At 37.4% G+C, this 576,716-nt stretch overlaps 4 protein-coding genes, 1 long non-coding RNA gene and 1 pseudogene across 55 annotated transcripts in view; 4 read left to right on the top strand and 2 right to left on the bottom strand.

Annotated features, from left to right (window-relative positions):
- MAP2 (microtubule associated protein 2) overlaps positions 1-173,878 on the top strand; it is a 290,836-nt gene extending 116,958 nt beyond the window's left edge. For 2 of the 33 annotated variants that reach the window (XM_082691608.1, XM_082691636.1), the window contains 17 exons: positions 27,209-27,276; positions 66,737-66,814; positions 96,638-96,922; positions 119,239-119,352; positions 121,487-121,564; positions 130,649-130,894; positions 132,882-136,619; positions 136,826-137,032; positions 137,204-137,338; positions 140,216-140,277; positions 144,691-144,861; positions 145,833-145,980; positions 150,598-150,938; positions 163,279-163,371; positions 165,325-165,406; positions 169,607-169,719; positions 169,915-173,878. In XM_082691608.1, coding sequence (XP_082547734.1) covers positions 96,661-96,922; positions 119,239-119,352; positions 121,487-121,564; positions 130,649-130,894; positions 132,882-136,619; positions 136,826-137,032; positions 137,204-137,338; positions 140,216-140,277; positions 144,691-144,861; positions 145,833-145,980; positions 150,598-150,938; positions 163,279-163,371; positions 165,325-165,406; positions 169,607-169,719; positions 169,915-170,130 — 6,006 coding nt within the window. In that variant the 5' untranslated portion in view covers positions 27,209-27,276; positions 66,737-66,814; positions 96,638-96,660 and the 3' untranslated portion in view covers positions 170,131-173,878. Of the gene's footprint in view, positions 1-26,623; positions 26,932-27,208; positions 27,277-36,528; positions 36,590-66,736; positions 66,815-96,637; positions 96,923-119,238; positions 119,353-121,486; positions 121,565-130,648; positions 130,895-132,881; positions 136,620-136,825; positions 137,033-137,203; positions 137,339-140,215; positions 140,278-144,690; positions 144,862-145,832; positions 145,981-150,597; positions 150,939-163,278; positions 163,372-165,324; positions 165,407-169,606; positions 169,720-169,914 lie in introns of those variants that run through there. The other 31 variants (XM_082691635.1, XM_082691630.1, XM_082691619.1 and 28 more) reach the window with 31 other exon arrangements.
- Positions 45,730-63,035, bottom strand: LOC309844559. The gene is made up of 3 exons (XR_014300758.1): positions 62,996-63,035; positions 47,931-48,043; positions 45,730-45,854 (listed from the first exon to the last, which is right to left on the bottom strand). It is a non-coding gene; the product is annotated as an uncharacterized lncRNA (long non-coding RNA).
- A 41,069-nt stretch (positions 173,879-214,947) lies between the features above and the next one.
- UNC80 (unc-80 homolog, NALCN channel complex subunit) lies at positions 214,948-443,211 on the top strand. Of its 16 annotated transcripts, none has more exons than XM_082691601.1 (65): positions 214,948-215,564; positions 216,516-216,564; positions 219,248-219,404; positions 220,807-221,108; positions 229,850-229,973; positions 232,830-232,903; positions 239,896-240,035; positions 263,906-264,167; positions 265,253-265,387; positions 267,515-267,731; positions 268,372-268,512; positions 269,574-269,842; positions 270,935-271,297; positions 276,617-276,763; positions 280,736-280,883; positions 282,854-283,002; positions 285,168-285,334; positions 286,082-286,180; positions 289,821-290,029; positions 291,211-291,317; positions 293,161-293,257; positions 301,082-301,254; positions 319,193-319,405; positions 322,720-322,891; positions 325,694-325,827; positions 331,966-332,131; positions 337,315-337,518; positions 339,522-339,622; positions 348,280-348,480; positions 355,336-355,443; positions 357,684-357,822; positions 367,666-367,847; positions 368,364-368,495; positions 370,489-370,675; positions 371,283-371,414; positions 373,047-373,190; positions 375,982-376,082; positions 377,085-377,171; positions 380,898-381,081; positions 385,053-385,147; positions 386,835-386,924; positions 387,632-387,733; positions 389,677-389,857; positions 391,454-391,722; positions 393,602-393,736; positions 395,206-395,344; positions 396,252-396,348; positions 400,645-400,815; positions 403,866-403,958; positions 405,363-405,398; positions 405,742-405,960; positions 414,039-414,239; positions 416,403-416,526; positions 417,505-417,630; positions 418,842-418,965; positions 419,689-419,898; positions 423,025-423,209; positions 423,790-423,955; positions 425,273-425,452; positions 428,945-429,083; positions 431,624-431,680; positions 438,908-438,989; positions 439,897-440,008; positions 440,593-440,792; positions 441,610-443,211. In XM_082691601.1, the coding sequence occupies exons 1-65, from the start codon at positions 215,473-215,475 to the stop codon at positions 441,874-441,876; spliced, it is 10,008 nt and encodes a 3,335-aa protein (XP_082547727.1). In that variant the 5' UTR covers positions 214,948-215,472; the 3' UTR covers positions 441,877-443,211. The 16 variants fall into 16 exon arrangements, with proteins under 16 accessions (XP_082547727.1, XP_082547724.1, XP_082547723.1 ...); XM_082691598.1 differs by having other exon boundaries at positions 289,821-290,035; XM_082691597.1 differs by having other exon boundaries at positions 268,372-268,548; positions 276,617-276,748; positions 289,821-290,035.
- A 3,914-nt stretch (positions 443,212-447,125) lies between these two features.
- RPE (ribulose-5-phosphate-3-epimerase) lies at positions 447,126-464,054 on the top strand. Of its 3 annotated transcripts, none has more exons than XM_082691605.1 (7): positions 447,126-447,376; positions 453,477-453,556; positions 458,308-458,447; positions 458,840-458,974; positions 459,675-459,761; positions 462,046-462,871; positions 462,913-464,054. In XM_082691605.1, the coding sequence occupies exons 1-6, from the start codon at positions 447,255-447,257 to the stop codon at positions 462,166-462,168; spliced, it is 687 nt and encodes a 228-aa protein (XP_082547731.1). In that variant the 5' UTR covers positions 447,126-447,254; the 3' UTR covers positions 462,169-462,871; positions 462,913-464,054. The 3 variants fall into 3 exon arrangements, with proteins under 3 accessions (XP_082547731.1, XP_082547733.1, XP_082547732.1); XM_082691607.1 differs by having other exon boundaries at positions 447,141-447,228; XM_082691606.1 differs by lacking the exon at positions 453,477-453,556 and having other exon boundaries at positions 447,141-447,376.
- KANSL1L (KAT8 regulatory NSL complex subunit 1 like) lies at positions 463,905-565,807 on the bottom strand (the record flags this gene model as incomplete). The annotated part of the gene is made up of 15 exons (XM_082690086.1): positions 463,905-465,561; positions 466,412-466,580; positions 468,165-468,277; positions 469,467-469,518; positions 471,457-471,581; positions 472,347-472,465; positions 473,546-473,620; positions 475,556-475,684; positions 484,319-484,426; positions 487,269-487,434; positions 535,027-535,231; positions 553,424-553,545; positions 557,414-557,611; positions 565,556-565,697; positions 565,788-565,807. 15 exons carry the CDS (start codon positions 565,805-565,807, stop codon positions 465,331-465,333), a joined length of 1,974 nt encoding a protein of 657 aa, XP_082546212.1. The 3' UTR covers positions 463,905-465,330.
- A 2,509-nt stretch (positions 565,808-568,316) lies between these two features.
- On the top strand, positions 568,317-569,024 carry LOC309843498 (large ribosomal subunit protein uL24 pseudogene; annotated as a pseudogene). The gene has a single exon. The product of its transcript is annotated as a large ribosomal subunit protein uL24 pseudogene (transcript).
- Positions 569,025-576,716: the final 7,692 nt, after the last annotated feature.

Raw genomic sequence — 576,716 nt, 5'->3', positions numbered from 1 at the left:
TACCAGTAAACATCCACTCAGTTCAGCTGTTGATTTATTTTTAATAATCCAGGTAGAATTTGCTGTGGCAGAGAGTTTTAATGGAGTGTAACAGCTAGGTGGTTTTTTTTAATAGAAATTCAGGGAGGCTGGAAAGACCTGAGGGGTTTTTTGTTGAGATTTGAACTTATGATTGGGCTAGAGAGAAAGCAAATTAGACATTGAGAGCATAGACACCCACAGGAAAAGTTCCATTTTTTTTTTTTTTTTAAATAATGAAGATGCTTATCTATTAGTTTTCAATACACAAAGTTGAAACAGAAACTCGGGCTTATTCCTTTATTTACAACTCAAGTTTCTTTCTTTGAGTCATCCATTCAGCATTTGTGAATCCATTAAAGGGTTCCAACCTACTGCTCCCCCAAAGCACTTTGCATCTCAAGTCTGTCCTATGATTCAACCATATTATGAGTAAAATAGATTTCTGTGGGCGAGCCGGGAAACCCAAGTAATAGCTAATATTCTTCATAAACTGGGGAGTGCCAATATTCCACTCCCATCCTTTACTCAAGAATAAATTTAAGAGGATGCCTGGGTGGATCAGTCGGTTAAGTGGCTGCCTTTGGCTCCAGTCATGATCCCAGGGTCCTGGGGTCGAGCCCCCCACCACAGGAAGCCTGCTTCTCCCCTGCCTGCTGTTCCTCCTGCTTGGGTTTGCCCTCTGTCTCTCTTCATTGCTCTCTCTGTGTCAAATAAATAAATAAAATCTTTTTAAAAAAAAAAGAATAAGAATCTTATCACATTGTCAACTTCCATCATTTGTAACACATGTCAATTGTAAGCAGGCAGGGTTTAGCAGGTATGTTCTAACTGTCTTATTAATGGTGTTATTTATGGGGAAGATAGACCTCATAACTGAGAAGAAATTGAAAATATGGAATTACTTTAAAACATTCTTTCTTTTATAATTTGTGGTTTTACTATTCAATGTTGGGAGAGGGGCAAGTTACTTAATTTTCTGGGCTGCTGTTTCAATATCTGTGAAATGGAGATAATTATAGAACCTGCCTCCTAAATGTGTAAGCAAATTATCCTCTGCTGTTTGGAAGTTCATGTTACACCACTTTGCTTTTTTTTTTTTTTTTTTAAGTTTATTTATTTATTTATTTGACAGACAGATCACAAGTAGGCAGAGAGGCAGGCAGAGAGAGAGGAGGAAGCAGGCTCCCTGCTGCACAAAGAGCCCGATGCGGGGCTCGATCCCAGGACCCTGGGATCATGACCTGAGCCAAAGGCAGAGGCTTTAACCCACTGAGCCACCCAGGCGCCCCGCCACTTTGCTTTTATGGAAAGACTGACATCAGTGCCTGTTCGTGCTAACCGAAAGAAATCTAAAGTGGATTTTTGTGCCAAATTCTTCCCCCGGGAATTTCACTGAGCATCACAGCATCAGGTCACCGTAGCTTTGAACTGTGTCTTGATTCATTTATGTATCCATTGGTGAGATGTGTCCTGAGGTATCAGAAAAGCCTAAGAGAGGTTATTTTAGGGATCTGGGAACACTCAAACCAATTTTCCATATAAATTAATAGTAATGGCTTCTTTGCTTTATGACATTTTGGTTGACAAAAGGTTTCATGGAAATGCTCTACTTGTAAATAGTGTGGGAAACTTGTATTTCCTGAACGTTGTTAAGTGCAGAGCACAGTCTGGCATATAGTAAGTACAACAATTGTGCCCTCTACTGCTTAAGAGAGAAACATAGGCACTAAAACATGGTGCCAAATCTCAGCCTGATACATCTCTCGACCCCTCTTTCTCTGTCTCTGTCTCTCCCCCCCCACACACATAAACAGCAACATAATCTGGCTTATTAAAAAAAAGAGAACCACTCAGTGGAAGAAGTAATCAAAATGGAAAGGAGAATTTCAGCAAGAGAAAACCAGCATATAAGCATTGTAGCCTATGTTGGCATATTAAATCCATAATTGCTCTAACCTGCCTTCTAAAAATTCTAAAAAGCAAGTGTTATAAGCCATATGCCTCTAGTGGTGATTTTTAAAAATTATTAAGCAATGCAACAGAAAACAAAATAAGAATGTAAGCATATACAGTTATATAAGGGTCTTTTCCTAGAGGAAATGCAGTTAGTTTTTCTATGTGTAGATTAGAACCATTGGTTATTCAGATCAAGAAAGAAGAAGCTGTTGGGCATTGTAGTTGAGGTCCTCTAGGTGCGAAAATGAATGTCACTTGATAATCTAGTTTAACAGGAGACATTTTTTCTTTTGAACTATTAAAAATAATTCGACATTTTCAATCTGATAAAGAATATCTACAAAAAGCATGTGCCTAACGTTGTAGTTAATGGTGATAAACTTGAAGCTTTTCAACGCAAGATCAGGTATAAGGCAAGATTGCCCCCTCCCATCACTCCCCGTCAGCATAGTACTGGAAGTCCTTGATAATGCAGTAAGATCAAACAAGAAAATTAAGGTGCAGATTGAGAAAGAAGAAATAAAACTGTCTTTACTCAGATGATATGATTATCCATGTAGAAAATCCAAAGGAATTGACAAAAATCTCCTATACTAATAAGTGTTTATAGCAGGCTTACAAGATATAAGGTTAATATGTATAAGTCAGTTGGTTTCCTATATTATACCAGCAATGAATGAGTACAGTTTGAAACTAAAAACACAGTACTATGTACCAATTTACTAATATGGTACATTAACACACACAACAAGAAATACTGGGGCATATATTTATTCATATGAGGAAAACTGTAAGTTCTGATTAAAGATATCAAAGGAGAACTAAATAAATGGAGAGTTCCTGGATAGGAGGATTTAAAATTGTTAAGATGTCAGTTCTTCCCCACCTACAGATTCAGTGCAATTCCAGTCAAAATACCAGCAAGTTATTCTGCGGATATTGACAGACTGATTCTGAAGTTTATATGGAGAACCAAAAGATCCAGAATAGTAGACACAATATTGAAGGAGACCAATATTAGAAGAGTAAAACTACCCAATTTTAAGACTTAATATAAAGCTACAGTAATCAAAACAGTGTGTTTTGGCAAGAGAATAGGCAAATACCTCAATGGAACAGAATGGAAAGCCTAGTAATAGACTCATATAAATATAGTCACTGATCTTTGACAAAGAAGCAAAGGCAATACCATGGAGAAAGAATAGTCTTTTTGACAAATGGTGCTGGAATAACTGGGCATGCAAAAAATAATAATAATAATAATCTAGATACAGACTTTATACACTTCACAAGAGTTAACTAAAAAATTATCACAGACCTAAATGTAAAATGCAAAACCATAACTTCTAGAAGATAACAGAGGAGAAAACTTTGATGAACTTGGACGTTGGTGATGCCTTTTTAGATGCAACTCCAAAGGCATGATCCATGAAAGAAATAGTTGATAAGTTAGACTTCATTAAAATTAAAATTAAAATTAAAAAAACTTCTGTTCTACAAAGGATAATGTCAAGAGAATGAGAAGACAAGCCACAGAGTTGGAGAAAATATTTACAAAACACACATTTAATAAAAGACTGTTATCCAAAATACAAAAAGAACTATGAAAACTCAAAAATAATAATGATAATAATAAAAAAGAGAGCCTAGGAGGCTCAGTTCGTGAAGCATCTGCCTTTGGCTCTGGTCAAAATCCCTGGGTCCTGGGATCTAGGCCCGCATCGGGCTCTCTGCTCAGCAGAGAGCCTGCTTCCTCCTCTCTTTCTGCCTGCTTGTGATCTCTGTATGTCAAATAAATAAATAAAATCTTAAAAAAAAAAAAAAAAAAAAGACTGCTACCCAAAATATAAAAAGAACTCTGAAAACTTGATAATAAGAAAAAAAAAAAGAAGAGTGCCTAGGTGGCTCAGTTGGTGAAGCATCTGCCTTTGGCTCTGATCAAGATCCCTGGGTCCTAGGATTTAGCCCCATATCAGGCTCCTTGCACAGTGGGAAGCCTGCTCCTCCCTTTCCCTCTGCCTGCCTTTCTCTCTCTCTGTCAAATAAGTAAATTTAAAAAATCTTTGAAAAAAAAAGCACATTTAAAAAGTGGGGCAGGGATGCCTGGGTGGCTCAGTTGGTTAAGCAGCTGCCTTCGGCTCAGGTCATGATCCCAGCGTCCTGGGATCGAGTCCCACATCGGGCTCCTTGCTCAGCGGGGAGCCTGCTTCTCCCTCTGCCTCTGCCTGCCATTCTGTCTGCCTGTGCTTGCTCTCTCCCCCTCTCTCTCTCTGATAAATAAATAAAATATCTTTAAAAAAAAAAAAGTGGGGCAAAGACCTTAACAGGTACTTTACCAAAAAATATATGCAGATGGTAAATAAGCTTTTGAAAAGATGTTCCATATCATATATTATCAGAGAAATGCAAATTAAAACAATGAGATTCCACTACACACCTTTTAGAATGGCCGAAATCCGGAACCTTGACAACACCAAATACTGGGGAGCATGTGGAGAAACAGGAGCCCTCATTCACTGCTTATAGAAGTGCGAAGTGGTATAGCCACTTTGGAGGGCAATTTGGAGGTTTCTTACAAAATTAAACATACTCATACTAAACAATACAGCAATCATACTCCTTGGCATTCCCCCAAAGAAGTGGAAAACTAATGTCTACACAAAACCCTGCATGTGGATGTTTATAGGAGCTTTATTTATAATTGCCTAAACTTGGATGCCACCAAGATGCCCTTCAGGAAGTGAGAGGATAAATGAACTGTGGTGCACCCAGTGAATGGAATACTAATCAGTGCTAAAAAGAAATGGTCTGTCAAGCCATGGAGGAAACTTCAACTTAAATGCTTATTACTAAGTAAATGGAGCCAAACGTACAAGGCTGTATGTGTACAGTAGGATTTCAACTATCTGACAATCTGGAGAAGGCAAAACTATCGAGGCAGTAAAAAGATCAGTGATAGAGCACCTGGGTGGCTCAGTGGGTTGAGCCTCTGCCTTCAGCTCGGGTCATGGTTCCAGGGTCCTGGGATCAAGACCGACATCGGGCTCTCTGCTCAGCGGGGAGCCTGTTTCACCGCCTCTCTCTGCATGCTCCTCTGCCTGCTTGTGATCTCTCTCTGTCAAATAAATAAATAAAATCTTTAAAAAAAAAAAAAAAAGATCATTGATGCCAAGAGTTGAGGCTGGAGGGGATGACTAGGTGGAGCACAGAGGATTTTTAGGGCAGTGAAAATTCTCTGTATGATACCAAAATGATAGATGCGTGTCCTTATACATTTGTCCAAACCCATAGGCTGTACAACATGACAGATGAACCATAATATAAACTATGGACTTTGAATCATTGTGATATGTCAGTAAAGTTGCATTAATTCTAACGTATATAGCACCTAGTAGGGGATGTGGGTAATGGGGAAGGCTATGCATGTGTGGGGGCAGGGAATATATAGGAAATCTCAATTCCTTCCCCTCAATTTTGCTGTGAACCTAAAAATGCTCTAAAAAACTAAAGTCTTAATTTAAAAAAATAACCTAGTTAAGGAGTAAGGAACCCCTAGTAGACTTTGAAAAATCTATGATCTCACATTTACCATCAATTCAAAATACATTCAATAAAATACTGTTGCGGCTCACATGAATTCTTGAATCCTATGATTGCTAATTGGGATCTAACAAAAGTCTTGCAGGATTTTTTTACTCATAGAACGTGTCTAAGCAGGCCATATTAAAAGTGCTAAAACTTCAGTATGTCACTCTGATGGCAAAATAATATCTATGTTACCTGTCTCATAAGAAGAGAAGACTGTTGTTCAGTTCTTCACAGATAATGTAAAGGTAGATAGCCGGAAAATAGTTATTTTCTTTGTATTTAATCTACCATGTTCGAACCCAGTCATGGAGTATAATCATGCCCAAGAGTGAATTTTGTGTGAAAGCTTTTGTCCAGTACTGTTACTATCCAACTCCAGGCTCAAACATTGCTGCAAGGCTCACCTGGTTTTCTTGCAAGTGGGTTCATAAACACCAGAAGTAGTCTGTAAAAATGGGTTCCTTGTCCTGGCATTTTGAGACCACCAGGATCTAAAAGGGCCTGGGGACTGAGAATAAGCCAGGTGGTATTCAGTTTAAATTAAGTCTCCTTTTACTGGTCAGGTAAAGATAAGGAGTCGAAGTGACATGGAGATGAAAAGTCCAGGAGGAGTGTGGGAGAACGGGAGAAGCTTAGAACATGGCCTCAGGGGACTCGAGTTAGAGTCCAGCTCACCTCTTCTGTGCTCTCATGACTCCATGGGAGAAACTCTTTAGAGCTTACCCCATTGAGCTCTAAACAATTTTTATATACCCTTCACTGCATTATTGTGAGCTCTTTGGAACATAAGCCATATCTTTACTCCTCAACCTTTAATTCTGAATAATTCGCAACTACAGAAAAAGTGAAAGAATGGTATAATACATGTGTGTATATATATTTTAGTAGATTCACTAATTAACATGGTGCCATATTATGACAAGACAGTCTCATAACCACAGTAACATTATCAAAGCCCAGAAGTTTAACATTTATTCAATAACTTTATCTGCTATACCATCCATATTCAAATTTCCTCCCTCAGTCATCTCCAAAATGTCCTTTATTGCTTTTTTTTTAAAGACTTAATTTATTTATTTGACAGGGAGATCACAAGTAGGCAGAAAGGCAGTCAGGCAGAGAGAGAGAGAGAAGAGGAAGCTCCCTGCCAAGCAGAGAGCCCGATGTGAGACTTGATCCCAGGACCCTGAGATCATGACCTGAGCTGAAGGCAGAGGCTTAACCCACTGAGCCACCCAGGCGCCCTGCCTTTTTTTTTTTTTTTTTTTAATTCAAGAAACAAGTTTGCCATGTCTCTTTAGTTTTGTTTAATATAGAGCCCCCTCTTTTTTTTCTTTCATGACATTAATGTTTCTGGAATTCCAGGTCAGGCGACTTGTGGAATATCACAGGATGAATTTTTGGTTTTGCTTCTTCATGATTGGGTTTAGAGTATATATTTCAGGAGGGAAATAGGTGATACTGAGACTTCCTAGCAGTTAATTATAAAAAAACCTTTTTCAGGACGCCTGGGTGGCTCAGTTGCTAAGTGTCCACCTTTGGCTCAGGTCATGATCCCAGAGTTGTGGGATCGAGCCCCACATCAGGCTCCCTGCTCAGTGCAAATACTGCTTTTCCCTCTCCCTCTGCTGCTCCCCCTGCTTGTGCTCTCTCTGTCAAATAGATAAGTAAATAAAATCATTAAAAAAATAAAAATAAATAAAAAATACCTTTCTCCCTTTATATGAAGAAGGAAACTCTGGGTAATTCTTGGATGCCATGGGAATATCCTGTTTCCTGACAACATTCTACCCAGTAGTTTAGGATGCATTCATGCTTCTTGCCTTTGTCCCTGTATATTGGGAATGTGATGGTGATTTGGAAAAAAAAAAAAAATCATTCTTTTTGCTCTTTATAACTAGTGTTCTTTTCTTTTCTTTTTCTTTCTTTTTTCTTTTTTTTTTTAAAAAAGACTTTTTCACCACTCCTCTCCTCAAGGTTCTCTCCCTCTCTGGCCTCTCTTTTTCTCTTTTTCCCTTCCTCCATCTGTTCCCCCTCCCTTATTAGAGGATCTCTATAGACCCATGGGTTTTCTTTGATTCAATGTCTACAATCTTAGTGCCATCATTATTGTATTTAGTGCCTAAATTAACTCAAATCTGGCCACTGGGAGCCCCTCTGAGACGGCACGGGTTTCCTTTGGACAAGCTCCGTTAGTCCTTCAGCAGTTCTCTGCTTTCTGACACAACAAGATGTCCAAGGACTCTTTGTACTTTCCCTGCTGCAGACCTGGGGTTAGTCACTGTATTGCAAGACATTCTGGTGCCTTTTAGTAAAAAATGGTATTTAGAAAATAAGACTAGGATGTCATTGCTTTTAGGACAAAACGGAGTAATTGATGTGAGAGTGCTCTGTACAATACAAAGCTCTATACTATCATGACTATTCTTAGTGTCATAGACAAGCATTCAGCTTATAGGGAGCAATGCTAAATAGCAGAACCCTGAGTCTCTCTGTGTTTAGAGAATAATTAGGAAATACAGGATACGTGTGAGGGGAGAGGAGAAAAATAAACCAGCTTTGTCAGATACACTGTGAATCCTTATCTCACAGTTCTAAGAAGGAAGAAACAGAAGAAAATATATAAAGCAGAAGAAAAGACTGTGGACAGTAGTCTACCTTTTCCCCAAGTTGCTTTGTTATTTTTATATTTCAGAGAGAAAAGCAGAAAGCATTTTATTTTGTGGATCAATTATAATCTTTTTAAAAAAACGAAAGTCATTTGAAAAATGATGAAATATAAATGCATGATTTCTGCTTTTACCATTCTTAATTTATTTAGTAGTTTCTAAAACAACAGTGTAATCTGAAAGATTCTGAATTTTTCAAATTGCAAATATCTAACTTCTTTTATTTTCCCCAGTGGATGGTATCACCCATGTCACGTTGAAAGAGTTAGTGTTGTGGCGTCTTTGAGTTTCTTTGCGGGCAAATTGATCATTGACAGTTTTGCTTCCTGTGACTTTATTCTAAATAAAAAGCTTACCCAATTGTCTATATAATTTCACTGCTAGGATTCACACTAGGAATATCATTTGATTTCATTTCCAGGCTTTCCTCCTTGTACCGCATCTCTCAAATTAAAACTTATTTTTTATGGCATTCCCCTATGAGACCATAGATTATGATAAATTGGACAGAGAACAGAGATTGGTCAACAGGTGATGCTTAGCATCTCATTAATTCCCTGGAAGGAAAGCAGAATAGCCCAGATGTCCAGGAAACAGCAGTTCTTTTCTTTTGAACTGCCAGGACTATGGTTGCAAAGGGAGGGATGGGGATGGAGTAAGGAAGACCACACTACAGAGACCCCGTGGTTTCACAAGCCCTTTTTTCATAGAAAGCCAGGCTAACAATGGAGGGGAACAGAAGACATGTGATTGTATGCTTTACATTAGAATGACCTTTATTTTACGATTTGTGATTTTGTATAAAGCTCAAAGAAGGGAGGTTGAATGCCTGTGTGTGTGTTTGGGCAGGCTGCGCTAAGCAAGGAAGATGACTGGGTTTGGTAGTGCTCTCTTTCAGCTGTTTCAAGAATTCATCATTTTCCAATACCGGACAAAAAGGGGTATTGCTATAAAGAATTCAAGACATAAGCAGAAAGATTTCAGGCTCTTGGAGAATCTCATACCAGATTGTCTAGTTCATGAAAGTTCTTCAGTTTACTAGCAGTTTGTCCTTGGATAACTTATTTAACCTCTCTGCCTCAACTTGCTTATCTATAAAATGGAAGTAATAAAAGGACCTTCCTTACAAGGTCCTATTTTATGTGCAAAGCGCTTATAATGTAGGCAACTACTCAGCATCCAACCAGCATTAGCTCTTATTGTTATTACTTACATATGTCAAAATAGATATATTATGAAAATAATATTGCTTATCAATATTTGAAAATTTTAAAATAATCCAGTCAGGAAGTAGATCAAACACCCAATCTTCAAATCAATTTCCTGACTTTATTTTGTTATTGATCTATTTAAACTTTTCTTAGGGTTGTAATATTTTTGGACCTTTAATGCCTCTCATTACCTAGGTCCACCAGTTCCATACAAGACATACTGATGATGTGCCCACTGTGGTTGGCACTCTACTAGATGCCGGGGATATAAAAATATAATGTGATACTTACCCTGAAGTGGCTAACTCTGGTGGGGCCCAACGTTATATAAATTAAGGAATGTTATTTGACTTGGTTACTACTATTGCAAGATGCAATGGAGATATAAATTCAGGAAAAGTAAGGAATTTTTTGTACTTTAGAGTCACGATGGATGACCAGATGTTCCCCAAAATTAACAAAGCTGAAATGAACTTTCCGAAGTGAAAATATAAAATAATTTCGCTCACTGACCAAAAGTATTTTTAAGAAAGTATGCTTTGACTTTAAAAGCAATCTACAAATGTGATTCTGGAGATTATATTTTGGAATTTATCATAATATCCAATGCTCTAAGTACTAGTAATTTATTTCCTCTGGGCATCTTATACTTTAAAAGAATAAAATATCCTTTTCCACAATCAGCTGGAGAACATGAGTCACAAAGGTACCCAAATGCACTGGGGTGTTTCCAGCTTAAAAGACAGGGATGCCTCGGAAGACCAACGGTGATTCCACACTGACTCCAGTACCAAAACACAGAGATCTTTACTCCTAGTCTTTTCAACTAACTTCAAATATAAGGCAGCTTTTAAAAATTGAACAGGCATCAGTTGAAAAATTGAATCTTTAATGGATATTCATACATCTTAGAAAATTACAAGATTTAGAAAAAAGTTCCAAAATTGTTTTTGGATTTCCATTGCTCCCTGAATATCAGATCATCCATATTACTATGCGTATTATTGATGCGGACTCATCGTCAGAATTCCCAGCTGGAAGATGGGAATGCCAAACATTAGTCTTTGTGAGGTCTTTGACCGTCCCCCTGCTAGGAACAGTTTAGATTATATAAAGAATGGATGAGAATACAGAGAAATAGGATGGAAGGCATTTTGCTGTTTGTTTGTTTTTGTTTTGTTTTAGAATGTAGTTTTTTTTTTTTTAAGGTTTTATTTATTTGTTTGACAGAGACAGAGATCACAAATAGGCAGAGAGGCAGGCAGAGAGAGAGGGGGGAAGCAGGCTCCCTGCTGAGCAGAGAGCCCGATGTGGGGCTTGATTCCAGGACCCTGAGATCATGACCTGAGCCAAAGGCAGAGGCTTTAACCCACTGAGTCACCCAGGCGCCCCTAGATGTAGTTTTTAAAAGCGTACCTGCAGCCAGATGTGAATTGAGTTTATATCCAATAGTTTAATCTACCGGAATTTTGGTTTTCTAGTTTATAACATGAGCATAACAATAACTGTCTCAGAGCTGCTATGAAGATTAAATAAGTTAATGTAAATAGATGCTCCAAAAAGTGACTAGTCCTTATCAAGCCCCTGATAAAAGTCTCTCATTATTATCTATAGAGATCCATGAGAACAAGACCTTTCAGAGGCCATCAGAACCCAACCTGGGACTAAGGACATCTGCTCCTTGTCCTCCCTATCCCATGCTAGAGTGGTTTTCTAGATCACAGTAGAATCTTTTGGCTTTTCTCAAGCTTAATTTTGGTGGGCCTGAAACACATAAATTCTGAAGCTTTGCAGACCATGTTCATGTTAACATACTTATAGGTCTATTCCCTTGTGGTTGCTGGCTGTGCTGTCCCCAGATTCTCAATAGAGGTTTCCTAATCAAGGCAAAACCGTGTGAAAGCTAAAGTCATACTGCACTTTATCTGACATAAACGTGTCTAACTTTATGGTTACTACGAAGTTGAAAGAATAAGCTTTTTTCTGGGGCTCCAAATTCACAAGCATCAAGTACAAAACCTGCATTAGTTTATAGAAATATGACAAGAATGGTGAAGGCAATGTTATAATTTTATGAGCAATATTTGTAGATTTTATTTAAAGTATATGTCATAAATACAGTCTTGGAATCCTCTTTCTGTCTTCATTTGGCCCTTAATCAATGTGAAACCAAAGAGTTAATCTTAAGATGTCCTTGATTAGAGCAATATTTGTTTCTGGATATACCTGATTGTAGTTAATGAAGAAGAACCCCTGTTGGTTTCATTGACACAAGCAACAAATACTTTTGCATTTGGTGAGCAAACTCCCCCCCCCCCCCCCGCCTTCTACCTTCCTCTTTCTTTCTTTCTTTCTTTCTTTCTTTCTTTCTTTCTTTCTTCGCCCCACCCTTCTTTTCTTTCTTGTCCTCTGTGGTAGTGTGTTTTCAAAATGTATTCCATGAACCAGTGATACCAGAATCACCTGGGGTGTTACACAAATACACAGTAGACTCTTGGGCCACCTCTAGACTTGCAAATCAACACATAATGATGAAACCCCATATTTTAACACAGATCTGTGGAGTCCAGAAAAAATGGTGGGAGCCATGGCCATGTTCTCCACTCTCACAGCCTCTGCCCCATAGATAGTACTGGGAGGAGTGATGGCAGGATCTCACTTCATCATCTTGTAGGGTCTCAAGGTTTCACAACCTTTTGTTGGTGGTGGTGATGGTGGTGATGGTGTTTTAAACCACAGGTGCAAAGAATTAAGCTCATGATCTTCATTTTTGGGGACACATGATCATCAGAACAGGAAAGTTTCTTTTCTTTATTCACATTATTTAAAATTTTTCTTTTTATCTCTGATCTCCACTTCCATTTGCCTCCCCCAAATACCCTTATTGCAACACGCCTGATGTACATCTGTCTTGATGGAGATGCCGTTCTGTTTATGCCTTTTTCATTCAATACTGTTGTATGTTCATTTATTCCAAAGCTTCTCACAGCTGTTCAGGACTCCAGGAGTCCTCCTACCTCCTTTGACTGCCCATACCCCTCACGGTGAGCACCTCCATTGTCTTCAACTCTTGTGACATCATGAACAATGAGTTCAGCCACCTCACACAGGTTCACTACCTGACCAGTTCACTTGAAGTCAGGCCTCAAGAATATTTGCACCATTTCCCTTTATCTGTTATTAAATATGACTTTAAAATTTATTCTTCATTCATGGTGTTCTAATAAGCCAACATGTGTTTGGAAGGAATTGCAAATTCAATGGAAATCGTCTTTAAATTGCATTGTAGAATGAGTTACATCTGAATTTCCTTTAATCATCTATTTCCAGCTGTGATTTATAAGTTCTTAAAAAAAGTCGTATCATAACAACAAAGCTGTTTTTTTGTTTTTACATTTTTCATACAATCTTGTATGAATCTTTCACTCTGGGGACTTTAGCTCTTTGTTTACTAACTCTAAGTTACCTAGAATGTATAAAAGAAAGTCACAAGTCCCTTCTCACTCATACAAAACTCGTCATATGATAGAGGTCATCATTTCTCAATGAAATATGCAACATTAACACAAAGGTCACTGTTTAAGGTTGTTTTCACTCATTATTTATCTAGGTTGGGTATCTGGGACTCTTGATTAAAATGCTATCTTTGATTCTCTTCTCAGGCTGTACAGAGATTAAAAATAAAGTTTTTCTGAGCAAAGATATTTTATATAAGTAATCAAGCATTTAGCCTAAAGAATGCAGTCAGCCAGTCAATAGTGATAAAATACTCTGTTTTTCACTCTTCCTCCCTCACTCAGAGACAGCTAAGTGTTCACCTCTAGGCCATAGGCATATTGAGGGTGACATTCTCTCTTTCCAAGATAATCCTCATGATAGGATACACCTAATTTATGCTATTGATGGGACAGCTTCTGAACTGAACTGATTTGCATATCATCAATACGTGTAAGTCCTGAGTAGAGGGCTAGCCATACAAATTAAAATATTCCCTGTCAAGGACTTGCTGTGCCCAGCAAATTCTGGAGTAATGTTGATTGCAGGTGGTTGGTGAATATTGATGCTGTTCAAGATTTATAAGGCTGCATTGGAGGGCACACGAAACTTAAGATTTCTTTGGAACAATGTCCCTGTTTAAAACTACTCTTGTTCGGACCCAGCTGGGCATTCAATAATGCCAGCCACTGAATAAGATCTTTCAAGGGCCTCAGCCCGCCTCACCTGTCAGACAGGCTCACTGATTTATAAATGAAGCCCTGTTTGCTTCCAAAGCTCTTGATCTTCAAGCTCTTCTCTACCCTTCTTCCCTATTTTTATTTTTCCTTCTGATTTGAATGTCTTAGCCCTCCTAGCACATGTCACCAGTTTTTATTAACTTTTTTTCTTCAGATGATGCACCAATAGCACTGGGTCAATCTTAGCATTTCTGTGTCATTTTATTACCTTCACTACCCTACATCCCCCTTTCCAGAGTTTTTCCCTGTTGTAAAATAAGTTTCTCTTGTTGCATTTGGCTTATAATGGAATGTCCTGACTGCCAGTTTTTCAAAGGTTTTCCTTTTTGCATTCTTTATGCACTGAACATAGGATCTACTTCCCCTTCTCTCATCAACCTCTCAATCAATCCTACATTTTACTGATCACTCCCACATTAAAATACAAATTCTGAGTTCTAATCAGCCATTGCCATCTAGAGAAACCTGTCATTGAGGTACTACCAGCTCTTTTCTAATGTGGCATCCAGGTGCTCGCAGGTGTCTCAGCAGAAGGTATCTGTAAGCTGGGCGTTCTAGTCTCTTGTCTTTTTTTCCTTAGTTCTACTAAATTTCAAACAAATAGATATCATGCTGAAGTATTATTACAATGACCCCAACAGCTACATGTTTTTCTCCCCATTTCCAATTCCATTTTTTCTTCCTGAGTCAACAGCCAAGAAATAAATTATTTATTCTGCACCAATGTAAAAAAGAATCTACCAGATATCATAGAAAGAAAATGCTGTAAAAAAATCAAGTCTAAAATGAAACCAAAGACTTCGGTAGAGAAAAGATTGTCTAAATATGATTACTTAAATATTTTCCTGTTTTCTTGACTGTCAATGTTCCCCATGAGTTTGGGCTCAAAAGGGAAGAAAGAGTTGGAAAAGGCGAAGCATGGAGAATGGGAGAGGAAGGAAAACACACACAAGAGTGTTCCAGTTTAAGAAAAAAGTTAGTGTTTTTAGGCATATGGAAATTTCTCTCCCAGGCAGATTCATTGGCTCAGATACTTAGAATGGCTGCTTCTGCAAAGAGCATGTTCTTGAAATTCATTTGAAAAATAAGTCACAGTAGATGGATTATATCTAGAAAAAATTTGAGTTTTTTTCCAAAATATTAAATAAAACACTCTTGTTTCTTTAAGTATACTTTAACTATTAGAAACAAAAGGGGGAAAACTACAGAACTATGGAAAAATGATAGTATAAATGTAATGTAATTTCAAATTAAAATTCAAATTTCAAACATTGCCACCTAGAATTCTTCCCACATGAACTCTTTCTAGCCAATTTGGTGGTACTGTTGAGAGGGAATGTCCATACATAGACATAGGTCATGTCTAATATTCCCTTTTAATGTAAAAACCAGTATATCTTTTATCTAGATATACTGTATATTGTAGTATGTTGTATATTATATACTGTATATTGTATACTGTATATACTGTATATTGTAGTCTAGAAATCTGATGATGAGACGGAACATAAAAGTATTCCTACTCTCCATTCCAGTTCCCCTTTCTTTTTACAAGGGATTTTGTATTCATAATCCATATTCTCTAATTCTAATTAACAGGAGGATTTAGGACTTTAGTGCAAATTTTGGAAAAGCATTGGATTTATTCTAAATATTCAAAGTTTGTGTTGTCTTGCCAGATTGTGTTATTTCAATTCTATTCAAATAGCTACTTGCATCACTAGTTAATTCTCTCTTCTTGTCTCTTATGTACCCTTGGTAAAGGACTAGAGAGAGAAGAATGGTAGGGACTAAGAAACTATATGTTTATTTCCTGTTGGCTGTAATTTTCCCCTAAATGGCAGAGAGAATATGTTTGGATTTCATAAGTTTTTAGGAATGTGGATTTGAGCTATTCACAAAATAATATATATATATATACTTTCAGAAACCACCCCACATAGGACATTGCATTCATTAAACCATCATAGTAGACATTTTATGATTTGGTCTGGAAATATTTAACACTGAAAGAAAATGTTATAAGAGCTTGTAAACATTTTCAGAATCATCTGGTACTAATGTTAAGGTTAAAAACTCCCTAATTCAAATGGATTGGTCTCTCAAGAATTGCTAGCACTCCTATTTTACAAAGTGGCAAATATTGAAGGAATGAAAAAGGTTTAGGGTATAGAGATAATAATCTTGAAAGCTTGGAAAGCAATGAATAACATAATTCCTTTTAGCATTTTTCAAAAAGAAATCAGGATTTTAGAACTAATGTCATGCAATGCAGCACTTGATATTTTGGTATTTGCCTTTGTGCCTTTATTTATTCTTCAATTAAATCATAATGGCCCCATTTTGTAGAGACATTCAATAAAGTGAAGGTTCATTTTCTGCTTCCAGGAAGATCGGCCAAAATATTCATAACTCCTGAAGATGATTCTGCTTGACAGTGTATTAAATAAAAATTTCATTGAGTGAGAATTCCTCAACACTGTAAATCTCATTTTCCTCCATGGTTTTCCATTTCTTTTGTAAATATGGATTCCTTGTGAGAATGGTTGAATGTGGTGAAAGAACGCTGTTTGTATCAACCTTTAGATGATTGGAAAACTAAATATAAACATGCAAGTTATAATTAAAGATTCAGAAGCATGTAAAAAAATGCTAGAAGAATTTTTGTCAAAATAAATAATAAACAGACACATAGATAACTATGAACATCGAAAAAGAGATATACCTAAAATAGCTATAAATGTGTCATAGATGCAAAGCCTAAAACTTGTATATTTAAATAGTTAACCAAGACACAAAAATAAATAATTACACCATGTGTTTGGTCAAATGATTTCTAAAACTAGTGATTTCTACAGATTTTGTCAACTGTTTCAGTTCAGACTTCAGATTTCCTAGGAGATAATTCGTGCTTTTCATATGACTTTTATTGTTTTAACTTTAATCATTCACCCACGCATGCATGAGTTCAATAAATATTCGTTGTGTGCCGATTATGTACCAAACCCAGTTCTAAGTACCGGGGGATATTAGAGAACAAATGAGGAGGCAAACAGTGTGGCCTTTCTGGAGCTTACAAATGAATGAGGAGAGACAGAAAATAAAATAAAGAATAGACACAATAAATAAGTTATATATAGTATATTAGAAAATTATAAGTATCCAAATAAAATAAAGGATATTGGGAATGGGCATTGCAGATTGCAAGGGTTAAGTTAAACCTCACTGAGAAGAAAATATTTGAAGAAAGACTTAGTGGAGGGAATGAGTTATTTGAAAGAAAATTGTCCCACACCTAGAATTTAACTGTAAATTAATTCAAGTTAATTTAAACAAGATAGACATTTGCATATGATGTTGATGTAACGTTTTTCGATGTAACCTTTAAGATCAACCATGGTAATCAATTATTCCTACCTCGATATAATAAAATGAGGGTAGTCATTGACTATGTAAGGCAGGTATTTTACTGTTATAATCTATACTTGTAAGACATACGTTAATTTCCACAAAAGGTTTTAAACTCCTGCAGAAAAAAACTCAATACTCAAAACTCAAAACACAATAAACTCAAGTTGTCAAACAACGAAGTTCTGAAGTTCTTCCAAAATGCATGAGCATAAATCCCATGCATGTCAGTCTTCCAAGATTAGACCAGATAGATAGTTAATGGACTTACAAGGTCTTCCTTAACTATAGGAAGACTCATGTTCATACATACAGATTGTTTACATATGAAGTGATGGAAACTGAAGTAATTGTGGAAGTAAAAATGTTTATTTCTAATATTATCTCTTTTAATGCACACTTAGACTAATTGAATCTGTCTTTAAACAGTCTGTCTGTGTGCCCTAGGAAAATGGAAAATTGTTAATTCTTTAATTTTCTCCTCTCTTCTGATGACAACTTAGATTTGTTAGGTTGAATTACAAGCTAATTAACTCAAAAGTCCAGGGATTGAATTTCTGCCTCACCACTTACCAGCTGTGTGCTTGGCATGTAGCTAAACTTAATTGGGCCTATTTCCTCAACTGTAAAATGGAAGTTCATAACTCTCAGAATTGTTGAATAAAACAATGTGTTGAAAGAAGTTGGAACGTTATAGGTACTTAATCATTTATATTAAAATTGTGTCTTATGATTTTTAATTGGTCAATATTAGAATAAATAAATGGATATAAATACCCTAAGACCAGCCCGAGGCCATATATTATATCAGTCATTATAATATCATGGTGATTTTGTTTTCTTTGGTATCATGATGATTCTGAGAAGCAAAGTGCTTCATGACACTGTGTGATTGAGTTGTTCTGGAAGAGGGCAAAACATGAAATGGACCAATAAGGAAGTATAAGATTTGGATGGGAAGCAAAGTAGTAGATGATTTTGAAGTAAACCAGTGATTATGACGGGCATCAGGGGGCAAGCGATTTGTGTGAAAGTGACAGAATAGAAAGCACCTTAACTGTCCATGTTTTTGTCATCATAGTGTAGTTCAGACTGTGTTGCTATAGACAAGTTTTTCACATGTTACTGAATTTCTAAGATATACATTTTACTATAGATTTTTTTTTTTTTTTTTACTTCACTGTTTTCTTTTTATTTGTTAAAAACCCCTGTAAATATTCTCTCCCGGACACCGGGGTGGCTCAGTCAGTTAAGCATCTGACTCATAATTTCAGCTCTGGTCACAATCTCAGGGTTGTAAGATGGAGCCCTGAGCCCTGAGTCAGGCTCTGTGCTCAGTATGGAGTCTGCTTGAGATTCATTCTTCCTCTCCCCCTGCCCCTCCCCACATTCGCGTTTTCTCTTTGTGTCTTTTTCCCTCTCTCTCTCTCAAATAAGTAAATAAATCTTTTTTTTAAAAATGCTTTCTCCTTTCTAAGGAATAGATCCCCTCACAACTCGTTTGTTTAACAAACACATAGGGGGTGCCTGGGTGGCTCAGTGGGTTAAGCCTCTGCCTTCGGCTCAGGTCATGATCCCGGGGTCCTGGGATCGAGCCCTGCATTGGGCTCTCTGCTCAGCAAGGATCCTGCTTCTCCCTGTGGTTACACACCTGCATATGTGCCTTCTGACTGGAACCTTTTTTCAGAATGTTCATTCTAGATCCTAAAATGTGCTGCTATAAACAAAGAGTTTCTAAACCAATGGCATCATAGTATTTTATTGTTATTTTTGTTTGTTTGTGGGTTTTTTTTTTTAAGGTTTTATTTACTTATTTGACTGAGAGGACACAACGAGAGAGGGAACACAAGCAGGAGGAGAGGGAGATGGAGAAGTAGGCTTCCCGCCAGTCAGGAGGCCTGATGTAGGGCTCAATCCTAGGACCCTGGGATCATGACCTGAGCCGAAAGCAGATACTTAAAACGACTGAGCCACCCAGGCGCCCCTATTTTATCGTTATTTTTTTTATTATGGAGGTATATTATAGCTTAATACAGCACATACATCTCAATTGTACACCCCCGACATGTCACTGCCACCACGTCAAGAAGGCATTGTACTTCCTCTTAGTCAATACTGCCCTTTGTCTTAATCCCCATAGATATAAACACTATTCTGACTTCTATTTCTGAACATTAGTTTTTTCTGTTCCTGAATTTCATATGAATGGAGTAATATAGTATGTATTCTTTGTGTCTGTTTATCATTATGCCTATGAGATTCATCTATGGAGTTGCATGCAACAGTAATTCTTTTTCATTCTATTATTTTCAGTGGACTAATCCATTTTGTGAATATACGATAATACCTTCTACTATTGATGAGCATTTGAATGGTTTCCAATTTCGTGTTATTATGAATAAAGCTAAGAACAGTTGGTTTGTTGTTGTTGTTGTTTTTTAATGTGTTTAAGTAAACATGTGTACTCAGTTCTCCTGGGTATAAACCTAGAAGTGGAATTACTGGTTGATAAGGTAGACATATATTTTACCTTACTAGAAATCGCCAAAGAGTTTTCAGAAGTGTTCACACTCATTTGTACTCCCACCAGCCATGTGTGAGAGTTTCAGTTGTTCTGCCATTATAGCTTTCTTTTCAACATCTGGAGAGGGTTTTATTCCCAACTTAGTTCTTCGAGTGTAGTGAGATTGTGACTTGATGAATTGAACCTGCAATTATTTTTCAGAACTGCATTTCACATCACACCGTTTTTAAAAAAGAAGTTCAGTTCTGTTTACTTTGGTGAAAAGTATGTGAGCAGAATAGAACTCTGGGCACTGTCATTTCCTAAGTGTAATGGCATATGCAACCTAAATATGGCGGGGGGGCTAGCTATTTCATGAAATTGCAAACTGTAGTTTGAGTGCTGACAATGAGAAAAACTTCTCTTTCTCTCTCCTTCTCTACTTAACATCATCTTTTTGGATTCACCTTGACAAGTGAAATAAGAGCATTAATGGAATAAAGGAAAACAAAAGTGGGTACCTGGGTGGCTTGGTCAGTTGGGCAGCTGCCTTTTGGCTCAGGTCTTGATCTCAGGGTCCTGGGATTGAGACCCACTTTGGGCTCCCCGCTCAGTGGGGAGTCTGCAGTCTGCTTTTCTCTCAAATAAATAAAATCTTCAAAAAAAAAAAAAAGAAAGAAAGAAAAGAAAAACAAAACTATGTTATTTTTGAAACTACCTGTGAAAATTTTCCTGAGAAATATGAATACGTCTGAGGTTAAAAATGGTGCATAACCCAAAAATAATTTGAAATGTATTTTGTACTTATATTTGGATAAGAATATAACTGAATTTTAGAAAAAAAAAATCACCACACAAAGATTTAAAATAAAACCATGAAGCCACACTCTGATCGGGATGACTCAGAGGAGGACTGAAGCATGAGACAAGAACAATTGGGAAGTCGTCCGTTATCTTGCCTTACTCCTCACTCTCCTTGCTGAGAATACATTCATTCTTCCCACTGATTAGACACATCTAATCAGAAGCACACTGAAGATGGCAAAGATGACAATGGGTGACCTCTATGTCAGTAGGCTCTTTGCTTCTTTACAAACATACCTCATTTCTGAGTCATTCTTTATCTTAATTCAGTTGAAATACTGAATATCTTGGTTTAAAGTTTTTTTCCACTGTGTTATATGTATAGGAGATAATTGAAATATAATTAGACATAGGCAAATGATTAGAGGACCCGAGGCCTGGATAATAACAATCTATTTTCAATTTTAAGTAAGTAAAAATACAGCTCAGTAGCATGGAATACCTAGAGAAAGTTAAAGATAAAGTACGTAACAAGCTAATGGATATAGTTCATCCTCTTTAATCAAAGCAAGAAGAATTTGGGGTAGGAGCCAAGTGATTTATTAAAGATTTTATTGGGGGAGGGGATTCTTGTTTATCTATATTTGTCCATTACCTGCTCTCAAAATCCTATGTAGGAGTTTCCCAAGACATTGGTTACTTATTTTTTATAAAGCATAATTCAGCCTTATTTATGTTAATGATTTTTGTAGTTTGTCACACACACACACACACACACACACACACAAAGAAAACCATGTGAGTAATTGATATAAATTTATCCTTTTGGTGCTTAGTGATTGTCTTTTAACTTCTAACAGTTGTTATTCATCCCGTAAGTCAGTAATCCCATAGAATGTGTGTCTTTTACTGATGATATTACATTGAATCTATTTGCCTATGCATTTTAGAATGTAAGAGCTAGAGACTTACTATTGAATTTGTCTAAGAATTCAAGAAACATTTCTAGAAGATTTTCAGATCCTTGATGAATCATAGAATCTCGTGGCCTTAAAAGATATCAATAGTTTTAGGTCTATGCTTCTCATAATTTGTAATATTTTGGAAGGTGCCACGGATGGGATTTGAAAATTGTCATATTTTAATTAGTGGCTACTGAAGACTTGCCCTTGCCTGGAGACTGGGACATTTTGGAGTTCACTCAATGGAGTTCACTTTACTCCATTCTGCTTCCTTTTATAACTTCTCCAAGTATCAGGTTGACAAACCACAAGAAACTGCCATTTTATATATAAAAAAGTAATGGAATTTCAACATTTCGTATAATGCAGACTGATATGCTAGTTGTGACATTTTTCTTATTTCTTTTTGGTCTGTTTAACCACAGTATACTTTTTTTTTCTTTTTTTTTTTTTTTGCATTAACAAATGTTTATTGAGTTTTTATATTAGGAACTGGGACCCTTACTAGCGATATATCTTCTCTTAAGCACCTTTACAGTCCTTTTGAAGCGATAAGCAACTAAAACATCAATTAACTGTACCTACCAAGGCTTTGTGAGCAGTTTGATTACCTTTGATTAGCATGAGCTCAATCTGCAGACAGCACACCCAAGTTTTCTAGACTTCTTTTGGAGGAGTGTACCCCCTGGAAGTGGTATTTCCCCAGGTTTTCCAGGTATTCAGGTCACCTTGAGCATATGGATTTCAGACCCATCCCATGGAAATTTCTGACTCCGTAGGTCTTATAATGGAGAGGGTGCTGGGCCGTGGAGTCTGACCACAGTATGCTCTTAAGGGAACAAAATTTGTTGGAAGAAAAGATGTCATCTGTGGTAAATAAGGCAAAACAGTGTGCAGTGAATTTGGATGGCATAATAATTTATAAAATAGTCAGATAACTGCTTGTATTTAAAATGACAATTTTAAGAATATAAGGTAAAACTATAATTATTATTTCTATTGTATTTAATTATTGTTTCTATTATTAATTTTTTAACTGCAAAGTATAGTAATTATAGCCAATGTATAAAAAGCTCCTTCAGGGATGCCTTGGCTGGCTTAGTTGGTAGAGCATGTAAATCTCGATCTTGGGGTTGTGAGTTCAAGACCCATGGTGGGTGTAGAGTTTACTTAAAAATAAAACCTTAAACTTTTAAAAATTAAATAAAAAGCTACTTCTAAGCAGTTTTACCACAAGGCAATATTGATTTATTAACTATTCTCATTTTATTTAAGTAATCTCAAGATTAAATGTTAACATATTTAATGCCAATAGAAGTATTATTTATCAAATAAGCTCTTTCTCAGCATTTAAGAGTTGATAGTCCTGTGCTGGGTACTTTGCAGAATGCAAAGAAAGCGGAGACAAGTCCCTATTTTAAATAAGTATATATCCTTTAATGGAAATAACAACAACAAAAAAATTGATTCCATGGGAAAATGTGATTTAAAATACAAATAAAATACAATATTTATAAGGAAGACTGAATATATAGAGCAAGGAAATCAATATGAAACACAAAGACTTGTCTTGTGCTTAAATGCTTTAATTCATCCACTAATGTGATTTTCACATTTGCTCATTTAAAAAAATATTTTGAATGTTATTATGTTCCCAGCCACCGTTTTGAGTTCTTTGGATACACCAGCACCCCAAACATGTAAAGATGATTTCCCTCACAGACTTAGCAGAGGGAGGCAGGTAATAAATAGTAAACATAATAAATATAAGTCTGTGGTATGATGGAAAGTGGTCAGTGCTGTGGCAAGGGAAAGAAGGAGCAAGGATGAAGAGTGGTGGGAGGGCCACGGTTGCCGTTTTCATTATGGGAGTCAGGAAGGTCTTAGCTAGGAAGATGATTCTATGATCAAAGGCTTCAAGGAGGTAAGGAAGAAATCATACCTCCATTATTCTTTCCTAAGGAACTTCAAGAGTGACACACAAATACACAGGCCAGGATATTTAGGGAATGAAACTAAGGGTCTTCCAGAAGAGCCATGGGTCTAAACTAATTGACATTGGGGAAATAGTTAAATTAGATTCTTAAAGGTCAGACTCCAAGATGATTGTAACCCAGGGACAGAGACATAGTGTGTCATCAAGTAAGAGAAAGAAGTGTCAGCTTAGATTCCTCTTTACTTCTATGGCCCTTCCACTATTATTAAGGTCCTGTAGAAGGAACTGTTTTGTTTTGTTTTGTTTTCCCACACCTAAAACGTATCAAGTGTTTGAAATATATGTATGTGTGTCATCAAAAGAGGTTAGATGAACTGACCAATGGTACTAAGCCAAGGTCTAGAATATTGTGAGAGAAAGGATAAGGAAAGAAGTACAGTTTAGGCTCATAAGCATAAATATAAAAAAATACAAAAAATCATGAATGAAGGACTCTCAATTATCTGCCATTTTATATTCTTAGAATGTAATTAAAGGGAAGAATTATATAGTACTTATTATACAATAGACATGTTAAAGTAATAGTTCCTTCCACGTATAAATGAAAAGAAAAAGAATTTACCAACTCATTCTCAATGACAAAGCAGGTATTCTCAAATAAGGAGTTCTGAAAAGTACTAAATATTTTTGAACCTGTGCTATTTTTCAGACTAAGACCATTATGTGTGCTTTAGGGGATTCTGACAAAATATGATTTATGTTTCAAGAAATGACATCACTTGTGCATCATTTTTTGCGTTCAAAAATGAACACGTTATCAGTGTTTTGTTTTAAAAAATAACTTTAGTGTCCAAATCACTGAAGAAAAATAGACATTTAACAGAGAGATCGTATTTAAAGATTGCTTTTTGGAAGAGAAGAATCCTAACCAATATGTAAGATTACCTGAAATCTGAAATCTCTTACAATTTTACTAGGGTAATCATATTTTTAAATGTGATTTTTTTTTTTAAGATTTTATTTGTTTATTTGACAGAGGTCACAAGTAGGCAGAGAGGCAGTGGGGGGAAGGGGGTGGGTGGGGAAGTGGGCCAGCAGAGAGCCCTATTCCACGACCCTGGGATCATGACTAGAGCCTAAGGCAGAGGCTTTAACCCACTGAGCCACTCAGGTGCCCCTAATTCACTACTGGGAGCAGAGAACAGTAGTGGTGGCAGCAACTGTATTTTAGATATCAGAAAATTCAATCTGATCCTACCTATGGATGAGTTAACCTAAAAGCAATGAGTCACAACTACTGAATATTGAAAGAACGCTTAATGAAGGAAATAAACACAGCGCATCAAGGTCAAAATCCTAATCACAATTTTTGCTGACTCAGAAAGATTTTAACAAATATTGCGCCCCCCAGTGGTTGTTTTTGAGGGTTTTGTTTTTGTTTTGTTTTCTTTTTTGTTTTTTAACCTGGGCTCCCAGTTTTCCAGTTTCATTATTTTGGGTAACCTCATGAAACTTCACGCCGCCTATTAACTAGGAGGAAACTGGAGAGGACAGCTCAGTTTGACTGCCCGATTTCCTGCTTCCAGAAAGAACGGTGCCAGGGATGATAGAGTACCTAGTATATGATGATCAAGTTCAGGCTCAACAAGATAGGATCACAAAAGGGCCATCATGCTCAATTTGTCTGATTGCCTAGCTGGAAATGAAAGAAGAGCAGTGACATAATTACCCCAGATTCTTCCGGCTTCTGATGCAGTGCAGCACAGATATTAAAGCAAGCCTAGCCTCAGAATTATTGGAACATATTTTAAAGATGAAGTTCCCTGCATTAACAAATAAAGGAAGGCTCACAAAAATCAAAGACAAAGGAAAGTTTTGGAATCATTTTTGCTTGCACACAGAGCAGGAGGAGCACAGGAAGAAAATCACTCGGTGAAAGAAGAAAAACAGGGCGCCCAAGTGAGGAAACGGGGTGGTGTGTCTGCTGAATCTCCAGCCCACTTTGTGACCTTGGCCAGATTCCCTGGGCCTCAGCTTTCTCACCTTTGGCACAAAGGGTGTGGACTCGGCTGAGTGGTGTCCCTGAATCCGGGATAGGGACAGAGGCAAGAAGAAGGAGGAACCATCTCATACAAAAGAACCATAATTTGAATATTTATAAAGGCAAAATTAGCTCGTGATCAGAAAGGGGAGAAGAAAGGCGGCTAATGGAGAATGTAAATTCATCTTAATGCGTTCAAAATAGAGTGTAAAACTGATAGACACAGTTCTTTCCAGAAGGCAAAAAAGGAAGCCTATCACTGTACATTTCCTCCCCTGGAGTCTCCTTCCCTTTTCTCTATCATTACCTTATTTTTCTCAGTACTTTGTTTCCGGTAACCATGGTGATGCTCCCTCCCAGCAACCTTCTTCACACCAGGCCCTTTTGGTATACATACATTGAATTTTGCTCCATTCACTGATGCAGGAAGCTAACAATGCTGTAAAAATTAATTTATTTATTAACATTTTCCCCAGCCCTTCTGTCTGGGCAATAAATTCAGGGAATTATTCCACATTTAACCTCCCTACAGAAGGGGCACTGTGAAACAGGGACATTCAACTGTTAATTTCAGTTGCTCACATAATGGGGGTTCTGATTATGCTAGAGTCAACTCCCTGCTATGGCCCTCAGGGACGGTAAGGTATCCCAGTACCCAAACTCACTGCTACTTCCTTTTGCTTCTGTCTGTAAACAGAATAAAATAGATTGTCTTCAGACATCACACATCAACCCTGGTTTCCTAATCCTCTTTGTTTTTTGCTGCATTCTCTCTTGTAAGGGAAGCATTGCCAAGTGTGTAATTATCACAGTTACAAGGGGATTGAAGTTTCCCTAAGAAAATCCAAATAAATATATGCATTTTTCTATTGGGCCCAGTTATTTTGGAATAGAAGTAAATAATAAGTAAACAAACAATCTTGGATTTTCAGTTTTTAAAATAACATCATGAGCAGCCAGTGACAGAACATCAGACGATCTGTGATGTCATTAATGTAGATAATAAATATTCTCATAAACTACCGTTTATCGTGTCCAGTGTGTGCAGCCAGATTTATTTGTAATCCTATATTCTGCAGGGAAACTCTCTATTGAAGCACTGCGTGCGTGCGTGTGTGTGTGTGTGTGTGTGTGTGTGTTTGGCATTAACACAAAGGAGACCAGATGATGACATTCATAGGCTTATAGACTCGACTCCTGGGGACACACTTGGATGGAGGCAATTAAAATGCCTGTCAGGCATTCGATACCAGAAGCCCCTATGGTAAACCGCTAAATCATAAGCCAGGGCTGCATCTTATTGTCAGTGAATGATGGCGGAACTGGGTGGCTTGTCATCATTCTCGAAAATTCTGAGGCTAGTGAGCTCTCTCTCCCTCTCCCACTCGCCTTATTTTCCTTTTCACCACTGCGGGGACTTTTTCTAATGTGCAGCTTCCCTTTCCCCGACACACACAGAGAGGAGCTGGTGGCTTGCAGACTGCGTCTGTCTGGAGCTAGAGAGCTAGACCCAGCCCGTGGAGATAATGCTCAGGGAGAAGGATTCTGCAGCAATCCTCAGAGGCTAGACTTGGGTGGTATCGCTGCATAGGCACTGGTAATGTTTCGGCGTCTTTTACATTTTATTTGGTTTTATTTTTAATCCATTTTTCAGAGGATTTGCTTTATGTGATCTCAAAGTAAAATGCTTTAAGAATTCATTACCGAGCTTCCTGAAAATTCAAGTGCTATGTTGCTTGTACTACAGATCTCAAGGCATAGATTTATTATTGGAATTATAAAGAATGCATTTGCTTACTGGTGAGTTACGATTTCCAATATTTTGTTAATAAATCCGTATATGTATTTTTTTTTCTTTTGTTTTGTTTCGGTAGATTCTTCACCTTGTTGTCTCTCACCGAAGAAACATTGATTGGGAACTACTCATTCAGAAAATTAAAAGGTACCACATGTTTTGTTTGGAGGTTTAAATGAGGGGAAATCAGGGAGGATTTGGAATGTTTTTATTTAAATTAATCTCTCTATGGTTGGTCTTTGATCCTTAAGCCTACGTTTGGTCATTGTCTATAGCATGTATGATTTCCCATGCAGAGAATGCCATTATCCACGGCTGTTAAGATTATAAGATGTCTAAGGAATTATATCTTTTGCCTGGGTTGCAAGTTGTGAACAAACATTGCTATGTCTGGCTTATTTTCAGATTTTTATTATTGTAGCAGCTAAAAAAAAAAATGTCCAAAATTCTCTATCTTAATGAAAATTTAGTGATTTAAATTTAACAGAAATATACTAAAGTCGTGATTTTATCTGAGGGAATCTTTCTAATAAGAGATGTTTTTAAGTGGGTAAATGAAACGGCTTGCCCTTCCCAGGTAGAAGGAGCACTAGAGATGAGAGCCTAGGAATGACTCAGTATTGTTGGGTTTTGTGAATAAAATATTTTAACTTCTTCACTGATGCTTTAGTCTTTAGCACCATATTTAAAGGCCGAGGTTGTTAGTTATTAAAAAACTGATTTTATATATGCTTTATTGGCATAAGAAAGTAATCCTTCTTCTTGCTGTGGGAGCAGTTGAATCCATTGATCCTGGGCCTTCTGCCTCACATGAAAAATTTTAATTTTCAAATTCATTATCAGGATGTGTATTGATTAGAGATGGCAGTTATGGGTATTACCTTTTGTTTAATTCTTTAAGATTATCTTTGTTTTCAACATATACTCATGTCAATAAAAGCTGTATTTGTAATTTGCCTTAAAAAAATGGAAGACATTTTATGCCTCGCTGAGGAGATCAATAGCATCTTCTAAATCTTTCTTTGGCATTCACATAGCATTTCCTTTCAAGCTTACTGGCCCCAAATATTTCATGCAGTGAGGTTAGTTTTTTTTGTTTTTTTTTTTTTAATGTACTTTGGAAATAGTTAATGTTCAACAACTGATCCTGAAATACCAAAAGTCTGTGAGTGTGCACCTGTGAATGTGAATATTTGTAGCAGTTGAAGGAGACGAATGCATTGTCCTTGTTTAATTCTCTCTGCAGTGTGTAATTATGAGAACCTTAATTTATTCATTCCACAGGCACTTCCTAAGAGCCTTGCTGCTGTTGGTAGTTATTGTGGGAGAGAGGGAAGGGGCAGATGCCACTGTCACCACCCTTCCAGAGTGTAGGCAGTACCACATAATATTTTTGCACAAGAGAAGGAATTCATTAAAATAAATCAGTATGCTCTAAAAAGGGAAACTGCTTTTATTTCAGATATTGAACAAAATTGAATAGACTGGTCTCAGAGAAACTTGAAATATATTGCATTTTTTTCCCTTAGAAATTACTCAGTGGAATCAAGTCTAAATTCCCCAGACAGGACTTACTATTCCTCCTGGATACTGTAAAACACTTGGGACTTTCTCTTCCTTTAGTTTCCACTCAGAGTAGGTGAATACATTTCATATTTGGTGAAAAAAACTCTATTTGGCATTTTCCCATCTAACAGAATCCACACAGTATATATTTTATGTGAGAAGCTGTTTTCTAATCCTCAGGCTCATTTAGCAACTCATTATATTAATTTAGAATATTGGGATATTTACATGAATTGGAAAACGATGATGCTATTATCTAACCACTAAAAAATGTATTCAACGTTTTGTTAATAGGAACTAATCAGCTCTGTTGGGATTCATCTGGGTACTGGAGAAGTGGCATATTACCTTACCAAAATCTCTTGGTACCTAAATTTTCTAGGCTCATTTTAAATTTATCTAGGGATGTGTTGACAGATTTTGTGTAATAAAACATAATTTATTGAAATAGACTATTATGGCGTCAAATCAGAATTGAATTTGACTTTTGGACTGTGAGTGAGTCAGGGATCTTATCATGGTTTTTACTAATCAGACTCATTTTGACATTGGTTAATTATTTCACTGATTTTTCACTCATATCTTCAGCACATAAAGGAGTGTCTGGACACAGTAGGAGTTCAACAAATATTTGCTTAATTATTTGATGGGTAAATGATTCATCATCATTTTCCCCATTACTTTTTTGTTTTTGTTTTTCATGAGATTGCACACTGTAAAACAGACATTTGGTACTTTTTTTTTCTTTAGCTACCCCAAATATTCATTCCAAGTCTTTAATTAATAATAATTAATTAGATAATTAATACCAGGTAGAAATTCAGGCGAACCGTGTGTGAAAATTTCTCCAAGCTATACAGAAAAGGTTTTTTCAGTTTTAAGTTAAGATGGAAAGAATTTTTGAAGTGTCCGTTCTCACTTTCATCAGTAAGGGAAAGAAGCCAAAGTGCAGCATGAGTTCTGCTTTATGTATGCTTCCGAAATACTACTGCCAGGCTCGACATTGTTTATTGCTTTTCATATCTTCAGCCAAGATTTTGCTGCAGCAGAGGGGAGGAGGCCTTCTCCCTCTCTCCGTCTTTCTCTCTCTCTCTCCCTCCCTCTCTCTCTTTCTGTAATACTAGAAATGATGTCATAGTCTTCTTAAATGCTTTGTTGCTCATTATGGACTAGTATGACATCATTGAATAATGTATAAGGAAACTTCTAGAGTCATAATAGTTTTAGAGAATGCATTTTTTTCTTGTTGCCATTTATTTTTATTAATACAACTATAATTTTTTTTTATTATTCACTATGTGCGAGATAATATCTTAAGCCCTTAACATATGTTATCTCATTTTAACTCTCTCTACAATCCTGGGAGGTGGGTATGGTCTCCATTTCATAGATGAATGAATGGAGATTCCAACTGGGCAATTGACACAAGTCTGGTCCAAAGTCCTTCAATATTAACCACAACATATTACATTCTTTTCCTAGTAGTTTTTTTTTTTTTTTGGCTCATAGCCATTGCTTTAATATTTCATTTATGCACATGGTGTATACTGAAATAAGGTGAAAACAGTATGCCTGCAGACACTTGTTTTTATACACTTTTAAATTAGGAGTAAATTTATCCTCAAATGTGTAACATAATATTCAAACTCTGATATATTTTATATTTTTAATATGTATTTTATATTTTATATTTTATAAACTGAAGAATTTTATTTTAAAAAAAAACTTTATTCTTTAAGGAGGAATATCAGAGATGAATTAGGAAGTTTTAAAATAAATTAATTCATAAAGTTCTCCTGTGTCACTATGATGAAGAGGTATTATGAAATTGCATGATCTATATAAGAAAATTAGCCAGAGAATTCAAGTACTAAATAGCATAAATCGATGCCATATTTTGCAACTTTTTTTTTATTGAAATAATAGCAGAAGTTTCAAATGACCAAAAAGAAAGAAACTAGCAGGGAACAGTATGCCATGTGCATACTGTTTAGTGTGCAGATACCACATTCAAACTTATATACAACTAACTGAGCCACAAACATAACGGAGGGCAGTAACAATGACACAAATGGGTATTAAGATGCTCTACTTGCAAAGGCGTATATAGAACAGAACACTTTGGGAGCTCATTTGGGTATAGCAGAACAAAACAAAGAAGTAGCCTTAAGGCACATTGGTATCATAAGAGACACACGAATAATTTCTTAAGGGACTTCATTGCAGACCAGGATTACTAACAATTGAGAAGAGACTCAACAGGAAATATTTCATGGAAGATGGATCTTTTGAGGAGGAGGTTAGAGATGAAAAGAAGTATTTAAGGGAGAGATAATGCACAGACGAGCTCCAGGAAGAACCAACATTAGCAAAGGGGCCAAAGAAAGTGAACATGCATGGAAAGTATAGACTGACCTCATTTATATTCTAGAGCGCAAGCCAGAAGAAGGGGGGTTCTTGGAAGGTGAGGATGGACATAATATTCAGTCATATCCTATGAAATGGCTAGTATTCTACACTTTTTGAACCTACAAAATAAGAATTCATTCAGTTCAACCCAATACATGAGAAAGGGGACCTTGAATGCTATCTTGAAATTGTCCAGCATTTGATGAGAAACTATAGGGTATATTTTGAATAGCGGACCACTCTGACCTAAACTGTATTTTCAGGTGACTTACTTTATAGCACTGTGTGAGGTGGAATTATGGGTGAGAATATGTTGAAGCAGACATCCCTTTGGAAGCTCTAATAGGATATTCCAGGAAAGAATAAAGGCTATAAAGAGGGTGTTGGCAGTGGGCATAAAAGAAGGGGTCATGAAATTGCAAGATGTTTCTGAGCTCAAAATCATAAGCAGAATATAGCAACTGATTGGTCGGAGGAATGAAAACCAGGACTCAGTGCTGACTCTACTGTTTCAGTTTGATAACTTGCAACAATGAGGGGAGACGGGTGGCTAAAGCTGCTTGAAGAAAGAGGCTCTCTTTAATTTGTCTTCACCCTAGTCTCTTGCAGACTGCCTAGTACATAGTGGACAGCCACTAAGTGCTGACCGAATGGGGAAGGGAATAAAAAGTCAAGAGGCAAGTTGAGGCTACAGTAGGCTGGCTCTGGAGGCCGACTGGTCTGGTAGCTGGCAGATCACCTTGGGCCAACATGAAGAAGAGAATCTAGGGAGAGAGGACGTGGATGACATTTTCACAAGAGAAGAGAAGAGGGCCAAGACAGACCACTCTTGACAGGACCCACATTTAAGATGTAGAATAAAGGGCGGGAATTGACAAAGTTAAAGGAAGAACTTTTTTTTTTTTTTTTTTTTTTTTTTTAGCAAAGAACAAAGAGGATAGGTGAAGTAATAGAAAATAAGGCTACAATTCAAATTCTGCAGAGAAGTTGGAGAACGAGAATAAACGACTGCTCAAAATATTATTGACTTCAGGGGTGTTTTCTGTTATAAAAACAATGAATCCACATTTTGTAAAATCTGTCCAATTTAGAAGAGTGCAAAGGAAGGAAATAATAGCCATCCATAATTAGACAAGCTAGAGACTATTGTTAACACTCTCCCTGTTTAGCTTCCTTCCTTCCATCAATTGCTTTGGTGAGTGCTGTGAAGTGTGTAAACCTGGTGATTCACAGACCTGTACCCCTGGGGATAAAAATATATGTTTATAAAAAGTTAAAAATTTTAAAAAAAATTTACATAACTGGGATCAAAACAATACAATTTGAATTCTGCCTTTTTTTTTTCTTTCCCACTCAGAGTATCTTAAACATCTCAAAGTATTTTTCCACCTGTGTAATATTATTTTATGAAGATGTTGGGTGTGTTTCTTTCCTCTTGCTTCCCAATTTTTTAATATCATCTTCATGCAGTAATGGGATGGAGTATTTTACTCTCATGTGACATTTCACATTATTTTCAAGGGCTATTTCCCAACAAGAGAACCATTGTATTTTATATTGCCAAAAAGAATTTGATGGTTTCTTTTTAAAAAATGTTTTTAAAGATTTTATTTATTTATTTGATTTTATTTATTTTGATTTTATTTATTTGACAGAGAGAGAGTGCATGCAGAACAGCAGGCAGAGAGAGAGGGAGAAGCAGGCTCTCCGCTGAGCAGGGAGCCTGATGCGGGGCTTGATCCCAGGTCGCTGGGATCTTGACTGGAGGTGAAGGCGGTGCTTAACTGACTGAGCCACTCAGGCACCCCAATTTGATGGTTTCAAAATTAGCCTCACCTTTCCTCCAGCTAAGGGAATCTAGGATGACCTTAGTATCTGCTGTGTGCCAGCCTCTGTGACAGGGATTTTAATTATCGTGATGACTCTGTATGTTCTGTTATCTCCACTTCAAGGGAGGGACAGAGACTGAGACAGTTCCCCAAGTTTCAGGGCTAGTGTTGCATCGGGTCTGACTCGAAACCAGTCCAACTGCGGCGACAGAAGCAAATTCTTGAGAAGTGAATGAGTCAATACAAATGCAATAGGAAAACACATTTCAGAGGTCTAGGATTCGGTGCCACACAGTAGGACCTTACTGTTAGTAACCTGAGAAGTCCTAACCTGAAGGGAGGACGCATATAGAGGGGGTGTTAGGTATGTAAACAGAAGAAGAACAATATTATAGAAAAGTTCCTGAATGGAAGGAGACAATGCAGACAAGGATTTAGGATTTAGGCTTAGCAAACAAAATACATCTTCCCTATAGACAAAAGTATGAGAAAAGAGAGTGAGAGTTTTCTAGTGGTAAAGAAAAGATATGAGCAGGTGGGGAGTAGGGGGACTACTTATCATCTGGACTTCATCTCAGACTAGGGAAAATCCACTTATTCATTCAGTGACCATTTATTGAACACCAATTCCATACCCTTTTCCTGCCCTAATGGAACTTTATTTCTGTGGGTGAACAAATAAAATTAAGAGATTACTCAGGTAGCTTTGCAGAGAAGGGATAATAAGGTGGTAAAAGTAGACCCTGAGAGATCAGCTCCTTAGACTTTAAGGCAGAGATGAATCAACTGGGGATCCCATTAAAATGCAGATTCAGAATCATTCGGTGTGAGGAAGGGGCCTGAGAGCCTCCATTTTAACAAGTTCCTAGGTAATGTTGATACTGCTAGACTGTGCTGTGCCTTCATCAGCAACACGTTAGGAGGCAAGAAAAATCAAAAAGGATGAGATCGGGCGCGTTCAGGGTCAGGGCACCTGGGTGACTCAGTGGGTTAAGCCTCTGCCTTCAGCTCAGGTCATGATCTCGGGGTCCTGGGATCAAGCCCCGCATCGGGCTTTCTGCTCAGCGGGGAGCCCGTTTTCCCCCACCCCCTCTGCCTGCCTCTCTGCCTACTTGTCATCTGACTCTCTGTCAAGTAAATAAAATATTTAAAAAAATTATTAAAAAAAATCAGAAAGGATTGGAGCAGTCATTATGAACAAGTCAAATGGAAACCCTTCTTTCCATGCGGCGACACTGCATGATTTCGCGCCTCTTTGATGCTGAGAGAGAATTGTCTCTTTCTTTCTGACCTTTTTCAATTCTAGCCAGTTGTTTTATGAAAGATCCATTAAACAAGCCCTAACGAGCTACTGGCATTTCAATCTTTCTGCCTATGCTCCATGTTTCTTATGCCGTAGAGTGAATTCTCGTGGCTCAGATTTGGGGGTGTGTTTCCATATAACAATCTGCCAGTTTCTTAACTGCAGCTCTGTTTCCCTGCTTCGTGATTTCTTTGAACTTCTAACCTCCTCTCTGCCTGGGTGTTCAGCACAGTGCCAGTCTGCTACGTTCTCTGCCCCCCCCCCCCACCCCGCCAACACTTGACATCCCTTCTGTCCCGCTGTGCTTAGAGACAAAGCTTCTGGGTGTCTACATCTCATCCTGCCACCTACCTCCTCATACAAGCCTGGGGGGACTCTACTTCAAGCCACAGGGCATTCCTGAGTATTGATGATAGTCTCTGATTTAAGGAATACATGTTTTCCCAACAAAATCATTTCCTCTGAGGAAAGAATGTGTGTGTTTACAGACGATTAGAGCATTCAAAGGGGCTCAGGGTTCACAAGAAGCCTGGACAGACTGGAGGGATGTTATTTTTCTGCCTCTACCACGAGGCTTTTAGTCCTCTGTAGATGCAAGAACTTACAAGCATCTCTTAGTCCTCTGTAGATGGACTTACAAGCATCTACTTACAAGCTTCCCACATCACATTTTACAACTATAGAATATCTAAGAACATAAGCAATCAAATAAATATGGCATACACATCCATCAGGGAAACACCTTAACTGCACATCAAACATTTGCGATGTTCTCACACTTATTAGCATGTCTCCTTTGTTTAAAGGGCTGCTTCTATCTAGATAGAAGCCATGCCCATAACCAGATCTGTGGTCTTTGTCACCGTAATTTTGTCATTTGGTGTTTACTTAAACAGCCAAGTAAATGTGAGCAGTGTCATGACAAACTTTAAATTTAAAATTCCAATGAAATACTAGTTTTCATACGAACAGAAGTCAACTTAAATTGATAATGATATTTCCTCAAGGAGAACACTCGGGAAGGCACTGGAGGAAAGAAGTCAGGTCACGGGCGTCTTTGCATTCACTATGCTGTCTGCTTAGAAATGCACTTGATGCATGTGCCACATTGAAGCTAAGAAAATGAGTGTTGGACAAGGGGGTGTGTATGTGTGTGCAACTGTAGCCTTTCTTAGGTGGACAACACTGGTCTTTGCCTAGTCAAACTGGAATTGGTAAAATAGCCAGAACTCAAATACCATGCCTATGCTTTTTTTGTCATTTATTCAATAGTTTAGAGTTTCAGAGTAGCACAGGATAACCTATGGTCTTCCTAAAAAATAATCCTTTTCTCTAAAAAAAAAAAAAAGAAAAGTTTGAATCAATTCCCTTTTTTTTTGTGGATTCCATTTGGGTCTGCCTCAGATGGTTCGAATTAACCTCCCATCAGATTCTCTCCTAGTGTTAATGACTTTGGATTATGACTATTTAAAGCTGCCGGATGTTCATTGATCCACATCTGGCAATTATTAAAACAAAGCTACTCTAACACTTACAACCAAAATATATTTCTTTACAATGAATAGGAACTTAAGGGATGATGTTTCTTTTCAGGGAAATCTTATGTTTTATTTCCAATGTGAACAACGTTTCTATTTTGTGTCCTTTAAAATTATCTTCTTGCTCATTGTAGGATTTTTCTCCTGGTGAAATTTACTGGTAGGATATATAGAATCAGATATAACACTTAGGCATTAAGGATTCTCTCAGTGTCTAAGAGTAGCTAATTAGCATGATTTTGAGCATAACTTCAGGTGAATCTGTGATTTTTGTCGAATCTTAAAAACAAATAACTACACTGAAATACTGAAATACACTGAAATAAAATGATTAACTTTTAAGATTATATTGGTAATGGAGGAAATATGACATCCAACAATGAAAAAATTTTAAAACGATATAAGAACTCATTGTCCTAAGTGAGTCAAATAACTGGTCAGACTGCTATACATTTCCTCTAAAAGATGGTGGATAGTTCCATGGGCCAAAGGGAAGTAATAAACATAATATCTAGTTTATTGTGTGCATGCATTTTTAGTTGTTTCTTATGTTATGCTCACAAAAAGTCTAAGATATCAACTTTGGTTTATAAAATTACTGAAATAATCCAACCAATGAAGAAGTAGCATTTAGACTTTAAGAAAAAAATAATTTCTGGTATACTTTTTAAGTCATATAAAGCATATGACCTCCCAAAGCTCATAGCAATCTCTGGAATGGGAATGGCAGATCTTGTTGTTATATTTATTACAGATGAGAAAACTGAAGTTTGAAGAATGCAAATGACCTACCCAAGTCCCTCTACTAGGAAACGGTAAATCTTTGGCTCATATCCTTGTTCTGACTCTAAAGCTTTTACTTTCTACTAATATGCAGCCAAAGCAGGTAAATGAGTGTATTGTCCCAAATATGGAATATTTTAATAATGCACTGAGTTGGTTGCTGAAATAAAGAACGCATTCCAGGGTAGCCCTGGCCTATGCTATTGCTCTGCTCTCCCAAAAGACTCTTGCCTTTAGAGTCCTGAATCAGTGTGGCATGGAGCTCAGAAAGTGCGAGTAAAAATAGCAGTTGTTCTTAAAATGGCTTTATACTTTCACAGAAAATGTAACCTTAATGATTTAAAAAGCAGTTGGCAGAGAGATAGATTAAGAAGAATCCATTGTTTTAAGTTTCACAGCATTTTAAGCAAGTGATAGATAACACAGCAAGAATCTAGGATCACAAAGAAAATGATTACAGCTTCAGAAAATCATATCTATGGAGCATCTTTGATTTGCCTATTTTTAGGATAATTATAAGAGCTTATAAAGAATAAGCTGGAAGCTATAGATCCCAGTTCTGATCTCAGCTATACAAAAGGAAGGGTAACATATGTAAAGAAGAGGCGCCTGGGTGGCTCAGTGGGTTAAGCCTCTGCCTTTGGCTCAGGCCATGATCTCAGGGTCCTGGGATCGAGCCCCACATCGGGCTCTCTGCTCAGCAGGGAGCCTGCTTCCTCCTCTCTCTGCCTGCCTCTCTGCCTACTTGTGATCTCTGTCTTTCAAATAAATAAATAAAATCTTTAAAAAAATATATGTAAAGAAAATTATAACTTCGGAAACCACTGAGTAGAGTTAGGGCTGAGATTAGGTGTCTCCAGGTAGACAGCAGTTGGCATGGATCCACTGAGGACATTGTCATTGCAGTGACCTATCTCCTCCCCAAACTCTCTTTTTCATCATCTTCATCCAGGCTCTCATTATAGCTGCCAGGGTTGCTGAAATGCTATTATCTTGTCTTCCTGCCCCAAACGCCATCACCCCATTAATCTCCTAGACAAACAGTTAATACAAACTCTTCTTTGGCTCTTGCTTGCTCTCTCGAGTTGCGCTGGCCAGTAAATATGGAGGTAGCTAGTCACATGCAGCTACTTAGATCTAAATTAATTATAATGAAAATAATTGAAATTACACCTCCTTAGGCATACTAACCAAACTTCAGGTGGTCCAGAGCCACATTATTTTTATAGAAACATTACCATTATGATATGATTTTCATCGGAGAGGGCTGATCTAGAGCGTAACCACACCCCTCACCCAAGCAAGGCCTACACTGACCTCTCCTTATCCCTGACTACCCTTGGCACACACTCTCCACTCCATATATTTTTCTCCTCCTCTTCCTCATCACGATTGCTACATTTATAATTAAAATATTAATAACCCTTATTTATTTAGTCCATATCATGTGCTAAGTACATACATTTTCAGAAGAAGAGTGGGGGAAGAAGAAGAAAAAGAATTCTATGGAGTGAGGTGTTTTTTTTTTATCTCCACTTCACAGAAGAGGTTTAATGAAGCTAAGTATATTTCCCAAAGATAAAGAGGTTATTATTAGTGGAGCTCAGAGAAAAGCCCAGGCTGTCTGGCCCCATAGCCATAGCGTTTTACCCTGTACCAGTGATTCTTAACCAGGGACAATCTGCCCCTTCTGCCAGGAGTCATTTGGAAGTGACCGTTTGAAATTATATCTTCTTAACTCGGAAAAACTTTCCTCTGCGTTCTTTTTCTTGTTATCCCTGCCTCTGTTCTATATTTAGGAGATTCCTATTGATAAATGTTGGACTTACTGGACAGGTCTGTTTTAGCTCCTTTTTGACATATTTTTAAAATGCCTCTTTCACTTTTTCTACTTTCAGGTTTTTTCCTCTTATCAGCTAAATTATTATTTGCCTCTGGCCCTGCCAATTCTATTTTTAATTAATTCGTGAACTACTTAATTTGAGAAATCATATATTAATTTTCAGGAACGTTTTCTTATCCTCTAATCAATACTTTTCTAAAATTCACTTTTGGAAGGTAGTTCCTTTTAAAGTATGCGATATTCTTTCAAATCTCTCTGAAAAGGATAATTATAAATTGCCTTGTCCCTTGAATCATCTCTATTTCCTCAGGAGCCATTTCTCTTTTTAAAGATTTTATTTATTGATTTGACAGAGATCACAAATAGGCAGAGAGACAGGCAGAGAGGAGGGGGGAAGCAGGCTCCCTGCTAAGCAGAGAGTTGATTCGGGGCTCGATCCCAGGACCCTGGGATCATGACTTGAGTAGAAGGCAGAAGTTTTAATCCACTGAGCCACCCAGGCACCCCCCCAGGAGTCATATTTTAAAGAATATATTTTTCTTGTTCGTGAGGGTTTGGGGGGTTATTTTTATGTATGAAGAACTAGGCTGAGGATGACAGGTAGCTGTTGTATATTTCCTCTGCAATCAGGCAGATCTGCACCTCCACTAAGCATGAGCTGCCTGCATGTTCTGGGTAAGTGGGCAGAGTCTGTCAGGAAGCAGGTGTCCCAAGAGGAGCACGGAGATGCAACTGGCAAGGGAGCAGGTTAGGATCCCTATGATTGTTTCCATTCTGCATAAATTTATCTATACTAGACCTGGTTCCCAAACTAAACACTTTCTTTCATTAAAGCCTAGTTTTTATTTTCACTGTTGGGGGCAAAAGCTTCTTCTGTCACTAAAAATGTAGCAAGGGAGAAGAAGAATAGAAAGGGCCCCAATTGTTCTGAATATGTTTCTTTTTATTTTTTTTAAGACTTTCAAAATGTATTGATTTTAGAGAGAATGTGTGTGAGCAGGAGGAAGGGACAGAGGGAGAGGGAGAGAGAGAATCTCAAGCAGATTGCTATGAGCTCGGAGCAGATGTGGGCTAGATCCCAGGACCCGGAGATAATGACCTGGGCTGAAATCAAGAGTCAGATGGTTAACGGACTCAGCCACCCAGGTGCCCCATGAATACATTTCTTCATGAATTACTATGATAGTCTCACGGCCTCCTTGGACCCTGCATTTGAAAACTCTTAAGCTTGGGGACTCTCCGGGATTCCTTGCAATGGAGCTCCTTTAACTTGGGACCTCCTGAAGCAGTTTCTTATTTCTTTCTCCCTCTATATTCTGACTTCTAGGATAGCTTCAAAAATTTTTGATAGAGTTACATTATTTTTCAACATTTTTATTACCTTAATAATAATTAGGAGAAAGGAGAAGTGTGTGTGATAATCCTCCATTACCAGTCATATGTGATATGCCTTACTATGAATTTTTATACCATCACTCTAAGTTTGTACTCTTACACTTATTATTCCAGTGTACTATCTTTCCTATTTACTAGCTAGTTGGAAAAATTGCTTCCCTTTCCTGGGCCTTTTGTTTTCTGTAAAATAAAGATCATATATGATTTTCAGGATTGAGATGGAACATAGGAATGCATGTTGAAAGCTGTATCATAGAATATAAATGTAAGCTCTTTCTCTTTTTTTTTTAATTTTATTTATTTACTTGACACACAGAGATGACAAGTAGGCAGAGAGGTAGGCAGAGATATGGGTGGGTGGGGGGTGGGGAAGCAGGCTCCCCACTGAGCAGAGAGCCTGATGTGGGGCTCAATCTCATGACTGTGGGATCATGACCTGAGCCAAAGACAGAGGCTTTAACCCACTGAGCCACCCAGGCGCCCCAATGTAAGCTCTCTTTATATATAAAAGACTTCATCATAGGTCCAGAGTAACCAATAATGCCAATGCGGAGAATAGCCACCATTACAAGAAAACCCTTTCCCTGTGCATTAGGAAATGCAAGTGATAGCAACTTGAGACTAGAATAAAACTCAGTGTGCAATGGAAAGAACCAGAAATTATGTGTTAATAGCAATAATAAAATAAGCAGTTCTTCATGGATATATTTTACACCTAATAGAAAACCAAGGACAAAAGCAGACCAAGGATGTGGTTGACCTACTATAGCTCAATTAAAACAAATTTGAATTTTAAATTTGGAAAAGAACATATGATTTAATGTTGTGTGATCGATCCCTTTTGCTTGGAAAAATTACAAATGTGAATATTTATGATACTAATGAGTATAATTTAGTGTTGCTAACAAGCTGCTCCTGAAATATCACTGATTTAAGATGGGTTCAGTGACTTGAATGGTTTTTGCTCTGTCAGTCAAGACATGAAGCACCAGTAAAAGGAAAATAAAGAAAATGAGAATTACAGTAAAGGGGCTTAATTGTAAAAACTGAAGAAATGATATCAGAAAATTAAATGTAGAAAGAAAGTTAAGAGTCCCAGCAGCCTTTGATTTTAACCTACCATTTGTGGAAAATTGATGAAAGGTGTATTTTCCCTAATTTATTATTAAACCCAGCATCTTATTGATAGCTTTTATTCTTAGAAACAAACACAACACATGAAACAGACAAAACAAAATAAATCAATGTGAATGTATGCTGAGTGATGCGGTTATGATTCACTCCCTGACTGCTATTAATTCTCATTTTCTGCACGTAGCTATTACATTCTGAAGTTGAGTGTCTATAGAGGATAAGGCACCAACCATAGTTAAATGTTAATGGATCCAGTGACATAATTTAAATTCAAGGCTTCATCCAAAGGAATGTGAATAAAATGCATTTGTTTGGCTTTTTATGGCCACTATTAAAAGTAAAGGAAATGAAACCATAAACAACTACGTTCCAATATTGGCATAGCTGAGGCTGCTTTGTAGCAGTAGAAAGCCGTATTTATTGTCGGGGGAGCTCTGTTTAACTTACCCAGTCTATCTCGATTATCACTGAGGTTAAAAAATGTACTTGGTGACTTAGACAAAATGTGGAATGCTAATTCAAAGTGAGTTCATTTTAGTGTATTTCAATTTTCTGTTGCTGTAAAGGGCTAGTACAATTCACAAGTGTTCTTTTTTTCTTACTTCATCTTTAAGGCCTTAGCCCATAGTTAGTTGTAGTAATTATTTTTGTCCTCAATGTTGATTATCACTTCCTTCCTCAATAATGATAGGACCCCTGCTATTTGGAGGTTTCGTGGGCACATGGACACTCAGAATAAGATCCAGAATTCCATCCTCCCTGCCAACTAGGTAGAACCTACTTGGCTAATTTTCAGTCAATAAGATATGAACTAAATTTGTGTGTGAAATGGACATTAACTGCCTAAAAGGAAGGAGTGGCCTCTTCATCAGTCTTTTTTCCTTTCTGCTGGAACGAAGGAATTCAGAGTTGAATTTCTGCAATCATGTTGAATATGATATAACCTTGTAAAGAATTTCTATTTCGTTGAAGCCACTGTTATTTGGAGTTCTTCCATGATTTACAACATACCTTAGTCATCTTTTGTATAGCAACTTTGCAACTTATAGTTACTTTCAAAGGCTCTGGAATGTCATTTTAGCAAGTGTCATTGTTCTTTATATGAATAACATTTATATTGAAATTGTTACTTCAAGGGGTGCCTAGCTGGCTCTGTTACTAGAGCCTGCCACTTTTGATCTCAAGTTTATGAGTTTAAACCCCACGTTGGGTATAGAGCTTATTAAAAAAAAAAAAAAATGTTACCTAAAATATACTAGTCCAATCAGTTACCAAGTCCTCTCAGTTCTACTTCCTAGACATTTTTGTAAACCATCCAGCTCATCTGTATCCCCAAGGACAATGTTAGTTTCCCATCCCGTCTGATCTTGACCACGGTCATAGCGGCCTACGTCAACTCTTGATCCACACAAGCCATTATACACATAGTCACTAGACCCATCTTTTAAAAATACAATCTAATCATGATATTTCTGTATTTAAAGCCATGGAATTCATAATTAAGTGACGAATCTGGTCCTCTGGTGACTCTCCCCACCCATCCTGGCTTTGTTACCTGCGGGCTATTACACATATTTTTATTCTCTTTGCCTGGAACATTCTTTCTACACCTCTCGCCTCCTGCTTTACTCCCACTTATTTAAGTCCTAGTCATTGGTTAGGTCTGAGATTTCCCAGGCAGGCCTTCTCTCCACCTCTGGCCTCACAGGTCTGCTAATACACACTCCCAAAGTGCTCTGTATCTCTTACATTTGTACTTATCAGTTGTATGCATGTTTCCTCCACAAGACCGGCAACTCCATGACCGTATGCCTGATTCTTAACCAGAATCCCAGAACCTGGTGAGGGAACTGGGACAGTAGGTGCTCAAATAATGATGTTGACTAACAGACTGATCCTTTATTCTGTTCTCTTTCTCTAAAAAGCATATCTGATATCTCTTCCAAAGTTTCACTTAGCAAAATCCCATCCATCCTGTGGATCATCAAAACCATGGATGTGTGCTCTCCTTTCAATTAGATATTTACTTTATTCCCACCCCTTTATTTTTTTTTTTTCTTTAGAACAGTTTTAAGTTTACAACAAAATTGAAAGTACAGAGATTTCCTATCTACCTGCTTCCCCGACACATGCATAGCCCCTCCCAGGATCAGCATCAGTCATCAGAATGGCACATTTCCCACCAAAGATGAATGCTTACCATCGTAATTCACCCAAAGTCCATAGCTTACAGTGGGATGCACTCTTGGTGTTGTCCTTTCAGTGGGTTTGGCGAGTGTATGATGACATGTATCTAAGATTGGAGTACCATGTTGCCAACCCTCCCCCTTTCTATCACGACTTCCTTTTCTTGTAATCATATGCTAGACTTTAATTACTGTTATTTGTTAACAGAATTCTAAATTTGGGAGGGAACACATTCTAGAAAATATAAAGTCTTATAGAATTTTTTTTTTTTTAAGTCATAGCAGCCTTGATTTAAAAAGCTATTTTTTATAATGCCTTCATCCCAACCCAGTAGGCATTTCTGGAGGCTGTGGCTATTATGCCTTTTGCAAGCCGAATGTCTGGCACACTAAAGGCATGTAACAAACGCTGTTACAATATAATGAAATAAGTACAGACTTTGAAGTTAGATACCCTTGGGTTCAAAGCAAAGCCCTGCCCCTCATCAGTTGTGAGAAACTGGGAATTTATCAAGCCTCAGTTGTATAAAACAGGAGCGACACTACCAATCTGATTATGCTTTGCAGGAGTTAACAAAGGTAATTTACAGAGTGGAAGCCCTGTAATTGGTAGCGATTATTATGACTTTCTAAGTTTTCATTTCTTCATCCTCTTTGCAACAGATAAGGCAGATGCTTGGCTCTTTCTTTATCAAACTTACATCCCTCAGCTTCCAAACAACATAAAGACAAGACTTAACATTAACAAAAGCTAAGACCTGTAGGAGAACTGTTGAAGGTACTATACAGTTTTGCTTATCGTGCCACTTTTCTCCTTCCTGCCCACTCTACTGCCATAGATAAGTAAATAAACAGGTGAAAAGCAGCAAGGCAAAAGACGAAATTATGTTAAATCATTCAAGGTCTGCAGAAAGGCCTGGAAATTATATAGGTTCTCAATTACACCGCCTGAGGCCACTCTGATCTCTGGAGAGAAGCTGGCTTGGGGAGATGTTAAGAGTTCAGCTGTCTCCCCTGAGGTTTATCTGCAATGCAGATTTTTCTGAGCCTTTCCATCTATTTGAGCCTCCAGACCGACCAGCTGCTCTCAGCCCGCCCAGCTGGCTTAATAGGATTTGTCTTCTCTACAGCCTGCTTCCAGGGATGTCTGCCACCAGAACATATCCTGGATAAACATTTTCCCTCCCAACTTACCATCAAAATCCCTACCAATCCCCAAAGCTACAAGGGTCCATTACTGCCTAATAACTCCAAGAAAGGTAAATTTAGTGAGGCATTAATTTCCGCACTGCCTCTTGCTTCACACTTGTTCTGTTTTTTTTTTTTTTTCCATTTTATTTATTTATTTGACAGACAGAGATCACAAGTAGGCAGAGAGGCAGGCAGAGAGAGAGAGAGGAGGAAGCAGGCTTCCTGCTGAGCAGAGAGCCCGATGCGGGACTCGATCCCAGGACCCTGAGATCATGACCCGAGCCGAAGGCAGCGGCCTAACCCACTGAGCCACCCAGGCGCCCCACACTTGTTCTGTTTTGCAGAAGTTGTCAGTCCCTATTGCAGAATAAAGAGCAGCATACCTCCTTGCAGGGCTGGTGGAGCTGGGACCCAGGGGTGAGCTTGGAGGCAGCCGCTAGGAATTTGCAGGCTGGTCGCCTCCCCCACGCCCCCAATTGTTAGTGCTGTTCCACTATCTGATTTCATACGCTCTGCTCTTCCCTCCCCGCAGGACTCAACAAATTAGTTGAGCCAGGATTATGACCATAGCACCTTTCCTGAAGGTTAAGGTGATGCTTTCTTCATGTGCACAGATTCGTGCTCAGGTTTTTATGACTGAGCAAGCATATTGTTGAGAGGCTGATGGCTTTGATCAGCTCAGGCTGAGGTTTCTCTCACTGACAGTTGTGTATTCTGCCCAGTAACTCTGTAGGGAGAGGCTTCTCACCAGTAAAAGTCAATAATCCTGACTTCAAAATTGTGAGAAACAAATGTCACATGGATTATGAAATGCAAGCAAGATTGTCAAGTATCAAGTACTTAATACATCTTCATTTTTAAAGACTCATATTTTGTACCTACAAATAAAAATTAGATGGTAAAACAGACTCTACTTAATGACTTTCTACTACAATTGGGTACTTGGAGGTGGTGAATAATAGTGGCTGGTATTACAGTTATTTTTAATTATAGTTAGTGATAAACACTACTTATAGTCAATTAATCTTTTCCAGTTTTTCCTTGTTTTTCTCTTTAGTTGTAATAATGGAGGGGATTATTTTTAGAACATTTCATGAACAAGTGTGTCATTCATTCTACATCTCACATAAAAAAATAATTTCCTTTTAGACTTAACTTTAACCATATTTCATATTTCTGGGGAAAGAAATTTTGTATCCAGAGAGAAAATTTACTTATCTTTATAAGATATTTAATAACTTTTGCTATTTAAAAAAAAAAAAAAGGTAAATAGCTACTCCTTATTTAGAAAGAGAATGAGCTCTTATGAATTATGTTCGAAATGCAGTAGACTTGGGAGTCAATATGCTATAAAGTTGAGCTCCTGGGAGTTTTTATTTCTTCAATGTTTGTTCCCCATGTGTCGCTCATGACTTACCAAGTGTGTAAATGAGAAGACTGCTGATTGATTCTGGTTTCATCAATAATGATTCTTGAGTCTACTATAAAACAGTTCTAGGAAGGTCAAATTACATTTAGCTGGCAATGTATTTTTCTGCCAAATAAGACCTACAGATAAGAAAGGATAAAGGGTATTCAGCATCTTAGTCTCCTTAAAGGAGTACTAATATTTTTAAAATAAATCTTAAAGATTTATACTTTATATCTACAAATTAAAATTAAATTGTAAAACAAACTAACTTGACAACATTTGAGGAAAGAGGTGGTTTACTTGTGTGACATGCATTAAGTCTCCTAAACTTTAAGGTTCAGCTTCATGAATTCCTTTTGTCACAGACCTGTGGTATGAAAAAAATCTCTCAAACTAATTTATACAACATCTGACTCAAGTATAGAGTGCGGTTGTTGTTTTTCTAAATTATTTGTTTGGCTTTTGAATTTTAACTACTTTAAAAAGGAAATGGACCAAAATGCCTTACCTTCAGGTCAGCTCAAGCGAGGCCCAACTATTTGCTTTTTATATTCCCTCAACATGAAGCAAATCCACTCTCAGTTAAAATGAAAAAAGTTGGCAGATGTCACTTACCATTGGGGGTAAAAATATAATTTTTTTAAAAGATTTTATTTATTTGAAAGAGAGAGAAAGTACCAATGGCACAGAGGGGCAGAAGGAGAAAAATTGGCAGATGTCACTTACCATTGGGGGTAAAAATATAATTTTTTTTTAAAGATTTTATTTATTTGAGAGAGAGAGAAAGAGAGAGAAAGCACCAATGGCACAGAGGGGCAGAAGGAGAGGGAGAAGCAGACTCCCTGCTGAACAAGGAGCTCAACCTGGGGCTCCTCCCAGGACTCTGAGATCATGATGGGAGCCAAAGGCACACGCCCAACTGACTGAGCCACCAGTTGCCCCATAATTGACTTTTAAAACAAATATAAAAGCTTTTAGGTTTTTTTTTTCCCTGCTCAAATACATTTAGAGAGAATTAGCAAAAGATGCCAAGGGGCAGTGGGCTACTTGTTCAGTCATGAACTAAGTGTGGCTGATCATTCTTTGCATGATCTGCTTCCGCCAGACCAAGAGCCATCGTGGTTTCCCTTTGCCGTCAGAAGAATTGAGCTTTCCATCAGCTCCCTGGTTCAGGATCCCAGGACTTTGAAGAGCTAGTGTTAAATAGGAGGATGAAAACAAAAATAGACCCCAAACTTCTATTACTAGTATTGACAATGAATACCTACTACTGATAAAAGTACACATTTGCACTCGGAATCTCTTTTCATCAGCTCATTGAACAGGAAGCAGCTCTCCTCACAACTCAAAGAGACCAAGAAGACTCAGGTTCTTATAAAAACCTTAGTGGATTTTGAGCACACCGAAACTAGACCAGATTTCCGATCGGATTTTTCTAAGTGTGAAGTGCTTCCTTATGGGGCCTGGTGTTACTTCTCTAAAATCAATATTATGCATTGGAAATTCTCTACCAAATTTTAAAATGGCTTCATAACTTTCCCTGTTTTCTGGATTAGGAAGCAGCCTGGCAAGACACACTCTGGTAACCAGACTCCTCTGGCAGCCCTAAGAGGGAGGCTGAAGACTCAGGCAGACATCTCGTGTTCAAAAATCAAGTCCATGTACAACAGAAACTGTTTAATCTTAAATATCCTGGGGCACCAGGGTGGCTCAGATGGTTGAGCTTCTGCCTTCTGCTCAGGTCATGATCTCCAGGTTCTGGGATCAAAACCCATGTCAGGCTCCTGGCTCAGAGGGGAGTCTGTTTCTCCCTCTGCCTTACTACTGTTCATGCTCTGTCTCAAATGAATAAATAAAATCTTTTTAAAAAATTCTTAAGGTTTTTAAGATAAGATGAAATATTCTTAATAAGTAGATCATGGGCTGTGCACAGCCATTTTTCATCTAACTCTAGCCAGGAGTCAAACTGACTTCAAGCATGGGCACAATGGTAGTTGGTTCAACAGGATTGCCTTTCCAAACAGACCTGAGGCCAAGACATGTCTGGGAAAAACAAACCCTTTAATTTATTGAAGGCTAAAGTACAATGGGGAAACAATGTGGCATAGCTATTGTGTTTTTTTCTACCTAGTATGTACCCCGTGACTGATGCCTAAGAAGACCATGACACTAGTCAATAATTAGTAGAGAGAGCTTTATTGCCTCTAGTATACCTTCATCATTATTGTCTCATTTGATGTACAAACTTGAAAGTGGAGCTTAGCACAGTCAATGGCATGTACATGAACAATATCCTCCCTAATGATGTTCCGTTGACTTTTCGTATCTAGAAGAGAAAAACAGGCACAGAGAAAACATTTAAGGGTGTGCTTTCAAAGCTTTTCTGTTTGATGCTGGGCAGTTCATTTTGCTCAATGTTAGTAGCTAAGTGGGGAGAGGGGTCACCCTTTCTCTTTCATCCCTGTTTAGCCTTTGCTCTCTCTTTGTATCCCTGTTTGTAGCCAAATACTCCAATGGCTGCAGTTTTGCACATTTTTGGTAGAATCTCAATTTTTGAAATAAATGTAATGCTATATAAGAGGGCCCTTCTTTTTAGCAACTGTTCTGTTTTTTTCACCAATGGAACAACCCTCAAGTGTTGTTACTGGTTTCAGAGTTGATGTAACCATCTAAAGGATGTGTGTGCTCAGGTGGCAAAAAGACAGATTTGGGGAAGTTTGCATAGCGCCAAGGTAAAGCCACAGATGTCCTGCTTTTGCTGGACAGAGGAATGAGCAATTGCCTAGGGGAACATGTTACACATTCCAGCAAGCTGAGGGTTCTGCCTTGCTGAGCCGTGGCAGGTCCCATGGTCTGTTAGAGGATTTTGTTTTGCATATTGTGTGCATTCACTAGTTTGCATTAATTTGCCTCTGAGATTCACTGGATCTCTTCAGCGTTAATGAGAGATACTAAAAAGAAGGCTATAGATTAAGGTGGGGACCAAGAAAGATGGGCAGATTTTACTCTGAAAATGACTGCGTTTGTTTAATCATAGCTTCAAGTGAGTATTCCCAGTAGATGCCAAGGTGTTCATTAAATCTGTGGCCAGTGCCCTTGAAACAAGAATGCTGTACAAATCCCTGTCTTAATCTGCCCTAATCCAGATGAGCTAATTTGGTAGTTTGGCTCTTGCATTAACTACAATGACTGTCACACAAGGGAGTTCAGTGCCCTATCTACATAATCATAAATTGTAGCAAAAAGGATTTTACTCCGGGTCTCAAGAATTTTACCAATATTCATTTTAGTGATTCATTTGTTCTCAGGTATGAACATCATAGTTAAAATAGAATTATAGCTAAAAAAAAAAAAAAAAAAAGGGAGATCTTCTTAATGTGACTATCTCTTTTTCTCTTGGAAGCTCCTAGTAAAGGATTTCCATAAAATTGTGGTTGGTATTTTGCTGGAGTAACTTACAACGAAAGTCTGTTTTATGGAGAGCAGTTGGGATTTTTCCATATTATGCAGACAGGCAGGCCAATAACCCTGTGCATATGAGTCTTGTTTGTGGGGAGAACACTATTAGGTTCTTTTACTGCTTAAGTAAAGTAACAAATAATTATCCTTATGTAAAAGAAAATACTGATAATTATAATTTGCCAGGCATGTTGTATATGGAGACAGGAAAGACAAAGTGTTAGTGTTGGCAAATTCCAAAAACAATACCCTGCAGACTGAAATGAACTCCCACATCTAACGGCCTCCCCACAGAAATCCTAAAAACTTCAGGGGATGAACAAGACTGTATAGTTATGATGTATTAGGCATAATCAGAGAGATGAAGATTTTAAACATGGTCCAGAATTCCCCACTTTATTTTAGCTAGTGTAGTGGAAATATACTGAGAGAGAGAGAAAGAGATTGAAAGAGAAAATGCACCAGTGAATAAATAAGCTCTGAAAAGAAGATATTTAGGTAAAAGTCACTAAGTCTTATAAGAAACAATTTTTAAAATTCAAGATGCTTCTAACTCTATTTGTCAGTAGTTTCTACTCAGCTATTTTGGTGAGACTCCAGTCAGTATCCTAGGAAGTTCTGTATGACTTTCAGATAGCAGTTATAGGGGGTGCCTGGGTGGCTCAGTGGGTTGAAGCCTCTGCCTTCGGCTCAGGTCATGATCCCAGGGTCCTGGGATCAAGCCCCACATCGGGCTCTCTGCTCTGTGGGGAGCCTGCTTCTTGCTCTCTCTCTCTGTCTGCCTCTCTGCCTACTTATGATCTCTGTCTGTCAAATAAATAAAATGAAATCTTTAAAAACAACAACAAAAAAAAAAGCAGTTATAAAAATGGAATTATTCAAAATGAGCTCTTTTGCATTCGACATGTATAAAATAGCTTCATTCTCTGACAATAATTGATATAGGAAAAGGACATTTAATATGAAACCTCCATAAACACAGATCAAATTTCATTAAAAACATAGTGGGAAAAAAAGTGTGAGGCAATCATTAGTTTGAAAAAAATACAATTAGACATTAGGAAATAGGTTTATTATAACCCTGCATAGAAATTTTTCCATTCTAATTCCTCCTGTAGACTGATTCTAAGAAAAAGCTATTGTTAACCAAGGGATGGATGGATGTTTCGGTGGATGCTCATTTTATAAATGGTCAGTTCGATCTATGTTCATGTTATGATGAGGCGACCCAGTAGAAAATAAATTTTCCAAATTTGTAAAATGGTCTCCCTCACTTAAAATCATATATCAAGGCTTTTCTTAAAGAAATCACCCATTTACTTGACACCACCATGGAAGACCATTAGCAATAAGTTTTTCAGTCTTTCTGATTTCTGGCTCTTTCAGAAAATCACTTAAAGACTGTTTTAAAATATATGTCCATGGGTAAAAACTACCCACGCAGAGTGGCTGGGTATGACTACACATGTTTTGTTTTCAGATTCAGTAAAGGGACAAGTTGTTCCGCTTGATATTAACATGAGAAAAAAGGAATAAGCTAATTGGTGTTAAAGTTCTAGCAGGTTCACTTTGTGGACCCAATTTAATCAGAAGCCAGTTAATTAGCATCTGCCTCTGATTAAGTTGGGCATATAGAGAAGCTTTTGAAAAGTCTGTACAAATTCTTTCCTTTATTTTGGTGATATCATTTTGAAAGCAATAAGTAATTATGACATTTGATAGTTGAGATCATGGCTATGAGTCATTTGCTTTTGCATCTATCAATGAGGCTGTCTTTACTTTTTGGAACTAACTGCATAATTAAATTGTCATTTAAAGAAACAAAAACAGCAGAATGTTAAATGCTAACTGTAGCGACACATGATAAAGAAGATTCCATATTTGTGTTTTAAGAGGACATCACTAAACTTATAATATTAATGATACTAATTATATATCATATAATTGATTAATGATACTAAATTAATGATTACTAATTAATGATACTAAATATATCATTTGCTATTGTGTTATTAAATCCCAGCAGAAATATTTATTAACCTTAAATGTATTTTTAAGTTGTTTTACTTTTAATGAGCAGAAAAACTAACACATCTGCCTGTTAGTATATAAACTAATGGCAAGCCCATTCAGTCACCAATACTTCTTATATTACACTGGGCATATTTAAGGTACATTTCCAAGTAGGAGGTATTCTACTTTCAAAAAAAGCTGGGAACTGTATAAATATGGGTTACAACTTATCATTAAAACATTTTCAAAAGTTGAGGGATGTGCTGAGTATTTAATTTTTTCCCTTCTACTAAATTAAGAGATAATACTTAAATACAACTCTTCTATTGACTAAGATGAATTAGTGAAGAGAGTACATAAAATTTGATCCCAGGGTCAGTCTATACCAAACACATTTTGAAATATAATACATTATTCTGCCACCCCTTTCAGTGGTCTTCAATGTAATAACATCCTGTGGCTGCCTTACCCCTGGGAGTGTGCTCCATCACTATATCCCGACCAGCCTGGTTCCTTTGACTCTAGAATCCTCACTGTGAAAGTCCCAAGCTAAAAGCTTATTGCTTAAATCTGTATATCTAGGTCCTATCTCCTTTTTCCCCTTGCTATCCAAACTCCTTGAACAAGTCCATCCCACTTACTGCCTCTTTTCTTATTTGTCCTGTTGTCTTCATAGCATTTTGCTAGATTTTTTCTTTCACCCTTCTATTCACTGAAAACATTTTTGAGAGATCTCCTGTGCTGTCTTATTTTAAAAAATCAAGTGATTGCCTCCCAGCCTTTAGACTGAATGACCTCTCTTTGCCATAGCAACAGTGCTGTGGAAAGAAAACTGAAAACCTGATTTTGGTCTTGACTCTGTCTCCCACTACTGACTGTGAGACTTCAGACAAGTTATAAACTATGAGAAGACTGTCGGAGATTAAATACTGTGCACATGTGTAAAAGCATGCATGTGCACATGCATAGCGGCCACCCATTTCTCCTTGAAACCACTTTTTCATTTGAGTCTGCAACACTGACATCTTTTTTCTCATTATTGTCTTTGCTAGTTTTTTCCTCATCCTGCCACCCTCCTGTTGCTCTATCCCAAGACTGTTGGTCAATCCCAAGATCCTTGTTCCACATACATTTGATTAGTTCCTCCATTTCAATTCGAGATTAATCTTCCTAAAACTCCATGATTTATTAAACCTAAACTACCTAAAACCTCCAAGAAACCCGTTACTGTGGAATAAATATACATTCTCCCAATAAGATTCCAAGCTCTCTGTCATGCCCCAACCATCCCCCAAATTCCCTGTGTACCAACAACTGTTAGTTCTCATGGCGCACATCTTCTCCTGCTTCTATTCTTTTGCTTCTACTGTTGTCTCAGTTTCTTCTATTACTCATCCTTGCTTGTCCAACTCACATATAACTATAAAGTTTATCTGAAATACCGTGCTGTCTTGAATAATTGACATGCAACATGATCTCTCATTTGATTCAGGACAGTCCCTGATTTGTACTTTTCATCTGTACTCTTACCGTATGCTTTGTGTTATAGTTAATTACCATCCCAGATAGAATGATATAAGCTCCTTGAAATTGGGAGGGGGGGGGGGTTTCATGCATTCTTTTTTATTTTTATTTTTTTTTAAGCAGGGTCTAAGAAGACAAGGTATTACTTAGTGTTTAATGTATAATAACCAATGAAGAAATACTCAGAATGAGTGTGCCTGGGTGGCTCAGTCTGTCTGAGCCATCTGTCTTCAGCTCAGGTCATGATCCCAGGGTCCTGAAATCCAATCCCAAATTGGGCTCCCTGCTCAGCCAGGAGTCTGCTTCTCCTTCTGCCTCTGCCCCTCCCCCCACCTTGTGGGCATGTGCATGGGCTTGCGCTCTCTCTCTGTCTCTCTCAAATAAATAAATAATTTTAAAAAAAATACTCAGAAATACTTAAACCTCTTGAAAAACTTAAACTTCTCAAAACAGATAATGTTTACTGAATTATTTTGATTTTAATATTAAAACCATGAATTAATATAGCCACTGAGTCATTGATATTTTTTAGTATCAGCTATACTGAGCTTCCCTCACATACAAAAATTCAGCCTTCCAAATTATACAACTTAGTGATTTTTAGTGTATTTGGAGATACGCAACCATCTCCACTACCTAAGTTTAGTACATTTTCATCATATTCTCCAAAAAACACTCTATACCTATTGGCAGTCACTCCCCATTTCTACCTCATTTAGACTCTAGGCAACTGTTCGTCTAGTTTCTGTCTCTGATTTGCCTTTTCTTCTGGATGTTTCATGTAAATATAGTAATACAACATGTGGCCTTTTGAGAGAAGCTTCTTTTACTCTGCATAATATTTCAAGTGTTCATTCATGTTGTAACAAGAATCAGCACTTCATTGTTTTTTTATGACCATATAATATTTCACCAGTGAATACACTACATTTCTTAATCCATTCATTAGTTGATGGATATTTGGGTTGTTGAGTCACTGATTTTTAAAACTGAAAACAAACCCAGTGATTATTTAGTTAAATGCCCTCCTTTTGTACAGTGAAACTAAAGCCAAAAGAGGTATTCCTAGACATTTAGCTAGAAAGCTGTTAGGTTTCTGATTCTTATAGATGTTAGGTAAATAACAAAATGATATAAACTTTTAAAATTTGTTCTTCTATATGGTTAATAAATAAGTATAGAGTACCAAGTCCTTATGGTCTGGGTAGCAAAAACAGTTATGGTCTTTGTCCTCAGCAAGCTTAGAGTCTAATGGGGGAATAACCATAAAACAAATAATTATATAAATAACTATAAAATTAGGACAATAATAAGAACTATTATAACTGTAATATGAAGGCGAGATTCATGAACTGATCTGGTCAAGGAGTGTAATTTAGCTATGATCTATGAATAAGTACTTAGACAAAGAGGATAGAAAAGAGAATTTCAAGCAGAGCAAAAGCACATTCAAAGGCACTGTAGCTACAGGAGCATGCTATATAAGGGGGAATGGCAGAAGGCTAGTAAAGCAGAAGACAAAGATGGGGGGGGGGCATAGTATAGAATGAGGCTAGAGAGAGAAGTGAGTCCTGGTGAAACAGTATTCCAGGACAAAGTAATGACTTTAGTCTTTTTCCTAAGAGCATTGGATCATTGAAGTATTTTCATCCCAGAATAATGTGAGCAAAAAGGAAATGGGCATTGCCTTATATTCCTGGCTGAGATGCATTTAAAAAGATAAAATTTGCTGGGTAATAAGCATCTCTTTTACCAAAACTTGTGGTAGAATCTATGGCATTTAAAGTTTGTTTTTACTGAATTCCTTTTTATCCAAAGTAGAAGCTTGTGTTATTTTAACAGAATAAACAGCCTCCTTATTAGAATTCTCCAATTCAATTTTGTAAAGAGCTATTCTTTCCAAACCTCCTACAGAATAAGCAATCAAAGCTACTTGAGAATAAATAGATATATAAAGGTCACATTTTTTTCCATTGCACAATAACCATGTTTTAGACCTGTAAGATCTCAAGGGTACAGAAATAGTTCTCTAAGCTGCAAATGGTTAATATCTAATTCTTTAGGCCAATTGCTTTTAACTTGAGGTCTCTGGGCTCCCAGGCAGTATTTGAATGGGACACAGGAAGCTTTTGTATAAATAAAGGTCATGCCTACATGGGCATAGATCCAAAGCTTTCATTAAATCTTATTATAAAGAGTCTATCACACACATAAAGCTAAAAACCAGATTTTTTTTGAGAAGAGAAACCACCTATAAATCACCAGGAAAAATATTTGGGATTCCTTTATATCACTAATAGAAGTTTAAGCCTATACAATTAAAAATAACAAAACTAACAACATTTAAACTAACAGCTATTACTAAGCTAGTATCTTGAGAACTACATCCTCCTTTAAAAAAAAAAAAATGATACCTAGTTTAAAAAAAAATATTATGCTAATAAGATTAGTTATTTATTATATAGCAGTTATTTCTCAAATTGGGGTCTTCAGATCACCCTTTTGGAGATCATATTGAATACTTGTGAGGGTTGTAGCTTCTTGCAGCCACTGCAAACATCTGGGAACAGAATGCCTGGTATGGAATCCCAGACTCTGAATTTTTAAGCAGGATCTCAGGTGATTGTGATGTGCAACCATGTGAAAGTAGATATTACTATTTACAATTTATAGCTGAAGAAATTATGCCTGATGAAATTAAATAACTTTCTACATAGAGGTCTGGCTGGCTCTTAAAACCTTACTCTCTCCGCTCTGTTAAGCAGCCCCTTGCTGTAACCTTTCTACCAGTGACCCACTGCAAGAAGTATCCAGAAAAAAGAAAGTGAATGGAGTCATGTGTGGGTCTAACAGCCCCAGTCATCATCCCCTGAAATCATCGTCATCAACTAAACTGCAGATATTTAATGAACAAAGTCTAACACATGAGCCTCTCTTGCTAAATGCAACTGTCTGACACATTTCTAAAAGAAGCTTCCAGATGTAGCACTTTACAGGCAGGAGTAGTGTGCATATGAGGAAATTGTTTCCAGTTGTTACAATTTAATAAGCAGAGAATACAAAGGAAATCCAAATATTCCATCACATTTTTTGGTGACTCTAAAATCTACTAGTATGTATCACTACCAAGAAAGGAAGGGGAAGAAGTTCTGTGTAATTGGATAAAGAAGCTGGAAGACAGTTTGTTGGGCTTCTGTAAAATATGAGCTTTTTAAAAAGATTTTATTTATTTATTTAAAAAAGAGAGAAACTAAGTGTGTGTGTGTCCGTGCGCATGTGTGTGCACGTGTGTGCGTGTGTGCACACACACACGTGTGAGGGGAGAGTGGCTGAGGGAAAAGCAGACCCAGCTGAGCAGGGAGCCGGATGCAAGACTGGATCCCAGGACCTTGAGATCATGACCTGAGCCAAAGGCAGAGGCTTAACCCACTGAGCCACCCAGGCACCCCTAAAATAAGAGCTTTTACAAGATTTCTGCTTGTGAGAGTTGGCTCTGTGATACTTGTGTGCTATATGACTGAATTATGCTTCATCTCAGTCAACACCTTTATTAGGCACAAATAATGAAATTATTCAATTTAAAAAAACCGACAATCATGTCTATTTTATAGGCATTTACTTAAAAAGAGTTCAAACCTCGTTGCCAAAATCATGAATATGACATAATCAATTCTCATAATTTTGAGAGTGACTAAAAACAACTTAGTTATCATTTAAAAATGTATTTGCACTTCAGTTATGAATTCATTAGATTAAGAAATTTAATTTGACTTTTATGGTAATAATTATTTCTTTTTAAATGTCCTCACAGATTATTTCTTTTTGAGGAAAAGGATTTTAGTTGTTGAATTCTTTAAGAGAAATGGCTGTTGGTTTGTATAACACTCAAAACCAAGTGTCTGGGAAACTGAAAACCAGAAACTGCCCCTGGATCCGTTGTGACAGGTCATATATGTCATATAATGGCATAAATGCTATTCCATGTGGTCCCTGCTGGAAACTGACTTTGCTATTCCGTCGGCATTTATAGTCAGTAATTTCTTGGATGACTGAGAGAATATTAAATAGACCATGGTGAGAAATGAATGGTAGATGTCTTTTATGATAGTGCATGTGATACAGGAAAAATGTTAGGGTTCAAAGCCAATGGCCAAGAAAGAATTCTTGAGGTGTCTTTGGTGCAAAAAAGTGGTTTTATAAAAACATAGGGACAGGACCTGCCAGCAGAAAGAGCTGCGCCGGGGTCAGGAGGAGTGGCCCATTATATTCTTTCAAGATGGACGAGGGTTAGGGAGAGCGTTAAGTCTCTAAGGAATTTTGGAAGCAAGGTTTCCAGGACCTTGAGGGGGCTAGCTAGTGTTAGGAAAAGGTCATTTACTACTGTCTAATAAAACCTGAGCTATGTGGTTTATATATATCGGTGGGTCATATATTTAGGGGATGATTGTCACCATGTGTTTTGGGGGGAAAGAGATAAAGAAAGTTTCCAAAGAAACTTTTATATATCAAAGGGAACTTTCAGGATCCTGGGGGTCAGGCTAAGATTGCCTTTTGCCCTTAGCAAAGTATTAACATCAAGGCAGCTTAGCTCATAGAAGAATGTCATTCTTCCTGTTTCAAGGACTTGTCAATGGGCTTTAGGTAGTGAGGAAATTCAATATTTTTTTGTTCTGCCTTTGTTTTTTTCTACATCACATGGATCCCTTTAACGCACAGGAGATACTCCCAAGGTGCCTTCCTAGTGTGTGGAAGATCCTGCAGAGGTGGGGGTGGTCAGTGGGAGTCAGGCAGGGTCCTGCAGGTGGAGTTAGACGACTCTAAGACTTCTCTGATGTAAGTGGTGGGAACCACAATTTTAAAAGATAACCCATTTTTAAACTCTCAGTAACTTTTCTGAAAGACTATTGACTCCTCTTTGGCTCTTCGGGAGCTCTAAGAACCATCCTCAGTGAGAGGGTAAAACCCGACCTCTGAAGCAAACTTTGGTACCTGCAAATACCCAAAGTGGCTGATGGAGTCCCAGGAGAGAGCCCAGGAGAACCCCAGCGAGGCAGCAGCAGCCCTCATATTTCCTTTGCAACAACAGTAATTAGAGCAGCTGGAATATTTGCAACCACATTGGTTCCCATGCTGTTTTTTTTTTTTAAGCTTAGACTGTAATCTTATTTTCATATGTTTTTATATAAATCAGACCCATGTGGCTTGATTGTAGATGTTAAGTGGCCACTAGGAGCTTTCAATAAAAGCCTTGCAGGAGCAGTCAGTGCTTGGGGTTCTCTGGAATCTGGCTCTACAGCTCACAGTCCCTGTCTCTCTGTGCCCCTCCTCCTGTGTTGATTTCTGTCGGCCTCCTTCCTCCATTCCAACTGCCCTTCATCTCAGTGGTGTCTATTTACTTAAATCGAAGCCAATTCAATAAAGCATAATAATAGAACACCCTTCTGAAAAGAGCACAAAGGAGAGGAATTGCATGGCCACTGACAGAATAATAGAGGGAAACACATTTTAAAGAGCTCCCAGCAGATGATTTGCCTCCTCCTTTGGCTCCTATTTATAGTGAAGCAAACCCTTTTTGTTACCAGCATCTCTATGCAAAGCCCTCCCCTTTTGTTTGGTGAAATCTTAATGATATATCCTTGTGTGTTTTAATATTTGTAAGATTACTGGTGGGAGAATTATTGTATCATGCATGCATGAATATTGTTACAGAATTTCCAGAGCGCCTGGGAGTGCTAACGCAGTGGATTCAAGTATATGTTGAGGGGAGCTGTTATTTTGATGTGTTTTTTCACCCAGTAAGTAATATTCTGACTCAATTAAGAAATCTTCACTTTTTAAAGTGGGTCATTACTGGAAATTTCCTTAGTAATAAAATGTTGGCCACCACTGTTAAGAAAATAACTTAGGGAGGAAAGAAATGATTTCAAATTAGCATTAGAGAACAGAGAGGAATGGGTGCCATCTTAGTACCCACTATGCTAATTAAGTTATCACACATTGCCTCTTGAAAAATATGCAGCAAAAGATGAAGGACCTGAATCAGCTGGAGATCACACTTAATTGTAAATGCTTCCCCAAGACTTCAGTGGGTTGGTGAAATCCCTCTGCTTCTAGAGCTCTTAAGGACTTTGGGCTAAAAGTAGATTTGCCAGAATTTCATCTTTCCTGTCAGATAACTCCAGCACAGCATGGGTTTTCTTCTCTCTGGTGGAGACCCCTTTCCTAAATGCATGCTTTTTCAAGTTCTCAGAGAGCGCCAGGCAAAGAACACCATCACTCAGCTGAATTCTGACTTTTTTTGGCCACAGCTGGAATTTGTGTGCTCACAACAGCCTCAGAAATAGCCTGGTGCTCTGGCACCCGGGTTCAAGCAAAAGCCTCTTCTCCTTCCCCAGTGAAATCTCTCAGTGCTCCTGCAGGTTGACAGATGGCTCCCAGCAGGTAACCGTGGGGCTGTTAGTAAATGAGATGCTTTCTTTCTGTGGCACAAGCCTTCTCAAAGACGCTCTCTGTCCTAAGAACTTACAAAAGCCATTTGGCCACTAAGCAAAACTAAAGAGAAGAGTTGAAGCTAAGAAATCACATATTGGCAAATGAATATACTGTGTCTTCATGAGAAATACCACCTGAAGACTGATACTGAGACCTCACAGTTTTCCACCGTTGTCAAAGCACTTTCTACAAATAATTTTATTTAATTCTTGCAGCAACTCGATAAGGGAAATCTCATTCATAATTTCCATTGTATTGATGCTAAAACTAAGGATCCCAAAACTTAGAAGTTATGTCCAGTGTTTCACAGCTGGTAGGAGATAGGCCAGTGTTCTGACACAGCATCCGTATCCACAGTTGGTGTTATTTTTTTATTTTAAAAATCTAGCTTAATTGGGGCGCCTGGGTGGCTCAGTGTGTTAAAGCCTCTGCCCTTGCGTCCAGTCATGAGGCCGGGCCCCACATAGGGCTCTCTGCTCAGCAGGGAGTCTGCTTCCCTGCTCCCCCTCCCCCACGCCTGACTCTCTGCCTACTTGTGATCTCTGTCTGTCAAATAAATAAAATTTTAAAAGCATCTAACTTAACCAAATTCTAGTCAGAATGTTTAGGGAAATAAACTGTTGTCATCCTTATGTTTATTCACTCATCTACTTTCAAATCAGGGAAACAGGAAGCCAAGTAGAGAAGGAGATTTCGTTGTTTGGAACAAAGGAGTTCGTATACACAAAATTAAAGGATCAACACACTTTTCTATTTTTTTTTTCTTTAGTACAGACCTCCATTTTTCATCCATCTGATGTTCTTGAGCAGGTACTTGCCACCAGACAAGGAATGTTATAGCAAATATAAAAGAAAATGACCCTTGCCCTTCTAGGGCTTACAGATTTCTTGGAGTGGGGTAGAGTGAGCGGACATTAAATACAGTGCTGCTGATGGCATAGGGAAATTGACAGCAGTAGAAGTGCAAATTGCTAATACTTCTTGAGACAATTTGATGATATTTGATGAGTTTGATTTGATGAGATGATATGCTAACCTAGTTTGAAGTGTAGTGTGTACTCTTATATGGTTTAATATTTTTTGTTCTTCCTTTGTATTCCTTTTGAATTCAGAATACTATGAAAAAAAGGAACTCATATATTTGATAGAAATCAATGGCTTCTAGGATTGAAATAAAGCAGAAAACGGATGGGAGTAGGAATTTGTTTCAATTACAGTAAAGTTTGTTAACAACACAAGGTCATTCATATGAATGCCGAATAGGTAGTAAAAACAGCAGCCATACATACGCCTGCAAGTGGCTGAGGAGACTTCTGGAGAAGGATGCTCCGGTTCAAGGTAGAGCCGACAAACCTAGAGTTGGGAGGGGAGGGAGGGGGCGTGGGAGAGAGGAAAAGAAGAAAAAGAGAAAGAAGAGTACTTTGTAGAAAGAGAGAATGAAAATATGAAACTGGAAGGAAAAGAGCAATTCACGGGTCTACAAAGGAACTGGAGGCTTCACGATGGTAGAAAGTTGGGGATAAAGTTGAACCAGTTGCGCGTAGTCACAGTGTAGAAGCCCTAGAGGCCAGATCTAGGAATTTGGGTTTTGGGTTTTTTCGTGTTGGTAGAAGAGGTCCGAACACTTTAACACAACAGTGTCGTCACGAGGAGGCTTCCTAGCCAGGTCAGTTTTGTGGCTGCCTGTTGGTTCCTTAGTGGCCTTCCCTAGTTCTTTTTCCTTGTACCACATGAACCTGCAGATCTGCACTGGTTTATTCTACCATTTTAAAAATGGTTAGTGTTTGTACGAAAATTAGAAACAAATGAACAGATGGCTTTCTGTCAAGCAAAGAAGTGTTAGTTCTTCACATATATTCTGATCCTGAGCAGAAAGTAGAAGTGTAAGATAGAAATAAGTGACAACACGGGCACATGTCCTGTCGCTGCCCAAGGTTCTCTATACTGCAGAGCCTCTTATATTTTATTTATAAATTAAAGTATTTATTTATATTCCATCGGAGTCAGCATATGTTAACAATTTAACAAATAAGTTTTTCACTGATATCACTGAGCATTTCTTTTCAACCCTTTTCAACCAACAAGGAACCGAAACTTGAGCTGGAGCTACTAGGCCTTTCATCATACTCTTTCAAAGTAATATCTGTGCCCAGTGGGGCTCAAACTCACAGCCCTAAGATCAAGAGATCCATGCTCTACTAACTGAGCCAGCCAAGAGCCCCACCAGAGCTCCATTTATCCTCCATTTTTCTCAACCTCTTACTGAGGCAGAGCCATGGTAGTTAGTTCAGTCCAGTGAGTGGTGAGAGGAGGTAATATGTGTCACTTCTGTGTTAGAGCACTTAAGAGCTGGTGTGCAGCCTGCTCATGCTTTCCTCCCTTGCTACCGCAATCTTGGAGGCCATGAGTTGAGCCACAAAAAGAATGTGCTCAGATCATGGGAGAGAGCAAGCCTGGAGCATTCTTCCACTCACATCAGGATTTGTCTGAGCAGGATAGAAACCTTTATTGTGCAAAGTCTCTGAGATTTAAGCTTGACTTTTCTGACTAATCCAGTCTTTTATCCTTCACCCGTTTGTATCCTATTTTTATGGCCTTGAATCAGATTGAGGTGCTTTGGACAAGACCAGCTAATTTCTACTAAGCCAGCTTAACCCAGTCTGCTAGTCCTCAGCAATAGCTTAGAGTATCAGGTTTGGGAATCCAAGGGGAAGATGCTTACTGTCTATCTTACCTAGATGCTCTGGTCAACTGGAAATCATATGTTTTGACTAGCACTCTTGTTAACTCCTTAATTCATATATTTTAAAGTATGTTTCCCTTGCAAGAAACATAATGTTCTCCAAAAAGCAATTTGGCAAAAGCCCCAAGGAAGGAATATCTTTCTCTGAATAAGTATCAGTGACTTTGGTTCACTCTAACTTTTGGCCACTTACTAATAAGTAGTAATAATGAACTGCTTCTAAATGTATTAGGGAATAGAAGTGGTTTGGTTCCTGTTAGACTAAAAGATTTTATGTTGGCAGCGGCTCTCCTGTTTAAAGACTGCTTGGATAGTGGCTCTTTCCCCAACAGTACTGGCAATTCTGAATGTCCTCAATAGATGGAATCTTGTTATCCTGCACAAGTGCACTGGATTAAACAAACTGTTCAAAATCACATAGAGCAGACTGGTGGAGGAGGTGGACAACAATGTTATTATTGTTTATTTGAGACCTGAGTAGGCTAATGATAGCCAGTGAGGTCAAGGTTAGCCTTCAGAAATGCTTTTCAGAATTCCAGCAACTTCAAGCATCTCAATGTTTAACTTGTCGGACAAAGTCTATGAAAAGAGGAAAAATAACCAAGTGATACTTACACTAGAATACGTTTCAAGGGTTAATGAGTGGTATATCCTGGTCTAACAATCCAGGGAAGATTTTTTCTCAACTTTGTTGCTTAATGAAACATGGGTTCTTACATCACTTGAGAACACCACACCTTGCCAATATTTTCCTCCTGAGATTCTAAGTCTACATGAACTTACATTCTTAACCTCAGCATAAGGGGTGTCATGTAACTTGCACATAAATATCTCAACAGCTGGACATGTATTATATGCAGACTGAGTGCGCTGTATCTATTTATCGAGTCATCAGCTGATAAAAGCTAATTTTGTTGGTAGCCAAACAAGAGTCTGTCTTGGGCTTCTCATTAAATGATGTACTCAACTCATTTTGTGGTGCCAGCGTATACCCTCTTCTCTATTATGTGTAGGCTAGCCCTTAAATATAGTTGTTAACCAAATTACCTTTGTCAAGTGTTGCCAGCCATGATTCTCAACATTTCACACCCAGAACCTAAGAGGTTCTGGAATGTGGCATAAGCAAACCTGGTAGGAATAATGGAGCAGAGAACAGAGACAGAACTCTAGTTGAGGACATTCTCAAATTGGTCAAAAAGCTGAATATACTGAATAAAATAGGGACTTAGAAGGTATTTCTAGTAAACTGAAAGTTGCCACAAGTGAAATATCACTTCTCACTGAGTCCCAATGCCTCTTTGAAATTGCCTTTAGCCAGAATTGAAGACCTAACACCAATTCTCAGAGTCTTTAAAAAGTTGGTCTGAGTGGTTAAGTTGGTTAAGCGTCTTATTCTTGATTTCTGCTCAAGTCATGACCTCGGGGTTGTGAGATTAAGTCCTATGTTGGGCTACAGGTTCTGGTTAGAGTTTGTCCCTGTTCCACCCACACTGTCTCTCCAAACCCCACCCACCCCGCTCTTGAGCACCTGTGCTTGAACTTGCTATCTCTCTCTCTCAAATTAATTAATTAGATCTTCAAAAAAAAAAAAGAATTGGTATATGGTTGAGAGGATTGTCCACTTTCTAGCTATGTGATGTTGGATAGGGCACTTAAAGTCTGTTGGCTTTGGCTTTCTTTAAGTGGGGCTTTTAATAGTCACCTGTCTCACAGGGTGATGGTGAGGAATAAGTGAGTGAACATGTGTGAAGACTTGAAACACTGGTGCATGCTAACAAATACCAGTGTAGGGATGTTGCAGCCACTCTATATAAGGTATCATATACTAAGACTGTGTCAAATAATATTCATAACAAAATCTGTGTTAAGGTAATTTAATCTTTTTGATCTAGAATGAAAACGATTGCTTTGAACTGCGGTGTGTTCATTTAAAATGACTATCCAGGGGCATCTGGGTGGCTCAGTGGGTTAAGCCTCTGCCTTCGGCTCAGGTCATGATCTCAGGGTCCTGGGATCGAGCCCTGCATCGGGCTCTCTACTCAGCGGGGAGACTGCTTCCCCCTCTCTTTCTCTGACTACTTGTGATCTCTGTCTGTCAAATAAATAAATAAAATCTTAAAAATAAAATAAAATAAAATGACTATCCAATTTTATGTGCCTCATGGAATAGGCCCTACATTGCTTTTAAAAAATAAATCCCAGGCGGCATTTATCTCTTTCTCATAAAATAAAGTCTAGAAAAAAGCATAGCCATTTTAATTTTATAACAAACAAACAAACAAACAAAAAACCCCAAAAGTCATGATGATGGGTAAGTGGGGCATTATTTTTATGACTAAAATTTTTACGACTCAGTTTTTTATGCCATTTTCTCATAATCATCTCATTCTTTGGCCAATAATTTCCCAATTCTGTTAGAATGAAATTAGCTTTTAACTGTTCAGGGCTGGAATTTCACTTTCACTGACATTTAACTATTGAGTTAATATTTGGAAAGACTATAAAAGACAGGATATTCGTTTTTTAATATTGCTTTTAGTACTACTCAGATGAACGTGTTCTTTGATAACAGATGTGAACAAATTTTTTTTGTAAAGGGACAAATAATAAACATTTGGGTCATATATAAATACATGAAAGGCCATACAGTGTCTGTCGCAGCTCCTCGACTGTGGCATTGAAACACGGAAGCAAGCAAAAACAACAAAGAAATGAATGAATGTGGCCATGTGCCAACAACACGGTATTGAGAAAAACAGGCAGCAGGCCTGATCTGGTCTAGGGACCACAGTTTGCTGACCCTTGTTCTATGCAATTCTTTCTTGTTTGTTTGTTTGTTTTTTAAACATGTATGCATGCATACATGTATAATGTGTATTTACACACCTAGATACATACACGGACATGTATTTCAAAATCATGAAGTGTAAAACATGCTTTTTAAGGAATTTAAGGAAAATAGGGAATTTAAAGAAGAAACAAAGTTTGATATTCTATTTAGCATTCATTGATTAAATACCTAAGGCTTTCCATTTTAACAAGGTGCACAGCTGCTCTACCATTCTATTTTTGCTCTAAAATCAACCTACAATGTTTAATGTGCTTTTAATCAAAGCTACCCTTAAAAATGCTTTCAGTAGTCTAAAGTTATTGCGTAGGACTCTATAATAATGTTATATATATCCCAAATTTGAGAACCACTGAGCCTAACTAAAGTGGAAAAAAAAAAAAAAAAAAAAAGCTGTGTTCAGATCAGATGTGTGGGCAGTGCAAACTTTTTTTCCTAAAATAACTATCAAATTTTATGAGGGATTGGAGAATTCTATTGTGTTTCTTCCCGCCTGCAAATTTTCTATCCTTATTCTTTTTTTTTTTTTTAATGTTAAGCCTTTCTAACTTTAACATGCATTAAAAGACTTGTTTGCTGCTACATATTCTGTGTTAATGTTCACAGATTAAGTGAACTATTACATGTAAAAGCACTTAATACAGGACCTGGCTCAGTCAGTGTTTGTTACGCTTGAATCAAACCCTGTCTGCTCATATCCTTATACACATTTTTCTTTGAAGGGTGATGGAGAAGAAACGACCCAACTGCTTGCTTCTTGTCTTTCCACATTCACATTTCCTGTTGGGTCTTTTTTTTTTTAAAGATTTTATTTATTTATTTGAGAGAGAGACAGTGAGAGAGAGCATGAGTGAGGAGAAGGTCAGAGGGAGAAGCAGACTCCCCATGGAGCTAGGAGCCTGATGCGGGACTCGATCCCGGGACTCCAGGATCATGACCTGAGCCAAAGGCAGTCGTCCAACCAACTGAGCCACCCAGGCGTCCCTCCTGTTGGGTCTTGAAGAAGAATTAGTAGTTATCAAAATTTGAGTCTTGAGGCCCTTTGCTTGGAGAGGAACCTCTTCCTTGAGGATATATGATGGGTCCATCCGCTCTCCCAGGTGTGAAATCACACAGCCCTGGTGCTAACTCTTAGAGGTGCCTAGATTTAGTTACCTGTTGTAAAAGAGCAAGATTTCAAATTGGGCCTGAGCTCTGCCCTTGCTTGTAAGGACAAATCATTTATGTCTTGAGGATGATGACACCTGAATGGCTGAAGAGATACAAAGCAAACCTAGTGCCCTATATAAGTGGGCTTATTTCTAGAAACCACTTCAGTAAGAAGTAGCCTGTATTGTTCTAGTGAAATTTGTAAGCAGAACTACTAATCCAGAATGACTTTTAGGAATCCGAATGTCAAAGTAAGTTTAGTACGCTGTAGGGAAAATTTAATTAGTTGTTAAAAAAGTTCCCCTCGATCCTGTGCTGGAGGAAATCAATGTGACTGGGCTAGAGGCCCAGTCCTTTAGAGATATAATTAACAATTTACCAGGATGAATATATTCTCTTGTGAGAGAATACAACTGCCTTCTATTTATTAGCTGAAACCAGTTTTTAACAATCTAAAATTTTATTTTTCCTTGGATATAATACTTATGAAGCTTCACTAGAGCGAAGCTAAAAAGTGAGAAAAATTATGCATCTGTAAGCATTTTCATTTCTCAAATCCAAACACCTGAAAGAGCACTTAGCTGGTTATAAATGCTCAGTGTGTGACTATAGAGAACAATCACGAAATTCATCTCATGGCCTCATAATTACCCAATAAGAAAAGAGATAGCCGCAAGTTGAATTTGGTATTGATCTACGTGATGTAAGAGATTTATATGGATCACAGATTAAATGATTAATTTCCTAAATTCTCTCTCTCTCTCTTTTTTTTTTTTTTTTTTTTTTTGCAGAAAGAAGCCAGAACATATTATTAGCCCTTTGAGAATACAACATAACGAATTTTACCATTTTACTGCTTCCTTGAGTAGGTAAGAAAGACCCTATATTCTCTGCAATAAAGGAGTTATCCATACTTGTGAAAATTAACTCTCTTTTGACCACATTTTTAAAAAACCCTCTTTCTCACTCTTTTAATGAGAACTGAAAACTATGAAATGAGAACTGAGCTCAGCCTGTTTCTCCTGCCATGGGTAAAAACACCAGTAGTATTTTCTCAGCACTTACTATGTGCCAGATGTGACTTGCATGACTTACTTTACACAAGTAACCCCTGTATTCCTTACAAGAACTCTGGGAGTAAATACAGGGATCACCCCCATTATACAGATTAGGGATTTGAGGCAGAGAGAGAATAGGCAAGTAGATGTACCCAAGGTTTTATGCATAGATCTGAGGGCAGCAGGCACTCGGGGAAGACCAGCCCCAGCTATTAATTACTTTGAGAATAACTTCATGTTGCCACAGAAATGCCTCGCCATCAGATTCCCCTATGTCCTTAAGTGGTTCTATCCAAATTTCTGAAAGAAGCAAATAAATAAATAAATAAATAAATAAATAAATAAATAAATAATGCATTTACCAAGAGTCATAGCAGGCGTCATTTATTTTGTGTTTGGTACTTGTTACTTTACAATTGTTGCATGAATAAACAAAAGAATATATATAGGTTAGCACAGTTTACAAACAGAACTTTTTTTTTTATTTTACATCCTACTTTAAACTCAAAATTCCTATGTTAAAGCAGAATAATGGGACAGAAAGAATACAAATGAATGACTTTTTATTCTACGAAATGAAGAATGTATTTTAATTTAATTCTTTCTACTAGAAGAACTGAATATGCGATCTTAAACTGGCCACAGCAATATCTGCTTTACTTTACTATTTCATTATTTCTTTATCACCTTATTTTTAAGTTAGAAACTTCACAAAATTTTCAAAGAAAAATATAGAAATATTATAATAAATACTGAAACATCATCCAGATAGATTAAACAAATGCTAATATTAAACTTTGTTCAGATCTTTTCTGATGAAATAAGTCATCCTCGAGAAAATGAAAGTTCTCTTGCTTCTTTTCCTTTCTTTCTGAAAGGTTTTACAATCCTGAAGATGATATAACCTTCCTATGTGTGTTCGAATATTTTGATGGTGTATGTGAAACAATAGGCTGTATAGTAATTTACATTTTGAAAGCTTACCTAACCGGTACCATCCTGAGACTTTCTTTTGCCTTCACCCAACATCATATTGAGAGATTCAGCCATATTGATACATGAAGATCTGGTTGACTCCTTTTGTCATAAAGTTTACTCATCCTAACATTTCAGTCATTTGGTACTTGGTATTGTTAATTGCTGCTTCCAAATAATTTTTAGCATTTTGAAGATTTAATGCCAAAGTGGTTTAACCGTGGCTTTCAATGCATCTTTGTCATTTGTGTATAAGAAATCCAAAGTTCTTAATATGTGCTACTATGCCATAGTATGTTTATGTTTTAGTCTGTTTATGTTTTAGTTTTTTTCCTATTAGAAAATGTATCTTTTACTGGCAATAAGGATCTTGCTAACTAATTGGATTCTGGGTTTTTTTTTTAACTGTTTTTGCCATAATACAATAATTGAAATCTGTTTTATTTACCCATGGATGAAATACTGACTATTCCCAAATGCAGTGCGAATACTGCCTTCGAAATTTAAAAGGTACTTAAAAACACTCTCATTTGGTCCATGTTAATTGCTCATATTTCCTTCAAAAATCATGAGGGAAACTTAAATGATTTTCCCTGATTTTCTCTAACAGTATAGTTAATTCTAGCATTTGTTTAAGGTAAAATTATGAAATGTCAATATGCATTAGTAAGATCTATAGATAGAGAATCTTTCATAACTTATTTTCTTAAGGGAGTAGACAATTACTCTGGCTCAGTTGGTGAAGAAAGTAGAGATAAACTAGCCTTTGGTGGGTATATCTGAGTAAATGCAAGACTGTGTAAGCCTCCCAGGCCAGAAGTGCAGCAAATTTGCAGATGGGGAAATCAAGGCCCATATACGTCAGGCAGCTTACAAGATCATATGGTGATTGCAGAGCTAGATTCAAACTCATTTCTCTTGGATTCCAAAACTATACTTTCTAGAGAAAGAGAATCAAGAAAAACTACCTAACCTATTGGACACAGAAATAGCAATTTCATTTATTCCACTAATATTTACTGGGATCCTTTTATGTGACTTGAAGGGACTGATTTTAGAAAAGCAAGGATGAGAGGCACCTAGGTGGCTCAGTCAGTTAAGCGCCTGACTTTTGATTTCAGCTCAGGGCATGAGCTTATTGTTATGAGATCAAGTCCTGCTTTGGGCTCCGGGATGAGTGGGTAGTCCGCTTGAGATTCCCTCTCTCTCTGCCCATTCCCCCTCCTTGTCCTCTCTCTTCTCTCTCAAATAAAAAATAAAGAAATCTTTAAAAGAAGAGATGCCTGCCTTCAGCTCAGGTCGTGATCTCCGGATCCTGGGATTAGACCTGCATTGGGCTCCCTGTGCAGCGGGGAGTCTGATTCTCCCTCTCCCTCTGCCCCCCCCCCCAACTCATGCTTGTTTTTTCTCTCTCTCAAGTAAATTGAAAGAGAGAGAGAAGGAAAGAAAAAAAGAGCGAGCAAGCAGGCAGGGAAGACATAATATCTATGCAGAGAGAGAAAACAGGCTATTTAGAAATGGCAAAGACTCCTTCAGTAATATCATGAAAGTGACTATTTAATTTTTGCTATGCTAAACAATTTAACATTGTTTACCAAATAATTACCTGTCTGGTCCCCCAACCATGCCAATTAGATTAAAGTGAATGGGATAAGAAGACTAAAAATGCTTTGTAAATAACATAATCTTTGTAATCATTTGCTGTTATTGCTAATTGTTCTATAAATTTATAATTGAATATTTCAAACCTAATACATGTAATTCTAAATGTAGAGCTTGGTATATGTATCTGAAGTTTAAGAGTCTTACTACTTCATGTAATAACATCTCTTTGACACAAAAGTTCCATGTAAACATAACAGTGAGATGAACAACCCTGACAATTGGTTGATTTTCAGCCTCTACTACCTACTAGAGGTATATTTTATTTTTATACCCTTAAGCCTCATAGCAGATAATAATGGTACCAAGCTGGTTCCTGTCTAGAACGTGATCATTTCTCGTTATCTCTACTTGTAAGGCCACTTTCATCTTGACCACTGCAATAGCCTCCTGTGCCCAAGCTTGCTCTGCTATGGTCTGTTGGTCACAGAATGTGATCTTTTATAAATCTTAATCAATTGATGTAATTCTTTTGCTCAGAATCCACCCAGGGCTGCCCATAATATTCAGTATAAAACCCACCCTTTTACCATGGCCAACAAGGTGAATACAAGCTGACTTCTTGTCCTTGCCCGACATCATCTCAACATCCTTCCCCCCAACTGAGGACTGAGACTGTGTGACGTTCTCATCTGGGTCTAGAACAGTGTCTCCGTCTTGGAGGACCCTCACTTGCTAAAGGACTGACTAGGTATGCAAGGGTTACTGTGGAAAAGACATGATGTCTTCAGTGAACATCAGTGGTGGTTGTTGCATTTTTAAAGATTCTTTCAGTTTGTCTTAATAGAGTTGCTTCTGGAATGCTGAGGAACTTTCATGCACGATTTTGACACATGATTTTATAGCATTATGATAAAACTTTATTCTGGGACACTTGGTGGCTCAGTGGATTAAGCCTCTGCCTTCGGTTCAGGTCACAATCTCAGAGTTCTGGGATCAAGCCCGGCATTGGGCTCTCTGCTCAGCAGGGAGCCTGCTTCCCCCTCTCTCTGTCTGCCTACTTGTGCCTACTCTCTCTCTCTCTCTGTCAAATAAATAAATAAAACCTTTAAAAAAAATAAAACTTTATTCTACTGATATATAATCTTGAATCTTAATTTATAGTATCAAAACCACAGAGACAAATTATGCACAAATCAGCTGGGTAGAAATGAGAAATCCATCTCAGGAACAGAAAATACTTGTTTTATAATTACCATCGATCCTCTGTCTAAAGAACAATATCAAGACTTGTTGCAACGTGGGTAACCTGGGTTGCTCTGTTGGTTACGCGCCCTACTCTTGATTTCAGGTCAAGTCATGATCTCGGGGTTGTGAGGTCTCACCCCTCCTCAGGCTCCGTGTTCTGCCAGGAGCCTGCTGAAGGATCCTCTCTTTCTTTTTCTATGCCCCTCCCTCCTTTCACAATAAATAAACAAATAAACAAATAAATAAAACCTTAAAAAATAAAAAGACTTGCTACAACCTGGTATTACTTAGATTTTGCTTTATCTTCAGAATAGATGTTTATCTTTTCACTCATCGATGGGTGAGTTTTAACACAATTTTCTGTAAAATAGGCTGACTTTTTTTTTTCTCTTATTTTCACAATGCTCCTTAGGAGCAGCACTTGATGAGTGTTTACATTGTTGAGAACACTTGGCAAGAGAGAGACAAACCGTCAGACCACAATAACCTCAACAGTGGGGAAAAGAGAAGGAAAACTTGGTATTTTCACCATCGTCTCTGAAAATAAGTATCTTGGCTTATGCTGATTACTATCTCATCAGCACTCGGCTCTGGCCGGTGGCCCTCTAGGTGAATAATTTTAAAGGCAGATTAAGCATTCCAAAAATAAACTGTATTGGTAAATTAGGATATCCGATGTTTCCTTAATGAAAGCCTCTGCTCATCTGTACTGTCAGCTAGCGGTTATATCCAGACCCCAAATTGTTCTGGCTCTTACTGAGCAAGAACCTATTCCAGGGGTGAGGTTTTCAAGAAAGACATTTCATGGTTAACCAGAGACAGAGAAAGGGAGAATTGCCCACATACTCTAGCAGGAGTTAAAATAACAATAACAGTCCTCCTACTTAACGGGCTGAGTCATAAGCACATTCTACTGATTCCTCGGCAATTCCGAGCAGACTGTTTGGGCTGCAATTCCGTAGGCAGAGGTGGGCACCACCTGCCACAGAAGGCTGTAGTTCTTGTCAGGATGGTGCTGTTAGTAAGCCTTGCCTTTTAACAGTTTGGCCAAATGGAGATAGGAAAAGACAACAATTGGGTGCTGATGGCACTTTTTCTAATGCTTGGACTCTGAAAGAATGGTCAGTATGCATTTAGTTATTCTGTTGCCCATGAGTGTGAGTCACTTAAAGAAAGAGGCTTCCTGTGGAAGGAGTTAAGAGTCAAATCTTGTTGGATATTCACCTACAGAACATTCTTGACCACTGGCAGTAACCTTGTCTCTGTCAATTTGGAAAAGGAGCTGAAACCAATGGAAATCTACTTTTCTGCTTAAGCAGATGAAGGAAAATGTTGTGGCTACTGAAGTTCCTCATAATCCAAGGGCTGGACACCCTTGTTCCCTCCACCTGGCTTCCAGTACCTTTCCTGAGCTGTTCAGTGCCCTTTGATGAGTTGCCCTTTTCCTGATACTTTTACAACCCGCCTCTCCACATGACCTTTTTTTCATATACATCAGACCATTTATTTTTCCTACTTAAAATTTTCCTATAATATAAAGTAGCCAACTCAGTAAAGACCCTTCAGAACTGGGCTCCAAGCAGCCATTTCTGGACAATCTCCAATCCCCCTGTCCTGCTCAGTCGCCTGTCCTTCATTCTAACCGTGGCAGGAAACTTGTTTCTTCTTTAACTTCTTTCTCTTGGTAAGCCGTGTTTCTCGCACATTGCTCTTGTCTTTGTTATTTCTGTAACTCTTGCTAAATACCTACTGTCCCCTTGTCTAACGAAGAAAAGGTATGTGTTTTCAATCCACATGTCATTCCTTCTCCAGCTCCCCCCCCCCAAAAAAAATGATATTAAGGTGCCTATGAGGAAGAAGGGGCTTCCAGTGCCCTTTAAGTGTATCTAAACTACAAAAAAGGGGATGCCTGGGTGACTCCGTCGGTTAAGTGTCTGCCTTTAGCTCAGGACATGATCTCAGAGTCGTAGGATCAGCAGTCTGCTTCTCCCTCTTCCTCTCTTTCTGTGCATGCTCTCTCTCGTGTTCTCTCTTAAATAAATAAAATTTGGGGGGGGAGTGGTGGGAGAGTTACAGAGAAAATCATCTTGGTGTGTAATTGTTTCCATCTCTGACTTCCTCTCCAGTTCTGAGAAGCCCTCCAAGGCAAAAGTGTTGTCCTTTGTCATATTTGTGCTTCCAGGACCATGTAATCAGATTGGAAACAAAATAATATTTTAATAAATTGCTGTTAATAGTTAATAACAATAATGAGTAAATAATGACTAAAAAAATGATTGAAGGAGGATGTGGCCAATAAATGAGAGATCAAGGAGGGGGAAAAGATACAGACTATAACCCTAGGTCGCAGATTTACAAATGGGTTTTATTGTCATTTCTTTTGTGTGTGATCGCTAACAACAGTAGGTTTATAGTCAGAAAAAACGAGAGGAGGGGCGCCTGGGTGGCTCAGTGGGTTAGGCCACTGCCTTCGGCTCAGGTCATGATCTCAGGGTCCTGGGATCGAGTCCCGCATCGGGCTCTCTGCTCAGCAGGGAGCCTGCTTCCTCCTCTCTCTCTCTGCCTGCCTCTCTGCCTCCTTGTGATCTCTCTCTGTCAAATAAATAAATAAAATCTTTAAAAAAAAAAAAGAAAAAACAAGAGGAGATGGCGAACACTGGGAGTCCCCAAGGAGACAGTTTAGGAAACAAAGCTTTGGAGGAAACAAGAAAAGCTATGTTGAAAGGCAAACAGACTAATATCAACCAAAATAGGGGCCAGGTACCCCTCTAAGGAAAGGTGAAGCCAGTGAAGTAGGGTGAAAAGACTGAGGAGACCAAAGTAGAGGTTGTGTCAACGCTTCTCTGTTCTACCATCTTCAGGAAAAACAGAGTTTCCACTTTGTCCTTGTCAAACACGAAACTGTCCTGAGATTATCTGTAAGTGGTAGCAAATTCTGTCTCCATCTTGGCTGGAAGACAGATGCTACAAGAGGACCAAGGGAAAGGTTGGGCCCTCTTGGCTCCATTCACACAAGAAAGTGGTGGGGCATGAGGAAGGTGATTGCGGAAGAGCAGGAAATGCTCCTTGCTCAAGTTTGCCCTCCTGCTTCCTCCATTCCAACACCCACAAACTATCCCAGTTGCTACCAGGACTTGCAATGCAGGCCATAAATGGAGTTTCATTGAACTATATTACATCTATTTAGTCTCATCCTTTTTTTTTTTTCTTCCTAATCTTACCAAACATTGCTCTAAACCAAGTATGTTAGTTAGGATGGCTAATTACTAAAACAAATAGATGCAGAAATATATTATCACTTTATTTCTTGCTCAGTTAATAGTCCTGCCTGGGTGTTTGGGTTGGGAGCCTGTCTATCCTTCCCATAGTCAACCAGGGATAAAGATGTTTGGGATTCCTTTCAGACAAAGGGATCGTTCCATTTATGGTTTTACTTTGTCATTGTCGCCATCCATCTGGAAGGGGGGCAAAGACCAAGGAGGAGCACATGGGAGTGTAGAAGAGCCAAACTTCCATTGGTTAGAGCTGAATCGTATGACCACACCTAACTGTAAGGATAGATAAGAAATATACCCCTGCTATGTGCTCAGGAAGAAGAAGAGATTCTGATGTATTGCTAGCAGTCTCTGTGAAACCAAAGGAAAATCTGTCTCCAGTATAAATGCATTTGAATATTTGGGTCAAGTAACTCAAACCCTGGTGAGAATAGATGCTAATCATACCATAGAAACAAAACTGTGAATCATAATCTCAATACCATGTTTAAATAGTAAATGTATTTGATATATTAGTTCATCAAAGTTAATTTTTTTTTTAAAGATTTTATTTATCTATTTGACAGAGAGAAATCACAAGTAGATGGAGAGGCAGGCAGAGAGAAAGAGAGGGAAGCAGACTCCCTGCTGAGCAGAGAGCCCGATGCGGGACTCAATCCCAGGACCCTGAGATCATGACCTGAGCCGAAGGCAGCAGCTTAACCCACTGAGCCACCCAGGCGCCCCATCAAAGTTAATTTTTACAGCACTACACAAATAAGATATTTTTTAAAACCTTCCTTATAGAACTAAGCATTGTATCCAAGAGGATAATGGTGAAAAAAAAAAGCATAGTGCCCAATACTGCTCCTATTTTTTTTTCAATAATTTCTTTTTAAAAAAATTATTTATTTATTTTAGGGAGACAGAGTGAGAGAGCATGGGAGGAGGGAGGGTCAGAGAGAAAAGCAGACTTGCCACTGAGGAGAGAGCCCGATGTGGGACTCGATCCTGGGACCCTGGGATCATGATCTGAGCTAAAGGCAGACGCTTAATCAACCGAGCCACCCAGACATCCTTTTCAATAACTTCTTTCAAAGTGAATCAATTGATTAATTAATAGATGAAGAAGCTTCATTGGCGAATAAAATAAATGCTTGTACTTTAATGAATTTCTAAAATTCATTATAAAAAGACATGACTAGGGGCATCTGGGTGGTTCAGTGGCTTAAGCCTCTGCCTTCAGCTCGGGTCATGGTCTCAGAGTCTTGGGATCAAGTCCTGCAGCAGGCTCTCTGCTTAGCAGGGAGCCTGCTTCCACCCCCGCCCCCTCTCTCTGCCTGCCTCTCTGCCAACTCGTAATCTCTCTCCCTGTCAAATAAATAAATAAAATCTTTAAAAAAGAAAAAAGACATGACTGGGACACTCAAAACTCATTTTGAAGCAAAGAAGGATAGTCCCTTTTAAAGAAAAATAAGTAAAGGTAGAATACTGAGGGAAAAATACCCACAGTTTGTACTTTTGCAAACATTTTAAAGAATTCTTGGTTTGATGAACTCACAAATGATCATACAATAAGCCTCACAGTATATTTTGTATTTGTTTCATTTATTTATTTGGAGTAAATATTGCTATTTATATGTAGGGTAGCAGTGCATCTATTTTTTTATGAATGGAATATCATGCCACAGTGTTGTATAAAAGCCATTCTATCTGCTAGATGTTCTATAAAGTCAATTTATCTGCTAAATAATTCTGTCATGAAATTTCAGTTTCCTGTGCCTGTGGAATGCTTGGATATGTTAAAATACTGCATTGCAGTAAAAGTATGATCACTTTTCTCCTGGAAGGTTAAAACTTCTTTTCCCCTTTGAGGAATAGCTAGCAATTTAATCAAGTTCTCATGGCATCAGAGAGCATGTTTAAATGAAGAAACCCTAATAAAACTGGCCTTTTCTATAAGCATAGAAAGAAAGGAAATCTGAGGTTTCAGCCTGTGTGGGAAGAATGGGAAATGATGAACAAAAATGCAGCATGGCTGAACCCAGAGGCTGATTCCTTCTGTGTTTCTGTTAGATCTTTTTTCCTGAGTAGTGGAATGATTTACTTAAACCTCCTAATTTCTTGTGATTATTATTTTTTTTTTTTTTTTTACTTTTTCTCTTACCCACCCCCTGCACTTTTTTTTTTTTTTTTTTTTTAATGAGTGTCAAGGACTCCAATTGTACCATGTGCTTGGTAATTACTACAGAAGGCAGTCTGAGTGTAAGACAGTTGCGGTTTCTGTAAGAAAAATTTAGAATTCACCAAAGCAAAGACTTTAGTGAGGGGGGTGCCAAAGCTTGAGTCATTTGAAACCATTGTGAACAGAGCTCTAGGAAAAATCCAGTTGTAATCAATCTAAATAAAGAGCAAATGACCAGAACAATGAAAAAGACCTTTTTCCAGAACAGACTGCTGTGATACTAGAAAGTTCTTGCCACTGGGAAACAGTGTGTATACATTCTTGTTTTTAGTACTTATTTCCTTTTCAGCATTAACTAAATTGCACTGCAAATACTGGTAGCAGCTAGTTTACAGTTAACTAATTTCGGATTACAATCAAAGTTGCTCTTGTTTTTGGAAGAATTCCTCTTTTTTTTTTTAAATTAACTTAAATGTGTTATTTATTTCAGGGGTACAGGTCCATGATTCATCAGCCTTACACAGTTCATAGCACTCACCATAGCACATACCCTCCCCAGTGTCCATCACCCAGCCACCCTATCCCTCTCCCCACCCAGCAACCCTGAGTTTGTTTTGTGAAATTAAGAGTCTTTTATGGTTTGTCTCCCTTTCTGGTTTCATCTTGTTTCATTTTTCCCTTCCTTCCCCTATGATCCTCTGTCTTGTTTCTCAAGTTCCTCATATCAGTGATGTCATATGATAATTGTCTTTCTCTGATTGACTTATTTTGCTCAGCATAATAGCCTCTAGTTCCATCTATGTCGTTGCAAATGGCAAGATTTCCTTTTTGATGGCTGCATAGTATTCCGTTGTATATATGTACCACATCTTCTTTATCCATTCATCTGTGGATGGACATCTAGGCTCTTTCCATAGTTTGGCTATTATGGACATTGCTGCTATAAACATTGGGGTGTACCTGCCCCTTCGGATCACTACTTTTGTATCTTTGGGGTAAATACCCAGTAGCATAATTTCTGCGTTGTAAGATAGCTCTATTTTCAACTTTTTGAGAAAACTCCATACTGTTTTCCAGAGTGGCTGCACCAGCTTGCATTGCCCCCAACAGTGTAGGAGGTTCCCCTTTCTCCGCATGCTCATGGAACCTAAGAATTCTAAAGGAAACTTTGTTTTAAAAAGCACCCTGAATAGCATTTGCATTTTCTTGGAGCTTACCTCCTGGGAGATGCTTCTCTGACCATCCTATTCAAAATAGTGCTTTTCTCTTGCCTTGCTATCTTCTTCTCATGTTCAAGTTTATATTAAATACTCTAAAGGTTAAATTTAGTAATTTTAACACAAAAATAACATTAATATTCTCATATGAAATATTACATTTTACATTTTAATTAGGGTTTGGGTTACTGTATGATCACCTCATTAAAATGTAACTATCAAGAGGATAGGAATTTTGTGTGACCTGTGGCATTTTGAGAGACCTTCCTGTGTGTCAATATAAATATCGTGTATCTTTCCCCATTTCCAATCCCACTGCTCCCTTCATTCAAACTCTTAATTGCTCACTCATTAATTATTACATTATTGGCCATCTTTCTACTTTTCCTGGTTTTGATCATAACCTTCTGCCACCCTTTCTCTGGCTTGTCTTATCAGCATCGTTGAAAGCTTCTCAGTGGTATGCCATTAATAATGATAGAAGTTACACTGCACAGCCTGACAATGGATACCTCATCGTCTAGATGCTTACCTCTCTTGGCAGCATTTTCCACTACCCTTATTTCTGGCATTCCGAAACTTCCTTGATGTTTTCCAGCACATTTCCAGCTCCCTCATTGCACCTTTGCATCATTGTTTTCCTGTGTAGAATGCCCTTGTCACCATGAACCCCTCAACACTGAAAGCAAGTTTGCCATTCTGAAGTCTCCCATGAATTTCTGATTTCTTGGGAACTTCCCTTAACTCCTTTTACACCTCGATTAAAGCATTTGTCATATTGTCACGTGTCACATGGGACGTGTTAGTTTCCCTCAGTAGCTCCTGAAGGTCAAAATTGAGGTTTTTTTTTTTTTAAGATTTTATTTATTTATTTATTTATTTATAAGATTTTATTTATTTATTTGACAGAGAGAGATCACAAGTAGGCAGAGAGGCAGGTAGAGAGAGAGGAGGAAGCAGACTCCCTGCTGAGCAGAGAGCCCGATGCGGGACTCGATCCCAGGACCCTGAGATCATGACCTGAGCCGAAGCCAGCGGCTTAACCCACTGAGCCACCCAGGCGCCCCAAGATTTTATTTATTTATTTAACAGAAAGAAAGAGAGAGAGATCACAAGTAGGCAGAGAAGCAGGCAAAGAGAGTGGGAAGCAGGCTCCCTACCTGATGTGGGGCTCAATCCCAGGACCCTGAGATCACGACCTGAGCTGAAGGCAGAGGCTAAACCCATTGAGCTACCCAGGAACCCCCAAAAGTAAGTCTTGATAATATTTGCATATCCTCAGTATCTAGAACCATACCTGTGACACAATAGGTGTTCAATACATATTATTAAATTTCACCATCAGAGGAGAAAATTTTCTGATCTTGTATTTCTTTTTTTTACAGATCATGCTTAAGATACTTGGCTCACTTTTTATTTTCTTATAGATAAGGATGAAGGAGGTATTCTCTGTCTTATTTGTAAAGTATTCCTGAAAATACTTTTATTTTTTCCTGAGAAATGTTGGTGTCTTTACACTTCAGGTCTATGGTTTCCCAAAAGATATGTGACTTTGTCTCATAATTTGTATTATCCTGAGTTTACCAAGAAAACATTTATGTTTAACTGAAATGTTTGTTTCCTTTTGTCTCAGATCACAAAGCCAGACATGGGATATAATTTTAGTTGTAACATTTAATTCTAATTTATTTTTAAGTTAAAACAAAGAAAAAGGGCTAAAAAGATGAAATTAAAACTTGCTACTTAGAAATTCTCAGCTAAAATGTCTACTGGAAATATGGATCTCATGTGAAGTTAAAGAATAATTGTTTAACAACCATTTTCTTGTTCTTGAGAAAAGCTATTACCTAGAGCATTTTTGTGTCACTGAGTTTCTCGATTTCATCTTGAGTTCATATTTTTATATAACTCAACTCTGAAATTCCTAACTTAAATTTCGAGAATTTCCTCTCTTTGATTCACCTCCTATTTTAACTAAAATAACAAATTTTGAAAAAAATCAAAGCAGCAGATCTTTTGGTCCGATACTTTGTTGGGTAAAAATAATTGCTTTTTCCATCTATTTCTGTCACACATTTTTCAAGTCTCATTCGGGATTAAGAGAATAAACTGTCACGTTACCTGGGTGGCTCAGTTGGTTAAGCATCCAACTCTCTTGCTTTTGGCTCAGATCATAATCTCAGAATAATGAGATCAAGCGAATGTCAAGTCCCATATCAGGCTCTATGCTTAGTGGGGAGTCTGCTTGAGAGTCTCTTTCCCTTTCCCTCAATCCCTCTTCTGCTCCCTTTCTCTCTCTCTCTATCAAATAAATGAATCTTTAAAATAAATAAATAAATAAATAAATAAATAAAACAAACTGGTCCTTATTGTAGATGAGTGGTCTGCTACTACTTGGTTTGGCCTAATGGAGATCTGTGAGCCATTCTCTGAAAGTCTGATACCCACATCCTCTAATCTGATGCTATATCCTAACATTTCTCTTTGGTAATCGTACACTGTATTCTTTATAGGCTTTCATAAAGAAAGAAAAAGAAAAATCGTAATAAAAACATTTTTTGTTTTACTTATCAATGCTTAAGCATTTTGAGAACCTTAAGTAGATTTTGTGATTTTCTTTCCTTGTTTTGAACCAAAGGCTCTCTATAGAGCCTTTAAAAGGACCATGAAATAGTCCATATGCTTTCCCATTATTGAGAAGCCATTTCTTAGTCTATATATTTACTTCTGGTACCCAAGCTCTTCAGCAGAAAATTGAAAAGAATTTCAAAAAAATAGTTTAGCGATTAACACTGACAGAGACAGGAAGATTCTTCAGATTTTCCTATTCATTATTTCTATAAAAATATTCAGGTGACTTCTTAGACTTACATATCAAAAATCTAAAAGTTACAAAGTGCCAAAGGAAAGCTCAGACAGAACCTACCTAAATGAAGCAGATTTACTGCTGTCATGCTCTTCCTGCCTCAGTTCATCTGGAAACCCAGGAAGGTGAGAAGTCCATAGTAACCTTTTCTTTTACAGAGATGTTATCACCAATAACACCTCTAACCTGTCCAGAGATTTCTCAGCAACCCTATTTGTCCCCATGTCTCTCCTCCTACTGCCACTAAAAAAAACATAAAGTTCCCAACCTTTATCATGTTAAAAATGTATTAGATTTAAATTAAAAGTAAGCACAATGAGTATATTAAAAAATTAATATACTTCAAGGATTTTATGACTTTCCCAGAAATGTGTTTATTTTTTTTAAATTAATTTAACATTTTTTACATTCCTAATCATGCTTTTATTTACTCTTGGCCAATGTTAAGTTTGCTGTATGCCTGATTTGCTATGATAAATCAGTTTTTATATCCAAATGTTTTATGTACGGACCCATCATAAAATATTGCCACATCTGTGGCTGCATTAAGACCTTCACATATAAGACTGGAATATATTGTCTTTTTAGAAAGATTTATCATTGTGGATATTTGTTGACTTGAATATTTTTTCCATCTCCATTTTTTACCTCCTCATAAGCATAGACAAATTACATACATTTCAGTCCTAGAGGATTTAACAAATTTTTGTCACATCATATCACTCCAGAAGTTTGACAGAATACAAATAACAAGCAATAAAAATGGAGCTGATTTCTTCAGTTCACTCCAGGGTACACAAAGATAGGTCTGCTCAGAGAAAGAAGTCAAACAGTATATGAAGACAATTGGATCAGACTTGAGTTATGAGGGAATTCCAAATGATGCCCAACTCAACTGATGGTGAACAAGCTATTTTCAACTTATAGTTCTCCTGAGTCACCATCACAGGCAGTGGTGGCCTAGCACGACCTAGCACACAGGCTGCCTGAAATCCAAGAGAAAGAATAAAAAAAAGAAAGGAGAAATCTATCTGCTGTTTATGACTCATACTTTAGTCTTATGTGACTCATAGTTTACTTTTCTCTAGAAGAAAATTAATATTAACTAGATGTGGGACTTTCCATGAATATAGATGGTCAACACATTTTAAAATGCATGTAATGCAAATATTTTGCCTTCTTCCATTTTTTTTCCTTTTAAATACATATGACTCAGAAAGTTTATATTCATGTAGCACCTGCTATGTCCTCTCTCACTGCATTTACGGTGTTATCTTGTAACCTACATTTTCCACCCATATCTGTCTTCCTGATATGTGTGAACTGCTTGTGGTCAGAATCCCTATCTTAATCACTATTGTATTCCAAATGCCTAACAGGATTCTAGTATAAAGCTGGTATTCAATAAATGTTGATTGAGTAAGATACCAGAAAGCATAGTAAACAGTTGATGATTGATAACTATCTGAAAATTAGATGAAAGCTCAATAAATACTCATTAAAATAGTTTATTATAAACAGTGCCTCTCAAGGAAAAACCTAGTTCTTCCGTCATATGGGCTCTGACTTTTTCTCAATATTGTTCCTTTTTTTGTTTGAATATCTGATCAGATGAATGCAGACCTGACCAGACTTGTGTGTCTCTGTAACCTGCTGTAATATCTCAAAAAAAAAAAAGCAATAATAATTCTGTCTTATATTACACATCAAAAATCAAGTAAAACATTATCTAACACTATATAGTTCAATGAAAAAGAGCTCTACAGAGGTATTAGCTGAATGGACAATAAACTGAAATCAAGAAAGGTAGGGAGCCTAGGTGGCACAGACAGCATCTGCCTTTGGCTCAGGTCATGATCTCAGGTCAATCCCAGGGTCCTGGGATTGAACCCCACATCAGGCTCCCTGCTCAGTTGGGAGCCTGCCTCTCCCTCTCCCTCTGCCATTCTCCCTGCTTATGCTCTCTCACTTTCTTTCGCTGTCAAATAAATAAATAAAATCTTTTTGAAAGAAAGAAAGGAAGGTGCCTGGGTGGCTCAGTGGGTTAAAGCCTCTGCCTTCAGCTCAGGTCATGATCCCAGGGTCCTGGGATCAAGCCCCGCATCGGGTTCTCTGCTCCTTGGAGAACCTGCTTCCTCCTCTCTCTCTGCCTGCCTCTCTGCCTACTTGTGATCTCTGTCAAATAAATAAATAAAATCTTTAAAAAAAAAAAAAAAAAGGAAAGAAAGGAAATAAGGTAAATTTCTTTCAAAATGGTATAAAACCTAATATTTTTATCATTCCCCATCTTACAACAAATGGATGTAAATAGACAGATGATACAGAAAATAGACACTTTATAAGCCATTTTGTTAAAAGGAAAGGTTATGTTTTTCTTTTAATTATTAATTTTTAATTAATTTTTTATTTTAATTATTTAAATATAGAATCCAGCCTCTCATTTGAATCCCAATCACACCAGCATAGTCGAGGCCTACAGGCTCCTTTCCTAAAGGGACCGTTTCTAAGAGACGCTCATGCCTCTTTCCAGTTCATGTCCAATACCACTGTTGGATTAATCATTCTACAAAATATGCTTGGTTATGTCACTCCTTTGTCTCCCATCTTTCATGGGTGTTTTTTGGCCTTTCAGAAAGAGGCTGAGCATGTCTCCTTTGACAGCTCCGCCATTGCCTTCCTGTCAGGCTCTTTTCCCCATGTCCCACATCACTTCTGGAACATAGTAAACAATTGCGGGCTTTACACATGTTCCTCATTCATCTGTTTAGTAAACATTGTTTTGTTGCTGAGCCTACTCTGTGCCACGCACTGTACTAGGTGCTGGAGGTGTGGAAATGAATTAAACACAGCCCTCTCTCCAGGAGCTCACAGCTTCCTGAAGAAGACAGACAGAATAGGGAGGACCATTCAACACAAAGTGCAAACTGGAGTTTCAGAATGTCAAGATGATGCCTACACCAAGTCTTAATAAATTGTGAGATGTGATCCTCCGTGCTCATTCTTCCTATAAAGATTTCCCTCCTTTCTTTGACTTGCTCCTACTTGTCCTTCAAACTCAGCTCAGGTGTTATTTCCTCCTGGAAGGAGCTGTTTATGTCCCTCTACGGCTTCCTTTTTTTGGGGGGATGGTCTTTGTGAAACGTTTTACTGGGGGAGGTTCTCACATTCTGATCCTATCTTAGGCCAGCACATGATAAGAGGGTGACAGGAGCTCTGGTACCCAGAGGTGGCTCCGATGGAAACTGTTAAGAACCATGTCCAAAGGCCAGCTCCTTGGTACTTCAATTTTCCCTTTATAAAATGGGACAGTGATGTTCCCTTCTAGGTCAGAAACACTGTTGGATAAAAGTGGGGCAAAAGCCACAAGAAAGAGGTTCTCCACCCCCAGAACATTCCTCAAAGCCCCGACCACATGTCATGGAGCCAGAAAAAGGGAATTTGTCCTAGAAACCCTGTTTCCAGTGGTCCCTCCTAGGGGAATGTGAGAATGCAGCTCTCTCTGAATACCTGGAAGCTGGGGCAGGGACAAAGGGAGATTCGTATCTGGACAACATCTTGATTTTCCAGGATACAACTTCCTGTCTTATCTGCATGTACCACGCTGTATTTTTGTTGCTGGTTTGTGAGATCCTTTAGCAGAAGGGCTATCTATTTTTCTTCTATCCCCAATGCAACCGTTCCCTATTTCTTGTTGCATAGAGCCTTTCCATTAATGTTTTAGAGTAGGTTTTCAGTTACTTGTTTGATGAATTAAGATTTATCATCTTAGAATTGAAAGGCATTTTAGCAGCTGTATGTGCCATTGTTCCATCAGTCAAAACCACAATTGATTCTATAATAGTCATAACAGGATGGACGTTTGGCTTTTGCTTAAATACATCTACTGTTAAGGAGTGCATTCGGTTCAAAGAAATATAGATAAATGCTATGACGTTCTATGGTAAGCCCATATACTTACTGTATTTGGAATAAGACTTCAGTCTAACCATATTAGAAGAAATCTCACAGGGCTTGCATTTGTGGAAGGAGAATTGTTCATCAGAATATGAAGGAATTGAATAGATGAGATAAAGTAGTGGGAAGCAGCATCGATGATATCTTGTTTATAATTCTCCAGGTTTTCATCCTTTCTTCTGTCTTAAATAGCTAGAAGCAGATTCCTGTCATGGAAAACCATAAAGTCATTAATTTTTGCCTACATCCTTCTCTCCCTGCTTCACTTCCAATTCTCCATCCTTCATTTATTTTCTTTTCATGATGACCATTTTCTTCTCCAGCTTTTGGGCTTTTGTTTGGTGGTTTTTTTGTTTTCAATTCTAGTATTTTGTGATAGATAACACCGCCTTCAAGTTTATCTAAGTTATAGCTCTCTAAAGAAATCTCTGAAGCATCTTTGCCTCAAGGACTGGTCATTGTTTTTAGATCGTAGCCACTTGATGACCCAGTCAGAGCCTTCTTAGATGTCCAGAACTAAAGGATCTTTACTCCAGAGTAGTGCAAGGAAATACTTAGACCTAATTTTTCCTTGAGAATGTCTGTAATTCCATAGACACATGTTATTGGTAACCAAAAGAGATTTGTCTGACATGTCTAAAATCAGATTTTAAACTGGAAACATTTTAAGACAAAATCATTAATTGTCAAAATCCAAATTACAATTTCTCTGATGCTTCAATTCATACTTATTTAAAGAAAACTTCAGTGCAATTCTTACGATTGAATTTCTCCCCGTATAGATAAGGATTGATGTATTGGTCAGTATTGTTCAATATTGATGTAAGGGTCAAAAGGTATTTGTTCAATGCTTTGTAGTTTGTTCCATGCATCTGAAACTAACATTTGGGTTTCGTGCCCTAAGTTTACGAAACTAGTAATTGGGAGAGTCAGGATTCAACCCTAATTTTCTGGTTGGAAATCTATTATTTCCTCCACCATATCTTGGTACCTAAGTGCGGCTCCTTAGCTAAATAACATCAGTAAAGCCTAGAGCTTTAGAGCATTTTAATTAGTATTTATTTCAATTATGTATACAAGGTATGCATTAACCCTTTTATATACTGTGAAAGATGGGTCAGAAATAATGTAGAACTATGAAATAGAGGTTGTACCCCATGGTCACAGAAAGTATCTTACCAGTTCAGTGTGGTAGATTGTTATCAGTGGAAAAGACTTATGAGATTAGTGTTACCTGGATGGACTTTCTAGTTCCAGTCCGTTCCACTAGTCTCACCACTTGGTGAAGAAGCAAACGATGACATGGATATTAGTGGATTTGGCTTTCATTCCAGATTTCCCAAGCAGGGTTTCACTTGGTGAAATATTTACTCTCTCTCATCTCAGTTTTTCAGTATGGGACAAACCACACACTGGATCCAATTGCTTAAAATGTTTACATAAAAGGCATAAATAATAAATAATGGGTAGAGTTCATTGAGCACTTCCAAGTTATGTGAGATTATGCTTTATTTCTGTTTTGTAATTCCACCAATAACCTAATGCTGGGTTTTGTTCAATATCATAAGAAATAATGCAGCTATCAACTCTCTTCATGCAAATAGTTTATTAGACATGGTGTGTGATGATGAATGAATCCTCTTTATAGGTATTTTATAGTTAAGTCTGAAAAGAACAGAGAAGACATCAAACAAGTATCTGGATTATCAACTTAGACCTTTTTTTTTAAATTTTTTATTTAATTTTTTATTTTTTATAAACATATATTTTTATCCCCAGGGGTACAGGTCTGTGAATCACCAGGTTTACACACTTCACAGCACTCACCAAAGCACATACCCTCCCCAATGTCCATAATCCCACCCCCTTCTCCCAAACCCCCTCCCCCCAGCAAACCTCAGTTTGTTTTGTGAAATTAAGAGTCACTTATGGTTTGTCTCCCTCCCAATTCCATCTTGTTTCATTGATTCTTCTTCTACCCACTTAAGCCCCCATGTTGCATCACCACTTCCTCATATCAGGGAGATCATATGATAGTTGTCTTTCTCTGCTTGACTTATTTCGCTAAGCATGATACGCTCTAGTTCCATCCATGTTGTCGCAAATGGCAAGATTTCATTTCTTTTGATGGCTGCATAGTATTCCATTGTATATATATACCACATCTTCTTTATCCATTCATCTGTTGATGGGCATCTAGGTTCTTTCCATAGTTTGGCTATTGTGGACATTGCTGCTATAAACATTTGGGTGCACGTGACCCTTTGGATCACTACGTTTGTATCTTATGACCCAGCAATTCAACTTAGACCTTTTTCGTGCCACCAAGACCTTTTTCCTCAGATTTGCATGGAAAACAAAGAGAAGGGATAGAGAGTTATAGTCAGGTTAAAGCTTAAATAGTTGTTGACTATTTACAAATTCAGCATTTGTAAGCAAAGATGTAGATTCTACATAAATTTCTAATACTCTTCGGGGTCAAAACAAGTTTCTGTTTTGCTATACTGATATGGATAGTAATAGTATAAAGCATAATAAGCCTACATGGAAAAGGGAAACAGTATTTATTAATTGTATTATATAACTAGTTGTTTTACTCTTTTGTAGCAGTACAAAATTACGATGCCAGTCTTTTTATTGAATTGGTACATTACATGATGACAGGGCAGAACATATCATAGAAAACATTCTAGAACTATCTGTGCCAAGAGCATTATAAAAATGGAGACATGCCTATCTGGCACAGAGTGTATTTTTCCTTTAGATTTTCCAAGTTTTCATTGTTTCTCCTTTTGCCAATTTTTGAGAGTATTTAATGTTGCCTAGTAATAACTATAATCAGTGACTATTTCTGTGCTTTGTGATCTTTTTAATATTGTAATCCAAAGAAAAACAGTGTGGTTTGTGGTCATATGGGAATCCTGAGAGAAAAAGTCCTACTCTGCTAAATGACATTTTCAGCATGCATCTAAATTAAATGTTAAAACATTCAATTACTTCCTTGAAAACTTTGCTACTTCAGAATATCACATGTTCATAGCATGTTTATTAACCTACATCCATTTCTAAAATGATTTAATGGATAAAAAAATGTATAACCGGATTTGAGATATTTTAAGCAAATGTGCTTTTGTCCTAAACCGTTATTGAATGCCAAGGAGTATCTAAAATAAATATTCTAAAGACAGTTTGAAGATGTAGATTGACTGAGGACAAGTTACTGCTTTCAAAATACAAAGTGAATTTTACCACAAACAATGGGTAATTTTAACCATTCTTCTGAGAAATTTCTGCCTCCCTCTAGTAGGATTAGACACAACAACAAAATGGCATATTACCAGGAAGCTGACTAAAAGCAGTCAGTCCTGTGGTTGGACACAATTGCCTCCTCATAAATGTACCAGACTGAGGAAGTGAAAGCTTTAGCCTCTATTTATGAGAATGACATTGTGACCTATCAAGATAATTGTCTCAGAGACATCTGGGTCGCTTAGCTGGTTAAGTGGCTGCCTTCAGCTCAGGTCATGATCCCAGGACACTGGATGGACTTCTGCATTTGTATCCCTGCTCAGCGGAGAGCCCCCTTCTCTCTCTGCCTGTGTTCCCCTGCTTGTGCTTGCTCTCTCTCCCTCTCTCCCTAACAAATAAATATATAGGTAAAATCTAAAAAAAAAAAAAAAATCGTCTCAACCTTCTACTTCAGTTATTCTACAGGGTGATTGTGTATGTAATACTATCACTCCCTGTTCTTTTCTGAAATCCTGTGAAGCAGGCTTTCCTGGAAGCATGAGGTTCCAAACTTTAGTGTATCAGAATCACCTGTTGAACTTCTTAAACCAATTTCCAATCCCCATTTTCAGAAATTCTAATTTATTAGATCAATAGCAGAGGTAATTGGCTGAAAACACTTTAAGGTACATTGGAGTAGATGATTGCCGAATACTGTGTCAGTTTCGTGATTTAAGTACTTTTTCTGAAATGAGACAAAATAGTTTATCTTAAAGATATTTTTTTTTAAAGATTTTATTTATTTATTTGACAGACAGAGATCACAAGTAGGCAGAGAGGCAGGCAGAGAGGAGGAAGCAGGCTCCCCGCAGAGCAGAGAGCCCGATGTGGGGCTCGATCCCAGGACCCTGAGATCATGACCTGAGCCGAAGGCATGGCTTAACCCACTGAGCCACTAAACCTACATGTCACATGGTCTTTCTTATGTATACTAGGTCATGCTCAGGTCTATTTATTCTTTGAACTTGGTATCATTTTTTACACAGCCTTCAATGGAGTTAGAACTTGAGTCCAAAACTACCATGCCTGAAAATTAGATTCAAAACCATTGTCCTCTCACCCAGTGAGCTAGTGTTAACCAAACATCCATAACGGTCAGAATGTTTTTCCATGTGTTTATCTCAAGGTAGGGGATTGATGATTAATTCATTCAACATTCAACAAATATTTGAAACCCATCTGAAGACTAAGTGGCATTTGGGCTGGTTTATATATTACTATCTGTGTTAGTTGTGTGCATCTAACTTTTTTTTTTAATTTTTTATTTTTTATAAACATTTATTTTTCTCCCCAGGGGTACAGGTCTGTGAATCACCAGGTTTACACACTTCACAGCACTCACCAAAGCACATACCCTCCCCAATGTCCATAATCCCACCCCCTTTTCCCAAACCCCCTCCCCCCAGCAACCCTCAGTTTGTTTTGTGAGATTAAGAGTCACTTATGGTTTGTCTCCCTCCCAATCCCATCTTGTTTCATTGATTCTTCTCCTACCCACTTAAGCCCGTGCATCTAACTTTTGCATGGCCCTTTTCAGACTTTGAAAGAGACTTTGAAAGAGAAATATGAAAACCTCCAACTAAGTAGGTAGAAAATCAGAAAATGGTTTCTTTTTTTAGTACAATGTATCTCTGGTTTGCATCTTTAGCCCTGAGAAAAGAAATTCATCCATAGCTTAGGAAGACATTAGAACTGTCAGGGACATTTTCTTCTAGGTGGTTCTGCTTACTTTTTATTTCTTCCCTTAAAATAGTGGAAAAAATGTGACAGTTGTACCTTCTTTTCTTCTATCTGCAAGCACTCGGGGCATATGTGCTCAGGAACTTTTGTTTGATATGCTTGAATAAGTATATCTATGTGCTACTTGCTCTAAAGAACAGAAAGTATAAGAACTTTCAGAGTTTAATCAAACTATTTTTTTTGCATGTACAATATTCCAGTAGTCCAATATTCCAGTAGTCCAATGATAAGTGGAAGTCCAGATGAAAATGACTCTTTTTAAACTAGTCTTTAAATGCTTTAGTTTTAATGTGCACATTTTAAATCATTAGGCAGAACCAACAAAAGTGTGGTTTTTCGCCACCTCCAATATAATAAGTCACATATCATTTGAAAGTTACAATTCATTTATTAGCAACATTTGCTTGAATGGTAATTAAAAGAGTATTCTAAGAAAGATAGATAAAAGAGAAATACTATTTTTATGGGGCGAGTGGGTGGCTCAGTTGGTTAAGCCTCTGCCTTCCCCTCAGGTCATGATGCCAGGGTCCTGGGATCAGGCCCCGTGTGGGGCTCCTCAATCAGTGGGGAGTCTGTTTCACCCTCTTTCTCTGCCCTTGTGCCCACTTGTGTGGTCTCTCTCTCTCTCTCCCAAATAAATAAATAAAATATTTTTTAAAAAGGAGAGAGAGAAAGAAATATAATTTTTTAAAAACCAGTAATGTTAGTTTTTCTAAGAAATTGTATTTCTCATGAGAATTTATTGACCTAGTAGTTATCTGAAAGATCTAGAATATTAAGTAAGATCTTATACATGTTTTGTGTAAAGAAAATTTAAGTTTATTTTGTATTTTATTCATTTTACATACATGAGGGATAACATGAGAGCTACTGTGTACTAAATTATAATACATAATTTCTTTAAAAAGTGATACCTTAAAGTAAATTTTCAGAAGGTAATAGTTCCAGTTATTGTTTATTTATAACATGTATTCTGCCTGATTTCAGAAAAGATCTGATAAGTTTTACAATTAAATTATATATAAAATAAGAAATAGAACATAGTACCAAAGTCTTAGAATGGGGTAAATACTATAGCTAAGCATTAAAGTTCCTAGTAATTAAAGGAAGATGTGGAAAGTGATAGATTATTTGATTGTCTAAGAAATATAAAAAATTGGCAAAATACATATCTTAATTCTAAATTATAATATAAATTAATTTATTGTGTATACCCTTGTGCTAGGTACAATCATATCACAAAAGGGTGTGTTTTCAAGAGTGGTTTTACAGAATTAGAAGCAGACTTTTGGTTTGCCTGTAGGCAAGTCCAAATTTTTTTTCACAGGAAAAGGAAAGTAAATATTTAGATATATATGAATTCATGTAAGTATCTGGATAGAGACTCAAGTAAAATCCCAGAGTTTTGAAACAGAGCATTACAGTCTTAGGCCTGGACAGTTTGAAAAACAGATACACTTAAATACAATAGAATCTCAATGTAGGAAAGATCTAATTATTGATACTGCAATCAATATTCTAGAAAGCTGATAAATAATAGTGGGGCTGCCTGATACACCCATCGAAAAGCTACAAAATGTATCTGTAAAAATCTATATTAATTATCATATGAGATATAAATTTTTCTATTTATTAAGTAATTAAAGATTGGAATATATCTACCCTAAACCATGAACTGTTCTGCCAAACAGACATGTCTTATATGAAGTTAGTTATTTAATTTTTTTCTGTTTCTTTTTGTTGTTGTTGTTTTGTTGTTCCTTCCAGTGTTTCACTTATATATCTCTTCTCTTTCTTGGGATTACTTAGCTATAATTATCCAAGAGATTTGACTACTTATAAGGCTCCTGATTCAAGGTAATAAAACCTTCTACGCAGTATGAGGAAAAGTAGTTATTTTACTCAGCAGCCTTAAACATCTATGCATCACATCTACCTCAAAACAAAATTGAATAATTTTATGTAAATAGATAAGGAATTAATCCATATACCATTTCAACTGGGAACTTAATCTGTAGAAAGACTGTTTTCATTCTGGTTTTAATATGAGGTGATATACATTGAGTCTTCAATGGGTTAGAAATCTAATCAATACCAAGTCATATCATTTGGCTCCTACCTTAGAATCAAAAGTCTATGACAGACTGCCAAATACTCATGAATCTTACATTTTTTAAAAATAATTAGTCATTAAAGAAATGAATTGGAGTGTAGCCATGGTCAGTGGTTCAACAGCTGGGTTGAAAACATGTGTGCTTTTGCCAAAGAGTTATAGACCTAGGTTTATTGAGGGGTAAATGCTAGGATTTTAAGAACTAGAATTTTAAAAGGTAGAATTTTGATGAAAGAAGAAATAAATCTGTTCTTAGAGAGCTTTCAAATATTAAGAGGAAGTGGTTGTATTAAAAAGGGTAGGAGACATCTAGGTAGCTCTGTCAGTTAAACTCCTGGTTTCAGCTAGGGTGGTGATTTCTGGGTTCGGGGATCAAGTTCCACATGCTCTCTGTGCTCTGCACTGAGTCTGCTTGAGATTCTCTCTTCTCCCTCTCTGCTCCTCCCCCTGCCTACACACTCTCTCTCTCAAATAAAATGAATAAATAAAATCTTTAAAAAGAAGGTTAGCAAAGATTGAAGCTTACCACTCAAGTCCATGACTGACATTTTGGTGGCACGAGATTTTCTCCCAGCTTTCTTTCCAACTGTGTATCTTAATTGAGATGAATACTGGGGCCTTGCAATATGCGGTATAAGAGCAATGATATGATCAAGTCACGCGAGTATCTCATACTGATATAATGAGAAATTTGAACCTTGTGGATCTCTTTGTTAAAAATCCATATTACAGGTAGCTGTATCCCCATTAATACTGGCATTTGCGTTTAGCTCTACCAGGTAAGATTCCCATCGGAAATAAATGTCTCGGACTTAGTACGTTTCTATTCAACTTAATAATTCCCTTGCCCACATTCTCAAACTACATTTTTGGAAGGGAGGTAGGGGGAAGGATTCAGGCAGCTTTTCAGTTTAATAATCAAACCAGGTGATTGTGTGGTAGATTCCCCCCCCCCCCACAGCTGTTCAGCTGTTAGGGGCAGTTAGGATCTGTGATCTTTATATGGAAAGAGAAGAGTCTTATTATATGAGAGGAATGGAATATCACAATTCCTGGTACCTTACAACTTTCCTTTTATAGATTTGGAGGGGATTGGAGTTTATCTCAGCTTTCTTATCTTCTTTAATACTACATTCACAGTTTTGGGGGAGCATCAGATAAAAGTAATACATCAGGAGGAAGAAATTAAAAGATGCTGTGATCTCCTATAACTATATTGTAATACCATTGTGAAGAGTGGAGATTATCTATGACCCCAAAACATGGATTAGGGATTTAAGTGAAATTTACTATGAGTGGGTAGTATTTTAATAATACTACATTGTGATTGTAAGAGAATGTGGCGGAAGAGTGTCTCCTTTGATTCCAGCAGCTTTTCAGTACAGCAGATAAAAATCTTTCCAAATCACATTTTCTGTCCAAGTCGTTTTGTCAGAGCAATGCTGATTATAGCTTAAAATCTCCTCAAATGTTGTCACTTAGTAGATGGTTAGACTTTGTACATTTCTAATACCCAACAAATAAGAAAGTGATGTCTGATTAATCTGCGAGCATTTTACCATGTATTATCTGAATAGTCTTATCAGGAAGTCAGATGATGCATTTTAGATAATTAATTCACTGTTCTTGTACCACTGACATTAATTAAAGCAGCATGGCCACCCAGCTTTTTCTTTTTCCAAAATGAGCTTTTTTTTTTCTTCTTGGAAATATCACCTTTCATTGATTAATTGAAAAGAAAGAATACAAAACTCTAAAGCATTTACCATTAAGGAGTTTACGATTTAAATGCTTGGTGTCTTGAAAACAAAGTATCTTAACATTTTAACATTTAAGATTTAATATTAACACTTAACATTTAAGTGGATGATAATCAAGTGATATTCTTCCTCAGTCAGGCATTGTTTTCTTAGGTCCAAGGTGAGGAATTTTTGTCACGGACAGATTTTTTTCTAGAGAGCCCTGGGGGAAAAACTGCCAACTTAAACTGGGAGTTTAGGTGTTTATATTATTTTATTTACTTTGAAGATCTGTGGCTAGGATACTCTCAGCATTAAACAAAGGCTAAAATCCAAACCTAAGCATTTCCCAAATCCTTTTGAACATGTTAATAAACACGGCATCAGAAAAAGTTTTCTATGGCCAATTGGTTGGAATGCTTTGGACATCTCTGGCCCTCCCTGAGATTCCAAAATTCCAGTAACATATCAAAAGCCCTCTGAAAGATCAAGTTATACACATCCCCATGACTCAGTGTTTCTCAAGCTTATTTGCACATGTAAGCATTGACAGTCTTCCCCCCCCAAAACACATCCCAAAACTAATCAAGAAATTACATCTGACGCATTTCAATAGAGGAATTATTCTATCTATACATGACCAATATTTTTCAAAGTCATCAAAAACAAGGAAAGTCTGAGAAATTCCCACAGCCAAGGGAAAACTAAAGAGATGTGAAAAGAAATGTTAATGTTTGCAGGATGGAATTCTAAAGCAAAAGAAAAAGGAAATTGCAAAAATTAAAAAGGAAATCCCAGTAAACAAGGGACTTCAGTTAATAATAATATATTAATATTTTATAATTATAACTAAAGTACCATACAGAGGTAAGATTTTAGTAACAGGAAATTGTGTACAAGGATGTATAGAAACTCTTTGTACTGTATCTGCTTAGTATTTCTGTAGATCTCGAAGTGTTCTAAAATGAAAACCCATTAATTTTTTTAAAGTGGTCTTAAGAAGGCATATACTTCTTTTGGAGAAACTTCCTACTTACAGGTATTCATTCAGCATGCAAAATAGACTGGACAGTGTAAAAATATGGAAATTTTAATTGAGCTATTTTGGGAAAGGAAACCAAGGCATGTAAAGATAAGGATGCCAAGCCAGCATCTTGAATACGAAAGTCACAATTGGAATCCAGGTTATTTCTTCAATCCATTAGACCTATGAAGGTGCCACGACAGTTCAGAAAAAAATATAATCCTCACACTCCTGGATGAGGTCTTTTGATATTTGACTGGAAGACAATGGCAGACTGCATTCTAGAATATTGCAGAATCATCCTTATAAGGATGGAGTAGAGTTTTCAGGTATATACATGGAGTGCTGAATTCTGAGAGTACACTCCTGCCATTGGGCTTCTGCATCTTAGACATTTGCCATGTCTGCCTTGGAACATTCTTTCAGTTCTAAATAATACCTGTAGACATTTGCAAGTAACTATTGTTGTACTCATCATGTTTTCAGCCTCTGGTTCCTATAGTAATAATTCCAGAAAACTACTTAAAATATTTTATGTATTTCTGGTATGATTGGTAGTATCATTCTAATAACAATAACAAAGATAACAACTACTATTTATTGAACATGACTGGGACTGTGCGGAGCCCTTTATATTTTTCTGTTCACCTTTTATAACAAACAATAAACTGGACATTGTTGTCCTCACTTTACAGATGAGGAAACCCTTCTGTGGATCCAGTTCATTGTACATTGTTAGTGATGTAAGGATGCTCCTTGGCTTATTCACAAGTCCTTCAATCAATGTTTCAAAAGCTAAACTTCTGGGGCACCTGGAGGGCTTAGTGGGTTAAGTGCCAGCCTTAGGCTCAGGTCATGATCCCGCATCTTTGGATGAGTCAGGCTCTTTACTCAATGGGAAGTCTGCTTCTCTCTCTGCACCTCCCCATGCTCGTGCTTTTTCTCCCTCACTTTGTACTCTCTCTGTCTCTCTCTTGCTCTCAAATAAATAAATGAAATCATATAAATTAATTAAGTAAGTAAGTAAAATAAATAAATAAGTACTAAACTTCTCTATCCTTTTAAAATATGTTCTTAGGAACAATAAATAGAACCTTATGGGAAGGAATCTGGGGGGAGGTTTGGTATTGTAGTCAAATTAGTTTAAACAAGTTAACTCATCCAGCTGTCCTGGAATGAATAGAAAACTAGAATTAGAACCTGAAGAAAGCATTGAAATTAAGTTTAGAAAAAAAAAAAAAAAAAGACAAATACTTGTTAGGAATCTGGTAAGAAAACTTACTTTCTATGTAGCTTAATTTATTTGTGATGTCTCTAAACAGAGCTTAGTAACAGGAGGTAGATTAATTTTAACACAATCTTGTTGCTTCTTTGGAGTTTTTTACTTGTTACTGTTTTTGAAAACAGGAAAGTGTTCTTAGTTTCCCTCAGAGACAGTCATTGCCTATGTCATTATTGGCAATGTGGAGACAATAGGCCAACCATGAGTCTACCTTGCTGGCAACAGTTTTCTAGAACTGAGTGATGAAACACCTTTTCTTGACTATATCTCTAAACCTAGTGGTATCAGCGTGGAAATGAAGGCTATGCAATTTCTACCACTCACTTAACATGTGGAGAACACCCATTCTGTGACTTATTCAAACTTTACTATAATTTATAACTACCTGATATATGTCAGTGATTCAACTTGTCCAGATCTGATTTGACTTACCTGTGAAATAACATTATAAGGTAGGATGTGGGCCTAATACTGTATTTTTTATTCTTTCTCTATGTAAGATTTATACTAAGAGAAAATCTTAGTACATCTATATATACTCTTAATCTGTAGATAAGGTTTAGGAAAATTTGCTAATAAATTAAGTCAAAACTCTCTTTTAATATACAGTATCCAGGAAAACATATCTACCTCTGGTTTGAATTGAACACCTTTGAAATGGAAAGGACTACTACATTAGACAATGCCTTTTCTAGGGTTCGGGGAGAGTTGTGTTTTTAAGAGTACTTGGAGTGATCTTCCCTAATTCATCTTTCCCCTTAGCTATTTGTTTTCTTACCTTTTTCTACCCAATGTCTTCATACTGCTGTTTCCCCTATCCTGAAGGATTCTTCAACTCTACTGTACAGTCAATAACATAAGCCAATGAAAGTTATAGATCTCCTTAAATGCTAAACACTAGTTTAAAGTAAATTGAAGTGATGGCGGTCACATAGTAAAGGAATAGATAAGCCAGAAAAGATCTGTTAAAAAAAAAAAGGTATGAACAATAACTATTTGCTTAATATTAGCAGTGGATTATTAAGCATGGTTTTTTGACCATAGCTAACCATTGAGTTTGCTATAAGTTTTCCCTGTCTTAGGAATAGTCATATCAGATCAGATTTTCCCAAAGTGATGGCAACTATTTTTCTGATTCCAATCTCAGGAGAGGTCGCAGGGTGTGGAAGAATGGCAGATGATCGGAAAGATGAAGCAAAGGCGCCTCACTGGACCTCCACTCAACTAACAGAGGCATCGGCTCACCCACATCCACCTGAGATTAAGGACCAAGGCGGGGCAGGGGAAGGACTTGTCAGAAGCGCCAATGGATTCCCGTACAGGGAGGATGAAGAGGGCGCCTTTGGAGAACATGGGTCACAGAGCACCTATTCAGATACCAAAGAGAATGGAATCAACGGAGAGCTGACCTCAGCTGACAGAGAAACAGCAGGTAACTAAGGGCTCCTCTGTGCCCAGGGCTGGCTTCGTGCTTGGAAGTCTGTTTCATCCGAAAGTGAATTAATTTACTGCAATGATCCTCTGTCACTAGTGCTAGGACTGAAATTCCAGTCAGTCAGGGGAAATAGACACCAAAAGAAGAGAATAATCTTGGGAACTAGCCCGACATTCCCCCAAATTAGTTGTATTCTTCATCCCCCTCTCCCTATTTAGTTTTTACCACGTTAGTTTTAATAGACACGTGGCTCAGTGTATGTGTGTTTTGCTAGTAACTGTCAGCTTTTTAGGTCACGGAAAGAAAATTTCACAAATAGTTACTTATTGATTCTCTTGAATAATATTGGACCTAAATTTGATTGACTGAATAGAAGCATATTTACTTTTGGGGGCAGAAAGCAATTTGGAGTCTATCTTCCAGCCTTTAAAAAAAAAAAAAAAAGAGAGAGAGAGAGAGAGAGAGATTGATTGAGGTACCTGGCTGGCTCAGTTGGTGGAGCATATAGAATTTTGGTCTTGGAGTTGTGAGTTCAAGCTTCATGTTGAGTGTAGAGATTACTTTAAAAAAAAAAAAATCCTTAAGGAAGAGAGAAAGAGAGTGAAAGAAAGGAACAAACACACACACATACATAGGAACCATTCCATACTTCCTCAGAGAGTTTTGTAAGAAGTAATATTACAGATGCTTGAAGGAGAACATAATTTGAGTTACTCTTAAGTACTTCCTTTCAAAGTGTAATTTCTACCAATAGTCCTCTTTCTTCTGTCATTGATAATATCATCATTGATGGTATGGTCATTATAACATGTAAACAGCATTAGGAAACACTTGCTTGCACTGTATTTGTCACCATCAATTACCTTTTTTCTGTAACCAGAATGTAATGTGTTTGAACACAGTAACTTACAGACATGCCACTCCACAAAGAGTAGGTGAACTGCAAGTAATAGGAAAGACTGGGCCCCCTTCACAGTCATCTCTTGCTTATTCAAACCCTGATTTCCTGCACGCTTTCTCAATTAGACAGCAACACTTCTCAACTGTACACTTTGTTCAAAAAATGTATTTAAATTTCAGTGCGTATGATTAAGGGCATCTCAGATAACTGAGGAACAATTACATAAGGACATAGTGTAATTTTTTTAATCCCCTCATTCAATAAACTATTGTTGAGCCTTTTCTATATGTAAGATGTGCCAGCTTCTGTGCCAAGGCTCGTGCAAGGTATGTCTTCGACCTTCACAGAGCAGATGACCCAGGAGCAGACATGGGACCTGTGCACACAATTCAAATGTGAAACACAATGTGTTCTATGCTAAACCAGCAGTATAGAAAGGCAACGCTGACAAGGGATCGTTTCTACTTAAGACCAAATTTCCCAAAGTGTGCACAGAAGCATCCAGAAAAGTCACAGCAAACTCACAGGGCGATGGCAGAGTATTTTAATTGCTCAAAGGGAAACACAGTGAAACTCAGCATCTGTTCAACACCGCCGGACCTCAAGACAGTTCACAGTTTTGACATTCGATCCCACCACATTCCTTTTTAAGACTTATCTATGTGAAGTCAGATTTTTGGCAGTTGCCATGATAAGAAGCAAGGATCCTGCAGAAACCCATGTGGAACAGGAGAGGAGAGTGAGTGCGCCGTCTAATTCAAGCATTTGTGAATCTGTGCAGTGCCCAACAGGCACGTATGGCCTGGTAGTAAGAAACTGTGGATACAACTGAAATAAAAATGTTATTTTTGCCTTTCACGGTCACAATGAGGATTAAATGAGATGGTGAAGTGTACAAAGTCAACGGATCAGAGAAGAGCATCTATTAATTACCGTTATTGTTATTTCTGGTGGTGGTCCTGTCGATATGGACAACGGGGCACTCTTGATCCAGGCATCTCTTTATACTGTTGAGGTCAATATAGCTTGAACAAGGTAGGACTTGGGTGTCAGGAGAACTAAGTAGGAAGGTTTTGAAGAAATTGAGGCATGAGGAGATGAGGACATGCTGGAGCAAAATGACTGTGGGGAAGACAAGATAACGTGATAGGCCAAGATTTTTCTCATCATCTTATCCAACAACACCCGCTGTTGTACTTCGAATGCTCAATTAATGTATGTTGAATGAGTGCGTGAATGAATGCCAAAGAAAAAAAGAAAGTCCTTTTCAAATTAATGGTGACACTACTGAAAAAGTCTTATCTTACCAGTTGAACCTTACAGATAATGATAGCAGCTTATAATACACTAAAGAAAAAAGTAGCTCTGTGTGCTCGGTCAAGCGGTGAAGAGCCAACATCACTCTCTTTCTTTTTAGTAGTCTTAATTATTTAAGAACATCAGAAAAATCGCTTTGCCGGGTCAGTGTGTCTCCACCTGCTTCTCTGAGAAAATAGTATAAATTAAAAAGAGCCTAACAGATGTTTCTCTTAATTGATGAGTTCAGGATCATTCAGAGTTCATTTTGAACTCAAGTCATCATATTTCACTTGAATCTTATCTTACTCTTCAGACTCTAACTCTGGAAGTTCTATATGTATGTTCATAGTGACAAAAGTTGTAAACAGCCAACTGTGGTTTACCAGAGTAAGATGTACAATCCAAACTAGGGTATGATTTTACATGAACCTCCCTCCAGATATAATAAGACATGTAGTAAGTCCGTATAATGTGGAAAGCTGTAGGGAAGAAAATATACAATATTGTCTCATACCTACAGAGGATGTGCCAGTGATAAGTTAATGTGCAATTAGATTTCTCCCCAAACTTTAGCTTAAAATAATAGTACATTTTATTAATTGATGGTTTATACATAACAAAAATCATTCCCAGTAAGAAGTGTTCTTAAATCTGAAATACGGTCTTTAAAAATCCTATCCTTTGATGGTAGGGTTTATTAACATGAACTGACACTGTATTTTGAGGTTGTTATTTTAAAAAGGACCAGAGGAGCAATTCATTAGCCTCCTCTTTTACCATTCACATGTAATCTTTCAGTATTTTGCATTTTTCCCTTGGAAAAGATACTTCTGGGGCACTGTTAACGTGGCACACTTTCCAGTAACATCAGGTCTTCAGCTATATGCTGTGGTGTCCTGGCCACTACTGGTTGAATCCAAAGATCTTTCTTCTCTCCTACTTGGCTATAGTCCTCTCTTCATTGTTAGAAACAAATTTATCCACAGGATTGTTTATTTTTACTCATCTCTAAAAGAAAAATCACATAATAAATGCAACCCAATTACTGCATCTCCCTCGCCTCTTCGTTCATCAGGCGGACTTACTTCAACCAAAGATCAGACCCCGTCCTTTCTCATCTACACTTTTCGATGTTCACCTTCATTCCTGGGCCATAGTAATTTTTAACTTTTGCAAATGCAAGCCCATAGGCAGCCCATCTTTGATCCTATATGCTGAGACTTGGGGAAGGGAGAGAAGGGAATTCTAGTAGAATTCTTGTAGAATTAATATTACAGAATGTAATATTATACATTCTAATAATACAGAATGTAATATTATACATTCTATTTCTTTATGGATTCCTCGATTTCATCTTTTTCCTCACCATGTAAAGCTAATCCATAAAAAAGTAGATAGAATTATTTGCTCACCCGTTGTAGCATCACTTTGGCTACGTCAAGATTTTTTTTTTACATGTATTCACTAAGGTAACCTTTTTGGAAGCCATGCCACAAAAGCCCCCAGAATGAAACGAGAAGCCATGAAGAATCTAGTCACTTAGGAAATCAATAATTATGAGACTAAGAACATCATTTTTTACATTTGTTTTTTTTTACCGAAGTAGAGCGGACACACAATGCTACTTTAGTTTCAGGTGTACAACATAGTGATTCAGCTTCTCTGTATTGTTGTTATTATACTCTCCTTCCCTCAAGTGCAGCTCCCATGTGTCACCGTGCAATGCCATTACAGTGCCACTGACAGGGTTCCCTGGACTATACCTTTTATTCCCATGACTTACTAATTCCATAACTAGAAGCCTAAACATCCCCCTCCTTCCCCCATTTTGCCCCTTCCCCCTACCCCATTCCCCCTGGTTAGATCAGTTCTCTATATTTATGAGTCTCTTTCTGCTTTTTGTTTGTTTTAAAACTGTCATTTTTAAATTGTCTTCCAAAGTGAGAATCATAATGGGCTTGTAATAAACCTTTCCTCTCTTCTCTACTTTATCATTATGGATAAAAAGCAAGAGGCCCACATTTGGTACCCCCAGAGTTCCAAGTCTGAGTGAAAATTAGGTGATCAATCTTTAAGTTTCTTATCTGAGGGTGCGGCCCAAACTCAAATTAGGTTCCTATCAAAATAACCAGAAGAAGGCATCTGGGTGGCTCAGTCAGTTAAGTGGCTGCCTTTGGCTCAAGTCACAGTCCCAGGGTCCTGGGATCAAGCCCAGTGTCGAGCCCAGTGTTGGGCTTCCTCTTCTGCTTCTCTCTCTCCCTCTGCTCCTCCCACTGCTTGTGTGCCTTCTCTCTCTCTCTCTCTCTCTCTCTCTCTCACTATTAAATAAGGAAATAAAATCTAAAAAAAAAAAAAAAAAGATAACTGGAGGAAACCAGTGAGACCACTTTTCACAGGTGTAGTCACCCAACCGAGATCACATGACTACAGCCAGACCGCCGGTCCCCTGCTGCATAGACCAGTGCGCCGTCCACATTGCCAGATCCCGAATGCAACAGCCAGCTGTCACGGCTCTCAATGACAGCCCCTTCTATTGTAGAACACCTCATCCACGGACCTTTAAACACAACAGAAAACCATAATTTAGTCTTGGTTTTCAGTATGAGTGGAGCAGGAAAGGAGGCAGTTCTTGGAAATGTGTAGATGCCACAACCCTGAAGTATTGAAAAATCCTGCTCCTGTGCTTTTGACTATCCCGAGGTACAATGCTTTTAACATGAGTAGAAAACACCAGAGTATAAAGTGCCTTTGTGGTCAGCAAAAAGCCAATATCAGCTATCTCTTGGAGTAAATTTAAAGATTAAAGGACATTTCCTCAGTACCCGCCCCCGGTTCCCCAAGGCTGCTTTGTTTTCCCAGCATTCCAGGAATCCTCTTCTGGTCTGCTCCCTCCTGAAGCAGTGAGATCTGGAAAAGCTCTTGCACACTATCGCTTTTCCAGAGCTTCCCAATGGAGCTGTGCCTTTGGAAGCCTTGACTTGCCCTTTCACATCCCCATCACTCAGGCAGCCAAGGGATAAGTGTATCCTTGCTGGAATTGTAAGTTTCGGCTTAAAAATATGTGACGGCGGGAAAGTTGGTCATCATTTGTGTGCAGAAAGCTGAATATACCTTTAAGGAAAATTCAAACCTGCCTTTTCTTACCTCTCTGGTCCTTCCCACTTCCATTCCCAGAGTTGAGATTTACGAGGAGCAGTCACCATCCCTTTTAAAATATGGCATATTGTATATGATATTATATTAATGTGTGCAATGCCAGAAAAGTGCAGAACCATTTCTCCCGTGAAACGACTAAAGCCATCTGCACCACCCTGCAAGGCAAACACAGCGACCTAACAAGACAAGAGGTGGCAGATTTGCCTTTCCTTGTTGCCATGGCAACCACTCATCGCTGCCGCTGCCATTTCCCTGAGCTCTGCGGAGAGAGGAGCGTGCAGAGTTATTTAGCATTCAAGGGTGGATCTACAGAAAAGCACACGGCCTCACCGCGAAGCCTCTGGGCCTGGCGGCGCCGATGAAGGAGTACAGAAAATGGGGATCTTGTCAATGTCTTCCTTGCACAGTTCGGCATCTGGGGTTAGAAAGAGTAAGAAGGACAAGGATTGATAAAATTCCGTCAGGTTTGCATTTGTCATGTTTGCTTTGTCCTGTGTGGTCTCTATACCATTTGAAGCAGATTTGGGGTATGAGCTTTATTATAATATGTGGCTTCTCTTGTTGGTCAAGAGATGGGTCGGTACCTAACTGAGCATTAACTTACATGGGCATTCTAGTAAAGAACTGCATTTCTTCCTCTTGGTAAGATAGGAGCTTATATATAGTAGGTATTGCTAGTTAGGGCTTAAAGTGTTTCCACAAAGTGGAGGAAGACAGGCACCAGATAATGTTGTTTACTTCAATGTGCAGTTATATATAAGGTAGCTCTTCCTATAAAAACCCACTTCACGTCTATCTTTGCTCTACAGCACAAGTCTTAAAGTAGATGAGTTTTGTCTTAAGCCAATAATTCTGAATCAAAATATAAGGAAAACTTGGTTCCTCTAGACTTCTTTTAATTAAACCCAATGACTCAACAAATTAAAACATGTTTTTGTTCCTTGGAATTTTAATTGCCTACAAACACTTCCAGTTGTGAAGAGCAAGGCTGTATCTAACACAATGTAATATGATATCTAAAAATTAAGGTTAATTTGCATACACATTTACTCCCATGTATATTCTTCCAGAAAATTCCTCCCATGCTCTTGCTGGAAATCAGTCTCGTTTCTTTACCGTTTTGTTTTACACTAAGTGTCAGAACCACAATCACAAGCACTAAACAAAAAAAGGTGTTTTATCATTCTCTTTGGGCCACTGATACTTTGAAAAATATTTTATTGAGTTTGAATCTTAGTGCCACAGATTTGAGCAAGAACAATTCAGATCTACTGGTAAAATTCTATCTGGCTTGTTTCTAAATGTAAATATAATTTAATTATCATTGTATTTTGTTAATTGACCCTCCCTCCTGATTCTGTGTTTTAAAGACTTTATCAAATCTCCTCCTCTCTAATTTGCTATCACATTCTGTCATTTTTTTTTTCTTTTAAGGTATTCCCTTTTTTTGAGGTTTTAAAATCTCCACCTGGGGAAAAATTCTAAATGTTTCATAAAACCTTTTTTATTTGCAGTGAGCAGACTTTGAAAATAATCAGTCATGAAAGGGAATCTTCCTGGATTCATTTTTGGAAAACCTAAGCCTTTGTTTTGATGAGGATTAATTATTCCCTTTATCCTTCTCTTGTTATATTTCGAAGAATTCTCTCCTCACAAAAGAAAAAGAAAAAAAAAAGAGAGAACTTTTTTTTTTTTTAAGATATTATTTATTTATTAACAGAGAAGGACACAACGAGAGAGGGAACACAAGCAGGGGGAATGGGAGAGGGACAAGCAAGCTTCCTGCCAAGCAGGGAGCCCAATGCGGGGCTCGATCCCAGGACCCTGGGATCATGACCTGAGCCAAAGGCAGACACTTAACAACTAAGCCACCCAGGTACCCCAGAGAACAACTTTAACAGTAATTTGCAGCAAATGAATTGCTCTAATATCTTGAGAATATATTAATCACTGAACAATAATGTATTTTTTTGAAAGGAATAACATATATATATACACACATTGATTTTTTTGCTTGCATGTACCTGAGACAAATACCACCTCAAGGGCTGACTCTGGCTTCGTTGTTATTGCTGCTAAGAGGTTAGGAGTCTGAGGAGTAGCTCATAGTCATCACTCCTCTCTCTCTCCTCCCCAAGCTACTGGGATGAACCGACTCTCTCTGCTTCGGTTTTCCTCTCACCCTCATTCCCTCACACTTCACTGCTCCTCAGCACATTACATAAAGCACGTGCTTTGCCTGTCAGGGGAGTCTGGAAATTCATCTCTGGAGCAGATGAACAGAACAACTGGTGCCGCCTTGCAGATCTGGCTGTGAAAGCATGATCTGACTTGGCATCCTGAGTCCTGAGGGGAAAAGGCCACTGAGCTGCTTGCTGCCTGCTCGCGGAGTGGCTCATCTCCCAGCAGCAGTCATCGTTCAACAACACACACAGGAAATACAACTCAAAACCCAGTCAAACTGTTGAACAAAGAAGGAGGAACATCTATGTCCCAGGCTCTCGTTGCAACCTTGAACAGATATGCAAATGCTAAGTGGTTATTAGAACACGGATATGGGAATAAAATGTCTGTTTTTACAACTGATTTCAGTAATCCTCAAAACTTAAGACAACAGTAGGCAAATGAGTAATGACAGAGGAATCAAGATTCAGAGGAAAACAATCTTTAATAGTGATGACTCAGCTTTAACAGACTATAAATTGGACTCCAGATTTTCAGTCCCAATTTTCTATTTGGAAAGACAGATTGAGACAGTGCTGGGTTAGGAGCACCTCTAGCTTGTCTGTAAAGGACTGGCGTGAATGGACAACCCTTCCGAGTCAACTAACAATCTTCCCTTTGGCAAAACAAGTTACATTTACCCAAAGAATCTGTGGTTTCATTCATGTGCTGCACTGAAACAGGGATGAGAAAATATTTGAAAGGGTGCATACCCCACAGGAAAGGTTCTCAGAGTACACAGTCAAAGATCCAGAGCTGACCCTGATTTTATTCTCTCCAGGGAGTGTCCTCCTCTCCTGAACACCCCTGTGTGGCGTATTCATATCTTGTTAGTAGCACTAATCATATGGACCATTCTACTGAGCTTACCTGTTACGTGTTTCAATCTGCAGCACTAGGTTTTAAGTGTTTTGGGGCAGAAGCTGTGCATCGTTTGTCTTCATGTTCCTTTTGGTCTATAATGCCGTGATTGTTTTCTATAGTAAGTGCTAATACATTCTTTGGAATGGATATAAAGAAGAGAAAGCGTTCATGTTCATCTTGGGTTTTGAGATTGAAATCTCAGGAGCAAAATGGGGCTACACAAATTATACCACAGCACGAGCGATGCCCTTGTGGGAATGATGGTGTTAGGGACAATGATGGACATAAAGAAGCAAAATAAGGATCTGGGAGAGAGAAGGCTAGAATCAGTGAAGACTGTAGAACCGGTGGCTTGGACAGAAAGGAATTCAGTAGCAACTCTGAAATACTGTAGTGAAAAGAGGGTCAAGAAAGGATATAGCAGAAGATCACATGGTCTGAAAACGGGGGTGAAGGTTTGGAGTAAAGAAAATATACTTCTGACTTAAAATAGCAGTATGACCTCTGATTAGAGATATTTTCTTGATGATGAAAATTAAGGAACTGGAAAGAATATGGAAACAGAGTAAATGACCTTTCTAAGAGAGATCTGTAAGCTAAGAGCTAAGAAGCACATGGATAGTGAATAAGTTCTTATGCTCATTCCTGCAAAACTGAGCCCAGTGTCCCAGTTGGCTGCAGTTGAAGTGGCACTAAAATATCCTGCAAACAGAACTTTAAAATTCACGACCACGTTGATCCTCTGGGCATAAGGTAAGGACTGCCTCACGGTTTAAGTCAGGAATTCACATTAAATTTCAGTTCTGGCAAATGGACCATCTCAATCTTAAAGCAAATGGATGTTCTAAGGCATAGTTTTGTTTTGTGTTGTTTTTGTTTTTTTAACGATTTTATCTATCAATTTGAGAGAGCGAAAGAGAGCATGAGAGGAGGGCTGTTAGAGGGAGAAGCAGACTCCCTGCCATGCAGGGAGCCCCACGTGGGATTCAATGTGGGACTCTATCTGGAAACTCCAAGATCATGACCTAAGCCAAAGGCAGTTGCTTAACCAACTGAGCCATCCAGGTTCCTCATAAGTCATAGGTTTAACTATCCTTCTTCTTTAAAAGAATATACTAATATTGTCTTGGAGAAATGTACGCTATTTTTGAAGGTCAACCTACATAAAATATCACCAATGCTCTTTTTTTCTCTACTTCATCTTAGAATCTATAACATGATTTGCAAATGATAAGTTCTTAGATAAGAAACAGCATTTCTCTACTGAATAATAGGGATATTTACTTGTTAACTTCTCTAGTGTCATTATTTTTTTAAAAATGAGAAAAGTGGGGGCGCCTGGGTGGCTCAGTGGGTTAAGCCGCTGCCTTCGGCTCAGGTCATGATCTCAGGGTCCTGGGATCGAGTCCCGCATTGGGCTCTCTGCTCAGCAGGGAGCCTGCTTCCCTCTCTCTCTCTCTGCCTGCCTCTCCGACTACTTGTGATTTCTCTCTGTCAAATAAATAAATAAAATCTTTAAAAAAAAAAATGAGAAAAGTGTTTTGTTACCCATTTTTTTCTTTTTGATAGAATAAAATGAAAGATGCTCCTATATACATATTCTGATTCTAATCATGAAGTATTTCAGTATTTAAAGGATTTTTTTCTTCTCATAAGGGAAAAATCATCATCATCATTTACTATTACTTTTATAAGCAATTTTTAAAATGAAATTTTTAGATACTTTTTCTTCTTGCTACATTTTGCATACTGCTGTCCTTTATCTTAAAGCCATGTACATTTTCATTTTCTTGAAAAACTTTCTACAGGTTGTTGTGTTTTTTTCTCATCAGCTTAAAAAAAATAGAGATTTATGACTAAAACATTGCAAAGACTGGAATAAACTTGTTCTTCTCAGAGCTGTATCAGTACAAAAATGCTGCTTTTTCTCCCCCCAAAATCCACTAACTTGACCCAAGTGCCAAAGCATGTAAGATACTCCTCCAGGTCAGTTCCCCACCCAATTCTTACAGCTTTCTTTCAGAAAGGAAACAAAGAACTGAGTTTGAAGCAAGTGCAGATGCTACTTTCAAAAGTCACATTTTTAGGAGGGGAAGTTCATTCATTTTGGTAGCAATGATCCCTGTCCTCATAAAATATCTGCCTGAAATGCCCTGTGGACCACATTGAACTTGCACATATGATCTAAATGCAACATTGAAAATACTGCTCAAGAACTTGTATGTTTTTGTGATACAGATTCCTTTATAGTTGGATTTCATTGCTTAAGGAAGGGTGAATTACTTACCCTTACCCTCCCTGATAATTTAGTATCTTAAGACTGGAATCACCAGATAAGGCTGATTTTTTTTTTTTTAATGGGAAGGAGTATAAACTTCCCAGATTATGCTTAATTTTTAAAGTAGATTTTTTTTTAGATGTTGAGCATTTCTTCAATTCTAATTAGAAATGCTTGAGTATCCTGTGTCCCCAAATAATAGTGAATTTCCACTCTCCCTTATGTTCTCTGATGCAATTGAATATGACAAAAGCTATATAAATACAAAGTGCTTTTCTTCGCCAGGTCTAGAGAGAAATGGAAATTACCAAGTATGCTTTTTAGAAAATATTTTAGAAAATCTAGTTGATTAAAATATTGATGTGGTTCTTTTGTTCTATAAAGTTTTAAGCATGATGCTTTACTTAATGTGATTGCATTGAAACCATACTTCTCTTTCTATAGCTTTGGCACTTTCTTGTTACTATCAGACCAAATTATTCACACCTCTGTGTTTCATGTTGCATTTCAGAATTATCCAAGAAAAAAAAAATAGCAGAAATCACAAAGTTCCCTGATTTCATAAGAGTTTTTCCTTTCACAGCAAACTTTTCTTCAACAAAATAAACCCCAATACAAGCTCAAATAAAACATTTTTGAAGGGTAGAGGATCTCTCTAAGAGTTGGAATGAAGGGATTGATAAACTTTCAGGGGAAATAAAAATGAACCAGAAATATTCTTAAGCATATTCTTAGAACGAGGAATTGGGCAACCTCTTTGTGATCAGAGTTACCACATATGAAATAATGAATAATGAACAGTATTTTGAAAAATAAAAAGCTACAAGGCCTGATTTTGACAATTTTCTTATATGCCAGTAAGAGAATAATATACCTTTTGATGTGTCTATAGTAAATTGGATTTTCATTGCTATATTTTACTAAAATGAAATGAAGATTATAAAATCTGATTTACCATATCATGAAGAAGCCCCACATATCCCTTAAAATAGGATTGTGTTTTTCATGTTAAATGCTATGTGTTTTCAAACATCGTATAGCCTGTAGTTGTAGTAGCATCTGCCTACCTGGGACCTGCCATGAGCAAAATTATAAAGTAAATAAACCTTGCTTTGAGCACCTTTTCATTTGCTTCCTGAATCCTATTTCACTTTTCTTCAGGTTATCAGTAGTCACCTTAAGGTACCTCCTATGTTCAGGATCCCACCCTCCACCCCACTGCAAAACTCACTTGCCTCGCCTGGTGTCACGCTACATTTAGATGGCATCCTGTTCTTACATTTTTCTCAACTCTGCCACTCCATCAAAATTGATGTTTCTGTTTCTGCTGGGCTCACACAATAGAACAACGAGAGCTATTACCATAATCAGTTACAGTTTTATGCTTTCTAGATTCCATTTACATTCCGATATAAAGCTTCAATGTCTTCACGGTGAATACTTTGCCTGTTTTAAGTATGCTGTATATGACACCAAGGATTTGCAGATATTTCCAGAATATTGGTAACAATGAGATGAATATACAGAGAAGAGATACAAATTGACATAGTAAACAACATTGAAGCAAAATCATCAATGTATAATTTTATTTCAACAGACCTCTAAGGGGTATTTTCTAAAGTAGAATTTGTATTTTATTTGTAAATTTCTTTTTTTTTTAAGATTTTATTTATTTATTTGACAGAGAGAGATCACAGTAGGCAAAGAGGCAGGCAGAGAGAGAGAGAGAGGGAAGCAGGCTCCCTGCCAAGCAGAGAGCCCGATGCGGGACTCGATCCCAGGACCCTGAGATCATGACCCGAGCCGAAGGCAGCGGCTTAACCCACTGAGCCACCCAGGCGCCCCTATTTGTAAATTTCTAATGATAACTTTTAAGTTACTATTACTTCTTTTTTATTTTCTGTAATGAATCTTTTGTATCTGTGGATGGAGAGAAATTAATTTAATAATATTTTACATGGGATGCATTTATCAATCCAGAATACAAAACAAGTCATCTTTATTTGAGAATAATGTTTGTCATGAGGGAACTAAAAGTTCTCTAAAATCTTTGCTTTTTTCCTATCAAAATATCACGAATTATAAATATAACATTGGACTTGACATTTAATTGTCTGATAAAACGTGATCTTGCAAAGTCTCTTCATCTTGCTACTCAGAGGTCCTACAAGAAAGTCTTTAACTATTATTAATTTTACTTGTTTGAAATTTTTCAGAGAATGTGCCTCTCTTATCTTGTGTTATGGCTGAGCTCTTATTTAACAAAAATTGTTAATGAATAAGAGAGGGAAAGCTCAAAACTATCTTGCTCCTTATTTTTTATTTTATTTTCACTATGGCATTTTAGTTTTCAGAATTTCACAATGTAATTAATTCTATTATATCTTTTCATATCATCATATATATCATATCTTCATTGGAATATGTCATGTCATATAATGTCATATATATCATATATATATAGGTACAATTTGAAAATGATAAAGATTTATCATCTATACTTATTAGTGACTTAAAAGTATGCCAAGTGGTTTTAGAGCTGGTGTAAAGAGAATATTTTTGGATGATATTTTATATAGCTACAATGATAAAAATAAAATGGGCAGTTATAGAAGATGGAGAATCACTTACTTAAACCATTTATAGTTCATGAGAGACTTGTTAGGAAGAAAGCACATGAGGTTGATATTGTATGCTGCTATTGGCACATTCATTCTTAGAAACATGGTAGGACTGGAGGTTGAAGAAAACTATAATTACATAAAAGTCATGTTGGTCTATGTGTTGGGAACAAAGTGGTTTTCCCATCATATAGTTCCTAAATTCCATATGCTTCTAGGTCCCAAGGCCTCCAAAGATTTTATATAAGTTATACTATGATGGGGATGAGAAGGACAGAGTGAACAAAAGGTGACTTTTACCATATCATTGTAACAAACAGTTTCTCTTAAAAGAAATAACTAACTTTATAGAGGTAACTAGTAAAAACTATTCCTGGTACATAGAGAACTATATTTTGAAAGTTTACTCTAATGACATTTTTTGGATCCCGGAAAATTTTTCCATTTTTCCATTATATCCTCCAGTTCAGGAATTCCTAGGTTTTGAAATTACAGAAACATGAATTTGCCCAAATCCTAGCCTTGCTTCAGGTGATCAAAGTCTTTGAGGTTCTCAAATACAGGTGAAACTTGAAAAACATGGAGAGACTTTCCTGGCATGAAAGCTGGCAAATGCATAAACACACACACACCACACACTGTATTGCATTTCTACACACACCTTTGTATTTTGTTTATCCCACAGTTACTCTGTGCATTTATTTAAGGTCTCTAGTTTTATTGCTATTTCATCTTTCTGTTAATGTTATTAATGTCTCATTATTAATGTGCCACATTCTTCTGACAATAGGATGTGTTCAAGACTTAATGCAAAAGATGATTCAATTCTCACAGATTCACAAGGAGTAGTACAATAGCAATGATTTTGATAAGATGCACAACTGAACATTGAAAAGCTCTAAAAACATTATCAATTACCCCAGTGCCTTATTGATTATATTCACTGTATGTATATTAAAGCAATCTGAAAATTTGAAAAGGGAATATTCTGCAAGAAATTTCTCTTTCTCAAATTAATTTAAAATCAATGAAATATTATAATCTAACTTAATTAATAAATGTTTAATACATGGGCTAAAAACAGCAATATAAATAGGGTACATTACCACATTGGAAATCCCCAATACCACCAACAGCAATAACTTTTAACTAGAATAGTTAAGTATAAAGTTAAACTATATTTGTTAACTGTATTTCTTCTGCTTAAATGTGTTTTTTCCTATTTCCAAGTGAACCCTTAAAATTAGGAGCAAAATTTTCTAGTAGGTAAGATTTCTGATCTGTGCTTTTCTTTCCTAACTGCTTTGACTCCATAATACAGTATGCTTAACCTGTGGTATCCTTCCACTGATAACCATCTTAATTAAACCAGTGACTGAATTTAAATGCTGGGCAGATTCTCTTCAAGTTTTAAAAACTTTATTTGAGTAGGTTAGATTATCAATCTAAACAAATTGTGGATTGGAGCCCATCAGTTGCAATGGGGGAAAAAAGAGGCAGAGGAAAAATTGTCCTACAATCATAACTGCTGCCAATCAGAGTTCTAAGCACATTTTAGAACAGGACGTTCTGAGGGACTGTGGTTGGGTGAGCGAAAATCTGTGGTCATTTTTCACAGAAAAATCTTTGAAAAGAGAAACAAAATTTCTCCTTTAATGAGATAGCCCCATTTCAAGCACAATTTACATGTAGGAATACCCTGTCTTATCTTCATATTCTTCATCATGGCTAAGAATAGTTCCATTGTCTAAAGGGGTACACAATAAATTTTCTTAAATTTAAGCATCCATCAGAACTGAATTTTTGCAGTCATGAGTCCTTATCTTAAAATATGTTTATCTCCATAAACTAATTTTACTCAAGTGCATTTATTCCCATAAACTAAATTTACCCTTGTTTTAATCAGTAAATCTTTAGAAGAAATCTTTGGAAGAAAAAGCTGGTAGGGCAAAGATCTACAGCTGCAACACTGGCACGGGTGACCTTTGAGATCAAATCAGAGTCTAAGGAAGGAGATGCCAAGGTTAGCCTCTTTAATTAATGCTAAGGTGCCACGGAAATAAACAAACAGGAAAACCAACAATCTGCTCTTTTAATTTCCTTCTTCACCAGTTGATTACAGGAAATAGTTTTGGAGGAACCATTTGCTCTCCAAATTAAGCAAGAAAACTTTTCATCTTTCCCTGTTTTTATGAATTTATCAAGGATATTTGTTTCGCAGAGTGCTTCCAACTACACAGTGCTTTCCTTGTTAACTTGCTTCCATCAGCAGCAGCAATTAGCACCGGTTTCCTAGGCAACCATTCTGTACCCTACTGAGAAAAACCTTTTCTTGACAGGAGCATTCTGTCTAAAATTGTTTTGTTTTCCTCCTTTCACAAGTCTACCGTAGGCTTACTTGTCATCTCTTTTAACACAGCATTATTATGTCCATTATTCTTAAAAGCAGAAACATTTACTGGCTTTTATATTCCATATGGTTGAATTTATTGTCGGTGTCTCTTACTTCTCTCTTAACAACCTGAAAGAAATCAACAAAAATATGTTCTCAAGCATATGCCAACTTGTTTTGGATTTTTTTGTTCACCGCCTAATTGGTGAGCCTTTGCATGTTCAAGTAATCACAGCTGGTCCCGACGAAAACTCAAAGGGTATAACACATTCAAAATCAAACTCCTGTGTCTACCAACAAAGTCATGTGTTGCTCCGAAGTGAGTTGAAATTTCCAGGGCCACTGAGAAAGCTTTAACTCCATTGTTTTTACTCTAAATCAACCAGGCAATATCAATAGATTAATATAACAAAATAACTAAACTAGAAATATGTGCTAAGGCCTGAGACTGTGTTAAGAAATTTGACATGACAAAATACCAGAAGAGCATAGCAATGGTATAGCATGAATCAGCACATGGAATAAACCAGAAGGCGACAGCCCCTATAAATGCTGAATTGTATGGCACAACAGTAAAGTAAAATTTAATTCATCATTTTAGCTTAAATAGTGAAGGGCCGGAGCCTTATGTATTGTTTGTGAGGCGGTGGTTCAGCATTCAGGCAGGGAAATACTCATTGGTAAAAATGACAGAATTACCTCAGTGAATGAAAGACAGTTTCAAGTCTTTAAATTTTGTTGATCAAATGATGGTAATAGACTTCGATGACTAAGACTTAGAAGACATCAAGAGTGATTAAAACAGTGATACAGAATGAATTTATTTATTTACTTATTTATTTTGATGCAGGGCAGAGGGAGAGAGAGAATCCCAAGCAGGCTCCACACCCAGCACAGACCCCCACATGGGGCTCCCTTCCACAATCCCAAGATCATTGCCTGAGCCCGAATCAAGAATCGGGCACTTAATTGACTGAGCCCACCCATACGCCCTGGTGATACAGAAGTTAAATAAGCAACTTGATATATATTATTTCATTTAATTGCCACAACATACGAAAGGATGAACTGAGTTTTATTCCCACTTTATGGATGAGAGAATCTAAAGGTTAGAGAGATTGTCACTTACTTATAGCTAGTAAGAAGTAAAGGCAGAATTTGATTTCAGGTTTTCTGACACAGGGATCTACTATGATAAAATATTTGTACTACACTAATGTAAGTCAAAGTGATGTCTACCTGGGACAGTAAGTGGCCTTTTATCCACCATTTTGCCAGTTTTTCCATCTAGAACCTGTGTTGTTGTGTGGATTCAATATATTGATGGGAAATAAAAGTGCCTGGGGTAGTAACTTGTCTAATAAATTTGTGTCACAATATGATGTTTATTCATCACTTAGGTGAAATATAAGTAGCTTAGCATGATATCTTTCAGGTATGATCAGGCAGATTTCTGTAGATGGGAGCATGTCCCAGTTTGTCTCATACCTATTTACCTCCTATATGTATTTCTACCAAATTACCTCCCCAATACCAAAAAAACAATGTTTCTTTCCAGAATTCACAATATTTATCAAGGACCCCTTTGATACTATTTGCAGAATACTGACCCCATCTCCATTGCCCAGAATAAGTTTTCAAGACACACTCTCACTTATACTTTTAGGTGTTTATCTAGTGATGATCTGTTACTACCTATATTTCTGTTACCTGGGTTGTATCTGAATCCCTTATTTTATATCAGCCTATAGTCAACAATACTTTTTATTAGATGAATTTGTTTTAAATAACTTGCTTTTAATGTTTTCCTGCAAACTGATTTATAGGCAGTTTCCTTACCATATTAGTTCCCATTGTCATTTGTTTTATTTAGACATGATATGACTTTAGAACCATGTCATGAGATATTTTTGTGTTTCTTAATAGAAACTGTCTCATTACCGTCATGACACTACTAAAAAATAACAATACAAATACTGGTTCACACTGCAATGCAAAAACTACTGTTAGTTAATTACATTGAGAATCTGACATTAACAAGAAAGAGAATAAAATACATATTACAAACACTCCTTAACTAAGACAATTTTTAGCATAAACTAAAAATGCCCACTACCAGAACACTTTAGATGTTCAAAAGGAAGACAACTGAGCCTTTCATAATTTCAGTTTACACTAAGAAGTATAATGTTTCTAGCTGTGAAGATCCATGTTACCTTTCAGTTATGTATAATGAATAATTTCCCAGTAATAATCCCAGTGCAATCTAGATTCATCTTTAATGTTCTGAACAACTAAATCCTATTCATAATTTTATACATATAATGTCTCAAAGAAAAATAACAAAAGATAGAGTAGAACAGGGAATAAGTCAAAAATAAGCAATGAAAAATTAAAATGTACATTAATCTCTTACCTCAAAAAGATTTTTTCATGTTGCTAATTGCCCTCAAGGGTAATCATGCCCTCTGTCATACTGTCCAGAATATGGTCCTGAATTTGAGGTTGCTAGCAGATACCTAGAGCCGATCATAGCCTAGGATCTACAGAGCCAGGAAAATGAGTATGAAATCAGAAAACAAATAACAAGGAAAGTTTTTACTTCCCACTAGTTTTGTCCAGGAAAACAAAAACAAAAAACAAAACATTGTCCCTAGCATCAACATAGATGACTGTAAATTAACTATATTATCTGATGTTCATAAGAGTAATAGCTTAGATGGGTTGGACCTTTAGTTACTCTTAATTTTTTTTTAGGATTTTATTTATTTGGGAGAAAAAGAGAGAGACTTGGGGGAGGAGCGGAAGGAAAAGGACAAGCAGATTCTGTGCTAGGCATGGAGCCCAGTGTGGAGCTGGACACAAGGCTCGATCTCAGGACCCTGAGATCCTGACCTGAGCTGAAACCAAGAGCCGGAAGCTTAACTGACCGAGTCACCCAAGAGCCCCCTAGTTGCTCTTTCTTTAAAGCAGAAATACTAAGGCAGAAGACCTAAAAGAATGCATAACTGGGGAAAGTAAAGACATCTTGGTGAAGAAATATTTGCAAGTCTTGAGTTTTTGATGTGCCAGTCCTGGTATATAATTACTCAATTGAGTCTGCACAGCAACCTGTGAGACGGGGTTATTATTATTTACATGTCATGGAAAAGGCATTGAAACCCAATGAGTGTGAGCATGAAATAACTAGAATGTAGCAATGCTAGAGCTTGTACCCACATTTCTCTGAATTAAAGTACATGTGACTTCCTTTAATGTATATAATATATAATAATATATATTATATATAATATATATAATAATGTATATAATATAAAAGATAGTGATCTCCTGTATAGAAAGAGGATGGATAGATAGATGGTTGGATGGATAGCAGGTAGGATGGATAATGGGTAGAATAAGAAATATATATAGAGAGAGAAGGAGAGAAGATATGTAGAGATCTAGATCTCATACACATATCATAAGTCTTATATTTTCATTTTCATAGGTTTGATTTTTTTACTCTCTTTTTCTTCTGTGTTTGTTTGGCATGTTTATCATTAATCTTCTCTGAATTTTACCCAAACCCTGTGTGAATTTTCTCCTGTCCCACAGTCAAGCTATAAAGGTAAAGCTTACCCCAGGAGATCTGCTGATCAGGTTTCCATTGGGAAAATGCCATCTCTCCTTGGGGAAAGCTGGCACCTCTGCCTTGATGGCCAGCTTTGCTTAGAGGAAGATTTTAAAGTGGCTGGACCATTTGAAACCCCAGAACAATCCTGTGCTCATTTTTTTTCACACTGTGAGATTAATATTAAATAATTCAACATTGCCTGTTTGAAGTTTTAGCAATATTATTTCCTCCAAAAAATTGAAGATAATCTGTCATTAATGCAACTCCCACACACCCTGTTTGATTATTCTAAAATAGCATTTCTTAAAGTCTGTTAAATTCTCTTGAGGAAAAATAGTTAATATTCCCAAGATTGAGTTAAATTATTTTCTTACAAGTTTTGCTTAAACATATACAAAAGTAAAATTGCCTTTTTAATAAACTCTAATATATACATACATTGCATATAACCTAAAACCCTGATACTGTGAGTTAAATTGCATAGGATAAAACAACCTTTTAAGAATAAATTGTATCCTTATTACTTTGAAATCATAATTATTATTTACATTTTTTGCAATATTAAAAAAGATTCTTCCTAGTCTAAACTAAATTGGGAGTGCAAACTGTGTTGTGTGAAAAAAGGTTTTATGAAAAGTACTTAGCATATAAATATCTGAAACAAATTAGCTGGAGAAATTAAAATTTTTTGGAAATGATTTTAAGTAGCCTGTCAGTCCTTGCTCTTTGGATACTTAAAGTTTGAATGAGGTCTTCAACTTCATAAAATTATACTTCAAACATAATAGAAATATTAAATCACATTTAATTTAGTTTGACTATCTAAGGCATTTTACAAGATCCTAATTGAACTTGGTTTTCTAAGTATGATATTAATAATAAGAAATGTCTACTCTCTGGCCTAACCCTATTAGTTTGCTGTTTTCTCATCTGCAAAATGAGAGTAATAACAGTAAATCATTCATTGAAATAATGAGGGCAAATAACAGAGCGTTAGGCACATGGTGAACACCATAATATTTTTAAAATACTGCTTCTACTGCTATGACTGCTACTCACTCTAGATAAGGGTATTTACAATGTATCCCTTGAGACCATACATATTAAAAAAAAAGACTGTACATAGGTTATAATGTCATGTGGCTATTAAAAAAATCAGAAGTTAGACATATAAAGGCAAATATACTCAATCAAGTAATCTAGCTTTTAAAATTCAGATAAATCTGATTCAAGTGGATTGCTCATCCCAAAAGCTAGTTCTTAAGCACTATTCTCTCTGTCATCCTGGGTAGGGTGAGGAAGGTTTCCCAAAGAGGCAGAATCTAAATGAAGCAGGTAAAAACAGGATTCCACGACCCCTCCCCACCCACCCCCACCCAACTCCTGCCAACCTGCTTGTAATTGTGTGAATTCTGATCATAAGGAAGTTCAATGAAGTATTCTCAAATCTTGGCTAAAATTATGAGAACGAATCCCATTACCCCCTTCCTCCTTGTCTAGTACAACTTGTTTCTATAAGGGCTGTAAGTGGAATGATTTGCTAGTATGATAGATGTTTGTAAATAAAGATAATGAAAAGTTAAATAAAAAGTTAAAAGTTAATAATAATAACTTATTAATAAAAAGTTAAAAGTTAAAGATAATGAAAAGTTAAATTCTGGAGAATTTTTTTTTTCAAGATTTTATTTATTTACTTGACAGACAGAGATCACAAGAAGACAGAGAGGCAGGCAGAGAGGGTGGGGGGGAAGCAGGCTCCCCGCTAAGCAGAGAGCCTGCTGTAGGGCTTGATTCCAGGGATCATGACCTAAGCAGAAGTCAGAGACTTTAACCCAGGCATCCCTAGAGAATTTATTTCTAATCTAGAATGTATTTATAATCTCAAAAGTCTTTCTTTGTTTTTTTTTTTCCTTTTTTTACAGACAGGGTGAGGGTAAGAGCAGAGGGGGAGAGAGAATCTTAAATAGGTTCCATGCCCAGCACTGAGATGGATGTGAGACTCGATCTCACAACCCTAAGATTATGACATGAGCCAAAATCAAGAGTTGGACACTTAACCAACTGAGCCACCCAGGCATCCTTCAAAAAGTCTTCTTTCATTTTTTGTTGATGATATATGGAACATTATTTCTTGAATATTTTTTGACTTGGTTATATAAAATTAGCATTGGGATATGCTCTAGTAGGTGCCATTTTAGGCCAAAAATTAATTATCTGGCATTTCACAGACTGGTCATGTATGATGAACCTCCCCCTACTTTTTAATGAAATAATTACACTGACTAGGTAAGTATATATTATATGGCCTCAAAGATCTTTAAAACATCTGCTGTCTAGAAAAGTAGAAGCTCTTTAAAAAGAGGCCATCTGATATATCATTTCCATGTACTTCATTCAAATTTACTCTTTCCAGGTCTTTCTTAATCATTCTTGTTCACATTGATCCTGGATAATGCTGTTTGATCACAAATTCACATTTTGAGGCATCTTCTTTAGGTTTTAAATTATGGTATTTCTACAAATCGGCATAGAAACATATTGTAAGGAAACTTTCTAGAAAACTACAAAACATTTTATATTAAATCCAAAATGAATCCTTTTTTTTTTTTCTGAATTTATTTTACCTGGTGTAAAAATTTTATTTGTTTTTGCTTGTGTAAACAGCTTTTTAAAAATAAACTGCCATGCAGATTATTTTTCTTTCACGGTGTGTTCATTTTGCCTAGCTCCCAGAATGCCAGTCCCTTTACTTCTCTCTCTCTCTCTCTCTTTTTTTTTTCTTTTTTTCTGTTTCTGGTTTTAATCTATGTATTTATATTTTAGTGCAATTTAATAAATTCTATTGTATTTTGGGGGGGAAGACAGGAAAAAAATTCTAATCAACTCTATTGTTTCATTACTTTTCCTCTTTGCTACCCATTTTGTCTCACTCTTTTATTTTCTTTTGTTACTATTTATTACAGAGGAGGTGTCTGCAAGGATAGTCCAAGTAGTCACGGCTGAGGCTGTAGCGGTCCTGAAAGGTGAACAAGAGAAAGAAGCTCAGCAGAAAGACCAGCCTGCAGCTCTGCCTTTAGGTAAATGAGAAAGACCTCAGTTCAAGAGCTGTTTCTGCTGCGGTAACCACAGGACCAAGTCTTCACGGTCAAAGAGAGGCCCTATCTCATACTTGATCCTTAAGCAAAATGTTCATCAAACACCTCTGTTGGGAGGCCCTGGCACCCATTGTCATCTTTCTTGACAGACTCATTTGTAAGATTTGGACAGTCTTTAGGGTGATAGGCTTTGCCCCTAAATTTCCCTTAAGTTTTCATTTCTAGACCACTAGAGAAATTTATTATAAAAAGAAAGCCAACGCATGTGGATGTCATGGCACCCATTTATAAAGAAAACGTGTTAATACTCTAATTAGAAATGAGTATTTCCCTTTATGGGTTTTGGGGAATGCTTGTCTCAAGACGTTTTGTTTAGGTCTCCCTGAACCAGCTACAGAAAACCTGTAGTCAGGGCTTTGTTCGAATCATGGGTGACTTTGTATCCCATTTAATGTACCGATCTTCACTTGGTTTATTTAAGGACACTGAGATAACATTTCTCTCTCCCTTGGTCACAAGTCAGATGCCCTCCAGGGCCAAACAGGTAATATAATGATGCCCACTGAAGAAAAGACTCCTAGCCAAAGGCTTGCCGCCCCTCCTTTAAATTGATGATAGATAGATAAAGATAGATAGAAAGAAGATAGATGTGGGTGTATATACATGCAGAGACAAGAAAGGAAACTCTCTTGGTTCAATGTAAGTCTATTTTATAAGTACATTTAACTAATCCATAAAAATGTATGGTTTTTGAAGTCTAAAAAAAAGTACATATCCAATTTTGTCTCACACAGCCTAATGTATCTTTAATATTTGATTAAGGATTGGTCAGTACTCCTTTAAGCAATTTAAATGACTAAAAAATATTAAGCAATAAAAATTCTATTCTCGCAGGATAATAAATACTCATTATTTGCAGTAAAATGTTCTTTGATTATAAAAGTTTTTAATTTTGTCTTTAAACAGGGGGTAAATTATCTTATTCAAACATTAACCTTCATTTTGTGGTTCACTTCTATACCTTAAAGAAAAGACGCCCCTTTTCTTAAATTTAAAGTCTTACTGTGTGTTCTATAGAAACCCACAGGGTCAAGGACTTAAGACGTCACCTGTCATCCCAAAGCTGCTTTTTGAGAGTGAAAATCTCATGCTCTGTAAAATAGATTTTCCTGCTGGCCTTGATGACAAATATTTCCTTTTTGCAATCCCTTACCTTCATATGAGCAGTCGAGAAAAAAGAGTTAACCATTAACTTTTAGAACCCTTCTCTTTGGTTCTTCACGTATAATGCCAAGGCCAGAAGATTACTTGGCTCCCACCAGTACATGTTGTCTCTGAAGGTTGCCTTAGGCTATGACAGCTTCATTTTTCTTTTCTGAGGATACATAGAGAAGATGCATTTTGACATTAGACTCAGTGGACAAAATGTTTAAAAAATACATCACCTGGGGCGCCTGAGTAGCTGAGTCAGTTAAGCATCTGCCTTCAGCTTGGGTCATGATTGGGTCCAGCTTGGGTCCTGGGATTGAGTCCTGCATCAGGCTCCCTGCTCAGCAGCGGTCTGCTTCTTCCTCTGCCCCTTACCCTGCTCCTGCTCTCTCACTCTCTCTCTCTCAGATAAATAAATAAAATCTTTAAAAAAAAAAAAATCACCTATAGTACTGTGAATGATAAAGTTTACATTTTTTTCCAGATTAAGAAGTTGAACAATATAGAGTTCTGATGTTTTTTTAGTCAGTCAAGCTAAATCTGAACTACAGTGCTTGCCTGTGTGTTTGACTATAATAGATTAGGGCTAGAATAACATGTTTTATTAATTGAACAAGCAGACACAATTAATGGGATTAACGATAGAACTTTAGCAGGCATCTTTAATCTGTTTTTATAGGGAAAGCAAAATGATTTTTTCTTAAATAGTGAATGCTTTTCTTTCCTTCTAGGTTTTTTTAAACTAGATGAATCAGGTAATCAGACAGAAAATAAGTCAGATGCAGCATACTAGTGAATCTTGTCCTAAATTTCATAGAGAGGCCTTTCTACAGATGGCAGAGCTCTTCTACATCTAATGATCTAATAGGATTAATCATATCTCTTTTCTCCACTGTTCGATCTTTAGCAGCTGAAGAGACAGCTAATCTGCCTCCTTCTCCACCTCCATCACCAGCCTCAGAACAGACCATCACAGTGGAAGAAGGTAAGACCCAGTGGACTTTGTGAGGTTTGTCTTCTGATAAAGGGTAAATTAGCATCAGTCCATAGGCACTGGACTTCGGTGTGGGTTAGTATGTGACCCAGCTTGAGAGCTGTCTGTTTCAAACAGCCCAGAAGAAGCCAAGACTTTACATAAATGTGTAATCATTTATCTATACAAAATCAGAAGTAGGAGGAATATAGTAAATTTAAAAAAAGAAAATCAGCTTGATCAAGAAGATAACTTTGTGTTTAAAATTGCTAGAATAGCTACAGACAACCAGTTCATTTCATTCACATAACATGTTTGGACACGGAAGATACAATCCTATCTTATAAGTGACTGAACAAAAATAAATTTATTGAAGAAATCATAAGGAAATATTGTCAGGAATTGTCTCTGTTCTGCTCACTCTTGTGCTGCCAAGGGCTTCCCTAGGGCCTGGCCTACAGCAAACCCTCAATAAATATTAATGAATAAATGAAGAAGTCAGTGAATGACTCTGATATTGAGAGCAGTGAACTGGAAGCTGAGATCATGGCTTCTTCCCTGCTGGGACCTATTATTGTCCATGAATGTATTTATGCATTTAGTCAACATAGAATGCTATGTCAGCTTTTCAGTTCTCGTTAATAAAACAGAGGGATGCCTTTGAAGAATATTCATTCAGAATCTGAGCTGAAAGTCACTCTTTAAAAAGAGACTATTATTGGCTTTCTGACTTAAGTCAGTTAGCTTTTGTGTATTGTTTGAGTTTCAGTAGGCAGACAAGAGCTATCGCTGAAGTGTTTCAATATAATTTAATTTTCATCTACAAAAATCAAAATTTTAATACTATGCCATTTTATTCATTTATTTTTTTCCATTTGTGGTCCCTTTTAGCAATTATTTTAGTGTTAAAAATGGAAAAATATTGAACAATTTCTCACTGTCTTTTTATAATTTGTAATTACTTTTATTTAAAATATTCTTTGACTTTCTAAATACAGATTTTCCTAAATTACAGAACTACGAACTATCAATAAACATAATTTACTTTTGTCGTGGATTTACAAACCTCAACTTCTTTTAGTGAGCTTTTTCTTTCTTAAATTGAGGCTTTTTTCTGATTTACTGCCTGAAATAACATTAACCAAACTAAATTACTCTAAAGAATAAAAGAAAAGTTGGGGACTATAATCAGTGGCAGTTTTAATTGTTAGTTAATCTCCTAAAAACGTGACCTGATCTTTTAGTTTATAGATTTGAAAGATTTTTTGCCCTCGTCCATTCATTGGCACGTATTTATGGAGCACCTACAGTGTACTCCTCGAATTCTAGCTACACACTTGTGAACAACACAGATACGTGATCCTGCCTATAAGGAACACGCAGTCTGGTGGAGAACAGAAAGCCAATAAAGAAGTTTACAAATAATTTCATGTTGCCTTAGTCCTAGGAAGGAAAAGAACAGAGAGCTTGAAGATAGAACAAGAGAAATCTTAATTTTGGGGGTAATGAGGAGACAGTAGCTGAGCTCAGAAGCATGAGGTAGAGTTGGCCAAACAAAGAAGGAAGTGAAGGGCAGTTGAAACAGGAAGACCAGGAAATGCAAGGGGAAATGCAGGAAATGCTTCAGGTAGGCAAGAGCGTGAGGTTTTCTGGGAAATGAAGACGTGCCATGGCTCCTAGGTGGTGAAAAGGAGCTAAAACAGTGAAGGGATCTGAGAATCAGTATCTGCCTTGGTTCCAGAGTCTTGGTTTCAGCTGTACTTCCCTCAGGTCATGGAAAATGTTTCTACACAACACTTCAAGCCTTTCAGAAAATCTTCTTTACCCAAGATGCTCACTGGGTACTTGTGGCTTGGCAGTCACTCCAAAGTCGGCAAGAGGTCAAGTAATCTACCCTTCTTGCTCTCATATGGGAGTGGGAGCAGAAGGAGCAGTAGGGTCTGCCCATCCAGTTGGGAATTCAACCAGTCTGCTTTCTGGCAGGTGACATCATGGATATAATGAAAATATAAACGAACCATAGAATCATTTTCATTTTCACATTTTGGTATACTTTCCAGTGTAACTGTTTTCTTATTTGGGGGGAATTGCTTTCCCCGTGTTGTTTGAGTGTATTTGGGGAAATTTTCAACTTATTTCCTATTGAATATGAGTGAATATATATTTTTTCTTAACATTTTTCAAACCAAACTTGTATTTTTATTGAATTGCTCTTTTTCATGTTTTCAGAAGAAAGTATTAAACTATATGAAACTTTTTTTTACCTACTTAACACACCCTCAAAGAAACTTTAAAGGCACCTGACTGCCAATCCATTTATATGAATATAAAAGAGCTCATGGATTAAATTGAGTAACTCAATGATTTTGAAGATATGGTTACTTTTTACTCATTATCAAACATTTTTAAAAGCTGTTCTTTCCCAAAGGGGAAGCATGAATGCTTCCACCAAAGATAATTTGAGATGTTAATTACTGTAAATTGTGAGTATTCACTTGTTATAACTGATGTAGTATTAATAATTTGCAGGTTGTGTGCTTATTCTGGGAAACAAAGAGATTTTGATGGAAAAAATAAACAAGTAGCACACTTAAAAGGAAACTCAGGTACAATGCATCAATTCTGCACTAGGTGTAATGTTTGCAAATTAATCTCCTATGTCTTTTTGACCTAACCATAATAATTGTCATTTGGACTGAACTGTTAGGAGCTGGAAGCCCATGCACGAACAATAGGATCATCTGAAAATAGAACCAGGAAAAATCCTAGGGTGGATGTTTCCCTGGGTCAACAATGTCACTAATCTAATAGGATTTTCCCCTCCGTATCCTATGGGCAGCCAACACAGCAAACTAAGTCCTCAGTGAAGAGCCTGCCGCGTGGAAAGGGCTTAGAGAGAGTGGAGAACAACGTACGCAGAGCCAGTTGCCCCCAATGGTGGGGCAGAAGCTGTGATTCTAGAGCAGGCAAAATCACTGAGTCACCGATACCCCCCAGAGACTCTGTCTCTCATAAGAATGACTTCTCATTTGTACCAAAGGGGGCTGACAGATGAAGCCTGGGTTTTTATGTGGCAGACCTTACTTTAACTCAAAATAAATTTTCAAATGCTTTTTTTTTTTTTAATTGTATGAAAGTAAGTTAGGGAAAATGTATTCCTCCACTGAAATCAGGTAAGCTTCATTTTTGTAGATTATCACTATGCAGCAGAGCTATGTAAAAGCTCGAGGTCCATAAGGCAACCTTATTCTTTGAAATATCACATTATTAAATGAAATAGAGTATTTTGTGGAAAGAGCAGAGTCCCCCAAACATGTGTGCATATAGGAAAGGGATAACATTCAATCCTGACCTTAAAGAACAAAACTAACGTATGAAATGAATTCACTTTTTATAGATCTCTCAAGTCTAGATCCTATGCATCCAATGAAGGGAAAGCAGAGGTACATGACAATTCGTCTGAGTATATTGAAGACAAAGATGCGAACACGCATGGAGTCCTACATTGTGCTTGGCATTTTCATAGGTCTCGCCTCATTTAATCCTCCCAACAACCCACAGAGAGATAATATTCACTTCCAATTCTTGCCCCTGGATATCATGGCCAGTAATCCAGAATTCCAATCCAGGTCTCAGTCCCTGCGATCAAAGCCCCACTGTGTCCCTAAAGCCATCTCTTATCTAGGTTCTCAATGTGGGGACAAGAAAGGGAAGTGATCTTCCAATGAGAGGTTGTTTTTTGGGTCTTTTTTTTCCCCCCGAAGGTACTAGACCAATTTCTTTTTTTTTCTTTTTTTTTTTTAAGGCATACCCAAATAAAGAAGTCATTACTTATAATTAGTATGTATTCCACCTCTATTGGGATGCCATACATGATTCTATAGCAAATAGGATCTATTTCTTCTGTCATTATTGTTGGGATCAAACACACTGTTTGGTCTTAGCTAGCTGTGGACCTTTTAGTAGAACTCCCCCTAGCACATCTCTGGAACTTGTGGATGTTCAGGTTCATAGGTCCCAAGCAGAGATGTGGAGCACACACACAACTCACAGTACCAAGACTGGACTTCGCTGGGCCCTCTTTTTGAAGCTGCTGGCTCAGTGCCATGCAAATACTACAAAGAAGCTCCTTTCCACTACAGTCCTGAAAGTTGTGTTTTTTTTTCTCTCTTTTTGTCATTCTCTGTTTAGAGCAAAAGTTTTCAGAATAGAAAACACTGTTTCTTTGAAATGTGACAGATCTGAAGCAAGACTCTGTGATGTTTTCACATGTTGGCCCTTTCAGAAATGAGCAATGGCAACTAGAAAGAGAAAGTCAAAATCTTCACAAGGTTCAAACATTGAAGGAGTATTACCTTTAAACTCCCAGCTCTCAGTTTCAGATTCTTTAGTTTTACATTGCAATCTGCTCTACTCCCCAGAAGATGTTGCCCAGCAGAGAGACAACTGTGCCATTTTCACGGACAGATTGTCCATGCGATTTTTTGAGCCTATTGGAAGTGTTAGAAGTAACTTGCATATGTGCAGTGTTGAGAGCCTCCGGGAGTCCTGAAGGAAATATGAATGGCTAGGACATGTGACAAGCCCAGGGCTTATGATTCAGCCAGTGTTGTAGGCCAGATCTCAGCCAATGATCTGCTAGCTGAGAAATCGTGCCGAGTTGGAACTAAGAATATCCAATGTAATTTTAGGCTTCTGCTATCCCATGATATAATAAGCAGCATGGCTGAAAAAGTTCTGAGCACCCATCCAGAAAAAAAAAATAACACGGAACAATCAGTAAACAACGTGCTCAAAAGATTTAAAAGTATTCCCTCTACAGAGTGTTATTTTCGTATCTTTATGATTTCAACCTTATTTTTGGTTGTCAGCACTTGGTTGCACAAAATAAGATACTGCCCTAACCCTACAGTGCATTTTCAAATAAATTGCTATAATCTGGCTGCTTAAATGTTGATAGAAGTAAAAATTAGAAACGCAGACTTTCAATAAATTTTAATAATTCTTAGTCTTGAAAGTTATGAAATCTAAAACTTATTTCCTATGTAAGTAAATAAACAGTGATTAGCAAATTCAGTAACCTGTCATGAAGGCCTGAGATGTAGGGTCTGTACCACATCGGAAGCCAAATATTGTTTGTTGCCACCATCCTTAAAGCTCATTGAAATACGCCAGAATGCAAGTGCTAAGCAGACTGACCTATACTTGTGTACTTAAGGAAATATATTGAAATAAGGCAGAGTTCTAAGCCAAGACACTGGAAAGGACACAAGAAAGAGTAGTTACTTCAGCATTGCAATGAGAAATATGCAATGAGGGTTTGAAATATAAAAACAGCCAACAGTCAGAGGTGAAACCACATAGAATAATGAAACCACATAGAATAAAGTCTTAGTGAATCTGAATCCAGCTCTGTAGAAATCATTGTCAGCTAATGGTATCTCTTTAAAGCTTTCAGAAGAAAAAGAAAAGAAAATGAGTTTATATTGTTAGGAACTTTCTTAAAACCATGAGAACCAGTGTTTGAAAAGATGCCCCTAAGAGTTAGCCCCAAAGAAGGCGCTATACTGCTGTGCTCGCCTTAGTGGGGCAGGGAAGAGAAATAACGCACCTTAGATTCTTCTTAACAGGCCTGGAATTAAAAATGGCTTTCTGGTAAAAATCATTAACAAAAAATTAAAATAACCCACATGCTAACTATATGGGCATCCTAGATACTTAAGGTTGTGCTTCAAACAGGATTCTTTTCCCCTGTTATTGTTGTAATGCATCGGGTCCTAACACCTTTCTTCTTTTTTAACTTATAAACATATTGACAGAAGCATGCAAAGAATGTACTTGAAAGAATTTCTTCCGATTCACGCATTTGTATTGTCAGGCTTTGTTTCTCTTGCAGTGTTTTTGTGGGGATTCTGACTCGTTTGAGGGGATTGTATAGTTAATTTCTATCATGCAGTAAAGGGAGTGACTCGTGTAAATTCAGTGGCTACGGAAGCATGAAACACTCACCGCCTCCCATCGTCCATCCGCTCGGTCTTGCTAATTCCCCTCCATCCCTCTGTGGCCCACTGTGTCCTTGTGCAGGTGTTTGTCTCGTGTGTCTGATCTTGCGTCTGTCTTGTCCAGTTCTCCCTGCAGTTTCTTCCTGTGTGTCTGTTTGTAGATGAAGGAGCTGAGGACCAAGTGGGTCCTCTACACAGTTTCCCCAGCCACGAACCTGCCACCAGCGGGGAGAGGCGTAGACTCCTAACCCCCTCCATCTCTGTGTCTGTGCCTGATGATGACCCTTCCCATTCCGATGAGGAGTACTATGAGCATCCTTTGTTCCGCTCACAATGGACTACCTCTAGTGCGCTCCCCAGTGTCCCAGCGCAGAGTGCAGAGGCCCACTTAGGCCGGGAGAAAGGTGAACCGAGCATGGTCCCCTTTTGCTCCCCCCACACCCCAGCCTGCGGCTTTGACCACATGCTTCATTCCCAGTGTACCTTCAGAGCGGGGTGGGAGGGACAGGAGCCTGTTTTTTCCATATGAAAGTGAAGTCCCTATATAGTTTATATGTCTAGCCAAATACCTCATCTACAAGAAGCCTGATTTGAGGCTTAGGAGTATTTTCTTGTTCTGTATCATTGTTTCTGAAAACAAAGCCCCAAAAGGAGTGCGGGTGGGGGAGGGAGGAAAAAGAGTTCAGTTAAAGTATGACTCCTTTCTGCTCCCTGTAAATAAATCAGCGGGGGACAAATACATCCTCTTTCTCAAACTGAGGACGAGGATCCTGTATATAGTTTTTTTCCTCCTTGAATACAGAATATTACTAGGATCAGACTTAAATAGCATTAGCCTTCTTTTTAGTGCTGTGTCAATACGTTAGCTCCTTAAAAGAGAAAATCCATGAATCTGTGTAGGGCAGAATGCATGTTACAGAATGAGTGTATTTCTCCTAATCACTTAATCATCTACAGAAACTACAGAGGCTCCCCCAAGTGACTAAATATTGGCTCACATGAGCAGACCTGGGCTGAAGTGAAGGAAATGATCCAAAGCCTTTGTCATTCCACCCTCAGAAAGCTAGAGACCCTAGTGTATAACTGGCCGTGATGAGGGCGGTGGGCTGAAATTCATCTCATTCTAACTAGGTAGTTTTGTAAAGGAAAACAAAATTAAAGCTAAAACATGTTTTGTGTAGGTTAAGAGCTTATTCTCAAAATATTCTCTTGTATGCACAAAGAGTTTATTTCCATACAGGACAGTATTTAATGAAAGAGCGGATAGTTCCAAGGCAGTGGGAATAAACTCATAGATGACCCACGACATTCATGATAATAAACTTCTTTGAGGATCCATGGGAAAACAAAGAGCACCGTGGCTCAGACACTCAGAGAAATACAACCCACATGGGGTAAAAGTAAATTCTTCTAAGAGTGTGAACTTAAAATGATTAGGAAAAATATGTGAAATTTTGAGTGAGAAACAGGTGGAAATAGACATGATTAATACAAAATAAGGAAATGGAAAGCAGAAGGTTATGTGGATTTGGAAAATATGTTGATTAAATTGATTAGACTTGACCCAAGAAGGTGCCATGAGTAAAGCAGCTACAGTGAAAGTCTCTCCCCTGTTGTCAAAATCTCTAATTCTGTGGCATTATAAAAATGGCCTTAATAATAATTGGAATCTGAATTTTTAAAATGTTACTTACATAATTAAGTCCCTGAGTGCTAAGTGGGACGAAATAGATGTAGTACTTCTCCCCTCCCCCACCCCCTGCCCAGGGGTCTTAATAGTTCTCAAAAAAGAAAATTCCCTTCCTTGCCTGCTGTAGTCTTTCTCACGGGGCCATTTAAACAATGTTTCATATGAATTTCATCCAAATCTTTCATTTGTAGAACTGTAAAGCAGCTTACTTATATACTCCCCTTTAATTTCTTAAGCAATAAAATGGGATTTATTTTACTGACATTTGAAAGTGCAAGTGAGAAGCAACTGAACATGATAATCCGTGGCCTGAGTGTGCTTTTTCCATTTTAATTATTAATATTTTTCCACATGATATACCTATTTGGGGAAGATATTTTGGCAGTTTGATTGCCATTCAGTTATCTTGGTGGTTTGGTTTTGAACTGCAGAAACAAGACTTTCCAGGTAATGCGCACCTTGTCGTACTCAGAATCAAGGGCAACTACACACAGTATATCACACGGGTATAAGCAATATGGTAACAGTTCTGTTCCCGAGGTAGACTTTCCTAAATGATAAGATTCCATTTTACCTGGACCTTGCTTTTCAAAATAATTTGCTTACTCCTTGCAATTTTTTACATTCCCCCATATCATAGAGTGCAATGAAGGGAAAATAAATTGAGTTAGGAACTCTTTGGCCTTAAAAATATTACATAAGTTATATTAAAATACTATTTAGTACTTTAAATACTTGAAACTTTGGCCCTTAAATATCAAATAAGATAGTGTTGATGGATTCCATGATAAAGCCGTTAGGGTAGTTGATGAGTATTGTTGTTGAGGCTGGGCATTTTTTATTCTCCAAGATTCTTTACTGAAGTTTGCATGTTTTAAATAAAGTAATCAGAAATTCATATGTAGGGGCTTACATGTAGGGGGCTTACTACATGTAGTAAGGGGCTTACTGTAGGGGCTTACTGCATTGGAGAAAACAGCCCATGTCTAGCAAACGTAAAGATTTTTTCAGTCCATCAACCCATCTGTCTTTTCATAACCATCTGTTACCCAGCGGCACCATCTCTTATTTCCAGCAAGCTTCCTACATGTGTGCGCAACTGACTGCCATCTCCACTAAGGGGAATAAAGCGATAAAACCCTTTCAGCTCTCACGTTTTCAAATAAATAGCCTTTTAACGAGACTTTAAAAGGCATCATTATTATCAGATTATATATATATATGACCATTTCCCAAGCAATACATAATGCACATTGCATTCAAATCTTAATCTGCTCCTCCAAATGGTAAAGAAGGTTCTGGCGAGGTCCATGTAATGGAGCTGAAAGTGTTCGTTGAGTAGTATTTCTGCCATTGTGTGTATTGTTCTGTGGTCATGATGTCAACATCTTTTTCATCCCTAAGAAGAAGAAACGCTAGAGGGAACAATGGCTGAGGAAGAGACACCTGCCACTCTTCCTGGGAAAGAGTGCGGGGCTGCCAAGGCCTCAGACCAACCCCAGGCCCTCAGGGAGGGCCACGTGGAGTCTAGTGCCGAGGCTCACATAGCTCCTGAAGAGAGTGGCCCAGCAGGGGGCCCACAGGAGAAAAGTGTAAAAGAGGTCACGGAGGTGTCTCCAGAAGTAACAATTCCTTCCTCTGCCAGGGAAGGTGTGTCTTTCCTAGGATTTGCATGTGTTTTGTTGCAAATGATCTCTTCAGCAGCTTACCGGCCTTTCCAGTGCTATCCCATGGCTTGGTCTCCTCATGATCCGAGACCGATGTTGTAGGTTTAACGAGCAGAGTGTGGCTTGCACAGGTGCTGTGTGGCAGCTAGGTTTTCCAATGCTGCAGCTGAGTCTTGGTTTTACTTTGCCATGATACAGTACGCTTTGCAGCCAGGCTGACGATGCTGTGTGAGCTTTTTGTCCGCCTCCCCCCCCCCCACCCCGCCCCCGCCTCATCTCCAAGTGTTTGCCAGCCACATTGCTAATACATGTATATTTTTATTTTTATTTTTGGGACAGCGATTCATATGCTTTTCTTTCAAACTGTGGAGTTGGATTTTGGCACATAGAAGCTTAAATGGTACAATTGTTTTTGTTTGCAACCGCAATGTGCTATATTTTTTATGCTTCGATGAATACTGGTTTGGTTTCCTTAAAAGCTCCTGCTGATGCTTCTCATATCATTTCCTCTCCATGGCAGCCAACATCTTTGACCATCACCATATCTCTTGAGTTTTCATTCATCTAACCTCTATTAGAAGTTCATAAAGTATTTCTTTCCCACTGTTCCAACGGACACATAAGTGTATAAGGTAACGATGATCCATACACTTGCTCTTGGATCAATGACTGAATTTTATTGTTTGTCCCCAAATCTTTTCCAGATAGCTACATCTAGCCCTACTGACCACAGTGAGACACCTGTGACCTTCAAACACAAGTGATATTTCTGGTTAATGAACAAATGAAAATAAAGAGCCTTTTAATTTCTGTGAAGCATCTTTAAAGCCACTACTTAATGCCTCACTGTCGGTCATGTCCCAGGGAATGAGGTCATGACCAGGGAGAGAAAGATATTATAATTGGCTCTTTTTAAAACTTTTATTCACATGATATCCCAGTATTTTTTTTAAGATTTTTGTTTATTTATTTGACACCCAGTATTAACAATATAATTCAGATTTTCGTATATCTCTCGTAAGGTTAACTAGTGATTAGGAATTAAAAATGTTGAATTAAAAAAAAATGTTGAATTTGTGGTAGAAATCACCTTGTCAATTTTTAGGTCCTATCACTTAAAGTTAATAGCAGATATTTACTTATATTCCTGAAATTTAATCTCAGATGACTCCTAAAAAAATTATGTCAGTAACTTTTCCATGGTCAAAAACTTGGTCCTGGCGTTTGTAAATCAATTAACTTGATTTTAACATAATACTTACTAGGAATGAATTGGTCTTCTGCCCATGGCCTGCTGGTCCTTTTTTTTTTTTTTTTTTTTAAGATTTTATTTATTTATACAAGTAGGCAGAGAGGCAGGCAGAGAGAGAGAGGGGGAAGCAGGCTCCCTGGTTCCCTGGTGAGCAGAGAACAAGATGCCGGGCTTGATTCCAGGACCCTGAGATCCTGACCTGAGCCAAATGCAGAGGCTTTAACCCGCTGAGCCACCCAAGCGCCCAGGCACCCCCAGTTCATTTTAAATAAGAACACAAATAAAAAAGTTCAGTAAACATTCATCCATTTTTCATATTTAGTCCTTAATGTATTTTTGTACCTAATATTACTGACTTATTCAGTATTCTTTAATTTATCATTTTTGTCTGCAGGAAGCACATGAAATTTTTTTGCTACTGCAATACACAGTACATAGTATTTAGGAGAGCCCAAACAAAGGAGAAAAAAGTATTCAAAATACGCAATTCCTGTATGCATTAATTTGCAACAGGAGTCCATTTCAGCAGTAGGACAAACACATCTCAGTCCTGACATTTCCATATTGATTTTTAAATGGGTAGCATGCTTGCATGTTCCATAGTTTTGTTTTGTTTTCTTACCCTCCCACTCATTTGTCATTTCAAAATATAATTTGAAGCTTACTGCCTGAAAGCACTTGCCTATTATTTGTTTAAAAATCAACCCAATTACTTCAGGTTTACTTCCAGCCTCGAAGATGGAGTTCCATGATCAACAGGAGTTGACTCTCTCTCCAGCTGAGCCATTAGACAAGAAGGTCAAGGAGTCAGAGAAACAAAGTAAGCCTGGTGAAGACCTTAAACATGCTGCCTTAGTTTCTCAGCCTGAGACAACTAAAATTTTTCCTGACAAAAAGGACATGCAAGGCCCAGAAGAAGAAAAAGCACCTCTCACTCTATTTGGGCATACTTTTGGTGCCGGGCTCGAAGACACGAAACAGAAGACAGAACCAAGCCTCGTGGTGCCTGGAATTGGCCTCTCTGCAGAGCCCCCAGTTCCCAAAGAGCAAAAGGACTGGTTCATCGAAATGCCAATGGAAGCCAAAAAAGACGAGTGGGGTTTAGCTGCGCCCATCTCGCCTGGCCCCCTCACCCCCATGAAGGGAAAAGATGTCCTGGAGGATGTCCCCAGATGGGAAGGGAAACAGTTTGATTCTCCCATGCCCAGTCCCTTCCAGGCCGGCAGCTTCACTCTTCCTTTAGATGTCATGAAGAATGAAACCGTTGCAGAAGCATCGCCCTTTGCCCCTGCCCTGTTACAACCCGAGGACAAAAAATCTCTGGAAGAAACCAGCGGGCCAGCAACTGCCAAAGATAGTTCTAAAGCTCAAGAGCCCCACAAGGACAAACCGGACAAAATGGCAGAAGCACCAGCCCCAGAGGCAATCACCTTACCCAAAGACGCCCACATTCCAACCATGGAAGAATGTGTCCCAGGGACAGTTTTAGGCGAGGAGAAAGGGGCGATGAAGCTCGAGAGTGCACAGATAAAAGAGCAGGATGCGGTGCTCCCTGAAAAGGAATCTCTGCTGAAGCTTGAAGAAAAAATAACCGTTTCTGACAAAGAAGCCATGCCGAAGGAGAGTGAGCCCCCGAAACCGACAGATGGAGAAACGGGCATTATTCAGCCCTGCATGGAACACACCCTCTCAAAAGAAGAACAGAAAGGCCACGAGCCTACCACAGAGCCATTAAAACAGGACTCCTTCCCTGCCAGTTTGGAGCAAGCAGCGACAGACTCGGCTGTGACCTCTGAGACACCGGAGAAAGTCACGACCGCACCGGCTGCCGTATGTGACAAGAGTGCTGCCCAGGACCTTTTTGAAGAAAAAGTTGCAGGCAAAGATATTAAGCTGGAAGGGGTGGGGGCTGCAGCCACAGCCGAGCTGGACATGCCGTTTTATGAAGATAAGTCGGGAATGTCCAAGTATTTTGAAACATCTGCCTTAAAAGATGAAGTGACAAAAAGCATCCAGCCAGGCAGTGATTACTATGAACTAAGTGACACCAGAGAAAGCGTCCAAGGGTCTTTCGAGACCGTATCTCCCGTGTGTAAAAACGGAGACAAGGGACTTCCGGCGGGTAAAGAACCCCAGCCCAGTCCTCCCGCACAGGAGACCGGGTACAGCACTCTTGCACAGAGCTATCCGTCTGATTTGCCTGAAGAACCCAGTTCTCCTCAAGAAAGAATGTTTACTATCGATCCAAAAGTGTATGGGGAGAAGCGGGACCTCCACAGTAAGAATAAGGACGACCTGACGCTGAGCAGGAGTTTAGGACTCGGAGGGAGGTCTGCGATAGAACAACGGAGCATGTCCATCAATTTGCCCATGTCTTGCCTGGATTCCATAGCCCTCGGATTTAACTTTGGTCGGGGACATGATCTCTCTCCTCTGGCTTCGGATATTCTAACCAACACCAGTGGAAGCATGGACGAAGGGGATGATTACCTCCCAGCCGCAACACCTGCGGTGGAGAAAGCCCCCTCTTTCCCCGTGGAAAGCAAAGAGGAAGAACAGTCAGAGGGGGGGAAAGCTGCGGGCCCGCCAACTACTCAAGTCGAGACCTCCTGTGAGTCACCTTTCTTAGCCAAAGATTATTACAAAAATGGTACTGTCATGGCGCCTGACCTGCCTGAAATGCTAGATCTGGCAGGCACAAGGTCAAGATTAGCTTCCGTGAGCGCAGATGCTGAGGTGGCCAGGAGGAAGTCAGTCCCGTCGGAGACTGTGGTGGAGGAGAGCGTTACCGGCTTGCCCCCTGTCACCGATGAAAACCATGTCATCGTAAAAACAGAGAGTCAGCTCGAAGACCTGGGTTACTGTGTGTTCAATAAATACACAGTGCCACTCCCCTCACCCGTTCAAGACAGTGAGACTTTGTCAGGGGAGAGTGGCTCCTTTTATGAAGGCACTGAGGATAAAATGCGGAGAGATCTAGCCACAGACCTTTCCTTGATTGAGGTAAAACTGGCAGCTGCCGGAAGAGTCAAAGATGAGTTCGGTGCTGAGAAAGAAGTGTCCCCGCGTACCTCGGGTGACAAATCGGGACTGAGTAGGGAGTTCGATCAAGAGAGGAAAGCTAATGATAAGCTGGATACTGTATTCGAAAAGAGCAAAGAACATGCTGATGCGAAAGAACACGCCAAGGCGACAGAAGAGGCCAGTGACCAAGCTGAAACATTTGGATTAGGGGTGACCTACGAGCCCGCTTCGACCAAAGAGCCGACCGTATCAAAAGACGCGACCCCTCCCGCGGCCGAGAAAGCCGAGAAAGGTCTTAGTTCGGTGCCAGAAGTAGCTGAGGTTGAACCGTCCAAAAAAGCTGAACCAGAACTGGATTTCGTTGCAAAGAAAGCTGAGCAGGGTCCGTTAGATGTGAAAATCAGTGACTTTGGACAGATGGCCGCAGGGCTGACTGTCGATGCCGGAAAGGCCACAGAGCTTAACCTCGAGGCTGCACACGGTCTCATCCCCTTATCTCCAGCACCTCAGGAGGCAGATGCATTTATGAGTGTTGAGTCTGGCCACCTAAAAGAAGGCCTTAAGGTCAGTGAGACGGAAATCAAGGAGAAGGTGGCCAAGCCTGACCTGGTGCACCAGGAGGCGGTAGACAAGGAAGAGTCCTACGAGTCCAGCGGTGAGCATGAGAGCCTCACCATGGAGTCCTTGAAAGCCGATGAGGGCAAAAAGGAAATCTCCCCAGAGTCCTCTCTCATTCAAGATGAGATTGCCATCAAATTGTCGGTAGAGATACCCTGCGCTCGCGCTGCTTCGGAGGCTGATTTGGTCCCAGATGAGAGAGCTGACGTCCAAATGGAATTCATTCAGCAGCCGAAAGAAGAAAGCAAAGAGACCCCGGAGACCTCGGTCACGCCCTCCGGCGTCGCAGGGCCCTTACTGGAAGCCACCGGGGCTGCACCTGCAGAGGCTCAGAGCGAGGAAGAAGAGATAGAAGCCCGGGGAGAATACGATAAACTGCTCTTCCGCTCAGACACCCTTCAGATTACCGACCTGGGCGTCCCAGGTGTCAGGGAGGAATTCGTGGAGACCTGTCCCGGGGAGCACAAAGGCGTGATTGAGTCCGTTGTGACCATCGAGGATGACTTCATCACTGTGGTGCAGACCACGACGGAGGAAGGGGAGTCGGGTTCGCACAGCGTGCGTTTTGCAGCCCTGGAGCAGCCCGAGGTGGAGAGGAGACCCTCGCCCCGTGCCGGAGAAGAGCTCGAAGCAGAAGAGGCCGCCGAAGCCCAGGCGGAACCCAAGGAGGGCTCCCCGGAGGCTCCAGCTTCCCCTGAGAGAGAAGAGGTTGCCCTCTCGGAGTACAAGACGGAAACCTATGACGATTACAAAGACGAGACCACCATCGACGACTCCATCATGGATGCTGACAGCCTCTGGGTGGACACGCAAGGTGTGCATTTTTTTCAAATTTTCTACTTCCAAATAAAATCCAATGACCTAATGGATTTCTTTCTTGCTTTAAACATATTAAAATGTCTCTTTTATCTCTATTTTGCATTTTGTTAAATATATGAAGGATTTGGTACATTTGTCACTAATGTTCTCGCTGTTGTTGTCACTGTTGTTGTTGTTGTCATGGTTTGCTTTGATCCGCAGATGATGATAGGAGCATCATGACAGAACAGTTAGAAACTATTCCTAAAGAGGACAAAGCTGAAAAGGAAGCTCGGAGACCATCTCTTGAGAAACATAGAAAAGAAAAGCCTTTTAAAACCGGGAGAGGCAGAATTTCCACTCCTGAAAGAAAAATAGCTAAAAAGGAACCTAGCACAGTCTCCAGAGATGAAGTGAGAAGGAAAAAAGGTTCATTTCACCATAACTTCTTTAAAAAATGTTTTTTAATTCATTATGACTCTTTTGTAGAAGAAACTTCCTAACAGTGGTAACTAATTATTTATGAAATTCCGTTCGGTTTGGCTCCAAGTGTTTATTTTCTCCTGATGGTATGCTTTCTTGTGTTTTCTTTATTCGTAGCAGTTTATAAGAAGGCTGAACTTGCTAAAAAAACAGAAGTTCAGGCCCACTCTCCCTCCAGGAAATTCATTTTAAAACCTGCTATCAAATATACTAGACCAACTCATCTCTCCTGTGTTAAGCGGAAAACCACAGGTGACTCTTCAGTTCTGCAATGTGGCTGGCAAACATAGACATGTATTTTTTTTTTTTATCTCATTCCTGTAGCAGCTTCTTCATTTTGTTTTTCTTCCAAGAATCTTAGCAGTCATGAACAATTTTGCTATTAAATGTCTTGTATCATTATTCTTTTTTTTTTTTTCCCCTCCCTGCAGAAGAGGTCATGACCATCTGTTTCTTTGTCATGCTCAGACTTAGCAGTGATTTTATCTTGGCATTGTGCTCTAGTGTCACGTTCTGGGGATTCCTCTTTTCATTCTGTGTGTTTGGTTAGACGATGACGATGAATATAACCGTGGTATGCATTCTCATTATTTTGCTTATTTATCTCTCTCATGCTTAAACCCATACTATATTTGTCCTTTTTTCTACATGGTTACTGCCAAATCTGTTACTGATGTTGATGAATTTGCCAAGAATGAGTAGTGATTTCAAGATTGAAAGAGAAGCAAATCTGGGGTAAAATTGTGATTGCAAAATTACTTTGCTTCAGATGAAAGGGGAAAAAAAAAGATGAAATTGCCTCCTCATCCCATTAGATTTTATCCCTCGTATCCAAAATTAGCAAGGCTTTCAAGTCACTGTACTACGTCTCCTCACTGACAATTTGTCATTGGGATTTTCTTAAAGTGTTGGATTCAAACTGCTCATTTTTCTATATAATTGAGTATTCAGAATTCCCACATAAATCTCCTTCCCCCAGAATTTCTTAGAACTTAGGTGTATTTCTATGTTGCCATCTTCTTATTTTTTCTGTCTTCTTCAAATATACGTGTTTTTAATTTCTTAAAAAGGGGTGAAATGAGGAGCGAAACTTATTACAAATCACAATAAAAGCTCATACAAATATCTATAATGCAAACTCTATTCCTAAATTTCAGTGCAAAGTATTCATTTTAATGTATAATTATCCCAGGATAATCTTAATTTGCAATGCATTTTATTGTAACATTTATTAAGTAGCACAATTGCAAGCTACAAAATTAGATATCAAATTGCTAAATCAGAAAGGAATATTTACCTTTTCATTGTATATTAGAAGTGCCTTTATATAAGGGTAAAAAAAAAGAGTGCCTTTATATAAACCTTCTGATGGCTTTAATGATTAAGAGAAGCATTAACCTTTGTAAGAAAAAGAAAATCAAGGTAATCTATGGTTTTATGTTAGTCAATAAAATTTCAAGTATTCTGTGTTATTCATATGGGAATCATCTCATGAGCTTTCCTCCAAGTACTAATCTTTAAGGCAATATTTGAAAGTGGATGGCTCATAAATTATACAGAAACCTTGATGTGATAAAAGTTCAGGATGAAAAGTGTTTCTCAGAAATTGCTATGATACCTCCACCTCTTCTATTCTAATTCACTTGCTTTTAATTTGGAATTTTACTTCTAATTAGACAAATGCTTGAACAGGCAGGCTCTCTTGGTTGGGCATAAAAATCCTATATCATGTATAAGAGGATGAAAGAATATATCAGCATTATGGAGTTTTGGAGGAAACATCAAATGTTTTGGTGAAGAGTTTGACAGGTTATTGGTATTCGATTTACCACACTGAGAATGAATTGCCTTTTTAACTCATTCATTAAAGGAAATTTAAGATCTTTGGACTAATTAGGATCTTCCCTTAGTCTGTTCAAATATTAAAATACTCAAGCAGATAACATATACCGAACACGAATGTTATTGGCTTGAAGCAAACTGTATGTCACAGAAATTTAAGAAATATTACAGAACTATTAGTAAAACATTATTTGCACTACTTCTTAGAAAAAAAAAAAATCATTCCAGAGTCTGTGAATAATCTTACTAGCTAGCCCTGAATAGCATATAGCATCTTGTAGACAGTTCTATTGGTGTTAGAGTTGCACGTGATGTAAGAATTCTTTTTGAAATTCATTTGGAGTGCTTATAAGCATAAGCTTCCCCCCCCCCCCGGGATTTTCTCCTTTCTGAAAGAAAATAGGAAGAGGTAACTATACAAGCTTGTGCCTTACGTTCTCTAAGAACAATTTTTAAATAGGGATAGTCTTTCCAAAACTCAAAGGATTGTTTTCAATCATGAGAAAATATTCGAGTCAAGTCAGGTAAGTCACCAACTCTCACTGCTGGAGATAGTGGAGTTTAAAACTGAAACCAGAGGTATAAAACAGCACCAAGAGAAACAACAGTAACAGATGTGGTAATAATTTCATACAGGAAGTGCATGTATAGAACATGTTCTGTATTACTGAACTTAAAATTCCTCTCGTGTTTTCTTTCCTTGACAAGCTATTTTTCTTCTCATGTGGTACATTTCACATCAAACAAGTGTGTCATTTATATTGTGAAATGAAGTAGTACAGAGGGAAAAGGGTTGGCTGAGTTTGGAATAAGAAATGTAGGAATATCTGTGGGTATGCCATTGGCTACAAAAAGAGGGCTTGGGAATCTCCATGAACACTCTTTAATATCGTGCCAACCCTAGAAACCAATCACTCCCCCTTTTATTAAATTCTACAGCATTGGATTGTTGTTCTGTGACTTTCATTCTAAAGGATCTATGCTTGTGTAGTAACAGTATTTAGAGGTACCATGGTAACCAATAGGAAATTATTTGGTGTGCTTACCTGTGCCTTGGTACACCTGGGTTATATTAATTAGCACACACTATAGCGGGAGCCACATGCTAGAATGTTCTTATTCAGGTTTCTTCAGTTTCTCAATTCAAATCTCAAAATAAGCAAAATTTTGCTTTGCATTATTCTATTGACACAATTGAGTATCCAAAAGATACTGAAAATTCATTTGTGTGGTTGTTAAGCCACTAAGTTTGGGGTTGTTTTTATCTTCTTTTTTTTTTTTTGACAGCAACAGGTGGTGAATCAACTCAGGCTTCCAGTGTATTTAAACAGGCAAAGGATAAAGTCTCTGTGAGTAAAATATTTTTTTTTTTCTTGCTTTCTGCTTGAAGTTCCCTTTGGTATTGGTGGCAACATCTCAATAACTTTAGATATACAGTAGACTTCAGCTGTTTACTCTTAAATATAATTTTAAATCATTCATTCACCCACAATGATTCTTGGTGATATTGGGGCATGTCTCAATGTCTTCCGGAATGACATGTGATAGCAGTTGGTGAGGGCAGAGCTGGGATGTAGGCTGCCTCTTTTTTAGTAAAACGGAAACAAATGATAATCTGGCAAAAATAAGGGAACTCAATTTATTTACTTTTCACAGAATTGAGATAAATCATTATGATCAACACTAAAGTGTATTTGATGTACATTTTCATTATTGTTACCACAAAATAAGAATATGAGAAAATTAAACAACGTGGTTGAGCAACTATAAGTAAAAATGAATCATAATCCTTTTACCTAAAGAAAACTACAGTAACCATTTTGATGTAAAATCTTTATTTTTCTCTACTCATTTTTAGGTATATTAACATAAATGGGAACACTGTATCAGTTTTTTAACTAAACAATAAATAGATTTCCCTGTCATTAAACGTTCTCGTACATCACTTTAATGACTACATTGTATTGTGTTTTATTTATTTATAGTGATACACTTGTTCAATTCCTTATTGTTTGACTTTTAAACTATTTTTATTACCATTTTAACAATATATTGAAGAAATCTTTTTGCTTAATCTGTGGTTGCATCCATATGCTTTTCCTTAGGATAATTTCCTAGTAGTGAAATTAACTGTTTTAAGAAGAAAGTCTACATTTAAAGTTTCGCTACACATTGTCAAGTTGTCCTCCAGAAAGGTTCTAATGACTTATATGTCCTCTAACTGTATATGAGAGTGCCCACGTTCATTATTATTACTAGATATTCCTATGCTTTTTCTATATTTGTCAAGTTATGGAGCTAAAACGTTTTAATTAGGTTGCATTGATGATACTTAACTTCTTCATGTTTATAATCTTTCGTATTTGGTTTTATTTTATTTTATTTTTTATTTGATTGACCATTATTTTTTAAATTTTCAAAAGACCAAAGCCAACATGAAGTATTTTACTCTTTTCTGACTGAAGGAAAAAAAAAAAAAAATTAAAAGACTACTAAGAGGGGCACCTGGCTGGCTCAGTTGGTGGATCAATTTGTGATCTTGGGGTCATGAGTTCAAGCCCCACATTGGAAATAGAGATTACTTCAAAATAAAATCTTTAAAAAAAAACACTACTAAAGAATTCCTAAAATTACAACAAATGGTTTGAACAGTGTTAACTAGTAGTGCATCACAATGTTCTGGAGTTTAGACATCATACAATACATAAATCACGAGTCTTTGTTTAGCATTCTAACAACTGGTAAGATTTTGATGCAAGCAGTACAGCCACTCTGGGAAACATTGTAGAGTTTCCTCAAAAAGTCAAAAATAGAGCTACCCTACAACTCAACAATTGCACTACTGCGTATCTACCCCAAAGATACAAATGTAGTGATCCGAAGGGACACCTGCATCCCAAAGTTTATAGCAACAGTACAATAGCCAAGCTATGGAAAGAGCCCAGATGTCCATCGACAGATGAATGCATAAAGAAGATGTTATGTATATACAATGGAATATTACTCAGCCATCAAAAAAAGTGAAATCTTGCTATTTGCAACAACATGGATGGAACTAGAGGGTATTACACTAAGTGAAGTAAGTGAATCAGAGAAAATCATTTATATTATTTCACTCATATGTAGAATTTAAGAAACAAAAAAGAAGAGTATAGGGGAAGGGAGGGAAAAATGAAGCAAGACGAAATTAGAAGGGGAGACAAACCATAAGACCATTCCTCTTAATCATAGCTGGAGGGGAAAGGGTAGTGGGTGGGGTAACTGGATGATAAGCATTAAGGAGGACGAGTGATACAATGAGCACTGTGCCTTATATAAGACTGAATTACTGAACTCCACCTCTGAAACTAATAATACACTATATGTTAATTGATTTTAAATTGAAAAAATAAAAATAAAAGGGTTAAGAAAAATAAATTAAAAACTGGTAAGATTTTAGATTTCCATTTTTTTTACTGTGAAAAATAGAAATTCCTTTCCAATGACAGCCAAACTTTTTATATCATTTTGAACCTAAGGGACTTTATGTTAATTTAAAAAATTGATTTTTATATAATGTTTTCAGACATATTCCTGAACATACAGCAAGCAATAGAATCCATATATTGCTTTGGTAAATATTGGGCTTGAGAATACTGTAACTTCAAGATTTCTTTCTCTTTACCTCTTGTTTCTGGTGGGGAACGAGTGAGTTGTGTTGGTTGAAAGCAGAGTTATGAAGCAGGTCAGGTCCAGGTCTTGAATATTTATTAGCTATATGATCGTTTTCTCCATATATCTTAATTTTCCAAAAATAAAAGGAGGAATAAAAATTCCCATATCCTAAGTTAGTTATGAAAATTAAATATTGTTAATTATAAAACAGTATACTGTATAGTGCCTAGAGCATAATATTTATTCAATAAACAGTGATAGTCATTGTTGTTGCTATTATTTGAAAGGTCAAAGTCTTTAGGAGCGGATATAGAAAGTAAGTCAGGTTTCCCCCATTAAAAAAACATTTTTAATTGGACATTGTTCCTAAAACCTTTTTTTTGAACTTTTAATTATTTTTTGACTTTTAATTCCAGTTAGTTAACATATGGTGTAATCTTAGGTTTGGCTGTACAATATAGTGACCCAACACTTCAATCCACCACCTGGTGCTCATCACACACAACAAGGGCACTTCTTTAACCCATTCCCCCACCCACCTCCCCTCTGGAAACCTATCAGTTTGTTCTCTATAATTAAGAGTCAGTTTCTTTCTCTCTCTCTCTCTCTCTCTCTCTTTCTGCCTCTTTTGCTCATTTATTTTGTTTGTTTGAAAAATATTTAGGAAATTTTCAAGTACCTTTGTCATCAAGTAACCTAATGAGAATTTGTGGTTGATGCTTACACTTAGGAAAAACACCATGTACATCTTCTGACACAAAGCTAATCCTTATAAATACCATCTCACCTTTCTGAAAAAGAGAGATTAGGCCACGATTCTTTCTTTTTCTCATTTAACATTTTTTTTTCTATCCTCATAACTTCATCCTCTTCTTAAAAATTTCCTAAAACCCCAAGACCAACTCTTATTTATCTGTGATTTCAGTACATCCATCAGAACAATTCTTTGTGATTTTTCAATTGATCTTTATTGTGAACCTGACCTATAATTCTTCATTTCATTTGTGGTGTATTTGTTGTGTTTTGTCTTTGTTCTGAGCAAGTTGTCTCTTAATTTGAGTTAATGCAGTTATTCCATTTTTTTCTTTCCCATATCACTTTTGAAATTTGCTGTTCTGTGGCTAGCCTTAATTAGAGAAGAAATACCTGGGTCAACCCAGGCCCACCAGCCACACAGGACACTGGGTCTATAAAATAAGAAGTGATGTGTGCAGTCTGTTAATGGGTCTGCCCCCATTAAAGTGCCTGTGGAACTTAAAACTTGAGATAAAGCCGTCAATCTTAACTGCTGTTTTTGTAACAGCTATATCATATTAATTATTGAAGACAAGATATTCTTGGGTTCATCATACCTTTCTGTATTTTTAACAAAGTCCCCCCATGAGACATGTATATAGCATGTGAACATTAGTGTCCTTCCAAAGCTGTTCATCCAACCCACTGATTTTCACTTGCTGACTATCTCTCAGGGGACTATTGATGCCTGGAATTTCTAACACATTATACAAACTGTGGTCTATGCATAAAAATGTTACTAATTCTATAGGATAACTTGGCCCCCAGTAGGCATTTTACTCATAAAATGAGCTAATTTTATATAAAATCTGTGATTTTCTGATAAAGTCAATGTAGATATGTAAAAATATATTTTCTCAACTTTAAGAAAGTATTTTCTATTATGAAGTCTTAAATACACCTTGTTCTAAAGTTCTTGAAATGTGATCAAGACATTGATTATAAATATACCTCCAAGGTTATATTTATTAAGGGAACAATTCCAACCAACTCTCAAGATGCTTTCCAAATAGAGTATCATGGGAGACTTATGGATTAACCAGAACTTATATGTAGAATTCATGAAGAATATTTTGGTCTATATTCTCATATGTGAATATTCTTAAGTTAGTTCCAGTTAAAAATGAGTTACTCAATGAAAATCTCTTGTTCTAACATAAATATATATTCCTAGCATTGATTATAATCATTTATCATGTGGTCTTATTAAAAGTTGGCATTTAATTTCTTATATGTTTATACATTTTTTTATTTTCCTTTTATTTCATAGTTTGGTTTATTTTGTGATTTTGTTTGTTTTCTTTCATGGCTAGAATTCTACCTTGTCAAAGATTCCTGCCTTACAGGGTAGCTCAAAGTCCCCAAGATCCAGTTCCGCTTGCCTTAGTACGTCTCAAAGGGCTTCATTTTCTGACAGTTTTTCAATACAGTCCACCTCAGCAGGCTCCACAGACCGTTTGCCATACTCAGAATCAGGGAACAAGGTAAGGCAGCAGGTCAACTGAAGGTTCAGAAAAGAAAATAATTTTGGAGGTTATAAGACACAATTCAGTAAATATATAAAAAACAAAGCCTAAACTTTAAAATATTTGACATATAAACCATAAAGCCTCTTAAACACAAATGAAAGCCTCAATAGTTATTAATAATCAATCAGTTAAAAAAAAGTCTCTTTCTAGGTAGACTGTTCATTATTATTTATTTGTTTATTTATTTATTTGGTGTTTTATAGAATTTCAAACACAAACCAATAAAATAAAATGTATTCTACATAATACTACACATACTATATGTAATAAATATATATTATTCATAGTGTATAATATATAATATTGTATCATCTAATAATGGCAAATTCTATTTAATATAATATACCATTTGAACTCAATCAGACACATCAGGATTTAATACTCCCTCTGCTACTACTTATCAACTTGGTGATCTTGGAAAAATTACATAAACTAACTCAGCCTGTTTCCTTGGCTATAAAATGCACATAGTATTTTGTGGCAAGAATTAAATCATAAATGGATGAAAAGTACTTAGAATTCCAATCACATAATGGACATAGTGGTCATTGTTAATTGGTATGCATGCAATGTCCCTTGCAGCCCTTTCTGATTAATAAGTTATTATGCTGATGAAGATTTTTTTAGTAAAATTATTAATTCACTGGAGATTACTTGAGTAAATTCATTTTACCCATTTATTATTTAGAATTTGAATTTCATGATCAATTATTAGAACTAACTCCAAAATAATATATTTTATAAAACTTCTAGGCAAATATAAACTCTTTCTAAGTTTCAAAGTAGAAATGCTTATAAATATATGAAATTCAGTAGTATCTATTAAAAGAAATTTATCTATCAGCATGAGAGGAAAAATAGAGCAATGTAATCACTTTGTGTAATTGAAGATTGACAAGAATCCAATTTGTTTTTCCCCCAATCAGGATGGAGTAACCAAGAGCCCAGAAAAGCGCTCTTCTCTGCCCAGACCCTCCTCCATTCTCCCTCCTCGTCGTGGTGTGTCAGGAGACAGAGATGAGAATTCATTCTCTCTCAACAGTTCCATCTCCTCTTCAGCCCGGCGGACTACCAGTAGGTTTATTTTCATTTGGCTTCCTTTTTAATCCTTTAAGTGGCATAGAGCTTATTATGTGTTTATATTTTACGTCTTCCAAGGAAAACACACACTGAGAACAGATTATATTTCCTCCAGGAATCAGAAAATCAAACTATTGATGGATCCAAAACACCTGTGTGAGTTAAAATGATTGTTGTGGAAAATGAGACCTACTAAGAAGTAATTAATAGAGAAAACCAATAGTCAGGAATTTTTAAAATATATATATCTATTTAAGCTTAACCTCTTAGGAATCCAAGTCCTAAAATCTTACTGGAGACCCAATAATCAAAACATCAGATTCTGCTCAATTTGTTAAGAATTTGCATTCCAAAGAGGGTTTACACATCACATGTTCAGAGCAATAGTTTCAGTTTCTTTTGATTGATGGCCCGTAATGAACTGGTTGGCAGTTATCACAGTTTTAATAAAAAATACAAAAATGTTCCAATCATTACGCACTCAGGAGTTGTGTTACTACCAAGATTATCTAGTTAAGGCATGGATTCAAATTATTTTCATAAACATGTTTCTATTACAACAAGAATAGTTACCATTTATTGAGCACATATAGATGCTAAAACCTGAAGACACATTTTTCATTCAATTTAAATAACAGTGCTGATGGTTAGGTATTAATAACCTCATGAAATCTACTGATAAGAAAAAATAGAGTAACTTGTCCAATGCTACTAAGATAGAAAGTGGTTGAATTTGGTTTACAGCTCACTGATAACTTCACAACCTTAATATCTTCTTTATATTTATTTGGAAGAAATAGTACTAGAAAACTGCTATGTAGAATCGCTTGGAGAATATAATCTCTGTCATTTAAAATCCATTCAAAATGGTAGAAATTGCAACTACTATCTTATTTTAGTTGATTTTACCACTTAATTCCTAAAATATTTAATAATAGTTGGCCCGCTTCAAATGTGACTATTTTGTATAGCACTTAAAGCATGTTTTTTGCCTAAAGTGAAAGTGTTTATTGTATTTCAAGCAGTTGTGACCTACACACCACTTAGTTTCATGAAAAATTAACACTCTTTGAAATACATGCCAGAAATACTTTAAAATCACTGAACTCTTTCGTAACGAAAATATTCAAATGAACTAGCAAAGAAGGCAATTAAGAGAGTAATCTCTTGAGAAAAGACCTTAACTCCAAATATATGGAGTTGGAATTGGGCATCAGTAATATAGATGCTGTTCAGATAACCAACTTCGAATTATGCTTAATTTGTGGTTATGGAAGCAAAATGGCATTTTATCCATAAATCCACATCTTCAAACCACTGTGCTCTGCCTTTTAAAGTGCATCTGCATACAAATTGTTTTTATTTCTGAACCAATTCTATTTTGACTTTCTAACTCATGTTCATAAGTATAATGTATTTTATTAGGCAGTAATTAACATAATTCATACTCTGATCATCTCAGGGCATAGGGTTTATTTTCTCTCTATCTAGCAATAACTAAAAAGCATAAAGACAACTAGAAGAACAAGCAATATACCTCCTCCTGTTTGCCCATCATCTCTATAACTGCGCATAGACATGTCGTGGCATTTTGTACAGCTATTGAAAAGAGCTGAGAGAAACAAAGCTAGGCAGCTAGCCCAAGTGGAGAGAAAAGCATTGTCATTGAGGAGTTGACAAGATTAGTAAGAACCAAGATTAATAAGCTGAACAAAGTAATTCGTGAATATGTATTTTTCATAAATATTTTTTAAATTGTTTTATTAATTCAGATTTAACTTGGTTTTAGAACAAATAGGAAATGCTCAACTTTGTCGTTTTGAAGACAAGAATATAATTTATTACACTACAAATTGATTGTATCTGTTGAACAGTGGTGTTAGGGCTTAATGCTTTTGGTTTTTCTTCATTCTTCAGATGTAACACAAAACCTTCATTCCTTAGTTTTCTGAAGTTTAACACCGTTTTCTATGAGTATAGAAATGACCCTTACTTTAAAAAATTTTATTTCTTTTAAGGAAACTTGTTCTGCACATGCAGACTATTGCTTCAGCTTAGTCTCCATGAAGTAACCTCAACACACTGATAAATTCTGAATCCAATTTGTACTATTAAAAAAGGAAATATGTTGAACTTCTACTGTGTTCAGGTCCCGTGAAAGGCATCAGTGTTAGGTACAGTGACAAATAAGAGAGAATATCCTGTTCCCGAAAAGACCTGAGCTTATAATATTAATAAGAATATTAATATTATTATTAATATTAATATGACTTCATCACCTTCATCATCATGACACCAATGTCATGATGAAAACATTTAAGGAAGAAATGAAGTTTCTGAAGATATTTTTCTTTTTTTTTTTTAATGATGTTATTTATTTATTTGACAGAGAGAGATCACAAGTAGGCAGAGAGGCAGGCAGAGAGAGAGGGGAAAGCAGGCTCCCCGCTGAGCAGAGAGCCCGATGCGGGGCTCGATCCCAGGACCTTGGGATCATGACCTGAGCCGAAGGCAGAGGTTCTAACCCACTGAGCCACCCAGGAGCCCCTGAAGAGATTTTTCTGAAGGACACAGTGACTGACTCAAACATCGAAAACTCAGTCCAAAAACAAACTATGTACAAAGGAAGTTGGATGTGTCTGTATCATCCTGGTTTTGAAATGTCCTTTTTGTGGAAAGTGATAAAAGTCATAGAATACACACTAATTTATTGCATAGTCTTCTTATATCCAATTTCATATTGTTGGTTGAGGAGTCTACCTATCGTTTGCCCTTATGTTAAAAAAAAAAAACAAAGGACACAGGGCAACTTTCGCTTCATACATAAAAACTGTTCACTGAAAGAAGTGAAATAATTCTGTTTCTTCAGGAGACCGAACCCAGACCAATGGGTAAATAAATATTGCCTGTAGATTATAATTATCTATGAAGCTCTCTTGAGCTCACTCTTTGTAATTATTTCAGCAAAGATTAATTATCCCCTTTCTCAGGAAGAACTTCCCACACCAATGACTCAAAGATCCCTTCTACTTCATTGATTTAAAAGTTAATGAGTTATACCTTTATCCTCTACAAAATTTCTAGAAGATTTATTGATCCTACAAAGTATACATACTTAGTAATAAAAAATAAAATTTATGCCCTTCCTGTAAAATACCCAAAAAAGTGAAGGAATTTGAATAATAAATGTAAACAATGTAAATAAGTGCCCTATTATTAAAATCCATGTGTTATTTTAAGCAAAAGATTTTTAAGGCTAAGAAACTAAATATCGTATGTGGCTTAGAATTTAGTATCATCTGGGTAAATGAGACTCAATGTCCTCATTCTTAGATTAGGAACAATAAAAGCTGTCTCTAACTACTGTGTTTGTTGATCATCAAATGTTTGGTATTCACAAAAGGGCTTTGAAATCTGTAAGGTGGTGTAGTCTCATCTATAGTGTTAGGCTTTCAAAAAAGTATTGGAAATGGCATTCAAACACACAGTTACAAAGTTAATATGAAAGAAATATAATATAGGAAAATAGGAGGAAGAAGTTAAATAATAAAATGACCCTAAAGTCAGGTTGAGGCAAAGAAATGCATCTCACAATAGCCTATGTAATTGACAGTGGCTGGCGGGGTGGGGGTTACTAATTTGACTCCAAACTGCAAACTAGTAACGAAAATATAAGAGAAAACAATCGGGCACAAGATTCACTGTGATTATGTTATTAAAATATCCTATTTTTCTGGGGGCACCCTGGTGGCTCAGTGGGTTAAGCCTCTGCCATCAGCTTGGGTCATGATCTCAGGGTCCTGGGATCAAGCCCCACATCGGGCTCTTTGCTCGGTGGGGAGCCTGCTTCCCCCTCTCTCTGCCTGCCTCTCTGCCTACTTGTGATCTCTCTCTGTCAAATATATAAATAAAACCTTTTTTAAAAAGTCCCATTTTTCTAGGAAGAGAAATAGATATTTTTTGGTATTAAGAGCTGAGCCAAACTTCCATAAAAAGGAAATACATGATACTGTAGAACAATGTCTGATGTAATTGCATAGATTTTAGTAAACACATTTGTAACTCACAGCATTCCTCAATATAAGCTGAAAGAGTAACGTTGAAATACAATTTAATAAATGACTTTGTACACGGGTCAAAATTATTGCTAGCAGTACACAGTTGTATGCCTACCTGAATCTTGGAATGAACTTATTGCACAAAAGAGCAAGTGATCCACACATCATTCAAGAAATCTTTAGTAAATACTAACCCACAAGGAACGTGAAGGGCAGACTCTTCTGCTAACTTACAGCAGATCCACATGCCTTAATGATCCCACAAGGATAAAAAAATTCTGATGCCTTCATAATGAGAAGTAAGAAGAATAAATCAAGAAAACCCAAGTTCTTTCTTTGCTCTGATAGCAATGCATGTTCAAAAATGTCACCAGGTTATAAGCCTAAAAAAAGGAAGTTTCACCTTTTTGGGGCATTGTTGTAATCCGCAAATCTTCTAAACTCTTTAAAAAGTTCATGTATTGTGAGTTCTAACAGCCTGAGGGAAGAGGATGTCTCAAGAATTTTCTGATGCTGTGGCGTTAGTTTGGTTTGGTTTGGTTTGTTTATATAGGGTCAGAGCCGATTCGCAGAGCAGGAAAGAGTGGAACTTCCACACCCACTACCCCTGGATCAACTGCCATCACTCCTGGCACCCCACCAAGCTATTCTTCACGCACGCCAGGCACTCCTGGAACCCCGAGCTACCCCAGGACCCCTCACACACCAGGAACCCCCAAATCTGCCATCTTGGTGCCCAGTGAGAAGAAAGTTGCCATCATACGTACTCCTCCAAAATCCCCCGCTACTCCGAAGCAGCTTCGGCTTATTAACCAACCACTGCCAGACCTGAAGAATGTCAAATCCAAAATTGGATCGACAGACAACATCAAATACCAGCCTAAAGGGGGGCAGGTAAGAATCACATGAACAACATACTTGCTGTCAGAAGTAAAATCCCACTAAAATCCCCTTCCTCACATTATAAACGAACAGTTCTTACCATGAAAGGGGGTTGGAGGTGTTAAAATGTTACTGGTTATGATTTATTGCCAAGAAATTGGATCTCGTCTGAGAAAGCTGGCTTATAAAATATCATGAAAATCACATGACATATCCATTCCTTCTGGTTATCAGGTAAATTTGATTTCCCCATACAGGAGAATCTTTCCATTCATTGCCTAGCTGATCTTTTCTGAATGTGTCTGTTGCCCTGTGGACTTTAGCATAAGAGATTAAACTTACATTTCTGATACAAATTAGAGTGTTGTAGTTTAGATCCTGACTGTGACCTCATTTGATGATCTTTTAGTGATTTTGCTTTTATCTCCTTCCTTTCTTCTTTGATTTCCTATGATATCTTCTACCATTTCCCCATGTTCACTCCCAGATCAACATCATTCACCAGATTTCTTCTCTGGCAACGTATGTTTAAAAAATTGTAAAGGTGGACATTCATGTTGATAATAGATAGTTCTGAATAGTTCTGATGAATGAAATTATAGGATTAGAACTTCTCCTTAAGATTAATTGTATTGAAGAGGGTTATTGGTAAAGCTCTACCTATTAATTCTTAACTTCAGCTCCAGTACAAACATTCACATTTTTTTTGCCAACCAGGAGCCTTTGAATTTTGCCTTGACCTCAACCTTGTTTCTACACTGTGTGTTTAGATGAAGCAACTAGCCTGGAAGGAGATAATACAAATATCATTTTGTATTTCCTTTGTGATATTGATCTGCCTTTGGGATCATTTGCCTTATCACTAAAGTGATAAAACACTCATCTTGAGAGAAAGAAGAAAGAAAGTAATAATTTCCTTTGTACATCAACAAACTTGCGATGCCCTCTCAACATTCCCGAAAGACTTTCCTTTAAGTACAGTGTTCTTTTCTGCCATTCTTTCTTGTCTATCTTATATTTTCTGTCACTGATTTTTGGTGTCCCTCTTTCATGCCAAAGAAAATGTATTTTCAGGAAGGTTTAGAAGAAAGAAGAAAGAAGAAGAATGTGAAATTATCAAAGACTCCTAATCACTGCTGAAACAAAAATTCAGCATTACTTCTTCCTTTAGCAACAAACTTCTTTGTTGTCTCTCTGTGATTCTGTTCAAGAAAGCCCAAGGAGTTATGAAAAACTCACCAAAGGATATGGGGGAAGCCGAGGGTGGTGGTGGTGGTCCATATGCCCTTGGTGGAATGACTAACATTCTGTAATAATAAAGTCATAGACAAATGCTTTTTCATAAAAAGATGTTATTAAAATATGAGCTACAAGAAATCTTTTTTTTTCAAGATTTTATTTGATATATAGAGAGAGATCACAAGTAGATAGAGAGGCAGGCAGAGAGAGAGGAGGAAGCAGGCTCCCTGCTGAGCAGAGAGCCCGATGCGGGGCTCAATCCCAGGACCCTGAGATCATGACCTGAGCCGAAGGCAGAGGCTTAACCCACTGAGCCACCCAGGCACCCCTACAAGAAATCTTTTTAAACAAAACAAAACAAAAAACTAATTCTGCCAAATTTGATCCTGTGATTTCATAAATCTCATATTGCTGTTGCATTCCTCAGAGTTTTGCACATCCAAGAGAATGAAATATTGGTGGCCTTTTGGAAATATCCAAATATAAAGCATTTTTATATAAATAAAACGTTGTTTTATTTATATAAAAATGACAGACTAAGTTGAATAAAATCAATTTAGTGCCAACTTAAAAGTTTATCATTTTAATTTCTGATGAGATACCTCTTAAAAGGTTGTGACTATTATTTACATTTAAAATCCATTCTCTTTCTATAAATGTGCTTGTATGTAGTATTTTCCTTATTTAAATGTGGGGTTTACTGGCTTATAGTCCAGAAAATACTGATACTGAAAATAATATGTTTCTTCATAGAATCACAAAGGAACATAATTTATCTCAGACAATTTCTTGAAACCAAAAAGAAAATTCAACTAAAACGGAATAATTATTGATATAATTTGACGTGAAAATTCTATACTATTTGGTCCTACTCAAAGGACTCCTCAACGTAGAGAGGCATGAAGAATGGTTTTAGCATGAGCTTTGCCAGAATCACTAAGGTTAAACCAATCCCAAAAAATGGGAATACTTCTTTTTCTTTCCGGTTCTTTACCATACCTATGGATATTTTTATGTCTAATTTCACTTGACTTCTGCTATACTCAGTAATTCATAAAACTGACCTAAAGATGCCTTATTCTTTTGAACTCGACTAAAACTGCCTTAAAGATTGTGGTAATTAAGGACTAATAAAGACAAATGACACAAAAATTACAGAACAGAAACAGCCTTAACTCACAGTGTCATTTGAAGAGCATCTCTTCTTTCATAAGGCGAGTATTAAACCTGCTGAAAAATTATCCTATCTCAACTGCAGATGACTTGGGAAAAAAGTCCACAACAGAGGAATTATGAAGTGACTTTTGTTGGAAAACCAGGAGGTAGTTCCACACTAAGATAAGAAACAGAAGGAAGGAAGATATTTGCCTCTATTTTGTGATAGATGGGATAATATGTTTAAATTAGAGGGGGAAATGAACTGGGAGATTGAGGTGTAACCGCAGTTGAACTGTCTTTGTAGGAAAAATATATCACTTACCGCTTTAACGTTATCCCGTTAAAAGCCTCAAACACAAGAAGTGAGGCAAGATTCTTTTTCTGTACATGTTAAACTGCAGGTTTGGACTGGATTGTTAGAGTTTCCACTTCAAAGAATGACTGGGAAAAATGTTTATGTCAAAGCTTCTTAGAAATTGTCAAGATGATATACTCAAGACCCTTGTTCTCTGATTAAGGATGCATAACCACAGTCTGTTGGGGAAATTGAAGCTACTGGCCCGTCGTTCCCAACTATAAACTGGATAAACCTAGGATGTTGGAATGACAGTAGTCAACTCAGAATCCATGACAAGGACAGGACAATAGCAGTACTTATTGTTGGAGGCAAGTTGTGTAATAGAGATAAGCAGTCTGTAGATACTGAGAAAAGTAGTCACACAATTCTTATTGATACATAAGGGAGCAAATTTATAGATGTAACCTTAATTCTTCTACAAGGGCTCTGTTGTTACAAAATCCAGAGTGTTAGATTGTGTGTGAATAATTTAATTTTAAAAGCTGTATTACTGCTGTTTGTGCAATCACTAAGAATTGGGAGGGGAAACAGATAATAAAAACTATATATGTCTTGGAAGTTCAACAGCTTTCCAAGTTGGGAAGCCTTATTATTTGCTTCAATTTGGGCATTTCCTGCTCTTCCATCTGTGTAGGTTGTATGCTCACAGCGATCATCACTTCTCTTAAAGGTCTGATTTTGTGTTAGAAGAGAGACTTAACTTTGTGGCTCAGTTCAGTGAGGCAAATCAAGGCCTAATGGAAGAGAGAAAAGAGATGACAACATGAGGAGCTTTACAGAAAGCAATAAAGTTAATCTTTTCTGCTGAAGCACGAATTCATTCTACTGGAAAGAACATACGCAATCTTAGATTCACTGTAGATAGTGAGACCTTGGTTAATTTAACTCAAGGCTTGGGTAAGGCTGTCTTAGTAAGTGTATTAATTTAAAACTATTTCAATATAGTTAGCTCCCTATTCTACATCAAATCTCAATCTAAATTTTAGAATAAGTAGTGTTAGCTTTTTAAGAACACAACTGATTGATATAAACAAAAGTAGAAAAAAAATTTCTCTAAATGCATGGCATAAAAAAATTAGGCAGGAACTCAGTGAATAATACTTCTTACCTTTTCTATCAATGCATGGGCTTTTTTATAGGTGCTTTGATTTATGTGGATTACTGTCATGTGCTTTAATAAATTTCTTTTTTTTTTCCTCCATCAGCCTTATGAAGATCAGTATACAAACCACAATTTTTGTGTACTCTTGTCATAGTTGAAAGTTACTGGTGAGGTGGTTTCACAAAGGCTGTTTCCATTTATAGTTGTTGGATAGGATGGTTATTACATAGGTCATGATCTCTGCAAGGCAGTGCCTGTGGATTTGATTGCTTGCCCTCTAAGTTATATACTTCTTTGGTGAGTACTTCTTTATTCATGGAGCAGTCAGTCATTTTAGAGCAGGTGAACTAAAAGATGGTGGCATCTTCAAGCAAGTCACTCCTGCTCAAGAAGAGAACAGTACTTCTCTCTTATATAAAGAATCTTACCGAATTTGTCAGTCTATTATCTTCCCAGTTAGTGTTGCCATAGCATCTTTCTGCCTAGCAGAAAATTGATTTGGATAAATCCATTAGACTAGGACCTTTGAAGTATATCCTCACATTCTAGAAATAAAATAATCTATCTTCTATCCCTCACTTCTATATCAATCCATTGAACTAAGAAACATTGGATATCAGAGATATTCAGCTTCTCATAGCCTACATTTCACATTTTCACAAAGAAACAGAAGTCCTTATAGTACCCATATTTTGCATATATAGCTTCTAATAACATCCTTTAATGTCAGAGCTATAAATTCAAGTTCTATAATTTTGTATTTAATGAAGAGTAGTCACTTTTCTACAAAGTATGCAATTTAATGTACCTTAGTTATTGTTTGTTTGCTTTAACTTTGGTTGCAAAACATGAGGATGGCAACACTTTATTTAATACTTTCTCCCACACCTCCCACACTGAGGTTTTATCACATCAGGATTGAAATGTAAGGGTTTTGATCCTTTATAATATTATGTGAAATAATTTAATGCAAATAATGTGTTTGAGTAATACCCTACTGAAAAGTAGAGACTATTAAATTTGGAAAGTTTTGTTGTATTCTTATCATATCTTTTATTCTCCTACAACTGGCAGATTATTTTTTTAAATAATTTTAAAAATCAATCTTTTAAATAGAGTATAGACACCAACTTCCAAATTCCTGTAGAGAATATCAAGGACATACAATGAAATATTAATTTTAAAATCTACCTTGGCATCTTTAAAATAAATGGTGTTTTCTTGTATTTCCTCAATAATTCCAGAAAGTCAAAGCTGTACATTCATTTTACTCATTATTTATTCAGCAGGTATTTATTGAGTACCCACTATGTTCCATAAGGTGTTCTGGATACTGAGAATATAACAACGAATAAGACAGACAAAAATTTTTGAAATTCCTACCTTTGTAGAATTTACATTCTAGGAAGAAAAACAAGTCATAAAATATTATGTAGGAAAAAATATGTCACAAAGTGAGAAAGGCAACAACAAATCAAGGAAGAGATTTAAAATATGTGGAGAAGAGATGACATGTCTTGATAGAATGACTAGAAAAGTATCAAGAAGGTGATAATTGGAGTATTTTAAGGAACTGCTGAACCATGTAGATAACTGAGGGAGAGCATTTCAGGCAGAGAAAATTGAACATGCAGAAGGCCTGGGTTGGAAGCAGACCTGGTGTGTTTTAGGAACACCAGAAGCATCAATGTGGCTGCTGCCATGTAGATATTTGAGAATGGAAAGTTCAAGTTAAATGATTCTTTTTAAATATCTTTATGCCTATTCAAATAATAGGACTTTGCCAAGTCAAAAACCTAAGAGTCATCTTTTCATGTCTCTGTCCTCATCCCATCTCCTGGCCATCATGACGTGCTAATGGTTCTGTGTCCAGAACAGCTCTTAAATCCACCCATTTCTCCTCGTCTGCTTTGCACCACTCTAGCACGGGATCCATTTTCTCTTGTCTGTGTCCATGCAGTAGCTGTTAAGTTTTTTAACTGGTCTCCCTGCCTCAGTTCTTTTCTCAAATTGAAAAACTTTGCATGGTGTAGACAATGCTTCTCACCACACTTGTAATTTAGTATCCCATTATATAATTAGTTATTTAATGTCTATCTTATCTCACCTACTAGACTATAAACTTCATGAAATTAAGGATGAGGTCAATCCTGTCCTCAGGGTCCAATACATAATAGGTGCTCAATAAATATTTGTTGACTGAAAGTTAAATGAATGTGGTGGAACACCATATGCATGGACTTAATGAGTGGGAATGCTTGGTGCCATTACAGTTATGACCCAAAGAAACTTCCCATGTTTGGACCATAGTGAATTTTGGCTAAAAGAGTATTAGACCAGGGTATAAGGGCTGAGTTCCAAGCCCAGGTTTTTCATTATGTGACCTTAGATACTGACATCTCTGGTCTTTAGTTTTCATACTTGTATAAGAATAGGAACAACAAGGAACACCTGGGTGGCTCAGTGGGTTAAGCGTCTGCCTTCGGCTCAGGTCATGATCTCAGGGTCCTAGCATCGAGTCCCACATCAGGCTTTCTGCTCAGTGGGGAGCTTGCTTTCCCCTTTCTCTCTGCTTGCCTCTCTGTCTACTTGTGATCTCTCTCTCTGTGTCAAATAAATAAATAATATCTTTAAAAAAAAAAGAATATGAACAACAAAATACACTTCTGTAGTACCATTTCATTTAATGTATTAGCACCATCATAATGTAGCAATGTCTCATTTAAGCAAACCATGAAGTCACTTTAAGCTCTCAAATTCATGGTTCTACTTAGAGTATGATAGTATTTTTACATTAGAGTTTATTGAAAATATTCATTTAGTTAGTCTGATAGATTCCTTAATTATTTGTACCACAGAGCTTGACTCAAGCTGAACTTGAGTCAAAACTCAGTGCTTCTGAAGTAAGAGGAATGTAATTGGGAAAGAGGGAGCATTCAGAGAGGAAGGAGGGAATGAAATGAGTGAAATGTAGAGAATTTTTTTATATTTTCTTATAAAGTTTTGGGCATTATCTTGAGACTTTTTTAGGACTTTCACATCTAATTTGAATAAGTTGCTTTGAGTTAGATATTCAAGGAGAAACTGGAGCTAATGCTGGAGGCAAGTAATAAATTATACTGAAACTTTTTTCTCATTATATAAAATTATGATGGCCACCACAATGAAGGATCTACTGAGTGCTAGTAACATAGAAGTAAATTTATAAAATTATCATCTAAAAGAGAACTGAAACATATTTAGTTTATTTCTCATTTATGTGGGTATCATTTTGTCAAATATTTACTAAGCTCCTGTTGTGTCCTATGTGACAAAAGGGGAACAAGACAATAAGACATGGTCTCTACCATCTATGCAGGAAAGAAATGACTTTTTTTTTTCTCTCATTTTTCATCTTCCCCTAGTGCCTTGCCCTTGTGTAATTTTTAAGTTCTTTTCAAGCCATTTCTTTCCATCTCATTGGGCCAAAATAAGTGCTAAATAAGAAAAGTAATAAAATATCCCATGAACTTTAAAATATTGTCAACCCAGCATGAAGGAAAGCTGTTCACTGAAATGCATTATATTGAATTGACAAGGTTGTATGTGTGTGTGTGTGCGTGTGTGTGTAAGAGAGAGAGAGAGAGAGAAAGTCAATATTGTCTCAAAAGAAAAGCTCCTTGATATCGTGGGCCCTGTCTTTATGCAAGACATAAAGACATAGCCTGTCAAACTATAATTCAAGTATCATTTGTAAGGTAATGAAAAGTTTTGGAGTAAGCTTTATAAACATTAATTATTTTTTAAAAACTATGAAAAATAATTACTATTTTAGGTTTACAAAGCTAAGACCCATAGAGTCCTCTTTTTTTTAAAGATTTTATTATTTATTTATTTATTTATTTATTTGACAGAGAGAGAGAGAGAGACCAAGAGAGTGAACATAAACAGTGAGAGTGGGAGAGGGAGAACAGGCTTCCCATTGTGCAGGGAGACTGATGCGGGGCTTGATCCCTCAACCTGAGCTGAAGGCAGATGCGACGCTTAATGATTGAGCCACCCAGGCACTCCTAGAGACCTTTTTTTGTTTGCTGTTCATTTACAAGCCAAGCAAGAACTTGGGAACAACCTTGAATCTCACATTGTTTTCATACAACTGAACAAACTCTTTAAAAGTCTTTGCCTTTATGCTTGGTCCTCTATTCCTTAAAATTTTTTTTAAAAATTTAAACTGAAGAAAAAAATGTAATGTCAATGTTTAACAATGAGGCCAATCCCTAAACTCAATGTCTGTTCTACCAAACAATTCTTTTCAAACTTTTCAGCATGATTTATTCACCTCGAGGTTTTTAATGTGGTTCCCTTTTCTGTGCTGTGTGGCACAGCCTGCATAGAAAAATTTTTCTGACCCCTTAATGGGTCCTCCAATTTATCCTTTTCTTTTACAGCTCTGTGGAATTGTATGTTTTGACATGAGGTGTTATTTCTGTTTAAATGTGTGCTCTAATGTATTTATTGCTTGTATTTGATCCATTGAGTTTTGAAGAAGTTATTGATCAGTATAGGCAGGGTTATTTAAAATTTGAAATAGACTATAAAGTTTTTATGCATTTTAATCTGGGCACAGGGTTGTTAACAGGTTAATCTTTGAAAAATATCATCTATTCCAGAGAACTTTCATTCTTCAAAAATATCTAATGTGGTCGTATTTTTTGGTTTGTTTGTTTTAGTATACGATATCTCAGGACTCTATATAGGATGGATAAATAGTTTTCATTAAAACTGAATGCTATGGAATGGGAAATATTTTGGGGGAAGAGAGAGAGAAGTGTTTTTATAATGCAAGGATGAAGAAAGGCTTCATTTAAGTACTCCTGGAAAATGATGTAATGCCAAAGGAAAACCTTAATCTCTGATAAAGTTGAAGGGTTACAGGCCACTACTACCCTTTCAAAAGAAAAAAAAAAAAAAGACATTCTTTCTAAAACAACATTGGATAAAGAAGAAAGAAATTTACAGCAACTGAGGTTCATACCTAGAGTATGCCTGTAGAGCCTGGCACTATCATGTAGGAGAGCCAAGACCAGAATCTAAACTTCTGGACCCCAGTTACTCTCCATATCTTGCTATCTTCAGCTGACATGTGGGTCTTTTGATAAAGAAAGCAGCATCAGATAGTGTCAAATCAAAAACAAAACAAAACAAAATCAAAATCCCATTGCTTAAGAAATCTAAGTTGACCCTGTAATTAATGCCTCTGGTTTATAAATTGTTTTACTAAAAGTTATAAATTAGGATTGCATTTTCTTTCATTTTACATTTCACATTTCCAACTAATGGTTTATAAATTGTTTTACTAAAAGTTATAAATTAGGATCGCATTTTTTTCATTTTACATTTCACATTTCCAAGTAATGGTTTATAAATTGTTTTACTAGAAGTTATAAATTAGGACTGCATTTTCTTTCATTTTACATTTCACATATCCAATTAATCTCTTGTTCATGATGTATGTAAAGTCTGACCAAAATGTAAAGTTTTGAGAAGAGCACTCAAAAAATCAAAATTTCTGAGAACCCTGGTTGCCTAACTAAGAAGTTTTGATGCATTTAATAGGAAATAGAGACTTTGGGAGAATTTTGAACAAGAAAGAGCTTTGGAAAGATGAATCATTTGATTTAAATAATACATTTTTCCCTTCCACTCTGAATACAGAAGGAAAGATTGTCACACACTTTCAAATCATCCCATTTTGCGTTCATAGTGCAACTAAAAATTTTGGTTGAAATTGACAAGAATAAAATGTGGTTTAGAGTTATCCTTGGATAATGATTATTCAAATATTTTCCCTCCATATCATGAATATATAAAATTAGTTCATCAAATAAAGGTTTGTTTTATTTTTTTTTCTAGACCATCTCTGAGATGTTAAAATAATTTTCTCTTGACATATAGGAAGACAAAGCTCAATGGAAATTTCTTCCCCCAAAAAGTCATTTTTATTTAGACTCATCCATTGAGCACAGAGAGTTAAAAACTTGACTCTCTAACTTAAAAAAAAATAATAGTAATCTGGAATAAAATTTTGTCCTTCATAGCAACCGTCTATTTTTCTCTCTTATGCAATAGTTTCTGAGGACGGCTGGTATTGGTAGAATTAATTCTTTAAGGTGTTAATTATTGGTAAATAATCCCAGAAATCTTTGGCATGAAGTATTTTATAATTTTGCTAAAGGATAAATGTGCATCACACAGATTAGGTAAGTGCTTAGGTGCAAGTTGTCAGGCTAGAGCATAAATCTTACTGAGCTTCAAACTTTCAGTGCCCAAAGTGACTTTATTTCTGTCTGTTCAACAAGCAAAATGCTAAATGTCATGCTCTACCTTATTTGAAACAAAGGCAATATACTCTGAAGCTATTGCAAATATGGAAATACATAAAGAACATGCCATTAACCCATGTCAAAGGTCTGTTTCACATTATGATTAAACAGATGTAGGTTGGGAAAGTCCCATCGAAAAAGGCCAGCTAACTGTTTCGCTAGAAAATCTATGATTCTCTAGAAAATCTGGGGGAAAATCAACACAAGGCAGCCTTTAAGCTTTTGGATTTTAAATTTTAAATTGTCTCTAAGTAATGCTGGCAGTGTGCCCCCTTGGAGTTTGAATCATTTGTTTTAGAAATCATAAAAATTGCCAGTTGATTAAATGTTAGAGTCAAACAGATTCATGCAACTGAATTTGGAATTTCCATTTTTGCAACAAGTGAATCAGATTTAACATTTAGCTTTTGATCACTGGGTAATGAGTCACTTGATTGGTACTCTAATGATCTCTAAAATAAAATTTGCAAATGAAATATGAAGCCCTATATATCCCCAAGGATTAGGAAAAATGCCTTAGATGAATTCTATTTCATTGCCAAAATAGACACTCAAGGAAGATAATTAAAAGGATTATTATTTGAAATAATGAAATTACTTGCTTTCTAAAAATTATTTATCTAGAGGCTTTAAATGTAATGACCTCATTGGCTTAAAGTTACTGGCATCTACATTTTATGTGAAATTCTTAGCATGTCACTGTATTTATTGTTAGATATAGACTCTGTGATAGTCCCCCCTTCTTTTTAAATTGGGATTTTTATCATGTCCAAAAGAATGACCCAATCATCATATTTTCTGACTTCAGATTTTGACAAGAGACCTTTCCCTTGGGCTGCCAATGAGAGCTGTCAATGATATTTCCCTGTAAGCGACAAGCTCCGTTGTCAGTGGCAGGCAGGCACAGCAATTTAAGCTTTTGGTTAAAAATAGACAGGATTCAATGTCATCTTGAATTTTTTATTCTTTTTTAGCAAACACCAAGAGATATGATACCATTCTTGGAGATGGCTGTATATCTAGATATATTTATTTAGGTTTTTTTTTTTTAAGAGGACAAACTTTTTTTAAAAGAGGACAAAGCATTGAAAGCATAATTTCTCTTTAGCTATTGAGGGAATATAGTTGAAGTAGCCAAAATAAAGCAAACAAACAACAAAAGTAAACCTTTCTTTCCATGCTACATCCTCATGTGCCCTCCAAAACATGCAAAATTTAAGACACATGGGAAAATGCAACAATAACTATTACTTTGCACATTACATTACACCCTAATAATATCTATGTAAATTTAGATTTGCTATTGTCTTCAAGATGAATACTGAACTTCCTGAAAATAGAAATAAAACACCTAACCTCAAATCTCTTGGACCTAGCCAAGGCCTGGACTACCTCTACATGACCTGCTACAAGTCAGTTAACTAGCAGTCCTTCATTTGCTCCCCTCTGAAATAATGGAAAGAATGCTCTGGCACCAACCATCCACGTATTATGGTTGTGTATGAGCAGCTGTCAGAGCAAAGATTCTCAGGAGGCCCTGAGCCTTTTTGTTGACCCTCTTGGGAAAGCAAGAATTCTGCTGGATGAATGAGAAGCCCATCTATGGCATTCAGCCCAACCAGTCAAGAACCTCACCTGTATTATGCGGACCAATAATACAATCAAGCATACCAGGTGATTTTAACTGTGATGGATGACACTGTAGGATTGAACAGGGGTAGGACAGGAACTACACTGAAGTACACTATTAGACCTTCTATTGGAAGGTCTATTCCAATAGAGTGGAAACTGAGTCCCAGTGTTGCCCACAATATCAGAAGCCTCCCAGTCACATATGATACAACTTTTATTTTTCTTTTCTTCTAATTGTTTCCAGGTTACACCTGCCTATAACTTAGATATCTAAAGTTCTTGAGCATTTGGCCCTTGGGGACTCAGGAGACTAGGGGCACATATTAAATGACAGATCCATTCTTCAATTCCAGTATTAGCTTTTTTTTTTTTTTTTTCTCTTAAATGATTATGTAGGTGGAAGGAATTTTGGAGCCTCCTTGGCACCAACCCTTTCTGGCTCCCTAGGCCAAGCATATTAAAAGAAAAATGCACAGTAAAGTTACCTCCAATTCCTTTTAGGTTAGGATTTTAAACAAGAAGATTGATTTTAGCAAGGTTCAGTCCCGATGTGGTTCCAAGGATAACATCAAACATTCTGCTGGGGGCGGAAATGTAAGTAGAAGCTTCTATTAGAAAGCTGTCTTGATTGTGCGGAGCCATCTACACAGCCAGCCCCCTGTCTCTTTTCCTGCCTCTCTCACAATACACACCTCCTACTTATTGCTGCTCCACAAGTCCCCCGGTCTGGGAGCTTGTCACCCTTGCATTTTTGCTGGTGGGCTTCCCATCCTTCCCTGAAAGATTATCAGCAAATTTCTTGCTTTCAGCTGAGGAATAAAATCTTACGGGGCTGCATCATATCTTTCAGGAGGATGGCAAACACACCTCACTTGCCAATTTTGTTTGCTGACCTTTGGCTTCAGGGTTCTTCGTCATGTTGTCTCTACTCCCCTGCAAACGTCAGCTGGGCACACACTTTTATAGCTCCATTTCAATTACTCTTGAGGCAAAGACTGACATACATGAAAGTACCCAAAGGGTGTAATGTCAATCTTTTGTACATCGCTGTTCATGAGAGTTAGGATATCATTTGAAAAATTCAAAACTAGTGAAGCACAGTTCATCTGTCATTCAAAGTGAAAAGACTCAAGTCGCAGTATAAACTTTGTCTTGATGGGATTTTTTTTCCTGTGTCTTGAATTGAATGGAAATAATATCTTTTGAGAGGAAGGGAAAGAAGAATCCATGTTTCTCAAACCTGGTCGAGGCAGAGCTGAAACAGGCAAACTCAAGGTGAAGGAAGCATGGTTCATTACACAATATGAATATTAAAGGTGACCCAGGCTAACTCTCTATTCTACAGATCCTTGTCACCTAAACTTCATATTCTGGGCATCTGTGACTCAAGAGTGTCAAGTCCAGAATTCTTGCCTGTTTAGTAACTCTTGTCTCCTTGTTCCTCAGTTAGGCAGAGATATAGTCAAGCAATGAAAGAGGTGACAAGCCAGTGCCTTCTACCAGGACATGTCACCTGTTGCTTGAAGTAATTCCACTGAGCCTGAAAATGTCACTGTCATTGAAAGTCCATAGCAAATTTTGCTAGGACCTTAAGGATGTTGACCTTAGCCTCAGGATCAGTATTTACATTGACATGGTGGCCCTCTTCCTTGTGTCCTGACTATAAGTGCAAACTGCATGGAAGTCTTGCAGAAGCAGTCTCAGTCCTAGGAAATACCTGGAGGGTGTCAGAGGACAACCCCTATCCTCTCCTGCAGGCCCTACTGGCCAAAACAGCTAGGTGGCAAAGGATAAATTGAGATAATCTTAAAGTAGGTAGGGGAGCTTCCAACCTCCAAAACAGTTGTCAAACTTTCCTCTAGAGAAGAATCACTTATTCAAATATGCAGATTCCATGGCCCCATTTCCAATTCAGTAATACCCTTGTACTTCTGACACATTGGACAATGGACCACAATCAGAAAAGCACTGCTTCTAACACAAGAAAAAAAAATGTTATTTTACAATTTGGTAGATAAGAAAAATTCCATTTAGGCAAGACATGACCATTTCAGAAAAGCTTTGAGCTTTCTTCTTCTTATATCTAAAAGCAATGCTGGTCTTCTTGTATCTATGAGCAATGTTGGTCACTTTTATGTATAAATCATTTTTTAAAGAAAAATTCATTTCTTCACTTGGCTTTTTGCTTACGGAAATGTTTAACATGGTGTGGCTTCATTCTGTGAGTGGAAGCTTGCCTTATTAATCCAGGTGTTTCTATCCTCTTGTGGCATGATTTCTTTTCTACTAAAAAAAAAATCTTCTGTTCTAGGATTCTCTTTCATTTTGGTCCTTCTTTCCAACCAAATGTGGGAGGACACTGGGAGGTTATGCTTTCCTGTGTGTGTGTGTGTGTGTGTGTGTGTGTGTGTGTGTGTGTGTACTTCAGATTGGGTTTCTGTGTTGTTGTATATTGTAAGTATGGGTATGTTTCTGAATTTTATGTATGAGCTTGGGGACTTGTCCATGTCTCAACCATGTTAAGCATGTTTTATGTGGTTCATACAGGTGCAGATTGTTACCAAGAAGATAGACTTAAGCCATGTGACATCTAAATGTGGCTCTCTGAAGAACATCCGCCACAGGCCAGGTAAATAAATACTTCTTGGTAGTTTGGGAAATATTAAATTGCTCAAGAAATCAACAAGCAAATTTTTTTGTTTTAAAATACCTAACTGGAAAAAAGTCTCAAAATCCTGAAAATTCATGCTTTTACTAATGGAAACTTAAGGGAGAAACTTTAAGGCATCTTCATTTGGACAAGTAATTCAATTATCACAAGGAGGCCATATATCATAGGACAGATTCAAAATTAAAGGTATATAAATGCATTTATCCCTATGTACTCGACATGCTTATTGGAACTCTTTTGAAATATATGGTTTATAAAATTCCTTGGGCCATGTATTTATACATAATTACATGGATTGAAAGCAGCATTTCCAAAGATTTTTCATGAAGTATTTTTTCTACATATGTGAAGGAAGGATTGTGTTTAAGCAAAGCTGATGAAAGTATTTATCTGCTAAATTTCTCAGATCCTACAGTAGGTCAATAGGCATTATAAATCCTCAGCAGAATGCAGTGCTTAAATGACCCATTGCTTGACACAGTGCTTATACCAGCTTATTTAACCATTGGCCTCTTGTTTTTCTAGAATATCGTATAAGACTAGTGCTCTAGAGTACAATTTACATTCATACTTGTTGGGGATTTTTTCCTCTTTAAAGTGTAAATCTAACATATTATGAGTCATTTTTCTGAGTACCATTATTATATAATTTTGCTAAATTCCTCCTTCATGTGTATTTAAATAATGGACAACTGTCAAATTTGTTATTTTCTTGAGATTATTTTAACACAATAGATACCATTGATTATAGAAGGACAAGAGGAGGTCTTTGCTATGCTTGATGTCTTAATTAAACCAGGTAATAGGTTATTCCCATTAACCACTGCCTCAAATGTTATCAGAAACAAAGTATAAGAACAATTGAGCCCCAAAAGATTTCTAACCAAGAAAAAGATCATTAAGAAGAACTTATTAGTTGAAAAATAAAGGGAGATAGGCTAAGTTTCAAAATGGATAAATGCATTGGAAACATGTTTAGAAGTCAGGTTTCACTTTGACAAAGGTATTGATAAAACAAGTTGAGGAGTTAGAAAATACATATGGAATCTCTATTGGTTCACACGCTCTTGGGAGGGTATAATCTAAAACTGGCCCATGTATTCAGAAGACGGGGGGGAACCAAAGAAAGAGGCAGGCCATTCCAGGTTAGTAGGTGGCAGTTTTAATAAGTAAAAGGGAACTTTACATATTAGACTTCTCTTGGGTAGCAGTTAGATGGATCCTCACACCCACCCACCAAATCTTAAAAGTCTATTGAAGAGGCCTTAACTGGGTTTAGTCATGCATCCTGTGTAGGTGTTCTCAACACTGCATCATTATCTCGAGGCTCTGTCCTTGGAGCAGCTTGTTGAAGTAGTAAAGGCAAGCAGGGGAGAAAATGAGAAACCTCCAAGTACCCAGGTCCAGTTTTCAGGTCAATTAGTGTCATATCTCTTTGTAGATGTTCCTCAATGATCTCCCAGTATTAATTTCAGAACCATTACCTGGAATTAGCTTCTCTGCCATTCCTGAGGTGGCCCGGACATGGTCTCATACTGCATATCTTCACAGATATGCTCTCTATAACTCAAGCTTACAAACTTAGTTGACTCTGTACTGCTGTGTCAAGAGTATGACTGAAATATTTGGCCATACTGACTATTTTCCTCCAAAACGCAAATGAAAATATAAGATTCTTTAATTTAGACAGTCAGTATTCCATTAGCCAAATTCAACTGGACTCTTGTACAGGAAAATGTGACATAGTTAAAGAAGTAGTCTATGTAAGATTTATTGGTCATAAAAGACTATTGTCATGGACTCCCACCTATTTCTAAATCTAGATCTTTCTTTTATAAGAACTGAATCAGATGACTAAACTCTTAAGGAAGTGTTAACACAATGATCCTTGACAATGGCAAGCTTTTCACAAAGTTACTTTGGAATGTGGAGTATCTAAGGAAGAAATAAAGGAAGCAGTTCAACATGTGGAAGCCCAACTTTAGGACATATGGAATTTGATAAAGATTATAGTCCTTCATAATTAGTGCTCCTGGTGGATGCCAGAATTCTTCAGAGCCAAAGACATAGATCTGTGAATACAAATGGGTTTCTCTCACAGTTACATAAAAATTTCTAGTAGGATTTCAATAAAAAAGAGATTTCTCAAGCTTCCTTTTCTGAATACATTTTGGGTCAATATTGTGTATTTTTCTCTCCCTCAAAATAGATTTCAATAAAAATTTTAACAGGATTATAACTGTCCAACATATAATCATAAGAGAAGGCTTGCAAAGGCCATTTCTATTAGTGGTAACAAAAAAGTAAAAAGATCGCAAGAAATTTGATCTCTTCAAGTCGAAACTCAACATCCTCCAGCCTCTAACCAAGATAAATATGTTTTATGAATCACCCTAATCCCATCACAACCAACACGTGAGACCCATGTGGCTAGGGGAAATGTTGGAAGAATAACACTTCCTACAATAATGCATATTCTGGTGGGAGGACAAGTACATGTCTCCTATAAACATAAGTTAAATAACACTGTGCATATCCTAAAGCTTCAGGAGAAGATTGAATGGATATATTTTTAAAATGTAATCTAATAATACCACATAATTTCAAGGGGACCCTGGCCAGGTAAATGTCTGGGTATCATATGAGAAAAATACCACAAGGTCTAAGTCTATGAAGACTTAACGGGCCTTCTTTTTCATCTCCAGAAATACAAAAGCATCAAGAGTCCAAAACTGAAAAATCTTCCCCATATTTCTCCCAAGTCAAAATCCTAAAAGAGAAGCAGTTATAATAGTAGATGGTCATGTCATTTACCACTGGGCTTCCAAAGAAATGCACACACCCAAAACCAGATTGAAAATGAAAGTGAAGGGGCGCCTGGGTGGCTCCGTGGGTTAAAGCCTCTGCCTTCAGCTCAGGTCATGATCCCAGGGTCCTGGGATCGAGCCCCACATCGGGCTCTCTGCTCTGCAGGGAGCCTGTTTCCCCTACCCCCCATCTCTCTGCCTGCCTCGCTGCCTACTTGTGATCTGTCTGTCAAATGAATAAATAAAATATTAAAAAAAAAAGAAGAAGAAAGAAAGAAAATGAAAGTGAAAGCAAATCTCAGTTGGAGAGGTACAGGGGTCTGATTTAGCTTCTTTTCAAGTCAAAGACATCAGCAGGCCCTCAGAGGTGCTCAGGACAGGCTAAAGGACAGTGGGTACCTTACCACGATTGAACTCGCTGCATTTACAAGCGGGGAAAGACATGCCGAGATCGGGCACTCTGCATTCTCCATGACCAGCAGATCCTCGAGCTTCAGGCTAATTAGCTGTTAAGGAAATGATGTGGTCAAAACTGTCTCTACATTATCAGATCAAAGTCAGTGTCAGATTGGTCCTATGCCATCTGTACAAGCGTGGGATTTCCTAAGGTTCTCTTCCTGTCACTCCACCTGCTATTGATCATGGGAAACTCCCAACGCTCACTGGTAATAAACAATTTAGCTTCTATCTTCAATGTCATCAGTCAAGCTATCAATGTTGAAAACATACAAATATTTTACCTATATGTGTACCATTTCTAACCTAATAGTTTAGTTTTTTTAGGCTTTTTTTTTTTTTTTGGAAAAGTGACCTATTACCATGAAAAAGAATAAAAATCTTCATTTCAATTTAATTTACTCCCATAAGAGTAAGAGATTAAATGTTCCAAGTTTTAGAAAAGATGAAAGAGGATATTTTCACTGTGTGCTTTTTAGAATTTTTATTATACAGATAAGAAAAACCACTCTGATATTTTATGTTAGACATGGTAGATTACGAAGAAGAATTTTTTAGCTGAAAAGCAAGGTAGATATGGTAAGTTTCAAAATAGATAAGTGCATTGAAAATTTATCTAGAAATCAGGTAATCTAGCTTCAATTCCGCTTAGAAGAAGAAGATATTAATACGTGGGTCGAGCCATATAATGGTACAAAAAGAATGTCATTACCTTAGGTGATATGGGACAAATGGGACGGACGAGAAATTCTAAAAAACTCCTTTCACATCCATGATTAAAAAACTAGTAAATCAAGTCTGTGTTTTATAATGATCTATCTACTGTAATCATTTTGGGGAAATAAGCACCACAAGTAGAAGATGTTATTGTAGCAAAGCCTTTCTTCTCTCACAGGTGGTGGGCGTGTGAAAATTGAGAGTGTAAAACTGGATTTCAAAGAGAAGGCCCAAGCTAAAGTCGGCTCACTGGACAATGCTCACCATGTCCCTGGAGGCGGCAACGTCAAGGTAAGAACCAAGGGTGTGAGCTGATCCTGTCTTCTGTTTTTTTAATTATTCTGAAATGCTCCTCATCAGAATGGGCCACAGATCAAAGACTGGACAGGTAGGAAGTAGGAATGGCAGAGCTCTGAGACACGGTGAAAAGTCTAGGGGCCAGGGAAGACACTTGAGGTAACAAGGACTGATGCTTGTCTCGAACAGATCGACAGCCAGAAGTTGAACTTCAGAGAGCACGCGAAGGCCCGTGTGGACCACGGAGCTGAGATCATCACGCAGTCCCCAGGCAGATCCAGCGTGGCGTCCCCCCGACGACTCAGCAATGTCTCCTCTTCTGGAAGCATCAACCTGCTTGAATCCCCTCAGCTTGCCACTTTGGCCGAGGATGTCACTGCTGCACTCGCTAAGCAGGGTTTGTGAATATTTCTCGTTTAGCATCGAAGTAATAATATTTAGGCATGAGCTCTTGGCAGGAGTGGGCTCTGAGCAGGTGTTATATTCATTCTTTACAAACCATAAAATAAATAATCTCATTCCCAAACTGTAGTAATTGTTACAATTTTATAAAAAACAATGAATAGTATATGCAGAAATGGACTTGATTTCCATTTGCAACAGGAAGACACTGGCTTTACATGAGTACAATTGGACAATTATTTTTGCTCTGCTCTGTTTTGCATGGAGTATTATTATTTTAAAAATTGCATTTCTACCTTTCATGTGCCTGAAGGCTATCCATACATTCTGAAAGGCCTTGTTGAAATCCAAGCTGCTCATTCCACTATTCTGTTGCTGGGTGAAAAGATAAAAGCTGCCCATTTTAACTTATTACAGGTTACATTAAATCAAGGAGTCTGATTGCAGGAAGGAAAGAGCATGTAGGAAATAAGTTGTTTGTTTTTTTTTTTTTTAAGCGTTATTTTGTATAAATGGGAAGGAAGATTCAGTTAAGTTATTAACATTTGGGACCTGGATAATTATATCAGAGTATAAGTCAATCCAATAAATTATTTAACTAATTAAAAATAGTTACAAAGCATTTGAGCTGTGGTTGAGGAAGCAGTTTAAAAGTGCATCTCTTAGGAATGAGGCACTTTCATTAGGATGGACTCGTGTCTGATTAGAATGTCAGTTGATCAGCTAGATTTGTGTCCACACTACCAGTTTCACTCTCCCTTTCCATCTGTTTGATACAGTATTATAGATATAAATATATATATATATTTCTCTGTGGCCATTTGTGATACTTCCTCATATACTTGAATATTATACTTCCTTATTCACAGTATCTGTGTCTCCTGCACCCTTTGGTGTTGCAATTTTAGGTATGTGAAAGTAGATGTTAGCAGGGTTCTTTCCCTATTAAAAAAAAAAAATACATTAAAAAAGAACAAAAAGTCTTAGCATGAAGTTGCTTCCTGTAACAACTCAGAGCTGTAACCCTGTTCTAGTGCCAGATACAAGTCTCTCCCGTGATGCTAGGAAAATTTATTTTTCTTTGCTTTCACCAACATGGAGTTTGTGGGGGTGGGTCCAGTTATACATTAAAAGGGTTTACAGATTGTTGGTTTAAGATTTTGGATTTATCTCATTTTAAATTATGGAATACTTTGGGTTTTATTCCTGTAATCATTCATGAAACAGACTTCTTAAGATTTTTTTTTTTTTTTCCATTTGCTAAAGTTGAAACTAACAGAGGGAGTTTGGGACATGTTGTCCCACTCTTCTAAACAGTGCCTGCTAATTAAATTATCTGAGAGAAAATATTTGGCTTCCTTACCCAAAGTAAAGATCCCTTGATCAGAAAGGATAAGTACAGTAATTTGAGAAGCCAGAGCTACAAAACACTTGAGATACAGATATCTAAATCAGTTTTCTTGGGATTCCAACATTGCCCTCTGTACAGGAACCCTATGGTATTACTTATCAATAGAATGATACTGGTCTGACTTAATCTACAGTCTGAGAAATCACCAATTAATTAATTCCTCTCACACATCATTCATCTTGGACTTGTGAATAAGCAACAAAATAGTCAATGGCCTGAATAAGCAATCAGTTACCAGTCTGGGTGGATATTTTTCAGTATTTTATCTATTCTTTTTCTTGCTCGGGGCTGGTAGGTTGGATCTGAACAGTTAAAGGCAAAGAGTCTGATAAGTGTTTGATCCCCGTGAGCCAAATTAATTCCGGACTATATAAGAGGAAATGATGGGCGTGGATGAGGCAACAAGGAAGTAAAGTAGTATCTAGGAAAGCAGCCAAGGGATGCAAAGACAGACAGACATGGGTGCCATTTTGTGACCCACTGGATAGTGCAACCAATGTGACTTCCACCAAAAAAAAACTCTAGGAGCAAAAAGATAGTATTCATTCTCAACTAAGAGGTTTTACGTCGGCAAACAGGTTGACAAATCAATGTTGACAAATGAAAACGTTGACAAATCAATTCTTTTATACAACAGCCAAAAAATTAGAAACTGCTGAGTATGACTATGGATGTGTCTATTTTCTGCCAAATAACTGCTGTGATGTGGATTTGACCTATATGAGCATTTTATTCATCAGCTTCCCTTGAAATGCTCCAGAAAATCGGAGAAGAAAGAGTAGTTGTGTGGAAACCTATGGTATTTTCTTACATGTTTTGGACATGTTTGACAGTGTTAGATAGTGACTAAAGTTCTCTAGAAAGAAGGAGTTAACAGCTGGTTAGAACAATTTTAACCTATAAAATAAGTATTTTTTACCAACTTGGTTTAATTGTTTATAAAAGTTAAGAATGAGTAATTGTGCTTTATATGTGAAAATTCTGTTTCTTACAAATACATGCCTAAGGTACAGATTATATAAAGCCCTAAGATACTAGATTTGGCATTAAAACAAATGTTTATTTTAAATTATAGTAAAATTATAATGAGTAAATGCCCTTCCTTTGTATGGAAATATTATTCTTTTTAGTGTTAACCCAAAAAAACCCTGATAATTTGTACCAATCCAAGAGAGAAACACACAGGCTAAATGTCTTCTTATGGGGTTAGGGGGTGGAACCTATCTTGCCTTCACTCTCAAGATTAACGACGCAAATTAAGCTTTTTGAACACCACTCTTGTGGGGATACCCATACGCTGATCTAGAAATTAAAGCTTTATAGTTCCAATTCTAGATCTCTTACTGCCAGTTTCTCTCCGGCTTTAGCCTTTGAGAACCTGTTTAAGGATACATAAGTAATCCAGAGCTGTGAAGAGTTAAAAGGCCTGCTTCTTCAATGAACTCACTCTCTCTGGGTCACCTGCTACCAATAATTGGGTACTTTATAATGATGCAGGGAAGATCCGAGATGATGATGAGTTTCAAAGGCCCTGTTCATTTAGGAACCAACTCTCTCTGGATTCTCCTGCTGAGTTCCAGCAGGGTGATAGGTTGAAATCTCACCCACAAGCAAGACACCTGTGTAACACCCACTGGGTATGGCTGAAGAAGGCTGAAGAGAGAACTTCACTAAATGAAAGAATCTGCTGATGGTAACTGGCCTTCTCCACACATTCATACAGAAATACAGCAGGAAATAGGATCATCAGACAAAATATAACATCATGTCAATATTGTTAAAGAAATAATCTCAATGCAGTTGATTCTGACCTTGTTACAATTACAATTTTTGTCCGATTTTTCATGCCACAAAAATGAGAAAAGCAAACTATTCATGGTCTAAGTAGCCAAGAAGAAAAAAAGAGATTCATGGCTTGGAAAGGCAAATTCTAGGCATTCCTTCCAAAACTGATGTGCTAAAATCAGCACTGATGTTTGTTTTTTTTACACCTAGGATTTTTAGCCTGGGTGTGTAGGTTGAGGCCAAGTCCCTCTGCAGGAAAGAGCTTATTTTTAAACTCAGAAAATGTCAATCATGAAAAATCTACTTCAACTTTAGCAAAAAGAAAAAAAAAATCAACAAAAAGTATACTCTGTATGCTGGGATTCCAAGGTTCCAACATGCCGCTACAAATCTCTGGGGGGTTTCTTTCTTCTGATAATTCTAGAGCCTGTTACCATAGAAAGGCATTTCTTCAATGGCTGGTTGTAGTTAGTTCATGTTTTTCAATCAAAATTTGCAAATGTATTTGTTGCTGTATAGTGATTGTTTTGCAAAATAAAATTGCTTGTCACCTAATCCACAGTTTCAGATTGTTTCTTCTCTGGGGGAAAAAAAAAAATATCACACACACACACACACACACACACACACACACGGCTCGGTCCAACCAAGGAAAATCTATGATGACAAGGCTCTTATTATCTCCCCAACGTGTGTCGGGATTTAAGCACTCCTGTATTTAGCAGGATGCTATCTGTTGCAAGTGACAGAAACTGAATCAAATTGACTTAGGCATAAGGGCAAATTTATTGGCTCAAGTGACCAACAATGCAGGCCTCAGGCATGGATGCATCCAGGCATCCAAAAGATGTTAAGACTCTTTTTCCAACCCTGGATCCAGGCTTTCACAACATGTCATCGGGAATCTTTCTTGTCCCAAATCTCAGCCCTGCTTCTTCTGTGTTGGTTTTATTCTCAGGCAGACACCCCTTTCATGACTCTCTGGGAGCTCCAAGTTTCACAACCCACCCAAAAAAAAAAAAAGTCTCTTTCCCACTAGCACAACCAAGATCTCAGGTCTGAAAACCATTGAACCTTGGATCACCTTCTCACTTCGGCTGATTATCCATGGTTCAGTCACATTCTTTTCTCTATCACAGGTGGTTGGGGTAGGAGGAAAGTAAAGGGAGAAGGGGCTTCTCCTGAACCATATAACCTAATCATGAAGAGGAAATATTCCCTTCTAAGTAAATAAATGTTCCCTCCTAAATAAAGTCAGTCTGCTACTGCGAGAAGAGAGAGAATTAATTCTGGGCAGAACATAAGGCAGACATTCTTTAGGCCCATGCACCTTATCCCTGTATTTATTTAATCTCTTAGCTCCTTGCTATTCAAATTATGTTCAGGCTTCACCTGGGACCTTGTTAGACATATAAAGTCATGGGCTCCACTCCCAGCCAACTTACAGCATTCCCCTAGATGAATCATCTGCTCATTAAAGTCTGAGAAGCATTCAGCTCATCTAGTCCAAGGAGAAAAAGCTCCACAACAGCCCACTGACAGGTAAGAATCATTTCTAAGACTACAGAAGGTAATATCACCAAGTCTGATGTCAGAGTCTGAGTATCAAGTGGTAGAAACTTGAGACTGGTGGAAGAAAAGTCTTTGCGTTGGAGATTTAGACTTTCAAGAGTTTCTTTTAGGGGTTCCCAGGTGGCTCAGTTAAGTGTTCACTTCAGCTCAGGTCATGATCCAGGGTCCTGGGATCAAGCCCCACATTGGGCTCCCCGCTAGGAGGGGAGTCTGCTTTCTCCCTCTCCCAACTCTCCCTGATTGTTCTCCTGCTCTCGCTATTTCTCTCTCAAACAAATAAATAAAATCTTTTTTTTTTAATTTTTTAAAAAATTAGTATCCATGTTATCCTTCAGGGAAGTCTCTACACGGGATTTAGACACTTACTTGTCTGGTAGCATGAATCATGAGAAAGTCTTAGTTTTCTTATTAACAAGGCAAAGAAGATTTTGCTTGGCTTGAGAAGAGACAAGTAACTCAGATATAACGTAGGATGACAAAGCAACCCTGTATGTAGCTTATATAGAGGGGAAAACAGGCTCTTCTTTTACGATATGGCACTTGTAGAACTTTGACCCAAATAATTCAGGGATAGAATGTGGTCTCTCTCAAAAATACACAGTCCAGGGGCACCTGGGTGGCTCAGTGGGTTAAAACCTCTGTCTTCAGCTCAGATCATGATCCCAGCTTCATCCCCAAGACCCTGGGATCAAGCCCCACATCGGGCTCTCTGCTCAGCAGGGAGCCTGCTTCCCTCTCTCTCTCTCTGCCTGCCTCTCTGCCTACTTGTGATCTCTCTCTGTCAAATAAATAAAAATCTTTAAAAAAAAAAAAAAAACACAGCCCAGCAATCCAAAATTGTTTGAAAACACTATCCTTTACTAGGTTTTCTTGAGTATGTTGAAGAAACATCACAGTCACACTCTAAAAAGCCCACTTCTTTCTATTCTCTCCTGCTTTTTATCACAAATATAGTATAGCTGTTCCCATTTCTAATCCTTCGCATTCCGTTAAAATCTGCCTCAGGCCTGGTTGAGGTAATAGGTCTGTGGCTTCCAGATGTGCTTTGTTTGGAGGGCACCGTGTTTTCAAACTCAAGAAAGTTCACACACTCACACACTCTTTCAGATTTGGATCTTTCCTAATTTAAAGGTTTATAACTTCAGGTTTAGACCCACTCCTTTTTCTCTCCCTCCCAAGTTTTTCCTCATTCTCTGAAACGAAAACCCAAAAGAATAAACCCCCCAGTTCTGAAGTAGGGGAGGGAAGGGTCAGGTTGGATAGGTCAGATGAGAATCCTCAGGGAGACTGGGAGCCTGAAGAACAAATATTTAATAGACTTTGCCCTATCTTGAGAAAGATGAAAGAAATCTTTAATATGTCTATTTGACAATGATCACTGGTAATTTCCATATCCATGATAAACATATTTAATATTCTTTTCCCACCTATATTTTTCATTAAAGCAAAGGAAAAAAGGGGGGAAAAGCGGCATTTGTTTGCTTGTTTCCCCACATATGATTTTTTAAAAATCTCATAGCCAAGTGAGAAATGAAAAAAGCTATCCTCTTGGAGGGGCCTGAACTTGTAAGGTCCTGGCTTATACTTTTGGAAGTAGAAAAAAGACATAGTGGAAAGAGGTTGTAAAATAGTCAAGCAAATAGTGTGTTCTTGAGCCCAGGGCTGATCTTCAGCCAACACACCCCTATTCAGATGAATAAGTTGTTAGAATGTTAAAAGACTTGCTGCCCAAGTTTCCTCCTTACCAATGCCCATCTTTGGCCTCCACAGATCCCATCCAGTTCTAACACCTGTAAGCCCAATCCCTTGTATGGCAGAGAACCTCCAAGATCTGTCCCAGTACCCCTGAAGCCCTACCACTTAAGTACCACCAGTGGCTTTGATCTCAGGGGCATTACCAGCTATTCCAGGAAGCCCAGATCTAGCAGCCTGCCAGCCAGCCACAGCTGTCACTTTCCCACCCCTGTTCCTGCGTTGTCTGTCTCCTCCAAGTCAGAAGATGGGAATCCCACAGAGGAGATGGGATCTTTTCTGGCATAGTGGTAAGCAAATAGCTGGTACTCGGTAACCATACCTTGGCTATGGTCCCCTGTTACCAATCTTCATTCCACCAGAACTTCCCTGATATGTTTGTTTATGGGAACTGCAGTGGCCATAGGACTTTAACTCTTAACAGAATATAGAGATGAGCAAAAGGCACTGAGGAGGTAATGGGGTTCCTGAAGCCAACAACAAAAGAAGGTTATGAGCAATAGATAGGCCCCCTGGGGTAACGTGCAGTTAATGCAGCCTAAGATAAACCCTTTTTAAAGGTCTCTGTTGAAATTCACCTTCACCTATAACCCACCAGAAGTGCAACTAAAGTGAACATAAACATTAATTTTATAATTACTTAGTGATTGTCTCTTCCAGGCATCCTTACAAACATATGTTAACTCCTATGAGTACTTTTATCATCATCCCCATTTTACAGATGAGATAACTGAGCATGGAAAAGTTATTTAAAACCTAATGGGCAGGGGGAGGGTTGCTCAGTGGCCAATAAACTGCCTTGACTGCTCCCGACTCCCCAAAAACTTAATGGGCAGAGGCTGAATTTGAACCCAAGCAGCGCAGATGTCTCATCTCATCTAATGATTAGGTTTGATCTCTTTAAATATTCCAATAAGCAATTTTCCTGACAGTCAATAATGAAGATATCAAATATCTGTCATATAAAAATCTGAGCATTAAATGGGCTAGAAAAATGTTCATGTATTTGCCTTTAATTCGGCAAATAATGAAAGAGGATTATGTCTCAAACAATATCATTTCTGTAAAGAGCAATTCTTTTTTAAAAAATTGAAGTATAGTCGGTATACAATGTTACAGTAGTTTGAGATATACAACATACTGATTAGATACTTCTATACGTTGTGCTCTACTTACCACAGGTGTAGCTATCATTTGTCACTATACAATACCATTACACTATCGTTGGTTATGTTTTCCATGCTGTACCTTTTAACCCCATAACTTATTCCATAACTGGAAGCCTGTGTCTCTCACTCCCCTTCACCCATTTTGTCCATCCCCACACTTCTACAAATCACCAGTTCTCTGTATTTATGGGTCTATTCCTGCTTTTTGTTTATTCATTTGCTTTGTCCTACAGACTCCAGATATACATGAAATCAAATGGGATTTATCTCTATCTGACTTCTTTCAATTAGCATAATACCATCTAGGTCCACCCATGTTGCTACAAATGAAAAATCTCATACTTTTCTTTTACTTTTCTTTTATAGCCATTAATTAGCCACTGTATAGTACACCGTTAGTTTTTAATGTAGTGTTCAGCGATTCATCAGTTACACATAACATCCAGTGTTCATCTCATACTTTTTTATGCCTGAGTAATATTCCATCATGGATGTATACATACCACATCTTCTTTATCCATTCATCTATCAATGGAAAATGGACACTTGGACTGCTTCAATATCTTAGCTATTATAAATAATATTGCAATAAGCAGAGAGGTGCATGTATCTTTTTGAATTAGAATTTTTGTTTTTAGGGTAATTTTTGTGTTTGGGGGTAAATACCCAGTAATGGAATTACTGGATCATATGGCATTTCTATTTTTAATTTTCTGAAAAATCTCCATATTGTTTTTCACAGTGACTGCACCAAAATATATTCCCACCTACAGTGTGTAAGGTGCCTTTTCTCCACACTTGTTAATTCAACACTTGTTAATTCTTGTCTTTTTGATTCTAGTCATTCTGACAGGTGTAAAGCAATATCTCATTGTGGGGTTTTTTTTTAAGATTTTATTTATTTATTTGAAAGAGATTGAGTGAGAGAGAGTGTGTGTGTGGGAGCATGTGGCAGGGGGAGGGAGAAAAAGAAGCAGACAGAGCAGGGAGCCTGAGTTGGAGCTCTGTTCCAGGACCCTGGGTTCCTGACATGAGTTGAAGGCAGATACCTAACCAATTGTGCCACACAGACATCCTCACTGTGGTTTTAATTTGCATTTCCCTAATGATGAGCAATGGTGAGCATCTTTTTGTGTATCTCTTGGCCATCTGTGTATCTTCTTTGGAAAAGTGTATATTCAGGTCTTCTGCCCATTTCTAATTATTATTTGGTTTTTTTTGGTATTGAGCTGTGTAAGTTCTTTATATATTTTGGGTATTAATCCTTTATTGGATATATCATTTGCAAATATCTTCCTCCATTTGGTAGATTACCTTTTGGTTTCATTGATGGTTTCCTTCTCTGTGCAAAAACCTTTCATTTTGGGTAGTCCCAATAGCTGAATTTTGTTTTTGTTTCTCTTACCTTTGAAGAGATATCCAGAAAAATATTATGATGGCCAATGTCAAAGATATTATTGTCTGTGTTTTGTTCTAGGAATTTTATGATTTCAGTTCTCACATTTAGGTCCTTAATCCATTTTGAGTTTAGTAGGTATGAGAACGTGGTTCAGTTTCATTCTTTTGCATGTAACTGTCTAGTTTTCCCAGCACCATTTGTTAGAGATGTCTTTTCCCCATTATATATTCTTGCCTCTTTGTCATAGATTAATTGACCATGTAAGCATGGGTTTATTTTTGAGCTCTCTATTCTGTTCCGTTGATGTATGTCTCTACTTTTGTGCCAGTACCATCCTGTTTTGATTACTACAGCTCTAAAGTATTGAATTTTGGATTGTGTTATTTCCAGTTTTTATGTTTTGTCTCAAGATTGCTTTAGCTAGGGGCACTTGGGTGACTCAGTTAAGCATCCAACTCTTAATTTCGCCTCAGCTCATGACGGAGGGTTCATGGTTGTGGGATAGAGCCCCACACAGGGCTCTGTCCTTGGCATGGAGTCTGCTTGAGATTCTCTCTCTCCCTCTCCTCTATCCCACCTCCCACTCGTTCTCACTCACTCATGGGAGCTCTCAATCTTTCAAAAAAAAAAAAAAAAAAAGATTGCTCTAGCTGTTTAGGTGTTTTGTGGTTCCATACAAATTTTAGGATTATTTTAGTTCTGTGAAAAATGTTGTTGGTATTTTAATAGGGATTGTGTTGAACCTGTAGATTGCTTCGGGTAGTTTGGACATTTCAACACTATTAATTCTTATCCATGATCATGGAATATCTTTCCATCTGTTTGTGTCATCTTCAATTTCTTTCATCAGTTTTATAGTTTTCAGAGTACAAGTCTTTCACTTCCATGGTTAGGATATTCATAGGTGTTTTACTCTTTTTGACACAATTATAAACAAAATTATTTTCTTAATTTCTCTTTTTGTTATTTCATTATTAGTGTATAGATATGCATCTGATTTCTGTGAATCAATTATGTATCCTGCAACTTCACTAAATTCACTTATTCTAATAGCTTTTTGATGGAATTAAGGTTTTCTATGTATAGTATCATGTTCTCTGCAAATAGCAACAGTTTAACTTCCTCCTTCTCAATTTAGATGACATTTTTGTCTACTGAGGCTAGGACTTTTCAGTACTATGTTAAATAAAAGTGGTGAGAATGGACATCCTTGTCTTCTTGCTGACCTTAGAGGGAAAGCTTTTTTCGCCATGGACTATGATGTTAGCTGTGGGATTTTTGTATATGACTTTTGTGATTTTGAGCTATGGCTACGTTCCCTCTAAACCCACTTTGTTGAGAATTTTTATCATGTAGGAATTGTGAATACTGTTAAAAAGCTTGCTCTGTATCCATTGAGATGATCATGATTTTTATTTGTCTTGTTGATATGGTGATCACATTAATTTATTTGTAAATATTTAACCATCACTGTATCCCCAGAATAAACTCCACTTGATAAAGGTGAATGACCCTTTTACTGTATTGTTGAATGCAATTGACTAATTTTTGTTGAGGATTTTTGCATCTATATTCATCTAATATCTATATTGTCCTATAGTTGTTCCTTTTTGTGGTGTCTTTTGTCTGATTTTGGTATTAAGGTAACGCTGGCCTCATAGGATGTACTTGGAAGCTTTCACTCCTCTTCTATTTTTTAAATAGTTTGCAGGAAATGCATATTAATTCTTTTTTAAATGTTTGGTAGAATTCAGTCGTGAATCTATGGTCCTGAACTTTTGTTTGTCGGGAGTTTTTGATTGCCTATTCAATTTGGTTACTATTGATTACCCTGTTTAGATTTTCTACTTCTTGGTTCTTGTTTTGAAGATTATACGTTGCTAGGAATTTATCCATTTCTTCTAGGGTGTCTAATTTGCTGGCATATATTTCTTTGTGACATTCTGTTATAGTCCTTTTTATTTCTGTAGTGTCAGTTGTTCCTTCTCTTCTTTCTGATTTTGTGTCTTTTTTTTTCTTGATGAGACTTGATAAAGACTGGCTTTATCAATTTTGTTTTCAAAGAATCCACTCTTGGCTTTATTGATCTTTTTTATTGATCCGTTAGTTTCTATTTTATTTCTGTTTAGATATTTTCTTCCCTCTACTAACTTTCGGCTTTGTTCTTCTTGTCCTAGTCTCTTTAGATATAAAGTTAGATTTTTTTTTTATTTGAGGTTGCTCGTGTTTCTTGAGGTAAAATTGTATTGCTATAAACTTCCATCTAAAACTACTTTTGCTACATCCCAAACCTTTGACACCCTTGTGTTTTCATTTTAATTTGTCTCCATTATTTATTTCCTCTTTGATTTCTTTTTTTTTTAAGATTTTATTTATTTATTTGACAGACAGAGATCACAGGTAGGCAGAGAGGCAGTCAGAGAGAGAGGAAAAGAAGCAGGCTCCCCGCTGATCAGAGACCTGGATGTGGGGCTCGATCTCAGGACCCTGGGATCATGACCTGAGCCCAAGGCAGAGGCTTAACCCACTGAGCCACCCAGGTGCCCCACCTCCTCTTTGATTTCTTTTTTTAATAATTTTAATTTTTTATAAACATATAATATATTTTTATCCCCAGGGGTACAAGTCTGTGAATCACCAGGTTTACACACTTCACAGCACTCACCATAGCACATACCCTCCCCAGTGTCCAAAACCCCAACCCCCTCTCACAAACCCCCTCCCCCCAGCAACCCTCAGTCTGTGAGTCTCTCAGAGTGAGATTAAGAGTCTCTTATGGTTTGTCTCCCTCCCAATCCCATCTTGTTTCATTTATTCTTCTTCTACCCCCTTAAGCCCCCATGTTGCATCACCACTTCCTCATATCAGGGAGATCATATGATAGTTGTCTTTCTCCGCTTGACTTATTTCACTAAGCATGATACGCTCTAGTTCCATCCACGTTGTCGCAAATGGCAAGATTTCATTTCTTTTGATGGCTGCGTAGTATTCCATTGTGTATATATACCACATCTTTATCCATTCATCTGTTGATGGACATCTAGGTTCTTTCCATAGTTTGGCTATTGTGGACATTGCTGCTATAAACATTCGGGTGCATGTGCCCCTTTGGATCACTACGTTTGTATCTTTAGGGTAAATACCCAATAGTGCAATTGCTGGTCATAGGGCAGTTCTATTTTCAACACTTTGAGGAACCTCCATGCTGTTTTCCAGAGTGGCTGCACCAGCTTGCATTCCCACCAACAGTGTAGGAGGGTTCCCCTTTCTCTGCATCCTCGCCAGCGTCTATTTCCTGACTTGTTGATTTTAGCCATTCTGACTGGTGTGAGGTGATATCTCATTGTGGTTTTGATTTGTATTTCCCTGATGCCGAGTGATATGGAGCACTTTTTCATGTGTCTGTTGGCCATCTGGACGTCTTCTTTGCAGAAATGTCTGTTCATGTCCTCTGCCCATTTCTTGATTGGATTATTTGTTCTTTGGGTGTTGAGTTTGCTAAGTTCTTTATAGATTTTGGACACTAGTCCTTTATCTGATATGTTGTTTTCAAATATCTTCTCCCATTCTGTCAGTTGTATTTTGGTTTTGTTAACTGTTTCCTTTGCTGTGCAAAAGCTTTTGATCTTGATAAAATCCCAATAGTTCATTTTTGCCCTTGCTTCCCTTGCCTTTGGCAATGTTCCTAGGAAGATGTTGCTGTGGCTGAGGTCGAAGAGGTTGCTGCCTGTGTTCTTCGCAAGGATTTTGATGGATTCCTTTCTCACATTGAGGACCTTCATCCATTTTGAGTCTATTTTTGTGTGTGGTGTAAGGAAATGGTCGAATTTCATTTCTCTGCATGTGACTGTCAATTTTCCCAACACCATTTATTGAAGAGGCTGTCTTTTTTCCATTGGACATTCTTTCCTGCTTTGTCGAAGATGAGTTGAACATAGAGTTGAGGGTCTATTACTGGGCTCTCTATTCTGTTCCATTGATCTATGTGTCTGTTTTTGTGCCAGTACCATGCTGTTTTGATGATGACAGCTTTGTAATAGAGCTTGAAGTCTGGAATTGTGATGCCACCAACTTTGGCTTTCTTTTTCAATATTCCTTTGGCTTTTTGAGGTCTTTTCTGGTTCCATATAAATTTTAGGATTATTTGTTCCATTTCTTTGAAGAAGATGGATGGTACTTTGATAGGAATTGCATTAAATGTATAGATTGCTTTAGGTAGCATAGACATTTTCACAATATTTATTCTTCCAATCCAGGAGCATGGAACATTTTTCCATTTATTTGTGTCTTCCTCAATTTATTTCATGAGTACTTTATAGTTTTCTGAGTATAGAGTCTTTGCCTCTTTGGTTAGGTTTATTCCTAGGTATCTTATGGTTTTGGTTGCAATTGTAAATGGGATGGACTCCTTAATTTCTCTTTCTTCTGTCTTGTTGGTGTAGAGAAATGCAACTGATTTCTGTGCATAGATTTCATATCCTGACACTTTACTGAATTCCTATATAAGTTCTAGCAGTTACGGAGTGGAGTCTTTTGGGTTTTCCATGTATAGTATCATATCATCTGTGAAGAGTGATAGTTGGCTTCTTCTTTGCCGATTTGGATGCCTTTAATTTCCTTTTGTTGTCTGATTGCTGAGGCTAGGACCGCTAGTACTATGTTGAATAGCAGTGGTGATAATGGACATCCCTGCCGTGTTCCTGACCTTAGCGGAAAACCTTTCAGTTTTTTTCCATTGAGAATGATATTTGCGGTGGGTTTTTCATAAACGGCTTTGATAATATTGAGTATATGCCCTCTATCCCTACACTTTGAAGGGTTTTGATCAGGAAGGGATGCTGTACTTTGTCAAATGCTTTTTCAGCATCTATTGAGAGTAGTATCATATGGTTCTTGTTCTTTCTTTTCTGATGTGTTGTATCACATTGATTGATTTGCAGATGTTGAACCAACATTGCAACCCTGGAATAAATCCCACTTGGTCATGGTGAATAATCCTTTTAATGTACTGTTGAATCCTATTGGCTAGTATTTTGCTGAGTATTTTCACATCTGTGTTCATCAAGGATATTGATCTATAGCTCTCTTTTTTGATGGGATCCTTGTCTGGTTTTGGGATCAAGGTGATGCTGGCCTCATAAAATGAGTTTGGAAGTTTTCCTTCCATTTCTATTTTTTGGAACAGTTTCAGGAGAATAGGAATTAGTTCTTCTTTAAATGTTTGGTAGAATTCCCCCAGGAAGCCGTCTGGCCCTGGGCTTTTGTTTGTTTGGAGATTTTTAATGACTGTTTCAATCTCCTTACTGGTTATGGGTCTGTTCAGGCTTTCTATTTCTTCCTGGTTCAGTTGTGGTAGTTTATATGTTTCTAGGAATGCATCCATTTCTTCCACATTGTCAAATTTGTTGGCATAGAGTTGCTCATAGTATGTTCTTATAATAGTTTGTATTTCTTTGGTGTTAGTTGTGATCTCTCCTCTTTCATTCATGATTTTATTTATTTGGGTCCTTTCTCTTTTCTTTTTGATAAGTTGGGCCAGGGGTTTATCCATTTTATTAATTCTTTCAAAGAACCAGCTCCTAGTTTCGTTGATTTTTTCTATTGTTTTTTTGGTTTCTATTTCATTGATTTCTGCTCTGATCTTTATGATTTTTCTTCTCCTGCTGGGCTTAGGGTTTCTTTCTTGTTCTTTCTCCAGCTCCTTTAGGTGTAGGGTTAGGTTGTGTACCTGAGACCTTTCTTGTTTCTTGAGAAAGGCTTGTACCACTATATATTTTCCTCTCATGACTGCCTTTGTTGTGTCCCACAGATTTTGAACCATTGTATTTTCATTATCATTTGTTTCCATGATTTTTTTCAATTCTTCTTTAATTTCCTGGTTGACCTATTCATTCTTTAGAAGGATGCTGTTTAGTCTCCATGTATTTGGGTTCTTTCCAAATTTCCTCTTGTGGTTGAGTTCTAGCTTCAGAGCATTGTGGTCTGAAAATATGCAGGGAATGATCCCAATCTTTTGATACCGGTTAAATCCTGATTTAGGAACAAGGATGTGATCTATTCTGGAGAATGTTCCATGTGCACTAGAGAAGAATGTGTATTCTGTTGCTTTGGGATGAAATGTTCTGAATATATCTGTGATGTCCATCTGGTCCAGTGTGTCGCTTAAGGCCTTTATTTCCTTGCTGATCGTTTGCTTGGATGATCTGTCCATTTCAGTGAGGGGAGTGTTAAAGTCCCCTACTATTATTGTATTATTGTTGATGTGTTTCTTTGATTTTGTTATTAATTGGTTTATATAGTTAGCTGCTCCCACGTTGGGGGCATAGATATTTAAAATTGTTAGATCTTCTTGTTGGACAGACCCTTTGAGTATGATATAGTGTCCTTCCTCATCTCTTATTATAGTCTTTGTCTTAAAATCCAATTGATCTGATATAAGGATTGCCACTCCTGCTTTCTTCTGATGTCCATTAGCATGGTAAATTCTTTTCCACCCCCTCACTTTAAATCTGGAGGTGTCTTCGGGCTTAAAATGAGTTTCTTGTAGGCAACATATAGATGGGTTTTGTTTTTTTATCCATTCTGATACCCTGTATTGGGTATCAGAATGGATAAAATTTGATTGGGGCATTTAGGCCATTAACATTCAGGGTAACTATTGAGAGATATGAATTTAGTGCCATTTTATTGCCTGTAAGGTGACTGTTACTGTATATTGTCTCTGTTCCTTTCTGATCTACCACTTTGTAGTCTCTCTCTTTGCTTAGAGGACCCCTTTCAATATTTCCTGTAGAGCTGCTTTGGTGTTTGCAAATTCTTTCAGTTTTTGTTTGTCCTGGAAGCTTTTAATCTCTCCTTCTATTTTCAGTGATAGCCTAGCTGGATATAGTATTCTTGGCTGCATGTTTTTCTCATTTAGTGCTCTGAATATATCATGCCAGCTCTTTCTGGCCTGCCAGGTCTCTGTGGATAAGTCTGCTGCCAATCTAATATTTTTACCATTGTATGTTACTGACTTATTTTCCCAGGCTGCTTTCAGGATTTTCTCTTTGTCACTGAGACTTGTAAATTTTACTATTAGGTGATGGGGTGTGTACCTATTCTTATTGATTTTGAGGGGCATTCTCTGAACCTCCTGAATTTTGATGCTTGTTCCCTTTGCCATACTGGGGAAATTCTCCCCAATAATTCTCTCCAGTATACCTTCTGCTCCCCTCTCTGTTTCTTCTTCTTCTGGAATCCCAATTATTCTAATGTTGTTTCATCTTATGGTGTCACTTATCTCTCGAATTCTCCCCTCATGGTCCAGTAGCTGTTTGTCCCTCTTTTGCTCAGCTTCTTTATTCTCTGTCATTTGGTCTTCTTTTTTTTTTTTTTTTTAAGATTTTATTTATTTATTTGAAAGACGGAGATCACAAGTAGGCAGAGAGGCAGGCAGAGAGAGAGAGAGAGGGAAGCAGGCTTCCTGCGGAGCAGGGAGCCTGATGCGGGGCTCGATCCCAGGACCCTGAGATCATGACCCGAGCCAAAGGCAGCAGCCCAAACCACTGAGCCACCCAGGTGCCCCTGTCATTTGGTCTTCTATATCGCTAATTCTTTCTTCTGCCTCATTTATCCTAGCAGTAGAGCCTCCATTTTTGATTGCACCTCATTAATACGTTTTTTTATTTCAACTTGGTTAGATTTTAGTTCTTTTATTTCTCCAGAAAGGGCTTTTATATCTCCTGAGAGGGTTTCTCTAATATCTTCCATGCCTTTTTCAAGCCCGGCTAGAACCTTGAGAATTGTCATTCTGAACTCTAGATCTGACATATTACCAATGTCTGTATTGATTAGGTCCCTAGCCTTCAGTACTGCCTCTTGTTCTTTTTTTTGTGGTGAATTTTTCCATCTTGTCATTTTGTCCAGATAAGAGTATATGAAGGAGCAAGTAAAATACTAAAAGGATGGCAACAACCCCAGGAAAATATGCTTTAACCGAATCAGAAGAGATCCCAAATTTTGAGGGGGGAGAAAGGGCATAAAAAGAGGTTCAGAAAGAAAAAAAGAAAAGAAAAGAAACAATTAAAAAAAGAAAATGAATAAAGAAAAAGTATAAAGAAGAAAAATATATATACATTAGATAAACTAGTTAAAAAAACTTTAAAAAAGAAAAGGGTAAAAGTTAAAAAAAATTTAGCAGAGGAAGAGAAAAAAATTGAAAAAGAAAAAAAATTTTAACTGCAAACCTAAAGAATCATGGGGAGAAAGCCATGAGTTCCGTGCCTTGCTTTCTCATCTGGAATTCTGCTACTCTCCTTGGTATTGAAACTGCACTCCTTGGTAAGTGAACTTGGTCTTAGCTGGATTTTTTGTTGATCTTCTGGTCGAGGGGCCTGTTGTAGTGATTCTCAATTGTCTTTGCCCCAGGCAGAATTGCACTGCCCTTACCAGGGGCCGGGCTGAGTAATCCTCTAGGGTTTGCTTTCAGGAGCTTTTGTTTCCTGATCGCTTTTTGTAGAGTTCTGGAGGACAGGAATAAAAATGGCAGCCTCCTGGTCTCCAGCCCGGAGGAGCCGAGAGCCCGGGCCCCCACTTCTCAGTGCGCCCTCAGAGAACAGCACCCAGTAACTCCCATCTGCCTGACCTCCTGCCGCGCTCCGAGCTCATCGAGCCTGCGACCAGTTCAAGGTAACCCCAAGCTGTGAGCTCACTGTTGGCTCTGTCTCTGCAGCTGGCTTCCCCGTTCTAATACCTGTAAGCTCCGCGACACTCAGACACCCCCGATCCTTCTGTGACCCTGCGGGACTTGAGGCCACACTGACCCCACGTGGGCTTCACCCCGGTTTAGCCTCTGGAGCGATGTCCCTCAGTGGAACAGACTTATAAAAATCCTGATTTTGTGCTCCATTGCTCCGCCGCTTGCCGGGAGCCAGCCCCTCCCCCCGGGGTCTATCTTCCCATCACTTTGGATTCACTTCTCTGCCAGTCCTACCTTTCAGAAAGTGGTTGATTTTCTATTTCTAGAATTGCTGTTCTTCTTCTCTTCAGTCTGCCGATGGACTTGTAGGTGTTTGCAATCTTTAGATAAGCTATCTAGCTGATCTCCTGCTAGCTGAAGTAGTCGCAACCTGCTACTTCTCCGCCATCTTGACCTCTCAAGCTCCTCTTTGATTTCTTAATTGACCCTTTGGCTATTTAGTAACATGTTGTTTAGCCTCCCCATGTTTGTGAGACTTTTTTCCTAGTTTTTGTGATTGATTTCTAGGTTCATACTATTGTGGCTGGAAAAGATTCATAATATTCTATCTTCTTAAATGTATTGAGACTTATTTTGTGGCCTAACATGATCTATTCTGGAAGATGTTCCATGTGGACTTGAAAGGAATTTGTATTTTGTTGTTTTGGGATGGAACGTTTTATAAATTTGTTAGGTACAACCTGTGTAATGTGTCATTGAAAGACACTGTTTCATTATTGATTTCTTACCTGGATGATTTATCCATTAATGTAAGTTGGGTATTAAAGTCCCCTAAAATGGCGGCATCTGGATGGCTCAATTGGTTAAGTGTCTGCCTTCTGCTTGGGTCATGATCTCAGGATCCTGGGATCAGGCATACATCAGGCTTCCTGCTCAGTGGGGAGCCTGGTTCTACTTCCTCTGCCCCTCCCCCACTCGTGTGCTCGCTCTCTCTCTCATAAATAAACGTCTTTTTAAAATAAATAAATAAATAATAAAACCCCCTACTATTATTGTATTACTATAAATTCCTCCCTGTGTGTTAATATTTGCATTAAAGTACTCCATTGTTGGATGTATAGATATTTACAACTGTTACATTCTCCTTTTAGATTGATCCCTTTATCATTATGTAATGCCCTTTTGGTCTCTTGTTATAGTTTTATATTTTATATTGCCACATTGGCTTTTTCTTTTCTTTTTTGCTTCTATTGGCACAGTATATCTGTTTCCATCCCTACACTTTCAGTCTACATGTGTCTTTAGGTCTAAAGTTAGTCTTTTATAGGCAACAGATAGATGGGTCTTGCTTTTATCCATTCTGCCACCCAATGTCTTTTGACTGGAGCATTTAAAACCTATGCATTTAAAGTAATTAGGTAGGTACTTATTACCATTTTGTTCATTGTTTTCTGATTTTTGTAGTTCTTGCTCTATTTCTTTATTTTCTTTTTTATAAATACAAGTTACCCAATAACAATCAACTAAATGGGAAATCATCAGAACAGTTTTATGCCATTTTCCATGTCAAGTCACGGCTCATGTAAAAAAGCATGCTAGCAAGTGACATTTACATCAAATAAAGATCAACCAATAGTTTCTAAAAATCAACAATATATTTGGAAATTATTAGGTAAATTGGATGAGCTATTTGTACTAAAACACACATCACTTGACAAACCATCTTATAATTTACACTTTTTAGAGAATAAAATCAGTTTTTCTAATGTATTAACTTAACAGATGGTAAATATTTTAACAACACCCTTGCTTCCAGAATTGTGCAGCTCTCTTAAAGGCTGTTTTTCTTTCTCTTTTATGACACTACTAATTGAATTAAATTTCTTGGTTTTATTATAAGCATGTCATGTTTCTTAAATTTTCCCTAGGAAACAAGAATCTACAATTCATAGCATAAACTATGAGAAATCTGATTAAGCCTTGGAAGTAGAATGTACACTTCAGATATTCTTACTTGATTTTTTCATACTAGTAAATAAAGATCTGATTTTTTTTTTCATTAACATCAGAAAACTAAGACCCAACTAGATACCAAGAGGACTTCTTAGCCATTTTTCTGCCTCAATGGTAGAAAAATCAGAAAGCACTCATTATATGGGCACTAAAGTACCAATATTTTGTCTTTTCCTGTGTAACCATTGTGTTGAACAAGCATGACTCATATGAACTGTGATCAAAACATGAATTTATTTTTGTCTCTTACAATTTTAACATTATGCAGTGGAAGAAATCTTCTTTGCCTCAAGCTAAAGACTTGGGCAGACTCGTGACTTGTTAGTCACTCTCAGATAATAAAATTCTTCTGGCTATAAAAAGAATCTCAATTATAAGAAAAGAGTCTCAATTCAGAAATTAAAATGTCCAGCTCAGGGAACTGTCAGAACTCTGAAGCTGATGGTATAAGATCTATATTTTTTCCCAGTATGGATTTACCTTGGGCTACAAGCCTACTTTGGGAGTAGGGTATAGTCCTTCTACACAGATGCTGTTTCTGATCCTTCTTGGTATAAACCAGAGTAAGACAAGTAATGGAAGGTGCTTTAATTAGTTTTTCTCTCTTTCAGAGGATATCCTGTAGTATACTTTCAGTTTCTTTCTGCTGAGGCTGGTTTCCTATCCAGGCAACCTTACTGGATGGAGCATAAAATTATTTTCTCCAGCTCCCCCCAAACTCTTGTATGGCCATCCTCTGGCCACTTCATATTACTTCCTTTGCTAACTCTAGGAGTGGAGACAGTTTCCAACTCAACAGCACTTCTTAGGCCACATAACCAGAGCCATCTGCTCTCCACTAGCCACTAGATTTCCCCAGTCTGTAGAAATATAGTGTCTTCCAACATCAGAGAACAGATTTCAATCTCTCCAAGTGTTTGAATACTCTTTTTATTAAAGCCTCAGGTTAGAAGGCATCACCTCCCCATAGCTCCCCCAAAAGTAAAGTATGACTCAAAGCATAACATCTTTGTCCAAAGACCTGGTCTCATCAATTTCATCTCACCAAATAGCTCCCTATGTCCCCTTTTTGTTTTCTTAATCTGACAGAAACAAAGTACTGGAGATCATTTCTCTTATAAATCTATACATGGGAAGGGGCAATTTTTATTCACTTTTGAGTCCTGATGTCAATCAGGCTATCCCTTCAGTAATTCTCAGGCCAAAATGATTTAATTATAACATTCTGTCTTCTTTTCTATACTTTTTGCTAGCGTGATCTCATAATGTCTGTACCATTTAAAATAGAAATATAAAAGAAATAGAAAGTAAATGGCACAAACAGTGTGAGTCTTCATTTTGGTCAAGTGCACTCAAGATATCAGACAGTCAAGTGAGAGGGACAGATCACAAACAATAAACCACAGGCCATAATAAACAGTGGTAAGTGGTGGAAACTCAAGTTCGCATAAAATCTAAAGGGGAAAAGAGAGTTTAGGAAGGATAGATATTGGAAGCAGATTTCTAAAGCAAACAAATAAAGGCGTGAGTGAAGGATACATTCTAAGACTATGAAATCACTCGATATATCTGGATTATAGTTGGGCCAGGTGGGGGGGGGGGGACCTTGGAGACATATTTGGGATCTTCTATTCAGAAGTTTGGATTCAATTGTGTAACTTAGAGAAATCATTACAGGCTTTCAAAAGGATGAGAAGTGACATGATCAAATCTGAATTTTAGAAGAGCAATTTTGACACCAATGGGGAGATTGGATGGAAGAGAAGAGGTTGGAGCTGGAGGAAACCAGGGAGAAGTGATGTCTGAGCCAGGAGAGTGGTAGTAAAGACCAGGAGGAGGAAGGTGCTTAAGGAACTTTTGAAACAAAAGACATAGGGTAAAGTCCAAGATGGCAGAGGAGTGGGTGACCTTCCTGTTATCTGGCCCCAGGAATTCAGCTAAATATCTATCAAACCATTCTGAATACCAGCACAAACTCAACTGGAGATCTAAGAAAAGAATTGCTCCAATTCTGCAAATAGAAAAGTGATCACTTTCTGCAAGAATGACAAGATGAAAAAATTCACCTCAAAAAGGAGAACAAGAAACCGTATTGACTGCCAGGGACCTAATCAGTAAGGTTATAAGTAAGAAGTCAGAACTAGAGTTCAGAATAACAATTACAAAGATACTAGCTGGACTTGAAAAAAGCATAGAAGACACTAGAGAATTCATCTCGGGAAAAATAAGAGAACTAAAATCTAATGAAGTTCAAATTTAAGAGGCTATTAATAAGATACAATAAAAGGTGGAGGCTCTAACTACAAGAATAAATGAGGCAGAAGAGAGAATTAGTGATGCCAAAGATGGAGAATAAAGAAGCTGAGAAAAAAAGAGAGATAAGCAACTATTGGGTCACCAGGGGAGAATTCCAGAGATAAGTGATACCATAAAGCAAAACAATGTTGGGATAATTGGGATCGCAGAAGAAGTGGGGACAGAAAGTATATTGGAGCAAATTATAGCACCCTAATCTGGGGAAGGAAATAGGCATTCCAGTTCAAGCACAGAGAACCCCCTCAAAATAAAAATAGGTCAACACCCTGACATATAGTAGTGAAACTTGCAAATCTCAAAGACAAAAAGAAAATCTTGAAAGTGGCTCAGGGATAAGTGGTTAATAACCTACAAGGGTATAAACGTTAGACTGGCAGAAACCTATCCACAGAGATCTGGCAGACCATAAAGGACTGGCATGTTATGTTCAGGGTGCTAAGTGAGAAAAATATGCAGTCAAGAAAACTTTATCCAGCTAGGATATCATTCAAAATAGGAGTGATAAAAAGCTTCCAGGACAAATAGAAACTGAAAGAATTTGTGATCACTAAACCAGCCCTGAAAGAAATATTAAAGGGGATCCTTTAAGTCAAGAGAGAGCCCCAAAATAACATAGACCAGAAAAGGATCAGATACAATATACAGAAACAGTGACTTTACAGGTAATACAATGGCACTAAGTTCATGCCTTTCAGTAATTACTCTGAATGTAAGTGTTCTAAATGTCCCAATCAAAAGACACAGGATATCAGATTGGATTTTTAAAAAGCAAGACACATCAATATGCTGTCTACAAGAGACTCATTTTAGACCCCAAAACACCACCAGATTGAAAGTGAGGGGGTGGAAAACAATTTATCATGCTAATGAGCATAAAAGAATGGTGGGGTGGCAATCCTTGTATCAGACTAATTATATTTTCAATCAAAGATTATAATAAGAGATGAAGAGAAACGCTATATCATAATTAAAGGATCTATACAACAAGATCTAACAATTGTAAATGTTTATGCCCCTAACATGGGTGCAGCCAATTATATAAGACAATTAATAACAATATTTTTTTTTTAAAACCCACATCAATAATAATACAATAATAGTAGGGGACTTTAACAGCCCACTACAATGGACAGATCATCTAAGAGGAATATCAACAAAGAAATAAGGACTTTGAATGACACACTGGACCAGATGGACTTCACAGATATTTCAGAGCATTCCATCCTAAAGCAACAGAATACACATTCTTCTTAAGTGCACAAGGAACATTCTCCAGAATAGATCACATGCTAGGTCATACATCAGGTCTCAACTGGTACCAAGAGATTGGGATTATTCTCTGCATATTTTCAGACTGCAGTGATTTGAAACTGGAACTCAGTCACAAGAGGAAATCTGAAAAGAATTAAATACATGGAGGTTAAAAAGCATCCGACTAAAGATTGAGTGGGTCAACCAGGAAATTAAGGAAGAATTAAAAATTCATGGAAACAAACAAAAATGAAAACACAACTGTTCAAAGCTTTTGGGATACAGCAAATGTCCTAAGAGGGAAGTATATAACATTACAAGACTTTCTCAAGAAATAAAGTTCCCAACTATACAACCTAACCTTATACCTAAAGGTGCTGGAGAAAGAAGAGCAAATAAAGCCTAAACCCAGCAAAAGAGACTTAATAAAGATTAAAGCAAAAATCAATGAAATAGAAACCAAAAGAACAGTAGAACAGATCAGTGAAACTAGGAGCTGATTCTTTGAAAGAATTAATAAGACTGATAAACACCTGGCCAGACTTATCAAAAAGAAAAGAGAAAGGACCCAAATAAAATCATGAATGGAAGAAGAGATATCACGACCAAAGAAATACAACCATAGGAACATATTATGAGCACCTATATCCCAATTAGGCAACCTGGAAGAAATGGATGCATTCCTAGAGATGTATAAACTACCAAAATCAAAACAGGAAGATACAGAAAACCTGAACAGACCCATAACCAGCAAGGAAATTGAAACAATAATCAAAAACCTCCCAAAAAACAGGAGTCCAGGGCCAGATGGCTTCCCAGGGAATTCTACCAAACATTTAAAGAAGAATTAATACCTATTCTTCTGAAGCTGTTTCCAAATAAAATCGAAATGGAAGGATAACTTCTAAACTCTTCCTATCAGGCCAGAATTATCTTGATCCCAAAACGAAAAACTCCATCAAAAAAAGAGAATTACAGACCATTATCCCTGAGGAACATGGATGCAAAAATTCTCACCAAGATACTAAGCAATAGTATCCAACCAGTACATTAAAAGAATTATTCACCAAGACCAAGTGGGATTTATTCTGGGCTGTGAGGGTGGTTCAACATCCACAAATCGATGAAGTGATACACTACATTAATAAAAGGACAAGAACCTTATGATTTTCTCAATAGATGCATAAAAAATATTTGACATAGTATAGTATTATTTCTTGCTTAAAACTCTTCACAGTATAGGAATCGAGGGAATATACTTAAATATCATAAAAGCCTCATTAAAAAGCTCACAACAAATATCACTCTCAATGGTGAAAAACTGAGAGCTTTTCTCCTAAAAACACACAGGGATGTCCACTATCACCACTGTTGTTCAGCATAGTACTAGAAGTCCTAGCCTCACCAATCAGACAATGAAAAGAAACAAAGGGCATCAGAATCAGCCAAGAAGTCAAACTCTCACTCTTTGCAGATGACATGATACTCTATATGGAAAACCCAAAAGACACCACACCGATATTTTAGAACTCATGAAGGAATTCAGTAAAGTGGCAGAATATAAAATCAATGCACAGAAATCAGTTGCATTTCTACACAATAACAATGAGACAGAAGAAAGAGAAATAAAGTAGTTGATCTCATTTACAACTGCACCAAAAAACCGTAAGATACCTAGGAATAAACCTAACTGGAGATAAAGGATCTGTACTCAGAAAACTATAGAACACTGATGAAAAAAATTGAGGAAGACACAAAGAAACATTCCATGCTCATGGAGTAGAAGAACAAATATTGTGGAAATATCTATGCTGCCTAGAGCAATCTATATATTCAATATAATCCTTATCAAAATATCATCAACTTTTTCCATAGAGCTGGAGCAAATAATCCTAAAATTTATATGGAACCAGAAGAGACCCTAAATAGCCAAAGGAATGTTGAAAAAGAAAACCAAAGTTGATGGCATCACAATTATGGAATTTAAGGTCTATTCCAAAGCTATAATCATCATGACAATATGGTACTGGCACAAAAACAGACACACAGATCAATGGAACAGAACACAGAGCCCAGAAATGGACCCTCAACTCTATGGTCAATTAATCTTCAACAAAGAAGGAAAGAATATTTAACGGAAAAACTTCTCTTCAACAAATGGTGTTGGGAAAATTGGAGAGCCACATGCAGAAGAATGAAACTGGACCTACACCATACACAACAATAGACTCAAAATCAATGAAAGACCTAAATGTGAGACAAGAATACATCAACATTCTGGAGGAGAACACAGGCAGCAACCTCTAACCTTGGCCACAGCAACTTCTTGCTAGACATGTCTCTAAAGCAAGGGAAGCAAGGGCAAAAATGAACTACTGGACCTTCATCAATATCAAAAGCTTTTGCACAGCAAAGGAAACAGTCAACAAAACCAAGACAACTGGCAGAATTGGAGAAGATATTTGCATATGTCGTATCAGATAAAGGGGTAGTATCCAAAATCTATAAAGAACTTGTCAAACTCAACACTGAAGAACAAATAACCTAATCAATAAATGGACAGAAGACATGAACAGACTTTGCTTTAAGATGACCTACAAATGGCCAACAGACACATGAAAAGATGTTCCACATCCCTTGGCATCAGGGAAATACAAATCAAAACTCCAATGAGATACCACCTCACTCCAGTCAGTATGGCTAAAATTAACAAGTGTGGAAATGACAGATATTGGCAAGCATGTAGAGAAAGAGGAGCTCTCTTACACTGTTGGTGGGAATTCAAGCTAGTGCAGCCACTCTGGAAAATAGTATGGGGGTTCCTCAAAAAATTGAAAACAGAGCTATCGATGACCCAGCAATCACATGACTAGGTATTTACCACAGAGATAAAAATATAGGGGTGCCTGGGTGGCTCAGTGGGTTAAAGCCTCTGCCTTCAGCTCAGGTCATGATCTCAGCAACCTGGGATAGAGCCCCACATCAGGCTCTTTGCTCAAACAGGGAGCCTGCTTCCTCCACTCTCTCTGCCTGCCTCTCTGTCTATTTGTTATCTCTATCTGTCAAATAAATAAAAACAAATAAATAAATAATATATTGTGATCTGAATGGGCACCTGCACTGCATGTTCATAGCAACAATGTCAACAATAGTCAAACTATGGAAAGAGGCCAGATGTCCGTTGACAGATAAATGGAGAAAGAAAATGTGTGTGTGTGTGTGTGTGTGTGTGTGTGTATACATTGCATTATATAATGCAATACTACTCAGCCATCAGAAAATGAAATTTTGTCATTTGCAATGACACGGATGGAACTAGAGAGTATTACACTAAGTGAAATAAGTCAATCAGAGAAAGACAATTATCATATGATCTCCCTCATATGTGGAATTTCAGAAACAAAATAGAGGAGCATGGGGGAGGAGAGGGAAAAACAAGACAAAATCAGAGAGGGAGACAAACCATAAGAGACTCTTAATCATAGGGAAAAAACCGAGGGTTGCTAGAGGTGAGGGGGGTAGGCGATGGGGTAACTGGGTAATGGACATTGAGGAGGGCATGTGATATAATGAGCACTGGGTATTATATAAGACTGATGAATCACAGACCGCTACCTCTAAAACTGATAGTACACTACATGTTAATTAATTGAATTTAATTTTTAAAAAAGAGAGAGAGGCAAACCAAGAAACAAACTCTTCCATATAGAGAACAAACTGGTGGTTATCAGAAGGAAGGGGAGGGAGGATGGGTCACATAGATGATGGGCACCAGGTGTATGAAAGTGCTGAATCATTCTGTCATACACTTGAAACAAATATCACACAGTATGGTAACTAGCTGGAATTTAAATTAACACTTAAAAATAGAAATAAAAGGCACAGAACTTAGAGACCATGAGATATGTGTGAGTTAATAGAGAAAGAGAAATACATTTGAAGTTTATAGCTTAGGTAACCAAGTAGATAAGATAATACAACTAAAGAAGTGAAGTATGCTGGTAGAGAAAATGAGTTGTCAGTGGAATATCCATGAGGCAGTCTCAGAAAGTTGTTAATTCACATCTGGATCGTAGTAGAATCATGACAAAGGATGATATGCATATCATCTCAGATTCTAGATGATCTCAGATTCTAAATAAAAAAAGGAGGGTGGCTTGCTCCAATCATCTTTAACCCAATCATGTAAATCAATAATGAACAATGCTTCTGCTGTTCATCCCAAGGCATGGGTCATTCTGATTTTAGGCCTTGACCCTTAGAGTAGATCTAGGCAGCAGTGCATGTGATGTTAGTAACCACTCGGGCCCATGACTGGCCTGTTCCAGATCCCTGCAGATATTGTGTGTTTTAGGGATGGTTAGAAGAGCTGAATTTCTGAACTTCATCTGAGGCTAGTAGAATGCAGGCCATATCATGCCTTACACTGGTGCAGCTGTCTTACAATCAACTCTTCCTATCAGTGCTGATTCTTAAATGCTTTATTGCCCCTATGACATTTCATCTTAAGTGGGGAAAGGGTCCTTTTTTTCTGATTTTTGTGTTCTTGACATGTATCTATTAGACATTTTGGCTCCATTTATTTTGTTTAGGGACAAAACATCAAATCATCTAGGAAAAACATTCTTAAAGTCAAGTCAGGAAGGGCCAGAACAAAGTTATTACTTTTGCCATGTTATAATAATACTTGACCTTTTTTTCTCCTCTCATTTGCTTGTGATCTGAAACAGAGCTTTGAAAAATTTCTAACGTGTAAATGAAGACACTAGTCTTAGAGAAAGGATGAACTCCTGCAGACTCAGCTCACAAAAGGGAGAGAAGAGTTTAAAAAGTCCAAAATTACACTTGTGTAATTCCTATATATAAGGGGCAAGCAGACAAAACAAGTGATCATTAAAAACTGCAGACCAGCCATTTGAGGGATGGTACTAAGAGAAAATGTCACAGAAGCCACAGGAGTGGATGTTGCATAGTGTTAAAATTTGCAGAGTCTGCCAAGTGTGAGAAATGAGAAGCCGTTGAATTTTAAAATAGATCATTTGGTGACTTTGCAGAACAATGGTGAATGCTGAAGATAGAACAGGTTTCTTGGGCTATACTTCATTTCACTTCTATATGACCTGGGACAAATTACATAACTGAGCCATTGGTAAGAATAAACCAAAACAAAACCAAAAACAAAAACAAAAAAAAACAAAAACAACAAAAAAAAAAACAAAATCAAACCTTCTCCAGCCCCAAAAGGACAATCTGAAGTGAATTTCCCCACTCAGAGCTTGCAGAAATTCAAAGAGCAACGTTTTCCTCTTGAAATGCCTTTCATCCAAGGCACACAGGGTTTGTCAACATTGTCAATGGGGGAAAGGCATTTCTCTACACTGAATCAATGGCTATTTTGAAAGCCACATATTATTTCCGTTATTTCACAAGCACTTGCATTTATTTGCTATTTTGCTGGCACATTGGCTGCTAAATCTGACACTGACTTCTAACCAATGGAGCTAGATTTACTTGCTCATATAATAAAAAGCATGAATAAAATTTTCAAAAGAGTAAGCTGGCTTTGGTAAAGAAGCAACTCAAAAAATATCAGGGGTTAAAAGAAAGTAATTAATACCTGTTTCATTCTTGATTCATTTGTTAATCTTTGATTAAACCTTTTAACCACGAGAATGAAGATAATAGTTTCTACTTACATCCTGTGTTTTAATTTATCCAATTAGATTTGCAGAGTAATTTGTGATTTTTAGATGAAAATTATTGAGTTTTCTCATTTACACATTATGAGAGTAGCGGATGATGAGTGAGAAGTTTAAAACCTTCTGCCTTCAGGGTCTGCCTGGAAAACCTCAGTGGATTAATTTCGGTTTCCTAACTCATTGTGATTTCTTCTCTAGATAGACTTGAATGCTTAGACAATCATGCAATCGCTCATACGTATTTGCCTTTGAATTCTATTTTGATCTGATTCCAGTTTTTACACACACATGGATATGAGCACACTTAATATTCTACGTATTATGATGTGCCTATTCTAAAATTAAGTTAGTTTTCAATTTTTGGTTTCTTGGTAAATGAGACATGTTTCTGATGACTCCAGAAGGAAAGGAGAACTGAGTCGGCGGGCTCACTCTGAGAGCAGGCCTGTAGCTCTTCCGAGCTAGATGGCCAGAGGAACAATGGCGGTTGATGAGAGAAGTATATTCACAGCAACACAACTAATTGCAAAGCAAGAAAAATCCCCTAGAGGAAATGGGGCATTTACCTATGCTTTACAAGGTCATTTTTCACCAATAAAAAAAATGATATCATATGAAATATTAAATACTAAGGCGTAAGTAGGGGACTTCATGACTTCTTTTGAGACCATGGATTAAATATAGAATAAGTAGAATACTTCTTTCTGAACGTAAAATCCACATCTAATGTCATTTCATTTTTATAGCAAATTTCTCACCAATCTTCTCTAGAGACATTCAGGTTTCATAGCATCAATTTTATACATTTGAGAGAAAGATCTTTGCTGTGACATCCGTGAAAGATGTAAACACCGAAAGAAGCCTGGCATGTTTCAGGAAAAAAAACATGCTAGGAAAATAGAGATTAAAATTAGCAAGTGTGGCACAGAACAATGCAAGTGTGGCACAGCACAACACATGAGACAAGATGAAACACCTTTGTTGTCTCCAAAGTGTTTCAATCTGTACAAGACACTTGACCGCCTGTTTTCTTGTGTGTGAACCAATGGCTGGCTCAGCTATTTCTGGTACCAGAGCCATGATACTTACAGAGGAACCCATAGCAACCATTGCTCTATTGGTGGATTTTTTTTTTTTTTAACCCACTAGGCTGTAGTTCTAACACTATTGGAAAGGAAATTTCCCATATCATTCTTTTTGAAGAATTGCGTTTTTTTTCTTGCCAACTAATATATTTTATTCAGCAGACAAATATCATTAGGCAAGTTAGGTCAAACCTCTGGATGTCAAGTGTGCCTGTTTGTAAACACAGGGACTATCCCCATTTTAGAGCAAGGGCTCAGAATATGACTACTATGTGTGTCAGAAGTCAGCCTTTTTCTTTAGTGATGTTTCCTTAAAAAAGACAAACTAGTCATCTCTGTTACAAATTAGTAGTTACCAACTATTGACAACCAGTCTTAAGAAGCAGAACTAAGAGGCGACTGAGTGGCTTAGTCATTAGGTGTCTGCTTTTGGCTCAGGTCATGATTCCAGCATCCTGAGATAGAGTCCCGCATGGGGCTCCCTGCTCAGCAGGAAGCTTGTTTCTCCCTCTTCCATTCCTTCTGCTGTGTTCCCTCTCTCGCTCTGTTTCTATCAAATAAATAAATATTTTTTTTAAAAAAAAAAGCAGAACTAAATTACATAGTCACTGCTTAGTATTTTCTGCTGTTCGTATGCAAAACCAGCTTTGGTTCTTATTTCTTACTATATGTTTAAGGGAATCAAAGTTGGTTGCTTTTCCAGTATGTCTGATGTGCTTTGATACATCATTTCTTTTAATCTTTATAATAACTCTTAGATAAATATAATTGTGTCTATTTTATTTTAAGGAAATAGGGACTCATAAGGCTAAATAACTTGTCTCACACAGTCAGTAAATGGTTGGGCAGTGGATTACTTCAATCTCTCTGATTGGAAAATCCATAATTTTCCCACTACAGTATGCTATATCCCAGGTAGGGCATCAGTTATTTATATTAAAAGAATGTACTAAAGTGTAGTTTGATTTTTATTAAAATAAAACCTTCAATCTAATGCTAAAAGGAAATTGTGTTATGTAATTTAAAGAACATGAGCTTCCCAAAGCACTATGTAACTTTGGGCAATTTACTTAATTTTTCTCTGCCTCAGTTTCCATATTTGTAAAATAGAGATATTTGTAGGTACATTTAAAATGTGATTAAATTAAAAATTAGTGAATAGCTCTAGGGTTGTTGGGAATTTCAAATGAAATAATATGTAGGGTTGTCCGTGAAAGTACTTGATACTCAGTAAATGCTAAATTTTCTGTTCCATTTTTCATCTTTAAAAATTATGTTTAATGAAATATCACAGGATGATTTTACCAAAAGGACATACTATACATGTTCTTGTATATCATGCTTTTCTCCCCTAAACACGTAGTATGAACATCTTTCAATTCAATAAATACAGGTGTGCATTATCTTTTTAAATGACTTTAATATATTCCATTTGGTGGATATACTATACCTTACCAAAGTAACAGTCTGTTTGCAGATTTTCACTCTTATATATGATTCTGATTGTCCAAATCTTTGCACACATCTCTAATTATTTTTGTAGCAAAATTTTTATCAGTGGAGTTGAGTCAAAGGGTGTATCTAATTTCAGAGGGGTGTTTTACACATGTAGCCACACTGTCTCCCGTAACTGTGTCCTACTTTTTATTCCCACAACAGAGGAATATTTTACTTCAATTTTTTTAAATCTTTGCCAATGTGGTGTACATACACTTGGTTTAATTTAAATACTTTGATAATAAGAAAATAGTGTCTGATCATTTAATTTCAAGTAAACACATTAAAAGCAATCAGTAATTTGATCAGGGGTTTGTGAAGTTGTTCTCTAACAATTTCAAAATAGGTTTAGTGTAACAGTCTAAGTTTTACAAGCCATACCTTCCATCTTCTCAACTCTACTTAGAATATGAAAGCAAACACCAACAAGTAAGCAAATGCCTGTGGCTGTGTTCCAATAAAACTTTATTTGTGGACACTGAAATTTGAATTTCATATAACGAAATTCTCATATTTTTATTTGTCTCATATTTTTATTCTTTTTATTTTCATACTTAAAAATATAAAAACTAGGGGCACCTGGGTGGCTCAATGTGTTAAAGCCTCTGCCTTCGCCTTAGGTCATGATCCCAGGGTCCTGGGTTTGAGCCCCGCATCAGACTCTCTGCTCAATGGGAAGCCTGCTTCCTCCTCTCTCTCTGCCTTCCACTCTGCCTATTTGTGATCTCTGTCTGTCAAATAAATAAATAAAATCTTAAAAAAAATATATATATATATATACACACATACATGTACGTGTGTGTATGTGTGTATGTGTGTGTGTGTGTGTATGTATATATATATATATATATATATATATATATATATATATATATATATAAACTATTATTACCCTACACAGCCAAAGGAGCTGATTTGGCCTAGGCTGTAGTTTGCCCACTTCAATTTGGATAGATGTAATGTGTTTTTATGTGGTTTATGCTTCCTAATTCTCATCTAACAAAGGCATGGGAGGAGACAGCATAACTAGCAGAATCAATTGTTGAAGAGACTGGTGCCCTTTAGCCTGGAGTAAAAAGTTGTATTCTTTCATGACACAAGACGACTTCAAATCTTGCTGTAGAATTTACTGCTAGTGTGGACTTAACTGATTTATCCTCCCTGAATCTCAGCTTTCCCTAAATTATAGTAAATTTGGAATCCTCCATATGGTGCCCTTCCTTCATGTGAGAGCAGTTAAGTAATGGTCAACATTACTCAGTTGTTCTGGAAAGCTCACACATGATGTGTTGTATTAATATATTGGAGACATGAGTTAAAATGGACTGCCAAGCTGATACTTACTGATAAGCAGTTACCTTGTACTGTCTTCCTTACAATAATTAACCTGACATTCTGGTACACTGAAATAAAAATTCCTTTGCATTTGTCTGGTGGTTTTAGATTTACTGAGCATTTTCAACCTTTTATTTAATTCTTAAAATAATCATGGGAGGTAGACATTCTTGCTACATTTTATAGGGAGAAAACTGATATGAATTAATTTTCCAGGATTATACAGAATATAGCAAGTTAATGAAAGAACTATAAATTGAACACAAGCAAGGCTTCTAACTGTGAGGCCAGGCTTCCCCTCCTCTCCTGGAATCCAGATGGATCCTCTTTTATTTGAAGAAATTAAGCAGTTGCCTTTCCTGCTGCTCTTTTCCTGGAGTTGTCCCTCAAGGCTTCACTCTCAGATTCAACGTGAGCCTGGGACCCACCCCCGAGGACCGAGTCCCTGCAGTCATCATCATGGTTAGAATGTGTCTTTTTTCCTCCTGACTTTATCACTGATTATTGAACCTCTAAGAACGCTGTGACTCCACCCCTGGCCACGTGATGGAGAGTAGCAGTCCCTAGCTTAGCCAGGACACGAACTCCTCAGCTGCAGTGGAAAGTACTGTACAAGAGTGTGAAGAGGTTCACACTCTTCCCACCCTATTTCCATTTCAGCAAGACTTAATCACAACTTATGTGTTCGTGAGATTTCCTTCCTTATATTATCCTTCTTTATTTAAGCTAGTCTGAGTCAGTCTGTTTCTTTCAACCAAATAAGCCCAGACTAAGGAATACTGATTGATCCATGAAGCATTTTTTATTTCCCTCCTACAGTAGGTAAAGACTTATGTAGATCTATGGGATTTGGAGGAGATCTGTAAAAATAATCATGCATATGATTGTAAAAATAATAAAGGGACCTAGCATGTAAGGGTCAAAACAACATTAAAAGTTACATATTGTTATAATATTGGGCATCTTTTCAGAATATGATTAAAGTGGGCAAACTGTGTTTTGAGTTCTTTCTCTTGGGAGGTAAAGAACATTAATTACTACTAACCATGAAATTCATTTTGGATGAGGATATTCCATGATCAGATACTGATCAAAGGCTTGGATATAGCCAATAGTAGATTGTGTTTCCTTTTACGACATTTGTTTCTACTTTTCTTAGTGATAAAAGGACTTTCTTTAATCCTATATATATATATGACAGTTGGAGTTGTTTACTTCTTGTTTTTCAGTCTTTTGTGTCGTCTTTTCCATACTCAAATAACAAAAATTAAATTAATGTCATTATGTGCCTGTAATGTATTCAGCTATCCTCAATGGCCTAAGCTACTTACCTGCTTTTTTTTACTGTATACATATTTTGACTTTAGGTGGATTAGAGCATGGGGGTTCTTAATCAAGTTTGTACAGTAGAGTCACCTGAAAAGTTTTACAAAAATATTCAGAAACTTCCAGTTCCCCCAAAGATTCTGATTTAATTGATCAGAGATGGAAGCTAGATATTAATATATTTTAGATTTCTCTTGGTAAGATTCTAATCACTAGGATTGAGAACCATCCATTTCAGGAAACCTACTAACCTCTTTTAGAATCCAATTAGTCACCACTAGGGTTGATAAATGTGTGGTTTATTTCTTAATCAGATAAAGGGCTATGGATTCCAATGCACACTTTGGATCAGGAAACAGAAGAGATGATTCTTGATATGTCTGTGACTGAAAAGAACACTGTGATATGGACTTTGGAAGCCTTGCATGAGCTTGTATCCCTTGATAGGAATGACTGGTCTATCAATCGTTAGTGCTTGCCTTTTTCAAAGAGAAAATTGTGAGCTGTCAGAATTTGCTAGTTTGTTGTTGTTGTTGTTGTTGTTTTGTTTTGTTTGTTTTTATTTGTTTTTTAAGATTTGCTGATAATTTGGGGCACCTGAATGGCTCAGTGGGTTAAAGCCTCTGCCTTCAGCTCAGGTCATGATCCCAGGGTCCTGAGATCGAACCCCATATCAGGCTCTCTGCTCAGCAGGGAGCCTGCTTCCTCCTCTCTCTGCCTGCTTCTCTGCCTACTTGTGATCTCTCTCTGTCAAATAAATAAATAAAATCTTTAAAAAAAAAAAAAGAGTCTGCTGATATTTTAAATCAAGTTGCAAATGTTTCTGCAGATCAAATCCCCTCCTCCTCTGGAGAGGAAGCGCAGCCCATGGTTACTCCACTGTGTCCTCTGGAAGCAGACTTTTAGATGCAGTTTGGAGTGCAAGCAATAATCATTATATTCACTGTGGAACAGAGAAAGCTCTCTCTGCTGAAGACCCCAGGGTCTGGAGTGTGTGTTGCTGTCACATGACTGAGTCACAATCACAGCTAGAAGCTGCCACCCTGGGAGAGGACACACACATGAAGGAGCAAAGGAGTGAGGGACAGGGGCGGCACAGCGGCAGGGGATGGAGTGCTACAGCCAGACTTTCTCCCTGGCTATTTCCTAAGGAGCAGGCAAGCCCTGTCTCTTCTCACACCAGTGTTCATCACCACCTACTGCAGGGCACGCTAATTAAGGTATTTCTGAAATTTCAGCCAGGCACACACAAACAAACCTTTCATTAGTAAGAAAATGTCAACAGAATACTTAAGTACAGATCTTGCATGTCTACATTTTAAAAAGATATGCTTTCTGAAATCAATCCTTTTAGTTTTTCAAAATTGACCCTGGGCAGAAATGGTTTAGACTCCCGGAAAACACGGATCTCCTCATTCCTTTAGCATGGGGTAATAGTATAAAAGAAGTTTTTTTTTTTAATAAATATTTTTTTATACATAAGAAAAAAAATTAAACTGAAGGCTAGTTTTCCAAGGGGCTGTTCAGTGTCTCCACCTTCATAAAAATAAAGCTTCCTTCCTTATAGTATAATATAAAGTGGAGACTTGCACCTCTTCATCATCAACATCATCATGACAAGAAGTGTGTATAATAATAAAGCCTGCGAATTAAAAATATATCAAGCTGTCCCTATGTTAAATGAAAATGAACACTCAGTGACTCAGCAAACATGGCTTCTAGTACCGTGAAGCTTTCATACTCTTTAAACAGAAAACATGATTGTTTGTAAAAGTAGACACAAACAAAAATAAGCTTTAAGATATTGACACCTATTAGATGACAATAGGCATCTTCTTTTCATTTTAAGATTTTTTTTTTTCATTTTAAATCCATAGCAGAAAAAAGGTTTTGTACTCCTGAAACAGAGCTTTCAGACCATTGACGGGAAGCAGAGGGCTGTGCTGTGCCTTCCATTGGTGAAGCCACTGATACTGAAGTCAAAATAGAGATCTGACCTATTCAGGAGTGACCCTTCATGTCTTAAGATTTCAACTAATGAATGCTCAAGCCCTGTCCAGAGTTAGTGTCCACCCTCATTGTCCATATTGTGAGCCATTCCATATCCCTTTACTCTATGCTTCTCGGATGTGTTGACAAACAAGCCCTAACAAGATGCCAAGTGGAAAAGAAAAATGTAAATGTAAATGCTACAGCCATCTTCTCCACATAAATTCAATATTTTCAGGACATCGACTGAGAATTCCCAGAACAGTGGTTTGTCCATCTCTGTCAGTATCACTCTGTGAAGGAACACCATGGATTTGCACCATCAAGACAGAATGGAAAAGAAAACTAAGCTACACTAGAGTTTGTTCAAAAGGCAAAGAGGCTATGTTGTGTCAAAAGAATAAGACTTGTGATAGAATAGAACAGGCACTGTGACAAGAGCTTACCTATATTGTGGCTATTCTAAAATGTGTCCACAAGTTCTTAAACACTCCTGCCATTAAGAGGTGGGATCTATGCCACTCCTTTCAGTGCTTAAGGAAATCTTGTGACTTTTTAAATCAATAAACCACAGCAGCAGTATTGCTACATGAAGCGAGACCAGAAAAGGCTGTGAAGCTTCCACCTGGTCCCCTTGGGATACTCCCCCTGGTGAACTGAACTATCAAAAGTCCAACCATCCTGAGACTGTCACTCAGGAGAGGCCAGTGGATAGAACGTGGGCTGAGCAACCAGTTGCCAATGAGCTTCAGCTGTCAACGATGTGCACAAGCCCTCCTGGGCATACTGACCGTTCAAGTGTCCATGTAACTACAGTCGGAATCCACAACTAATCGTAACTGCATGAGAGACTCTAAATGAGAGCTACCCTGCTGAGACCTCCCACGTTCCTGACTCACATATCATGAGCACAATAATCGGTTGTTTTATGCCGCTAAGATTTGGACTAATCATTTGTTATGTAACAGTTGTAACCAGAAACTATATTGACTCATTAAATCCTCAGAACAACCTTGCAAAATAGCTACTCTTATTATTCTCATTTTTTTTCCAAATGGAGATACTGACTCCCAGAGATGGTAAGTGGCATTTCCTTTCTTTTTCTTTCTTTTTTTAAAAGATCTATTGATTTATTGGGAGGGGGAGGGGCAGAGGAAGAGGGAGACAGACAAAATCTCAGGCAGATTCCCTGCTGAGCACAGAGCCCGAGGTGAGGCTCCTACTCAGGACCCTGAGATCATGACCTGAGCCACAATCAGGACTCTGAGACTTAACTGACTGAGCCACCAGGTGCCCCTGAGATGTTAAGTAGCATTTTCAAGGTTACATGGCTTGTGAGCAGCAATGCTGGTATCTGAACCCAAGTAGTCAGGTTCCAGAGCCCTTGCTCTTAAGGATCTTGAAATGGGGTGTTAATATATCTGAACTTCGTTTGTGCCATTTCACATCCTCTTGGCCTCATCTGTTTCTAGAGCCGATGAACACCGGCTCCAGCTTCAGCCACTTATGCAGAGAAACCAATACTGTGTGAACTCTTGCCAAGTTCACCTTGCCTGATACTCTTGCTACATGTACTACTAATGTCCCAGGAATCCCTGTTGATTCTGAGGTACAAGATGCTGTAGGATCCTCTCTGACCTCACATGTGTATGTCCAGGGAGTGTGGAGGGACTAACACCCCACAGAGCAAACCCAACCTCTATATAAATTCTTTTCCCTTCCTTCTACAGACACACTTCTGAGAAGCAGTTATTTTGAGAAGCAGGTTCTCAGAGGACTACTTGCAAAGCAAGTAATCTATTGCATTTGATACAAATTAGTAGTCAGTTTTGCAATATACCATCTTTTTAGCTTTGTCTCCTCCACCTTATTTATGTTTAGTTCACTTCTACTTCCTTGGATTGCACTCTCTAAGAAGAAGAAACACACAAGCATGGTTTCAAGCCATGCTTTCTGTGGAGCTCAGGTCAAGGTAATAGCTGAAAATATTTTCACTAAATAATTGTGCCTGTGTATGCATAAAATATATAGTGCTGTTTTGTGTATTTTAAGCTTTTAAAATAAATGGTATTATATCATGAGCTCATTCTGGAAGTTATTTTGTTCACTCAACACTACATGAAGCTGTAAGTCATACATATGAAGTGCTATATATTATTTTATATGAGTGTGTCTTAGGTCATTACTCCATTTTCCTGTACACGGATGTGCATAACATGTTTAGAATTCACTGCTAAAATGTTAGTATGATGAGTGATGCTTTTATCCTTTTATGCACATATGTGATAAGTCCTCCGGGGTCTACTTAGGGAATTGTTGGATTGAAGGGTGCACACATTTCAATTTTACTAGATATTGCCAAAGTAGTCTTCAAAAATCATGGAAGTTCTACATATTCTTGAAAACACTTGATATTATCAGACTTTTTTTAAACATAGCTTTTTAGAACAGTTTTAGCTTTACATAAAATTTGAGAGGAAGTTGCAGAGATCTCTCCCATATCTCTCACCCCCACACACATGTCCTCACACCGCCCCATAATTAATATCTCCATCAGAGTGCTACATTTGTTACAGTTGATGAACTTATACTGAGCTATCATAATCACCTAAAATCTATATTTTACCTATGGTTCACTCTTGTTGTACATTATATAGGTTGGACAAATATACAATAACTTGTATTCATCATTTATAATATAATACTAAATATTTTCACTGCCCTAAAAATCCTCCATTCCCACATATTCATCTGTCACTCCTCCTCAATACCAAGCAGCCACTGATCTTTTTATTGTCTGCATAGTTTGCTTTACTCAGAACAACAAATAGTTGGAATCATATAGAATACTGCCTTTTCAGACTTGCTTCTTCCACTCTGTAATATGCATGTAAGTTTCTTCCATGTCTTTTCATGGCTTCATAACTTGTTTCTTTTTATTGCTGAATAATATTCCTTTGTCCTTTGTAGCACAGTTTGATTATCCATTCAGTTATTAAAAAATATTTTTATTGCTTCCAGACTTAGGAAGTTATGAACAAGGATGCTATTAAGAGGCATGTGCAGACTTTTGTGCAGACATAAATTTGGAAATTTGGGTATGTGTTCACTTGGGTATGCGTTAACACACAAAACTGCTGAATCATATGATAAGAGTATGTTAGTTTTGTAAGAAACTACCAGATTATCTTCCAAAGTAGTTGGACCATTTTGCATTTCCACCCGCAGAAAATGAGAGTTCCTCTAGTTCCACACCCTCATCAGCATTTGGTGTTGACAGTGTTTCAAATTTTGGCCATTCTAAGAGATATATGGTGATAATTCACTATTGTTTTGAGCTTCTGTGATAACATACAAAGTAAGCATCTTTATTAAGTTTTTAAAAATTTTTAATTCAGCATAGTTAACATACAGTGTGATACTATGTTCAAATGTACAATATAATGATTCAGCAATTCTACACAATACTCAGTGCTCATCACAGTAAGTGTACTCTTTAATCCCCATCATCTTTCTCACCCATCCTCCCTCCCCGACTCACCTTCCTTCTGGTAGCCATCTGTTTGTTCTCTATTGTTAAAAATCTATTTCTTGGTTTGTGTCTCTCTTTTTGTTCATTTGTTTTGTTTCTTAAATTCTACAGATGAGTGAAATCATATGATATTTGTCTTTCACATAACATTATACACTGTAGCTGTATACATTATATATATGTATATATATACATATATATATATTATAACATTATACACTGTAGCTCCATCATGTTGTTGCAAATGTAAAGATTTCATTCTTTTCTGTGGCTGAATATATTCTATTGTATGTATATGCCACATCTTTATCTCTTCATCAATTGATGGACCCTTGGGCTATTTCCATGATTTGGTTATTGTAAATACTGCAATAAATGTAGGAGTGCATGGATCCCTGTGAATTAGTATTTTTGTATTTTGGGGATAAATACCAGCAGTGTAATTACTAGATCATAGAGTAGTTCTAACTTTTTGAGGAAGCACTATGTGGTTTTTAAAGTGGAGCATCTTTTAATATGCTTATTTTCCATCTGTCTATCTTCTTTGGTGAGGTGTCTCTGAAGGTCCTTGGCCAATTTTTTAAAATTATTAATTGGGTTATTTGTTTTCTTATTTCTGAGTTTCAAAAGTTCTTTTTATGTTTTAGACAGTCCTCAGTCGGATATCCCTTTTGCAAATATATTTTCTCAGTCTGTGGCTCATCTTCGTATTGTCCTGACATTGTCATTTACAAAGCAGTTTTTAATTTTAATGAAGTACAGTTTATCCATTGTTTTCTTTCATGTATTGTGCCTCTGGTGTTGTATCTAACAAGTTGTTGCCACACCCATGGTCATCTAGGTTTTCCCTACTATCTTCTAGGAGTTTTATACTTTTGTGTTTTACATTCAGGTCTATGATCCACTTTGGGTTAATTTTTATGAAAGGTATAAGGTCACTGTCTAGACTTCTTTTTTTTCTTGCATGTGCATGTCTAGTTGCCCTAGCACCATTTGCTAAAAAGATTATCTTTGATCCATTTTATTGCCTTTGCTCTTTTGTCAAAGATCAGTGACTATATTTATGTGGGTCTATTTCTAGACACTCTATTCTTTTCCATTAAACTATTTGTCTATTTTTTCACCAATACCACATTGTCCTGGTTACTGTCCTAGTAAGTCTTAAAATTGGGTAGTGTCAATCCTCTAACTTTGTTCTTCTCCAATATTTTATTGGCTATTCTGGGACTTTTGCCTTTCTGTATACACTTTAGAATCAGTCTGGTAATATCCAAAAAATAACTTGCTGAGATTTTGATCGGGATGGCATTGACTTCATAGATCAAGTTAGGAAGAACTGTTGTCTTGATAATATGGAATCTTCCTGCTCATGAACATGTAGTATCTCCCTATTTAGTTCTTTGATTTCATTCATCAAAGTTCTTTGATTTCATTCATCAAAGTTCTGTAGTTTTCCTCATACAGATGTTGTACATAAATATTTTTTTAGATTCATACCTAAACATTTCATTTTAGGGGGTGCTAATATAATTTGTGTTATGTTTTTAATTTCTAGTTCCACTTGTTGACTCCTGGTATATAGGAAAGCAATTGACTTTTGTTATATTAACTGTGAATCCTGAAGCTTGCTATAATCACATATTAGCTTCAAGAAGATTTTTTTGTCAATACTTTTGGATTTTCTCCATAGATGATCCTGTCATTTGTGAACTGTATCATATGGTTATCCTTCCTTTTCTGCTGATTTAACCTCTACTGTTCTCCTTTTTTGTCTCCCTTCTTAGAAATATTCTTTCACCAAAGAGTGATTAATCCTTTTGTGTACCAGATATAGTATCCTCCAGAAACTTTTAATTTATTATCCCCTCTCTCAAATATCCTCAACATTTTCTTCTTCTGGGACTCTTTAATTCTGGACTATAAATATGTTCACATATCTCTCTCTCTCTCTCTCTCTTTCTTTTTTTTTTTTTTTTAATTCTGTGGTACAACCATTTTGGAAGATAATTTGACAGACCTTACAAAGCTAATCATAGTCTTAAAATGCAATCCAGCAATTGTGTTCCTGGGTATTTATACAAAAGAATTAAAAACTTATATCCACACCAAAACCTGCACATGAAATGTTTAAAGCATCTTTATTCATAATTGCCAAAAATTGAAAGCAACTGAGATGGCCTTCATTAGATGAACAGATAAATAAACTATGGTGCATCTATACAATGAAACATTGATCAGCAATAAGAAATGAACTATCAAACCACAAAAATTAGAAAATAAAGGAAATTAAAAAATAAAGGAAAATTAAAGACATTTTACTAAGTGAAAGATACTAATCTGGAAAGTCTATATATTATATGATTTCAACTATATGACATTCTGGAAAAGGTAAAACTAGAGAGACTGTAAAAAGATTACTGTTTGCCAGGCATCAGGGAGGGAGGATAGGAAGAAAATAGAGGATTTTTTTAGGGCATGAAACTATTCTGTATGATTCATAATGATGAGTGTGTGACATTATTTGGCAAAATATTGTACAAATATTATATAACAGTACAATAGACAAAATGAACTTTATAGATTTAGTTAATATATCAATATTGGCTCACCAGTAATAACAAATGTACCACACAAATGTAAGTTTGTTAATAATACAAAAAACTAGGGGCACCTGGGTGGATCAGTTGGTTAAGTGACTCTTGATTTCAGCACAGGTCATGAACTCAGGGTTGTGAGATCAAGCCCTTCCCTGGGCTTCACACTCAGCAAGGAGTCTGCTTAACATTCTCTGTCTCTCTCTCTAGACCCCTCCCCCAACCCCCTTCTCTTTTTCTCTCTCTAAAATAAATAAATAAAACTTTAAAAAATAACAAATAGAAGGAACTAGACTGGAAGAGAGAGAATAGATGAGAACTATCTGTATTTTTGGTTTAATTTTTCTGTAAACCTAAAACTGCTTTAAGAAATAAAGCTTATTAATAAATTTCAAAACCTGAAGCTTTATATACATCTTTTCACAGCAGCACCTGGATAAGTATTTGATTAATTGCTAGAAGATATATATATAAGCCAGGAATGGGAATCTTGGGCACCATTTTAGAACTCTGCCTATCCTACTATCCTACTCTATGCTATCAACTCTCAACAACATTCTTTGTGGCAGTAGACAGAACTTGATGTCCGTTAGATTTGTAAATTGGGGGTTTTTTTCCTCTTTCCATATATTTTCCTGGATTACTTTAATTACTTCCGTAGTTTCAATTACTTTTTTTTACAGTGTTAACCACAGAAATTGACCTATCCTACTAGCTAACTCTTCTGAACCTCATACCCATATTCCTAGCTTTCTCTTCGTGATATCCTCTAACATTTCCAATAAAGATTTAAGGAAAACTCATTAATGCTCCTATAGACAGACCTAAAATAGGGACATAATTCTCCCTATCAACTTTTCTGTCTTCAAATGAGATCATCATTTACTCAGTTGCTCAAATCAGAAAACCTAGAGCTTTGTTTGTTTTTTTATTGAAGTCTTAGTATAGATTAGGGACTCTCTTAAATATTTTTTTTTTTACAAGTATTAACATTTAATCTTCACACAACTCCATGGGAAATGTATGATTATTTGGAGACTTTGGCCAGGAACCTTTCCCAGGGTATTATATCTAGGACAAGGTCGTTCTAGGGACAAAACTGTCTAGCTCAAGATCTAAGCTCTTAACCACTGTATATTTTTCTTTCCCTATATCCACTTGGTTATTGAATCTTACTTAATTACACCTCTGCAATATCATTCAAATTTATCTCTTTATTTCTAGTTCTGCTGTCATGGCCTTGGTTCAGCATCTCATGAAATATTTCTCTAAAGTTCAGACTGAGGTTCCCATCTACAATGCTTGTTTATTTAAAATGACCTCTACATCCCAGTCATATCAATTGCTCTTCAATGGAAACAAAGGTTTTTACTGCCCTACTTAAAGTCTTCTTATCCAAACTCTGTAGCTTGCCATACAAAACCTTTCTTCCATCCAATTCCAGCCCATGTTTTCTGCCTTGTCCCTTTGCTTATAAGTGAATCGGTGTCATGTTTCCCATGGTACCCTTTTCTGTACATGTCTATATTCCTTTCAATGCTGTGAGTTCCCTAAGAACAGCCATCTATGCAGCATGGTTCTTGGCATATAAAATGGACTCAATAAATATGTATTGAATAAATTGTATTTAGAAGATGTCTTTCCTTGTTTCAAACTTCCTATTAAAATATTACTTCAAGAAATTAAATGGATATTTTAATTTCGTGACTGAAAATACCAATATATACCACATAATTCTCTATATATGGAGTAAAAGAGTAAATAGTTAATTATACAAGAAATAGTTCTATGTCATGAGATCTGGCCCTGGGGTCTCATTCTCTATTCCATGTGTTATTACATCAATATCTTCGTTCAAAAAAGTGTGTGACTGTGTTTGTTCAGGTAGTTGGGTTCACAGCAATGGGTTTCTATTCCAACTGCTACATCCCCACCTCTACTTGTTCTGAAGCTAGGTGAAACACCTAAGAGCCCAACAGTAACCCATCGATAAATTATACAGACATTTGACGATGACAACTGAAGGAAAATGGCAGATATGGAACGGATGAACAGGATCGTCCAAGTACATTCATGGACTGTAATAAACAGCATTTCCTAAAAGCATGATTCAAATGTTCTTTCTCGAGTTATAATTAACTGATACCCACAATTGGTTAGTTTGTGGATATTCCTGCTTTAGCAAAATAAAGTAAAATTCTTGCGGTTACCATTTTAAAATAAATTCTCACATTAGAAAACTTTCAAGCTTTCTCTGTCTTGCCAAGCTTGCCCTCTTCCTTGTTTACACTTCTAATAATTTTCATGTGCTCCTTCTGCTAAAACCCAAGGGTGGACTCCTGACCTCCTTGCTAGACGTGCGAATGATGCCAGGGTTGGTGACTGTTCTGCGGTTTCCCAAAGCTCCTCCTCCCCAGACCGTGGCAATACTTCGGATGCTGAGGTTGGGAAGCAGGACAGGGGACACTCCTGGGGTGCAGCTCGCAGGGAAGGAAGCCGAATCCTAGGGGGTGGAAGAGGCGGGAGGGGATCCGCGTGCAATGCGGAGTGTGGACCCTTCTGACCATCCCGCTGCAGCTCACCCTGTCCCCGGCTCTGCTCTGCCGCCCGGCCTGCCCGCGCGGGCTGCTGTCCACAGTGGGAGGTACTGAAAGCAAGGAGCGGGCGCGGGGGCGGCGAGGCGGACAGCTCCTCGGAGCGCCCCCCTCCTCGCTCCGCGGCTCCTCCAGCCCTCCCCTCCTCCCGCAGCCATGTTCCACGGGCGGGGAGGGGCGGGGGAAGGGGAGAGGGACGGGGGATCAGGGCGGAGAGAGCCGGCTCAGCCTCGGGGAAGGAGGGGATGAGAGTTGGGGAGAGCAGCGGGAGGAGGAGGAGGCGGCGGCGGCGGCTAGCGAGGAGCCAGAGCTGGGTCCTGCAGTAGGACTCCCAGGAGCCACCATCATGGTGAAGAGGAAGAGCTCCGAGGGCCAGGAGCAAGACAGCGGCCGCGGCATCCCCCTGCCCATCCAGACCTTCCTCTGGCGGCAAACCAGGTGAGGGGCGCAGAGGGCACGCCGCGGGCCACCCTGGGCTGGGGACGCTCCTGGGGCCGCCTGGGTCACCGCCGCTGCCGCTGCCGCCACTGCTGCTGAGGCCGCGCCACAGCCTGCAGCTCCCTCTCTGGGGCTGGAAAGCAAGCCCTCTGCACCTGCTTAAAAACACGCATTTAAAAAAAAAATATTTCCGTGAAGTTTGTCGACAAGCAGATTGGCAGTTGAATAAATATATACATTATTTAGGGGGTGGGAGGGCAGAAAACCTAGGAAGAGGGGGCGGGGAACTAGGGAAGATAATTATGACTGGTTGTGCTCTTGCGTCCAATTTCCGCTCCATCTCCTGCTGTAATTCCAGGCCGGTGACCTGTTGTTTTTCCAGCTCCTGTTTGGCGAATATCGGCTATGCCCACTTGTTAACCATTTTTGCTCGGATTCAGCCAATATAGTCTTCCTGGTTCAAGACCCTGAGGAAGATGATTTTTGATAAGCATTTTTTTTTTTTCCTGGAAGGATCTCTGAAACCTATTCTAATAAACAAGAAACAAGATTTCCATTATTGTTATTGTTATTATTATTATTTTGTAAATTTATCAGATAAAAAATTGGGTTCTGGAAACCACAACCCACAAACTGTTCATTTTTAGTTTTTGATATAATTATACACATGAGCAATACACCACTCCTGACCATTGGCAATTTGGAATCTGATTAGGAAAAAGTCTTCAGGATAAGAGTGGATGCAGAAAATGTGGAGATCCACATCTCTTTCATATATGTAATTACACATGTAAAAGCAAATGTCGTCAGCTGTTCGACACCTGCTCATTAACAAGCTATAGGGAGACATGAAATTTGAGTTATGTAGCACTGTATCTTTTCCGTTGCAAAAATATTTCATAAAGATGCTAATAATTTTACTTATAACCACTATCTCTATTAATTTTTCAGTGCATTTTTGAGGCCTAAACTGGGAAAGCAATATGAAGCCTCATGTGTGGTATGTGATATTCAACATTTAATGATTGTTTCCATATTCTGTGGGGTCATTTCAACCCAAAGAAAGGCATTAAGTTAAACTGACTGTATAAATTAATTCATTTAGCAAATATTATTGAGCACCTTTTATGTATTAGGCAGGGTTCTAAATGATGGGATGGAGCAATAATCAAAATACAGAATTTGCATTCTAGTGGGAGGAAGTCAAGCCACTCACAAATAAGTAAAATACATAATAAGCCAGATAGTGATAAGCACTATGGAGAAAATGAAGAAAGAATGGAGACTGGGGGCACCGGCAGCTCGGGATTAGGGGAGGGAGTGGATTCCATGGTAAGAGCAGTGGATAGGTCAGGCTTACCTGCTAATGTGACTGTTAGAGAAAACTGTGAAAATAGGGAGGGAGGAATAGGTAAGGGAAGAGTAAAGCGGAATAGCAAGTCTAAAGCACCTTATCCCCGAGTGGATAGGAGTAGAGCAGTAGAAGAAAGGATGGAGAGATTACAGAGAACCAAGTGGTAAAGGGCCTTGCAGGACAAATATAAGAAGTCCATTCTTTCCTCAACAAAATTGAGACTATTATGGTGGAAGTTAATGAGATGAGGGCCTATGAATGACTCAAAGTCATATACAGTTCTGAACTTGATGTCTTGCATGGTTTGTGCAAGTCTGAAAATAGATGATATAAAGTAATTATGAGAATAATGCTATTAATATGTATACCTTATAGAGTGCACTTGTCCTGAGAGTCTAAGTGAATGATAGATCCCTAAAGAGGTCCCAATCACAAATCAAAAACAAAAAACATGAAATCATGAAACAAAAATGGGATGAACTTTTCATAAATTTCATTAGAATTTGGAGCTCAAATAAGGATCTTCACATTTCATATATCAAAATCTAAAAGTGGAAACCTACCCATTTAGGCATTGCCGTGAGAATTTGCAAATGACTACACAGATGACTATATAGTGAGGAGTTCTGAAATGTGTTATGGCCTTAAAAATGATGAGAGCCAACTAGAGAGTTTTAAATGTGCATGCAGGTACACACATTCACATAGGAATTTGTTTTCTTGTATCTCCTGCCCTTCAAAGTTGCCACAGAGATATTTTTAAAATATAATCTCTTAATAAGGACCTTTTAATGGAATTTGTTGTTGTACTTAGCTCAAATTAGAGTAATTTGACACTTAAGAAATCACTGAGCCTTCCATAAATCATGCTTACAATTATACTAACTTAAAATAATCCTGAATTTTCCCTGTCCTTGGCAAAGATTTGGCATTTTTAATGTAGTCATACAATATCAAACAACTAAGTCAGAGAGAAATAAAAATGTAGAAAGCAGTTTTCAGGGTTTAAAAAAATAATAAGAGCTGTATTAGTGACATTTAAGAAGGAAATGACATTAAGTACCCAGAGCACCCAATTATAAAATATACAACTCATCCTCTAAGATGTATTCAACAAGACTGTAAATTCTTTATAATCTTTTAATGCTCAACATACTCACCATTTACTTAATGAATACTTAGATACCTGAGGGCTGAAGAATTTAAAATCATTTGGATATGTCTTTATTCAGTTTAGAAAAAAACAACAACAACACAAAAAAAACCATTATCTTTTTATACTCCTTACCAAAACATCACCATGCTTTTCATTATGAAGATGGATTTCTTATTTTCCTTTTTTTAGTCAAAAAGTAACTCATTTTCTTAAGAGAGTATCTGTATTAAGCCATGTCTTTTTCTCTGGTATCCTAATAGTACCCATAATACAGCTTGAATACTTGGAACCTGTATTATGATCACTCTGTAGCATATTTCCACAGTTTTCCTGATTACATGGGGCATCAGGTAACAATCAGGTTCAATTCATGTAAGTAAAATATCTATTAAATTTATTTAAATATTTGGAAGCTATACTTCCCTAACCCCTTAGAGCGATATCCCCCCCCCCATTCAAATAAAAACAACAACAAAAACTGGGAGTAGGTCAAATTTGTTCTGTGATGTTTCACTTTCTGAAAGTATCCCTGGCCAAGAAAGAGTGAATAAACCAGCAAAGCTATGGCTTATTTCCCATCATTCTCCTTGCCATTTCTTCCGTCTTTTATTCAAAGGTATATGAAGTATCTTCAGGGTTACAGGCATTAGGCAAGGAAATGTCTTGTGCTTAGGACACAATGTACTTATTGCTTAGGACATGAAATAATTCAGAGACCCCCAAATCAGATTTCTTGAAAGAGTTGTATCTTATTTTAACACTTGTTGAACCACATCAAAACAAATTCTGTCCTCAAGACTCTTTTACAGAAGACATTTCATTGTGTTCTGCTAATGGGACAGCCCCTTTGGATGCCACAGCAATATTTTATAACATATTACATGAGTTAAATGTGGTGTTGTGCTCTTCTTTTAGATGACACTCATTTGGGTGAAAATAAAAGTCACTTAATAATTCAAGTCCTATATTTTAAATCAAAAACCTAAAAATGGTTAAAAAGAAATGATCATGACCCATTGATCATCAACATGAAATGCAATGTGGGTGCACTTCAAAAAACTTGATGCAGTTATTTGCATCCTGGTGTAGTACTTTGATCTCCAGTTTCTCGTCAGACAGAATCTCCAATTCCTTATTTTACACATTTTTTTTCTTCTTTTTCGGCATCCACAGTCCTTTGAGCGTGTGTTGGTAGAGAACAAGCTGCATGGCCTTTCTCCAGCCCTCTCTGAAGCCATCCAGAGCATTTCCAGATGGGAGCTGGTGCAAGCTGCTTTGCCTCACGTCCTGCACTGCACCGCAACCCTGCTTTCAAACAGGAACAAGTTAGGTTGGTTCTTCTTCCTCATTCCTTCTCCATGGCATGTAACTGTCAACACTCATGCTAATGACATTTACTGGGTACTTACTCTTTTTCCAGGAACTGAACACGTGATCTCATTCAGTTCTCATAAATGCCCCCTCACGTGGGTACCACTATGATCTCCATCTTACCAATGAAGGAACTGGCATTCTTACTCTTTTTTTTTTTAAGATTTTATTTATTTATTTATTTATTTATTTAAAATATTTTATTTATTTATTTGACAGAGAGAGAGATCACAAGTAGGCAGAGAGGCAGGCAGAGAGAGAGAGGAGGAAGCAGGCTCCCTGCTGAGCAGAGAGCCCGATGCAGGGCTCGATCCCAGGACCCTGAGATCATGACCTGAGCCAAAGGCAGCGGCTTAACCCACTGAGCCACCCAGGCGCTCCAGCATTCTTATTCTTAAATCTTGAATTTTACAAGTAATACGTGAATACATTTTCCTTTTAAACATTAAAACATTACAGGGAAGCTGAAGCCTATCACCTCTCTGAGATGAGTTCCAATCCGATTTCTCTTTGGACCTCTCAAATCCTAAATCGACCTCTTGCACTTTATAGTACTCTATGTATGTGTATGCATGTGCATAGAAACTCTTCCTTTTTTCAAGATTCTCTTGAAATTGCTTTTCTCACATGATAACACATCCTAACATCCACCCCATGTTCATGCATGTGCTGTTTTCCATCCAGTTCTTTGCCCTTTTTTGGATCTCTGCACAAAAGTTACCTTTAGAGAGGGGTTTCTTGGTCACCCTGTCAAAAGTAAAGTTGTTTCTATCTTCAGAGCCTGGATTCTTCACCACCACACTGCCTATTTGGAGATATATATGGGTATCTGCCTGAAGAGAGGGGATGTGTGCAGTTTCTCCTCCTATGACACTATGCTATTCTGCAGAGATTTTAACCAGTTAGGAAGCCCTAAGACAAGAATGAGCCCTAAGCCCTTCCAGGGGCTCCTGGGTGACTCAGTCAGTTAAGTGTTTGTCTTTGGCTCAGGTCATGATCCCAGGGTCCTAGGATTGAGCTTTGCATCTGGCTCCTTGCTCAGTGGAGAGGTTGCTTCTCCCTCTCCCTCTGTGAGCTCTTGCTTTTATTCTCTCTCAAATAAACAAACAAATAACTAAGCAAATCTTAAAAAAGAAAGAAAGAAAGAAAGAAAGAAAGAAAGAAAGAAAGAAAGAAAGAAAGAAAGAAAGAGAATGAGCCCTTCCAGCCGTGGATGTAAGAAGTGTAGAGAAATGCTAGTGTCTCCCAGGAAATCAAGCTGCAGAGCAAAGCAAGGATGTTCTTTCCATACCCAAAGTTGATATCCATTGTTCTAGTAGCAGAGTTTGTCTTAATTTGGCTATGTGATTGTCCCCATGCAGGCCACCAAGATAAACTGGGTGTTGCTGAGACAAAGCTCCTTCACACCCTTCATTGGATGCTCCTGGAGGCCCCCCAGGACTGCAACAGTGAACGGTTTGGGGGCACAGACCGTGGCTCCAGCTGGGGTGGCAGCAGCAGCGCATTCATCCACCAGGTAGAAAACCAGGGTTCACCAGGGCAGCCTTGTCAAAGCAGCTCCAACGATGAAGAAGAGAACAACCGAAGGAAGATCTTCCAGAACTCCATGGCCACTGTGGAGCTCTTTGTGTTTCTCTTTGCTCCTCTGGTACACAGGATCAAGGTAAGGAGAGGGCTAGTGTTAGACTGAGGGGGGATAGAGGTGAGGTGGGCTTCAAATGGTGTTTCCATATTTCCATATTTGATTGTCCATGTCTTAGAAGATTTTGTGGCAAGCCAAGACATGGAGAGATTTATTTCTATGATCAAACCACTGATTATGATTTCAAAACACAATTCCTTGCATATCATTATCTACTTAAAAATCTTCAAAAATTCTCCTTCTGCCCCAAGATCATGTCCAGCATATTAAACATGGCACATAAGGTCAAGGAACTTTTAATGTATCATTTGCCAGTCCCTACTGGCATCTTCATGATCCAGTTCTGGAAGCCATTCCCTGAATATACCCTTGCCATTCGCTCTGCCCTCTTTCTTTCTTCTGTTCGTCTGATGACTCCTCAAACCTCAACTTCAATGTCATCATTTCCATGAAGCTGTTCCTCTGAAATTCCCCATGTAGACTAAGTCATTATTATCTCCTTTGTATTTCTACAGTACCTTGTAAGCTGTCTGATATAATGCAGGTCTAGAGCAGAAGTTCTAAATGTCTTCTATGCCATGGGCTTCTAGACAGTGTGGTACAAGCTGAGAATTGCTTTCCAAAATATTTCTTAAGGCATAAAATACAAAACATAGGATGATATGGAAATCAATTGTACTGCAATGTAACTATAGACAAGTACCCTTTGGGTCTGAAGGAGACAATATGATTTGAAATTATGTGAAAACACACCACTTTCTAGCTGTGTGATCATGGTGATACTACTTAACTTCTTGGATCCTCCATTGCATACTGCTGCGGATACCTCTAACAGAGGGTGAATATATGTGAGAGAAATGGAGAGAAATCAAGATGTATTTGTTATTTCTGTAAATGAAAATTATGATATACCCTCTGAGTGCTGGGTTAAGAGAAAAGAAGAAATGGTTATACTCAAGTGTTCTTTAATAGAATAAGATCCTAATAAACGATTCGAGTTATATGTATTTATGTATGTATGTGAGTGTATGTACATATGTATATGTAGGTGGTTATAAGACCATTAATAATCACTATTAGGAAAATGAAGTGAATCTTTTCACTCCTTTTAGTTTTAGTTAAAATTCACTTTCATTTGACACTGTCCCATTGCTGCCAGGAATAGAATTGAAATTACCTGTAAATTTCCAAAACGCTTTTCATGCATGGGTAACATTGCTCATGAAACATACTAAAAATTTCAAATGTTGTGAAATCAAATTAAATAGCTGCTTTAAAATATTTGACTTTCCATTTTAAAAAGTCTTTTGTGATGGTTACACTTACTAAAAAACATGAATTTAGACCATCCCCTGGCTTATGGGACTAGCGGGTCCAGGCTCCTGCCCATCTTCTTGGCCCCATCTCCTGCTGTGCCAATAGCCTTTCTCTCCTTCACTAACCTCCAAGTTCAGTGGGGCTCACCCGCAAACTCATTCTTGCTTTCAAGTAATGCACTTGTTTTTCTTTCTGTTTGAAACAACGACCTCTGCCTCCTCCCCTAAATTTTCCTATGGCCATATCTGTCTCATCAGTTTACTCACGACCCAAATGTTACCACCTCAGAAAGAATTTTCCTGACTACTTTTGTGTCACTAACACATGACTGTCCTTTTTTCTTTTTTCCCTCTTGGCGCGTACAAGTATCCAAAATTATTTTCTGTGGTTGTTTGCATATTTATTGCCCTTTATCCCCCTAGAACAGAGTTCTTGAGCAAAAGGACATTGCCTGTCAAGGTCACACTGTATTTCCAGTGTCTAGTGTCTGCAAAAAATGGGGTACTCAATAAATATTTAATAGGTGACTCATTGAATAAACCAGGTGCCACGAGTAGTGATTATATGTAGGTACATTTTCCTTAAAATGGAGAGGACAGGAAAGAAGGTTTCTTTAAATAATGAGCCCATAAAGATTTCTACCTGTGGACAGATATCCTCTGGATTAAAAAATGTGGAGGTGCAGAAGTGACTGGAACGGCTGTAATTTTATTTGAAGACATGACTGAGAGTCCAAGTTTTGGAAACAGGCTTGCATTTGAATCACACATTTGCTGCTTCCTACTATGTGACTATGAGCCTTAGAAACTGAAGCCTCAGTTTCCCTCAAGTATTAGTTGGACATGCAAATAGTTTTATGAGGTAGTGTGATGAAACATGATAATGCTCAACATTATGCATAAAGGAGCCTTAACAAATGTGAGTTGCTCTTAGTGATGGCATTTTTTTGTTATTAGTATTTTGTAGTATTAATAGAAAGGGAGCCAGATTCTTTTCCAGGGGAGACTAAACAGACAGTTTCTGGCTCAAGACCCTCAAGTTTTACTTATAACCTGGAAGATTTATGAGGAAGTAATTAGAGAATTTATAAGGGAATAAGACAATGCATATAAAACATGGTACAGTGATTAAGTCCTAATAAACTGTTATTATTAGCATATTATTATTTCATCATTTTATTATCTCTATGAAGGAAATATTGTTCCAGATGCTATAGGGAATAAAAAAATATTAATGAGTCAATAAATTTCTCCAAAAGGCTTTTTCCTTCTGAGCAAGGTGTTTGCTTTTTTAAATGTAGATAGGGAATATACAACCCCTAGACCAGGGTTTCTCAGCTTTGGCACTGTTGGTATTTTGGGCCAGATGATTCGTTCTTGTGGGACATTGCCTTGTGCCTTGTAGGACGTCAGTAGCTTTTTTGGCCCCTACTCACCAGATACCAAGAGCACCTCCTCCCTCTGAGCTGTGATGGCCGAAATGACTCCAGACATTGCTAGGTGTCCCCAGTGGGTGGGAAGGGGATGAGAATTGCCCTGACTGAGAATCACGGCCTTCAGTCTTTCACTGGCCTGCTGCTTATCAGACCCTATCTGTCTCCACTTTCCTACCCATACCATACACATGTGAACTGCTCCTCACCAGCACCGTCAATGGCCTTTTCCCCTATTCTTCCTTTGCATTTGCCCTTCAAAATGTTAACCCCAAGTCATGACCAAAATCCATTTTTTCCACCCCTGCCCCAGATACCTGCTTGCTCCTGGGGGAAAACCACACAACCATTCAGACTGGTCTTTCTACAAAGTTGTCATCTCCAACCCCTGTGTGCTGTCCCACTTGGCATTCCTCTTCTTAACCCCACTCCCTCGAGTTGCCTATCAGCACTTACACAGACAATGTTATTGGCTTAATATCTGTTGAATGAATTAACTCATTAATTAGCAAATTAATATAAATTGACTCATCTTTCTATAAGACAGTGTATCGTTCAATGCATGTTTTTCTCTTTTAATTAAGTTCTTATTTTAATTTCAGTATGGTTAACATGCAGTGTTATACTGATTTCAGGTGTGCAGCAGAGGGATTCAACAATTCCATGCATCACCTAGTACTCATCACAGCAAGTGCACCCCTTCATCCCTATCACCTATTTCACCATCCCCTAAGCCCCACCCCTACCCCTCTGGTAATCATCCATTTGTTCTCTATAGTTAAAAGTGTTTCTTAGTTTGCCTTACCCTCTCTCTTTTTCTTTGTTCACTTATTTTTTTTTTCTTAAATTCCACATAAGTGAAATCATATATTTGTCTTTCTCTGACTTATTTCACTTAGCACCATATTCTCCAGCTCCAACCATGTCCTTGCAAACAGCAAGATTCCACTCTTTTTTTGTGGCTGAATAATAGTCCATCATGTCTCTATACCACATCTTCTTTATCCTCTCATCCATTGACGGATACTTGGGCTACTTCCATAATCTGGCTATTGTAAATAATACTGCAAAAAATATAGAGATACATGTATCCCTTTGAACTATTGATTGATTGGATAAGTACCCAGTAGTGTGATTACTGGATCATAGAATAGTTCTAGTTTTAATGTTTTGAGGAGCTTTCATACTGTTTTTCACAGTGGCCGCACAAGTTTACATTCCTACCAACAGTGTGAGAGGGTTCCTTTTTCTTCACGTTCTCACCAACACTTGTTTTTTCCTTGTGTTTTTGATTTTAGCCATTCTGACAAGTGTGAGGTGATATCTCATTGTGGTTTTGATTTACATTTCCCTGGTGGTGTGTGAGGTTGAGTGTCTTTTCACATATTTATTGGCCATCTGTATGTCATCTTTGGAGAAATGTCTATTCATGTCTTCTACCTGTCTTTTGATTGGATTTCTTATTTTGGGGGTGTTGAGTTTTATAAGTTCTTTATATGTTTTGGATACTAATCCTTTATCCAGTACATCATTTGAAAATATCTTCTCCCATTCAGTAGGTTGTCTTTTAATTTTGTTGGTTGTTTCCTTCACTGTGTAGAAACTTTTTATTTTGATGTAGTCCTGATAGTTTAATTTTGCTTTTATTTCCCGTGCCTCAGGAGACAACATCTAGAAAAATGTTGTTATGTCTGATGCCAGAGACATTACTGCCTGTGTTCTCTTTTAGGATTTTTGTGATTTCAGATCCTTAATTCATTTTGGCCCTTAATCCATTTTGAGTTTATTTTAGTGTAAGAAAGTGATCCACTATCATTCTTTAGCATGTTGTTGTCCAGTTTTCTTAGCACCATTTGTTGAAGAGACTATCTTTTTCCCATTGCATAGTCTTTCCTCCTTTGTTATAGATTAATTGATCAGATAATTGTGGGTTTAATTCTGTGTTTTCCATACTATTCCATTTATCTATGTGTCTTTGTGCCAGTACCATACTGTTCCGATTACAATAGCTTTGTAGTATAACTTGAAATCTGGGATTGTGATACCTTCAGTTTTGTTTTTCTTCTCCCTGATTGCTTTGGCTCCTCAGGGTCATTCGTGGTCCATACAGACTTTAGGATTGTTTGTTCCAGTTCTGTGAAAAATGCTGTTGGTATTATCATAGGTATTGTATTAAGTCTGTAGATTACTTTGAATAGTAAAGGCATTTTAACAATCCATGAGCATGGAATATCTTTCCATTTCTTTGTGTCCTCTTCAATTTCTTTCATCAGTGTTTTAGAGTTTTCAGAGTACTGTTTTTTTTCTTCTTCTTTGGTAAAGTTTATTCCTAGGCACTTGATTATTTTGGTGTGATTATAAATGGGATTGTTTTCTTAATTTCTCTTTCTGTACATTGATTCTCTGATTTTAATTTATAACTGCCTCAAATATGTCACATGAAATAAATCTAAAAATTCTGTCAAATAGATTATTTTCAACTATATTTAATTTGGTAAAAAATTCTGGGTATTTTTTTATAACTAAGGAATTTAGTGCACTTATTTGCATATGTACTTATTCCTTTAATAAATATTTATCGAGTGCCTAGTCTATGAGAGGTGCTACTCAGAGTGCCAGCAAAATAGCAAGGAATAAAAATCCAAGCCTCAATGAGGTTTTTATAAAATCCATATGTTTGAAGTAAACAACTTTAAAATTTAAAATAATATTAATTTTTAAACTTGATTTCTCTAAACTACTCACGGACATATTTAGAATTTCATGTCATCAAGAAAACAGGCTTTTGGTGAAAGAAAGAAATGCAACTGAGATGTGGAGCTATTGATTCTACTAGTGTCTGTGTCTTCCGTTTTTTCTAAGGACCTTACTAGACCCCCTGCCCCACAGCTGCTTGAATAATAGTGTCTCTTCCAGCTATCAACTTTTTGGCCATGACTGCATACATAGCATTGCATGACCCATGAAAGGGGACTCCAGAAGAGAAATTAGGGTCCCAGAGCTTATGCATTCAACCAACCTAAAAGGACTTACAAAGGAACATAGCAACATAAGAAAAGGCCATGCATTCTGCAACTATTCAAGTCTAAAGAATGATTTGATTTAGTTTGTGTTACTTGTGAAATGTAAACTATCTTCAGTTAATCCAGAAGTCTGTATTGATGCTCAAGGAGAAATGCACAGAAGATCTCAATTTGTCTCCAATAAGTATACAATCTATTTGGAAATATATCAAAGAAAGCAAAATAAATAAAAGCAAAATAATAACTCTCAGTGAGTGCTAACATTGGTAGGTCCAGTGTTAAAGGCCCAGGTTTCAGTATAAGAGAGCTTACCTTTGGATGCAATGTCCACTGGATTTTATTTTGTCCCAACATTACTTATGAGGACCATGGAAAAGGACTGAGCTCAGAAGCTATGAAACTATCAAAACCAGGTCCATTGAAATTTGGCTTCCTGAATTCTGGAAACAAACCAGATAAACTTTGCTTTCTGTTAATCCCCTGCTTGCTGGATCTAACACCATACATAATATTATGTTCCCTTATCTTTAAATCTGCCTGTCAAGCTGTTTACCCAGTATCTTTAGTTGAATGTCTAACAAACATCTCAAACTTAACATGTCTGTAACTAGACTCCTGATATCCCCACACCTGCTTCATCTTGCCTATCTTTGTCAAAGCCAAAAACCTCTGATACCTCTTCCTCACACCTTCCACTGTGTGTTCACAATGTATCCAGAATCGACCACTGCTCATTTCGCCCTCTACAAACTCTCTCCTGTCATTATCTTCCACCTTAATGATAATAATAGCTTCTGAAACTCTCTCTCTCTTTCCACTTTTGCCCTTTCTCGAACTATTCTTAATAGCCCCAGTAATCCTATCAAGCCTACATCCAGTAATGTCATGCCACTACTCAGAACCCTCGTGGTTCCCCGTCTTACTCAGTAATTGCTGAAGCCCTTACTATGACCTATCAGGCGTTATATTATTTGGGAACTCAGTAACTTCTCTGACCTTACTTTTTCATTCTACTCTTCTGCTATTTACTTGACTCCAGATACACAGTTTCCTGGCTTATTCTCGGTAGACCAGGCGTATTTAGGACCTTCACACTTGCTGATCCCTTCTCATGGAAAGTTTTTTCTGAAAATATCTACGTGGCAGCTCCTTCATTTCATTTAGATCTTTTTGCTCCAAAGCCATTTTCACAGCAAGGATTTCCCCTGGCCATCCTGTCTAAACTTTCAACACCTTGCAGACACAACCCATTGCCTGCTTTACTTCTTCTTTTGCACCTAGAAAAACAGGGATTGTTATATGCTTTGTTCACTATTCTAGCCTAGAGTAGAGTAGTACCAGGTATGCAGTAGGTGGTGTATAAATATTTGTAGAATGAATGTTGACAGAATTTGACTAAGTGCTTTATGTACTTTCCTGATACCTTCACAGGGAGTTCTAGACGCTTTCCCATCATGGGCCCTGTTGTAGCCCCAGCATCCCAGTCCTTAGCTTACAGACGAAGCTTCTCTGTATCAATGTGTGGATTTCACCAGACTTTCCTGCTGAAGTTTCCTTGACACTGAGCCACAATGATTCACCATTTGCTGGATCACTTTTCATTCTTCCCAATTTATTCCTACTTCTTATTCTTCTAGATCAGTGGCTTTCTTTCTTTCTTTCTTTCTTTCTTTCTTTCTTTTAGATTTTGCTTATTTATGTGACAGAGATCACAAGTAGGCAGAGAGGCAGGCAGGGGTGGGGGGGGGGGAAGTAGGCTCCCCACTGAGCAGAGAGCCCAATCTCTGGCTTAATCTCAGAACCCTGGGATCATGACCTGAGCTGAAAGCAGAGGCTTTAACCCACTGAGCCACCCAAGTGCCCCATAGATCAGTGGTTTTCAACCATGGCTACATGTGAAAGTCAGCAGAGAACTTCAGAGCGATTCCAATTTAATTGTTTTGGGCAAGGGAAGGAGTTGAGACCTGGACCTCCTAGGTTTTAACAGCTCCTTAGGTGATTATAATATGTAAGCTAGGGTTGCAAATCCCTGCCCCAAGTGAATTCCTGGGTCTCCGTTGTGTTCATTAATCTGCAATCACATTCTCTGCTTCCATTGCTTTCTTTTTGAGAGGCTGAGTTGTTTAATTTCTTTATTTTATTTCTTTTTTCTTTTAATTTTAATTCTAGTTCGTGGCTGAGTTGTTTAAAATTTAATCTCAGAGTGTCATATATTTGTACTTAAAAAATATGAGATTGCATTTTAAGCATCTCAACCTCTCAAAATGATGTCATGATGAAGCAGAGAATGTTCTCCCTGGAAAAGACTTTAAATTGTAGATAAACTGAGTGAGTATGGGTTGTAAGGTCAGTGTAATTCAGCAAGTGCTTGTTGAGCTCCTATTGTGTACCCAATTTCTAATGCTGTGTTAAGCATTGTGATGATGCCAGGTGCTGTGGAAGGGGGAGAATGCCTGATAGACCCTCAAGAAATTAAAGATTTTTGAGAAGGTAACATTACAAAACAATATACTAGGAAGGTCTAAATATATGTTCCTGATTCCATGAAGCAAAGTCAAAAGATGGCCAGGAGAACAGAAAGTCAAAATAGCCATATCTGAGGATATTGATTTAAGAGGGAGAAAGAAGGACAATTAAATAATTAAGAGGAATAATAGTGATAACCACAAGAGATCTGCCAAGACTCTTGAAATAAACAGGCCTTGATCACTGCTAACAGAAAACAATAATTTGTGTTTCATGCTTTGTCCAGAGCTCCATTTTAATTATTAATTTTGCCAAAAGCAGACCACCGTGGTTTCCATAGTAATTGTGATGATAATTTAGGGCTACTGGTTTACCCTGGAAACACTCATCTGAGGGATGTAAGAGGGTCTAGAAGATCAACCTACTTTGACAATGATCTTACGAATGATACTAATCACTGCAGTGACTGGGCCTTTCAACCAGTTACAAGCCCAGTATTAGATATAAATCTTCTCTTCCCTCAGGAATCTGACCTGACCTTCCGACTGGCCAGTGGGCTTGTTATATGGCAGCCCATGTGGGAGCACAGACAGCCCGAGGTCTCCGGCTTCACAGCACTGGTGAAGCCCATCAGGAACATCATTACAGGTTCGTAACTTGGATGTCTGGTGGAACAGGGGTAGCAGATGCCCTCACATGCAGGAGTAAAGGTGATGAAATGATTCGCCCTTAAGAAACCAAGAGGAAAAAAATTCCTCCAGGGAGAATGTCAGTGCCCCAGGCACAGGCCTCTCTCACAGGATGAGAAACTAAACCAGGGGCACATGTCATTGAGTTGTGTGGCTTTGGAGAAGTCATTTTAACTTCCTGCACTTCAGTTTCCTCATATGTAAAACAGGAGTTAAAATATCATATTGCTAGTACGTATGGGTTATTATGAAGAATAAATGAATGAATTTATGTAAAATTGTTGAGAAGAATGCCAGGTACATAGTAAGTGAATAAGCTGTAGTTATAATTTTATCATCATAATCATCATTATAGTAGACAAAGTAAAAGCTCCTTAATAATCTTGTCTTGATGTTTATTTGCTATCAAAGTATTTCACGACAGGAAATGTCTAATAAAATAATCGTATTGGTGAGTTGTAAAAAGACTAACACATGATAGCTTGAAAAGTACCTGGAAGGCAGATGCTTCATTCCAGATCTATCTCTTACTAGATACCTAGCCTGAGCTATTACCTAGCCTGAGTATTCCTATTTCTTTAAAACGGAGAAAATAAATACCACCTTATATGGCCTCATAATGCAGAATAAGTAAGAATCCACCTAAGATACCCATTTTATAGCTTAGTAACTTCCATCTTTCTATTTCCAACCAAACTTTTAGCATTGATAATAACATCTAGAAGAGATAAATTATGTGGTACATCTATAGATGCATGAGATAAATATATCTCTATCATTTGCTTAGTTCCCAAGATTTTTCTGTAGACAGTAGAAGATTATGCATGTAAAAAGCTTCATAAGGGAAAGGAAACCATCAAGAAGTTCTTATGTATTTTCCCCCTATAATTTAACATAACTTTGCAAGGTACATAATATGCTAAAGTGTTTTCTATAAAAAAGAGTGCCATATTATTTATATAGGTGATAAGATGCTTATAGTGACAAATCATGCTTACTATTGTAATTCAAACAAAAGATGAAGTTTTTCATATGTAAGAGTAGATTAATTCCATATTTAATGTGTACAATACATTAATTAGTGACATAAGTTGTAAATTCAAGAGTAACAGTCTGTCATAAGGTTCGAATAGCAAGAGACTAACTGTATAAAAATGTCATAGCCAGAAGTGATCGACTCCAGATTCCATGGAGGGAATGAGGTTAATTTCATCAAATTAAAACCATCTGAAAGTGAAGATGGATGTACAAGGTTAAAAAACTGAAAACAATAGAAATAAGAAGAAAATAAAATATGTTACAGTAAAACAAAACTATTACTGAAAAGACATCTTTATGTTGACTAAGAAATTTTTTTTCATAGTTTTAAGTCATCGCTTTCCTTTTGAATAAAGAGGTCACTTCACTTTTAGGTCTCTCTCTCCATCTCTCTCTCATTAATACATAAACTATCATTTAACAGATGCATTAAAATTATTAAGAAATCGTGTCCCTCATGAATCACTAGGGCTATTCACATTACCCTCCCTTGCTTCTGGATGATATTCACAGTGGGTTCATTCCCATCTCCCTGATACCTGTGGAGGTGAAACAGTGCCCAGCTTCTGAAGTGAAATTAAACTCAGCTCAGATACATGGCCAGAAAAGAAAGCAGTGGCAGGTAGGTGACACTCGCTGGGTCTATTGTTTTGTGACCTCAGTAAATCCCTTGCTCAGCATCAGTTTGCTCACAGTTCTCATGTGGCACAGCCAGCTTCACTTCCCACTGTTCCCAGTCCTCAGGAAAAGACATAATTGATTTGAATCTTGCCGTAGGGGAAGCTTGATGTGAGCTTAATGTGCTCATAAATGCATAGACCCTGGAGCCAGAAAGCCTGGGTCTGAACCTTCAAGTGACAGTCAAATGATCTTGGGCAAGTTAAACTCCCTGTGCCTTAGTATCTTTATCTGTAAAATGGGTCTAATAGTAGTCCATATGTTATGATAGGTTATTGTAAGGTTTAAATGAGTTGAGACAGTAGCCCCCCCCCACAATCTGTGGTTTCACTTTCTGCAATTTCAATTCCCCATGGTCCAAACACAGATGATTTAATTCTCCTTCTAACAAATCATCAGAAGGTCAGTAATTAATACTACATCACAACGCCTATGTCCTTGACCTCACTTCATCTCTTCACATAGGCATTTTATCATCTCACATCATCACAAGAAGAAGGGTGAATGCAGTATGATAAAGTATTTTGAAAGAGAATGAAAGAGACCACATTCACATAACTTCTGTTACGGTATATTGTTGTAATCATTCAATTTCATTATTAGTGATTGTTGTTAATCTTTTACTATGTGTGATTTATAAGTTAAACTTTATCATAGGTAAGTATGTGTAGGAAAAAACAGTATAGGTACGGTTCAGAAGTAGCCACAGTTTGAGGCATCCACTTGGAAGAGATCTCTACAGATAAGAGAGGAGTACTGTATACAAAAAAAATGTTTTTGAAAGGATGTGACAGATACTTAGTTCTATATAGATGTTAACTATTATTATTTTTAGTATTGTCAACTTTTTAGCACCATAGCCCATTGAATCAGCCTGAATAGATGAACAAATCTATATTGTTATGATAACCTAGAAATGTGAAGGGTTTTTAATTGGTTATTTGACTCTTCTTCCAAAATAGTATATTAGATGTTTTCTTTCAAGCTGATACTGATATGTTAAAATGATTTTTTTTAAAGAAATGCACTGGTGAAATAAAATGAGCTTATTTATCATAATCTTATAAAATTTGTGATGGTATTTCCCCTATCTTGGCAGCTAAGAGAAGCTCTCCTATCAACAGTCAAAGTCAAACCTGTGAATCACCAAATCAAGATGCAAGACATCGAGAGGTGAGTTTATTGTGATCGTGGGAAGAAAGGAGGTGTCATTTCCTGGCTGTAGTGTAGGATAAAGGATAAAACGTGTTCTAGAATGACACTACTTGCTTTCAAAACAAGTTCCTGTTCCTGAATATAAAACATTAAGTAGTCTCCGGTTTTCTGTCAAATATGGAAAATAACTTTAGGCACTTATCCGGGGTGGGAGCGCTGAAACAGGAGCATGTGTAACTGTGTTTTATCTTTGTGGCAAGTGGGTAATCAGTGGCATTTTCTCAATGACTCGTGTGTGATCAGTAGCGCTCTATCCCAACAGTTAGTGTGTAATAGTGCTTTACTTCAATGGCTAGTGTGTAACATTCCATAAGTGTTAGTTATCATTATTTCTCCTACATTAAAGGGTCATCTTGTTCTCAATTATTAAATCTCCTTAATATCTGGGATGCTTGGGTCACTCAGTCAGTTAAGTATCTGCCCTTGGCTTGGGTCATGATCCCAGAGTCCTGGGATTGAGTTCTGCTTTCGGCTCCTTGCTCAGCTGCTTCCCCTTCTGCTTGCCTTTCCCTGTGCTTGTGTTCTCTCTCTGTCTCCCTCTGACAAATAAATAAAGTCTTAAAATCTTAAAAAGAAAGAAAAAAATCTCCTTAATATTCTTTAGGCAAGCGTAATATGGCTAAGATAATGCTGGAGCAGGTGGGAGGAGGGAGGAGAAAGAAGGCATAAGGTATAGATAGTCTTATCCTTTAAGAAATCTAAAGTTTAGGGGCGCCTGGGTGGCTCAGTGGGCTTGGTCATGATCCCAGGGTCCTGGGATGGAGCCCTGCATCAGGCTCTCTGCTCGGCGGGGAGCCTGCTTCCCCCTCTCTCTCTGCCTGCCTCTCTGCCTACTTGTGATCTCTGTCTGTCCAATAAAAAAATAAAATCTTAAAAAAAAGAAATAAGAAATCTAAAGTTTAATGAAACATCAAGATGAATCCACATAAAAGAGAATATGCATAATAAAAAAATATAATTCTGTGAAATTTTTATTCATGCTTTCTTTGGTTTGGAAAAAAAAGAAATGAGGGCTAGGGTAGTTCAAAACCACATGGTTATGTATACTGCCATTAATTTAGTGTATTTCTAGACGAGCTACTTTCACTTCCAATTCAACTTGTGCAAAATATAATTTTCTGCTTTCTGGCAACATTGGATCCTCTTTCTAACCGATGCATTACTTTCAGTAGGGCCATCATCCTTTCTCCCCTCAAAACCACAAGTTTTGGAGTCCTATTATATCTACTGCTTCCTGAACATTTACTAAGTACAGACACTGTGATTTATCTGCTTTATTTTATCTATTCTAAGATAATTTTTTTCACTTTTAATATTTGAAATCACATGTTTGATGATCTTTGGTTTCTTAAAACCTCCGTGCCTGGTAACAGTATCGATAAGTTGTCATTTTCATAAGGTTGTGCAGCATGAATGTGTCATTTCCAGCATCTAACTTTGCAGCATCGGGATCAGTGACTTAGAAGAATATGTCAGAGGGAATAGCAGAACACTCTTTTAAGAAATAACACTTTGAAGAAATAATATTTTTGACACAGAGAAAGTTACTTTGTGGAAAAACATGGGTCAAAAACTCTAATTTTAAATTTAGAAATTTCAAGAGTACCTCTACCAATTTATTTCACTTGTATCTTCCTTTTTACATATACACAGGATGAATATATAATCAAAAACTATGCCTAAATAAGCCCAAGAAAGTGCTTTTAATAAATATATTAGAAAAAGTCCTCACTGGTAAGGATCCTAGTTTAATTAACAGAGTTTTTTCTTAATTGAACATAAAATAATGATGTCTTATAACGAATGACGCCTTAGAGACAACAAATATGTTGCCTATTTCATTCTCCTTCCTCCTCTCAATTTGATTTCTTGCTGAGTCATACTGTTTTATCTTGTTATGTTGCTCAGGTATGTTCTTTATTCCCTACACCCGAAACTACCTTCTAAATCCAGGTCCTCATAACTAGATTGCAGTTGGAACTACCTAATTGGATTTTTCTTCCTCTAGTCTCTCCTGCTTCACATAAATATCACTTAATAATGCCCGACTATCCCAGGGGAATTCTACCAAACATTTTAAAAAGAATTAATACTCGTTCTCCTGAAACTGTTCCAAAAAATAGAAATGGAAGGAAAACTCCCAAACTCATTTTATGAAGCCAGCATTATTTTGATCCCCAAACCAGATAAAGACCCCCTCTAAAAGGAGAATTACAGACCAATGCCTTTGATGAACACGGATGCGAAAATTCTCACCAAAATACTAGCCAATAGGATCCAACAGTACATTAAGAAGGTTATAAGACTAGCCAATAGGATCCAACAGTCCATTACGAAGGTTATTCACCACGACCAAGTGGGATTTATTCCTGGGCTACAAGTTTGGTACAACAACCACAAATCAATCAATGTGATACAATACCGTAATAAAAGAAAAAAACAGGAACCATATGGTATTCTCCAAAGATGCTAAAAAAGCATTTGACAAAGTACAGCATCCTTTCTTGATCAAAACTCTTCAAAGTGTAGGGACAGAGGGTACATACCTCAATATCTTCAAAGCCATCTATGAAAAACCCACAGTGAATTAATTCTCAATGGGCAAAAACTACGAGCTGTCCCCTAAGGTGAGGAACATGGCAGCAATGTCAGTTACCACCACTGCTATTCAACATAGTACTAGAAGTCCTAACCTCAGCAATCAGACAACAAAAAGAAATAAAAAGCTTCTGAATCTAGAAGGAAGAAGTCAAACTCTCAGTCTTTGCAGATGATATGATACTTTATGTAGAAAATCCAAAGGACTCCACTCTAAAACTGCTAGAACTCATACAGCAATTCAGTAAAGTGACAGGATATAAAATCAATGCTCAGAAATCAGTTGCATTTGTAAACACACACAGCAAAACAGAAGAAAGAGAAAATAAGGAGTCAATCCCATTTACAATTGCACCCCAAACCATAAGATACCTAGCAGTAAACCTAATCAAAGAGGCAAAGAATCTGTACTCAGCAAAGTATAAAGTACTCGTGCAAGAAATTGAAGAAGACACCAAGAAATGGAAAAATGCTCCATGCTCATGGATTGGAAGAACTAATATTATGAAAATGTCTATGCTACCTAAAGCCATCCTCACATTTAATGCAATCCCAATCAAAATATCATCCTTTTTTTTTTTCAAAGAAATGGGACAAATAATCCCAAAATTTATATGGAACCAGAAAAGGCCCCAAATAGCCAGAGGAATGTTGAAGAAGAAAGCCAAAGTTGGTGGCATCACAATTCCAGATTTCAAGCTCTATTACAAACCTGTCTTTGTCAAGACAGTATGGTACTGGCACAAAAACAGACACAGAGATCAGTGGAATGGAATAGAGAGCCCAGAAATAGATCCTCAACTCTATGGTCAACTAATCAACAAAGCAGGAAAGAATGTCCAATGGAAAAAAGACAGTCTCTTCAACAAATGGTGTTGGGATAACTGGACACCACAGGCATAAGAATGAAACTGGACCATTTCCTTACACCACACACAAAAATAGACTCAAAATGGATGAAGGACCTCAATGTGAGACAGGAATCCTTTGAAATCCTTGAGGAAAACACAGGTTGCAACCTTTTCGACCTCACCTGCAGCTACTTCTTGGTAGACACATCACCAAAGGCAAGGGAAGCAAGGGCAAAAATGAACTATTGGGACTTCATCAAGATCAAAATCTTTTGCACAGCAAAGGAAACAGTCAACAAAACCAAAAGACAATTGACAGAATGGGAGAAGATATTGGCAAATGACATATCAGATAAAGAGCTAGTGTCCAAAATCTATAAAGAACTTATCAGACTCAACACCCAGAGAAGAAATAGTTCAATCAAGAAATGGGCAGAGGACATGAACAGACTTTCTGCAAAGAAGATCTCCAGATGGCCAACAGACGTGAAAAATTGCTCCACATGACTCGGCATCAGGGAGATACAAATCAAAAACCAGAATGAGATTCCACCTCACACCAGTCAGAATGGCTAAAATTAACAAGTCAGGAAATGACAGATGCTGGAGAGGATGCGGAGAAAGGGAACCCTCCTACACTGTTGGTGGGAATGCAAGCTGGTGCAGGCACTCTGGAAAACGGCACGGAGGTTCCTCAGAAAGTTGAAAATAGAGCTTCCCTACGACCCAGCAATCACACGATTGGGTTTTTATCCTAAAGATACAAAAGTAGTGATCTGAAGGGGCATGTGCACCCAAATGTTTATAGCAGCAATGTACACAATAGCCAAAGTATGGAAAGAACTTAGATGTCCATCAACAGAGGAATGGATAAAGAGGATATGGTATATATAACGGAATACTATGCAACCATCAAAAACTGAAATCTTGCCCTTTGCAACATGGATGATACTAGAGGGTATTATGCTGAGCTAAATAAGTCAATCAGAGAAAAACAACTATCATATGATGTCTCTAATATGAGGTATTTGAGAGGGAGAGGGGTAGTGGGAAAGGAAAAAATGAAACAAGATGGGATTGGGAGGGAGACAAACCATAAGAGACTGTTAATCTCATGAAACAAACTGAGGGTTGCTGGGGAGGGGATATGGAGAGGGTGTTTGTGTTACGGATATTGGGGAGGGTATGCGCTATGGAGAGTGGTGTGAAATGTGTAAGCCTGAGGATTCACAGACCTGTACCCATGGGGCAAATAATACATTAAATATTTATAAAAATAATTTAAAAATTGTTTTAACAAATGCCTGACTAATCTTCCTAATGCATCATTTATTTATTTATTTATTTATTTATTTTTCTCAGTAAAGAACTTTAATTCAATATATTAAAGTATACTATGTTTTCCACAGTGAATATAGACTATTTATCAAATCAGAATCAAGTTCTGAAAAAAATACCCATATACATATAGCTAACAAATACATAGCCCGGTACCTCTAAAGGTTAGTACTTCTACATATTTCAAAAGGCATCAAGTTTTTGCTGCTTTCCCCTGATCCAAGCATGCACATTTGTGTGTATGTAAGTAAACACCCAAAGACAACTGAATTAGTAGTCCACATTCACCACATGGATTAATGCCTGTTGTGATCTCTTTCCCTCCCAAAAAAAAATTAAAGTGAATAATCAGAAACAATTTGGCATCATTTATTTATTAACTCATCATTCCACAAAGGCTTATTATAGGCAAGGTTGCCATTTTTCCCTATATCCCTTTCCCCCTAGGAACCTATAGTGGATTTCTTGTACCGTCACCTCCAGACCAATCTCTTTTCCCTGTTTCTCTGTACCTTCTACCATCTGGCATCATTTTTCTCAAGTGACCTTCTTTACCCCTTCCGTTAGTTAAGCACTGCTTCTAATATATTGAGCATGTGCTTTAGCCTCTGGGTCTTTGCTCAGACTGTCTCCTTTATGTGGATTGCTATCTTTCCTCCTTGTTGCCTGTCTAAATTTTATCTTTCTTCTAAGCACCAATTAATATCTAATTAATCTGTCTAATTACTCTAAATCTGCACTGCCCCATATGGTAGCCATGAGGCCCATTGTGGCCCTTGAACACTTGAAATAAGGCTAGTTTGAATTGAGATATATATATATATTTTTTTAAAGATTTAATTTATTTATTTGACAGAGAGAAATCACAAGTAGATGGAGAGGCAGGCAGAGAGAGAAAGAGAGGGAAGCAGGCTCCCTGCTGAGCAGAGAGCCCGATGCGGGACTCGATCCCAGGACCCTGAGATCATGACCTGAGCCGAAGGCAGCGGCTTAACCCACTGAGCCACCCAGGTGCCCCTGAATTGAGATATATTATAAGTATCAAATATATACCAGATTTTGACTACTTAATATGAAAAAAGAATGTATATCTTAATGATAATGTTTATATTGATTATATGTTGAGGTGATAATTTGGGGTTAAACAGAATATAATTTAAAATTTCACAGATTTTTACTATTTTTAAAACTAGATATGTGTCTCTTGTTTGTGGCTTGTATCATATTTCTATTGAGAGTGCTATTATAATCTATATTCATCTTAAAACTTAACTCTAGGTTCTTTATTTCAAGGTTCAGATTCATCTATTATTTATTGCCCAAATTACCTAACATGAAGCACACACGTATGCTCATACTAGGGGATTCTCTGATCTGGTTCAGTGGACTTATTTATGAACTTTCTAGCTGTATTTGTCTCTCTATGCATCATGGTTGGACAGTGCTTTCTTATTTTACATAAGAAAATAGATATTATGAGGACTTAAATTCTATGATAATTTTTTGAGGGTCTTTGTACATAATGAAGAATTTTATCTGTAATACCCATCGAAAGACAATGTCCTCTTATCTGAGCAGAGTTATATATATTAGTTAAATGTCATTAAAATAAGCTACTCTTTAAGAGAATGGCTGCATTTGTGCTTAACAAATCAGAATAAAGGTCATCATCTTCAATTGAAAAAAATGTATCCCATTCTCCTTTAATGAGTGACAGAAAAACCTGAATCTTGTGCTTCGATTCTCATTTTCTGGCTTCAATTCGATCAGCTCTTATTAACCTGGTTTCCAGCTCAGGCCTTACTCAGCTCATCTCAGTATTGGCATATCTTTGATGAGTTGGTAATTTGTAACTTTTCTATAGATCCTGGGTATCTGGAGATGAAAAAGAAAAGAATCAAGAGCAAAATGAAATAACGTTTATGAAAGTACTCAGCTGAATGCTTAAAATAATATACATGGCTCTCTAGAAGTCATTCTCCATTTACTCTTGGATGAACACAAAATCATTTGGTCTCTGACCTTGTGGTTAGCTCTGCTATAAAGAAAAATGTTCAATTTTAAGAAACAATGTATGTAATATGGTAGTTAATGATAGAAGATATACCTGAAGGAAAAAAAAGAAAGAAAGAAGAACTAATTTGTTATCTCCACCTCCAAAAGGGACTCCAGGTGGTCTGTGAAACTTTCCAGTCAGATCCCATGTCACCCAAGGCCACCATTTCAGGCTGCCACCGAGGAAACTCCTTCGATGGAAGTCTGTCCTCCCAGACTTCCCAGGAAAGAGGCCCATCTCATTCCAGGTACATAATTGCAATGTTAGGGACAAAAATGTTTTTCCTTATTTACCAAAAGTTAAATATGCATTTTTAGTTACTTACATAGCTTCTCTTCCTTAGAATGTGTCAGTGCATGATTTGTGTATACATATTCTTGGTCATGGTTTAAGTTGATTAATAATTCCAGAAATGTGCTATGAATGTTTCTCATTTAAACAAACTTGGGTGGAAGTGGAAAGACCTATCTGCTAAAAAGGTGTCTGAATTAGATGGTATTTTAAATTTAAATGCAGAAGTCAAATTATGCTATCAAATATCACGCTGCAGGGATGTGAAAGGATCTGCTCATCTGTTGTGTAAGGATACTTTATATCCGTGATCCTCATGTTAAAATGGATGCTTTTAAAGTACCCATAGGGAATTGAGAAGGTTGTTCTTTGCAAACATTACAACACTGCCCTCGTTAACTTGTGTATGTGGTAAACTTGCTTCAAAATACTTTCCCTTGGGACAAACATCAATTGTCTTCTTCCTGTTCCCCACCAAAATGATGGAAGCCTGAATTCATGAGATTTGCTTTTTTTTTTTAATTTTTTTATTTTTTATAAACATATATTTTTATCCCCAGGTTTGCTTTTGAACCCAACTAGATCCTACACTTGAAGGCAGGAGTCCCTGAGAGCATTTGTGTGTCTCTACTTTCAAATAAGGTTACTATCTAGTAGCTAGTATTTTAGAAGGAGGCATTTCTTAAAAATGGTTTTATTAAGGTATAATTTACATACCATAACATTTAAAGTGAACTGAAGCAATTTTTTTTTACTCTTAGCAAATTTATAGACTCATGCAACCATCACCAAAGTCCAATTTCAGAACATTCCTGTCATGCAAAAATATCCCTTGTGCCCATTTCAGTCTCGCTTATTCCCACACCCTGCTCCAGATGATCACTTAATATATTTTCTGTCTATATACTTGAATTTATGGAATTTTCAAAGAAACGGCCATGTACCATATACGGTCTTCCATCTGGCTTTTCTCACTTAGCATAATGCTGTAGAGGTCCATCCACATTACAGCATATGCAAGTACTTCCTTCTTTTTTATTGCTAAAGAGTATTCTGTTGTGTGGGTATATCACATTGGAGTTCTGCATTTATTGGTAGATGAGTATTTGGGTTGTTTTGATTTTTCATCTATCATGAATAATGCTGTTATGAGCCTTCTCATACAGGTTTTTGGGCAGGCCTATGTTTTCAGTTCTTGTATCCTAAGTAGGTCTATAGGAGCAAAATTGCTGGGTTGTGTGGTAAATTTATGCTTGATTTTTTAAGAAACTGCCAAACTATTTTTCAAAAATGGCTGTACCACTTCACATTCCCATCAGAAATGCACAACGGCTCATTGTTTCTCTCTCTCCTTGGCAGCAATTGTTCCTGCCATTTTTACTGTAGCCATCCTTGTGGGTGTAAAGTGAGAGCTGATTGTGCTTTTAGTTCATATTTTCCCTAGTGACTAATGATGTTAAGTACATTTTCAGGTGCTTATTAGCTATTTGAATAGCTTCTGTGGAGAAATGTCTATTCAGATATTTTGCCCAAGTGTTAACTGGGTTGTTTATGTCCTTATGATTGAGTTGTAGAAATTTCTTTTTTTTTTTTAAGATTTTATTTATTTGACAGAGATCACAAGTAGGCAGAGAGGCAGGCAGAGAGAGAGGGGGAAGCAGGCTCCCTGCTGAGCAGAGACTCCAATATGTGACTCCATCCCAGGACCCTGAGATCATGACCTGAGCCGAAGGCGTAGGCTTACCCCACTGAGCCACCCAGGTGCCCCAGAAATTTCTTTTTTTAATATATTCTGGATACAAGTCCTTTATCCAGAGATAGATCCACAGATATTTTCTCTCAGTATTGTCTTACATTTTCATTTGGTAATTTTATCTACCTCCTTCTGGCACCAGAACCAGGCTATAGTGGTTTTAGTGGGTTATAGTGGTTTTTTTTTTTTTTTTTTAATGATTTCTTAGAATTGTTGAAAGCATGAAGTTTTATGAATATAATTGCTTTTTTTTTTTTCTTGGTTCTATTTTTATTTTTATTTTTTTTTTAATTTTTTATTTTTTTATAAACATATATTTTTATCCCCAGGGGTACAGGTCTGTGAATCACCAGGTTTACACACTTCACAGCACTCACCAAATCACATACCCTCCCCAATGTCCATAATCCCACCCACTTCTCCCAAACCCCCTCCCCCCAGCAACCCTCAGTTTTTTTTGTGAGATTAAGAGTCACTTATGGTTTGTCTCCCTCCCAATCCCATCTTGTTTCATTTATTCTTCTTCTACCCACTTAAGCCTCCATGTTGCATCACCACTTCCTCATATCAGGGAGATCATATGATAGTTGTCTAGATGTCCATCAACAGATGAATGGATCAAGAAGATATGGTATATATACACAATGGAATACTATGCAGCCATCAAAAGAAATGAAATCTTGCCATTTGCAACAACATGGATGGAGCTAGAGCGTATCATGCTTAGCGAAATAAGTCAAGCAGAGAAAGACAACTATAATTGCTTTTTAACCCAAATACTACTATATTGTGCTTTTTTAGTTTTTTTTTTTTTACCTGGGGATCAAAATATATGTTTATAAAAAATAAAAATTTTTAAAAAAAGCTATATTGTGCTTTTAAAAAAATAATATGCAAAGAGTTTTTTCTTTGTATCTTTATTTCGGACTTTAAAAGCAAATGGCCCAGTTAAATGATCTGCTGACTGAGAATACGAATGTTGACAGAAACATTAGTTGTGTAAGCAGAGATTGTTTGTATTTATCTATAGGACTTACTGTCCTAGGTCACTGGTGATACTGAGTACTTAAAATCATGTCATTTTTAATGTAGAAAGAGCCCTGTGAAGATCACCAATTCAATCTGATGCACTACAACATTTGCACCACTTAAACCCTTCCAGCAATGAAGAATTTAGTATTCTTGGATGAAGTTCATTTCATTTTTAGACAGCTCTATTTAAGATCATGTCCTCCTTATATATTTTTAAATTTAAATATAATTAGTCAACACATAGTACATCATTAGTTTCAGATGTAGTGTTCAACAAGTTATCAGTTGTGTGTCCTTATATTTGGCCAAATTTTGCTTTTCCATATTTTCTGTCTATGGTTTTTATATTAGTTTTCTACTGCTGTGTAACAAATTACAATGTCCAGGCTTAAAACAACATACATTTATTAACTCACTCTTTCTGTGTGTCATAAGTATAAGCACAATTTAGCTGGGCCCTCTGCTGTAAGGTATGACCAGGTTAAAATCCAAATGTCAGGATGGGATGCGGTCTCATCACAGGCTTGACTGGGGAAAGCTCCACATATAAGCACCCTCGGGTTGTTGGCAGAAGACTGAGGTTTATGTTTTCCTGTTGATTCTTAATCTGAGAGCTCCTCACAAATTCTAGGTGCTGCCCACAATTCATTGCCATGCCACTCTCTCTATAGTTACCTTTACAGCACAGCAGAGAAATTCTAATTCCAGTCTATTAATACAGAGACTTTACAATATAACATGATCAATAATCACCTTTATGGTATTTGTCAGTTATAAGAAAGACACAGGTCCTGGGGCGACTGGGTGGCTCAGTTGGTTAAGCATCTGCCTCCAGCTAAGGTCATGATCTTGGGGTCCTGGGATTGAGCACTGCATCAGGCTTCCTGCTTGCAGGGAACCTGCTTCTCCCTCTCCTCCCTGCTCATGCTCTCTTTTGCTATCTCTCTCTTTCAAATAAGTAAGTAAAACTCTAAAGAAAAGAAAAAGAAGGAAGGAAGGAAAGACAGACAGACACAGGTACTGCCTGTACTCAGGAGAAGAGGGTTATTGGGCATGTGACTACTTTCGAATGGGAATGAGGGATGGTTCCTTTAAGTCTGTTTACCACTGTCCTTTAGAATTTGTACAGACTCTTCCCATATTAACCTTCTATTTATTCAAAAGTAGAATGGCAAAGGATTCCCCCCCACACATACACACACCAAGCCTTCCATTTTACTTGATGGCAATAGTAACTCACTAACAAATTTATCAAGGGCATAATTAAATCAGAATCAGGGAAAAGGTATTTTCTTTGGATACAGACTAAACAATTGCAACTACCTTTCTTTGGATATCTTTTATATGCTAAAACAAAACTAGCGTCTTTACATTTATAATGTTGTCTAAATGTCTGTGCATTTATTTTTGTCTTTGAATTTTTTTTTTTTTTTTACTGGGGTACCTGTGAGGCTCACTTGGTTAAACATCTTCTTCCAGCTCAGGTCATGATCTTGGGGTCCTGGAATCAAGCCCCGTATTGAGCTCCCTGCTCAGCAGGGAGTCTGCTTCTTCTTCCTCTGCCCCTCCTCCCTGCTCATGTTATCTCTCTCTCTCTCTCTCATTCATTCTCTCAAATGAATAAAAATCTTTAATATTGAGGTATAATTAACATACAGTGTTTTATTAGTTTTAGATATATAATGATTCAACAATTCTACATATTTCTTACTGTCCAAGATAAATGTATTCTTACTTGCCTTCACTTTTTTCATCCATCTCCCCACCCACCTCCCCCGTGGCAACTACCAGTCATCCAATGGACTTCCTTCACTTAACATTATACCTTATACCCTCTAGCTCCACACATATTGTTACAAATACCAGATTTCATTATTCTTCATGGCTGAGTAATATTCCACTATGTGGAATGAATGTGTGTGTGTATGTATGTATATGTATACACATATATACATACACACACATATATATACACACACACATATATATACATATATACATATATGTATATATATACACACATACACACACACACATGTATATATATATATATGCCATGTCTTCTTTATCTGTTCATCATTCTATGGATGGATGGTTGGGTCACTTCTATATCTTGGCTATTATAAATAATTCTGCAATAACATAAGTGCATATATCTTTTCTAATTAATGTTTTCATTTTTGTGTGTAAATACCTGACATGAAATTACAGTAATTCTATTTTCAGTTTTTTCAGGAGTCTTTGTACTGTTTTCCCAGGGGCTGTACCAATTTACATTCCTTCCTACCAACAGAGCATGAGGGTTCTTTTCTCCTCCCCATCCTTATCAACACTTGTTATTTCTTTTTTATTTTAGCCATTTAAACAACTATAAAGTGATATCTCATTGTGGTTTTAATTTGCACTTCCCAGATGGTGAGTGATGTTGGGTATCTTTTCATGTGCTTGCTGGCCATCTGTATGTTGCCTTTGGAAAAATGTCTATGCAGATCCTCTGCCCATTTTTAATTAGATTAGGGTTTTTTTGGTATTGAGTGCTATAAGTTCTTGATATGTTTTAGATGTTAACCCCTTGTTGTCTATATCATTTGCAAATATCTTCTCCCATTCAGCAGGTTGACTTTTAGTTGTTGATGGTTTCCTTCTCTGTACAAAAGCCTTTTATTTTGGTATAGTTCCAAACATTTAATTTTGCTTTTGTTTCCCTTGCTTTAGGAGACATATCTAGAAAAATGTTCTGATGGCCAGTGTCAAAGAAATTACTGCCTGTGTTTTGTCCTAGGAGTTTTATTGTTTTAGGCTTCACATTTAGGTTCTTAAGCCATTTTGAGTTTATTTTTTTGTATGGTGTGATAAAGTGGCCCACTTCCATTTTTTTGCATGTAGCTATACAGTTTTCCCAACATCATTTGTTAAAGACACTGTCTTTTCCCCATTGTATATTTGTGACTCTTTTGTCATAGATTAACTGACCATGTAAGCATGGGTTTATTTCTGAGCTATTTTGTTCCTTTGATCCATTCACCTATTTTTGTGCAAGTGCCATACTGCTTTGCTTGCTATAGCTTTGAAGAATATTTTGAAATCTGGGACTGTGATACTTCCAGGTTTGTTCTTTTTCATGAAAATTTTAGCTATTTGGGTCTTTTGTGGTTCCACACAAATTTTAGGATTATTTGTACTAGTTCTGTGAAAAAGAGTGTTGTTATTTTGATAGAGGTTGCATTAAATTTATAGATTGTTTTGGGTAGCATGGATATTTTAATAATATTTGTTCTTCTGATTCATGTCATTTAAGCATATGTTAGACATAGGTTGTAGCAGTGTCAAAGTTTTGTCCTTAAAGAGCTCAGAGCTCATTTCCTCAAAAGGTAGGTAGATAAGAGTAAGTTAGTAAAACTATTTGTAAACTTCTCTAAGACTATGAAGCAAAAGCAAAGGGAAAGGATGGGAGGGAGGTTCTTTCTCTTTGAGACCTGAATGATATGCAGGAGACAGCCTCAAGAGGATCTGGAAAGAACAATGTAGGCAGAGGGAACAAGTCTAAAGGCTCTGAAATAGGAATAAACTCAGCATGTTTCAATAAGAAGGCCAGTGTGACTAGGGAGTGGTGCTGAGCAAGGGAGTATGATATAGGGAAAGAGGTCAAAGATGTTGGTAAGGGTCCAATTGCACAGAAGGCCTTCTGACTGTTAAGAAGTTTGTATTCTATCCCAGGTGTGATGAAAAACCACTGGAGTTCTTGGATCAATGGAATGACATTAACAAAATTGTATGTTTTACAGGTCATTCCGGATGGTTTATAGAAAATAGACTTGGGAGGCAAAAAGGGACACAGACTAGTTAGGAAACTATCACAATGGCCTGAGTGAGAGAGTATATGGTTTGGTCAGAGTGGGAATAATACAGGTGGAAAGGCTAAGATGAGACTGGAATTGAGGTTAAAATACAGGCTAGAGCTGATCTGACCATATCTAGGGAGTGAGAAAAAGAAAGGAATCAAGCATAACTCTGAGATTTTTGGCTTGAGCAACTGTATGAATGGTGATTGAATTTATGAGATAAGGAAGGCTGAGAAAAGCATATATAAAAATACTTGACTTACTTTCATGTATCTCTTTACCATCATTCAAGCCACTCATCTCTCTGTATCTGGAGTACTGCAGTAGCCTACTTATTAATCTCTTCTTATTAAATCTTGTCACCATCCAAAACAGAACATATAGAGTAAAAATAAAAGACAAATCACAACACTCCTACTCCTGAACACTTTTAATGCCATCCAGTGCTATCAAGATAAAATTCAAACTCCTTGATGTACCTCTCAAGGATCCACATCATTTGGCTGCTGTCCAGTTCTCTAGTCTAACATTATGCTTCTACCCACACCTCAGTGACTAAACTTCAACCCTTTTTTAGACTTTCAAACTTCCCTTAGATCTGAGAGTTGGAGTATGTTATTCCATCTGTCTGTATCGTTCTTCCATCTTTCTCCATTTAACCAATTCCTGTTCTTTTATAACTCAGTTTAAATATCATTCCTTTACTCCCTGGAGAGGCTCTGGCAGATGTTTAACACTTCCACATAATTCCATGCTTTCTCTTATAGCAGGAGTAGCAAACATGATATAAATAGTTGTGTGACTATTTGTCTAATAGTTAAGTCCTCCACTAGATGGTAAAATCCACACACAGGAGAGGAGACCAAGTCTCTGATACTCTCTGCTCTTACTAGTGCCTGGCACATGACCTTCACTGAAGAGTACTAAATAAGTGAATGAGTTCAATTTTTACAACAGCCATGCAAAGACTTTATTGCTCTTTTAAAGATGATGAACTGAAGCAATAAGAGATTAAATGGTTCCCCCAGGGACACACACAGGAAGAAGAACTAGATTTGAGCCCAGTTTAGCCAGTCACATGGTCCACAGTCTTCTCTACTCCCTCATGAAGAGGTAGGTCTAAACCTTTCTAGACATTTTCTTTGACTTCTCTTCCATGGCCTTCCTCTAATTTGTCCTTTTTTCAGCTAAATGAGAAATTATTCAATGTAAGATAAGAGATGTGATTTTTATATACTTACGCATTTTTGATAGACTTACCAAGAATTCTAGTTGAACTTATACCAGTGTATCAGTTATCCATTGCTGCATAAAATATTATTCTGAAATTGAGTGACTTAAAACAACAAATATATTGTCTCACAGTTTTAGAGGGTTATATATCCAGAACCAGCTGGGTGCAGTCTTTCTTGGCTTAGGGTCTTTTGGAGGTTACAGTTAAGATGTTGGCTGGGAACATAACCATCTGAAGGCATGATTGAACTGGAGGATCTACTTCCAAGATCACTCAGGTGGCTTGTGCCTGGATACCTCAGATTCTGAGGCCTCTCTATGGGGCTACTCACAATATGGCGTATGTTGTGACATGAAATGAACAGGGTGTGTGTGTGTGTGTGTGTGTGAGAGAGAGAAAGAGAGAGAGAGAGGGTCTTTTATAATAACTTCAGAAGTAACATAGCACGACTTCTGCCATATTCTGTTGGTCACACTGACTAACATATTTGTTTTAGGAAGAAACTGTACAAAGGCATGAGTATACCAAGGTGAGGGTCATTGGAGATGTCTTAGAATCTGGCTACCATTGTTTGTCCTCTGGTCCCAATGATTCCTATCTCTTTCACATGTAAAATACCTTACTCTCACCAAGGTTGCCCAGAATCTCCTCCAATCATAGTATGAAATCAAAGTCCGGATCTCATCATCAAAATCAGATCTAGGGGTATATACCTTATGTATATGATTTAAGTACAATTCCTTAATTATAGCTCCTCTCAATCTGTGCACCTGTGAACAAAAGAGATAAGGTATCTGCACCCAAAACACTCACATACAATGGTTGGATAGGTACATGATAACTGCTGTGGAATGTCTATTCAAAGGGAGAACATGGAGGCACTGGTCCATAGGTGTTCTGAAATCAAGTTGGCCAAAAACTGGAAACTTTTTGATTAGATCTCAGTCCTATTCTTGCTTATGCCTCTTAGCTCCGCCCACTGGGATAATGATCCCATGCTCTATATCAACTTCCCCTTTTTAAGACAGACAGATATGTTTATACCTGAATAGTTCTCTCAGCTTGCTTACTGCCAGTAAAACTTGGAAAATACAAGAGCTTTTAACTTTATACTGCTTTGGCAGTGTTTTTGTTATATTTCTTTAAAAACTTTGGGAGTCCACTGTGAATCTTATTGGGGTCCACTAGAATAGACAAGTCTCTTTGAGATAATCCTTTCTGAAACTTGGAGAAAGTTTGAAGAACAACACCTTTGAGTTTCTTAAAAGTTTCCACCAAACCACCCCTCTTTTTTATATGTGAATAATGTTTTCAAAACCTTTAGAGGAATTTTTGCCTGGTGGAATAACATTCTGAAGCAAGATCTTCAGTCATTCTGATATCCTAAAAAGATTTTAAAGTTCCACCTTTGACTTTATCTTTATACAATGTTTTTCCAGAAATGCTCTACAGTTGATGTTTTCTCAGAAACCATTTCTTAACTTTAGTATTATTTCCCATCTGGAGAGGCTGAGAATTTTCAAAATCTTTAAATCCGAACTCCTCATTCTTTACTAGTTCTTTAGTTAGGGCATGTATTTTATCTTTCAATCTCCTGTAAGGAGCGGGAAAAAATCAGAAGTCACCTTCAACATTTTATTTGGAAATCTTAGGTCACTAACTTTGTTAGGCATGTTTCTTTAATGCTCCATATCACAGCAGGCAGTTTTTGCCACTACATAACAAGGATCCTCCTTCCTCCTCTTTTCAAAGTCATGTTCCTTACTTCCCTTTAAGCCCTTACCAGCAGCCTTCTTAAAATTCAGGATTTCTATTAGTAATTTGTGCAAGACAATTTATGTTTTCACTTTTTTAAAAGACTATTTCTATTTTAGAGACAGAGCACGCATAAAGTGGGGGGAAGAGGGGCAGAGGGAGATGGAGAGAGAAACTGAAGTAGACTCCACACAGAGCACAGAGCCTGACGCAGGCTTAATCTCAAGACCCTGAGATCATGACCTGAGCCAGAACCAGGGTGCCCCTGTTTTCATTTTTTAACACTCTTCGGAGTCTTTACAGCCTCTGCCTACTGCCTGATTCCAAAAATAGTCCCCAAATATAGGCTGTTTTCTTGGTATGAAAATCTGTATTAGCTACCAATTGCTATATAACAAATTACCCAAATTGCTCAATAACTTAAAACAAAAGACATTTCTTCAATCAGTTGTTGATAGTTCCTGAGGGTCATGAATCCAGAAGGGGCATAGCTAAGTGGTTGCAGTTCGGGGTCTGTCAAGATGTTGGCCAGGGGTGCTGTCATCTGGAAGTTTGGGTGTCAGACTCTGCTTTCAAGATCAGTCAGATGGCTATTGACTAGAAGCTTCAGTTCTTCACCATCTGGGCCTCTCCATAGGGCTGCTCATGACATGACAGCTGGTTTCCTCCAAAACAAAGTATCCCATAAAGAGGAGGAGCAACCCAGATCAATGCTTCAATGTCTTTAAAACTAATCCCTACAGTTGACATGCCATCACTTCTGCTATATGCTATGAATCATACCAATGCTGGTAGAGAAGGCACCCCATGAAGGTGTGAATACCAAGAAACAGAGATCACTGGAGTCTATTTTGGAGGCTCTCTTAAACAAACAGTAATGATGATGATGTCACTATCATTTTGGATATAATTATGACTGTATCTATACATTTTCTTCAATCAGTTGTTGACCATTCTCATATTCCTCCTTCACTAATTATATTCTATACTAACTCTAAAAAGTTTAAATGTAAGTAATTTCCACCTTAAATACTATATTTGGCCTGACTTTCAAAAACTATTAAAAGCAATATCATGGTGAAATGTTGAGGTTGTAAAATATCCAGAAGCTTATATTTCTTACATAATTTTTCTCAGCCAGAGCATGCATTGGAAATTTGCAAATAAAAATTGCATATGATATTGACAAACTACAAGGTTCAAGGTTTGCTGTTTGTGGATGGATGTTGTTTTTCCATTCTCTGAGATTACCACACTCAAACATCTATATACATATGCATTTCTTGACATATACATACACACAGTCACCCACGGCACACCCACGCCTACATATGGTGAATTAGACATGAATCAGTGTCACTTTAGAAGAATGAATTAGGTCTTCTCTTTGCTTAGCTGCAGTAGCTGGTTACCATGGAAATGATGCACAAGGTAAACCTTTCAGAAAACGCTAATTTTAATGTGTCTTCGTTGGAAGAGTTCATGTATTAATCAGAAATGAAGAGAACTTCAATAACAAAGCAATGCAAATATCTTAGAAACAGAAGCTGTCTGCTTGTATCAAGCAAATATGATTCATCGTCTCTTTTGCCCTGACCTTGACTGAACAGAACATTACTCTTCCCTGAACTCTGCAATCAGTGAGCAGGTAGCTAGTTTTTAAAATTAATGTGAGATTTCATCTTCAATTACCATATGCACAGACTTAATTTCTACTTTGTTAAATACTGTGTAAGGTCAAAACTGATTTCCACATTTCTCTATCTCCACAGATTGTTATTTCTAGAGTATTTTTCTGCCTTGGTTGCTCTCTACTAACATCCCCCAGCCCTAGTTAATAATAACTTGGTTTCCTGATGCCATAGTTGCATAAAAAACATATTTAAAAATTCTTAGCTTTTATGATAGTCAAAAAATTTGTCATAATATGTATTTATTTTATGCATATAAAAGAAGTATATGCTAATTATAGAAAAAAACTTAAAGGTATAAAGTATTTTTTAAAAGTAAAAATCATCTTTTTTCCATTGGACATTCTTTCCTGCTTTGTCGAAGATTAGTTGACCATAGAGTTGAGGGTCTATTTCTGGGCTCTCTATTCTGTTCCATTGATCTATGTGTCTGTTTTTGTGCCAATACCATGCTGTCTTGATGATGACAGCTTTGTAATAGAGCTTGAAGTCCGGAATTGTGATGCCACCAACGTTGGCTTTCTTTTTCAATATCCCTTTGGCTATTCGGGGTCTTTTGTGGTTCCATATAAATTTTAGAATTATTTGTTCCATTTCTTTGAAAAAGATGGATGGTACTTTGATAGGAATTGCATTAAATGTGTAGATTGCTTTAGGTAGCATAGACATTTTCACAATATTTATTCTTCCAATCCAGGAGCATGGAACATTTTTCCATTTCTTTGTGTCTTCCTCAATTTCTTTCATGAGTACTTTATAGTTTTCTGAGTATAGATTCTGTGTCTCTTTGGTTAGGTTTATTCCTAGGTATCTTATGGTTTTGGGTGCAATTGTAAATGGGATTGACTCCTTAATTTCCGTTTCTTCTGTCTTGCTGTAAAAATCGTCAATGAACTCATCAGGAAGATTTAAACATCATTCTCTTTTAGTATGTATACTTTTTTTCAAGTTGTTTTCATACTTTTCATTTTTTCTACAAAATGACTTACAGAATAATAGAATATTAGAGTTAGAACATTTCTATCAGATCACACAATGATAGTCCCCATACCATTTTTTTCCAGTTACATAAATTTTTGACTCACATATTTATTAGGTTGTTAATTAAGATTAGTTTTACTGGAGTAATGACAAGCTGATTGATAATACTTTCTTAAATGAAATTAAACATTTATTGATGATTCTTGCTTTTTATTGGCTAGTCACCCCAGGATACCTCACACTTTAAGACAAATAAACTTGTCCTTGAATAACACCTAAAATGAAGGTATTTTGAGTTATAAATATTTGCTATGAATGCTCCTCAACTTCATTGTTGTTTCAGATGGAGACTCTTTAAAAATTAGGCAGTTTTAATGTGAATTTACTTACAGCCTTACGTTGGTGGAGTCTTATTGTTGTGCAGTCCATCTTCTGACTGACATGATTTGTCAGGAAGTAGTTAATGACCACAGGACTCAACTGTGCAGTTAATAATTACTTTCATCAAATACATTTTCTATGTAGTAAAAGACATAAACTTAGTTCTCTCGCACCCTTGGGGACAAAGCTGTCAATATATCATTCAGTTAGTGTTTCCATATAGAAATTGTTTTGGATGTTGCCCTAAAAAGTGCAAAAGTCATACATTACATGTTTCTCTAGGGCAGTTGCCCTCCAATCTTATTAAGAGTGTTTAAGAATTGTCTCTATCTCCAACAATTCTGGTTTAGTGAGTCTGGGGTGAGACCTGGAAATGTGCTTTTTTAATAAACTCTCTTCTCTCTATCCACTTGGGATTCTCAAAGAAGTTGTCCACTGGTATCTCATTATATGGAGCACTGCTCTTGAGATTTGAAATAATTTATGGAACTCCCTAATCTAATTTACAAACTGGAACATTTGGGGACACTGAGGTATGGGGCAGGAAGTAAAGGGTGAAGATGGCTAGTCCAATGGGGGAAAAATAATTCTGTTAAACTACTAACATCTCTCATAATCACAGCAGCCTGGTCAAGAAACAATAGCTTTCACAGGCTCTTATAATAAGGCCAATGACTGTCACAAATACTTGAGGACCTAAAATTACCCAGCTGGTTGCCACATAACCTTGTACTTTGTCTTTTCTTTAGAAATCCAAGATGGTAGCATTGAGGGGAAAATCCTGTTATTCTGGTATAAAGACAGGCTGAAAGATGTGGGGTAGTCCATGCTTTTTTAAGAAAGAAATGGAGGTGAGAAGTGGCAGGAAGTGTGGCAAAAGTCTCTTAAGAAAATGGCAGAAATGAGAATCAATGTTATTTCTTTCCCTCCAACTGAGCTTGGGGATATAATTAACCAGTTTCCTCCTGTAATCTCAGGATGAAACAAGTGGTATACTGGTCAGTCTGAGACAAGATTAAAAAGGAGTTAATAACAAAACTTTGGACGGGATATAGGGAAACCACAGGTACTCCAATGCCTGTACTTCAGGAAGACTACCAGCTCTGGGGCCTGGAGAGGCAAAAGGAGGGAGCAGTTGTGGAGAACTCTGTGGAGAGAGAATGACTAACAAGAACTGTGACTACTAATGACCTAAGCCAGTCCCAAATTACAGGGCCAGCCTTAGGTAAACCTCTGAAAACAAGGAGGCTTGTGTAAGACACCACTGTCCTTCTGCTGTCAGTCTCCTGTGAGAGCTTCCTTTTGCCAAATCCAGTTAGGAGCCAGAGGCAGGGATCAGCTGGTAGAGTATATATAGATCAGACTTCCGGTGTAGGGAGGTAAAGAAGGATGGACAGGGAATGGGGTCTGGAAATGGGGGACTGAAGGCAAATCAAAGTAAAAGGTTTCCTGCCTGGGATGGGCACCGGAAATTTGAATCTAGCCCACATGCTTCTGATGAAAACTTGACAACTCATAAAATTCTGAGACTCAGCTTTTTTATTAAAATGGTTACACAATGAAAACATAGAGGACAAAATACTTAGAAAGAACAGATATAGCACATCATCTTGAGGACAATGAGACTAATCTGGGCAAAAAACATACACACACATACACACACACACATTTAACATATATACAAGTATTAAAATCATGTATTATGTATTTGTTACATATAAAAATGTATGTTATATAGAAGTGTATCTGTATATGATATATAGAATATAAAATATAATATATATGGTATAGATAGATGTACTTTATATAGATCTACTTTATGTATATGTGAATAGTGGATTTTTAGTCATATTGATAAAATTCAAGGTCTTAGCTAATGTTCTTTAAAGAAACACAGGAAAGGGACACCTGGGTGGCTCCGTGGGTTAAAGCCTCTATCTTCAGCTCAGGTCATGATCCCAGGGTCCTGGGATCGAGCCCCACATCGAGCTCTCTGCTCGGCAGGGAGCCTGCTTCCCCCTCTCTCTCTACCTGCCTCTCTGCCTCTGTCTGTCAAATAAATAAATAAAATCTTAAAAAAAAAAAGAAACACAGGAAATTATACAACACATAAGTGTTCATTTTTATGTCTTTTCACAAGTTAATACAACAATCACATTGGTAAATAGAACATAAGCACCCTAGCCTGTCACATCATATAATACATAAATAATATTTGGCAAATATGTGCAAACATTCATTTGTTGCTTCTCCTTTGGCTGACTTTCAGAATGTTCTCTAGTTTTTTACTCTAACAAAATCAATGCCATGAACATCCTTGTACATGTCCTCTTGTGTGCATGGGCAGGAGTTTCCCTAAGATACTTTTCCTCAGTAATGGAATTTCTAGATCATATGATGAGGACAGTCGAAAATTTACTACTTATCACCTAATTGTACTCTGGGTTTACCAGCAGTGATGAGTGCTTCTGATTAGTCACACCCTCATGAATACTTCCTATGTTCAGGCATTTATAGTCTCACAAATCTGATGGATGGCGATTGTGACTTAAGCCCACATTTCCCCGACTATTACTAGAGTTGAGTATCTCTCTCTATTCTGCCTCTCCTTAGGTTTTCTTCTCAGTGAAATTTCTTTCCATACGCTTTTCCATTTGATCTGTTTGTCTTTTCTTTCCTGATTTATGATCATTCTTTATCAGCAAAAATAATAAATCTTTTTTAAAAATTATTTTTATTAACATATAATGTATTATTTGTCCCATGGGTACAGGTCTGTGAATCATCAGGCTTACACATTTCACACCACTTTCCATAGCCCATACCCTCCCCAGTGCCCACAACCCAGCCACTCTATCCTTAACCGTCCACTCCCCAGCAATCCTCAGTTTGTTTTGTGAGATTAAAAGTCACTTACGGTTTGTCTCCCTCTTGATCCAATTATGTTTCCTTTTTTTCCTTCCCTACCTCCCACAACCGCTTGCCCTTCCTCTCAAATTCCTCATAATAGAGACATCATATGATAGTTGTTTTTCTCCGATTGACGTATTTCACTCAGCATAATACCCTCTAGTTCCATCCACATCATTGCAAAAAAAAAAAAAAAAAAGCCAAGATTTCATTTCTTTTGATGGCTGCATAGTATTCCATTTTGTATATGGAATAATCTTCCACATCTTCGTTATCCATTCATCTGTTGATGGACATCTAAATTCTTTCCATAGTTTGGCTATTGTGCACATTGCTGCTATAAACATTCAGGTGCACGTGCCGCTTCAGATCACTACTTTTGTATCTTTAGGATAAAAATCCAGTCTTGTGATTGCTGGGACATAGAGAAGCTCTATTTTCAACTTTCTGAAGAACCTCCATGCCGTTTTCCAGAGTGCCTGCACCAGCTTGCATTCCCACCAACGATGTAGGAGAGTTCCCTTTCTCCGCCTCCTCTCCAGCATCTGTCATTTCCTGACTTGTTAATTTTAGCCATTCTGACTGGTGTGAGGTGGTATCTCATTCTGGTTTTGATTTGTATTTCCCTGATGCCGAGTCATGTGGAGCACTTTTTCTTGTCTGTTGGCCATCTGAAGTTCTTCTTTGCAGAACTGTCTGTTCATGTCCTCCGCCCATTTCTTTTTTTTTTTTTAAGATTTTATTTATTCACTTGACAGATCACAAGTAGGCAGAGAGGCAGGCAGAGAGAGAGAGAGAGGAGGAAGCAGGCTACCCACTGAGAAGAGAACCCGATGCGGGGCTTGATCCCAGGACCCCGGGACCACGACCAGAGCTGAAGGCAATCTCTGCCCATTTCTTGATTGAATTATTTCTTCTCTGGGTGTTGAGTCTGATAAGTTCTTTATAGATTTTGGACACTAGCCCTTTATCTGATATGTCATTTGCCAATATCTTCTCCCATTCTGTCAATTGTCTTTTGGTTTTGTTGACTGTTTCCTTTGCTGTGCAAAAAATTTTGATCTTGATGAAGTCCCAGTAGTTCATTTTTGCCCTTGCTTCCCTTGCCTTTGGTGATGTGTCTACCAAGAAGTAGCTGTAGGTGAGGTTGAAGAGGTTGCTACCTGTGTTCTCCTCAGGATTTCAAAGGATTCTTGTCTCACATTGAGGTCCCTCATCCATTTTGAGTCTATTTGTGTGTGTGTTTGGTGTAAGGAAATGGTCCAGTTTCATTCTTCTGCATGTGGTTGTCCAATTATCCCAACACCATTTGTTGAAGAGACTGTCTTTTTTCCATTGGACATTCTTTCCTGCTTTGTTGATTAGTTGACCATAGAGTTCAGGATCCATTTCTGGGCTCTCTATTCCGTTCCACTGATCTCTGTGTCTGTTTTTGTGCCAGTACCATACTGTCTTGACAAAGACAGGTTTGTAATAGAGCTTGAAATCTGGAATTGTGATGCCACCAACTTTGGCTTTCTTCTTCAACATTCCTCTGGCTATTTGGGGCCTTTTCTGGTTCCATATAAATTTTGGGATTATTTGTCCCATTTCTTTGAAAAAAACAAAAGGATGATATTTTGATTGGGATTGCATTAAATGTGTAGAAGGCTTTAGGTAGCATAGACATTTTCATAATATTAGTTCTTCCAATCCATGAGCATGGAGTATTTTTCCATTTCTTGTTGTCTTCAATTTCTTGCATGAGTACTTTATACTTTTCTGAGTACAGATTCTTTGCCTCTTTTTTTTTAACTGATATTTATTTTATTTTATTTCCTTTCAACAAATGACCTTTTATTAGTTTGAAAGAGCAGCTCCTTTGCCTCTTTGTTTAGGTTTACTGCTAGGGATCTTATGGTTTTTGGTGCAGTTGTAAATAGGATTGACTCCTTATTTTCTCTTTCTTCTGTTTTGCTGTGTGTGTATAGAAATGCAACTGATTTCTGAGCATTGATTTTTATATCCTGTCACTTTACTGAATTGCTGTATGAGTTCTAGCAGTTTTGGAGTGGAGTCCTTTGGGTTTTCTACATAAAGTATCATATCATCTGCAAAGACTGAGAGTTTGACTTCTTCTTTCTAGATTCAGAAGCTTTTTATTTCTTTTTGTTGTCTGATTGCTGAGGTTAGGACTTCTAGTACTATGTTGAATAGCAGTGGTGGTAACTGACATTGCTGCCATGCTCCTGACCTTAGGGAAAAGCTCACACTTTTTCCCCATTGAGAATTAATTCACTGTGGGTTTTTCATAGATGGCTTTGATGATATTGAGGTATGTACCCTCTGTCCCTACACTTTGAAGAGTTTTGATCAAGAAAGGATGCTGCACTTTGTCAAATGCTTTTTCAGCATCTACTGAAAGTATTATTTGCTTCTTGTTTTTTCTTTTATTAATGTATTGTATCACATTGATTCATTTACAGATGTTGAACCAACCTTGTAACCCAGGAATAAATCCCACTTGGTCATGGTGAATAATCCTTTTAGTGTGCTATTGGATCCTATTGGCTAGCATTTGATGAGAATTTTCACATCTGTGTTCATCAAAGGCATTGGTCTGTAATTCTCCTTTTTGATGGGGTCTTTATCTGGTTTTGGGATCAAAGTAATGTTGGCCTCATAAAATGAATTTAGAAGTTTTCCTTCCATTTCTATTTTTTTGGGAATTGTTTCAGGAGAATAGGTATTAATTCTTCTATAAATGTTTGGTAGAATTCCCCTGGGAAGCCATCTGGCCCTGAGGTCTTGTTTGTTGGGAGATTTTTGATGACTGCTTCAATCTCCTTACTGGTTATGGGTCTGTTCAGGTTTTCTATTTCTTCCTGGTCAGTTTTGGTAGTTTTTGTGTCTCTAGGAATGCATCCATGTCTTCCAGATTGTCAAATTTGGTGGTGTATTGTTGCTCATAATATATTCTAGTCATTGTTTATATTTCTTTGGTGTTGGTTGTGATCTCTTCTCTTTCATTCATGATTTTATTAATTTGGGTCCTTTCTCTTTTCTTTTTGGTAAGTCTGGCCAGGGGTTTATCAATCTTATTAATTCTTTCAAAGAACCAGCTCCTAGTTTCATTGATTTTTTTCTACTGTTCTTTTGGTTTCTATTTAATTGATTTCTGCTCTGATCTTTATGATTTTTCTTCTGCTGGCTTTAGGCGATATTTGCTGTTCTTTCTCCAGCTTCTTTGGGTGTAGGGTTAGCTTGTATATTTGAGACCTTTCCTGTTCCTTGAGAGAGGCTTGTATTGATTTATACTTTCCTCTCAGAACCACCTTTACTGTGTCCCAAAGATTTTGAAAGTTGTGTTTTCATTTTCATTTGTGTCCATTAATTTTTTACATTCTTCCTTAATTTCCCTGTTGACCCATTCATTCTTTTTTCTTTAAATTAAATTTTTTTCAGTGTTCCAAAATTCATTGTTTATGCACCATATCCAATGCTCCATGCAATATGTGCCATTCATTCGTTAGTAGGATGCTCTTTGAGCCTCCATGTATTTGAGTTCTTACCAACTTTCTTCTTGTGAGTGACCTCTAACTTCAGAAGGTTGTGGTCTGAAAATATGCAAGGAATGATCCCAATCTTTTGGTAACAGTGGAGACTGACTTGTGACCCAGGACATGATCTATTCTGTACAATGTTCCATGTGAACTGGGGAAGAATGTGTATTCTGTTGCTTTGGGATGGAATGTTCTGAATATATCTGTGATGTCCATCTGGTCCAGTGTGTTATGTAAAGCCTTTATTTCCTTGTTGATCTCTTCCTTAGATGATCTGTCCATTTGAGTGAGGAGGTGTTAAAGTCCGCTACTATTATTGTATTATTGTCAATGTGTTTCTTTGATTTTGTTATTAATTGGGTCATAAAATTGGCTGCTTCCATGTTAGGGACATAAATATGTAAAATTGTTAGATCTTCTTTTTGGACAAACCCTTTAAGATATAGTGTCCTTCCTCATCTCTTATTATAGTCTTTGGCTTAAAGGCTAATTTATCTGATATAAAGATTGCTTCCCCAGCATTCTTTTGGTGCCCATTAGCATGGTAATTTTTTTTCACCCCCTAACTTTAAATCTGGTGGTGTCTGTGGTTCTAAAATGAGTTTCTTGTAGACAGTATATTGATGGGTATTTTTTTTAATCCATTCTGATAACCTGTGTCTTTCAATTGGGGCATTTAGCCCATTTACATGCAAGGTAACTATTGAAAGATATGAATTTATTGGCATTTTATTGCGTGGAAGGTGACTGTTACTGTATATTGTCTCTGTTCCTTTCTGGTCTATTACTTGTAGGCTCTCTCTTTGCTTAGAGGACCCCTTTCCATATTTCCTGTACAGCTGGTTTGGTGTTTGCAAATTCTTTTAATTTTTGTTTGTCCTGGAAGCTTTTTATTTCTCCTTCTATTTTCAATGACAGCCTAGCTGGTATTCTTGACTGCATATTTTTCTTGTTTAGTTCTCTGCATATATCATGCCAGTCCTTTTTGGCCTGCAGGTCTCTTTGGATAGGTCTACTTCCAATCTAATATTTCTACCATAGTATGTTACAGACCTCTTGTCCCAAGCTGCTTTCAGAATTTTCTCTTTGTCACTGAGACTTGTAAGTTTTACTATTTGATGATAGGGTGTGGACCTATTTTTATTGATTTTTGAGGGGGGTACTCTGCCTCCTGGATTTTGATGCTTGTTCCCTTCACCAGATTAGGGAAATTATCTGCTATAATTTACTCCCATATATCTTCTGCCTCCCTTTTTCTTCTGGGATTCCAATTACTGTAATATTGTTTTGCTTTATGGTATCACTTTTCTCATGAATTCTCCCCCCATGAGCCAGTAGTTTTTTATCTCTCTTTTTCTCAGCTTCTTTATTGTCCATCATTTGGTCTTCTATATCACTAGTTCTCTCTTCTGCTTCATTTATCCTAGCAGTAAAAGCCTCTGTTTTTGATAGCACCTTATTAATAGCTTTTCAATTTCAACTTGGTTATATTTCAGTTTTTTCATTTCTCCAGAAAGGGATTTTATTCCCCAGAAAGGGATTCCTTAGTATCTTCAATGCTTTTTTCAAGGCCAGCTAGCACTTTGATAATCATCATTCTGAACTCTAGTTCTGACATATTACAAATGTCTGTATCAATTAGGTCCCTAGCTGTCAGTACTGCCTCTTGTTCTTTTTCTTGAGGTTTTTCTGCCTTGTTATTTTTAAACATATAAGAATAGATGAATGAGAGAACAAAATACTAAAAGGATAGCAATGAACCCAGAAAAGTATACACTAATCAAATCAGCAGAGACCCAGAATGGGGGGGGCGGGAGAAGAAAGGAGGGGAAAAAAAAATATATATATATATATATAGAGAGAGAGAGAATAGAACAGGGTGACACACTTGATTTGGGATGTCTTTTGTTCTGTTAGAAGAAACTACCTCCCAAAATTTTAAAGAAGGAAAAAAAAATAATTATATATATATATATACATATATATATATATATGTATATATATATATACATAGATTCACACACACACACATACACACACATATACAAAAATAAGGGTAAACACAATGAAGGGGTGGAATATGATTATAAAAATGAAAATTGAAAAAATTCTAAAAAAGGAATTGATAAGATAAGAAGTTGGTGCTGCTGGGTACTAGGCACTATGGGAGCTGAGCAAAGGGAAAACTGAGTGCTGTGGAAGCCTTATCCTTGGAAAAAATGCCCATGCTGCGGAAGCTATGTGTACTGCAGTAGTTAAGCACTAGACAACCCACAAATACTACAGGAGCCTGGTACTGGAGTAGTTGTACACACATTGCAGGAATGTGTTGAGAAAATACAATAGGGCAAGAACATGAAATTCTTTCTTCCTACAATACATTTTTCCATTTCATCTACTGACAAAGTTGACGTCATGTCAGCAATCAATGGAAAATATTTAAAGGTCTCAGATCCATTTCCACACAGCAAGAAAAAAAGATACACTTGGATCTAAGAAGCTGTGAATAAATATTTGGTAAACTAAAGCAAACATGGTAATGAAGTTGGATTGGTATGCACAGGCAGATTTTGCAGGTCATGTTGACCACTATGAGAAGCTTGTATTTTATTTTAAGAATGATTTATTTTAAGAATGATTTATCTTTCTGGGGCTCCTGGGTGTCTCAGTGGGTTAAGCTCTCTGGGTCCTGGGATCAAACCCCGCATCAGGCTCTCTGCTCAGCAGGGAGCCTTCTTCCTCACCCACTCTCTCTCTGCTTGCCTCTCTGCCTACTTGTGATCTCTGTCTGTCAAATAAATGAATAATGTCTTTAAAAAAAAAAAAGAATGATTTATCAACTATTGAAAGAGTTGGAGGAGAGGAGAGGAGGAACCAGAGAAGAAACATTGAGACTAGTAGGAAGTAATTACAATAAGCCTAATACAAGATGTTGGTGTCTGTGGAGTTGATAAGAAGTGGTAGGAAGGAGAATGTATAGGACTTTCTTATGGATTGAAAGTTGACATGCAGTTGATATTCAAAGAGTATTCGATCTCCCTGGAAACAGGATAAATTCTAGCGTAACATATATGGGAACTTAGATGATTGTAGAAAGCTTCTCCTTAAATGACTGCCAATTCAGTTAAATAATTGTATTTAGGGTTTAGTACTGTAGTACCCTATGTGGTTTTAACTTCTATGTAGTTTCCTAATTATCAATCAAAATGCTCAAGATTAGACTACAAAACAACATTGACTGTCAAACCACCGTGTACATAAGCAATTGCCCCTCAACACACCAGACAATACTACTAATGAGAGTGGAAAGAGCCAAGAGCAGCATGTGCTTTAGGAGAGCACAAAGACTGTGAAAATGATCTCCAGAGTGCCAGATGTGGTCTGGGTTTACATATTTGAACTTTTTACTGCAGCCCATGGTAAGAAATCTATTTTACGTCATTACTAATTACAATTATAGTGAAACAGGTTTTTCTAAACATACAAATCCTTATTCCATTTGTTGCATTCTGATGGTTTTTATTCTAGTTAACATTTCAATAGTAGCCATATACTTCTGAATTAATTCTTGAACCAATCAAGAGCCATAACCTTCAGTTCAAAAAATATGGTCTGGAAATTTCAGGAAATCTTCTCACTTCTTAATGGTTGCTTTTTTTTATTTTTTTAAGTTCTTCATGTGTGGGTTGTGCCATTTGCTAGTTGATAGCAGGGTACAAAAATTTCCCTTTTGTATCCCCTAACTCAGGAAGAAACTGGGTTTGGGAGTTAAGTTTAGATTTTAGATTTAAGGTTTCATTTTGGATCTTAGGAGCTCTCAGTTTATAATTTGTTATTTATTGGCTATCATTCCGTGGACCATATGTTTCTCAAGATGAAGAAGTTAAACTTATATATCTTCACATCCCCTAAGGTACCTAGGATGATGTAGTATATTTAATAATTGTTTAAACCTATTTTATAGTGTAATTAAGTTAAACACTAAATAGTAACTGTATCATGTGTTTAAATTGAGTAATAAAATTTCAGAACCTTGAGATTTTTTCAAATTAGTTTTTATATTTTATATGAATATATAGAGTTTTCAAAATGATTTCAAAATTTTGAAAATTTTCTTCATAATGTAACTTCTGCTTATTTAGTACTTTGTAGGTTCTCTGATTCTTTTACATGGTATTAACACCAATAATTGATTAAGATAGCCAGTAAGGTACACAAATATTCCCATTTCTATCAAGGTTAAAAAAAAAAAACCCAAACAGATAGCATTGTATAAAAGGAAGTCACAACCTGAAACTCATTTATTTCTATAGACTCTCCTCAACACCCACCACCCAGATTACTCACCAATTAATACCAGTTGCTTACTCTCCCCCACCTACCCAAAACTCATGACTTTTTCTAACTCCACATTTGTAGGCATGGTTTCCTCTGACTGAAATGCTGATCTACCCTCCTGCCCCATCCTCAACTTAGCCTAGCTGATTCTTAGTTATCCTTCAAAACTCTTTCTAACTTTTCTACTTCTGGGAAGTATCTAGCAAAAGTGAAAAGAGTGGGACCCATTGTGGGTATAGTAGAGTAAACTACACAAAAAATAAGTGGATGAATAAGTAAACAAATGAGAAAAGTAAAGCTATAAACCATGTTGTGTCACCCCTTGGGATGTTTGCCAATATAATCATCTTTCTGTCATTGGAAACAGAGCCTCTCTTGTGATACCTCCATGCCAAAGGTCCCGCTATGCCACCTACTTTGATGTTGCTGTTCTTCGCTGCCTACTCCAGCCCCACTGGTCTGAGGAAGGCACTCAGTGGTCTCTGATGTACTATCTACAAAGGCTGCGGCACATGTTGGAAGAGAAGCCTGAAAAGCCTCCAGAGCCAGATATTCCTCTCTTGCCCAGACCCAGGAGCAGCTCGATGGTGGCAGCAGCTCCCTCACTAGTGAACACCCACAAAACCCAAGTAAGAGAAACTCAGTGCATTGTCTTTTGAATCAACAACTTTGGCCATAACAGATTCTCTTTTTCTCCTACTCATCCATCTCTTCATTCCAGTGCTGACTACTTATTCGTGGGTTACTCTGCTGTTATTATCCTTTCCCTTTTATCTTTTATTGCTAGATAATTTTGGTTCTTTCTTAGCATTTAATTTACCATTCAAAGAAGGGTATCTAAATACCTCTAACTCACGCTAATCTAGAGTTAAGGCCCTGTACCAGAATAATGGAAAATCTCCCAACTGAAGTGCTAATCAATAGAGAGTTCTCTCATACAACTGTTGATTACTGATATCATGAAATGTGTGACACTAGCATTTTACTGAACATGGTTTACCTTCATTTGCATAGCTCAAAATTTTTAGCACCTCAATATCATAATTAGAAATATTTCCTTGGGACATATAGTCTTCCTATTTATTATAGATGTTTGGAAAAATAAACTGACCGTATTCTGATTTGATGACATCCCCCTGAAAATCACTTTTTGATAAATGAATGTGCTAATACCAGCTTGAACACTTTTTCTTTCCCTCTTTCTCATTGATACCATGTTTGTTGGATATGTAGAGAAAAATGGTGGTTTGCAGTGTGTCCCAGTTATTTGGTTTAATTAATTATGAATTGTCTATATCTGAAAATGTCTATATACTTTGAAAGTAAACATGAGCAGTATTAGAGTGAAAAAGAGAGATACTCTGTTTTAGTAGATGATTCTGCCCAAAATAAAAATCTCTTTCGGTGAACCATTAAACAGAAAATTTTTTTTTAATGGAAAGAGAAAACGAGATACCTTTGTTGGCCTTCCCAAATATGGAGCTTCATGTTCTCACTGTTAAAAACTCCAAACAGGGGTTACAGTTAATATATAACATATCTCCTCCAAAGCAGGATATGGATTCTAAAAGTCTAGAACTACAAGTTAAACAGTTCATAGATATCAAAACATCAGGCACACCCCTGTTAAAAATATGACATCTCAATAAGAAAAGTCTTTGGATATAAAGCCACAAGTCCTTGATTGTGAAGTCTGCCTTTATTGTCTATTAAGGACCTCACCATGAAGTGTAATGAAGAGGAAAAATCTCTTAGCCCTGAGGCCTTTTCTAAGGTTTCGTTGACCAATTTGCGTAGGTCTGCAGTCCCAGATCTTTCTTCAGACCTTGGCATGAACATTTTTAAAAAGGTGAGTAGAACCATTTAAGCTCTCTAGTATTTTGATACTTGGAAAAAAATCAGTAGGACATGAGGTCATGCTACAGAATGGGTTAGGCTGGGAAAGGAACATTGAGGAGAGAGGTCAGCCCCCACTTATAGCACTGGTTTGCAGCATGACGTTGTGTGAGTCCCTCTGTATGCATGAATGTTCCCATTTTTAATGTCACCAAGCTCAATCCTGATGATGTGTGTAGGGTGCTTTCAGTGGTAGTGGAGATAGTTGTGGTAGCCATGATAGCGACTTATATTTGTATGGTTCTTCTCATTTTATCAAGGATTTTATATAAATGGTTCTCATTTAATCCAATGAGATCCTAAATTTCTACATTTTGCACCTAAGAAAATGAGCCTTACTGAAGAGTGATGGGATCATCATGGAACATTGATTCTTGAGGTCATCTCTAGTTTAAAGACAGCAAAATAAACAAACCTCTGTAAATAAAGTAGTAAATCCTCACAGCAAATCACTAAATTTTCTACCCTCGCAACTTTTTATAGGCCATCTCATAGGTTTCCATTCAATAAACATTTACTCTGCATCCACTGACCTCTAAAAATAAAAAATTTAGAGCAGAGTCAAGTGTACGCTTGGGAGTCACCTAACCAGTGTTCAAATTCTTGCTCTGCCACCTTGAACCTCTGTGATCCTGGTCAAATGATACTAAATATCAGTCCCTTCATTTGTAAATTGGATACATAACATACTTACTTCAAAAGGTTATGAGGATTGAGATAATACCTGTAAATTCCTCCCTGGGCCTGGTACTTACTTAGTACTCAATGAATGTTAATTATTCTCAAAAAAAGAAAGGAGTTAAGCCTTGGAAATTTTAGCAGTTTGTGAAAGGTTGAGTCCAAACTCAAAACCAGGTCTTGTTCAAACTAGGTCATGCTTTTATGAATCTACCGTTCCTTCTTTCTTTTTGTAAATATATGGAACCAATCAGCTAGGAAATAATGTGTAGAATAATGTATGTATAGTAGCTTCATTTTCTATTTTTCAAAATGATTAGTTCAGCTGTGTTCATGGAAGACACAGAACATATTGTTAACTTACATATGAGTTCAGAGTGTTGCTATGCAAGCAGTCATGTCTACCTTCATTGATAATGTAATGATAGGCAATGGCTGTAGTTTTTCTAAAAATGTCAGTAATCCAGGGGAATAAGTTTTCAGTACTGACTACACATGAGAATCTCTGGGAAAGACAAAAAAATTGCTATGCCCAGACCCGCACCCAAACCAATTAGGTCAGAACTGCTGCAGGTTAGACCGACGTTGGTATATTTTAAAAGCATCTCAAGAAATTCGTAACTCTTATTTCTACTGGATTTTGAACTTGTTTGACAGGAGTAATGGGTTTGTACCAATTCATGCTTTGTATCTTCTAACTTTATGGACAGTGGCACACACTTGAAGTTGTCTGGCTGGAAAAGTTGATTTCAATCCTGGAAAAATGAAACCGATAATAACAGGCTGGTCCAAGTGGTGACTCTAGAATCCTATACTCTAACCTATGGTTCTCCAATTTTAGCATTTATCAGAATCACCTACAGGGCTTATTAAAACACAACTGCTGATGAGGCACCTGGGTGGCTCAGTCATTAAACGTCTGCCTTCTGCTCAGGTCATGATCCCAGGGTCCTGGGTTCGAGCCCCACATCAGGCTCCCTGCTAGGTGATTCTTCTCCTTCTCCCATTCCCTCTGCTTGTGTTTCCTCTCTGTGTTTCTCTCTGTCAAATAAATAAAAATCTTAAATAAAAAAAAAAACCCACAACTGCTAGACCTTACCTTCAAGGTTTCTAAATCTAGTTTATTTGGAGTTGAACCTGACAATTTGTATTTCTAACAGTTTCCCAGTTGATACTGATCCCACTGGTCAAGGGACAACACAAGCTAGCAGAAAGACCCAGGGAGTATGTTACATTTTGTTTTGTGTCTTTCACTCTTTTAACGCATTATGGAAATCTCACCCATCTCTGTTGGATGATACTCATGGACTTTCTGGTCTCCTCTTCCTGGAATGTTCCTGTATTTTACTGCAGATTATTATTCCTTGCCCTGTGCCTAACCCTTTACCTCTCATCCTCATAGTTCAAGAGTCGCAAAGAAGACCGAGAGAGGAAAGGCTCAATCCCATTCCACCACACAGGGAAGAGGAGGCCCCGAAGAATGGGGGTGCCATTCCTGCTTCACGAGGACCACCTGGATGTGTCCCCGACCCGAAGCACATTCTCCTTCGGAAGTTTCTCTGGGCTTGGTGAAGACAGGCGAGGCATTGAAAAAGGAGGCTGGCAAACCACCATTTTAGGTGACCACAAGGAGTTTTCAAAGTAGGGCAGAGCTTGAGTGACCTGTTTAGAAATCTGGATCTAGGGCTCCGGGGCAAATCTGCATCTTTCTTGAACAGTTTAGTCAGGAAATGTGGACCCAGATGCTAGCTTCTAGTACCAAAGGAATGCAGATAATTTAATTAAATATGGGAGAACTGTGTATAATTAGGCAGGTAATGGCCCTATTTCTTAGGGACTTTAGATGTGGAAACATGGCCTTAAAGGGTCTTGTGCATTAGGATTTATCGTGAATCCTAAAACAGACTTTAATTTGGATATTAGAAAAAGAAAATGTAAAGAAAAGAAAAAGAAGCTTCTCCCCCCTTCCTGGATGGCGTATTTAGAAAGCCAGCTTAAATTCAGAAACTGAGAGTTTTCTGGGACTCCATATACGGTTTCTAACATTTGGCTTAGATTGGGGCTGATCTTACGACAGACAGCTTCATCCATCCTCTTGACCCTGACTATTCCAAGAACAAGTCCAATGTCTGCTACTTGGCTGTGCCTCAGGCACTTCCTAATGTCCCTTTATCCTCCCTGCTGTCCTTTGGAAAGACAACATCTCAGCAGAGAATCTTTCGTTTTTAAATTCTTTCATGGTACTCTTGTCCATCTCAGGGAAATTTACCCGGCGGGGCAGTTCAGATGCAGCCACGGAGATGGAGAGCCTGAGTGCCAGGCACTCCCACTCCCACCACACCCTGGTGAGTGACCTGCCAGATCACTCCAACAGCCACGGAGAAAACACTGTCAAGGAAGGTGGGTCGGAGGCGGCACCTGCAGGCGGGACTTCAGGTTCCTTTTCCTGTTTCCTGTTTTTACTCCATATTCCATTTTCATTGCAATCTGGCTCCTTCTACTTTTTAAAAACTTGCATTCATGTATTACATTGCTGGGTAATTTACTTGCTAGCGATTCTTGGGATTTCCTTTGTAGCCAAAGCTATTTGATGGCACACTGCAAACACCATACCTCTCAGAGGGGAAAGAAGCCATTCATCTTTGTTTTCAAAAGGTCATAGACCCATGGGGCTAGAAGAGACTTAGAAGACAGTTATATATTCAGTACCATGGTCCCCTGTATGATGTCCCTCGAAAGGTCTTATCTACCTTCAATGAGAGGAAAGTCACTGCCTTCCTGGGCCATGGATTCCTTTTTCAGACAGCTGCTCTTTCAAATAAGTGCCTTAGATGCTTCATGTGGAGAAAACATGTGTGTCTGGGTGGAAGCCAAATTGGTCTCTCATTCTGTACTCTTAACCTACAAGCAGAAATGGAACCCCTCTTTTCCCTGGAGTATGTGTCAAGTATTTGATGATACCAGTTACTTCCACCACAAATTTATGTTCCATTACTCTTGAACAAAGGAGAAAAAAGTCTTCCTTATTTGCTGTTGCTTAAATACGCTAGATAAAACCAAATATTTTACCAGCCACAAACTTGTGGGGAAATACTTCAACTAAACCAGTTGCTAAAAGCATTAGTAAATCCTGAATATGCATAGATACTACTGTATCAGTAGGATCTGCCGTTTAAGAGTAATGGTAACAGGTAAAATCCACCTGTTAAACAAAAGTTAAATTCTAGCCTGGGTCTTAAGGAAGCCAGTTGGAATTCACATTTTCTGTAACTTTCATTTTTGCCAAATGTCACATGGACTTGACCCAAGGCCATTTTGTGGGAATTGAGAATAGCTTTGAGCCTCCAAGTCAAACATCTACAACAGCCTCAGCTCTGATTGTGACCATGAGAGTGTAACTGCCTGACATGATGTCATGAGCTAATATGGGGAAAATTAAGACACTGCTTTCTTTTTATTAGTGCGATCCCAGATCTCCACAATCACAGTTGCAACCTTCAACACCACCTTGGCATCGTTCAACGTAGGCTACGCAGACTTTTTCAGTGAGCATATGAGGAAGCTCTGCAACCAGGTGCCTATCCCGGAGATGCCACATGAACCCTTGGCATGTGCAAATCTGCCCCGAAGCCTCACAGACTCCTGCATAAACTACAGCTACTTAGAGGACACGGAGCATATCGATGGGACTAATAACTTTGTCCACAAGAATGGCATGCTTGATCTTTCAGTAAGAAGCAAGAATTTCTCTTACCAAAGCTTGAAAGATAATGACTCTTTGATCCAGTTTTTATAATGCTATAAAATAGATTCTTAGCAATGTTGAACCTTAAAATGAAAAGGCTACCCATATAAAAAATTTCACAAATGTGTCAACCATCACCAAGGCAACTTTCCCTTTTTATTTTTTTTCAAGCATTACATTTGATGTGATCTGACCTCAGAATATTTTTATAATCCAAAAACATTAACAAATCCTGAATATGCTTATGTAAAATACACATAAACGAGTGTGGGCTAAGGCTAAGTCTCGTTTCTCTAGAATTAAGAGTAAAAAGTTCTCAGTTTATTTTCTTTTATTATACAAGCAACATGACTACAAACCTCCTGGGTAGCAAGGGAAAATGAATAGAACCCCATTAAAAGATTTAAACTTGCATTCTCAAGAATGCCTGTCTTGATTATAGTTATTAGCAAATGAAAGGGTTGTTATAGTTTACGATTATATTTCACAACATTTTTTATTTCATATTAGAAAACGGGCTCAGAAAATAATTTAATATATTAAAATCAATGAAAAGACATAATTTAAACATGCAAATATTTTGCATTTAAAATTGAGGTGTCAATAATGATACAATTGTGAATGCCTAAATGTTTCTCGTTTATGTGGATGAGGGAATCATTGTTTTTTTATCTCTTATGACAGAAAGTGAAAGGCAGAGGATTAAAACCCTTTGATTTAAAAAATCAGTTGAACCAGTTTCCATTTAGGTGAAAAATTATGGTTCCATTAATTCACTGTTCTTCAGTATCCCTATTAACAGTATTATGATAAGTTTTGGAATACTTCAGTGAGATAATACACAATATTTTCTTTTCATACATACATTTTATGTCTTTGGGTGACTTATACTTAAGCACATACACAAGGTCCCAGTGCAATTTAAATAGGCACATTTGAAAATTACCTCAATTATTTATGCTTAAGTACATAGAAAAGCCTAAAAGAAATGTATTAAACAAAATAACAAAATCTATGTAGGAAGAGATAGTTCAGGCAAACTAATCACCTTCTGTTCATCTTTTTCTCTCCCTCCAGGTGGTTCTGAAGGCTGTTTATCTTGTCCTGAATCATGACATCAGTTCTCGCATCTGTGATGTAGCACTAAACATTGTGGAATGCTTGCTTCAACTTGGTGTGGTGCCTTGTGTAGAAAAGAACAGAAAAAAGAGTGAAAACAAGGAACATGAAACTACAGAAAAAAGAGCCAGTGAGGGAACCTTCCAGTTCAAAGGTGTATCTGGAAGTTCACCCTGTGGATTCGGGGGCCCTTCCGTTAGTGGAGCTGGAGATGGTGGAGGAGAAGAAGGAGGTGGAGATGGAGGTGGTGGAGGAGGTGACGGAGGAGGAGGCGGAGGCGGAGGTGGACCTTATGAGAAGAATGATAAGAACCAAGAGAAGGTATGAGTGAACCACCTTCTGTGTTCTCGAGAAATGTTGCCCCTAATTTCTTTCCAGTGCTTGCTTGCCAAGAATTTGATCACAACTAGTCCCTAAAGAAAGTCGTGAGCCTAGAAATCTCTTCAGTGGGTTCTCACCAGGCATTAGTAGAAATGGTTAGATGAAATGGTATTCTCAATTCAAAAACCATTGACACTCGGGGCGCCTGGGTGGCTCGGTGGGTTAAGCCGCTGCCTTCGGCTCAGGTCATGATCTCAGGGTCCTGGGATCGAGTCCCGCGTCGGGCTCTCTGCTCAGCAGGAAGCCTGTTTCCTCCTCTCTCTCTCTCTCTCTCTCTCTGCCTGCCTCTCTGCCTACTTGTGATCTCTCTCTGTCAAAAAAAAAAAAAAAAAATCTTAAAAAAAAAAAAAAAAAAACCATTGACACTCAAGCAGTGTAGAGCTAATTTCCTGGTCATGTTATTTCTTTAGGGTAGTATCTCAGTTATACTATATGACCATCACTCACAGTCTGTCAAGAATAGCCTCTTTCTCAAATTTTTCAGTGTCTGACCAAATCAAGAACTCTTTTGTTCTCAGAATGCCATAACAAAATACCATAGTTTGGGTGGATTAAACAGCAGAAATTCTCTTCTCACATTTCTGGATTCTGGGAAGATCAATATGAAGGTGCCAGCGAGGCTTCTGAAGCTTCTTCTCTTGGGTTATAGGTAGCTGCCATCTTGCTGTATACTCACATGGCCTCTTTTTTTCTGTACACACACACACACACACACACACACACAGAGAGAGAAGGAGAGAGAGAGAGAGAGAGTCCTCTGGTGTCCATTCTTATAAGGATACTGATCTCATCAAACTAGAGCCCCACTCTCATGAAATCATCTAATCCTAATTACCTCCCAAAAGCCACATCTTCAAACACCATCACATTGAAGGTTAATGCTTCAACATGTGAATTTGGGGAAAATATATTCAGTCCATAGCAAGCTGTATAATTTTTCCACAAGATGATGTTTTTTTTTTTTCTCTTGATCTAAGGAGCACGTTTTTTTGGCAGCCAATCTCAATCACTGTTGAAGAAAGGGAAGAATTTTGTTCAGCTAATTGGTTGCTTTCAAAGACTAGTCTCGGTGCTCTCATATCTCAGTGTTTCACAACTTATGTTTTTAGCTTTCTTATTATTGATTATTCCTGAATTTAATTCCCTTTGCCTTGGCAACACCTCACTTATGATCTCTGCACTTAATGCCAAAAATTAGTTTTTTTCTTTACTTTGAGTTCTAAATAAATACCATAGCTTGGGGCTCTCAGGGGGCTCAGTCAGCTGAGTGTCTTATTCTTGATTTCATCAGGTCTTGATCTCAGGGCTGTGAATTCAAGCCCCACATTGGGCTCCTCAGTGCCATGGTGGGCATGGAGCCTACTTAAAAAAAAAAAAAAGAGAGAGAGAGAGAGAGAAAGAAAAAAGAATTACCATAGTTTGAATTCACATAACTTACACTGATTTAAGTTCAGGGTTTTTGTTGGAAAATACTGTTAACAAATGGAAATCAACAGAAGATTTGAATATCTAATGTCAGGATGTACACATCAAGGTCAAGTGTTTACAGGTGTAAGATGACGTGTGCAGATTTCTACCATCTACATAATTATCCAAACTATGAATAAGTGTTGTGGTGCTCCTTCCTCTTTTAATTTCTTCTCTATCTCTTTCTAATCCTACTTGATCCATTTTTAATGTGCATTGATCATCTGTGTTTCTTCATCTCATTGTCTACTATCTTCCTAATACTTTAAGTCTCTCATCCAAATATTCTTTCCCAATATTCTTGGGTTCCTGAATCCTTTCTTTAGGATTTTCTTCCTCTGACTTAATCATAAATGTGTATTTTCCAATTCTTTTTTTTAAGATTTTATTTACTTATTTGTCAGAGCACAAGCAGGGGGAACAGTGGGCAAAGGGAGAAGCAGGCTCTTCACTGGTCAGACCCTGAAAATCTCGAGAAAAGGTATTCTTGACAGACTGTGAGTGATGGTCATATAGTATAACTGAGATACTACCCTAAAGAAATAACATGACCAGGAAATTAGCTCTACCACTGCTTGAATGTCAAGCAGGAGCCTGATGGGAACTTGATCCCAGGACTCTGGGATCATGATCTGAGCCAAATGAAGACGCTTAACTGACTGAGCTACCCAAGAATCCCGAGTGTATTTTCCAATTTTGACAGTATCTTCCAGTGCTTAAGGATGCCAACTTCTTAACTCTTCATACATTGCTGAGGATAATCCAAAAATCCTCAGATCTCACTCTTACTAAATGTCCATGTTTTATCTTTCAATATAAGTTGGCTACTCAAAGAGATAATCGATGGTATTTTATCCAATATAATATTCAAGAGAAAATAGAAAGAAAAAAAATAAAGAGTTGTGAAATTTTGATAGGGTTTTATTATTAACGCTTAGACAGTTGGAACTAAATTAAAGGGGGCTTTGTTATGTATCCTAAGAATTTCTGAAGTTGTTATTAGTATTACATTTTTACTTTTAGTTCTAAAATTTTACCCAACTGGTATCTGCATATGATTTCTTTTTGTAGACTTGCAAGTCTCTTGCCAATTTAAAATCCAGTTAGTATCCTAGATACTTGATAATGTAAACAGTATTTGAACAGAAGTTATCACTCTTGGTTAGATGGAATTTTTTTGAAGTCAGATATGTAGTCTTCAAAACAACCACCAAGTAATCAATATTTCATAGTTCTGGAAAAAAGTACTCTTTGTAAAACAAATAATTTATAAAATAAAACCTAACCATAGGTTAAGTCCATGTATTTCTGATTCACACAGGTCTCTTCTGCCCTAAATCTCTGTTATTTTCAGTGGAATCTGAGAGTTTATCTAATTTTACAGTGCAGTAATACCAGAAGCATGGGGAATTTATTAATTCAGAAAGGAAGATCTAATTCTATTTCTATATATGTCACTAACTAATACTGAGAGCTTGAAATGTTATTTAATATCTGTCCTGATTTCTGTCTGTAGCTTGGTACATTTTTCTGATGTCTCCTGTAAGAGGAACCTAAATCCTAAGGACATCTGAAGGTGTAAAGAAAGCCAAACCTGAATAGATATTTACTAAGAGCTTTTGGAGCTAGGGATTTTTTTTTTTTTTTTTTTTAAGGAACATACAGTAATCTAAAAATGGGTATAAACCTATCTTCCAAATCAGGACCTACCTAGGGTGAACTTATCTGAGGCACTACTTACTGCCTTTAATTGTACAGTCAGTGCACCACACAAGGGCTCGTGGCTAAGGCTGAGTCAAGAAGGACTGAGATCCAGCCTATACTCTGCTCACTGAACTGTTCAACCAAGAGATGCATCTACTGAAAGGGCTCATCTTTTTCTAACTCATATACCCACAGGAATGCCTTTTCTAATTTGCACAAAGTAGTCTCAAAAGAGAGCAGCAGGGACGCCTGGGTGGCTCAGTTGGTTAAGCGGCTGCCTTCGGCTCAGGTCATGATCCCAGCGTTCTGGGATTGAGTCCCACATCGGGCTCCTTGCCCGGCAGGGAGCCTGCTTCTCCCTCTGCCTCTAGCCTGCCACTCTGTCTGCCTGTGCTTGCGCTCTGTATCTCTCTCTCTCTCTAACAAATAAATAAAATCTTAAAAAAAAAAAAAGAGAGAGAGAGAGAGAGAGCAGCATCCCACACCTATAAATAAATAAATAAATAATTATGTATTTAATACATATAAATACATATAAAAGAAATATAAAATATGTATATATTATTATGATTCTCATTTTGTAGGGCACACAGTGGTTAAGTGGCCAGCCCAAGGTTATGGAGCTAAGATGTGAATCCAAACATTTCTGAATTGCTGTATATATAGTAAATAAGTTAGTAAGTTTCTATTGATAATTTCTGAGTCTTCCATTTGCAACCATCAGATATACAGAGTGCCCAGGAAATGGACTGAGATTTGGAGATGTGTGTGCAGGAAGTTTCCTGAGGCGGCCTCTCAGAATCAACAACTATGAGGTTGTAAAAGAAGCAGGATGAGGTAGAGAGAGAAGTTGAACTACAGTGTAGTTGTAACAGACTTCAGCTCATCACACGGAGGGCTCTAAAGCAAGGATGACTCCTTAAAAGTAATCTCCAGGTGGAGAAAAGGTGCCCACATTTATACCCCTAAATCTGCATCATGCCTTTGACCAGCCATTGGAAGCATACTGCTACCAGGAAGACCATTAACCTTAGGTGAGGCAACTCTCCTTTAGCTAAGAGCAATGGCTAGTTAGGATCTCAGTAGAGAGCTGTCAGCCAGCAACACTTCCAGGCTCAGAGAATGCTCAGTTTTGCAGAGGGCATCTCAGAACTGCATCCACTACATGAGGCTGTAGATTAGAAAAGGAGGACCAACTGTGTAACTTTAGGGGAGGGGAGTCTACCTTTCCATATCATGGATGTCGTCTTGGTAACACCATCTCTTTCACTCTCTACCCACACTGGAGTACTTTCAGTGTGAGATATCATTTGCTTAGCCACCTGTTCCACATGACAATGGAAGTGCTTATCCATTATTTCCTTTGTTCTGCACATTAAACTGATATAGAAAGGGAAATTATTAAGATCCTTCTGCCTCTTTGGAGATAATTCACAGAAGTTCATTTTTCTGGAAGCTGTGTCCTTCACTAACAGCAAGGATTAAATGGGGCAAAAGAGAGGATGATAACCATTCTGATTATTCATCTCAGGAAAGCTTCCTATTTACCCGCAAAGGAAGAAACAAGCTGAGTGTTGACAAATTTCTTTATATTCTCACTTTGCTGGTGCGTGAGTATTATAATACCGTGAAAATATAAAATTAGAAAGTCCCTTAAAAATGTCAGAAGTTGCCATGTGATTTCAAAGTTCCAGACTTTTATCAGTTCCAGGAATTTAGCAATAATCCTTTCCTGGTGGTACTATCAGAAACCTGATGATGGGGGTAGCTTCTGGGAAAATCTATTTGTCTTCATCACTGATAGTCCCCATTGTCTCTCTAGGTGGTTCTAATAGTCTGCAAAGGATACAGTAAGCATGTTTTCTAATCAAGAGGTCTACCTTTATATCCCTTAGCCCTAGGGGATGATCAAAATGCACATTTTTCTTTCTTTTAAAAGGCAATCTGGATTTTAGAAAGGTTAACGTGCTTGTCGAGCCCTTGACAATTCTGTTTTTCAAGCTGTACGTGCTCACCATAAAACATATAAAACTCGGTTTAATCACAAAATGGAATGGCAGTACCAAAAGGGCTTTGTGACTTTTCTAGGATGAAAGTACACCTGTAAGCAACCATAGGCTTGCTCTGACCATGCTCATTAAAATAGTGAAGTCTTTGGGATGTGCCTATGGTTGCGGAGAAGGACATCGAGGGCTCTCTGGAGATCGTCTGAGACACCAGGTATTCCGAGAGAATGTAAGAGAATTACAGTAGATTCCATTTCCTCTCCTTCCCTGCCTCCAATTTAAAAATGAGTCCTTTGACAATGAGGGTCAGTGTTCCCTGAAAAATATTGCATTGCATAGGCATGATTAATGATGGTTCAGAGTGGGAAGATTCCCACAACCTATCTCAAGACCTCAAAAACCCAGGCCTAGGAAAGCTTAATTGGGAAAACACGTCTGCCTTCTGCCTAAGCAGGCCAACTCCCAGTTGGTGAAAGGGTGTATAATTGGAATGTGTGAATTAAAGTTTGCAAGACATTGGCAAAGATTAATGTATTTAAGGAGCCTCTGAGGGGCTGTGACGAATGACTTTTTGATCATTTGCCTGGGTACAATAGAAACATATTTTATGTTAAAGAATGGGGTCAAAGTTTAGGACTCAGTTTGTGATTCTTACATAGGTATGGAAAATGGCCCTTATTGGGACAAAACAGGACTATAAAAGTAGCCCGTCATGTTCTGGCTGCTTTGTTTGAGAATGAACCTTGACTCCTTCGTATTTGAGATCATGTCCCTTTGAACTGTGTGAAACTTGAAACTCTGCGCTTGGGCTTGCAAAGCACAATTTTGTCATGGAATATGATCTTACTCCTGCTCATTTTCGCTTGCCTCAGCTGATTGCTACTTTTCCCTTCACTCTTGAGCAATAACCCACCTCCATAGCAAGTCCACGCTGGGACAGTTGCCTCATACATACGTTTGAATTGAAATTGTAAGAAAATATCCTCCTGAAAATAAGGGTTTTATGCAAATTTGAGTCCAGGAAACCCTTTGGCATATGACGGCAGAGTTTTAGGATCATGTCAACATCTAATGCCAACCCATTTTTTCTTGGTATTAGTTTTTGTCATGAAATGTTCACACAGTACTAGCATGCTGGGTTTCTTTCTCATTCTGTCATCTACCCATCATCTACCCATCTATCCATTCTTGTCTCTGTCCTTTATATGCTTTATGTTGTATTATATTCATTGATTGTATATGGGGGGTTATAGTCACAGTAATTAACTTCTAAATTCTGAACCATGACAACTTTGACCAAGATCTAGATTTTGAGGCTCAAAATGTAAAAATCAAAATAACAATAATAATAAGGCAATAGAAAGCTGAAATCAGCCCCATCTTTGAGCGTGTGTATGTGATTTTTATTGTTTGATTTTTAGTTCTATCACAGTATGAATAAATGCCTTCATGGTTATTATCACTCCTCATACAGAAGACCAATTCCATGAAATGGCACATTAAATATAATAAGTGTCATGCTTTGCTTGGAGGTCTGAACTGGCTCTGACACCAGAATCTGTCTTTCTAGACTTGGAGAAAATAGGACAGGTGATTAGAAGCCACTTGAGAGATCACTTGCTGCTTAGTCGTCCACTATGCTTTCCTGATGAGACTACTGGACATTTCCCATCAGGCTGTCCAGACAGTTTTTCACCTGCCTTCTCAGCTTTCCTGACTTAGAGGGCAACTCTTCCATTCTCTTGTAGCCCAGCTTAATATTCATTATAGAGACTATATTTGCCTCTCCAAACACATTGTCCAAGAGATACAAACTTGAGACATGATCCCTGGAAAAGTCTATTTCAAGGAGCTGGTTCTTTACAAATTTCTAAAACATTGCATTTTCAGAACACTTAACTTTTAAGATGTTAGGAGTATTTCTTCTACCAGATCAGGGCCTCTATATTTCTTTAAAGAAGAAAGAAAGAGAGAAAAAAACACGGAGGGAAGGAGGGAGGAAGGAAGAAAGGAAGAGAGGAAGAAATAGAAGATTAATGATATATGTCAAACTGCTTAATAATTCCAGCATGTGTATTTTTAGCTTAACCATTTGCAGGTAGTCCCAAACTATTGAAAGGAAATTCACTCTGACAGCTCTATATCTCTTGGAGAAGTTTAGATTATTCATTGAGAATCAAAATGTTTAAGGTTTGATAGTCTGATTTGATTCTTGCTTAAACTTCCCATGGAACTCATTCAGACATTCTGATAGCCTCTAACGAATGGATTTGAAATTATGCTGCCTTTGGTATATTTTGTAAAGATCAGATAATTTGTGCTTCAGTACTTTCCAACTCAGAAGTTCAAATTTTTTTGTAAGTGTAACAATGAATATCTTTGCTAATTCTTTATAGGATAATAATTAAATACTACTTCATGCAGGAAATATTTTAAGTAAATACTTTGAAAACATAATTTTATAGCAAGCAACATTTATTTTGTAAGGGAAAAAAGGAGCTTGACTAAGATCTAGCAACCAATAACCTCTCTGGAATAAAAACACTTATTTTCTCATTATTCTAGGACCTAGTAAAGGGAGAATGAAAACAATTATCAATTCACCTGACTTTGGGATACAGATGGGGGGATTACAGCAAGGTTATACCAAGAAATTTATTGCGAATTCCAAGTTTTGGCCTTTGAAAATCTTTCTATTTCTCTTCAGATTTTTCCAGAATCTTTCTCTGGTCCTTGATTTGTTAAAGTAATGATATAACTTAACTTTTCTTCTGGGAAACCATTAAGGGCCTACCTTGTATGTTTGAATTCTTAGGGATTGCTTTCTCCAATCTGACTTTCAAGATTGTGCCTGGTTGTCCAAAGTTTTCCATCCTCAGTTAAGGTGGTCCTCACCCAACCACCCCCCTTTCCTTAGCCTGTTCCTTCAACCTAGAGTCTTCTGTTACTTCCCCATTTCATTCCTTTGTCATGGACTTCCTTATATCTCTTACACAGAATGTTTCTTCAGGAGAGCAACCAATCTCTATTCATTCGTCCATCATCATAAGTTCTTTTGGAAAGTGGGTGGTACCTAAATAATGTTTGCCCCAATCATTATCTGGATTCTTCATAGGACTACTGTATCATAAGAGAAATAACCTCAGTAAAGGGCAAGACTCTGAGTCCAAATTTTGACTCTGCTGTGAACTGTGTCAACGTGGACAAAATCCTTGCCTTCTGTGAGCCCCAGCTTCCTCCACTATAGTACTGGATGCTCATCAAATCACAAGGTGTGAAAGTCAAAGGTTATGTACTTACAAGCAAGAAACATGTTTTAACAGCAAAGCACTGAACATGTGTGATTTTTCTCTTCATAGTAGGAGAAGGCTGGGAGGCTGACACCAGAGAGTATCCACATATTCTGCCTGTGGCCTTCTGCAGCCAATGACCGTACCTTCATTTGTTCTGATTATTATGGGATTGTTGTGGAATTATTCCCTTTCCCTTTGCCAGATGGCAGAATTATTTGCTGGCAATATAAGTGTGAGTATTAGGGTCTAGCCAATGGTTGCTTGGCTTTCACATCTATAAGGCTAATTGCTATTTAAATATCAAACTCTCACATTCAAATACAGACACATAAAGAAATAAATGAGACCTGCCTGTATTTTATGCCTCCCCTCTGCTTCAAGGATCTTCCCCTCCTAGCCAGATAAGAGGACCCTGCATACCCACTTCCTGCATCCCTCTCACTGCCCCCTCAATTAAATCTACTGAAGTTCAAAGTAGCTGAACATAGGAGTGGCACACTTCTTCCCATTACACAAAGCCTTTGAGGTTTTTCAAACCTGACCGACCAATTCTGTAACCTGCCTAATTTTTGACACGTTGAGCTTTTCTTCATTGAGACCTTAAAATCTTGATCTTGGTGAAAAGACTGAGGGGTTTTGTTTTTTGTTTTTTGTTTATGGCACCAGCATTAGACATTAGCCTTGGGTTTTACTTGGGGCAGCCTTTCTCAGAGTAAAGTCCTTCGTACTGCTCAGCTTATCTCTGCCCCTCTCTTGCTCAGACAAGAGGGACTAGCAGGGTTGGCCTGCAGCAGCCAGCAGGGATGGATGGAAGCCTTTGCCTTCTGCAGGCTTCTGTCTCAGACTAATGGTATCCCTAGCTTAAGCTGGTACCTGTGACTTTTTCCACTTTTCTTCCTTCATTGCAGGCCCAGAACTGCCTCACTAAGCTATACAAGCTCGATAAGATGCAATTCCGACAAACCATGAGGGACTATGTGAACAAGGACTCTCTCAATAATGTAGTGGACTTCTTGCATGCTTTGCTAGGATTCTGTATGGAGCCTGTCACTGACAGTAAGTAAAGCTGTGCCATGTTCCAGGAGAGATCGCTATGAGGTGATGCAGGTAGAGTTTCAGAAGTACCCTGAATATGTGGGGATAGAATTTAGAGGGAAAGATTGTGTGTGTGTGTGTGTGTGTATAATAAACTATCAATAAGAGAAGCTCGCACATTGTCTTTGATGACACGTTTTTGGAAGCTTTGTGATGACAACTTTCCTCAGCAAAAGGGATTTGGTAAAGTCGTGGCATCCTCACAGCTGGCCCTTCAAGCCATCACTCATGGCACTCCTCTCTCTTTCACACGACTTTCTGTTATATGACAATTGAGGCAGAAATCACGGAACAAGGGAGTATATTCATTAGTTCAACAAATATGAGTACTTACTATATGCCAGGCACAGTCCTTGGAGATTTCTTTCACAAAATAAAATAGGAAAGAAAAGATATATATAAACGTAATAGTAGTATAATTTTGATATGCTCATCTATACCTAAATATATACTGAATTTTTTAAAAAACAGGCAAATGGATATATAGATAGCCCCATACACCATTTTATACTTCATGGCTTTAAGAAAACCCCACCAAAGAGACCTGTGGTGTAAGGGGCCAGTGAACACCAACTGCATTCGTAATAAACCAAACACCTTCAATACCACTCAAATGCAAATAGAGTAATGAAATGAAATGCTGTATGAAGCCTGAATTGAGTAACATATACATTTTGATTAGAGCCTGGGAAGAGATAATGTCTTAGTATAGCCTTTTGTGGTTTATATGATACATGTATGAGAGTTGATTAATCTATAATGAAGATCTATTTGATGAATTTGGAACCAATTTCCCTATTTGTATCCCAGGCTTTATTGTTTGGTGACCTCATTAAAAAAATATTGTTCCTTTATAGAGCCCCTAAAATAATGTATATCCTCAAAGAAGTTTTAAGCTGAGCACATTATAAATTTTTAAAAATCATAAAGTGGGAATTAGAGTTGAGATACTGTAAGAGAAATTCCTATTTTCTCTTTTTTTAAGCTAGCTGAGATAGAAACTGCAAGCATAGACCAAAAGATTTCTTTCTATGATGTAAAATCTAGGGATAATCCCCTGCCAGCTGACACAGACAGTGAAAGGTTAGTGATAAAGTGTATTACCTCAAGGTGACAAATCCCCCCTGAGACTCTTGAGAAGAGGCTCATGGTGAATCAGCCAACCAAACACACAGGTCCTTATCTGATTTGTTCTGGAGATGCATACACCCTGACACTACAGTCCATTGGTGGCTCACAGTCATTAGAAATCTTCTGGCAAGGTTCCGGAATATCTCATGTGTCCCCTACAAGATGTCTGTGGATATATGGAAAACTGGCAAAAAAAATGCTACCAGAGAGTGATGGCCTCATTTCATTGGCATTTCACATTTCAATGAGTCATAAGGAAGTGGCTCTAAGAGAGGTTATAGGTTTTCATTCTCCATATACCTACACAGTCTAGGAGCAAGAAGCTGATGGAAGTTCTATGCAGTTCTTGGCAGAACTTAGTCTCCTTTTTATTGCCAGTGCCCCCCACCAAGGTCCCCTCACTGCCTCTGCCTCCTCCTGCCCTGTTCACCTGGTTGACCCCACCCCTACTTCTGAATGACTGAAGGATTTCCACTGAGAAGACAGCATTCCTCACCCCCAGAAAGGCTGAATCAAATAAATTCTCTCTCCAATGACGGATGAATAACTTTGCTTAGATTACCAATAGAAACATTCCACAACATGATGGACTATAACCTAGTAAAGACTCTGAGGGAGACTATGAGTTGTTTATCTCCAAGTCTGCATAAAGATGATTAAACCTAGGGATATCTTTAATCTTTTATTTCTGTATTTCATGTAGCCCTTCATTAGTTCCTGGGTGCTATGTACTTCATTACTTCCTTAACCTGTGTAGCTTAATGGAAACATTGCCTTGAATTGGTGCCTTTGCATTCCAGACAAGGCTGGGTTTGGAAATAACTTCACCACGGTGGACAACAAATCCACAGCTCAAAACGTGGAAGGCATCATCGTCAGCGCCATGTTTAAGTCCCTTATCACACGCTGCGCTTCAACCACGCATGAATTGCACAGCCCTGAGAATCTGGTGAGAAGTTCACCTCTTCTTCCCACAGGAGTTCTTGGTCTCCACTCTAAGAAAATTCTGTCGTGGCCCTGAGAAAGACAAGTTGAAGTCTTAAAGTCTGTACCTTAAAGTTAAAATCTCTGTTTTCCCACAGTGACCAGTAGCTCATGGTAGAGCCTCAGTAACACATTTCTCCTTGTTACTCATTAAATCACTTGAAAGTTGACATATCTTCCTCTTCCACTTCATAAGTTCTGTGGTGGTTGCTGAGCTAGTTGAAAGGTACTTCAAGTTCTTAAAGAGAAAGGCTGTGCTCAACACAGCCTATTAGCTCATGAAATATTAAAGAATATTAAACCAACCATTTTTGAAACATACTTTAAAAAATTAATGTGAGTCTGCTGCTGAAATTAGTTTTGTTTTCTCTTATAGAACATTGTAATTTTTTAATTACTTCCTCATAAATGACTGTGTTAATTAAACCACTAAAGCCACAAGAACTGTGAGAGAAGGACGGGGCTATAACATGTTAGTGCTTAATTGCTGCCAAGGAAATTGTGGTTTGGGATACAAAAAGTAGATATGAAAAAGACTAATGAATCCACACAAATAGATGAATTCAGTTCTCTCTGGGGAGTAAAGGACTTATATTTCACTATCTTACCAAATGTTACGTGTTGGGACTTTTTACGTAGAAATCTGCATATTTATACATATTGACACTATCTGCTAAGCTACCTAAATCAGGGAATTATTTTAAGCTTTTTAGCCATTGAGACTATTCACATAACTTGAGATAAACTTAAACCCTAAACCAAAGGGAATTGAATTTTGCTAGCTGTCAAAGCCCCCTCGGTAAAGTTCTTAGAGTCTGAGAAAAACGTGGACACCATCCATGCAGTTAATTTTTCATGGCAAGAAGTACTTTGAAAAGTTTATTATAATACATGTGAGCACTTTTTATACATTTTAGTCTGCAAAATCGTATGTAGAAGAAATAATTGTATTTCTTGATTTTCTTTAAATCATCTTGGTTTTGACTTGGAACTCCCATTCTACCAGAACGGCTGAAAGTCGAATCCCAACATTTTGGGGTTTCTTTACTTCACAGAGTGGTGCAAGGATCCCAAGTCTTTGGTAGGACCTAGGACCCAAGAACTCCATGGATCTCAACCATCAGTCCATACCTATTATTTCACTACTGCTCTCTGCTTAGGGTTGGGCACTCTGATGAATTTGGAACCCTTGTTTTTTGGTGTCTTGTCCCTTCTACGGGGAAGCTATCAAAGAATACAATGACAGCACAAGATCTTTCTGCCCAGAGGACTGAAAAAACTCTCTTTCCATGTTTTCCTCAGTTACTGTTCCTTCTGATTTTTTAAGGCTCATTGGCATGATTGTTCCAGTGGTCTTAGGTTTTGAAAACCAAAGCTATCAAGGTAAGTGTTTCTTAGGCTTCTGTGTCTTGCTTTGCCATGAACCTTCCCGAAGGCAAAGAATGCAGTAACCACCTTCTTGAAGAGAGAGGAGGAAATGCTGAGTGAAAAGGTTAATATCTCAAGAAAAAAGGTCCTATACATATTTTTAACTGTGGACTCATGAACGTATTGGTTTTAATGGCCCTGCATCATCTTTACTTCATAGTCAAGTTCATGTTCAAATGGGCTTCAACATACACATTTGTTAAATATGTCCAGCAAAATACACTATCCTTGAATAATCAGGCTCTATTAGAAGTGTCTAGAGGACTTAGCATATTTTATCACAGTGATACAGAAAATTTGGAGAAGCTAAAGAGGGACTGAAATCTCTAGTTTAAAAAAACTTCTGATTGCCTTTTTTTTGCAGGCATCTCTTCAGAAGTCATAATAGAGAAAATTAAAGCTTGGGAATCCAGTGGTTTAAAGTGTAAATTGATGTCTTTCTAATGATACAGCCAACTTTCTGAATATGGAACATGGTAACCATCCTTTTTCATACTAAAGATGACAGGCAAGGTTCTTACTAGTGTTGCCATAGGAACAATGGAGAGAAACCGGGTACCATCTGGTTCACTGTAGTAAAATGTCTTCCTTTTATGATTCTCATGCTGATCTAAACCTAGGGAATTACTTTCTCCCTCTCTTCCTGTGAAAACTGTTTAATCACACAACTTTCGCCATACTTTCCTTCTTGCATCCAAACAGGGGCTGTATTGTGACATTCGTCAGCTAGTCCAGTTTATCAAAGAGGCTCATGGAAATGTCTTCAGAAGAGTGGCCCTCAGTGCTTTGCTTGACAGTGCTGAGAAGTTGGCACCAGGGAAGAAGATGGAGGAGAATGAATCAGAATCTAAGACTGCAGGCAGTAAAAGGTTAGAAACTTAAGCTATAAATATTCGTGTTGGCCTTATGTCTGTAGAATGTAATTGGTTGTACTGTCCATGTGGTTCCCAGGATGGTGTGGGACTCTAGGGCAGGGCTGGTGGAACTATCTTGTATAAATAGTATCACTGGTGACAGTACAGCTGGAGCTTAGAAAAAGGATGTGTTTACTATCAAACATATCCTGCCTCTCTATAAATCAGAGCTCAGTTGATCTCAGGCTTGCATATAATTGACCTTTCCTTCATAGATCTCAACAATATGGTGAAATGTTATCTGTGTGTTAGTCTTCTCCATAGATAATTTACATTTTTGTCCAAAGAGGAAAAGCAATTATTGATACCATATCCTCCTGTTTAGTAAGTAATATTTTAAACATGGAAAAATACAAATAGCTGAGCAGTGCCCTGTTGTTTTTCATTCTAGTAAATATACATTTATTGTATGCCCATTCCATAAAACATGTCACTTACTGAGATTAAAAGAAACTCCTAAATTTAAAATTCTGCTTGTAGTTAATGACTCTGCATTGATGGTGGTATTCTTAGACAATAAAGCAGTGAGATCATGAATCAAATGGTAGGATATCAATTTCATACTGTATAGACTCATGATGACATAGGGTTTGCAAGCAATATATGTTGTTGATAACGGAGTGTTTTGCTTTATGAAGTATATGAAGTATTGAGGAGTGGTGTCCTGCTCTGTTTGATTGGTGGACTGCACCATTTGCATAGGTCAGAAGCGGGAAGCATTGTGGATAAAGGCCAGGGGTCCTCTGCACCTGAGGAATGTCGTAGCTTCATGTCTGGTCGCCCCTCACAGACTCCAGAGCAGTAAGTAGCACTGATTTTCTCTCCAATGCTGTGGGCTGAGCACTTCTTACTGTAAGAAATTCCGTTTTCCTAACTGCTGTTTGTTTGCTTGTCATTTTCTTTGAACTTTGCCTTGCTTCTGCCCTTTACTTTTCATTCCCAAAGCCACTAAACTCTAAAGACCCAAATCATAAATAACCAACCTCATGCTTATGGGAAGCTTCCCCAACAGCATTTCCCATTTCCAGTCTTTACCCCATATGCTTCTCGTGCATACTCCTGCAGGTAAATCATGAAAAATAGCATGTGTAACTAGGTGGGGAGGAGGTGTCATATACTTTCTTGCTTAAAATCACTTATAACTTATGTTATTTAAAAGTATTAATGGCTGTCAATGTGCTTGATGAAGGTTTTCTAAAAAAAGTAAGATAAACTCTTGTGCTCAGATTTAGCTAAAACATAAACTCCATTCCATTTCACCTTGGTCTTCTCCTGAGATCCATTCCAGTGTTCCAAAAGGTGTTTATCTTCACTTTTTATAATGCCAAAGTCAAAAACATCTTAAAATTAGTGCCTCCAGAAAATGAGAGAATTACTGTAGACACTGAACATGTAGCCTAGTTCTATGCAAGGCTCATTTGTCTTCATGCTTCTTTTTGAGAACTATTTACTCACAAATGGTGTGATCAGTATTTAAAATATGAACATCATTTAAGAAACACAATTTTATTTCCCTAAACCTTGGTTACTATGAAATGATTGCAGAATGATTATCAGAAATTCTGCAGGGTATTCTATGTTTAAGGTATACCCTCTCTATAGTCAAGGAAATCACCATGATCAAATAGGACCTTGGTAATTCACACAAAGTAAGGAAAACCTTGAAAGAACAAAAGCCTACATAGATCTTGTAGCCCTTCAAAATCTTAAAGACTGTCTCTAAGTGCCTGGAAAAAAGTATAGAGAAGATAAATCAACTCTATGAGTCTAGGACCATGTGAGCTTTTGCTTACCATTATAACCCCAATGCTTATGACTTGGCCCCCACTGTAAACACTTAATGTCTATTTCATAAATGAATGAATGAATGAATGAATGAATGGCAGACAATCAATGAAAGGAAAAAAGTGTGACATTACCATCATGGTTTTTTTTGTTTGTTTGTTTCCTTTAACTTCCTTTCTTAAATGTGATGTTCCAAGAAATCTTTAAGGACATAGTAAAAAGTCAAACAGAGGCTCTAAATGAAAAGACTTATTTTAAAAGGCAAAGTTCTATAGCTGAGTAGCCACAAGACTAATTAAAAATCTTTACATATGGAGTATGAGCAGAAAAAGGACAGAGGGCTTCCTCCACCCCAAAATAGCACTAGCAACAATCAAGCTACTGTGTTCAATGAGAATGATCTAATAAGTAAACTGGATTTTAAAAATAAAACCCTCTACACAGGTGATCTCATTTTCCAGATTGCAAAATATTCTCCTTCTTCAGTGTTCTGTGAACACTGCCCGATATCACAGCACTTCACGTGGGTCCTTAGCATGGGTCTGTTCTTGACCCTTGAATGAAGATACATGTTTTAATATACTTCTACATAAGAATTTCTGTTTGGAGAGATGTCATGGAATGTTAAATATAGAGCTTTTCCCTGATCAGAGTGGGCCTAGGAGAGGAGCATGCCAATACCCCGTGTAGGACTGAGGAAAGGTAGGTGGATGATCCTGGTTCCTCCTTTATCCTGCCTCCTGCCCTTCCCTCCCTTTCAGACCCTTCTCTTCTCCTTCTTCCTCCTTAAATAAAAGTCACACCAACTCAATTGAAAATCAGTTTTATATGTTCATCCTCTGAAACTCATTATCGATACACGCCCACTGGACAAAGTTAATGTAAATCTTACTGAAATGTTGTACCACGTAGACCATGTGGTCATACGCTCATCATTGTGTTCCACATTCCCCAAAGGCAAGAAATGTTTCGTACACTGTGATCGTTTGGTAAGAAAATAAAACAACTGAGAAGTCAAATCCTGAAACACTGATTTAAACTCACAAATGCATACCATATATGATAACCAGAGTGTTCTGGTTTGAAATAAGAATAAAATGTATTTAGTACTCTAATGAGATTCTGAGAGGTAAAATTTGAAACTCCATATAAGTGTCTCCAGAAAATGATTGCTTTACACAGTACTGTTGAATTTTGAGTAGAGTCTGGATTCAATCCCAAAGCCTATAGACAAATCATTACCTAAAATTTCATGAACAAATTTCATCACATATTACTAAGTATCTTCTGTGACCTTTCCCCCCCAAATTTCTAAAGTAATATATGTTGCTGAAGTTGGCAAATGTAGCAAAACAGAAAAACAAAGAAAAATCATTTTAAATCGAAATACTATCAGTTGGAGATAACCACCGTAAATTTCTGGTGTGCTGGGTACAATTTTGAGCACGTGTACAAGAAAACTCACAGACACATGCTTTTCTGTGTACTTTATTTAACATGAAATTATCCTATTTCACCCATTAATTAACTGCTTTCTAACTTTGCTATCTACCTTTGACATTTCCCATATCAGTCGTCTTCTAAAATAGGATTTTAATGACTATGGAATATGCCATCAGATAGAAATTCTATAATTTATTTGTTTCTCTGGAGTTTAAAATTAGATTGCTTCCAGTTTTCAGTGTTAACCCATAATACCTCAGCAGGCATTTGATCATCTTGTATTTATCTACATGTTAGTATGTTTTTCCATCATTTTCTTGACTTCCTAGGAATTGGATTTCCCTATCATAGCTGTAGATAATGGTTTTGGATACCATATTACTAAATTACCTTTCAGAGAGGTTGAATCTATCTCATCACTAGTAGGATGAGAGTCACCAATTGCTTTCTCTTCCCCCTCCCTTAATCTTTACCAATTTAATGAGTGAAAATAGAGATCCCATTTCAGTGGACCTTCCCCGTCCCCCAATTTCTAGTGAGATTAACCTCAGCATATTATTGGCCACTTGTCTTTTCCCTCTTGTGAAATGTCTTGGTCAAAAATCCCTTTGGATGTGTCCTCATTTGGCATATTGAGTTGGATTAATTTTTTTACTTTTAAACCTTACTTAAGCGTCTTTGCCCTGAGAAATCATTAGGCACAATGAAAATAATTTAGTAAACAGTTGTAGAATGATGCAGCCCCTGAGTGTGGTTACATTTCACTTAGTCATTTATTCAAATATCTTTTGTGAGCTTATTTAGTGCCGAGAATTATACTATGCTGGGGTGGGGTTGGAAAGTGACATACAGTACTGCACAAGCCTCTGGGAACTTAAAAAAAAAAGTGAAATATTTAGACATCATAAGTGCTTCTTACTATTATGACTCACACCCACAGATGAATACCTGTGATAATATTTGGTCTTTTTATTAAAGCTGGGAAAAAATGATTACCTCTATTTGCCAGCGGAGACATGACTTTTTCCAGGAAGACCTCAGAGTCAACCTTGGTCTCACTCCTTCCACTCCCCTCTGACTCATCCTAAATCCCAGCCCATCAAAGATTATCCTGCATGAATTGCAAAATATCACTGGCAGGAAGTTGAAAGAAATTTAAGAGAATTTCCCATGTGTTATCAGACATTTAACTCTACCCTTTGCTTGCTTTCAGCGATGAACAAATGCAAGGGGGCAACCTAGGGCGGAAGGATTTCTGGCGCAAGATGTTCAAATCCCAGAGTGCGGCGAGTGACACCAGCAGCCAGTCTGAACAGGATACTTCAGAATGCACCACTGCCCATTCAGGGACCACCTCGGATCGTCGCACCCGCTCACGGTCCCGCAGAATTTCCCTCCGGAAGAAACTTAAACTCCCCATAGGTAAAAGTATGTCTGTATTTATTTATGGATTCTCTTATTCCCTGCCATGTCCTCAAATCAACTCATAATCAAAGCAACGCATGGTAGGGTAGAGAAAAGGAAAGCCTTCAAGTCACAAGGCTTAAGCTGGCTCATTCATTCATTCATCTTTTTTCAGCAGGTATTTCTCAAACCCCAACTATGTGCACTTATTGTGTCCAAACACTATGATGTTAGGCATCAGGAATTAAACGATAAGCAAAATGACACAGTGCCCAACTTTGCTGAACTTAAAATCTATTGGGGGTGACTGTCAGTCAAACAGATAATCCTACAACTAAGTGTGGTTGGAAGCTATAAATTTTATGAAGGAAATATATATTGTGCTGTGAATGTATGCAGTAAGGTCTGACCTAAATGGGGAGGAGGAGGCAGAGATCAGAGAAGGCTTCCTGGAGGAAGTGATACTAAGATTTCAGGGTACTTAGGCGATTGAAGAAGGAAAGTGTACTAAGTGGTAGCAATAAAATCTGTAAAAGTATTAGGAATAGTGAGGGAGTAGAAGTAGTGAGGGAGTAGGAAGTGAGGGAAGTAGAAACGAGACAAGGAGAAGAGCGTCTGCAGGATTATGACAGAGCAATGGGGACTAAAGCCTGTGGACCTTGCAGGTAAGGTTGGCCTTTGTCTTACAGCCCTACGCAGCCCGGCTGGGATATTGAGCAAGGGAATAATGCAAGCAGGTTAGCTTTTTCTAAAAGATCACTGCATGGGCAACATACTGGAGGGAGCATATTGGTTGAGGGAGACCAATTAGAAAGCTGTTTAGTAGTCCAGGCATGAGTAATGGAAACTTGGACTGGGTGATTGACCATGTACAGCAGAGTGGACAGATTTGATAAATGCTTAGGAGGTAAAATCAACAGGACTTATCGGAAGATGTGAAAAGTGTCAAGGAGAACTGGATGGATTGTGGTTTTATTCACCAAAGAGGCCCAAATTCATTTTGTTCTGGTCTTACTCGGTCTTGTCATTTTATAATCCAATATTCAAAGCATATACATTTTGAAAACCATTTGTTTTCACTTCAGTGTATAGCAAGCCATGTAATTTTCATTGCTTTTTGAGCACATGCTGACATTTCTGTTTAATTCATTTGGGAGAAAAATTCTATACTGATCTAAATTTTCAAAATTATTAAATAGGAAACTGGCTGAAGCGGTCCTCCCTCTCAGGCCTAGCAGATGGTGTGGAGGACCTTCTAGACATCAGCTCTGTGGACCGCCTCTCTTTCATCAGGCAAAGTTCCAAGGTAAACAGGGCATCACTTATACAAGATAATGTTGGATTTGCTGGTAGAAAAATGTCAGGACCAAGAAACGTTGAACACATGGAAGGGCCAAATAAGAAAGAGTTGAAGAAACTTTCTTCAAATTGAGCAAAGTTTAGAAACTTAAATGAACAATGAAAACTAAGATATCTAAGTAGTAGGCTATTATGGAAAGGAAGAAAAGAGTAACAAAAAATTTACATAAAATTATAATGCAGATCTAGATATGTACATAGGTATTTTTAATGTTTTAGCTTTATTTTTATTATTATTTTTAATTCCAGTATAACAATTAACAGTGTTATATTGGTTTCAGGTATACAATATAGTCATTCAACAATTTGGTACAGTACCCAGTGCTCATCATGAAAAGTGTACTCTTAAACCCTATTACCTGTTTCACACTTCCCACTTCCCGTTGGGAACCACCTCTACTAACCGCCATTTTGTTATCTATAGTTAAGAGTCTGTTATTTGTTCTCCTTTTTTTATTATTTGTTTTTTGTTTTTAAATTCCACAAGAGTGGAATCATTTGATATTTGTCTTTCTCTGTCTCATTTCATGTAGAATTGTACCTTCTAGATCCATCCATGTTGTTACAAATGGGTTTCCACTCTCACCACTTTTATTTAACATACTACTGGAAATCCTAGCCACAGCAATCAGACAAGAAAAAGAAATGAAAGGCATCCAAATTGGTATTTTCCAACTATTTTTAACTTTTAACATACATGTGAAATTCCTGACATTTCAAGCTCCTACCCAAGGATGCAGAATTTTCTAATGATTCTCTTTATGTATTAAAACACAAACATACACACACACACACACACACACACACGCACTTCATCCTCTTTCCATTATTTTTTGTGAGTACTTAAACAATTCTCCCTATTGAAAAGGATAAAGAAATTCAGGATTTCTCCCATTAAGTGCTTCTTCATAATACTATTAAGTATTGTAACAGCATACTATTTGAAAAAGGTAATGATTCTCAGTGAAATCCAATTCCTACAAGAGCATTCCCTGCACATGATCCAGGTCTTGGTCACTATAATTTCCAGCTTATGGCAAGAGTTACTTTTTTTTTTATATCTAAATCATTTGTTTATAATCTTTCTGCTTTGAATCTCACTAAAACCAGTTTTATTCTATCTATTTTAATGGTAATATTTTGAAATTATATAAAGAATATATCAACCTCATAAGACATTTAGAAAATATAATTCCTCCTTCACATCCTTTTGCTAAAATATTGGCCAAATATTAAGAGTATGCGAGGCTTACTCACATAGCTTCCTTGCATGCTGAAAATTTTAAGTACTCTTGGCCTAAGGGCAAGATCAAGGGCACATTTAAATACTTAGGAAAAAACCCAAAGCACATTATTTCACTTTAATTATAGGGTACTTTATAAATTAATTTATACTGTTTTTTTTTTCCATAAAGATTTGAAACTTTCTATTTGCTTTTCTTTCAGTTTGGTCTCATTCTCAACTGTGATGCTATTTGTAAAGGATAAATATGGCTTGCTGTTCATGAATTTGAGTTTGTATTTTATTGAAATTAAACATCTCTAAGAACATCTCATTTAGTTGCTGAATTATTTTCAGGATGCCTGATTATTTACTTTCAATCTATGACTAGACTCTCTTTCAAATTAGTTATAAGTCTTGTTTTCTTTGGTACATAGGAATAAACCATACTGACTGACTAACCAGATGTGGAAGTCAGAAGAACTAAAGTACTCTTCATATTCTAAATAACTTATTTTTCAAAAGCAAGGTTTAGTATAAAAACAAAGAATTGCCTTTTTACCCTCAGGTCAAATTTACCAGTGCAGTGAAGCTTTCTGAAGGTGGCCCAGGGAGTGGAATGGAAAATGGAAGAGATGAAGAGGAGAATTTCTTCAAACGTCTTGGTAAATATCGTACTGTCTAAGAATTACATCCAATTTTCATCATACAGAACAAAAATTTGATCGGATAAAATGGTCCATTTTCTACTTCCATTGATTTCTTATTCATTTCTTTCTTGTGTGTGTGTTGTACTACTATATATATAGCTTCTTCATTTTTATCAATTTGGTTCAACAGACATTTATGGAAGTCCTATTGTGTTTTTCATTCCATAGTGAACATTAGGTTTACAAAGAAGAGTACGAGAGCTTCTTCTTCAGCTCTTTGTCCTTTATTAAAATCTAAGAGCTTTAAAGAACCTTAAGATTTCCCTCTATCTATCTACTTAAGAATTCTGCACATTATATTCCTGAGAGGTGGCCAGTCACCCTCTGAATACTTCCACCAAAGAGGAATCTATTACTTCACAAAGTAACCTGTTCCAGAACTAGAGAGTTTTAATTGTTAGGTCTCCCCTTATATCTTGAAAATATATTCATCTATAAATTTAATTCACTAGTCCCAGTTATGATATCTGTGGCCACACACACACACACACACACACACAGCTAGTTAGCCTTTTATCTATTTCACATTCTCTCTTTTCATCTCACTTCTGCTGGTTGAACATTATTGACTCCTATTTTTTCTCCTTGCATGGAAGAGTTTCCAGAACTATCACCATCCTGATTCCATTTTACAGTGCATTCTAATTAGATGATATACTTTACAAAATGTGGAGATTCAGATGGAATGCATGCATCATATGTGACTTTAATCAGTGTGATAAACAATGTAACAATTAAGCTCCAGGGATATAGCAAGTGTATGATCACAATTTAAGGTTGCATTATCAAGTTTTACATCCTATAGTTGGCTTGTATTGAATTTGGATTAACTTTTGCTACTCACCTCCACATGAATGAATATAATGCTATTTTATATTAGCCATTATTAATTCTTCATCTCAAAATAAATTTAATGTTTCATTAACTTGGGAGGTGGTTAATTCACATGCCCAGGAAAAAATTAAGAGTCAGAACCCAAAACAAATTGAATTTGGAATCTTTTCTTCTTTGCAATTGTGCTATAAGGATTCACTTCCCTGGTTTTCATCCAAACTGTTGATATTATTAATGACCAGGACAAATACAAACATACAATTCCTATGACACTTCTAGCTGACTTTTATTAATTAACAATTTGTGGGTATGATTTTTCAGCCAAACATACTTAATTTACTAGCAATTAGCAAACGCTTTCTCATTTCATAAAAACCACAGATTTGGGACACCTGGGTGGCTCAGTGGGTTAAGCCTCTGCCTTTGGCTCAGGTTATAATCTCAGGGTCCTGGGATCGAGCCCCACATTGGGCTCTCTGCTCAGCAGGGAGCCTGCTTTTCTGTTCTCTCTCTCTCTGCCTACCTCTCTGCCTACTTGTGAATAGTAAATTCACAATCTGTTAAATAAATAAAATCTCTCTCTCTGTTAAATAAATAAAATCTTTTAAAAAAATCAGATTTTACCTAAAAAACTCATGTCCTTATCACTCTAAAGGAAATATGCAGCTTAGTTCAATAGTATATTCTTTGTGAAACCACGGTGATTCCTATGATTACTCTGGTTTTTAAAAAAGTTCCCGTTGATCTAACCTCTTACAGAATTTGGTTAGGCCATACATCATACTTATTAGTCGGTGGTTTCAAGAATTTTCCTAACAACGAAGACCTTTGTCATTTTCAGTCTTTATGGAGTCTTTTTATTCCTCATGATATTTCAGAGAAGATATACCTAGCATTCAGAACCATCAGTATTATAAATAGATTTTTGTGGGTTTTTTTAAAATTTTGTTTTGTTTTGTTTTGTTTTTTGAGAATGAAGTGTGGAACTAAAGAGTGTTCTGCAGGTATGTGCTGTGTTAGCTGAATGTCATTTGGCTAGTACTCTGATTACTTCTGTAAGTTCTTTCTGTGCACTGGAGTGTAATTTCATGGAACTGAGAATTAACTCAGGGTAGGGGCTCTCACATTTGGTGCCTCCTTAAAGAAGCTTTTCTGTACTTGCATGTTTGTGGTTTTTTTCTCATTGATGGAAAGGATGAAAGCATAAGTGACTTGTTTACTTTCCTTTTGATTTCTTTATCCTTTTCTTCAAGGAGTAGGCCAGTATTTTTAATCTAGTTCTAAACATGTTATCATTAGCATTCCCATAAACATTTTTATTCCAGATTTTTTTTTACCACGATTCCTGCAGATACCAGCTTTGATCCTCTTTGTATTTTATTTTAAGATCCTCTTTATATTTTATTTACATAAATAAGAAAGATTTGATATGGAACATTCATAGAGTCCAACTCTGGGATCAGATTCTATCAGCAAAACCTGAAATAATACAGTCTCTTTCTGTGTATCTAGAAGACAAAACTATAAAATCTAAGACTGATACCTATTTCATGTGCTTTTTGACTGGCAAGAGAAGATAGCTTGCATATCACCATCATTCTTTGCCCATGTTCTCTGGTTTATTAAAAAATTTCCTTTGGAATCTCTTGCACTAGTTAGGTATCCTCAGCTATTCTAAAAAAAATAAATAAATAAAGGAAAAAACCATTATCTTAGTATATTGTATTTTACAACTATTGCCCTTGGCCAAATGAACAAATCTATCCCTGGGCCTGCTTTTGCCTTTGTTTCGTCTTTCCCTCTCCCTTTCTCTTTCCCCCTCTCCCTGTCTGTCTGTCTCTCTCCAATCCATATGTGTAAATGGTTTCTGTGTATCCATTATAGATATATTGTTCTTTCTTTCTCATTTATTTTAATTTAATCATATATTATCTCTGTTTCTTTAAAGTTGTTAAAGAAAACAAACATCAAACATTCTTACCTTCAATTTAAATATAGTATTCAAACTTCACTGAGTTAAGATCGAATACAATAGCCAATAGAATTTCTTTAAAATCTTGAGGCACCTGAGTGGCTCAGTCATTAAACAGCTGCCTTCAGCTCCAGTAATGATCCTAGGGTCCTGGGATCAAGCCCCACATTGGGCTCCCAATTTGGTGGGAAGCCTGCTTCTCCCTCTCCCATTCCCCCTACTTGTGTTCCCTCGCTCACTGTGTCTCTCTCTCTGTCAAATAAATAAATAAAATCTTAAAAAAAAATAATTTCTTTAAAATCTAAAATTTTCAAAAATGAAAAATACTTCTGCTGAACATTTAACAAAACTGAAATTACATTCGTAATCAGCTATCTTTTTCTTCCATGTTTTTCTATTTACTAAGAATATTTCATTTTAGAAATCATGTTATCCTTGAGGGAAGATATTTTATTAAACCGAATTTTTTAATTGATCATTAAAATTTACTGAATATTTTCTATGTGCTCAATTCTGCCATAAATTCCATGGGAAATGGTGCTTAAAGAAATACTATATTTTGAAATATGCATTTTAAAATTTGACAGATTCTAAAAACTGTATTCTATATAAATTTATAAATGTGCCTCAATAAATTTAATTTTTTTTTAATTTTTTATTTTTTTATAAACATGTATTTTTATCCCCAGGGGTACAGGTCTGTGAATCGCCAGGTTTACACACTTCACAGCACTCACCAAAGCACATACAAATGGCTAATAGACACATGAAAAAACATTTCATATAATACTTAACACATACTAAGTGCTCAAAAGTAGAAGCGAATACATGGTTATCCATTAATGTTATATAGATACAAGGGAAATTTTCCATTATAAATAGCTTTTAGTTACAAGCATGATTCTTATGCCTGCAGTCATAGGATTCTACTGATCTTCATACCTGTAATCAATATCCATTATTCTGTGAAGCAAAAAATATAGGTTCTTCCTGACAAAGATTGTTTTGATCACTTCTCCTTTCATTATTTTACTTAGATTCCTTAGCCATTTTGTTTCTGAAGTTCTTTTGATCAAATGGCACTTCTGGTAATATTAAATAGGCTTCTTTTAGAATTCATTATCTTGTCAAATAAATAACTAAGAAAAAAGATGAAAAGCTTATTTTAATGTCTCCTTCAATAAAATGATGGCAGCTATCCTTAATAAATTCGTTGACTAAGAATAACTTTGTTGAGGCACCTGGATGGCTCTATCAGTTAAGCCTCTGCCTTCAGCTTAGGTCATGATCTCAGGGTCCTGGAATCAAGCCCCACATAGGTTCCCTGCTCAGTGGGAAGCCTGTTTCTCCCTTTGCCTCCTCCCCCTCCAAACATGCTTTCTCTGTTCTTTTGCAAATAAATAAAACCTTTTAAAAAAGAATAAGTTTAGGGGTGCCTGGGTGGTTCAGTGGGTTAAAACCTCTGCCTTCAGCTCAGATCATGATACCAGGGTCCTAGGATCAAACCCTGCATCGGGCTCTCTGCTCTGCAGGGAGACTGCTCCCCCCTCTCTCTCTGCCTGCCTCTCTGTCTACTTGTGATCTCTGTCTGTGAAATAAATAAATAAAGTCTTTAAAAAAAAAGAATAAATTTAGGGGTGCCTGTGTGGCTCAGACTGTTAAGCATCTGCCTTGGGCTCAGTTCATGATCCCAGGGTGGTGGGATCAAGTCCCACATTGGGCTCCCAGCTCAGCAGGAAGCCTGCTTCTCCCTCTCCCACTCCCCTTGCTTGCGTTGCCTCTCTCACTGTGTCTCTCTCAGTCAGTCAAATAAATAAATAAAATATTTCAAAAAAGAATAAGTTTATTGATCATACACCTTGTCATACATATTAGTTCTATCATAGATTTGAGGCTGTTATCACCTAATGTATTGTAAATCTTAATTAATATAACAAATAACGAAACAACTGGATTCATTAAAAAGAAAAATATTTGGGGTCTATCTTAAATTCAAAGTTTCAGGGACTGCTAAGGTTAATAATTTCTTTTAACAGAAGAGATTTCCTCTGATGTGTGTAAAGTGCTATATGTAAATGATTCATAAAGTGACATATAGGTAGGAGAAATCACGGGAAATTACTGGTTCTGGAACTTTTGATATTGCCCAGTGAATAACAGAGTAGCATTTTGAAAGGCAGCTGTCTAGAAACAAGTCTATCTAGGAAGTATTTGTTTCTAATCTGTAGTTTTTAGCTACATGCACTTTGTGTCATTTCAGATACTTTCAGATTATTTCCAGCAGCAGATTCATTATGTGCTACTTCCTTTTGCAGTTAATACAAAATGTGCCACACTAATTGGAAAAAAAATACTTAGGGTGTTGAATATGGAATTTTAAATATGGAATATTTGCATCTGAAAAGGAAATATACCCATAAGAAATGAAATATGGAAATTTTTTTTAATATTTTAAGATTTTATTTATTTATTTGAGAGAGAATGAGTGAGTGAGAGAGAGAAGGTGCAGGGGGAGGGTCCGAGGGAGAAGGAATAACAGACTTCCCTCTGAGTGTGGAACCCAACATGGAGCTTGATCCTCAGACTCCAGGATCATAACCTGAGCTGAAGTCAGACACAACCAACAGAGCGACCCAGGTTCCCCAGTGATATTTTAATTATATTATGAGGCATTCTTTTTGTACTTGGGAAAATTTTCAAACAGACAAAAAGTAAAAAGAATGGTCTAATGGATCCCAAATATCCATCACCCATTTGCAATAATGACCAAAATTTCCATAATTGTTTCATCTACCTTTTATGCTTTTCAAATGTTTTTTTAAAACAAATCCCAGACATATATACATGTGCCTTTGTGCTGAGGCAGCAGGTAGGAAAGTAGAGTAATGGGTGGAAGAGATCAAGGTATTCATAATGGAAAAGATGGGAAAGTCATTTCTGGAAATCAGATTTGTGACTCCTCAGTAAGAACCAAGAGTTGGCAACCACAAATGAATGGTTTGAGCAGAAATTAAAGCAAGCTCTAAGTCAGTGATTCTCATTCTAGGGGTATATTCTTAGGTGTCAGAGTACATTTCAGAATCATGAGAAGGGGTTTGGGTATGGCTTTAAAAACGATATTCAGGGGTGCCTGGGTAGCTCAGTGGGTTAAAGCCTCTGCCTTCGGCTCAGGTCATGATCTCAGGGTCCTGGGATCAAGCCCCGCATAGGGCTCTCTGCTCAGCAGGGAGCCTGCTTCCCTTCCTCTCTCTGCCTGCCTCTCTGCCTGCTTGTGATCTCTGTCAAATAAATAAAATCTTTAAAAAAAATAAAAACTATATTCAGCATAATACCCTCAAATAAGAAAAAACGTTTTAAATATATATTAGAAGCTATAGAAAATTCAGGAGTTGTTTAAGTTTTTAAAAATTTACCTAGGGAACCCTCCTACATTGTTGGTGGGAATACAAGCTGGTGCAGTCACTCTGGAAAACAGTATGGAGGTTCCTCAAAAAGCTGAAAATAGAGCTACCCTACAACCCAGCAATCACACTACTGGGTATTTACTCTAAAGATACAAATGTAGTGATCCAAAGGGGCACGTGCACCTGAATGTTTATAGCAGCAATGTTCACAATAGCCAAACTATGGAAAGAGCCTAGATGTCCATCAACAGATGAATGGATAAAGAAGATGTAATATATATAAACAATGGAATACTATACAACCATCAAAACCCCCAAATCTTGCCATTTGCAATGACACGGATGGAACTAGATGGTATTATGCTAAATGAAATAAGTCAATCAGAGAAAGACAATTATTATATGATATCACTGATATGAGGAATTTCAGAAACAAGACAGAGGATCATAGGGAAAGAGAGGGAAAAATGAAACAAGATGAAACCAGAGAGGGAGATAAACTATAAGAGACACTTAATCTCAGGAAACAGACTGAGGGTTGCTGGAGGGGAGGGAGTGGGAGAGATAAGGTGGCTGGGTGATGGACATTGGGGAGGGTATGTGCTATGGTGAGCACTGTGAATTGTGTAATACTGATGAATCATAGACGTATACTCCTGTAACACAATTACATTGTATGTTAATAAAAAAGAAAGAAAATGAAATATACCTAGGGATAAAAATGATGAAAATCATATTCTGTATCATTTCTTCTTAATGTATGTTTCTTAGACGTTCTACATCAATAAATCACAAGGAGTGTTTGTGAAAACAGACATGGAATCAAAGTCTCTAGGGATGAGACTTGATATTCTGTGTTTAATAAGCTCCAAAGTGATTCTTATTCATGGGCAGCTAAACTATGGAAAAGTAAGTGTGGGGAGGGATCAGTGGTTCCCCAATCTCTGACCCCAGTGTTGGGTCAGACTGGCTGCATCATTATCTTCTGGGAGGCTTACAAAGCACAAAATCCTATTCTCCACTTCTGAAAATTCTGATTCTGAAAGTCTGGATGAAATTCAGGAACTTGCTAGGTAGTTCTGATATATAGCTAGGTTTGGAAATCCTGGAATTAAATAACCAAACACTGAGATTCTTTACAACTCGAATAGTCAGTGATTCTTGGTATCATAACTGAGATACCAAGTTATTGGCCTTGATATCAATTTATGTAACAGATTTTATCTTTGATAAAAATAGCATTTAGTTGTTGATTACAGGAAAAATCATTTTAAATATACTAAGAGCTCTTGTCAGTTTAAAGAGGAGACCATAAGTAAAATGATCAGATCCTGTATTTAAGTATTATGTAAAATTCTGCATTTGCTTATGCCATTTGTCACCAGATTCCCAAAAGTCATGGTGTGTCTCAGTCAGGCATTAGGATGGAAAAGAAGGATGTGGAGTCAGGGAGAACGTTTTTAGGCCAACACTGCAGAAAACACGTTATAACTTTGAAGCTCTTTTTCAATCTGTGATCTGTTATACTCTGTTTTTTTTCATTCTTCCACCATGGAAAAAAACCTACAGGTTGCCACAGTTTTGATGACCATCTGTCTTCCAATCAAGAGGGTGGAAAAAGCAAAAACGTGGTGAATCTTGGAGCGATACGACAAGGCATGAAGCGCTTTCAGTTTCTGTTAAACTGCTGTGAGCCAGGGACAATTCCTGATGCGTCCATCCTGGCAGCTGCTTTGGATCTTGTAAGTTGTTGGAAGAGTTTATCTACTCGGTCTCCCATTACAATTGATAATGCTAAGAGACGAAAGCATGAATCCCTAAACCTGACCCTATCTGTGGAGTTAGGTGTTTTGTTTTGCTTTGTTTTTCTTTTAATCCATGCTTTATAGTTTTCAGAGTACAAGTCTTTCACTTCCTTGGTTAAATTTATTCCTAGCTATTATTTGTGGTGCAATTTTTATTATTTGTGGTGCAATTATAAATGGGATTGTTTTTTAGTTTCTCTTTCTGGTACTTAATTATTAGTGCATTTTCAATCTGCAACAGATTTCTGTATATTAAATTTGTATCTTGTGACTTTACTGAATTCGTTTATTAGTTCTAGTAGATTTTTGGTTGAATCTTCAGGGTTTTCTATATATAGTATCAGACCCTCTGCAAAATAGTTTAAGTTTTACTTATTTCTTACTAATTTCTTACCAATTTCTTTTTCTTGTCTGATTGCTATGGCTAGGACTTCCAAAACTATGATGAATAAAAGTGATAACTGGACATCTTTGTCTTGTTCCTAATTTTAGAGAAAATGCTCTGTTTTTCACAATTGAGTATGTTAGATGTGAGTTTTTCATATATGGCCTTTATTATGTTGAGGAATGTTCCTTCTAAATCTACTTTTGAGAGTTTGGGGTTTTTTTAATATTTTTAATCATGAATGGATGTTGTACTTTGTCAAATGCCTTTTCTGCATTTATTGAGATGATTATAGATTTTTGTAGCATTGTGGTTTTTTTCCCCTCAGCATTAATGCTAAAAATAGGAAGAAAATTGGTGAGGTAAAAGAAGAAAAGAGAAAAATTAATAAATATTCACTGGGAAGTAGGCTGTATAGCATCATGATTAAAAGGATGTGAGGGCTCTCCCAGGCTCAGACTACCTGGGTTAAAATCACTCTGACATTTACTAGTTGAACCTCTATAAAATGGAAGTAGGAATAATAATAATAAATTCTCCAGCTAAGTATAAGGACTAAATGACACATTAAATAGAAAGCCCTCATCAGATTGCCTGAAATGAGGTATCCACTTAATAAAGTTGGCCATTATTATTGTTCTGTTATTATTAAGTTTATGTCTGTTATGTATTAGTACTTAAACATCTCTGAGTCTTGGTTTAATTAACAACTGGAGGAAAGATATAAAAGATCAGTTGAATTTAATTGTGCAGAAGTGCTTTGAACATCATATACTATTATACATGTGTAAGGGATTAAAGAATATAAAATGGATCTAGTTTTGGGGTTTTTTTTAAGATTTTATTTATTTATTTGAGAGAGAGAGAGAACACAACAGGGGAGCAGCAGGCAGACGGAGAAGGAGAAACAGACTCCTCACTGAGCAAGAAGCTTGATGCAGCGTTCCCTGCCAGGACCCTGAGATTATGACCTGAGCCAAAAGCAAACACTTAACTAACAGAGCCACCCAGGCATCCCAAAGTGGATCTATTTTAAAAAGGGTTTCTGTCAGGTAAACTAGGCTCAGATAGGCATTTTGAACTCAGTGTCTTCATTTCCTTTATTTATCTCTGGTTTAATAAACTCTTCTTACACTGTATAAATACTGAGTACAAAATACCAGGTAAAACATCAAGAATAAAAGTCTTTTATTTTCTCTTTTAAAAAATAAAAACTAAAGTAAACTTTTTTTTTACAACAAAAAACTTTAAGCCTATGTACAAATGATCCCTTTTCCAGATTTTATAACACACAAATAAGTGAGCTTTGACCACACATATTTTACCTTGGAAAATCAACCAAACCTGATAATGTAATTTATTACATTCTTTTGTGATATTTACAGGTATTGCCCTCAGGATAGTGACCAGCAAGTTATGTGACTTCACTTAAACATGAAATAGAAATACCACTGTAATCACCCAAAATAATGACTTGTTGTTTAAGATTTTTCAGTCGGGGGCACCTGGGTGGTTCTGTCTCTTAAGGGTCTGCCTTCTGCCTTCAGCTCAGGTCATGATCCCAGTGTCCTGAGAGTGAATCACCTCAGGCTTCCTGCTCTTGAGGAGCCTGGTACTCCCTCTCCCTCTGCCCCTTCCCCCAACATTGGCCACTCGTGCTCTCTCTGTGTCTGCTCTCTAAAATAAATAAATAAAATCTTTAGTAATAATAAAAAAGATTTTTCAGTCAGTTTTCCATTCCCGGATATTGGCCTTTTTGAATGTTAGTAAATTCCAAAATGTTCAGTGTGTATTGATGTATGCTATGGTGACTGTAAAATGTGGGGAATCATGAGCTTCCAGGAGAGCTGAGGCTGGTGACACTTAATTAAAGAACAAGATGCCTGTCTAAAGCAAGAGAGTTTGACAAAGCAAAGAGCCAGTCCCTTGGTTTTTTAAGTGAAGGTATTATAATTAGCCTGTCCTTCCTTTGAGTTACACAGTGATTCTTTTTTAATCACTGTTGACCTATCCAAAAAAGGTCAGATTAAAATAAGTAAATAAATGTAACAAATTCATAGGAAAAGAGCGAACAATTGAACAGTTAAATAATGGGTGAGTACATGAACAAACAGTTCATCCAAAATATTCATACCCAATAAAGTATGCCCCATCTTATTGGCACTTAAGAAATGCTCATTAACATGTCCATAGACTCCTGTATCATAACTATCAAATTTGTAATGATTAGGAAGTGTTGACAATGTATGGAACATGGTGGTGATTAGTAGTGGGAGCATCAGGATTTGATCAGTGAATAGAAGGAAGTCATAATAATAGGGTGATGGTGGGCGAGCAGTAATGGTGAGTAGTGCTCCTTGGCCTCTCCGTGTGAATAAGTAATTTGGGGCTGGATGTAGTCACAGAGGAGGGGCAGTTCTCTACATATTAATTAAACCACATGGCTAGGTGATGATGGAATTTTAAAAACCCAGAGTCAATGTAGCTTAAGACACTCATCATATCCTAATTAATTAATTAACTAACTCAACTCGCGTCTATTGAGAATTTCCCATATGCCATGCATGTTGCCAACTATTAATAGGTGCAACAGACTCAACTTGTTTGAATCTTTCCTTAGGAAGATTAGATTTGCCGAGTGATCTATTGTAGAGACTTCTTAGTACAGTATTCTAAGGGGAATAAACATATCATTAACATTTATTGGGTACCTATTGTTTCCAATGGAAAAACCCTTAAGCTCAGAAGACTAACCAATAGGCCAGGGCTACACTGCCAGCCAAGGATAGAGCCAGATTAGACCTCTGTCTGTCTTCAGAGACCCTATATTTATTACTCCACCATACTGACTGTCTTATTAAAAACTATGTGAAATCACTAAAATATGCAAAAATAATAAATTCTGTGTTTTATTCATGATCACTTAAATATAAGTAAGAAAGTAAAAATGACAGAAGTTAGTTGAACAATTATGAAATTCACAGTAAAATTACGCATTAGCACTTGATATGTGGTTTAAACTATAATGTTCCAGAGGTGCTGTCACGTCCACTTTTGTCTCAAATACCCATAGCTCTTTTGGAAGATTTTAAGACAAAACACGGTATCAAATTTCTCAAGCAGTTGCCTAACAAGATTAAAGAAAATGTTAATGACAAGTCATATTACTTCAACTAGTTGAAAAATTGATAGAAAGATATAGGCACAGCTGGCCATACACCTTGGAGAATAATGGCATGACAAACTTTGGAGATAACTATTAGTCAAATAAGCACCTGATGACAGAAATAATGGGTTGACCTTGACATACTGGAAAAGTCTAGGTAGGCCCCAAACTCTTTTCAGAGATACTGATCTAAAATCTGCACATAAATATATATCATACAAAGAACTTTACTGAGCAGTATTTAAACATTTCCACATGACAGAACAGAAGCCCCAAGAGCCAAGGTGATTTTGCTCCAGGTCATATATGCCAGTCAGTGCTAAAGCTGGGTTCAAGGGGCACCTGGGTGGCTCAGGGGGTTAAGCCTCTGCCTTTGGCTCAGGTCATGATCCCAGGGTCGGGGGATCGAACCCCGCATTGGGTTCTCTGCTCAGCAGGGAGCCTGTTTCCCCCCCTTCTCTCTCTGTCTGCCTCTGTGCCTACTTGTGATTTCTGTCTGTCAAATAAATAAATAAATAATAAATAAATAAATCTTTAAAAAAAAATTAAGTATAACTGGATTCAAAGCAGAATCTTCAGATTCCATTCAGGATTCTTATAGCAGTAGCATATGCTTTCTCTGTAAGAAAGAAGCACATGCATACATATGAAATATATATATATATTTATTTATTTATATTTTATATTTTTTATTTATTTAAGTGAGAATGAGTATCCCTTGATACATTGAAAATGCACTTAGATTAATAAGATCTGCAGAATAAAGACTATAAATTATTTTTAATGTCCAAAAACATTTGGATCTATTAAAAAGTTTCCTTAACACATGCATACATGATGAATTCATGGCAAAAGGATTATCTGGCAAAATGAGACTTCTTAGTCAAGTAGTTGGAATAATTACTTTTATTAACTTTTACTAATGATATAAAAACAGACGTAGTAATTGTTTCCTATGTGGAATACTTCGGATTTATGTAAGATGTGTATCCATGGGAGGAATATGAGGCTTGTAACAGAGAAAGCAAATGAGGATTTGAAAAATAATCCCAACAAAGCAAATTAGTCCTTTTTTCTGAATGGAGATTATTTTAAGAGGAATATTGATGAATACTTTGATAATCAAATCTCTCGGGTGTTGAGATTTCATTCCCCCTCACCAAATGGTTTTCATACCTATTTGATTTCCAGCAGCTATAATGCTTATCATTTTCAAGGAGATGAGATTACACAGGTTTCCAGATATAAGCACATTCTGTTCCTCACTATAGCTTGACTCTGACCACTAAGTTGGATTGAAACCCATTGAAAACTTAAAATAATATTTTGTTTCCCCCAAACGAGGATATGGCCTGATAGTTACCAAATCACTAGAATCTCCTTTCTTCCTTTCTTTTGGAACCTACTATGGCACTGCTGGACCTTCTCAATGTTAAAAGTCTCATGGTAAGAAATAAAATAAAGGCGTTTGATGCCAAGAAGCTATGTCTTTTGAGTCTCAAAATAAAGAAGCATTTTCTTATGATTGTAGACATCCAGTGAGGAGATAGCTCCATGGAGAAGTAATGAGCTCTTTGTCACTTGACTGCATTCAGTGGGGGCCATTGTACAGGGGCCTTGAAAAGTGGGTGGTTTGTATGATTTCCTTCCGTACCTGAGTCTTTGATTCTAGGTCGAGGCCAAGGAGTGTGCAAAGGTTAGAATTCCAGAGTTCAGAGTTAGTAAAGGTTTAAAGGAGTGTGGTAGAGGAGCCTGGGTGGCTCAGTTAGTTAAGCATCCGACTCTTGGTTTCACCTCAGGTCATTAGGATCATGATCAGGTCAGGATCCCCTCATGCGTTGTGGGATCAGCCCTGCATTGAGCTCCATGCTCAGTGGGGAGTCTGTTTGAGGATTCTCTCTCTGATTCTATCCACACTTGCCCTTACTCGCTCTCACTTTCTAAAATGAATAAATAAGGAATGCCTGGGTGGCTCAGTTGGTTAACTGTCAGACTTTTGCTCATCTCATGATTCCAGAATCATGGGATCGAGTCTGGCATTGGGTTCCTTGCTTAGCAGGGAGCCTGCTTCTCCCTCTGCCTGAGGCCCCCCCAGCTTGTGCTCTCTCTCTCTCTGTGTGTGTCATATAAGAAAATAAAATCTTAAAAAAAAAAAAGAACTTGGTTGAATAAAAAGAGGGATAGGTAATGACAGTGGTAATTGTGGCAGTGCAGGCAGGGGTGGTAGATGATCACAATAGTAACATTTTCATTGTACTTGATAGTTGATAAAACACCTTCACATTTATTACCTTATTTATATGAGGGGAAAGGAAGCAGCCCAGGGAATAGCTCCCAACTAAGGGCACACTTAAATCCATTTTCTCAAGTATGGAGAAAAGAAGGAACTGAAGTCACTGATGAATTCTGACAAAGATACTGAGAAGAGCTGCATGTCCTACGTGCTTGAATCAGTACATTCTGTGTTTACTGTCCTTTGCACAGGTACAAAAACCACAGTTCTTCAAACTTGCTCATCTGGGTTGAGAGTGTCTCCAGATCACTCTGTCACAAATGTCTTCCATTAAATATATTTTTGGTTTTTGTTTCCTCTGTATTTGGCTTCACTTAATATCTGATTTCATCTGCTTCCTGGCTTTCAGAAATGTCTCACTGTTAAAAATATGTTTTATATGTTTTACAATGCATTTGTGGTTTTTAGCATATATGTGTATGTGTAAATATAAGTAGAGGTATCTCTATTTCTATCAAATAAAAATACGAATGCAGAAATGTAGAGAAAGGTAGGTATAAATACAAATGATATCGATGGATAGATACACAGATGTGATCTAGATGCAGATGTAGACATCCTTATAGATTCTGCCTTTTCATCGGCTGGGCTTTGGGAGAGGAGGGAAAAATAAATGTGCTCCTTTACCATCGCATTCCCTTACGCCTCTTTCTCCCGTCTCTCCTTTAATGTGTTCTTTTGTTGGGTGTTGCATTTATTTTTAAATGCAGCTTAAATGCAATTTCTGCATTATGACATAATTTTATCCCAGATCAGCTTTCATTGTTTTATTGCTTTAATCACAGAATGTAAATGTGACTTTTTCAAGTTTGCGATTTTCTTCAGAATTAAAAAGTATTGTTAAATGGAAGAAATATTAGAAATGTCAACGTTCAAAGTCCTGCCGATCTGCAGGTTTTGTTTTAAACAAGTCTCTTTTCTCTGTTGCTGTGACTCCTCACCTTAGGGATAATTGGTTTAATTTTAAGTCTGGCACAGCTCTTCCTCTCACTCTTTCTCTTTAGTACAATTTAATAGACACAAGTGCAAGGCATTTTGGAAAAGACATGTTTTAGTAAAAAACTCATCTTGTCTCTAGGTTTATGTAATCTACAAACAAAAATAGAAAAATTAAACAATTCAGGCAAAAGGCACTTCTGTCTGTTCTCTATGTATCTTGGGTGAAATATTCTACCCCCTTTTATTCAATTTAATACACAACATGTGTAGATATAATGACTTCTAACTTATTAACATGAATAACACTAATAATAATGTCTGTTTGTGTTAAGAACAATTCCATGAAATCAAGAAAGTCAGTGATACTGTAGAATTCTCTCTAGTCTGTGGGTGGGAAAAAATCTAATTTGTGGTAAGTTACATAGCCTCATAAATTGATAGCTTTAGGAAAGATTATATAATTTTTCTGCAAACTGGGACACTTTGGAGAGTGAAAAGGGATGCTGTCAATAATTCTACCAGTTAAACAGACATAAACTGAAAGTCTCCTGGTGAAAATGAAACATTGGTTACCATAGGTAGATTCATACTTTCAGGTTCACTGCATCAAATTTAATCCGTTATAGGGTCTTACCATCACAAATCCACTTGGTGATCAATGCAGATTAGCTCTTTCAAGAAAATGGGAATATCTGCATAAGAGGAACTATCAAAGCAAAATCATATTGTGTTCTCTTTTGAATCATGAGAAAGGTTGATACAATTCAATAATAACCAAAACTAAATCATCAAATTATTCACTTGATGCTAGTGGTATTTCTATATTATTGATTTTTTTTTTTTTTTTTTTTTTTTTTTTAAGATCCTAACTATGGGGATGCCTGGGTAGCTCAGTCATTTGGGCATCTGCCTTTACCTCAGGTCATGATTCCAAAGACCAGGGTTCAAGTTCCGTGTTGGGTTCTTTTCTCAGCAGGGAGCCTGAGTCTCCTTCTGCCTGCTGCTCCCCCTGCTTGTGCTCTCTCTCTGTGATAAATAAATAAAATCTTTAAAAAAAAAAAAGGGTCCTAACTATGAAATGTGGCACAAAAGTAATCTATTTCATAAATTCATTGAGTTTAAGGGGAAAAAATTATCACATATCCACCACTACCATAAAGAATAGGACATTTCCACTTTCTTTAAAGTCCCCTGAATTCCCTTCCCTAACGGCATGTCCACTACCCCCTACAAGACACTGCTCTCTTGAACTTTGTTTTAATCTTTCTTGTGCTTTATTTTATCACATGAGCTTTTATTCCTATGAAATATATTGGGTTTTTTTTGCTTTGTTTGCCTGGTTTTGAAATTCATTTACGTTAAATCATGCTATCCTCTTTTTGCACCACATTAAGTTTGAGTTCATCTTTGTTGATGCTTTTAGCATTAATGTATTGATTTTCACTAATGAATGATATTTGTTTTTGATTATGTCACGGTTTATATATCCATTCTGTTAGGTGGACGTTTTTATTTTCTCCAAATTTTGGCTATTTTGTACAGTGCCTTCATGAGTATTACTGCTTATGGGCCTTGATTCACAGTTTTCTAAATACACCTAGGGGTGGAATTAGTGAGTCATAATTTTATTCTATGATGCCACAGTGTGTTTCCTAATAATTGCAACAATTATTGGCACCAACGCTGTAATAAAAACTCCTATTGCTCTGTGTTCTTGTCAGTGTTTGTATTATCCAACATTTTAATTTTTAACAATCTGGTGAATTAAAGTAAAAACACTTTATATTTCAACCTAAAGTCTGAAATGTCTTTTCATGGGTCTGGTTACCTTTCATGTTTCACTTTGGGAAATGATCGCTTAATGCCTTTTGTTTATCTTTTTATTGGAGGATTATCTAACTTTGTATTGATAATTTTAAAAGAGAGTATAGATGTCAGTAAGAATCCATTTTCTGTTTTTATGTGGTATTATTTCCCACTTTCTGGCTTATTTTTATTTTATTCCTTATACTAAATCTTAGTGAAGAGAAAATTTTAGTTTGACCCATTAAGATTTTCTTTATGGCTAGCTTTTTTATTTTTTTTAAACAACTTTTTAAAGAAATCTTTAGGTAATAAATATATTCTTATATTTTCTTCTAAAAGTTTTAATTTACATTTCATACTGAAGTCTTTATCTAAAACTTACTGTGTGATTGCTGTAAGAAATTGTTTTCTTTCGTTTTTTTCCCCACATAGAAAATAGTGATCTTAGCATAATGTTACTAGTTCATACTTTATTCTCTCATGTGTAGATAATTCATTTCATTCATTGTATTATCTTTATCATGTGTCAGGTTTCCATACATGCATGAGTGCAATTCTGAGGGGTTTTTTTGTTTGGTTTGGTTTGTTTCCTGTTCCATTCCCCTTCTACCCGGAGTCAAACTACTCTGTTTAATAGCTAGAACTTCTAGCATCACCCAAGTTATTCATGGCTCTTTGCTCTTTCAGGCAAATTTTATAGTTATGTTGTCAGGTTTCATGAAAATTTTTTTTTCTTGGAATTATATTGAGTCCATTGATAAATTTAGAGATAATTGAAATTCAGTTCTGAATTGATTAGTCAAAAGTTCTAGTTTTTGAGTTAGCCTAAGTAATTTTAATTTTTTTAATAATTTGTCAACTTCACCTACATTTTCATGTTTGTTGGCAAAAAAAAATATCATAACATTTTCTTCTTAGTTCTTAATTTTGGCAGTATCTGTAGCTATTTTATCTGTTTTTATTCCTCGAATTGTGAGAGTTTTTTCTTTTTAGCTTGTCAGAAATTTGTCAATTTTATTAGTCTTTTTTCATGACCTTGTTGAGTCTGTTTTATCTTCATTCTCAAATTCTTTAATTTCTGTTCTTATTTTTATTTTCTTCTCTTACTTCGAATTCATTGGTTTATTCTTTAGCTTATTGATTGATTGCTTATCTTGTAATTTTATATTTTCTTTTCAAAATTGGCATTTAGCTATTAATTTCCCTCTAAATACTGCTTTAAGTACATACTCTAAATTCTGATAAACTGTATTTTTTATTTTGTTAATTTATTTAAAAATCATTTTTAATTTCCTTAATTATTTCTTTTTGACCCATAGGCTATTTACTTGTATATGTGTGTGTTTCAATTTGTAAATTCCAAGTTTTTGTTAGGCACCTATTTGTTACTGATTCGTTACTCCATTTTTACTGATTCTTTGGAATTAATTTAGACTTGTTTTATGAACTAGAACATTATCAATTTTCATAAATGTCCCCTTTGTGGTTAAAAAGAATGTGTAGTCTCCAATAATTGGGTACTGCATTTTGTATTAAAAATCTCATTCTTATTTACTTCTTACTGCTTTATCTGTTGATTACTAAGTTGTGTTTAAATTTTCACTCTGGGGGCGCCTGGGTGGCTCAGTGGGTTAAACCGCTGCCTTCGGCTCAGGTCATGATCTCAGGGTCCTGGGATCGAGTCCCGCATCGGGCTCTCTGCTCAGCAGGAAGCCTGCTTCCTCCTCCTCTCTCTCTCTGCCTCTCTGCCTACTTGTGATCTCTCTCTGTCAAATAAATAAATAAATAAATCTTTAAAAAAAATTATAAAATTATAAATTTTCACTCTGATGGCAAATTTTGTCAAATTTATACTTGTAGTTCTGACAATTTTTATTTATTTAGCAGCAGTTTAGAAGTGTGACAGATATCTGGTGCTATGAACATTTTATTATTATCTGGTGACCCAGATTATTTCTAGTAATGCTTTTTACTTTAAGATAGATTTTCTCTGATACTAGTACAGCTGAAACCATTTTAATTATGTTTAACATTTGCTTGGTATGTCTTTTTTGGCTGATCTTTTATTTTTAATTTTTCTATATCTTTGTGTTTTAGGTATATCTTTCATAAAAAACAGATATTTGAATTTTTTATACCACTTTAACAACTTTTTCCTCTGGGAAATTTAGTACATTTGCACAGATTGTGATTGATGATATAGATTCACTTCCTTTTTTTTTTTTTGCTTATTTATCACTTCTTTTCATTATTTGATTGCGTGCCTGTTCTTGTTTCTATTCCATGTCCTTTTTTAGATTGTGTTGGATTTAGTTTTATTTCTATTGATTTGGTTTAGCTTTGTGTTATTTATTTTCCTTCACTAGCTTACAAATCATTCTCTCTTAATACTTTTACGTACTTAAATTTAAATGAAGTCTAAAATTAATATATTTATTCTTATCTCAAACAGTAAAATACTGTAGAAGATTTTAACCACAACTATTGTTTGAGATTTAGTTCTATGTTGTTTTTGTTTTAACACTGACAAAGTAAACATTATTTTTGTTGAATTTGAGGAAAATTATTTTTAAATTTACCCAAAAGCTTAGCATATTCTCTGCTCACCATTTCTCCTTCCATCTCTTACATTCCTCCTAAGTTCTACCCTTTTGAAGGAGACCTTTTAGAAGTTTCTTTAGTGATGATCATTTGGAAGGAAGTAGTTCTCTCAGCTAATTTACTTGAAAATGTCTTTACTTTGGTCTCATTCTTGAAAGATACTTTTGCTGGAATTATAATTATAGGCTAAAATTTTCTTTCTGTACTTCAAAGGTATTGTCCCATTCTCTTCTGGCTTAATTAACATTGTATTATGTATAGGAATATACATAATATAATCTGCCACCCCCCTCCTATTGCCTTTAATATCTTCTCTTTTGATATTTTGCAGTTTCACTGAGATTTTACTAACATATTTTTCCTAGTTGAGGTTCATAAAGTCCCTGAATCATGTAATTGACATATTATGTCTATTCTGGAAATATTTTAACTATTATCTCTTCCAAGATTGTCTTTCACATTTTATCTAATCCTTACTTCTATAAATTGAAAAGGTCTATGATAGGTATTACCAGTTTATCCTCTGTTTTTGATAACTTCTCTTTCATAATTTTTATTTCTTTGTTTCTCTTTCTTTCTTTCTTTCTTTTGTTTCTTTCTTTGTTTCTCTATACCCTGAGTAAGTTTCTGAGATATCTCTTCCATTTAACTTTGTCTAATCCCTCAGTCTTTAACTATGAGTAATTTTGCTTACTGGGGGACATTTGACAATGTCTGGTGGAATTTTTCATTGTCACAGCCTGATGATTGCTACTAGAATCTCCTGAGTAGATACCAAAAATCCTGATAAACATCTCATAATACATAGTGCACCCTTCATAAAAAGGGAATTATCTTGGCTCAAATGGTCAGTAGTGCTGAAGTTGAGGGAAAAAAAGTTATTTAATCTGTTTTTTTAAATTAAATTTTATTTTTTCCAGTGTTCCAAAATTCATTGTTTATGCACCATTAATCTGTGTTTTAATCTATACACTGTGTTTGAAATTTCAAATACTACTTTTTACTTATAGGATTTTATTTTATTCTTGTTTTAAAAGTGCCTGCTCAATTTTGATAACTTAATTCATCATACTTAGATCATTCATACAATATCCACATTAATCTTTTTTTTACATTAATCTTCAAATGTATTCGATACATTAGAATTCTAATAATTGCTCTTTTTGTGGGTTTGATTCTATACTTTTTGTTTCTTCTTTTACTCATGGTGAATTTTTTAAATGTATTTTTTATGTGCACTTAACTTCTCAGGTCTTAAGGAATTCCTTAAGATCTGTGTTAAACGCAGTGTTATTTACTGGACCAGCAATATCATCATCATCTGTGAGCATGTTTGAAATGCACATTTTCAGACCCTCAACAGATCTACTGAATCAGAATCTCTGTAGTGAGAACAAAAAATATATATTTTTTTATATATTCAAAAGTGACTCTAATGCACATTCAAGTTTGGAGATTTGAGAAGTACTGCTTTAAAGTATTCCTCCAGAGAGGATTTCCATTTCCCTTCTCAGGTATCTGGAAACCTAAGACCATTTTTTAAACTCTTTTTGGTGATCAAGGAGCATGGAAATAGTGTCCAGTCTAGTCCAAACTTATACAAGAATGTGAGATTTTGACTAAGAGTTCTTATGAAAGAATTTTTTTTTTTTAAACTTCTGTTTTACCCAGAACCAAACCTAGTCAGGCAAGCCTACTTCTATGAGTAGATCGTTTTCCTATTCATCCATTGAAGGTGGCTCCCACCTGGGATCTGGACTTTACATAGGGGTAAATGAACTGACCTCCCCCTCTGCTTGGACCAGAAATTTAACTCATGGCCCATCAAAAACATAGTCTGGCCTCTCCATAGTCAATAGAAACCCTCAAGGTAATTATTCTTATGCTAGCTCACACCTGTCTCTCTTCTCCGCCCAGAATTACACTTTCTTGTAGTTTCTTCTCTCCAGTAGTCTATTATCTCAAGTTAGAAACAAAAGCAAAAACAAGATGAAGAAGTGAGGGGATATTTTATCCAGAATTTTTAGATGTCTAAACCAAAAGAAGTTTGTCTTTACACCTAATCCATCATATTGTCAGAAACAGAGGACTTCATTTGGTTTTTATAATATTTACCCAAAATATTAATGTGATCTGTGTAACTGTTAAAATGGCAAGTCATCTAGACCATGTCCTAAAAAATAATACCTGCCTATAGCCTTACAACTGAATGATATCGGTTGCCCGCAGCTACTGTGGGAATGAGCAAGGGCAGAGGCAGCCCGTCAGTTACTTAATGATCTCAGTCAGGCAGAGAATTCAATACAGGCTAAGTAATAAATACTGACTCACAAGCACATGCCCTCTAGCAAATGAGCTTCCATTGTATACTAGGATCCATAATAACTGCCTAGTCCCACTAGTTTTAAACAAGTAGGTATCTTGCACCAGCAAGAGCTTTAGATTTTATGGTAAGGCAATAAAAATATTATGTAATTCCCCAGGGGCCAACATAAAATATTCAGTCTTTTAAAATAGTTAGTTCCTGTCCAGTGTTTTTATATGAGTTTTCAGAATCAGGGCTTCTTCTCACATAATAAGTTAAGATATAGTCCTTCAGGGAAAGGAATATATTACAATTATAACCTTCAATTAACCATCGTATCTTGGTAACAATATTTTCTAAGTCCCCAGGCAAAATAAAGCACAGCTGTTTGAATTAGTGTTCCAATTCTTTCCTTCACTTTCATAAAGGAAGCATTCAATATACATAATGATCTGATAAAAATGCAGGAAAAAGTGACAAAGAAAGTCAAGGAAAAGTAGCCAGCACTTGAAGTTTTCTCGCTGTAGAATGTTAGAGAAAACCATGCTGCGGAATGACATTCTTAGGACATTTTGTAACTTTAACTGAACAGCTCTGTAGGCATTATAGAGAAGACCTTATGTAAGAGCAAACCATATGAAATTGTTAGTATTCAACTATTTTTTACTTTCAAGCTTACAAATTCCATATGATCTAACCTCATATTTTAGGTCAATCAAATCATCCCAGTTAAAATTGATTCTTGCTTGTCTAAAACTGTGAAGTTGTGTTATAACTGAATTGAAGCCTCACAGGGCATTATGGAACATAAAAAGGTGATCTTACAGACATGCTAATAAGAAAAAAATTTAAATATGCCTACTTTTCCTTCAGGACCACTAGTAAAAATTCTCTGTGGTATACCAATGGTATCAAATTTTGTTTAGATGTTCGCTTTTGACTATGCTCTGATACTCTGTGGTTCTTTTCATCCATGCAGCGTTCTTCTGATTCATTTTTCTCCATTTGTGCTGTTTTTCTCTGTGATGTGAATCCATCCTTATCCATTCTGTCATGTCTCCATTTTTTGCTGCTTCTTCAGATTGTGCTGAGTTATAAGAGGTAAGCTCCATCAAAAGAGGAAAAATTGACTCTTCTTTGTGTCCAGGAAGACTCTGTTGTCCAAGGTATTCAATAAAACTGCCCCTAAGAATCAATACTTTCTAAACTATACTTTGAAAGGAATTTATAAAGGAAATAGTTCCCCATAGCCACATTTACACTAGAATGCCTTGAATGCTCTTCATACACAGTGTGATGTCTGTACTTACTGCTAAGTGTCTTCTACGAGGATGCACAGTAGAGTTCTTGGTTTTGTAAAGTCCTCAACAACTCCCTCCACTGTCTGTACAGTACAATATACTGTAATACCCCCCAGAAAGTACTAGTATTCAGTGCCATCTTGACTATAGGGTTTCAAGCCTGTTTTCATCTACCAGGTTCATGAGGATTATGATTATAAGGCAATATTTGAGTTACTCTATGTCCCTTAATGCAGAAAGCGACATTTCCAAAAGCTACCTGGTTTTACAATTTACATGGATCAAATTCGGCAGGTAATAATCACCCCTCCCTTTAAGATTGTGCTGCCTCAGGTAATGGGAATTATTTCCATATTGATCTCAATTTCATTTCCAAATTTTAGGATTTCCTAGGGTCAGTAACTGGTGTAATATCTGAGTTTTATTATAACTTGCCTTGAAAAACAGAAAATCAAAATTGCTTTTCATTCAAAATGCCCTGACCTTCCTAAGCAACTAAAACCATTTTTTTTTTTTTTTTTCTGAAGAAGGCTAACCAATCTACATAGGAAAACTCACAAAGCACAATTTGGATTTCTCATTCATCTATTGTCATCTAAAGTTAATGGCAATAAAAAGGTCCTCTGCCTCATACATTTGTGTGGGTTAAGTTTTGCCCTTGATAATCTTGTGGGATCCAGAGTATATGACATAATGCTACCTCAGCAGTAATTCTGTTGTCCTGACATTAAAGCAATGAATCCCATTGCTTTGTATTGGGAATGTGTCAAACCGTGATGGGCTAAGAATAAATTCCCATTGCTCACCTTGCCCTCCAGACTGCCATATGTTTTCAGAGACAGATGTTCAAACATTTTCCAGACACAGATTAGCATATCTGAAATGTTTAATAAAATAAATATTTAATTCAGGAGAAGAGTGTAGGCATTTAATCTGTATGTTATGGTATCACAATATTGATAGGTTTGATGAAGAAGTCATTTTACCCTCCGCAGTCCAAGTCTTTCTATTCCCGTGACCTGCTTCCAAATCTTAGCACCAATGCAGGGGTTGATAGATTCTCATCATTAGTGTCCATTTTTATGAAAGATAGGTTCTCACCATTAGCATTCATCTTGTATTCTGCCTTTTCACATAGGTTAACTTTGTAAATAGTAGCAATACATCACATGTTTTGTGAAGTTAAGTTCCTACATAAATATATCTCATTGGAATTCTTGATGGCTTCCTTTAAGTTGTGGACAATGAGAAAATGCTTAAAGGGCTAACTTACTTGAATCATTCAGTGTGCTTGAGATACTGTGGTACTCAAAGTATGAAATAATCAACTCTGCCTGAGAGAAAAGAGATTAAGAAAGGCTTCTTAGAGGAGGTATCTTATTCCTAAAAGTGGAAATTTGCCATATGGGAAAGGGGTTTAACATCTCCCACAAATGATGGAAAGAACATATGAAAAGGTGTAAGATGTCATATTTGGGTGACTATAACCAGTTTGATGTAGTTAGATCATAAGTACTTGATAGAGGGATAGAAAGGGAGATGAATCAGATAACAAAGGCTGAGTATCTTTATTCATGTTATTATTGATGTAGATGGACCCTATAATAAATTTTAAATAGGAAAATGATGTGATCATATAGTAACATTACATGACATTAATGCCCCATTTTTAAACAACAACTTTCTACATGCCTTCTAGAAATCATCTTTTGCCAAGGTTTAGATGTATATTAAGACAATACAGAAACTGAATAGGAACTAGCATAGATTTGGGCATTAGAGAGACCTGGTATTGAATCCTCCAGTCACCTCTTCCCTGCTGTTTGATGGTAGAAAAATTATATCTCATTTTTTAAAAACATTGAAATGAAGATATTATTTCTAGACCAGAGATTTGTTATTATAATTAAGAATTACAACTCATAAAAACTAACTGGCATGTAATTGATATTCTCTATATATTAGCCCCTAGTTTAACATTGTAGATCAAGGCATTAAAAATATTGTTGTTTGAAGTTATGGAAAATGTTTCAATTTGAAAACCTGTGGTTACTAATCAACATATGATTATTGCGTAACTCTGAGGTGATGCCTAATGTTGTGATGTATTTTTTTAAAGCAGGCACAAGTTAAAATACACATTATTTGTTGATGTGTATATTTTTTTATGACCTGTTGACCTTCCAGAGAAACTTCATGCTCCTTCCCTAATTTATTTATCTATTTAGCTTGTAAAGACTTCAGTAGGTAGCTGATACTTACCAGTTTCTGGGTATCAACTAAAAGCTGTTTCTTTTTTTTTTTTTTTTTTCAAATACAAATCTTGACATGACATCGTCTTGACATGACAAGATGGAACCATATTCCTATTTTGCTGAAGAAATGTTTTTAATTGATAAATGCATTTATCAATTAAATAATTTTCTCTTTGTCAAACATTTTCAATTGAAACCATGCCTATTTAAGCAGAAATTGATCTGTTATTCACGACAAAGGAGAAAAAGGACTAACTCAACAAACTCTAATAAGTACTTCCTTTTCTTACTAGCCAAAATGTGCAGAAACAGCAGAAACAGAAAGAGTACTTCTTTGGAACATGTGGATGGTCATAAATAACAGCTTATTCTTGGAACAAAAACACTATTGACTCCCTTGATTAGCATAAGACTAATTCTAGAAATTGAATATTTGTTTGCTTCAGGTTAAAATTTTAGGTTTAAGAACAGTTTCATATTGAAAAATTCTTTGAAAATTATCTTGCTCTCACATTCAAATCCCAGCTGCCTCTTAACTATGCAAAGATAGAGTCATGAAATTACTTGAGATTCTTCAAAAGGGGAAAACTAAACACAGAAATCTACTTAAAATATCTAATTCTTCCATATCCTAATTTGCCTTTAAGGATTCATTTTCCAGAATTCCCACTACCATTAACCATGATAATACTATCCTGGGAAATATTGCTAACCTAAATCAAGATATGGAGAATAAGAGAAACTAAGAGTACATAGTAATTCCATGAAGGTCAGCCTATTTTTCATTAATCCCACATCATTCTTTCCTTAATAACCATCCTCAGGAAGCTCCTGTGGTAGCCAGAGCAGCTCTGTTCCTGGAATGTGCCCGGTTTGTTCACCGCTGTAACCGTGGCAACTGGCCAGAGTGGATGAAAGGGCATCATGTGAATATCACCAAGAAAGGCCTTTCCAGGGGCCGCTCTCCCATCGTGGGCAACAAACGGAACCAGAAGCTGCAGTGGAATGCTGCCAAGCTCTTCTACCAATGGGGAGACGTGAGCTTTTGATTTTCTTATCTAAATGTTGGGGTACTTGAGTGAAGTGAAAAAGTTCTGTGTTTATGTTGTTTGGGAGACAATTTATTAAGTGTCTGTTATGTACCAGGCGCTGAACAAAACATCTTAAAGGAAAATAAACTTTAATTCATTTTATCTTCCCAGTAAATCTATGAAGTTAGACATTATCTCCTCTTTTTCCTTGGTCCTCTGTCTCCTCACCGCCCCCCTCCATAAATGTAGACATTCCCAGAATTTGTTATAATTTTTTTGTGCATAACCTCCTCCAGGACTACATTTATTCCTGTGTTTTCAACTGTAACATGTATTCCAGTGGCACAGACTTCTCTATCCATAGCACCATTCAGATCCCAGGGCAACACTGCCAACTGCACTCCGGAGGTAGTCACTTAATACCCTGAAACACAATCTGACCAAAGCAAAACTCTTCTTCCCATATAAACACACCCCCATCTGCAAGCCTTCCTGAACTTTCTATTCTTACAAATGGTACCAGCATTCTCAAAGACGATAGCCTTTGAACATATTCCAACCTTCCTTCCCTTACTGATTCCACCTCTTCTATGTTACCAAGGTCCTATTAGGTCATATTTTTATTCCTTCTCATCTGGATGACTAAGATATTTTCCTATTTGGTCTCCTTCCCACAGTCTCCCCTCATCTGACCCATCCTACACACTGTCAGTGAAATGATCTCCATATGGCAGAGCCCATCTAAAAGCAGAACGTTCATACTTATCTCCTGGCTTCCAGATTTGCCCCCTCTAATTCATTCTCCAAGCTGCGCTCACAGTGATTAGACTAAAATGCAAATCAGATGGTGTTTCTTACCCACTTATAATGCTTCAGTGGCTCTCCTTTTCCCTTGGGATAAAACCCAAATTGCTTAGTCTGGCATCACTGCTCTCTCTTAGTATTCAAAACATACCAAGCTTATGGATGATGAAGTCAAATGAGCTAATATATCTAAAAGACCATTAATCTCAATCCTTTGTGTCTAAGAAGTATTCAATGATAATAAGTTATTACATTAATTTTTGAAAGGTTACATGGTTCGGGCATTTCTAGGCAGTTATCACTGAGTCTCTTGAATGAGTAAGTGTTCTCCCTCATGCACACATTACCTTTCATCCTGCTTTAGAATACGAAATGAAGTTTAGCTTCAAGAACTGTGAGATCTAGTCCCAGTCTACCTTGTCAGCCTTCGGGCACTTGATTTCCTGTCACGAAATTGTGCTTGCACCAAGTGGCTCACTTGTCAGTCTCTGGACATGTCAGTGCACTTCCTTGATGGATCTTTTGGAACTCTCCATCTGGATTGTTCACTTCTCCCCTTCACCGTTAGCCAAAGTTAGCCATTAGCTCCAATAACCTTTAGCCAATTCTTCAAAATCTACTGCAAAGAGACACTCTGTGATTTCCTGAACCGAATCTAATCTGTCCATCTTCTGAACTATTGAGAGTGCTTTTCATCTCTTTTGATATTTAATGTGTTAATTTGATGTGTTGTTGCCTCCCCCAAGAGATTGTAAGCTCCTTGAGGGGAAGAGCAAAACGCAGACACGCTGCATTCGAATCTCAGATCACAGTTTGCTGAGCCACCTTGAGCAAGACTTTCTCTAACCTTCCCAGTTGCCAAACAGTGAAACTTCTAAATGAAGGTTTATAATCTACTAGGGCACAGGAAGCAAAGATACTGATGTACTGTAACAACTTATTCAACTCTGTTTTATTTAATACCTAACACATGACTTCACTTAATAAAGATTTGATGAATGAAGAAAGGAACAAACATCGTCAAGACTTTTTTTTTAGCCTTGGAAGAGACATAGAGCTCTAAATTATTATTCAGACATTTAGTATTATCCAAGACAAGTTTATTTTCTGAGCAACCCTTTAAGCTTTATGAACTGTGGCTTTAAATTAAATTGCTCAGTGTCATTATCCTAGAATGATTCATGCAGATTTTTTCCCCTTTGAATCTCACTATTAAGTTTATTGGCTCCACTCCAGATTCCTAATTGCGTATCTCCTTCTTTAGAGAAGATCTCCAAAATAGTAGCATTAGGACAAAGTATTTTTGTTGAAGTAGTAGTTTTTGTTTTTATGTTTTCTTTCATTTGTTTAAAACTCCTCAGGTTAGTGGTTGAATTTTTAGGAAGTCATGATATCTTTTTCACACTGCTTTCTTTCTCTTTGATAGAGTTTTTATTACTTACCACTTAATTTCAGAGTTTAAGGAGAACTTTTTGCTTCCAGATAGCCAAGACATTCAAACAAATTGTGTTTTCATTTGAAGGCATATCTTTGTCAGTTTATAATAGAAAGTCTAATTTCATGCATGCCCAGTTCTAGAAACTTCTCTAAATATTTGAAAGAAGTAATACAGGAATGAAGAAGGAAATTAGCTGGAACTTTGTTCTTACTAATGCACAGAGTAACCAAGCTCTCAAACCCCAAGTTCAGTTTTCATTTTAACTTTTGACTCTCCTTTCTAAGCACATGTCTCTTCCTGTCTTGCACACAGTATATAAAAGAATCAGAAAGAGGTGGTATATTTTGTCTCTTTCTGGAAAATTCCTTTCAGTAAATCAGACAGTAGTGCACGATGATTCAGAAGAACAGATAGCAAGTATTGGTTCTATGTTGATGTTGGATACTTTACCAAAGGAATAGTTAGTGTTTCTTACTAGTACATAAAGTATCATAGAGTGAGGGAACAAAGTCTATTTAAAAAAAAAAAAAACCATTAATTGTGTATCTAATGGCAGATGTAAACTGCTGTACTAGAATTCATGTCAACTTCCGACTCATTAGCATGGCAGTGAGATTCTCATAAAACAGCATAATCAGAAACACTCTGAGGAACTGTGAGTTCTTGTTTTTGTTTTTAACTATAACAAAATCCTCTATTAAAAACATCTGCATATTCCCTTATAGGAGACCTATAAAACAAATGACCTTCAAGTAAGTGGAAATAGTTTCCCCCCAAAATTTGTATGAGAACACAAAGGTATTGTTCAGGTTCCTACAAGTCTTTAAATGACCTTGGAGATGAAGATGACATCAATGCCATCCACCTCTGCGTTTCCACGTAGGGAAACATGGTGGCAATACCACCATGGCGCATCGAGGAGGCTTTTGCTGTATGTTTAAGTATCAGTTTCTTGGTTTCATGTGTCCTAGTAGTTTATACATTCCCCATTACAGTTGCTTATTACCTCTGTAATGTATGAGCCTAGTTTGCAGTCTGACATACTTGGTGCTATTTTTTTTTTTTCTTCCCATGGCAGGCGATTGGTGTCCGGCTGAATGAGCTGTGCCATGGGGAAAGTGAGAGCCCCGCCAACCTGCTGGGTCTCATTTATGATGAGGAGACCAAGAGGAGACTGAGAAAGGAGGATGAGGAGGAAGACTTTTTAGATGACAGTAAGGCGACTCCCTTTACTACAAGAACCCCTGCTTGTAAGAATCTCTGCTTTAGGAGCACTTAATATTCCTCTTTCCTCTTTCACATTCTTACCACCTTCCCATGTCTCCCCACTACACCTTTTCCCCTATTCCCTGTGCATGGATGTAATGCATGTGCATAAAGCCCCATAAAGAGAGGATGAGGACCAGAATGAGAAGACAATACACAGAGACAAGGAGTTGCAGGCGGTACGGAGCTCCATTGCCTTATAGTCTGTGACTCATACTATAATATAAAAATTAGTTTTAGACCTCTCTGAGCAAATATAACAGTAAATTACTGACCCAGCAGAGGATTAATCAGGCTTTACACTTTTTATTACTCTTGGAAATTAAAAAAAAAAAATTATACCAAGTAGACTTGAACGTGAACTGCTTCTCAGATGATTAAAATCGTGGATTGCTTAGAATAATTACTGTATTTAACATGAATTTAAAATAGTAAATAATTCAGGTGGTTAGACAGTATCTGCTGTACTGATTTGTTAAAATTAGAAGCTTGTCCCACCATAGAAGAGTAGAGACAAAGAGATTCCTGTGCATTCCTCTTCAACACCATTTTGTTCATACATGTGTTCTACACCATACAATCTTGTTGTGTATGTGTACCGCTGCCTTTTATGAACCATTCAGTTACTCCATGGTATTGGAATTAGTAATATTATTTGAGGAAGAGAGTGAGGCCTTTTTCTCTTGTCTTTCTGTAGTGATTTGAAATTCAAACTCCCTGATTATGTTAAAAACTGTTCTTAGTTAAGGGATGCCAAGCCTACTTCATCTTTCCAGCCAAGAAATGTAAAAGGATGCCTAGGGTGTAGCAGTGTGCATAATTAAATAATAATAAAAGAAAACTTTTTGCCTTCTTTTCCACTTTTATACCAAGGATTTCTTTTTTTTTTTTTTTTTTGGAGTTTTTTTTTTCTTCATCTTTTTGCCCTTTCTCAGCCTTTATCATATCAGAGCCAATTTTCTTGACTTAGCTGTTGACAAAACACCACATTCTGACATCAGTCTTCCAGCTACAAGTGAATGTTCACCCCCAAAGACTCCATCAAGTTCATAAGTTTAGAGTATCCTGGAATGCCTCTGAATTGTAGAATGGAGAATGGAATTGAGTCTGGTCCTTAGGACCACTTGAGGACTATCCAGCAAATGCAGAACCGAATAAAGGCCTACTGAAGCCATCCCCAAACTGCCCTGGATGTCCTAGGGGTCTTTCAGAACGGAGAGCAGCTGAAGCAGTGTTATATGGATACATTCTCATGGGCCAAAATGAACTTTAATTTCCATGAAACTACATAAGTATCCTTTACCAACATATTATACCTGGTACTTAAGCTATTTGATGAGAGCATGTAGGACTCATCCTTGTTCATGTTAACAATATTTCAGATGATAGTGATGAAAATGTCTGGACTAAGACCAAGTCCATTGTTTATAGGAATGACCAGAAGAGTGGATGATAACCTCGGGACAAATCCAGAAGCTTATGCTGAATATTTATTGTTAGATTGTTGTTTAAAAACTATTGGACATCCAGATAATTTCTAGTGTTATGCAGTCTCCATTGAATATAAGATTGGAATATCTGGCTTAGTTCCACTTTCCTGTCATTTCATAGCTCATCTTGCACTTAAAAAAAAATTATGGCTCAAGTAAGTATCAGTCTAGAAATTCTAGAGGAGCTGGTCTCTTTGGTCCTTAGTAAGAGGAAGTCCCTATCCATGATTTATCCCTGGAGAAAAAAAATAATGGTTTTCATGAGGAAATGATAATCAAGTATCTTCAGAAAGAACATAATTTCCACCCATTCTCAGTATAAGCCACGAAATAGATATAGATGATATAGATATAGATATAGATATCCTCTTCAATTAAGAAAACCTAATACACAGGAAATATTTTAGAAATATGTTTTGGAATGTTGATATGTAATGATATTGTGATTGCTTGATGTCTTGATTCAAAATAGATAAGTATATTCTTTCTCTTAAGAGAGGCAGAACTCAATATTGCTTTGGTCTTCTTTTCTGAATGCTGATAAGCAATCAGTGTTATTTTTGCAGGCCTAGTGATGACCTGTACCTGAGAACTAATCCTAAGAATTTTAAAAGTCTCTGGTTCACCTTGGCCATTATCTGCCTTTAGAGCAAAATCTGGGTCTATGATGGAGGCAATATTCTACTCACTCAAAGGCTGGTATTCTTCAGAGCAAAGCAGAGTATTTGCATACTTCTAGTGTAGTGTGCAACCTTCAATATGATAGGCTAACTTGAATAAAGTGTATGATAGAGGTGATCAAGTATGCCTTATCTAGGCTGCAGAAACACATCTGGGCATCACTGTCCTCAACAAAAATATCTCTCATAAAATGAACTGGTGAGATTTTTGTAGTGCCAAAGCTAGTTCACCACCCTGTACATAGTCTACATCTGATTAAATTAGCAATGTGAAAATCTTGCAAGACTGCTTTCCATTTCTGTTTCTGTTAAGAGGCTTTCTAGCTTGGTGGGCTGTGTTTTGTTCCTCTAGGAGCCTTAGGAAAATAATTTCTTTCTTACGGATTGATATTTCAATACCAGGGAACTCACTAAATTGAATTACAAAATGGAGGAAGAGGGAGGTATAGGTAATGCACAGATTGCAGTAAATGGAAGAGGTCAATTGAACGTGAATAGGTAACATTCTCATATACAATTTCATTTTGGACATGTGTAGCTTTGTCCATCAAACTGTGCCTCTCTGTATTTTTTTTATTGGTGTGTTTATTTATGAAGGAACTCTTTCATTCCATAGGTACTGTGAACCCCTCTAAATGTGGCTGTCCCTTTGCCTTGAAGATGGCAGCGTGCCAGCTTCTCCTGGAGATCACTACCTTCCTGCGAGAAACCTTTTCTTGCCTGCCCAGACCACGCACTGAGCCACTTGTGGTAAGTAAAGTATGGGTATTAACAATCTGGCTACTCAGAGAGGCCAGATAAGTGGCTAGGGTTTGAGTATCCACAGTTCCCTCAAATGCCAAATGGCCACATGTATCATAGAACTTAAAAAATTCAACCAAGGGATCTTCATATATAAAAATCTCTTTTTTTCCTCTTACAAAAACCAACAAACAAAAACAACCCTCCCAAAGAAAAATAATAACTCTGAATTTGACCTTAAAATTACTGAAGATAGCACCGCTGAGTAAAATATTAGACTGATCACTGTCAGTCATGCTAGGAATGTCTAAGACCATTTGCACCAAGAAGAGATCTTAGAGCTAGCCATCTGGGAGACACAGAGTCCATGGAAATGAAGAGTGTGCTCCAAATTGGAATTGTGAGTAGGATTCTAAAGGTGAAAACCATAAGATTACATAACTTGTTTGAAAAGGATTATGATTGGTGCTGGCACAGTTTAAACTAACTAATACAGGATTGGCTATTTAGCTAACAGGTGTTACATGATCTCTATTTTAATCCAAAGTAGAAGGATGTGTTCCAGAAGGCAGTGGAGTTGCAGTCGATAAGTGGCAATTTACAAAAGTAAGAGCTTCATGGTGTTCTGTGACGTGAGACAGGAGATGTGCCTAGGCCCTACTTCCTCAATATCCTTTGGTCTCTATTTTGAGTGACTCTCTTAGCAATGCTTACTTCCTTGTGAATCTTCTCTCATATGCCTTTAGGTTCCTTTACTCTGCAAACTATGCGGAGTTTTACGGCCAGCATTTTTTAGAAATTACTGACAGGATTTTTTTGCCATAAAAATTTAACAGCTCATAAATCCATACAGAAAGGTGCTTCCAGTAAATTTTCTCATTTAAGTTATGGGCAGAAAGACTTAAGTATTTAACATGTAAACAGCTCTGAACATATATTTTTATTCCTGCCATACTTCGTACAGGTACAAATAGGCAGAAGACTACGTACACACACGCACGCATGTACACACCCATACTTCTGCACCCATCAAGGCCTGATTTGTTTAGCAGAGTACACCAACACTCTGTAGAGGCCAGGTATCTTCACAGAGTGTGTGGGATGGGCACACCTCAGAGTTGATTTTCCTTGGCCCTTAGTTCTCTAAGAGGCACCAACTTTCCAGTGGTTCTTGCATTACAGACAACATCCAGCCAGAGCTGAGAAACCAGACAAATTCTTTTTTATTTTCCCCTTACGCAAGACTTAGACTACTCTACCAGAAAAAGTGTTACACCATCTATGCACTTCTATTTTCACCAATGTTATAGTTCACCAGCTCTCCTGCTTTTCTAACCACACTAGGCATGAACAAAGCCATACCCCAATCCCTGGGGAGAGACAAAAGAATCGGTGCTATTATCCCCGAGCACTGCCTCTACCTCTGGTTTTCCAATATTTGGAAGACTTGTTCCCTCATACTCTAAAACATAAAATGGGTATTTTCAAGTTGGAAACGCTTGTGGGTAAAATGTATGTTTTCAGGAGAAACATACAGGAATTTGGACTGTGAAACTACATTATTTGCTGTGAGAAAGGGAAGTTTCTCCTATTGTTCTTATTCCATTTTCCTATTAACCTGGGCTTTTAATTTTCTGAATGTTTCCTTTACTATTATATTGAAACTACTCTATAAAATCAGTGCAAGGCCACCACATGTGTTTAAAATCAAGTGGAATGAAATATCTGATCTTTAATAATATCTCTATTAGTGCTATTTTGTACATTCTAATTATACTGAAACCTTCATAAAAGCACTTATCTCCTTTTCATATTTCAAATTTTTATTTGATCACCATTCTGATCCATCGGGATTTAAAAAAATAAGAGTCTTAAAGTTTGATTCAGTTATTTTTGTTCTCTGTTTCAATTCTATAAAGCTAGAGTTTAATGTCCCTTATTATTACAGTAAATTTCATTTAAAAATCTATCAAAACTTTTAAAAAGTACTGTAGAACCAATAGCAGACTAGTGGAAAATGGCAAGAAATTAGGCTAAAACAGAGCCTTCAGTCATTCAGTCAAGGCGAGGGAAGTGTTCACGGCTGCATCACCTTTAACAAGGCCTTAGAGATCCTTCATTCATTACATTGGGATTTTTATTGTCCAGGGTAGGTACACATTATATTGTGATGTGACCTTTATAAAGTAAATAGGAAGCTTTTTCTCATGTTTAATCTAACTTTAGTTGATGGAGAAAAAAATAACAACCCATACACACACACCTCGAGTTATATTCAAACCTACTATAAACAGTGAGTTTAATGAAACTGTTTTACCAACACAGAACCTGTAAATTCAGCAGTTGTTCTTTAAGAAATTGTACTAAACAGTGAGTCTAACAATTTAAGCATAAATACCATCAAAATGAACTATTATAAAGTTTTAACAAAATGCTTCCTGCAAGGGTAGTTACAGATCTTGAAAACAATTTTTTTAGTTCAGTTACATTTTTAATAACAGTAAAAATAATAAATATCCTAATGTTCAAAATAATAAAAGTATAAGGTAACAAAATAATCACAGTAGAAGCTATAGATATTCTAGAATGTGTGGTTTGAGGTTGGAAGAAAATCAGGGATGTAAACTTTCTATCAAGAGAAAAAGTCTTTCTGGCAGAAATTGCCGTAACACTCTTTCGAAAAGGGTGAAATTTCTGTTTGAAAAATGTCCTAGTTACAACCAAAATGTAGAAAAGAAAGCAAAAGAACCAAAAGTACAATAATTTAAACAAAAGTTAATTAGTTTAACCATAGTTGTTTCTTGGATAGGGTCAGGAAATCTCTGGAGGCCACTCACTGGATTGGTTGGGGGACAGAGGTAAAAGAAAAGGCAAAATGATATTGAAAGATTTTAAAAGTTGATAAAAAAATAATTTTACCAACACAAAATTTTTTTCCCAGACCCCTAGATGTCACTTAAATAATGTGCTTTTTTTTTTTTAAGAACTTCTGGTAATATATTTATTCAATGTTTTCATAAACCATACTAATAATATATTTTTAAAAGGAAAAAGCATTTTACAGGATTTATAATCTAAAATAACATAATAATCAAATCTTTTTTAAAATATTAACTTCCAAACTTGAGAACAATAAAGAAATAACAGAGATAATTTTGTTCATAAAATTGCTGGTCTATTCAAATGTTTACCAATTGAATTAGTAAAATCAATAACCAGTGGCTAAACAACTTGAATTAAAACAAATAATTCCGATCCAATGGATAGATGAGTCTACAATAATAAACCTTGAGGAAGTCTGTCATCTACATTCATTCATTAGAGAAAGCAACATATTGGATCCTTGGGTGAAAGACTGTGCTGTGACTATACCAAATATGCTGATGGACTTAAACAAATCAGCTTATAAAAAAATATATTGCTGCATTCCAAATATTCCTAAAGTTAAAAAATTAGAAGCACACGATTTACATATACCAAGACTAACTGATGCATATTTATTGGGAGGAAGACTATGAACAAAAGGTAGTGGGATGCCGGGTGGCTCAGTGGGTTGGACGACTGCCTTCGGCTCAGGTCATGATCCCGGAGTCCCGAGATCAAGTCCCACATTGGGCTCCCAGCTCCACGGGAAGTTTGCTTCTCCCTCTGACCTTCTCCTCGCTCATGTTCTCTCTCACTGTCTCTCTCTCAAATAAATAAATAAGATCCTTTAAAAAAAAAAAAGTGGTATCATAGTTAAGAGAAGAGGGGGGAATACAGAGATAAATATATTGAAACAGGAGAACCAACACCTAAAAAATTACCTCCTGGTGTGAAATGTAAGAGTGGCCCTGAGAAGGAGGCAGAAGGGCCATGGTTGACCAAAGAAGCTGCTGGAAAAAACTGAAGAATCTTTCTATAAGAAGGCACATTTGAATATAGCTTTGAAAGAGAGATGGGATTTTGGCTAATGGATAAAAGAAGACATTAGAAGAGATAGTGACTTTTGAGAATCATAGTTGTTACATTATTTTTTATCCCAAGTAAGAAATTTATATAATTAAGTTTGGTTAACAAAATACAAAGTATTTTAGGTTTTCTACTTTTTTCTAAAAGGAATTAATTTCAGGGGAACAATTGTATTCCTAGAATATTTTTTGACAATGGTAAATGCATTCCATTTATTTTCAAGATGTGATCTAATTTTCTGGTACCAAAGTATAATGTCTCTTCTTAATTAAAAGGAAAAGAAGAAACACTGTGTAAAGTTTATAAAGTTTCATTTGTTAGGGGCACCTGGGTGGCACCATTGGTTAAGTGTCGGATTCCTGGTTTGGGTTTAAGTCATGATCTTAGGGTTGTGAGATTGAGCCCTACATCAGGGTCTGCACTTAGCACAGAGTCTGCTTGGGATTCTTTCTCCCTCTCCATCTAACCCTCCTGCTTGTGTTCTTTCTCTCTCTCTCTCTGTCCAAGAAATAAATCTTTTTTTTAAAGTTTCATTTATTAATAACAATTAAAAACATAAAATTTCTATCTTGGTACAAAATGAACTTTTAAAAAATGTTTTTGTTTTCCATATCTATATGAATCTGAGGACTTTGATCATATTTAGGAAAAATGCTCTATAGAAATAAAATCAGCATTTTATATATTTTTCCTTTATCAAGTCCTCTAAAATTTTTTTTACAGATTTACAGATATGATCTTCTGATTGAATAAATCTGCATTCACAGAATTAGGTCAGTTTTCAATTTGGGGCCTCATTGACCAAACTCCAACCAAACATGTCCCCTCTCCAAGGCTTCCATTAGGGTATGGGTTCACATTGTTTATAAGCAGATAGTCATGGGACTCCTCTTGTACTTCTAGAAGGGAGGAAGCACTTCCTCCAATGCCTGGTCATATTTTGAGCCTCTGGACTTCACATATGAAACTTATTTTTTTTTTAATTGTGCTATGTTAGTCACCATACGCATATGAAACTTCTTAAGTCTGAGCTGCCCATTTCTACTTGTTTACTGAGCTACCTTTAAATACTCACAACAAGACTCCAATATCACTTCTTTACTCATTTTCTATTTATGCAGAAGTTTAGCTGCTTAAAACAGCAAAAACATGCTATCTTACAGTTCTAAAAATCAGAAGTCTGACAAGAGTTTCAGTGAGCTAGAGTCAAGGTATCAAGAAAGCTGTACTCCTTTCTGGGACACTAGAGAAGACTCTGTTTCCTTGCCTTTTTTTCCATCTTCTTGGGCAACCCACATTCCTTGGCTCATGGTCCCTTTTTCCATCTTCAAAGCCAGTAATTTGATATCTCTCTCATTCTTCTTCCATATTTATATCTTCCTTTGATCACAGTTTGGAAAAGCTTTCTGCTTTAAGAATCCGTATGATTAGGCTGGGCCCACTTGACTAATCCAGCAGAATTCCCATCTCAAGATCCTTAAGCTAAATCCACTTGCACACAGTCCCTATTGCAATGTGAAAGTAACATATTTACCCATTCCTAGGGTGAGGGCATGGACATCTTGGGGGCTGGAGGGACATTATTCTGCCTCCAAGTCTGATTTTTAAGCTTCTGTTCTGTCTCTCAGTAAGACTCAGTGTATGATCATTTAATAAACAGATAAATGCCAAAAATGCAGTTTAAACTGTGAATGAAGTGTTAAAAGGTGAGGAAGCTAATTCTAAACCTTATTTTTATTTTATTTAATTTATTTATTTGACAGAGAGAGATCCCAAGTAGGCAGAGAGGCAGGCAGAGAGGGAGGGAGAAGCAGGCTCCCCGCTGAGCAGAGAGTCCAATTCGGGGCTCAATCCCAGGACCCTAAGAACATGACCTGAGCCAAAGGCAGAGGTTTAACCCACCGAGCCACCCAGGCACCCTGAGGAAGCTAATTATAGATTTTAAACAAGGTGCATGCTTTTCAAAGATAAAACATGAGGAAAAGGGAAAATCAATGAGTTAGGGAAGATTTTTTTTTTAAATTCAAGAAGCATCTTTCATGGCCACAATGTGAAATTGGCATTATAGAAAGAGGAGTTCAGCTCTGTGCAAATTCAGCTGGGTGCAATTCAAAATGGAAGGAGGTTTTCCACAAGACCTACGCAGTGTTAAGGAGATGCCCACGTTCATGTACACCTTCCTCACTAACATTGCAGGACTTGGAGAGCTGTAGACTTCGTTTGGATCCTGAGTTGGACCGGCACAGATATGAGAGGAAGATCAGCTTTGCTGGGGTCCTGGATGAAAATGAAGACTCCAAAGATTCCCTCCACAGTAGTAGCCACACCCTCAAATCAGATGCAGGGGCCGAGGAGAAGAAAGGTATGGAAAAGCAAGAATTCTTTTCATGTTTCAGTGTCTCCGATAGGATATTTGGCTTGGGATCCACACTATAGATTTATATACCTAAAGAAGTCCAAAACTGTTGGCTACATACAGTACTGTTTCCGCTTAATGAGGTAGGAAACCTTGTTAGTTATGAGCTGGACACAACAGTCTGAAAAGTTTCTGGGTCTAATTCCAGCTCACCAACTCTCCATATCCCACTGATGCCATTGGTTACTTGTCAGATGAACCACTATTTCACATGCCAATAAGAAAGAAAAAATACTTCCCACTCAGCCCATATGCAATACCTTTTAATCATTTAGTCTGTGTTTCATTCTTACTGTAAGAGGACTTTCAGACTTAATTAGATGCAGATTTTAATTACCCATACATATCATTTTTGTGCAGCCAAAAGAAGGGAACATATAAATAGAATAAACTGGTGAAAGTTTTTCTAAATGATCTTCAATTCCAGGTTCGAATTTATTAATCACTTTTCAACTCAGCATTGTCAGTGTCCATGTTTTCCTCTAGAATAACGCCCTTTGTGCTGTTAGACTGTCTGTACTACGTCATTTCTTAAATGAATCTGTAAAATAAAGATGGAAATACTTGTATGAAGCTAGCCTACCCTCATACTCACTCACTGCTTTGAGAACATTGCCAAACACATCTGACTTACCACCTCGTACACTCCCTCACCCAATTTCCACTTGGCTCCTTGGAGCTAAGACACTGGCATCATTCTGTACATTTTGTTGCTGATGCTTTAGATGTTCACATGGACAGAAACAATAACAAATGTGTCACAACTGCTCTCTGGCACTAGTAACCCTAAGATGGCATCAATTTTAAGACAAATCTCAATTTCCAATGTGTTATAAATGTGAAAAAACTACATCTTACAATGGTAAGCTATAACAACCAGTTGTATGACCTTGTCCAAGTTACTTACCTTCTAAGCCACAGTTTTCTCCTCTTTCAAATTAGGTTAATGACATCTACAGTATTGTGATATTGGAAGCTTTCATTGAGATAATGTAAGCCAAGTATAAACATAGTACCTGGTTCACAGTACCTCCTAAAAATTGGTATAAAATAAAGAATTGTCGGCTCTGTCTCTATTTGTTTATATCATGAGCCTGTAGACTAGAACCCATGTGGAAAATTCGAAATATAAGTTAAAGATTACCAAGTTTTAAGTTGCTTTCAAGGACTCCTTAAAGTGTAAACTTCTCTATCTGATATGACTAGTTCTTAAATCCCACTGCCCTTCAATGTTTTTCTAATAAATTTTGATTATAAGAACTTAAGTACACTTGTTAATAGTCAAAGACAATTTAATGCATTTATGTATTTTCTGGTATCCTATAGAAAAGGACTCAATTAATGCTGGATAACTGAAAGAATGAATGATTCCAGGAAGGAATAGCCCTAGATAGAGAAAATATAAAATCTTTAAGATCTTCTAAGGAATGGATGTACACTGGAAAAATTTTTTAATATTTTAAGGTCAGATTGTTGTCATAATATTTTTAAAATGCAAATAATCATTCTATTGTATTGAATTCATAGTGAAACAAGAGCTTATTAGCCAAGTCTTAACAATTTCTGAGCATGAAGAATTGTCAAGTCAATATTTTTACAACTATTACTTTTTCAGATAACGTTAACTGTATATGAAAAAAATCACATTTTTAAACATATCCCAAGGGGATTTTTTTTGCCAATTCAAAGTTATTATGCTAATTATTGCTTAAAGTAGCTGAAATTAAAATTCCTAATACAGAGATGGTTAAACTTGAAGCAGAGTAAATCCTATACCATTTAAAAAAATAAAACATCAAATCAATTTTTAGGAACACTTTAATTTCATAACTATTACTTATGTAAATTTCCTTTGATGTTCAAAACACAAATGCTTAGTATATTTTCTCCTCATAGAACAGCTATGTTAATATATGAAAGTTGGTTAATAAATTAACAGAAAGGTGAAACTATAAATAAAATGAGAACATATTCATAAAATGTCCTTTATTGGTTGGCCAAAATCTTCTTGAAGATTCCTCAATATTCCTTAATCCTTTGATAAATTGATACCAGCTGCTAAAGCCAGGGGGACTCTCCTAAATGAGATTATTAAAATTTCATTTAAAATTTTATACCATCTGTTTTTATAAAAGCTAAAAATGTTATTCTTGAAATAAACAACCTGAGGACAATTCAGATTCTGCCAGGGAAAACAAATGTGAAATAATCCTTAAACTAAAAATGTCTGCCTAAAATCCCCAAGCAAGGTCTGCCACATCATTTTACCCACGTTCCAAAAACAAACTAAGACAGGTATTCCAAAATACAGACACCAAGATGTGTCGATTATTCAATGATCATCTGTCGAGCACCTGCTATATGCCAGGTCAGGTTCCCAAAGTCCATCGATGAACAGGAAGAAACATTTCCCACATATATTTTAGCTTTTATTAGCTAATAGTTCATGATAGTGAACTATTAGCTAATAGCTATTAAAGACTGGGCTTTCAAATAAAGACAAATGATAAGAAGCAGAACAAACGAATGTCAGAGAGTTGATAGTGACCTGGAATGGGAGGGATGTAGTCAGAGAAGGACCCCAAAAGTGGCAGTGAGCAGAGACCTAGATGGTCCCTAGAAGGGACCAGGCATGCCGAGTGCTGAGGGAGGAGTCTTCCAAGCAGACACAACAGTGAGAACTGGACTCTGATGCAGGAATGAGCATGGAGCATTCCAAGAAGGGCAAAGAGGCCAACGCACTGGCAGCAGAATGACGTGGAAGACCAGCAGGAAATGGGGTCAGATAGGTAGGCAAAGAGCAAATAGATAGGATCTGTAGCTACAGTTAGAAATTTAATTCTGTGTATGTCTGAGTGTTGTTGATGGGTTTTGACTAGAAAGGTGAGGTAATACACGTATTTATGATTTATGTATTGAAAAGGTGAGTCAAGCTGTGGGAGTAGGAGTAAGCAAGTGCTCTGAGGCAGTTAACACGAGTCTAGGGAATAAGTAATGGGGCTTTCAAAATCTTAGAAAATTTCGAAGCGTCGAACTAGCAGGACTTGCTAATGGAGACAATATGAGGTGAGAGAAAAGGGAAAAAGATGTTTTATCCAATTTAGATGTATTCGTTTCATGTTCATACTGTATTCATTTTTTGTATTTCATGTTGTCATGGAGGTAAAAGCTGACACTTAATGCTGGTTTTCAGGTTTTTAGGTGCAAAATCAAATCTGATTTCTAACTGCTGTGTCTTTTGTAAATAATCAATGTCATAATTCTGAACACTGATTTTAGCCCGGCAAGATATGTCCAATTATCTTTGGTAATAGAATAGGTTCTCAAAATCAAATTTCATTCAAGTCACATTAATTTGGGGTTACTTTCCCAAATTTTTATGGTTAAAGGTATCATAAAATCAGGCAAAGAGTAAAAGAGAGTATCTGTTCTTTTCTTTTAATTTTTTTTAATTTTTTATAAACATATAATGTATTTTTATCCCCAGGTGTATAGGTCTGTGAATCGCCAGGTTTACACACTTCATAGCACTCACCAAGAGAGTATCTGTTTAAAAAAAAGGAAAAAAGAAAAAAGAAGAAATCTCTCAAACTTTTTTTCTATTTCCCAATCTATCTAGACATGAGATTGCATTAGTAGTCCTTAAAAAAATGATAATATCCTATTTCAGATGTATATCAGGTAGGTCATTAAAGCCTCATCTAAGCCTAAAAATAATATTGAAAAATGCAGCAGCTGAATTTTGTGCTATAAGTAAAATGGAGCACGATAGTCTATAGTCTTTGTGGAATTTATCTGGCCGGGCTGCAAGAATTTCTATCCAGATGTAAAATTCTGTCCAGATGTGTTCAGGGAGCTCCCCAAGGCCTTCACCAGCTCCGTGGTGATGATTTTAAGCTTTCCCAATCACAAGAGTAAATCTGAGATTAAGCATTGCACATTACTCAACAGGAATCCTTTTGGGCTCCTTTATATGGCATTGAAAGTATACATTTAATTATCATCTTGTAGCACTGCACCACCTCTCTCAAATACTCTCCTATGAGTGAGAAACCCAGACTAAAATGCAATCTTCCTGATTGGAACTTTTAAAAATATTAATATCCACACCTTAAATAATTCACAAGAAGTCTTGTTCTGGTAAGAAGAGTATCTTATAAAAAAAATAATGGCCCCTTTTTTTTAATGACTAAGCTCTGAAAATTTTTTATATCCTGGCCTACCAAATCAATGTGTGACAATACCAAGTCTCCAAAGGAAGAGGATGTAGGAGTGTAAATGACTATGGGAAATAAAGATGCTTTTGGGAAAAAAAAAAAAGTAGGTTTCAAATTTAAACATGTTTCTTTTACCCTTTTATTTTCCTCACTGATGACTGTTTTTTCCAGAACACTAAAGATGAATAATGCATGTTCTTCATGGTACATATAGACTGTAAGGTTGGCTCAGGGTGTTGCAACATTTGGACTCACATCCCACCCAGCCTTTTGCCTGAAAGAAGGATGCTCTGACATCACTAGGTGCACTGAAAATGGAACTGTTTCACACTCATGTTCACCCAAAGCACACCAGTGAAAACAGATCCTTTAGTGCCATTGCTGAGGAGCTGAGCGGAACCCACTGCTGACTGTTGGAGAGAGAAGCGCCTCTTGTTTTTATTTCCTTAATGAGGTATTCCAAAATGAAGGGGTTTACAGGAAGGGGTTTGCATAATTCCCATAATTCTGCAAGTCCCATTTCAAAAGAAAGACAAAAACAAATGGTTTGTGGTTCTGTTGAATCAAGGAATGATGTCATATGAATGTACTAACAGTCCAAGATCATGCTGCTACAAGGGCACACTCATGCTTGTGAACCCTGGGCCGGAAAGAGAGCAGGTTGTTCCCAGCACTGATGAGCTATGTGTCCAAGAAAGAAGCTGTACCAGCCCTTCCTGGTGGACCCAGCATACTGCCTGCCTAACAAAGCTGCCCGGTGGGGGGCTGGGGAGAGGCTCCTTGTCCAGACATGCTGCTCATCCCGGCCAGCAGAGAGGAGGCTGTTCAGGGACAAGTTGGGGAGAGCTTGGATCTAACACTGGCTGGGGAAACCTAAGGGGGAAAAAGCCCTATTTTATTCTTTCGATACAGTTCCCAGCAGGAAGATCAGGATAGGAGGTTCCCGCCTGCTCCAGATTAAAGGAACCCGCAGTTTCCAGGTGAAGAAGGGGGGTTCCTTGTCCAGCATTCGCCGGGTCGGCAGCTTAAAGAGCAGCAAGTTACCACGGCAGGACTCAGAGTCCGAGGCTGAGGAGCTGCAGCTGTCCCAGAGCAGGGACACTGTCACTGACCTAGGTAACACAGAGGAGTGGGGTGCACAGGGACGTGGGGGGTAGGAAGACAGGGCCCGAGTCTCGAAAGGGCTGAAGCCCATTTTCTTACACATCAGGAGCTGAAGAACAGAGACACAGGCTAGACCACACATTCAGTCTGCAAACCGTACCATCCTTTAGAGCAGGGCTTAAAGGATGCTAGATGTTAGAGCTTAAACCTTAACACACACTCACGCACAGGTCATCTGCAATTTTGTCAAGATGCACATTCTAATTGGGCAAGGTCTGGGGTGGGAGCCTCTGAGAAGTTTTCTGGTGAAGCTAAAGCTGCTGTTTCAAGGGCCACAGTTTGAGGAGTGAGGAGAGAGAGTTTACATTAGGGAAAGAAAACAATGAAACAGCAAGACAGTTTTTTGAAATCCAGATGTTTGTGCATCCATTCTTGTGATGAGGGCCTTGAGAGCAAAATGTAGAAATTCCTGTGAGGGCAGCTAGCTAAAGGTCCTCTGTGTTCTAAAATCTCTTTCACAGTAAAATGAACAAAAGTCTCAGAGAGGAAAGATGGATGGTGAGACCTGACAGTGACCTTCGGGAAGTCAGTTAATGTCTCAAGGGTTGTTTTCTCCAACTATTCAGTGGGAATAATTCTATTTCTTCCTCGACTACCCTGAAAAGATGCTCTAAAGATGAATTAAGGGTTGATGATAAAGTATGTTAAGTACCTGAGGATGAACTCTGTATACTATCAAAGCATTGGAGGTGAAGGCTATCCCTGTAGGATCCAAAGAGACTCTTGAATCTCTAAGTGTTAGCCTGATGAGTCTGATGGTCATGTTACTAACAAGAAAAAGAGTATGAAAGTATGCCGACAGGACTCACCAGCTGCCTAGAATTTAGCTACCAGGGAGAAGTTAAAGTACATTTTCTTTGCCCTTCTGTGCCTGTGTGAGGAGCAAAATAGAAAAGTCTCCCTTCTTGGCAAATTGTTTCAGAAGTCAGTCAGTAAATGCAGATAAATTATCAATCAAGTCTACTGAAATAGAAGCTAAGTATATCTAATTAAAGAGAGTCTAAAATGGGAAGTATTTCTACACCTATCCACCCTCACCTTTGAAAATATCTAATTTATGCATTAGGTAAGGTTCAGGTTATTTTGGGAGAGAATAGAAAAAAAAAAACGTGACTTCTTTTGTTGCAGGTCTGAAGTTGTAAGAATGTCAACAGTTAGTTTTGGGGGAAAATATTTCAATTAATTATTTGAATTGGTTAGTTCAGCTTGACCAGATGAATCAAAATAGGCAGCCCAGAGGCATGGTTTTGTCACAGACATGACCAGGAAAACTTTTAGATTTGAGGGCAAAGCTTTCTTGTATGGTAGATAATGTAGTGAATTCCTGAGAAAGATGTCTCCAGACTTTTCCACAGAGAAGAGTTTAGACAAAAGGATTGTCGAGGATTGTCCACAATTGACCACAGTTGCTTATAAATTCCCTTAGTTGTTTTTTTTTTTTCTTTTTCTGAGAAAGCATCCTTTTTTTTTTTTTTTTTTTTTAATCTAGCTCTGATGGCGAACTTAGGGGGTTGTTGAGAGCATGACACTAGCCTTAGTCACAACAGCAGAAGAGACAGCAGTATGGTTATGGCCACTGCAAGTTGCTTGGTGTCCCTACTTAACTACACCTGCAAGGTCTGGGCAGTCTGAAGTGGATTTGGGCACACGTAATCGATAACTTGCTCATCTCAGCAATTCAAGGACTTGACTCTGTTTCTTCTTGGCTCCCATGTCTCAAAATGGAAGCCACCATAACAGAGATCATAAATGTCTTTGCAATTGCCTGTTCATCTGGTGGTAAAGGGAACAGCTCCTATTAACATTCCTCCACTAAAGTCAGTGCTATGCCCTGTTAACACACTGGGCCATGGTAGTCTGCCCTAGGATTCAAAAGCATGGGCAACTCTACCATACCAACATACACTCCAGGGAGACCAAACAATATAACCTTTCTTGGCATTTTTCTTTTAAAGAAGGGAGTCCTTGGAGTGCAAGTGAGCCCAGCATCGAGCCAGAGGGAATGAGTACTGCTGGCACAGAAGAAAATTACCACAGGAGCATGTCATGGCTTCATGTAAGTAGGAATCTCAGAAAGACCTGAGATCAATTTCTTTTGGCACTGAGAAAATCACTGGAGTGAGGACAAAAGAGTATACAAAAACCATCAATCCAATTTAGCCCCTAATAAAAACTGTAGGCAGGGCGCCTGGGTGGCTCAGTGGGCTGGGCCTCTGCCTTTGGCTCAGGTCATGATATTGGGGTCCTGGGATCAAATCCCACATCGCGCTCTCTACTCAGTGGGAGCCTGCCTCCCCCTCCCTCTCTGCCTGACTCTCTGACTACTTGTGATATCTCTCTCTCTGTCAAATAAATAAATAAATAATCTTAAAAAAGAAAGAAAGAAAGAAAGAAAGAAAGAAAGAAAGAAAGAAAGAAAGAAAGAAAGAAAGAGAAAGAGAGAAAGAAAAGCCATAGGCCTCTACTTCAGCTGAACCTCTGAATTCTCACAGGATTGGTATTCTGTTGGATTGTATTCAGTTTAAGATTAACTAGATGGCTTTGATGATATTGAGGTATGTGCCCTCTATCCCTACACTTTGAAGAGTTTTGATCAGGAAGGGATGCTGTACTTTGTCAAATGCTTTTTCAGCATCTATTGAGAGTATTTTCCTCTCATGACTGCCTTTGTTGTGTCCCACAGATTTTGAACCGTTGTATTTTCATTATCATTTGTTTCCATGATTTTTTTCAATTCTTCTTTAATTTCCTGGTTGACCCATTCATTCTTTAGAAGGATGCTGTTTAGTCTCCATGTATTTGGGTTCTTTCCAAACTTCCTTTTGTGGTTGAGTTCTAGCTTTAGAGCATTGTGGTCTGAAAATATGCAGGGAATGATCCCAATCTTTTGATACCGGTTAAATCCTGATTTAGGACCAAGGATGTAATCTATTCTGGAGAATGTTCCATGTGCACAGAGAAGAATGTGTATTCTGTTGCTTTGGGATGAAATGTTCTGAATATATCTGTGATGTCCATCTGGTCCAGTGTGTCGTTTAAGGCCTTTATTTCCTTGATGAACTTTTGCTTGGATGATCTGTCCATTTCAGTGAGGGGAATGTTAAAGTCCCCTACTATTATTGTATTATTGTTGATGTGTTTCTTTTATTTTGTTATTAATTGGTTTATATAGTTGGCTTCTCCCACATTGGGGGCATAGATATTTAAAATTGTTAGATCTTCTTGTTGGACAGACCCTTTGAGTATGATATAGTGTCCTTCCTCATCTCTTATTATAGTCTTTGTCTTAAAATCTAATTGATCTGATATAAGGATTGCCACTCCTGCTTTCTTCTGATGTCCATTAGCATGGTAAATTCTTTCCCACCCCCTCACTTTAAATCTGGAGGTGTCTTCGGGCTTAAAATGAGTTTCTTGTAGGCAACATATAGATGGGTTTTGTTTTTTTTTTTATCCATTCTGATACCCTGTGTCTTTTGACAGGGGCATTTAGCCCATTAACATTCAGGGTAACTATTGAGAGATATGAATTTAGGGCCATTGTATTGCCTGTAAGGTGACTGTTACTGTATATGGTCTCTGTTCCTTTCTGAACTACCACTTGTAGGCTCTCTCTTTGCTTAGAGGACCCCTTCAATATTTCCTGTAGAGCTGCTTTGGTGTTTGCAAATTTTTTCAGTTTTTGTTTGTCCTGGAAGCTTTTAATCTCTCCTTCTATTTTCAATGATAGCCTAGCTGGATAAAGTATTCTTGGCTGCATGTTTTCCTCGTTTAGTGCTCTGAAAATATCATGCCAGCTCTTTCTGACCTGCCAGGTCTCTGTGGATAAGTCAGCTGCCAATCTAATATTTTTACCATTGTATGTTACACACTTCTTTTCCCGGGCTGCTTTCAGGATTTTCTCTTTGTCACTGAGACTTGTATATTTTACTATTGGGTGACGGGGTGTGGGCCTATTCTTATTGAGTTTGAGGGGCATTCTCTGAACCTCCTGAATTTTGATGCTCGTTCCCTTTGCCATATTGGGGAAATTCTCCCCAATAATTCTCTCCAGTATACCTTCTGCTCCCCTCTCTCTTTTTTCTTCTTCTGGGATCCCAATTATTCTAATGTTGTTTCATCTTATGGTGTCACTTATCTCTCGAATTCTTCCCTCGTGGTCCAGTAGCTGTTTGTCCCTCTTTTGCTCAGCTTCTTTATTCTCTGTCATTTGGTCTTCTATATCACTAATTCTTTCTCCTGCCTCATTTATCCTAGCAGTGAGAGCCTCCATTTTTTATTGCAACTCATTAATAGCTTTTTTGATTTCAACTTGGTTAGATTTTAGTTCTTTTATTTCTCCAGAAAGGGCTTTTATATCTCCCGAGAGGGTTTCTCTAATATCTTCCATGCCTTTTTCGAGCCTGGCTAGAACCTTGAGAGTTGTCATTCTGAACTCTAGATCTGACATATTACCAATGTCTGTATTGATTCGGTACCTAGCCTTCGGTACTGCCTCTTTTTCTTTTTTTTGTGGTGAATTTTTCCGTCTTGTCATTTTGTCCAGATAAGAGCAAGTAAAATACTAAAAGGGGGGCAACAACCCCAAGAAAATATGCTTTAACCAAATTAGAACAGATCCCAAATCGTGAGGGGGGAGAAAGGGGATAAAAAGAGGTTCAAAAAGGAAGAAAGAAAAAAAAAAGAAAACAAAAAAAGGAAAAGAAAAGATTAAAGAAAAAGAAAACGAATAAAGAAAAATATAAAAAGAAAAAATATATATATTAGATATAATAGTTTAAAAATGTTAAAAAAGAAAAGGGTAAAAGTTAAAAAAAAATTTTTACCAGAAGGCGAGAAAAAAAAAATGAAAAAGAAAAAAATTAAATTAACTGCAAGACTAAAAAAAATCACAGGCAGAAAGCCATGAGTTCTGTGCTTTGCTTTCTACTCCTCTGGAATTCTGCTGCTCTCCTTGGTATTGAAGCCGCACTCCTTGGTAGGTGAACTTAGTCTTGGCTGGATTTCTTGTTGATCTTCTGGGGGAGGGGCCTGTTGTAGTGATTCTCAAGTGTCTTTGCCCCAGGCGGAATTGCACCTCCCTTACCAGGGGCCAAGGTGAGTAATCTGCTCCGGTTTGCTTTCAGGAGCTTTTGTTCCCTGAGCGCTTTCCGTAGAGTTCCGGAGGACGGGAATACAAATGGCGGCCTCCCAGTCTCCAGCCCGGAGGAGCTGAGACCCTGGGGCCCCACTCCTCAGTGCACACTCAGAGAACAGCGCCCAGTTACTCCCGTCTGCCTGACCTCCAGCCGCGCTCCAAGCTCACCGAGCCTGTGGCTGGTTCAAGGTAACACCGAGCTGTGAGCTTACCATCGGCTCTGTCTCTGTAGCTGGTTTTCCCGTTCCAATACTCGCAAGCTCTGTGACACTCAGACACCCCCGATCCTTCTGTGACCCTGCGGGAACTGAGGCCACGCTGACCCCGCATGGGCTTCGCCCTGGTTTAGCCTCTGGAGCGATGTCCCTCAGCAGAACAGACTTTTAAAAGTCCTGATTTTGTGCTCCGTTGCTCCGCCGCTTGCCGGGAGCCAGCCCCTTCCCCCGGGGTCTATCTTCCCGTCGCTTTGGATTCACTTCTCCACCAGTCCTACCTTTCAGAAAGTGGTTGTTTTTCTGTTTCCAGAATTGCTGTTCTTCTTCTCTTCGTTCTGCTGATGGATTTGCAGGTGTTCGCAATTTTTAGATAAGCTATCTAGCTGATCTCCTGCTAGCTGAAGTAGTCTCAGCCTGCTACTTCTCTGCCATCTTGACTCCTCCCCCCAGTTTAAGTTTAACTAAAACCAAAGTCTCTTTGTTATGGATGGCTTGTAGGTCAATGTAAATCAGGGAAAACCCTGAGGGATCAGGTCAGATTGGTGACCAAGACAGCCTAGGTACCACAGAAGAAGCATCACCATCAATTTTCTACAGGTTACCACAAATGCTAAGAGCAAGGTCATGGCGTCAGCCTTGTGTCTGTATAGATCTGATTGTAAACCAGAACATGGAGATCTTAAGACAACAAAGGCTACACCTCAAAGGGTTCTTCAGAGGTCATAGGCAGGAGGGGATTTCAGGGAAACTTTGGGCATGGATTAGAGTTGAAGGTTTGGGCTGGGCATGAGGAAAGAATGAGAAAGTTAAGGAAGCATAACATCAGATTCACACCTAGCAGAGTACAGCCTGCACTGTTACCCATCTTAGGTATGTTCTTTACCATCTCCTCTCATTTTCACCTGACTTCCTGGTAGGGTTAGGTAAGGGCTGGCTGGTAGATGACCCTCCTCAGAGTTTACAGTGCTGTGTCTTCACAACTGGCTGACCCCCAGAACCTAATTTTGAGAGTCTCTGAGGCTGTTTTTAAAGTAAACTCTTTCGTGAAGTTCAACCTACATCTTGAAAAGCATAGAAAACCTATGTATACAGCTCAAAAATTTCTCACAAAGTGATGGTCTGTGTAACCACCAGCAGTTCAAGAACATTATCATACCTTAGAAGCCCTACACATGCCCTCTAATAGTCACTACCTTCTTCTAACAGTAACCACCATCCTAACTTCTAACATCATAGATTAGTTTTGTCTGTTTTTGAAATGCATATAATTGATATCTTATGTTATAAACTGTGTTGTGTTGTGATTTTTTTGGTTCATATAAGGGTAAATTCTCCAACTTTGTTCTTCCTCAAGGTGGCTTGGTCTATTCTTGGCCGTATTCACTTCCATTTAAAGTCACCTGGTAATTTTCTTTCTTTCTTTCTTTCTTTTCTTTTCTTTCTTTCTTTTTTTTTTTTTTTTTTTTAGAGAGAGAACACAAGTGAGCAGGAGGTGGGGAGCAGAGGGAGAGAGAGAAAGAGAATCTTAAGCAGGCTCCATACTTAGCAAGGAGCCAAGTGTAGGGCTTGATCTCATGACCCTGAGATAATGATCTGAGCCAACATCCAGTTAAATGCTTAACTGACTGAGTCACCCAGATGCCCTCACCTACCAATTTCTATTAAAAAGCTTTTAAATCAGCCTTATATTGAATATAAGCATCATTTAATATTGAGGAATTGAGATCTTTATTATATTGAATCTTCTAATGTATAAAGTGGTCTGTCCCTCTATTAATTTATGTCCTACATTTTAGATTTCCTTCAATAATGCTTTTTAGTTTTCCTTGAAGTATTTGTGTAAGCCAATGTTGTTTCTTTAAGTAGAAATCTTCATCTAAATGTTTCTTTGTAGGATGATTTTTATTATAAATTCAACGTATGTAATATGATTTAGACCATTCAGATTTTCTATTTCTTCTGGGAGCAGTTCGAGCAATCTATTTTTTTCCTCTAGGAATTTGTTAATTTAATACAAATATTTATATTTTTTAGCAAAAAGGTGTTTATAATGTTCTCTTAAAATCCTTTTAAATTCTGTAAGATCTACATGATGTACCTTTATTATTCCCAGTATTCATGGGTTATAGCTTTTCTTTCTTTCTTTTTTTAAATCAGTCTTGGCAGAAGTACCTCAGTTTTATTAACCAGAAAATCAGCTTTTGGTTTGTCATTCAGGGAATATTTGATTTCTGTTTTGTTAATTTCTCCTATTACCTTTATTAATTCCTTCTACTTTCTTTGAGTTTAACATATATTCTTTCCCTAGTTTCTTGATTTAGATACTACATCAAGATTTATATTATATATAAAACTATAGATGTTCCTTAGGAAATTTAGTTGTATCATGCATTTGATACATCCTATGTTCACTACCATTCAGTTATAATATTCTTTAATTTTCATTTTGATCATACATATTTAAAAATCCATAACTGCTAACTCCAATATATGAATCTATTATATTCTCTTAGTTTGTTCTTTAATATGCCTAGTGATTTCATTGACTACCAGGTATGGTGGGTGAAAAATTGTAGAAGCAAAATGATGGATACATGCCATTATACATTTGTCAAGACTCATAGAATGTACAGCACCAAGAGCTAACTCTAATGTAAACTAAGCCCTTTGGATGATAGTGACATGTCTATGTAGATTCATGGATTATAATAAACGTACCACTCTGATGGAAGATGTTGATAATGAAGGCTGCTGTGCATGTGTGGAGGCAAGGGGTGTTTGGGAGCTCTCTGTACAGTCTGCTCAATTTTGCTATAAACCTAAAAATGCTCTAAAATAAAGACTATTAATTAACAAAACAAAACATGGGATTATAGAGGTTCCCAATGATGCTATTTCCCTCCAGAGAGGATTCACCCTATACTTTGGCAGACAGTAAAGATCACCACAGTCCTATAAGGACGAAGTTGACTTGACTAGGGATTATAGAGGTCCCCAATGATGCTATCTCCCTCCAGAGAGGATTCACCCTATACTTTGGCAGACAGTAAAGATCACCGCAGTCCTATAAGGACGAAGTTGACTTGACTAGATGTATTGCTATCCACCCCTCAACAGCCACCTCCCACCCTCCCAACACACACCTCCCAGTTGAAGCATTCCAAGGTTCCCAGTGAGAGTTTGGGTGTGCCCCCAGGTTTGATGGGTCAGAAACTCCAATTTTACTTCCTCATCACAGTGAAACTGCCAAAATCTCCATTCTGCTTGTCAGCTGGTTTCTGCTTGGCTGCTTAGTTACTCAATCAACAAATGCCTAGAAGGCAAGTGCCAAGTCTCATTTCTCCAAACTTCCCTTCTCTACTGTCCACTCAATTCTTCCCATTGGCAATTCTGAACTCCAACTTTGATCTTCCAGTTCTCATGAAATCGCCTAAAGCTTTGCCTGCCCCCTTGACTGCTTATGCCTGAAAGAGAAATGTGGCATGTACCCACACTGTGCTTACATCAGTCAACCCCCTTTCCACATCTTGTCTTTCAGGTCCCGATCGCCTGGGTTAAATGCAATTATACATTCAAATAAATATATTCAAATACATATATTAATATAGTTGTGTGTATGTTAAACACATTTGTTAACTCATAGTTTCTATGGCTCAGGAATCCTGGAACAGTTTATCTAGGCCCTCTGCTTCAGGATCTCTCACAAGACACCAAAGTACTAGCCAGGACTGGGGTCTTATCTGAAAGCTTGACTGGGAAAGAATTTGCTTTCAAGCTTGTGTGATTGTTGGTAGAATCTTAGTTATTCAAGAACCGTTAGACTGAGGGCCTCAATTTCTAGCTGGTTATTGGCCTGACCCATCCTTATTTCTTTGCTCTGTGAACCTTTCCAACATGGCAAACCCAATAAAAGAGAGTCTGGTAACAAGAAAGAAGTCAGCATCTTATGCAGTCTAATCACAGAAGTAACATCTCCTCACCTTTGCTGCATTCTGTTGGTTAGAAGTAAGTCACTAGGGCAGCCCATACTCAACAAGAGGTGGTTTCACAAAGGCATTAATACCAGAAGGTGGGATCATTGGGGAGCATCTTAGAAATCTACCTAAAAGACATCCCTGTGCATAATTTTTAAAATTACAGATTTCTAGGTTACCTCCACCCCAGATACTGTACCAAATCAGAATCTTTGTAAACTAAAGTCTGATCATATGGTCATTTGTGTGTTTATTTGGTTTTGGTTATTGTTGCTAAGTTTTCTCAGTATTTCTCTTTTTCAGCCAGATATGAGAAAAACAAGGGAAACCTTACAGTTCTTATATGTATCCTCCCTTACATCAGTATATACAGGAAGAGCAAGAGAGATCTCGATGTTCTGCTCAGACCACACCTATTTTTTTGTAACTTTGAAGAGTGTGATATATTGTTATCTGAGTTTGACAGAGTATAGAGTTGATTATTATTGTTATTTTTCTTTGTCTCAGAGTAAGTAGGTCCTCTTATTCTTGAGGAAATATGTGGCAGCCCTGCGTAATAGGTTTGATTGGCCTTGTCCACGTAGAATTACTTTATGTTCTCCATCCAGTATGGCACACAGTCTCTCACAGTTTAGCTGTTGGGGTAGGTACTGGTTTCATGAAGGATGGATGCATTCAGAAGATTACTCTATGGATATTTAATTAGCCTTGTGGACACTAGAATACTATTGCCTTTTTCGGAGGGCAACTTCAGAAGTTACAAACTCAAAGGTCTTCATTCCTTATCTTAACCATATACTCTAAAACAACTGAGTTCTTGAATCCCACTTGGGAAATCTAGGTGATGGGAGGATTTGAGCCATATCGAGCTCCAAGAGCTAGACTGGCTGAAAATCTGGAGAAAAATTAATTTGTAGAAAGGGGAAATGAAGCTCTGTAGTCAGGTTCAGGCTCAAGCTGAAGGTTATAGGCCAAGGTAGAAGATGCAGAAGTGTTTTCAATTCCACATGGGTTGGCTGGAGTTAAAGATATCCCAGGACTGTCAAAGGCTAGCCAAATCCTTTGGCAGAGAATTTCTCACCAGTCGCTGCTCTTCTACCTGACTCCTTCCACAACACACAAGCTGCAAAAATAAGGTGGTTTAAGTTTAGAATCTTCATTTGAAACTGTTGGGAAATCATAACGCTCCACTGTAATTGGTTTAAATTTTCGAGGTCACTTAACCTTTCTTGTTTCAAAAATCTCTTTCTGTCAAGTGTGAATGGAGAGAGCCAAGAGGCCAAGTACATAAAGAGTTGTAACCCTTCGCTTTCCTGAGGGACTCAGTGACTCACTGTGGTTTCAACGCTGATGGCTTGGTTGAGTCTCAGGAACATGTGTGTTCCAGGTCATGATCTTGCTGTGCAATCAGCAGAGCTTCATCTGCACCCACGTCGACTACTGCCACCCTCACTGTTACCTGCACCACAGCCGCTCCTGCGCTCGGCTGGTCAGAGCCATCAAGCTACTCTATGGAGATACCGTGGACTCCCTCCGGGAGAGTAATAGCAGCAGCAGTGTGGCTCTCCGGGGCAAGAAACAGAAAGAGGTGAGTGAACCATCACCTGGTTATATGCCTCTGATAGGGAAGATGATGTCCCAGCAATCTTCTCTAAATACAAATTTCAGGCCATTGCAGGTGTATAAACCAGGTTACAGATCTGTGCGATTTTGAACAAAGGTAGAAGGTGAACAAAGTAAGACAGGTGCTTTATCTTCGTGGTATCTTTTCCCAGGTTTTGTTTTATTTCTGGGAATGAATATGCATTCATAGGGGTGTGGGTGATGAATAGGTCATGGTGGTAGACAGAATAATGTCTCCCCAAGAGGTCTTTATTCTAATTTCTAGAACCTGTGAATAGGTTACCTTATGTGGCAAAAGGGATTTTGCCTGAGGGAATAAGGTAGGAATCTTTGAAGGGGGAAATTACTCTGAATTATCCAAGTGGGATCATTGTCATTATGTAGGTCCTTATAAGTGAAAAAGGAGGTATGAGTGTCAGAGTTAGGGAGATGGGACACAGAGGCAGAGGTTGGAGCGATCCAGAGCCATAAGCTGTGGAATGGGGCAGCCCCTAGAAGCTAGAAAGATGAAGAAATGGATGATTCCTTTGAGCCTCCAGAAGGAACCCAGCCCTGCCAATCCATTTTAGATCTGACCTCAAAAACTGTAAGATAATACATTTGTGTTGTTTTGCACCATGAATTTTGCAGTAGTTTATTATAGCGGTAATAGGAAACTGACATGGTTTATCAGTTTCTTATTAAGGAATAAGTAATAAATGGCCCAATTGTTCACAGATAAATAATAGAGTAATCTAGGTCAAATCAGACCAAAGGAAACTCCTTAAAGAAACTCTTACATTTTCCAAGCATTCAGCTGCTCTTTCTTGACAAGTACACTGAACAGCTGAGCTGGCAGGAGATGAAGACAGTAACCAGGGCTGCCGTGGTCCTGCCGGGAAAGACTTGGGTCACCCACCTGCCCCAGAATAGGCGTGATGGCCAAGACGCCTAACCCCGTGCTGCTGGCCGCCCCTGCAGCTGCTCCTCACAAGTGGTTTTACAAAGAGATTTTGATATAATACCTATTCATTTCAGGGAGCATTCATTGTGCACCTGCTGTTGGTATTCTGGGAGAAGTAAAAAGTAAATAAGTAGAATCAGAGGATCCTTCCCCTAAGGAGTTTGCAAGCCGGGTTTGGTGCGGTGGAGGGAGGGTCATAAAATTCAAATCAAGCAACTGGAGAATATGAGCAATAACAAAAAATATGCAGTTGAGTCATGCAGCAATTTGTAATGTTTTAGCACTCACAAAGGAATTTTTCTTTAAATTATAATACAGTTCATTGAAGAAATTCGGGGTAGTACAAGAGATCCTAAAGAAAAAAAAAACTGTATTTCATGCATAAGTGTGCTGTTTGCACACTTATGCAAGATCCAGGATAGGATCTTTCAGTATTTTTTTTTTCAAAGCATATAAGTAATGCTGTAACACAGGTATGTGTCACTGACAAAGTGCTTTTTGATTCTTATAAACTTTGTGCAAGAGATACTGTACTCCTCATTTTACAAATGAAGAATTGGAGGCTCAGAGGGGTGAAACGGTCACAGTTCACAACTGTAACGTACTTAGCTAGACTTTTATTCAGAAATATGGAATATCAAATCCAGAGCTTTTTTTTTTTTTTTTTTTTTTTAAAGCTCTGTTGGAGTATTAGAGATACTCTATTGTATCTCATGGTATTCAGACTACACATATTCTGCAGGAAAATCTTGGGAATAGATCAACGTGGGTAACTTCCTGAGCTGTTAATGATGTCATAAAAAGAACCATATAGGTACCTATATCCATGTGTGTATATATGTATACAGATATGTAGATATATTTTTATTTAAGTAAGTTCTCCTTCACATGAAAACTCTCTTAGTTTTAGGAGAAAACCACGTATGTTGGAATTAATGTTTGTTGTTCACCCTACATACCCTGAGATTCCTTACTGCTCCAACTATACCATCACCTGTAGTCCATACTTTAGTCTTTATCCCGTGAGAAGTGGCGAGCTCTGAGAGTTTTAAGATCAATCTGCCTGCAAAATGGACAAGATACAAGGGGCCCCTTGTCTCCCTGTTTCTCCTCTGCCACTTAATTATTAACTTCCGGGGAAGTCTTGCACACTGTTTCCTATGCGGTATCAACCAGAGTTCCTCTTAGAGTGGAGGGACAGTAAGGATTGAACGACCGGCCGAGTGGGCTGTCTAGTTAATGTGCCCTCTGCCCCTAGCCCACCAGGGATACTGGCCGGAGGCGGCAGAAGAGGCTTGCCAACCTCAGGCATGCTTACAGTTTAGGAAGGCAAAGAGAAAGTAAAGCAAGAGTTCAGTGGCCTCTAATCTTAACATATTTAAATTAGTCATGCAGGTGAAGAGCTGAAAAAATGCATTGAGTCTGCTGCAATAAACATTTTATTTTCAAAATGCCAGCCTCCTGTGCAAGCTCTGTTTTGATCTCTCTTGATGTTTCCATTTCCTGGGCTGAATCTGTCACATAAATGAATAATGCCCACATTTCTAGGGCCAAACTGAAAATAGAGTAGGCAATATATCAAGAATAAAAGCAGTGATTCTGATTAAAATTGAGCCTTATGAGCAATTGATATTTCATTCCTGTTTCCTCTTGAATTGGTTTTTATGGCAGAATATATTTGTGGCAGCTAGTACATTTTGTAACCCATGTAACTCTGATCAATCTGCTAATCTACATTTCAATGCTCAGAGACACACTGTACATCCTGTTAGTCTATTTTAGTGCACTTCCAAGCTTGAGGGGTTTTTATATACTGTATATTACCTTCACCAAAATATTCTTTCATTTTTCCTTTATATATGTATCTTGTCCAATGCCATGTTCTAAACAGAGTATATTTTCAGTAAGTGCTTCCTGATGAAAGAAAAGGAGTAGATAAAACAACTTTTTTTTCCTTTCACCCAAAAAGTTTAAAAGGGTACAAGGTGATACGTGCCTGAAAAAAAAGGGAACAGTGTCAGTAAATTCTGTGAAGCCAAAGCAAGTGGCAAGGGGCTAGCTGATTTCCTGCAGGACTAATGTTTTTCCAAAGCTTTGGAAAACACTACTATGAGACCAAAACCAGGCTGTAGGTCTTGATTTCATCTGCTAGAATGTCTCCCTGTTCAAATTCACATGTCAAAGATGTGTGAGGCCCAAAGGTCTAGGTTACCTTTGGGGAAATAATTAGACTTCTCTTGGCATGAAATATGTTTCCAGGAAGATCTCTTTCCCAGAGAGCTTGGTAAACTGAGTCCAGTTTTCTTAAATTTTATCCCTTTTTTTATTTTTTAAGATTTTATTATTTGAGAGAGAGAGCACACAAGAACATAAGCAGGGGAGGGACAGAGAGATAAGCAGACTCCCCACTAAGTAATGAGCCCAATGTGAGGGGCTCAATCCCAGGACCCAGAGATACTAACCTGAGCTGAAAGCAGACACTTAACCCACTGAGCCACCCAGGCACCCCCAGTTTTCTTGAATTTTAAATACCATATTATTTCCACAATGCTTCCTCATTCGTGGCATTTGTCTACTTTTATGCATACCATGATTTTTTGTTTGCTTGTTTGTTATCAGTCTCTCCTTGTAAGATACGTTGTCCATGAGGGCCAAACATCAAGGGAGTTTTGCTCCGCAGTAAATCCCCAAAGGTTAGCCCAGTTCCTGGCATTTGGTTAACTCCTAAGAAACACTCTTGAATTATTAAATGAATAAATCAATTTTTTATTTAAAATAATTATTATGTCTCTCTGATCAATAATTTTCCTTGCAAGAAACCCACAGAAACTTGTTCAAATAATTAATTTCTTCAAAGGACATAGCAGAATGTCATGAAACCAAGGACCAACCTAAAGAGCCAAGCCCCAAAGGAATGGGAACCAAATCTGCTGTCTATATCAGAATCAGCCTAGTTTCTCACCTGTACTTCTTTCTGCATCTCCATCTTCTTCCTCATCTCTGTCCCCTGACCAACAACTCCTGTTTTGTTCATCTTGTATGTGACCTGAAAATCTCTAGGTTGCATCATCATTTCTCAGTCCCAGCACCCATCAGTACATGAATCAGACTCTGTGTCCCTTAATTCCATACGACAGGAGTTTGGTAGGCTCCACTCTTTCTCTTTGTGATCCAAACATCATTGGATAAAGCCCTGGTCAGTCAAAGGACTGGTTTTGGATTACAAAGTTGATCAACAGTGGTCAGAATGAGGAGAGAAGCCACAGAGCCAAATATGATGAATGTATGTCCAAGACATACAGAGAGAAGAAAATGTCAGTGGTCCAAGATCTACACCAGACCACAACAAGCATGCCCCAGGATCCCTGCCACTTCCTGGGGCTGTGTAGCTGCCTCCCATTGGTAGATTGACTCCACAATGAATGCCATCCTCTATCGGTGATACATTCTGTCCTTTGGTCTTGGATTACTAGTCTTGGGTTTCTTTACATGTCCCAGCTTGATGTGTAATTCCAACCAGCATAGGCAACTCATAGTCCAATGAAATTTCTTACTCTTCCATGAAACACTAGTAACAAAATATGCCTTCAGAACTAGCCTTTTCCTGCATCCAGGAATTAGTTCTCTTCTGGCCAAGTTTTACATCGAGTTATAAAAGCCAAAAAGCAACTGATATTAGGCTTGTCAGTCTGAGTAGGGGTCACACCAGTAGAGGTCACACCAGTCACACTTGAGGACTTTCACAGTGTATCCAAGTGCCAGTCACACGAGTATGCATCTTTGGTACCTATCTTTCAAGCCTCAGCAAGTCACTTGAAGAATCACTAGCCCATCACCCTAGAGTGAAAGCCCTGCTAATTCCCTTCCCTTTCCTCTAACACAAGCATCCTAATGATGATGAGACACCAGAACACATAATACATCCTAGGGAAGTATGCATGAATACCAAATATTTGATACATACTGAGAAGCTTGACATATACCTTCTGTCCCTAGTAAACGAGATTAAACAGAATCCTACATTCCCCAGAGTGTCAGAGGCAAACATGAATGTTCACCCTTTTTCTTCTAAGCTGGTTATCTGCCTGATAAAAAACCTATAATTTAACCAAGAGATATTATTCAAAAGTAACCCTGAAAAAGATAAAATGTCCAGCCAGAGAAGAAAAGGTAAAATATTAACAAAGTTTGAAAATCATATTTTAAATGCTATTTTGAAAATCTTATCTAGTTACCTGGGGAAATATCACAAGATCCTAATAAAATGAGTTGCTTAAAATTGGGGCACTACATATAGGACATCCTCACCATTGTGCTAAGACACACAGAATGAAAAAAAGTCTGAAAGGAACAAAATAACAGCTCTCACTGGTTAAGGATTATAGGGGTTTCTGTTTTTTTCTTCCAAGTTTTTCTGTGTTTTCCAGCATTCTGAAATTTGCACATATAGTTTTATAAAAAGAATAAGAGAGATGCCCTTTTAAAATACCTTGACTTTTTAAAAAGGATGCCAAATACACACCTACATTATGAAAAATTATGGCCATTTTATTTTATTTTATTTTGCCATGTTATTTTAGAACAGATTCTAAGTTATAAAACAGGCGTGGGTCTTGCTGTATATTGTTTATACATTCACAGAAAAAAAAATGCAATGCATCATTTGAGGGTTTATCTCCTCAAATGATACATGTTCCCAAGTATGTGCCTCCACATTTTTATCTTTAGAAAACACAGTAAGAGCTCGGATTCATTTGTTTCAAAGTAGATTCATTCTAAAAGTTCATTACATACCAGTCACACACCAGATGCATTTTCTTGGGTCTTTTTGTCAGAGTTTTGAAAGACTTTCTTGGAACATTCGTGTACTTTTAGATTTGTCTTTTTTTCCTAATATCTCCATCTATAACACTGTGAAGCTCTGTTCAAAATTCTTAAGGAGTTCCGTTTTTTCCTCAGCATTGAGGGAGAAAGTGTTTCATTGACACGGAACTGGAAAAACAAATGAGCATTTAGTCTGTGTGGAAGGATGGATTTCCTCTTTGCACAGCCCACAGTGCACAACTAGGGGAATCAAGACTCCGGATAAATAAACAACAGCCTGTCACCATTAGGACCGATCATTCTCTCAGCTGCTCTGTCCTCTCCATCCCTTGGCATTTAGGGAGTTGGAGGAAGAAAGCTGTCTCCTCCGTGCTTATACAGAAGTCAGTTTTATTCTGGACCCTGGTTCAGGAGATAATTTGAAAAAAGAGCTACTGCCTCCTATAGACCAGTGTGGTTTTGTTTTTTGTTTTTTGATGATTTTGGCTTTTCTAAGGAAACCATTTTACCTTACAACTTTGGCCTAGATAGTAAGTGCTCCGAACCTGTACTTTCTTGATGAGTCTTTTATTTTTAACTTCCTAACACTCTTTTAGCAAATATATTCTTTCTCCTATGACCAAATGCCCAATGTGAATCATCCAATCCTGTAAAGGGGCTATGAGAGCGGGTTTTAACTGACTTAATTTTTTAAAAGACGTGTGTTTTTAACAGCTTCATGGAATATAACTTGCTCTGAAATGGAAATCAAAAGGTCCTCGTCCTTTCTGACTTCTGCTCACAGCCGGCTTTGTAATTTGGTCAAGGTATTCCATTTCTTTGGACACCAGTTTCCATCTTGGTAAAAGAGGAGTTTGTAGCTAAAGATCCCTGAGCTCCCTTTCATTCCAAAATTAACTGTTTTTACCACTTTCGGAAGGTGTGGGCCTACAAGGCCTACATCGTCCCTCCCATTAGATGAAGACGGTTACTTGGAAAATTTGGGGGGAAACAGTGTTGCTGGCCTTCACGAGAAGGCAACACTCTTCATCGCCTATCTTATGTTCTTTGCAGTGTTCAGAGAAGTCATGCCTGCGGACACCTTCTCTGAAGAAGAGAGTTTCAGAGGCCAACCTAGAAGGGAAGAAGGACTCGGGGATGCTAAAATACATCAGACTGCAGGTACTGACAACTGGATCAGAAACGTTCACGGAGCCGTAATCAGGAGGGGGTGCGAGATAGCCCATTTACAGTGCTCGAGACATCCAGTGCCGCTCCGCACAGTTAGCATGAAGACCCCTTTAATTGGTGGGGAAGAATGCCACCAAGGGTGCAAACCAAAAAATTCCCTTCTTGTTAGCCAGCCAGCTTCCACAGAGACATGGCTGGAACTGTGCCTCCTCCCACTCTCCCAATTCCATGGAGCCAATCCCCACCAGCACGTGGTAGTGATGCTCCCCACTCTTAGAATGTGACTTTCTGAGTTCAAATCCCACAGCTCCCCGCTCTGGCTCTGGGACCTTGGAAAAGTTGCTTAATTTCTCTTGGTCTTAGCTGCCTCATACATATATAAGGTGGGGATTATAACACTAGGCCCATTTCAAAGGATTATTGCATGGATTAAAAGAGATAGTACACTTATCTTCCTTAATTTCCTGGTTGACCCATTCATTCTTTAGTAGGATGCTCTTTAGCCTCCATTATTTGAGTTCTTTCCAATGTAGTGAGTTATGGACACTGGGGAGGGTATGTGCTATGGTGAGTGCTGTGAATTGTGTAAGACTGATGATTCACAGACCTGTACCCCTGAAGCAAATAATACATTATATGTTAATTTTTTTAAAAAAGAGAGAGATAATACACTTATCTTCTTATCAAGAGCAAGACACATTGTTACATTGTTATTACAACCTAAGGTCTAAATCATTACACACATTCCCCAAGGTGGGAGAGGGGGTGCCTGTGAAAAATAACTTGTTTTTCTGGAAAGTTTTTTTCTCTTTAAAGATTTATTTCTCTGTTTTAGAGTGAGAGAAAGAGACCGCACGAGCAGGAGGGGCATGGGGAGAGAATTGTAAGCAGACTCCACACTGAGCACGGAGCCTGATGTGGGGCTTGATCTCATGACTATGAGATCATGACCTGAGCTGAAACCAAGAATCTGTTACTTAACCAACTGTGCCACCCTGATGCCCCTTCTGGAAAGTTTTCAAAATGGTTAAAGACCTAGACTGTCCACAACTTACCCTGATCACCTGAATTATCTGAAATAATGGGGGCACGTGCCTAGCTCAGTGGTTAAGCATCTGACTTTTGGTTGTCACTCAGGTTATGATCTCAGGGTCATGGGATTAAGTGCTGCCTCAATCTCTGTGCTCAGTGGCTAGTCTGCTTACAATTCTTTCTCTCTCCTTCTCCCTCTGCCCTGCTCACGCTCGAGCTCTCAGTCTAAAATAAGTAAATAAATTTTTTAAAAAAATAAATATATTATATTTATTATAAATAGGTTAAAATAAATAGAAATAAATAGGTTAAATAGGATTTTTGTGGCATAATCTAGGGCAATAGCCACAATATACAATGTTTCAAAGGGACAACGTCATCCAGGACTACTGGCTTAGAAAACTAACTCTCGGAATGGAACTTTCTTCTAAATTAGAAGCTCCTCATTGGCTGCCATGGGCCATCAGCTCCTAACAGGAAGGAAAACAGGAAGCTTTAAAAGTCTACTAACATGGGGTGCCCGGGTGGCTCAGTGGGTTAAGCCGCTGCCTTTGGCTCAGGTCATGATCTCAGGGCTCTGGGATCCAGTCCCACATCGGGCTCTCTGCTCAGCGGGAGGCCTGCTTCCCTTCCTCTCTCTCTCTCTCTGTCAAATAAATAAATAAAATCTTAAAAAAAAAAGTCTAGTAACACAAAGATATTCTGGCTGGAGTCTTTCTTTTCTCTTAGAGCTTATTCTACAGTTTATTCCTTAGGTAGCTGCAAGATATTTTTGTCATGAAAGCATGATAAAATTAGTATCTTTTAGGGGCACTTGGGTGGCTCAGTGGGTTAAAGCCTCTGCCTTCGGCTCAGGTCATGATCTCAGGGTCCTGGGATCGAGCCCCGCGTTGGGGGCTCTGCTCAGTGGGGAGCCTGCTTCCCTCCTCTCTCTGCCTGCCTCTCTGCCTACTTGTGATTTCTCTCTGTCAAACAAATAAATAAATTCTTAAAAAAAATTAGTATCTTTTATAGTTTCCCATTGACAAATAAGATGTGAAGTTTGTCCTACACCATGCCAATAAACATGCCATCATTTTAGAACGTATTTGAAGGTCATTTAAGAAAAGCAGGGAAGGGAGGTGGTACTTGGGTGTCAAGACGAGTACAGTAATCAGCGGCTTCCAAGACTTTCAGATGTGATTTCCATCTTTTCCCAGGTGATGAGCCTGTCACCTGCTCCTTTATCTCTGCTAATCAAGGCAGCACCAATTCTGACAGAAGAAATGTATGGAGACATCCAGCCAGCTGCCTGGGAACTCCTGCTCAGCATGGATGAGCACATGGCCGGGGCAGCAGGTAAGAAAGATCACCCATGACCCTGGTCGCCCCCCATCCCAGTATTTATGAAAGAAGTGCTTCCATTCCCTTTCACTGCGAGGTCAGATCCATAGCAATTGCTAGAACCTTAGAGCCTTACACTCTAGGGAGGGAGGCTGAAGTGCTAAGCACACCCTTTACTTTTTACCCCATACTCTGCACAAGACAGCATGTCTCTCGGAGCCATTGCCGAATTATTAAAAAAAAAATTATTTTTCCCAGAACCGACATTTTCACTACATTTCACAAAAGAGAAATTCTTTTTGTGTGTTATGATTTCCCAGATTTACCGTGAACCACCATCATTAACTGTATGAAATCGTATACAAGTAACGTTTTATGTCCAAATTACAATGTCAAAACAAATCTGTTGAAATTTAGGTGACTTATCCAAAGCCACATAGCTAGTAAAAGGTACATGCAAAATGTGGGTTCTTCACATTTTCCACTTCTTGTATGCACACTTTTAGTCATATGGAGTTGTTTTAATTGCAAAAACGTATGTAGTAGAAATTCAAACAATATAGAAGTGTATGAAGCTTAAAGTATTTTCTCTTCCCATGACTCTCAGTCACTCTCAGTGATTTTTAAGTTTTTCAGGAATCTTTCTAGGATCATATATATATACATATATATGTGTGCGTATATATACATATACATACACATACACACATATGTCTATATGTCTATATGTATATACACATATATATAAAATATATCATTCATATATATGCCTAAGTACCAATGTATGTGTTGTTTCCTTTTTCATACAAATAGGACATACCATAAAGACTTTTGAACTTTGCAGTTTTCCTTTATATCTAGAAGATTTTTTTTAAGAGCTTATGTGAAGAAAAATCTATCCAAACCAGGCAGCACCAAACTAGAAGTGCTTTAAAGCACTTGTCTAACAGGAGCTCAGGGAGAGGCTTTTGTAGAAAAAGGACAGAAGCCGAGTAAGGCACCTATTGACCATCTATAGCTAAAAGCCTGGTTGACTGTTTGTGATTGGTTGTCCTTAGCACTATGATTTGTACCCTCAAGGCATTTCCAGGCTTAGATTTTTTTACCTTGCATAGGTCACCACAGGATTAGAGCCTCATGATGCCAATGGTCTCCTTATTTAATTAATTTAACAATTACCCCATTTTGGTCATCCTCTCATATATGAGAGATCATCCAAAAATTTGGTATTAGTGCCACTCTCAGGTATGATTTATGTTGCTCTTGTCTCATTGTGAAACTCATGGGTTATGATGTCAGATCCATAAAATAATTGGGTTTTTTTTTTTGTTCATCTCATTGTCCATCTTTTTGGACACTTCTTCACTGTGTGACCATGTAATGTATGGTTGATGGTTGAGAACATATATTTAAGATGATTGAGAGAACGCAATGCACCAGGGAGACTACAATGACAACTATTAGGAATTAATGCCAAGAGACTGAAGGATGCTTCTCAGCCAGGGTCCCATGAACCAAACCAGCTGTCATCAAATATAGCAAAGAATATACAGGTTCTATCCAGAGGCTTATTTGTTAATTTCGTATATTTGGTACAATACCAGAGGCTTTGATCTAGGTGCCACAAGGAGTATTTTACTATCGCACAGCAGATTCTGTGCTCAGTTGAGAAGTAAAGCAATTCTACTATCTAAAACCAATTAGCAAAGAAATATAGAGATTTTGTTGTACAGCTAGGGCCTTAGCAGTAGATCCAGCCATAGTTGCCAGAGTTAAGGAGCACTGTCTCTCCTGCTCATTAACAAACAGAAAAGCAAGTAGCGAAAAGGCAACAAGAATGAAGATTTAATATTGGAGATGGTGCTCTTGCTCTGTAACCTTGGGAGGGCTGTCCCCACGATGCCATCTGCATCTGAGGAGGAACCTCCCTAGTCAATTTTAGTTTTAGATCTCCAGATGGTGTACACTTCCAAGAGTTCAGAGGACCTCTTTTTTTTTTTTTTTTTAAGATTTTATTTATTTATCAGAGGGGGGTGGAGAGCGAGCACAGGCAGACAGAATGGCAGGCAGAGGCAGAGGGAGAAGCAGGCTCCCTGCTGAGCAAGGAGCCCGCTGTGGGACTCGATCCCAGGACGCTGGGATCATGACCTGAGCTGAAGGCAGCTGCTTAACCAACTGAGCCACCCACGCATCCCCAGAGGACCTCTTTCTAATGAGGGATGTAGACCCACCATTCAAGTCCCTGAAGTTTGGCTGCCATCTGGGTAGTAAGGAGAAGCTGGTATTATCCCTTCCAAGAATGTTCAAGGGCAGTCTTTGTTCTTAGTGATTCCAAATCAGAAGGTGGGAAATATTAGTTTGGTGAATTCTTCAGATATTTGAGGAACTAGAATTCAAGATCCAATTGGGTGTACAGATAAATAACAAAATGTCAAAAATAATGACCAGGACTAGAATCTGATATCTATGAGTATTACAATTTTTTACTGAAACACGTTTTTTTTTTTCTCTACACTCACCCTCATTTTGATCAAAGATAATCATAGGAAGGCTGATTTGTTTGCTAAAATATGTCTAGCCTCATTAAACATGGCCTGATTATTTATATAAGTACAGTAGGAATAGTGATTGATTCTATAGGCTTTTTTCAAATCTGTTTTGCTAAAGCTTTTTATAAGGAATCTTAGATTGAACTTTTAAAAACATCTCCAGGCAAAGAAACCAAGTGAAGGACTCACCATCAGATTTCACCTAAAATACCTATTGATTTGTCTGAATTCCTCTGTTCTTGAGGTCCCCAGGATATCTTGAGTTTCTTGGGCCTGCCAGGAAATGGTCTTCCTTAGTCACCTGATAAGGCTGCTGGGAATCCTGTAAGCAAGATACCAGGCCAGTTTTTCCAATGCATTTTTCTTGGCTCCATAAAGTCAACCTTAGTCCCTTCAAACAGTCTGGTCATATCTGATTTTATAAATCTTCTCAAATAGAACATTAGTCAAAGCCTTGGTAATAAAACCAAAGTTTCCAGTTTTTCCCTATTATTCAAAAACAGATTCTTATTGAACTTATGCAGATAATTATATCACCAGGAAAATAAGAATGCTCACTGAATTTCTGAGTTCTGGAGGAATCAGCTAAGGAGAAAAAGTAAATGTTTCCATTTTCTTTATAACGATATACTTTTTAAAACTACTGTAAGTCATAGATAGATTAAGAGAAAAGAGAACAAATATTCCCATAAATCTGGAAAAATTAAACATTAAGGAACCAGCAATGTTTCAAAGAAAAAGGGTTAAAATAATTATAATCACCTTCATCAGTCCACTCAATTTCATATCATTAATTATTGTTCTATTTGGGTCATTTTTTCCATTAGTTCTGGAAATTCTTAACCAGTTCAATTTTATGATATTACCATGAATCTTTCTGAAGATGAAGCACTTTATAAAAGCATCAGAGTAAAACAGTAACTGTCTGTAAATGGAAAGACCTTTAAAAAAGTAGCCATGATTAAAGATCTGATGAAAGTTCATTTGATAAAGAAACATAGTTATGTCTGTGGTACACAATAATTTAGGATATTAATTGGATGGGAGTATTGACAACTTTCTAGAAACTTGGAATCATTTCTGAATACCTGTATTAATAATATATTTCCATATACCTATAACTTCAGAAGTTTATTGTCAGTTCTCACTTGACAGTGCTTCCACATAATTTAACACATCAAATAAACCTAGTTTAACATCTCTCTTACAGGGTGAGAGACAAATTCTTTGAGGTTTTCTAGGGACCCTCTGGGAAAACTCAAGTTACTTTGAAATCAAAGAGATTTCATTTAGAATTCAATTTTAGGACGTTGCCAAAATGTCAAAAGGTTTGAACATTTGAGTAAATAAGATCTCAGATCACTATGAAATAATACTTAATTACCTATTTAACTAAAGCCATAATAGATTTTAAAGGCAAATATAGGGGCACCTGGGTGGCTCCGTGGATTAAGTGTCTGACTTGATTTTAGCTCAGGTCTTGATCTCAGTGTCCTGAGATGCAGCCCCATGTGGGGCTCTGCACTGGGTGGGGAGCCTATTTAAGATTCCCTCACTCCCTCTCCTCACCCAAGTTCCATTCTCTCTTAAAAAAAAAATGGGGTGGCTCAGTGGGTTAAGCCACTGCCTTCGGCTCAGGTCATGATCTCAGGGTCCTGGAATCGAGTCCCGCATCGCATTGGTCTCTCTGCTCAGCAGGAAGCCTGCTTCCTCCTCTCTCTCTGCCTGCCTCTCTGCCTACTTGTGATCTCTCTCTCTCTCTCTCTGTCAAATAAAGAAACAAAATCTTAAAAAAAAAAAATGGGTTTTCTTAAGTGATCAAAGACCCTGATAAAGACAACGTGAAGCACAGTAAATTATTTTGGTAAGACACAAAACATTTGCTTTCCAGGTAGATTACCCAAAAGGTTGAAAAATACTTTTTACAATCTTTTATGAAAAGCAGACCAATAGTCAAAATTTGTTTTTTCAGCTGAGACAAAACCAAATTCTAACTTTTTTACCAGTGTGTTTTTAATATTAAAACTCATTATTTAAAAACTTAAATACATCTGTCCCAACTTTAGTCAGCATAACCACATGTAAAATTTACTTTCCAAGATTCCTGTTCTACCAATTTTCTATAATTTTTTTCCATGCCCATTCAGATTTTGTTCTACTTTTTTTTTAATATTCCTCAATCTGGAACAAATGGTCATTTTACCTTATTTACCTATTTTTCATCCTTATTATTTCTAAGTAGTTTTAATTACACATATTGATTAGGGTTCTTAACCCTGAGAATCCTTTATTCCTAGTGGTAACTAAGAAGAAAGCAATTGTGGACTAGTATAGTAGCCTATTATAGTAGGATTGACAAATTCATTAATACATTTTACAATTTCTAGAAGTATATTCTTCTTCATAGTAAATCTTACATCTACCTAATTCTTAACAATTATGTTTACACATGAAAATTTCTTAAGACATTGAGCAGCTAATCACTTTAAGTTATCTTTCTTGCTGATAAATTCTACAACAGCAAGAATGAGTTCCTTTGACTCTTAGTAAATCTATTAGAATAAGAGTATTATATTTAATGCTGATAACTTTAAAGATAGTATTGTTTTAATTAAATCAACAAACTTAAACTAGTTTTTTCTTTTTTCTGTTGTTTTTTTTTTTAAAGATTTTATTTATTTATTTGACAGACAGAGATCACAAATAGGCAGAGAGGCAGGCAGAGAGAGGGGGAAGCAGGCTCCCTGCTGAGCAGAGAGCCAGATTTGGGGCTTAATCTCACAAGACCTGAGCCAAAGGCAGATGCTTTAACCCACTGAGCCACGAGGTGCCTCTAAACTAGTTTTTCTTTATCAAAGATTATTCTAGATCACATTGGTGTAGGAAAGATGTTTGTGTTCAAAGCCACGGGAGCCAAGGGCAAAACAGCTGTGCTGGGGTCATGAGGAGTGGCCCATTATATACTTTCCTGATAAGAATTATCTCCCTAGGGGCGCCTGGGTGGCTCAGTGGGTTAAGCCGCTCAGGTCATGATCTCAGGGTCCTGGGATCGAGTCCCACATCGGGCTCTCTGCTCAGCAGGGGGCCTGCTTCCCTTCCTCTCTCTGTGATCTCTTCCCTTCCTCTCTCCTACTGTGATCTCTCTCTGTCAAATAAATAAATAAAATCTTTAAAAAAAAAAAAAAGAATTATCTCCCTAATAAGTCAATCAGAGAAAGACAATTATCATATGATCTCCCTGATATGAAGAATTTGAGAAGCAATGTGGAAGGTTTGATGGGTAGGGAAGGAAAAAATGAAACAAGATGGGATTGGGAGGGAGACAAACACTGAGACTCACAAAACAAACAGGGTTGCTGGGGGGAGGGGGGTAAGGAGAGGGTGGTTGGGTTATGGACATTGGGGAGGATATGTGCTATGGTGAGTGCTGTGAAGTGTGTAAACCTGGTGATTCACAGACCTGTATCCCTGGGGCTAATAATACATTATATGTTAATAAAAAATTTAATAATTTAAAAAAAATTACCTCCCTGAAGTTTGCATTTCAAGAGATGGTCCTAGGTTCCTGGGGGAAACCAAATACAACATTTACATCTCAAAGGCACAGAGAGGATATAAATTTTTTCAAGAAGGGCTTTTGTTTCCTAAATCCACATTTTTTACAATATCTGAAAGCCTTTTTAGATGAATAGGGATTTGGGGATTGGTAAAAAGGATAGTTGGGCTTTGAATTGTTTCTAAGTCTACATTTCTGTTTTTGTAGACTCGATTTGTTAGACAAGTACACTTGGTAATTCTTCAAAGAACCGGGATGTAATTTAAATGGCAAGATACTTACCCAGCCATCTAACTCCATTATCCTCAAATCACTTCTTTATATCCTGGAGATCTTCAACTAAGATGGAAATCAAAAGATTTCTAAATTCTAGACTTACAGTTGTTTCTTTGGAATGTTTTAGTAAATCCTTCCTCAATGGCTTCAGAATGTTTTACTTTCCCTGTGGGCACACAGTTTCATTTTGATTTAGGAGAGAAGCATTAAAACCAAAATTCCTATCAGGCTCTGAATATCAGTTTCCAATTTGGCCAACTTCTACCACAGAACTACTTAAAAAAAAAAAATCTTTTTGAATAAGTTGTCAGGTTTCATCTAGGACAAACAGCAAATATTTCTGGCAGTATTGAGCAATCCCATGGACACAAGGGGTCAAAGATGATGCAAAAGATTATTTCCCTCCCAACAACGAGTATAGTAAGTGCCTGGCTGAGACAGCTCTCTCTCTAGGGCACTTCATAAATGGATAGGCTTCTCTTAAAATGGTTAAAAGTTATCCACAGTGGCCACTGTCATTCAAGATTATCTTTGGTAAAGTAAACCTACTTGTTCAGCCTTAAAACAAAATTTATTCACCTGAGGCTTCATACTGGACCAGTCTGGTTTAGGTTAGACCTAATGTGACTCCAGACCAGCTAAATTTCTAAATCTGAATCAGTCCTCAGAAGTCACTTTGACTCAGTCTAATTCTGACCAATTTTCAGACCCCATATGGAAAAAGAAATGCCAGGGAGTGTGGGTTGCTTAGTTGGTTTTATTCCTGATTTCAGCTCAGGTCATGATCTCAGGACTCTGAGATCAAGGTCCATGTTGGGCTCCACACCCAGATTAAGATTCTCTCTCTCTCTCTTCCTCTGCTTCCCCCCACCCCGCCTCCCACACTCCTACTCCTCTCTCTCTCTCTCTCTCTCTCTCTCTCACTAAAAAAAGAAGTTAAAGTTTGCAATGTCAGGGGCTCCAAAGGTACGCATGCCTGGTTGTGAGCATCTCCTTCAGTTCCCTCTTCTAACACTAGAATGTTAAAAGATAAACTAGGGTATACTAAACTTCTGTAGAGCTTATTTGAGCAAAAATCAATTAAAATTGGACAGCTCCAAATGAGAAGACAATTTTTTAGCATTAGCTAAAAGATTCACCTCATTCTTTTTAATACCCACCAAATATTTCGTTGAATGGTCATAACAATTAACCTAGACTACTAATGGAAATTTAGGGATATTTCAGCTTTTTATACTACATTACAACAAATGTCTTTGTAAAATATTTTTGTTTGCATTAAAGTTTGGATTTTTCTTCTCTACATGTTCTGAGAGAGCATCAGGGAAGGGCATTCTCTCAAATAAGAGATAGCTGAGGAAACTTCCATGGAAGATATGAACAGGTAGATTGGGCTTTAAAGAAAGCTAGAAGAAAGAGGATGGCATGTGCAAAGCCTCATGGGGTGTGGAAATGCATAGGGCTTCTTTGGAAAGCCTGAGGAGGAATTGAGACTGGCATGGCTTTTGTAGAGGGGTCTCCAGTCCATGAGATTAGACAAGTGAGTGGGACTAGATTGTAACAGCCCTTGAATGACACTCATAGGAGTATGGACTTTCCACTGAACTGTAGAAAACCATTCATGGGTTCTAGAAAAAAAGAGTAGTGTTGTATATAGAGTATGTATTGAATATGGCAGCAACAAGTAAAGCAGTTTGGTTTCAGATGATTAGAAGATGAATCTTTGGTGTCATGACATTAAAGCTAATGAGAAAAGGGCAAAGGTCGAGATAACCTTGGGGGAAAATCTGCTCTTTGAGACAGCTGAAGCTGTGAGCATGGATGGGATTTCTGGGGGAAGAATCTGTGGAATAAAGAGCCAAAAGTTGGGTACTAAGTCACTGGCCTTCTCTATCTTCAGAGGACAGGAAGAGCAGTGCCCAGCAGCAAACCCTGGAAAATGACCAGAAAAGTAGGAGAACTCAACCTCAAACTGTGCAAGCAAAGGATAGCTCTTCAGGGAAATGGTCATGAAAATGTTAAAGACTGAAAGGAAACAAATGCTATAAAAAGTGCCAGTGGATCTGCTGATTAGTGAGCATCACCAGAAAACTGCTTCAGGACAGGGATTGAAGTTGATAGAACTCCAGCTTGCAATGATGTAAAGAGAGACCATGGCGAATAAAAATTGAGACAGAGTAGAGCACGTTTTAAAGAAAAGTAAAGAAAGGAAAAAGAGTAGAAATTTAAAAAACTAATAGGATAAAGAAAAGGATTATCAAGCACTAATTGTCACAAGAGCTAACATTTCTAATAGAACCATAGCACACACGTGGTCTTACTTGACCTTCGTAATAACCACTTTATATGTGAGCAAATGGGAACTCAGAGGGTTGAAGGGACTTATCTGAGTGTGCACAGATCAGAAGCAGCAGGGCCAGGACACCAGACCCAGGCCTTCTGACTGCACACATAGATGTCCCTCCCATATGTCACATTGCCTCCAGAAAATAAGACAGGTGTTAGAAGCTTCTCGTACTCTTCACATCACAGAGCTCTTTCTTATGCATTATTGTCCTTATTCTAACAACAAATTTGGAGGCAAATATCACCATCATCACCATCACCATCATCATCACCATCATCTTCATCATCACCATCACTGACATTCTGGCCCTAAAGAAACAGAGGCTGAGAGACATGGAAAGGCTCTCCCAGGAGCACATAGCAGAGGGGTTTCAGAGGTGGCACTCAACACCAGCTGTCCTGACACAATTGTCTGAGTATGTTTTGATGATCCAGGAAGAAAACTACAAGAGAGATTTTAAATTGTTTTTTTATGATGGACACTGACTCATGCATCTATGCTACAGAGTATATTTTTCTGCCCCATTATTCATTAACTTTGTAACTTACTGTTGTGCTTGGCCTTTCTCTTATTGATATTTTACTTTTCCCAAAATTTAAAAAACAGCAATGGTATTATGATTCATGAAATCCCTTTTGGCTTCTTGGTCTCTTCTATTCTCTCAGAAGGGTGGAGGTTTCTAATATATGTACAATGTGAATTTTATTTTTAATATAGCTGGGACAGTTTTTAATGGTCATTTTTATGCACTATCCCAGGATTACTATGACATGATTCTTGGCATTTTCTAAAAAGGATATTTTGGTATATTATTTCCTTTTTTCATTTGCTTCCTCTCACATTCACTTTTCACTGTGAGCCAAAGTAAGACTGCTTGGAATGAGGTATTCTACGGAAATATCATGCTGTCACTGCCCTCGCCGGATATTGGAAGATGGTGGGTAGCACAAAGGATCATGTTTGGTTTTCAATGGCTGCAATAAGATTTGCTTTTACCAGTGCTGGTGGCCTGGTTCCCTTAGCTCAGGAGTAATTTCCAGGAGGTAGGAACAGCTCCCCACTTCTCCCCATCCCCCAGGATCAATCAAAATTAAAAGACGTGTAGCTGATGAATTGTTGGCTGTCTCTAGCTGCCATGTTCTTGCTGTGTGCGGTGAAAGTCCCTGAGGCTGTGTCTGACATGTTGATGTCCGAGTTCCACCACCCAGAGACAGTACAGAGGCTGAACGCCGTTCTCAAATTCCACACACTCTGGAGGTTTCGCTACCAGGTCTGGCCCCGGATGGAGGAAGGAGCACAGCAGATTTTCAAGGTGAGGGATACTTCCACCATAGGAATTAGATTTGCAAACCCAACCCAAGGCTTGTTTAAATCCTTGAACCTCAAATCTACAGTGTATGGCCCAGGGGATGCTTCATTTTCTTTTTCTCTGTGATTATATAAGTAAAGCTAACTCATATATGAATGAATTCTTGTTTTAAAAAATACTGAAATATAAAAGAGTGGTAGAGTATGAAAATCAAGTTTCTACAAACCTCAAGATCCCACTACCACCCCAGAGGTATGCCTATAAAAGTTTGGGGTATAATCTTTGAGATACTTTTTTATATTTATACAGATAGATATTTTTTGGAGGATGGGGTAATTAACGCAAATAGAGATCATATATTTGAAACCATCCATTTTTTTAATGATGAAACTGAGACCAAAAGATGTTCACCCTGTGCTCTGTAACATCATGTACTCTACAAGATGATTTCATAATTATACTTCGACTCATTCTAGCTTATTTTCCATCTTACCTCATTCTTCTGATATCAACGAACAGATCCCGCCTCCCAGTATAAACTTCACCCTGCCCTCACCAGTGCTTGGAATGCCATCTGTCCCAATGTTTGACCCCCCTTGGGTCCCTCAATGCAGCGGGAGTGTCCAGGACCCCATTAATGAAGACCAGTCTGTGAGTAACAGGCACTTTCTTTCTCATCACTTCAGGCTCCACGGTGTCCATGTAAGAGAGAAGGACAATGAATGCATGAGAAAATTTGTTCCTTCTTGTCATCAGAATGTCATAGCACAGAGAATCAGCCATGAAAGATTTTTGTTCTTGTGACTAGAATAGAAGGAACTAATATGGAGTAGTGAGCATTTGCAGACCTCTAAGCCAACACAGTTTTGTTTTATGATCTCAGTAGCAGCCACCTTTCACAACTGTTAAAAGCATTAGCCATTGATTTCTTGTCCAAGTGTAGCACTTTTGTCTCTAATTATTATAAAGCAAAGATATTCACCTAACCTGTAATATCTAAGCTACCCAAAAGGTAATGAGATGGACCCTGGATGAATAAGAAAAAGAACTGAGTTGGCAGCTCTTATTTCCTTGTTTGGCCGTTGGTCTGTTCTTCACTTTGTTGATCATTAGTATCATCATCACAAATATCCCTCTGAGACTTCAGGTCTTTTGTACATCAGTGCTACATGTAATAGAATTCACCAACAGTTAAGTTAAGAGAACTGTCCATTCATAGACAAGAACCAAGAATAAGTGCTTTTTGAAAGAAAGGAGTGCAAAATGTGCATTTTTCACCTGCTGAATTTTATGAATTACAAGAGTAATGGAGAAAATATGGAAAATCAAAAAAGGAAAAGAAAATAGATATATTCTTCAGCACAAATCCATGACTATTTTCCTTTACAAATTCCCATAGAATTTAAGATAATTAGTATATAAATATTAAAGATTTTTGATACACCACCCAAAATAGCCCCAGGAAGATTTTACCATTTTACCCATATACAATAGAAAAGGAAAGTGTGTCATCTTGATTCAAATTAGCTAGTATTTTTTTTAATGCCACTTTGCGTGGCAAAACACAAAGTCATTGATTTTTTTATTCACAATTCTTTAGAAAGTCACTTAAATATATGAAGTTAGGTTGAACATTTTTGTACATTGCACATTTGCTAGGTATTGTAGTTTTCTTTGAAGAACTGTTTGAGCTCATTATCCATAAAAATGTTTATACAGAAAATCCAGCATCTGAATCACTGATGTAAGGATCTTGGATTTGTCTCCTGTACAGACAATGGAGTCATTTGAGCCAATGAATATTGGTTATTGGATAGAGAATATAATTTCTCTGTATACCAAGTTTGCAAGGAATTTGAAACCAAGACCCCAGATTGTATATCCAGTTTTCTTTCTCTCATTCCACAATTATTACTTTACCTTAATATAATAAAGCAGCTTAGCCCCTGGTCTGCAAATAAATTGCCATGTGGCCCACCTAATGCCCTTAATTGCTCTGGAATCTTTTATCAATGGAAACTTTTAGTCTCATGTAAAGATCCTGTCAACCTTAGTATTGCTATCAATTCTCATAATTTCTATTCACTTTGTTCCTATAAATATTGTTGAGTATTTGCAGTGTGTCACTCTATTTATCTACTATAATTAAGTATTTATGGTGTGGTAGATACCTGAGATACAAATATGAAATAAATCATGTAACTATTTGGTTTATGAGAGATATCCCATTCCTCCTTCTCTCTGTGGTTCTTTCACTTTTATTAACCTTGTGAAATAAATGTCCTTCATTTAAAACCATTTCAACAAGTTGTGGAAAGGACTAGAGTATTAAAATTTTTTATTTGATTTGAATGTTTAGAGAGGATCATTGATATCACCCCAAATTCTAAAGGTGAAATCCCAAAACTTAAAGATATTCTTGAAGAATTAGTCTGATTGAATGAAAATGAATAACTTAGTTACGCACAACCTGGAAACCTGACAGAAAAACAAACAAACAAAAAAACAAATGGGTTCTAGATCATGGGTGCCCTTCCATTTTCTGCAGAGTGCCACATTTGTGTAATTCTATGGGAACACTCTTTATGGCTGTGACCTTGCAGAACAGTTTCTATAAAATAAATTGGTCTTCATGTCTCCATAGAAATCCTTTTCAGCCCGGGCTGTGTCCCGCTCCCATCAGAGAGCAGAACACATCTTAAAGAACTTGCAACAGGAGGAAGAGAAGAAACGTCTTGGTAGAGAAGCCAGCCTCATCACCGCCATCCCTATCACTCAGGAGGCTTGTTACGAGCCCACCTGCACGCCCAACTCAGAGCCAGAAGAAGAAGGTGCCCCCTACACACGGGACATCCTGGGGGGCTAAGGCGCAGGAAATGGAAAGGACTGGCTTTGAAATGAACATTAATGATTTAATGTGATGTGAGGTGATATGCACCCCTCTGTGTGTGTGTCTCTCAACTCCTGACACTAGCAAAAGAAAGAGGAAAGCTGTTATGTTCTTCATTTCTGGAGTTGGCCTGTCTAGAGGAGCGATGTAGTCACATTGAATGATCCAATATGATAATGAACCAATAGTGATTATGATTCAGAGAACAACTAAATTCAGAGTGTGTATTAAAGTAATTGCAGTCAATCTTTCGTCATTAAAAATGGGGTTAGTCCATTAACTATCAACCTTCACAAATGCAACCAATTTGTTGGTTGGCATCAGAAATAATTTATGAACCATTCTAATTCAGTGATTCTCTGCTCTGTTTTTGTGGAATTTTCTATCTGTGTTTCTGAAAGATTTTTTTCTATTTGTTAAGTACACTCTAAATTACTTGAGTCTTATGCTCAGAGAGCAGTATACACTTGTGATGTGATACAACTATAGCTGTGTGATGGCAACTTTGTTACAAAACCAAAGGTCACATTCCCCATTTTCTTTGCCAGTAGAAGAAGTCACCAATCTGGCATCCCGTCGACTGTCTGTGAGTCCGTCCTGTACCTCCAGCACTTCCCACAGGAATTACTCCTTCCGCCGAGGGTCAGTCTGGTCTGTGCGTTCAGCTGTTAGTGCTGAAGGTGTGTCCTCTTAGAAATATGTTATTTATTCCTCATGACTCGTGTGTGTTTTGAAACATTTGCCAGTTAGTATTCTTACTACACTTCACTGTCTTCATTAAATAACTTGTCTCAGGACTTGAAGTTCAAAAAATAAGTATTAGATTGAGTGGTAGTCTAAAAAATATTTTTTATCTAGCAATTGTCCTTTATAATTGGTTCTATTTTAGTTACATTGCCAACAATCATACTGCTGTGGGTTTTCAACCCTGGCTATGCATTACAATCAAGTGAGGAGCTTTAAAAATATACTCAGGCCACAACCAAGACTAAATCAAGATTCCGAAGAATGGGACACACACATCAGTATTTTTACAATCTACTTGGGATGGAGTAGGATGCTTTAGGATGTTGTTCTGGAAAAATTTAACGATCAAAGGAAGACCAGAGTTCATGCTACTCCTATAATGAAAGCTGATTCTGGAGGGGGGAGGATATGATACACTTCAGTTCCACAAATTTAAAAAATATGTTTTCTCTAATTGTGAATAACTGTCTGGGACTCATTGCTTATGATTACACAACTTCATCACTGACTTATAAAGTTATTAAGTTCTACAGAAACCCTTGACTGTATAACCCTTAGGAACTTCAAATGACCAGTGCTAATTAATCACAACTTACAGGGATTGGGCCAAAGGCTCAATTGTATTTTTCATAACAGATATAATTTTATTGAGGCATGATTCATGTACCATAAAACTTACCCTTTGAAAATATTCAATGCATTGGTTATTAGACAATATTATGCAACGATTATGCAATGGTTACACTTCTAACCACAAATAGTTTAGAATATTTTCATCATCCCAAAAGGAGACCTTATACCCATTAACAGTCATTCCTCATCCACCCTTTCTCCAACTGGTGGCAAGAAATTATCTTCTATTTCTATGGATTTGTTGCTCTGAACATTTCATATAAATAGAGTCATACAATATGTGGCCTTATGTGATTGGATATTTCCAGTCAGAATATTTTCAAGGTTCCTCCGTGTGGTCACATATATCCGTTCTCCATTACCAGATAATGTTCCCATTATATGGTTATACCACATTGTTTATTAAGTCACCAGTTAATGGGCATTTGGGTTGTTACCACTTTTTGGATATTTTAAATTACACTACTATAACAGTTATGTACAAGTTTTGTGGGGTAAACTGCCAAGCTATTTTCAAAAGTAACTGTGTCACTTTACATTCCTACCAAAAAGTATGATGGTTCAACACACTTGAATAGTCAAAATAATCTTGAAAATGAAGAACAAAGCGAGAAGAGCCACATTTCCTATTTCAAAACTCACTGCAGAGTGGCAGCAGTTAATATTGTGTGGTCTCGACATAAGGTTGGACAGTAAATCAATGGAATAGAATTGAACAACAAGAACTAAACCATCACATTCATTTTGGTTTCATGTTTGAAAAGGGTACCATGAAAATCAAGTAAGGAAAGAGTTGTCTTTTCAACAAATGGTGCTGAGACACCTAGATACCTATAACGAAAAGAAGGTTAAATAGGAAAGTTTGAACTGAGAAATGTCGCATTAGAATTACAATACTGAGAAACGCATCCCAATGATCTCTGTCTCTTCAGATGAGGAACACACCACTGAACACACACCAAACCACCATGTGCCTCAGCCTCCTCAAGCGGTGTTCCCAGCATGCATCTGTGCAGCAGTGCTCCCCATCGTTCATCTAATGGAGGATGGTGAAGTGCGGGAAGATGGAGTAGCAGGTATCCGTTTTGATTAGTGAAATCGTCAATAACTCTAATAAAATATTTAAGCTGTTATCAGTTGGAGGATAGTGGGGTGCTCTTGAAGACAGTAACTACTGGTCACATGTTGAATTGTTTTGTGTACATATTACATTTACAGATTTGTAGAACACTCTACTAACATTATCAATGTCTTCATCTCCATGTCCCACTACATTTATGACCAAAAAATTGTATTTAAAATAAATACTTGGAATCCGGAAGTCTTGTTGAGGACCAGAGAACCAAATAACATTTATTTGGCCACATGAAAATCAAGTAGTAATTCTAGCCACCTTAGAAAATCTTAGTTATTAGCTCACTACCACCAATACCATCTGTCCTGCTTGATTACCTTTCCAGACATACTACCTTAAGAGAATAGTTGCAAAATGAAAAGATAAATGAGGGGTAAATTTGAGTGATCTTAGGGATAGACAACAGGCCAGTATTTTTAATGTTGTTATTTTAAAAGCCTTAGAGCTCAATAATGATGTTTTTTAAACCCCAATAGAAAAATGGGTGAATATAAATACACAGACCAATGGTCAGTACATCTATAAACAACATTGTTGTTTAAGACAACAATGAAATTTTACATTTTATCTAAAAAAGTGAAAATATTTTTTCTTTTTTTTTTTATTTGAATAGTCTACATACAGTGTTACATTAGCTTCACGTGTACGACAGAGTAAATCGGCTTCTCTGTATGTTATGCCCTGCTCACTACAAGTGTAGCTACCATTTAAAGGTTATCCTAGATGAAAATATCTGTAGTTGGTAAAGACTGAGGGAAAAAAGAATTCTCACACCTTGCTGATGGGAGTGCGGAGCTCAGTACAAGCATTCTGGAACAGTGTCACAGTATGTGTCAAAAACCTTAAAAGTGTGAAAGCCCTTTGATATAGATTTTGACTTCTAGCCATTTCCTAGAGCAATGATTAGAACCATATAAGGGTCTAAATAGGATGCCTCACATTGTACATTATGTAAAAAGAAACAAATTTTAGAGAAGAGCTTAAATGTCCAATGAGCAATTAATCATGCTACCTCCATATGACAGCTTTCTGTGTATATTAAAATCACATTCTAGAAGAATATTAGTATTAACATTTTTAATATTGCTAAGTAAAAAAACTGAGTACCAAAGAGTATTTTCTGCATATTATTTTTTAAAATGTGTACCTATATATTTTGCATATATGAAGGGGCATACTGCAAAATGTTTATAGTTGTTTCTGTCATTGGTAGACTTACCAGTCCTACTTTTCCGTCTTTCTGTATTTTTCATGTTTTCACTATTAAATTGCCCTACTTCAGCAATTAGAACAAGAATAGTGTGCAAAGATAGTTTTGTAATCGATTTCAACCTAAGAAAAACCCACACCTATTTTAATTATTTATAGACACATGGAAGTTAGAACTTATATTTACATATCTCTTATTAATATTATTCATTTATATAGTTCATATTTTTAATTGGATGGTTGGTTTGGGAAGCAAAATATTGGTATCCTTTATTTAAAATATAGGCTGAATGACAAATTTATGCTAAATCCTATATTTCTAGTTTAAAACACTAATTAAACCATTTAGACTGAAGATTCTCCAGCTTCTCTTCCACTCACTTCTACACACCTGTTTCCCTAGCTTGGGCAATTCCAGGCAGTCTTGACCTGATCATTCTCCCCAAAGAAGAAGACACTTTCTTCACATTAGGAAAAATTATTTAATCCTAAGACATCCTCATTAGAAGTGGGAGCCTAATTAGGACTGGCTTAACTACTTTATCTCACTGAGGCAGATACTATTTAAAGCCTCCAGGTAAACAATTAAAGATCATTTCTAATTCATATGCATTCTTAACCAAAACATATTTCCTAAAAACCAAAGAATTACTTTAGAAATTTCTCCATATAACCAACATTGAAATATGACCAATTTGATAAATACTCAACATTCCTAGTATTAGAGTAATTTCCAAAACAAAGATTCACTAATGCATTCTTTTTAAAAATTGAAATATTGACATATTGCATTGTATTAGTTTTAGGCATACACTATAATCATTTGACATATGTGTATGTTATGAAGTGTTACCATAATAAGTCTAGTTTACCCATGACCACCTATAGCAACAATTTTTTCTGTAGAACTTTTAAAATCTCCCCTCTTAGCAACCTTCAAATATGTAAGGCAATGTTGTTAACCATAGTCCCTAGGCTGTACGTTATAGCCTTAGGATTTATTTATTTATCTTATAATTGGAAGTTTTTAGCTTTGGACCACTCTCATTCATTTACCACACCCCACTTCTGGCAACCACCAGTCTGGTCTCCGTATCCATGGGTTTGGGTTATTTTAGATTCCACATGTAAGTGAGATCATACAGTATTTGTATTTTTCTGTCTGATTTATTTCCTTTTACGTAATGTCCTCAGAATCCATCTTCATTATCACAAATGACAAGATTTCCTTCTTTTAAGGGTGAATGATACACCATTGTACCTCACAAGTGTGTTCTTTACAAAAGCCATTCTAAAATCTCAAGACCATCCTATACTTTTCGTTACCTTTTCTTTATAGGTGAAAATGTTCAGAAATAAGCAAAAAAGAAAACAAATATCTACCTTTCAACAAAAAAGAGTTCACAGAATCTTGTTAAGGCAAAAAAAGAGAGACTAATTAAAACTTAGTAAATTGTTTGAATAGTGTATTAACACTTTATCTCTATTTAAGACAAATGTTCAATGTCTTCTCTCTTCTGAAGTGAGTGCTGTGGCTCAGCAAGTCTTATGGAATTGTCTAATTGAAGATCCATCAACAGTTCTTCGACATTTTCTGGAAAAACTGACCATCAGCAATAGACAAGTAATTTCCTCTTTCTTTAGAGTATAGCCATGTAGCTATGTGTGTGAACACCGTTAAAAGCAAACAGTGGGCTTCACAGCACTATGCATAGAACATCAAATCTGACCCAGAACAAATACATGCTTTAGGTAATGATAATGATAAACAGTCCTATACCACTGCTTTCCTTCAAATTGGTCCATTGACTGTTGTCTCCATATGTGTTTGGTACAAGAGCAGTGATGGCCCCAAGATACAGAAAGACTTTCAGTCTTTTAGTCAAAGATTCAGTTCAGCATAGTGTTTCTTAGTAATGGGTACATTTCCTGAATTTGATTGCTTGGTAGTCTGTGATGTAGGTAGGATTATTAGAATAGTTGAAACTGTCCACTAATCACAAAGATCTAATTTAGTAGACCACTTATAAGAAGATTATGCCAAATAAAAGTAGATTTCTGAGCAATAGCAAAAAAAACACTGATGATTAAATAGTATTTGTTCATTTTTGTGTTATGGTTCTATTTTGTTGGAAGATTAAGTTTAGTTTCTGAAAGGTAAGGTTAATTATTCACATCTCTATTTATCTTCTCTCAACCTAGCTCTTTACCTCTTTGACTCAAAACCTAGGAAGCAGACCTGTGAAGTTCATTAAACCACATTTGTTTAATGGCTTCTCAAGATAGGTCTGTCTTACATTTCCATCACACCTGGAAATTAGAGCAAATAGAGTTGAGTAAATGTATTGCTCTCCTGTGATTTGTCTATGACCAATAGACAGAGTCTAAATTTTTATCTAAAAAAACCTAACTACTGTTCAGTGATTCCATAGATTAGCCCCTAAGAAAAGGTATTATAGTTTGTTTAAATGCTGTTTAATAAGTATTGCATATACTACATTAAAATGCTGAACATAATGGAAACCAACAAAAGGGAAAAGTTAGAGCCTCCCCCATTTTTTAAGAAATTAATTTTATTTCCTCTAGTATGGGCACTGAGTGAGATGAAATTCTCTTCTTCTTTCAGGATGAGTTAATGTACATGCTGCGCAAACTTCTCTTAAATATTGGAGATTTTCCTGCTCAGACGTCTCACATCCTCTTCAACTACTTGGTGAGTTTTCACCTCCAGTAAGTGTTCATTCCCAATTAGGAAGCAGCAACACGAGGGAAAAGGCCATAGGGAATTTTTGCCAATAAATTCCCATTAATGATGTGATTGAAGGTAGATCATGGTCAGCTAAATTCACCATTGTTCGTATGGGGAAGTCCCTCCTGACACACTACTTGGCATGTGGTGAGCACTCCGCAAATATCAGTGTCATCTTTATCTTCCTTTGGCATTATACAACTTGCTTATGCTGGTTCTTAATTTTGGTTTTCTGTTGAGAAACCTTGTATGTCATTCTAGTCATTTTTCCTTTTTCCTATATCACTTTTAAAATATACACACACAGAGGCAAATGTTGCCCTAGATGGAAAGTATTTGTGAGTGTATTTTTCCATAGCAGCTATCTTTGCTTGAAACCATCCTGACAGCTCCTTCCTGAACCCTCCAGAATATTCCAGTTTCTATAGGATCTCTGCCTTACACCCTAAATGAATATTCAAGTTGGGGGCTATTAGCTTGATGCCTCTTCTTTGAAACTGCACCTTAATCCAGACAGATGGCTACGTAAATGTTTGTATTGGGAGGAATTCTGTCTCCCTTACGATTGTCAGTCTCCTGGCAGGTAGGGAAAGAGAAGAGGTATCCACATGCATCTGTAACAGAATGAAAGACTTAACCCTACACCTCTTACGTGCAGAGCAAATGTGTAATGCCTTTCTCTCATCTATGGCTGATTTGGCTTTCTTCCTGAGTGTCCACCAGCTGGTTGACAAGGGAAAGAATATAAATAAGTGTCCAATCCAGTCCTAAGTTCAGATTGATAAAAACATATAAATAGTAACTTTGGATAGTGTTCAGTCTCTCTTGGCTAAAAATATTTAGTCTCTAGGAATTCTCCTCCCTTCCAACTTCTTTCATCTCTAAACATTCTGTGGGGTTGGAGAGAGAAAAGATCTTTGTTGTTGGGAGGTGGAGGGAGGGCAGCAAAACATCCTCCAGACAGAGAACTTTGAGATGGAAAAACAAAGCCAGCCACTCTATACCATTCATACAGAACTGTATTCAGACAGGGAAGGGGGGAAGACACCAATCCAAGGGCTAGACAGCTATTTTCTGCAAAGTCCAGGCCTTAATCCGCAGCTTTTATAGAGCAAGGGCATGGCAATGAGGAATAAGGGTAGCCCTCCCGCATTCTGGTCAGGGCCTACCTTCACCTCCAAGGGACTTGGGACACATAGCAACAAGGGAAGTCACTGCAGGGACATGAATGAGATGGAGGGCCAACATTAGAGTCAGTATTGTCAGCACTCCTACATTTGTTCAGCATTCTGTCTCCTGTTCAATGTTTGCTCTAGCTCCTCCCTTTGTGAGATAATGTTCTCTATCTGATGCCTGGCTGGTGGAAGCCAGAGCCCACAGCTGTGATGACCTTAGTCTATGGGCCGCCAGTGGCACTTGCTGAGAGACCACCTCACCTCAGCTCCTGCTGGTGCTAAACACCCCTCTAGATTCTGGTTGCATGTTCCCTATGGCTCCAGCTTAGGGAGATCCCTGGCTAGAGCATTAGGCTCAGTGACACCAGTCTGTGGTGATTCTATCCAGAAAGTTCTCTGGTCAAACTCTCTGGTATTTCTTGGTCCTATGTACACAACAGAAAAACCAAAGGTAGGTTATCAAAGCCATATGTCAGGGCCTTCCTCAGGTTAAATATGTGCCCTACCATGTTTGTGTAGCATTCCAGTTGGTATCAAAGGGCTTTGAGGTAAACTTCTGTCAGTGACCCTAACAGAGACTGGAGGCAAAAGTCCCTTCCGTGTGTCTGCCCATTCCCTCGGGTCCCTGGGTAGGGGAGATGCTCATCTGGACCACTGCTCTCCATTGTCCTTCAGCCTTGGGAAAAGAAGATGGACATTTCATTTCCTGTCTTCCATACTCTTCCCTGTCAACTCTAAATAAGCCTTAATGCCAGACATAGATCCCCCCATCTAGGTAATTGACAAGCTAATAGAGAAAAGATCTGGCCACGCTTTGGCTTTGTTGTATAACCTTGTTTTACATGAATATAAATTCCTATTTTTCATTTCTCTCTAAACCCTCATCTTTCCCCAAATCCCAAGTATATGGATGCTTTGAATGGACTATAGTCAGAATGGTAAAACAGTGAAGGACAAATTCCTTTTTCAACCATTACGCTTATCATGTATCTCTCTTGTCTAAGGACTTAAGGATATGTATAGTGGGCATGTTGGGACCAGTGACCCCTCTCTTCTAATATTGTTGGGGACTCTTTATTTAACTGTGACACAGTGACCTTCACCCTGGGGTGTGAGCCCATCTCGGGGTATATGAAAACTTTTAAAGGGATTTGGTGCTTAGATAGTTTTAAGGAAATAAATCTCCAAATGCTCAACTTAAAAATATACACTAATATACACTTTGTGAGCATGCCTGCCATCTCAAACTTCATTCCTCTACTGTTCACAAGAAAGACCCATCCTGACCAGCCCAGATATCACCAGATGCATTGAAGATGTGAAATACAGAGAAGGAATCTGATGTACTGCATGAGTTTTAAGGAAGCCTCATTTATGATGGATCAAGGCAAGTAGGCAGAGAGGCAGGCAGAGAGAGAGAGGGGGAAGCATGTTCCCCACCAAGCAGAGAGCCCAAAGCAGGGCTCGATCCCAGGATCCTGAGATCATGACCTGGGCTGAAGGCCAAGGCTTAACCCACTGAGCCACCTAGGCACCTAGATCAAGGCACTTTAAGCCCACAGGATGGTCAGTAGCTCCTTCTGAACACGGATACTGTCCCCGTCCTTTAATAAAATCACCTTTTTGCACCCATGCCAAAAAAGTAAACACAAAAAAACACACAGAACACACACACACACACACAAACCCGATAGGACTTACCACCTTTTCCAATCTTTGATAGATTTCTCCTAGAGGTGAGGTTTGGCCCTCATTAGGGTGGTTAGCCTTCAGAACCACCAAAGCAGGTTAGGTTAGTAACACCATAGGCTGATCCTTTCCACATAACTGGAAAGATTTCTAGGATTAAATTTTTCAAGATATAATCGATAAAGCCATGAGGGGGGAAACTTTGATGTTATTTCTTTATGATTTTGTTGTGCACTGTTGAATAAAGTACTTAAAACTAATTTCATCAAAATTTGTTAAAATACATATTTTGATTAGTCAATCCACGTTTTACTTCAATGTGGAGAATGTTTAATATAGTCTATTAACAAAAAAATTACCTTATGATGAGACATTTTAATATGTACAAAAGGACACAGAGATTTTCAAGATTTTAGGAGACACAAAGAAAAATCTGTTAAGTTCACCAATTCAACCAAGCACAGTGTTCACTGGCTCACTGGTTAGACATAATCCAATCTGCAAATACTGTTTCAGCAAATGTCACATAGAGCTCAATTTGGAGTGGCCTCAGTACCTGAACTACCAAGTGACTTGAAGCCTGGAAAAACAATCTTCTGCTTTTGTCTTAAATCAGCATTCCCATGATACACAAAAACGTATGTCAGCCTGTTCTGGTTGGCTTTCCAGTTCTGCTCTCTTGCTCACGGCCACTGAAAGTATTAGAGGAACCATTGAACAGAGAATATGAAGGAACAAAAGAATATTTGATTAAGAAAAAAAGAGCCAATGAGAATATGTTGGCTCAGGGTTATCATGGTTTTGTGACCTCTTCCTGTTCTTCTAGGTGGGATTAATCATGTACTTCGTGCGAACCCCCTGTGAGTGGGGGATGGATGCCATTTCAGCCACCCTGACTTTCCTGTGGGAGGTGGTGGGTTATGTAGAGGGCCTCTTCTTCAAGGATCTCAAGCAGACCATGAAGAAGGAACAGTGCGAGGTAAAGCTGCTGGTGACCGCTTCCATGCCAGGTAACCCATTACTGCTATTGGGTGACATAACTTTTCTCTTTGTTTAAGCATATAAATAAACCTTTTAAAGACCAGCTGCCTCTTTCATTCTGAGAAGACTGTCAAGAGTCCTGACCCTGGTGTTGAGGGCTTCAAAGAATTTTTGTTTAATACAATCTGAAGAAGTACAATAGACCCTTTAAAAGTCAGCAGTTGCCAGATGAAAGGGGAGACATCAGAACTGAGCCACGTGCATCCGTCCTTGAAGAGCAGCCAGGGTTGAAGATGTATTTGAGTCTATCACACAGGGCCAGCTGAACAGGGAGTCTTTCTGAATGAATGTTTGGCACCGCAAGGGGAACAATACTGTTTGCATGGCATGGACCCCAGATCTTTGTAAACTCCAAAGAGACGGCTTTATGAAGAATTGGAAAAGGGACAAGCAGGAAGAAAGAAAGGAGAGCAACAAAAGAACATGAAGTGTGATGTAAACTTGGGCTAAGGGTCTTTTTCACTCCTGATAGTTTGCTTTTCCTTAAGATAGAAACTCTTCCAAGGCTTTATCCTGGTGCAGTGACTAAGAAAATATGAGATGATTCGTGTATTAAAATAAAGAGAAAGACACAATTTTATAAAGATGAGAATACAAGTTATGGCAGTGTAGAGGTCTGCATTAAAATCACATGACTGTCATTTATTAATATAGTTAGTATTAGCTTTAAAAAAAAAGTACACCATTTTTCAAGATTTCTTTACTCATGGATAAAACAAGGATGTGAGTCATATGGCACAATCATGAGTAATCAATGCGTTTAGGTAGATAAAATACTTGCTATCATACCTGACTCATAGCAAGCATTCCATAAATGGAAGTTGTGTATTTATATGTTCAATAGGTTATCCAACAAGGTGATCATTTTTTATTACAGCAAAGAAGCTCATGTTGTCATTCACAGACTTAAAAACAGCTCATTAAAAGTCAAGGTATATCATGACATTCACAAAGACTTATAATGAATGAATGAAGTAGAATAAGTACTAACACCCTAGCCAAGAAAAATACAGAAAATGTAAATTTAAACTGCATTCCAGATGCTTGTCATTGTTTTGCTAATATCTCTGTTTATATTTTCTCAACCATTACTGCATGATCATCTCATTTAAAATACAGGGATATAGTACTTATTGCCATGTTTAGGGTTTGAATTCTGACCCTTGTGCTAAACAAATGTGTCTTTCAAAGGGTTGATATCCAATATATAAAGAACTCCTCAAACTCAACACCCCCAAAAAAGATAATTACATCCAAAAATGGGTAGAACACATGAACAGACACTTCTCCAATGAAGACATAAAAATGGCTAACAGACACATGAAAAAATGTTCATCGTCATTAGCCATTGGGGAAATTCAAATCAAAACCACATTGAGATACCACCTTACACCAGTTAGAATGGCCAAAATCAACAAGACAGTAAACAATGTGTGTTGGAAAGGATGTGGAGAAAGGGGAACCCTCTTACACTGTTGGTGGGAAGGCAAGTTGGTGCAGTCACTTTGGAAAACAGTGTGAGATTCCTTTAAAAATTAAAAATAGAGCTACCCTATGACCCAGCAATTGCACTACTGGGTATTTACCCTTAAGATACAGATGCAATGAAAAGAAGGGCCATCTGTTCCCCAATGTTCATAGCAGCAATGGTCACAATCACCAAACTGTGGAAAGGGCCAAGACACCCTTCAAAGGACAAATGGATAAAGAAGATATAGTTCATATATACATTGGAATATTACATCTCCATCAGAAAGGATGAATACCCAACTTTTGTATCAACATGGACGGGACTGGAGGAACTTATGCTGAGTGAAATAAGTCAAGCAGAGAGAATCAATTAACATATGGTTTCACTTACTCATGGAGCATAAGGAATAACATGGAGGACATTAGAAGAAGGAAAGGAAAATTGAATTGGGGGAAATCAGAGGGAGAGATGAACCATGAGAGACTGTGGACCCTGAGAAACAATCTGAGGGTTTTGGAAGGGAGAGGGGCGGGGGGGATGGGTGAGCTTGGTGGTGGGTATTATGGAGGACACATATTGCATGGAGCACTGGGTGTGGTGCATAAACAATGAATTTTGGAACACTGAAAAAAGTCAAATTAAATCAAAAAAATAAAATCTACCATATTTATAGCTAAAAAAAAGAAGAAGAAGAAGAAGAAGAAAAAGAGAGAGAGAGAGAGAGAGAGAGAGAAAGAGAGAAAGAAAGAAAGAAAGAAAGAAAGAAAGAAAGAAAGAAAGAAAGAAAGAAAGAAGAAACATCCAATAAATCTAAGCAATATGTCCCAACAGCCATAGGCTTAGCCTCTGGACCAATCTCAAAAGTGATGTTATTTGTTGCCTGCATTCACAGTGGAAGAAAATGTTAAATTTCAGTGAGAGGTTAGTGTGACAAAAGTGGGCCCTGGGGGAAGAGGCCTGCTGTGGGAAGAATGGAGTTTATCCCCAGTCACCAGTCTTCACATAACACCTTTCATCACACCATGGGCCAGATATTTAAGATCTATCCATCGTCTTGTTTAATCTTCAAGGGACACTACAAAGTAGGCATCATTGTTTTTGCTCCATACCTAAACAAACAGTGATGGAAGTTACTCAAATGTTTTGCTTGAGAACCCGAGGCTTGTGTGGGGGAACAGTTTCAGGTCCCAGTCTGCCCACCTGCAGATGCTGTGTTCTTCAGGCTCCGGGGAGGGGGAGGGAGAAGCCAATGTTGTGGGAGGTGTTTCATGTATGGTTTCTAACAGTGACCTGCAGTGGCCAAATAAACTTCTATTCAAAAAAACAAAGATACAGATGTCGTGAAAAGAAGGGCCATCTGTACCCCAATGTTTATAGCAGCAATGGCCACGGTCGCCAAACTATGGAAAGAACCAAGATGCCCTTCAACGGACGAATGGATAAGGAAGATGTGGTCCATATTCACTATGGAGTATTATGTCTCCATCAGAAAGGATGAATACCCAACTTTTGTAGCAACATGGACAGGACTGGAAGAGATTATGCTGAGTGAAATAAGTCAAGCAGAGAGAGTCAATTATCATATGGTTTCACTTATTTGTGGAGCATAACAAATATCATGGAGGACAAGGGGTGTTAGAGAGGAGAAGGGAGTTGAGGGAAATTGGAAGGGGAGGTGAATCATGAGAGACTATGGACTCTGAAAAACAATCTGAGGGGTTTGAAGTGGCGGGGGGGGTGGGAGGTTGGGGTACCAGATGGTGGGTATTATAGAGGGCACAGATTGCATGGAGCACTGGGTGTGGTGAAAAAATAATAACTACTGTTTTTCTGAAAATAACTAAATTAATTTAAAAATAAATAAATATGGTTTTGACTAAATTACTTATAAGCTCTTACCTGTAAGAACTTACAAGTCCGTTTCCTTTGTTTTCTCATTTGTAGAATAAGCACAATGAAACCCATATCATAGAGTTGTTGTGAGATTTAAGTATTATGCACATAAAATACATATAAAAGTATTGGGAACTCCATAAATGGTGGCTTTTGTTACTTAATTGGTAAATACTTATAAAACATCTATTTTAGGGGAGCCTGGGTGGCTCAGTGGGTTGAGCCACTGCCTTCGGCTCAGGTCATGATCCCAGGGTCCTGGGATCGAGTCCCGCATCGGGCTCTCTGCTCAGCAGGGAGCCTGCTTCCTCCTCTCTCTCTTTCTGCCTGCCTCTCTGCCTACTTGTGATCTCTCTCTGTCAAATAAATAAATAAATTCTTTTAAAAAATAAAACATCTATTTTAACTAGAAAAGAGTGATATTATTCCAATACATAATTTATTTACCTTAAGCAGTCACTAAGGGTAACAATAACAAAAAATATCAGCCCACTGAGAATATTTTAATATTTTGTGCCTTACAGATAAATTTGACTAGAGTGGAGTTCAGCTTATGATTGTGTTTGCCTTCTGTAGGTACCAAAACCTTGGTCGTTCACGGACAGAATGAGTGTGATATCCCAACTCAGTTACCAGTCCATGAAGACACTCAGTTCGAAGCCCTGCTCAAGGTAGGAATAGCTTTTGACAGAAATGATTTTTTAACGCACAATGTCTGTGGCCACTTCACTGGTCGTCCATTTAGAATGATATTTTCCTATCTTCAAATGAATATGTGCATTGACTTACCCCTTGTAGAATCTGCTCCACTACCATGTACTTCCCCGGTTTACTTCCGTGACCTTCCCCACACCTGCCAACATTGTAGCTCTGCGTTCAGGTAGACAAATACATCCAGCTCCTCCTGCAACTGAAGCAGAACTTGACACTCTCATGTGTACTATCTCCCCTGGGAATGCTGTCGATTCCTGCTTCAGAGCTCCCTGGCATCACTTGGGGGTGGTTCTGCAGGGGCCCTCAAGTTGCACACGGAAGGAGCTAGGACAGGATCTGGGAGCTGCTGATCCTGCCAGGGACCCTTTCTCTGGCACTTAGTTGCACAGTATACTGTCTGACTTCCACATACAAAAAATGAGTGAAGAAGCAGAACAATATACCTGAGAATAAATCAGGTGAGTCAAGAAAGTATCTTTTTTTTTTAATATAATTTTTTTATTTTTTATAAACATATATTTTTATCCCCAGGGGTACAGGTCTGTGAATCACCAGGTTTACATACTTCACAGCACTCACCAAAGCACATACCCTCCCCAATGTCCATAATCCCACCCCCTTCTCCCAATCCCCCTCCCCCCAGCAACCCTCAGTTTGTTTTGTGAGATTAAGAGTCACTTATGGTTTGTCTCCCTCCCAATCCCATCTTGTTTCATTTATTCTTCTCGTACCCACTTAAGCCCCCATGTTGCATCACCACTTAATGGTTTTGGTAGTTGTGCCCTTCAGCAGAAAGACAATCCATTGTTAAACACACCGGTAAGGCTTTTAAGGTAACGTAGTAAGTAAAGTACTACAGCGATTCCCCATCAATCTGGATTCCAAACTTTTAGTATGCTGATTTCCTAGAACACAGCTCCAAGCCCAGACAGAAGCAGAAAGTGTCTCTGAAAAATTCAGTTGAACCAAACGTGTATATCTTATTTCAGTACAAAATGCCTCCTTCGGGCCTTACCCAGACATTGCCAGAGAATTTCTGAGGCCCAGTGCAGCAAACTTCAACAACCACTGCATTCTCCTACTCACACTGAATACTAGAGTAGCAGGAAGGCAAACAGAGTCCCAACCCTGATTCTACCATAACCATTGTGCCCTAAATCGAACAGGACCTCTCCAGGCTCAGATTCTTTTTCACCAGTACTGGGGTACTAGTGCAGGGTATCCAAGTTACTGACATGGAGGGCATCGAGCTCAGAAAACAGTATACAATAATGGCTCAATGTGTTGTAGCTTGTGTTATTTTTAATGGCGTTACCAAACATGCTTTCTTCCTGGCGTTGAGACCAGTAGATGCCACTGTGCCTCCACAGTTCACTCTTCAGTCTGAATTTATAATTGCACATCTTTTAGCACTTGGAGAGCAGATGGTTTATATTACACCATCAGTCTCTATTATGTCATTCTTTGTGCAACTGTGTATCCAAATCCAATGTGTATCCATACCTATATACATATAAAAAGTATGCAATATCTATAATCCTTAGAATCCTTAAAGTTACTTTGTTTTCGTGATATTTGTATCTTCCAGCATACTACCTGGCACATGGTATGTTCTCCATCAACATTTGTTTATTCTTGTTCTAGGAATGTCTGGAGTTTTTTAACATCCCAGAATCTCAGTCAACCCATTATTTTCTCATGGACAAACGATGGAACCTTATCCACTACAATAAGGTGAGACTGGGCAGTGATGCTCTCCTGCTGAGTTGTGTCGGAAACTTGTCATGCCTTTCCGGAATGTTGTTCTCACTCGGGGAGCCATTGCTGTTCAGAGGTTGGGAGTAAGGCCCCTTCGGTGACACCAGCTTATGTCAGTGTAGCTTTGGACGAGCCACTGCACCTTTGTGCTCTTCATTTTCCTTGTCTGTAAAATGAAGAGGATGATAATAGTATCTGCCCTACGTTGCAATAATTAAAGGTGATAAGGCAAGTTAAGCATTCATTATTACTACCTCCTGATGAAAAATTAAGTTGCCCAGATATTAAGTATGTGTGTCTGCTTGGAATTTTTATGTCCTTGTTCCTTTTTTTATTATGTTGAGTGTGACCCTGGTGACCTGACCTAATGATCAAAGGGCACCTCAAGGCCATCATTTTAAAATGACTTTCTTCTTCCAGAATGTCCTTTATTAAATTGCCCTTGGCTCCTCTGCTCCTGATGGAGCACCCTAGTGTTTGGAAAGGATGCTAAGCCTAGGTGGTTTGATGCTTTTCTGAGGTGGGGATTTCTCTTCCCTAGGATTTTATAGAATTGGAAAGCATAAATGATAAAACTTTTAGAAAATACATAACTTTGCTTGACATTTGGGTAAAGAGGAAATGAGAGTCAAACGTTTAATCATCTGAACTCTTTTTTGTCTCTTTGTGTAATCCTGCCACAGACATATGTTCGGGATATTTATCCTTTCCGGAGATCGGTATCCCCACAGCTGAACCTTGTACATATGCATCCGGAGAAAGGACAGGAGCTCATTCAGAAGCAGGTGCCTGCCCTCCTCTAATTTATTATATGGTTTTATCAAGTCATTGGGATAGATGATCAGTGAATGTGTTGCCAATCCTGAGATTCTGATTCAGTCCTCTCCAGAGAGAATGAATGGGTAGATCCTCAATCAATAGTTCCCAAAAATCACGTGTTAGTTTTCATAATTTGGATCATAATGTAAAAGGATCAAGGAACACTCACTCAGATTAATGCTATGACAAATCGTTGGGTATAAATGCTAGAAATCTTTGAATTTATTTATCTACTGGTTTCCAAGTTTTCTTTTCACATTTTTGTAAACCAGGATTGGAAGTACACAAATGTCACGCTAAGAAAGTTGCCACAGAGGTTTACACTAGTTGGGAAAAATAAAATAAAAGGGATCAATGTATAATGCCTGGGAAAAGCACTGAGCTAAGCTGCAGAGACTTGGATACAGTCTTAGCTCTGCCATTGACTGGTCACCTGGCCTCAGGCATTTACTAATTTCCCTTAAAACAGGAGGAGACATAATCAAGCAGTTGTATTTAAATATATGATTGAAGAACAAAATAAAGAAATTCACTATTTGTATGAGAAATATAACAGTAGTCCACAATTTGAATAATGATACAATTTTATTATAGTTTATGTGTTAAATTCATTTTTTTTCATTTTTAAAGATTTTATTACAGAGAGAGAGAGCACGTGCACTCTTGCACATGCCCAAATAGGAAGGATAGGCTAAGGGGTGGAGGAAGGAACTATCAAGCAGACTCCACACCAAGTGCACTCAACAGGGGGCTTCATCCCAGGAACCTGAGATCATGACCTGAGCCAAAATCCAAGACCTTAATTGACTGAGCCATCCAGGCACACCCCCCCCACATTAATTTATTTTTAATAAAATGTCTAAACAAGAATTTCAGGATAATTTATCTTTTCTGTTTCTCTGCACATATCAAGGTTATTTTGACATCAAATGATTCAAAATAACTTCATGAAATGAATGAAAATGGCATAGAATTAGACCACTTAAATAATTAAAAATATAGTTAGCATAAACAACCTGAACTGCAGTGGAAAGAAGCAAGTATTACAAACTGTGAGGTATTGGGTCTTAAGTATACGTAACTGTATAATTTCTAAACTAATTACCCCCAAGTTATCTCAGCCCCTGATTTTGGCAGCAAAAGAATTAAAACCGTAATCAACATAGCACTTCATTAGTGTTTTCTATTTATGTTTAAGAATATGTTTTAAAATTGCATAAAATGGAGCTGTTGTTCTACATACACTCCAAGTTGGAATTTTAAGATTTCTTTCTGAGTTTTGCAGGGAAACTGTAGTATTCAAGCCTGTGGTTCTGGCCCTGGAGCTTCCTCAGCAGCTTTGGACTGCCCATGATAGCCCCTACGCACCCATCATCAATAGAAAAGGAACAAAGAGAAGGGACCAAGAGAATCCTGTCCATGCTATCTAGGTCCCATCAGCTTTTGTCCCAAGATAGGTTCTGCCTGGATCCCATTTCAGTCCTTTTTTAAGAGGAAAAACCCAGAACAGCTTAAGGCATCAGTGGAAATGGTAGAGGCACTTGGAACTTACTGACTGGCTCCTGCTGGAAAAAATCTTCCACACTGTGACATCCAGACAAATGGGCTCTATTTAATATGGAAGGATTCCTGACAATGCTTGCATTGTGCTCCGGCAGCCTGCAAACCCCTGAGAAACACTTCCTTCTGTGGAACAGGCGGGTACAGGAAGTAAGAGTCAATCAAGCATTGTTTGCTCTTTCGGTGGGGTAAAGAAAAAAAAATTTCTCCCTCAATTCAACACTGCCCCCCCCTTAATTTTTTTTTTTTTTTTTTAATCGGAAAGATTTTACTTCAAGATCTTCACTCCTTTTAATTTCAGGGTTGCTAATTCTCCTTTTCCTCTGCTCCTGCTTTTGTTTGCTGCTAGGTGTTCACTCGGAAGCTGGAGGAAGTCGGGCGGGTTTTGTTTCTCATCTCCCTGACTCAGAAGATCCCCACAGCCCACAAACAGTCCCATGTCTCCATGCTCCAGGAAGACCTCCTCCGACTACCCTCATTCCCCCGAAGTGCTATTGACGCTGAATTTTCACTCTTCAGTGATCCACAAGGTATCAAAAAAAAAAAAAAATGCATTTTTTTCTTGGGCTTCCTAAGCCTTTGTTTGGTCCTCAGCTGGAAAGCATCATTACCAGCCGAAGTTTCTCTAAGCCCGTGCTTCTCAGCCTGAGGCATCAGAATCACCTGGAGAATCTGATAAACAAAGATTGCTGGGTCCACCCTGCCCACTTCCTCATTCAGTAGCTCTGAAATGGAGCCCAGGAACTCAAATTTCAGCAAGTTCCTAGGTGATGTCGATGATGATATTCCAGGGATCAAACGGAGACCACTGTTCTTAACTAACCATAAGCAGGGATTTTTGGTTTTTGTTTTTTTAATTTAAATTCAATTAATTAATACATAAAGTATTATTGGTTTCAGAGGCAGAGGTCAGTGACTCATCAGTCTTATATAATACTGTACTCATTACATCACGTACCCTCCTTAATGCCTATCACTCAGTTACTCCATCTCCCAACCCCTGTCCCCTCCAGCAACCCTCAGGTTGTTTCCTATGATTAAAAGTCTCTTATGGTTTTTCTTCCTATCTGGTTTTGTCTTGTTTTATTCCCCCCACCCCCATGATCCTCTGTCTTGTTTCTTAAATTCCACATATCAGTGAGATCATATGATAATTGTCTTTCTCTGATTGACTTATTTAGCTTAGCATAGTACCCTCTAGTTCCATCCACCATGTCATCGCAAATTGCAAGATTTTATTTTTTGATGGCTGAGTAGTTTTCATATATATATATATATATATATATATATATATATATATATCACATCTTCTTTCCATAAGCAGTTGAAGCAGTAGTATGGTATTGTTAGGGTAGGTAGTAGTAGGTATTATTACTTGATTAAGTGAAGATCAGGCGTTCATATGAACTTCAGGAGGCAAAATTCATTTACAGAAATCAGGACAGTGGTTTCCTCTGAGTTGGGGGGTGCAATGGAGCTCCTAGGAACTTTCTGAGATGATGAAATGGTCTATATATTGACTAGTGCGTTGGTTACATGAGTGTGTATTTTTGTCAAAAGTCATGGAACTCTCCATTAGAGATCTGTGCATGTTTGTTTTACTCTGAGTTACACCTGAATGGAGAGTTAGTTAGAGACAGAGAGACAGAAAGAGACTCTCTTTGAAGCCTTGCAGGGTGACTCACTTATTAACTTAAGATATTCACAATTAGCCTCCCAGTGTTCAATATCTTCTCCAGCCAGAAGCTCCAGAGCAAAAGGTAGAAAGAGCTCTAGTCTGTCCAGGAGTTTAGAGATCTAGAACCAGACCCAGCCCTGCCATTTCCTTTCTGCAACAACTAACTTTTTTCTCAAAGCCACAGTTGAAGCATTAGCAACACGCTGCAAATACCAGCCGTGTCTTGCCTACAGAGTCGAATCAAAGAGGTGATGATGGAAGTCCTTTGAGAACCAGGGGGTGTGAGACCAGCGGCAGCAGCGTGTGCTGGAAGCATTTCCTCAGCACATCGTCACATCCCAGATTGGAACAAATGGGAAGCAGCAGTGCCCTCCGCGGGGCTCGTCCTCCCACGCCGACAGGATTGGCGTGGGGCTAATTCTGTCTCTGCTGTTTCATGTTCTCACAGCTGGCAAGGAGCTGTTCGGCCTCGACACTCTTCAGAAAAGCTTGTGGATCCAGCTCCTGGAAGAGATGTTCCTGGGCATGCCGAGCGAGTTTCCCTGGGGAGATGAAATCATGCTCTTCCTCAATGTGTTCAACGGGGCTCTGATCCTCCACCCAGAAGACAGCGCCCTGCTCCGGCAATACGCCGCCACCGTCATCAACAGCGCGGTGCACTTCAACCACCTGTTCTCTCTCAGCGGCTACCAGTGGATCCTGCCCACCATGCTGCAGGTGTGGCTCAGCCTCCTCTCCAGAAAATCACCTGCCCCTACGGCAGGTCAACAAGACCTGTACTAAGACTTTTAAAGGATGGAGTTATCTGCTTTTGTGGCAGTCGACAGCACCAAGTGAAATCTCCCCAGAATTTTCCGGAAGGTCACAATACCCTGTTCTATCTATCCTGAGATATCCCAGACCTGGAAGAGGCTTTCCTATTTCCTCTATCCACTCTTTGAGGGGTTCCCAAAGTGCTGTCACTGAACCAGAAGCATCAGCATTGCCTGGGAATTTGTTAGAAATACACATCCTTGGGCCCCACCCCAGACCTCCTTAAGCAGAACCTGTGGAGTCAGGGCCCATTCATTCATCTGGACTCTTATAAGACCTCCCGGGGGGTCTGATGCCCTAGAAGTTTGGGAATCACTGCTCTCTTTACTCAAATGTATGGCAAGTGTCCCGATGATGTTTCTCCTGAGAGATTTTCTGATCTCTGAATCGAGATTTCTGCTGCTATTACACTTGCTATGCTGAGACTGCAGGAGGTTAAGTCAGCAGGAACAATTTTCATGTACTCAGGTCTCATGTGTATCTGGCTATGTTTAGGAGTAGTGGTTAAAGTTCAGACAGAGCTTAGGGGCTCATCGTAGTCCTCTACTTCTATGGAAGTTTTAATAAAAATTATTAAACTGGGGACACCTGGGTGGCTCAGTTGGTTAAACATCCGCCTTGGGCTCAGGTCATGATCCCAGGGTTCTGGGATAGAGTCCCATATCCCTGCTCAGCAGGGAGCCTGCTTCTCCCTCGCCCTCTGCTGGCCGCTCTGCCTACTTGTGCTCTCTAGCTCTCTGTCAAATAACTAAAGAATTTTTTTTTTTTAATTATAAAAGTAATTCATGCTTGTGCAAAGTAAGGTTTGTTCAACCTACAGGGGCAAGACATTTTCTTGAGTATCAGGCCTCTCCTATTTTTAAATAGCTGAAATTTTCTCTATTTTTATGACTTTTTTACAGATTTCTAAAAATAATGAATGCTTGTTATAAAATCCAGAAGATAAATTTTAAAGGAGAAAACAAAGATCATGCATAACCCTCCTTCCTAGATAACCATTTATTCATACTTCTTGAAAATCCTTACACTCTATCCTGCCTTTTTTTTTTTTTTTTTTTTTTTGAACAAAAGTTGGATCATACCACATGTTGGAGTTTGGTACCTGCTTTTCTCACACCACACTAAGAGTATCACAGGCATTTTCTCATGTAGCTACATTCAGTGCTAGAGCATCCTTCTAATAGCTACATAATATTCTGTTGTTTGCATATAGCATAAGTCACTTAACCTATCCCAATTTATGAATAGTTTCATTTGTTTGAAATTTTCCACTATTGTAAACAAAATTACGTAGGAATTCCTGTCTATCCATCTTTGTACCTTTGTCCAATTCTTTTCTTGAGATAAATTCCTAGCTACAAACTCCCTAGGAAAAAGCATATTCATGTTTATTACCAAATTTCTCACAAAAGAGGTTATACTCTGTTATACTCCCATCTACCAGCGTATTAAATTAGCCGTTTCTCTCCATGCTTCCCATAGCTATGAGGTCTTTTGTTTTTGTTTTGTTTTTGTAGAGAGAGAAAGACTGTGAGGGGCAGGCGGGGGGAGGGCAGGGAAGGGGAGAGGGAGAGAATCTTAAGCAGTCTCCATGTTCGTTGCAGAGCCTGGCACGGGGCTTGAACTTAGGACCCTGAGAGTATGACCTGAGCCAAAAATCAGGAGTCAGATACTTAACCGACTAAGCCACCCACGTGCCCCTCCATAACTATGAATTTTAAAAGCAAACACAACTCTGATATGCTGTTGAGGCATTTTCTGAATACGTGGCGTTTTTCCACAGGTGTACTCCGATTATGAAAGTAACCCCCAGTTGCGTCAAGCCATCGAATTTGCCTGCCACCAGTTCTACATTCTACACCGAAAACCATTTGTGCTGCAGCTGTTTGCTAGTGTGGCCCCTCTCCTGGAGTTTCCTGTAAGTGAGCTCTGTGGAAATAAATGTAGACCAACCCCATGAAAAAAGCAAAGGCTCTTTTAGTTAGAGTGTGCTACAGCAAGGGAGTTCACCACTTGGGTCTTGGCAAAGACTCAAAGGCAGACAGAGGAGTAAGAAAATTCGATGGTGGAGAAAAAAAATCAGGTATGCCCTGATTGGAGGCTGTTGAGGGGGGGGAGCTGTAAGCAGGCTAACTAGATGTGGGCCATCCTATTTAATTGGCTAAGGGTACATATTTGTCTTTCTCTGATTGGTCTAGTTGAAAGCAGGAACAAGGAAGGATCAGGGAATCTGTCAGTTGTCATCAAGTCCTCCATTTTGGGGGCCAATGGTTAAACGGGTTATTGTTTGGTTTCCAGTAGAGCTAGTAGTCTGACTTCCTACTAACCTGACTTGTAGCAAGCTGGCTTCCTGGGCGGATTACTGGGGACAATGATTTGGTTTCCTGGGCAGGTTACCACAGGTTATAGATCAGAGTTCTATTTTTATATATGACCTGTTCATTTATATTGTCTGTTTGTATAATCAGTGTCTCAGCTCTCTTTCTTCAACCGGTGGGATACGAATCATAAATTATTTCTCTTCATTTTTCTTCAACACTCATCTCTGCCTGTAGGATATAGATAGGCCAACTCCCCAATTTTTTATACTCTGTTAATAAAAAGGAAGAGATTCCTGATTCTCATTCCTTTCTATCACTGTCTAGCACTCACGCTGCTTTTCTTTTTCTTCAGAATGCTTATACCACATCACATGTCATGCGTGTGTTGCACTGATATATATCTCTACCATACCCCAAAATAGAATTTAAGCTCCATTAAAGCAAGACCTTCATCTGTCTTTCTGTTTGCTTTTGATTTGTTTTTAGTTGTTTTGTTTGTATGCCTTTTTTGGTTTTGTTTTGTTATGACCTCACTATACAGAATTGTACATGGCACATAGTAGGAATTTTAGAGGGATTTGTTGTTTTAATGAATCAAAGCCATTTTAAATAGCAAGATTTTAAATGGCAAGCATCTCCATTTGAGAGTTATATTATCAAACAAGACCTGAAAAATGCCCAGAGTTGTTAAAATAAGCGTCTGTTTCCCCAGACATATTTGATGTGTTCAACTCCTACATTGCAAAAGTCCCTTTGGGAATGCTGAGCCCTTCCATTGCAGACCAGAGGAGACATTTACATGAATTGTTCTGGAGGTCTACATATTGCTGTATTTTTAGGAGTTTGTACAAATATCTCTTTGTACCAGATCAACATTTAATACATCCCTTGAGAGCCCAGTGTTCATTCCAAAAATCATGCAGCAGCACTGCTGGATCCTGGGAGCTGCATGCCAAATCGATGTAATTGTTATCAGTGGTGGTGCATGTGAGATTTGAACTCCTGATCAAACCACATTAATGCCAAGGCAGAAATCAATAAACTAAAATAGCCTTTCTTCATACAGGATGCTGCCAATAACGGACCCAACAAAGGCGTGTCGGCCCAGTGCCTGTTTGACCTGCTGCAGTCCCTAGAAGGAGAGGCCACTGACATATTAGACATCTTAGAGCTGGTCAAAGCTGAGAAGCCTCTTAAATCATTAGGTAAAAACAAAAGTTGGCCTGACCTTCCCTTTGTAGATTGTAATTTTTTTTAATGATTCTATTTTAAATTCTATATTAAATCAAAACAGAAAGAAAAATGGAAGAGTGGTATAAATTGAATGAGGACCTTTCTTATCTCCTGTTTTTTCTTACATTTCTTGAAAATCTTAAAGGTATCTGGCTGGCTTAGTCTGTTAGGTGAAGCATCTAACTCTTGGTTTCCGCTGGAGTCAAGATCTCAGAGATCAAGCTCTGAGATGCAGGGATCAAGCAGTACTGTGGGCTGGGTACTCTGCACAGTGCTGTGGGCTGGGTACTCTGCACAGTCTGCTTGGCTCTCTCCCTTCCCCTCTACTCCTGCCTGCAAGCGCTCGCTCGCTCTCCCCCCCCCCAAAAAGACAAGATCTTCAAAAAAATTTTTTTAATTTCTTGAAAATCCTAAAGAGTATGGAATGCTCTACCATGGAAATTGTATTAAAACGGTGTCTGATACTACACTGCTCTAGTAACACAGTGTTCAGAAAATTGGGTTTTTCCGGACAATTCTAGGTGAGTAACTCTCTAAAATGGTCTTTTATGATCATGGAATGTGTAGAATAAGAGAGAATTCAACGATAAAGTCTCATGTCTTGGACATCTGCATGTCCTTGGATATCATCTAGTAGGTCAGATTTTTTTCTAAACTACCCCCCAAAAAGCACTTTTATTTTTCATCTGATTATTCAAAATTGGGAAACAGAATTTTCAGTCCCTTTAGAGGAAGAAATTAATCGTGTTCACAGTGTAGGAATAAAATCTGACAGAGAAATGGCCATAAAATTTAACCGGAATGTTAAGAGTGATAATTTCTTCTTTATCCCTGGTGGACTCCACTCTGATTTTGTACCTTGGCCTTCTGTCCCTTCAGATTTCTGCTATGGAAACGAAGACCTGACATTCTCTATAAGCGAGGCCATTAAACTCTGTGTGACTGTGGTGGCATATGCTCCGGAGTCATTCAGAAGGTAATTCAGCCCTTTATTCTGTGACTTGTGATAAGTAAATATGGCTAAGAAAATAGAAGTGAGCGAACACAAGGGTTACATTTGCTAATATCATCTTGTAATATTCTGGCAAGGATGTTTTCAATAACGACATCTGGGAAACTTACCATAGTACAGGTTCTGGAAAATATAGTAAATCTTCATTAATGTAAAATACCTAAAATTTGGAATTTGTGCAGCAGCTAAGATATTTAGTCTTGTTCAGGAAATACTGTCCTGACATGTGATACAAATTAATAGCAAACAAAATTCCAGGGCAAACCACTAAATTACTGAAGAAAATGCTTTTCATGGAGCAATAAGAACTCCTTTCCCACAAAGAGCAAGAATATCAATCTTGCCTGTCATTTCGCCAAGTGTAAGGAACACAAAGGAGTCACATGGGAGGTGTCATCCCTACTTCAGGACGTTGGCTTTGGTCTGATTTATGTACTGATACGCAACATGGAAATCAGTCTCATCTTGCTATTAAAAGAGACCTTTTAAAGACAGAGACAGTAATTCAGATGAATCAGGGATAGCCCCCTGTTATGTACTTATAGGTCCCTAAAAATAATAGAGTTACATTCCTTTAAATGCACCCTGAGGTTGGCTTAATCAACTCTCTTAATGATATAATCCTCAATTATATCAATATTGGGCAATCTCTCCCTCTCTACTTCTCAATCTACTTTGATCTTTTCCTGTAATATCTAGCTCATAAACAAAATCACAGGTTACATGCTATCATATTTTTCGTATAAGGATCAAGCTGGAAACGGGACCACCTTGAAAATTCAGTGTGGAGGGAAGAAGTCCTACCCTGTTGCCAGCTCTTGCAAAAAGAAAGAAAACAGCGGAGCTGGTTTTGCCAGTGTATCTTTGTCAGTTTTTCTCTCAGATTAGTCTTTTTCCCTCCCCTAGAACAAAATGAGGAAAGGGGCAAAGAGGGACCAGGACTCAGATTAATTGAATTCTCTCTGCATGAAAAAGGAGTAAGAAATATCCACCCACCCCCAACCCCAAGATTCCTGGCTTTTTTGGTGTTAATCAGTGGGGATTCAATATCATGCCTGTGGTCAACCAGAAATGTGGCTATGGCCCTCAAGGGAGCAAACCTGCAGTCTATAGTGATTGTCCTTCTCCTCCGTCCCTTGGGCTCCTCCTATAATATCACAGCTCCGTAAATGGCGTGACAGGGATTGAAACCCTGTGTCAAGTTAACTCCAAGCCCACTCTATTTGTGGGTACAGAAACACTCCCTATCCTATTTCCTATTCCAAGTGGGTCCAAGTACATTGTTAGTAGGGTGTCTCAGAGGATCTGCAGTGAGAGGAAGTGATATCCAGACACTGCAGTAGTAAAATGCAGAAATCTTCTCCAATGTCAAAATGCCAATGACCTAGAAAACCCCCAGATTTAACTAAAAATCTTTTCCATTATCAAATTTCTGGTGAGACATGAAATCCTCTCTCAAGTTAAAATCCAAACACACTGAAATCAAAAGGAATTCAAGTTCACAATCAAATTCTCTTGTCATTGTGAGCTAAAGGCCAAAGTCCAATCTTGTTACGTTAAATTAAAATTAAAGAAAGAATTATCCTCCCTGGTTTGCTATTCTGTTCTGTCAGAGGGGTTCCTGAATTTCTGCGTAGACTCAAGTTGTCTTAAGCAGCTGTCCTCTGGGATCTCTTTCAAGGAACAAGTACAATTCTTATAACACTTCAGCACTGGTAACACCGAGTCCCTATTGTACTTAAATTTGTAGAGTAAATGTATTCTATTTAAATACAACATTTATACAAAAAAAGTTTTTAAAAATAATAACTTTATAGTTGTACCAATGTTGATAAAGTTAACCCATCTACACAACGACCACTCAAATGGAAAAATCAGAGGAGCCACTATCCTACAGTACAAATCATCTTTGTCTATTTCTGAACTCTATTCAAGTGAAATAATATAGTAGGTACTTTTTAATGTCCCGCTTTTGTTATTCAATATTACTTTATGAGTTTCCCCCACATCATTGTGCATCACCAGTTTGTTCTCCAGTATTTAATGTCTATGCCACAATTGATTTCTCGTGGACAGATTTCTGTGTTATATCCAATTTGAGGCCATTACAAATACTGCTGCAGTGAAATGTTTTTGTATGTGTCTTTGGGAGCTCGTGTGTCTGTATTTCTGTAGGTGAAAATGCTGTGCTAGGTCATGGAATATCTGTATGTTTTGCTTTAGTAGATATTACTTGTTTTCCAAAGTGGCTATGTCAATCTCCGTTTCCACCAGTGGCGTGTGCATGTCCCAATACTCTGCTGCCTCATCAGCATTTGATACTCAGTCTTTATTTTAGCTTTTTTTTGGGGGGTGATATTGATATCTCATTGTGTGTTTTAGTTTGCATTTCCCTCTTCCAAACTGGAAGGTTTGGAAGCTCTCCCGATGTTTAATGGAATTTGGATAGCTACTTTCGCAAAGTGCCTATTGAAGTCTTCCACCCATTTTTAAATGAGTTTATCAGTATTTATTTTATTTGATATGTTGAATTTGTCTAAAGAATCTGATGTAATTCCTTTGAGCTTATATGGACTGAGGTGCTGGTAAACATTTAATAACCAGCTCCCTGGGGGAATAGAGTCCCTGATACATAGCATTGCTAATTTGCTAATATCTAGAAATGGCTGAGTATGGGATACCAGCCTGACATCGTTGAACATGGGGTTGGAAACAGTTGCATATATAGATTGCCTTGACCTGTTAAATGTCCACTCCTGCACACCGCTGGTTATATGCATTCAAATAACATCTCTTACTCTGTGACTTATAATTTTACTCACCTAACATTATCTTTTAATGGATAGAAGTCTTCATTTTAACATGGTCTAATGTATAACTATTTACCTTACTGTTTAGTGCTTTCTGTGTCCCCTTAAGAAATCTTGGCTAACCCAAGCTTATGAATATATCCCCTTCTAGTATCTACCAAATGATTTGTTGTTTTTTACCCTCAATTTTTGGTATGATGTAAAGTAAAAGTCAAGATTTCGTTTTCCCATATAGATACTAATAGGCGATAGACAAAGTACCATTTATGGAAAGGTTAGCATTTCCCATTGTGTTGCAGTGTCATTCTTGTTATAAATCAAGTATCTGTGGATTTGTTTCAGACTCCTTATTTTGTTCCACATGTCTGTCTGTCTCTCCTTGTGTTGTGGGGTCAGAGAGTACAACAGCCTGGAAAGAATTCTCCCCACCTCCCCTGCCAAGAAAGAATTCTTGAGATGTTGTAAGGTGCAGCTTAGTGAGTTTATTTAAGTAGCAAGGGGACAGGACCTATAGGCAGAAATATCTGTACTTTTTGCTCTATGACGCTCTATGCTTCGTGCTCAAGGGGAGGACGACACGCAGGGAATGTTAGATCATAAATGCCTTCTTTGAACTTCTCATAAAACTACTTTTGCAAGATTTCTCTGGTACTTCTCATTCAGTTCGGTATTAACTATGGCTGAGACACATAGGCAGTCACGAGACCCTTTAAGAATGTAGCAACCAGCCTGTGTTTGATACCAATGGGACCTATGCAGGCTCTAGGTCAGCCTTCTGGGCTAAAGGTGAACGTCTTTCTGCTTCTATCCCTCATCACTTGCACCAATACTATGCTGTCTTAATTATTATAACTTTATAATAAGTCTGGCTGGTGTTTGTTCTTACTTTTACCGTCAGTGTTTCTAGGTACTCACATTTAACATGTATCTCTTACTAAGATGTCGTTGAGATTTTTCATTATTCACTCCAGTAAGCAGCCATTTTCCAACCTGCATCACAGACGCTGTTTCCACAGACTCTTTTCTTGAAAACTGCTTAACCTTTAAGAAGCCAGCCTCCCAGAGAAGGGTTTTATCTTGTCTACATTTTGTTTCAGCTGAAAATCACTCTTAGCAAATCCCCGAGTAGCAGCCATATTGATCGTCATGACGCTGACTTCTCTAGACGGAGCCACAGCTCCGCCAACCATTGCATGGTCTCTCCACCAGCTGTCCTTTCGCTACTTTTCCCCTCCCCACATATTCTCCCAAAAGGCAAGCAGAACTGCCTCCGCTTTTACTGGGTGCTCGATTAATTAGTGAATCAATTGATTAATTGGCGTCGGTCAATCTTCCCAGCAGCTTTACTAACTCTTGGCTTGGGTGGGGTGGGAAGGGGCCTCAGAACCAGGCTGTTAATTGCTCCCAAGTATAACCCAGCCAACCCAAGTGACTGGCTTTCTGATTAAAGTCTTCAGATGCTGATGGTCTTGGAAGCTCTAGTTCCCTGTTACCTACAGAAGCTAAAGAGACAGACATCACAAGTGGAGACGGTGCCTGCTGCCCGAGAGGAGATCGCGGCCACAGCTGCTCTGGCGACATCCCTGCAGGCCCTTTTGTACAGTGTAGAGGTCCTCACCAGGTAATCCCATCACAGAAATAGAGCCTCACATGGTACGTAGCTGCCAGAAAGAGGAAGAAAAACATGGCAGCTAAAAATCCCTAAAACCCTGTCTTTATTGACACACACCTGCCCAAACCCAGCCCTTTGTGGCTTAAAACTGCAAACATTCTCCAAGTTGTTTGGATAAATAATGCTAAGTACTCTGAATGATGAATAATATTAATACTGATGATACCAAGAAGACATCTGCATGCACCTAAAACGGTCCGGGGCGGTTTTAACCCAGTGGTGAACGAATCGTTTTGTAAAAGGGCTAATGGGGTGAATGTGAAAATGTGATCCATATTTTTATTAGCTTTTATATTATTTTATGAGACATGAAATATCTGTAATTCCAACTAAGCTGCCTTTTATTATTTTACTGCTTGTAAAGAGTTGTGTTTGTTTTTTTGACTGTAGTTTCAGAAACTACATAACAAAAGTAAACAACAGAATTTTATTCTAATGCTAGAACTCAACAGATCCTCTGTGGGGCAAAGCTCTGTGGTGCTGGGATAGGGCCTGAGGAATTTGGGAATAGAAAGGTACGTTGACACCAGAGTTCAGCCCTAGACAAAGTACCAAGAAGTTAGCCCTGTCGCATGGGTCTTGGGTGCGGAAGCAGAATGCGCTGAGAGGCCAGACGGAGATGGGAGGGAGGATGGGCAGACAGAGTGAGAGGACTGGGAAGAGGAGGAGGCAGGAAGCTGTGCAGATATCTGGCTTGCTTTCTCTGTTCCCATCCAAAATGAGCTAGGAGATAGTGTTCCCCGGAGCAGAGGTGGGGATGACTTCTCCATCCCATTTGGCCACATCCTTTTACCCTAAATTCTGTCTGTGATTTACTCCCACCAAAAGGCACCACCGTCTCCTGCCCCATCTTGCCCTGTTAATGAGAAGTAGCTGAAATCCTTCCATCCAGGAAGGACTTCTCTAGCATGTACCAGCAAGTGAGAGAGGGAAGGAGATTATGATTCATTAAGTCAGTGTATATTTAGTTTCTAATGATGGGCTATATTGCCAACCTAGGCAAGCAAGAGTGTAGCCCAAAGGCCCTTGGCAGACTACACTGTTGAAGGGCCCATATGCACCTGGCTGAGGGGATGGGAAATAGTAGTAGAACAGGGAGCCATGGCAAATTGCCTCTTCCAATGGGACCCACTCCTAATGCTTTGATGTTGGTTTCCTGAAAGTCCTAGAAGGAAGAATATCCTAAGGAGAAATGCTACTTTTACTCTTCCTTCTGGGCCTCTCTGATTCTATCACTAGCATCTTCATGCAGTTAGAATAGAGAATTCTAACCAAGTCTTCCCACGGGCTGCCTTTGTTATTTCTCCTCACATCATACAATCTCAGTGCTTTCCTCCTATCTGTTCTTTTTATCAGAATAGGTCAACTAACTTATCCAACATTGACTTACCCAAAATTCCACCAAGAGTGGAATGGATGGAGCACTGACATTTAAAATTCTGTGACTCTAAATATTCCAGTGTATTTAACATTCTCTTGACAGAAGGGAGAACTAACCTCATTGGTCAGCCAAGAATAAGGTTGGCTTTGCCATTTTTACAAGTAAGAAGAGCCCCATTTCACTTCTGTTCTCCTAATTCCTTTACTCATGAACAAACATTGATTGTTACACACAAAGAAGCATATTACTACTGTGTTAATGTTAGTTTTCTGTTGTTATGTAATGCATTAGCACAAATTCAGAGGCATAAAACCAAACATTATCTTGTATTTCATAGGCCAGTACTGGGCAAGCTCAGCTGGTTTCTCTGCTCAGGGTCTCATGAGGCTGAAATTAAGATGGCGGTCAAGCTGGGCTCTTATCTGAAGGCCCTGGGGAAAACAATCCACTTCCAACACCATTTAGGTTTTTGGTGAACCCAGCATCATGCAGCTTTAGGTCTGAGTTTCCACCTCCTTCCTGTCAGCCACAGCCACTCTCTACTTTAGAGGGTACCAGCCTTTCTTCCCACATGGCCCCTTCTGTCTTCCAGCCAACAAGGGTGCCCTGAGTCCTTCTCATGCTTCAAATCTCTTTGTTCCTAGCAAGAGAAAACTGCTTTTTTTAAGGCCTGATGCAGTAGGATTAGACCTACCCAGATAATTTCCCTTCGGCAGTGTAAAAGTTCATAATCACAGGGGTGATACCAGGGGAGTGTAGGGGCCCGGGGCCATCTTTAAGTTCTTCCACAACAATGGCACAGGAGGAGAAGGTCTAGTGTGATTATTAAAAGCTTACTTTCCAGCCACACCCAGCATACAGAAAATGAGCATCATAAAAGCAAGCCTGAAAGAGTTCATACAAGACTTGCTTTGGAAAGCTGCGTCCCTTCCATTGCTCTCAGAGGTCAACAGAGAGACAAAGATTACCTAGGATTTAAAGTAAACCCTACAAATATAAAAGCTGTGAGATGATTCAGATCTATTTCTGAGCATCTAAATTACTGACTTATAATAGATACGAATTTACTCATTTTTCTGGGTAGTCTTAAGTATAATTTTGCCTAGAAGGGTTCTTTCATTCTTTGATAGTTTTTTCAGAAAAATAAGGTGGCTGATTACAATGTAAGTGGCCAAAATGTTATGTACATCGTTACCTTTCACGTACAGTCCAGAACAGTTAACTTCCTAGTAATCTATCAAGTTGAAAAAGGAGCTCTTGACTCTCACTGAATCATAAAGACTTAGAAGCCTGAGTTCATAAATGTCTGGTTTGAAGTGTCATAGTTTATACCTCAGAACTAAGAAGCAGAAGAACTTAAAACATGGTATGCTAACAGACCCCTGGGACTCCATGATCCCTTTAAAGTACCTCTCAGAACAGAAACAGCAAGAGTGTGACAGAAAAGCCCAACACAACAGTCTTTCTCTCTCTCTCTCTCTCTTTTTTCTTACAATAGTCTCTTTTTAAGACTCTGTGAGTAATTTAAAATTTATGCGAGCTTCTGTCACTTGAGGACTTTGTAAATGTCTCCACTTCCATTTTTCTTTTGTTGTGGCGGTTCCTGTCCCTATCACAGGCCCATGACAGCCCCACAGATGAGCAGGTGTGACCAAGGTCATAAGGGAACCACCACAGCCAATCACACCATGTCGTCTGGGGTGAACACTAGGTAAGTCACTGGCCTTATTCTCCTGTGGTGTCTCTATGTCATACAACCCGAATCTCAGCCATTGGGAATGCAAGGAATCCTGAAATAGTCAATATTGAGTGCGAAACCCTCCAAGGAAAAGAAAGGAAGGCGAGAGTTTAAAGTTACAAGGCTTCTTTTAACACCGTCAGAGAGAAATCCAAGCCACCTTTGTAAATCGGCACAGTGTCGGTTTGTTTGCATGGACACGCAAGATGTTTTCTGCTGCCTGGGTGGTCTTTGATCTATTCCAGTGTTGTTTCATTTGCCTCCAAGAAAAAGGCAATGAAGCAATAATAATCAGGGGGTGGTTTCTCATTCCCATGGCAGTTATACGGGGTCAACTTTCTTTCATCTGGGCAGATTTTCCACAGGCATTTCATCCGAATTTTAACTTGGGTCCTCAAATGATGCTCTTGTAGTCCTTGACTTAATCACCGCCCCTCCCCCACACCACCCCCTGTTTTGCTGTAACTCAGACTACTGGCTGTACTAGTAATACTTACACAGCTTCATCCTGTCCGTGTTAACCACCAAATACCCTAACACACACACACACACACACACACACACACACAAATATTTAATTAACTGCTTCCTCCAAGGAAGGCTTAAGAGAGGGCAAACCCCAAATCAGGTAGAGAAAAAGTTCTTTTTTCCCAGGATGGAATTATTAGTTAGTAGGGAAATCTTAAGGAGAAACTTTGCAATTTTCCATTCTCTCTGAAGCACAGTTTTAAGAAAGTATCATCCTTTATGTAAAGTTAATTCCCTACTCATCATTTATATTACAAATAAAGCAAATATCAGACCCAACTGTAAGTTAGTTGATGTGATGGTTAGCTCATGCCTCAATTTCTCAGATATCAAGAAAAAACAAAAACATTGTAAGTGATATTCAGGGGCTAGATTCAAGTATCCGATAAAAGGTACACAGGAAAAGAGAGTTTCTAAAGTCCTGTTATTAATCTGTCCTCAAGAGGTAAGTTTCCAGAACTGAAAGGAAGTCTGCCATATTTCTTCCTCTGATCCCCAGAAACAGAGCACATGGTATTAAAACTGTAACTTGGATTCATGCTGCTTTCAAAGCTTTTCAAAAGTCCCCTCATTTGGCTGCATTCCATGACTTTGTATGTGTTTTTATAATATGTATTTCTACGCATGCTCTACCAGTGGGACGGTATAGCAGCAGCTATATGGGCAGCATGTGTGGTGGCCAAATGAAAGACGAAGATTTTATATTTTAGGATTAGTCCATGTGCGTTGGTGAGCTTAGCAGTATGTGTAGCTTCAAGGGCTTCTCACAAGAAACAGTCCCCAGGAAGCCCCGCCACAGGGCCCCTGTGCTTGCCTCATCGTTATGCAGACTGTTCTTCTGATTCCCAGGTACCAGGAACAAGGCGCCAAACTGCACTTTATCAGGTACAGAGAGACAAGCTCTGATTTCGTACGCATTCTGACGTCTTGTAATGATTGTCTTTTGAGCTGGGTTACGGTTCCATGAGATTTCATTTCATTAATGCATGTCATATTGTTTCTGGGTAAATCCTCAGGAAGCGGCTTGCGTCAAGCCATTGCCGTTTGGGATGGCAGTCTCTTCTAGGGTGGCACATTTTCTTTACCCTGTAGACAAGGTTCTCCTCATGAATGCACACGATACGTAATATAAGGAATCGTACATTTTCCGTCAGTGTGAGGTTCTCCTCCCACAGTGACCACACACGCACTTTTTCAGACCCCCGGTTAAATTTTTGTAACCCCCCAGGGAAAATCTTCACTTACTGGAGGAAGGGCAAGGCCTTCCCAGAGAGGAACTTGATGAACGCATTGCTCGGGAGGAGTTCCGAAGGCCTCGGGAGTCCCTGCTGAATATCTGTACCGAATTTTACAAGCACTGCGGGCCCAGGCTGAAGATCTTGCAAAATCTGGCTGGGGAGCCACGGGTTACCGCCCTGGAGTTGCTGGATGTGAAGTCACACATGAGGTATTGTCCCTGCTTTTCCTGCTTCCGAATGTGGACAGTGTTGGGATATGCGTTTTGGGGTGTGGGTGTCAGGGGGAGAGAGGTCTCTCAGGATAAGAACTTGGGTATTCAGAGTGACTTTTGTGTGTGTGGGGGGGGGTGGGCTTGGATGCATATCATATAGGGCCATCCAGGAAAATGTATATTAAGTTTGTCAAAAAGGATCTCAGGATAGACAGGGGGAGAGTCCTCTCAAAGACAGAAAAGCATAGTTCATGTATTTACCTCAATAAAAGAGAGTAAAAGGGAAATTTTGTCACCTAAATTCTTAGAAAAGTAGCCTTCATCCAAGTCCTATTTACTGCCCAGATTCTGAATTTTCACAAGAACTGTGTTTCCTCTCTGTCAGCTTACAAGAAAAAAAATTCACTACTGTTTTCTGCCCAAAGGCTTGCTCTGTTCCTGTACTACTTGGGAACTCAGTAATGAGCCCTGTAGGGAAGGGAGCTACTTTTAACTCTGAGCCACACTTTTCTCTGATCCCTTTTACACACGTTGTTCGTAATAACCTTCCAGTGTTTCAAACAAAAAATGTCCTGCTGGAAATCTGGACGAGGCCAGTCATTGTTTAAAAAGTTTTACTGTGGGTGTACCAGGGAGAGGCTCTAGACTTGCTAGTCTGTGCACTCGTATTTCCTTCTTCCTATTGTGTTGTCTTATCTCACTTGTTGTGATAAATCATGAAGTCTGTGTGTATATTCTCAGATTATTAAAAGAAACATTCTAGATGTTCTATGCAAATTTGTAACAATTTGTAAAAGGTCATAGAAACTCCTTGAAAGGAAAATTCCGTAGGTAGCAAAATATTCACTCAAAAAGTTTAGTAAACTTATAAAGCTGAAGGGAGAGTGAGGTTCTAGCCATTCAGGATTAACACTGCTATTTGGCAAAACGTGATGATTCCCTGATTGCCATCAACTTTTTTCTTAAAATTATCCCTTGAAAATTTTAGAAAGTACTAAGTAAGCGAAAATGAGAGTCCATAAATGTAAAGAGTAGATGGACTCTTTTTCTTCCCAGCTAATTTCACATTCTGAATTGTTGGCACACACCCAGGACTCCAGAGCTTCGTGTGTGTTCGTGTTCCCAACACACAGAAATGGGAAAGAGCTTATTTCACATGGAGAATTTCAGCACCTACACTGGCAAAGGGTAGGAAGGTTTGGAGTAGGACGAGGCTATTGCCATAGCAACCTAGTGTTCCTTCCAGTCAGTCTATCTCTCCTCCTTTCCCACTGATGACGGCTAGGGGAACCAAATAATCATGTGAACACAGCAACATCACTTTCCTATGATCAGAGGGTGAGAACTGCCCATTGCCATTTTGAGGGAGTGAAGGGACAAGATTCCTAAAAAATGGATGAGAATAAGAGGAGATCAGGATCCTGGGTTAGAAACTGCCCTATAATTTGACGATTTGTAACTATACTTCTTAAGGCATTGGAGGAAGGGGAGTGTGTTCGTTAGAGAGGTCTGGAGCGCCCTCTAGAGGCCAGACCTTGTTAAAGGTTAAATGAGCTATAGTTCAAATGACTGACCTCAGTGCCCTGGCACTGAGTTAATAGAGTTCAGCAGATACTAAGGCTAATGAATATGGCCCAAATTCTATGCTAGACACTGGGAATGTAAAATAAAGTCCTGGGTCTCCCCATGACCACAGTCTAGCACAAGCAGCACACATAAGAAAGTAACTACAATACATTGTTGCAAGTACTCTAGATCACATGTATATATCTATGTATTTATCATTTTATAAAACAGTTGAGGCAACTTTGAAAATTAAACAAAGGGATAGAATATACAAGTTAGAGAGTCAGAATAAAGTGAAAAATTAGCAAGGAAATAATTATGTTTATGATGATATTAACACAGGAAATCTATATGATTTGATCAGATTAGATGCCATTCATGAACTTAAATTTGATTTTGAGCTTCCAAGTTTTCAAAGCAATGAGGAGGAAATGACCTATTACAAAATCAGTGTCGATAAGATAAAAAACACCTAGCTGTTCAATAAAAAATTACTTTTCTAAAATACAAAGATAAGAAATGTCTCCTGGTTGGTGTTTGTTAAAAGGAAAGAGTGGTGGAATGAACAATACCCTGGTGGAGATAAAGTGTTAGTTTCGCATGGTTGGAAGCCTGTCAGTACTGAAGGTTGGCATAATATCACAATGCAATTAATCAAGACCAACCTATCTGAAGCCAAGATATTGTCTTTCAAAAGCACAATTTTTTCATTGCCTATTGGAGGAGAGGCAGAACTTTTATTTCCAGGAAAGAGACTAAGTGACCTCTATTAATGCTGTTTCTCACAACAAGACTATGATTTAAAAAAAAAAAAAAAAAAAGAGGAACTGCCATGATCTCTGGCCAAACAGAGATATTCTATGTTGCTAAGTAGGGATACACCCATATACTTTGACCTTGCACCAACCAAAAGGTATTATATAGATTTTTTTTCTTATAAATTAAATATACATTTGGATATATGTAAAAGTCAGAACCATGGGCACATAGGTCCTGTTTAAAGTTGTAAGAATGGATAGTATCACTCAAGGAAAGAAGATTGATAAAAACAGGAATGGCATAATGGAAGAGATAGAGGAGATGTTTACATGAAGTCTCTGATTCAAGCCAGAGAACCAAGAGGCAGTGCAAGAGGCAATCTGTACTCCTGCATTAGCAAAATATATGGCTGACTTCAGGGATCTCTGATAAGATAGAGTCTCTGTGCTAAGGGAATTTAATGCTTCATTTGCCCAAACCAGAGCTGCCAAAGCGGCAGTGTGTGTGTGTGTGTGTGTGTGTGTGTGCATATATATGTCAGGATAATGAGGTCTCTAAGTCCAGCTCGCTCTCTCGCTCTCTCTCTCTCTTCTTCCTCCCACTCTCCCTTTGTCCCTCTCTCTCCATTCCTCCCCCTCTCTCCCCTTCCCTCCTTCCCTAGCCTCTCTGCCTCCTTCTCTTCAACTCTCCCTCTCAATGGGAAAATCTCTTGTGTTCTCACCGGGAAATGACCATAGGAATATTTTTTTACCAAGGGATTATCCATGTGCTGGTATAGCAAAGACTATATTAAAGGAAATGTTTGTGTTATGCTCAATGCAAATTCATTTTTACCACCAGAGGGATTAGAGAAATTCAGGTAGTAATGCATAAAATGACTCAAATTCAGTTCTAAATACTGTTTTTCATGCTTAAAATAGACAGATTGATCCTTTCTCAGGCATTTCTCAATGTTATCTGTAAAATAATAAGGGAAAAAGAAATGTGTGCATGGAGATATGCTCTTATCTGTCATTCAAACAACCGAAAAATTAAAGAATTTTCTGCATGACACATTTGTGAGGAAGAGATAAACAGAAGAACACACAGGCTTTTAAAATGATTTAAGACATGCGCATTCACACAGTTTCCAGGAGACAATGTGAATGTTCAGTCTGGAGACAAGACAATAACTAGTTCCTGATAATGAAGGGTTGCCATGGAGAAGATGGGTTGAATTCATGCTTCCAGATTAAGCTTGGGTGGAAGAAACTGAGGGATTTGGCAATCTAATATGAGAAGAGCTTCTTGGAGTGTAGACCTCTATGGATGGTGAGAACAGCCTTACGCAGTGGTGAATTCTCCATCCGTGGCACTAGTCAGAGTCAGAAGTTATGGTAGAGTAGTCCATGTGTTCGAGAGACAGTGGTTTGACTGTGATTCCTAAACCAGAGCGCCTGTCGGAATGACCTAGGGCTCTTAAACCTTAAGTCCTTTAAAGCATTTGTCCTATCTCTTCTGAAGTAATCAAAGAGAAATTTCACCTTACGAAAACGCTATAGATAATACGTGAGAAAAGGAATGACACAATATTGCTGGTGTGCTACTTCTGATGAATTAATGGATGTGTGCCGTGGTCACTTGTGGCAACTAACACCATGAAGAGTGACAAGTAGGAATCATGTGCCTCCTGGTGAAAGGACACATCACCTATGAAATACACTTACTAGGAAATCCAAACCTAATCTAATCTCACCCCTAGTGTAACTACCAATTGGATTAAACCCGGAAGCAATGGGATAGATTAAATGATAGCAAGGAGATTCAATCAGTAAAATCTAGAGTGTGGAAAATGTTACTTAACAAACAGCCCATTTCCTCAAGAAATAAATTATAAAAACATGGGGGGGGTAGAAAAAACAGAAGAAGGGAACCTACAGAGTCGAAGAGACTTAAGAGAAATATCAATCAATTGAAATGTTATGGGGCTTATTTTACTGTGATCTATTTAAAGAAAAGTGTACTTAAGAATTATGAAATAAGGCGGGAATTTTGAAAACTGACTGGATATCTTTCTTTTTATAGGAATTATTTTTAACTTGTTAGCTGTCATAATTGCATTATGGTTAATTTTTTTAAGCTCTTAACCTTAGAGACACATACTGAAGTATATGTACTGATAAAATGATTTGATGCTTGGGATTTGCTTCAGAGGAGTTCAGGGTAATGGGGAGGGGGAGATTGTGGGTATAAATGAAACTGGAGGGGCTATGAGCTGAACATTGTTAAATCTGGGTGATGGGTACATGAGAGGTGCATGATATACTTGCCTCTCTACCTTTGTATATACATGTTCAAGTTTTTCAAAATTAAGGTAAAAAATATGCAGATTTCTGGACCCAATCCTAGGGCCATATTTATTAAATCTTGGGTGAGGCCTGAGAAATGATACTCTTTATTTCTACTTTACGCTGAATTTTTTAAAGTAAGAAGATCCAGTCAGGGTTTCCATATATGGAACCCCACTTCCTCAGGACTATTAAGATCTCTTTCAACTTTAAGATTGAGGATTATACCTTCTGGGCTTTTCCAAGCAAATTTTCTTTAAAAAACAAAACAAAACAAACAAAAAACTGAAAATCTTGGGGCACATGGCTGGCTGGTCAGTGGAGCATGTAACTCTTGATCTCAGGGTTGTGAGTTCGAGCCTCATGTTGGGTATAGAGATTACTGAAAAATAGTCTTTAAAAAAAAGGTAAGAAAAAATAGAAAAGCTGATTTCTGATGTCCTGTTATCTGGAATATCCTATTTTAGTAACAGTTCTGAAAACCGTCAACATATGGATGCCTCCTGATGGCATCACATACAAGTGCTCTTCTAGGCAACATTAGGCCTCTCTATTCCCTTTTCCCATCAGAATCTCCCTCCACTTCGGAGGATACTTTGAATGCCTGGCTAGGCATATCCTGATTTGAGCCAAAGATTCAGATAATTGGTAAGAGTGGCTTACTTACCCTTCTTAATTTGTTTTCATAGGAATTTCCAGTACCTTAAAGAATATCGACATTTCAGCCACTGTGATAAGAGTCTTGGGTATATTTTTTTAGGATATGAGTTTTTTTTTTTTTAAAGAAGATTAAGCTCAAATCATACAGCATACAAATCATACGGCAAGATATTACCATGAATGGGTATACATTGCCTCTTAATATCATCTTCTATACATTCTGCAACAACTCAATGTATTTAGTAGGGAAGAATCATAAAAATTTTAAATGCTTTTTTTTAAGATTTTAAATACTCTCTACACCAACCTTGGAGCTCAAACCCCCAATTCTGAGATCAAGAGTCACATGCTCCTTTGACCAAGCCAGGCATGCACCCCTAAAATGCTTTTTTCTTAAAAAAAAAAACCCCACCACTTTTTGTGGGAACACAAAATAGTGCAGCCATTGTGGAAAACAGTGTGAAGTTTCCTCAGTTACTGTGAGCCAGTAATTCCACCACTGGGTATTTACCCAAAGAAAATGCTAACACTAATTTGAAAAGATAAATGCATGCCTCTTTTTATTGCAGCATTATTTACAATAGCCAAGATATGGAAGAAACCCAAGTATCCATCCATTGATGAATGGATAAAGATGATGTGGTATATATAATGGAATATTACTCAGCCATAAAAAAGAATGAAATCTTGCCATTTGCCACAACATGAATGGATCTAAAGGGTATAATGCTGAGCCAAATAAGTCAGAGAAAGAAAAATTCCACAAGCTTTCACTCATATGTATAATGTAAGAAACAAAGTGGGCACTTTGGAGGGTATGTGCTATGGTGAGAATTGAAAAAAAAAAAAGAAAAGAAAGAAACAAAGTGCGGTGCCTGGATGGCTCGGTCAGTTAAGCATCCACTCTTGATTCCAGCTCAGGTCATGATCTCAGGGTTTTGAGATCAAACCCTGAGTTGGCTCAATACTGAGCATGAAGCCTACTTAAGATTCTTTCTCTCGCTCTGCCCTTGCATCTCCCCACCCCTGCTCACTTGCTCTTTCTCTGTGAAAGAGAAGAAGAAGAAGAAGAAAAGAAAGGAAAGGAAAAGGAACAAAGGAACAAAGAAAAAAAGAGACAAACCAAATAACAGACTCTTAGCTATAGAGAACAGATGGTTACCAGAGGGGAGGGGAGGGGATGGGTGAAATAGGTGAAGGGGACCAAGAGCACTTATCATGGTAGAATTGCCGAATCACTCTGTTGTACCCCTGAAGCTAGCGTAACACAGTATGTGCACTCTATGGAACAAAAATTGAAGTTAAGTAAAACGAAAAGTTTGGTTGAAAAATAAATAAAATGCTTTCTCCTTCACATAAAATTAAATCCAGTTGACTTTGTAAGACCGTATATGCCATTATATTTGTATTATTTGGAAGTTGATCATCCATGTCTAGCTTTGGCATTATTTTTAGTTAACCAGCTATTGCATTTACCTGGAACCAGTCCTGTTAAGTCAGTTCACTCTCAGGGAGTCCTGTACTTAGGACACAGAGCATGGACCTATGTCGGGTAACAGACCCTGGGCTACACTTGGAGGACGTGCTTTCCATTTTGCAGTCCCTTTGTGGAACTGAGTTAGAATATTTGAGAGAGGGGCACCTGAGTGGCTCAGTGGGTTAAAGCCTCTGCCTTCGGCTCAGGTCATGATCTCCGGGTCCTGGGATGGAGCCCCACATCGGGCTCTCTACTCAGCAGGGAACCTGCTTCCTCCTCTCTCTCTCTCTCTCTCTCTCTCTCTCTCTGGCTGCCTCTCTGCCTACTTGTGATCTCTGTCTGTCAAATAAATAAATAAAAATCTTAAAAAAAAAGAAAGAAAGAAAATTTGAGAGAAAGAGACAACCCAAACCAAAGCCATTCAGACAATCCAATTAGGTCAATTATTTAAAAACAAACAAAAACAGCAGAGTAGGAGGATCGATGTATAAGAAAAAAAGAGAAGAGACTTCAAAGAAAAGGAAAGGAAAGGAAATGAGTTTGAAGAACTCCTTCGGCTCCAATAAAAACCAATTCTATGTTTTATAAAACGCCTCTGACTGACTACGGGCAATAAGGGAGCTAGGAAGGCATGAAGCTTACGTGGACACTTGATATTAGTGATTTTGTTACACTTTATAGTTTGGGTTCTCTTTAGCATACATATATGTGTATATACGTACCTTTTTTAAAGATTTTATTTATTTATTTGACAGACAGAGATCACAAGTAGGCAGAAAGGCAGGCAGAGAGAGAGGAGGAAGCAGGCTCCCTGCTGAGCAGAGAGCCCCATGCGGGGCTCGATCCCAGGGTCCTGGGACCATGACCCAAGCCAAAGGCAGAAACTTTAACCCACTGAGCCACCCAGGCACCCCCATATACGTACCTTTTATGTATAGTATGTGGGTATGTATTTCTGTGCAAATATCCTCATATACATATGCATGTATACGTATTCTCTAGATGTGTTTGACCTGGACTTAATCTCTCTGGGTTTTAATTTCTTCTTCAGATACTACTATTCACACTTCCCCTCCGGAATAGTCTGCGGTTCTCTGTTAATATGTATGTGCAGGTGTCCAGCGTATATCGGTACAAGCAGGAAGAGCTGAGGGGTAGAAGGCAGAGGGAAGAATGTTTTTAGTTCAGGGAGCTGGTGTGCTAGAAGGAAGGTGACTAGCATGCTGCTGTGTGGGAAAATTCTCATTGTGACATTCTAAGCATATTCTTTAAACAACAACATGTAGGTTGGCAGAAATCGCACACTCCCTTCTGAAGCTGGCGCCGTACGACACCCAGACGATGGAGAGCCGCGGGCTTCGGCGCTACATCATGGAGATGCTGCCCATTACGGACTGGACAGCCGAGGCAGTGAGGCCAGCCCTAATCCTCATTTTAAAGAGATTGGATAGAATGTTCAACAAAATTCATAAGATGCCTACTTTGAGGTAAGGAGGCCTCTCAGTCGGCTGTTACTATTACAAGCTTCAGAGTGAGGGCTTATCATCTTTTAAGATGCTGGCGCAATCTGGAGTTGAACAGATGACTTGAAAGTTTTCTGTTGGTGTATGTGCGTAGCTAACCAGGTATCTGAATGTATAAGTAGCAGGGTCTACATTCTGAAGAAATAATCTATTCTTTCGAATTATATGTTGTTCATCTTGAAAAATCTGTTCATATCTTAGCTATCGTGTCCCTCATCTGACACACATAAGAAATTCAGTGAGTATCCTTCAATTTCTTTTGAAATAAGGCAGGGTGTTCCTTACAAATAAAACAACTGAGGAGAAAAGAAAAATTAATTCAGGGTTCAAAAAATACTGGCTTCAACATAGTATTTTAGGTACCAGTTTAGAGAAATGACGCATCTTAACAATAAGCAGCCACATAGCAGCTGAAAAAAAGAAAATCCCAGGATTAATAACAAAGACCTAAATTTCACCATTCCTTCTAATTCAAGATGGTACAAAATTAACGTGATTGCCCTTTGATCTCTGTTCAGTAACCTGAAATATCTACTGATAGCCTCCCTGTCTATGCCAGAATGCCTCGGAATCAGACTACCTGGAGATCTAAGTCCAATCTAGAGACCCAGGAACAGATAGTTCATTTGGCTAAATGTTAATAAACCCACTAATTGAGGAATTTCAAGTTTGGGTTAATGAGAACATTTTCTGTCCCTTTAAACTTAACCCAAAACCCATGCAACTCTTGCCCAACAATTTGTAGTGCTTAGCATTCAATTTGCTGGAACTTTTCCAGGTTTTAGCCTGTGTTCTTGTTCATTTTTGCAGCAGTCAGGAGTTGTTGGAAGCGTAAAAAAGAAATTGAAAGATTTCATTCCAGTAATTGATATTTTGTTCCTATATTCTTTTATAATGGGATGACGAATGCCTACATTGGTTATTTTTTTCAGTGGCATGGAAATGTCTGTCCTTAGAGCATACCTACTTTTTTAAAATGATTCCGATGGAACATTTGTGCTTATTGGCAAATAGCCAGTCTTATAATTCTTACAAGGGTGTGTCAAAATAAATTATTTTTCTTAAATAACTAATTACATAAAGATGTCAAACATCTCTATAGGTTGAGTCACTTGTCATACATTAAGTCCAATTGTAAAGAACGTCATGCTTCCTAACAGTAGAGGGGTCAGTTGTAAGTAATTTTTGGGGGGGCATCCTAAGAATTTGAGGTTGCCTTCAATTTAATTTCTTCTGGTGATCTCAGTTCAACAAGGGAAATGTTGACTGAAACCTACCTTGTGGGTTACTTGATAATCAGGATACCGGTATTTCCTCATTTATGAACTTTTCTATTTTGTCATTATAGTCTGTTTTGGTAGGAAATGTGAGCTTAGAAATTGCTTCCAAGATATTAGAAACAGTGTTGTGATATCAGTAAAACCCAACCTGTTTATTTGGGCGCCATGGGGATGGCTTTTTTTGGTACTGAGACAATTACAGACTAGACTGGCTTTTATTACAGAAAATCCCATGTTCATCTCATTGGATTTCGATTTATACCATTTATATGACCATAGAAAGTAGGCTCCCCCCCCCCAGTATTATTTCTTAGGAGGCCAAGAAGGAACACTTTTTAAATGAACTATTTTCTTGTAATGTCATGGTTTGGGCAGGAGTTAAACCATATAAACCTGATCAGTTGTATACTGGTATAAAATCTGATGAGATCAATTGCAGTGCAATCAGTAGATTTCAGAAATGCAGCCTGTGGTCAGATTAGTTCTCTTTGGAGTCATGGCCCCTCGGATGGGTTTCCTAAAATTCAGTCCTCTACCCTCTCAAAGCTAAAACCAGGGAACCTAAAATGCAACCCATTCATCATCTCTGTTTTTTCTTCAATAGATTTTGTCTCATTAGTCGAGTGGGGCAGGAGTGCCTCTGCTACGTTTTCAGTATCTTCTTCCCTTCCCAGTGTGCTCTGTGCTTTTGGAACAACATGGGTAAACTTCATCCCGTGTGAAGCACTTTGTCGTCTCAGACACCCGTCCTGTCTTAGATGGCGTCAGAATCACTGTCTCGTTCACTTGTTTCAGACTGACTCCAGAAGGGAGCCACGCCGCTAATGGCTCCTATATTGTATTCCAGGCGACAGGTTGAGTGGGAGCCTGCCAGCAATTTGATTGAAGGGGTTTGTTTGACACTTCAGAGGCAGCCAATCATATCCTTCCTGCCTCACCTTAGGTCACTGATCAATGTCTGTGTCAATCTGGTGAGTAGCCAAGTGGCAATCTTATGAAACTTTGCAAAATGTCACTCTGCTATTGATTTCTCTGACTTGAAGATTTACAGGTCAACCACTTTGTGCCCCTACCTACCCACAAAAACAGACGGCTCAGGCGACATTGAAAATAGTGAGGTACATTTCAAGGTGGTGCGTGGGGAGCTGAAGGGCCCATCCCTACACAGATGGGATTTTGGTGTGCTGCTTCCCACGCGCTACTTTGACAATTTGCCTCTTCCCGTTGCGCTGAGAGTTGAGGGCTGCCAGTTGGAGAGTGGGGTGGTGGAAACTGCACAATTGGCTAGAAGTTGAGGTAGTCTGGGGTGGGGGACTTAAAATGCAAAGAGAACTTTTTTTTCCTGTTTTAGTGCAAAAATGACATTCTGAGTCGGCCAGTCTAGGATTTATGGGAAGAAAAAAATAATATTTATTTTAATCATTGATGTAATATCTAGAGTCTGGTCCCCACAAGGTTTTGTACGATGTAGAAGTCATGTGAGAGCATTTCATGGAGTAGGATCTGCTGCTTAGCTAGTTGAGCACTAACTCTATAGCTGGAATGCCCAGTGCACATAGCGCTATGCCATCATCATTGTTGTCAGTTCTTGCTCCATTAACGAACTATGGACTGCCTTCCTTTGAATCCACCAGTAAGTATGTCCAGTCTCCTGATTAGCATAGTTTTTGGTTCATCTCTCATTATACGCACAGTTAGCTACAAACAACATTCTACAAAACCTTGGCTGAATCCAGTGTCACGTTCGATCGGACTCCAGACATTACATGCCTTCCAAAGAAGGCGACCAGAACAGACTGAAAGTAACATGTCCAACCTTCAAATTATTATGATTATCATTATTATTTTATTATCATCATTATGATTATTGAATGAGACTCCCTTACTACAGTCGCTTGAAATGAAATTGCAGTAGTCAAGGCTGGTCATGTGCTCTGTTTGTATTTCAGGTGATGGGAGTGGTAGGACCTTCCAGTGTTGCTGACGGATTACCCCTTCTTCATCTCAGCCCTTATCTCTCACCACCTCTGCCCTTCAGCACAGCTGTTGTCCGGCTTGTAGCATTGCAGATACAGGTGTGACTGCCTTACCTGTTTGTCACGCTCGTTGAGTTGCTGGTTGAGGCACCAGATCATGGTGTTCTCTTTGCTTTTTCTGCAAAGGCTGGGCAAAATCTGTGACACGAAAGTGTAAACGGCTCCAAACTTTTACAGGTTTGGAGCTTCAGTCCTGAGCTTGGCCCTAAGTTGTGCTTCTGTAATTCTTCTCGAGATCTCAAAAATAGCAGAGTCGTGTAGTCCTGCCACTGAAGTCATTTCAGATGTGGGCAAAACCTTCGGAAAATAATGGCCCACAGATAATCAGCTCACAATGGTAATATTCAGAGTCTGGTTTTAAATGATTTGCAGAAAGAATTGCAATATGAAATTCTTTCAAATGTTACTACTAGGCTTTGAATATCTTAATTTACTTGAATGATTGTGGGCTGAATATTGTGGTTGTTGTTGTTTTTTTTCCTCATCTCCCAGCTATTCTATTTCTAAAAATGAAAACAATCGTTCCCAAGGTGAGAAGTGCGAACTGCCAATTCCCCTGCCTCTTTCTGTGTGTCACCGAACTTTAGAGAGTGGTAGATCATCAGAAAGTTCTGTGACTGATGGGAAATACACAACTGGTGTAATTAACGACGCATCCATTATCTGATGACTCAGCTTGATGGCCCATCACCCAGAGGATGGGTGATGGTAGAAAAAAAATTAAGCAAGAGTTTTGGCTACCGTGCAGAAGGGAAATGATGATCCCTAAAGTGATCCATGTTTACAACCTGTGTACAGAGCTCCTTTCTCTCTTTCTACATTACCTATTCCTTTCTGGTTTGAAAAAGGCCTTGTGCAAAGGTCAGAGGGCTTTTAAATAACTCCCAAATGGAACAGATGGCAAGTTCTCATTTTTCTTCTTTCTCTTTTACTGCTAAAATATTTTTGGTGGACACATGGAGTCAATGAAAGAGGATATGCGGTTGTTTTTGTACCAAGCCAAAAGTATTACGATCTTACATTTAATATTCAAGATGTTACTGTTTCTTTAGGTCTATAACTGTCAGTTATGGCAAGCACATGGTGAAGTATCATTTTTGAGCGAATCTCATATGCTGTGCTATTGAACTCAAGAGTTTCCAGGAGCAGCCAACAGGGAGTCACCGTCTCCATCGTGCTGTGAAAAAAGCAAACATACCGAATGGGTGTGGGGGTCAATTAATCTTTTTTTTTCTATTATTGCTGCACAGGCTTTAAAAGAAGATTTTCCCTTAAGCCATGTGATCTCCCCATTCACCAATCAAGAGCGAAGGGAGGGGATGCTTTTAAATCTACTCGTCCCATTTGTGCTCACAGTAGGATCTGGAAGCAAAGGTCTGATTAATTTAACTAAAGGAAATTTATCACTGTGGTGTCTTCTTAAGTGTCAGGCTGTTGTTTCTTATTCTTTTTCCCCAAGAAGGCCGTCACTGAAGTCGATCCAAATGATTGAAACAGGGTTATCTTAGGAAAGAGAATTTTTCTTTCACTTCCATTTCCTAACCCTGGGTCAAGTGTTTCCCTGCTCCAGTTCCTAGAAGACCTGTCCTTCCGTACAGCAAAAATCGGGAGACCACTGTTTCCGTTAAGAAAATGGTATTCACTGAAATACAGTGTGGTGTGAATTGACAAGTAAATGGACTTTATCGTTTCCTGCCATTCGGGTCAGTCTAAACCCTGCCACTGCTGTTACATTTCAATCTATCTTCATTACCTTTCCTTCTTGGAGGATTTTTCTTTTTAGGAAAAGCTTATCTCAAATGTAGAAACGATACGTTGTGAGTATTTGAGCAGAAAAGAGAAAGGAGATTGAAATGGTAAGCAGAGATTTGGCTAGGAATATATATGGCCTTGGCTGCTGACTATGGAGAGAACACCCAGTATCAGGAATGCGGTGTCTGTCCAGAGGAGAAGCTGTACTTGGTGTACACCCAAATTTCTAGAGTGTTCTAGTTTGGAACTGGAAAGAGAGCTAAACTTTTCTGGGTCTGATGTGCAAAGCCTAGCTCATGACTTGCTTTTCTTTCCGCTTCCGTCTTCCGAATGCTGCCCCCGTAGACAGCCCATGGCTGGAGCAGCCCGAGGTGCAGCTGCTCCTGCAGACGGTCATTAACGTGCTCCTGCCGCCACGGATCATCAGCACCTCCAGGAGCAAGAACTTCATGCTGGAGAGCTCCCCCGCCCACTGCTCCACCCCTGGGGATGCGGGCAAAGACTTGCGCAGGGAGGGGGGGCTGGCCGAGTCCACCAGCCAAGCCGCGTATTTGGGTGGGTATGCTCCCCACACTCTCCACCCACCCCCATATACGTGTGTTTGTGCATGTATGTGTATGACGTAAGGACTTCACTGAGCGTGTTACACCTCGACTCAAAACGATTTTAAAAGACTTCAATCCGGAAAGTATTTAAAGAAGCCACTTGAACAAGTAAGAAGCATCACCCTTGCAAAGGAGTCGATACAGGCATGCCAGTAAACATATGCCAAAGAACAAAGTGCTTTCCTATCTGTGGTGCCTGAATTTCTTGGTTGTGCTTCTCACAGCATCTGGGCATGTAAGGAAGGCATCTGCAGTAAGAATTCCTCCTTCCTGATTAAGTATGCGATCACTACTGAGACTATCATTGATAGTGGTTAACAGATGTAGGCTCCACTAGTATATAGGGACATAGCGCATGGGACTCATTGGTCTGTCATGTATGTGAATGGAGCCCCTAGAGTAGGGCAGTCTACAACCTGGGCAGCAAGACATGGCGGCCTTGTGCTACATCCCTTTCCTAGCTATTTTTATACTCTTATGATAGAATCTCTAAATATCCATCCTGATTTTCACTCTGGAGAGGCCAGTCAACATGTTCTCCCCTCAGAGGTTTACCGCTTTCTTTCTTGCTTCACTCCTACATTTCCATCACCCAGTCCCTACCTTTAACTTGATCCTGACCCATGGAACACTAGAGGGCTGCTCGTTGGCCCTAATTGAACTAACACAGGGGAGAAGACTATTCCTGCCATAGCATGGAGAGTAAGGAGCCCTGGCAGTAGAAAATCTCAAAAAGCATCAAGTTGAAAAGACCGTGCCCGACATTTTTCAATTTATCAAAGCAGATCTTGGTATGGGGAGTTTAAGATGAACCACACATACTCGTAAAAACAGGTCCTTGGAGTCTGGCGTGTGTGAATTGTTTGGACTGTATCATAAGGGGAAATATTTGGGACGCCTGGCTGGCTCAGGCAGTATGGCATTGATCTCAGGGTTCTGAGTTCATATTGGGCCTAGAGATAACTTAAAAAAAGAAAGAAAGAAAGAAAGAAGAGTATTAGAAAATTATGTGATTGACAATGAAAATGAAAACAAAGAAATAAGAAAGCATTTGCACAGGACCTGACAAGTGTGGGGCTGAGTTGCCAAAGCCATGAGAATGTAAGGTTCCAATAAAATCTAGATTGTGGGACCAAGGCCTGCGTCAGGTTTGGCACTGCACGTAAGATGATGGAAACAAAAGGCTTAACACATAAGGCAAGGCTAGGAGAAAACACTTGACGAGTGATTGTTTTCAGGTCATTATACTTTCTGCCTTTTTAATGAAGGTAGATCCTTTGGTTCCTTGGCCAGGCTCCTGGACCTCTGTTTCAAGTGGACTTTTACATTTATTTTGAACACTTAACTGTGTACCAAGCAGTGTTTTCTATACTTTGAATCCTTACAACAACTCTAAGAAGTAAATGTTCTTCTACTTTTAGGACCGAAGAGGCAAAGGCCCAGAAAGTTTGAATAACCGACCTAAAATCACACAGTTAATAAACGCCAGAGCCAAATTCCAAATCCATCTGGCACCAGAGTCCCTGCTCTTGAATGCTTTGTTACCCTGCTTCTGAGTTGGGCTGATGAAGGTGAAGGTGAAAAGCAGAAAGGCAGAGACCCAAAGAGGGCTAACAGGCACCCAGCAGGAGAAATGTCCCCGGGATCAGGGTAGGAAAGAGGAGGAGGTGTTTTTTTGTTTTGTTTGTTTTCTTTTGTTTTTTTTTTTGGGGGGGGGGTTGCTCCCCCCCCCACTTTCATTTGTTTGTTTAGTCAGGGGAAAGGAACTGGGATGAACCATGGCTGTGAAAAGTGAGATTTTGAGGAGGAGGACAAGGGGAAGGGAGACTTACAACATCTCTCTGTGTGTTCTATGGCACGTTTTCCCCCCGGAAATGTCCTAAATACACCTATTTTGGTATATAAAGGTGTGTGTGACTTTGAGGGTTGTAAGGAGTTGGGTTTCTGTGTCTTCTTGCTGCTGAGACGGGTCTTAAGACAGGATCAGGAAGGCCCGGTTTCCCTTGACTGGCCCATAGCAGACATCATGTGGACAGCTGAGGGGTCAGAGGATGCTCCTGCAAGAACGTTGGACATCCTAACAATATTCTGGTTTGTCCTGACACAATGTTTGGGAATCTTCTTCGTACAAAATAAAAAAATAAATAAATGTAGATTGTGACAGGCTTCCAGACTCTGAGGAAGGAAGGGATCTTGCAAAAGAAATCCAGCAGGGTTTAGTCATCAGCGTGATGTGCAATGTGAGGGGAAAGGAGGGAGAGAGGTTTTGTTGTTTTTTTTTTAAAGATTTTATTTATTTATTTGACAGGGAGAAACCACAAGTAGGCAGAGAGGCAGGCAGAGAGAGAGAGAGGAGGAAGCAGGCTCCCCGCTGAGCAGAGAGCCCGGTGCGGGGCCCGATCCCAGGACCCTGAGATCATGACCCGAGCCGAAGGCAGCGGCCCAACCCACTGAGCCACCCAGGCACCCCAAGGGAGGGAGGTTTTTTTAAATCTGGAAGGATCTACTCAAACACTTTTCCTGGTTACCTCTGGGGAGTGGTGGGGTAAGAAAGCAAGCTGGGAAGGGGAAAAACTTTTTCTATTTCTAAATGTGCGCATTTCTGCATAAGTTTGATTTTACTTTAAATAGCAAGAATATATTCCCTCCATGCTTAAAAGAAAAAAACAATCATTTAAATCACCCATGTTTTAGTTTAAGATATGAGTGGTATGCTGGTATTACCATTAAGCCACTGTGACAGAACTTTCAGAAAGCAAAATATTAACCCCACATTATGTTTAGGATGCATCTCCCTTTCCATTCCGTGAACCACTTTGCTCTGGGTTTTGCAAAATAGTAGTTAAATGTACTTAAGACAGGGAGCTATATTCTCCTGATCAGAATCCAAACAGATCAAAACATCCTGACTTTTGATGTCCGAACACTCTCTCAGGAGGGCATCGAGGTTCTTGGGAACACGGAGACGATTGAGAAATTCAGAAAATGTTCTGACGCATAAAGGGCTGTGGATGTGGGCTGGGTTCCTCGGCAGCACCAGTGTGCCGGCTTACTTTTCTCTTTTCCCGGTGTGAAGCGCTGAAGGTGATTCTCGTCTGCTTCGAGAGGCAGCTGGGAAGCCAGTGGTACTGGCTGAGCCTCCAGGTGAAGGAGATGGCTCTGCGCAAGGTGGGGGGCCTGGCCCTGTGGGACTTTCTCGACTTCATCGTGCGGACCCGAATCCCCATCTTCGTGCTCTTGCGGCCGTTCATCCAGTGCAAGGTGTGTGTGTGTGCTTCTCCAAGAGGTGCCGAGCCCCAGGGATGCGCACGGTGTTCGCGGGACGCAGGAGAGCTAGTTAGGAGGAACTTCTAATACTGCATTTGTAAGAGAACAGCTCAAAAATGGATCCCAGAGGCTCCAATGCCTACCAGTACCTTCGCACTGAGAGTGTCTTAATAGTCTGTAAACCTCTGCCGTCTCTGGACTCACCACTGCCCCCTAGGAAAAAAGAAAGGAAAAAAAAAATTGGCCCAAGGGGAGTATCTGGGGGATGTCCTCCATTCTTCAGTGACATGACAGAGACCCAAATTAAATAAACCTAGAAAAGGTGGAACAGTTAAAACATACCCCCCATCCTCCCTCAGTATTCAGCTACTGTGTTATTCTTCTCATGCCCGAATTTCCTGGAGCACTGATGCAAAATGATGTATTAAGAGCTTCCTATAGAATGCACTGTCCTGAAAACTTCATTTGCATTACCTTATTTCAGCCTCACAACCAACTATGAAATAGGTACAATAAGTAGCCCATTTTACAGATGGGCAAATTGAGGACCTGAGAATCCATACCTTCCTTTCAGCTTCTGGCCCAACCAGCAGAAAATCATGAAGAGCTCTCCGCCCGGCAGCACATCGCCGACCAGCTGGAGCGACGCTTCATCCCACGCCCGCTGTGCAAGAGCTCCCTCATCGCCGAGTTCAACAGTGAACTCAAAATCCTAAAAGAGGCAGTTCATAGTGGCTCAGGTGAGTAACCGGGGGGTATCTTGCACCGGTTTGCCTCATGGAACTCGCACCTACAAAGAATGCCCATCCAGGTCACCACTCTTTCTGGAACCACGGATGAGGTAGTCATGTAAGTTCGCTGGCAGATTGGACCATGCGATCAGTGCCAACAAAGCAAGGGGTATCATGGGATTTTAATTTTGCTCTTTTCTAAACTTCTTTTTCCCAATCTTCATTTCAGTAGTGAAGCTCTTTTTTGACTATTTAACTAGAAAAAAAGTATTGAAATGCTTGCCTTCGCTTCCTATTTGGAAAGGAGAGGAATTTGGATTCTTTAAATCTCTGTTATTTTTAGATGGTTTCATAGATGTTATTTCACTTAATCCACACAGATGCCCGCAAGGTGCATAACTGAGAGTCCGCTTAAGGAGTGAGGACACTGAGACTCGGTAGAGAATAAAGTATCTGCACACGGAACTAGAATGATTGCTTACAAACCCTTGATCTTTTACAGATTGGGGGAGGAATGGTTTAATTAGAGCTGGCAGGTTAGGAGGTCCTTCCTTTACATTATTTAAAAGATTTTCTTTTGAGGGTGCATTGTTTACTTCTTAACAGTTATTAACAGGAAATTACTAGGAGGGAAAACAAATCATTATCTGCCATTAGAGGGCAGTCATTATCCATAAGTAGACTCTCATCCGTGTGGCTTTTTTTTTTTCTTCCTAAAATGTACTATTGCTTCTGATATATTTTGACAAGTACAATCCTAGTGAAATCTGCAGAGTGCCTTTCAAATATTCTGCTTTATAATAAAATAACGTGACACATTCAAGGGGATAATTTGTAAGTTATAATTTCCAGGAAAGGAGAATGCGAACACAGTTTTATGTATTCTGATTTTGGTTGAGAAGTTCCTATCAGACAATGCATTTATTCCTCCTACATGCTTGTGTCAGGAAGGTATATTTCTCAGTAAAATCTGCCAAGATGGAAGCTTCAATTCATGTCAAAATTATTTTGCATTCTTCTAGCCTTCACATTTCAAATCAAAAGCAATGAGAGAGGAAGCAATGTCAAAGCATTTTACATTATTATATTCCCCTAAGGAAACTGTTCAGTTATGAGTAAATCAATAGCCAATTCTTCTTTTTCTTTTTTAAATCTCACTTCCACTTGCTACTTTATCTTAAAAAGACTGCTTACCTGGGACACACTATTTAACTGGCGTTTCCTAAAAAACACAGGTATCCTTGATACTAGGGAGGAGTTTGAAGCAAGCATTTGTTTTGTTTTGAGACACTCACCATGCTTCTCCTTTGGTCTCTTCACTCCCAGCCTACCAAGGGAAGACGTCCATCAGTACTGTGGGCACATCCACCTCCGCTTACCGCCTGAGCCTGGCCACCATGTCCCGCTCCAACACGGGCACTGGCACTGTCTGGGAGCAGGACAGTGAACCCTCCCAGCAGGCTTCGCAAGACACCCTGAGTAGGACTGATGAGGAAGATGAGGAAAGTAGGTCACTCCACAGGATGGGGTAAATGGGGGGGTGGCATGTGGGACCCTGGTTGGCCATGCAAATGAGGTCTTGGGAAGGAGTGCTGCCATTCTGACTTTTTTTTCAGTACTGGCCCCTGGTCATTTTTACAAAAAGGATTTAAAGTGGAATTGTGGGGCGCCTGGATGGTGGAGTCGGTTAAGTGTCGGACTCTTGGTTTCAGCTCAGGTCATGATCTCAGAGTCGCGGCATCAAGCCCCATATTGGGCTCTGTGCTCAGTGGGGTTCCGCAGGAGAGTCTCTCTCCCTCTCACTCTGCCCTCCTCTCACTGGTGCTCCCTCACTCTCTAAAACAAATAAATCTATAAATAAAATAAAATGGAATTGTGACTGATTCCATGATTCGTACTGCCCACTCTTCTATAAATTCCTCAATTGCCTTGGTCATTTGGAAGGAATTCAGACAAAAGTAAATCTTAAGGGACCCCTACACCTGGAGCTTATAAATTCAACCTTTTCTACTACTCTCATTTAAATTGTACTTAAGGAACTAAGAGAAGTGTTTATTCCCCTTTCTCCTGGCCATTTTGCTGAGAGGATTAACTAGCACTCACATGTCCCCATCACGCAAGGAAAACTAAGCAATGCATCTACTCAGGACTCAGAAAAGACCAGTTGGCTATACTTTCTAGAACGTAAACCAATAGGCTGTCTTGAGGGACTACAACCCAAAAGGAAAATACACCCCAAATTTGAATCAAGAGTGTTCCCAATGATAGAGGTGGTCCAGGAGCTTCTAACATTTACACGTAAGATTTGGAGTCCTGAAATGAGACCAGTCAAGGACATGTTTTATATGTATGCTTAATAGGAGTAGGTTTTAGAAGTAAGAGTGAAAGTTCCAATTAAATACCACGGTCATTTAATTATTTTTATTGCCTTGATTATTTTCTAGTTGTGACTTAAAGATACTCTGAGGGGTGCCTGGGTGGCTCAGTCAGTTAAGCACCTGCCTTCGGCTCAGGTGATGATCCCAGGGTCCTAGGATAGAGCCCCACATATGGCTCTTGCTAAGTGGGGAGACTGCTTCTCCCTTACTCTCTGCCTGCCACTCACCCTCCCTGTGCGCTCTCTCTCTCTCTCTCTGTCAAATAAATAAATAAAATCTTAAAAAAAAAAAAAGACACTCTGGTGTATAACATTTATTTAACAAAGAATGTTGTCAGTGCCTTAAGAATGAAGACAAAATCTAGGTCTTCACCCAGAGGCTCTCCATATCAAACAACAAAAAACCCCATTCTAAACTAAATTAGGAAAAATAGGAGTTGAGTTTGGAATTTTAATTAACTAAAATGAATGAAAGTATTTTAATTCCCTATTAGAGTTGGATGTGGAGGAGAGGAAAAGAAAAAAAAAAATGCAGCCACATTTCCAGGTTTGGTTTCAGGGTTAATCAGATAATGAAGTGAAGATCATGTTGTCCTTCACCTGACCTACAGATACACTTGTTTCTAAATTGCCCTGCTCATTGTGCAAGGAAATACCCTTAAAATTGTAATGGGAAAACTTGAAAAATCTTGACCAAGAAAACAAAACGAGAGCAATAAGGATCAGCAGTTTTTATATTCAGTAAGTCCTAGTAATAGTTCAAAACTTTAGTAATATCTATTCTTCTCTATGCTTAAAGTAATGTCTCCCAGCAGGCTTTCTTTTTCTTTCTTTCTTTTTTTTTTTTTTAATTATGGGAAATGATACCACCTATCTTTAGGAGAGCTGAATATCTTTTGTAGGTAACCTCCTAGCCAGAAGGAAGGAGATATGGAAGAAAGGTAGAGAGGAAATAAAAAGAGATATCTCTGATTGGGAGCCCTCACTTACACCCACTGACGAGCATGCAATTTTTGTCTATAATCTCTGCTCTTAGACATCACAACCAACCCAGTGGAAACAGAGTTGCTAACAAATGTGTGGTTTTAATGTGGGTGTGTAGTAATTCATATGGGCTGGGTATAAAAGCCAAATGGCTGACTGCTTTCGATTAAACTATTTTCCCATTCTGTCATCAAACCCATATTAAGACTTAACAGGTACAAGATGAGGTATAAGGAAGTATGAGAAAAAATATGTTCTCTGAGATCTTAGATCGAGTCCTGTAGAGGAGATGACAGACATTTTCAATAAAGAACATTTAATAAAAGGGTGAATGGAAAGCAGCATGTAATTAATCATCAAACAAATATTGAGAGACTGTGAAGTGATTTATGAGTTTAAATAGGAGGAAAAATCAGTGAGATATGGGAAAGGACTTTGTAGAAATGGCTCTATTCACATTACCATGTTTTTCATGTTTTCAAGGCACCTTTGTTTATTCCCTTCTCTGTGAACACACCTAAAAAAAGAAAGCCATTCTATAACATGAATCAACTTCAAGTCAGTCATTAGTAACAAATTAAAATTTCTGGCACTTTTCATATACACCTTTTTGGTTTGAAAGAAGTTTCATTAGAAATATGACCACCTGGGGTATTTTAAATAAAAGATGTCAGATGACCTTGTATGGTAGCATAGGTTAACCACAATGCTACATTAATCAAAATATGTTTACTGTTCAGGGGTGCCTGGGTGGCTCAGTTGGTTATGCGTCTGACACTTGGTTTTGGCTCAGGTCATGATCTCAGGGTCCTGGGATCAAGGCTTGTGTCACACTTAGAGTAGCCTCTGCTTGAGATTCTTTCCCTCTCCCTCTCCCTCTGTCCCTCCCACTGCTTGTGTGTGTGCTCTCTCTCTCTCTCTCTCAAGTAAATAGATCAATAAAACCTTTAAAAAATAAATAAAAATATGTTTACTGTTCAGCAACAAACAACATTAACTCACTTAAAATGAGGCCACCTTGTCACAAATACTGTGTTAAAGCTAACTTTCATATGGATTTGAAGATACTGGTTTTCACTTCATGAAGAAAATAAGACTGTCTGTGTCAAGTTTAAGACTTTAAGTGGAAATAAGCATTTGTGTTTTTTTAATTTTATAGGCTTTTAAATATTTACCCTAAAACAATCAGAAATAGTCTTGCCCTCAGCAGTCTAAAAGCCATTAAATGTACTGAATATAGTTTTTCAGTGTCAAAAAAATATACTTGACTCACTTAGTAACAATATTCCTTTTTGCTCTATTCTCAGAACATTTAAAAATTTTTAGCCCAGCTTTTCTGAAATCGGATGCCTCTTGTCTTTCACAAATAATTTTCTTGTAAAAATGGACAAGATGTTTACATGTATTTCATGAAGGCTGTTGGAGGGTGGGAGATGTGTGGACGTGAAAAGTTGTTTGTCCCTTTGTGCAGATTAAAAACTCAGACCTGTGGGAGTCTTACATTATGATAACTTAGCTTTAGAGAGTACCCTAAGGTAGAAATCCAAGCCAAGGATGGAACCCAAGTACAAACTCTGTTTGGGTCTTCTGATTGAGGTCGTAGTTTTATAACGCTGCATTCCTTTGTCCCCTATCAGATGACTCTGTAAGCATGCCCAGTGTGGTAAGTGAACAAGAAGCTTACCTCCTGAGTGCCATTGGAAGGAGGCGGTTCTCCAGCCACGTCTCTAGCATGTCTGCACCTCAGGCTGAGGTGGGCATGTTACCCAGCCAAAGGTAAGGAGCCATGGATATCTTATTCTCTGCATTTGGGGACAAAGGTAGAATTCCGAAAATTCCCTTTTTTTTTTTTTTTTTTTTGGCCTAAAAAGGCCAAAAGAGAAGCTGATGCTCGTGTTTTTCTGTAGACCATTCAACAAAGGACTTTTCAATGCAGGCAACAGTTTGCAGAGAGTTTTCTAAGCCAGGTCCCAGTTTCTGATCCAAGCACTGTTTCAACTTAAAAACTCTCTAGAAGTCTTTTCTTCTGGTTGTCAAGTGACATTTTCATATTTCACCTATATCATTAGCTAAGCTAATAATGAGTACCTGGCGAGTGTGTAGGACTAGCTTGATATATGTGGTGAAGTTTAGAGTTTTGGTAGGTCACAAATATTTAGTTGGAAGTAGTGATGCTTAACCAACCCAAAAAGGACCTATGCCACTATGTGTGACCTTGGGCAGGTCATTTAACAGGGGCCAACAGTGCTCTTCTCTGTGAAAGAAGGAGGTCAGCTAAAGTGATCTTTACAGTACATTCTCTCTAGTTCCATGATTCCGTGACTAAACACTGTAAGACATTTTCTTTATGTGTTCTCTGACCTATAAGAACATACATAAAATTTCCAAGATATATAGATATAGATATGTCTCAAATATAGAAAATGATCTGATGTAAGAGTCAAAACATTGTGTTTTTCAGAGCCAATGATATTTTCACTTCAGAAACTGAATTCTTTCAAAGAGTTGGCCTTATGTGTTTTTGGCTAGCTTATTTTATTTTTAATATCTACAGATTCAATGTGGTATACTTCATACATGGAAAATAATAAAAATCATAGCCCAGCTTTTGTGCAGATAAAATAACTTTTGTGCAGATAAAATAAGTTTTGTGCAGAAATAATTATCCTATGCCCAAATCCTTTAGCAAATAGTTCATGAACTTTACCAATGAAATAAAATTTGTGAAATAAAGTCTAACTTTGGAGAATATTAAAAACTAGGGGAAAATGATTTAAAAAATGATAAAATGATAAAAAAAATTACTTAAAAAATAAGTAAATTTCATACTTGTAAGAAAGCAATATTTTATGTACTATTTGGTTAATACAAAAATTAACAATGGATAAGGGTTACTATCATTGTTAGAGATTGTTTTACCTACCTTTTGGTAATTTACCTTTAAAAAAGAGGCCTTTTAAATAAAATGCATGAACAAAACTAGAGCTAAACTATAAAATATCCCAAAAAAAGGATATAAAGTCATACAAGCAGTTAGTTTTGGTAACTATCAATTCATTTTTAATTGCTAGCATGTGCAAGCTTCTATCAAGGATAAAATAAAAGTGTCTAGCAATTCATGTAAAAGTTTTATTTAAATTAAGGAATTGTAGGAATTTAGCATAGAGGGTTTTTGGCGATTTACCTTAAACTAAGCAGACCATCCATTCCCTTTGTACATACTCATTGAGAGGTTAAATTGTTTCAAGGGAGAAAGTTTATTCTCTTGTGGATATGCTGGAAATACAGAAAAATCATATAGTTAAGCCTTTTGGTTTGATTATATTTTGGAAGGCTAGTGAAGGTAGTAATGTCTATGTGCATTAGGGAAAGGGACCCTCTGTCTGGACACAGAAACCATTTCTATAGTGTACAATTAGGTAAACAATTGGTGGGGTAGGCACTCCATCTTTCTAAATAGTTTCATTCCTTTCAATTTAATAAGTATTTATTGAGTGCCTTGTGGGTGCTTGCTTAGCCTGATGCTAGGTAGTGAAGTAGAGAGAGAAATTATGACACAATTTCTGTTCACAAATCCCCAAATCAGCTGCATCCAAAGAACTCAGTAAACTATTTAATTATTCTCTCACCAACCTGACAGGTTTCTTCTTTTGGCATTCAATTCAGTCCCTAGACGGTGGAGTAAGGAGGTAAATGAGAGTTCCAGGTGACTCTTCTAGGGTTATCTTCCTCCCATTGGCTGTTGACTTGCACTTTCATCGCAAAATTAGCAAGGGAAGTTGAGCTCTTTCTTTGCTTTTCTTAATGGCATCAGTTCCAAGAGTTTGGTTGTGGCAATTCATGGTAAGTGGCTTCTGTGTGATAATGTCACAACACATGAGAAAGAAGCAGCGTCCTGGTCGATGAAGAATCACGTACATAATAAGACAAGTGGAAAGTAATAACCACTCAGCCAAATGGTCACCAAAGGAACGATAGTCTCATCTTCTATGGACTCATTCCACAATGCATTTCAGAGCTCATGTGTCCCTTTGGAGCTCATTTTTAAGTCCTAACTCTTGACCAATGAACAGATCACTCCTCTGAGAGTCGCACCCACCCAAAGTCCCTCCTCCCCCATTGCCTCGAGTCCTATGTCTTGACAAACCCAGCACAAGGTGAAATGGTTACCTGTCTCCTTTTCCTTCTTGTTCTGTTAAATTTATTTATTTATTTTTGGCTCTTGGAAGCAGAAAATTGCATGCCTTTTTTTCTTTTTCTTTTATTTGTTTGCATTTTCTTTCCCTAAATGCTTCATCTCCCTACCCCTCCTGCAGTGAACCTAATGTCCTCGATGACTCCCAGGGCCTGGCCGCCGAGGGCAGCCTCTCTAGGTACAGTGTCAACGCTACCTGTCTATTGGTGTCTGTGCTGGGAAACTAGCTGTTCCCTGTCTCCTCCGTCTCTCTGTCTCTCTGTCTCCTCTCGCCCCTTCCCACCCCCGCCCCCGTCTTGATACCTATTTCCATTTCTTGCCCTTTGTTGCTCATGAACACAAGAGCCTGGAAGTCAAAGGTGTAGCCTCCTTCATTTTCAGTTTCAGAGCTCAATCACAAATGGCTAAAAAGCTTATTTAAAAAAAAAAAATCCGTGGAGTTCTTTTAAGGGCTTGTCCCATGGATGTCTAAAAAGTTTGATATGCTAAATGTTAATTTCATCCCATCGAATCATTCCCTCCCACACTGATATCCCTTAAGAATTGTTTTTCAGAAGTCTTTTAATACAACTCCCCATCATCAAGAAGCCCCTTATTAAATCCAGACAGGTCTTTTAGTTCATAGCATGGATGGTAAGAAAACAAACAATGCTGCTATAATAAGAGATGTGATGTCGATAAAATTTCTATAATTCCCTCTCTTTGATGCATGCCATGTGGCAAGCTATTATAGTAGCTTGTTCGAACAACACTGATAAAAAGAACGTCTGTCCCAGCACAAAGATGACTCCAAAACTTGCCATGAAATGTCAGACACGGACATTTCTTGGTAAGTAAGAGAAGTCTTATGATGCAGACAATAAGATATCTTGACTATTGGTTTAAGGAGTCAGAAAGGGGGACTGCACCTTTAACACTCAGATAAACCACGTCAAACATTCCTAATCTTGTGCTGTTGATTCACACCTCTCAACTAATCCTCATTAGGGGTGATGCTTCTTGTTCATTCTAACAATGCCTTAGTTCCATCTCAAGAGAAAACATTCCCTTCCAGGTCTGCGTTACATAGTGAGTACAATACGTTTATTGCTTTATCACAAAGATGAGGAAATGTTGAGAGGCTGTTCCTGTGACAGGATATTCTTCGTTTTCTTTTTGTTTTCTTTGCATCTTGTTCAGATTTCACATTTTCTTTGGCAAATGAAAATGGGAAATTTAGTCCATCATCAGGTGTATCATTTTTTTTTTTTTTACTAGACTCATAATTCACAGCATTCATTTGTGTTTGCGAGCCCTTGCCTTGACAGATCAGTCTCTTACTGTTGGTAAATGTGGACGTGCTGCAGAGTGCAGACTCAAGTCCATTATCAAGAGCTGTGGGGGTGTGGATGTACAACACAGTCCTCAAGATGGTTTTCCTTCATTGCTCACAGTGGTTGAAGAGATTGGAACTGAGTCTAGCACCAGGACCACTACTTTCAAAGAATGCATTTGTTTGATGCTTAAAATTACATGTGAGATAGATGAACCTCGCTTAGAAGAGAACTATAGTGTCCCTCCGAGTGTGGAAAAGATTAAGCCCTTTGTTGACTTCCATTTGGCCAACTTTGTCCCAGGGCTTTTCTAATTAGGCCAAATTCTACTCTTACTAAGTAAAAATACTGCTCCGGGTTTGGTGACAGAAGGCAGGAATTTGAGTTGACTTTTATAAACTTTCTAAAGGATTTGGACCTCTCTGGCAGGTTCAGGGTTCAAATTGCTGAACTTGACAGTATCAGAACCAGTCTGCCCTGGATCCTGCACCAGTGGGAATAAACCCAACATTCTTGCTACATAAGACTGCTTCAGTGCCAAAACTATAGCTTTTATCTACAACTGAGTTAGTCAGTCATGTCAGGACTTCGGAGACTGTTTTAGACCAACTGTTGTTGATCCGTTGTTCCTATAACTGGCAAGTTTTAGTTCTGGGTGTTACCTGCCCACACTCGGTGGTGGTCATTAAGGAAAGAGAGGACGAGGTGTTCACTTGGATTCTAAATAATTCTGTTAATGCAGAAGCATCCCATCAGCCAGTAGCACATCCACCTTTGCCAGACCTTGCAAATTGTATTTCTTGAACTCCATCATGTCACCAAGTTCTCTTTGGAGGAGAGGAACTTTTGGTATTTACTAAGAGGTCGGTTTATAAAATAGGATATGCACTTATTTATATTTGGTTTCCAGACATTCTTATATTTGGCATGAAACTTCTTTATGTTGCAGACTCTTCAGATGCTACAGAAACAGTGGGGATCAACCATGGCAGTTATATTGAGCACGTATCTGAACACTCAGGACCTAAAATACACCCAAAGTAGTCCTAAGGAAAATCTGGCTCCAAACCTTAAAGATAACCAGGAAGCAGGGTCCTGAGTGGCTCAGTTGGTTAAATGTCCGACTCTTGATCTCAGCTCAGGTCTTCAGCTCAGGGTTGTGAGTTGGAGCCCAGCGTTGGGATCCATGCTGGTTGTGGAGCCTACTTACAGAAAAAAAAAAAAAAAAAGAATACCAGGAATCATGCCCAAAGGAAAGTAATACACCCTGCTTCTCTCCTAACTCCCACATTTTGGCAAATGTTCTGGAGATTTGCTTTTGAAAGAGCATTTATTTTAGGTGAAAGGGAAAAGTTGGCCTGAGGGACAAATGAGGAAGAGACCAGAATAACTAGGGTGACCCGATGAATAGGTAGAAACCAATAAAAATTATGTAGACCTTTTGAAAATTTCTTTCAGGATTTTTTTTTAACCTGTACTATCTGGTTTCTTTTAAATATTTATCATAAGAGGTATCAGCCTCCTAGAAGCACCATTCTGTGGAGCAAAGGTTCTTTCTTTTGGAAATTAACACATTAAAAAAGAGTATCCCATCCTCTTCTGTTGAGATTATTACTCTTAGAGGCATATAAACTCACTGCAGATGTTCCGTCCCTGTTCCTGCCCCCAGCTACACACACTGTCCATCGTGTTTTCTCCAGAAGAATTAGACATACAGAAGTTACTCAAGCACTTGGCCTGGATGTTTATACTTGAAAATCATATTTTGTTCGAACACGTTAGAATACTTTGAAAGACAGGAATTGACAATCAACTCTTATATATATTTTTTTTAAAAGAGATCATAATGTTATTTGATTTTGTAAGGGTAGTTTTAATCCCAGTGAAAAATAAGAATGTGGCTCCAGTTTGAACAAGACTATGTAGCCTGGGTGAGACAAAATAAAAATAACCTATTTAGTAGAACCCATATCATGATCATACACGTTTCCAAAGTATGAAAACTTGGCAAGTCCATTCCAAGGACTTAGAAAAATATTTAAACCTTTCTCGTGTAACTGAGAATGACCGGCTAAGAAAATATGTGTTGTGATACACAGATATGTCCTTGCCAATGCTGCCTCAGCTCTTACTGGCTATCTGAGATCCAGATGATCCTCCCTTTTTATTCTGATTCTAGCCATTAATCTCTAAATTCTGTGGCATTTAAAATGCATTTTCTCGATGTTGTTGAGGGGGGCGGTCAGAACAGACTCCCCCAGAATCTGCCATTTTGGCATGTGGATTATTTTGAGGCAAAAGCACTTGAGACCTTGTGGCATCGAGAGAAATTTCTGTCCTTCTCTTATCCATACAGCAGACTCTATGTTGAGGGACTTTCCCAGAATAAGGGTTATTAAACGAGATCAACTTTATCTGAGTGGACCCATCCGTATGGTAGGTAGGGCAAACATCAAATTACCAAACACCAGCTCTTCTTGTCACCCTGCAAAGTGCCTTCCTTTCTTCTGAAATCCCTACCCCAAGCCCTTCTCCTTAGTTCGGAATGACATGGAGATGTCATTTTGCCTGACTGTCTTTGGAATGTCCATGTCTATGTGGATTCTCCATACTTAAACCTATGAAATTTGATTTTCTCCTGTTATTCTGTCTCATGTTAATTTGATTCTTGGTCCAGCTAGAAGGACTTCTGAGGGGACAGGAATCGTTACTCTGCGACATTGTGGAGGCCAAGTAAATTTTAAACGATGATCTTTTATGGGGAAAGGGAAAAGTCGAATTTTGTCTTCTGTTTATTTCCCTGTTCTCTACAAATGGTTTATGGCTCCTTTGGTGCTGGCTTTATGCATTCCCATCATAAGACAGTCACTCAGGGTAAATGGCTATGCTTTGTGTCTTGTATTCCACCTCTATATTTCTCTAACCATATTGAAATTGAACCTAAAGGCACAGGTAGAGGTAATGAAAATATGAATTCATTTTCCATGTGCTAGTCTTACCTAGTGCATCCACTTAAATTTTTTATTTATGAAATATATCTATGTCTCAATCTACACACTTTTGTAACTTTAGATGAATAATATGAATTATTATTACATTTTTATTACATTACTGAATGCTTATCCACTTATCCAGTATTTTAAAAGTACCATTAGGTATATATCTATTTAGGCGATGCATACATATTTCTACACTACACTCCAGGCCCTCAGGCTGAAACAGAGAAAAAGAGGTAATTTGTGCCGAAAATTGTTCTCCTAACATGGTCTGAACCTCGCTAGCTTATTACTTCCTTGCATTTTGGGTAAGGTGTTTTTGTTTTTCGTAGACAGTTGAGTCAAGTTCTGACAAGCCCTAAATGCATGTCCTTCCCTAAAATCTGGATCATTGTATGGTTTGCCATAGTGATGTTTTTCAGTGACTCCAAAATACAAAGGATAATTTTAGCTTCAATTGAGAATGTTTTATTTCCTTTTCTCTTTATCGTTTTAAGCAATTATTAACTGTGGAAAATCGACCATTTCTCATTCTCAAGATCAACACTTTCAAGAAAGCAGTTTACTTTAGAGAGGCACTTAAGGCAAACACCTTGGTCTTCTCCTGGTTGGTTTTAGTACTGTATATTCTTATGGTCACAAATCATAAATCCTACAGATGACTAAAATAGTACATGACTTGGAGAGAATTTGAAACTAAATTGAAACTACTTTTTATATGCAATTTGATATAGACCTGAGAGAAAGTAATGTGTTCTGCAAGAATTACTTCCATTTTGAACTTTTCTGGCTGTTTTATTAATGTGCCCTAACTGCACATAGTTCAGCTGGACTTTGATGTCCCCAGTACATCTCTTTTGGGGAGAATATAATGTATTAGCAGGGATATGCTATTTCCAGGGACATGTTCTGTAATTTCATCTTTGATACGTGCATTCCACTGATGAAATGCTCTATCATTTATATATTGAACAGCTAATTACTGAAGCTGTAAACTTGATTCATTTCTTAGATATAAGCCTCTCTATCCATAGAGAAAATTTTGATGCTTATGATCCTCTCTCAAAATAACCATCATGAAACTCCCATTATGCTTTGACATGTAACACTCCCCCAGTAACGTGTATTTGTTTTCTTGCACCATTTTTTCCTCACAACTCCGGATTACTGAATTAAAAACAAGACAAGTGGACTGCCTCAATTTCATTTTCTCAGCCCAATTATTTTCAAAACATTTTATAACCCACTTCCTTTTAGCGTTCTAGAAGCAATAAACTCATTACAAATAGCTAACGTCAAACAAAGAAGCATGCTATATACATCCCTTTTCATGCTCCAACCATTTTACATCAACTAACTTCTTTTCTCGACCTTAATGGGAGGTAGGTGGTAAGTATTAACCTCCCTTTACGGCCAAGGGAACTGAGGTAACATGTAGATGTCAACGAAGAAATCATCCCAAAGAAAGCTTTGCTTGGTGTTTGGGAGAAACTTGTTTCTACTCTTGTGCATATGGTGATTGAATACTCTTTTGAACTTAAAGCACATGTTAAAATATATAATTAATAAGGAGATGTCACTTCAAACATGCCAGCAACTTAGTCTGGATTGCTTATCAGAATTTATTGCATTGTTCCTTTGAATAATTTTCCATCTTCATAGGAAGGTCACATATGTATAAAAATAATGTATATTGATCTTTTGAACTTGATATTAACTAGAACAAGAAAGTTTAAAAAGCATCTGTTTTGGGGACTCTTTATGGAATTCTGTACTGTGTATCCCAAATGGTATAATTATGATATAATGACATCCTTATTTCATAAAAACTTTGATATACTCCATTTGGGAATCTTTGATTTTCATCTAGTAGATATATGAGTAAGACTTTTAAAACAAATGACAAATATGACTGTCACCCACGTGATGGTTAACCAGTTGTTAACATAACAGGGAAAACATCTGATTGTCTATCCTGCCACCAATTTCTTTCTCTACAACTACAATTAGATATTTTAGATAGCTCTTTTTTTTTTTTTTAATGGAAATGAATGAATAGAGTCTTTTTTTTTCCTGGACCGTTGCTGACTCTGCATTCCTCTGTGGAATATTTTACTCTAAAGACAATTTGTAGATGACTCTCCTTTTGCAAAGGCAAAACAGAAATTAATTGCCCATTAACCAAATAAGCACATCCATTGGGTTACAGTGTTCTCTGGGGCACAAAACATTTCTTCTCTCCACCGCCGTTCCCGTTATAAATGCCTATTATGCATGCATGCAGAATGAAAACGGATCATGCGCCCACGAGAGTATTTTCAGCCTCACCCAACACTGAAGTAGCCACCACGGTCAGGAATCATTTTTGCATATAAAATACATGCATACACAGTAAATTTGGGGGGAGCAGCTTTTTGTTTTTTATAAATTGCACAATGTGTTTGAGTGCAGCTACTCGATTGATAAGTTTCTGAATTCTTCTGATAGCTTGATTATTTTGCCGGCCTTCTAAATCTAAAATCTTTTCCTAAAAACATTTAATTGTCTACCCATGTGACTATTCACTTACTCAGTAGTCACAGAGACTTCAGGCTGCAAACATGTGTTGAATGTGCCCCTTCACCCAAATGGATTCTGTGTCTGATGTGTTTGATATCTGTCCATCTTATTTTCATTTAAATTGAAATTTTAACCAAGGTGTTCCCATTCATGTGATAGAGTTGTTTGTGTTTGTTTGTCACCACCTTTTCCCTTCCCCCTTGGAAAAAAAAAAATTGAGATTAGAATGTGACATCTTTAACCTTTTGGTGGCTTCCAAACCAGGGGTGTGATCGAACCAATGTTTTGTTGGATGATAGACATGGCATCAGTGACTAAAAACAAAATCTCAATTTTGGCAGCTTGGGGCTACGAGGCCTCGTCCTCCCTCCCAAACCCTTGAAATCTTTCATCCCAGGGATACTCTCCCAAACTTCCTTCAAAGATAATGGTATCTTTGAAGTGACTGTTTCATAGAAGTGGTTTTGGCTAACACCCACCCGAGGATGGTCGTCTGTACCCTCTCTGCAGTCCACTAACACTGTTGATGCTTGACAGGGTGGCAAGTGTCCAGAGTGAACCTGGCCAACAGAACCTCCTCATTCAGCAGCCGTTGGGGAGGAAGAGGGGCCTGAGGCAGGTAAGCAGACCCAGAAAGGGCAGGAGAGTCATCCTATGAAAAGGAAGCTCTAGTTAATTTGTAATGCCCACGTACATGAAGACCGTATTTTGCCTTCTCCCTGCCTGAAATAAGCAGTACAGAGCAACTTTAAAACGTAAGTACTTGGGCAAGCGGAGAGATTGGCTTCTATTTTAGTTTTGAGTCTTCTTACTGCTAAAGCTGATTCCTTAGTTGCATAAGCAGGCCTATAATTCTCTTTGTCCCAGGTCCAGAAACTTTCTTTCCCAACCAAACATTCTGAGCAAGGAAGATTTGTTAGGAAGTTGATGTAAGGCCTGTTTCTCTATAGAGGCATAGACCCAGTAGACCGTTCTTCTTCATTTCAAGATTAATGATTCAGGTTAAAATCAAAATCAAAGTAAAGATCATCTTTGCAGATTTCCTCAGATGGGGTCCCTCTATTTCTACATACAAATTTCAATGAGACTTTGTACAGTCGCTTCAATGGGAGCTCCCCAACATTTGCATACCAGACACTTTCTCAGCATCTGAAATTTTTTCAACAACCTCCCCTTGAGAGTTATCATGCGGTTAGCTACAACTTTTAGATGAGCAAAAGCTGATCGATAAGCAATACTTATTAATTTTGTATCCTGAAATTATCACATTGACTATTTTAAATTATGTTAATTAATGGATACCTAAAGGACTAATAATTGGGAGATAGAATTGGTTAAAGGGAATGCCAGATTCAAATACTCAGTGTTCCACATACAGAAAGAAGTTTATTTTATCAGCTACGAATACAGGTATCCACGGAAACCCTTAAAGGAAAGAATACACCAGAGTCAGAATTCTCTGAACACAGCTTTCTCTCAGGCAGTTAGTGCCCTCTTGCCAGCTTTATTCTGCCTATTCTCTTTAGCTAAGACGTCCTCTACTGTCACGTCAGAAGACACAGACTGAACCCAAAAACCGCCACGGGGCTCGGCTGTCAACCACTCGCAGGAGTATTCAACCTAAAACGAAGCCATCTGGTGAGGCCTCCTGTGTCCCTTCTGACTATATCATTGACTCTGTGTCATGGAACTCAGTCAGGAAGGTCTGCAGACCCGGAGCTCATGCTCGGCATTAGGGAAGAAGTTTCCCAGGCCACTTTAGTGCCTTTCCTGCTTTTCACCTTTCTATCGCAGCCCCGTAAGTCTAGGGAAATGGAAGAGTCCAGTGTAAACCACGAATGCTATGACATTTGATTCTACCAGGTTGTGTTTTCTTTACCCAAGTCAGGAACCGAGTTTGCTATATGTCTTACTGAAGACAAAGAAACGAATGATAGGAACTTTTAAGTCTTGTTGGTGGCTGTTATGAGTGACGACCAAGTTCACCTAATGCTTGATGGAAATCTTGTTTAAGCCATTTATGTAAAACTGATTTTTTCTACCCAAATTCTACTCTTTGTAAGAAGGTGAAATCAAAACATATACATAGTAGTCAAATATGCTCTTCTTTATTAATAAGCCAGCAGTGTCTTTACAAAGAAAAGCCAGGTTAAAGCTAATTATTAAGCCCTGGACAATATATATATTTTTTCCCTATTTACTGCTTTACTTCTGACCTACAGCGGACCAGAAACGTTCTGTGACCTTCATTGAGGCTCAGCCGGAGCCAGCTGCCACCCTTCCAGAAACACTTCCCGCCACAGGCCAGCCACAAGGCTGCAGTCCAGCCCCATCTAAGAAGCCAGAAGGAATGGGCAAACCAGTCCTCACATCTTCCCCTGCCATTGTAGTTGCTGATCTTCACAGCCTGTCTCCCAGGCAGGTGAGGGCTCTAAAGACACAGGCAAGGCTTGCCCCCTGCATACAGTGTGCCTAGGAACAACGTGGATATGCAAATTTATCCCATATAGTGGAAGTCTGGGTCTATAACCTTTTGTTACCCAAACGGACAACAGTCCTGTTGTCATGAACAAGAGCATGCATATGGTCAGGAATATATCTACTTAAGAAGTAATAAGAGAAATCTTGGGATTCTTTGTTATGAAAAACCCAAAAGAAAATATTTTGCAACTAAAATAACCATTGAAAACCATGATATGACACCTGTTGAAAGATATTTCAATATAAAAGGAAAATATATTTCCCCTTTGGAACCTTGTAAATAGCTGTCTCTATCCTATGAAATGAGAGGAATCCTCTATTCCAATCTTTTTCCTCATCTTTTTGATATTATTCTTGTTGTTTTGATTTTTTTTTCTTCTTCCAATTTTTATAAACAAATTCCCATAGGCCCCATGTCCTTCCCAGTGGCACTCAAAGAAAGCTAAGGGGCAATATTACTATACACGTTCGTAGAGTGTTTAATGGTTAGCAAGCCTTGTAACATCATCATCTCCTCTTATCCTCACAGTCTTCAAGGTAAGCAGGGCAAAAAGATACAGTCATGCTAAAGCTTAGGAAACAGGCTTGCAAGGTGGAAGGGGGTCCATATGGCTAAAGGATTCGTATAAGCTTGCATATGCCGAAGCTAGAGCTGGGACTGGCCGTGTGCATCCTTGCCCAGCTTCAGGTAGACAATGACATTTTTGATCCTCTTCCCTCCCACTTATCCTGCCTTTCTATGATCCTTTTGATGACAGAGTGAGCCCCTCCCCGCCGAAGAAGGAGAAAAGAAAGAGGACGCAGAAGTACAAGGTGCTCCAGCCCACGGCCCCCTCTCTGAGCAACTCTCAGACCCTGATGAATTCACAGGCCTTGAGACATCCATCCTCCTACAGCACGGAGACACCGTCCTCCACATTAGCGAGGAACACGGCATGGAGAACCCCCTGCTGTCCAGCCAGTTCACGCTTACGCCCACCGAGCTGGGGGAGACTGACGGAGACCTAGATGAGTCTCATGTTTAATTGCAGATCTTGTTAAGAGTGGCAGGAGGGCATACAAGATGTAGGAGGGATCGCTTTGCTAAAAGGTGAACACTTTCGCTTGGAAAAGATGAAAACACAGCACTTTACATCCAACGGGTGACACAAATCTCAGTAGATTTTGCTGCTAATGCGCACGTTTCATAAGCATCTTTAAAAAAATCAATGGCTAAGATAATTTGGTTGTGTGAAGACCATAAAAACCAGGGAAGACTAAGAGGAAAGAGCCATTTCACTGCACAATGTTTATGATTCAAGAAGCCTTGAGCAGTTAAAAATATATACTATTATGGAGCTGCTTACTTAGGAATCTTAACAAATAATATGTTCTAAAGAGAATGCAATTTTTGAGATTACTCACATTATACATCTCATGCAAATGTTTATTTTTATAGTTTCAAAAGTGTTAAATCAGGTGGCTGTATGAATAGCAATTTACATAAAAATGATCAATAAGGAAAATATTAGTTTGAGAAGACTAATAAATAAGCCTGCAGCCATTTTTGCTTTGATCAACAATACAGCCATTTACAAGAAGGAAAAAAAATACTATTTTTAAAGCTGTGGATTTTTCAATATTTATTTTTCAACCACCATTTACATTGCATGTTGTAAATCAAAATGCTAATGCCCTAAGATCATTCCATTTCACAACCACATTAGACAGAAAATATTCTGAAAAAGAATCAGACATAATTTTGAATTAAGAACCTAAACAGCCAATACTATGATGAAAACTAAATGTAAATATAATAGCTAGAAAGAGATGGTATTCCTACTTCTAGCCACGACCACATTAATGCCAAGATTAGGAGATATTGGAAAACATGATTCAGTATCCTGTGCCTGCCCTTGAGGGCATATTTTCAGATATTAAGATTATTGTTAGAGTTGGTTCAATAAAATAACTTCTTCTCAATGTTAACAATTTTCCTATGATCCTTTAGACATCTACGTTTATGAGGAAAAATTATAAAGTGAGCAATCTCTTCATAGACAGTCAGCTTGTGTATTTTATGTCAAGAAAAGCATAAAACTTAGAAGGCTCATGAGGCCTTATCTAGAGTGTTACTAATCCTGTAGTAGGGCTTGGCATCATAGAGTTCAAAACCGAATTTCAAAATTTTAACAGTTTACATTAGAAAACTGTTACATAACTACTAAACTTATAAAAATCCATATATGTACCTAAATTGTTGTGGGGTATGTATGCACGTGTGTGTGTGTGTGTGTGTGCGTGCGCGCGTGTGTGTATGCCCACGTGCATTTTTCTAGTACTCCAATTAAAGTTACAGCTTTTGATTACATTGCAATGAATTGAAAACACATTCTGTATGCTTCAACTTCAACTATGTTGACTATGAAAAGTATGTTTATAAAGAGAGAAGACCTGCTGAAGTCACCCAAATCACAAAGGAAAGTTATTTTTTCTGTCAGAATTGCTTATTAAATAGGTATTGCTTAGGTTGTGATTTATACTTTCAAATAGAATTTGGGGGTTTGGTCCCATTTACTGAGAGAATGAAAGATATCTGTGCGTTAAAGATAACGGACAAAATGAAAAATTTCAAATCTAAAGCTTGAGAAAATAGAGGTGGTGTATGGCCTCCTTTAATGTTTTACACAATTTTCAGAATATTTACTTAATGCTGAATTAGTTTTCAAGTGCAGAAATATACATATAAAGTGGTTTTATGATTCTTTCTAAGCTGATGTATTTTGCCTGTTAAAAATTATGCTGCTCAATTAGTGTTAGAGGCCTTATGTTTGGTAATTACGAGTGTCTGGGCTATATGAGTCTCTATATATGTGTGCACTTTGTTCCAGTTTTTTGATTCTTGATCCAAATTCTCCACGTATAATTGTATCAAATATTTAAAAAGTAAAGGGGTCAAGGAAGATTGTTGAATATCTGAGAATTCTAAATAACTTTATGTGTACTTAGAAAGTACTGGGCTGTTTTGAACATAATGATACTGGCCTGTCTGCCTTTCAGCCTGACTCCTCCACTCTAGTGTTATGGAAGTCTGTTGGAAACATTTTTAATAAGCTAAGTTGTTGCACCTTGCAAAAAAAGCCTCCACTCTGAGAAACAGGGCCTTATAGAGTGGGAATGTTTTCATACTGGGACTACTGAGGTTTTGCAGATGTGTGCATCTGTTCCCTTTAAGGTGCCCTTAAATGTGTTGAATGTAATGTGTTGAATGTTTATGTGTAATTGATAAAGTATTTATATGTATGTGCATAAGATTGTCTCAAGATGTATTCTCAGGAGTACTGTTACCTGGACTTTGAAAGAATAACTATTAAAAAAAAAAAACAGTTGGGGAAGATCAGAAAAAAATTCAAGATAACAATTTTTTGTAATGAAAATATTATTGAGTATATGACTAAAAATTATTGTATATGATAAATACAGATTGGTCATACTCGATTATTTCTTAAGTTTTGATGCTTAATGATATTTATCTTGTTTAAATGAAAATCAACACAGGTACCTACCACCCATGTATAAAAAATTGGACTGAACCAAGAGGTTGCTTCTTCTGAAATTATCTTTTGAGAGACCTCAGAATAAATATGTATCACCCATTATAGTGGGTATAGATTTATACTACTTGGATTCAATTAAAGCAGTTCAAATCCTGGATACAGCATTTTCTATAACAAAACATTTTACTTTCATTTTTCAGTATTTGCTGCTTTTTATAATTCTATTAGATAAGTTATTTGATTTTTTCCAAAAAGGAAACAGTTATTGAGTGCATTGGGACAAGTCACTGAGAACCACAGTATCAAAAGGCATAATTGGGCATGACAATAGTGAAGGTAAAAATATATATATATATGGTGTTTGGCTGTCTGGTTAGGGCCTGTTGTACAGGCTGGTACTAACTGGCTTGCTCTTTCAGGCCTGCAAGAGAACATTAGGCAGGGTGACATCTCCTCCTTTCTTTAGTATCTGTCCCTTTAGTCAGTGAAGAACATTCTTCACTCTTCTGCCTAGCTCTAAGCCCATCTAAGATGAGACGAGGGTATTTAAAGGGACCAACAGGGAAAAAGGGTGATAAATGGAATTATAGTCCAAAAGGCAAACTAAATACCCTTCCTCAAGTTATACAGGATACTTTATGAAGTCTCTGGAATTTGCTGCTATCACACCGAGTTATGCTGTTGCCCTATGACCTCACACTTCCAATTCCATGGCCTTGTCTTGGCAGTGAGCAGAAAGTCCCACTTCCTCATTACTTTAGTGGGTCTAAACTGCAGCATTTCAGAAACAAAGTCTGGTTTGACACTCAGGACAATAAAAACAAGGGCAGAATGTATTTGGAAAAGCTTATGACAAATTTGCTTCTATTATTTCAGGATCGTTTAGCATTACAGATCAATGTACCTCCATATTTTTCAATAGCCACTGTGACTGCAGGATGCAAATCCTTTATTAGCCATTTTATAGGTAAAAACGAAAGAGTGATTACACAGCCAACTTCCCTCAGATGACTTTGAAGTCTGTTATGAATACTGAATGACCAAAGAGCATGGAAAAAAATGCATATGAATAAATACTGAAACGTTTATGAAAGATATTTATGAAAGATATTAAGACCTCTGTGTTTGAATATGCACATATAATAAAATAAAGCTAAAAACATTCAAGATGCCTAATTAAGTTTCATTTCTCATTTCTTGACATAGGGAATAGGTTAGCTCATTCAGAAAAGTGTTCAGTTGGCGTGGGTGTGCCTTGTTGTCTCTTTTTAACCCCCACAGTCTGGCTCCAAGTCACCTTTCACTTAGACACTCTCCACTTCTTCCCTCCAGCTCCAGTGGAGTTCCATTTTACTCAAGCTTTCCACCAATATCCTCCCAAATAAAGCAGGATGGGCCACTTGGGAAAATGGGTACCCAGCTTGATTTCTCTGCTCAGATTGTGACATACTGGAATAACTGGTAGATTTCCTGGGAGGAACATGAACGAACTGGTTGCCCTCTGAATGTGGCCAGAACCACCATGGAAGCTAGTTACCATCAGCTGCCTTTTGTATAGAGTAGAAGTGCCCATTCCCTACAATCTAAGCTATGCTCTTGCTAAATCTCCCCCTACCCCCCAAGTGGTTTAATTTCGTCTGGTCCTGACACAATGACCCTAGACACATTTATCAGAGAAACAGACACACTAACCCTCTTCCAGATTGTGTCTGGATAGTAAATAAATGTATTACAATTTGTCACCGAATTACTGAGAGGGAAAAACTAGGTAAGGATGAGGGCTGGAAGCCCAGAAGAATAGTAGTAATAACCAACACATTTTGTACTGAGCCCGATATCACAAGCTGGCTGCCTAACCTGGATTCACTTATCTAACCCTTGTAACAACCCTAAAGACTGGGAGGATCCGAACAGATGAGAATTAGGAGGCAGGGGGGAGTGACTGCCAGGTTACCTAGTTAGCACTTGGAAGGGAGAGGACTCTGCCCTAAATCTGACTCCTTCCCCTCTTCAGAGGAGTTCAAGGGGACGGAGATGAGAAGAAAGGATTTTATTTATTAGAGACCATGAGCCAGGAGCGAGAGAGCACAACCCTGTGGGGGATGGGGAGGCCCAGGGAGAAGCAGACCTCTGGCTGAGCTCAAACTCTGGGCTGGAACATGGGATCAGGACCTTAGCAAGGCAGATGCTTAACCTACTGAGCCACCCAGGCACCCCTTTGTTGTGGTGTTTTTTTTGTTTTGTTTTGTTTTTTTTTAAGATTTTATCCATTTGACAGAGATCACAAGTAGGAAGAGAGGAAGAGAGGGAGAGAGAGAGAGAGAAGGAGGAAGCAGGCTCCCTGCCCAGGAGAGAGCCGGATGCGGGACTGGATCCCGCGCCCCTGAGATCATGACCTGAGCTGAAGGCAGAGCTCAACCCACTGAGCCACCCAGGCAGCCCCCTTTGTTGTGTTTTTTAAAGGCAAGCTCAAGAGCTGGAGAGGAGAGGAAAGCAGTGCAGATGCAAACTAGAGGGAAGCAAAAAGTGAAGTGAGAACAAGAGCCGGGGAAAGGGAACTGCAGAGGATGTAAATCAAAAAAATCTAAAAAACTCAAATTCTGTGAGGATTGGGAAATCTAAAACGCTTATATTGCCAAAAGGAAGGTCAAAGAAAAGAACAGGCCTGCCGGCGAGGCCCCGCCCCCAACCCCCGGGGCGGACAGCCCCGACCCCCGGGGAGGCGGGACTTCCTCCCCGCGGGCAGCTGCTTCCGGTGGAGTCCGGAAGACTCTACCGGGAAGGGGCTAAAACTGCGCAGCCAATCGGGGCAACACTTTCGCCTTACCGGGAGACTCGTGGGTAACTTGCTCTGGGGAATCAGCACCATGGCGTCTGGCTGCAAGATTGGCCCGTCCATCCTTAACAGCGATTTGGCCAATTTGGGGGCCGAGTGTCTCCGGATGCTGGACTCTGGGGCCGATTATTTGCACCTGGATGTAATGGACGGGTAACTCCGCGGGGCTCGGGTCAGGGTTGCCGCGCGGGGCGGGCTCGGCGCACCTTTATTGAGTGCCTGTTGGGTGCACGGCTTCCCTGTACCGCGGAGCGCGTCCCTCGAAACGCGGTACTGAACAAGGGTCTGGGGTGAGAGTCCTGAAGGCCCTTCCTGGAGCGGACCCGAGGCCGAGTCCTGGGCTGCGACCGCGTCCCAAACCTCCACCTTTTCCCCTCCCCCCACGTAACGTGTGGTCTCCCAGCCCTTGGGAGCGGGTCGCAGTCGTAAACCTCCAGGACACGTCTCTCATTTTCAGTTAGAGAAACTGAGGCCCAAGGGGATAGGCATGACTTGCCCAAGCTCATATAGCTAGTTAGTGGCCAAGCTGGGGAGACAGGTTTGGGTAACGACCAAGAGCTCGGCGCCTGTAGTGAGGTGGCTGGATTGCCCGAGTCTGCCATGGGATGGGTCCCCTGGGACAAGCCACTTAACCTCATTGAGCTTCAGTTTCATTCTGTGAGAAATGGGGGTGATGATAGAACGTACCGCTTAGGCAGCTTTGGAAGATGAAATGAGCTAACACGTAAAGCACACCGTGCCTGGCATACAGTAAAGCCTCTGTAATTATTAGTTGTTGTGTCATTGTTCGAATTTTGATGTTCCTGTTTATTTTCTCTTCAGGCACCCTGCTCTTCAGGGAGGTCAGTTTTTTGTAAGTAATTTTTAAGCACTGTAGTTACAGCACCTAATACTGTTCAGAATCAGGATGATGCTAGTTTCTTGAAGTTGGCTGTAAAATGTGGAAGTGAACCTAGAGAAAACAGTAGGACTCTCTCAGGATTACACAACATTGTGACAGAGTTGCAAATTGTGTTTTCTTGGGCTCGCCAAGTAGTTTTTTTGAGCCCGGCTGATAACTAGCCTGGATAACAGCCATTACCTTGGCTTGGGGCAGAAAAATAAATTTATTTTAAATAGGTGAAACTCCTCCTGTGTGATCACATGCAAATTTGGAAATTTGTGTTATTTACAAAAGACGATCAGTGACTTCCTTTTCTTTTTAATGTCACTCCTGTTACAAGAGTTTTGTCTTCCTTTGTTCTGTCTGGTTAAATCTGTTGTTTCCCTTTTGCATCTCATTCAGTTATCAGTATCCCAACTGGTAATGGGGAAATCTTGGTCTTAGAACACCAAGAATTCTAGGCTGAGTGTGTGAGATTAGTAAGTATTATCTCTCACAGAAACTTGATTTTTGTTGCGCTATCATAGACATAATTCTGCTTTTCTGGAAAGTTCTGAACTTTTACATGTAACTGAATGGAGTGTGTACTTCATGTCCAGGACACAATTTTGTGTCGGAGATACCTACCTGAGGATAGAGCGGGCTACAAGTGTACGTGTGTTGTCTTTTTAATAGGCAAAGCGGTTTGGTTTTTAAGTAAGTTTTGTACCATGTTTAAATAACTGGAAAAAATTTGTTTCTGTTCACAGGTTAGGAATATTAATGATAACAGTAGTAGCTAATATTTTTGAACACTTAACTATTTCTGTTCTGATGCTCTTTGTGGTTTAACTCACACAACCTTATGGTACTGTTATTGGCATCAGCCTGGGACATTGGGGAATTGAACATAAAGAGGTCAAGTCACCTGTCCGAGGTCTCCTAGTTAGGAAATGGAGGAGCCAGGATTAGAACAGGCAACAGCTTGTGTTGTCTCAGAAACTATTGTCTTCTGTGGGAACTGAGCTTATAGAGAACGAGTCACACATTCTTTTTCCTCAAAGAGTAACTATAGACTTATTTTTGTTATTTATTTCACGTCTCTGCTGCTAACGCTGTAAACTCTCTGAAAGCAGGGTCTCTTTGGCTCACCTCAGTTCTCCTCAGGTAAAGCACCATGACAGGCTTAGTTATAATTGGCTGAATGAATGATTGGTTCTGTCATAATAGAGGTTTTTCTAAGTGAATCACTTTTGACCCCTCCCAGCCCTATGGCAAACCTGGAGCTTATTAAGATAAAAGTATTTGTTTTTTATTGATGCCTTTCCCTCTTTACCAAGTAACCTCTTGGTTGGACAAAATTAAATCCAACAAACACCATTTTAAAGCCCTTTCCCTTTTAACATTCACAACTTTTTGAGCTAAGAGGTATTTTTATCCCCCTTTGCAGAAGTGGAAACTAATTTAGGGATGGTCAGCCTCTTTCTGATGTCCTACCAGAAGAGGCAAAGCTGGCTGGTTTCTTAGACCAGGTGTATGAAAGTGGGGGTGTGGATTCCCTTATCCAAAAGTGGCCAGCCACAACTTACCTTCCCTCCAGAGATTGCCTTCATGCTTTTCGTTTTCCTGGTCCCTTTAAAAAAAATCTCCAGTATTACAATTTGGATGCACCTGTTTCTCTCTGCAGCCCCCAGTTTCTCTACTAATTAAAACTGAATGTCTTCATCTTGAAAGTCAGGAATGAGTTTTGGGAATACTGAGGGAGTGGGGGTGGGGCGGTGCACTAGTCTGGTTGATACTTGAAAAGAAGGACAGGTGAGTTCTCTAGAAAAGAAAATGAGGATGCATATACACCTGTCACGACCGGCAGTGACTAGAAATGTGCTGGTCCTGAGTGTAGGAACAGAGGAAATACGCAGTTTCTAAATGGGTCACCAGGATTTAAAATTGGGGAGCTTTCACATTAGTACTGGGTTGCTGACCTTTGACAGACATCCAGAGATTTGCCTGTAGTGGGTCCCCAGTCTCATGAGGCCACAGTGGGCCGGAGCTGAATGGTAGCCACCGTTAGCTAGGCTCGTGGATGTTCTTCATTTGTCTCCTCTGCCCATCTGCCCTGTTGTGCTCCGCCATGTTTTCTGCCAGCCCCTGTAGGCACATGAAGTTGTGTTTCCTGATTCTGAGGAAATGTTTTCTGGTTACAGTCTTGCTACATTTTAGATCAGCCTTAGTCATAGTCTTAGCATCTTAGCCTTGCTGGGAGATCTGGTAAAGGTTTTATCTGTCTGAAATCGATTGTATGATAGTTACAAAGTTTAAGGTTCATGATGATATGTGATGAAAGAGAAAATAATTGTATTCCTGTGTTGGAAACCAATTATAGCTTAATCTCAGTAAGTCTCTTGGGGGGGGGGGGAGATACTTTTTTATTGTGTTTTCTTCTTTGCAGACTTCAGTACGTACCTTTAAGGGAAAAAAAGACAATATAATGGTGAAACAGGCTTCCTTGATGAGATTTCTCTTCATGATAGTGAAGTAATTTGGTATTTTCCAAGCTAGTCTAAGAACTCCCAGGGGAATCTGTTGAGAATTTAGATTCTCAGGTCTTCTTTGGTGTCGTAGGGTTGGAGGAGGGCAGGTAGATACTTTCGTGAGGGGTGCGCCCAGGGTTACTGTTGTCAGGCAGATGAAGACCCCCTAACTTCCATGCTTGGGTCTGTTGCCTTTTTTGTTTCGGCTTAACCATAAGTCTTTTGTTTCTTCTGAGGATGTCGGTAGGTTTCTGTCCTTCGAGTGGCCGAGGTGAACCCAGTGTACAGCTGTGGTCATCAGTGCAGTTAGTCCAACCATTTGAGGATCAGTCGTTTTAGGTAATATTTTATTCTTGTTTCCCAATAAATAAAAGGTATATTTGTTTTTTTCTCCTGTTTTTCTCAAGATGTGTGTGTGTAGATACATGTGAAAGTAGACAGTCTATTTTGGTTATAAAGGCAGCCTAAAGTTGAGGCAACAAAAGCCCCTCCCAAGACCATGCAGCAAATTACAAGAACAGGGAACAAAATCCAAATCTTCTGTCCCAGAGTTGTATAATATCCAATAAGCCTCACTGTCTGCTTCCCTGGTCCTCACCTCCAAGTTCTAAGTAAACACAATAAGCACCTTATCTGTAGCGCAGGCAGTCACTGCTCTTAAGTAAACAGTAGAATGATTTCCTAAGTACTGGACAGCCAGCCTCCGAGGACCACAGTGTGTGCAGGTGTCCCTACTTACCCGGTCCCTCTTAGAGGTGTCCTGATTCCTGACCTCTCCTCCTCCCCTGAACTTTCTTTCTTTCTTTTTTTTTTTTTTTTTGGTTAGTCGTCAGTAGATGGGCAGGTGAGCATAATAGTTAAGAACCTGAACTTTGGAGCCAGATGGCCTGTGTTTAATGCCTGCCTCTGGCACTTACTGGCTGTGTGACCTTGAGCCTCTTTTCCTTGTCTATAAAGTGCAGGTATTAGGAGTACCTACCCCCTCGTGTGGTTTAATGAGTTCACATTTGGAGCGTGCTTAGAATGGTGGCTGGCCCATGTCAGTCTTAATTTTTTTATGAGCACTTATTCTGTCCTCTAAGCTTAAGGTGTTGATCATGGTGTATTCTCTGTTCAGCTCTACAGATCTGATCAGTTGACAGTGCTGTCATGTGGATCTGTCTTCATTTCCATTCTTCGTGTTCTTGCCATTTTCCAACACCCCCTCCTTTCTTCCAGTGGCCTGCCCGGTCCACCATTCTGTTTCATCATTTGCACTTCATTTTTTATTTGCTTCTTGCTTTAATATTATCATTATCCTTTTAAGTCATCTCTACACCCACTGTGGTGCTCGAACTCACAACTCTGAGAAGGGCAAAAGTCACAAGCTTCATGGACTGAGCCCGCCTGCTTCTGGCTTTAAAACCTCACCTCACATTTACCATAGGATGGAGTCCACAACCACCGAGCCTGGCGTCCGATACCCTTAATGTGACGTAGTCGGCCTCCTGTTCTTCTCATGCTCGCCAAGCTGACCACCACCTCTCCTTCTTTGACGATGACTTGCTTATCTCTGCCTTTGCTTCATTTCTTTTCCCACCTTTACAAATTCTCTTTATTCTGTAAATCTTGTGATCCACCCCTCTTTTCAAGTGCCATATTTCTTTCATATTGCCCAGTTTTTGTTTCGCTTTCCTTGCAATCCTCGTGTAGGGTAATATCTACTACTTTTAACCAACAAAGCCCAGAGTTCAGTGGATTAGTATTAAAAGCTTGTTCTGGGTCCTGCCCCGGTTGAGTGTGAACGTCCCTCCCTGAAGAAATTCGGGGACGTTGTCTCCTTCCATCTTACGACTCTGCCATTCCCTCAGGGTTTCTCCACTGATAAGAAGGTATAGTGAGAGCAAAAAAGGAATACTTCTTAACCTCCTGGGTTCTGTAGTGCCACCATCACTTAAATTCACAGTCCTTTGGTGAGCTCCAGTTGCACGGGCCACCTGGATATATGAAAGGAGTTGGCTCTCACCAACAGCTGGGACTGCAGGGTCATGGCTTCTGTTGAGGCCTGAGCCATCCCTTGCCACTGAGATGGTAAGCTTCTCTAGGTAGGCAGGAATTCCCGTATTTCTGTATAAAACCCGGGCTTGTCCTTGTATAGAGGGAGTTTTGTTAAACACTGTAGTGAGCTAGTTATAGAAGGACTACCTGAAGTAGGTTATGGTGTGAAGGACTTTGGGTTGGTTGTAAGGAAGACCTCGTTTGAATTGTGCTGCCACAGATTATGAACTGGGTGACTTAAGGAAGTTATTTATCCTGTGCTCTTCAGGTGGAGATAGAACAGCTGTCTTGAAGATGTAATGAAAGAAGGTACAGCACCTGGCATGTTGTAAACCCTCCGGAAATGGTGGTTATTAATATACACATCAAGCTTCTTTGCTGATAATCTTTAAGAAATGTTAAATTGTCATTTAGTGCCCTGTGATAGAGGTGGGTTAGAAGTAGCCACAGGCATCCTGTGACAGATGAGGGTTTGAGACCCATGTTAAAGTCCAGAACTTCCTAACTAGTGTGTGACTTGGGCAAGTCATAACTTTTGGGTTTTGATTGTCTTCCTTCCATTTTTACCTGTTGGATGATGAATTACAGAGTTAAGTCTTGTGCCGTTGTTAGGATTTGTTGACATATCAAGGAAATAACTCCTTTGTAAAGCTGAAATTATCGAGATGTTTTTGGTATTGTTTAATACTGTTGATGTTAAATACTGCATTGAAAAATACTGCAATCACAGATGATCCTCCTAACCCCCAGGAGAATACATTTGAGATAAATACAGAAACTGAGTCAAAAACATTTTCAGAGTAAGATTTTGTTTGTCTTATAGGCATTTTGTTCCCAACATCACCTTTGGGCACCCTGTGGTAGAAAGCCTCCGAAAGCAGCTAGGCCAGGATCCTTTCTTTGGTAAGTGGGTGTTGTGCTGTCGGAAGCCGGATGTGTTGCTCGAGTAAAGGAAAAGGAGACGGTTTATTTCTCAGCTTCCAATCTCATCTTGAACCCTTTCGCCTGCTCTCTGTGCCGAGGCTCCACTGGCTGCTTGTAATAAGCCAGACTCTTTCTTGCTTCAGGGCCTTGGCAGTTTTCGCTGATCTCTTTGCCTGGAACACTGCTCACTTGGCCGGCTCTGCCTTATCTTTTGGGCCTGAATTATTGGCATTTCCTCAGAGAGACCTTTCTGAGCACCCCATCCTAGATTAACCTTTGTCCAGTTACCGTGTCACCTTCTGAATTTTCTATCTAGAACTTCCTTCAGTCAGATTACTTTTATCTAACTGTAAACTCCTTTAGAGCAGGAATTTAATCCCCTTCGTTTACTATGGCTTTCCTAGAGGTAATCGTAGACAGAAAATTGGAGTTTAGTGTAATTGTTACATCCGAATTTAGAAGTGAAACCAATTATTTCATTCAAATTGAAGTTTCTGCAAGTGGGGCCAGTGTATATGCTCCACTGTGATGTTGTAGGATAAGGTGAGTTAAGACTTTTAAGAAGATCCAGTAACCTGGAGGTTATTTCTCATAAACATGGATTTAGTCCTCACGTTGTTATTGCTCTTTTAAATGAAGTTAGCCATGGCTTAAACTTAGATTTTTTTTTTTTTTTTTTTTTTTTGGTAGATTATGGACCAATTTTATGAAGGATTCTAGCTGCGCAGCCCTATATGGTCATCACTAGCCACATGTGGCTTTTAATCCTTCAGATTAAAAGAAATGAAAGATGAAGCTTCTCGGTGGCATTAACCATATCGCAAGGCTCTAGATAGCCACGTGAGTGTGGTGACTGCTGCATTGAATGGTGCCATTTGTGGACCGTGGCCGTCCTGGTGGAAGTGTCTCTCGGGCAGAGCCTTATGGTATCCGTGGACTTTGCACGAAAGAAAATGTACCTTATCAGTTTATGTAGCAGAAGGGAAACCGTATTCGATTAGCACATTCACCATTTTGAAATTTTCAGATAATGGAATATAATCCTCTGATGATCTAAACTTTTTAATTACATTTTAAAAAATGAATTTACCAAGAAAAATTTGTCCTTAGGAATATCAGAGGTGAATACAATAAGTAACCTTGTTTGTGCCCGCTGTGCCATGACTGCAGAGTCCTGTGCATCTGGCTTTGTATGGATTTAAATGAATTATTTTTTCCCTTTTCTCTTTCTTTGGACTCCTGGCATCACTTCTCATTGCTGTCTGTGTCTCCTGTGTTTGTGCCTGTCTTACCAACCCTATTGACACGACCATGCGCAGTCTGCTTTTTCTTTCTGCTTTTAGTTTATTTGCCAATAAACTTGCTCATCAGTCTTTCTAGAAGTGGGTCTGCAGTAAAGATGAATGGATTTCAAATGCTTTAATGTTTGGGTTTGTGACCTTTGTTTCTTATACTAAGAAGTGTGTTTTTTGTTTAATTCTTGGATCTCGGTCGTTGTCGGGTAACTGATTCATGTGTATATTCTAAGAAATAATTCACAAGTTGCATGTATAACTGCTAAAGTTCTGAACTGTTCAATCTCAGTATTGAGTAGAAATAACCATTAAGCAATCAAGTGATTGGGAAAATCTGTTGGTTTTGTGTTTTTGTTCTTGTTTTTGTTTTGCGGTTATCTAAATCCGTGGTCTTCGGGTATGGTCTGAGCACCCACAGGAATCCCTTGCAGATGGAACAGGAGGTGAACACTGTTTTCATAAGATAGTGTTATTTGCCATTTTTTATACTGATAGTACAAAAGCGGTGGTGAGTTTGTGTGGCCCGAATCAGAGCAATGGTATTGAACGATCCAAGGAGTTTCTATGTTACTCTTCGTCAGCCTTCATAGTAAATATCCTTGTTCATAGTAAATATCATAGTAATATCCTTGATATTTCATAGTCATTATCCTTGAAGAATCAGTACTGATTACTAACTACAGTAAATCTTGATACTTAGGTGAGTTTCTTTTACTACTCTGTGTGGCAGAATGGGAAGTACATATGAAGCATTTCTCCTGCGTACGGGGTGATGATGGTTTTCTCGAGGAAAACCACTTGCACCACCCTGAGCTGTGAACTGACTGGCCGCCTTTCTCACCAACACTATTTTCACTTGAATGAACAGCGGGCAGATGAACTGTGGTTATCAGACTCCGGTATCTTACTGCCATTTTCTTTGAAATAACTGAGTTAGCCTGTCACTTCAAGGGAGATACCTCATTTTTGTTTCCACTGATAAAGTTAGAGCTTGCAAGTGAAAATTGGAATTTTGAAAAACTTGTGTCTGCCTCTGTGAGGTCAGTAGCTTTCTGCTATTTACAGCTGTTCCGATAAAATCTGTAGTGATATTAACAAGTGGGATTTTCTGATAGAATATAGTGAAATGTGTCACTCTTTGGAAGATCTGTGTCAGTCAGTGAACTGGTACTTAAAAGATCTATTTAAAGTGTATTAGGATAGGCCCACAGCTTTCAGTGTAACAAAGTGCAGACAGTTCCCTGGGAGAGTTTACAGATGCCACATTGCAGCTAACCTTTATTAAAAGTCCTACTTGTCAAGTTTTGAGGTAGAAATAGAAGAATATCTGCACTAGTCTGAAAAGGCTATTAATGTGCCCCTCCCTTTTCCGTGTACTTTTTTCCCTTCACATAAAACAACATAATGCAACCGACTGAACGCAGAGCAGATGTGAAAATAGAGAGGTCTTCTGTCAGACCAGACAGTAGGAACTTAACAAAAGTGTAAAATAGCGTCACTCTTATATCAACGTGATAGATTTATTATTGCTTATTATTTTTAAGTGAATTAATAAGTAGACACTTAAAAATTTCTGAGTTTGAATATTTTTTTAAGATTTTATTTATTTATTTACAGACAGAGATCACAAGTAGGCAGAGAGACAGGCAGAGGGAGAGAGGGGGAGACTGGCTCCCCCCTGAGCAGAGAGCCCAATGTGGGGCTCGATCCCAGGACCCTGAGATCATGACCTGAGCTGAAGGCAGAGGCTTTAACCTACTGAGCCACCCAGGTGCCCTGAGTTTGAATTTCTAATACATTTTAAATATTTATAAATATAGCCCACATCAGCAGCACTTCAGGAATCGTCAGTAATTCTTAATGGAAGACTGATGACGGAATGTTTGAGAACTGCTGACCTCAGTATATTAACTATAGGCAGTTCCACTGACCCGTGGCTCTCTGAACACTGGAGATTGTCCAGTGAGGGCTGCCCATGGGGCCTGCATACTGGAGAGTGCACAACATAGCAGTCTGGTAACTTAAGAAACGAGTAAACTAGATATTTTAAAGCAGACTGATTTTTTTTTTTCCCTTGCTGTTTATTGTTTAGAACACAAAGAAATAAACACCAAATAGAGTCTGTCTTTTAAAAACAATGTTTTACCTATTAATCTAGGTTTTATTTTTGTTACTTTTGTTAGTTTGGAAATACAAACTTTAACCTTGGCTTTATTTGTCAAGCAGTATTCTCTTTTTCTTGATAGTTTTCAAAGTATTGCATTTTATGGTCTTAGTCAAGTTCTGGAATACTAGAAATTTTTTTTTCACTCGAGCTCAGCTGTATCAAGTATGCGTTTTCTGGCAAAAAACGAACAGTCTGACAACTCTTCTTAGCACATCCATCCGGCGGAGGAATATTTACTGTTTTCTTCCTGACAGCAGCATTTCTTGATTCAGCCTCTTTTAAGCCACCTTCTTCTCATTAATTGCTCCTGTGTTTGAAGTCCGGATCCTACGGAAGGCCACCCTGTCTCCCCTAGCCTGTCTCTGTGACGAGCTCTCTGGTTAGGATGCGGTCAGACCTGCAGTTTCTCCCACGCTTTCCTGGCCCCTGCCCCCTCACCGGCCGCCGTGGTAGCCCACGGCCCCTCCGGCTGGCCGGCCGGTGCTGCAGAGCCAGAAGCCTGCCGCTTCTCACCAGCCTCGGTGGCTGCTGTCGTCCTTGCTTCCCTGGGTGACTGCCGTGGCCTTCTCCGTGACATCTTGTCATTTCGCTCAAGATCCCACCATGTCCCCCCGTCTCATAGAGTCAAGCCCAGTGGCTTCAGAGCTCTGTCCTGAGTCTACCCACCCTGTGCCCCTTTGACCTTACCTGTTCTCCCCTCCCCTTACAGGGCTCCCCCCCCGGCCCCGCAGCCGGCCACACTGGCTGTATTAACTCCCATGCCAGTGCGTACTGTGTTTACTTCTTTTCTTTATGGTGTGTCTCCCCTACTAAGAATGTAAGCCCCATGTCAGCAGAGGCTTCTGTCCATCTGTTTTTGCACTGTCCCTGGGGCCTCGAGCAGTTAATGGTGCAGTAAGTGCCCCATTAAGATATTGGTAGAATCATTTAATTTAGCTCTTTTATTTTATAGATGAGGAACTAAGTCTACATAGGTAATAGAACTTTTTAAAAGTTTTTTAGAGTGGCATTTCCTGGACCTAGGTTTCCTGAGCTCTAGTTCTTATCATATACAGCACCATATGCTTTGGGTGGAAAAATTTAGGGTTTTTTTGGTAAGTGAGTTTAACCAAAGCCCTGTCTAGCTACAGAAGGGTAATTATTTAAGAATTACTTTAGTGCCAAATAGTTCATTATCCAAAGCAGCAAAAACGGTGGGCTGGCTTCAGTTATCTGAGCCAGGTAGTTTCCTTTCAGTAATATTTAGGAGTTGTGTCTTTCCTTTCTAGACATGCACATGATGGTGTCCAGGCCGGAACAGTGGGTCAAACCAATGGCCGTGGCGGGAGCCAATCAATACACCTTTCATCTTGAGGCTACTGAGAACCCAGGGGCGTTGATTAAAGACATTCGGGAGAATGGGATGAAGGTGAGAAGGCAGCAGTGACTGTAACATTCTCTACTGTTCGCTGTCACTGTGGACGTTTGGGTGGAAGACAAGAAGTGATCGGCGGACCAGACTGGACTGCGGCAGCTGTTCTTCAGCTGAGAAACCAGCATTTAAGTATAACTTGTTTGGGAGACAGGATTTCTAGATTCCACTCATGTTTCCTGAAAATGACTGCCTTTTAGAAACATTTACATTGGGGTAGCCTTGTTGACTTTAAAAAAGTACTTATAATCTGAATAATTTATGCATTCCCTGTCTGTGTCTGTTCTGTTCTCTAAGAGTAGATACTTCTACTGGGTCTGATGTACACAGTTATAAAATATGTAAAGAATTGCTAATGTGATGTAGCAAATTTGTCTCTGTTATTATAGGTTGGCCTTGCCATCAAACCGGGAACCACAATTGAGTATTTGGCACCATGGGCTAATCAGATAGATATGGCCTTGGTTATGACAGTGGAGCCTGGGTTTGGAGGACAGAAATTCATGGAAGATATGATGCCAAAGGTAAAAAACTCTTTCATTTGGGGGTGAGGCTTTTGTTGTTTGTGCTCATTCAGTAAGCGTACATTGAACCGCTTGTGTATTTTAGACCTGTCTCGCTCTGAAGGTGATGTGGGAGGGAGGCCTACAGGTCACTGTAATATGGTGTGACAGGAGGTGCCCTAAAAGATGGAGGTTTGGAAATGAGGAAAAAAATTTAACATCTTCATCTTGACATTTTCTTTCAAAGCTGTTATCTTTGAATCTTTCAGACCTCTTGGGAGATCTCTTTTCATTGCGTATTGAGGGTTTTGTGTTTGTCTTATTGGCATGAGGTATATTCGCTGCAAAGGCATGACAGACTGAATGCTGTTTCCCAAACAGAACAAGCCTTGCTTTTATGAAACTGAATTTGTTTCAGTATATGAAAAAGGAAAGTACCCCCAATCGTCGTTTGTATTCATACAAAGTTATCTGTGTGATGGGGTGCCTGGCTAAGCATGCAGCTCTTGATCTCCGGGTTCTGAGTTCGAGCCCCCCCTTGGGTATAGAGATCACGTAAAATAACTAAATAAGTAAGTAAACAAAGAAATAAATACTGTGTGAGATATTTGGAGTTGTGTTGCAGCAGCTGATGACGGCTCTCTGATTTTTTGTTTATTTGGTTTTGTTTCCCCCCCATGTATCCACCATAGGAGTCACTTGTTTTTTCGTGTATATCTAGGTTCATTGGTTGAGGACCCAGTTCCCATCCTTGGACATAGAAGTCGATGGTGGAGTAGGCCCTGACACTATCCATAAATGTGCAGAGGTGAGACTGCTCCGCAGCTGTGACCCAGACCCGTTTCCTTTCAAATGTGTCTAGTAGGATGTTGTCTTGTGTGCCGAAGAGATTTCCCCTTCATTTCCTAAATTGCCTTTCTTTCTGGGAAGAGCACTTTTCTTATTCAAATGTAAAACTATGAAAATGAAGAGCAGTAAGTGATATATTCTCAGTTACACGTTCATTAAGAAGTAAGTACCAGCTATCTGAGTGATGCCGAAGGAAGTTTTTCGGTTTTTGTTTCTGGGTTTTGTTTTTTTAAAGAATATGCTTAATGCCAGCCTTTCCAAAATTACTAAGTTCTAGGCCTTGGAGCAAAACATTTTTCCAAAACACCGAAAGAAAACATACCTGCTTATAAGGGGAAAAGATGGTTATTTTATGTAACTGAGGTGTATTAGTTACTAGTTTGTCCCTTGCAAGAACTGAGCTGTTTCTGGTGGAAATCTAGGTTAGGGTTAGCGTTAGCGTTAGGGTTAGGATTCTCTATGTAGAGGTGGGATGAGTTTTCCCAAGTAACTGGCCAAGCCGGTTAGGCCCTCAGTTTCATAAGAGGGTGCCAGCCAAATGATCTCAGGGTTGTGAGATCAAGCCCTGTGTTGGGCTCCACGCTCAGTGTGGAGTCGTCTTAAGATTCTCTCTCTCCCTCTGCCCCTCCTGCTCATGCTCTCTCTTTGAAAAATAAATCCTTTAAAAAACGGGGTGGGGGGTGCCAGCCCCTTCGGTAATACTGCAGGCCATTAAAGTTTATATGGTCTATTTTTGTTAAGTGACATGCTCTAATCTGCACTTTCAGTGTTTTGTATAAATGCCATACTTTTCTGCCTGGTACTTCTCAAAAGCTTGGCTATGAGATATTTACAAAAGAGGAGTGGACCAAACAATTAGCATATATCCTTTGACCACTTTTTACTGAACTGTGTTTTTGCTGCTGGGCTTTTCCTGCTTACATGTTACGCTGTAATCCTATAAAACTAATGCTTGTTTTCATTTTTATGAGAATTGTCTTTGGACATGCAGTGTGCTGTATGACAGTGTCTCTTGGGAGAATTTTCCTCCCTTCCAGGGCCTCTCCCAGTAGCTTCCTGATACTTTGTTCTGGAAGCAGATCACAGGACAGATTGGCTTTCCCTCCTCGAGTCAAATCTGGGGAGCTCAGAACTAAATTTGGACTTACCTTATATGCTTTTCTCTGTGATTTCTTGGCTTCCACATTAAGAAGTATCTCAAAAGTCTTTCTTAAACCCTTCAAAGCCTTTGTGGGATGCAGTGAAGCATGCATTAAAATGTGTTTCATTCTTTCTGACATCAAAATGAGAAAATTTAATGTTGCCATATTTTATAGTTTCACATTTTAGCAGTAATTGTCTACTAATTCATATACTGTTGACTCTTGAAGAACATGGGTCTGAACTGCAGGGGTCCTTTTTTACAGTATTGTATTTCCCATATAATTTTTAACAATTTTTCTTTTCTTTAGCTTACTTTATTATGAGAATATAGTACATAATACATGTAACTTACAAAGTATTTATGAATCAGCTATTTATGTTATTGGTAAGGCTTCCAATTAATAGGAGGTGATTAGTAGTTAGATTTGGGGGAGTCAAAAGTTACACGTGGATTTCTGACTGCACGGTGGGTCAGTACCCCTGACCCCTGCATTGTTCAAGGGTCAACTACATAAAGATTAAAAGATTCTTTTTCTTTTTTTTTTTTTTTTTTTAAAGATTTTATTTATTTGACAGAGAGAAACCACAAGTAGATGGAGAGGCAGGCAGAGAGAGAGGGAAGCAGGCTCCCCGCTGAGCAGAGAGCCTGATGCGGGACTCGATCCCAGGACCCTGAGATCATGACCTGAGCCGAAGGCAGCGGCCCAACCCACTGAGCCACCCAGGCGCCCCGATACTTTGTTTTCTTAATAGCTGGGTCAGCATTGGCATATTTTGGAGTAACCTTAATAGAATTGAGGATTAAAGGTTTTTACAGCTTTTTCTAAATATTAGCAAAGGTGCAACAGTGTTGCTTATTTTAAAGGTGGTCACAAGTCTGTGATTTCATAAACCCATTTAAAAATAACTTGGTATCTTCACTTGGTAAGTATTTCAACTTTATCTTCATTGAACTAGATTGCTTAAGTCTGTCATCTCAAGGTAGCTTTCGTATGTTCAAGCGCTGACAGTGCAAGGGTAGATACTCTAATCCAGAAATTCTGTTTTAAGCCTCTGTGCATCTTCCTTTGAAGCATAACCTGAATGTTTACTTCTTCCAGGCAGGAGCTAACATGATTGTGTCTGGCAGTGCCATTATGAGGAGCGATGACCCCAGATCTGTGATCAACCTGTTAAGAAATGTTTGCTCAGAAGCTGCTCAGAAACGTTCTCTTGATCGATGAAACCACAAGGAGTCCAGTGTTTATGCTCATGAATTCTTTTTTACTGGAAGACAAGAATATTGACTATCAAATCCTATCACAGTTGAAGCAGTGCTGTTTTACTGAGCAGCTATTCATTCCAGTGACTAAAATCTATTCTGCAGAACGTTCCAAGAGGTTAGAAATTGGTGTGTATAACTACCTTTTTAGTGATAGAATTTAAAGATTAGTGTGGTAAAATACCGTTTTTACTGGGAGACTTGATTTTTATAAAGTAAAAATATGGCTGTATTAAGGTTATGAACAGAAGTGTGTCTTAAAGCCTAATGAAGGTGTACTAGCTACTATGAAAAAAGATGTTTTTTTCTGCATTTTAAATCTTCTCTTTTCTTGGTTTTCCAAAGCAAAGGAAGTCCTTATTCCTGTTTCGTGTTATTTTGATTTGTCTGTGCGCATGATAACATGAGTAGAATGGAACTTGTGAAAAATCTAAGTTTGAATCTGCTTAGGATAGCGCACTGTATTCTTGCTTCTTTAACATCGGTCTTTTACTTTGCCCCTTATATTTGATGCATAAAAACTGTAAAAACAGTGTATTTCAGGTGGACTATTCTAAAATTACAAATAGAGATTTTATCAAGTTGTTTTCTTTGTCAGCTCTGCTGGAGGGGCAAGTTATACAGTGATCCCACCCGTTCCTTTTCTTAACAATAATCTTGTGCTAGCTTTGACCAACTGAGCCACCCAGGCGTCCCATTGTGCTAGCTTTGAGCAGAAAGGAAAGGAAAGCTTCTATTTGGAAGTACTATGGAGTTGAATCTGGACTCCTCTCCTTTCCAACTATTTGACTTATTTGACTTCAGCAAATCAAATCAACCAGTCTCTTTGAGTATCTGTTAACTGATTTATACATTGAATATAATTATAATAACCATGTAAGGTTATATTGAGCATTAAAAAAGATCATAGGCTATCTGTAAAGCTTCTGCTACTATTTCCAGAACTATAGTAGAATTGATGCTCAATACAAAGTAGCTGTCATTTATATTTTGTAGCCTATAAAGTCCTTCAATATAAGCTCATTAAATGCATAAATCAGTCTTAAGAGTAGCAGAACAGGCACTTTTGTCCCCATTTAAAAAATGAAGATACTAGAGCTCAGCAACAGCTTGGTCCCATTGAAAGAACCCAGTGGGGCACAGCAGTTCTGGGTTTGTACTTTTTTTTTTTTTAAACAGATGGAGCCCTTGGGATGTAGATAGGCAAAGGAAGCCTCTTTTATGTAACATTGTCTTATTTGCAGTCTAATTTTACGCTAAAGCAGAACCAGATGGCTGAGGATATTCTGGATACTATGGATTTGACCCCAAGGATATATATTGTATTAATCCAGCAAAGACGAGGTAGGCCAAAAGGTGACAAGGTACAGAGTTAATCCGTACACTAAATACTTAAAACTGTGTCCCAGATTATACTTTGACCACAAATGTGTTATCTGTTACTTCATTCTTGCCAATACTCTTGCTATATAATACGTATGGCAGGAAGTAAACAGTAAACTAGTGTCATTAAACTTCTTTGGGCTACTATGAGTTTTAAGAAATAAGGTTTGAAAAATGAGAACATGAACGCTTCCACATGAGAGCTTCCTTGGTGTTTTCTATCCTACAAGATAAAAATTTGTCCTTTTATTTTGACTTAGGAAAGGTTTGTGCCGTGAATAGGTGGCGTTTAATCAAATCAGACCACACGAGGCATATAGAAATAACTTTAATTAAAAAACTTACATAGAAGATTATAATGTCGGACATGACAAAGATTTGAGCTTATTTGCCTAGACAACTTGGGTTTGTCTGGCTTTTGTTTCCTTTTTTAAAAATAAATGTACAGTAAAACTACAGCAAAAATTTGTCAGTATTGAATTTGCATTTTTTTCCTTCCTTAAAGGGACTAGTATAATTTCCAATCCCTAACAAAAAACTTAGTGTCAAATCCCCCCCCCGACTAGGCCAGATGGCCAGGATTGTCAGCTCTATGGGTAGTATAACTTGAATAACCTTTTTTTTTAATATGAGAGAAATTGCCTCAGCTTTTACATAGAGAAAGTTATGTGTTAGCTTCAAAAGGAACTTTCCTTAATGTACCCTCCTGTATTCAGTATTGAAGCGTTATCCTTTGAAAAATTTTCTCACTCTAGGATACAAGTAAGAATAGATGCTTATTTGAATTGAGTGAGCTAGAGTAAGGAATAACCAAATTAACTAGAAATACAACAGTTTTTTATACTGTTATATATTGATAGGACTTTCCTGTTGCTTATTTTAAGTTGGTGTCTTCTCTCCATGAGATACATAAAATAGATAAAATTCAGGTTTTCAAAGAGACCAATATTTAACTCTACTTTGTCTTCCTTCATCTGTTAGGAGCGAATGGAAAGTAACCCTTAGTCTAACAGATAACAGTGATTTTAGATAAAGGCATATTGTGTTATCTTGTATAGAAATTTCCATAAATAACTTCTATTGGTTAAACGTGTTTTTAAAAAAATTATCTCCCCATAGCCAAGACTTTTAGATACCTATTATTACTGGAACCTGTGCTTTGTTTAGGGTACAGCTTACATTTCATGGGGTAGTTCATACATGCATTTTCAAGTGGAGTGGTCACTGCGAGTGTTTTTAAAAATGATTGTGTATATAGGTATGTATACGCTATACACACATATGTGTATAATATATTTCTGAAGTAATTTTAATGAATCACCCTAGAAATTACATAGAAATGTACAGGAAAGAGTTGTCGTTTGATGCACAGGTGTATATGTATGTGCGTGTGTAGATGTGTGTGTACACACACACACACACACAAAAGTCTTTGAAAAGTCATTTACCCAGTAATGTGATTTAACAACAGATTGCAGCACTTAATTTTTTGGTGCTTGTGATTTGCATCATAAACACAAAAGACTAGCACTTGTCTTGTAGGTGAAAAGCTAATTATTCCTGTGGTTCAAGAAGGAAAAAGACCTACCTTGCCTGTTTTATAACAGCATCAAAGATTAATACATGCAGTACATGCTCTTACTCTGGAACTGTGACTGAAGGGGTGGGGGATGGAAAGCAGGGCTTTTTTTTTCCCCCCTGTTTTCCATTCACGTACATACTTTTTTAAACCTGTTCCCTGTCACCTATTTTTTTTAATATGAGTAAGTCCTAGACCAAAAGGTTTGTACTCTTCCATTTCGTCTGCCTGCCTTTTTGGATGGTGACTGTTCTCTGGGACACTGGGACAGAAGATTTCACCACGGGAGGCTGGGCTCAAACTTTCACTGTGATCCTTCTTTTCATCCTGGCATAGTAAGGCTTCTGTGTCTTCGTCCTTCAGCGGAAAAGTCCGTCGTTCCCACCACAAAGACTGAGAGAGAGAACAGTTTCAGTTAAGTTTCAACTGATTTGTTTAAATTCACGTATCAAATAATCCTTAAATGTCAATTTTGTAATTCCTGTTTTGTTCTTTAGCGCATAAATGCAAACTCATTTCGACCTGAATATCTAGCAACTCAAATGGGTCGTTACTGGGAATTGCTTAAAGACCTTTGGGAATTAGGTTTTCACTGTGCCCTTCCACAAAGAGGAGGCACTGTTGTAGGGCATCAGTTTTCATTTTCAGCATCGGAGTATGTTCAGAAAGCCCCTTTCAAGTGTGTTTTGATTTCCTACTTTCATGTCTTCATTTTTGGCCCATAATTATTACAGACACCTATTGACTCTACCTTCCCCAAACTTTCTACAGCTTGCCGATTAGTTTCTATAGTTTCTGATCTCCATTCTAGATCTTGTTCTTTTCCAATACCTCCTTATGAAGAACGGTGCAAAAACCTATAGATGCTGTGTTAGAAAAACACTCCCTGTGAGGTAAGAACTGGATCTATGGGGAGACAGGTAAAAATCTCTTAGAAAAAGAAGAGAAATAGCAGCTAGCATTTACTGTGTCACAGACAAGGTGCTGCTCTCTCTAATAGGTTGGTTTTGTAGTGAAACTTGGATAGAATTCTCGCTTCAGAGAAGTGAGTATGTGAAATTAGATACTTACACTTTAAGGAAAAGATAAAGTATGTATTAGTGACGGAACTAGAACACTTGAATACATACCCTCTGATTTCTTACATAATAATTTGCAACAAGCACTTTCTACACACACAGCCTTTTAAAAAATTAAAAGGCATTTAAAAGGAGGTTTAACTAGTTGTATATATTCCACTTACCTTGATTTCTTGACTTTCATTTAACGAAGGTGAGCCCTGTGCACCAAGATCCGGGCTCTCTGAAGAGAGCTCAGCAGGACTTCCAGCAGCACAGTGCTGGCCGCCACTGAAGTCACTAGGGTATTCTTTCAAAAGCAAGTCCTGTCCTTCCACATTTTTACTGTAGGCTCTAGCAAGAAAATATTTGTTACTTCTTCAGGTCTTAACATTTTATGAACAACCCCAAGGTGTTACTAAATCAATTGAATTTCGTAGCTTTTCTTTAAACAGTCCTGCTCAGAAGATTTTTAAAAATTCATCTGCTGATCGTGCTGATGTTACCTCAAAGACTTAAACAGCATCTTAGAAATAATATTCTATGAATTTGCCAAATTGTAGTAGTGGGTTTGAGTTTGGGGTTTGTTGTTATTATTTTGTTTTTAAATGAGAATGGAGAGTTACTTGACTTCTACAGTCTTGCTGAGTTCCAGAGAATTCTCTGTTACAATGTCATCCCTGTAGGACTTGATTCACATTTTCCTCTTTACTTCCAGAAAGTTGTATCTCTGGAATGTGGAGAAAGTTGAGAACTGAGTCGTGTGTGTGTGTGTGTTTTTGTGTGTGTGTGTGTGTGAAAACAGCTCTTAGAATAAGGATCTAATGCAAATCTAGTATTTTGAGACCTAAACAGAGAAATGTGTTTTAAAAACAACAGCTGAGGGGTGCCTGACTCAATCGGTCTAGCTTGTGACTCTTGATCTCCGGGTTGTGAGTTGTAGCCCCAAGTTGGGTTTGGGGAGATTACTTAAAAATAAAGTCTTTAAAAAGAAAAAAAAAAAAAGGCAAAGAAAAATACAGCTGACCCTTGAATAACACAGGGGTTAGCACCAAACCTGCTATGCAGTCAAAAATTGCATGTAACTTTTGATTCTCCCCAAATGTAACTACTAATAGCCTACTACTCTTCTCCAGGAAGCCTTACCGATAATGTAAACAAGCAATTCACATATTTTGTATGTTATATTTATTATATACTATATTCTTACAGTAAAGTAAGCTAGAAAAAAGGAAATGTTACACATTTATAGGACTGGACTATAAAAAGTCCATGTATAAGTGGACCCATATAGTTCAAACCTGTGTTCAGGGGTCACCTGCACTAAGTAAATGAGTCCCACACTAAATTTAGTGGACTACCAGACTTGAACATGATCTTGCTCTGTGTGTTTTGGCTATATTAAAACACAATCAAATGTAAATATAAAATACCAAGGACTCTCAAATATATAATTACTAATTATGTTTTCAGGGTTTTCTTTCCCCCCAAAGTCATATTTTCAAAGTATTTTAGACCATCTGCTTTTTAGACTAGATATGTTTCTTGAGAAAATTTTTTTAAGAATGTGTTTTTTAAGTGGTTATGTTAAACTAGATCACCCAGATTCTAATCCCTAGTGTTAGGTCTGCTGTTAGAGTATACTGAAATGACCTACTTTATCTAGGGAGGATTTCCACATTATTTGAGGAGTTAAATCTATTCCTCAGGCTAACAATAAACATGAGGAAATAGTGGAGGAAAATATAGAAATGCATCTCATCACTGTAATTAGCCAAATATATTTTAAATGTACTCAGTAAATGCCGTGTTTTGCTTCTAGTAAAAAATAACGGATGTTATTCTTCATTTTTAGAGGTATCTCTCATTAGTCATGCAGAATTTTTGTTGATTCTACATGGATTTCATGGTTTGGGGTTGTAAATTGATAACACCTGCCTGCTGTTTCTCCTATGCCACTTGCTTTGTTCCCATAGTGACCATCTGGCTTGCTCTCTGTCTTCATATTTTTTGTGTCTTAGGGAGAAGACTTCATCAGAAAGATCTTCTACCTGGAATTAGAAATAAAGTTTTTCTTTTATCAGAAACATTTTGAAATATGAGAACAGGTGTCAATTCCTCATCAAGAGAACAAAGTAGGAAGAAAATTATAAAGTAAATCTAAATTCAGAGAACAAGTGTTATGAGTGTCAAATTCCAAAATAGAGGGAGTTAACTTTTTGTTTTTTCTTTGAGAACTTTTTCCCTAATCTGTCATTTTGTAGACTTATCTAGATTACAGATAGGTTCACAGTGCTTTGCGTTAAAAAATTCTTAATGCTTAATTCATTCAAAGGTTTATATTGATTGCTCTTTATGGAATATACTGTTCTAGGAATGTTAATAGCAAAGAAAAGTAAAACTGAGGAAAGAAAATTCATTTAACTAATGACTTATCTGGAATTCTAAGACTTCAGTGACAGTAGTTTAAGAATCTGGGTTTCCTGGCTAGGCTCCTTTTAAACTAGGGAAGAGCACGTTAAAGGAGGGAGGGTATTAAAAAGTTATTATTGGAGGTTGTAAAACAGAGTCCGTGGGCCTAGAAAGATTATGACAGAAAATGCCTTCTATTATATTGCTACTGCAGAATATCACCTTCAAATTAGTCTGGTTATTGGTATTTTTCCATGAAATTGTTCTTGTCTTAATGGAAGTTTTACCCATACAGGCTCTCCGTCCCTTTCCTGCAGTTCTTGAACTCTGAAACAGTAAGTGTTCCTAATTCATTCAGTGACATAGCCTGATCTGGCCAAATTCTAGAACTAATTTCTGAGAAACAATCTATTCTAAACTCCCTCTATGTCTTATGTGATGTATCTATCATGTTCACATTACTTTCTCAAGTCCAAAGGTTTCCAAAATCAAAAGCCGTTTGCTCCCAACGTTTTGAATGTGGTATTGTAGGCTTAAATATTAAGACTATATCTCTTCATGCAGGAAAATATGACTAATACTGGGAATGAATATAGATATTTATGTAAATCAGTATTTCAGCAATTTATGTAAGCAAATGATTTGTGTTTTTACTACATTTCTTCATAAATTGTCTTTGCAAATTTGCACAAAAACGTTTTCCTTATGAAACTAATATCCTTAATGAAGAATTTTGTTTTCATAAGTGAAAAAATATCAGTATATGTTAAAATCAGTATATGTTAAAATCAGTATATGATTCCTTTCCATAAGTGAAAGGAAACTTACCTCTTCACCTACATGGTATTCTTCCAAAGGCTGAAGAACAGCCATCCTCCAGCTGTTGAAGATACAAACCAATTTCAGCTTTTGTTAGCTAAGAGTAGCAATTATATTCTCTAAGCACAGCCAATGAAGTAATGTTTTCTTTTCTCGGGGCTTCCATTAATTCAAATGGTTGTATTTTCATACTTTTTCTTTTTAAAGAGAACAATTTGTGTTATGAAAAAAAAGATGAGAAGGTGAGACTTTTGGCCTTAGAGTAAACGGTCTCTTCTGCATAGCTGCATTCTATACCTAAGAATGTACCAATTTTGAATTCAGTCAGTAGCTGGTGCTACAGTGGCTTGGCAGGGAGGCGGGAGGACAGTTGGGGGGGGGGTTTGGAGTATGGAGTATGTGGGTTGGGAAGGTTGGGGGGAAGAAAGCTCTGATTTGAGCATTTGCCAATTTGTGTGAAGACACCCGTCATGGTCTCTCAGGTTTAAATACTGAACCACAGAATTCCTTTGTATTTAACCAACCAACCCAACCAGCCAGCTCCAGCCTTCCAAAGTAAGTTGAAAAACATCATTGCTGCAGAACATTATAACCACAAATGTTACTTCTTTTATGTAGAAGGTCTCAACAGATTCTCTGTAGGATTTCTCATATACCTTGTACAGTATTAAGAGCTTTTTAAAAATTTTTAAAAAGATTTTATTTCTTTATTTGAGAGAGAGAAAGAGAGCATGAGAAGGGGCAGGGGCAGAGGGAGAAGCAGATTGCCTGCCCAGCAGGGAGTCCAATGCAGGACTTGATCCTGGGACTCCAGGATCATAACCTAAGCTGAAAGCAGTCCCTTAATCAACTGAGCCACCCAGGCACCTCTTAAGAGCTCTTAGTACCTCAAAGTAATTAGGGATAAGGAAATTTGAAAATCAGCTAGAATAAAGATGGTAGGAATTACTGTAGTTGTCAGTGAGCTTTTATCTCTGTTTTCAACCTCTTCTACTTCCTGCTGCCAAATTCACGTTCTTAAAAAACTACTTTTATTGTTGCTTTAAAAAAACAACTGATGGGCGCCTGGGTGGCTCAGTGGGTTAAGCCGCTGCCTTCGGCTCAGGTCATGATCTCAGGGTCCTGGGATCTAGTCCCGCGTCGGGCTCTCTGCTCAGCAGGGAGCCTGCTTCTCTCTCTCTCTCTGCCTGCCTCTCCATCTACTTGTGATTTCTCTCTGTCAAATAAATAAATAAAATCTTAAAAAAAAAAAAAAAAAAACAACTGACTAACTTCAGTGCCAGTAGGAAGCAGATCTGTGTGTGGCATTCTGGGACCTCTATAATCTGGTACTGATTTCTTTTCTAGCCATAACTTCATCACGCTACACAAAATCTCTCTCCCGTTTAGCCTTGCGCACTTGTCTGTGTACCTTTTTGCGGTTTCCCTGTGTGAATAAACTATTCTTCATGACGTCTTCCCAGATCTTCCTACTAATCTGTTGCTGACTTGGCAACAATACCTCAAAATCATAATTTTTGTTGTTTTGACAAGTCTTACCGTCTTATAATGTGAATATTCCTTGCAAAGGTAGTTACTTTCTTTGAACGCTTTTGCAATCTTGTGCAAAACTCCATTTTAAAGATCAAGGATTACTTCTTGTTATACTTATTTACATCCCTAAAGTACCTTTTTGTGCCATATTTTATATATAAATATATATATATATATATAAATGTAATAACTAAATATTACTATATAAAAGACTTAAGAGTGCAGAGTCAGTCTTAGGAATTCCTAGTTCTTCATAAAAATTGACAAAGTGATAATATATGGCACTTTTTTTCAGCATGAGTAATATAAAGGTTTTTTATACCATTTTCCCTCCACGGTTTTACAAGTGGAAGAAGGGAGAGAGGAGCATCTTCCTTTAATTAATTACAATTTTAACTTCAGTCTGAAAATTTAAGTTTATTCAAGAAAAGGAAGAAAGAAAATAGAAAGATGTAAGTATACATACCTTGGAGTAAGTATTTCCTTGTATTGGAGTTTCTCTAACTTAGCTGGGGCAACTAATGACATGGGAATCACAATATTATCTATGTCGTAAGAGCTCTCACTTCTCAGTCTCCGTCGTGCAGTATTCTGCAAAGTAGGGTCACAGTAGTTTTATAAGACGCCCTCTTCTCATGAGGCATACTATAACGTGTTTGATAAATATGTTATGATAGGCCTGAGTATAAAATGTTAACAAAAACAAGAACACTGCCTATCTTGTATAAAACAACACAGTTCCTTCTGGCAGGTATGCAGTGTACATTTGTGTCTGCATACATATAAACTTATTTATAAGACCATAAAAATATGAATACCTTAAGTTTCAAAATTCTTATCAAAGAAGGTTACCATAAAGTCCCCTAAATATCAAGAAAATGACCGTTTAACAAACACACTTCCTTATTAGGAAAGACTGTGAGAATACGTGGTGTGTTAACTTAGCAAAGATCATTTTTATAATTTTCATGTATGTGTTCCTGGTCCTTGAGCTTTACAGTTTTTTGTAAATCCTTTTGCCTTTAAACCTGTGTTCTCTGACCAGATGATAAAAGCATAAGAACAATATGAGTGCTGGATTCTTACTAAGCTTCATGGTAAGGAGTAGGAACAGTTAATAATAGTTTTTCACACAAGAAAATAAAATGCCATAATCAAGGATTACTGAGTAATTAGCTCACTAGTTTAAAAAAAAAGTTTAATCAAATTTATCGTTACCTGATAAGATATTCCTAAATAAGCAATATGTGCTAGCAAAGTAAGGCTGTTGTTTACAGATTAACAAAATATTCTAGTTTATCAGCCAGCTTTAAGTCTATAAAGCAGTTTTAGAGTTCAATATGCAAAAAAACCTACTTGTGATGATGAATTCTGGGTTCTTGATATAACATTGACATTAGTAACAGCAGTAAAATTGCTATGGGATCCTGGTTCTGTGCGTTGAAAAGCGAATTCTTCAAATCTGGTTCTTTCTCCTGACATGGAAAGAACCATGGATAATGTTATACATTAACATTAAATAGGTATTAAAATTACTTTTCCTGCTTAGGTAACATAATTCCTTATGTTTGATTTTCTTTTTTAAATTTATGTATCAGAAATTTAAGGAAATGAAAAAGAAATCTTACCCACAGTTCTGTCACAATTATTTCCACTTTCAGGGGCCCTGGCAAGTTTTTATCCAGTACATCTCATTTTTAAAAATCTCATCCCTTCTCTTTATTCTGTTCATGTTTTCTGTAATGCTTATTATTTGGAAGTTAACCTCCAAAGACTTAGCCCTTAATTTTCTCTACTTTCTCATTTTCTTTTATCTTTGACTTTTTGTTCTGATTTCTGGGAGATATCCTTAACTTGATCTTCAGACCATTCTACTTGAGACTTTTTCTACTGAAAGTTCTTGGTCTGTCACTCATTTATACTGTCCTTATTTTATAGATGGAATTTCTCTTTTTCGCTCAGGATATTGATTAGAACTTTGTGGCTATTCTTGGTATTTTCTGTTTCTTCCATGTTTCCTTTTTCCATTTATTTTGATCCCCTATTTGTGAATATGTATTTATTTATTCACTTTACCACCCTTATTTTACTTCTGAACTTAAAAAGCATTTTCCTATGTAGTGTAAAATCTAATACCCAGTCCATATTTACATTTCTCTAGTTGCTAAAAACTGTCCTTTATGGTTAGTAGATTCTTCAAATCAGGATCCATATACTGAAATTGGTTATTGTCTTTTAGGTTTCTTGCAGTCTGGAAGAGTTTGTTTTTCACATTTGTTAAGGTGTTCTGCATATTAGGGAGTTATCTAGTTAGCTCTTGTAGTATAGCATCTTACTATTTCTCTTCCTGTATTTCCATCAAACTTGAAGTTAGATCAATTCAAGTGAAACATTTTATATCTTAGGTAATGTGAATTCATAGTGGGTTTTATTAAGAGAGACAAGTTCTTCTGTGTGTTGATACATATACAGCCCTCAATTTACAATGGTTCAGCTTAGGATTTTTCAACTTTATGATGGTCCAAAAGTGACAGGGCGTCTAGTCGAAATCATACCTTGAATTTTGACCTTTTTCTGGGCTAGCATTATGCAACAGGATACTTCTGCTGGGCAGCAGCAACAAGCCACAACTTCCAGTCAGCCATGTGATCATGAAGATAAATAATCAGTACACTTGCAACCATTCTCTACCCATACAACAAGCCATACTGTTTCAGTACAGTAGTCAATAAATTACATGGGATATTCAACACATTACTGTTATTTTTTATTTTATTTATATGACAGAAATAGCACAAGTAGGCAGAGTGACAGGGAGAGGGTGAGGGAGAAGCGACTCTCCACCAAGCAGGGAGCCCCAATGCGGGGCTCAATCCCAATGAGGACCTGAGCTAAAGGCAGCTGCTTAGCCAACTGAAACACCCAGGTGCCCTTCAGTGCTTTATTTTATTTATTTTATATATATATATATATATATATATATATATATATATATATATATATATAATATATATATAAATATATATATATTTATATAGTATATAAAATATATATATATATTTTTAAAGATTCTATTTATTTGATAGGCAGAGATCACAAGTAGGCAGAGAGGCAGGCAGAGAGAGAAGAGAGGAGGAAGGAAGCAGGCTCCGCACTGAGCAGAGAGCCCGATGTGGGGCTCAATTCCAGGACCCTGGGATCAATTCCATGACCTGTGCTGAAGGCAGAGGCTTTAACCCACTGAGCCACCCAGGAGCCCCCTGTGCTTTATTTTAAAATAAGCCTTGTGTTAGATTATTTTGCCCAACTTAGGTTAATGTAAGTGTTCTCAGCCCATTTGAGGCTAAGCTATGGGTGGTAGGTTAGTGTTATGAAATACCTTTTTTTTTTTTTTAAGATTTTATTTATTTATTTATTTGACAGAAATCACAAGTAGACGGAGAGGCAGGCAGAGAGAGAGAGAGAGAGAGGGAAGCAGGCTCCCTGCTGAGCAGAGAGCCCGATGCGGGACTCGATCCCAGGACCCTGGGATCATGACCTGAGCCGAAGGCAGCGGCTTAACCCACTGAGCCACCCAGGCACCCCTATTAAATACTTTTTTGACTCAAGGTATTTTCAAGTTCTCATGGGCTTATTGGAATGTCACCATGTCCTAAGTCAAGAGAGGAAGATCTGTACATGTATGTAAGTTCTTCAAAAGCTAAGGTGTCTTGGTTGTCTCTAAGATTATGGCACTAAAAAGCACAATGCAATCTCTGCTTGCGGCTAGGAGTTTAATTTTGCACCATACTAGCTTATCTGTTAGTGGTTATCAGGTAATGACATGGGCTGATACGGTGGCAGTTCTAGAGATATTAGTGATAAATATGTTAAATCCATTAAGTATAATTACAGTCCAGTGCATCTTGAATGCAGTTTCTAAATATTCGGTATACTGACATACTACATCTGGGGAACACTTGACTAATGTATATAGTGTTCTGTCTATTGGAACAATGAACAGGAACAAAGTGTAAATATGTTGCCATTTAAAATGTATATTTTCTGGTAAGTTTTATTTTTTAATCATTATTTGCAATAACTCTGGAAACTGATAGTCCTAAATCCCTCCAACAAACCCCACTTTGTATTACTAGAAGAGTTCTAGTTTCAAAGATACCTGTTGGTCATCTTGGAACTATAGGTTCCTAAGGGAGCTTCAGTGAATGGACAGTGAACATGACATCCATGTAAGTACTAGATATGGTTGTAAGGCAACTCTACTGACATATTTTGAGTCCAGAACACGATGCTGGCTTAAGTTCTGTCTAGCAGGACAGTCAGGAGAAGATAACCCAAGTTAGGGAATATAGGAAGGAAATCCCTGTCATTAAGTAGATGGATGCCCAGTCCACAAATAATTCTGAATTGACTACATGAATATGTTGTTTAGCATTCATAGGACCATGGATATTTTGTATAATAGGGACTATTCTGGATTATAAATTTCCATGAAGCAGAGGTTCTTTGAAGATAATTTATTTTCAGTTTTTAATACTAGTGCATATGTCTTCATTTTAACCTACCTAATGCTGTTTCACTCAAGTGTCTCTTCTTTCTTCCCTGGAACAACTGTGCAGAAGATTCTGACCTTATTTGAGGCTTGCAAGTAGGAGAATATCCATTTCTCCATTGATTCAGAGAAGTATTATGTACTAAAACAAATAGAAAGGAAATGTGAACTTTTCCTTAACACATAATGAACATGTTAATGTTTTTACTTAAAACATTGCAGAACATTAATTCACCAGTTCAAAATAAATATAACGAGAGAGAGAGACTTATATATCAAAATGGAATGTTCCTAAACTGAAAATATCAATAATAAGGTTCCTTAAAAACATCTTCAAGAAGTATCCAATTTCCTATAGTTGCTCCATTACTTGAAGTGGATGAAAAGGAAAGGTGACCTTTTCCAAAGTCTTCTCAATTACAGAATCTTTGGTTGGTTCCAGTCTGTAAATCTTGGCTGAATATAATCTGAATATATATCTGAACCCCTAATTAGCTCCCCTTCCCCCTTAAATCTGGAAGTAATTCAGGATGAAGATTCTACAAAATCACAATAAATAGGGGCCTCTTGAGCAAGAACCAGATTTCATCAAACTGACAGTACCCAGCACCATTCTTTCACTTTTTAAAAGCACTGGTATTCTCAAACTTTTATGTCACGTAATATAATAGCTCTGTGCCTCAGTTGCCTTATCTGTAAAATAGGAGTTAGAACAGCTGTCATGGGCTTAATGAGGATTAAATGAGTTAATCCCTGTAATAGTCATTAGAAGGATATCTGACATGGTAAGTATTCAATAAATGTAGTTTTATTATTATTGCCTATCTGAACCCTGTATTTCCAGTGCTGGCTTAATAACCAAATTGGCTTCATTTTTGAAGGGTTTAGAGATGAAAAAGAAATGCAGGCTGAAGTGCCAAATCTCACCAACACTGGGGTGGGGGGTGGGGACGGATGGCCTACTAACAATAACTGGGATTCTGATTTCAAGATGACAAAGCAGTCCAAAAATAATAGACAAAAGATTTATACATAGACATGTCTAGATCTGCATATATACATCCCCATTAGCAAGCCACAAAAGGGAACTTGTAAGTAAAGCAGAATTTGTGTGGAATCTCTGAAAGTCATCATACAATTTGAAGAGCAGTGCAAAAAAGCATGTGGGAAAGTGCTGCCACAAAAATAGGATCATCAGAGGTGCTCTAGACCTGGAGGAAAGGGAAATGGTGCAGGACAATTACCTAGATGGATAGTTATCTGATAGGGTAACTACACATGCCAACTCCTCAGCCACACTCCTTGAGATTATTTGCCTTAATAGGTAACAAAATCTTGGTTTCTGTCTTGGGCAGAGAAATGGATGGGGAGAGAGAGAAAGCAATGCCCAGTGCCTCACTTTGAAATATGTCCTGCCCATCCCTAACTGCTTCTGAAAATACTACCGAGTGCAAATTTCTGTGCCATCTATGAAAAGGATCTCATAAATAACAGTGGCAGAAAGTATTAATAGTGAATATCAACTTTAAAGGTGAGAACACAAAACTCCAGAAGTCTGCACAGCACCATAAAAAATGAAGTACAAACAAATAACCACCCAGAAACCGTGAATGGATTCACAGAATACAAACAAGTCTTTTAAAAACCACATTGCCAAGAGAAATAGGCAAAAGGTTCCTTAAGAGAGACCTCAGAGATGGAAAATATAATTGCTCAAATTTAAAAACAACCATAACTACCTGGTCTGAGTAATAGAATGGACATGGCTGAACATGATAGTCAGTGGGTTGGCAGAGGAACTGTACAAGTGAAGGAAAAGAGTGGTAGAAAATATGGGGGGAGAAAAGGATGAAATGGGGCAACATAACAATGAGGCAAAGTTGAAGAAACGATAGACAAAAGTTTTTCCATTAAGATTTTAAGAACTCATTTGAGTGTCAAGTGGGGAAGAAAAAAATCCTAATCATGCATCACTTCACAACAAGGATACCCTAAAAGTTAACAGAAAAGGGATTAAAAAGATTACTGCAAAGTCATGAGGATCAAATTGACAAAGCAAAACTAAACGATGGAAAACAACAGTGACTTTAAGGAGCTCAGGGAGGGAGGGGTGCCTGGGTGGCTTCAGTTGGTTGAGTGCCCAACTCAGTTTTGGCTCCATTCCTGATTGTGAGATCAGTGCAGAGTCCGCTTGGGACATCCCTTTCTCTTTGCCTCTTTCTCTCAAATCTTAAAAAAAAAAAAAAAAAAAAGAGCTCAGGGAAAATGGCAGGACTCTAGATGGCCCCCAAGATTTCTTACCACTGAAAAGAATGCAGAGAAAGATGTTAAATATAAAACCAAATGAATTGGCAGGCATAATTTCAAATTCATTTCTAGAAAGGTGTAACTAGAATTGTGAGAGGTTTTAAAATAATTAATATGCCTAATACATGCAGGTGTCCCAGTAATGCTCTCTGTTTTAATGGGAACATTTCTGGAGTATTTTAAAACAAATACCAGTCAATTCACCCTTCTAAAAGCAATTCACCATCTTCCGTGTTTTCTAGAACCAAATTAACCTTTTTGAAGAAACTTCAGCCTTTCCTAAGGTGGCACTTTTTACTTAATTTTACTTGAGTCTTCTTTATACGACTTTTTCCTTAGTATCATAAGGTTGCGGTGGACTCTTGAAACAGTAGGAAATACAGGACAATTCAAAATCAGACTGCACATGCTCTTCACCTACTTATAACCCTCTTAGCCTTTCAGTTCTTGCTCTCCAAAATCTGGATTCTACCCTAAAACACACCTTGACCTAGTATCTCAATTTCCTGCCTTCCCTTTCTTCCCTTTGATTTATTCATTCAGTAACTTTATAGAGAGTTGCTTACATGCCAGGCACTGTATTATACCCTTGGGACACTGGTGAGCAAAAACAGTCATGATCCTTGTTACTAATGAAGTTTATAAGCATCTCAAAAACTATAACTAATGCGTAACAGAAAAGAGAAGTACTATTTAAAGAAGTTAATGGGAGTATGAAACAATAAGCGAGCTCTAGGAGAAGTACCCAGGCAAAGTGACAAGATTTCAAATATGAACAGAAATCACTGATGGCAAGGGGAAGGAAGAGAGAATGGTACGTACAAAGGCCCAAAACAACAAATAAATTGGGCAATGGAACAGCAAGTAGTATAGAGTAAGGAAGAATAATGAGAAAGAACAATGAACAGGTAGGGGTTGTCCTAAGTAGGGTTTTAGGGGTCTCCTATAATATTCCCTCTGTCAGACATTTTAAGGAGTGGAGGTGAGGAAACAGTGTTATAAGTAGATTTACATTTTCCAAAGATCACTAGCTACAGGGATTGGAGGGAAAAAACTGATCAGGCTGTTTCAGCAGTATAGATGAGGGATCATTAGACTGGACTGTGAAAGTGGTAGAAATGCAGCAGGCCGTGTTTGAGACAAACGAGTAAGATTATATTGACAGTGGGTTTAGGTATCAGGAAGTGTAGGTAGAGAAGCTTGAGCCCTAGGTCTGGCTTGTATGGGTTGTGGTGCCACTGTTCTCTGTCCACTCTAAAATATAAACTTCATTTTGACATAATTTCAGACTAACAGAAAGCTTGCAATAGTAAAAAGTAGTCCATATACCCTTTGTTCAAATTCCACAAATGTTAAATTTATATTTATCTTTCTGAACTCCAATGAGATTAGGTTGTTGATATACAATTTCCTTCTAAATTTGTTGATGTGTATTTTTCAAAAACAAGGGCATTTTCTTACATGGCCACACAACTGTCAATCAAATTAATACCATTAACCATGGACTCATTTAAATTTCACCAATTATTCCTATAATGTTCTTTATAGAAAATTGTTTATTCTGCATTTAGTTGTCATGTGTCTAAAGTTTTCTTATATCTGCAACAGTTCCACTGTCTTGTCTTTCATGGCTGCATATTTTGATGAGTACAGGCCCTTAACTGGCTTTGCCTGGTATTTCCTCAGGATTGGCAACTAACAGTTTACTCTTAAACCCACTACAATTTTTCTTTTCCCTACTTGTTATCTGAAGTCAGCTGTACATTCTTGAAATTCTTCTGGATAACAGAGGATAAATAAAAGCTATGTGGAAGGCACACAGACATCCATCTACTTCCCTTCATACAATTTACCCTATAGTACCAGGCATTTTGTATACACTTGAACACCACACCGTTTTTTGTCTCCATGACAAATCACATTTGTTTCCATTTTAAAACCAATATGGGCCAACAGCATTTGAACAACTTAGGACTTGTTAGAAATGCAGAATCAGACCCCTTTCCAGACTTACTGAAGCAAAAACTGCATTCTAACAATATCCCTCAAGTAATTTGTTTGCACATAAAAGTTTGAGAATGAATGATCTGGAACACTTCACTCTTCTTCTAAATTCCAAGTACTTAAAGCTGCAGTTGGCATCACCATCTTTCTGAGTTCCTCTTGCCCCCTCCCCATCACCCTTACCCGCTTCCTTCCCCTTGTCTTCCCCTAGGCAGTGAGTTACACTCTCCCTCTTCTTTTTAGAATTTTTTTTATCATATCTGTGCCCACATCATTTTAATAGTTACTTGTGTGTCTGCTTCCTCTTAATACATTATAATTTCTTTGAGTCTCTGTGATTCATCTTTTGATTCGTCAGTCTGCCTGGCACAGAGTAAATGGTTGATAAACGTTGAGCTCTAGAGTTTTATTTAATTCTACAGAAATCACTAACAACAAATAATGACCAGTATTTCAGACATGCCTTACATAGGATGAAATCTAATGCTTAATTTGAGTTGGGAGTGGTCGGGAAAGAAAATAAGGGAGGAGAGATTGGGATAAATACAATATACTTCACTGATTCACCTAATAATATTGCACCATTCATCTCAAATGTCTTCTATTCCTAGCTCTTAATTCCCCATTACTACCATGTCATTACATCATTGATATGTTACTATTACTTCTGTGCCTAACACATTTACACTGCCCTTTTTTTTAATTTTAGAAAATAACATTAGAAATAATAAAACCATCTAATCTCACTTATCTAACAGCATATAATTTCATTTTTGTATATTTCATTCAGTCATACAAATGCATATAATTCATATTCACATTTCAAATGTAATTTCATTTAAATATGTGTACAATTACACTTCTCAAATTTTATTAATTCACCCATTGTTATTTTTTCAGATGGTTACCTAACATTCTTCTGGTTAGAGATAATATCATTTATCCTCTAGCTGTTAGAGCTAGTTGTTATCATCATGGTATTTCTATTATGGTCATTCTTAAACTAATCACCTTCATGCGCACATTTTTTTCTTTTTCTAAAATTAACCTCAGTATAAATTTCAAGTAGTAGAATTGTATCATGAAAAAGTGTCTGAACATAAACCTATATTTTCCTGTATTTCTTTGGTCTTTTTTTCCCTAAGTATAGACAATTGTTCCTTGACCTTAGCGCTTTCAATTTTTTTTTAAAACTTTTTACTGTGAAAAAATTTCAACGAACACAAATGAAGAGATGAACGAACTCCCCTGTACCTATCATTCATCATCAGTGATTACACACTGGTGACCATCCCCAACTTTTTTTTTGCTAGCCTATTTTAAAGCAAATCCCAACAACAGATATGTGAGTTTAAATTTCTAACAAACATAAAGAGTGTGTGTGTGTTATGTAACCACATGTATTATTACATCTAACAAACTTCATTAATATCCAACAGCCATGCGTGTTCAAATTTCATGATCTCAAAAATTGTGTGAATGTGTACAGCTGAGTTGTTCAAATCAGGATCTCCAAAAGACCCACACATTCCATTTGGTTTACTGAAGAATGAACATTTCTACGTGGTTATAATTGTACCATACATAAAAGTAAAACACTTCTGTCCTCTTCTGTTACTTGACATTTGTTGATGTTTCTACCTTTACATGAACTTTAAAGGTATTTTTAAAAAGTACACGTTCCACTGTGTTGGTTAACCATATCTCAGTTACACTCTTTACCTTATTTCCAATTGTTCATTAACACAAATAATAGTAAAATGAATAGATTTGTACATGAAGGTGGTTTTGTATTTGCCATTAGGCTAGGTTACCAGAAAATAAATTTACTCGGTCAAAATTCAGGGCTAACAGTTTAGTAAACATTTGCACAAGTAAACTGTTATTTTTCCTCAGTGAGCTTATTTTAAAAATACATAATTTAAAGGCATTGTAATTAATTTCATGGTACTTCCCAAAAGGTTTGTATTCTTAATGCTACCTAATATTTGAGGGTCCTGATTTCACTACATACATCTTGTCAGAATTATTATAATGTTTAAATGTCTTAATATAATTGGAAATAGTAAATATTTAGCAGAGTATCTACACATAAGCACTCAGTAAATGTTACTTATGATTATATTTTCATTATCACCATCAAATACATCTTTTTTTTCTTCTAATTCTTTGAAGTCAGGACTTTAAAATTTAACTCTTTAATCCATCTGGAATGTATTTAAAATAAATTGAAGATGGACGAACATTAATCTGCATTATGAGGTAGCTCTTTTTTTTTTTTTTCCCCAAAAAGTCATTGTTTAATCCACTGATTTTAGAACAAATTTATTAGTTGTTTAAAACATGGACTCTGAACCAGAGTGCTTGGACTTGAATTCTGACCATATCACTATAGTGACTTTGAGAGAATTAGTCAAGGAAAATAATGATAATACAAAAATTAGTCAAGGAAAATAATAATAATACTCACTTTACAGGATTGTACAAATTAAAGCAACCAACAGATATATAAAGCCCTTCAACCAGTAGTGGTGTTTAAGGAATGCTTCTAAGAATTATTGTTATTATTTATTGATGAGGCCATCCTTCCCACACTGATAGGAAAAACCTCCTTTTTATCATATAGTGGCCAGATGGGTCTGTCTCTAGGCTAGTTTCCTTGATCTGGCTTCCATCAACACTACAATAAAATACTGCTTATAGCTTTATAATTTTGTTACCTGGCACTTCCTTTTTACTTCCTTATTGTTACCTGGCACTTCCTTTTCTTTAAAAAATTTTATTAGCTAGTCAACATTTTTTTCTCCCAGATAAACTTTAGAATAACTTTGTTCCAAAAGAAAAGAAGAATACTGGGATGTCTGGATGGCTCAGTCAGTTAAGCATCTGCCTTCATCTCAGGACATGATCCCTGAGTCCTGGGATCCTGGGATCCAGTCGCACACTGGATTCCTTGCTCAGCAAGAAGCCTGCTTCTCCCTCTGCCTGTTATTCCCCCTGCTTGTGCTCTCTTGCTGACAAATAAATAAAATCTTAAAAAAAAAAAAAAAAAGAATACCTCTATGATTCTAATGAATGTTATAAACTGGGGAAAAAAATAACATCTTAAGCTCCAATACTGTCCTTTTTTTTTTTTTTTTTTTTTTTTAAGAAGTGGGTTCTATGCTAGGTTCGGAGCCTAACGTGGGGCCTGAACTCCTGACCCTGAGATCAAGAGCTGGATACTTAACTAAGCCACCCAGGTGCCTCAGACAATACTGTCTTCTGATAAGAACAGGGTTATTTCCCTCTATAGGTACATATTCTTGTGTTCCTCAGTAAACTTTTTAAGTTTTCTTCATGTAGGTCCTTACTAAGTTTAATTAATCCTAGATACTTTATATTTTCAATTAATGTGTCTACTAAAATTCCTTTACATATTCTAACTGGTTATTACTGGTATTTATAAAAGCTGATTTTTGTAAATTTATTTTCAAATCTATTTTTCACAACTCCAATTCTAACAGGCACTGAATTGACTCTTAAGTTTTTGAGGTAGATAATTATTTTGAGGTAGATGATTATTCATCTGGAAGTAATTTTTCTTAGTTTATATGGCTTTTTTGATGTTAAGATTTTCGCTTTGTAGATAGTCAAAACATGTTGATGTTTTTCTTCCTTCTGATTGTTTCCAAGCACAATGTCCCTGCCCCCATTCATAATACTCATAACTATTTCATTATAATTCTTCTAGTTTTATTTTGTAATGTTAGTGTTTTATTTCTAGATATGAAATGAACTAGAATATGAAATGAACTAGAATTCATTCTGATATATGGTAGGAAACAATTATGTAACAAAATTTCCCCCCAAAGACTTACTATTTATTGAATAATTCTCCATGTTCTCATTGATTTAGAATTCTTCCCTTATATAATAAAGCATAAGCTATATAGTCTGCTTCATGGATTTACTTCCTTAAATGCATACAAAATCTATGCTATTACAGATTTTTGTTATGTTTCCATATGTGGTTAGGATAGATTCTCTTAATACTTTTTCCAGCAGTTACTTTTGTATTTTCCCATTTATCTTTCCCAGTGGGCTTTACACGTAGTTTGTTAAGTTAACCAAATTCTATTAAAACCTCAAGTTACATTGCATTAATCATATATACCAACAGGAAGAACTGATATCCTTATTAATTCCCATCATCTAGGAATGCTGTATTCTCCATGTGTAGATTTCCTTTTATATTTATTAATAATATTTCATAATTTTCATTCAGTAAGTATCATATTTCTTATTAAGATCACTCCTATGTATTTTCTATTTGTGTATGTGTGTGATTTATAAAAAGTGAATATTACAAATTAAGGATTTACATTTTGTTCCTTTGTTAAATTTTATTTCCTTAGAAAGCAAAAACAGTAAGTATCTGAAAGATGTAAAAACATATAAAGTACAAGATTTGTAAATGACATACCAGGTGATGGAGATATGACACAGTCTCCTACAAATTTATTTTCAGCAAGATCTCCTTTTATTTCAGTCTTTTTAAACAATGTTTCAAAGTGAAAATGAAGAGGCACATCTGGAAAAATAAAGTAAAAAAAAAAGGTACTTTTAGTGAATACCATTTTATATGGATTCTAATATTAAGATTGCTTTCTTTCTCTAAGTAGCACATACACTTAGAAAAATAAGCAAAAACTCGAAATGTGCTATCAGAAGTGGCAAAACACTTCCTCCAAGCATACAGACAGCAGTATTTTGGAAATCATTGATTATATACACTAAATAAAAAGTCTAATGATGACTAAGTTCATAAACCAAAATAATAGATAAGATGATCAAAATTATAAGTATTAAGTACTATTCCCAGATAAAACAAATGTATCCAAAGGTCTTGAGTAAAACATACAGCCAGACTTGGCTCACTCTAAGTCCATTCCACCCTGCCCATACAAACTTTACATTTGAAATAATGAGGGTTCTGAAAGATATGTTTCAAGTACTTGAGAGAAAAACCACTATAATTCAGAAGCTACCTTTGATAAAAATACTAAGTGTCACATTCTCTTAGTTTACTAGTATTATGAATCACAAAATATGTTTTTACAAAGATTAAAACACATTTACAGACTAGCTCTCTTCCTTTAAATAGAGACTTAGATGTCAATTCCCTATATTCTCTATTCTCACAACCATAAGAGGAGCTAAATAATAAAGTATATGTGCTTCACATTTACTAAAGTTTTTTTCCTCAAGAATACAAAAACAAAAACATCTTCAAAAGTATTTAATAGAGACACCTAAACTTCTCCCTAAGAAACAACAAGAAATATCTTATAAAGCAGTTACTATATTGAAAGTTTTGCTACTGGAAAAAACACTGGTTATGAACACACAAATCAGAACATACCCAAAACAGGTCTGGATTTTAAACAAAAAGTCTTTATCCTTTAAGTATTTTAATAATAGATCCAACTCAAGTGTGGAAAAATATACCAAAAAAAAAAAAAAAAAAAAAGGTTCATGAGTTTCAAAATGGAGTGTCCTCCAAAGGGCCAGAACAGAGGTAGGAAAGATTTCAATCCTAGCACTACTATAATATGACTGTACAAAAATGAAACTAAGATTACAAATCAAATATGTTATTTAAACATTTCAGGAATCCAACATAAGTTTATTTCTCCAAAGAAATATCACTTACTATTATAAAGAAAATATCACCTACTCTACCACTGTTCTTCATGAGTTGTGAGAAAATATGATGTAACTAGTGAAGAAACTTGTTCCACCCATATACCTTCCTTAGTCCCCACATTCTGACCTTTGGGGTTTTATAAGAATATTTCATAACACTTTAATACACTTAATAATTTACATTTCAGTTATCTCAAATGAGAATGCAAGTACTTTGAGGGATTTATTGGTATTTATACTCTTAGTACTCCGTAAATAGTAGGTAATTTTTGTTAAATGAATACAAGAAGAAATGAATAACCCAATTAATAGGTGGGGAAGTTAATCTTAACTTATTGGAAGGGACATAAGAGGATTAAGTGAAGGATAATTATGCCAGCTCTCAGGATTATATCTTCAAAGAAATAAATGCAGCAGGAGAAAACAGACGGTGAAGAGTAAGGTTAGAGTGTGGCTCTGGAGTAGGTCTACCTCACATCAAATCCTGACTCCTTCATTTACTACCTGTATACTCTTGGAATGATAATTTAACATCTCTAAGCCTCAGTTTTTTTGTATATAAGATAAAGAGGAAAATATGAAGATAAATATGATGGAAGAATTATACAAGAAGATATAATGTGCTTACAGGTATGCTAAGCCCAAATGTCAGCTGCATTACCTTTGTTATACTTATCACTGTTTGCTTCTATTATTAAGCTTTCCTTAAAGACAGAATACCCTAGTTCCTGTCAGGAACTTAATCCTAAATATGTTGTAGCTAAGGAACCACTCGAATAATGATTAAAAAAAAAAAAAAAAAACTAAGATTCAGGATTCAGGACAGAAACAGGTACAGAAAATAGTGCTTTACAACAAGGAGCAGTCCCTGGATGATGGGGAAAAAAAGCTGAAAAGGAAACAAAAGCCCATCTGAGATGTCTTCCCTTGAAGAGAAGAACCTGATATAACCAGTGTGAAGACTGTTTCTTTGACCCTTGTATTTATTTCATTTCAATATAGAAACAACTGGAAGGGTGACTGGCTGGCTCAGAAGAGCATCCAACTCTTGATCTTGGGGTTTTGAGTTTGAGTGTGGGGGTCACTGCACATAGAGATTACTAAACAAAAACCCAACCAAACCAAACAAAAAAAAAACTTAAAAAAAAAAAAAAAAAAGAAAAACAACTGGAACAGTTCCAACAAAGACCAAGAACTAGAAACTTAAAAGGGTATGGGGCTGTGTGTGCCTCATTCACCCAGTTATAGATTATAGATTTTCTCGAGGTTCAAAAGATGATATACCTAAAGATGGGCAATTTCTTATCTGAGGAAACTCAATGCTGATTATAAGCAGAAGAATATTATATAGCAGAGAAAAATCCATGCAAACCAACACATTAGGGGGAAAAATAAAACTGATTTACTGAGAAACATTTCAACAGCATAGTCATTTTATCAATAAAATTCTAAAAATTTAACAATGAAAAGATCAAAAGTTAATTATTTCCCAATATAACTCAAAATGGTTTCCAATGAATTTAAGAATCAACTTGCAAAAACAGAACATTAACTCACAGGATTAATTCCTCTATGAAAACTGTTAGTTTGTAAATATTAGTTCTAATATCCATTGGCAAAATAATTGATAAAATCTTATTCTAGATTCCTTGTATCTATAGGATTAGACTTCACCACAGAAAATATTCAGAGTTTACTTAGAATTTTTTTTTTATAAGTAGGCTTACCTGATGGCAATGACAGTACAGAATGGAAAGAGGAGTCCAATTCTGATACATGTTCTCTTAGTATCTGAGATTTGGAATTGTGTTCACAGCTACTCCAAGTTGAAGCTGATTGCAAGCAAGGCATTTGTGTGGTATTTAAAAACGTCGTTTCCTTTGAAGGCAAAGTCTGCAAAGAAAAAAAAAACTTCATTTTTGCTTAAAAACTGAGTCAGAGAGGGTTTAATAATTACAGAGTACAGTATCTGAATGACACTAGCAAGTCCTGGCTTAATACGTCACCTTAGAGAAAAAGCTTGAAAATGAAAAGGGTTTATGAGAGGTTTATTTATTAAAGACCATAAATATGATGAGATTTCACTAATCTCTTTTCAGATTTTCAAGAGGAAGAGCAATGTCTGTGAAAACGGGTCTTCCCCCCCAGTTTATGAAATCAAAAGAAAGAGAAAGGAGTTTGAGGAATGTTGCGTTAAAAGAAAATAGCTATATGCCGCAATGGTGAGAACTGCTAAGAGCAGGTGCTATGTGAAGATTAAGAATTGTGCAAACTGTTTTCTTCCTTGTAATCTGTTACAGTCAGTGAATGAAACTTGAATCCCTGCCTTAAATTCCAATGCCAGACAATGTCTACACTGGAATTATTGTGCAGTACTACGAGCATTGTACATGTTTATACTAAGTAAAACTTAACTTAATACATTAAAAAAGATAGATAAAACACACATTATATGCTACATGAGTTTGTGTTTCTGAAAATAAGGTTAAGATTTGAGTCCAGGAATTTTAAGAAAACCACACTGCTAAATCAAAAAAAGCTATGTTGCTATATTAACAAATACATATTCTGTTTAAAAACTGGATTTTAGGGGCGCCTGGGTGGCTCAGTTGCTAAGCGTCTGCTTTCGGCTCAGGTCATGATACCAGCATCCTGAGATCGAGCCTCACATTGGGCTCCAGCCCCCCATTGGGCTCCAGGCCCACACTGCGGGGGGGAAAATCCCTGCACAGCAGAAGGCCTGCTTCTCCCTCTCCCACTTCCCCTGCTTCTGTTCCCTCTCTCACTGTTAAAAAAATAAATAAAATCTTTTTTAAAAACCCTGGATTTTAAATTATCCTTTAAGGTTAGAAAATTAGTATACAAAAAAGATCTAAACAATAGATAAAATATTTTAAAAATTAACAGAGCTCATTTATTCTCCTTCCCTCCCCCTTAGCCTCTATCTCCTATAGTAATATTTGGACTCATTTTGTTTTTTAATGTAACTGATATTTAAAATGCTTATAACAACAAAGATCTTTAGATCCTATTTTTAAATGCTTTTATTTTATAAACTTACATTAGGTTTGTCAACTTTCTTGAGTTTGAGATTCCTAGCTAACCTCGGCAATTTCTGTTTCCATAGCACCTTAGGCATATCTATCATAGCATTCAACTAGACTTCCTCTGGACTACTATTATTAGCTCCTTGAAGGTTGGGATTAGTATTTGTTCAATCCTGTATTCCCAGAAACCTGACACAGTCCCTCACACATGGTTGAAACGTGAATACTAACTGAATTTAATCTTACTTGCCTTAATAAAAATTTAAGTGAATACAAATTCTCAAATGCATGTTTGCCTGAGATTACTTCACTGGGGAAAAAACCAGTTCCTGTTAATATATGTCAAAATTTATCATGTAGTGACTTCTGTTTACATTCCACTAGCCAAGCCCTAGGTCAGATAGTCATACCTAGCTGCAAGGAGGGTTAGGAAACGCAGTCGTTCTGGGAGGTCAAATAAACTGAGTTTTTATAAAAAGATATCACATTTATACATGATTATAATAATGTGAGTCATTTCCAAGATTTATTCTAATGACGTTTTATGTATATACTTATGAGAACAGTTGCTGTTTCTTACCTTTACAAGATATGCTGGTATTCTGGACTCACACTAGAATTATTTACCCTTTTATGATGTACTTCAGAAAGGTATAAAAAATATTTAAAATTACAAAGAAAAAAATGCGCTAACCTCCCTTTTCCATATATGGCTAGAGCATTATGAATAAAAGGTGATAAAATCTGAATATTTACCATATAATTAGTTTTCTCTTGAAATTTTTCCAAATCCAGGAAACCCATTAGCCAATTTGAAACTATCCTAAATAATTATGGAGACAAGTGAGGGGCATCTAGGAAAAGGCCTTTTTGTTCCCTGCAGAGAAAGTGAAGCCCAGGAGGCTGAAAAGGAATGGATGGAAAAATAAGAGAAAGACCAGGAGATTCTTGACAATAAAAATTCTTATGTCTAGAGGTACTGTGATCAACAGTACCATATGCTTCATAAGATTCAAGCAAAATAAAGCTAAAAAGTATCCAGTAAACTTTTTAGCTTTAATAATGAAACATTTCATATATACAAAAGTATATAATTTATAGGGAAGGCATAAAATTTTAAAAAACAACTATACTCACCATCCTATTCCAAGAAATAGAACAGTACCAATATCATTGTGCTTTCCCCCTCCTGTCCTAGCCGCATGAACCTGTGGCAGAAATTGCCACTTTCTGCCCCATACCTGTGCTCTCATTCTCTCTCTTCTAGAACTCCTGATTTTCAGCTAGGCACATTTTTCTAGTCTCCATGGATCGAAAAATTACTATACAATAGATACAGTCTAGTCTCTTCTCTTATGAAGAGAAGTCATAAGTGCGACTTCCTTTTTAAGGTCACTTACTCCTCCATTCTTCCACATTACACATGAAATGTAACTGGTGGTGAGCCACCATAACCACGTGGATAAAGAGCTCCAAAGAAGAGGAGCCTGGCTCCTAGATAACCATGCAGAACCTGTCATGCCTAGGATGTTTTCAACCTGTTACAAGACGGACTTGTGTCTTGTTTATGTCACTATGTGGGTTTCTGTCAAATGCAGCTGAACCTTTATCTTAGCTAACACAGGGTGCCTTCTTAATCACATATTTTCTCTCAGACCTCCAGAAGTCGCTGCTATCTTGAACTTTAATTTTACCGTTTCCTTAACTTCCTTTATAGTTTTTCCACATAAACATACATAATTCTATATAACTTTTTAAAATCTGTATGCTTTAAAATGTATATAGACAGAATACTGTTAAATGTATCTGCTTGCTGTATTACGTACATGCAATGCATCACTCTCCTGTTTATAAATATCTAGAGTATTTCTTACTTTTTATTATTATGAACAATGTTAGTATGAGTAACTTATTTGTCTCCTGGTACATGGCCATAAGAATTTCTCTGGAGTATACTGCTAGAAATGGAAATACGAGGTGAAAGAAACCCATGAGTGCACAGATTCAACTTCACTAGATGATATATTGTATTACAAAGTAGTCTTACCTAAATTTACACTCCAACAAAGCAGACCTTGGCTCTAACTGCTTTAGATTCATGCCAACAGGCATACTGTCAGATTTTACTTTTGCAAATCTCAGAGCATACAAATAATATCTCATGGTTGAAACTTGCATTGTTCTGCTTACAAGTTGACCACCTTTTCATACCTAAAACTGGTCATTCAGTTTTCCTTCTTTTGGGAAATACATATTTTGCTGATTTTTCTCTTGGAATGTCTTTTTCTTACTGATTTTTAATGTTTTCTTTACACACGCTAGAAAATTACAAATCCTTTGTAGATTCTATACAGTGCTCCCTGTCTGTTCTCTTTTTCCTTTCTTTGCAATGTCTTTTGATCAAAAGATGTTAACAAATGTTTCCTTTACATATAGTTCGCACTTTGTGTCTGTATGAGGAAGTCTTTCCCTACCCTGAAGTCAAAAGATACATTTCCACTTTTTTCCCCCTATGTTTTAAAGTTTTGCCTTTTGTATTTAGGTCTTTACCTGAAACTGATTTTTTCTTATATGAATCATCAATTCACTGAGCACTTTTTATTGAACATCCTCTTCTAACTGATCTACAATGCTACCTGTTTTATATATATATACACCACATTCCATGTATGTGTCAGGCTATTTCAGGAATCTCTAATATTATATCATTTGTGTCTATCCTAATAATCAATGTCTTAATTACTACAGTGTTTACATCTTGATATAGGATACTCCAAGTTTCTCCACCTTGTTTGTCAGGGTTGTCTTGGCTATTACTGGCTTTCACTCTTCTGCAAAATTTTAGAAACAGCTTAATTTCCACCAAAAACCTGCAGAGCTTTTCTACATTTAATCTGTAAATCATTTAGGAGATGTTTGATTTTGGTATCATAACTAAAGGTTATCAACCAATGAATATAACATATATCATTTATTTAGGTCCTCTGTAATTTCTTTCAATAAAACTTTATCATTTTCTTCTCTAAAGGTCTTCACAGCTTTTGTTAGCTGTAATTTTCTAGGCACCTTAGTATTTTTTTTCAACTGTAAAAGAATATAAAAATAAAATCGACTTTTATATTTTGAACATAACCCACAGCTTTGCTAAACTTTCTTTTTTAAAAAACTTTTTTCTAGTAATACATTTGTAGTTTCTTTTAGTTTTCTATTATCCAAATATATTATCTACAAATAGTGACAGTTTTTTTCACTATATTCTAAAATTTTATTTTATCATATTTAGGGGCTTCTAGATGGGTTCACCATTTTAGGGATGATTAGAAATGACCGAAGAAGACATTCTTTTGTACCACATTATAAAGGAAATGCTTTTAATTTCTAAGAATCAAGAATTATATAGATTAAGAATAATTGTAGATTTTTTAGGGGGGATCATACTCTTTATCAGAATATGTTCATAGGCTGCCAAAATATTTTTTAAAATATATTAATGTTGAATTTAACCATATACTTTTTTTGAACCCATTAAAATGATTACACCTGGTTTTCCTTTTTAAATTTAATAATGTGGTAAATTAATTAATAAAGTTTTGAATGTCAAACCAAATTTGGATTCTTCTTGAAGAATCTTGCTGGGGTTTATCAATTTTTTTTTTTCAAAGAACCAGCAATTAGATTTGTTTACTTTCTATATTGTATATGAGATTTATTGTGTATGTATGTTTGTTTTATATTTCATTGATTCCTATCTTGATTTCTTTGGGATCAATCAGATTTATACACTTCTACTTTTTAGTGGTTTCCCTAGAGATTATAAATGTACATTTTTAACATGTTTGCTTTTAGAAAATAATACAAATTATTTATCATTTCCTGAAAACAGTAAGACATTAGAATACTCCGTTTACTCTCCTCTTTCTGTATTATTGTTGTTGCCATTTTAGTTCTACATATATTCAAAACACTACAATATATTACTATTAATTACACTCAAAATTTATATTACCCTTATACTTATCCTTTCTATTGCTGTTCGCTCCTTCCTACAATTCTTTGTTTCCAGCTAAGACCATGTTTCTTCTTCCTTTGCTATTATTATATGTAGATTTGGTGTCAAATTCTCTCTGCTTTTCTTTATTTGAAAGTTTTGTATATTATTGTTTTTAAGGGATTTTTTTTTTTTGTGACTACACAAATTCTAGGTTGGTTTTTTTTTTTTTTTTTCCATTTTTTTCTTTCAGCATTTTAAAGATACCTTCATCTCATCTGGCTTTCACTGTTTCTGGTTAGTAGTTAAGTCTTATTGTTGCCCTGATTTAAGAGAATGTCTTTTTTACCCTGATTATTTTTTAAAATTTTCTCTGTTTTTCATTTTAGCAGGCTTGCCATAATATGCCTTTATATAGTTTCTATATGTTTGTTCTTTTTGAGGTTCACAGAACTTCTGGAATCTACAGGTTAATGTCTCTTTTTAGTTTGGGAAATATTCTATTACTGTTTGTTCAAATGTTACTTCCACCCTATTCTCTTCTCTTTTTTCTCCTAGACTTCAAAGACATAAATGGTTAGATTTTTTTCACTGTTGCACACTCCTCTCTGCTGTGGTTTTTGTATTTTTAAAATTCTTTCTTATCCGTATGCTTCCACTTGGTATTTTATATTAAGAAGTCTTTTAGTTTATTAATCCTGACTTTCTTGTTATCTAATTTGTAGTTAAATTCATCTAGTGAGGTATTACTTCACATGTTGTTATTTTTCAGTTTGAAATGTGTCTAGGAGTCTCTTTTTAAAAAGCAGACTCTAGCTATCTGGTGAAAGAGTCTGTTTATTTTTTCTAATTGTTCTCTATTTTTTCTAATTGTTCTCTATTTTCTTTTAAATTTCTTAGCAGCTAATTTTAAAGTTCTTAGCAGCTAATTTAAGTATCAAAATCACTCAACAGTCTGATGCTATTGTGTTTTTCCTCCTAAAGTCTAGCCATGTGGTCTCATCTTTTCAATACCTAGTAATTTTTTTAAAAGATTTATTTATTTAAGAGAGAGGGAGAGAGAAAGAGCAGGAAGGGCAGAGGGAGAGGGAGAGTCTCAAGCAGACTCCATGTGGGGTGCCGAGCCAGACACAGGGCTCCCTCCATCTCACAACCCTGTGATCATGACCTACCAAAACTCAGATCTGGAAGCCCAACCAACTGTGCCGTCCAGGCTTCCAGCAATGCCTAGTAATCCTTAACTGAATGCCAAATGGAATTTTTTTAAATCAAAAGTATCCATATGATGTAATCTTTCTTTAGAGAGAGTTTGCCCTCCTACTGCTAAGTAGATACAGTGCAGATTTCTCCTTTTTAATCCAATGCGAGTGTTCCTCAATTAAGTCTGGGTTGCAGCCCTAGTATGGTTAATGCATCTGATTTGCTCTTGGCCCTTCAAGGTTTTCAACTAAGTGTTTGATGTATTTTATAAAATTTCTCCTGACTATTCATACCTGAAGATAAAAAGTCTTAGGGTAAACTGAACATCACCCTGCTTTTAAGTGGCTTTTTTCATTTATGTTTCTAAGTGTCCTACTGCTCTGTGCAGCCCCAGTATTCAGCAAATGTTGAGAAGAACAATGGTCAAAATGTTCTGAAGTGAAAACTAGCCATGTGATTCAGGTCTCCCCAAATGCCACCAAGAGCATCCCCCATTGGTATCATCTACTAGCATGTCTACCAACTTTCAAAAATCTTGCCAAAGCTCTAGGGTAAAAGTGGTTGCAGAAGCCAGCTCTCCTGGGTGTTTCCTTCTCTGAAGATATATATATGTTGTATCTTCTCCTTAACCTCCACATTTATTCATCTCTTTTTACATTTTCCAATTCTTATTTCTCTACATCTATTTCATTCACATCTATTCCCCAATACACCATTCTCTCTTCAGTTGTGTCTATATACTCATACCCATTATGAGGCTTAAACTCATGATTCCAAGATCAAGAGTCACATACTCTTCTGATGAGCCAGCCAGGCACCCCCTAACTTGTTTTTCTTAAATATATTGAACTTATGTGGGCTGCTGGGTGGCCCAGTCAGGTTAGGCATCTGCCTTTGGCTCAGGTCATGATCCCGGATCCCACAATCAAGTTCCACATTGTCTCTGATCAGCAGGGAGTCTGCTTCTCCCTCTGACCCTCCCCAATTCGTGCTTTCTCTCTCTCACTCTGTCTCTCAAATAAATAAAATCATTTAAAAATAACTTGATTTTACATTCTGTATATGATAATTGTAACACTGGAAGTTTGCCAGCCAGGAACATGAACTTATCTATTTCAAAATCCGATTTTTGTCTACTTAAGTCATATCTGAAGCATGATTTCAGACTTTAAGGATATAAGAGGCCTAATCTGTTATTATAAATTCTATGGAGACACTATTTTTTCCATATCTAGTCAGAGTCTAAGGCAGACGAAGGCAAGCTCTTTGCATCTCTGTGTTGTAGGTTTGAGTTCTAGTTCACCCATTAACAAAGTGAGTAACATTTGAAGGCCCTTGGCTTTATGCAGAATTTCTAATATGCCTCCTCATATCTCCCATGTTCTAGGCTTCAGCTCCAGTCCATCTCTATTAAACAAAAATTTCTCTCTCTTTCCCTCCCTTCATTTTCAATTCTGAGGATTTCCATTTTCTAGTTAGATTAACCATGCATTGCATAAAATATTTTTTTATATTTTACATTCTAATATTTTGTATCTGGAGGCTTTCCTAAGAACTTATTCCACCACATTGCTGGAAGCAGAAGTTCTGCATTAGATATGGCAACTAAGAGATGACTCTGACCTTTAAAAGATTAAAAAAAGGCTTTTGTTGGTCACCATACTATAGTAGAGTGAAGAATGAAATAAGAAGTCAGAGACATTGCAGTGCTTCTCAAGGAACCCAACATTTGAAAGAGATAAATACACTTTTCAAACTTATTGTGGAGGAAAGAGATTAAACAATAGCTAAATGAGATACACTATTAAAAAAATTAGTTTTGAGGGGCGCCTGGGTGGCTCAGTGGGTTAAGCCGCTGCCTTCGGCTCAGGTCATGATCTCAGGGTCCTGGGATCGAGTCCCACATCGGGCTCTCTGCTCAGCAGGGGGCCTGCTTCCCTTCCTCTCTCTGTGATTTCTTCCCTTCCTCTCTCCTACTGTGATCTCTCTCTGTCAAATAAATAAATAAAATCTTTTAAAAAAAATTAGTTTTGAAAGGAAAAAAGTCATCTCCATTTCTGTCTATGAAGAGGTACAGCTATGCTGCTTACTTCAGCAGTTTTGAAAAACAACTGTTTTTCAGAATTGGAACACCAGGCAGCATATAAATGTTATTCCTGAGAGAAGAAAACAAATGACATGATCTTATAAATCTAATAGCTTTTTAGATAGAGGTATGCTCCTAAGATTTTGGCACAAGGCGGGGGGGGGGGGGTCCAAGTAAAGTATGACAGTCTACCTGATTTGAAGAGAGACATTGAAGTCTGGGGAGAGAATGGTAGCTACAATTTATAGAAGAAAGTGCCCTAAGTGAGGAAGCTATTCAGAGAAAGGGCTCCAGAAATCTACATGGGGTGCTTTTTAATCATTTGTCAAATAGTAATCTACACATCCATAGAATGAAGCAAAAAGGCCAGTCTAAGAACAATTAACTTGGGGGCAGGAGAAGAAGCAGGAAAAAAGAACCAACAACACATGGGAGAAATAAACACCAAAATGGTGGACTTAAACCCAACTATATTATAATTACATTAAATATAAATGCTCTAAATAATCTGCTTAAAAGGCAGAAACTTTCAGATTGGAAAAAAAAATACCTAATATACACTGTCTACACGAAAACCACTTTAAAGTCATATATAAATTAAAGTAAAAGTGTGGAAGCAGATATACCACCCAAGCACTGATCATTATGTTAGTATTCGTGAAAGCAGATTTCCAGAATATGGACAAACACATAAGCATAAAAGGGTCAAATCAAAAAGACATAAAAATAAAACTATACATCTATGCAGGTACTAACAAAATATATGAAGCAAAATGGAAATAACTAAAGAGAGAAATAGACAAACCCAAACTTATAACTGGAGATTTGAACCAGATAGGAAGAAAATCAGTAAGGATATAAAAGACTTGACTGGCATTATCAACTAAATAAACCTAATAAATGTTTAAAGAAGGGCGCCTGGGTAGCTCAGTGGGTTAAGCCGCTGCCTTCGGCTCAGGCCATGATCTCAGCGTCCTGGGATCGAGTCCCGCATCGGGCTCTCTGCTCGGCAAGAAGCCTACTTCCTTTCCTCTCTCTCTCTGCCTCCCTCTCTGCCTACTTGTGATCTTTCTCTCTCTCTGTCAAATAAATAAATAAATCTTTTTAAAAAAATGTTTAAAGAAAAACCCATAAATAAAACAATATATATTCTTTTCAAGTATGCATGCACTGTTCACTAAGATAGACTATATGACAAGCCATAAAACAAATCTCAATAAATTGAAAAGGACCAAAATAATACAGAATATGTTTTTGTAATTACAATGTAATTAAATAAAAAATCAGTAACAGAAAGATATTTGGAAAATCCCCAAATATTTGAAAATTAAACAAAATTCAAAACAATCTGGATCAAAGGGGAAATCATATGAGAAATTAGAAAATATTTCAAATTAAAACATATCAAAAATTATAGGATGTTAAAGCAGTGTTCAAAAGGAAAATTATAGCTTTCTGTGTTATATTAAAAAAGTAGAATGAAAATCAATGTTTTTAAGCTTCTACCTTAAAAGAAGTTAGAAAAAGAGATGGAGGTGAATTAAACCCGAAGTAAGCATCACTTATGATACCATAATAGCCCAAACCCAGAAACAACCCAAATGTCCAAGAGCTGATTAATGTATAAAAAACTATGATATGGTCACAACTATGATATCATACAATGTAATATTATTCTACTTTATATTCCATTTTTCTCCATGTTGGGCATGTAACCCAATGTAGGGTTTGAACTCATGATCCTGAGATCAAGACCATATTCATAGATTGGTAGAATTACTATTTTAAAATGTCCATATTACTCAAAGTAATCTACAAATTCAATTCAATCTTCTCAAAATACCAAAAGCTTTTTCCCAAAGAACTAGAACAAATAATCCTAAAATTTTTATGGAAAGACAAAACCCCAAATGGCTAAGGCAATCATGAGAAAGAAGAACAAAGCTTAGAGGTATCATGCATGCAGGTATCAAATGATACTACGAAGCTGTAGTAATCAAAATAGTAGAGTAGTGACACAAAAACAGACTTATAAATCAATGGAATAGAATAGAGGGTCAAAACCACACTTACATAACCAATTAATCTAAGACAAAGAAAGCAAAAAACATACAAGGTAGAAAAAATAGTCTCTTCAATAAATGGTACTAGAAAAACTGAACAGGTACCTGCAAAAGAATGACATACTTTCTTATACGATATACAAAAGTAAACTCATAACAGGTTAAAGGCCTACATGTAAAATCTGAAACCGTAAAACACCTTAAAGAAAACATAGACAATAAACTCTTGGACACTGGTCTTAGCAATGTTATTTTTGGATCTGTTTCTCAGGCAAGGGCAACAAAAGCACAAGTAAACAAGTGGGAATATATCAAACTAAAAGGCTTTGAAATAGCAAAAGAAAAAATTTCAAAAAATGAAAGCAACATCTACTGAATGGGAGAAAATATTTGCAAATGATAGACTGATAAGGGGTTAATATCCAAAATATATAAAGAACTCATACAACTCAATACCAAAAAAAACAAAAAAGACAAACAAAAAAGCCCCAATAATCTGTTTAAAAAATGGTCAGAGGACCCAGACAGACATTTTCCCAAAGAACAGATGGCCAACAGATACATGAAAAGATGTTCATCAATAATCATCAGGGAGGGGCGCCTGGGTGGCTCAGTGGATTAAGCCGCTGATCTCAGGGTCCTGGGATCGAGCCCCGCATCTGCCTCAGCATCCCTGCTGAGCGGAGAGCCTGCTTCCCCCTCTCTCTCTGCCTACTTGGGATCTCTCTCTCTCTCTCTGCCAAATAAATAAATAAAATCTTTAAAAAAAATAATCATCAGGGAAATGCAAATCAAAATCAAAATAAGATATATCACCTCACACCAATTAGAGTGGCTAGTATTTAAAAAGCCAATATATAACTAGTATTGGCCAGGATGTAGAGAAAAGGGAACCTTCATGCACTGTTGGGGGTATGTAAATTTGTGTGAGAACTGTAAAAAACAGTACTGAGGTTCTTAAAAAATTAAAAATAGAAATACTACATAATCCAGCAATCCTACTTCTGAGTATTTACCCAAAGCAAACAAAAACACTAATTTGAAAAGATGAGCACTTGCTAGGTTCATTAGATCACTACTTACAATAGCCAAGATATGGAAGTAACCTAAGCATACATCAGTAGATAAATGAATAAAGATGTTGTGTGCACACACGCGCATGTGCACATGCACACATGCGCACACACACAGAGTATTTTAATCAGCCATAAAAAAAAAATCTTGCCACTGGCAACAACATGGATGGACCCAGACGATATTATGCTAAGCGAAATTAAGTCGGGGGGGAGGGAACCATATGATTTAACTTACATATGGAATCTAAAAAAAAAACAAAATAAATGAACATTAAAACAGAAACAAATCCACAAATACAGAGAACAAACTGGTGGCTGCCTGAGGGGAGTGGGACTAGAGAATGAGTGAAACAGTTGAAAAGTATTAAGAGGTAGAAACTTAGTCATGAAATAAATAAGTCATGAGGATACAATGTACAGCATGGGAAATATAGTCAATAATATTGTAATAACTTTGCATGGTGACAGATGAAAATTAGACTTATTATGATCATTTTTTATGTAAATGTATATAAATGTCAAATCATTGTTGTACACCTGAAACTCACCGATACTGCATGTCAACTATACCACAGTAAAAATTAATTAATAGGAAAAAATTCCAATTGCCTTTTTGGCAGAACTGAAAAAGCCAATCTTCAAATTCATATGGAAATGTAAGGGGTCCTGTATAGCCAAAACAATCTTGAAAAAAAAAAATGGAGTTGTAGGACTCACATTTCTTAATTTCAAAACTTAGTATAAATTTACATAAATCAAAACATTATGGTGCTGATAATATAGATATGCAGACTAATGGAATAGAACTGAGAATCTCTAACTAAATCCATACTTTGATGGCCAATTGATTTTCAACAGGGATGTCAGGACCATTCAATGGAAGAAAAATAGTCTCATTAACAAATGGTACTGGGACAACTGGGATCCACAATTAGGAAGCAAAAGAATGATGCTAGGCTCCTATCTAACACTATATACAAAATTTAACTCAAAATGGATCAATGACCTAAATGTAAGTGCTTAAAACCATAAATATCTTATAATAACATACAGGGGTAAATCTTTATGACCTTGGGTCAGGCAATGGAGTCTCAGATTAAAAAAAAAAAAAAAGCATGAAAAACAAAATAAACAATAGATAAACGGGATTTCATTAAAATTAAAACCTGTGCATCAAAAGACACTGTCAAGAAAATAAAAAGAGAGCCTACAAATGGGAGAAAATAAGGGAGAATATATCAAATTCTTTATCTGGCAAAAGTCTAGTATCTAGACTATACATAAAGGACTCTTAAATCTCAACAACAAAAAGACAAATAACACAACTAAAACATGGGTGAAAAGCAGAGTTTTCACTAAAGAAGATATACAACTGGCCAACAAGCACATGAAAATATGCTCAGCATCACTGATCATTAAGGAAATGCAAATCAAAACCATAGTGAGGTACCACATCACACTCACTAGGATGTGAAGAAGGGTGAGGGGAGGGGAAGAGAAAAGAACAAGTGTTGTTGAGAAATAACAAGTGTAGAAGATTTAGGAACCTCATACATTGTTGGCAGTAATGCAGCTGCTGCAGAAAAGAGTTTGGTGGTTCCACAAAAACTTAAACACAGACACCATATGACCCTGCAATTCCACTATTAGGGACAGCCCTCCAAAACTGAAAACAGTTATTCAAACAAGTACATGTACATATATGCTCATCACAGCACCATTCACATTGGCCAACAGGTGGAAACAACCCAGTGTCCATCAGTGGATGAAATGACTTACAAATTGTGGAGTATACATACAATGAAATAGTATTCAACCATAAAAGAATGATGTGCCAATTTTACCAACTAGATGAGACTCAAAAACATTATGCTAAGAGAAAAAAACACAAAAGATCACATGTTGTATTATACACTTATGGAAATATTCAGAATAGATAAATCCATTAAGAGAGATTGGTGGTTGCCAGAGCTAGGAATTTGGAATAATGGGGAGAAACTGGTTAAAGAATAACAGGCTTTAGTTTGGAGCAATGAAAGTTTTTTGGAACTAGACAGAGGTGGTGGTAGCACAACACTGTGTATGTACTAAATGTCACTAAATGGTTCACTTTGAAATAATTGTAATGTGAATTTCACCTTGATAAATTATTTTTTAATGCAAACTCATAGGTGATATGAAATAATGAATTGCATCATTGCTTGCAAAAGGAAGCACTGTAAATAACCCAAACATTCAGCAACGGCAGACTGGCTAGATACATTATAGTAAATACACACACTGGAATATCATAAAAAAGAATAAGAAAGCTCAATACAAACTGATGTGAAAAGATCTCTTTAAGATTTACTGTTTACTAGAGGGAAGGTACTTAACAGTTAATATGCTACTCTTTCTGTTCAAATGTGGGAGCAAATTATACACATATATATTCACCTAGATGTGTATACAAATAAATGGAAAGATGCAGTAGAAGATAGTTATCTTGTTGGTTATCTTGTTGGAAAGTAGGCAGGAATAAGCAGAATAGGGAGAAAGAGAGACGTCAATTATACCTTTTCAAAATTTTCATCTTGAATCATATGTATTAAACATTTACTTGTTTCAAAGTTTAAAGCTTTTAAAATGTTTAAATGCAAGAAGAAAGTTATCTAAAACTTAAGTGTAAATGTACTAAATAATTATAAAGTCATCACATGTAATTCTTTTTTGTTGTTGAAGATTTTATTTATTTATTTGACAGACAAAGATCACAAGTAGGCAGAGCAGCAGGCAGAGAGAGAGAGAGGAGGAAGCAGGCTCCCTGCTGAGCAGAGAGCCTGATGTGGGGCTCCATCCCAGGATCCTGGGATCATGACCTGAGCCAAAGGCAGAGGCTTTAACGCACTGAGCCACCCAGGCGCCCCATCACATGTAATTCTTAAACAGACCAAGCAACAGAATGCTGCCTGCACTCCAAATGTCCCTAAGTAACTCTTAATTGTAAACCCCCTTTTTTCACCAGAGGTAGCCACTATCTTAATTTATAACTACTAACTTCTGTTTCTTTATACTTTTACTTTTTTATGTGATCTTAAACAGTATTGATTTAATTTTTAACTGTTCTTAATGTAAATGGAATTCATCCATGTTGTTGCATTTTTCTGAATACACTGTGGTAAACAATTTCATTATATGAATATTTCAAAGTTATTCATCAAGTCTACTATTAAGGGACCACTGGACTATTTACAGTTTGTAGCTATCACAAATACTACCACTCTGAACACTATTATACATGTCCTGGTGATGCACAAAATCATACACTGTTATAGGATATCTTTCTAGAAGTGTAATCTTAAATTACAAGTATGTTAATCTTCAATTTAGCTAGAAAATACCAAATTTTTATCAAAGTGCTTGTACCACTTATTCTCCCATCAGGACAAAGAGCTTCCATTGTTCTATATCCACACCAATACTTGATATTATTTTATTTAAAAATGTTCCCAATCTAGTGGGCGTAAAATAATCTTCATTGTGTTAATCTTCATTTTTTTTTTTTAAATTATCAGTGAAGTAGCTACTTTTTCATATTTGTTAAAGGGGCAGAATCTCTTTGTGAAGTGGCATGTTCAATTCTTTCACACATTCTTAACCGGTTGATAATTTTTTTCTTTTAGTAATTCTTCATAATCTTACTACAAGTTCTATATTGGTTGTATGGTTGTATGTGTGGCATATATCTTCTCCCATAAGGTTGCTTATATTTGACTCTGACTTTTCAATAGAAATTCTCCATTTTAATGTAGTTAATTGTGCAACTTAATAGCCTATTAGGACATTTTCCTACTTTGACACCATCATACACTCCCCATAGTAGCTTCTAAAATGTCTTTTAATGTTTCCTTTTGGACTTTTTTTTTTTTTTTGAGAGAGAGGAAGAGTGCTTGAATGGGGTGGGGGAAAGGGAGAGGAAAAGAGGAAGAATCTTAAGCAGGCTCCATGCCAACTGTGGAGCCTAACACACACAGGGCTCGATCTTACAACCTTCAAATCATCACCTGAGCCGAAATCAGGAGTTGGACACTTAACTGACCGAGCCACTCAGGTGCCTTAAGAATGTTTCCTCTTGGGGTGCCTGGGTGGCTCAGTGGGTTAAAGCCTCTGCCTTCGGCTTCAGGTCATGATCCCAGAGTCCTGGGATCGAGCCCCACATCAGGCTCTCTGCTCAGTAGGGAGCCTGCTTCCCTTCCTCTCTCTCTCTCTGCCTGCCTCTCTGCCTACTTGTATTCTGTCTGTCAAATAAAATGTTTTTAAAAAAAAAAAAAGTTTCCTCTTCTATTTAATTTTATAATCTACCTCTAGATGATTATTGCATATAGTAAGGGATAGAAACCCCACTACATTTTCCCCATACGAATAATCAATTTTTCCAGCAACATTAACTTAAGAGATTACTCTTTTCTCACTGCTGTCCAGTACCACCTATCTTAAATCCAGTGCCCATATTCAGTGAGTCCGTATCTGAGCTCTCTAGTATTTATTTGTCTAGCCCTGTACTCCTGTACCAATATACCACAGGCTTAATTTCCATAGCTTTCAAATACTGTTTTGTATCTGGTAGAACAAGTCCTCTTGCTGTGTTCTTTGAGAGTGTCTGTCATTATTTATTCTTGACCTCTATGTTGCCATATGTATTTTAAAATGAATCTGTTAAGTTTCAAAGCAAGCAAAAACAACAAAAAAGCAAAACCAAACACTTAAACCACCCTTTGAGATTTTGATAGGCACTGCATTAAAGCTATGACTCATGTGGAAAGAATGAACTCTGCAATAAAACAGTATTCCTATTTATGAATATATTTTATCATTTATTTAGATGTTCTTGAATATCTCTCAGTGAAGTTCTATAAACTTTTCTGTAATGGATTTTTACATCTCTGGCTAGATATATTACAAAGTACTTGGTAATTTTTTATACTGCTATAAATGGTTATCTTTAAAAATTAATTTTACTTTTTGCTGGAAAATAATTTTATAAAGTGATCATTAATTCAAATAATTCTTATTTTGGATTTTCTATAAACCATCTACAAATGAGCATTTTAATTTTTCAATTCGAAATTGTATATGTTTCATTGTTGTTCAACTGTACTGGATATTCTTTGTATGTAAAAGGCAGAATACAAGTGCCAATAGCAAGCACCCTGCGTCTTTCTCGGTCTCAAAGGCAAATCCTTCAGTATTTACCATTAAAGTGTGATGTTTAATATATACTTTCATAGATGACTTCTTAAAAATCAGATTAAGAAAGTAACTGGGGGGGGGTAATTTTGGGGGGTGCCTGGGTCTCAGTTGGTTAAGTGTCCAAATCTTGATTTTAGCTCAGCTCATGATCTCAGGATTATACAGCTATGAGATCAAGCCCTAAATTAGGGTCCACACACAGTGAGGAGTCTGCCTGTATTCTCTCTCTCCCTCTGTCCTGTCCCCCGCCACCCCCGGCTCCATCCTCACTCCCTCCCTCTCTTAAAAAAGTGTATTTTGGGGATATCTGGCTGGCTCAGCTGGTAGAACATGTGACTCTTTACATCGGGGTTATAAGTTTGAGACTCACATTGGGTGTAGAGATTATTTAATTTTTTTTTAATTTTAAAAAAGGAACATAAATTTTTAAAAATAAATATTTTTTAAAAGTAATATTCTATTCCAGAGTTTTTAATCATGAGAATACAAGTAATATTATCAAGTCTTGTTTTCTGCACTACTTAATCGAATGATTTCTTTTAACTAAGTCTACTTTTATCTAAGTGAGTTGTTAGGATTTGGTTTAGGGTTTCTGCATCTCTGTTCAGAACAGAGATCAGCCTAAAATTTTCCTTTTCTTACTATCCTTATTAGTTATTTATATAATGAGTATACTAGACTCTATTTCTTTTCTCTGAGTTTGTATAGGTTTGGAACTATATTTTCCTTAATTATTCAGTAGCATTTGATGTTTAGTGAAGTCACCTTAATCTCAAGTTTTCTTGTGAGAACAATTTTAATTACGGATTCAACTTCTTTAATGGTTATAAACTACTCAGACTTTCTATTTCTGTATTCACCTTTGATATGCTACATATTTTTAAGGACATTTTATATTCTAATATTTTTATTATTTTATATTATATTTTAGATTTTTAGATTATTTTTCAAATTTAAGGACATAAAGTTACCCTGTTTTTCTCTATCATTTTTATAAAGATGTGTACTTTTAGCAGGACACACTGCCACACTGTGTATAATTCAGAATTCTATTTTTAAGGAAGAAAGGTATGCTTGACATTGCATAAGTAAGAAGCTAGAAGGTATACACAGAACTCAGTAAGAACCATCTTGACTAATAAAACTGGAAAATTACCAGCCCTAAGGTCTATCAGCAACAGTACTGATATAACTGCTAAAGCACAGCAGCATTAGTAGTAGAATCATAGCAGAATATCTAAAACTCAAATTAAAGTCTTTCTTAAAAACAGTAGAAAATTGCGTATCTTTTTCTTCTGAAGATACTCTGTTAAATAAGAACTCTATATTACTGAAACTGTATGTAAATTATCTAATAAATAAGATAATTTAAAACTTTAATCTTTGTAAAGACTCAATCGTGGTCATGAAAAGGACACTGTACTTTTAATTTCAAAGAAATCTACAGGAGGACTGGTTATACATCCATATTATTCATTTACATAGCCCTTCTAGAGGAAAGGCAAGAACAAAGTAATAAAGCAGCCTAGGAATAGTAAGAATGTTTGTTGTGGGCCAAAAAACCACAAAAGACAAACCAAAAAAAAAAAACCCAAACTTTAAATGAAATAATGAAAATGTTATATTCCTTAGGAAGAACTGTTTTTTAAAAAATCAGCAAACTTAAAATTTGAGGTTCTTTTGCCAAAAAATTTATGAAAGTGAACAAAGCTATTCTAAGATTTAACATTTTAACATATGTTTTTAGATTTATTAAGTAGTGTGCAAACTAGCACTGGCTCAGGTTCTCTAATATTTTTAAGAAACTAAAGTTATATTATTTCCATTTGCTAAGCAATTCCTGAATTCCATATGCAAGTGATCTACAAACAAAAAATACTGCATATATTTATATATTACCATTTTTTTGAGTATGTATTACCTTCTAAGTGATCTAGAAAATAATTAGCCATTGGAATATATTAATGGTGATATAATCACATTTTAATACAGAAATGGCAAATAATATATAGCATCTCTGCTACCATTCTTTCCCTCATATGTGGCAAAAATTCAAAATTCACCATAGTATTCCATTCCCAAGCCCAGACGTCAGACTCTCTCAAACAGCACTATGGACAGCCAACAGCCACTACCAATCAACTGCAGTAGGCAGGAGAGAAAAGGGGAATATTTGCCTTTCTTCAGTGGCTTGAAAGAATACATAAAGGAGAATAGAATTTATAATAGGAATAGTTCTTAAGGGTTAATATCCAAAATATATAAAAAACCCATACAACTTAACACCAAAATAACAAAAAATATGATTTTAAAAATGAATAGAGGGACAACATGGACAGACCTAGATAGTATAGTTAAGCAAAATAAGGCACAGAAAGACAAATACCATATGATTTAGCTCATGTGGAATTTAAGAAAAGCAAACAAAAAATTAAGAGACAAAGTATAAAACAGACTCTTAACTTTAGAGAACAAACAGATGGTCACCAGAGGGGAGGTGAAGGGGATTAAGAATACATTTATGATGCGCACTGAGTAATATATGGGGCTGCTGAATCACTGTATTATACACTTGAAACTAATGTAACAGTGGATGCTAACTACAGTGGAATTAAAAACTTTAGAAAGAATGAACATAGGAGGGGCGCCTGGTTGGCTCAGTGGGTTAAGCCGCTGCCTTCGGCTCAGGTCACGATCTCGGGGGCCTGGGATCAAGTCCCGCATGGGGCTCTCTGCTCAGCAGGAAGCCTGCTTCCCTCCCTCTCTGCCTGCCTCTCCATCTACTTGTGATTTCTCTGTCAAATAAATACATAAAAAATCTTTAAAAAAAAAAAAAAAAAGATTGAACATAGGACCTGAATAGATATTTTCCCAAAGACAAACACACAAACGGCTAACAGATACATGAAAAGATATTCAAGATCAATAGTCATCAAGGAAATGCAAATCAAAACGAAAATGAGTTATCACCTCCTATCAATTAGAATAGCTACTATTAAAAAAAATACATAACGAGTGCTGGTCAGAATGTAGAGAGAAGGGAACCCTCATGCACTGTTGGTGGGAATGTAAATTGCTGCAACAATAAAGAGGTTTCTCAAAAAATTAAAAATAAAAATAAAATACAACCAAGTAGTTCCCCTTCCCTAGCATTCACCTGAAGAAAACAAAGACGCTAATTCAAAAAGACATGCATCCCTATGTTTACTGAAGCAATATGTACAATACCCAAAATGTGGAAGCTACCTAAGTGTCTACTCATAGGTGAATGGTAAAGATAAGGTATGTATATGAATATGGAATATTATTCAGCCAGAAAAATATAATGAAATCTTGCCATTTGCAACAACATGGATGGATCTAGAAGGTATCATGCTAAGAGAAATAAGTCAGTCAGAGACACATACCATATGATTTCACTTATATGTAGAATTTAAAAAACAAAATAAAAGAACAAGCAAAAAACAAAAATGACTCATAGATACAGAGAACAAATTAATGCCTGCCAGACGGGCAGGGAGTAGGAAGAATGAACAAAATAGGTAAAGGGATAGATAGATAGATAGATAGATAGATAGATAGATAAAATATAGGAATACTTCTTCCTTCTTCATAAGGATTATTATATTTATTATTAATTATAAATTCTACCTCAATTTATAAGCATGTTAGGCTAAATACAAATGTTACCATAAATTTATATGAAATGGCTCTTGGTTTACATGCTAAAATTTATGAAAAATGAAAAAAATATCATACCAGTATGATATGCTGGTTGGGAAACTATTTTCCCAACTAATCTATATTTAATTCATTACGTTTGTAGCACTTCTCAAAATGCAAACAGTATTCTTTCAAGATTAGCTAATCTCTACCAGAGATAGCAGGGTCACCTAGAAACAACACAGGTTAGTTATATTTGCAAAAAGGCAAGGAGAAAAAAAAAGTAAGTTAGGAAACAAAGAATACTATAGGTAAGCAGTACACTTACATAAAAGTACTAGACACCAAGGGAGTGGGAGATACCATGGGGGAAGATGGGTGATAAAAGACAAGTAGGGGTTCTATAAATAAAGTTTCATGTATTTAAAAATTTTGCCCATATGACATATTGGTATTTACAATGCAGAGATTTATCATTTGTACCCAGAAGCTGAAAATATTAATGGGGAAGAAATAATCACAATCACTGTGAGCCTCCAATATAGAGGAAGGTGGTTGGGAGCATAACCAAATCAAACTTTGGGCTTTCAACCACTTACTTTCCCTATTCCCAGGCAAAACATTCACACTTTTGTCATTTTCATATAAAGCAGCCTCTAATCTAACGAACTAAATAAATTTCTCAGTTTATACTTGCTGACTTAATTTTATTAGCTAAAACCTATTAATAAAATAAAATCACTACTCTAATTAAAATAGAATTATTGAGCCTGGATGGCTCAGTTGGTTAAGCATCCAACTCTTGATTTTAGCTCAGGTCACGATCTCAGGGCCATAAGATTCCTACAACAGGCTCTGAGGTCACAGGGCAGGGGTAGTCTGCTTGAGATTCTCTCATAAAGCACCTCCCCCCCCTCAAATAAATAAATCTCTCAAATAAATAAATCTTTTAGAAGTAGATTAGAATAGAATTATATTTATGATTGTCATTGTATATAAACTCTCAAATTTCCCACAACTGTTTCTATAAAAAACTGTATCTAGAATTCTAACCTTGGGTGCCAGAAGTCTCTGTCCTTCTATCCTATTGGGATAAAGAACTCCTCTGCCGGGAGTTAATCAGGGTGGCTCCTGTTAATGTAAGGCTGAGACACTGACAGGATAGGGGCCGAGGTTGCATACTCTTACCATGAAGGACCTGAAGATGGGAGAGAAAGCAAGATGGTGGAGGAGTAGGAGACTGAAATAGCATTTGGTCCCAGTAGTTCAGCTAGATAGTTACAAACCATTCTGAACAACTACAAACTCAACAGAAGATAGAAGAGAAGAAGAGGAGCAATTCTGGGAAAAGAAAATCGACCACTTTCTGAAAGGTAGGATGTTGAGGAGAAGTGAATTCAAAGTGACAGAAAGATAGACTACGGGGGGAGGGGCCAGCTTCTGGGAAGCGGTGGAGCAGCGGAGGACATAATCAGAACCTTTAGAAGTCTGCTCCACTGAGGGACGTCGCTCCAGAGGCTAAGCAGGGGAGAAGCCCTCACAGGGACAGTGTGGTCTCAGGACCTGCAGGGTCATAGAAAGACTGGGGGTGTCAGAGTGTGGTAGAGCTGCCAGGTATCGGAGCAGAGAAGCCAGCTACAGAGCCAAAGCCGAGGGGTGCGCTCTCAGTTCGGGGTTACCTTAAACTGTGATCCGGGGCACAGTCAGCCCACTACTCTTCGAGCAGGGACCCCTCAATTGACAGATCCAAAGAGAACCCCTCCATCCTCCTCTGGGAGGAGTGGTGCAGAAGTGAATGGCAGGAATCTGCTGCGTTTGGAGACTCCAAATGGGGCCATGTGCCAGAAACAGAAACGCTCGGTCACAGGCCAGGTGAGCAGAGTGTGTGGATGGAGACCAGGAAGACAGGAGGGATTGATTACTTTTCTCTGAGGGTGCACTGAGGAGTGGAGCCCCGAGCTCTTGGCTCCCGCTGGGCCAGAGGCTGCCATTTTCATTCCTGTCCTCCAAAGCTATATGGAGAGCATTCAGAGAACAAAAGCTACCGAGATCAAACCCAAGCAGATTACTTAGCCTAGCTCCTGGCAAGGGTGTGCAATTCTGCCTTGGCAAAAGACATTTGAGAATCACTGCAATAGGCCCCTCCCCCAGAAGACCAGCAAGAACATGCAGCCAAGACCAAGTTTATCGAACAATGAGAACTGCGGAAAGCCAGAGCTAGTGGAAAGCAACACATAGAATTCATGGCTTTTTTCCCATGATCCTTCGGTCTTTCAATGTTAAACTTTTTAAATTCTTTTTCTTATTCTAGTTTTTTAATTTTTTCCCTTTCTTCTTTTAAGGTTTTCTTAACTATTGTACCTTATCAGTACCTTTAAAAAAATCTTTTAAATTTCCATTGTTATAGTCATATTTTATTGCTTCATTGTATTTAACCTTATTTTTGTATACATAAGGTTTTTTTCTTTAAAATTCTGGGATACAATTTCTTCAAATAGATCGAAATATACCCTAAATCTAGCACATGGCTTTCTTCTAGTCTCAAGCCTGATCACATTCTTTCTTCTTTTTATTTTTTTCCAACCAACATATCTGATCAATTCCTTTTCTGGAATCTTTTTAAATTTTCATCATTACAGTCATATTCCATCCCTTCACTGCATCTACCCTTATTTTTGTATATATATGTTTTTCTCTCTTTAAAATTGTGAGTGGTAGTTTCCTCTAAGAGACCAGAATAAATCCAAAATCAAGTGGGAGGCTCTGTTCTATCCACCAATCTAAAATATATATGTATATATGTATGTATGTTTTAGATATAGATCTATCTATATAGAGAGATATATATATATGTGTGCGTGTGTATATGTATATGTATACTTCATGTATACGTATATATGTATATATACATATACACACACGTGTATATATATGTGTGTATATGTATATATGTGTATATATGGGTACACACACATATACATATATATGTATATATATACTCACATATATATACTTACTTATAATCCCCCCCTTCAGGTCTCTTCTGATTTTCTAACTATATTTTTGGGGGGTGGGGTCTTTGCACCCTTTTAGTATTTTGTTCTCTCATTCATCTATTCTTTTTTATTTTTTTAATATATTTTTTATTTTCAGCATAATAGTATTCATTATTTTTGCACCACACCCAGTGCTCCATGCAATCCGTGCCCTCTATAATATCCACCACCTGGTACCCTGACCTCCCACCCCCTGCCCTTCAAAACCCTCAAGATTGTTTTTCAGAGTCCATAGTCTCTCATGGTTCACCTCTCCTTCCAATTTCCCCCAACTCCCTTCTCCTCTCTAACTCCCTTTGTCCTCCATGATATTTGTTATGTTCCACAAATAAGTGAAACCATATGATAATGGACTCTCTCTCTCTGCTTGACTTATTTCACTCAGCATAATCTCTTCCAGTCCCATCCATGTTGCTACAAAAGTTGGGTATTCGTGCTTTCTGATGGAGGCATAATACTTCATAGTGTATATGGACCATATCTTCCTTATCCATTTGGCCATTGAAGGGCATCTTGGTTCTTTCCACAGTTTGGCAGCCGTGGCCATTGCTGCTATTAACACTGGGGTACAGATGGCCCTTCTTTTCACAACATCTGTATCTTTGGGGTAAATACCCAGGAGTGCAATGGCAGGGTCATAGGGAAGTTCTATTTTTAATTTCTTGAGGAATCTCCACACTGTTCTCCAAAGAGGCTGCACCAGCTTGCATTCCCACCAACAGTGGAAGAGGGTTCCCCTTTCTCCACGTCCTCTCCAACACATGTTGTTTCCTGTCTTTCTAATTTTGGCCATTCTAACTGGTATAAGGTGATATCTCAGTGTAGTTTTAATTTGAATCTCCCTGATGGCTAGTGATGATGAACATTTTTTCATGTGTCTGATAGCCATTTGTATGTCTTTATTGGGGAAGTGTCTGTCCATATCTTCTGCCCGTTTTTTGATATGATTGTCTGTTTTATGTGTGTTGAGTTTGAGGAGTTCTTTATAGATCCTGGATATCAACCTTTTGTCTGTACTGTCATTTGCAAATATCTTCTCCCATTCCGTGGGTTGCCTCTTTGTTTTCTTGACTATTTCTTTGGCTGTGCAGAAGCTTTTGATTTTGATGAAGTCCCAAAAGTTCATCTTCGCTTTTGTTTCCTTTGCCTTTGGAGACATATCTTGAAAGAAGTTGCTGTGGCTGATATCGAAGAGATTACTGCCTATGTTCTCCTCTAGGATTCTGATGGACTCCTGTCTCACATTGAGGTCTTTTATCCATTTTGAGTTTATCTTTGTGTACGGTGTAAGAGAATGATCAAGTTTCATTCTTCTATATACAGCTTCTATATATAGCTTCTACATATAGCTGCCCAGTTTTCCCAGCACCATTTATTGAAGAGACTGTCTTTTTTCCACTGTATATTTTTTCCTGTTTTGTTGAAGATTATTTGACCATAGAGTTGAGGTTCCATAGCTGGGCTCTCAACTCTGTTCCACTGGTCTATGTGTCTGTTTTTATGCCAGTATCATGCTGTCTTGGTGATCACAGCTTTGTAGTAAAGCTTGAAATCGGGTAATGTGATGCCCCCCATTTTATTTTTGTTTTTCAACATTTCCTTAGCGATGAACCCCCCTCAAAATCAATAAAAATTGGTCAACACTCTATCACCTAACAGTAAAACATACAGGTCTTAATGACAAAGAGAAAATTCTGAAAGCAGCTCGGGACAAAAGGTCTGTAACATACAATGGTAGAAATATTAGACTGACAGCAGACTTATCCACAGAGACCTGGCAGGCCAGAAAGGACTGGCATGATATATGCAGAAGAAAAATATGCAGCCAAGACTACTATATCCAGCTCATTGAAAATAGAAGGAGAAATAAATAGCTTCCAGGACAAACAAAAATTAAAAGAATTTGCAAACACCAAACCAACCTCACAGGAAATATGAAAAGGGGTCTTCTAAGCCAAGAGAGAGCTTAAAGTAATAGACCAGAAAGGAACAGACAAAATATACAGTAACAGTCACCTTACAGGCAATACAATGGCAATAAATTCAAATCTTTCAATAGTTACCCTGACTGTATATGGGCTAAAGGCCTCAATCAAAAGACACAGGGTATCAGAATGGATAAAAAAACAACACCCATCCATATGCTGTCTACAAGAAACTCATTTTAGAACCAAAGACACCTCCAGATTTAAAATAATGAGGTGGAAAACAATTTACCATGCTAGTGGACACCAAAAGAATGCTGAGGTGGCAATCCTTATATCAGGTAAATTAGACTTTAAGCCGAAGACTATAATAAGAATTGAGGAAGGACCATATATCATACCTGTCTGCCAACCTGTCTGCCATATCATGTCTGTCAACAAGATCTAACAATTTAAATATCTATGCCCCTAACATGGGAGCAGCCAACTATATAAACCAATTAATAACAGCATCAAAGAAACACATTGACAATAATACAATAATAGTAGCGGACTTTAACACCCTATCACACAAAAGATCAGTAAGGTGGGGCGCAAAAGATCAGTAAGGTGGGGCGCCTGGGTGGCTCAGTAGGTTAAAGCCTCGGCCTACAGCTCAGGTCATGATCCCAAGGTCCTGGGATCGAGCCCTACATCAAGCTCTCTGTGCAGCAGGGAGCCAGTTTCTTCCTCCCTTTCTGCCTGCCTCTCTGCCTACTTGTGATCTCTGTCTGTCAAATAAATAAAATCTTAAAAAAAGAAAAAAGAGGGGGTGCCTGGGTGGCTCAGTGGTTAAAGCCTCTGCCTTCAGCTCAGGTCATGATCCCAGGGTTCTAGGATCAAGCCCTGCATTGGGTTCTCTGCTCAGCGGGGAGCCCACTTCCTCCTCTCTCTCTGCCTGCTTCTCTGCCTACTTGTGATCTCTGTCTGTCAAATAAATAAACATAATCTTAAAAAAAAAAAAAGAAAAAAGATGAATAAGGCTTTAAATGACACACTGGACCTGATGGACATGGCAGATATATTCAGAACATTCCATCCCAAAGCCAGAGAATACACAATCTTCTCTAGTACATATGGAACACCGTTCAGAAGATCACATGCTGGGTCACAAATCAGGTCTCCACTGCTACCAAAAGATGGGGCTCATCCCTTGCATATTTTCAGATCATAATGCTTTGAAACTAGAACTCAATCAAAAGTTGGAAAGAAGTTAAATACATGGTGGCTAAGGAGCATCATACTAAAGAATGAATGAGTCAACAGGGAAATTAAAGAAGAATGTAAAAAATTCATGGACACAAATGAAAATGACACAACTGTTCAAAATCTTTGGGACACAGCAAAGGTGGCCCTGAGAGAAAAGTATATAGCAATACAAGCCTTTTTTTTTTTTCTTTTAAGATTTTATTATTTATTTGACAGAGAAAGATCACAAGTAGGCAGGGAGGCAGGCAGAGAGAGAGAGAGAGAGAGGAGGAAGCAGCTCCCTGTTGAGCAGAGAGCTGGATGCAGGACTCGATCCCAGGACCCTGAGATCATGACCTGAGCCGAAGGCAGCGGCTTAACCCATGGAGCCACCCAGGCACCCAATACAAGCCTTTCTCAAGAAACAAGAAAGATCTCAAGTACACAACCTAACCCTCCACCTAAAGGAGCTGGAGAAAGAACAGCAAAGAAAGCCTAAAGCCAGCAGGAGAAGAAAAATCATAAAGATCAGAGCAGAAATCAATGAAATAGAAACCAAAAGAACGGTAGAACAAATCAATGAAACTAGGAGCTGGTTCTTTGAAAGAGTTAATATGATTGATAATCACCTCACCAGGCTTATCAAAAAGAAAAGAGAAAGGACCCAATTTAATAAAATCATGAATGAAAGAGGAGAGATCAAAAACAACACCAAAGAAATACAAACAATTATAAAAACATATTATGAGCAAGTATACACCAGCAAATTTGATAATCTGGAAGAAATGGATGTATTCCTAGAGACATATAAACTACCAAAACTGAACCAAGAAGAAACAGAAAACCTGAACAGATCCATAACCAGTAGGGAGATTGAAGCAGTCATCAAAAATCTCCCAACAAACAAGAGCCCAGGCCAGATGGCTTCCCAGGGGAGTTCTACCAAACACTTAAATAAGAATTAATACCTATTCTCCTGAAACTATTTCCAAAAAATAGAAACGGAAGGAAACCTTCCAAACTCATTCTATGAGTCCAACATTACCTTGATTCCAAAACCAGATAAAGACCCCATCAAAAGGAAGAATTATACACCAACATCCTTGATGAACATATATGCAAAAATTCTCACCAAAATACTAGCCAATAGGATACAACAGTACATTAAAAGGATTATTCACCATGACCAAGTGGGATTTATTCCTGGGCTACAAGGTTGGTTCAACATCCTCAAATCAATGTGAAACAATACATTAATAAAAGAAAGAATAACAATCATATGACCCTCTCAATAGATGCTGAAAAAGCATTTGACAAAGTACAGCGTCCTTTCTTGATCAAAACTCTTCCAAGTTTAGGGACAGAGGGTACATACTTCAGTATCATCAAAGCCATTTATGAAAAACCCACAGCGAGTACCATTCTCAATGGGGAAAATCTGAAAGCTTTTCCCCAAGGTCAGGAACACAGCAGGGATGTCCACTATCACCACTGGTATTCAACAAAGTACTAGAAGTCCTAGTCTTGGCAATCAGACAACAAAAAGAAATGAAAGGCATCTGAATCGGCAAAGAAGAAGCCCAACTCTCAATCTTTGCAGATGATATGATACTCTATGTGGAAAACCCAAGACTCTACTCCAAAACTGCTAGAAAACTCATAAAACAATTCAGTAAAGTGTCAGAATATAAAATCAATGCTCAGAAATCAGTTGCATTTCTATACACCAACAGCAAGACAGAAGAAAGAGAAATTAAGGAGTCAATCCCATTTATAATTGCACCCAAAACTGTAAGATACCTAGGAATAAATCTAACCAAAGAGGCAAAGAATCTGTACTCAGAAAACTATAAAGCCCCCATGAAAGAAATTAAGGAAGACACCAAGAAATGGAAAAACGTTCCATGCTCATGGATTGAAAGAACAAATATTGTGAAAATGTCTATGCTACCTAAAGCCATCTACACATTTAATGCAATCCCAGTCAAAATACCATCCATTTTTTTCAAAGAAATGGAACAAATAATCCTAAAATTTATATGGAACCAGAGAAGACCACAAATAGCCAGAGGAATGTTGGAAGAAGAAAGCCAAAGTTGGTGGTATCACAATTCCAGACTTCAAGCTCTATTACACAGCTGTCATCATCAAGACAGTATGGTACTGGCAGAAAAACAAACACATAGATCAGTGAAACAGAATAGAGAGCCCATAAATGGACCCTCAACTCTTTGGTCAACTACTTCAACAAAACAGGATAGACTGTCCACTGGAAAAAAGACAGTCTCTTCAACAAATGGTGTTGGGAAAATTGGACAGCCACATGCAGAAGAATGAAACCGATTTCCTTACATCACACACAAAAATAGAGTCAAAATGGATGAAAGACCTCAATGTGAGACAAGAATCCCTCAAAATCCTTGAGAAGGACAAGGCAGCACCTCTTCATCCTCAGCTGTAGCAACTTCTTCCTAGAAACACTGCCAAAGGCAAGGGGAACAAGGGCAAAAATGAACTATTGGGACTTGATCAAGAGCAAAAGCTTTTGCACAGCAAAGGAAACAGTCAACAAAACCAAAAGACAAATGACAGAATGGGAGAAGATATTCGCAAATGACATATCAGATAAACGGCTAGTATCCAAAATCTGTAAAGAACTTACCAAACCCAACACCCAAAGACCAAATAATCTAATCAAGAAATGGGCAGAAGACATGACCAGGCATTTCTGTAAAGAAGACATCCAGATGACCAACAGACACATGAAAAAGTGCTCCACATCACTTGGCATCAGGGATATACAAATCAAAACCACGATGAGATACCACCTCACACCAGTCAGTATGGCTAAAATTAACAAGTCAGGAAATGACAGATGTTGGCGAGGGTGCAGAAAAGGAGAACTCTCCTACACTGTTGGTGGGAATGCAGGCTGGTGAAGCCACTTTGGAAAACAGTACGGAGGTTCCTCAGAAAGTTGAAAATAGAGCTACCCAATGACCCAGCAATCACACTACTGGGTCCCTAAAGATAGGAATGTAGTGTTCCAAAGGGGCACATGAACCCAAATGTTTATAGCAGCAATGTCCACAAGAGCCAAACTATGGAAAGAACCTAGATATCCATCAACACGTGAATTGGATAAAGAAGATGTGGTGTATATATATACAATTGAATACTATGCAGACACCAAAGGAAATGAAATCTTGTCATTTGCAACAACATGGGTGGAGAGGACATTATGCTGAGCGAAATAAGTCAATCAGAGAAAGATAATTATCATATGATCTCTCTGATATGAGGAATTTGAGGGGCAGGATGGGAAGTTGTGGGGGATAGAGAAAGAAAAAATGAAACAAGATGGGATCAGGAGGGAGACAAACCATAAGATCCTCTTAATCTCACAAAACAAACTGAGGATTGCTGGGGGGTGGGGCGGTAGGGATAGGTGGCTGAGTTAGGGACACTGGGGAAGGTATGTGCTATGATAAGTACTGTGAAATGTGTAAGCCTGATGATTCACAGACCTGTACCCCTGGGGTAAAAAAAACATAATATGTTAATAATAATAACAATAATAATAAGAGTTGAAGAAACATTTATGGACAAATAAACATTTTTAAAATTCTTTCTTTTTTTTTTTAAAGATTTTATTTATTTATTTGACAGAGAGAAATCACAAGTAGATGGAGAGGCAGGCAGAGAGAGAGAGAGAGAGAGAAGCAGGCGATGCGGGACTCGATCCCAGGACCCCGAGATCAATGACCGGAGCCGAAGGCAGCGGCTTAACCCACTGAGCCACCCAGGCACCCCGTCATTTTTAAAATTCTTAATTGAAAATGAAATTGTAATTGAAAGTAAACTTGTGGCCGCATTTACATTTAAGACTTATACCAGAGTATCATTCTGGAAAACATATTCATATCTTATTAATGCATGCCAATTCATTTTCCTGAATCTGAAGATATTTCTACACTTTTGGCAGATCAAGAAATCTTATATCAAGCATAAAAAGGCATACATTCTCCAAGAATAAACTAAAGTGTTATAGTAACAAAGAAGATTAGACAGCAAAATATGTGATCCAGCTAAAAGAATAAGAAAGTCAAATAAAGGGGTGCCTGGGTGGCTCAGTGGGTTAAAGCCTCTGTCTTTGGCTCAGGTCATGATCCTTGGGTCCTGGGATCGAGCCCCACATACGGCTCTTTGCTCAGTGGGGAGCCTGCTTCCTCCTCTCACTCTCTGCCGGCCTCTCTGCCTACTTGTGATCTCTGTCTGTCAAATAAATAAATAAAATCTTTAAAGAAAAAAAAGTCAAAAAAATTAAAATAGCTTTAGAAATACATGGATTTTAACAATTGTTGCTGTGCACCAGGATTTCATAGGAAAGAGGAGCTTTGCTGAAACTCATGGAAGAAGTAGTGTTAAGATTCAGCATTAACATTTAAAAGAAAACTACAATGTTGTACTTCCATTTATTCAAATAGTGCTAAATATGTTTATCTTTTCATTCCTCGTGACACATCAGTTTCTGCATATAAGACGGGGTATATTAAATAAGAAATAAAGCTATTTTTCAAATAAAGCATTTATAAGTTAAAACAATGCTTCGCACATAATTTTTTAAATAAATTTTAGCTATGATAATTTGACATTCTCATAGATATTGTGAAAAGGACAAAATCAAGAAAAATGCATACTCATTTATGCTTTTTATTAATTTTGCCCAGCAAAGGAATTATAGCCTCTACAAACAAGAATTTTAAATAATCATTCTAATCCTTGTATCTTTCTTTCTCTCATCTTTATTCTCTGGCAGAACAAGTACTTTAAGAGTTGCCTGTGGAAATATGGAGGATAAAAAGAGTTCATAATGAATTCATAGAACTGGCTAAGAAGTTTTTAGGCAGAGTATGCTCAAAGTACCAACTAGCTTCATTTAATTATCTATGATAAATTACAGATGGAATAGAATGTGATCAAAATGGAGCTATTACGTTTTCAAAAAGAACTTAGGGGAAAAACAGAACCAAGACCAGCTGGTTCAAAAATTAAGACTGTTTCCCATTTCTGGCCACTCCAGAGAGTAAAAGGTTCACACAGTAAGAAATGATATCAACACACAGACCAAAACGAGGGAATTGGCCAGCAAAACTGGCTTCAGAATCAAGATCTCTCAGGTAGGACTGCAAGACCCTTTGTTAAAACCTTAGAAAGGTTTGAGGCAGGTTGATAAATCCTGGCTTCAGTCAAGAATTCTATCAAAGGATTTTTAAGGTTTTATTTTTAAGTAATCTCTATACCCAACATGGGGCTCAAACTCAAGTCAAGGTCACTAGCCCATTCAAGCCTTCAACCCCAGATACCATCTTCTTGCAACTATATGAGATCTTGGGTAAAACTGAAAGAATAACAACTCAGGCAATTGACATGAAAGATAATTGTTTTAAACAACTCAAATTTGCAATGTTTTTTTTTATTTTTACTTTTTTAAAGATCTTATTTATTTATTTGACAGACAGATCACAAGTAGGCAGAGAGACAGGCAGAGAGAGAGGGGGAAGCAGGCTCCCCGCTGAGCAGACAGCCCGATGTGGGGCTCGATCCCAGGACTCTGGGATCATGACCTGAGCCGAAGGCAGAGGCTTTAACCCACTGAGCCACCCAGGTGCCCCGCGATGGTTTATTATACTACAGTAGATGATGAAAGGAAAAAGAATGAGGTAACTCTGAATGTGTAGCACGAGCCACATGCCTACTTCTATGGTGAAGAAAATATATAACATGATGAACTTTTACATATGTATATACCTGGTAACCACCACTATCACCACCTTGATTGAGATAGGAAGCAGTTCCAACAACCTAGAAACCTTGGTTACATCCTTTACTGATCAACAGCACCCCCCAACTAAAGTTACCACAAATCCTTATTTGTATAAATACCAGTAAGTTTTGTCTGTATTTATCATAGACTATGTACTCTTTCCTTTCACTCAACATAATGTCTAGGAAATATATCTATATTTTTGTATCAGTCCATCCTTTTTACTGCTATATGTATATATACCATAATTTTCCTGCTGATGGACATTTTTTGAGATTTTGAGTGAGAGAGAGAGCGCATAAATGGGGAAGGGCAAAGAGAGAGGGTGAAGCAGACTTGATCCTAGGACCCTGGGATCACGACCCGAGCCAGGCAGATGCTCTCACTGACTGAGCCACCCAGGTGCCCCAGGTGATGGACAGTTAGATTGCTTTCTATTTGGGGCTACAGTGAATAAAGAACCTGTTATACCACTCTTATACAAGTCTTTTTGTGTACATATGTATTCATTTCTCCTGGAAAGTTCCTAAAAGTGGAATTTCTAAATTAGAAGAGTAGATGCATATCGTGATATCTTATTGTAATTTTAATTGCATTTCCTTGACGAGTAATGATTTTAAGCACATTTTCATAGGGTTATTGGCCATACTATCTTCTTTTATGAAAGATTTGTTAAAATTTTATGCCTATTATTTTTTATTTAGAAGAAGTTCTTGTGGTAATATATACATAGAATTTATTATTTGAATTATTTTAAAGTATGTAACTATTTTTAATTGGGCGATTTGTCTTTTTCTTGTTTTTTAGCCATTTAAAGTGTATATGTATATATCCAAGAAACAAAATCTTTCTTGGATGTATCCACTGCAACTATCTTTCTCCAGTGCATATTTTGACTTTATTAATGCTGCTTTTAATGTAAATAAGTTAATAATTTTAACTAAGCCCAAGTTAACAATTATTTAAGTGTTTTGTTTTGTTTTAAGAATGACTATCGCAGGGCACGTGGGTGGCTCAGTTGGTTAAGCAATTAACTCTAGATCTTGGCGGAGGTCATGATCTCAGAGTCATGGGATTGAGCCCTGCCTGCAACAGGCTCAGTACTCAGTGGGGAGTCTGCTTGAGATTATCCCTCTCCCTTTGCCCCTCCACCATGCTCTAAAATAAATAAAATCTTAAAAAAAAGATATATGACTATCCCTAAAATATGAAGGTATTCTCCTATGTTTTCTTCTAGGTTTATTGTTTCCCTTTCATATTCAGTTCTATGATACACCTTCTATTTTTGTGAATGTCAGAATGTGTTCGCAGCTGAGTAGTTAGCTCTCTCAGTCCATTTCCTGCCTGTAAACTTTTGGGTATCTAACAACTTTCATTTCATCCAGTCTCTGCTCCTTTTAGTTTATTTCTGTCAATATAAAATTCTCAAAAGCCTTGTGGGTCTCTCCTATATATCAAGAGGAACCCTGTCATTAGACAAGAGGGTTCCCCCCAAGGAATAATAATAATAATGGATAACCCCATTATTTTTTGACTTCTACTAAGATGGTTGATTGGATCTCTGCATCACATGCCTAACCTCTCTGGCAAAAACTTGTCTAGACAAACCCCGGGATTCTCTCCAGAGGATGCTATATGATTTTTTTTTGGCTTTGGCAACAGGATGAAAATTTTCCAAATTATCAAGTTCTGTTTCCTTTTTAGTTAACAAGTACTTCCCCAATTTATCTATTTCCTCTAATATTTTTTTTTTTTTTAGATTTTATTTATTTATTTGACAGAGAGAGAGATCACAAGTCGGCGGAGAGTCAGGCAGATAGAGAGAGAGAGAGTAGCAGGCTCCCACTGAGCAAAGAGCCCGATGCGGGGCTCGATCCCAGGACACTGAGATCATGACCTGAGCCGAAGGCAGCGGCTTAATCCACTGAGCCACCCAGGTGCCCCTCCTCTAATATTTTATTATAAAAAGCAAAGAGAAACTACACTATAAATTCCAAACTTTGCTTGATAATTTCCTCAGCTAAATATCTATGAGTTCAATGTTTACAAGTTTTATTTTCCATTCAAAAGTAGAGTATTTTCAGACAAGTTTTCTAGAACCTTATAACAAGGATCATCTTTCTTCCAGTTTCTAATATTTCCTTCTAAAATCTTATCAAAGGTACCTTTAATGCTCACATTTCTAGTAACATTCTGTTCATGACAATGCATGTATTCTCTAACATGACAATGTATGTATTCTCTAACATGACAATGTATGTATTCTCTAACATGACAATGTATGTATTCTCTAATATGAAAGCACCTTTGCCTTCCATCCTCTTCATTTCTTTTGGAACTCTCAACAGAATCTAGGCTCACCTCAAAATTCTTTCAGCCTCTATCCATTACATAATTCCAAAATCATGTTCACAGTTTTATCATTTATTACAGCAGGACCCCAACTTCTGGTAACAAATTCTGTTATTAGTTTCCTAGGGATGTCATAAAAAATTGCCACAAACTGGGTGGCTCAAACCACAAAAGTTTATTTCTCATTGTTTTGGAGGCCAGATGTCCAAAACTGAGATGTTGGCAGGGCTGAACTTCCTGTAAAGGCTCTGTGGCAGAATTGTTCCTTGACCCTGTCAGCTTCTGGTGGCTTCTGGTGTTCCATGGCTGTTTTAACAGAATTCCAGTCTCTGCCTCCATCCCCACATAGCCTTCTTCGCTGTGTCTCTATGCCTCTAATTTCTCTATTTCCTTCACAGGCTCACAGGCTAATCTTAAATCCAAAATTATCTTAAGATCTTTAACTCAATTCCATCTACAATGACCTTATTTCCAAATAAGGTCAATGTATTAGTTTCCTAGGTGTGCCATCACAAAGTACCACAACCATGTGGTTTAAACAACAGACTTACTTTTCATATTCCTGGAGGCTAGAATTCAGATCAAGGTGTCAGTAAAATTGGTTTTTTCTGAGGACTAAAAGGAAGAATCTGTCCCACACCTCTCCCCTTGCTGCTATTTTTTTTTTTTTTTTTTTTTTGCTGCCAATCTTTGACATTCTTTGGTTAACTCAAGAGTAATTCTGATCTCAATCTTCACCTCCACATGATGTTCACACTGTGTACATGCATCTACACCTGACTTTTCCTTTTTATGAGGACATCAGTCATACTGGATTAGGGCCCATCTTAATCTCCTCATCTTAACTAATAACATCTGCAACAACCCTATTTACAAATAAGCTCACATTCTGAAATACTAGAGGTTGGCACATTCTAGGGGTTATGTTATTTCAACATATGAATTCTGATGGACACAATTCAATCTGTAACAGTCACATTCATAATAGCAGGAGTTAGAACATGGAAATATCTTTTGTGGGAGAGACAGAATTATGCCCATTACATTTTTTTCCCCCACTGAAGATTTCATTCTATTCTCTTTTCACTTACATGGTATGATTTCTGATGAGAACTCAACTGTGATTCATATACTTATTCTTCTATAGATAAGATTTTTTTTTTTCCTCTGCCTTTCTTCAAGATTTTCTGTCTTTGGTTTTTTGCAGTTTGAATTTGTTATGCCTAGGTATTTCACTTTCTTTCTTTCTTTCTTTCTTTCTTTTTTTTTTTGTATTTATCCTGCTTAATGTTCTTCTGCTTGAATGTACTGGATGTGTGGTTTAGTGCTTTAGACAATTCTAATGTATTATTACGTCAAATATTTTTTCTGCTCCATTCTTCTACTCTTCCTGGTATTCCAATTACACATGAGAGACCTTCTGAAATACCCTCTAAATCTTAGATTCATTGTTGTTTTTTCATTCATTTTTCTCTTTGGATTTCAGTTTGTGAAGTTTCTATTTGCCTTACCCAAGCTTGTTGATTCATTCCTCAGTCATATCTAGTCTACAGATGAGGTTATGAAAAGTACCCTTCATTTAGGTTACAGTGTTTTTGATTTCTAGCATTTACTTTTGATTCTTAAAAGTTTACATCTCTCAAGAGGTCCAAGTTGGCAGAGGAGTAGGAGAACTTGGGTTTTTTCTGGTCCCAGGAATTCAGCTTGATAGCTGTTAAAACATTCTGAACACCTGCAAACTCAACCACAAATCTAAGAAAAGAACAGCGGCAACTACAAATAGAGACAACTTCTGTAAGGTAGGAGGTGTAGAGAAATAAATCCAAGGCAATATATCAGAAGATAAATCACACAAGAAGGTGCTCAGGTGGCAAAGCAGGGTAGAATCCTCTGTAGGACAGTGTATCACAGGACTCTCAGGGTAACAGAAAGACTGGGGTTGAAGAGTGGCAGAGCTCTCAGTCATTGAAACAGGGAAGCTGGTTTCAATCAATGAGCCCAAGAGTGGGCTCTCATCTTGGGGATGCCATAAACTGTGAAACACAGCATGGTCCACCAACTGCTCTCTGAGCAGGCGCCCAGTAAGCAGCAGAGCCCCAGTGAGACAACCCCACCATGTCGGGGAGAAGTAATGCCAATGAAAGCCACAGGAGTCTTCAGGGTTTGGAGAATTCAAAATGGGATTGTAGGCCTGAGAGAGAAATGCATGGTCATAGGCTCGGTGACCATGGAGGGTGGACAAAGAGCAGGGAGACAGGAGTGACTCAATGATTTTCCGAGGGTATACTAAGAAGTAAGGCCCCGAGCTTTCAGTGCCTGGGTTGAAGACTGGGAGGCCGCCATTTTCATTCTCATCCTCTAAAGCAGTACAGAAGGCCTTCAGGGAACAAAAGCCACAAAGAGCAATCTGGTGCAGATTACTTAATCTGGACCCCTGGCATACACAGAACAATTCAACCTCAGAAAAAGATGCCTGAGAATCAACGCAACAGGCTTCTCCCCCAAAGTGATCAGCAAGAACATCCAGCTAAGACGGAATTTACTGATCACACAGAACTGCAAAACTCCAGCACTAAAAGAAAATAGTATATAAAATTCATGTTTTTCCCCCATGAGTCCTTAGTCTTTCAACTTTTTTTTCTTTCCTTCTTCAAGAAGTTTAATCAACTTTTTAAAATCTTTTTAATTTTCACTTTTACACTTACATTCTATCCTATCATTGTATTTATTTTACTTTTGTATATACATAACATTTTCTGTCTTTACAATTTTGGAATGCAGTTTCTTCTAATAAACAGACCAAAATACACCCAAAATCTCGTGTATTGCTCTGTTCTATTCACCTGATTACATTCTTTCTTTTTTTTTTTTTTTCTGGCTTCAAGTCTCTTCTAATTTGTTTACTGTCTATTTCTCTGCAGTCATAGTTGCCATTTTAATCTTTTCTCCTCTCATTCATCGATTCTTCTCTGGACAGAATGACAAGACAGAAAACCTCACTTCAAAAAAGAGAAAAATAAGCGGTACTGACTGCCAGGGACCTAATCAGTATGGACATAAGTAAGATGTAGGAACTAGAATTCAGAATAACAATTATAAAGATACTAGCTGGGCTTTAAAAAAAAAAAAAAAAAAAAAAGGCATAGAGAACACTACAGAAGCCCCTTCTGGAGAAATAAAAGAACTAAAATCTAATCAAGTCAAAATAAAAAAGGCTATTAATGAGATGCAATAAAAAAAAATGGAGGCTCTAAGAGCTAGGATAAATAAGGCAGAAGAGAGAATTAGTGATAGAGAAGACAAAATGATGGATAATAAGGAAGCTCAGAAAGAGAGAGATAAACAACTACTGGATCATGAAGTGAGAATAAACTGACTCTATAAAGCAAAATAATATTAGAATCATTGGGATCCTAGAAGAAGAGGAAAGAGAGAGGCAGAAGGTATATTGGAACAAATTAGAGCAGAGACCTTCCCTAAACTGGGGAAGGAAACAGACAGTCAAGTCTAGGAGGATTTTCAAAGAATCCCCCTCAAATCAATAAAAAGAGGTCAACAACTCAACACTTCAGTGAAAATTGCAAATCTCAGAGACAAAGAAAATCCTGAAAGCAGCTCAGAAAAAGAGGCCCATAACCTAAAAGGGTAGAAACATTACACTGGCAGACAGCCTATCTACAGAGATCTGGCATGCCAGAAAAGACTGCATAATATATTCAGGGTGCTAAGTAAGAAAAATATGCAGCCAAGAATATTTTATCCAGCAAGGATGTCATTCAAAATAGGAGGAGAGATACAACCTTTCAGGACAAACAGAAATTAAAAGAATATGTGATCACTAAACCAGTCATGTGGGAAATATTAAAGAGGATCCATTAAGCAAAGAGAGAGCCCAAAAGTCACACACCAGAAAGGAACAGAGACAATATACAGAAACAGTGACTTTACAGGTAATACATATGTGGCACTAAACTGAAACCTTTCAAAGTTACCCTGAATGTAAATGGGCTAAATGCTCCAGTCAAAAGATATAGGGTATCAGAATGGATAAAAACAAGCAAGAAACATCAATATACTGTCTATGAGAGACTCATTTTAGACCTAAAGACATCTCCAAATTGAAAGTGAGGGGGTGGAAAACAGTTTATCATGCTAATGGTATGGTATTCTTTCAAGAGAAAGCTGGGAAAAAAAAAAAAAAGAGAGAGAGAGAGAGAAAGCTGGGGTGGCAATCCTTATGTCAAACAAATTAGATTTTTAAATCAAAGACTATAATAAGAGATACAGAAGGATACTATATCATAATTAAAAGGTCTATCCAGCAATATCTAATAATTGTATATATTTATGTCCCTAACATGGGAGCAGCCAAATATATAAGCCATATAATAACAAAATTAAAGAAATATGTTGTTAATAATAGAATTATAGTAGAGGACTTTAACACCCCTCTTACTGCAATGAACAGATCATCTAAGCAGAAGATCAAAAAGGAAACAAGGGCTATGAATGACACACTGGACCAGATGTACTTCACAGATACAGTCAGAGCACTCCACCCCAAAACAACAGAATACACATTTTTTTGAGTGCACATGGAACTCTCTCCAGAGTAGATCACATACTGGGTCACAAATCAGGTCTCAAAATATTGGGATCATTCCCTGCATCAATGCTTTGAAACTGGAACTCAATCACAAGAAGAAAGTTGGAAAGAATTCAAATACATGGAGGTTAAAGAGCATCCTACTAAAGAATGAGTGGGTCATGCAGGAAATTAAAGAATTTTTTAAAAATCATGGAAACAAATGAAAATAAACACACAACTGTTCAAAACCTTTAGGATGCAATAAATGTGGTCCTAAGAGAGAAATGTATACAATACAAGTGTTTCTCAAGAAACAAGAAAGGTCTTAAATACACAACCTAACCTTATACATAAATGAGCTGGAGAAAAAACAGCAAAGAAAGCCTAAACCCAGCAGGAGAAGAGAATTAATAAAAATTAGAGCAGAAATCAATGAAATAGAAACCAAAAGAATAGTAGAACAGATCAATCAAACTGTGAACTCACTCTCTGAAAGAATTAATAAGATGATAAATCCCTGACCAGACTCACCATAAAGAAAGAAGGACCCAAATAAATAAAATCACATATTTGAAAGAGAGAAATCACCACCAACATCAAAGAGATACAATGATAAGAACATATTATGAGGGGCACCTGGGTGGCTCGTGCGTTAAGCCTCTGCCTTTGGCTCAGGTCATGATCCCAAGGTCCTGGGATCAAGCCCCACATTGGGCTCTCAGCTCAGGAGGGAGCCTGATTCCTCCTCTCTCTCTCTGCCTTCCTGCCTACTTGTGATCTCTTTCTGTCAAATAAATAAATAAAATCTAAAAAAAAAAAAAAACAAACCCATATTATAAGCAACTATATGCCAAAAAATTAGGCAATCTGGAAGAAATTGATGCATTCCTAGAGACCTATAAACTACCAAAACTAAGATAGGAAGAAATAGAAAACCTGAACAGATCCATAACCAGCAAGGAAACTGAAGCAGGAATCCAAAAAACAAAACAAAACAAAAAAACAAACAAAAAAAACCTCCCAACAAACAAGAGTCCGGACCGGAGGACTTCCCAGGGGAATTCTACCAAATATTTAAAGAGGAATTAATACCTATTTTTCTAAAGCTGTGTCAAAAAACAGAAATGAAAGGAAAACTTCCAAACTCCTTCTATGAGGCCTGCCTTACCTTGATCCCAAAATCAGACAAAGAGCATGACAAAAAGAATTACAGACCATATTCCTGATGAATGTGTATGCAAAAATTCTCACCAAGATACTAACCAGTAGGATCCAACAGTACATTAAAAGGATTATTCACCATGATCAAGTGGGATTTATTCCTGGGCTGTAAGGGTGCTTCATCATCTGCAAATCAATCCATGTGATACACTACGTAAATAAAAGAAAGGACAAGAACCACCTGAATCTCTCAATAGAAGCAGAAAAAACATCTGACAAAGTACAGCATCCTTTCTTGAGTAAAACTCTTCACAATGTAGGGATAGAGGGAATATTCCTCAATTTCATAAAAGTCATATGCAAAAAGCCCACAGTGAATATCATTCTCAGTGGGGGGAAACTTGAGAGCTTTCCCCCTAAAGTCAGAAACACGGCAGGGATGTCCACTATCACCACTATGATTCAACATAGTAACAGAAGTCCTCATATCAGCAACCAGACAACAAAAAAGAAGTAAAAGGCATCTGAATCAGCAAAGAAGTCAAACTCTCACTCTTCACAGATGGCGTGATACTCTATGTGTAAACCCGAAAAGACTCCACCCCAAAATTTCTAGAACTCATACAGTAATTCAGCAACGTGGCAGGATATAAAATCAATGCATGGTAATCAGCTGCATTTCTATATACTAACAATGCGACAGAAAGAGAGATCAAGAAGTCAATACCATTTATAACTGCACTCCAAACCAGAAGATACCTAGGAATAAACCTAGCCAAAAAGGCAAAGAATCTTTGCTCAGAAAACTATAGAACACCCATGAAAGAAATAGAGGAAGACAAAAAGAAATGGAAAAACGTTTCACACTCATGGACTGGAAGAACAAATATTGTGTTAAAATGTCTCTGCTACCTAGAGCAATCTATACATTCAATGCAATCCCTATCAAAATACCATCAACGTTTTTCACAGAGCTGGAACAGATAATCCTTAAATTTGTGTGGAACCAGAAAAGACCCCGAATAGCCAAAGGAATGTTGAAAATGAAAACCAAACCTGGTGGCAACACAATGCCAGACTTCAAAGTATATTACAAAGCTGTAATCATCAAGACAGTATGGTACTGGCACAAAAAAGAGAGACACAGAGATCAATAGAACAGAACAGAGAACCCAGAAATGGACCCTCAACTCTTTGGTGAACTAATCTTCAACAAAGCAGGAACGAATAGCAAATGGAAAAAGGCAGTCTCGTCAATGAATGGTGTTGGGATAATTGGACAGTCACATGCAGACAAATGTAATGATCCAAAGGGGCATCTGTACCCCAATGTTTATAGCAGCAGTGTTCACAATAGCCAAACTATGGAAAGAGTCCAGATGGCCACTAAGAGATGAACGGATAAAGAAGATATGGCATACACACACACACAGACACACTGGACTACAACTCAGCCATCAAAAAAATGACATCTTGCCATTTGCAATGATGTGGATGGAAATAGAGGTTATTATGCTAAGTGAAATAAGTCAATCAGAGAAAGATAATTATCATATGCTCTCACTCATATGTGAAATTTAAGAAGCAAAATAGAGGATCATGGGAACAGAGGGAAAAATAAAACAAGATGAAATCAGAGATGGAGACAAACCATAAAAGTCTCTTAATTATAGGAAACGGACTGAGAGTCGCTGGACAGGAGAGAGGTGGGGGGATGGGATAACCAGGGGATGGATTTTATGGAGGGCACCTGATGTGATGAGCACTGGGTATTATAGAAGACTGATCACTGACCTCTACATCTGAAAGTGATAAACATTATCTGTTAACTGAATTTTTAAAAAGTTTACATCTCTTTTGCTTGTAGTACCTATACATGTTTTCTACTGAATCCATTAAAGACTTCAATGTATTAATCACAGTTCTTTAAGAGAACTTCAAGATCTTTGTCCTATGTAAGCCTGGTTCCGATAGTTTCCTTGTCTCTTCACAGTTCCTAGCATACTTTGTAATTTTTTGTTAAAGCTTTATGTGATATATCTGGTAACAGGATCTGAGGTAAACAGAACTTTAAAAAAATTTAATCTCGGGGCGCCTGGGTGGCTCAGTGGGTTAAAGCCTCTGCCTTCGGCTCGAGTCGTGATCCTGGGGTCCTGGGATCGAGCCCCGCATCGGGCTCTCTGCTTAGCGCCGGGGAGCCTGCTTCCTCCTCTCTCTCTGCCTATTTCTCTGCCTACTTGTGATTTCTCTGTCAAATAAATAAATAAAATCTTTAAAAAAAATTAATCTCTACACCAAATATGAAACTTGAACTCACAACTGGAAACCAAGAGTCACAAGTTCCACCGACTAAGCCAGCCAGCACCCTGAGGTAAACAGAATTTTATCGTGAGGCACTATGTTAATCTGGCTAAGAGCGGGCTATGTGTAATATCCACTATAGTTGTAAATGCCAGAGGACTCAAAATTCCTCTAGTGTCTTTGTTTTTGTCTCCCCTGTTGACTTTTAACTTCCTTAATTACTCCTCCTCAGAGACAGTCTATGCTTTGCAGCTGTAACCTACCGTTACAGTACCAGAACCTTGTCGGTGTGGAGGCTAAGTGGGGGGAAAGGAACCACACCAGCGATGCCTGGCTGGTACAGTCAGCAGTGACTCTGACTTTTGATCTCAGGGTCGTGAGCTCATGCTCCACATTGGGCACAGAGCCTATGAAAGAGAAAATCCAGAGGAAGGGGAAGGGAAGAGGAAGAGAAAGGAAAAGTGGAAGGGGAGGAAGGAAGGAAGGAAGGAAGGAAAAGAAAGGAGGAAAGAAAGGGAGGGAGGGAAGGAAGCACACCTCCTACAGTAGCATCTACTGTAATCTTATGATCAAATTTTAGTCATTTAGTGGGTCTGTGACTTTAACAAATGTTTCTTACTTTCCACCGCACTGCCTGTTAGGTGAGACAGAATGAAAGCGTACAGAGGACAGGTGTGGAAAAAATGCTTTTCTCCCAGGTAAGCTATAACTTTACTGAAGTCTTTTCCCTAGAAGAAAATGCTATATTCAATTTCTGGCCTCATTTCATAAGTTATCCCTTCCCCTTCCATGTCACAGCCGCTGAGGATCTCACTGTGAGAACCTAATGGTTTTACCTAGAGGCAAAGTCCATGAATGTGTGGAGGGACTTCTAAAACTACAGTCCCTAGGAGTTTTTCACTCTCAAGCTAGTCTAATCCATACTCAGCCTCCAATAATTCATCAGAAGTACCAGTAGATGTTCCTACCAACTAATGTATGGTTGCTGTGGCTTCTGCTCCAGGTAAGCACATCTTAGCTGTGGCTCTCTGGAGTTACTTTCCTCTCCATAATTCAGGGTAGCAGTTTGTACTATAGCTTCATTTCTTTGATGGGTCCATGAAAAGCACTGATTTTCAGTTTGTTCACTTTTTCTTATTGTAATGGTAGAAATGATGACTTCCAGGCTCTTTATGTGTTGGGAGTTGAAACCAGAAGTCTTGCTAAATTCTTTACCAGTATGATGATTTTTCCCCTGCAATTCACACATATACTTATTGCCATGAGAGTGGTGATCAGCTAATTACTAGATGCTACATTGCAGCATAACTCCAATTTCTCCATTGCCTTTATAGAAGCTTTTCTCAGCCAGTATTCTGCTACAGAATTAAGTGCTATAGAAAACAAATTCTTTTCTCAATTCTACCAAGGATGCTACATAACTAGTACCATGGTACATGCATAGGAATTAATTTATTACATAAAATGGATGCCTTAGAGGCACTTGGGTACCACAGTCAGTTAAGCATCTGACTCTTGGTTTCAGGTCAGGTTGTGATCTCAGAGTCATGAGATCAAGCCCTGTGCCAGGCTCTGCACTCAGCCCACAGTCTGCTTAAGACTCTTTCTTTCTCTCCCTCTACCCCTCCCCACCCCTGCACTCTCCTTCCTCTCTCTAAAATAATGAATCTTTAAAAAATAAATAAATAACATAGATGTCTTAGCCACTTTACCTCATAATGTTTCAATGTATACTTCCTAAAATAAGGATATTTTCTTATATAATGGCAAAACAGTTATCACATTTAAGAAACTGAACAATACTTTTATATAATCTACCACCAAAGGCATAGTTTTCTCAATTTTCCCCAAATCCCCTCTCCCCGCAAAAGAATTCTGATCTGGATCAAATATTCATTTAATTGCCATGTATCTTTTAAAAGTCTCTTTCAATCTTTCTCAGTCATTCTTGACTTTCATGATACTGACTTTTTCTTTTTAAACAATACAGGCCACTTTTCACGGTTTCTTAATAACATGTTGCTGGCTTTGGCTTTGTCTGATATTTCCTTATAATTAAATTCAGGCCATGTATCCCTGGCCAAAATACTGCATACTGAAGCTGTATCCTTCTTCTCATGACCTAAGTTAGTCTTCATCATCTACTGATGATTCTTTCCCCGTCAGTCTTTACAATGATCACTGCAATAATTCTGCAGTTGTGCTCAATCCATACTTATTAATCAGCATTCTACCATATGGGAAAGTTCTCCCTTTCTCCTTTCTATCAACCAATTTGACTGTCAGCAGTATGGATGCACGGTTTCCTATTTTTTCAATGGCTCATTACTGTCCTTAGTTATTTGGATGTTCAAAATAGCCCTAAATTTGGCCAATGGTAGCATCTTCAAACTAGCTTCTCAGTTCTTTTGACATGCCCCCATCTTTTCTTTTTTTTCTTTTTTCTTTTCTTTTCAGTAACACTTTCTTGCTTTCTGTTAACATTGAGATATTCCAAGCTCATCTTATACCCTCTCTTCCCCACATCTGGAGATCACTCATTTCTCCAAAGACCTCTGTTTCCTTTCAGCTGGGAATGGTATTAGAAATCAAGAATGAGTGCCATTATGTACTCACTGCTGTGAGGGTAGTATGAATCTAGACTGGTCATATCAAGTATGGTAGCCATTATCAGTATGTAGCTATTTAGATCAAAATTAATAAAACAGAATTTTAGTCCCTTAGTTGCACTAGCCACATTTCATGTGCTAATAGCTACATGTATTTTGTTACTGCCATATTAGATAGCACAGTTATTTATGGAACATTTCCAACATTACGAGAAAATTCTATTAGACATTACTTACTGTTATAGACCTTTTCACAAAGTGAACTTTTAAGTTCTCACTCTCCATTACCTTTTAAATAACTTCCTGTGTCCACTACATTCTTTCATACATCAAAAAATTACTTATTGAGCATACCCTATTGGGACAGTTACTGTTCAAAGCTCTGTAGATTCAGAAATACACAGTCCCTATTCTCTAAGAATTTACAATGTAATGATAAAACAGAGAAATAAATGATTACACTAAAATAATGGCTTATTTTTATAACAAGGTGCTATATTAATATCCTATAATGAGGATGTCAAGGAAGGCTTCCTGAGAGAAAGGACATTTATTAAGTTTAGAAAGGTAAATAACTGGCAACTGAATATCCTCGCAATTTGGAGGGTAAGTTGGAGTGGGGCACCTGTTCTTCCACCATTTTTTACATCTCTATTCCTATTTACTTAAAATTCTTTCTCTAATTCTCCCATAACCTTTCAAAAGTCTGTTTATCTTTCAAAACCCTTATTTTAGGATGCACTTCTTAATACCTCTAACCAGATAGGCCCCTTCCCATACCCCCAAATATACTGTCTTAATGGATTTCAAAAACAAAAAAGATTTGGTTTATTTTTGTCATTATCAATACAACAGGTAAGAACATGGTGTTTGGAATCAGACATTTTGCTTACTAGCTGTGTGACCTTGGGCAAGTTACTTAATCTCTCTGCTCCTCAATTTCTGCATCTAAAGGAGAATTAACAACATCTCACAGTTACATTTTGAGATAATAACAAAATAATGTACTGAAAATGCTTAGCTCAATGAGTGGAATATGATAAAGTATATAGTCTCCTAGTAACAATAATCTATCTCACACTCATTTCTTCCTTTGTTTGATGAATAAAGGCCAATCTTTACAATCTCAGAAAATATATTCTAGTAACATCTAACAAATCCCCTAAATTACTCAAGCAAATTCCTTCCAGTCAGACTATTATGGCATACTCATACATTCAACATTTTCAATAAGCAATTCTATGTGTAATTATGAAATTACAAACTCGATTTCAAAAAATATTTATCTAGTTCGTATAGCATATTTAAATAAAAATCATTAAACAAAATATGACTTTGTATGTAAAAACTTTAAATAAAAATATCTTCCCATTAAGAAACTTTCCTAAAAAGCACATCATATAACAAAAACTAAAGGTAACTCATCTTGACTTTTATCACAGTTTTAGGTATGTATTGAAAGATGTACATTTAACATTCTGCTAACAAATGAAAAATATGCTTTTTTAAATGCATGTTTTTGTTTTCTTTCCAGTGTAACAGAATTCATTGTTAAAATGCACGTTTTTAATGAAGTATATTTTAATTGTAAAAAGTATCAGCATGGATATATAAAATTGCATTGCTTATATTCCAGACAAAGGAAAAGACATTCTCTCCAGGATTAACAAATACTAAACCTAAAAAGGAGAGTGATGCCATCTCCTACAAAATAACTGGCAGCTATGAAGATTTCTACTTTTTTTTTCTTTACTAAGCAAAAGACAAATATGTAGTACACTTGTGTTTTCCTTATTACCCTTACTAGCAAAATTTTAAACCACTATGATATGTAATTTTCCTCCAAATTAGTTTAAGCATAAAAGGTATTTTTTAAAAATGGAGATGTGAGAATTTTAATACACTGCCATGTTAAAAATTTTATTAAATTCCACTTATTATTGTCAATAGCTATGTCTTATAAACTATATATTTAAAGGTTTCTAGATGTAATTATTCTAAACAATCATGTATAATCCGTATCCTCTTGTATGTGAAACACATTGATGACAGAATCTTTGTTCACATTTTCCCATAGGCAGCCTTACCTGCGGAGTCCAATAAAAAGTAGGGCTCAATCGGTAGAGTTTTCGTTTGTGGAAACTCTGAAGGGGCCTTGTTCGAGCAGCTGTACTCATGATAGTCAAGGACGGAGATTTCAATCTTGTCCTGTCTTTTCTCCTTTTCTTATTGTGCTTCTGGTTAAGTAACCAGCTACTGGAGGAAGAGAGCTCATCTAAATTCTCTGAAGCACTGAAATGCCATGAAATAATTGGGGAGTAGAGAGAATAAAACAAAACAAACAAACAAACAAAAAAGACAAAGAAAACTAAATGTAAATTGCCTTGATCTATTATGACAGAAGAGTATTACTTTTAGCCAATTTTGTGGTAACAATTGGCAGAAGAATGGGTATTAACGGGGATTTATATATTCAAGTTGTAAAAATAATTTCTACTTCTATTTCCTCCTGTAAAACAAATATCCCATCGGTCAGAAATGCTCATATGAGTTCACCGGTACGAAGTACATGTTCACTGTAAATGAATAATTCATGCCTGTTGTTCGGTGCTGCAACTATTTACATCATATTCTTTTTGCATATGGGTGAAACTACATAAGATTATAGGTTTACAAAAGGCTAAAATCCCATACTGTATCATTAGTTGCTCTGAAATAAATACTACATACCATTTCAGTAAATTCTGAAACAAAGATACAATCTTACTATATTTTAGAAATTTTTTAAAAGTTCTGATGATATAGAAGCCACAACTATAAAATAGTGAAATAGATTACACACACTATATACAAAAATAAGCATATTAATGTCATCAACATTCTTCATATTAATTTTAAAACATATTTAAATATTTTTAAAAAATCAGAATATCAGAAAGAAGTTAATGCTCAGTGCCACATAAATTTCATTTCATTTATACCTGTATACTATATATAAAATAATTAAGTTTTTCAGGCACTACATACAATGTACCGATTTCAACCTTATTTATATAAACAGAAACTAGTCAATTTACTATTTTAATATCAACAAGTGAATCTGCCATATGTTGTATTGCTAATAAACATACATTCTAGTAAGTTATTTAACTTAAGTAGAATTGGTGCTTAACCGTAAATTTAAGATCTGGTTTTTCTATAGCAGCATCATTAGTTTCAAATCATATTTATGTCTGCTATAAAATATTCTCCTAGCTTATGGATAAAGAAAGTAACTTAAGAGTGCTTTATAGTAATAAGAAATCAGAAATAAAGGCACCTGAATGACTTTTCTTGGTAACACCAAAGAGAATTAAATATGGAATTTGGTGACTATAATACACCCAACAAGTACTTGAGTATGTACTACTGGCCATACCAGTATAGGGGGAAAGAGGTGATAATAACTATTTCATTTTAAAATCTGAACTTTATATTTTTTAAGACTTTATTATTTCAGAGAGAGAGAGCACAAGCTGGGGGGCTCAAGCAGAGGGAGAAGGAGAAGCAGACTCCCCACTGCGCAGGGAGTCAGACTTGGCTGGATCCCAGGACCCTGGGATCATGACCCGAGTCGAAGGCAGATACTTAACTGACTGAACCACCCACCCTAAAATCTTAACTTTAGTCTTCAGAGAAACCTACTCAAAGGAGTCTTAAGTCCCAGTTAGTAAGCATTTTAAAGATCTAAGAAAGGTTTAATACAACACTGTTCTCAAATTAACAGGTCCAATCTCAAGTCCTAGACATTATTTTCTGTAATAAGTGTATCAGTGCTAAGTAACAGTCTGCTCTTGAGAAACAGGCCAGGGAGTTGGGCTATCATGTCAAGCATGAGCAGAAGTTACAGATGATAGTATCAAAAGAGGCACTGGGTAGGGTAGGTGGTTGGCAGAGAAGTCAGGTCAGGCAGAAGACAGTTTTCAGAAGGTGGTTGATATAAGAAGTCAAGTCAGGATGCTAGAATCCAAGAAGATAGGAGTAGATCCAGTACAAAAAGAGGTTCTTCTGGCAAGTTAGAAACATCTTTAGGCAAGAGACATTGCTTCCATAGCGTCTAGAGAAAATGAAGAGCTTTTTTCATTCCAGGAGTTAACTCTGAAGCACAGTTTAACTCTGCCCTCTGTAATTCTTTAGCTGTTGATGAGACCTTATTTCCCTCCCCACAGAAGAGTTAGCCCTAAAGAAAACGAGCCACCTTCTCTTTATTGACTGACAGGACTAAGCTTTTGAATCGGCTAGAGGCTTATAGGTTGGGTTAAAGGTAAAAAGAAAATGTGCCATTTATTCACTGAATGTTGTATTTTCAAGTTGTTGTTTTTTTTTTTTTTTAAGATTTTATTTATTTGACAGAGAGAGACACAGCGAGAGAAGGAACATAAGCAGGTGGAGTGGGAGAGGGAGAAGCAGGCTTCCAGCTGAGTGGGGAGCTCGATGTGGGGCTCAATCCCAGGACCCTGGGATCATGACCTGAGCCGAAGGCAGACGCTTAATGCCTGAGCCACCCAGGCACCCCATGATTTGGCTTTAAAATGAATTAAATAATTGAGGAGAGGAGAACAGTGAAAATTGGTTGACATCTTTCTCCATTTCCACAATCACTCCCCTAATTCAAGCTCTTTTTGTCCAGGAATACTCCAAGAGCCTCTAACTGGTCTCTCTCACCCACACTTTCCCCCCTTCATTTCCTTCTATTATCAATTTTTTGGGAAAATAAATATTACCTTTTCATTCCCTTTCCTCCCATCCCTATACTGTTTGCCATCTGTCAAAGCCTTCCCATTACTCTGGAGAAAAAGACTTCAAGTTTAAAAGGCCCTGACTGGCCTGGCACCTGCCATCAGTCTCCTGACTATCTTGCATCGCAGTCCTCCCTGCTCCCTGTGTTCTAGCCACACCACCTCCTTTCATTTCAAGTAATTCACACTCTCTACAGTACAAGACCTGTTATATGTTATCTCTGCTTTACTTCTCACATCCTCCTTCAACTACTTAATTTCCAATAATCATGCAGCTCTCAGTTCAAAAGTCAGTTTCTTAGAGTCTTTCAGAGCTTGTTTCGTCTTTCCAAAGACTAGGTCAAATCCCCTTTTGAGCTCTGACAGCACTTGTTCATCTGTCTTTCAAAGCATTTTTCATAGTGATATTTTGTATTCATCTGTATGATTATCTGGTTAATTAATGTCTTTCTAGACTGTAAGTAGTGCAGGGACTGTATCTGTTTTGTTCACCCTTGTATCAAGAAATTCCTGATACTGCACCTGACATACAGGAGATGCTCAGTAAATATTTGTTGAGTGAATAGAGAAATACACACATATGTATATTGGCTGGTTTAACATCCCAGCTCTGTGCTTTATATAGTGCCTATATAAAACACATTATACCTATATAATTAGTTTAGTGAATGAGTAAACATTGAACCTTTTAAATAACCTAAAAAGCAGAAGAGGTTCTAAACGAAAGACTACAAAAAAGCTTTTAGAAAAATTTTATATATCTATGTATCTGTACAGATATATAGATATATATAGAGACAGAGATAGGGCTTTGCATTTCATTCTCTATCTCTAAATCTGGTTTACAAAAGGTAGTTTTTGGTAGTAAGATATGATGCATCTTATCTTATTGTATAGTCAAGTATGTCCATCATAAATTTAGAATAAGGAGGTAAGAACTATAAGATGTTCTCATTTGTAAAAGGGCATCAATCAAGTCTAAAAATTTCTTCTAATCTAAAACGTGCAAACAACTGAGAGCTTTATCTAAAAAAATAAAAAGTTCTGAGTTCATACTTTATATTAACTCTATTTACTTTCTCTAATAGTTATTTAATGACTTTCTGAAATAACTGGTTTTCTATTACAATCCTAGAAAATCCTAGCAGTTAAGATATTTAGGTACGATAACAAGTATTCAATTTGCTGCTACAGAGTTTGAGTGGAAAACTTCAAGTGAATTTTTTTTACAGTACAGTCCTATACTCTCAATTACTATAGGAACCAAAGTCCCAAAAGTTTTCATTTTTTACCAGATATTCTACTGTAAATCACTACCAAAATCAATTCCTGAAAACATTATACACTTATATTAATAAATAAAACAATCTAACAATATGAATATATGGGGGCATGGATTAACTAATTTTTGGGTGTTATCTCAGTGGCAGTATTAATGGTAGAGGATGTGGAAAAACAGTTTAATTTTGATATTTATTTTCTTTCTTTCACAAACCCAGTGAAAGACAATCTAGAGTTCTTCACAGTAAATTATTCAAATATTTAATAACCTTTTGCCTAAACCAAATTATCCTCTTAGAAGGACAGGAATATTGGAATAATGACCTTATAAGGCTGTGCTCAAATATTTTTAGTAAATAAGAAACTTTGGAGCTTGGTTGTAAATTCAGAATGCTAGAACCATAAAAGCATAAAAAAGACTTCATGAGATTATTTTAATCTTTTGTTCTCAAGAAGAGCAGAACATAAATTTTTAATTTTAACTTTAAAATACTGTTTAAGGATAGTAGTTTTCAATATTTCTCCCATATTTACCCATTCTTATATTATATAAACTTTTTAAAGAGTAGAGGGGTGTCTGGGTGGCTCAGTCAGTTAAGTGTTCCACTCCTGATAAATTCAGGTCTGGATCTCAGGGTAGTGAGTTCAAGCCTCCATCGGGCTCCAAGCTGGGCATGGAGCCTACTTAAAAAAATAAATAAAATAAAATTTACAAAAAGTACAAATCAATAAGGAAGAATGAGAATGTGAATTCTCAAAAAGCTTCTCATATCTCCACTCCTAACCCCCAGTTCCCATATATTCACATACAAAATACCCATACCCACTGTCCTGGGTTGAAGAGTGCCCTCACAAAAGTTACACCCACCAAGAATGTCACAGTGTGACCTTATTTGGAAATACAGTCTTTGTAAATGTAATTAGGTAAAATGAGGTCATAGAGGATTAGAGTAGACACTAAATCCACTCACTGATGTCCTTATAAAAGAGACAGACAATGAAGAGAAGCACCCAAGGAATAATGCCCCGTGGATAAAGAGGTGAGGTAGAGACTGGAGAGATGGGCTCCGAGCCACAGGATGCCAAAGACTGCCAGCAACCAGGAGAAGCCAGGCAAGAAACGATTCTTCCCTAGAACCTTCATTGAGAACACGGCCCTAAGCCCTTGATTTTTAAATTCTAGCCTACAGAACTGTGAAAGAGTAAGTATCTGTTATTTTAAGCCACTCAGTGGTAATTTGTTACAACCACCCTAGGAAACTAAAATATCTATAAAACTACACATCTAAAAATCACTGTTTTTGCATGATTAGTAATCTCTATTTCAATTCTCTCCTTTTCATCAGTTGTTCTTTGATGAATTCAATGTATAGCAAGAACTTTGTCCAAATTTCCCTGATGTCAAACATCCTTCTAATAACTGAATTTACTATCTTGTTTTCTCTTGATAGTTTTTGGAAAAATGAATGCATCCCATACTTAGATAACTCAATGACATTTAGGATGGCATTCACCTTTGCCATTTGAAAGAAATTTTAAAGAATTTACCTAAAATAGGGCTTATATAAACTTACTAAAATGGTCTTCCTATGGGCATTACTTGTCCTCCAAATGTCAAAAGTAAAACAACTCTCTCAAAGGACCAATGGATCACGATAACAGGCATTATCTGGTACAGAGAAAACCGTACATTTACCAGGCCATTTCCCCTACTTTAGGTATTAAGGAGAAAAACTATACCCCTTACTCAAATTACAAGTCCCTTTATTGTAAGAATTAAAGATATATCTATAAATCTTTATATCTTTGATATATCAAAATAAGATCTAAAACTGATTCTAATTTCTCAACTATGAAAATAATATATAAATGTGATAGAAAATAAGCATACTCTGAGCAATATGATTTCTACTTTCTTTTTAGTATTTTGTGAGTTTTCCAATTTTCCTACAATGAGCTTGTACTGTTTTTCTAAACAAAAAATGTCATCTGAAAATCAGTCTTTTAAAAAAATTTTTCTATTAGGGACTTATTTTTATAAGATTTTTAAGTAATCTTTATATCCAATGTGGGGCTTGAACTTATAACCCTGAGATCAAAAGTCACATGCCCTACCAATTGTGATAATTAGATGCCCCTGTATTAGGGACTTCCAACAGATTTTTAAATGACTAATATCAGAATAAGTAATAACTAGTGTCAGAGTAGTCATATACTAGTAATGATTAGTATCAGAGTAAGATACTTATGAGACATAATTACCAAATGTAATAATATGAATTTTATTTGGACCATGACTAAAAAGCCATATTTTATTACCAATAAAAAGATAATTTTGAGACAACTGGAGAAACCTGAATATGAATAGAGAATTTTGTGATAGCAACAAATTATGGCTAATAATATAAAAGTTAATAAGCAGATGATAATACCAAGGTAGGTATGTTTAAAAAAAAGAAAAAGCTGATTCAAAGAAATATACAGAAGAATTTACAAGTTAAAGTAACTATCAGTACAATTTGCTTTTTAAAAGTCCATAGAAAACAATGGGTCAGGAAGGGAAATAGTTGAAATGAATTAGGAAAATCTTGGGAATTCTTATCTTCTTCTTTTTTTTTTTCTCTAAGTAAACTCTACCCCCAATGTGGGACTGGAACCCACATCCCCAAGATTGGGAGTCGTATGCTCTACAGACTAAACCAACTAGGTATGCCCAAAATCTTGGGGATTCTTAAAGCTGGGAATATGTGAATTCACTTTACTATGCTTTCTATATGTCGAAGTTTTATATAATAAAAGGTAGAGAGAAAAAGAAGATTATTACAGTGCTAACTGCTATTTTTATCTCTCTCCAAATTTTACTTTAAAATGAAAAATAGTAATTAGTAAAACAAAGTCTCCATTTCAAACTTTCAAACAAATTATATGTGAGAAAAACAGCTCAGAGATTATATTGAAGAATCTGAATTGTATCTCCCGAACTATAGATTAGCTAGAAATGTTTGACAAACTTTCATGTCTCAATTCTCAGAATTGATATCCTGCCATTATTGATATCCTAGTCTCTTTGCCTAATACTTTAAAAAGTATCACTTGAAGAGCACTTGGCTAGCTCAGTCAGTAGGGCATGCAACTCTTGATCTCAGGACTGTAAATTTGAGCCCCATGTTGGGTGTAAAGATTACATAAAAATAAAAAACTTAAGAGCTTAAGAATTTAAGAGCCAGAGATAAAAACAGCAGATAATGAATGTCATTCGAATGAACCCAAAATTATACTGAAAATTTCAGCCTAGAATATGCAGCTAACAGTGTTTTCTTCTGAGAAGTGACTATTGAAGATATTATAAGGATGAAAAATTACTTTCTATGTAATTAGTTTGCCAGCTTAACTGCAGTTTTTCAATAATGATATCCAATTAGAAAGAATGGTTGCACTTCAAGAGATAATTATCATTAGTGAAAATAAATAGCATGGCAATGATTCATTGGAATTTAATTTTGTATCATGTTCTGGGTCTCATTAAGGCAAAAAAAAAACAACAATAATAAAAATCTAGATATTACTTCAAATAGAAATTCACTTTCTCTGAGATAATACCCCATGGGGTAAGCAAGGATCCATTTACAACATTTTATCTTATTTTAGAGTACAAGATCTAAAAATTAATATCTCTATGATGATAAAATATAATGCCTCATTTGTTTGAAGACTCAATCTTGTCAGTTGCTCATTCCTGGTGATTCATCTTAGACCCTGCTGCCAAGATTTATAAAGCTAAGAAAAACAATTCTAACTTCTGGGAGATACTGCCATTGAACAAGAGGTGGGGGTTGGGAATTAATGAATAACAAGTGGGCAAATAGGTAGCCTGGAAAATAATTAACCAGGTGAATTTACTTTAAACATAGTGAGAGAACAGTTCATTAGAATATTATAAAAATCACCTTAAAATTTTATTAAATTATATTCAACAATAAACTTTATGTGATCCCCTAAAAATTAATATACAGAATAGGTGGCCAACCTTTAAATATTAAAATCTTAAAATTCTTCTAACCTCATTATACACAAAAATTATGATATAATATGATATCAAGCTAGAATAAGTACCCTTTGTTAGAAGAACTGTAATACTTCACCTATGCGATTACTTATCTGGCAATCCCAAGTATACAGAATATGGATGAAATCACAAAATCCTTTCAAATAACCCAAAAACCTCACTGTTCATACACAAAAGTTCACTCCTGTTACTGTTAGGAGAGGACTTCTTTCTTACTAGAGAATGTCTCTTATTATAATACAAATATTTCTACCGCTTTTGTTACCTGATTTTCTAGTCCATCAATAAATTAGATGAGACAAAGCAGAACTGCAGGAGATAGCCATGAGAGCAATGCTGAAAATATCAATCTGACTATGGGGAGAAAAGAGAAATGAGTACAAAATATTTTTTTATGGAATGCTGATTACCTGCAAGAAATCTTAAGACATTTCATTCATTCAACCAATATCTACTCATGCCCATAATGTGACTGACACTCACTGATCTAGATGCTAGGAAATGAGCAGTTAATAAGTCAGACTAAAAAAGCTTCTGCTCTCATGGAGCTTAGATTTTCATCCAGGAAGACAGAAAATGAACAAGTTAAAGCAAAATGAAATGAAACAAAACAAAACAAAATACTCTCACACTTGTTATTTTATTTGATCCTTACAACAATCCAGGAAGCAGACTGCTTGGTTTCGTTGGAACTGGGATTTAGAAAGTTGCCCAAGAGTGCAATGCAACTAAAGTTAGCTCAGAATTGGGACTGATCTCAGATTCGTCTCATTCCAAAGGGGTATTTTTGATTTTGTAATTTTTTTTTTTTTTATTTTTTTTTTTTGGAGAGAGAGAGTGCTCGCAAACAGGGATGGGCAGGAGAGAAGAGGAAGAGAGAATTTTAAGAAGGGCCCCATGTCCGGTGCGTAGCCTGACATGGCGCTCAATCTCATGACCCTGAAATCACGACCTGAGCCAAAATCAAGAGCTGGATGCTTAACAGACTGAGCCACCAAGGTGCCGCCCAAAGGGATGTTATTATTTTTTTTTAATGTTTATTTTATTTGAGAGAGACAGGGAGATTGTGTGAGCATATGCATGAGCATGGGAGGAGAGGGAGAGAATCTCACAAGGCTTGATGCCATGACACTAAGGCCATTACCTAAGCTGAAATCAAAAAGTTAGACGTTCAACGACCTGAGCCACCCCGGCACCCCCCCTTTTTTTTAAGGTTTATCTGAGAGAGAAAATGGGGGGCAGGGGCAGAGGGAAAGGGAGAGAGTTTCAAGCCAACTCAGCTTGAAACTCTCTGAGCTGTAGAGCCCAACGTGGGACTTGACCCCACAACCCTGAGATCAGGACTTGAGATCATGACCTGAGCTGAAACCAAAAGTCGGACACTTAACTGACTGTACCACCCAGGCACCCACCAAAGGAATATTTTTAACAATGAGTTTTTTCATAGCACTTGATCAGGGTTTAAAATTATGCATCTATTTCTATGATTATTTGGTTGATGTCATTTTTTCCCCACTCACACTTTATACCTTGAGTACAGAGACCAATGTGTTTTTGTTCAACATGTATCCTTCCTGCCCAATCCAATATCTAGCACACTGAGGCTACTCAGTAGATATTTACTATCAAGTAAATTATTTTACAGATATACAGCTATTATCTCCATACTCCCTGAGGATGTGGCCAGTCATGAGCCTGAGTAATCAAAGAAAAATTTAATTAACTTCAGTATCATCCAAGAAAGGCAGTATATAACAAATTTTCTTAAACAATTCTTGGTTTATATGAAAGTTTCTAGTACTTGAGTAGAATCCCCATTCCTCATACTGTCTTAAATACCTCCTTCATACTAGCCTCTAGATTATGCTATAATGTTAACTAAAGCATGTTGAATAAAGTAATTTTTCTCTATTCACTAAATCTCTTGATTTGTACTAACATAAAATGATTACATCCAAAGGAAAACACAAGAGTCATGTGACAAAAAGATACATTTTAGGCTGTTTTGAAATCTCTGTTTTTATTGTTCACTTGTTTTAAAAAAAGGAATTCCTCAAAAATAAACATTAATTGAAGAATATTAGTACTAGAAGCTACTTTATAAATATTTGTGTCCCAGTAAATTTAAAGATAAAGAAATAAGATGTGAAGAGATTAAATGACTTGCCCAAGGTCACAAAATGTCTAAAACAAAAAGAATATATAAAATGTAAATGCTATATGCATAACAACAAATTATCTCAAAACCACTGAATCATAAAAAACACTATAATTGATTGAAAATGAATACAAGTTACAATGGGGGGGAATTAAATGTCCCAAGATAGTCTTGTGAAGAGATACTTTATGTAATTTGAGGATAAAACCCAATACTGTGTTTACCCTGAATTTTTAAGTAATTGGTTTAATTACAGGGTCCCTTACCAAATTAGGCAGACCAAAGTCAGGACAGCAACTTTATATCTCCCCAAGAGATATGATGGAGAAAGAGGTGGTACCTCTGATTCCCTGAACCTATGTAATGAATGTTCAGTAATAGCTGGCCCTACATAGGCCTTACAATCCTTATCATTTTTTAATAAAGATTTTATTTATTTGCCAGAGAGAGAGAGAGAAAGCACAAGTAGGGGAGCGGCAGGTGGAGGGAGAAGCAGGGTCCCCACTAAAAAGAAAGCCCAGTGTGGGACTTGGTCCTGGGACCCCAGGATCATGACCTGTGCCAATGGTAGACACTTAACTGACTGAGCCACCCAGGCATCCCTTAAAATCCTCATCATAACTCAGGCCATTTGGAAGCACTTTTTTCTTTTTTTAAAGTAAGAACAGTTCTAAATCAGTAACTAGTATAATGCCATAAAATGAAAGAAATAAGAATGCCTACAATTTTAATATACATACTTAAAATATACAGTTTTAACATAGTATGTCCTTACATAAAAATATCAGTGGTTAACATTATTAGGCTATTTCTTATATGCCAGGCATTGTTATAAGAGTTCTGTATATACTGTCTTATTTACTTCTCATATAATCATATACTACTCTCAATATCTGATATGTTTACTCTAAGACATACTTAACTCTCAATGATCTGTGTTGTGGCATACTACATTTTAACAAACTAACATGTACTTTTTAAGAAAGTATGATTATAAAAATTGGGTAAGAGTGGAAACTGAGTAATTGCCAAATGTTGGTTAATACTTGGTAAAATTTTGGGGCACCTGGGTGGCTCATTGGGTTAAAGCCTCTGCCTTCAGCTCAGGTCATGATCCCAGGGTCCTGTGATCAAGCCCCACATTGGGCTCTCTGCTCAGTGAGGAGCCTGCTTCCCCCTCTGTCTCTCTCTGCCTACTCTCCTGCCTGTTTGTGATCTCTGTCAAATAAACAAATACAATCTTAAAAAAAAAAAACGATAAAATCTTGGAGCAAAGAGAATATAAGTATTTAGACAACACCAACACAATGACTTTTAAGAACTATAAGGTCAATTTATATCCTTTATCACAGCAAATTAACAAATTTCCTATCACTTTCCTATCCTATCATTACCTTTACTTCAAAAGGTGAATATACCTTTTATCTGTATCTATATTCTGTAACTTCCTATTATATTGCTATTATTAGTTCTGACATTTGTACTGATTTACACATCTCAGCTAAGTATGCAACTCAAAATTCACAAGTACATGTAGGAGTACTTTTCAGATCAGAGGAGACATTTTACACTACAGCTGTATGTCCTTGTCTTTAGCCAGTCTTCATGTGCTTCCCACATGTATGAACACTTTCATTGAAAAAGAACAGACACCCTGGATTAAGACAGATTTGACAGATAAAGAAAAGGGCAAGGGTTCTAATATCAAAAACTAGGTCATTCTTTATCACTAAATTTTAAAGTAACATGTTGAAGTAAGAATTGTTTCCCTTTCAACAAATTAAATATATTCCTCTTCCTGTCTTAAAATTTTGATATCCTATGGTTATTATTTAAACAGTGTGCAACTAGTCAAATTTTGCTCAGAGGTTTAGGATAATAATGCCATTTTTTTTTTCCAAACCTATAGTGGCCACTGTGTTTTCTATTCACTCTTTTGCACATAATTTGAGCCCTATTTTTCTGAACTTTTTGATTGTAAAATATAAGATACCTATAAATAAGTCCATAAAATGTCTATCTGATGTTTAACTTATAAATATGAAGCAATGCTTCTTCTACTCTTCTACTGTCCCATAATCATCACTCAGGCCAAGAAATGGAATATTACTGGCACCTATGAAGCCTCCTCCCCACCATGTGGACCTCCTCTTCATATTTAGCATAGAACGATAAAAAGTTAAATCACAATCAGTACTTTTACCAGTATCCTGAATAACTAATGACTTGAGAACAATTTAAAACCATTTACCTTCCTCCTGACATGTGTGCTATTGTTGCCATGGGATTTTTTTTTTAGTAGCCCCACTAGACACGTTTTATTATTTGTTTACATATATCCATATAATTATTTACTATTTCATTTGTCCTTAGTTCCTTCTTGTATCTTAAATGACTCATCTAGGATCCTCACTTTCCATTGCTTGAAACAGAGCCTTTATGGTTATCATTATAATTAGAGTCTACCAGTGACCTACTCCTTAGTTTTGATTTGTCTAAAGACAGACTTTAAAGATGCTTTCTCTGGGTATAGAATTTCTAGGCAGTTATTTCCTTTCAACACACTGAAGATACCATTCCACTGTACTGTGGCTCTCATTACTACTCTTGAGAAGTCAGCTGTTAATCAAACTGTGCCGGTGATGTCTTCCTCCTTCTCCACCACTGCTATTGCTTTTAGATGTTCCATTTGTCTTTGTTCCAACACCCCGCCCAGCACCCCCACCGCCCAACCATTTCCTGTTTCTAGAGAGTTTTTTATTTGTCTTGCTTAAGAATCTGTGTCTGGCTTCCTGAAATTGGTGTCTCTCATCAGACTGGGTAATTTTTCAGTCAATTTCTCTTCAAATATTGGTTCTGATCCATTCTCTAGCTTCATTCAGATCTCCAGTTAAGTCTTATATTAGACCTGCCCAGTATGTTCTCAAAATTTTAAATGACTCTTCTTTATTTTCCATAGTTTTATTTCTTTACCTACAATCTGGAACTTTTCTTCTAATCTAGCTTCTGTGTTATATGTTCTCTCTTCAACTGTGTCAATGTTGCCAAACTCACTTAAGTTTTTAAATGTCAGTATTTTTCAGAAATTTTATTTGGACCTTTTTCAAATGTGCTATGTAACTTTTACAGTTTCTTCCCTGAAGATATTTTCCAGTCTACCTTTTATTTCTAAAATCAAATTAAGCACCATTTAAAAATATAATCAGTGTTTGATAATTCTAATATCTGAAAACTTTGTGATCTCTTTTTGCTATTATCTTTTTATTCTTACTCTTATCACTCTCTCATACATCTGATTACATTTAACTGTGTGCTGATCACTGCCTTGAGAAACTATTTCTGAGAATTTCCTAGAGCTAAGAAAGATGATGCCTTCCTCCAGAGAGAAGCTACACTTGCCTCTGCCATCTACCTTACAGTATCACCTATTCCAAAACCATTTTACCCTAGGGATTCCTTGGAGGACTCATTAATGCAAATTTGAACTGAAAATCCATGTGAAAGTCCCCACCATGGTCAGGCTATCTCAAAGACAGATAGGGTTTGTTTTCTTTTGTTTCTGCTCTGCTCAGCACCAAGGCAACTTTCCCCATGGTGCCCTACATGGGGAAGGGAAACAGTTTTCCTTCTGATTTACATTTATTCTAAGGCTGTCACCCATGAAGGAGGATTTCATTTCATCTCCCTACCATAGACAATATTTTGATTTATTTCAGCTTTATCTTCTTCTAACCTCACAACCTATTAAAACTTCATTTGATTTTTGATTTGGCTTGATTTCTCTTTCTTTTCTCACAAAGCTATTAAAACCCTACTCAATTTTGTCAGCATTTGGCCTCAGACAAACACAGATGCTACATTTTGCTTACTTTTCTGGTTTCTTGCTTTTTCTTAGCTTTAGGCTTAGAAATATCATTAATATTCACTAATTTCTTATTTTCAAAATAAACAATAAAATATTCTTATTCAATCCAGCAATTCCACTTCTGGGCATATGTCAAAAAAATTAAAAGCAAGGACTCAAACAAAAAGAAAAATAAAGGATTCAAATAGATATTTGTATACTCATGTTCACAGCAGCATTATTCCCAATAGCCAAAAGGTAGCTATTCCTATGTTCACCCAGGGATCAATGACTAAACAAAATGTGGTCTATACATAGAATGGAATATTATTCCATCTTCAGAAGGGAATGTTGATACATGCTATAATATGGATGAACCTTGATGAGATTATGCTAAGGTTAAAACAGTAAATTCTGTATTATGTACATTTTATGAACCTTGATGAGATTATGCTATGGTTAAAACAGTAAATTCTGTATTACGTACATTTTATCAGGATTTTAAAAGTTCTTATTCAAATGACTAATTTCCCTACCTTCACTTTTACTTAAATGCATAAAATGAACAGTATTTATGTGCTTAATGGGACACCTTCAGAAAGTGTTTTCTGGTTAAGGGTCAAGTTTGAATAACATTAACTAAGCCCTTAGTCTTGAAAACCTCTGATTCTTAAAGATGTTTTCTTCATATATAATTACATGTGAAGAAAAAAATAAAAACGATGTTGGAAAAACACAAAGATATAAGAAATAAAATTAGGCCTTATCTAACATTTTACTCCCAGGAGCAAAAGGCTCATAAATAGATAAATTTCACCTCCCTTCAGTAGAGATATTTTTTTTTTAAAGATTTTATTTATTTATTTGACAAACAGAGATCACAAGTAGGCAGAGAGGCAGGCAGAGAGAGAGAGAGAGAGAGAGAGAGAGAGAGAGAGAAGCAGGCTTCCTGCGGAGCAGAGAGCCCGATGCGGGGCTTGATCCCAGGACCCTGAGATCATGACCCGAGCCGAAGGCAGCAGCCCAAACCACTGAGCCACCCACGCGCCCCAGTAGAGATATTTTTAAACCAAAACTTTTTCGTTATTACTATAAAATCGTGTTTCCATGTAATTTTCAAAATCTATGGTAATATTCTCAAATGTGAGTACTGTAAAATAGTCTATTAAATTTACAGAATTTCACTATTAGGTACTTGTTTATTTTATAAAAAGTTCAATTAGAGAATACTTTAAAATTCTTAGTTTTACAAATATCAATTAAGCACTTTTTGCAATATAGTTAAGAGGTTAAAAATAAAAAAAGAAAACAACTTAGAAACCACAAAACATCATTCTCCAGGGGTAGGCTATTTCATGTTACAAAAAAAGGAGGAGGAAAAGGAAGGGAAACGAAGGGAAGACGGAATGTTTGACTGGTCAGTGTCCATCCAAACCTTCATCTAACTCCTACAGCTTCCTTTCCCACTCCTAATTTGCCAACAACCACTTATAAACAACTTTATCTACACCCATCTTAACCTCTGTCATGCCACTCTAAAGGAACAAGTGTATTTCCACCTTATATAAAATCCCCCCATAACTTTATGATATATATTTCATTTACCATCTCTAGCTCTTTCCCTTCATTTTAATATTTACATTTCTTCTATTTTAAAAAGAAAAATCTCTTTCTTGATCTTGTACATCCATTTCATTATAGTCTTTACAGTCAGCAACTTTTAAAGTGTAATCTTGACTCCTTCTCTCTACTTCATCTCCAGTTCTCTTATCAGCCCACTCTATCCCTCTCCATCATATCACTGCACTGCTTGTGCTACGGTCTCAATTTATAACTGGCAAAACAAAGAGACATTTTTCAGACCTCCCTTTAACACCTGACACAACCACCACAAATCCTCAAAATTTTCTACGTTTCCTTCAAAGTTATTACTCTCTTATCTTCAAAATATTCTAGTTTCTCTGTTCCTGGTTAAATAGATTTGTATATTATAGTATATATATCATAAAGAGAATTTTTACAAAAATTTTAATGAAACTAGAAGTATCCCACAGTTTGTGGTAACAAAGCACTTAAAAAATAATTATTAAACTTAAAGATAAATCAAATATTTTAAACAAAAACCCTAATATTCTAAATATGCTCACCTTTTTTGGTGGTGGTTGGGGGGGAGGGGGGGTTGAACAGGAGAGAAAGAAAATCTTAAGCATGCTCCATGCCCAGCAATGGGCCTGAGGCAGGGCTTGAGCTCATTACCTCAAGACCCTGAGGATCATGACTGGAGCTGAAAGCAAGAATCAGATGCTGAACTGACTACACCACCCGGACACCCTGCTCACCTTCTCTTTGATGAAAGGTAGCTATATTACATTTTCTAGCCAATGCTAGAAAATGAAATCTTTTCTTCAAGAGAAATATATTTTGAAAACAAATGTGAAAATGTTTTTTGAAAATAAATGCTTTTCAAAAGGAACTCATTTATATAAAAAGCATTCTGAGAACATGTTGATTACTGCCAAAAATAAATAAATTAGTAAAATTAATTAAAACACGTATCAGAATACTTCAAAAATTTGGAGAACAAATTTTTATCTCATCTATCAAAGAATTTAAGTAGGTTTTAAACCTGCTATAAACATTTTTTTTCTCATTTCCCTCCTAATCCCCTGTTAAAACTTTCAAAAATAAACCTTCCAGTTAATTTGTAGGAACAAATACCTGACATCAGGAAAGATGGCAATTACTAGCAGATTTCAAGAAGAACCTGTGAACTACTAGTAAACAGAATTGAAAAAGGTTCATGTTAGGTAAATAAGGCAAATGTTAACATCTCTTTCATTTGGAAGCACGGATCTTTTCAACTATGAAAGTTAATAAAATCAGATATTCAAATAACTGTACACAATTCCTTTATTATTATACATTCTAAATAATTATATTTCACCTATGAGACTGCAGGCTAGTTAAAAGTGGAGACTTGTCTTCATCTTTATAACCTAGTGTTTTGACTATATGACATACAGAAAATAGTTATGCAATAAATACTGTGTGAATAACCAAAAATATAGGCAAGTAGACTAAAATGATATACCTACACAGATACACAAATACATATGTATTTAACAGTGTAACGCCTGGTTAGGTAAACAAAACGCTGCCTAAAATTGGCTTGATTCAAATCACGATGTTTCCACACCAATTTAATGGTGTTTAAGGGCTCAACTTGTAATTTATGAATTCCTTTTTAAAAATTATTATTTTCTTAATTAGCATATGTTCTCCTAAATAAAGGTATCAGAGTTGCCCTATACAATATGTGAGGCTCTTTGCTTTCAAAGTGAATCATCAGTGATACAAGGAATGAATATATAAAATCAATAAACAGTAAAACAAAACCAACAGTACTTCTTCTGTGACAGACTGTGAATAAATGACCCAGCACAAATGAAACATTGGAAGTTTTAAAAATTAGATTTTCAAAATAACAAATTAGAACTAAAACCCAAACAACAGTATATTTATTTTAGGACTCAGTTTATATCCACTAATCTCATGAAGAATGTGATAGCTACTTGACATAACTTTTGCCATGGTATAAATTTTCATTTCATGCTATATTAAACAAAATTTAACAATAAATCATATAATTATTAATATAAATATTCCCCATTGCCAAATTACACTAGTCTTCCATGGTAGTTAAAGAGGCCCACATTACAATTTTATTTGAAAAAAATTAAAAAGTATATTCTGTTAGTATCTTTAATTCTAACTGAATCTTTAAAATAGAAAAATAAAACAAAATAAAAGAACACAAGGCTGTTCACAAAACAGGAATTAAGATACCATGTATACGCGTGTGTGTATTCACTAATATGATAAATTGCTAAAGGTTATGGTAATTACTAATTATATTCAGAGAAAAATTTTATCTTATAAAAACTGAGATACAAAATGATTAAGTGAAACTAAAGCTGAATTTTATGGATGATATCTACCAGTCTTCTGTGCCCAAGCTATATCTAGGGTCTTTTTTTCTTAAAATGTATTAAAAGAGCAATACGGAGCTAAAGAACATGAAACGTACAAAATGGAAGGTAAAAAAATCAATACTTCTGTAGCAAATGGTATCACTATTTTTCTTTTTTCAGAAACATTTTATATCCTGGAAAACACTCTTTCCCATTCTCAAGTTTATAGTTACATTAATTATATATGTTCACGACCTACTGATTGTACTCTAACAGTGCTTAAGGAAGAAGAAAAAAGCAACTACTTAAAAGATCAAATAAATAAATAAACAAATAAAACAAAACAAAGCCAAATTTAGAAGCCAAAATATCCCACTGATACCTACCTCCTGGAAATGCCATTAGCCAGACAATTATGGCTACAGGATTTGGAGGATAGGGGTGATGAAGTTGGGGACAAGTTGAGAGGGGCAATCAAACTGTTGATGATCTCAGTCAACTGTGCACTCTGCAAGAGAAACACCAACTTATTACTACTGCTAAGCAAGAAATTTGAGTTAGTTCCCACACCGTTAGCAAAGGTTTATTTCTTAGTAAATATTTTAATCTACGAAGATGATTTATACCACTACTGATTTTTCCACTTATTATAAATAAATCTACATTTTAAAGTACTCTTCCTTTTCTGTATCCGTTTTTATTACAGTTCCTTTATCTACTCATCCTATCGTCTTAAAAAATTTGAATTTAGCTAACAGCATCTACATAATATTTTCTTTAAGGCAGCTAAGTTAATAACAATAAAATCATAGCTATAATTTACTAAGTGACTACTATATGCCAGGCACTATGCAAAGCACTAAACATAGATAATTTCTAATCTTTATAACCAACCTGCAAAGTAGTTAATATTAGAACTACTGGTATTACTATTATTAAAATCAATTACAGCAGAGGAAATTGAAGGCTAAAAAGATTAAGTAGCTTGAATAGGATTATAAAGTTGGTAAGAAATGGAGCTAGGATTCAAATTTAGGCTTGAATCCAATGTCACGCTGTTTCTCAATATTTTTCCTAACTCAAAAATATCAGGTTTGTTTAGGTACTCAAATTTCCATTGATCCTTACTCCAAACTTAAATATACATAATATATTTGTACATAACTATATTATGTATATTTAAGTTTAATACATAATAAATAATAGATTTATAAAATTATTCTCAAAACAATAACCTACAATAATTATAATAAACATAGGCTTCATCACTGGAAACAGTATGTTTCTACAAAAGAATGACAATTATTTTCATTACACACATAGTCTGTTTATTTTACAAAAAAGGGCAAAATTAAAAGGCTTAAAAAAGGAAAAGAAAATCACGTGTAATCATATTACACAGAGAAATACTATTGCTAATATCTTAGTATATAACATCCCTCTAGACTAAGTTTTTTTGAGTCTATGTGAGCATAAGTGCATACAAAATGCATCTACACACGTACACATACACAAGACAAGCACAAGCGCACACGCACACACACACAAACACACACTGTTTTAATTAAATCATGTCATATAAATTTTCTATGACCTGGTTTTCTCACTTAATAATGTATGATTTTATTTTTTAAAATACGTGGTCCTATTTCACCATTTTTATTAATTGAAATATCTTTCCATTAGAAAATAGAGGGGTATATGAAATAATTATTTTTAAAATTTTCATTTATATGAAAATAATTCGCTATTAGAAATAATGAGATAATAATTAGTATATCTAATAATTGAATTCCTCAAAGTCTTGAAAAAGACCCTGAAATGTTTTCACCATTTACTTTCTTGAAAAATAATACATACCTAATGACTTCATTTTCATTTTTAGATTAAAGATCATTTTCAAATCAATACAAATAGATTCTTAATATACTTAGTAAGCACTCATTAATTTAGTCATACAAAGAAATTTATAAAGTATCTCATATTTTTCAGTCTGAAACACTGATATAGTCTTCTCATTGTTCCACTGCCAAAAGTATCATTAAAAATCTTCTAACCCCCCTGAGGTAACTGGTTAGGTATGTGTGAATAATTGGTCCAGAAGAACAGCCTAGCCACCAACCAATCCAGCCCAATAAAACCTCAAATATCTGATTCCATGTTTGGCATAAGAAAATCAGAGTAAAAATGAGAAAAAAGTAAATGAGGACAGGAGTAATTTAAACTTTGAAAGCAAAAACTAATCAAACTTGAAAGTTAAAACACTTACTAGCTACTGGATAATAAGGTTTTAAATGTAAACACACCCATGTGAAACTTTTTAAAAATTACCTAAAGTTCTAAAAGAAAGTCACCTTTTAATTTCTGAATAAAATACATTATCTAATAATATGTCTATATTAATACTATAAATCAATGTTATTTTTTAAAACTATTACCACTCTATAACTTAACAGTGCCTTTATATTTTAATTATCAACTCTTTAATTGCTTTTGAGATATATAAATAAGCTTTGTTTGGTAAACAAAATATTCCCCTAACAAAATTAACTTAAATCATCCAATATTTGATCTGTACTCAAGGTCCACTAAGATCAGTGAACAGTTACATACCAACAGGTTATCTTAAGAAAAATATGTGTAATATCAAGCCTGCTAACCTTGACACTTAATTCTCAACCCTCTTCAGCAAGTATTTGAAAACAATGTTTTTTTTTAATTAATTTTTTATTTTTTATAAACATATATTTTTATCCTGAAAACAATGTTTTTAATTGGCCTATAAAAACATTACTAGCATATGCTACAAGAGCAAATGATCTGTTCACAGGCAATTTAGTAATGACCTCTACAAGAGATTACTGCTGTCCCTTTCTTATCCTTTTGCTCTACACTTCCTATATCCAAAGCCATTGCCATTGTTCTCACAAGTCCTGGTTCCCTTCTCTTTCAAAGCCTCGAGCACTCCTGTCAGCCATGGGACCAAAAATAAACATAATACCCAGGGCCAATTTCATGGGGAAGCAACCTGAGCAGTTGCACAGGGCTGCCCTTAGAAGGATCCCATGATTGGTTAATGCCCTGCTGTCACAGACTTAAATCTCCTCAAAACTGTTTTTTAACAAAGAGCTATGTAATTTCATTTTGCACTGGACCCTGGAAATTAGCCAGTTCCGATGTTAACTCAGGTCTAATAAAACAAATTGTTGCTACCAAGGAGAAAGAAAGAATATAAAAAATCTCTCTCCAAAGGATAAGCAGTGACCTACAGGTAAAGAAAACAGAAGATCTGACTGACCAAGCAAATACATTTGCTTGGGTGAAACAGTTGGGGCCAAACTCAAAGGGTGGTGAAAAGAGAGGGAAGTGGGAACATAACCACTATTTAAAACACCATTTATATGGTAAAGTGCATTCGAATTTAACACTAGATAATTTAAAAAGAACTTCCTGGATTATAAAGTATTCATAAAAGTATGTTGATTATGAATTTGTGCAATTACGCAACTAAGAAAAAAAACTCTAGACAACTGTAAATTGAACAAATATGGGGTGAGAGGTATTGCACCATACTTTGACTTACCAGGAATAAAAGAGTAGTAACCTGGTACTAAATTATTTCACAATATATGACAGAAAAACCTAGAAAAATTAGATGTGAGCAGGCATGAATCCAACTTACTCACTGAAACAAGGGAACTATGTAGCTGTGATCCCAATTAGGTATATTTCAGCAGACTTAGATTGGTTGTAAGGTAACAAACTCTTACAAAGCCAGCTTTGTTCAAGAGCCACCAAAGTCTAAATAAAAATAAATGGTGTGATTTCAAAGGACAGATAGAGTAATTAAACTTCTTGAGTCATCCATAATTGAATTTCAATATTAGGAAAAGCTTTAGACTCAAAATAATTTGTTAGGGGCTTAGTCGCCATTTATTTACATGAACGTTTTTAACGAAAGAATTCATATTCTGATCTCTTTCACTAAAAATCTCTATCAATAAATTGATCACATCTATTAATCTATAAGTAGATTCAGATCTATTAAATGGTATCACTGTTCTTTCTTCATGAAAGAAAGTCCAATGATGAACAATTTTGCTTGAAAAAAGATATTCTAATCCTAGTACAAACGAGTTCTCATCCTCTGGCTGTGTACCAATGTTTTATATATTTAAATAACTGTAATTGTATCAATGTTATAAGAGAGACTCATCATATACTACAAATTTTAATTGCATTTAATGTAAAATGGGAAACCTTAACAATGAATATCCCAAGCAGAAACACAGGTTTATTTATAAAATAAATAAATTTATAAAACTGAATAAAACTCATTTCATGCTACTCATATCTTAACTCTTCCGTCATATTACCTGCTTTTCTATATTGCGAAGAAGAAGTGTTGGGCTACTTGGTGACATTTCAAAATCTTGTTCTGGTAAAGGATCTGGACTCTCTTGAGGAATCTGGGGATTCCCTGTAGTATTTAATGAAGCCGCCTGGTCAGCAAATTGTATTTGTTTCTTTAAAATGTCTTTTGGAAGTTGACATTCTTCTAGGATCACTATCCCCTAGGCAAACAGCAATTAAGAGATGAAATTAAAATAAATTGACTGCTAAATCAACTTTAACGTTACAATGCACTTGAAACCATGTTTCTTATCACCTGAAAGTAGAGTCTACTGTAAGAAATTGGCTGATTTAAAACATGTGTAGCTAAAGCAACATGTATGTCTGATGGGTTAGGCTTGTAAAATATTGCCATACATTGTATATATGAAGTTATTTTTCTTCTTATTGGCTTTAGTTATTAGCAGCAAAAGCATGATACATTGTTTTAAAGATTTTATTTCTTTATTTGACAGAAATAAAGAGAGCACAAGTAGGCAGAACAGCAAGCAGAGGGAGAGGGAGAAGCAGGCTCCCCACTGAGCAAGGAGCCTGATGCGGGGCTCGATCCCAGGACCCCGGAGACCAAGACCCGAGCCAAAGATAGCCACCCAAACGACTGAGCCATCCAGGCACCGCAAGCATGATACATTTAAAATCAAGGCTTATATGCAGAATATGAACACTTCACACTGAAATTTAGAACACTTCCTCATATAATCTTCAGACATTTTGGTCACTAGCATTTCCATTTGAGTACTCCCAGTTTCATAAGTTAACATACCAAACTTACAGACATCCAAACAACATTCTGAGTACTCTTAGTAGTCCAACTCTGTTGCTGCCAGCCAGCAACCATGGGCAGGACTGCACTATTGAGAAAAAGTATTCTCTAGTCCAGTTAAATTGTTGCTTATAAGGTAGATGAGTTAATAACAAAAGACACAAGTTTTCAACTGTGATGGGGTATTTTCTTAAATGTAAGTAACTAGAGGAAAGAGTTGGGATCTAGCTGTCTCTGCCCTCCCTGCCTACCATTCACACACACACACCACTGGCTTGCTAAATACTCTCCCATAATCCCCAGATTCTTCACTCCAGCTGTCCTTTCTTACCCTTACGTCTCTCAATGGCAATGAAGACAGAATAGAAAGGAAGAAAAAGTATGCACAGATATGATCTTAACAGTTTCATTATCAGTTCTTACAGTGAAACTTTTTTCCCTCTCTATCCTTTATACCACTTGTGTATACACACACACACACACACACACACACACACACACACACAGTTATTTAGCAAAATGCCAATAAACTCCTAATAGGCTAGTTGGAAATGTGGCTAAAATATTATATTCCTGTAATAAAAATGTGACTAAAACATTAATTTAAGTGTACAGTATTTTAAGACGAGTCAAATTTAAAAACTGGTATCGGCCAGCTTATATCATATATAAGTGCTGTTTAAAGGACTGGAACTGCCTATAAATTATGTTATAAATGAGCAGTTTTAATTTACACTATAATTTGGAGAATATATCACTTTAACATGAACATATTCAGATATGGTGTCAAACATTATTTTGTAGTAATATATTACTACAAAAGTAATATAGTAAAAGTAATGAATAAAGTATTATTATTGTTATTATTATTTTCACCTACATTTATAACAGTGCTAGTAACTTTTACAGAAAGGAGATCCAACTGTTGATCCCATCTCAATAACTATCTCCTAGAATGCGTAAAAAGGGCTGCCAAGAAATCTGAAGAAATGTATTTTTTAATTTTTGTTTTATTTGATATTTTAAAAGTTAAAGTAGACTTGGGGCACCTGAGTGGCATAAGCGTCTCACTCTTGGTTTTGGCTTAGGTTGTGATCTAAGGATCATGAGATCAAGTTCCATGTCTGGCTTTGCTTAAGACTCTTTCTCCCTCTCCCATGGCCTCTCCTACTCGTGCTCTCTCTCTCAAATAAATAAATATTTTTTTAAAAGTTGGACTTGTTAGATATAGTATCATCAATCTCAAAAGCTTTTGAAAGTATCTGAAATGTCCATTCAAAACATGTACAAGTGTCTCACTAGATTTTTAAATAGTATCTGCTTGCAAAATAAATACAAGTTTTCATCATATCAATTTAGCTGTGATTCCCATTGGTTTGATTACAGTTTATTTTATGGGACAGGCTGCTATGAATTAGCTTGGTTTTACAACCCTTACTAATAATCTTGTACATACCAAAAAAACTGATTCTGAATTTCAAAAGGTCAATTTTCAAACCTTTAGAATACTGTATTTTTTAGAAGGAGGGGTCTGCTACAGTTAGTTCAATGCAAAGTAATATTTGAAAAAACTGAATTAGGAAGACATTCATAATCGAGTTCATAATTTATTTTTTTCTCCTTAAATTGTTACCCTTGATAAAACTCTCACAAATGGTCAAGAACAGACTGAAAAGGGGAATAGATTAAATCCTTTAAAGACACTACAGAGAGAAGTTTCAGTTCTTAAAAACCAAAAAAAGAATACATGTGTGTTGGGTCATCATGATGTACACTTAAACATCTTACAATTTTGTCAGTCATACCTGAATAAAGCTGAATTTTAAAAAATGCTCAGAAAAAGAATAGTCTAATCATAGATAAACAAGGTAAATAATAACAAAGACATGAAAATTTTTTAGTAAGATGAATTGCAGTAACTGAGACAAATGAAAGCTCTAGCGTAAGATGAAAGCAAGTCAACTGCTCCTGAGAAGAAAATTGTTCCTGACTGTAACACTAAAGAGACCCTTATCCCACTCCCAGGTCTTCATAGAGAAGACATGGTAATTAAAAAATAATGACCTCAGCAAACCTTCAGTATTTATAAACCTTCAGTCACCAAACCTAATTTTTAAAAAAAATTTAAATGAGACACCCATGGGTGGCTCAGTCACTTAAGAGTCTGCCTTTGGCTCAGGTCATGATCCCAGGGTCCTGGGATCAAGTACTACCTTGGGCTGCTTGTTCAGCGGGGAGCCTGCTTCTCCTTCTGCCTGCTGCTCCCTCCCCCGATGCCCCCAACCCCGTGCTTGTGCTCATGCTCTCTCTCTCTGATAAATAACTAAAGTATTAAACTTTAAAAAAAAATTAAATGAAAAATTTCAAATGCACAAAATTACAATTTAAAATGTAGAAGACCCTATCACAAGATAACAAAAGAAATCTAAGAGAAACCACTTAATATAGGATATTGAGAAGGACAGCCAGCTTCTCAACCAAAAAAACCCACCTATTTTAATATTTTCTGAAAGTGACAAGAGGCTATTGTCTTAGTGAAAGTTGAAACAAAGAAAAGAAGAAACATTGAAGTTTTAATGTGTTGCCAAAATGCTGGAAGAACAAGGAAGGAATGTTGCTAATATGGACTTTCTTTTCTCTAAAACTTTTAGCAAAAGTTAGACCATCCCAATATGTCAAAAAAAAAGGGTAAATGACAGCTTAAAAACCCAAAATGTATAGATCTAATCATAGATTGACTCAGTGTTTCCTGACCAGGGTTACCAACGAGCACTTATTTAAACAGGATATTTACAAAAGAATGTCTCTCAACCTCTTTCCTTTCTCTGTATTTCAAATTTAACTGAGAAGAAAGGATTTTTTTTTTAAATTTTCAAGAGAAGTTAAATAGGTCATACAAGAGAATGTTAACTACACTTCTCAACTTTTTAATTACAATAACTCAAGAAGCCAGAAGAGCAATGAAAATGCTATTTTCTCTATTCAGTATTATAGTTCAACTAAACTGCACATAAATAAGCAATTAAACATCTTGATTAATTCCCAAGAAATGTAAGGAGAAGCTACTAAAATAAATACTGTAAAGACATTTTTCATAAAGTAAACATAATGTGATTCTTAAGAAAACAGAGGGCCAGATACACATCTAGCCTGAACCAAGAAAAATGTAAGGCCATATAAATTATTACTGAGAAGTTTAGATTTCTTTCCTAAAAATAATTCCCCTAGATATTATATAAACATATGAACTTTTAAAAATGTTTTTAAAAGTACATAGCACTGTTTAGAACACACGAGTCATAAAATATGAACCAGACTGTGTAGATTCAAGTATAAAACTTAGTCATCAATTTAACTAGGAATCTTTCTTGGAAATTTCCAAACTGTTTTAAATTTGACTTTTTTTGAGAACTCTATTTACTATAAAAATGCTCATGATATTATATCCTCTAAAGTAAATGATCAGAGAGGAGAAATTATCTGGTGATCCTGAAAGAACTGGGAAATCACTATAACTGAAGCCTTCAATGAAGATAGTTAAAAATGGGAAACAGGGGGTGTCTGGGTGGCTCAGTGGGAAAAAAAAAAAGAGAAACAGTAACTACTTCTATCAGAAAATTATTCTTGAGCAGAGTTCCCCCAAATCCAACAGACAAAACAGGTTAAGCCTAAAGTTTTATGTCTATCCTTCTATCTACACACATCACCACCAAATTCTACAGTTCATTCCTTCCCAGTTTCCTCTTCCATCCTTACACAACTCATACTTTCCACTCCTTTGAATACCATTCTACTTTGTCACTCCCACAACATATTATGTTGTTTCATGTCTTCAAACCTTCAAGGAATGCCCTTTTCCAGCTCCACTGGTTCATCAAGCAAACCATTATTTATCTTCCAAAATTATACCGAGGTATCACCTCTTTTTCTGTTTTCTCAGAACTGCTAATCCCTAAAATAAGACTTATGTATTGTCTCTATGCTACTTGTATATCTTATTAAAAAACATGTATCATTATACCAATTTCATTATATTACAATTAATTATTTACATGGTCTCTCTCCCCTACCAGAATAAAAACTCATGATTGCGCCTAAAAACTTTATTTATGTGCAGACCCTAGGTACTATTCCACTAACCACATGGATAACTGTATGATTAAGAATGTATTTCGGTAAAAGATAAACCAAGAGAGAAAAGGCAGTGTAGAAGAGACTGCAAACTTCCCAATATCCACTTTCCTCTTCTTTTTTACAACAAAACCCTACTCCTACTGGAATTCTAGCTATGCATACAACTTCTCATTATAAGGCTGTGTTATTTACCTCTCCCTCCTGAAATATGTGCCTAAACTTGGGCCAGTGACTGTGACACAAAGTACTACAATTTCCAAATCACCTCCCACCTAAAAACAAACTATTTTTCACTTTTCTCACTTCCCAAGGGCCAGAATGAGGGAATAACTACAACCCTGTTTAACAGTGCAGTCAACATTATTCTAGAGGACAACAAAGGTCCTCTAGGTAAAACACAAGAATAGTAAGTAGATATTTTTTTAAAGATTTTAATTATTTATTTGAGAGAGAGAGAGAACAAGCACTGGGGAGGGAAAGAGTGGGAGAGAAAGAGAGAAAGAGAGAGAGAGAGAGAGATTGAGAAGCAGACTCCCCACTGAGCAGGGAACCCAGATGCAGGGTCGGATTCCAGGACCCCAGGATCATGACCTGAGCCAAAGGAAGATGTATAAGCAACTGAGCCACCCAGGTACCCCAGGAAGCATATTTTTTAAATAAAATTAGTTAGAAATATAATAATATAATAGTTAGAATATAATTACTGACTATAAAAAAGAAGGAACTAGATTGTAGTAGATCTATGCAATGAAAAGTCAGAAAGTATTAGAATCCTGTTAACTCTATTTGAAAATAAGACTGTCTGTAACTAGACTGAATTCCCTCTGAAGGAACGCCCTCTTCATCTTTGCATCCTGAAGTCTACCATATACCTGACATTTTAGTGGGTTTTTCAAATCCAAAGAGAAATATAAATGTGAGGTAAATATTTTTTTAGAATTATTTTTTTGGAGCTAGCTCTGTAAGTGATAGTCCAGAAATAAAAAGAAGCACTAAAAAAAAAAAAAAAAAAAAAAAAAAAAAAAAAAAAAATCACAGATTGGGAAAAGTTAAGAACTATTCAATAATTTTATTTAATTTTCTACCATTTATGATATATAATTATATTTTCTGCAAATATATTTAGAGTATCTCTGGATAATAATAAACTGCTATTATTAATGCTTTCAGGAAGAGAAGTGGAGGACTAGAGGTAGAAGGGAGACTTGTTTCACAGTATATTTTTTAGTACTTTTTAAATTTTCTATCGTGTGTATGTAATTCCATTTTTTTCAATTTGTTCTTTAAAAATCACCATTTACCCAACTAGACAATAAGCCTAAATAAATTCTAACCGTTGGTGCGGAAAGAAAAAAGAAAGAAAGAGTTAGAATCCCCATGTTTTAAGTAATAAATAATATAAAAATACTGAATACTTTTTAATCATTGTTAGGATTAATTTTAATTAAGAAGTATATTAAAAATTAGGAGTAATGACAAAGAATAAAGCTATAATGAACAGTTTCTAAATCAGCAGAGGTAAAAGAATGAAGCAAATTCTACCAATTGAAAAAAGAGAAGTAAAATAACAAGACATAAATAAAAAAGAGGAGAATAAGGACAAATAAAAAATCAAAACTAATCAGAGTTGATTTTTTGAAACTAACTATTCATAGTTTATAAAAATAATACCTAGAATAATAAAAAATTTTATTTAACAAAAAGCAAGAAGCAAAAACTAACCAAATTACCAGAAAAAAATGAAAAATTCACAATGATGGGGGAAAATTTTAACAAATGTGTATCACAAAAGGAAAGATCTAGAGGTATAAATATACAGCAGATATATCCAATAAAGTCAACAAATTTAACAAAGAATTCTATACTGAACACATACAGAACATGCATTCTTTTCTGTTACATATACTAAAATAATGAAAAGACAAGCTACAAATGAGAGAGATATTTATAACTGACCAAGAATAGTCTCCAAAATTTAAAAAGAATTCACAGACACACATTTCCACCAACCACAGCCCTCTCCCTGTCCCACCAAAAAGAGTGAATACAAAAGGTAGTTAATTCTTAAGCAAAAAACATTTGGTGGTCAATTATATCAAGACCCAATTCTCAGTACTAAGGAATGATTAAATTAAAACAATAATAAAAATAATATTTCTTACTCATTACACTGGAAAAATTAAAAGGTAAAAATTACTAGATGTTGGCAAGGATGTGTTAAAAAAAAAAAAAAGAATTCTCATGCACTGCCAATAGGAATATTAACTATCCAATCACATCAGTAAGTATAGGGAAGATGAAGACAGCCAGGCCTAAGAGCCATCACTCTTAGGCATATACCAAGAACTCTCCATGGTTGACAAAGAAACACAAAAAAGATAGTCATTACAGTATTGTTTTTACTAGCATAAAACTAAACAATGTATATGTCTTTCAATAGAAAATAGGAGAAGAGATAAACATTCCATTGTATTCATAAAATTCCATCCCATTCATACAGTTAAGTAACATACAGGACCTATAAATTTATGCTGAACAAAAGCAAGCAAGTCACAAAAGAGTTTGTAATATATAGGTCATTAATACAGACTGTGAAATAATGGAAAAATAAATACTAGTTAGAGACATCTATGTGCCAGTAGTTTAAAAACATAAATACCAAAACATGCTGGAATCAAGAGAGTGGCTACAGTGGCATGAGGAAAGAGAATGGGATCAGGAAGGAGTATACGAGTACCTCAACTGTACAGGTAATGCTTTATTACTCTAAAAACTAAACCCAAACAGTAAAAATTTAACACTTGATAAATTTGGAGGTGAATACAAAGGTTTTCATTATATTGCTTTCTAGAGCTTTTTATGTGTTTATAATTTTTTTAAAGCAAAACAAAAACTCTGATTCGATAAAATACACTCAGACTTCTCACATATGTTAAAATAAATGCCACCAAAGTAGAAGTTTATAAAAGTGTACCTAATTTCTTTTAATTGGAATCCAATGAAGAAGCTCTGAACTGCTCAAGTATGATAAAATGATCATAAAAAATACAAAGATATTACAATGAAAGCTTCAACTTAAAGCAATTGATATATTAAAAATGGTAATATCAGCTATACTTTTATAAAGACTTGTAACAATTACACTGTGTGCAGAGATGAGAAACTAAAACAGTAATTTTTTAAAAAAATACAAGAATACAAACAATACCTTGGATGCACGAATCTGCCTGTGAACATCTGTTAGTTGCTGGATTTTGTACTCTAGTTCTGAAATCTGGGCTTGAAGCCATGTCCATCGGCTGCCAACTCTCGCTCTGTCCACAAGCCACTTCCATTCAGTACTACAGTTACTGTGAATGAGACAAACATTGTTAGTCAAAGAACAAAGGCAATCAAGTTTTCACAGACCACTTTAATAAATTCTTTGGCTCCTGTCATACCAAATTCCTTTATACAACATCTAATTACATGAAAGAACCTCATATCAACTCTTATCAAAGAAAAATATTTAACTTCCCTATCTATCCCATAAACACTTGTTTTTATTATTACATATCCAGTGATAAGATAATCTCCTCTGCTACTTAACATTTTATTAAGGGCTGAAATAGGAGTGGGCTAGCAAATGAAAGGAAACAGTAATGATACTACTAACACCATGTAAAAACTGTTACATGAAGCTTCTATATGTAAGCAGAAGTATTAGATAACTCACTTGAACTGTGCTAGATCTAAATCTATGTAATAAACCAGAGTACTCAAATTTATTATATGCAATCTTTATTTGTTAAACAGTAGTCACTGTTAGCTAATTAAACACCTAAACTCAATTTAAATATATTATCAAAAAGTATCAAAAATATGGCTGCTCTACCTTTCAAGTAAGTATACCAAATATATAGGCCTTGAAATATTTATTAAGATAAATAGTTTATAAAAACCTGATTCCTAGGGGCACCTGGGTGGCTCAGTTTGTTATGCATCTGCCTTCAACTCCGGTAGTAACCCCAGGATCTTAAGGTCGAGCCACACATCAGGCTCCCTGATCATCATGGAGCCGGCTTGTCCCTCTCCCTCTGCCCTGCTTGTGCTCTCTCTCTTGAATAAATAAATAAAATCTTTAAAAAAAAAAGGGTGGGGTGGGGGTTGGGTGAGGGATGCCTGGGTGGTTCAGTCCATTAAGTGTCTGCCTTTGGCCCAGGCTATGATCCCAGGCTGTTGGGATCGAGTCCCATATAAGGATCCTTGCCCAGCAAGGAGCCTGCTTCTCCCTCTCCCTGCTGCTTCCCTATTTGTTTGCTTTCTCTGACAAATAAGTTAAAAACTAATAATAATAAAATAGATTTAAAAAATAAACCTGATTCCCAGGATTCATAGCCCAAAGATAAGAATTTATATAGACTTTTCTGTCATGCATTTTTGAAAATAAGGGTTGAACCCTAGCTCCTCTATCTTTTGGCAAGGGTACTATTCTAATCCATAGTTTAAGATAACAAATTAATTACTTTATGAAAATATTCTTACCACTCCAAATAGAAAAGTTATTTGGAATAATTAATTAAGAGCTTCAGATTACAAAAGAAAACATGACAGAAATTGAAGATAAAAATGAAAACCAACAAATGCTTCATGGCAGAACACAAACTTTATGAAAAACTTGCCCAAAAATTACATTTACTTTCAAAACCCATAGAATGTACAACACCAAGAGTGAATCCTCATGTAAAGTATGGACTTTAAGTGGTAACTATTTATCAGTTTAAGTTCATAGATTGTTACAAATGCACTACTTTTGTATGCAGTATAATGATGGGGAGGTTCTATCAGTGTAGGGACAGGGAATATATAGGAACTCTTGCATTTTCTGCTTAATTTTGATAGGAATCTAAAACTGTCCATTAGTTTTACACTTGAACCATAATTGAATGTCTCCCATACAAACTTAAGGCAGAGAAAACTTATCCTAAAAAATAATTTACTGGGGTGCCTGGTGGCTCGGTTAGTAAAGCATGTGACTGTTGATCTTGGGGTTATGAGTCTGAGCCCCATGTCAGGTGGGGAGAGGACTTTAAAAAAAAAAATTTTTTTTTAAGATTATTTATTTATTTATTTGACAGACAGAGATCACAAGTAGGCAGAGAGACAGGCAGAGAGAGAGAAGCAGGCTCCCCGTGGAGCAGAGAGTCCGATGCGGGGCTCGATCCCAGGACCCTGGGACCATGACCTGAGCTGAAGGCAGAGGCTTTAACCCACTGAGCCACCCAGGCGCCCCGACTTAAAAATATTTTTTAAAATAAAATAATAAAAGATCATTTGTTGTGATGAGCACTGAAACTGCTCACCTGAATCACTGAAATGCACACCTGAAATGAATAATACACTGTACATTAACCGGAATTTAAATAAAAACTTACAGAAATAAAATACAATTTGTCAGAGAAACAGAATAAATTATTATAGCTTCACTGTATAGAATATATTTATTATAAGAGTATTTTACATTAAATCAAAGCCCCTAAGAGTTTTTTTTTTAATCCACTTGAGAGAGAGTGTGTGTAAGCAGGGTGGAGGACAGCAAAAGGAGAGGGAGAAGCAGACTCCCTGCTGAGCAGGGAGCCCCATGCAGGACTTGATCCCAGGATCCTAGGATCATAACCCGAACTGAAGGCAGACGCTTAAGCAATTGAGCCACCCAGGTGCCCCAAGAAATGTTCTTAAGATTCTAATTGCACACAATATGATTGAGGAGACCTTCATATAGGTTAAGAATTCTCTTGGTATTATATATTCTGTCTATATGTATTGTGTTTTATATATTACATGCATTATGTATTTGGCTTATAGTCATTATTGTGCTTTTAAATTTGACACATTTTTAAATCATATTTTTATAGTTATGAAAATAACAAAAGAGAATGCTTATTCAAAATAATATTAAAATGGAGAGGCACTTGGCCGGCTCAGTCAGAGGGGCATGCAACTCTTGATTTAAGATTTTGAGTTCAAGCCCCACGCTGGGTATAAAGATTACTTAAACAAACAAATAAACAAGCTTTAAAAAAATAATATTAGCTTTTCCTTTTTGTGGCCATTGTTGAAGTGCCAGCAGCCACAATGAAGTTTAACCCCTTTGTGACTTCTGATGAGAGCAAGAACTGTAAAGAGCACTTCAATGCATCTCCCCACATTTGCAGGAAGATTATATCTTCCCCTCTTTCTAAAAAGCTGAGACAGAAGTACAATGTTCGATCCATGCCCATCCAAAAGGATGAAATACAGGCTGTGCGAGGATACTACAAAGGTGAGCAAATGGGCAAAGCAGTCCAGGTTTACAGGAAGAAATACGTCATCTAAACTGAACGAATATACAAGAAGGCAAAAGGCACAACTGTCCATGTGGGCACTCAGCCTAGCAAGATGGTTATCACTAGACTAAAACTGGACAAAGACTGCAAAAAGATCAAGCCAAATCTCACCAAGCAGGAAAGGAAAAGGGCAAATATAGGGAAGAAACAATTGAGAAGATACGAGAATAAAGTAATCTTATATACAACTTTAAATAAAAACTGTTAAGTGGCTGGGTGGCACATTTGGTTCAGCCTCCGCCTTCTGCTCAGGTCATGATCCCAGGGTCGTAGGATCAAGCCCTGGGTGGATTTCGTACTTGGCAGAGGGGGGTAAGTGTCCGCTTCTCCTGCTCCCACCCCACCCGGTGTGTGCGCACGCTCTCTCTCATATAAAATCTTTAAATAAATAAAAACCGTTAAGATGAAAAAATTTTTAAATAGATACTATTATCTATTATTCATAGATAATACTTAATAACACCAACTACCAATCATGAAATTAGTGAGAAAGGCAAGGGCCATGGCACATAGCAACTGTACAGGTTAATGGTAAAGTGTTGGATTTTATGCAAAAAGGAAGGTTTTTTTTGTTTTATTTTCTGTTTGTTTGTTTGTTTGTTTAAGATTCCATTCATTTATTTGACACTCAGAGATAGTGAGAGAGAGAGAGCATAAGCAGGAGGAGCAGCAGGCAGCACAAGAGGGAGAGGCAGGCTCCCCAGTGAGCAGGGCCCCTTAAAGGGGACTCAATCCCAGCACTCCAGGATCACAACTCAAACCAAAGGCAGCAGCCCAACCAACAAAACCACCCAAGGTGCCCCCAAAAAGAAAGTTATTAGCAAGGCAATAAAAAAAACTTTTTTTTTTTTTTTCCCCAAGCACTCTGGTTACTAGGTAGAGAAAGCATTATAGTACGATATGAGAAGAAATAAGGAAATTGGTTAGGATGCAACTATAGTAATCTGTGTGTGGTACAGATAAGTGTGATCTCCAAATAGTTCATGTGCTATCCTACATTTCCCAGCCGCCTTTGCACTTAGGTTGGAGCCATGTGACAAATTCTGAACAATGCATTATGAGCTAGGGAACTAGTCATTTCCAGTCTATCAACCTTCAAAGCCACTAGTGCAGACAGCATCACTACAAGATGTGGGAGGATCAGCCTAAACCACACTGGCTTTTACGTAAGCCACAGCAAACACTGGCTGTGTTAAACCTCTGAGATTAGGGGCGCCTCAGTGGCTCAGCTGTTTAAGCATCTGTCTTTAGCTGGGGTCAGGATCACAACCTGACATCAGACTCCTTGCTCAGCAGGGAGCCTGCTTTTCCCTTTGCCTGCTGCTTCCCGCTGCTTGGGCTCTCTGTCTGACAAATAAACAAATAAAATCTAAAAAAAAAAAACCACAAAAACAAACCAAACCAAAACAAAACACTGAGATTACAAGGTTAATTGTTACTCTAGAGCCCAATCTGACTAAAACACTGAATAAAAAATGAAAATGCCATTAACGAAGAAGGGGGAGGGTGGATCAAGAAGAGAAGAAGGTAAGAGGATAGATTCAAGGTTCACTTTAAAGCTGAAAGGATCCCAATCCCAGATTTCAACCTATACTATGAAGCTACAGTAACCGAAACACAGCATGGTTCTGGCACAAAAACAGACACATAAGTCAAAAGGACAGAACAGAGTCCAGAAATAGACCCATGCTCATATGATCAATTAATCTATGAAAACACAGGCAAGAATTTACAATTGGGAAAACAGTTTCTTTAATAAATGGTATTGGGGAAACTAGACAGCCACAGGCAATAGAATGAAACTAGACCATTTTCTTACACTATACACAAAAATAAGCTCAAAATGGATTAAAAACTTAAATGTAAGACCTGCATCCATAAAACTCCTAAAAGAAAACAGGCAATTATCTCTTGGTCACTGGACTTAACAAAAAGCAAATATTGTATTGGGACTACTTCAAACTAAAAACTTTTGTATAACAAAGGAAACCATCAACAAAACAAAAAGGCAACCTACCAAATGGGAGAGGATATTTGCAAATGATACATCTGAAAAGTGGTTAATGTTCAAAATATATAAAGAATTCATACAACCAAAGAAACTAATAATCACATTTTAAAATGGGCAAATGACCTCAACACCAAAGAAACTAATAATCAGATTTTAAAATGGGCAAATGACCTCAATAGACATTTTTTCAAAGAAGCCATACATATAGTCAACAGATATATGAAAAGATGTTCAATATCACTAATCATAAGAGAAATACAAATCAAAACCACAATGAGATATTGCCTCACACCAGTCAAAATGGCTGGTATCAAAAAGACAAGAATAGGGTGCCTGGGTGGCTCAGTGGGTTAAGCCGCTGCCTTCGGCTCAGGTCATGATCTCAGGGTCCTGGGTTCGAGTCCCGCATTGGGCTCTCTGCTCAGCGGGGAGCCTGCTTCCTCCTCTCTCTCTCTGTCTGCCTCTCTGCCTGCTTGAGATCTCTGTCAAATAAATAAATAAAATCTTTAAAAAAAAAAAAAGACAAGAATAAACGTTGGTCAGAATATGGGGAAAAGGAAACTCTCATGATGTTGGTAGGAATGTAAATTGGTGCAGCCACAATGGAAAATAGTATGGAGGTTCTTCAAAAAATTAAAAATAGAAAGATCCTGTAGTTCCACTGCCAGACATTTACCAAAGAAAATAAAAACACCAATTCAAAAAGATATATATGTACCCCTATATTTACTATAGCATTATTTACAATAGCCAAGTTAGGGAAGTAACCTAAGTGCCCACTGATAGGTAAATGGATAAATATGTCTCTCCCTCTCTCTCGCTTGCGCACGCGCTCGCTCTCTCTCTCTCTCTCTCTCTCACACACACACACACAGAAATATTACTCAGCCATAAAAAAGAACAAAATCTTGCCATTTTGAAAACACAGAAAGAGCTACAAGGTATTATACTAAGTGAAGTAAGTCAGGTACAGAAAGGCAGATAACATATGATTTCACTTACATGTAGAATCTAAAAAAGAACTTAACAAACAAAAACTGAAACAGACTAATAAATACAGAGAACAAACTGGTTGCTGCCAGAGGAGAGGAGGTTGGGGGATGGGAAGAACAAGTTAAGGGGATTAAGAGCACAAATTTCAAGTTCTAAAACAAATGAGTCATAGACATAAAAAAGGGTACAGCACAGGGAATATAGTCAATAATATTGTAATAACTTTGTATGGTGACCTATGGTACCAACACTTAACCAGTGGTAAGCATTGCATAATGTATAAAACTGTGGAACCACTCTGTAGTACATCTGAAAGTAATGTAACATTGTTCATCAACTATGCTTCAATTAAAAAAATAAAATAAAAAAATTTTTAAAAGAAAGTGTAATAGACAATGGGCCAGCCTTGGTATATGGACCTCAGTTTGCTAATTCCAGATGTAGAGGGTATTTTTACAAGATTCCAGTGCTTCCCAAGGGATTATGACTTCCTTTAATGAAGTAACTGTTCAAATCTTTGGCTCCTGTTTATTTGGGTTATCTTTTTATTGATATAAGGCCCATATCAGACTATGTGTATTTGAAATATTTGTAGTTCCCAGTCTACAGCCTGCCTTTCATTTTCCTAATAGTATCTTTTGAGCAAAAAAGATTCTAATCTCGATGAAGCCCAATTTATCAAATTTTCCTTTTATGGATATCTTCATGTCCTAAGAGACCTTTACCTAACACAAAGTCATAGATTCATTCATGTTTCTAAAAGTTCAAGGAGTTTTAGAGTTTTGGCTTTTAGGCCTATAATCCAATTCAAGTTAATTTCTGTGTATGTGTGAATAAGAATCCAGATTCTTTTGGAGGGGGATATTTAGTTCCTGAACCATTTGTTGAAAGAGTCTACTATCCTTAAGTAAGTAAGTAAGTAAGTAAGTAAGTAAGAAAGAAAGAAAAAAAGAAAGAAAGAAAGAGGAAAGAACCCCAAACCAAAATCTTATCCTTGAATAGGTAAAAGACTATATGAATACTACACTTATTTAACTATGTTTTTAAAACCCTTGCATAACAGGGGCACTTAGGTGGCTCAGTCAGTTAAGCATGGGAATTCTGATATTGGCTCAGGTCATGATCTCAGGGTTGTGGGATAGAGCCCATGAAGTGCAGAGTCCACTTAGTCCACCACTAAGTGCAGAGTCTGCTTCTTTTTCTCTGCCCCTCCTTCTGCTCATACTCTCTCTCTCTCTCTTTTTTTAAAATAAATAAATAAAACTTTAAAATTTTTTTAAAAAAATAAAAATCCTTGTATAACATCAAGCATTGACAGCTAGGGACATATAAATAAAGGAAATAAATGACATTTTAACTAATCCATAATACAGGGCCTTCAAGGAATGTGAAAACGAACCAACTGCTTCTCCATAACTGGCAGCAAAAAAAATGTATTCCATTAAAAGTTCTAAGCCGCACAACTGAGAACGAACTTAGGAGCAAAGGTTAGATTAATTCCCAGCCAAATGTACTGTTTCGGGTAGTCTCAAGGTGGCAGTCACTGAATGCAGAAGAGTAGGACGGTCTGAGAAAAATAATGAATTAAATAGTCTACAGGCTCAACAACTATAAAAAAATGAAATCTTTAGCCGTGATACTTTCACATGTGATTAGAGGCAAACAGAATGGAAATCCACATTTTTGAGGGAACTCCTATAGGAAAAAAATATCACAAACTTAACATCCTCTACCTGGGAAGCCCAAATACGCAACAGGAGACAAAGGGAGAATGCAGTACAGCCTCCACTTAAGGGTACACTCTCCAACATTCATTGCAGATATAAACACAAAGGAAAATGGATAAGGAATAATTCCCAAACAGCAAAGGCAAGAGGCTATGGAGGACAAAAGACAAACCAATTTAGGATTCTACCAAGACCTTGCTGCACTTACAGAAGATGTCTTCTTAATTATTGTAAGGACCTATCATGTGTATTTCATTTTCTTTTCCTAGTGGGAATGTTTTATTGCAGCTTTACTGTCTCTACTCCTATATACACACAAGAAACAAGAGGAATAAGAGGGTTGGAAAACTTGTCTATTCATTTATAGGTCACCACATCATAATTAACAATATATAGACGTGACTAAAAGGCCATTACTCCACTGACTGAATATAACTTTGAATTGTCATCCTTGAGGAATGGATGTGTGTTCTCTATGAGAAGGGAGTGTCTGGATATTTGGGTGACAAAGAGGAAAACTGAATAGACATCTTATTTTCTGTCATTCTCTAGTCTCCTCTTTTTTTTTTTTTTTAAGATTTTATTTATTTGATAGAGATCACAAGTAGGCTGAGAGACAGGCAGAGAGAGAGGAGGAAGCAGGCTCCCTGCTGAGCAGAGAGCACGATGCGGGGCTTGATCCCAGAACCCTGGGATCATGACCTGAGCAGAAAGCAGAAGCTTTAACCCACTAAGCCACCCAGGCACCCTAAGTCTTCTTTTTTTATACCAGAACCCTTTCAGTTACAGCTGAGCTCATGGTAGCTCGTATTTCCCAGTCTCACCAGCAGTTAGGTATATGTCACTAGGTCCTTAACAATCAGATGTGAGCCAAATTAATGTGTGCAGCCTCTGGTCTTGACATTAAAAAATGTTTGTGTAGGGCGCCTGGGTGGCTCAGATGGTAAAGCATCTGCCTTCACCTCAGGTCATGATCCCAGGATCCTCAGATCAAGTCCCATATCAGACCCCATGCTCAGCGGGGAGCCTGCTTCTCCCTCTGCCTCTGTCTATCTCTCATGAATAAATAAAATCTTTTTGAAAAAAATGTTTGTGTTTTATTTTATTTATTTTATTTTTTAATTGATTAATTAATTAATTCAGGAATTGCACTTCTTGGTATTTATCCAAATAAACTGAAAACATAAATATTTACAGCAGTTTTATTCATAATTTCCAAAACCTGGAAGTTATCAAGACATCCTTCAATAGGTGACTAAATAAGTAAACTGGGGTACATCCAGACAGCAGAATATTATTCAGCACTAGAAATACAGTATCAAGTCAAGAAAAGACATCAAGAAAACTTAAATGCATATTACTAAGAGAAAGAAGGCAATCTGAAAAGGCTATATACTGTATAAATTCCAACCCTGTAACTCTAGAATGGGCAAAACTATGGACATAGTAAAAAGATTAGTGGTTGTCAGGGATTGGAAGGAGGGAAGAGTTAAGAAGGCAGAACACTGAGGATCTGTAGGGCAGTGAAACTATTCTGTATGATACTACAATGGTAGGTATATGCCATATACACTTATCCAACCCACAGAATGTGTAATACCAAAAGTGAACCCTACTGTAAACTACGGACTTTGGGTGATGATAACGTGTCTGTACAGTACCACTGTGGTAGGGGACGTCAATAATGGGGAAGCTTATACATGTTAAGAGACAAGGGAATTCTCTATACTTTCTCCTCAGTTTTGCTGTGAACCTAAAACTGCTCTAAAATTTATTAAAATATATATATATATATGTAATAATAAGCTTATTTTCATTGAAGTACTACTTTCCTCAACAATGTCCAGACACCACAATATAAAGTATTTCTTTACTATTTTGTAGCAATTGCTCCATTTTGCAATTGCACTTGAATTTCTGCTCTTCTGTAAAAAACTAACTCGACCATCACTGTAAGTTCTCTAGGACTGTTTTTCATTCCACGTTCTCTGTGTCCCATTCAAGTAAAATATAACAAAAACAGACTTTTCTCATCTATTTCTTAAGTGTAGAGAATTTAAAAATAAATATAAAAATAATTTGTCAACTTCACATTATACAAATATAAAGGTACTCTTATTTGCAATTAATGGCATGTTATTAGTCTTTTTACTCTCAATGTCACAATTAGTTTATACTCCTATTTATCCAGTTCCTCAAAGGTAAATTCATCATCTGATTTTTTTTTTTTAACTTCTTTTCCTTTCCACTGGCAAAACAGGAAAGCACAAAGAAAACTATGAGTACTCATTTCTGTAGGTCTGCAAGAAACTACTCATTTTCTTTCAATCTAGAAAGATTAATCTGAGAGCTTCCAACTAAATATCAACAGTTCTCTCCTTTCTTGGTGAATGGGGCACCTAAGCGGCTCAGTTAAGCCAACTGCCTTCAGCTCAGGTCATGATCTCAGGATCCTGGGATCCAGCAGGGTCCCTGCTCAGCGGGGAGTCTGCTTCTCCCCAACCTTCTGCCCCTCCACCCCATTCATGCTCTCTCTTTCTCTCAAATAAATACAACCTTTAAAAAACAGACTGCCAATTAACACCAAAGTAAAAACTCAAGGTAATTTGAATTTATGGGGACTAATTTGGGGTAACAGAGACTTTTCTCTCCACACCCAAAAAACCTGGAAAATTTGGAAGATACTGTCAGTCTTCCTCAAATAAAATAAGACTTAACCATGTTTCTTCCTTTTTTACCACCTTGGAAGATCAGAATGTCTGTGTCAACATCTGTGAGCTTTCCCATACGCATCCTAGACGAAAGTAACTGATCGTTTCCCAGATGAGAAATGTTAGAACTCTAAGGTTGTATAGATGAGAGGGAACATAATTGTAGCAGAGTCTATCAGTGACCCACCTATATCCCCTGACACTTACGTTCAGCATACAAAGACCTGACTTCCAAATGCCAGCCCCTGCATTTCTTTGACCCAGGGCTTTTTTGTTGTTACTTGAGCCTGCTTTGTCACCCAAGTGGCAGAACAAAAGGGTGAAGGAACTGGACACAACCAGATACAATCTTCATCTAGTAACTGATGACCTGCTGTTACAAATGCACCACTTTTCTCACCTCTCAGCCTTGTATTTTATGCTGGCTCCCCAAGTTTCTCATGGAATAATTAAGCTCCAGTCTCTCACAATAGTAAATTGCTTGATAAGACACTCTTTATTAGCTTTCAAATCAGTACATTATGTATAGACATTTTATATTTAATGCTTCATCTACTTATCT

Source organism: Mustela nivalis (assembly GCF_964662115.1).
Source record: "Mustela nivalis genome assembly, chromosome: 11".
In the NCBI taxonomy this organism is placed as follows: Eukaryota; Metazoa; Chordata; class Mammalia; order Carnivora; family Mustelidae; genus Mustela; species Mustela nivalis.
This window is presented reverse-complemented; position numbering and strand designations above follow the sequence as displayed.

Coding starts and splice junctions, on each gene's coding strand:
- UNC80 (XM_082691587.1), top strand. CDS start 215,473: ATGGTGAAGAGGAAGAGCTCCGAGGGCCAGGAGCAAGACAGCGGCCGC. Junction 240,036..263,905: donor AGAGGCCCATCTCATTCCAG/GTACATAATTGC, acceptor CATTGGAAACAG/AGCCTCTCTTGTGATACCTC. Junction 280,884..282,853: donor TATGGAGCCTGTCACTGACA/GTAAGTAAAGCT, acceptor TTTGCATTCCAG/ACAAGGCTGGGTTTGGAAAT.
- RPE (XM_082691605.1), top strand. CDS start 447,255: ATGGCGTCTGGCTGCAAGATTGGCCCGTCCATCCTTAACAGCGATTTG. Junction 453,557..458,307: donor AGGCCAGGATCCTTTCTTTG/GTAAGTGGGTGT, acceptor TTTCCTTTCTAG/ACATGCACATGATGGTGTCC. Junction 458,448..458,839: donor TTCGGGAGAATGGGATGAAG/GTGAGAAGGCAG, acceptor CTGTTATTATAG/GTTGGCCTTGCCATCAAACC.